General features: G+C 38.6%; 1 protein-coding gene and 1 long non-coding RNA gene across 30 annotated transcripts; one reads left to right on the top strand and one right to left on the bottom strand.

Annotated features, from left to right (window-relative positions):
- Positions 1–12,752: 12,752 nt before the first annotated feature.
- Positions 12,753–460,496, bottom strand: SYNE1 (spectrin repeat containing nuclear envelope protein 1). 26 transcript variants are annotated; one of them, XM_026505077.4, is made up of 146 exons: positions 460,299–460,496; positions 450,893–451,180; positions 376,972–377,033; positions 353,217–353,312; positions 349,507–349,590; positions 342,763–342,855; positions 341,513–341,691; positions 337,208–337,404; positions 334,209–334,318; positions 330,719–330,769; positions 327,576–327,683; positions 324,548–324,685; positions 323,208–323,372; positions 314,473–314,585; positions 313,760–313,928; positions 308,182–308,278; positions 307,230–307,432; positions 305,389–305,553; positions 304,773–304,925; positions 303,601–303,744; positions 301,179–301,352; positions 298,817–298,975; positions 298,352–298,516; positions 296,566–296,700; positions 294,427–294,585; positions 294,018–294,226; positions 293,283–293,391; positions 291,560–291,724; positions 288,844–289,011; positions 286,979–287,149; positions 286,072–286,212; positions 281,768–281,928; positions 279,667–279,817; positions 276,352–276,579; positions 275,858–275,956; positions 274,133–274,320; positions 273,614–273,737; positions 272,238–272,404; positions 269,850–270,003; positions 266,308–266,936; positions 264,139–264,318; positions 262,272–262,422; positions 261,805–261,963; positions 259,761–259,943; positions 257,176–257,277; positions 254,620–254,823; positions 253,388–253,595; positions 252,469–252,581; positions 250,825–251,030; positions 249,725–249,880; positions 246,037–246,328; positions 244,815–244,987; positions 242,222–242,531; positions 240,671–240,835; positions 236,776–237,132; positions 232,744–232,880; positions 232,359–232,536; positions 231,362–231,544; positions 227,341–227,484; positions 226,858–227,013; positions 225,184–225,348; positions 223,321–223,493; positions 221,732–221,885; positions 218,932–219,075; positions 217,980–218,144; positions 214,413–214,730; positions 213,166–213,321; positions 212,840–213,010; positions 211,926–212,252; positions 210,478–210,630; positions 210,018–210,185; positions 208,010–208,186; positions 199,413–199,559; positions 197,716–197,841; positions 196,217–196,393; positions 194,979–195,244; positions 191,035–193,195; positions 187,806–188,143; positions 187,470–187,614; positions 186,536–186,754; positions 185,049–185,308; positions 183,557–183,722; positions 183,059–183,214; positions 180,783–180,935; positions 179,981–180,163; positions 179,023–179,160; positions 174,709–174,894; positions 174,370–174,492; positions 173,919–174,101; positions 172,696–172,839; positions 168,158–168,352; positions 166,915–167,055; positions 159,889–160,056; positions 159,514–159,675; positions 151,677–151,871; positions 149,800–149,973; positions 147,022–147,213; positions 137,855–137,989; positions 136,771–136,880; positions 131,969–132,125; positions 128,782–128,913; positions 128,421–128,576; positions 127,631–127,840; positions 122,206–122,307; positions 117,598–117,717; positions 115,662–115,862; positions 113,111–113,284; positions 112,053–112,184; positions 111,363–111,559; positions 110,561–110,693; positions 110,064–110,246; positions 108,700–108,849; positions 107,746–107,922; positions 107,137–107,292; positions 103,103–103,258; positions 100,154–100,324; positions 98,158–98,291; positions 97,549–97,753; positions 95,679–95,861; positions 94,957–95,103; positions 92,875–93,029; positions 92,304–92,451; positions 90,181–90,275; positions 86,780–87,014; positions 84,814–85,008; positions 81,167–81,292; positions 77,743–77,898; positions 70,119–70,277; positions 66,885–67,051; positions 55,440–55,602; positions 44,546–44,733; positions 42,715–42,865; positions 39,722–39,904; positions 39,323–39,460; positions 37,710–37,901; positions 36,486–36,819; positions 34,239–34,307; positions 32,431–32,573; positions 30,640–30,766; positions 29,615–29,826; positions 26,999–27,199; positions 25,591–25,719; positions 23,813–24,025; positions 22,700–22,792; positions 21,286–21,344; positions 12,753–13,730 (listed from the first exon to the last, which is right to left on the bottom strand). In XM_026505077.4, the coding sequence occupies exons 2-146, from the start codon at positions 450,957–450,959 to the stop codon at positions 13,490–13,492; spliced, it is 26,469 nt and encodes an 8,822-aa protein (XP_026360862.3). In that variant the 5' UTR covers positions 450,960–451,180; positions 460,299–460,496; the 3' UTR covers positions 12,753–13,489. The 26 variants fall into 26 exon arrangements, with proteins under 26 accessions (XP_026360862.3, XP_026360870.3, XP_026360864.3 ...); XM_026505085.4 differs by having other exon boundaries at positions 36,486–36,672; XM_026505079.4 differs by having other exon boundaries at positions 137,855–137,986.
- Positions 59,957–81,172, top strand: LOC123001366 (uncharacterized). Of its 4 annotated transcripts, none has more exons than XR_006410177.3 (4): positions 59,957–60,315; positions 62,085–62,270; positions 64,147–64,246; positions 65,386–65,744. It is a non-coding gene; the product is annotated as an uncharacterized LOC123001366 (long non-coding RNA). The 4 variants fall into 4 exon arrangements; XR_007191599.1 differs by lacking the exon at positions 65,386–65,744 and adding an exon at positions 80,959–81,172 and having other exon boundaries at positions 60,209–60,315; positions 64,147–65,192; XR_007191598.2 differs by having other exon boundaries at positions 60,209–60,315; positions 64,147–65,192.
- Positions 460,497–489,561: the final 29,065 nt, after the last annotated feature.

Below are 489,561 nucleotides of genomic sequence, written 5' to 3'. Positions count from 1 at the left end.
AGAGCATGAGCCAGGGGAGGGGTAAAAGGAGAGGGAGCAGCAGACTCCCTGCTGAGCAGGGAGCCCAATGTGGTGCTCAAACCCAGGACCCTGAGATCATGACATGAGACAAAGGCAGAGGCTTAACTGACTGAACCACCCAGGTGCCCTGAAAAGATTTTATTTATTGACTGATTTGAGAGAGAGAGAGAGAGAGCACATGAGTGGGGTCAGGGGAGGCAGAGGGAGAAGCAGACTCCTCACTGAGCAGGGTGCCGCACGGGGCTCGATCCCAAGACCCTGAGATCATGACCTGAGCTGAAGGCAGACCGCTAGCCAACTGAGGCACCCAGGCACTCCTGACTTTGTATCTTTTAAAGAAGACGGGAAGCAAGAAAACAATATACTTACATTTTTTTCTATCAACCTACATGTTTACCATTTCCAGTGTTCTTCATTTCTTCCTGTGGATTTGAGTTCCTGTCTGGTGTCATTTCCCATCAGTTTGCGGTGTTCTTTTTAGGGCAAGTCTACTAGGAATGACTTCTCTTTGTTGGTTGGTTATGTGTTTATTTCACCTTCATTTCTGAAGGGTGATTTTTCTGAATCTAGAATTCTTGGTGGGCAGTTTTGTTTGGTTCTGAGCACTTTGAAGGTATCATCCCAGCCCCGGATTCTATTGCATCAATCCTTTCGATTCTCACCTGTATCCGATGAGTCATCTTGCTGCTTTCAGGATTTTCTTTTCGTTGAGCAGTGCGGCTATGATGTGTGTAGATGGAAATCCCTACTTGGGATTCACTCAGCTTCCTGGATGTGTACTCTGATGTTTTCATCAGGTTTGTGCAGTTTTCAAGCATTATTTTCTCAAATAATTCTCCCCTTCCCCTCTGTGACTCTCATTATATATGTGTCTGCATAGTCTGTTTGTCTCTTATTATCCTTCTCGGAATACCAAGGAATGGAGTTGTCTTCATGTGCCATGCATTATTTCCAGGGGTCACCAGCTTTGGGGACACTGTTTAGCAATCCGTGGAACTTTAAAGTTTGTCCAGTGGAGTGTGTCGAAGCTGGAATGCTGACTGAAGGTACATTCGACTCATGAACTGGCTCCAGGTCACGTTCTCCAACATGATATATCCTTAAGCCTTTGGGGACATTTAAATTCAGAACTGCCATATTTAGATTTGCTTCTCCCCAAATACAGAATATATGCCTCAGGGAAGCAGATTTTCACAACTGTAATTATTTAGACTATAGACTATGTGCATCGAAAAGCTAGTTTAATGTTCACATTCACGGTTGCTTAAAATTGCAATGTTTAGGGGCGCCTGGGTGGCACAGTGGTTGGGCGTCTGCCTTCAGCTCAGGGCGTGATCCCGGCGTTATGGGATCGAGCCCCACATCAGGCTTCTCCGCTAGGAGCCTGCTTCTTCCTCTCCCACTCCCCCTGCTTGCGTTCCCTCTCTCTCTGGCTGTCTCTCTCTCTGTCAAATAAATAAATAAAATCTTTAAAAAAAAAAAATTGCAATGTTTATAGCTACCACCCAAAAAGTAGTGCTAAGTCCAGGTGAGGGATGTTCATTCGAGATAGAGAAAGACTTTCTAAAGGAACTGCCTGCAGACAGACTGGGGCTGCTGGTTGGAAGTACAGGTGAGGTGAATTCTCTGCAACAGGAATTACCTCTGCGTGGATGAGATAACCTCTAAGCCAAAATGCCGAGGTTCTCTCAGCGTAAGGAATGAGCTTTGATTTCCCTTTCCACCCTGAGTTACAACACATGACATTCATACACATAAAAGAGGGGTGCCTGGGTGGCACAGCAGTTAAGCGTCTGCCTTTGGCTCAAGGCATGATCCCAGCGTTATGGGATCGCGTCCCACATCAGGTTACTCCGCTATGAGCCTGCTTCTTCCTCTCCCACTCCCCCTGCTTGTGTTCCCTCTCTTGCTGGCTGTCTCTATCTCTGTCAAATAAATAAAATCTTAAAAAAAAAAAAAAAAAAAAAAAAAAAAAAAAGTACCATTTACTGGGTGCTTCACAGTGCCAGGTGCTGGGTTTATACAAATTTTTCAGGTCATCTTGACAGCTACGATATGAGGGTAGATATACCACTGTCCTTACTTGACCGGTAAGGAAACTGAGGATCAACATAGTTAAGGAAGGTTCCCAGGATCAGAAATCTCATGAATGGCAGACATCTGATTGGTTCTCCTGACTGTAAACATGATTCCCACTTCAAAAACTGGGGTTTGAGCTTCTTGGGAGTCAAAGCCACATAGTACATATAAAACATTTTAAAAGATTTATTTATTTATTAGAGAGAGCGCACTCGTGCGCAGGTGTGCGTGTGAGCGGAGAGAGGGTCAGAAGGAGAGAGGGTCCCAAGCAGACTCCCCACTGAGCACGGAGCCCAACGCTCCATCTCACGACCCTGAGATCATGACCTGAACCAAAATCAAGAGTCGGAGGTTTAACCCGCTGAGCCACCCAGGCGCCCCAATACATATGAAATTCTAATCAAGATCAGAGAATGCACTAATTTTGTATTTAAACAAGTTTGACATTTTATGAGTAGAAAAATTCACATGAACTTTTAAGGCAAAATGTGACTCTTTAAAGAAATATGGCATTTTAGACAGGAACCTTAATGCTATGTCCCTCAAGTTCTGAAAAAAATGTGTCCCCCTCTCTTTCTGGTGGGTGGCCCTTGGACAGGAAAGCTTGCAAAGCACTTCTTTTGCTATCATCCCTGACACTTAGTGCCAGAGTTTTTTGGTTTCTGAGGTTGTACCAGGCACCCTTCCTGCCCCTGGTTTCTGCCAGGAGTGGCGGGTGAGCTGAGGAGTGATTTTCCTCTGTACCTTGGCACCAGGAGGAGCTCTATTTCTAGCTGATGACCTGAGACCCTGAGGTCTAAGGTAGCGGCACCCCATTAGTGGGGCCTTCGGAGGTGACAGTAGGCGAGGCTCACTCCCTTACTTTGCCACAAGACTAGCACCTATCTCATGGCCCAGGAATAAGACCACAGCCCTTGGCCAAGGCACCCGGTGTCTGGGTAGAACGGACAAAATAGTGGCTTTCATCCCAACTAGATGAAAGTCTAGGGAAAAAAAAAAAAGCAAAACAAAAACTGAAGCAAGGAAGCATTTGGGCAAACATTTTCAGAAGTGATTTTGAAACTGGGTGGGAAAACCTCAGCAGCCAGACCAGCTAGGAGCAGAGGAAAGGAGTCCAAAGTGGCCAGTTCTGGACCCTTTGCCAAGAGCCAGTCACTCAGAAGGCCACGAGATAGCACTCTGGGTGACTTTCCAGATTCAGGACACTGCTAGGCCTTTCTGCAGCACTCGACTTGTCATCAGATGCCTTTTTATCAAGAAATAAATAATTGTGAGAAAAGCCAATGAAAGGTTTGTGAGCTGATAAACATCTTTTATGGGCTGATGGAGTTCTTGAGTTCACCCCAGGCTTAACAGAGTTTCAGCTGTAAAGATGAGTATTTCCACATTCACAACCAGAAAGGACACGTGGGAATGCCGAGGACCCCCAAACACAGGCTGGAGGGGAGGAGGGAAGAACAAAAACAGGGTGCAGTCACAGGAGGGAATCCTGTCACTACCAGCAGGGGCTGCCTTGTGTGTCACCCCAGTGCCTCAAGGACATCAGGTGCAGCTGGCTTTCTGGGGTTCAACCACACCAGGGGAGCACGTCCTTCAAAACGAAGGGAAGGGCTGAAGGTGCCCACCGTAACTGCCACCGGCTTCACTGAGAATGGATTACAAACCAGAACAAGTGACCCATTCACTTATTTTTGAATGTATGATTAAATGTTTAAAAACTCCCCTTCACAGTCCTTACAATTGGGGCGCCTGGGTGGCTCCGTCGGTTCAGCGTCCGACTCTTGATCTCATTCAGGTCTTGATCTCAGGGTCGTGAGATCAAGCCCCATGTGGGCTCTGCGCTAGGCATGGAGCTTACCTAAATGAAACAAACACACATAGCCATTCTTACCACTGAATCCATTCTTGAATGCAAAAAATAAAATGTGCATAAGGAAAAGCATTAATGGATTTATGAAACAAACAAACAAACAAACAAACAAACAAACAAACAAACAGGTGGTTTTGATAGAGAAGCTTGTTTTCATTACTTGGCAATGTTGGCACCAAGCCCTTCTAGCCTAGGATCACGAGACCCTGGGTCCAGGAAGTAGAAAGACCTGTACCCCCAAAAAACAGAACCCAAGGTGGCTCCAGGCTTCATAATATGGAAAAAAAACCTGCTAAGCTTTGGACTATATTTAAAAAAAAAAATAATGGGAAGTCAACATCAGAGAGCTTAAAGCAATACAGAGATTTTTCATTGATTCTCTATGACTGCATAGAGGCAGAAAGATAAAATAGGTTCCCTCTCAAATTTCCTGTGTTCCATTTCCAGTAAAATATCCTGACAAGTGGGTCCTCCTATTCTCCAGCCCCCTATCCCTCTGGGATATTGGAGACTTAAGCTCTCTGAAGCTGGCATGGCTGCTAGCCCTTGGGGGTACCACAAAGGCCACCAGGAGAAGAAACTGCTTGATGAGGCCCCAGGGAAGGGGTGCCCTGCAGGACTTCATAGAATCAAAAGAATCCAAAATCCTGAACAAACAAGGTTTATCACCTGCCAAAGTACGTCACCATCTGGGTCCCCGACTTCCCACTGCTACTGAGCTCTGGGAAGCCATGGGTGCACTGTCTTTGCCAGTAGGCAGTACTCAGCCCTGAGAAAGGGGCTCCACACAGGGGCCAGAACCCTTACCCTCCTGATGTCAGCACTCCCAGTGGAGGGAACAACGAGGACCCTGGACCTGGCAGGTGCTCCAGCTAGGACACAAACAACGTGATCGCTGACAGGCCAAAGGACTTACCCAGGAAGGAAGATGCCATTTTCATTCCAAAGATGAACATTACAGCCCTGTCCCTACACCCCTCCCCTGCCCCCCAAATAAAATCCAACAAAACAACTGGGGAAAAAAGAATTGTGCATGGAAGCCATAGAAGGAGATACCCCAAAAGGCAGCCAGATCGAGGTATGGGAAGGCTGATCAAGTGCTGAGCTGCCCCAGTGGGGATGTCATTCTGAGCAGTCCTATCAGGATGAGGGAGTCTGACCGGCCCCAGGGTTATGCTGAGTGCAGCCCTGCAAACAATAATGTTACTCTTGGGCAACTCTCTCTCCTGGGTCCACAAACTTTTCTCCTCCCAGAAATGTTTAAAAATTAGTGTGTGCTCTGGAAAGCTCTTCCCCATAGCGATTTCTTTCTTTCTTTCTTTCTTTTTTTTATTTTTAAAGATTTTATTTGTTTATTTGAGAGAGAGAGACAGCCAGCGAGAAAGGGAACACAAGCAGGGGGAGTGGGAGAGGAAGAAGCAGGCTCCCAGCAGAGGAGCCTGATGTGGGGCTCGATCCCAGAACGCCGGGATCACGCCCTGAGCCGAAGGCAGACGCCTAACGACTGCGCCCCCCAGGCGCCCCCCATAGCGATTTCTGAAATCAGTTTGGTATTAGAGGGAACACTCATCAAATGGCCTGCATATCTGTCCCTTCATACTTGCCACGCACCACACAGCACACACACTGATGGCTTCAATCCTCAACGCAACCTCCTGTGGTGGGTACTAGTATTATTCCTCAGGAGGGTACCGAGGAACAGAGAGGTCAGGTAACTTGCTCAGGTTACACAGCTGGAGGTGGTCCAGCTACGGGGTTGAGCAGGCGGGTACCGAGGCTGTCTCTGGTGCAGGTGGAGCCTCCTTCGTAAGACTTGCACAGAAAGGACTTTATAAAGTCCAGGACCTTCGTTCCCCTATCAGTTTTCCATTCTGATCAGCGGACTCCGTGAGGAGATTGGAGGAGAGGAGGGGCTGAGCCCCCCAAAAGCCCGGCTTAAGTAGGCAGAATGTTAAGGGAAGCTGGTGACTAGGGGCAGTTTCAAGGAACAAGTCAGGCAGGTGAATCTGAGGCGCCTGTACCAGGGAGGAAAGGCATATTAGACACTGCCTGGGCCTTCGAGGGGCTGTTGCTGTCCCCGCCCCCACCACTTCCGGTGACCAGGCCCTCCCTGACGACCGAGCCCACCTGCAAGCAGTAACTTCCGGAGGAGAGGGTAGTTTAGAAAGCTGAGGTTTTTCTTGAAAAAATGAATCTCATTGGGAGGACATCTCTCCCAGGAAAGCTCTTCTCTGGGACTCAACGAGTACCCTGATCAGGGAGCCTCCTCGTCTGAAATTGGGGGCTTGTCTACCTTTGCCCTTCCACCCTAGAACCGGAACCAACCATAAATGCACGATGACCATCCAGAGCGGAGTCAGCCATTAAGATGGTACTTTTAATAAATGACCACCAATCATTTATTTTGAGCGAACCCAAATTGTTTTTCTTTAATTAAAAAACAAATCAAATGTCTCTCATGAAAGAACAGAAGTACCTTTTTGATTTTTAAAATTATCATTATTACAGCAATTAGGATCTCAAAAACAGATCATGCTCCTTGTCAGAACTTAAATAATGTGTTTAAAATTGTTTCTCCCCTGATGATTCTGTTCACAATGTTAAGCCTTGAATTTCATATTATCTTCCTAAAATATTCCTAGCCATATGCAATTAACCTGTGTTTTCTTCCTACAAAAGTGGGCACATGTTATAGAAACCATTCCATACCTTTAAAAAAAAATTAGCAACTTCTTCAATAAATAAATACAGATTAATCTCATTTTTAAAAAGATAGTTGCATTATAGTAAATAGTATGTATGCACTCTAATTTATTCAACGAGCCCCATGCTGACTTTTTGGCTGCTAAAAGCTAATAATAAAAGGAAGTATCCCTGTCTTGCTCCCTACTGGCACTGGGACAATTGTCTGTTTGGAAATTGACAAAGTAGTTTCTTTACTCCCTGTCAACTACAAAAATGACTCCAGATAGATAATAAACCAACTAGAAGAAAATACAAGCAACCATTTTCATAATCTTGGAGAGGAAAAGACCTTCTTAATACAGATTATCCAGGCTCTATAAAGGAAAAAGAACCTGTCAGATCTGATGACATAAAAATTAAAACTTTCTGTGTAACTACAGGAACTGTATAAAGTCAAGACAAATGATATACATGGTTAATTTTTCTAATACACCAAGTGTTCCTTGGAAATTGTATAAAAAAGTGAAAGAGAAACAATCGAAAAATAGAGACTATGGAAGATATATAAATAAAAGAGGTAACACAAATAGAATCATCATATAAATAGGTTATAGAAATGCAATTTTAAAAACAATGAGCTACTGTTGCCGCGGTTGGGCAATATTTTAGAAAAGTGAGAACATTTGATCCAGTCCTTCCAAACTTGCCTTAACGCGAGGGAATCAACAGCTTCAGACAAATACTGATCCTCAGAGATGATTTAATTGTTTAAGGTGAGTGTGGAATTCTACACTTCTGTAAGTTCCTTGAGAGATTCTAATTGCAGAACTTAGACATTAATAATTTGGGAATAATTCCCATAATTTGAAAATCGTTCCTCTAGACTGGGGGGAGTGGGGTCTGAGGAAACGGTTCTTTTCCCCACTGTGTGTGTGTAGGGGGGATTGTAAATCACTACAACTTTTCAGAAAATAATCTGGCAAATTTATTAAAATTTAGAATGTACGTACCTTTCTGATTCAGAAATTCCACCTAGAACAATGCTCTTGGGGAAATAAAAGCAGCACTTCACGAAGATATGCAGTCTGTTTACTGCAGCATTGTTTCACAGCAAACATCTGGAAGGAAACAACGTTGAAGGAAGATACTGAGCTGTCCGATGGAACGAACACGTATGTACTGAGGTCTGTGGGATATTGTTAAGTTAAAATGCAAGTCACAGAATAATAGAAATCGAACTAATCTTTAAAAGCAGTGAGTGCACGCTGTTTGATAAATCAAAAACCGTAGAAAGGTAACATCAAATTGAGAGATGAATGAGAAAGAGATCAGAAACTGTTCATTTTTCCTTAGAAACCAAGAGAACCTTCAGTAATTCAAATGGTTGATTTTAACAATTAGCCTTTAAAATAGACACATATAAAAAAGAGAAAGAAATGGGGGTCCTAAGATGTGTTAAAACTTATGACAAAGTAACTGAGACACTGTGCTAATATGTTAATGGTTATAGTTATACAATTTATTCATTATATATCTATAGTATATCGATGTATAATTGATATGTATATATATACACACATATATATACTATATATCGATATATAATACAGATATATACATTATCTTCATAATCAGTTATCCCATATACTGCTATAATTAAGACAGCAACGGAAAGACAGATCAACAGCACATGATAGCGTCCAGAACAAAAATCCAGATTTATATGGATACCTATTTTTTTGGTGAAGTGGACATTACAAGCCTGTGGGGGACGATGGGGAAATCCCTTATACCATTCACTATGTGGTCAGCTAGGGAGAGTGAACCAGTCCCAAGATGGAGAAATCTGGGGCCGGTGGTGGCTAGAGCCCGAAGCTGTACTTTGCTGACGAGTTTCCAGGTAACACTGATGCGTGGATCCGAACCACACCCAGAGCACACGGGCCTGGACAGGCTTCAGCCTTACAGTTTCCAGTCAACCTGTAAATCCCATCGAGAGGGGGGTGGCGGAGGGAGGTGAGCTGTGCTGGGTGGTTTGGGGTTGGTGTGACCGCTGGGAACTCTCCACAGTGTTGGTGGCTGCTCGGCAGCTTCACTTTCTGAGCTCAGCACCTGCCTCAAGAACGTGTCCAGCAGGATCTGGGCCTGGGCTTGGAATGCACATCTGTGAGGCACTGGTCCAACTATGGGGCAGGAATCTTCTCCACCGCCCATGCACCAGTGCAGTCCGTCAGGGGTAACACAGCCTACCTACCAAGGACTTTCTTCTGAGAACTGGGGTTTTCAAATTCAGTCATGTTCCTGCTCCTGTATTAGGTAACAGGTTAAAAAAAAAATTGCAAGGCTCATTAATTTTCCTGTGACCTTTATATTTTAGAAGGATTATACCCACGTCCCAACTGGCTTCCTTGCCTCCCCAGATTAAATGTTCCTTGTTGTTCAGCGTGTGGTATGGCGTTACAGCATGTCGCCTTGTTTTTTATTAGCAATTCTCAACTGTCCTACTTCTCTAGCCTTCCAAGATGCTCCTTCCTCAGCACAGTTCCAGTGAGTTCCTCCAGCACCTGCCTTCGCTCAACATCCTCCCAGTGGCAAGAAATGCCCCCAATTCACCCAGTTCTTTCACTTACTCATCCGAATGAGGATTCTTCCCCAAATTCAGGCTCCTCTGTGGCATTCCCAAATGGAGTCCTGGTAGAGATTTTAAACTCTGAGGGAGAGGTTAGTGAGAAGCCAGGAACTGAAAAATAAAAGCCATTCCTTGTAAATTTCATTGTCTCTGGATTAACTGAGGTCTGACCATCAGCCTCTTATCACAGTGTATTATTACATCTAAAATTGAAATGACCGCTCTTGTGTCACCAGAACTTGGTGCGGCTCATGACATAGCTGGACACGGTCTCCATGCTTGTCCGTCCCCTCACCTGTCTCTGCTTCCACAGACTAACAGTCATGCTCTGCAGAAATGCACCTCACTGTGACACAAATCAGGTGACAAAAGGAAGTGAAAAGAAGAAATTTGCCAACAGAAAACCAAGAAGACAGAGGCAATAGATTTAATCTCCCTTTTCTCCCCTAACTCACACACTGTTTCTGTTTGGTTCCCTTCTGGTCTCATTTACCCTGATGCCCAGTTTCAGGACATAACTGGTGGAGGAAAGTACAGATTCTTCCATATGTCAAAGGCCCTGTGAGGGTTGCCTTGATGGAAGTGATGGGGTCCTTCCAGACTCAGCCGAGGTCTGGGGCAGGTCACACACCACAGTGGGCATTTGATAAACCCGCTGATGGGAGGGGAATGTGCTCTGCCCCACATGTCTGAACCTCTTCAGCACGTACCCTGAGACTCTTCCTTCCCCACAGTTCCCCGGGGGGCACATCTGGTGATGCTGGACTGGTAGGCAGCAGGGAAGGAATCCCAACCATTTGGGCTGGTGTCAGGCCCATCCACACCAGCTCCTGGAGACCCTGTGTTTTGGGCCGTGATCAGCTTTCATAAATCAACTTGCTCCACCTCTGGTTGCTTTACGATCTTTTCCGTGGCTTGTCAATAAAGTTCTGTAGCTTTTGTTTCTTAATAATTGGCCCCAGATCATAGGCTGTAAATCAGTCTACCACAACCTGCCTTTTGAACAGGAAATCTCAGACCTCAGCTTGCTGAATTTCTCATCCAAGCCTTTTGAAGGCGCGTCTCCTCTCTTCGTACAAAAACAAGGGAAGCTGCTGCCCCGTTTTCTAGGAGGCAACATTCCTGCTCCCCAGGAGCGGTTTTTCCGAAAGTCTTTCACTCTTCCCTGGATTTCTTGTGAAGTCACTGCTTTTGGTTTCCAAGCCTTCATTTACCCATGTTAGCTCTATGGATTTTCTCTTTCCTCACCACTTCTAACATTTCCTAGTTGCCCGTGCAAATCTCATCACGTTCCTGGTCAGCTGATGGCCTCTGTGTCTTGCCCCTCCTTGCCCCCCACCCCCAGGATCACTGGCTACCTCCAGGCCATAGCAGGGCTCCTGGCAGTCTTCACTCTGAAGTGAGAGCCTTTCGCCCCCTGAATATTCTTTCAAACCCCTATCTTGTCCCCGAAGCCTTTGTGCAACATCCTCTCTTTCTCTCTCTGTTGCCAGGGCTGCTGGGGGGCAGGTGAGGGTGCTCCTGATGCTGTCTTGTGTCCCCTTCCTCAAGAGGCAGGTAAGAGTGTGAGGGCTCCGCGCAGAGGGACCAGACTCCTTGGTGGCTGGCTTGGTCCTCATGAGACTTGTCCTATCACCCCCTGGGGAAAGCCAGGACCTCACAGCTTCAATGTGTCCACTCACCAGGACTTTCCACTCTGTTCTGTTCCAATGTTGGATTGTTTAAGTCTTCAAAAATTGAATAGAAATGCACATCATCCATCCCTCTGGGTGTTTCACAGGGGTTTTTAGAAAGGCACTAAAAGACTATAAGATTTTTCTTAATCAAAACTGAACTTTTTTCTCAGTCACATTTAACACTTGCTTCTTCAGTGATGGGAGATGCCTAGTTTGTCCGGTAATCGTAAGGTGGAGAAGCAAGGGCTCTGCAGTCTCTTAGTGCCGGACTCTTCCATAACTAATGTCTCATCGCGTGGTGATTTTCCCAACAGTGGCAGCGTGTGTCTCTTGTAGGGCTGGACTGCTCCAAGCCCACTACTTGGGAGCAGGAGAGGAAGGAAGTGAGGTAAGCATGTGGCCTGATCTCAGGGGAGGGCACTGCAGCTCCACGCTCTGCCACAGCTCATAACCTTTCCAGAAGCAGGAAAATGGGAAACCTTAGCACAGGTTTCTCTTCATTAATAAAAGAACAACTCAACTCTGTTCTGTTCCCTGAGCGAGGTTCCAGGGAAATGAGACAGGAGTAACCTGAGAGTCGAAAGCAGAACACCCACGTGAGGAAAATTCAGTAGAGGGAAGTCTTAAATACAGTCCAACAGTGGTCAGGGAAGTCTTCAGGGAGTTGGTGGCTTCGTGAGTTGAGTCTTGTGAGAGAGGAGAGAAGGAATGGTAAGAACAAAACTGGGGAGGTAAGAAAGAATAGGGAAGTTCTTTTCCACAGTCAGTTGGGCTAAAATCACCTCAGGTGTCTGTTTCTAAAGCAAGCTCCCAGGTCGTACCCCCCAGAGATGGGATTAGAAGGTCTGCAGTGATCCCAGGAACTGGGAAACCAAATAATCCCCAGGAACCCTAGTTGAGATGACACTCAGGCTACAAACATAATGGAAACCATGGCAGGCAGTTTCAGGTTGAGTACTTTGGTTTGGTTTAAATTCTCCATGTAGAGCAGGATTGGTACACTAAATACCCACAGGAGAGAGACTGGGACAGGTAGTGAGAGTAGTTAATAGGATATAAAGGCAAATGGAAAATCTGTCTTTTCCTGTTCTTCAAGTGACAGCAACCACATCACCCCAGCAATGACTGGCATGCAGGAATATGCACCCAAGGCACCAGAGCTTTCCATTTTCAAGAGAAGCCTGAAACCTGGGCCTTATATAAATCCTCCTCCTCCAGTTATTAAAGGATGGATTAAAACGCCATGAGCACCAGGCAATTCCACGATGGCTGCTGGTTGGCAAGATCAGAGGGGCAGAATAGAATCTTATTGAATTTGGACTTGAATGATGGATGAAAACTGTATTTCTTCTAGTAGACAATGAAAAGCAATAGAAGGTTTTAGAATAGAGTAGGGATGCAAACAAGAGAGCTTTAAGAAAATCCACACGGCTATTGAGTATCCTTGGGATGGAGCAGAGATGTGGCCTCAGTGAGGAGATTAATGTGGGGTTTCTTCCAACTGGGCAAAGGGAATAGAGAAGAAAAGGGGCTGTGAAAGATGCTGGGGAGTAAGAGGTCAGGAGATACGATTAGCTGTGGGAAGGGGTGGGGGGGGAAGGAATCATCCAGAGTCCTTTACGTCTAAATGTGTGCTACCTGTAACCATCCTTTTTCTTTAATATATACTTATGTTTCGGCTTCTCTTATTCTGCAAAAACGATCATTTAGGTTGTGCCCTGATAAGTGCCTGCTCAGTATGTAAATTTAGAGTCATTTCTTTAGGGGGAAGAAAAAAAGCACAGACAAAATATTTTATATTATCTATAATAAATGCAAAGAAATCAATACAAACAAAACTTGGCTTTAGCAAACTGTACATACATAAATATCTTTTTTTTACTGTAACATTCAACTTTGTTTTCACATAAAGCCTTCCATGATCTTATTTATTACATCCAGTTTTTCTTTATATCCTTTAAAAAAGTGCCTTTTAGATTTACAGCTTGTGCTTCTAAAGCAAAGGTTAGAACATCATGCCCCAAAGGAAAACAAGGTAAAAAGAAAGGTGCCATATAAGCTCTTAAAAATTGTATGTTACAAGGTTCTAAAATCTCTTCAGCACTGGTTGGTTGGTAGATTGTTCGATGCCATCATGGCACTCAGGGAAAGTCCTTTATTGAGTGGATGGAGGAGCACTGTGGGACAGCTGCTCAGTCTACCGAAGTCCTTGGGTATGCACAGAATGAGCCCAGGGCCCAGAATTCATGCGTCCAGAGAACGTTGGAGGTCCTTAATCTCTTTAGTGCTGAGGCTCAGAGTTTCAAACAAAATTTCTTCCCAACCTGTTGTCTGTCTGCTCTCCTCCTGTCATTGTTTCCGATCCACCTCCGAAGCCATGATTTGCACACACGGGATGCGGAGGAGAGCTAAAGCTGCCACGCTGAGGGCATGCGTCGAGACTCAGGTCCTGTTTTTGCTAGTTTGGGATTGCTTTCGGCCAAATCCTTCTTATGCTACCAGCAGTGCTGCGGATGGCATGTGCTTGGTTCAGAGCGGAGGAGGGCCATTTGTGTATCTGAGCATGGGGTAGAATGACCGGGCAAAGTTGTTGGAGAGGGCACAACTATAGTCTTCCTCTGACATTGGTACAAGGCAGGCGAGCCCGATGAGGAGCAGCAGGAGAAGCTGAAGTGGAAGAGCCGCTCGGAGGACTCTGAGTAAGAAGGCTCGGCCGGACCGAACTGGCCGAGGCTCAGAAAGGGAGGAATCGGAGCCACCTCTTGTGGACCTGAGAGGAGAATCAACATAAATAACTCAAATATTTCAAATGCTGTCTGGATGCTGCTTTTTGCTTCCTCACCTTCCTGGAAGCTAAAGGACCAGGCCAAACCCAACCCAACCCGGCAACTGGCTGGCAGTCTTCTGCAGTATGCCCAGGTGATCTCCCCACCACATGAAGAGTGTTTTTGGACACTTCGCTGATGAAAAATAAACACTTAGTCAGTCAACTAAAGGCAACTTCTTGGGTTCAAATCCCATCCCTTAATTTGGTAAAACATTTTCCATCAACAAAAGTAACTGCTCTACACATCCGACCAGCGTAGATTAAGTAGATCCAGGATGATTAAAATGTGGGTGTTTGATGCAGGACATTTTTGGTTTAAGAGTATCAGTAGCACCATTAGGCAAAACTAGTTGCTGTCAGAACTATGCAAAGTAGCCCATCTTGCCATCCTGGATGTGGCGAAATCTATGCAGCAAGGTTAAGAACAGTGGCAGCCATCTTGCAGAGACTCATAAAGTTTAAATAATTTTAGAGTACACCCTGGTTTCATCTTGCACTGAATCCCCATCTGACCCTGACCCAAGTGGTTCCAAAGCTATATGTACAAGGGTGGCGGCAGAGTTAGCCTACAGAACACGGGTGTGGAATGGCATAGATCCTAGGCCGGTCCTATCTATTGCTAGCTCTGTGACTTTGGGAAATAGGCACCATTTTCCGAGAACATATGATCTTCTTGAAGATTCCTTCTAGACTCAAAGTTCCAAGTTTTCCTATCTACTTCCATTTTCCCATCTACTTTTAAATAGTGCATTAGAGTTTAAATATGAATTTCAGCACTCATGAGAAAGACTGCAAAATTTTGAATACGGAAGTCGGTCTTGGGCGAAGTACACTATTTTCTCTGTAAGCGTCCATTAATGTCTTATTTGGCTACTAGCTGAAAAGTTGTAGAAGGAAATGTTATTTACAAGAGGCATTTTGTATACATGCACACACACACACACACACACACACACACACGACATTGCGGGAACAAAAAGAATGTATGTACCAATGAGACACATTCCCCCATGCCTATTATGAATTCACTAATGGTTATAATATCACTAAGGGTAAGGACACTGAATGTGAGGCCCCTGGAGAAATAGGAAGGTATAAAAACTATATTGGTTACTCTGTACATTTTTCTCCCAAGAAAATATGTTTCCAGCTATCCCATTAGCCATTAATGTCTGAAAACAGATTACATTCACATCAGTGAGGGATAAGGGGTGGCACCAAAGAAAATAAATGTTAAGATAAAAAAGACATAAAACCCCTTAAAAAGGAACGGAGGGAGTACTCCAAGCTTTCTTATTACACTGTCAAAGACATATGTGAGACAAGCAGAGTAATCCTGCAGGAGCTCCAAACAGCCACGTACCACAATGTGCTTCTAGTACAGTTCTTGCAGTGTCACGAAAAAAACAAATCGTTGGCCCAAACTGGGACTGTATTCTTGTCCGAAGTCTATGACTAACATCTGTATAACCTTGAACAACTCACTTCACCTCTGAGTGCCAACTGCTTCAAACCCTCCAAATTAGATTAGATGGTCTTCCAACTGGAAAGTTCCGCATCTTATACACTTTAGGTCTTCTAGTTGGTCAGTATAGGCTACCAACTGAGAGCCCATAAGAGTTTAATCACCATCTAGTGGTCAAACTGATTAACTGCCCTTATGCTAAGGCCAAGGAGTTACCCTCAAGAACTGAATAGGAAAGGCTGTATGTTTTGTGAAAATATAGTACAGCATAAACGAAGTATGTCACATACCTATTAGTGGAGGAGAAGACAGAAACTTCTCCAGCTACCAAATTATAAAATATTCATGTTGAAATAAAGCCTTAGAGAATATCTAATCCATTTTCTAACTTCATACATAAGTGGCTAAGGAGAGTTAACATTTACTCTTCTAATTGCTGACAACACACTAAGCATTTATCTTAGTCTCTCACTTAATCCCCAGGATAGTCTCCGTGTGCTCATTATCTTCACTTTACAGATGATGAAAAGGAGACTCAGAGAGATAAAGTAGCTGGCTCAAGGTTATACAGGTAGCAAGTGGCAGAATTAAGATTTCAACCCTGAGATTTTTAAATCCCAGAACTTGGATTCTATGGATAGGGTCAGTCACCTGCCCCAAATCATACAATTAGATGAAAAGCTCCAGCAGGAAGTCAGGGTTCCCAAGTCCCACCCTACCACACTCTCTGCAATATTTTGTTGTTTGATGACGTGAACGAAGGTTGTCCAGGCCATACTTATGTATCTCCCATGTAGAAGTAAAGAAGACAATACTTGTATCCTAAAACATTTGCAGCTGAGTGGTTTCCTTATGTCTGAAATAAATGCCTCCGATTGTAAAGCCTCATGGTATTACACAGATCAAGTCAGGGTTATGGACATGAGAGCATTTTGTTTTGAGGCAATTGTACAATCTTGGGCAAGTAATTTAGTCTCTCTGGTCTTCAGTTTTCTCATTTGCAAAGACAAGAGGTGCATTAATATCCTCAAATCGTTTTGGCTTTGACAGTTTATGAAGTCAATGGTTTGCCTTAAAGGGTCTTGAGAAGAATGGGCTAGTTACCCATGAACTCTGGATTGAATTTTCCTTCAATATATCTTTCCTTTGACCTGAAAATATGCCCTGGCAAACAACAGTCACCAGCCGTCACTGGATGAGTTGTAACAGGAGCACCAGACAGCTCTGCATTTCCTCGTTATTCAATATCTAAGGAAAACGAAGGAGATTTCTAACAGGCTTTTTCTTTAGAAGGCATTTAAGGACATTAGTTATGGGCAAATTTATGCAATTTGACTGACAGAGGTGAATATCACCCCTGTTTGTCAATTATTATCTTCTTTGAGCAAGTAAGCCAAAGATCAAGATCAAAACAGGGGCTGCACTTTAACAAGTTCACTCCTGAGAAAGACTCGAAAGGTCACCATCTTTGGAATATGGGTTCATGTGTTAGAGAGTCTGTTGAAGGACATGGCACATTTAACAGCATCAGAGCATTTCTTATTAAAATTTAATTAGCATGTACCCTCTAATGTTGAAGAACGCTAACCTAGGGAGAAGTAATGGGCTGAGATAGGGACAAAGAGAACACACCGTGCCTAGTGGGCTTCCATGCAGTTGACTGCTCTTGGAAATGTCCACTTTATCTACTGAGAAAAATGCCACCCCCTTGGGGCAATTATCAGGGTTTCAACATACGCAAAATTGCTTCTTCTTAGGACAAACCTGTACTAGAGCTTCTAGTACCAAGAGGATAATGGTACCCAGGGAAAAGGGTACTTTTAATATTTATCCATTGACCTAAGAGCACCTGTTTCAAGAGTCTTGGGAAATTTGACAAGGGAAAGAACAAAGACTACTCATTAACTAGTCACTCATCACTCTCCAATGGCCTTATTACATAAATAGATGCGAGTTGAGATTGTGTTTATAGAGGAAAATGAAATGTGTGAACTTACCCAAGGAACTTAACCGATGGAGCTATTTCAGATAATTCTGTCCAGCAAGAATGTGCTTATTTTCTCCAAGTAAATATTTAGTTTATCATTTTTCTCACTCCCCTCACTCGTCCAAATTTCTGGGGAAGCGACTGCCTAGGAGTTGCTTCATCTCTTTCCCAAAATACATACAGTTGTGGGAGAAGGAGATGGTAGGGGAGGAAGCAGCACACAATAACACACCACACGAAAGAAAGTATGACCCAGGGATGTAAAAAGCCTGAATAGCATGCACCAAGTATGACTCATCTCAATAATTTTACATAATCAAGGAGAATAAAATGAATTACTTGTGGGCATAAATTATTTAAAGGCAAGTGAAAAGAAACTTTCAATTCATTTTGTTACTTGTTGGCTAACACAGGCAGTGTCATAACAGGGATTTATTGTGAGAAAATACCTAGGTTGTGTATCTTGTTGCCTGCTCTGGTGCAAATGGTCTTTGTTCCCTGGATGTGTGGTTCAGAAGAAAAATTTCCAGAATTAACTTAGGATTTCAGTCTTCTTTTTTCAAAAAATGAACTGGCTCGTCCTAAGCAGTGTCAGGCAGCCTGGGGCAGCCTGAGCCCTAGAACTGTTTTGTAAAGGAGCCCACTCCCCTTCTGGCAGAGGGAAGTGATTTACAAGTTAGGATCCAGAGTCAGGTAGACCTGGTTCAAATCTTTAATCTTCATGCCTCTAATCCCCAGTGCCCCTGTCTTGGGAATACAGACATGCCAGGGGGACGTGGGAAGAGTTAATGAGGTGACAGATATACGATGCTTAGCATGGTGCTTAGAAACGCATTAAGTGCTAAATAAATGTCACAATTTATCAGTATTATCTTATCATCGTTAAAGCAAAGGTGTGCTAACTCATACCATGAGGGACTGGCTGTATGCAGCCTATTCTCCCAGGAGAATAGTCCTGATTTATGAGTAGTGCTTTCAAAGCTACTATGAAGGCAAAGTGGCTGACTTGTTCCTGGGAAACACTGGGAATGCATACCTCAAAATATTAGAAAGAAACATACTGGCACCTTACCCTATAACTGCTCTCAGCCTGGGTGGCCAACCGGTCCTAGAAGTACACCTGTATAACCTGAGACTCTCTGAATGCTGTGGATAAGTAGGACAGGATAAGGAGCCTGACAGGAAAGATGTGAAAAAAAAAATTCCACGAGAAACCGAACAGTGTTTACAGTGACGTGTTCACAGTTTTCCCCCTTTCCCTTCCATTTGCTGCTTCTCATTCCACCTTAGTTCTCTGTGTAGAAGGTGCCAGAGACCAAAGGTGTCCAAGGAAAGTTTGCATGTTAGAATTTTTAGAATTTGTTTTAGAATTTTTGCTTAAGTTTTGGAATGAAGTCATCACTTCACTGTGCCCAGACTACAGAGCAATTATTCCTTTGCCTTGCTGGAAACTGGAGTAAAATCTTCCCATTTGTCAACGTCAAATAATCCACAGTAGAGTTGTGAAGACTTATTGGTGATTGAGTTAGATGATTTTAAGTCAAAAGGAGAAAAAAAGCCCAGCTGGACCATCATAAACATTGCTTCTTAAACCTCTTTAATCTAAAAACTGATGAATCATTATTATGAATGTAGTCACAGATGTTTTTCAAATGTTTGTAATTTTTAAGGAGTCTTGAGGAGCTCCTTGCAATTGATTTAGGGAATCTGTAGACTCTGGCGCATGGCAGGAGCCATATGGAAGTAACTGCAGAGGCTCAGGGCCTACACACCATAGGTGTACAGTGAATACTGGCACCGTCTACATGCAGGCTTAGCGTATTACCTACGAGGACGTAGAACTGTGGCTGTAAAATCACCCTGAAATCGTATATAGCACATAAGCAACCATATTATCAACATCAGACCTTAAACAACAAAAATAAGAGAAGAACCCTCTTCCTTCAAACGGATACTCAGTTTCTTCCAACTCAGCCTCTTTCCTCCCTTAGAATCGGTGTCTAAAATTATCCATTGTAGATCTCTGGGGTCAACGTTCTAAACTGTTTGTGCTTTCAAATTTGCTGGACCAGTGCAAGATCAAACACAAGGTGCTCTCAAGTCTCAATGTAAAGGGACACCGTGACAGCCTGGATTATAAGTGAAGTTAATTTTTTCCCAGCAGACTCCACATTCCATTGTCGGGGTTGGGTGCACCCCACACAGAAGTGCCGAGAAGTTAAGAAGTCCAAGAATGCTCAACCACCACCTGTCTGCCAAGGTGTTTGATGAAGTTTGCCATTCAGGCGTAGACCATTTGTATTGCAGACCCTCCATGCAGCAAAGTAAACACTGTGCTGAATGCTCAGAAAGATGTTAATAACAGCGCTGGACAGAGCAGAGCTGAAAGGCGCCTGTGGCTGTCACAGTGAGAATGTGGCTGTCCCAGCTGCAAAGCCCCGTTAGGAGACATGTGGAAGCACTTGCTGCCCCAAGAAACGATGCTTGGACATTTTCGGAAGACCCCGTGCAACTGAAAGAATGGGGGCTGCAGACTAATGTGATATTTGGGAACCAAAGGGCGGTTGCTATTGGTGTTGCATAATAACGTAAGAGCCTTTCCCCTTCTCATCACCATCATTTATGTCAACCAAAGAATTGATCTCTGGTGTCCTAAAAGGACTGCTCTGGGGACATTCCCCATCTCTGTTCAGGCACATCAGCAGTTTGTGGGGAGAAGATGGACCAAACAATGATCTGTCTACAGTACATGACTGGCTTTTCTTGAAGGGGACTAAGAGAACATCAGAGCACCTGGAGAAGTCCATCATTATCTTCAAAAATCCTTGTGAGTTTTTCTCCATTCATATTTCATTATTGATTTATTATGGACCAAAAACCCCCACAGAATTGTCGTCAAACCAAACCAAAGGGAAAGAAAAAAAAAAAAAAAGCACAGTAAAGGGAGGCTTAAAACCAAAGAGCACATCAAAGTACGTTCTGCGTTGCTTCAGCTGAGTAGGAATGACCAAATCAGATACCCAGTCCCTTCAGCATGCAGCTGGAAAACGAAAACTATTACTCGGGGGTCGTTTACAACTCTACACTTCCTTACCCCTCACCCTGCTTTCAGGAATTTAGATTCCAGCTCAGTGGTGATAAGTTTCCAGAGGGGCAAACTAACAGTGAACGGCTTGGGATTGGAATGAAAAAAATCAGCTCCAGGGACAGTATTTTCTTTTTAAAAAGTTGTCTGGGGGAACATGAACTGATTAGTGAAAGGGCAGGGGAGCACAGACACCACACCAACAACGAAGGAGGCAAAGCACCGCTAACTGCAGAAACGAGGGACTGTTGGAAGCCAGGCGTAAAGCACGGAGGGGCAGCTGTGAGTGGGCTCTCTGGACGGCCCCTGGCAGGGGCACTGACTACCCTTGTTTTTAGCGTGAAAGAGCTTGCCAAGTGTCAGGAAGGTGAGTGACTGAGTGTGCTGGCAGAAGAGAAGTTTTAGGATAAGCAAAAGAGAGAAGGTGCTTATAAATTGTAAATAATACCAAATTAGGACTTGCCATTTTGAGAATTCAAAACCCACAATCTGGATAAAACATGAAAATAAAATAAAAAGCTGGGGATGTTAGTCTATTTTATTCAGATTTGTGGGTTCTGTGAGTGGTAAAATAATTCATTGATCTATTACCTGTCTTATTGTAAAATCTAGAAATAAAGAGGATGATGAAAGTCTGCCATGAATCAAACGGAGGCTGTGCCCTCCACTGCACTGAATCCTCAAGTGCACACAGAACACGGCGTGATGGAAAGTACCAGGTGGCCTACGGAGAGTTAGACAAAATTCTGGTGGGATCCAAATATTTTGTGCTCTGAGCTTTACTTACACTTCACACTTAGGAAAGTCTCTTCCAATTTATTAGAAAAGGCATGTACGGATGAAACAAGTAATTTCTCAACTACCCTGAGGCAGACCAGATAGAGGCCTACCTAAATCATGGACAATTTTCATCATCCTCTTGGAGTTCTAGAACAGTGTGGAAACCAGGAGAATAAGGTACCTGCTATGTGGACTGTTGACAGAGGGTCCAGGCTGTGAGAGACTACATTTGCCTCGTGGCTGTTTGCAATGAACAGGGGTAAAGAAAGAAGAATGTTCAGTCCAGGCAAATAAAGACAAGCTACTGAAAAAAATTAAACTAAAAGTGCGGCAAAGGAAAAATAAATCAAACGAAATGATCAGTACCCACGAATTCAGGAAACTGGCTTTTCTTTTGTTGAAAAACTGAAACTAATCCACATCTCTATCACTGGTCACCGAGGAAACAGGAATTGTGGTTTGGGAGTCCCACCACCGTGGGATATTTCCCCCCATTTTTCATGGTGGACACACTGGTGACTCTATACCAGCCAAGGATTTACTTACAATAAATATAAAGGCCAATGTTCCTTGGCACGCCATATTTTTTTCGTTTCCTAGAACACTGAAATTCTTGGTAGATAAAAAATAACAATGGCAATATGAGATTTTTCTTTGTAGAATGATGAGGACCCGACAAGTTAAATCAGGGCTAGAATTTGACTCGAAAAGCCAGTATTCCTTCACATTCTTAAACTAGGATCTATAGGAAACTAGTGAATGTAGTAAAAAACAATCCTAAATAAGATAATAACATTTATCAGCATAGGACTTAAGTGTTTATAACAAAAAAAAGTACAAATGAAATCCATACTTCTAAAAACTAAGGAAAATGGGATGTAAAAAAAATGAATATAATCATAAAGCTGGACAAAAAAATAACAAAACAAAAACAAGCCTCTAATCACACAGAGAAATCAAAGTATAGAGGGTAGCAGGGGCCAGATTCGTCTTTCCGTCCTCACAGAACGCCGGTGAGGCAGCCTCCCAAAGGCTCTGTGGCTGAGGCCTCCTGAGCTGTTGCCTCTTTGGGGGCAGCACAGTCGCCAAAAACCTTCAGAACCACCGTCAGGAGCTTCTTCGCTTGAGAGTTCAACAGAACCTCCACTTGTCTCATACGTTCAATGGTCTCATGAGACGCTCACAGTTTTGCCTGCTTCTGGCTGAGGCGCCCCTTTACATAGAACCTACTTTTTTAGGTGGACTATGATGGTAGTGGTTTGAAGGGAGGAGCCACCAAAGAAACAAGGGAACACCATTCTAGTGATGGCCCTTGGAGCAAGAGAAATAACTTGTCTCCCTGTACCAGCCACACCTTGAGCCCTCCTTCTTTTGAAAAACAGAATGTTCTTTTGCATTCCTGAGTGCATGTGGGGAGGGCATGCCGCAGGGCTGAGGAAACGACACTTCACTGAGTTACTGTGTGACAACGCTCTTCTGTAGGGGGACTCCTGCTTTCCCGGGGGGAGCCTGCGGACCCTGAGGTAGCTACAGATACCGTTGCTCCCCAGTGTTCCCTCCCATGGGCCAACTGAAAAGGACCAGTGGAAAGTTACCGTTCTTTGTCTGTTTGGGGTGCTTCTTCCGGACGTAGGACTCACAGATCCCGAGGTGTCCAGTTCATCAGCAGAAGACCAGGAAGACAAATCCTACATAGGAAATAGATTTTTTTAAGGACTCCATGTCCCAAAGCCGTGATGGCTTGGTAATCCACAATGCATTTACCAGCCCACCGCCAGCCATCCTCCATAAAAATCAAACCATTCCTTGGACAAAACAGAATCAGACAACTATAAGAACAGAACCTAATTCTTCTAGTGTATCAGGCCTTTTCCGGTTGTCAATTTAGTCCTGTTGGAAAATATAGGTATAGTTTTGCTATTACTATGTCACTTGCAGCTTTTTTATTTCTTAGTGACACGGATGGAATGAGTGGAAGTGAAGGAGGTGAAGGAATTGGTTTTACACTACAGGTCTCTTGGGCCAGAGAGACACAAGTCATTTGAGTTCGAAACAAAAGATATTCATCCAGGAGCCTTCTTTTGTAGTATGTCCCCCACTACTCCGTTGGTCAGAGGAGGTCGTTCTTTTGCAGGCTTATGGGAGTGCAGGGTGTTTGTGTGTTCATAACGAGATTTTGCAACTGGTTGTCTGAAGTCTTACCAAGCATCTCTGTATCTACGAATGCATTTCTCAAAACCGATAATACTACCACGATGTAGATTTAAGAAAAAAAAAAGTAAATGAGCAGAGGACATTTTCTATGAATTAATTGCTGTCTATGTCGGGAGAACTCATGCCTTCTGGTGTTTGAATACAAAACTCACATGCAACAATTGGTTATGACCTACCATAGCTGTGTGACAGGAAACATGTGAATTCTTCAGTAAACAGGGTAAAATACAATGCCACAGTAGAGACGGTAAAGGGTTAGCAGTAACAATTGCAAGAGGTTTTTTGATGTAATAGAATCAAAAGCAGTGTCCTATTATGAAAGTTGATGAGTCCCTTTTTTTATTTTGAGACAGGACTCGTAAGAGCAGTGATTGAGAGCGGGCACTTTATCCTGACAAGTACTATATTCAAAGTCCTTCTAAAAACGGATAAAGATGATGCTTCTTTGGTTTCCTGTAAGAAATGCTACACAATGATGTCTGCTTAGAGCTTACCTGCTGACTGCTTGACATGTCTAATAGCTTCTCCAGCTCCTTTATGTGACGACTGACCTCCTTCAAGAGAAGTTTGAGCCGATTTCCAATCACATGGACTTTTTCTTTAGCTTCTAAACAGTCTGTGCCTTCCGCATTCACCAGGAGTTGGCAAGACATGTCTTGCAGTGAGGCCACTCGGAGCTGGGATTCCAATAGCTCATGCCTTATTTGCTAGGTGCGTGATAAGAAATGCTTTACTAAGAATTTTTGATAATCGGGGAAAATTCCAAAAAGGCAGGATGACATCAGTTTAACTTAGTGGGCAATTAAACCTGAGTATCCAAATGCCGTGCTCAGCCAGGGAAGAATGAAGCAGCCCATGGCATTCGGGAATGGGGGGTCTGGGTTCTAACCCTGCTGCTGCCAAAAATCGTCTGTAAGGCCCCTAAACCTTTCTGATCTCAAGCTTTCTCATTTCAGAAAATGATAATACTGCTTCCTGCCTGGTCCAAAGTAAGTATATTGGAAGGTTCAAATTGGTGAATATATGTGAAAGTGCTTAAAACATCAAGTAGTATGTAAAAGAGACGTAAGATACTCTTTTATACAGAAAGTGAAACATTAACATATAAATATAGCAAAACTCACATATGTCTAAGTATGCCCTGATCTTTGTTCAAGATTTTTTTGAAGGATGTAGTAGTGATTCATTATTTACAACTAATGTCTGAGGTCAAAAGTCAGTAAAAATGCCACTGCATAGCTATTCCGTCTTGGTTTCTGAGACCTTTATGGTACTGAATTAAAAGCTAACAATTCTGTTGGTTAGGTTAGTAAGCATTAAATGTTGAGAAATGACATTTTAAAAATACAGAAAGCTACAAAATGCAAATCATTTTCTCCTAATGGAACTCAAATATACTGCTTTATCTTTTATAAAATCCCTTAAGTACACTGTACGTTATATTATCCGAGTCCTTTGTATAAGAATCTATGCAGAGATTCTGCAAATTTCCTTTTGAATTCAGTGCTAGAAAAAGTTTCTTTCTCCTTGAGAACTGGCATGTTTTCTTTTTCTCAGATAATGAAAATAACTTTTCACATTTTCCTTTTTGTCTTCATTTTCACAAAACTTGGTGACAAGGTTACTGTTAAATCTGGTACACTTAATTTCTTCTTCTTTTTTTTAAAGATCTTATGTATTTATTTGAAAGAGAGAAAGTGAGTGAGAGAGAGAGCATGAGCAGGGGAAGGGGGAGAAGCAGACTCCCCTGTTGAGCAGGGAGCCTAGTGTGGGGCTCGATCCCAGGACCCTGGGATTATGACCTGAGCCAAAGGCGGCGTTTAACCAACTGAGCCACCTAGGAATTTCTTCTACGAAGTCTTAATGGTCTCTTTCTATTTTAATAGCTTCAATGTCCATAAAAATAAAATTTAAGCCACGCAAGATACTCCTACTTTATACATACATGTAACAAAGACAGTTTAAATTAAAAATAAGCATAACTGCCAAAAATCTGCTTTAGTAAAAACAACCTAATTAAGATGAAGAACATCTAAGATCTCTACAATTGAGCAATGACTTTAGAACCAGATTCTAAAGCTGGTAGACGTCATCTTCTATAAGCATGTTTGCCTCACAAAAATTAGAAACTATGACAAATAAAAAAGAGAAAGTTAGAGACCAGTATGCAAAAGGTAAAAAAAAAAAAAAAATTATCACCTACATTCTTTTTCTTTAAATGAAATAGGCGAGTGCTATGAACAGCCAGGCTGCCAAAGCTCACACATCTTACCATAAGCTGTTTGTGATGGTCCTGAAGTGTCTCTGCATCCAGGTTAGAATCAATAGGGACAATTTCATTTTTCCTTCTGTCGATGTTCTCCAGCATAAGAAGCAAACCATGACTCATTTCATGGAAATCCTATGAAGAAAAAAAATGGAGTATAAAATCATCTTGAGAAATTTATTTTTCTTTCCCTCACAGCTTAAATTTCCAGTCTTTACAATTGCTACCACTGGCAAAGATACGTTGGATTTAAGCTCTTATGCACAACTCCTTTCTGAGAAAGGCACTGGTGCTGTGGTAATTATCTGAGTTCACATTCTCACCAAAAACATCTAGTTTGTTATTTGGGAGAGAATTTAGACATAAGGAAAAACTGGTATCAAATACTTAATTTCTAGGGTTACATTACAGTTTGGAAGGAAGCAACTCTGCTCCCCTGTCTTCTCCCTGTATTCAGACCTTCCCATCTTGGAAGGCCTTAATCCAGTCTCTTATATCCTTCATTCATCCGTTTGTTCATTCATTTATTCAACAGGTAGTTACTGAAGATCTCCTATGCACTGGACTAGGAAGGGGTGCAAGGGTGAAAAAACAGCTTGAGTACCCGTTTTCAACATATTCTTGGGGCACATGCAAACTCAGAAAGAAGGTTTACACTGTGCTCAGAATACAATCTGCTCCTGGTCAGGCCCTGCCTGATCTAGTTGCTAAGCATCTTTCTGATCTTTCTTATCACTCCCTGCCTCTCTGACTACATTCTGATCCTACTGGCCTCTTTTCTGACCTTAAAGACACTAAACCCTTTCCTGTTTCTAGACCATCCCATTGGCTCTGTCTGGCAACATCCCTTCAGTATCAGCTCTAAGATTCATAGAAGTTCCCTGACCTCTATCCCAAAGTAGTTTTTCTCAGTTACTTTTATCATCCACACTTGTAAGCATCTTGGTTAAGCAATTACTTGCATTTTCATTGTTCGTTTTCCCCCAAAAAAGTAGAGGCTGTGTTGTACCCTGACTGCTCTGTATAATATCTTTCAGAGAGTGGGCACACATCAAATAATCGTGGTAGAATGGATGAGTAAGTATTTGTGATGCTCACTTTCATGTTCGAGAAATGTCTGCCAACGTGCTCAGTAAATATCTGTTGAATGAATGAATGAATGAATGAATGAATGAATGAATGAGTTGGGACTGAGATATACTCATGGGAATAGTCCAGTTAGCTGGATAAAAGACGGGGTCCACTTGCTTGAACTCCTGTTCAGATGTAAAGATTCTCCAGGATAATGAATAGTTTGGGCACAAAGTTATCTCATTCAAATCCTGGCTTTGGGGAGCAACTGCATCCCTCCAAGTGACCTTGCTAAATCAAGTCTCAGACTCAGCTACACTGGAAATGTCTGACTCCCACGAACCTGACACTGCATCAGTGCATCCTGGAGCAGGCCCCGCCACTCTTCCAGCAGGGAGCACACATGGTCCCAGCGCCCGTTCATCTGTGACAGGCGATCCTGCAGATTCTGGCTTTTCTCACTGCCAGTCTGGGTGAACTCGGAGCTGCACAGGTTGATGGAGAGGATGATGGCTTTGCGGTGGTCCACAGCTTTCTGGAGCTCCTATAAAGAGAAAGAAGAACCACCAAACGAAAAAAAAAATGACAATACAAACGTTTAGAGCATAGTTTAAGACCTTAGTAAAAGCTTCACCCAAGTGAAAAGATCCATTCAGTAAAATTAGCCTTAACCGCTAGATAACAGACAGTGGTGCACACCACTGAGGACCACACTGTAGTTAAAGGAAATGGATTAGATGGACACTTGACAACTTGAATGGGTTTTAAAATATGGTATCGAGTGAAAGAGTCAGAAGCAGAACAATGTGTGTAATAGCACAGTATTTCTGTGATTTAAAAGGCACGTGCACACACACAAATCCATATTTTTCGTGCATATATGAATGAATACTCATTCAATATGTAAGAATGGTTGCTACGGGTTTCAAGAATGGAGATTAAAAAACAGTGGGGACAAAGGATAAATAGACAAAATTAAGAGGAACTTTGGAGGAAGTGCTGATGACCCTGTGCAATGAACTAAGAAGTCTGATGAACTCAACCCACAGCCTGGGAGTTCAACAACAATAGAACAAAACAAACCCAGACCTGGCTCTAAGAGTTCTGGGCAGCAGGAAATGTTCTCATGTAAGAATCTCATCACTAGACCAATGGGACTCCAAGTTGTGTGCAGAAGAATGAAACGGGAAACTTGCTAAGAAGGCAGATTCCCAGGCCTCAGCCTCTAGCTGTTTGGACTCGATAGGCACAGAGAGTTAGTGGCCCACAGGGGGAGAAGAACCCTGCCCATGTCATAAGCCACATTGCTGTGATGGTCAAGAGAATGGATTGGGTATTTCAACAGCTAACCAATTCAGTTTGATTTCACAAAAAAACTAGGCAACTGATTTTTGCTTTATGCATTTCCCACAAATCTAGAACTCTTCCAAGAACTTGTGCAGCACATGATTGTGCATTAATGATTCAGTATCTGGGTACTGTTTAAACATACCCAGATTAGTTTAGGGTCAGTGATCCCACAAATCACATCAACCCACGCTATGTTTTCTTCTAAGTTCTCAACATTTCTGTTATGTCTCCAGCTTGTCTTAATTTTTCACTTTCCAATAGATTCTCAAAATGCAGTAATACAGATTTGACCACAGAGATATTGTAAGATCAAGAGATACTGTGAAAGATACTTGGTTTTTCCACATCCTTACCCTCAGGAAACAGACAGGAAGGACTGGGCAAGCGTGCAGAGGGTGGCTTTTTCTTATCACACAGGCTGACTTTCAAGGTCTCATTTTCCCACCCTAATCTCACTTAAGTCTCAGACTCTGGCCAACATTTGCTTTATCAACTTTTTAGGGGTTTGGTCATCATACACCCTGCCTTACATTTTCCCAGAGAGGAACTACAATAATTTAAGTACTCTACAGAAAAACGTGTTTTATAATCCAGATAATATAAATCACATCTCCCATCTGATGCTTCACCCAGAAATTGATGGGGCTAGTGCAGAGGCTATTCTTTGAGGAGAAATCTGAGCAACAGTGGGGAAGACTCATTTCTCTGCAAATTTAAAATAAACAACAACCAAAACAAGCCACCGAAACATCACCCCAAAATAAATAGCATACATGAAACCCGAGAGACACAAGAGCAGCACGCTTAACCCTTGAGCCTAGAGAGCCTTGGTAGCTCTATTCTGAGGAAGCGCACATCTCGATGCTCTCCAAACAAAAAGAAAGGACTGGAGGAGCTATTAAAAACAAACTGGGCTCTCAATCCAGAGTATGCTTGCAAAAGTCTCCACACAGTAATGCATTTCAAGAATTGTGCTACGGAGGAGTGTTAGGACCTGGAGACGGAGCTAAAGGACGTTACCCCGTGGGGATGGACACCCACCCAGGCCAAAATTAAGTGTACATGCCAGGTGTTTTACCATAATTACTCCACAGCGTTGTTTTGTTTTATTCATACACTGCAAATTGCTTCTGTTACTACTATGTCCTATTTCAGAGGTTCTGCTGATTGTCCAACAATTTCAATACATTTCTACAAAGTCACAGAGATACAATCTTGGAGAGGAAACCTCTCTAGCTCTAGATACAGACTTGCAGGAGCCTGGTCATTTCTGCACTTCCCTTAAAAGGGGTCAAACAGTCCCAGAGGTACCTGGATGTTTCACGAAGTTTTAATATTAGTCATTCCTTAGGAACCAAGTCATTAAATCATACGTAATGAGTTACACGGGGGCTAGTTCTACAACGTGGACCATCTTTCTGCCCTTCCAAGGCTTCTCTAGAAATACTGATTTGGGACGGCTGGGGGAAAGGAAGGCATTCGTGCTCACTGATGACTTCCCTGCGGCCGGGTGGTAGGAGCCTAGCTGGAGCTACTGGTTCTGTCGGACCGGGCAGTGCACGTGGCTGTTTTCTGCCTGGCCACTGTGGGAAAGGCTGAGGGCAGCTACCTTGAGCTTCTTTATCTGGAGCTCGATAGCCTGGATGTCGGTGCTGAGCTCCAGGCGCCGCAGCTGCTCCAGCTCTCCCTCCGTCTCCGCCAGCCACGTCCAGATGTTGTTCAGGTCCGCGCTGAACTGCTGCCACTTCTGGAGGTGCTGTTTCATTCTCAGCTCCTTGCTCAGGGCCTGTGCCTGGATGAGTTCCCACCGGTCAATCACACCTGGGACGTGACACACACAGAAGAATGAGCTGTATTTCCCTATGTGGGATATTGGGGAAATGCCTTAAAGATACACGGTCCCTAAGTATAACAACAAAGAAAAGTCATTCTAACAGGCACTTCGGTTGTTGTCAGCTATTAAACAACACAAAGCAGTATAATGGCTGTGTTTATCCCACCTGCATTTTTAATGATACTGGGGTTAAAAAAAAAACTACATAGGATTTAATACCATAAAGAGCTTTATGAAGTAATAAGCAGTAATGCGCAGGAAGATAATATTCAATTGGTTTCTTTTTGCAACAGAACTTGGAGAACTCATATATAAAATGCTCGACGAGGGGCGCCTGCATGGCTCAGTCAGTGAAGCGGCCAACTCTTGACTTCAGCTCAGGTCATGATCTCAGGGTTGTGAGATCGAGCCCCATGTTGGGCTCTGCGCTCAGTGTGGTGTCTGCTTGCGGTTCTCTCTCCCTCTTCCTCTGCCCCTTCCCCCCCACATTCACACTCTTTCTCTCTCTCTCAAATAAAGCTTTAAAAAATAAAATAAAATAAAATAAAATAAAATAAAATAAAATAAAATGCCAGACAAGAGAGGTTAGAGAGAGTGCATGAAAATAAATGGGATATGGAAGAAAATACCGCGATGCTGTTCCCCACCCCCTTCTGTCAGGAGGTCATTGTAACACAGAGAAAAGTTCTCAGGGGAGAATCATGTAGACTGAGATGGGCAGCGCAGGGCAACGCAGGGGCAACACGGTATTTCAGGATCTTCTATTTCCCTTTTTCCTGAGCTGAGCACCGCTCACTCACCAGCTGTTTGGGTTTCCGTGGTATTCAGGTTAACAAAGCCGGGGAAATTCTCTTCTTCCTCCTTCAGTTTGTGTTCTAGTCTCTTCACTAAGTCTATGCTGCCACGGCACTCACTTAGCAGCTTCATCTGTTGAGACACAGAAAACAGGACCCGGTCACACGATTCTCAGCTTCTCACAAGTGCAAGAGCTTCTGGGGGAAAATACCTTTCTAGTTCCTTGAAAAGGATGGTGGCTGTGTTTTACTGCTCTGTGGGAAAAAAACCCAGTCTGCTAAGAACAAAAAAATCAAGTTCAAAAACATGTGCCTGCAACACAGGACACATGCATACACATGCAGAGCCGTGCCTTGAAGATATACTGAGTTTTGCATGAGAGTCCCTCAAAATTTCTTTTACAACTCAAGAGAGACGAAAAACCAATCTGGGATTGAAAACTCAGAGCCCTCAGCTGGCAATACAATATACAATTTTTGGCAAGTTGCTTCTTCTTTCTTAAACTGAAATGTGGGAACAATAATATTACCACAAATCTCGAAGGAACAGTTTTTTGCATTAAATAATTAAAATACTTAAAAGCAGAAAGTACTATGAAAGCCAGCTGTTTCATAAGAAAATTTAAGCAATGTTTAATAGGTGTTAAGGAAATAAATTCTTAACATCAAAGGAAAACCTTCCAACTCCAAGTTTAATGTCATGCACAGCATTCAAAGAACTCTTGCTCTAATCATAAAGTTATGTTTCGAAGCCTTTTACAAATCACGCTGCTATGAGGTTTGAGTATTTTTGACTGAGACTGAGTACAATCTCAGTGATGTCAGCATGGTCACCATGAAGTCTTATTATATTAGAAAAAAAAAGGAAACTTCACTATAATAGAAGTTGGTATAACAGGCCAAACTGGACAAGAAATAAACTCATGATTGATCATTCTTCTGTAATTGTGAGGATATTAATATCAGCATATATAAACTACAAGAGTTTTCTTCCCTGGTTTCAAAAAGTAGTACATTGGAGTTGTCATTAGACTTAGGGAAATTAATTTTTCTTTCCTTTTACTAGGCAGTCTTTTGGGTGTGAAAAGAAAGTATGAGCCATGGAAGAGATTTACTTTTAAATTCTCTTACTTAAGTATGTGTAGGAAAATGGGTAGTTCTCCAGGAAAAATTATTTGGTCAGTAACTTGAGCAGAGCAAATAAACTCAGTATATACTATACTAGGTAGGAACTTTGAAAATAGAAGTTAGTAATACATACAATCTTTTGCCATCTTTTCTCCAAATCCCTCGTTAGTCAGATTTGTTTTCCCCATAATGAGCATACTGATAACAGAGGATAAAAACACTCCCAAAGGCAATGAGTAAATCAATAAACCCCAGAAAAGAACTATATATATATACACACATACATATTCTGTGTTAGTGATCTATTAGCTAAATCTGCAACTCCAAGGATAACCTTGGCCCCAAAATTATTAGCTGAGTTTGGAGAAATGCCTGTTCACTTTCGGGAGCCAAAGCATTTTGTCGCTGTCAGTTAAATGGATCTCACGGAGTTCTCCATGCAAAGAACAGGCTGGTCACTGTAGTAGGTCAGTGCATCTGAGCACGGGCCAGTTTTACGGAAAAGGTAACCTGCTAATGTGGCTTCGTTTTGGACACCCAAACCCGTGAGTTCAAGGGCGGCATGGTGCTCGATAGCTCAGAAAGCCCTGTGCCACAGACGGACCGTTCTTTGTCACACAACTATGATTTCCAGGTACATGCTGGGATCACAAGGGTCAGGATACTCACATAGCCTCTGTAGCTGGAGTCTAGCTCCGGTCCTGTGGGAGTCTTGCTGCGGATGATATTTTCAGTTTGTTGCATCTGAAAACGGCTCTCATCCAAGGCTTTGTCCAGTTGTCGAATCTGTGACTCTAAGGCACTGGGAGCTCCTGCAATGTCAACCACAAGGTTCTTGAACATGCGTGACATTCAAGGTGAAGTTTGAGAAATTACTTCGGCTAAGGTGGTATAGAAATGGCGTGTGTGTGCGTTATTACAAAGCAAATTTAGTACTAGCGTGCTGGTGAGTTAGAAGTTCAAAGACCAGACCAATGAATGAATGTGGTTGGCTCAGAGTCCTAGCAGGTCAGATACTGCAAAAGGCCTCTGCAGTGGGCTCTAACAGCCTGTGTGTCTGCTCTGCTGGCAGCTGATTCCCTGAAAATCTACGTTGTGTAAGCTGTGGAAGGCCTCTCTGAAAGCCCAACGTGGTGCCTTTTGCTCCCCACCAACTAAGAGGCAGTTATTTCTCATATTCCCTCTGCAGGCACTTATCAAGCGGAAAAAGATATAATCCTCTGTTTTCTTTCTGCATCTGAACAGAAGATAGCACTCAGTAGAGACAGTCACCCCCGCCCCTTGCATCATTCACTTAAAGGTGTGACTTCAAGATAACCAAGAAGTTACATATGGGTGGAGACACGAAACTACCAATGGCTTGCCTTTGTTTAAAACGCACAACAAAACCAGATTTTAGCATTTGCACTTAAGCATTTTATTGCATTTTAGCATTTTAGCCTTTAAGATTTTAGCATTTGCATCTCAGCATGCTCCTCCTCAGAGCCTGGAACTCCTGGCTCATCACCTTTCAGAGGTGTAATACCTTTTTGCAAAATGTGTGTGTGTGCAAAATGTGTGTGTGTGTGTTATAATTTTTGAACTGAACAAGAACATTGATTGTCAGAGTGAAGCTAACACAGGGTGAAAGCAGAACATGTATTAGTAAGCTTTATTAATTTTTTTTGAAAAAAGGCCTTCTAAATACACCTGGAAGAGGTCTCTCACTGGGGAATCACTCAGGAAGTCACCATTTCACTAATGCTCCTTTGCTTCAAAAATGAAGTGTAAACGAATACCTTTGCCATTCAGTATCGTATTGCTATGGTCAAACCCTATCCTCTCCACCTCCCCCCTGCTTAACTATGCTGAACTATAGTTTATCTAGTGCAACATGAAACAAACCTGGTTCCATTTTCCTTTCTTTATTTTATGGGGTACGACTTATCGAGGTCAATTATAATTTTTTTTTTAGAGCCAGACATCTGGTCTCACCCCTCGCCTTATATGTGGCCTTTGAGATCAGGAAGATGAATGGTGGGCCTGAGGTCACATATGCAGGCTGGTGGACATGGGACAGGAGCTCTGAGCCCCGGCTGCCGAGGCGCAGGTAAGTCTCCAGGCCCCGGAAGTCACGAGGTCAGTACGGCTACCCTCCAGCAGGGCACCGGGGCACAGGTGCTGAAGACTAGAGCTTCCATCTCCCCTTTTCTCCCGTGCACGGGCATCCTAGGTCTATACCTAATGAGACTCATTCCCACTTAACAGGTCGAGACGTTATTTCACTGAAACTTGATTACTAAAATCTTAGTCTTGGTGTTGATCAACAGAGTAGTTTGGGGCTGTGTTTGTCCACTTGTTTCTACTGCAGCAGTAAGAGAAGGAGGTGGTTCCTTAACATGCTGGTGCCCCGAGCTGTGAGAGGGACCGCAGATGTGCTCAGAGAGGAGGCTTGTTACAGGAGAGGGGGGAGGCTTGCTGTGGCTTTTCGTGCCTACCAGAGGTAGTTCTGATTGCACTTTCTGTGAGTTTTACATAGGCCTCAGGACTTTCAGGGATCATTACATCTGCAAAAAGAGCACAGTCTAAGTTGACAGCTAGATTCCTTGTGGCGGGAAATAACTTTTCCTAGGGGAAAAAAAAGCAGTTAGTCACTCTAGGCAGACAGCTCTTGAGCATACAGAGGAGTGTGAGCGTGCTCACCAAAGGTTTCCTGAAATAAATCGTCGGAGCTCACACTGAGAATGTTTCATGAGCCAAGCACTGTTCTAACCACTCATCTATCTTTGAAGAAAGCCTACAGGGTGCATGGAAGTCTTATTCGCATTTTACTGGTAAGAAAGCTGAGATCCAGAGGAATTAAACGACCTATCCAGGTTTCAACAGGTAGTAATTAGCAGAACTGCGATTGCAACCAGACAGATTCTAGAGCAGCGCTGTCCCGTAGAAATAAAGTGAGCCACATGTGTCATTTTAAAGGTTCTAAGAGCCACATTAAAAAAAGTAACAAGAAACAGATGAAAATAATTTTAATGCTTTACTTTGCTAAACCAATATATCCAAATTATGACGTGTAATCACCATAAATATTACCATTTTACATTCTTTCTTTGTGCTAAGTCTTTGAGACTTGTGAATTCACGTAAATACATTTGACACAGCAAATCTCAGTTTTGCATGGTCACATTTCAGGGCTCGATATGTTCAGTCCCATGTGGCTGACAGCTACATACTGGAGAGTGCTGCTGTAAATAAGAAATACCTATTAGGCTCTCCTGTAAAAACAAAATAGAAATGAGGGAAATCATTTTCTTTTTAGACAGTGTCATACCCTTGGGAATCCAAATGTGAACCATCAGGAACAAGCAGAGACGGCCTTTTGGAGAATGTGTGAGATGCATTTACAAGAGCTACAAATTGGCCTCTGATTCTTTCTTCTATTTTTACTCACCCTCCTTACAATGTTCCTCTTTCTCTGTCCACCCCTTCACTGTATGTGTTTCTTGGGGTTTCGTCTTTCTTGTTTTGCTTTATACATTTTTCCTGGGTGATTTCCTCCCTTCCCTCAGGGACAATTACCACGTATACATGGATGGCTACCTAATCCCCATTTCCAGTTCTAGAACTTCAGACCCATACATCTACTGCTGGGTATTCCATTCGTATATTCTACAGTATCTCAAATTCGGGTGTGCACAAATGAGTCATCACCACCCCCTTTCTCACTGCCCTGCCCCCGGCCCACAGACAACACCCACAACATTCTCTCCCTCTTGTGGTCCTCAGGGCCTCGGGCTACCTGCACCTTTCACCAAGATACCCAAGTCCGAGAGTCGCCTCAATCCCAGTTCAATCAACCATCACTTAAGGAGACTCGCCATGATTTGTCAGTTCTCTTCCATTCTCTCCATCCCCAGTGTTGTTCCTTAGTTCAGGCCGCCATCATCTCTCTAACCTCGATCATAAAATGTTTCCATCTGAGCTCTTCTCCAATGTGATCCCTTCCATAGAGTATTGAGACAGGTTTTGTGAAAGTATGTATCTGATCATGTCACCTCCTGCTTAGAGGTCAGTGGTGGCCCTCCAGAGCCTTCAGGAGTGAACTCCTTTCCATGGCAACTAGGCTGCTATCTGAGCAGGTCCTGGTTTGCCTTTCCACCTCCTCTCTGTCCACTCTGTCTCCCACTCTACGACCTTGTCATTGTGGATGAACTTCGGGTGACCCAAAGCTCTGTGGCTGATCATGAAGCTGGGTGGGCACCCTCTCCTCTCTTCCTCTGAACTTCACTGTGTCTATCTGACTAACTCCCATTTAACCTTTGGGTCTCAATTTAAGAGTCTTTTCCCTAAAGCCTTTCCTCAAAGCTCTGGTTGGTCACCCTTGGCTGTGTTTCTGTACCACGCTGTGTACATTACTTTTGCAGCACCAACACTTTATACAGCTGTTGCTTATCTGTGTTCCACACTAGAGTGTAAGCTCTTTGAGAGCAAAAGGAACCATGTATCCCTAATACTTATACAGTGCTTGTCACATAGTAAGAATGTAAGTGTATGTGGGATAAAGCAATGGTCATGCCAATTTTTGGATCTGATAATCACAGTAATACCCAATTATTCTATTATGTGCAATTTGCTCTAATGGAGAAAGGAAGAGGAGGATTCTGCTTAGTTTACACATTTCAAATACAATATTCAGTCCTTCTTATTTTCTTTCAAGCTTGCCTATTGGAAGAGTTCTTTCCTACCTGATAAGCCAACAGCTCCCCTGAGGTAGAAATCTTTATCCTCCTGACCCTCTTCATCCTCAGAGGGCAGAGCTCTGGACACAGCAGACTCCAGGTCACGACTGAGGTCATAGTCATGGTCCCACTCCAGGGGGATGGAGTCCACACTGGCGGGGGTGTCTCGTCCCGACCGCTCGCTCCGCAGGGGCTGGGCGAGTGAGAGGGAGGGGTTGGAGGAAGGCTGGGGGGAAAGCACGCCGTCCACAGAGGTGTCACGCCAGTGGAGGTCCGAGAGAGCTGCAGAGTCATCCAGCTCCAGCTCCCGGTCAGAGAGGTCATGCTCATCATCTGGGAGCTAGAAATGTAGTCAAGCCAACTCCATCACCGCAGCAGTCAGACGATGCCCTTACCACTTCCTGTTCTGCCTCTCACCAAATCTCAGTGTTCAAGCTTATCTGGCCCATATTCCCACCTCAGTGGGGGTAATTTCTAACTTCCTCTCATCAAATCAGTAAGAATCCTCTGATCACTTTTAAAAATGTCTTATAAATTAATCTACCAAGGCTCCAGTTTTTATCACTGGTGGAACGGAAATAATATTAAAACAGACTTCAAATAATTAAGATTAAATAAGATAATGTAAATAAAGGCAGCCTAGTAGTGTGCCTGCAACACAATAGTTACACAATGGCACATTTCAGGAACAGAAGGAAATGACTAATAAAACTTTACCTGGTCCTTTTTTACCTTATATCCCAGATGCAAAATATATTTTATCACAGAATATTCCAAATATTCTAACAGTTTGTGATGTGATTATGGTAGCAATTAGGAAAGTGCAAGAGAAAGAAAATTCAACTAAACCACTTCATCAGTTGAGCAACTGTTTACATTGCTCACTTTCATCTCCTTATTTCTTCTAGAAGCGTTTTTATCTTCCATAGAAGATATGTGCCGAGTACTCTCTAAGTTTTTTAGATAGATATTAACTTGTTTCATACCCGAAGCAATCCTGTCTACAAGGTAGGTAGTATTATTAAACCAGTGTCACATCAGAGGACACCAAGGCAACAGCTGTGAAGTAACTTGCCCAAGGTTATGTAGCCAACACATGTCAGAGCTCAGACTGGAATCCAGGTATTCTAGCTCCAGAGTCTGGGCTTTTACCCATTGTCCAATGCTACCTAACCCCATGTAACTCATTCTCTTTAGACTTAGTGACAATGAAAAAAACACATCACATACAGGCAGGCGAATCAGTTTCTTATGGTATCTTTCCACGCGCCCAAAGACCTCCTGACAGTAACGCCGGAGTTCATCCAGCTCTTCCTCGATGACTGCGGCATCCAAGGGCTCACTCTTTTCTATAAGCTGTTCTCCTTGGGCAATTATCTGCTCAATCTTATTGTGGTTCAGTGAAATTTCCTGCTGGAAGGCCTAGGGAACACAAATCTCATGTAATTTTTTTATTGTTCACAGTGACATGAAATAATTATAAGATATATATTTAGAAAAACCATGCAGGGGATATTGAATGTACCATATACAGTGACAAGCCAAGAAGCTATTACTTTCTAAAGTCACACATAAAAATTTTAAATCAGAACAGGAGTCAGAAATGGAATCGTCGGAATTCCATGACCAGAAAGGCGCCTTTGGCTAATGAAATTTACTGCCACAGACAGTGTGGGTAGAGAATCACAGGAAAAAACATTTAAACCCATCATAAAGTTGATAGCACTGGTTATCCCTAATGAAAAGCAATGGTAAGCAATATAGTGCCACTGAAATAAATTTAACATTTTAGAGAGTTAATTAAATATTTTAATTTTAGATTTTCTGATCATATGTCAAACATGACTAAGAGAAACCATCCAAATGATAATATCACAAATTCTTCTCAGATGATTTTTATTGGTTCAGGACATAATCAGGAAAGATTATAATTACTTGAAAAACAAGGAATTCTGGAGGACTATTTAGACTCATTCTATAAAGTTGAAAGGAGTTAAGATAGTGGGGACAGATTTCAGGGATAAATTTTAATTCAATACAAGAATAAACTCTGGAATAGTTGAAATTATCCACTAATAAAAAGGCTGCTGGAGAGAAGGGATCACGGTATTGAGTTCTGCGACCTTGCCAGAGTCTAAAAAGAAAAGATTCAACTATCTCTTGGTAGAAATCTCCTGTTGAAGGTTTTAAATATTGGTTTATCTGTGAAACGACTCAGAAGAGTCAGTGGGGAAGGGGTCGGGCATACTATCAGGGCTCGCTATTTTACGATTTTTCCATCCTGAGAATCTACAAGTATCTGTGATTTTTTTCATCCTGAGAATTTATCCTTGCATAATACTCAAATTGTTAAAACACTCTTTCTTTTAGGGACTCCTTATATCTAATGTGTATCACTCCTATTTAAATTTTTAATCAGCCACTGTGTTTGAACTGTACGGTGAAACATACCAAATAGGCTTAAAAATTAACTTGGCATCTAAGGACGTGGAATATGTGGACTGAAAACCCAACATGAGAAAGTTGGAACACGGAAGTCAAAGAAACTATGTGAAGGTGCTAGAAACAAAGCAGAAAAAAAAAAAACAAACAGCCAAAAAACAAGATTCCTAATACCCTGGCAATGAAGTTAACAATTAAAAGTATATAGGCTAATGGTAGTTATCGCTGGGTAATGTTCTTTCTTTCATTTTTAATACATTTTGTATTTTCTGAATTTTTTTTCAATCAAGAACTAATTTTTTTTCCCAAAAGAGTTCTTTACTATGTTCTTTGCCAAAGGATCTACAAATCCCTTCCTCTGCGTATCTTCTTTGCGATTTGAAAAATCACGACTCTCTTACCTTGAGTTGCTTTATTTTAGCTTGAACATCACACTCAGAAAAATGCTCAATGTTAGTGAGCTGGAGGTCCATCTCTGTCAGCCACACCAGAATGCTGTCCCGCGCTGTCTCAAACTCCTCACGCTGGCCGATGAAGTGCTGGGTGTGAAAGGAAAATGACAGAAAACTAAAGTCCACATTGCGCATATGGAGATGATACCGCCCATTCCAACATTCTTCTGGAAAGTCATTTGTTCAACAAACCATGAGAACTCTGTAATCCTTTAGCATATAAATTACCATACAAACCACTCTTGCCATCCCAATCTTACAAAACCACTGAGATTATGTCTTAATATGTTCTAATGGCCCAATCCTGTCCTCTGGGTCTCTAAGCGACAGAGGAGGCGTAATAAAGACCTTGAGTCTGCGCAAGATGGAGGTGACACGCTTTTGTAGGTTGTCCCATCTCTGGTTGCCTTCGTGAACCATCTGCTTTAGGCTACAGGCAGAATCGGTGCGGTTCTCTCTGGCCAGGCGACGGTACTGCTTGTTGATCAGTTCCAGCTGCGTCAGGCTCTCGTGAACCTGTCGCTGGAAAGCCTGAGACCACAGAGAAGCACGTCAGTGAAGGGATCAGTGAAGGGCTCTCAGCAAAGGCACCTGGCCTCATCCTGCAGTGACAGGGAAAGGGCAAGTTCTAACAAGGGTTTATTTCCCCTTATTAAAGCAAAGTAATGGGATCAGTGTGGCTTAAGGACAGGGTGTAGATAAAAAAAATGTGCAAGAAATTAGTAAACAGGAGTAACTATGTATGTATACCTACAAACACATATACACGTATAATATACACATGTTCCTATATTATAGTTTTTTAAATACTGAGCAGTCCGAAAAATATTTTCCCATGAAACAAATTGATGACACAAATACTTATGTGTGCTGAAATGTGAGTCTGAAGGGTTTAAAAATTTCTGATGTCATTACTGAAAAAAGATACCTCCAAAAGAACTCTCTCTTTGTCTAAGATGTAATCTCCTAATAATCCAGAAACTTCTTAAATTCTAATGTCCATTAAAATAATTAAACCCACTTTTTTGCAGGTGTCTAAATGCAAGGTATTACTAACTTCTAAGAAAAGCAGTTCAGCAAAACACAAGTAACCTTAAACAGAGGAAAGTTTGGAACACACTCTGTTTCTTTTTTGTCGTTCCCATTAATTACTCAATTTTTATAAAACATTTTAGAGCTGATGCACCAGCTGACATGGTAGTGTCTATTTATTTATTTTTTTCTTTTGCAATCATTTATTTCTACCATGTTCTATCAATCATTCTTCATTCCTGGCCCAGTTCACATATCTTGGGCAAATTTCGTAACTATACTGTCACTTTTAATGATGAAAAGTTAGCTTTTAAATGATTAAAACATAGTATAATCCACTTGTGTCTATTTATTTTTAAGGTTACCCTATGAACACTTTTGAGTTTCTGAAGTAAAATACTCTTTCTTCTTTCTCTCTGCAATATAGCGTAGTCCTACCATTAAGAATCATTTGGCCAAAATAAAATGAAGCTTTTTTTTTCAAACTCATGTATATGATCTATGACTGACGTTTATCCTGATATTGGACAGAAAACTGTACAATCAGGTGGTCTGTACTCATCTAAATCACAAAATTCCGCTTCCTTGGTTCACTGTACCGTTTACTTCCTACCACATCTGTGCCTCTGATCTGGCTTTCCTTCTGAGAGTTGCTTTAAGAGACTTTGTCTGAGTAAGTCTAATCTCCTATTTTATAAAACAATTTAAATTACTTCCCCAGAAAAGGAAGCAGTAAGAAAAGCTCAGTTTTTGCCATTACCAGGAGTCACAGAAAATGTTTTTCCATTGGAGTGATGGTAGGTAGGCACCACAGGGGGGGTACCCAGATCCATCCCAAATTTTCATGCATTGGAACAGGAAAAGGCTGTACTTGAACATCATTTTTTTAAAAAATTTATTGTCTCTTAAGAAAGAACATTAAAAAATAAATGATAAAATCATTTATTATAGAAGCTAACCATACGGCTAACTTTTGCCATAAAATCTGAGAGTCTAAAATAGCATCAGAAAGGACCGTACATAAGCTGCTTTGTAGTATAAGCCAATTACAGAAGGTTGTAACCTTTCTGAAGCAGAGCCTAGTGAGATGGGAGGACACGGATACCTCACCGGCACCGGCTCACACCGGGAGGACCTGAACTCTACCGTATAGCTCACTGTGGCTTCTCACTAGAAACTTTCTATGGGAAAACATTTTAGATATGAAATTATTTTCCTGGAACTTGGTGGTATAGTTATGCATAAACCCATATTCAGACATCAGAATAACTCTTATTTACATGTATTTGAGCATTTTTATAGATTCCTATAGCTGCTCGTCTAGGACTCTTTGATTTTAAATCCCACAAGCACAAAAACCAAACCTCATATTTACTCTAACGAGCCTCAGGAAATGCCAGGTAAACTGACATTACAAGGTAAAAATAAATTCAGCTGGATTTGGTTGGAGTTTTAGTCTTATTTGTAAGCATCTCAGGGATCTTGGGGCAGAATTAGCAACCAAGAATGACTTGTAAAATCAGGACTTCGGTGTCGATATCTACAGGTGCATACTAGCCTGTCAGTGGGAACTGATGGAAAAAGAAACTTCAAATTACAACACGGTGAACTTTAGGCTGTGTCAGGTCCTCCGTGAAAATGAGCAGCAGCTGTTGGGTTGTATCATCTCAAGGGGATAGAGTGGACTCAAGATCGCACAAGCAGGCAAGACACTGGAGTCCGTTACTGAAGAGTTCCTTCATGAATGTGGTTATGTTGCTGCTATTTTTGTCTCTGTAACTGAAAAGTCCTGGGGACTCAAGGATGGCATCGCTCTTCATTTGTAATTAGAAGTGGCTTATGATTAAATTGTTTTATTTAATTCTGGAGCCAACTCTGCTTTATGATTTAAAAAAATATATATACCTATTCTCTAATTAGATAAAATAAAAATCAAGAAAATATATTTGGAAGAGAGATTTTGATAGTATGCAACATCATATTTTCATCTTAGATGACTAATAGTAAAGGATTATGAAATGAAAAAAATGCCAAGATCTTATTCTGGGAATTGTGCTTTATGCTTTGTAATAGAATTCTTGCCAATATGACTTTATTTGTAATTCTTGAGAATCTTAACATAAAAACCTTTCTTCCCCCCTTTCTTTGCCTACCTGTGAGGTAGTACTAAAGATGACCGCAAAGTCCCCACCCAACTGTTTCAACAGACACTGTGCAGGTGAACAGTCACTTTATGTCTCAAGACACCAACTACTAACTGGCCATGCTCATAGCAAAATAAGGATCAAATATTTGGGATTATAAATCACCTCAAATTTCTTTAATTCTTCCTTGGCAACTGTATAGAGCACCCCGGAAGAGCTGGGGAAGGCAGCCGTCCTTTCCGAAATCTTGAGCCAATCTTCAAAACGAGAATAATCATCCAGAAATTTCTGCCACAATCGCCATGTCTCTTCAATTCTGAGATAGAAAATGAAAAGAAAAAAAAAAAAACCCACAGGATCTGATTGTTTGAGACTGTTTATACTCCAGAACCCTGATGCCTGCAGCGGGAGTAAGAGTGCCCAACAAGCAACTGGTACCAAACAATCTCTGTGCTGTCAGCCAAATGTGAGCAGAGTGAGAAGAGACAACTGTCTGAGCTCAAATGAAACAGCTGTGAGTTTGGGGGTTTTTTGTTTGTTTGCTTTTGTTTTTTTAAACACACATCCTGCAGTTCTGGATTTGGAATTAGTCACATCGTGTATTACAAGCGCATAAAGTGAACTGTTTGTATATGTGCGAGGGAGCTCAGAAGTGCAAAGCCAGATTTAAGGGGCACAGTCATGCCATGGTTCCACTGAAATAAAACAAAGGTCTCAAAATGCATGGAAGTCCAACATCAAATTCACCCTCATCAAAACTAACCTATCACTGCAAGGCAAATACTAACCTATCAAGAATTGTCCGAACAGTACAAAGATTATATGCCGTAAATCGTTATGATTATTTTCTAACCCATCACTATTGTTTATGCCTTGAATTTCAAAGGGTTTTTCTATACAAGGATAAGGTCTTTGTTTTATTATTTCATTTTTGTTAAAATAATATTACTTTTCACTCCACCAATTCCATAACAATATACTTATTCAGCAAGGGCATATTTTTATTTTTCTGAATTACATTTAAACTGTTAGGTCAGGCATAATTGTTTTATACATTACAGTATATTATATCTGCATACAGTATATTTTTATATAGTAGCACCCCCATCTGTGAGAGACCCATTCCAAGACTCCCAACATATGCCTGAACAACTGTGGATAGTACTGAACCCCTATATATAGTATGCTTTACCCTAGACATACGTATGTTAAAGTTTAATTTATAAATTAGGCACAGTAAGAGATTAACAACAATAACCAATAATAAAACAGAACAACTATAATAGTAGACTGTAATAAAACTTATGTGAATGTGGTCTCTCTCAAAATATCTTACTGTACTGCACTCACCCTTTTAAATTTTTTAAATTTTTAAATTTTTTTAAAGATTTTATTTATTTGGGAGAGAGTGAGCGAGAGAGAGAACACAAGGTGGAGGAGAGTGGCAGGGGGAGAGGGAGAAACAGACTCGCCACTGAGCAGGGAGCCCGACGACAGAACATGGGGCTCCATCCCAGGACCCTGCGATCATGACCTGAGCCCAGGCAGATGCTTCATCGACTGAGCCACCCAGGCGCCCCCGCATTCACCCTTCTTGTGATGATGTGAGATGATAAAATGCCTGCATGACGGATGATATCACATGAATGATGTGGGCGTTGTGACTAGTGTTGGGCTACTATGCACCTTCCGACTCTACGTCAGAAGGAGGATCTTCTGCTTCCGGATCCTGCTTGACCGTGGATAACGGACACCAAGGAAAGAGAAACCATGGATAAGGTGGGGTGGGGGAGAACTAGTATATGGCCTTTACGCCTACTTATTTTCCCAACTAATTGTAGATGACGGCAAGTTTGAGACACCAGTGTTCCTCTTAGATGCTGCAACCAAAAGGAAAGAGTAAACAGTGGATAATCTGGGTAGGTGTTTTTTTTTTTTTTTTTTTTTCTCTTTTGGATCGTTCCTCTTTCCCAGCTCTTTGAACCTCCCCGCTTACTTGAGCCTTCTTTCCATGGACATGGCGCAGATATTTCTCCACCGCCGGTCCAGGTTTCGCGTCGCCTGCTGGATGGAATCGCACTCGGCATCTGTGGCACAGGCGTCGCAGTCATGCAGCAGGACCTCACACAGGTTGAGGACGGAGGCCACACCCGTGCTGTGTTTCTCAATGTCTCTCTGAAGCTCCTGTGGGGAATGAGACATGCTTTAATCCAGTACTTGGATGCGGATGAGAGAAACTGCACCAGGATTCGCTGACTAATAAATGGTGAGGCAAACCCTTGACAAGTGTCTCCTTTCCTTGAATGCGTGAGGTTTCTTCAATGTCGTTTATGAAATGTGGCAAGCTCCAAAATGGCAGAAAATGAAGCTAGAGATATTTTGGCTATGTGAGCAATGCCAAAATATAAATGGAACAAATGAAATAGACTACATTCGTTACATTGAGAGTAAAAATAGCTTTTGTACTGGTGGAAGAATAAACTTTGCCCCAGACTCTACTTTAGAGCTGTATCCTTCCATTTCAATCCATTGATCAGTCTGTCAATGAATTCATGTGCTCATGTTAAAAGCTGGCACTTAAGAACTGGGATTTCATCTCCAAAGTTCTGCAAACTGTTTAAACAGTTAATTCCACCATCATTAAAAAGTACCAGGGTTTAAAAGACCTAGGTTCTCTATCATATATGACACCATAACATCAACAGCTTCCTCAGTGAGCAATTTTAAAGGTAGGACGGAAATAGATGATGATGATAAATAAGGCCCTGAATTTCCCCAGTATCCCACCATGTCGAGTCTTCATATTAACTGCATAAAATAGAAATGCAAAATGTACATTATTTTTTTCTATTGGGCTTTTAACTCAATTTGTTCAAGGTATCTCATTATTAAAGGTGAGGCTACTGGTGTTTATCTTGCCCTATTCATCAAGGTCCTTAATGTATTTTCCTTGTCTTTAAAACAATTCTTGGATTGTTAGCTTTTCTCTTGTTCTAAAGATAATTCCTCAACTGATTCAAATAGCTGAAACTTATATTTTTGTGTGTGTATTCTTCCTCCTATTTTTTCTCTTTAACACCATGTTTCAATGTCTTCCATGCAAACATTAGCTTATTGCCAAACGCAATAACAGTGCCTTTGATTAACATTCAGAGATTTTATGAACTAGACAGAAGAAGATAGATTCTATCAAAAATATTTCTATTTTACTAAACAGTCCTTTCAGACCTCTTGTGTAAACTCTTTCAATTATGTGGACGTTATCACAAGAACTTCTGGTCTAAAAAATATAAAACTGAACTCAATATTTCCTCAAAGCTGAAGACAGAGACATCTGTGAATGAGATCGCTAAGTAAATTCTAAGTCTTACGGTGCCTTCTGTACAAGGATATACATTTGTAAGTAGTCTTGGGTACGTGAACACAATCAAGGCATTTTAAAAAGTTACAGGATTTTGATTTAATTTTCCCCTAGTACGCAACAGGTTTGCTTCCAGTTTTATTGAGATATAACTGACGTATAACAACACCGTGTAAGTTTAAGATGCGCAATGTGATGATTCGATGTATGTATATATTGTGAAATGATTACCACAATCAGTTTAACTAACATCTGTCACCTCACATAGTTACAATATGTATGTGTATGTGTGTGTTGAGAACTTTTAAGATCTATTCTACAGCGAAATTTCAAATATGCAACACAGTATCATTAACTACAGTCACCATGCTGAATGTTACATTTCTAGAACATTACATTTCTGTAACTGGAAGTTTGTACCCTTTGACCACCTTCACCCATTTCCCTCACCATCACCCCATCTCTGGCAACCACTCATCTACTCTCTGTTTCTATGAGTTCAGTTTTTTTTAGAGTCCACATATAAGTGAGATCATACAACATTTGTAGATCTGACTTATTTCACTTAGCACAATGACTTCAAAGTTCATCCATGTTGTTGGAAATGGCAGTATTTCCTTACTTAAGGCTGAATAATATTCCATTGTGTATATATACCACATTTTCTTTATCCATTTATCTGTTGATGGGTACTTAGTTTGTTTCCATGTATTCACTGTTATGAATAATGCTTCAATGAACATGGAGGGTGGAGATATCTCTTCAAGATAGTGATTTCATTTCTTTCTGAAACCTAACCAGAAGTGGAATTCCTAGATCATATGGTAGTTCTATTTTTAATTTTTTGAGAAACATCCTTAATGTTTTCCATAGTGATGATACCAATTTACATTCTCACCAATAGTGCACGAGGGTTCTGCTTTCTCTACACTTTTGCCAGTACTTGTTATCTTTTGTCTTTTTGATAATAGCCATTCTAACAGGTGTGAGGACATATCTTATTGCAGTTTTGATTTGCATTTCCGTAATGATTAGTAATGTTGAGCATCTTTTCATGTACTTCATGGCAATTTTAATATCTCCTTTGGAAAAATGTCTACTCAGGACTCTTGCCCATTTTTTTTAATTCTTTTTTTTTTAAGATTTTATTTATTTATTTGACAGATAGAGAGACAGCCAGCGAGAGAGGGAACACAAGCAGAGGAGTGGGAGAGGAAGAAGCAGGCTCCCAGAGGAGCAGGGAGCCTGATGCAGGGCTCAATCCCAAGACCCTGGGATCACGCTTAATGACTGAGCCACCCAGGCACCCCTCTTGCCCATTTTTTAAATTGGATTATTTGGGGTTTTTTGCTATTGAGTTGCTATTGAGTTACTTATATATTTTGGATATTAACCCTATCAGATATGTGGTTTGCAGATATTTTCTCCCATTCCAGAGGTTGCCTTTTCATTTGGTTTATCATTACTTTTTCTTTGCAGAAGGTTTTTAGTTTCATTTAGTGCAACTTGTTTATTTTTGGTTTAGGTGGTTGTACTTTTGGTGTTGTATCTAAAAAATCATCGCCAAGATCAATGTCAATAAGCTTTATCCCTACGTTTTCTTCTAGGAGGTTTATGGTTTCAGGTCTTATATTTATGTCTTTAATACATTATTTTGAGTTAATTTTTGTAAGTGGTGTAAAATAGGGCTCCAATTTCACTCTTTGGCATGTGAATGTCCAGTTTTTCCAACACTGATTTTTGAAGAGACCATCCTCTCCCCAGTGGGTATTCTTGGCTACCCTGTCAAGCATTAGCTGACCATACATGCATGGATGTTATTCCTGAGCTCTCATTCTGTTCCATTGGTCTACGTGTCTGTTTTTATACCAGTATCATACAGTTTTGATTACTATAGCTTTGTATCATAGTTTGAAATCAAGAAGTGTGATACCTCCAGCTTTATTCTTTCTCAGGATTGCTTCAGCTCTTTGGGGTCTTTTGTAGTTCCATACAAATTTTAGAACTGTTTTTTCTGTATCTGTAAAAAGTGCCACTGGAATCTTGATAGGGATTGTACTGAATCTATGGATAGATTTGGTTGTATGCTCATTTTAACAATATTAATTCTTCCAATCTATTAATGTGGGCTATCATTCCATTTATTTGTGTCTTCTTCAATGTCTTTCATCTGAGTCTTATAGTTTTTCAGTGTAAAGATCTTTCAGCTCCTTGGTTAAATTCATTCCTAAGTATTTTGTTGTTCTTGATGTTATTGTAAAGGAATTGTTTTCTTTTTTCCAGATAATTCATTGTTAGTGTATAGAAATGCAACTGGTTTTTGTACGTTAAATTTTTATCCTGCAACTTTACTGAATTTATTAGTTCTAACAGTTTTTTGGTGGAATCTTTAGGATTTTCTGTATGTAAGATTATGTCATCTACAAAGAATTTTATATCATCCTTTCTGATTTAGATGCCTTTTATTTTCTTCTTGCCTGATTACTCTAGCTAGGGTTTTGAATATTATGCTGAACAGGCATAGTGAGAGTGGGCATCCCTGTCTTGTTTTAAATCTTAGAGAAGAAGTTTTCAGCCTTTCACCATTAAGTATGATATCGTATAGCTTTTATTATGTTGAGGTACATTTCTTTTATATACCCCCTGGATTGAGAGTTTTTATCATTTGAATTTTGCGAAATGTTTTTTCTGTATCTATTGAGATGATATTTTTATATTTCATTCTAGTAATGTAATGTATCATATTTATTTTTATATGGATATGTTGAACCATTCTTGCATCCCAGGGATGAATCCAACTAAATCCTGGTGTATGATCCTTTTAATGTGCTGTTGAATTTGGTTTGCTAGTACTCTATTGAGAATTTTTGCATCTATATTGATCATGAGTATTGGCCTATGGTTTTCTCCTCTTGTGGTGTCCTTATCTGGCTTTTGTACTTCTCGCCTTATAAAAGGAGTTTGAGAGTGTTTCCTTCTCCTCAATTTTTTGGAAGAGTGAGAAGAATTGGCTTTAAATGTTTGGTAGATTTTACCTGTGAAACCATCTGATCCTGTTGGGAGGGTTTCTTTGATGGGAGGATTATAATTACTGATTCAGCCTCCTTACTCATTATTGGTCTGTTCTTATTTTCTATTTCTTCATAATTCAGTCTTGGTAGGTTGCATATTTCTAGACGTTTATCCATTTCTTCATAGTATGCTATTATGATCCTTTGTATTTCTTGTAATGTCTCCACTTTCATTTATGATTTTTATTTATTTGGGTTCTCCTTCTTTGTTTTTTTAAAAGATTCATTTATTTTAGAGAGAGAGAGAGCACACAAGTGGGAGGGGCAGAGGAACAGGGACTCTGTGCTGAGCACAGAGCATGACACAGGGCTTGATCTCATAAACCTGAGATCATGACCTGAGTCAAAATCAAGAGGCAGATGCTTGACTAAGCCACCCATGTGCCCTTCTTTGTTTTTCTTGGTTAGCCTAGCTAAAGGTTTGTCAATTTTGTTTATCATTACAAAGAACCAGCTCAGTGTTGTTAACCTTTTATGTTGTTTTCCTATTCTCTATTTCATTTATTTCTGCTCTAATCTTTATTATTTCTTTCCTTCTGTCAATTTGGGGTTTAGTTTGTTCTTCTTTCTAGTTCCTTGAGGTGGAAAGTTATATTGTTTATTTGAGATTCTTTTTCTTCATGTATGCATTCATCACTCTAAGTTTCCCTCTTAGAACTTCTTTTGCTGTACTCCTTAAGTTTTGATATGCTGTTTCTTTTTTTGTTTGTCTCAAGATATTTTTTAATTTTCCTTTTGTTTTCTTCTTTGCTCAGGAGTATGTTGTTCAATTTCCATGTATTTGTGAATTTTCTAGCTTTCTTCCTGTTATTGATTTCTAGTTTCATATCATTGTGATTGGAAAAGATCCTTGATATAATTTATATTTTCTTGAATTTGTTGAGCCTTGTTTGGCTCATATAATATAATCATAACATAATGGTTTATAACATATAATCTATTCTGGAAAATGCTCCATGATCTGAGGTAGGGGGTGGGGTGCCACCGACTGGGCTCTGCAATCAGCTTTGTTGGGTGAGGTCACTGTCACTGGCTGGACTCTGTGATTGGGTGGAGCTACAGGCTGAGCTCTGCAACCACTTCTGGTTAGGTGGGATAGCAGGCTGTGATCTTAGACCAGACAGTGCTACTGGCTGCGCTCTGTGTTTAGGTAGAGCCACAGGAAGAGCTTTGCAGTTGGACTGGGTCTCATGCTGGCTCTTTGATTATGCAGGGCTGCAGGTTGTGCCCTGGAATTGGGTGAGGTGATACTCTGGACTTTGCCATCCCGTGGGCCATTGGCTGTGCTACCCTATTGGGCAAGGTCATTGGCTGGGCTCTCTGATAAGGAGGGGCCTCGAACTGTATCCCAAAGGGTGTGGAGCTAGAGACTATGCTCTGTGGTTGAGCTGGATCACTGTCCAGGCTTTCTTGTCATGTGCAGTCACAGGCTATGCTTGGTGATTGGTTGGGGTCACTGTCTGAATAAGGTTGCAGGCTGTGTTCAGCAATCAGACAAGGCCATGGGCTGAGTGGGTTTGTTTTCTGGGCTCTGTGGCTGGGCTAGGTTGTAGGTTGAGCTCTGAGGTTGTCCAGAGTCACTGTCCAGACTCCCCGATTATGCAGGGCCAGAGGCTATGCTTAGCAGTTTGGTAGGGCTGCTGGCTTGGTTCCCTCCTCAAGCAGGGCTGTTGGATGGGTTCCGTGGTTGCTTGGGTTCTCTGGCCAGGCCTTCTGGTGGGGAAGGATGAAGGCTATGCTCAGCTGTTGGGCGGGGCTGGGTGGGAATTGGCTTCACTGCCCAGGTCAGATGGTAGAAAGGGCTCCGAGGTCAGTATGGCCCATTGTCTGGGGATTGAAATCAGGCAGAACTGCCAAGTGAACTCCCAGGTCAGATAGGGCCACTGGCTGGGCTCTGCTGATGGGCAGAGATGCAGGCTGAGATCTCTGCTTGGGTGCAGCTATAAACAAGAATGCAATTTGCTAAGATGTGCGTGCTGGTTGCAGTAAGCCTCAGCCCCCTTCTCCTTCACTAACTGCTCCCCAGTAATCAAGCCATAGAAGTTCCCTTACTGGTTCCCATAGTGGGCCTCCTGGGAAGGATGGGGAAGCCAGGGGAGCTAGATATCTATCCTGGCCAAGTGGTGCCCTCTTGGTGCAGCTCCATGCCAGCCAGGAAGGATGATGTGGTCAGAGTGTGACCACACTTCTTACCCCTTTAATGTGGTCCTTCCTGGTCTCTGGGGTCCAGGCTGGTGCTTCATCCTTACCCTTGGGTTTGGGGAGTTTTACAATGGTGCCTTGTCTATAGATAGTTACTTGTTGGTCTTTTTGGGAGGGGAACTTAAATCAGAAATAACCTATGTGGCTATCTTCATGATGTGATTTTTCCACATACTTTTGGATCTACCCCAGAGCAGAGATTCAGGGCCAGGGTATGAAAACCATAACTGTAACTGATGGATGGCTGCAGGGTCAGTGTAGGCAACTGAGTTAAAATTTCTAGAGGATCCAGTCATTGGAGGGGGCTGCACAATTCTGTGAAATTTCTTCCAGGAGCTCAACCAGGTTCCCACAGTAAATACCAGAGAAAAGACCCCTTGTACATCTGCTCAAAAGTTTTTGTTAAAATCAATTATATGAAATAAGCTTGAGGGGGGTTATAATTATTGGTAAGTGCTCTATTACAGACAAAGATCTTAGTCTCAGCTTTAACCGTCATTGGTAATGGTCCTAAATTGACACACAGTGTCTCTGAATTTATACTTCATCTGAAACACAGAGAAATTTGACAAGATGTCCTCTGAAGCCATCTCAAGTCTACATATATCTCTGCTCAATTAAGTATGTAAGGATTAAGTACGTTGGCAAGAGAAACATACAGAAACTCCACAGAGGGGAATAAAAGAAAATGTGTTTCTTATGAGTTTAATCTCTTTTCAAATATTTAAGAGAATTTTCCCCTTTGGAGACAGATTACTATTTATCTGTCTTTTACAACATGGATCCCAAATGCTAAAATTTTTACAGAATCATGGTTAACCATTTGCCACAAAGGAAACTGTGGTGAATACGATAGGATTGAAATATAATTTACTAAGCACCCACTTTATGCTAGGTGCTGTGCTAAGTGTTTTGCACATTAATTTTTATAATAACACTGTCAGCCACATCCTCTGATTATCAGCATTCTATATACGTGAGGGTTTAAATAGTTTATTATTCAGGTCATGCAGAAAAGTGGTGAAGCTCAGAGCTAAACCCAGGAAGTCCTTACTTTTAACCATTGGTATACAGTTGTTTTTTTTTTCAACTTTAACTTAAAATTGAATTAAAAGGCAGTATAAACATATATTAATATATTAACAAGTCAAAAATTACAGCTAAGCTTCCAGTGAAGTAGTTCCCTTTTCACTCCTGATTCTCATTTTCCAGAAATAACAATTTCCACCTCTCGTAGCTCTGTCTACTGGTTTTAACTTCTGTATTTCTAAGTGGCATGTTTATGTTGCTAGTTTTGATTTTTAAATTTTAGACATTATCTATACTTCTATAGTAGAGACGGAATAAACTTCTACCTGACTCACGTGGCTCCAGTTACTGCTTCAGCACATTGTATAGCTGGAGTCATAATGATTGTTTGCATAATTGTGGTAATTTAATATGGCTACTTAGTATCTTTCATATCTGAGCAACAAATATGCTATGGTTAGATTTCTTCTATTATATAATTTTTTCTGTTATATGGAATCAGTAGCTCTCTCCCTCTCTAAAACATGAATATTCCTAGCTTCTATCCTCTCTCTATGGAGCTAATAAACCTCCTTCCAGTATGGTTAAGCCCATCAGGTAATCAAGTTCGACTGTCTTACTCCTTGGAGACATCCCTCCCAGAGCACCCAGCTCCCTACTCCAATCTGAACAGGGTTGCTCCAGGCTGCATCTGGGATGTTCCCTCACCATCCATTCTGGGAATTTGCTTCTCTCTCATGTTGAATATTATTTTTCTTCTCATTGTAGTATATGCAGTCTATCTTTCATTAGCTTCCTGAGATTGTATGCATAGGAGGTAAGTATTTTATATATTAAATGGCAGGTACAGTGTCCTAAATTATAAATAATCTTCTCAGCTTTTTGAAGGCATTGTGTCATTATCTTTTAGCTTCCACTATTATTTTAGAGAAATCAGACTTTTTCACCTTGGAAACCTTCAAGATCTTCTCTTTGTCTCCCATGTTCTGAAATTTTATAATGGCTTTGCTTTGTTTTTAATTTTCCTGGGCATTTGTAGGACTTGTGCTCTAGAAGTACAACTGACCCATGAACAAAGTGGGGTTTTCGGTCACCAACCCCCCACACAGTTGAAAATCTGCATATAACATTTGACTCCCCCAAAACTTAAATACTAATAGCCAACTGCTGACCAGAAGAAGCCTTATCAAAAACATAAATAATCCAGTAACAAATATTTTGTAGGTTATATGTATTATATATGTATTATTACAATAAAGTGAGCTACAGAAAAGAAAATCATAAGGAAGGGAAAATAACCTACAGTACTGCATGTTTTGTTGCATAAAAAATCCACATATAAGTGGACCCACAGAGTTCAAACCTGTATTGTTCAAGGGTCAACTCTATGTATTTTTCAGTTTGGGGAATTTTTTTTACATTACTACACTGACAATTTCTTCCTCTCTATTTTCTTTATTTTTTTGTGGGAGACTTTTATGGAATAACTGAATTGGATTTTAAAACTCTTGCATGGATCCTGGCTGTGATATAAGGCTAGCTAGAGACATGGGGGAGTGGGGTGGGAGTCATACTATCTGGTACAGAGCATTTCATTTAATCTCTCTATTTTTCATATAGTGGCTCCAGCACCAATGGTGCCCTGTGGCCCCAAACCCAAAGTCCCTCTGGGTTTGCCTCCTCCAGAGAGTAATCCTCTGGTCTTCCGCTGGAGTGAATGAGGCAGAGTTGTCTGGCTAGCTGGGAATAGGGGGAATCTGCCAGTCAAACTACTCCTTCTTCAGATTTTCAAGCCATCTTCCATTTTGAAGCCCTACAGACTTGCTCTTTCCACTCCCTGAGCCTTCTTGGAATTCTGTGGCATGAGTCAGCTTTCTATTCTCCATTCTGCCAACACCAGTTACTATTCATCTATCCCTTCCTGTCTTCTAAGACTCTGATGGATGTCTGTCATCTCTACATCTTCTTTCCCGGTCTCTTGGCCATTGTGGGTTTTGACCTTTTTTCTCCTTTCCTATCATTTTATTGGGGTTTAGAAGTAGGTAAGGCTATAGATGCATATGATCAATTTGCCATATTTAATTAGATACTGTTTCGATTTTCTTACATTTGCTAAATTACAATACCAGCTATTAGGATTTTAACTGTTTGTAACCACTTCTCACCGGTAGACATTTTACCATGTTCTCCAGGAGTATTCAGGGAGCTGGAGGCCAACCATAACCCCAACAGCTCAATTATCAGAATTTCAAACATGAGAGAATCCATCACAGGGCTTTTATCTTACAAAAATGGAAAAATGTCCTGCTAACAATTTTTTTAAAGAAGAAATGCCATTGAAATAATCCAAATATCAAAAAACTGCATTTTAATATCTATTTGCATTGGTTTAAATAGTTTGTAAAATAAAGTTAGTATATAAATTATTTCATAAGATTTCATAAATAGGTCTGTTTATAGTTTGTAGTATTTTTAAGTTAAGCAACTTGGCTATCATGGCCTAAATGCAATGGAAGTAACCAGAGTGTGGACAGTCTTCAAGGACAATCTAAGGGCATGGAGTAGCAACACTTCTTATGGGGGATTTATGGCATTTACTACTAACCACTGGAGTCTGCTACACTTAGTAAAAATAAGGAAGGGAATAGGATGTAAAAAATCCTTTTTGTATGCATTTTTCATGGTCACTCTTTTTTGGGTAGTGTATTGTATGCCAGGATGATGCGCTGTCTTTGCTACAGAAATGAAGGTAAAATTACCGTGTGCGGTCTGCAGATCATGCAGCACTTCTTGCAAAACAAAATTGTTTTAGACTGTAAAAACTCTAAGAATACACCATAATCTTTCTTCAAACACTACATGCAGAAAAAAGAAAGGCTCTTTTCTATGTACGTAGTAGTGGGCTCATGACCCACAAAGAAATAAACAAAACATCAGCACTGTTATGGACACATCACTAAGGTTCAAGCAACTGAGGATGTCTTCTTGGTGGACCAATGACATTAAACCTATGAGAGCATATCTTCTAGACTCAACTCCTGGGTGACATGGGATCTGTTTGCCCCCAAACACCGGCACTGCCCAAGCCTCCTCTTTCTCAGCAATCCTGCCTAGCTTTCTGCTGATGTTCCATCTCGATTCACCATCTCACATCTGCGTCTGTATCCTGGCCAGGAGCACAGATGTTCAAGAGCCGACTTACTTCTTTTAGTTATTTTAAGTTTTACCTGCTGCTCAGTGAGCTTCTTCTGTATTTCATCTGAGTCACAGGAATCATAGACTATCGGCTTGGCCAGCTCAGACTCGATGTGAGCCAGCCACGTCCTCAGGCTGCTCATGTTCTTATCCAGCTGCTGTACGGCGACCAGGGTCTCCTTCAGCTTCTTAACCCTGTGGGCAGAGGAGAGACTTCACTCAAGTTTCCGTTGTGGGCAAAAGTGAGCACTGGGTCTAAAGCCAAGTTGCCTAGAGCCGAAGTCCAGCCTAGCTCAGCCACTTAGTGGCTGTGTGGTTTTGGGCAAATTGTGCACCCTTCCTGTGTCTCTGTTTCCTCACCTACAAAATGAAAGTAAAGGAAGAGTATCTGTGAGATTTGAATGAGTTGAATAATGCAGGGTCCGTGGGAAACATTGAATAAATATCAGCTATGATGATGCTCAACATAGTTATAATGATATAACAGTGACAGAAGCCTCATGGTGTCATAAAACTTGTTATTTCCACACATAATGTAATTTATACTCATATGAAGAATACCTGGGAGAAAAAAATGAACATTTCTAATGGATCGTTACCAAACAGATTATGAGTTCACAGCTCTGATTCCTCCAGCCCCGATGGGATATATTTCAGCACTCCTGTGGCAGAAACTCAGTGAAAAGAAGAAAGCATGCATAAGATGAACTAACAGTGAGTGATCATAAGCATTTCGTGCTGGACGACATTAAAGGTAACTAAGGATCCATTGGGCTGCCAGTGGCTGACCACCAGCCTGTCTTCACCTGCAAAGCCTAGTTCAGTACAGTATTTGTTACATAGCATGGGTTTTTTTTTTTAATGTTTTCCCATTCTTTCCAGGAAAGAGTAAAAACCCAATTGCTTAAGATTGCCACTTATCTAACAATCATCTGTGGACGTCCTATGTGTCAGATGCTGGGAAGACAAAATAAACAAAGCTTGATTACTTTCTTAATGAAATGTACAATCTGACTGGAAATCTGGACATGTACACAATGAAATATAACACAGTGTGGTAAGAACTAAACTAAAGAAATGAACAAAGTCTCTGGCTAATAAATAAGGAGTGATCAATTCTGTCTGGCCACTTCTAGTAATCATTCACTCATTCATTCCCCAGTTGCTCATGTCTGTATTCCTTCTACAAACATCTATGCTGCTAGGCAGACATGGCACTAGGAGACAGAAATACAGTGAGGACTGATGTTTTATCCCTGTCACTGAGGAGCTTAGACTTTGCTGAAAGGGGAAATGAAGAAGTAACATTAGAGCTGTGTCTTGAAAGGTGGATATAAGCCAATCTGAACATTTCTAGCCTATGAAACACAGAAAAGAAAAGCAGAGATTGTGAAGGCACTGTGTCATAATGTCAGGGGGGCAGGGGGTGGGAGGGTGGGGAAGAGAAGGAGAAGAGAGTTGCAGTTGTGCTGAGGCAAGACGGATGGACAGACTGCAGTAAGATTATACAGGTCCTGCAGTGACATGACAATGGCTTTGTGTGCAGTTTAAAGATAAACAGGAACTTTGCCAAGATGCGTCAGCCAAGGAATGATAGGATCAGGTATGATTTCGAGTGAGTAAGTCTGAAGTGAGGTTCAAGTGGAAGTCCACTCAGGTATAAGAATACCTACGCTTGACTAACATTTTCTGTTCGTAAAGGAACTCTTGGGTGCGTTACCTTATATTGTTTTGAAAAAAAAAAGTGTGTTTAAAAAATTATGTTCATATTCCACAACATATTCTATTCATAGGAAACCAAAAACATGTGTACTCATAATTCCATTCAAGGTGAGACTTTTCTAATTAGCTTTGTAAGTACAAATCATACCCTGCCCCCAGGACACTTCAAGGTATTGGCCTTGAACAATAATTCTGAGACCAGTTACATACAACCTACTCACATTTTCCTCATATATAAGACAAAATGCACTGAATAGCAGTTTTAGAATGGCTACTGGGTGGAAAGCTCTGGGTGCACATTTTATCAAGGACCATGGCATGGGCTTGGAATTTGACACGGCCCTGGCCATCTTGCTTTAGTGGCCCAGGCTGAAAGGACAGTCTACCATCAATAAACACACGGGAACAGGACTACAGAATGGCTTATTGTACTGAAATGTCTGTCCTGGTTTTACCTCTGTAAGAAAGTCCTTTTGGGAAGCTCTCCCACATGACCAGCTTCCTGTCTTCAGATCTGAATGCTGACGACGCTTTGGGATGGGATTTTATAGCAACTTCACAATATCATCAGGGTTTGGTGTGGAGCTAGAGATTGGAAATACACTTCATGCAGTGCTTGCTTCCTGCTTTCCCTTATTTTAACTCCCTGATATTATTTATGCACAAGTTCCTCTTCCCATGTTAAATTCCCTGGGAAACTGGAACTGTGAATTTCTACTTTTGGTTTTCCCCTTCCCCTGCAATGCTACCCTCAGTGCTCGGCACAAAGTTGGGCACTACTTAAATGCCTGATAAACATAAATAATTAGTATTCTAAGTAAAATACTTTTATTTAGTTAGCATATTTTATTTTTAATTTAGTTGATATTAAATGTATAATTAAATTTTTCCCTTAAGTCCAACATTTGCAAATGGTCTGTCAAGTACTAAAATGTATTCATTTTCTTGGTTCAAAATTCACTTACAAAAATGATCAAAAGAGCTGAGGCACAAAAGAATGTGAGTAAACACTGTTCCACTGGATATTGTCTACACTAGTCAAATAATTTACAAGATTAGTAATCTTGTGTATTGAATGGGTTCCAATAGTCAGAGCAGTTAGTGTGTAATATGTCAAGGGCATCGTGACATGGAAATGCTTGTTCATATAGTCCATTAGGGACAAGTTCCTCTTTCAAATGAATGTGTAAATCTTAGTAAAGTCAATGGGGGTGAACATTTAAGTGGTTTTCCTTTCTTATTTTTTAAAACATGTATTTGAGTACAAATAGCAAAATGCACTGTGTGTGTGTGTGTGTGTGTGTGTGTGTGTGTGTGTGTGTTGAGGGGAGCAGATGTGAGCTGAGGGGAAATGGGTAGTACAGCCCCAAACATCTTCCTTGAACTTATGAAACTTGATATTTGCAGGACACAGATCATTCTTTTTTTTTTGTAAGAGAAATGTCCCATATTTTTTCCATTATTTCTTTAAAGGAAATCCTTGGGTAAAGTGTCACAATATTTTTTATCTATCTATCTATCATTGTAAGAAGTTTGAGCAACATTCTTTTTGGTAGCATCCAGGATTATAATTCAAAATGGATGTTTGCAGATGTCACAAGTCTGGGTAAGTTTAGCAAATCTCGTACATCTGTAAGTCCCTGTAGCCGATGGGTTTCCTCACAGTCCAGTGTGGCTCATGGGACTAAACCTTCCTGAGAAGGATTCTACTACTAAATCCAGTTGGATGAATAGCTATATACACATATATACTACATGTGTATATCACTACTTTCCTTCAAACTAATTTAGTAAATCCATAAACCAAAACAAAAAAATTCACATTCTAAATGGTACCAAAAGTTACCATTAGTAAATCCTATCACCAATAGGAATTTATTTGGGGGAATTTTACGGTACAAGAGTAATATTTTTAAAAGTGAAGTTAAAATTCCTAATATAATGTTGTTCTAACTGAAAAAAAATCATGAAATAAACACTTGCATGATGCACAAAATTACTATTTTAGACAGAAATTTTTACATTTTGCACATGTTTTAAAACCTTTTTACTAGTCAGTGACCAAAACTTACTGACAAACCTAAACAGAACCAACTTTTTCTCATACACACAACCCTCCAGGCCCCTGTACTATAAGCAGATTTTAACTTAATAAAGGGAAAGCTTTCTGTTATAAAGCTGTGAACTGGCTAAGGCTAAATTTCAGTTTTATCAGGAGCCCACCCTTTAAATAGCAGATGATGGACCAACTGGATCTTCTTACTGGGTCTCTTTCCTGTGTCTCAGGCTCTCTACTGTAGCATTTCCCTTGTATGACGCATACAGTCCAGAGACAACTGGAATACCAAGCCATAACCAAGTCCATTAACCTTTCCCTCCAACTCCGCATGCCCAGTAGGGGGACAAGAAAACAAACCGACAAAGAACTCTTGGGAGTCCATGGCCAACGAGCTCCTAACACCAAATCATCTCCACTTCACGCTGGCAAAAACAATCACGGGTTAAAGATTCAGCATCTATCCTATGAAGCCCACGTAACATGAAAGCTATGCACAATGGAAGAAACTCAAGGAGATGCCTGCCTTGTGACATCGCAGTTACATTCTGGGAGATCTGCATCCACACAGCCGTCCTCCGCCATCCTCGGGGCACACAGATCTTCTGCCACCACCATGAAGCTTCCAACTTGCAAAAGTTAGGTCTGCAGAGCAAAAGCTAAATCCTGCGTGGGGATGAAAGTTTCCCCTTGTCTGCGTATGGAAGTATGAAAATGCTCACTCCAAACAAATGTTGTTAGGTCTCTGCCTGATAATATGACACTGAGCAGTGACAAGTGGTCATGTTTCTAAATAAAACCTACATTCATTAACATGTGCCAAGCCTGATCTCCTGGAATGTAGGCCACGAGTGTAAGAAGGGGAAAAGGCTCAGTGTAATCTGCAAGGAGGGGGAGGCTTTCTAAAGAAAGAAGGATATCAAAAATAAGGCTGGCTGCAGACACTCTGCCATTCTGGAAGGACAGGCAACTCTTCTTGTGGACTGTTTGTTAAGTCGGAAAGGATTTTTGAAAAAGATAAATCACCCAAATGCAAACAAAGGAAACCTCTACAAGTACAGCAAGTTGTGGTAGCAAAAAAGAGCAACTTTTTTTTTTTTTCCTTCTGTTTGAAATGCCAGCTAAATGGTGTAAGTAGGAGTTTTAGGGGTTTTTTGGGAAGGTGGGATGGAAAAGATATCCTGTAGAAAAGTGGTCTTTTCTGGTCTTCACTTTTGAAGAGACTATTTAAACAAGAAAAGTAACTGAAGAAATATTATTCTTCCCTTACATATTCAAAACCTTTGTCCTTTTAAAAATAATGATGTAAAGTGACAAAAGTAACATGTTCACTTTAAGATAATAATAAATAAGGTATCTGTTCATTTGCTTGGTGGGATTGAAATAACTTTCTTTTGTGAATTTGAAGAGTTTCAAATTTTCTGTACTGTATCTATATTAATGTCACAATTTAAGCTTTTAAAGAAAATAAGCTCAAAAATTATTAATTACCGGCATAAGATGTGATGAATGCTGACTACTTTAAGTCCTTTTTGGATCGAGATATACATACACACAAATAGACTATAAATAAATAAATAAATAAATAAATAAATAAATAAATAATATTTGCTAAGTTCTTTTTAAAAGCCCTATATGATGAGCTGTAAAATAAAGTATTTGGATCTGGTTGTGTGAGACAATTTTTCTTAAAACAGAAACATATTTTCTTTTTAAAACCAACAAACCTATATTGTACATAAGTGATAGACTCTGGAAAGCTTATAAATAAAATTCTTTTTCAAATCCTACTATTTAAAGGTATCTTATTGTGAATTCTTTATAAAACAATCATTCCTCTAATATATTATTTTCAACAATCAGGAAGATAAACATATAAGCTTTGGTTAAAGGAATATACTGGTCATGATTCCATAACAGTAGGCAAATTTATTTTTTTCTTGATTATGACTAACACTTTTGAAAACTTGAGATCTTTGCAACCTTGTACTGTCATTATTTTCCTAGTTCAAATCCTTTTTACTTTATTTAGTTTTCTTCATGGGTTCAAATTTTTTCCCCATGCTCATTATCATAACGACAATATATTTACTGCAACAAACAAAGCATAAAGCAAGGCTCTAAAGACACAGTTACTTTAAGGTCAAAAAATGGTAACAATATCAACGTCCATTACTGGGGAAAATATCGGATAAATCATGGTGTATTAAAACTATGGGATACTCTGTAGCTCTCTAAAAGAACAAGATTACCACATGTGGCATTTCCCGTATACATGGTCCTTCCCCCTGCATTGTCCCTTTGGAGCTATGGCAGTTCCTTTAATGAATATTTTAAAAATGAGGAAGCGAGGGCTCAGAAAGCTTATGCAGTAAGCCCTAGGTCACACAGGCCGAACACGGTGGACTAAACTCGGGACTCTTGATTTGTTCTGTGCTGTTTGCACGCTTGCTGCATCAGTACATTCCTGATCCTGGCCAGAGTTTTCCGAATTGACCACCGGGAGGTAATGCTAGCCACAAACTCCAAGAATCAAGCTCACTTCTTCCTCTAGTGTGGGTGGAACTCCTGTTAGACCGAAACCCCTTCTAAGGGTAGCTGCTCCAATTTCACAACGCCTGCCTTGAGCTGCGAATGCGGTTTACCTACACAGCCTTGAAGCACCCTCTGGGCTGAGAACTGCCGTTTGCTGAGTGCTCTGCTAAGTGGTCTACGGGTACTATCTCACTTAGTCCTCCTACTAACTTTTTACACCTGTGGTAATTGAGGTACTGAGAAGGTAAGGAACTTGCCTAACATCACAGTGTAGGCAAAGCAGAACAATGCGATGATTCAGGCAGAATAAATGCTCCACTTTATTCTTATCTGTACGTGTGGCACTTTGCATCCTATGTCTTAGACTGGAGAAGCGCAATGAATACTGGAGTGACCATTATGTGCAAAGAGCTATGTTGGGTTCTGGCTTCACTACGGATATGCTTACAGTGTAGCAGAGAGAAGAAACTGTAAACGACTGATCACACAAGATACTTATTACAGCCCAGGGAAATTCTATGAAGGAGAGGACAGAAAGCCTACTGAGAAGGTAAGAAGAATCTCACCCAATCCAAAGAAAAGAAAGAACATGAAGAACAGTTAGGAGCTGGCCAGGCCAGAGGGGGGCAGGAGAGTGAGCAGGCAGATGTGAGTGTGAACGGAAGGAGGAAGGCCTGAGGTGAGTCCTGTGTATACCTGCTTCGTACCCTTACTTGGTTAGGCACCATTTTCTCTTTCATCTTTTACATTCTCTAGATCCGGGGTCAGCAAACTATGGCTGGCCACCTGTCTTGATAAGAAAATGTTATTGGAACCCAGCTGCATTTTTCTGTTTCCGTACTGTCCAAGGCTGCTTTTGCGATATGGTGGAGGGCTTTCCACAGGGACCACTTGGCCCACAAAGCCAAAAATATTAACTAGATAGTCTTGTGCAAAAAGTTTGCCAATCTCTGCCCTGTAGCAACATCCACAGTACTTCATGCACAGGAGACATTCAGTAATTTTTTTAAATTATATTTGTTTTTACTCTACCTCTATATAGTGTTTAAGGGAATTATAATAAAAACACAGTTGAAAAGCAAGCAGCCACAAAGGACCACATATTGTATGAATCCATGTATATGTCCAGAATAGGAGGGGAAGAAGATGACTAAGGCTTTTATTTGGGGGTGATGACAATGTTTTAAAATTGATTGTGGTCATGGATACACAGGTCTATAAATATGCTAAAAATCACTAAATTGTATACTTGTGACAGATGAGTAGCATGGTATGTGAATTATACCTCAATAAAGCTGTTATGGAAAAAAAAGTACCAAATAACTAAAGTGTACTTTCGTTTCAGTGACGGGGATCTAGGTTTGATACAGGGAAGAGGAATATCCTTATGTTAGAGAGTACAGTTAATTTTTTAAAAAAACATTACAACAGAGCACATAACTTGAGTCTGACCTTCCTAGATACCCAAATGAGAAATGTTCAATAAAACACTCTCTGTTACAAAAAGCACTGAATGGGGCGCCTGGGTGGCTCAGTCAGTTAAGTGTCTGATTTCGGCTCAGGCCATGATCCCGGGGTCCTGGCATTGAGCCCCACACTGGGCTCTCTGCTCAGCAGAGAGCCTGCTTCTCCCTCTCCCTCTGCCTGCAGCTCCCCCTGCTTGTGCTCTCTGTCAAATAAATAAAATCTTTAAAAAAAAAAAAAGAAAAAAACCAAAAAAAAAAAAAACCCAAAACACCCAACACTGAACAACTAATGTTAAATGACAGAGTTCCTGTTATCCTGAGCTCCAGAAAAACTACTATGCGGGTTTTTTCATAGGGTTCACAGACAAAATGAGAGCCAAAATCCTAGCAGACAGTTTAAATTAAAGTACACCAATGACTGTTTCTTATGTTGACTCTTAAGGAAAAGTCAAGGGCTCAGAAATGCTTTGGCCAATTGTCTTGGCCAGTATTGACCAACAGAACTTTCTGGGATGAAGAAAATGTTCTGTATCCCCAGTGCCCAATAAAGTAGCCATTATCCTCATTCGGTTATTAAGCCCTGGAAATGTGACTAGCACAACTGACTGTAATTAAAATTAAACTGTAATTTAATTGCATCCCATTTCAGTTAATTTAAATAGCCACAGGTAGCTAATGATTGCTATAATAAACTGAGCAGGTCTAGAAAGTATGGACAGGATACTAGAGTATTACCCACTGAGACTTAAAAATAACTAAGCAAATTTTGTTGCCCTGAAAAGCTGACAATTCTTAGCGACAGTTTAAAAATTCAGTGCAAAACACATTTTGTACTCAGAATGGTCTGAACTAATCCACTAGTCATAGGAAGTTGGCTCAAAGTTATGTATCCTATTTGTATGCAATAGGTTTATTATCAGTAAATCTTTTTCTTTCTTTTCTTTTTCCTGTTTCTGTTAGCTGGAAAACTGTTCACCTGAAAATATGATCTTCAAAAATAACCTCTCCATTCCCACAAGGGCACCAAAACAACACAGAAATATCAAAAGGCACGACTAAGGTGTGTTCTGCCTTAATAGTCAGTGTGAAAAAAAGTTGGAAGAGGGAAGAGTGGTGAATGGAACTGACCCATAGAAACTTGATATTTGAGCTGGCAGCTCATAATTGAAGATGGGTGTGGGGGAAGGTCATCTAGTGTGTGTATTCTTGAAGTTCTGATAAACAAGGAAATGGAAAATAAATGTGATGGCCGAGTATCATTTAGGAGGGGCTTCAAAGAGACTGGGGCAAGACCAAGTGAATGGTCAACAAGTCATCTAGTATACATTGGCATGAGGCAATCAGAAACGGACAATACACCTACAAAAGTCTACATCTGTGTACGATGAGACTCTACTAAAGTAGAAACATATGAGTGTTTTAGTGACTATAGTGCAAAGTATGCATATCCAAAAATATTTAATTGATTCAAACTTTACTAATGTGTCTTTGGAAAAATAAGTAACATCTAGAAAATCCTCACTTGAACAACAGAAAAGTTATAAATAAACATGACTTCAAGGAGAAAGCACCTAACTCATTTGATGTAATGTTGGTTAACGGCTGGGCATACACTTAAGCTAGCTTCTTATGAATAAACTATATTAACTTCAATTTGAAACATCTTTGACACACAGTGTATCCCCCATATTCCATACCATTGAGCCACTAAAGATTAGGAAAGAATACTAACTAGTTTAGCTGGATTACATGGCAATGCAAGCCAACCCGTGAGTCATAATCTAACCAAAAAAATCCAAGGGTGTTTACCAACTGGGCGGCCTCCCTAAGAAGGGTATTTATAGCCCAAAGAGCTTTGGTTCGTCCTTCTGAACTAAGATTTGGTTATCACAGACCGAGAAGTGAGGCTAAACATAGCAATGGGGTTCTAAAACCTACATATGCTGGAATACTTGGAGTAGCTGAACTGAACCATACGTTACCATCGCTGTGTAACCTTTACCAGGGTATGTAGCTTGTCACTTTACTTGATTTCTTTGCATGTCTAGATGCCCACCATGAACTCCTCAAGGAAAGGGGCCTCTGTCTTTGTAGCCTTAAAAATACCTCATAGCTGTTGTGAGCACTTTACAAAGGGCTGGGAAATTAGGTTGTTGAAATAATTACAGAACCTAATTTGCTTTTAATTGCATTCTTTAGAACAGGGACGAGGCAGTCATAGACTTGGCAGGCGGGAGAATGCAGTGCTCCAGAGCATGAGTTGTGGAGTCAGAGAGTGCAGCCTCTGCCACTCAGCACGTGTGTAGCCACGGGCAAGCCTGAGCCTCAACCTCTGCATCTGGAAAATGGGTATAATAATAATGTCCACCTCAAAGGGTGTTGTGAACAGCACAGGTGAAGATGCATGTGAAGCCTGTAACATGGTCACTGGCACAAACCAAGGGTTCAATAAATGTCAGGGATCAGTGCTATTGTTAAACATTTTGAAAATTGGTTAACATTTATTCCATTTTTGTTTCATTATTGCTAAAATAAAATATCATCTCATCTTCTTCCTAAATCAGCTCCTCTTTGAAACTCCCTTAGAGAAAAAAAAATATGCTAGATATTTTCAAGATCAACACATGGAATTGCCATGCCCATATGCAATTTTTGTGGGCACACAGTATTCAAAGGCCACTATTTCATGTCCACATTTCTGCAGCACAGTTAAGGAAAAGAACCCAGATTTTAAAAAGTGTATTGTTGGTTGGCTTCAAATGTCTCTGAATCAGAAGCATTCTTAACATCCTAACTCTCCTAACCACCATACAAACGAATATCCATTCAGATATTCAAGTATTCATTCATTCGTTCATTCATTCATTCATTCACTCAAGTATTTATTGAGCCCCAAATGGCATTCAGGCACTGTTCTTGGAGCTCATGATATATGGTGGGTAGAGCGCACAAGGATGCCTGACCTTACGGCGCCTACATTCCAAAGTGAAGCCAAGTTCACCTAAAATAAAGCATTTACTTTGTCATTCCCTTTATATCAAACAACATAGTGTCTCATTCATTATATCAGACTTTTATATTGCTAATAAAGACCCTCATGTATTTTTTCTTTCTTTATTTTTTCTCTCTTTTCTTCAACCTGCCCTTCTGCAACAGAAACTGAATATAATATTCCTCTCAAATACAAGGCAGATACTTATAGTTATTAAAGCTAAAAACAAAACTGCAATAATGAAGCAGATTATTTTTACGACTATGTTGAATGGCAATAATTAGCTTTATTCCCACACTCTGCTAACCAAAAATACAGTAGGAATGTGATTTTATATATATACTTTTTTTTTCTACTGCAGACAAAAGTGCCATCCATGGACAGTAGTCAGCAGTATTCCTTCTTTCCTCATAGAAGGCTGAATACACATGAAGCCCTGAGATAAAGAATTCTTTTTTGGGAATGGGTTTTGTTTGGATATGACTTTGTCTCTTTCAGCTAAGTGCAAACATCACCAAATTTATTAAATAAGAAGGAGAATTCCAAAGTTAATGAAAGTGACATTTATGAGAAAAGCATAAGCTAAAATGGTGGGATAAAGAACACAGAGAGAGATTCATCGGATTATCTTTAGCTGCAATGAAAGGTGGACCAAATGCTTTAAAATTCTGCACACATGTGTCCTGTTCAACAGGATCCTTTTTACCTGGCGGCCATGAGATCCAGGAGATGCTGCCACCGGTCGTTGACCTTTCCGAGCTTGTATTCAATCTCAGAGGCTTTGCTTTCGTGGCTGGCTCTGGCAAGTCGTTCTCCCATTTGCTGGAGCTGTATTTTGTTCTCTTGGGCAACAGCAATTTCCTCTTGATAATCCTGCATAATAAATAGCAATCACAGAGATCAGAAATCATATTTTTAATGCATTCAGCCTGGCTCTACTAGAAACATGATAATTACCGTTTTCTATTGCTTGGAATAGTTTGGGCATGAGGAATGCTGTGTAAATTATCAGTCCACGTACACAAGAATTAGTGGACCTATTATTTTCAGGATGTGCATAGACTTTAGATTGAATTTTCATAGATTTTCTTAAAGAGAATGGAGATATTTTTATTTACTTAAAATAGGCATTAAAAAATCAATAACAGCATATACATAGATATAAAAGACAAAACTTAAAGGATTCTAATGCTGGGGCATTATACCTTATTGTTATAATCATCAACCTGGTGTTATATTTAGAATCAGTCCTCAGACAAATAGTTGCTAAGAGGCTTAGAAGTTGTGTGTATGTGCGTGTGTGTGTGCACAATTATATATGTGCAACTGACATATATGCGTATTTGTATGTAAATGTATGTATGTGTTTCTGTCAATTATCTGTGCAGAATGCTTTAAAAATGAATACCTTCACTGTAATGAGCTATCCTCTCTACAATGCCAATATTTTACAACACATAAATCAATGGCAAATTAACTCACAAGAGTAATAACCATTAGTTATTATAGGAGATTAATGGTCTCAAACCTTTTTCATTTACCCAGTTTCTGTACTCACTCCTCTTAAAGACTGTTTCGGATAAGGAAACTCTGGCTCCATTTGCAAGGGAAAGGCCACTGAATGGCATGGTTTAAGTGATGATGAATGGATATCTCCTATCTTCCCCAACCCTTACCACATCACCAATGATCCTCTTACTCCTGCCACAGTGACGGAAGCCAAACTTTAGAATCACCTTTTCTTCATTTTTGGGCTAAACTGTCGTGCGGCAAGTATTATCTCAACAAAATTATACAAAAAGACAGGTTAGAGGGTCATGGATATTTTAACCCTCTCCTGCTCTAAAGTTAGTGTGGCAACAGGGCTGTCCTCTCAAGTCAGTTATCAAAGCAAGAAGACCCCCCCCCCAAAATGGGAGAAGCCAGTGCAGTTCTATTGCATCCCAGTGCTGAGTGCTCTCTTTAGGCCCAGCAACCCACCCCAACTACTCTCCATTTTATGTTACTTCAACACAGTGGGGTTCAATGACCAATACACTAGATGCCCTGACTCCACGGAGACAAGCTAACAAAGACTTCTTTTGAAATCTCATAACTCATTTTACATACAAAATAGTATAGCTAATATTTTAAAGATTATTTCTGACATTGTGGCAAATAGTGTAATAAAATTATATGAAAAACTAACGTTTTTCTAAGTTTTAAATTGTGATTGTATTTTGTCCAAGAGATAGTTTTTTCCACACCTCCAAAATATGCATCTTAAATTTCATGAAGAAAATCAGTAAGAACACAGGTACACTTAACCAAAATTTATTCTATAGCAAGCTTCACTATAATACTTATAGTCCATTAATCATGTCCAGTAGAGCATTCTCTGATATCCAGAAACTATCAAAGTGCAAAGCTATTGGCAGATATTAAAATGAAATCTGTATTATCTTAGTTCACATTTTAAAAGTTTACAATATCAAACACATGCTTATTGCTAGAATCTGACATTTTAAGTGGAAGCCTTAAAGCTATTAATATTGCATTTTTTACACTGGAGTTTTTTCCCTTTATGTGTATGCATGGATAAAGATAGTTTTTCCTAATAATTATTTGTATTTATTTTAGAATGAATGAGGCTATAATTCGTTTATTCAATATTCAGTAATGACTGAATACTTATGAGAAGATAGGGATTGCTCTGGGCGCAGGAGACACAGCAATGAACAAAACAGACAGAGACACTTCCAGCAAAGCTGACAGTCCAGTGGGGCTCCCACTGCAGACAGATAACAAACAACTGAATAGGGAAAGCATGCTGTGAACCAGAGAGTGGTATATGCTAACATGGAACACAGGCTAAAATAAAATCAAAATGATTAACTGTTCAAAAACAATGTGGAAGCACCACTGATACCATCAAAAACATTTTTATTTATTTTTTTGAAGATTTTATTTATTTATTAGTCAGAGAAAAAGAGAGAGAGAGCACAAGCAAGGGGAGTGGCAGGCAGGGGGAAAAGCAGGTTCCTTGCTGAGCAAGGAGCCTGATGAGGGACTTGATCCCAGGACCCTGGGATCATGACTCAAGCCAAAGGCAGACACTTAACCAACTGAGCCACCCAGGCATCCCATCAAAAATATTTTTAAATGCAAATAAATTTGATCAGCCCTACATAGACATCAGAAATGTTCTGTAACCATATGAATATATAAAATAATTTAATAGTCATACATAACTTGAAAATAATATGAAGCAAAATTCTCAGGAAATTTTCATTTTTTAAAGAGATTTATTTATTAGATTGAGAGAGAGAGAGATCATGAGAGGGTAGATGGGCAGAGGGACAGAATGAGAGGGGGAGGGACAAGCAGACTCCACGCTGAGCCAGAGCCCAATGCAGGGCTCATCCCATATCCCTGGGATCCTGACCCAAGCTGAAATTCAGAGTCTGACACTCAACCGCTCCACTGACTGAGGCACCCAGAAGCCCCAGGAAAGTTTTCATTCTTGTAACTGTCTATGCATTCTGTTTTACAGAGAGAATGTCAGTTTAATCAATCCTAAGAATTTTTTCTTTTAGTCCCTCTCTAGTGATTTTACCTCTTTGAAAACAAAAACAAAAAACACAAAAGAAAACTAATATGCATAAACAATTCCTTCTGAACAGGTAGCTAAATTCCTTCTGAACAGGTAGCTAAAACTGAAACAGACTGAACATTTACCTATCAGCAGATAATTTACTTCAGCATATCCATATATATAGTGTATGTAAAAGAGGCCTTTCCATGCAAGTTTATTTCATTTTAAAAAGATAAAACATTTAAAATAGAGTGCTCCTTTTACAGGAAAGTAATTTAATAATAAGTAAAACCATCTTTTATACCTGTTAAAAGTATGCCTAAGTGTTATGAAGAGTGAAAAGATACATAGCCATGCATCTGGTACCTTCTTGAGCTTCTCTATCATTTCTTCAATGAGGATGTCTCCATTTTGAGAAACTTTGCTTTCCATCTGGGTCAACCATTCACAAAGCTCCTTGTTCTTCTCACTAAAGACTGCCCATTCATTCAATCTCTCGCTTACTTGCTGCCGCCTTAAGGAGAGCTGGGAAGTTTAAACGGGAGAACACATAAAAGGATAATCAGAGCAGAATATGTACCCTGACGAAAAAGCCAATAAACTGAGTTGGGTGGACTGGAATAAGCAATAGTTGTGCATCTCTTTAGGTCACTGTTCCTGGAGGCACAGTCCCAGGAGGGATCTAGGAAGGTTTCACAACAAGGATCTGCTATGAAATGCCAGCCGGAGGCCTCCAACCCTCTACTTCCCTCCTGAAGAGCTGCACACACATTCATTTATTCAAGGTGCTGAACAATCCAGCCTCACACTGCAATTTGTTCTGCGTAGATTTCTACAGCATCACGGATGTACTTTTACTAAAAGAGAAAGAATAGGAAAGAGGAAGGGATAGAGAAAGAAGGAAGGACGGAAGGAAAAAGGGAAAAAGGAAAGAAAGAAAAATAAGGAAGAAAAGGGAAAAGAAGGGAGGGAAAGAGAAAAGTAGGAATGAACTGAATCGCAGGTCTGGAGAGAGTGGAGCAGAGGGACACAGGGCTAAGAGGTCAGAAGTGGAAGATGGATCCCTGTGGCTCAGCTCTATACCGATCCTTACCTGTCTTGCTTTCTTTTTAATTTATTTACCTTTGTGTCTTTGTCATTTCCTTGTTTCTTGTGCATAATGGCTTTATTGAGACATAATTCACATACCATACAATTTCACTTAGCATAAAGTTTTCAAAGCTATTTATGTTGTAGCCTGTGTCAGTACTTCATTCATTTTAACTGTTGATTATTTTCTATCATAGGGATAGAAAACATTTTATTTACCAATTCACCTGTGGATGGATGTTTTGGTTGTTTCCACAAGTGGCTATTATGAATAATGCTGCTAGTGTGTGTGGAGACACATGTTGAGCGGCCTTCGGGGTATATACCTAGGAGTAGAATTGCCGGGTTACGTGGTGACACTACAGAGTGTCTGCCAAAGTGGCTGCACCGATGTACGTTCCCACCAGCAGTAGGGCTCTCATTTCTCCACATCCTCCCCAACATTTGCTAGTATCTGTCTTTTTGATTTGGGTTATCCTGGTGGGTGTGAAGTGGTATCTCATTGTGGTTTTGGTTTGCATTTTCTGATGGCTAATAATGCCAAAAATCTTTTCCTGTTTCTTGGCCATCTGTATATCTTCTTTGGAGAACTATCTGGTCAAATCGTTTGCCCATTTTTGAATTGGGCTGCTTTTCTTAGCACGGAGTTGTAATAGTTCTTTATGCATTAGAGACACAAGGGGCCTGTTTCTTATCTCAAAGTGTAGAGTGATCCCTCCCAGTATTTTAAAATTATATGACTTCACAACACTCTTGTTTTTGCAGTGCTGGTTGAGATACTCAGGAATATTTTTAGTTGAGCTAAGCTACATGTTAGCAAAATATAATGTGATTTGCGTGGCAAGAAGATGGTCCTTTTTTATAGATGTTCTACACAGTCATGTTGATAATGCTAGACATTCACCAGTCATCGCATTAAACACCTGCCTCTCAATTTTCTTTTTTCCCCCACTAACATTTTATTATGAAAAACATTAGACATACAGAAAAGTTGAAAGAGTTATAATGGTAAGCACCCATAATATACTCACTAGACTCTAAAATTATGAACATTTTGCTCCATTTTGCTTTAATAAATATATTCCTTTATCCATCAATCCATTTTACTTTGTGATGCACTTCAAACCAATTTCCTTTTAAAAGTCAAAAGGAAAATATTTCTAAGGTACTATACACTTCCTAGTTCGCCATTCTGCCTAGGGTTGGCTCTGTTGATGATTGGGTAAATAATAGTCAAGGTTCCACACAACCCAAAATGTCTATGATTCTACATCTAAGAAAACTGAGGCTTTGAGACCAGGTTCCCTATGCGGGGGCTAGCCCTAGTCATAGTGAGATGCTTAGATAGTGGGCCCCATAACCTCACACAGTTTCTGAAATGTCACCATTACAAATGCATTCTTTTCAATTAATTACGAAATTTTAAGATAAAAATTTCTCTGGGTAGGGTGACAATGATGAATCCTTTTATTATTTCCCCATTAGTGCAAGTCAGCTTATCATTAAGTTTTCTTTGAGGCAGAAAAATACAGAATAGCCCAAAAGCAGTGAATTATTCGCGATGGATACTGGTAGGAAAGGGAAAGGCTAAGAAAACACAGGTTAAAGAGTTTTGGAGACAACGTTCACCTACAATAAGCTATATAAAGACAGAGCTGCAGCTAAGAGCATTGATCCTTCCAGCACCCCCTTTCCTCTCGAACTCTGATAGCAGAGTGTATTCTGATCTTCTGCAAGAATGCTATGATTTGGAATTTTCTGCCAGATATAACTTTTTCCCTTTCATTCACACAGCATCAGAGTCAAGAGTATGGCTGGTCATTGAAATTCTGGTTCAACTGATGTCCAAACTGAAACTATATTTTCATAATTGGAACCTCCCAAAGCAACTGTTTTTTAAGACAAGAGTAAAAGCCCCCACCCTTCAGACTTAAGATTAATAGGTCTTGCTGTGTGTAGCTCCTCCTTTCCTCTTCCCCCAAATCTTGGCCATGAGCAAGGATGAATTCTAGGGCTTTCCCCAACAACATGTGCAGGGAAGACGAGCACATAATTGCAAAATACTACCTATTTCTTTGAGAGGTAGGTTTAATTATCCCCATTCCAGAGAGAAGAGAGGTTAGACAAATTTGAGGCATTTGTTTGTAGTCAGTATGAGACAGAACCAGCAAAATTTGAGTCTTTGATACAGCTGCTATATAACATGATAATCAAATATCCAGAGGCAGCTGAGATTCAAAAACACTATCACTTACTAATGATATGACCAGGGCAGAGCTACTCATCTTCTCTATGCCTTACTTCCTTCACCTGTAAATGAATTTTTCATCTGTTCCAAATTTCATTAAGCAAATATTTACTGTTTGCAGTAAACAGGTGTCTACCATGCACCAAGCACTGACATATGTCCTGGAATAGTAGGCTCGTAACAGAATACAACAAGAAAACAATGTAAGAATGTAACCAGTAGATAGTAAAGATTTCACAGAAGCTGGCCATTAATAGACTACTATGACTACTACAGGGCATCTGTTGAGTTTTTAATATTTTTCCCCCTTGACACTCAGGTATTCAATACCTCCACTGAGCAGCTTGAATATGTGTCTCTGGTGCTTATCACACACCTTGCAAGTGTTGCTTTCATTTGCTCAGTGCAAAGCAACAGCTGAAAGAAGAAACAGGTAGACCAGAAGTGCTGGTCGCAAAGCAGCACCAAAAGCTTCTCAAGAGAGGTCAGTTCATGACACAGACGGCGTTTTCCTTTTGGTTTATAAAACCGACATTTAGGCTACATGGTAAGTGACTATTACCGTCTCTTTCTTCGGGGTGAGCTGAAATCCTCGAATTATTTATCAGCTTAGCACATATTTAGGTTTTTCTCAAGGGTATAAGTACTCCGCCTTGCCAATAGCTGGCAAGTACCGGCTGAAACCTCCGGAGTGTGAGGCAGCTGAACAGGAAATACAGCCTTTTCGACTTCACATATTTTCATCATGACAATTTGAAAAACACCAAGCAATTACAGTGATGAGATATTTATATCTCAACTAGAATTACACACAGATCTACACGCCCAAATGGGAACAAACACGGCTGTAAGCTCTGGCTGTCGGCAGGCCCCACAAGCCATTTGGGGAGTCTGTTTGTGAACGGTATACTTTCCTACGTGAACCCTCCTCTGAAATACTTACAGCAGGTCTTCCTCACTCTCCTCGGTCGTCCCAATTACTCCTGCCTTCTCATCCACTGCTTCGAACAGACCACTTGCTCTTTAACCGTGGGATAATGCCAGGTTTAACTAAAGTTTTTAGCTTTTAAAATGAGACTATAGGCTCAAGCTCATTTCCTTTTGTGGTTTCATACTTGACAGAGGTACTCCGGAAACACTAGCTCAAGGACTAGTAACTAAGTTATATTCCTACTTGCAGTTATATCTTGGCAACTTTGGTATGACTCCCCATGACTAAAATCTCACCTGATTAAATAATTTTTTTAGATTAAAGTCATGTGAGATCAGTATGCTTTAGCTTCATGCCTTAAGGCATTCAGTTTAGAAAGTTTCTAGAAACACTCTGTATTCAATGTACTTCCTCTTTTTTTACTTAGGTCTTAGACCACTCACAGGTGCAAGGAACTAATCTCTTCACGGCATATCATATGATCAACAGCAGCCTTCAAAATGTATTTCCAAACAGACTGCTGCCTAGCTATATCTAAGTCTGGTGAGCAATTTTAAACATAGATACTTTGTCCCCTTTTTTCTTTTTCCAGCTTTATTGAGATGTAATTGACATGTAACATGGTGTAAGTTTAAGGTGTACAGTGTGGTGATTTGATACACATTTATACTGTGAAATGACTACCACAAGACTAGTTAACACATCCGTCATATCACATAATTACTACTTCTATGTGTGCTGTGAATGCATTTAAGATATTACCCATAAAAAAAGAATGAAATTTCGCCATTTGTAACAACATGGATGGATCTAGAGGGTATAATGCTAAGTGAAATAAGTCAGTAAGAGAAAGACATATACTGTATGATTTCACTCATATATGGAATTAAAGAAACAAAACAAATGAGCAAAGAAAAAGAGACAAGCAAAAAAAAAAAATTCAATATAGGGAACAAACTGGTGGTTGACAGAGGGGAGGGAGGTGGGAGAAAGGGTGAATAGGTGAAGGGGATTAAGGGTACCTTTATATTGATGAGCACTGAGTAATGTATTGAATCATTCTATTGTATACCTGAAACTAATATAACACTGTATGTTCATGATATTGGAATTTAAAAAATAAATAAAACTTTAAATAAATTAATTTAAAAAATCAAATATCTACTTTCTTAGTGACTTTCAAACATATAATTCAAATTTATAATACAAACCTATATAATGTTAACTATAGTCACCATGCTATACATTAGACTCCTAGAACTAATTCATCTTATAACTAGAAGTTTGTGTCCTTTCTACCTCATGGCATTTTTACACAGTACCAGTTTTCTTAAATCAAAAAATACTGCATAATCATAATCTTCTTAACTTCCAAAATATTCAGAGACCTTATCATTATTTTAAATTTAAAGGAACATTAGTATAATGACATAAAACAAATGCTCTAAGGTCTTCTTTTAGTTATTAACAGTATATATGAATACTTAGTTGTTCTAGGCCCTGGAGATAAAAAGAAATAGTCTTAATTCTCAAGGGCCTCACAGTCTTGAAATAAAGTCATAAACATTAAAAAAAAAAAAAAAAAGAAGAGAGGAACAATGTACTGTTAAATGATGGCACAGGCCAAAAGGAAAATGGGTGTTCAGAGGAATAGGAAAATACTGAGGTCTGAGCATCTCAAACAATGGCATCACAGGGGTTGTGGCATTTGAAAAAAGATGGGTTAAAATCAGAAGGGAAGGAATAGTCTAGGCAGGAAGAGCGGTCTGAACAAGGTCTTTGGGTAGGGCAGTTCATGGCAGGTTTGGGAAGGGAATGGAAGCCATTATCTAAAGTGTTATCTCTCTGAAAGCTTTGAAGACATCTATTAGCCAGAGAAATAGATACGATATAATTAATTTCACAGAATATGCTGAAAAGTAGTGAGTTAGCAAGTAGTGCTAGATTTTTCTCAATTTTAAGAAAGACAAATGAATAAGGCTCATAAAAGTAACCAAACATTGCTGTGCTCATTTTTCATTATTTGTACAAATCAAGTTATCTTGCACTTATATGATACGCCATGAGAAAGTCCTTGCATTAGAAAATTATATAATAATTTACTGGATAGTTATATATTGATTTTGGGTTGAATAATTCCAGAAGAATAAAGTATTGAGATTAGCATTATCACGCTCCATGTGAGTTTCTCATTGTGTTCACTAAGAATATGAAGCTCCGTGAAAAATGGCTAAATTAATTTTGAACTCAAATCACTAGCATTTATAAAAATCATCTCTTACACTCCTTCCTTTTAAAAGTACAGATTCATAGAAAACTGTTCACACATTTAGGAAGTGTGCTCCAGAGTTTCCCTGTGGCTCATGGTCTGAGAAATATCTTGGTTTTAATCTAAACGTAGAGAGAAATTTACCTAACAACAAATTTCTTGTTGATGTCAAATTCAGCTCTGTGTAATGTTTCCTGAAGCATGAAGATAAGCATCTCTAAAGTCAAAGAAAGTGGGGAGGATGGAAGAGAAGAGATCTGAAGGATGGCACAGATTGAGATCCCAGATTGGATCTGAAACTGGGGAGGCACAAAGAGACCCCTTCTCAGAAGCCCCTTCCTCATCCTTGTAACACTTGCTTCTCCCCAGCCAGGTCTTCTGTCTACTCCACTCCTGTGCCTTTACTTAAGCTGCAACCTCGTCCAACCCATCCGCTTACTCCCTCCACACTGATCTGTGTCTTCTGCTCCCCATCTCAGCGCTCAGCTCAAAACTTATCCACTGCAACAAGCGTTTCCTTTTTTCGCTGCAATGCACACTGCCCTTAGTTTGCTTACGTTGCTATACATTGTTTTAACTTATGTATACCAGCTTCCTTCTTCACTGTACAGGTTCTTCTGGATTGACTTTAGTGTCAGCTCTGTTGTAAACTTGACAGTAGGAACACCTACTATGGCTTGTGAAATTCACAATTAATGTGACTGATTCATTGAACGCATATGTGCAAAGCAGAGCGGTCAGGTACAGCAAGAGACATTACTGGCACACTCCCAGCTTCCTGGAGGGGATGGTCTCAAGGCCCTCAGTCAGAACCTGTTCTGCACTTGAGGGCCTTTAATCTATGTTGTTCTTCTTTGCCTTTGGCGCCTTCTCATTGCCTTTCCACCAGTATCTTCCTCTCATTTCAAAATCAAAATCCAATCTGGGATCTCAATTTTATAGTGTAATGCACAAGGAAGATACTTAATAAATGAATCATATATGACTAAAAATGAATCATATATGGCTAATAAATGAATCATATATGACATGAATTACTAGGAAATAACTATGGTAAATCAATAGCCACAATATTTCCCAATACAAAACCATTTCCACAGTATTAGCTAAAACTGCAAATAAAACAATGGTTTCTCACATGTTCCAAGTAAGAAAAGACCACCAGTACCTAGCAAGACCACATCCATGAACCAAAAAACTGTTTTTCCTCTTACACTATTATGCCATCCAGTGAAAGAGACAGCAAGAAAATCCAGTTGAGATGCATCTCAAATATAATGTTAAGATATAATTGTCTTAATCTGAAATATTCTCACAAAAACCAGAGTTCTTCCTCTGTGTATACTCCGAGTTACAGAATAGGTCCAAACATGGGTCAAGTCATTTGACATTCCAAGTCATCTTCCAGTTTTCCACCTTTCTGAGCTAATGCTCCACGCAGAGTGTGTCTTACCTGGTGGCACAGCTCTTCCCACTGCCTTTGCAGAAGCTCCATGCGTTCGTTCAGGATGGAGATATCATCGGCACTAATGTAGGCACAGAGGGTGTCTTTCAGCAGTGTCAGCTGAGCCAAGTCATCTGTCCAGCTCCCAGCTGCATTTTCCAGCTCCTAGATTAAAAAAAACAAAAACGTGAATACCCATGAATATCTATCATCAACAATTTCTGAAGTGTGTTAGGAATCCCCTCTTGATACAATTATCTTTCCATCCCACTCTATTTGAACATCTCACTTGGTCTACTTTATTTGCTCTGGTGTTGTCTGATACTTTGCCAAGTTCTGATAAAACCCCAGGTTGTGGGGCACCTGGAAATCTCAGTTGGTTAAAGGACTGCCTTTGGGTGGTCATGATCTCAGGATGGCTCAGGTCCTGGGATTGAGCCCTGACACTGGCTCCCTGCTCAGTGGGGATATCTGCTTCTCTCTCCTTCTGCTCCCCCCCACCCACCAATTGTGCTCTCTTTCTCTCTCACATGCATGCTCTCTCTCAAATAAATAAAAAAAAATCTTAAAAATAAAACAACCCAGGTTGATTGAAGATGCTTACTATGATCTATTTACTGTTTGATCATTTTGGTTCACCTTTTCTTTCTTTCTTTTTTTTTTTTAACTGACTGAACCAGGCACCTCTTGGCTCATCTTTTCTAAGTTGAAATATCATCACTGCATGATCTTCTTTACTTTTAAACTGATTTCATAAACTGCTAATCCAGCCTTTTATTTTTGTCCCAAGTTAACCGATCATATTAATAATTTTTTTTTCAAAAAACCAAACTCCTGGGTTAACTTTCATCCTCAAACACTAAATTTACATTCTGTGATATAGACTTAATAACGTAATCGCTGAAAAGATCTACTGCTGTTATTACTCAATTGAAAATAATGGACTGAATTCATCTCCTGTAGCAACACAGATTTCTTCAGGTTACTGAAGAAAATATTACGTACTCTGTCCTTTTGGGAAATGATTTAAGAAAAAAAATCCATAAAACAGTATTTGAATGAGTTGACACTGGTTTTTGCAATGCTTTGAACTGATGACCAGTTTTGCAATTTGTATGACTCTTGCTTTTTGCCAGCTGTTGATGCTTTTAGATTCCAGCTAATTTTGTGTATAAATAGAGTATTTCACATGGCTTTTTCCCCTCTCTTTTTGTCTCTTCACCCAGGAGACAAGTTTCCAAAGGCAAAGGCAATTAACAGTACTGTCTGAGGCTAACTTCTCAGGCAATTTAGGCAAACGAGGTTTTAGTCTGAATTTTCCAGGTAATTGCTTTGTTTTGCTGCTAAGGGTGGTTTGGGGAAGAGTAGCAGAGAGCTGGACCAAAATGCATCCTTTTAATCTCCAAACTTAATAGCCGGGTATGTTTGTAACTGTTGTATTTTGGGAGATGAGGTCCCATGGTAACAGCATTTGGCTGAAAGACCAAACAATCCAGGTAGAGTAAACACGCAGTATTTCTGCTTATATTCAAAGACATGTTAAGCTGTCACACTGATGTAAAGATTTTTTATGCCAATCTCTAGCCCCTAACTCAAATGTCAGATATAATACATGGTGTAAGGATTATAAAAGAAACAACACCACCACAAAAACCAACTGTTTCAGACTCACAGACTCCATTAGACGAGTCCCCGTTATAAAAATGCAGCCTCTGGACTCAGGCAGCCTTGATATTTACTAACTTGGAAATGTTATTAAACTTCTGGAGGCCTCAGTTTTCACATCTGTAAAAGGGAAATAATAGACTGTCCTCATGAGCTTGTGTTTATGTCAACCGAGATAATGCTGGTAGAGTCACTGCCACATAAGAGGAGCCCAATAAATGCCCATTTCTGCTTATCACAGTTTTCTTTAATCACTTGTTAGGAATTTAACATCACAGATTTAAAACAAACTTTTTAATCTTTGCATACTTCTAAATTTATGTCTCAAGATAATATTTTCCTCACTTGCCATCCATGATGTAATGTATATTACATTTTATTTTTCCTAAATCTGCCTCTTTTTTTTAAAGATTTTATTTATTTATTTGGTAGAGAGAGAGAGCAAGAGCACAAGCAGTGTGAGTGGGACAGGGAGAAGCAGGCCCCCCACTGAGCAAGGAGCCCAATGCGGGGCTCGATCCCAGGACCCCGGGATCAGGACCTGAGCTGAAGGCAGACGGTTAACTGACTGAGCCACCCAGGCGCCCCATAAATCTGTCTCTTCGAGTTTCAAAGGATATCCTTACATTCTGATTCTGAAGAACAATGCTTACATCCAGGCTTTTTGTGAGTTCAAGACTTCTTTAAAAAATTATTTTTTCTTTAATGCTTATGACTTCTTAGCCAGAGTGAAGCAGAGAACTTCTGATTAAAATCCAAATCATTTAAATATGTGTGAAGTTTCTTTTTAAAAGACTTATTTATTTATTTTAGAGAGAGAAAGAGCAAGAGAGAGAGTGGGGGGAAGGGGCAGAGGGAGACAATCTTCAAGCAGACTCTCTGCCAAGCATTGAGCTTGGAACCTCACCTCAATTTACAAGATCATGCCCTGAGCAGAAACCAAGAGTCAGAGGCTTAACCGACTGAGCCATCCCGGCACCCCAGTCTCTGTGAAGTTTTATAGCACAGTCTCTGTGAAGTTTTATAGCATTACTCTAGAGCAATAATTTGCAAATGACTGGGAAACACAAGGACATGTATTACTTGCGGGAGAAAAAGCATTTGTTCAGGTAGTTTTGCTCAGCAGAGAACTGCTCTAACTACATAGGTATGAATGGAGCATATCCTACACCCACCAAATCGCACTGGTCTCAGCAAGCTCATGAGGCAGGCAGTGTCTGTATTAGTTCCTGATTTGCTTCCAACTGTGATTTGAGGTATGGATCATGATCTTTAAGCAGTCAGAGCCCTGAGTACCTGAACGACTGTGTATCTCCATGCAGCAACTGAGATCAGCTATTTACGGTTCCCGTTTTCCTTACAGAAGAGTGTGGAGGACTTAGGTGTTCCCCTAAGCGCCACTGCCCGCAGAATTTCCAGGCTGCCGAGCCTTGCTCTTCTTTCTGTGAACCACACTATTCTGCTAGAACAATTCTCCATTAGATGCTTTAAAAAGATTGTGTTTATTGCTTTTGACCCAGCTTTTAAATATCTTTTAATGCTGTGTTTATATTTTCCAAGACAATCCATGAAGTGGTCTCTAATTGCATCGACTGCAATAAATCAACAACCAAGTCTCACCAGAGTTGTCTGCCCTAATGCAACACCCAGGAACTTGCATCTACATGTTCACAGCTAGAGCAGTTTGACTGAATTGTGCTCTCAAAGGTCCTACGACAGTGGAAGCGCACAGCTAGGTGACAGCTAACAGCTCGCTCCAGCCGTTTACCTTGCAACGCGTTTGCTCGGCGTGCAGCTCTTCGTGGTGATCTGGCAGAGGCTGAGAAAGCTTCTTTTTGAAAGTTCGCAGTTTCTCCAGAGAATCAGCTATTCCGTTCTCACATTTTTCCCAGTCCTATTATGGGAGAAGAAAAAAATTTCATGGCTTTTTTTTTTTTTTTTTTTGAAACTGGAACAAAAGAAAAACACTTTTCTTAATCCCAGAGAAATAATTAAAGATTCACTGGCAAGTACACATCCACTGTCATGTAGTGTCATCCAGTGTCAGAGGAGCTGAGTTCTACACTTACTCTGTGTGACTTTAAGGAGGTAATATGCTATGCCTCAGTTTTGCCTATGAAAATGGGCATAACACAAACTCTATAATTGTAGAAGGGCTGGAGGAAGCAATGGGTGTGAACACATCAAATACAAGGCCCAGAATATTATGGGTACTCAAAAATGTTATCTGCATCTGGATCAATCTGCAGAGGTAAGAGGTAATAGCAGTATTTTGCCTCTTTTCCTAAGCCCACCCAGAAGGTGTCTGCACTACCTCAAACGCTCTATAAGAGATAAAAAGGAGGATATGGAATCTCTTTCAGGATGAAGTACAAAAATAATATAACCCTGACTCTGGTTCAGTTCATTATATGAACAAGTATGAGGTACATACATTTGATTTGTTACAGAAGTAGAAACACAAATACGAAAAGCTGGCATTGGGTGGGCTTCACCTTGATAGTGCCGAAACGTGTATCACAGAGGGCTGAGTGTATAACACATAAAAACTGAAACAATCAATAAATGGAAGCAGACAGATAAGGCAAAATTTTAAAAATATACAGCCAGTATGTGAAATACTAACGAGTGCTCTGAAGAAGAATCTAGCACGTTAAGTGGTAGAGAGTGTGGCTGTGTAGACTGGCAGATCTCTACAGAGTGACAAAGAAAACATACATTATGTGGTTGTGTTTTGGATGATTACACACCAAACTCGTAACAGTGGTGACCCTGTGGAAGATTACAGGGTTTGGTGGTGGTAGAGGGGAAATTTCGTTTTTCACTCTACATACTTTAATTATTACCTGATTTTTTTTTTATCAGACACATGTATTTCTTTTTTAATTAAAATAAAAAGATGATAGGAACCATAATGGAGACAATTCTTTATAGCATTAGATCTACAAATTAACTTCTATCTAGTGTCTCATGACAATTCAAATTAAATTCATCTAAAGAAATCTCCTTAATTTTGCCTATCACCTTCCATTCCTGTCCCCCCCACCTTCCTAGTAACCCTTGCCAGTGGCCACTCCCCACAACTTAAATTACTGAGCCCCAAAGAAAGACAACTAGAATTGCTTTTAGTGGTCAGCCTGGTGCCAAATCATGCCGCCTTTTCCTTCACATTGTCTGTTCCATTGTCACCAGTCTTTACTTGTCTGGGCTCTCTCTGTCTCCTTTCCCAATGCTTTATTTTTAGCACAGCAACCCACAGGTGCTATGACCATAACTGTCTTCTGTTAGAAGTGCTGACTGAAGTGCCTCCCTACTCAAAAGGTCTTTTGGTTTCTAACTGAACTGAGAATTTGGCCCAAGAGTCTCGTTTCTCTTTTAAATTCCTTCAGGGAACTTCCTAGAGTGCATAATCACATTCCCTCTTTTCATTTACCAGGAAAAACACAGTCTGTCTTGCTCAGATTTGTTCCCATTCCCCTTTGTTAAAGTTATCTCTGTGTTCCCAGGCTACAATTAGTTCATCAATGCTAAGCATAGTGAGATCCTCTTACTAAATCGAACAGCATTCTCAGTGAAATCATCACATACTCTGAAACCTATCAACATGCCATCAGTGAATGTTCATTGATCCAAAAGAGAGAAAGGTCAGTTTCTTATTTTCCATAACAAAATTACGAGGCCATAATGAAGCAGCTGAATACGAAGGTCACAGGATTAGAATCACCGTATTTTGGCATATTTACTCAGAGCATTAAATCAAGGGCTAAAAATAGATAAGCATTATAGCTGTGATGTAAAGATACACTAAAATAAAGAAAAATGACATTAGCATTAGAATTTAGCTTCATAAATTCTTTCTTAGGCAAATTGGTCCTAGTGTATGATTTAAAATAAAATAAACTTTAACAAGAGAAGAATAAGGATTCCCCTTTCCAAGGATGGCTTAGATTCTAAAGCTATAACCCAGTCTTTTTATTACATGAATTACAAGGAAATAACAAAATGTCATGGTCTGCAAACATCTGTCAAAGTGGATGCTTTACACACCAACAAACAGACTGGCAAGAAAAGCGAATGCAGTGACTCAGCCGTTTTGCCTAATTAAAGTCTTGGGACTGTGTCCAAAAATCACATCACAAATAAAGAAAAATATATGATTAAAATGATCTCTACGGAATGAGTTACAACATTTTTAATCCTCTCCTGAAAGCAAAAGAGAAGAAAAAAGAATCAGACATATTGTATTACTGATGAATTGTACTGTGTGCAAATAATAGCTCTTTAACAAATGTTCAGTGGCACTTTTGATTGATTGTTTCCTACATGGAAGGTAATATATTAGGAAATAAAATTCAACAGAATAAACCCAACGGGTGTGCATACTTGAAGCATTATAAAAGCAAAATGTGTTCCATTACCTTTAGTTACTACCTGCGATCCAAAAACAGGGCAGGCCAAATTTAATAGATAATTTGTTGAAGTGTTGGTGATTATCAACATACAGAAAACTTCACTACTTAGCTCTGTTCACTCTTTAATATGATAATCATATCAACAGTGATAATGACCATCATTTATTACACGCTCAGTCTGTGTAGGTGCTGTGCCACGTGCTTATACTTCATTACTTCATTAAATCCTCACAATGCCGTCTGAAGGAGGGGTAATCATGCCTACTCTAGAGAGGAGGACACTGAGGCTCAGATAGGTTGAGTTAACCAGGTTACTTGGTTTATTATGGTTTTCATTGGGATATATCTGACTTCAGAAACCATGCCTTTTTTCCAATGCCTTCCAATTATGTATTGAATATGGTTACAGAAAGTGAGGGAGAAAGCATCCTGTGGGGGGTCTGGATAAATCTACATCTCTCTAAACTTGCGGTGTGATCAGTATGCTCTCTGTACCCAACTAAAGTCTTAATATACCTCCTGAATTTTATCTCATAGCAACGTGCTTGGATAAACTAAGATGAAATCATGAGTGCCCTCTTGGATAGGTTCTTTCCTGCTGTAAAATAAGAGATATTAATCTTAAAAACCACTTTAGAGTCTTAGATCAGGGAGTGGAATCTACTCTTTGCATTCCTGTTTGGATTTATTAATCATCACATGGCTCTTGGCTCAGCACCAACCATTTATCAGAAGTCGTCGCTTGGATAGTCTTATTAGACTTAAAACTACTTAGCTGGGGGATTTTTCTGAAAGACAAACTGCTGAAAATTGGGAAACTTCTCCAGTTCATGCAAGATAGGACAAAGTCTTAAATGAGACACAGGGCAGGGGATCAAAATACTGCAGGGTATGACTTAACGATCTTTGCAGTGTCTCGAAGGCTAATAGGAGGGAGCAGTACGACTACTTTCGTGACTTTTGAAACTGCATGACATCTATAGGAGGAGAGAGCTGCACTTACTTTCAACAAGAAGGCCAGCTTTTTCTTCTGTTCATCCAGACGCACGCTGGCTGATTTCCACTTCTCCTGGATTTCAGTGAGCTCTGCCTGCAAGACGGCCTCAGCCCCACTGTCGGCCGAGAGCAGGAGCTGCTTGCCTGCCTCCACTGTTAGGATGTAGCTGCCTTGTTGTCGCAGGAACACTTTTTCTTTGAACTGAAAGGAACCGTAGCTTTTTACTTTCTCATTCTTTTCTTCACCACCCTGGTGCAATACACATGTTTTGAAGTGACCCTACAGTTTTTCACACATCGCATGCCCTCTTTAGCCAACATTTATGGAGCTAGTAGTTGGGGCGTGAATGGAGCACTGTATAAATGAATGAGAATTCAACAGGGAGAGGCTTAATTTCTGTCCCCAAGTTAAACACAATCACAGTGCAATACGGAAACTGCTCTAGGAAACTGATGCATAGGGAACATACCATTACATGTTTCATTTGTTTTAAGTTTTATTAGGATCTTTTCATTTCTTCTGCAAAAAAATGTTTGTGATGCTTGTTTCATACAAACAACCCACTTCCAAGAAAGACCAGTACTCAAATATCTAACCCACGTAGATGCAAGACAGCCTTCCTCAAAGGGGAAAGGCTTCATGAGTCTTGGAAGACATATGAATACAGCCAGATTAAGAAGGACCTTGTGTAATGAAGGCCAGGAGTCAGGGAGAAGAATCCTTCCACGCAGAGAAATGAAGATGGGCAAATTTACTATACGAGATCCATAGGATGAATTCAGGACCCTGGGGCTAGAATACAGTAGGCATGTGAAAGAGTGGCAGAAGATGACACAAGATCACACCTTGCACAGGAATTTTTTTAATAGTGAAAGTGACTGAGATTCTCAGGAGAATATTAAGCAGGGAAGAGATGTGTTTGGATTAAAAGACTCTGCAGTAGGGTAGAAAATGGAATGGAAAGGGGGCGTATACTGGATACACTGAAATAGGTTAGAAAGCTATTGTCTCTGTAGGTAAGAAATCATCTAAGGTAGTGGCAGTGGGGATGGAAACTGGGAGTGTATTAGAAATGGGGAGGGAGAGAACAAGAACATAGCTCTAGAGAGACTCTAAAGTTCCTAACTGACAGACAAGACAGCTGGTAATGAAATTTCCTCAAATCAGGGACATGGGACATGCGACTGCTGGACAAAGGCTCCGTGGGAACCCATGGAGTATATTATGTCTGTCATGCGCATACATACGTATGTGTGTGTGTGTATGTATATATAGATATATATATCTATATATACATACACACACACACAAATTGAAAAGGCAGTTGAATACATAAGTTGAAAGCTCATGAGGTAGATGTGACTGGAAGATAGCACATTGGCCCTTCTGTGCTGGTAGGAGGCAGATGAAGCCATGGGTGGATGAGGTCTCCCAGAGAAGTGAGGAGAAAGGAGCAGCAAACAATGACCTCCAAAGCAAGAGGAGACCATGAAATACACCAGGGATGACTGATCGGAGTGCTAGGAGGGGGCTGTCTAAGGGGCTGGAGGCCCCGGTTCCTGGGGCAGGTGGAAGGAAGGGGCCAAACCAGGAATGGACCAAGAGCTCAGACAGGACTGAGACTTTTATCTTTTCTGGAACACTCAAGTTATGTGTTTAAATTGCTATAATCAATGCAAAGTACTCCTTTCCTGGCCATTGCCTTTCCCTCCATGCTGGAGGTTAGTGAGCTGCTAGGCGGCACTGGTGTGGGCCATGGACAGGGTCTGCGAGAGGCTGGGCCTGACCAGACAACCATCAGTAAATACGGACTTTGTAATGCAATCAGATTGTATGTTCCTGTTGATACTTTGGAACAATATTTGTCCTCATTCCAGTGTCACTCCAGGATCCTCGTGAAGAACTGAGGCGAGGGTAAGGTGTCCAGTGGAAATGTAGAAGAGCTTTAAATAGCGTGTGTTTTGCACCTTACCTGCACTTCATCGAAGAGGGTCCTTGCCTGTTGCAGTGGTATTGGGATGCTTCCGAGAGCACTCACGGGAAGATAGGACACTTCAACCAACCATTTACGAAGCTTCTCTGCCATCTCCCTGTACCGCTGCCACTGGCGAATCTGGCTGTCGATGATGCCCCGTCTCTGCTGGGCCCTGCGAATCACTCCCTGCCACTGATTGCTGAGAAGTGTCAATTTCAGGTTGAATTCATCCCTGGTGCAGAAATAATTACACAGGGAGGAAACACTGTTACCCTGGATGCATTTATGTATCAGCCATGTAGAGGCACGATGTATACACACTTGATGACCCTAATAAGCCCTGAGAAGTGATTTAGGGGGGTTTTCAAATATCACACCATGATCTTATACTGGGTCTATTTCAAGTAATTTTTAAAATTAATAACTATTGGTTTTTGCAAACATTTTCATGTCTCAGCACAGGTTACAGGCGTATCTGTAAGGTCACTAATTATTCCCTCCCTGAATGCACCAGAGGGGAGGGAGCATAGGGTAGCAGATGCAGTGGGAAGGGGCCCAAACCCTAAGTAAGCAGTGTATGCAGCAGGTGACAGCATCTTGTGAATGTTACAGTGGGAGGGAGAAAATGAGGACCAGGGCACCTGGGTGGCTCAGTCAGTTAAGCGTCTGCCTTCAGCTCAGGTCAGGACCCCACGGTTGTGGGATCAAGCCCCACATTGGGTTCCCCGCTCAGTGGGGAGTCTGGTTCTCCATCTGCCCTCTCCCCCTGCTTGTACACACTCTCTCTGTCAAATAAATAATTAAATTTAAAAAAATAAATAAAAATATATATAGAAAAAAAGAAAATGAGGACCAAACTTTTTTATAAACCTCTGTCTTCAGCCAGAATTGTAAGCCACTTTGTATGAACAACACTGGGTTATTTCAGCTAGAATCATAACCCACTTAAATAAAATCATGTTATTTAAAAAAATTTTTTTAAGATTTTTATTTATTTATTTGAGAGCTCGATCGCGAGTGGAGGGGGTGCAGAGCAGAGGGAGAGGGAGAAGCAGACTCCTCACTGAGCAGGGAGCCTGATGCGGGGCTCGATCCCAGGACCTGAGCCAAAGGCAGACATTTAACCAACTGACCCACCCAGGCACCCCTAAAAATATTTTTAAAACTCATAAACTCCACATTCCCTCACAATAAACAGCACTTATCTTTAGCGAATTAGTTCACATATTAATCTAAATCGTTCCTTCTACATTTTAAACCCACTTCATTTTGTTCTTAGAAAAATGAAAACTATCTAGTCATCACTGTCTGTATGAAGGTTGTTCCACATACTTAGAGATAGTAAATTTTGCTTAAGTGTTCTTGATTTTAGGCTAAATAGTCTCAGGTCTTTTAGTCTGTCCTTTCTACCTCTGTGTTTTCTACCTTTAAAAAAATGTCGGTAGATCTTTAGGAAGTTTTCCTTAACATTCAGTTTGTAGCTCTAGAACTGATTTGTTCAGTATCAAACAGAAGGAGGTTCCTTGTACATTGAGTGCTATTCATATTTTAATATTTAAGTGTAACATTACTTGTCTTTTCTCTATTGTGTCGGTTTTGCTTTTCTTCCCTAGATAAACTATTCTCTCCTCTTGAGTGTGGCCTCAAATCTGAGCTGAACTTACTCATGTGGACTCCTATATTGTTGACACATCCTATCATCTAGGCCCACTCTAAACCTTGGCTTTGTAACCAAGTGTGTTACTGGCGCTTCTGTTTTTGAAAGGAAATTCTGATGTGAATTATCTAATTGCAGTAGAATTAAATGTGATGAATTAGATTCATGAATCTCCCCTAGAAGCTACAAGCATCTATCATCTCTGAAGACATTTCACTCCAGGACTTGAGACTGTCCTACAACAGGAAAAGTGCCCTGCACATTGCTTTTCCTATCAGGCCACTATCCAAAATATCTTTGGAGCCCTTGTCCTCACTTTCTGTAGAGCCAAACTGTCCTGGGCCACCTGCCAGCATGAGGAAGTACTGAACACATGACACCGTTCTCATGGCTGAACTTGAACTCTAAAACACAAGACTATAAACAAACCTTTAAAACACAATACATTTGTAATCTGGGGCCTTCATGCTCTAATCTGAATTGTTTTTTCTTTTGCAACTTTCAGAATTATCCTCGGTCCAAACCTCCCATTTTCCTCTCTTCGGTGTTTCTCCTTAACTGTTAACATTTACAATTTAATAGATGTTGGCTTGTACATGAATTTTAAATTTTGTTTTACTTACTGGCTTAAACTTTTATAATACTGTTATAGAGTTGACCAAGGGAGGATAAAGCAAAGAATAAGTTAATTGCATTTGAATTTGTTTGATTCTGAAGGCCTTAGATTCTCAGTAAAGCTCACATTTAAGTTTGGCTTACTTTGGATAGAATAAATATGGTATCACATTTGGTTGTTCCAAACTTAAATATCCACTTAAAAACTGAAATTTCTTCAAAACACTTTAAAAAAAAGTTAATGAAAACAGTGATTTATGTTCTTTTTTTTTTTTTTTGAAAAAAATGCTAAGTTAATTATAATCACGGTTACTGGTCCTTTATATGGGAAAGATGTTCTTATGTAAATATATAAGTATCAATGAGGTTTATACTCCAAATATCACTACATAAAGTAGATGTGCCAGATTAGATGTTGTTCCTAGGAAATGTAAGTATAATACAAAATCAGCACTTCACACACTGGAAGTCAAAGGAGGAGCTAGATTTTACCTCTTCCTTTTTACTAAAGAGGAAATCTGGTAAGTAAAGGAAGATGAAGCAGGATTTCAGTGTGTCAGTGTCATCTGACTAAAGTAGCAAACCATTTTCAAACCCGAAATCACCATGGTATGGGAAAGCTGGCTCGTCCTGACTAAAACCCAGATACACGATTCTACGGCCAGCTGAGTGACCTTGGTCACACCAGTTTGCATTTCTGGGCCTCAAGTTTTCATCTATAAGTAAGAGAGATGATCTAATCATCTCTATGCTCCTTTGAGGAATATAATTTCTCTAACTGTATGAGAGGATTAGAAGCATCTGTTTACAGACCATTGATACGTCGTTGATACAATTTTTTCTGATCTATTCATTAATTCCAGTCTCCTGCAGAGGTCTGGAGAAGGCTGGCTAGGTGATTTCCAATTACTCTATGTCCTTCATGTAATATAATAGCAGTTCTTTAAAAGGATTCAATACTCAGTCGTTTCAGAGATTCGGACAAGCCTTTTCTCCAATTACAGAGGCTCCATTGCAGTACAATTGCCTTAGGAAGATTAGACATATGCCCCTTAATCTGCTCATTAAAAAGAAAATGACTAATTCCCTGAAACCCTTCTCCATAATAATATATCAAAGATCCTACCTGTCATCAACTTGACCTTGTTCTAGGAGACGCTGCCCATCAATAATGATCGAGTGCAAAATCTGCTGGCGACTGAACATCTCTGCTTGAAACAACTATTATTTGAAAAAACAGAACAACATACTTTTAGAGCTCCCAGTTTTACTGACCAGTTTTCTAGTAACTTCCCCAAAATTCTGGCTTTAGCAAGGCTTTGAAAAATATTTCCAGTTGTATCAGGATACGTGTGAAATCCCGCAGTATAGAGGAATGTATTTTTAAATAATCAATTAAGATATACTTAAAGATAAAGTTTAGTTTTTGCTTACAAAAACTAAGTGACTAAAAGTAGAACTATGTTTCCCTTCTTTCAAAATCACCTAATAACATTAGTTAACACATAATTTGTATTCTGGTTTATTTATAGAGAATAGCTTAAGACCTTTTAAAAAGTTGAAAAAGATTTAAGAAACCCCACATTTTTCTTTGCTTTTTTTTCAAACTCACTGTTTTTGAATTTAATTTGGTTAATAAAATTATTTCATTACAAAAAAAATTCAACAGGAAGTTTTTCAAATTATTTCTGCTGTTTTTTCAACACTTTTATTGAGATACAATTCAGAGACCTTACAATTCACTTATATAGGGTATATAATTTAATGACTTCTATTATATTCATAGACTTGGGCAACTATCACCACAATCGAATTTAGACCAAAAAGAACTTCTCTCTCAGCAATCACTCTCCATCTCTTCCCAATCCACGAGCACTAGATAACTACTAACCTATTTACTGACTCTACAGATTTGTCTACTCTGAACATCTCATGCAAATGGAATAATGCAATGTACTGTCTTTTGTGACTGGCTTCTTTCCACTTAGCATAATGTTTCCAGGGTTGATCCATGTGCGGGAAGTATCAGCACCACATTCTTTTTTTACTGCTGAATAGTATTCCACTGTACAGACATACCACATTTTACTTATTCTTGCAACAGCGGACGGATATTTAGGGTTGTTCTCACTTTGGGGCTATTATAAATAACACTGCTGCGAACAATATTCTTGCACAAGTTTCTTCGGACACGTATTTTCATTTCTCTTAGGGATAAAGCTAAGAGAGGAACTACCAGGTCATATGGTAACTCTGCTTAATATTTTGAGGAACTGCCCAACTGTTTTCCAAAGAAGCTTCACCATTTTACATTTCCACCAGCAATGTATGAGGATTCTAATTCCTATATACTCTCATCAACACTTGCTGTCTTTTTCACTGTAGCCATCATAGTGGGTATAAGGTGATATCTCACTTAGTTTTGATTCATTGTCTTTAATTCCATCTTCAGTCAACTTGATAAAACTGGACTTAAAAATACCTTATACATATTTAAAGTCTCTGTTTTTAAAATTTAAGCAAAATACTTTAAAATTAGTTTCATTCCCTTTTAAGTTCTTTTAAGCTTTTCTCTGCTTTTAGGTAAATCCCATTTCTCCATTTGTTTATATTTCAGAAACACATGGGCCAATGTGGTTGTACCAGTAAACAGCAAAATCGAGACGAGCAGCAAATTAATTACTTTACTTTTTGTATCTAGTTCTCTTTTCAGTGTTACTTAAGAAATAATTATGGTGCAATTTGATCAAGAGGTGCTCTCGGAGATATTTGGCGGCTTGATTTCCAAGTATAAAATACGGTATGTTTTTTTACAGAACATACAATTTTCATTTATCAAAGACTTGCAATCAAAGCATAATCTCTTAAGCAACTAGCCTTGGCAATATTAATGTGGTATGTAACTCAATTTGAAAATTGTCTAACTTTCTGCATTCCTTCCACACACACCCCTGACTCCCCTCCCCACCCCCCATAAGTATAGACTTTTACCACAATTCTGGCAGTATACATTGTAGGATATTGAAGCCTGCTACATTTTTAAAACTGACGATGGAAGCAAAGAACTGGATCACATTTTTGTAATTAAGATACGAAAACCTCAAACTTAAGAAAGAAGGCAAAACAATGCCTACACCTGGGCAGACTTAGCACAAGGTACGGTGCCTGAACCCTCCACAGGGCATCGTACAGCCTTTTCTAAAGATCGAAAACAGTTTCACAACCCCCAAACCTAGCAGCATAACTTACCTCATGTGCTCTCTGCTGCTCCAAAAGATGCTGATAATTGCCTGAAATCTCTACCGCTAACTTCTGTTCCGTCTGAACCAGGAATTCCATCCATGTTTCACATTTTTCCAAGAAAGTCTGGTGTTGCAGCAAAAATGACTGCAACTTACTGACAAAACAAAGGAAAAAGAGTAATGATTATGTTGCTGTTTGTTAATTCTTAAATTGTCAACATATAAAGCTAGATTAAATAAATATCCTCTGCCTCCAGTTCTAGTTTGACCACCACAAAGCTTTCAATGTTAGGTAGTAAATTTTTAAAAAAGAAAAAAAAAAAAGTTTAAAATGGCAGGTTTTCAAAATGATAAAATTATGTATGTACCCTTAATATAGTCTCATGAAAAATAAGTTCTTTTTCTTTTTTGTTGAAACAATATTTTGTACATCAAGCATGGGAAACCACAATCTGAGCTCGCCACTTCTAGTTCAAATTTTGTATCACTGGAAAGACCTGGAATTTATAAATATGCACAAACCATGCACTTCTATCTACTGGTATCAGGGTGGCCCAAACATCTCTTGGTTACTCTACCTGAATCTCTCTGTGGTCTGAGAGGAGATCAGAGACCAGTGCCGGTTCAGATTCTGCATCCTTTTGATTTCTTTATCATTCAGCGGTAGCCTATATCCAAGCTCATTTAGACGGTCTAGGTCAGGGGCCATGCTGCTGAATTTTAACATCTGCCCCTGGAAGCAAAATTTAAAAGCCAGTTTAGCACTATGGTCAGAAAAGGCAGAGTTCTTTCAAACTGCACAGTGACCTTCTGATTTTAGGAAGATGAAGGTCTTTGGTTATCCCCTGCATTTCTAGGCCACTGACTTGTCATCTCCAGAGCTGCAAATAAAGGAGAGCTGCGACTCCTAACCCCTTCCGCTGCTGTTGCCCCCGCTGCTAGAGCTCCTCACTAGCTTCTACTGAACGTTTAGTAGTTTACTTGCTGATGGATGAAAATTATGCTGATGACAGAAAAGGCTTATTTCCTACCCTTTATCTTCCCTTTGTCTATGCTAATCTGCTCCTTTATTATCTAATATCAATAAGAATATTTATAATGGTAACCATTATAATAGTAATAGCTAACGTTTCTTGAGCACTTATTATAAACCAAGTAATAGTATAAGAGCTTTACCAGTAGTAACTCATTTTATTTGCAAGACAATCCCCTAAGGTAAGTACCATGACTATTCCAACGTTATGATGAGAAAAAAGAGGCTCAGAAACGATGAGTATATTGCTCATGGCTACCCAGCTAGTAAGTGGTAGAGCTGGGGAAACAAGAGCCATTGAGCGCTTGCTAGATGAATGGCGATCCCGTTCGAGCTTTGAAGTCACCACGTATTATCCCAGCAGCTTCAGTTTTAGGTCCTTGGACCCAGTCCCAAAGTTGGTGAGACTCAGCTGACAAAGCTTTCAGAGCTCCTCTTTCCCTTCAAACACAGGACAAACTGTCTTTTCTGGTTTTCAAGTGGGCATTGTAACTCCATCTAGGAAATTGGCTATAGGCAGAGGAAAATGGCAGGACACCTTTGGCTGTGTTTGTTTTCTCTCTGAATGCTCTGAAATAGGCTCATTACCCTAAAGACAGAATACATCTTTCCAACTGTTGAAGTCAAAAGTGTAACAATCAAATGGTAGAACTTTCATGGGCAGATATCAGCAGTGAACAAAACTGACAGGCAATAGGGGCTTATGGGGCTTACAGACAGTAAGAACTATTCCAATAATACTATTCCACAATAGTAGTCACCGAATCGCATTAACGTAATTAAATGGTCTGTAAAAAATTTTGAAGAAAAAGAATAGTGTGCTATGAAAGTGTCATGGGGGAGCCTGACCATGAACAAAAAGGGGAACTTTCTTAAGAGAATGACATTGAACAAAATGACCAAAAGTTCATTCCTTTTGGTGGAAGGGAGTTGGTGGGGCCAACAAACGACTTCCAGAAAGAGGTGATGTTATGTGCGGAGATGCTAGGAAGCACTGTGATGGACACTGAGATGTACAGTGGTGAAGACAAGACCCTAAGGAAGATGGAAGCCAGGTCCACAGGGCATGATGATCCACACTGGTCTTCAGCCTGAGAGCAGTGCAAACCAATGGAGGGTCTAAAGCAGAGGAATAATATGATAAAACTGGTATGTCTATTGTTATCATTTTATTTACTGGATGTTTAAAATAGTTCATAAGTAAGTAAAACCCATTAAAAGAAAAAGATCATTCTGGTAGCTGTGGGTTGGAGGGGTTGGGTGGCTGCACAGAGGGCCACGGAGGCTGTTGCCAGGGTCCGAGATATAGGGGACTTGCCTAAGAGTGGATGAGGGTAAAGATAGAGACAGGAGGTTCAAGAGCTCCGAAGGAGGAGGTGACCCACCAGGCAGGGGAAGGGACGAGAGGCGGGAAGGAGGAGTGAGCTGGAATCCGAGGACTGCCCCGGGCCGGCTCCCATCGCAGGGTGTGAAATCAGTGTGTGTGCATTGCGGGAAAACAGAGCTGGGAAGGGTTTCTTTGGAAGCTCAAAATAAAAAGTAGGCCTATGTCAGGAGTTGTGAGTATTCCTTAAGATTTTGAGGACAAAAGATAAAAGATCTAGGCCTAGGATTTGAATGTACTTACCTTAAGTTCTTCCATCCTTTCCTGGATGGTTGAGAGATCAGATGAATGGCTAGGGTCCTGCCCTTGTAATATTTCTTCAGCTTCTACTATCCAGGCCTCCAATGCTTCTAAGCTCTTGGTAAAGGTTTCATAGTCAAGAACTCCAGCCTTTTTTTTTTTCACAAAAGAAAATTGGTATTTAGATATCTAATGAAAGGGCAACTGAATAGTGACATTATTTTTCATATTGTGTCAAATTGCCATCCTCAAGATTCCATAACTAAAGAAACAAGGCTACATGATTTAACTTTTCTTCTCTTTATTCCTGTAATTTTTTGAAAATTTAGAATTACTCCTAGATACCATATTAATTGACCAATTAAAGTTATTTTTAAAATATATTACTAAACAGAAAAATATTCTGATTCTTGGCAAAAACTTGTTATATAAACATGAATGTCAACAACAAAGCCACTTAGTATTTATTAGTCGAACGTATTTTACTCAGTACCGTGGAAGGAAGCATTGCTTTAGGGGCAAAAATACATTGTAAAGAATAGTGCAAGACTCCCACCTTCCCTTGTCCCCATTGGAACTTCCAAGTTCATTTACTTTTTAATTCTTTGGTCTTGAAAGAAGCGTTTTTTCAATGATGAAAACATTTTCTTTTCCTGTGGTTAGGCTCAGATGTTATAGAGAAAGCCAATTTATAACACATACCAAATATGAGCTCTGTGACATACCTGTAACATAGTCTGCTGCTTGCAAAGAGCCTGCTCTAGGGTACATAGGTGTTGACTCAAAGACAGCTGATCAGATTGAATGGCTGATGCCGCTGAAGCATCCACCTGTTGCTTGAGCTGCTCTCCCAGCTCATGCAGAACAAAAAGGGAATCCTTCACTGTCCCCAGTCCTTTGAGGAGATCCTACAGACGATGAAAATATGCTCATTATGAAACAGCATGGTAAGTGTACTCCTTAAACTGATAATCAGCAAAGGACCACATATCTGGAAACACTCAATTCTTACTTGTCAAATTATTACACTAAATAACTCTCACCTGCAGAAAAATAATGAAGAATTAAATCTGATTTTTAAACATGGATGCGTGTTGACATTTTTTAGAGATACATGTACTATTCTTATAATAAGAGCCCCATAAGTTCATTGTAGGACGTTGGGGAGAAATGCAGAGAAACATACATAAGAAGAAACATTATCTACAAGAAGAGCCAATAAATGGAAACATTTTGGCATGTTTTTCCTATCTTTTCATGTAGTTGACATCAAATCAAAAATATAGTGCTACATTTTATCTTTTCCTGCTTAATATTGTACACACAATGGGTAAGTTTGTCAACAGCATCTTTCGTACGTGTGGTTGCATTATAGTGATTGCACAGATCCCCCTGTCTCAGTGGAGCCTAGAAGCCCAGCAACGGCCCTGGTGAGCAGGGACTGAAGCCAACTGTATCTCCATTCTTTTCCATGGCTTCTCCTGCCTCCACTTTTTGTGGGACACTCTTAAATGCTTAAAATTCAAGCCAATGGAAATTCCTTGTTTCTGGTTTCCATCTACCACTAAGAGATGACACATGACTGGTTCTTCTACCTGTTGCTGGTACTCCACCAGACATGGTGAAAGAGTAGAGCCTGCTCTATCTAGAAAGTGACTCCTATGAGAGGGAGAAAAACAAAAGGCAGCTTTGACCTTGACACAGATCTTAGACAAATTCAGAGAGATAATTGGAGCATTACTCCCCTAAAATAGGAGTGTATGTGTCAACTCAGGAGGGCTGAAAATTGAAAATGACAAATCTTATAAGGATAAACTATGTGGAAGAAGGAGAGAAAAACATATTATCTTTAGTATTAAACTTTAGCTCTAAAGTGATTATTTAGCATTCACGAGACAGTATTAGAATAGGTTGAAATTTGTGTGCTTTTCGTAACTTGCCTAATTCTAATAAACCAATTTGGGAAAGTTTACAAGAGGATCTTTGAAACAAGTTCATTAAAATAAAGACAAATAAGGACAAATCGTAAGAACCATGTAATGGGTGAAACAAGAGAACTGTTTCTGAAAACCTAAAGTAGGTTATTGGCAACTTCAGTGAAAAAAAGAAATATTAAAAAGCTATTAAAAAGAGGTATACCAGTAAATCAGGAGAGAAAGACTTCTACTATTACATTCTTAGAAAAAGTAATTATGTTGATGCTTACATAAGAAATAATGGACCTAACTAGGTAATACCATTCATGGTGGATTTTTTAAAAATACAACATTATTCTCCATACTCTCTCATTTCCTAATATTGACAAATACGTAAAAACCAACAACTTAAATCTTCACAAAGATGGTATGCCATTAGGAAAAATGGGGAAACAACTCATCTATAAAAATGAAACAGTGGGAGGGACCTCTTAAATCTGATACATATGCAACTGTGTTCTGAAAACCTAGCAGGCTCTTTGATCCTTAAAACAATTTTTGGGTAGCTGTCCCACATGATGAGACATACCAAAGGCTTACAGACATCAGCACTAGCTTTGCTAAACTTGAGATGGCTAAGACTGGCATGGTGGGAAAACACCAGCGTTCCTACACATACGTTGCAATCTTGAATCCATGTAGCAACTTCGTCATCAGCAATGTCCTTGTTGGTGGCTGCCTTCAGGAGCTCATTGGTTCGACCCTCCTGCTGCTGAACTGTGGAAGCACACTGTTTGGAGTAGTCCTTGTATCTTTGCCAAAGTTGAAGTAGGGCTTTGCTGGAGTGCAGCTGCTCAGCAATCTCTTCCAGCAAGTTGTTCCATCTGGAAACAATAGCCAACACTCACGGGCAGATTAACACCTCTTACCAAATGCTGTTATTTGCTCTTTTATTTTCATGATCCTGCTTCATGTGAATATGGGAATAATTCAGAGATGTCTCATTTCTATTTGACATAATTTTACTATGTAATATTGCCCACTCATATTTCAAGGGAAGATAGTAGAAATGAAGTCCATCTTTGGGTAGACAGCAGTTTTAATATCTTTCTAAGTCTCTTCATTATATTTAGTTACATTAAATTCATTTGTGAAAACTGAAACATTAGTAGAATAGAATCTATAAAGCTCAAATTCAAAATGCCAGTGGGTTTTAACTGTATCATTATTTGTAATAAGGTTGTGATACAAATAATGCATAACAGTGTAAACTAAGCATGTTCCATACCTCATATTGACATCTTTTAACGTATTGGTAAGCGTTTCTGTCACGGGTGGGTGACACTCTTTTAACAGTTGGTTGGTGACAGAGCCAAACCTCTGCAAGTTCTTTTCCTGTTTTTCCAGATCATCTTGAAGATTCTGCCCCAAAATTAAAAAAAAAAAAGTGCCACAGATGACATGACAGGATGTAAATTCTAATAATCAAGTTTAAAAGTAATTTATAGCTGTTTTCATAAACTTGTACATAAAAATACATAAACCATGACTTTGTTCCAATGCTTTATAAATTTTCCTTAGATAATCATTTCTTCTTTTATAATTTTGTTCTTATGGATGTGAAAAGAGATCCCGAACAACTAAATGTTCTTACAGTGGCATTTGGAATTCTGCTGGGAGAGCTCACGTGAGTGTCCCTGTCCATCACCTAGTAGGAAGCTATAGCAGTGATATGTGTCACTGCCTTTGCTATTCAAAGTCAAAACCCAGGTCTCCATTTTATTACATATCTAGAGTTGTTCTGCCAGAAACTCTGAATAATCAGACCTTAAGAGGTCATGGCTTTTCTGAGTACCACTTATAAGTTCTGTCTCTGGGTGTTATTCCTCTCAAAGCGTATTTATTAGACAGGCTACAGACTTGGCACGGTCTTCTACCAAGGACTAGCGAAGGATCTTGAAGAAGACATTTCCCGGTAAACACTGCTGGAGTGCTAGACTCAGTTCTTTTTTTTTTTTTAATAATAATTTTTTATTATGTTATGTTAGTCACCATACAGTATATCCTTAGTTTTTGATGTAAAGTTCCATGATTCATTATTTGCATATAACACCCAGTGCACCATGCAATATGTGCCCTCAGTTCTTAGTAAAACTCTAGGTGACACAGGTTACAAAAACCCAGCTCTATTTAACACCAGTATCTGCTTGCCACCAAATCAAAACCCATTCATATCTGAAGACAGCAGGTACTGGTGTTAAACACAGAAGAGGCTTCTAATCGCCTCAAAGTTATAAAATCTGTTTTCAAACTTACTATTCTCAAAGCAAATTTTAATGATTCTCAGTATCTGCAACAACTATTTAAGGTTTAAAGAAATCATGGATACATACATTTTACCCCTCCTCCCTCCTACCCATCCCCAAGAAAAGGCATTCCCCGATCGGAGAGTCTGTGTATGAGGTCGGCAACATATAAACTTTCATTGCCAAGCCAGGGAAGTGGACTGATGTCAGGAGGGGACATGCTGGGCTCTTGCTGGCATCCCATCTCTTGAGGGCCTATCCTGCCCATCTCGTATCCCAGTCTGTGTGCGTTAGCCAGGGAGAAAGAGCGGCCACAGGTGAGAGTGCCCAGTCAGCGCGTGGTGCGCAGGGGAGTGAGGGCAGCAGCCGATTCGAAGGCAGGGGCCTGAGGTAGGAGACAGTGCTCTGCAGAGGCAAACAGCAGCGAGGTCATCCTGTATGAGTACAGTGATGACGGGCACACAGGAAACCAAGCAGTAAGTGCTAGAAAAAGAGACTTATGTGTACGCATCAGACAGACTACTGATATTATGCTGAACGAAAGGACTTGGCACAGTCTTCTACTTAATAGTTTGCAAGTTTACCATTTTGGCTATCTTTCTCTCTGTTTTCTTTTTAGTCCCTGAGAATATGTTTGGAGAAGCAGAATAAAGAGAGAAAGGGAAGACGTCAAGGCAGCAACAATAGATCAAGGAGGTTGGTTTGGATGTAAAATCATTTTATAAAACGCCTTCATGTGGATATTTATATAATAGAATTTTAAAAATCATTTAAATACCAACTAATCCAGAAATTTGGTATCCACAGGCAAGTGTGTTTAAGTTACAAATAAAGCAGGTAGGCTTAATTTTAAATATTTAAAAATAATTAAATGTAAACAACACACAGCAACATTCCAGGATGCTGTTCACGTTTGCTTTTTTTTTAATTTTCTCAAGTCAAAAAGAATATTAAAGACGGGTTAAATTCACTCCTTACCTGAAGATTGTCCACCTGAACTTGTGCGGCTTCTAAAGAGCCAGTCAGCAGACGGAAGCGGGAAAGAGAGTATCTGGCCTCCATGAGGTAGCTGTTTATCTCATCCAAGGCCACCTTGTGATTGTTCCATTGGTCAAACACGGACCTCAACAGTATCTTTAATTGCCCAACCTTTTGAAAGAGACAGATGCTTCTTATACTTGCATAATATTTAAAATTTTAAATATTTAAAATGACTGAATACATACTGAATTGATGGAAACAACATTAATATTTAAGAACTTCATCAGGGTTTCAGGCATTATAAATAAACTAGAAAAAAAAAGATTTGAAAAGACATAGCAACATTGAAATGTACGTCTTTTTGTGAATTTTTGACCACTCAGTCCAAATTAAAATGCTTAAAAAGGGTAATTTACAACCTTTGTACCTAAATATACGTAATATACATTCTATATATCTGGAAATATAAAAGTGATAAAAGATCAATATACTTAATACCACAGTTAGGAAATACATTAATCATTATTTTAAATGCATTAACTCATCTAATCCTTATAACAACCTTATGAAGTGGGTATAATTATTATCCCCATCTTACAGATGAAAAAATTGAGGCACAAAGAGGTTATGAAGATCACCTGAGATCATACTATTGGAACATGAGAGATCTAGATTTGAATCTAAGCAGTCTGGTCCCAGGAAATGAAATAAAAATCTGTCTGTCTGTCTATCTATCTCCTCCCTCCCTCTTCTCTCTCTTTTTCTATTTCACAAATGCACATATGCACGCACACACACAGACACACAAACACTCAAATTCATATCTTAAGACAAAACATCTAAGAACATTCTTTACATAGACTTATCTGCAACAGAAAATTCAAGCTCTTAGTTTGGTCTGTATCATTTGGAAAGACATCTACTTTGGATTTCCTGAATGTCACCTTTAATCTTCTAAATATAATCTTTGAATAAAGTAGAAGTACGGCCATAAGTAAGAAAAGAGATCATATAAATTAATTTGTACCTGCATTCTCTGCTTTTGTTCTTGGTATTTGTAAAAAATGCTGAAACCAATCAAGCTACTATCTAATGGGCCAACGGACTACGAAAGTGCTGCCTCAGAAATGGTGTAAAGCCCAGAGGTGCAGACAGGAGTGAGGACCTACCGAGTCTATCCAAGAAAGTAAAGCCAGGAGATTAACCAGAATATTTAAATAGTTTATTTCTTCTTTGTATTATTTTTCCTCGGTTTTCATGAGAAGATGTTTCTGTGAATGAACCACTTATTTATATAGTAATTTATTTCCAAGATTTGTGATGATTTATAAAAATGCATAAAATTCAATAAAACAGATTTAAAACTGGGTTAAAGATAGTATAAGGACAGACTAGAAGGCTGCACCAGGAGGGGTACACGGACTGTAAGAAGCTGTTTGCTGGGCCATGGGTCCCAGTCACTTAACCTGCTTGTGCCTTAGCCCCCATCTCTGCAGAGTTGTGAACGATAACTACTCGCATGGGTGTGTGCACAGCAGTATTTGTTGTTAGACATATTTACTAATGGAGACTTCAGCACTCCATTAGGCACAGATGTATCAAATGTCTTCGTAGAGCTTACATTTTAGTGAGAGAAATCTACACAAAAAAGTAGGCTGCATCCTCTGTTAGATGTTGATAAATAATCTTGATAAAAGAAAAGCAGAGAAGAGATTCGGGGAGTGGGAGGTAGGGATGTGGAAGATGTGTCTTAAAACAAAGTGGAAGGAAAGCCCTCACTGAGATGGTGAATTTGAACAACGAGCTTGCAGAAAGGGAGTAACCCACGTGGCTACGTCAGGGATCGCGTTCCAGGTGGAGGGAAGAGCCAACGTAGAGCCCCTGAGTGTAGAACATGCTGGTGGAGTTCAAGAGTAAGGAGAAACCAGAAGCAAAATGAACCTGTGGGACAGCAGCAGAAGATAGGTCGGAGAGACTGTGGGAGGCCAGGTCCTGGGTCCTCACCAGGTTTTGGCCTCATTTTGAACAAGACAAGAAGCTACTGTGGGGCTTTGACCTGATGGCTGGTGTGATCTGGCTTCCATTTAACAGGACCTCTCTGGCATGGAGACCACTGAAATAATGAAGGCCAGCAACGATACTGACTTAGACCTACACGTAGGCTATGGAGATGGGGGGAAGGGCTGGATTCTAGGTTTGCGCAGAAAAGGCAGCCGACAAGATTGCTGATGGACCAGACGCAGGGTATGAGAGAGAGGACTCTGCGTCTTCTGCCTACTACGCAACCGGGCAGAGCAGTCGTTAACTGAGACAGCAGAAAGCGTAGGTTCATGAGGGAAGAACAGGGGTTGGTTTGGACATGGACACATGAGATGTCTACTGGTCACGCAAGAGGAGATGTCTATAAATTGGATTTCTCTCTCTGTCTCTGTCTACAGTTTAGGAGAGAAATCCAGGCTAGGGATATACATTTGAGAATTGTCTATACCTAGACAGTATCTGTGCACATGAGAATGGATGGGATTACTAAAAGCGTAATGTTCATAATAATGTTTATTATAGGAAATATCCAAAGCTAGACTTTATTAAAAAAGAGGTTAATAGGGGCTCCTGGGTGGCTCAGTTGGTTAAGCATCTGACTCGATTTTGGCTCAGGTCACGATCTTCCAGGTTGGGAGATGGAGCCCTGCATCAGGCTCCACACTCAGTGGGGAGTCTGCTTCCCCTCTGCTTCTCCCCCTGCATGCACGTGCATGCACGCACTCTCTCTCTTCCTCTCTCTCACAAATAAATAAAAATCTCAAATAAAATAAAATAAAAGAGGTTAATGAAGTAGACTTAATACAAAGAGATAACGTGGAGATTCTGTAACTATCTACTTGGTTATTTTAGGAAAACCAAGACACCATGACATGTTTGGAGTCAGGTCCCTGCATGCAACATTACCATGTGGTCTAAATTTGCCCAGGTTTGGTTGAGCTCCCGCAGCGTGCTCATGACAACACCAGAGACTTCTTCTTTCTTGTTCTGAATCAAAGCAAGTCCGTTCTGCTCAATTTTCTCTACCTCTTTTTCTTTTGCTCTAATCAAATCTTCTAGATCCTGAAAGATTAAAAATAGTCATTTTAAATTGTTCTATGATCAAACTCTGTGGTGCACTGAAACTGAGCCATTACAGCCTCATATCCCCCCAAGTTTAAGTAAAATTTGATTACCCAATAGATAAAGACATGGCAACATGTAATTTTTTTTCAAGAAGTTAGAAGAAAAGAAATATATGTGGGAAATGGTAACATGATTTATATTCTTAAATTCATGTTGGAAAAGTTACACATAGTCCTGGGCCATTGGATGAAATGCAATAGGATGGTATTCTCAGTATCTGAGTTTAGGTTACATTTCTGCTACTATTAAGTTGTGCCACTTTAAGTTAGAAACTTCCACTGGGTCTGTTTCTTCAGACAGAAAATCAGAATCTCTTTTAGCCTTTCTTTCTCCCTGATTCTATGTGATTTGAAAGGTTATAGGCTTTTTTCCCCCCATGAATCAAATCCTTATTGTCTTTGGGACGTGCATTTATAATGGTCAGTATGAAATCTTCAAAAAAGAAAATACAATGAGGCAACATTCTGGAGTTCATCCTTAACCATACAGTATAGCCCTAGTTTATATCTTAATGCCATTGGAACTTTGGAAAGCTCGGTATGGAAGGCTGAGACTGCTATCAACATTTTATGGATGAATAAGTGGGAGATCAAGTTATACAACCTGTCTTGGGTTACAGAGCTGGTGAGGTTGGGAGATGGGATTAGCACCCAAGCCTTCTGAGCTTACTGACTCCCAGCATGGTGTTGGAGGCAAGTCCCCAGATGTGACTTGTGGCGAGGATGTAAATCCCAGGTTCAGGCAATGTGAGAAGCATATATTAAGGCACGGTTGCATGTTTATATTCAGAAATATATTTACAGAACTAGAGATGTGGATATGTAGGCCTTGGAGGTTAAAGTGAAGAAAATTCCAAAATAATATATATGAAATGTTTTTTAAGCTGCTAAAAACTTGGCAAATGTAGGATAGAATTAGTCTATTCAGTTATTTGGTAATCAGCCATGAGTCAGTACTGATTTATTTATTTTTCTTCTCCTTAATTATCATGAAGCTATTTTTTTCTTGATGTATTAATTAGAGATTCATGCAATTAGTAGCCTGAGGAGATCATTTTTGTTTTTAATATTATATTTTCATTTCTACTTCATAATTCTGTCAATATTTTGACAGCTTTGATAATTAACCAGAGAATGAATATAGTGATTACTAGGGTTATAGGTCCTTTATGCAGTATGGAAAACATCATTAATTTTATTATTTAAGGATTTCTTTCTCTACTTCTTTAAAAGGGTAGCCATAAACAATCCTTTCAACATGTCTTTAATATGATTCTTAAATTCAGCCTTTGGAATTAAATTTATCCTATTTATTCATAGATGTTAACTTTTTTAGGGAACAATATTAAATGAATGATCCATTGCTTAAAGACACATCTCTAAAATGGCCCGCATGCTTATGTTGGCATAAAAGCAAAACCCAGGAAGGAAACAAAACTGAAATATATATTTTGTACAAAATGAAAGTGTGTTTTCCTTTCCTTTCAATAATAATTAAAAGATGATTCTGTTTCTGATCAATGAAGAAAAAAGCCAAACCTAACAATTTTTTGCTACAATAAATCATCCTTAACTTGAGTTAATTCATAAATGTTATTTTTTATGTTGGTTTAAATTAATAAATCACCTCTGAAAGAGTGGGAAAATATTCAAGATGTTTTAAACAAAATAAAGCTTAAATCCAGTCGCCGATTTAAGTCTGCTGGCTTGGATTCCACACTTTGGTCCAGAGGAACAATTGCTCAAAAATGACAATAAATTTTTATCAAGGTTTGTGGTATTGCCAAATAGAACCTGCCATTAAGCTGTTATGATTTTTATGTGATGCCCCAAAATAACTGTGTGGGTTACTTTCATTCTGTTCTTTGTTTCAAGAAAAATGACTACATTTAAAATCACTAATTGGCATTGTGTGTGAAGTTCTTTAAACCACATCTCAAGCTTTTCCTCCTGACACTGCCTGGTGTGACCTTCTGTGAGACTGAAATTTGGGTCTGTAAAAGTAAAACTTGGCCAAGCTTCCACTACATTTTCTGATAGTAACATCTCTGTTAAATAGAGGACATTAGTCATGAAAAGAAACAAAACGGAAAATGGCAGAAAAAAAGTACACGAAAGAGAAGAAAAAAATAGTAAGAAAAAGTAGGAGAGAAAGAAGAAAAAAGGAAAAGTTAATGTATACAATTCCAGTTTTAACAATAAAGTTTATCACAAGGACATAACAAAGAAACCCTAATCTTACTAATGCTAACACTTAAATGATCTTTTAACTTTAATGGAAACATTTTAATTTAAGAGCTTAAGAGGTCTGACTTCTCATTCCTCAAAGTAAAATTGTGAAATTCTGGATTTTTGGGTACGTTTTGATATATGAAACTGATGGCCAAAATTAGAAATATTACTGGCCCCTGGAAAACTGGAAATGCAGTGAGACTAGCTGATGCATAATTTTGGTCTTCAGTCTTTTATACATCCTTCTTCTGATGTGAAGCATTTTTTTAAATTTCAAGGTATTTCTCTATATGATGGTTTTCTTTGCTATTTTTATGCACTCTGGAAATTACAATCCATTAGCTTGTCAGTCCAGCGCAAGGGAATCTGCTCTTCCTTTTCTGAATGGAAAAGCTTTAACTCAGAGCTTAAATATGTCTCTCTTTATATATGTCCCCAGAAAAAAATGCTACTTGGAAGAAAGATCATTATGAAAGGCCTTTCTTTTTTGAGTCTATGATATGAAAACAAGATTTGGGGAAAGGAGTGTTTCTGTAGAACTCTTTCACAGCTGAGTCTTCAACTGGTCTTTGGAAACACTACAGAGAATTAAAAATTATTGAATTCTTTTAAAATTTTATTACAGTACTACCTATAATACCTCCCATTTCTTTTGTATAAACAAGAATACCTGAGCCAATGTTAAGTGTTCCGAAGTCACTGGAAGACACGAAGAGTGTGCTCACTCCACCTGAACCAGAGATTCTTATCACTAACAATAGAACAAGGGGCTGCTGCTGGATGCTTCCCGTGGGACATGGGACCCTGTCACCTACAAAGCACTCCTTAGACCCGAAAACAGAATTCATTCAAGTCTAGTGCTAACTTCCCGTAACAGGAGATAGAAGAGAAGAGCAAGGTCAATGACATTTTAAAGTGAGTCCACAGGCTAATCCTGAACCTGGGGCCAGTCTATAGGTTCTGCAACAAGTTAATTGTATTAGAAAAATATTAAAGACGCTTGAGAGATCTGATAACAAATGTAGCATGTGGACATTGTTGTACCCTTATATAAACAGATTAACTGAAAAAAAAAACCATTTTAAAGAAACCCAAGGAAATGGTATTATGCGTTGAGCACTGAATAATATTAAGGGATTATGGTTAAAATTTTTGTGCTGATAATGATGTTATGGTTATATAAGAAAAGAGCAATTTCTTAGAGATGTGTATTGTAGTATGCAGGAATAAAATGACACAATATCTGGGGTTCACTAGAAAATATTTAAGAAAAGAAACAATTCAGGTAAATATGTCAAAATCTTAATAATTATTACATCTGATAATCAGTATAGAAGGGTTAGTAGCATTCTCTCTAATTATGGGTAAGTCTCAAAATCCTCATAATTTCAAATTATTTTAAATAGGTGAAAGAACATAATGGTTAAAGAAAAAAATAACCCTATAAACTCACATAATCCCAGAAATTCATTACCGAACAAAACTTTTTTCAGTATTTCACTCTTAACCCCCAGGGCCTGAGAATTCCTTTGGTCGATGCCATGAAGCTGTGACATATGCCTGCCAGCCACCTGCTCAAGTTACCTGACAGTCTTTCATTGCGTTCTGAACTGAAGCCTGATCTCCAATGCGATGTTGTTGCTTTAGTCTGTTTTCCTGGGTTTCATACCAAGTTTTCAGACTTTGTACATTATTTTCATATTCTGACCAAGATTCCAATAAGCCTTCCAACAGCTGGATCTGAAAAAACATAATGAAATGAAATGTGTAATTTTATTTTAAACTCAAGCCACTATTTCCTCCAATTACTCAAGCCACTATTCCCTCTAAATTAAGAATTCTTCAAATACAGTTTATTGTACATACGATTAAAAAATGAATCTTACCAAGTATGGACCGGTGGCTAGTATCGATAAGGAAGTAAAGAAGTCAACTTAAAAGAAAGTCAAAAGAAGTTAAGAGGCATCTTTAAAAAGTAAAACAACATATAATAGGTGAAGAGTAGAGGATGTAGAAGAGAAAATAATGAACAAGAGTAAAGAATGTTTAGAGCGATAGGATTCAGTGGCGTCCCCTGCAGAAACATCTGCATGCTCCGTGTACCTATACTACTTGGGAAATGAGTTTTCTTTAGAGAGTGTGTCTGTTCTTGGCATTTTTGCACAAATATGGACAAGAGACCACTTGGCTTACCTTCTCAGTCACTAGACCCTGCAGGATTTGCCAACTTTTATTCATGGCTCCAAGCTGCTCAGCAAAATCAGTCTTATCACTGCGTTTACTTTCCACATCCTGACTACTGATTTGTAGCACGGACTGATTCACAAAATCAACTGTCAACTGTTTACAGTTAATATCTATCTTAAAACCCTGAAAAGTGAAGGGAGAAAATAAGAAAACAAGATCATGCGCATAAATATTTTATATTTTATCAGGAATTGGAAAGCCTCAAGTAACTTTAAGATTAATATTATCATTTCCATGATTTGGTCCAAATGGCAAAATCTGTGTATATTTACATAACTCATTATTATCAGAAGTTAAATATATATAATATATGATCATCCTGAATTTATAAATTTTGAATATATAAATATACTGAATTTGAATTTATAATTGTTTGTAAAATTTTGAATTTATTAGTATGTTGAATATAAATATATGTATATATTTTAGGTAGGGCATATAGAATTGGAAAAATTATATCATTTCATTATAACATATTTATAAATTATAGCATTTTTCTTTAAAATTATTTTTTTTTTTTAAGTTTCAGATATAGAATTTAGTTATTCAATCAGTTGCATGTAACACCCAGGGCTCATCACATCACCCAGTTACCCCATCCCCCCACCCACCTCCCCTTCAACAACCCTCAGTTTGTTTCCCAGAGTTAAGAGTCTCTCATGGTTTGTTCTATGATTTTTTAAATGACACAAAATCATATTCAAAATCATTCCTAATACTGGACAACTTTTCTATGTCTACAACTAGGGAGGCAGTTTTCTTACTCTTGTACCCCTATCTGGTCACTATATATGAAATATACATTTCAAAATCTGATGTCCATAATTTGAGTTTTCGAGTTCTTTTGAGTAAAATAGTCCTAAAATATGAATAGTTAAAAGAAAAAAAATGTTCCATTACCTTATATTTCTGAAGGTATTCATGAATTGCCTTGTAACCTATTGAATTTTTTATATTCTCTTCATCCTTTTGAATAACATTTTCCATGAGAGAAATCCAAGTCATAACTTCAGAAATGGCATGGCGGGAAGGCAGCTTATCCATCTGGAGCTGCCCAATAAGAGACAGAACAAGACACAAGTATTAAAATTCAAGCCAGAATTCTGCCAACCTAAAAACCCTACATTAATACTTATTCGTGTACCAACAGAGATAACAATTCTTAATGACATCTTTGGATCCTAACCTCATTAGAAGTTTGAAATTAAACATCAGGCAAACAGTGAACAGTAATAGTCATCTTATGTTCACTTGACATCCAATACTATAAACATTGCATAAACATTAACTAATTAATCAAAATACCAGTAAGAAGAAAATATTATTCTTATTTTATAGCTAGTTTTATGAGTTAAAAAAAACTTAACTACAAAACATTCAACAGATGTATTTTATTAATTATCTTGTAAAAATTTCTGTGTATTATGACTTAGGAATGTTAAAGGAAGAAAGAAAAATACCACACTACAAACTATCATTTTCTAGATTTTTGGCACTCTAATATTTATTCCTAAGAGCATGGCCAATTTCTTTACTCTTTAACTAAAATATACTTAGAATTCTGAATCTTACTTCATCTATTGTACATTTTTGTAGATATTTATTATAATGATTTGGAGAAACAAAAGCAATCATTTAAAATATTTGTGGACTTCTATATGGTGCAGGAAGATATAGAGATGAATGTGAGATGTTTCCTGCCCCCTAGAAATGTGTAGCTGCTGATTAGGAGGGTAAGACAGACATTAAACACAGCTATCATACCTGGTAGAGTGAGGAATATCAAAGAGAGATAAACACACACTGTCTGGGATCCAGGGAAGGGAGGTGTATTTCCAGATAAGGGAAGTACTTACATTTATTGAATGCCAGTTGTTCTATTGTAAGGGAGATTATAGGTCTTTTATACATATTGTGATTGAATCCTCAGAACTACTCACTTTATGAGGGAACTGTAGGGACCCACGTTTTACTCATGAGGAGACAAAGAGTTTAAACAAGGCCAGATGAAGCTTCTGCTACACACACACACACACACACACACACACGCACACAGAGTAAAGAAGTCCTTGGAAGATAGACATTTGTAGACATGGCTTTGTAGAACAGGTCACTTTTAGTAGGCAGAACAATGAAAGAGAGAAAGGGCAAATGTCTATGACAAAGCTGATTTAATTTTGTAAGTAAAAGCAGATTAAGCACTCTTCCCATTTAATACTGCTTAAATCCACTATTATGATTTAAACCTATGCTTATTTCTATACCTGGTGGAGCTTCTCCTGGACAGTGGGAATATTTGTCAGCAGGTCAGTCCACTGGCTATCAATGTGTGACAGCTCTGAACGTAGGGCAGCTGTGTCCACTTTCTTTAATCGAAGAAGCTGATTTCCAGTGCTCAGAACAGATGATTTCAGGGAAGATTTGGCATCCACTTCTTTGGAAAACTCCTAAAAGAAGTAGCAATATTCAAACCAGGATTAAATAGTCCGACCTTTAATTTAAGGAAAAAGAACCATTTTACTACATGAACAATTTTTCTTTACATCTTGAAGGGAAGTTATGGTAAGCACTCCAGAGGAAAACAAAAGAAAGCACACCATTGCCTTGAATGAAAGTCAAAGTGTAGCCATTCCTTGAAAATTGCTTTAATGAGGCAATGTCGAAGCCTATTATTTTGCATAATTACTGACCACACATAGTTAACATTGACAAACTCTATAGCTTGGCTTATTAAGTATAGAAAATTGATTCTCAGGCTTACCAGGAAAGCATTTAGATGATCACGGACCATTTCCAGTTCTTGTGGGACTGTCACAGATTGTTGAGTCCAAAATTCTAGCCTGTCTTTTGCGGACTGTAACCAGTGAATAAGTTCTGCAGATTCGCTTTGATATCTGTAATTATGTTAATGAACCTATTAAGTAAACATCCAATACATCTCTTCCGCTAACCCATGTTAGTCAGCAATACCCATTGTAAAAGAAGAGACAAAACAGGTTTGGGGGAATAGTGTCTTGCATTCACACTGTCAATTTCCCTTCAAATTTATACCGTAAGCAAGTTTCAGCTTTCCCATTTCTAAGCTGAATGTAAATGCTCACACACACACACCCACACCCACACACACCCCTTTCTCCTACTCCTTCACATTGAGGCTATTTAGAAAATATTAAAGTTCTTAGAAATAAAGGTGGCATAGAAATAGAGTATTCCATCATGTAAAATCAACCTCTACTTTTCCTGAATACTTCCTATTGCCCTTAAGAAACTTTACTTTCTCAAACACACTTTCCTTCTATTTCTCCTTCTAAGGTTTTACTTTGACCACCCATGTACCGTCAATAGGCCAGGGAGGGTCAAAGGTCCAAGAGAAAGTGCATTAGGCACTTGCTTCCCTGCTCACTTCTGATGACACGTTTATGCAATTATATAAGAATCCAATTGTGGGCTTTGTTTTTGCCTTTACTTTCCACACTATCCTCTTTTTCAAGTCCCATACCCACTGACCTTATAAAGACTCTTGAGCACTAATCTAAAATGATGTATATTCGTCATTGTATTACCTGGTCCAGTGTTTCAATACTGTTTCCAATCTGTGAAGCTCCTTAGACACTTTGTTGGTAGTATTTAACCAGTGTTCTCCCAGTTGATTTAGCTGGCTTTCTAGATCTGAGCAGCTAATGGATATGAGCAGTCGTTTCCCATCATCTAATACTTGATATAATTTGGGCTGGTATTCATTAAGGCTGGATTTCAAATGCTAAAATTGATTGAAAATACTGGGTTAAAAGTTTGGACAATGCAGTTTTTCTCTTTAAGAATTTAGTTTCTCTGGTCACCATAAAGTTCCTACTCCCTGTTAGTCAGACTTCGCTATTTGCACCCAAGTAAGATTAGAACCTTTGAGATGGCTCATCCATATCTAAGTATAGATGTACATTTAAAACTATCAAGCTATGAGAATATTGTGACACCACCATAACAGCACAGAAAATGCTTGGTAGAGGTTGAATTTTCAAAGAGCTCTCTCGTAAAAAAAAAAAAAAGAAAAGAAAAAAGATCTTTCTTATGTTCTATTATAAAGCAAACACTTAAATCTATCTGCTTTCAACAATGTCAATAGCTTGAAATAAAAGTAAAAATACTTAATAAAATATTTGATTGCAAGTTTGTTTAGATTCTGTTAAAACTATGGGCAAGTTTCAAAAGAAAATGTGGCAACTTTTCACACCAGGATGCCACTGGACGCTGACCTGGTAGAGTGCTATCCGGTCGATGAGCCTGTCCTCACTCTCCTCCACCAACCCCACACTCGGGATGCTACTTTCCACCGCCTCCAGCTGTCTGCTGAGCTCCTGGTGGTCTTCATCCAGATGAGACCACGTCTAGAAACACAGTATCAGTCTGTGAGCTAAAGAATCCTCATTCAGGAACAGCGATCCTCTTTTGTGTGCAAAATACACATTTGACAGATGCTCTTTAAAGTCATGTTGGAGATGTTTGTGTTGGGGGTTTGCTCTGGGAAGCAAAAGATGGCTTTGAAGCACATAATCAGATGGTGACCCCGAAAAGCATTGTGAATGGGCTTTGGCATCTGCAACCAACCCACTGTATGAACATGGGCAAGTCACTAAATTTCTCTGAACCTCATTTATAACATTAAAAAAACGTCGATAATAATAATAACTCTCTTGACCATCATGAGGATTAAATGGAATGATTGTACCCAGGGCACCTGGAACACAGTAGGCATCTGATACACGTGGTTTCATTAGTTACCACAGTGATGATGCGTGTATGATTGAAGCAAAAGGGAAGAGCGTGTTTACTTCATGTAGTAAAGTGAAGTCAATATATTACATTCACAAATAAAAAAAGTTACCGCAGCCATTTGAGAAATATGAACATACAGTGCAGACATTCTACTAAGGAGAAATCCCACACCAGTCACTCCTAAATTCTGATTTTTACTTTAGCTGAAACTGGAAAATCTTTTTAAAAATCACTTGAAGTCTTTTTCAATCATGTAAAGAAAGGGCCAGCAGTTTTTTAGTCTGACTGTAGAAACCCCAAATATCATCATGTCCTATCTAGAGTCAGTGTGTAGGGAATCTAGTTGACTGAAGCAATGGCAGAGCCTTTATCCAAATAGGAAGAGGAAATACGAGGGGGACAAGGCAGAACACGATGCTGAGTCTGAGGGGGTTCCAAAGTTCTGTGAGCTGAATGGCATGGGTAGATATGTCTTGCCTTAATGGTGTATTTTGCAGTTGAGTTTACTGTAGGGAAGGGATGAGGTCAATAGTCTCACCTCTAGAATGTACTCCAACTCCACACCCCTCTTGTGAGCCCGCTTTAGTACAGCTGAAGCCTGTGCCATCAGTTCTGTGTGGAATTGCGTTTCCTGTAGGACTGCAAAGCTGATTATCTTTCTGAAGAGTGTTTCAGTCAAGATCATATGAGATTCCAGGCCCTGAAAGTATTCCTGCAATTTTTCAGGCAGAGAGAGGTCAGCAACTCATATATATACCACCTTACAACAAAAGCTGCTTCAGATGTGAAAGCTGATGGAACTCAATATACGAGCAATTATCTTTCCATCCCTGCTGACCCCCACCCCCGTTAGGCACTCACAGCTTCCTGCAGAGACAGGGGCTCCAGTTTCCTCACAGGCCACTCGACCCTCCACTCAAGTGTACCCACACAGGCTGTGCTGCAGATACGCTGTCCCCCCCAAACAGAGCCCTTCAGATGTGACCGGCTGCTAACAGAATTCCTCCGCCCTCTCCATGCCTCATCCCTGTACAATCTGGGGGACTCTTACTAACTCCACCACACCGACTGGCCTTCCTCACCTTCGGTCTCTGTTTTTACTCTGTACTTCCCAAGATGTCCTCACTCTACACATGCACGACTTTCCTTCCTCTATGTTTGGGCTTGAGCTCTATTTTCCAAATTCCCAGAGCATTCGTTGTGCTCCGATACTCACTGCCAAGTATAGCTTGACATGAACCGATTGGTATTATACAGTTTTAAATTTCCTTTGTATTATACCTACGCACAACAGAGTGAGAGGCCTTGGGCAGTCCTGCGAATGTGTTTTGAAATGTTACTTTTTATGTGTGAAACTCCCCAGAGGAGGGAGACGGGGCTTATCCCATTTCCTGTTCCCTCCACTGTGCGTAGAGCAGATGACCTGCAAATTGATAACAGTATTTAGTGCACACTATATGCTGAAACTCCACCAGTGCTTTGCTGACCAATTTGGTTAATCTTTATAACACCTCTATGAGGTAGGTAGTTTTATTTCCCATTTGGTGGATGAAGACACTGCACCACCCAGTCTACAGAACATGCTATGCTCAAGGTCACTGAAGAGCTCTCTCTCAGAAAATAGTCTGGTCAATAGAAGCCAGAATCCTCATTTTTAACTGACAATTATTATATCATAGAATCTTAAAGTTGGAAGAGAACTTGGAGGTCATTTAGCCCAACATTCACCAAAAACTGATATTCCTTTTACAACCCAATCTCCCCCTAATGGCCTTGGATGGTCTTTGTCTGCTCAATGGCAGTATTCCTTTTAGAGTTCTTTACCTATTGGGCCCACGTCTCTGTTATTTATACGCATTGATCCTAACTTCCTCTCTGGAATAACTCAGGATGATATTTTATAGCTGCTGTCAAAGATTTGAAGAAAACCAGCTGTAAACTTTAAAGCAATGTTTTCAAAGCCAAATGATAAGACTTTAATAAATCACAAAGTTTTGGACAAAAAAAACCTCTGGGAAAAATAGCAAGAAGTACAATTCCAAAAAAAAAAAAAAAATTCACCTTTATAAGCCACTGCAGAGCTACATAATGGTAAAAATGTTAACTATCTATAACCCAGTGGGGTTTTCAAAGTTTCCATGTATGACATTCCTATAGCCTGAGAGTTTGGGTTTCTGGATGGCAAAATGACTCTTTCTGCAGTCATTCTAAAAATGCAAGAGTTACTTGTTTGTGCAAATTAAACAGGCACTCCTTTACTAAGGAGCAGTGTCTAACTTGAGTTTGGCTATGGCACATACCGATAGGGCAGTCTCAGGCTTACCAAGTTTGATCCTGTAGTAAAAGGACTCATTGTCCCCAGGAATAAACTCTGGAGGCCCACAGCAACCAGAGGAGCATGTGCTTACAGGCCAGAAGAGCTGAGGGATGCGCATAAGAGACAGATACCCAATCTCACAGCTGAGTAGGTAGCTCTGCTTTCCAAGGGCACAGTGAGGACTTTGGCCAGGACAAGGGAAGGCAGAGAGAATACTTAGGGCCAGATGAATAAATGGGCATGAAGGACACAAGGACAAATCAAAAGAGAGTTAAGAAGGAAGCTGGGCACTTTGAAGAAAGTCAAGTTTCCCATTGGTTTCAGTAAATGAAGGGAAAAAGCCTGGTTAATACTAATGAGGAAGTGATAATTAAAATTACTGGGAATGTTGGTATTCTTTTTTTTTTTTTTTTTTAATTAAGTAAGTTCCACACCCAGCATGGAGCCCAACACAGGGCTTGAACTCATGATCCTGAGATCAAGAACTAAGCCAAGATCAAGAGTCGAACACTTAATGAACTGAGCCACCCAGGTGCCTCTGTAGTCTTTTTTAACTCACAAAATTATAGGAACATATCCTCTATAATTTTTCTGTGCTATTCAATGTCCATGGGTTTGACTACACATTTGTTGACCATTTTAGAGAGTAATTTATTCAAGGAGGAACTCATAAAACATTAATAACAGGTTTTACTCAGTAGATACACACCAGTGAGTGAGAATATGCTTTTGCAACTACATTTTCCCTCTCTTTCTCTCTCTCTCTCTTTACCTTATGTTTGTCAAGTAGTTGTTGAATTTCCTCTTTGGAGGACACAATGATTTTCTGGCCGCCTGCCATCTTCTCCTGTCCAGTCTCCAGCAGGTCAGCCAGATCTTGCAGGGCCCTTTCATACTGACTCTTGAGTGCAAGATTCTGGTTCAGCCCACTCCGCCGGGAGCCAATGGTCATCATCAGTTCATCATACATGTCCTACAAAACAGAGACGGTGATATTCACTCTCAACTCATGTGGTGACTCTTCTCTGATAAGCATATTACCTACCAAGTCCATGACCCAACCAAGAACACACCTTTGGGTATCTGACCAGTGGTGATACTCTCTGTGCAGAGCACTGCCTGTCTTTCTCATGAGTCTCTTTGAAAACTTCCTTTGAAAAAGATAAGCTAAATATTTATTATTCCAAAGGATATGCAGAAATACCGGCTAGAGATGAAATGAGGTAGGTTCGACAGCTCTCTTCTCAGGGTATCAACAGTCTACGGTAGGATATGGGGTTAAAATGTTGAAAAGTTGTTCATGTGCCTGAGGGAAATGTAAGTGCAAATTCTAATTTTCTCATGTAATTCTCATTTTTGTAATGTTCTTAACATTTACATAACTTTAGAGTAATTGACTAAAGTATCTTTCGCATTTGATCTGCTAAATAATGATCAGATTTTGGACTGTTCCCTAAATAAAGAGCTAGAGAAACAGAGGAGTTTAATGTGAACGGAACGCTTTAAGATTTAAAAAGGCACTGTTTTTGCCAAATGTGGTGGAGTAAATAAATAACTATTTAAACTGGAAAGACATTTTAGGAGATGATGATACACCAAACACAAAATTTATTTGAACCATATGGACCTGATTAATGTATCATATTAAGGTTTAGCAGTCCAGAATGGCTCAATCTGGAAAAGTTCAACTTTAATGCCCATTTACAACTATGAAGTTTGACTCTTCCACCTGACATTTAAGCACTGTTGGAAAACTGTCTAAGGGCAAAGTCGGGGCATTGGGCTCATGACATTGTGAAATGTTAGATAATGGAATGAGACAGTTAAAATGAAGCATGTTCTTTTTAAAATAAGACCTATTTTATTTTCTCAAAAGGAAGAACTTGTGACCCTGTGCTGGAGTTGCTATCCATCCCTCAATGGTTCTCTGTAACACAGAGAAAGCTTAACGTGTGTGTTTCACTGTACACAATTCTTTCTTATTCTTATTTATTCTTTCTTATTTCAATTCTGTCAACTGCTAAAATTTGCTGGTCTAATATCTCAGTTCCTTCCTACCATCCCCATACTGGATTTTTGCCTTGCAGCCTGATCTAAGAAAACAAATTAACCCCAAATTATTTCCTACTCCTGAAGGATGCTGGGAAACCTATTTAGATTTCACCTACTTTCTCGTTTATTTTGTTTCTGTTGGTCTGGTACTGAAACTGTGTCTCTCTTCCATTCAGACATGTATGAAAGATTACCTATACGTTTGAACACCGGAGAAAAACTACTTGCTAAAAAATATTAGCTTGAGCATTTTTTTCTTTAAAATACTTTTTTGAGGTACACTACAATACAGGGTAGATATCCATCTTTTAACTTTTCCAGGTCGGAGTGATAATTATTATATTTTTTAGAGTAGAAAATAATATGGCACAACTAGAGGTATATATACCACAATGCTTAACAACTGGATTAATAATAAAGTAAATGTCAGACAAAAAATCTTAGAAGTTTGAGAATACAATTTATTTTATCACATTAAACCTGGTAAAAGTTCCAGAAAATTTTCTAAGTGTTGTTTGGAATAAAGACTAGGACCCAAATGACATGAATTTTATAGAAAAAACAAAACAAAACGAGAAAATACAGAGAATAATTTTTCCTTGACTTCCAGTTAGGATGTGTCATGGAAGCTGAATGTTGCTGGTAGAAAACCGTACCTGAAGTTTGGACAGTTCCTGCATGGATGGCTGCTCAATCTGCAACTTGTCCCCACGCTTTTTTAATTCGATGATTCCTGCATCCAATTCCTTTAGCCCATCTTCAGCCTCTTGTATTGCCTATGTAAGATTTATGATATTTCATCAAAACTCCCATAAACAATTTCCCACACGAAATGTGATTATTGTGTCTATTTGCTCTTTCCACATTAAACAGTTTCAATGCCTACAAAAGGAGTCATTTTAATATAGCATAAAAACCCTGACCATCTAGTATACAGAAAAGAGAAGGAGGCCCTTTATTATACCACAGTCAGCTACCTCACAGGTAAGGAAGTAGGAGGGACTTCTCGTGGAGGGTTGAGAGGACAATGGCTTCCTTAGCCAAATATGGGAATTCGTAAATAACAACACCTGAAAAAGAAGCATGACCTAGGACATGGTTAGAAAAGGCATTGGCCTAAGATTTTCCAGGGGAAGACGTTCTTGTTTCCTGAGATGCATCTCGAGCATCTTTGGAGAGAGATTCAGTGAGGCAAGAGGAAAATATGTCACAACATGGTCACGGAAAGCTCACTCTTTGTTTAGTAGAAAAGCAAGCGATCAACAACTATTAAAGTGGCTGCTGGCACTAAGCCTCATCTTCCCAGTGTGAGTTCTGTAAAAGGAGAACAAGCTCTCACCCTGGCCTTCAAAGAGCTTACAGTCTGGTTAGGAAACCAGAGTAAACAGCAAAACAAAACAAGGGTAAATCCAATCAGGTACTCAACTTGATGCAACTCACCCCTGTTAGAGGGGCCTGGAGAAGAGAGACAACAGTGGATTTTAGAGCAGTCTAAGTAGACTTTTGGAAGAAACACAACCTCAGTTGCCCTGAAGGATGAGAAGAACATGGACTCCAGATGGCAGATGAAACACATGTGTCTTATTTTCTCCTTCCTGAATCACCGCTACAACCACAGTAAACATTCTGTTTGCTTGTTTTTTGGTGCCCCCCAACCCATAAATCTACAAGGGCAGAGAAACAGGAAAGAAGGCCACACCAACAAAATTTCAAAAGCTGAAATTCAGAAGGATACAGGATAACTGACTTAAAAATCTGAGAAAGCTGAATCCTAAGCTCATGGGAGATCTACATCACTAAACTTACAGCAACAGGAGTCTCTGGCACTCTGGGTGGGTGGGATGGGGCCCCAAATAAGGATACTTGGTAAAAAGCTGCTTAAAGAGCAGTGAAATTTCCGGAGCCTCTTCCTCACTCCATGTTGCCCTTTTCCTTCTCTAGGAAAGATGTGGAGTTTATTTTCTAGAGAAGGTAAAACAGTCTCTGGACTGAGGGGCACTAGACATAGTTGCAGGTCTGAGTACTTGACTGAAAACAGGGGATACGTGACCGAATGCCCACAGAATGCTAAATGTGGGAGCCCCCACATCTTCTAAGGTATTGCAGCCTGACCTCTAGTCTCCAGACAAGAGAGGAGAGAAAATATAGAAAGACCAATAGATAAATCTAAACACTGGACACAAGAATTCTCCAACAAATAGCCCACACAGCCCAATGTTCAGTAAATCTCAAAACCATCAAGCCACATCCATACACAAAGTTCCCATTCGGCTGTTTAGTTCTCCATCCTAAATGTGAACAGACAACAAAAGAATTTCCGTAATCTCAGAAAAGCCGCCTACATAAAAGATGGAGACTAAAATAAACAAAAGCAGGCTGAAGGGAAACAGACTAAACAGGAAAAATAAAACTTTGGCCAAGAAATCATTAACATATCTAGAAAGATGACAAAAGATAATGCATCTATTAGAAAAAGAACAGAATACTACAAAAAAAGGATCACTCAGAGAACTAAAACGAGCTCGGGGAAAATGAAACAGATGAGAGCAGAAATAAAAATTCAGTAGGAAAGTTGAGAGTTGAAATCAAGAAAGTCTTCCAAAAAAATGGAGCAGACTGTCTCTTAATAAAAAAATTAGAAGACTGGACCAGTCTATCCAACATCTGCCTAAAAAGAGTTCCAGAAAAAGACAGATAAAATGGAGGAATGAAAAATACTAAATCATTAGACAATCTTCCAAAATGGAAAGATGAGAGCTGCCAAAAAAAACAAAAAAACAAAAAAACAAAAAAAAAAACAAAACAGCATACTGAACTTCCAGCCCAGTGGATAAAACCAACCCTTCACAAGGTGTGTCACTGTGAAATTTCAGACCAGTGAGACACCTCTGGGAATTAGAATGATTTTAGATTCTTCAAGCCAACACCAAGTTGAAAAAGCCAAGTTGAAAAAAATGAGGTGCCCCAAAACTCTATAGAAAACTGATTTCCAGCCAAGAATTTTATAGTGAGTCAAGTTATCAATAAAGTGTGAACACAGTATACGAAATTTTTCAGATTGGCAAAATATTAAAAAATACATCTAACATGCATCCTTTCTTGTAAGAATATGTACTAACAAAACAAGGAAGCAATGTAATAAAGACAGGCTTGAGACTCAGAAAAGAGAAGATCCAACAGAAGGAAAAGTGATGGAAATTCTCAGAACAGTGGTAAAGGGAGGTCCCTGAAGTCAGCTGTGCACCAGGCTTGTGGGGACAAGTCTGTTCTAGATGAAAATGACATGGCTCAAAAGATCAATATATTGAGAGGTATCATCCTCATGTCTCCTGCTATTATTATCTTTTTAACCCAAGCTGGGTAGGGGTGGAATTAGCACTTTTTTTTTTTTTTGGTGTTTTCCATTTATTCAAAGAAATAGTCTAGCTATTTATTTTTATCTGTGGGATTCACTTTAGTGATACTGGTCAATAATTAGTAAAAATTTTACTTGTGATCATACATATCCTATATTTCACATTAGAAATTCAAGGCAAACCATTACTATAGCTGCTGAACTCTTTTTTGGAATCAGGTATGTTAAAAGCCAAAAAAAAAAAAAAAAGTAAAAATAAAAAAGAAGTTCCTTTCAAGTAGAAGATACAACATAGAAGATTGCTTTTTAATTTGGGGGAATGAGGGATTTGTTTTAAAAAGCAGATGGAATTATGGTCAAGAAAAATAGACATTCACATATAATTATTTTTACAGATTTTATTTATTTATTTGACAGAGAGAGAGAGACAGCCAGTGAGAGAGGGAACACAAGCAGGGGGAGTGGGAGAGGGAGAAGCAGGCTCCCAGCGGAGGAGCCCGACATGGGGCTCGATCCCAGGACTCCGGGATCACGCCCTGAGCCAAAGGTAGACGCTTAACCACTGAGCAACCCAGACGCCCCCACATTCACACATAATTTTGCAAATTATTTTAGATGATCTCCGCAGATGGATGGATAGACAGACAGATCTAGATTTCTATTTGGAGAAATATTTCGGGGGGTTTCTATTACAGGTGATTCTCTATGGTCTACTCATAGAACCTGTCGAGGTCTACTGAAATTGGGTTAGAAAATTCTATTAAAACACATACTTTTCATAACTACTTAGTTTGGGAAACAGGAGACATTATGTGTAACATCCTCCCCATTTCTTCTCTCCTCCCTGTTTCAGTGACATCACACAAGTTAGAATTCTCATTGAATTCCCCTCAGTGCAGCTACGTGAAGCCTCTTGAGGCATATCCTGCTTCCTGACCTGGCACGGTCATGTCCACCACCCAGAAGCAGGGCCTGGCACTGACACCTGTTCTCGCCTTCAAACATCCCCGGTGAGTCTGCACTGCCGGGGGGCCCCAAGGTGTGTGCAAGTACCCGAGTGTATGAGATGGTTTGTGAGGACAAAACACTGTATCTTTCCTTTACATTCAACCACCTTCTTCTGAATTTTCATTTGTGCATATGCTTTGTAACACAGTACCTGTTTACAATTCATAAATAGGTAAATACACATAACTTGTGGTGTGTGCTTATTTTTTAAACTAATGGGGTATGCCAGCGATATGGTTTAGAGATCACTGGTTTGTAGCATAAAGTCCAAATTCTCTGACATTCAGAAGGCTCTACAAGTTGCCTCGAATGTACTCATCCAAACTTACTTCCTCTCAATTGTTTTCATTCATCACAAGTTCATCCAAATAGGATAACTTGTTTTTCTCTGGAAGTGCTCTGAATTGTCTACCATTTATGCCTTTGTTCATGTTGTCCTCTTGACTTGGATAGCTTTCTTCCCAGTCTCTGTGTGTCCAAACTTCTCAGTCTGGTTCCAATTTTCCTTTACAAAATTTCCCCGGATACTACCCTTGCTGGAGGCAGTCGGCCCCCTTCTGAATGTCTGAGTGCTTTATCTGTATTGCCCCAGAACAGTCAGACTGTCTGTCCTATGTCACTGAGGCTCCTGTCTAATCCCAGTATTAGGTGGCAAACCTCTTCAGGTCATCATCTGTCACTGACACCTTACCTACGTCCTAGTTCCTAGTTCCGTACAGAAGGAAGTGACAGAGTCCATGTCACCTGGCCAGTCACTCAAACCTGGCACTTAAAGACAAAATGTATGACCAACAAGAATGCTATAGAAAACCATTCATTTTTTGTAGAATATCTGAAATCTCCCAGCAAATCAGATCTACGCTATGCATTTGCTCTTCCGGAAAAAGGCAGCTGTAAATACCTCTATTTGTTCTGCCACAGGCTGTTCAAACACGTTCGCCAGTTTCTGCAGAATGATGTATTTGTTGTCAGCCAGCGATGTACACAGCACCTTCAGATCATTCTAAAGAGGAAAGCAATAGGAAGACTTAATATCTGTAACCGGGAATTCGAAAGGGTGGTAAATATAACACACATTCTTAGAAATAACATATCGGTGTAGGAATTTAATGTCCAGAAGAAACAATACTGTCCTGGGGGAAGGAGAAAGGAAGTGGGGACAATTTAAGTGTTATAACTGACTTTTGAAGAATTTGTTACACGAAGCATTTCCAACCCAATACAAATGGTGACGAAGTATACAAATAAAAGGCAATACTAGTCACCCTCATCTTCTTGGTAGGCTTGAAATAGATGTGCACATTTAAACACTGCAGTGGAAATATTACACTAATGACTTCTATTTAGTGAAACAACCTACAGCTGCTACCCTTATTTGGGAAAAAATATGATTATTTTATTTTATTTCAAAATTTTAAGATATTTTTTACTTTACAGATAAGTCCAAACTTTATTTAAAATGACATCTTAAATTTAATGAAAAAATGTGATTCTTAGGAAGAATATAATTTCTTTTCTCCTCTCTCCCCTCATTCCCTCTCTCTCACACTTCCGTTTTTCTATTTTCAGAGAATTTGTCCAAGCTTATAAAAAGCCACCCAGAAGTGTAGAAAATAAATTTTATCCATGATGACCAAAGACATATGAAGAGATAACACAAAAAGACCTTAGCAAAGCCTTTTGTTCATAAAGATTACTCACGTAAAAGTCCAAATATATTTATATTGAGTTATATTTATACAAAAAGAAGTTAACTATCAGAATTTTGGTCCTGAGTTCTACAGGGTATAATAAACTGGAGCAAAATCTGAATAATTCCTAGTTTTTCCTCCTAAAATGTCAGCAAACATATACGATAGTCTGGTTGTTCAGCAGAGGCTGAAGTTTGACTCATCACATCCTCTTCTCCGGGGGCTGATGATATATATACAAGGACACATCATCAAGATGCAAAAATCTGACTATCTACAAGGAGAAAGATAATCACACCAAGGAAGAAAAAAACATCTTTAAGGATGTGTGCCAGCCTTATAACACAAAATGCAAGGCTAGAAAACAAACCAGTGAGTGGATTATGCAGTAAAAAGAAAAAGAAAAAAAAATGCACATGAACATTAGAGAAAAGCATGCGATCCAAAGAGGCAATAACTGTCACTAACCAAAATCCAAACCAGTCTGCAAGCCTCGTGGCGGATTCACTAGGAAATTGTTGTAACAGTCCTGGCAAATGACGCCAAAAGCAAGGTTTTTGCTTATGAATTATAGCAATGTTTGTATTATTCAACCGTGCTTAGGGTGAGGCCATGTGGGCCATTAGAACGATGACATATTTATCTGTTTGTGTGCCTAGGAAAAGATGTTTCCCATTCATTTGAACAGACTCAAAAGAAAAAGTCTCTATTAGAGACATATATTTAGAACAACAGTAATTCAGTTCATCTAAATGAGTAGATCAGTCTAAATAATATATCATGGGTGAGAAATGAAGATTATGGGGGCGCCTGGCTGGCTCAGTTGGAAGAGCATGTGACTTCTGATCTCGGGGTCATGAGTTTGGTATAGAGATTACTTAAATAAATAAATAAACTAAAAAAAAAAAGAAATGAAGATTACAGATATATTTCCTGTACATCATCTTTATATTTTTAATAACATATTTTCTGTCTTAATTATATTCTACTCAAGGTAACAGAAAACAGAGTTCACATTTCTCAAGGCCTCACTAATTACTGGAAGGGACCAGCCAAGAAGGCACTAAAGCCAAGAATATGATTGATTTAAAAATTACTAAATAAGAGACTTTAAGAGGTGTTAGTAACCATATGGATGTTGGTACTTTTTTAAAACTTTAAAAAAAAGATTTTATATATTTATTTGAGAGAGACAGAGAAACAGAGAGGACGTGCATGTGCACAAGCACGAACAGGGGGAGGGGCAGAAGGAGAGGGAGAGGGACAAGCAAATTCCCCACTGAGTGGGGAGCCTGAAGTGGGGCTTGATCCCAGGACCCCGAGATCATGACCTGAACTGAAGTCAGACGCTTAATGGACCGAGCCACTCAGGTGCTCCATGGATGTTGGTATTTTCTTAAAAATGAAAATCCAAAGGTTTTAACTGCTTTTCGTTACTGCACGTGTGACACAGCAAGATAATTAGGGCGTGTCTATATTACACACATATCAGAAATCACAAGTTTTATCCTGTAGTCACTGGCATTGCTTGTAGGACATAAAGAGGCAGGACTCTTGCTTTTTGAGAAACAGGTACATAAAAGGTTTCAAGTTTTCAAATCCTCTGTGCTGCCTCACTCATTTAATAAAGAATTCTTTCATTTTTTTCAGTTTTTAAATAACTTAAAATACTCAATTATAAAAATGTCCAGTAAATTTATTTGGGATTAAGTCTATAGGTAAAAACTTTTTTAATAGAATAATTGATGATTAACTTGCTGTGATTCCATGGAGATAATATATATTTACATATCATCAACACATTCTTCCAGATTGTCTGTTGGGTCTAGGGTAAGGTTAACAGTCTGGCAAAAGCTAATACTCAAAAGTTAAATGGAAAACAAAGGCATACCGTCCCATTAACTACTGAGCACGGACAGCATACCAGGTGCTTGGTACAAAGTAAAATAATGGTTTGTGACTTGACCTTTAATTATATTAACATTGGAACTCTTTCTTTCAATTAAATTGGAACACAAACATTTTGAAATGTCAGTTGTTCGTGAGCTGGCCACCAACAAGTAGAAACTTGTTGGCAGAAGAAAAATAGAGAACATGATTTAAAGAGAATTTCATGATTATATGTTCTTCTCTTGGTCCTCTACAGAAAATCAGTTCCAGAGTATTCATGCTTAGTTCATATTTTAATCTGACTGGCTATAATTACTAATAAAAATTTTAAAGTACTGAAGACACTAGCATAGTAATGCAATTTGTAAAGGGAACTATGCTTCCAAGTGACACACACATTTGCACTTTTAACTCCCCTCATTTATGGCTGATAGACCTACCAGCATGCTGTTAAAACTCAGTGCATTACTTTACTCAAGGTGCATTTTAGAGTAATGAAACAAGTTTCCATAAACTGCACAACAGTTTAGCTGATTTTAGACAGATAGTGTATACGTGGGCATGCAATCAGATCTTGCATCCAAAACAAAATACCCAAATAAGCAAGCCCAGTTTTTCTGATTCCAAGTGAAATGTGCTTTCCTCTCTATGAACTATGCAACATAATTTATACAAATGCAAATATCTAGTCCAGGTCATTCCTTGAAGCCATAGTCTTGCATACCCAAATGTCTACTGTGACTATTCACCTGAGTATCTTTGTTCTACAGCATATCTTTGTCCAGACAGTGACTCAGCCTTGCCCATTGGTCAAGGGCACTGCTCTGCACCAGTCCTGTCAGCCCGAGTCCCTGGACTTCCCCAGCAGTGCCCTTTTATCTCATTCTCCATATCTAAACCACACACAAACATGCTCCTTTGATTCTGTTTTCAAAATACATCTTGAAGAGGTCTACTATTCTCCATGTCCCCTGTTAGCACCCTAATGATATAAAATATAAAAATATTCTTTGAGTCAAATCCTGGCTCCAGTTTCTTGAGGGTTGAGTAATCTTAGAGAAGTAATTTAATCTTTATATTGGTTTCAGATTCTGTATATGTTATAACAAATACTACTATTAATAGTAACAACAATAATAAAACTAAGTGCTTACTATGTTTCAGACACTGTTCAAAATATTTTACACATTTTTATTAATTTTATCCTCAAAAAACCCCACAAGACCATTAGGATGGGTGTGACTTAATAGTCAAGGACGCTAAGGCTTAGAGAAGCAGCTAAGGGTATATAGCAGTAGGGGACAAAACCAGAATTTGAACCCAGGAGGGTTCGTTTTAGAGACTTCTTAATTTTTGCTCTTCTGACTTTGCGAAATGAATATCAGAACAATGCTTAGCTGAGAGGTATGTTGTGAAGATTAAAGACAATAATATAGGTGAAAATTCTTCATGAATAAAAAAAGGATACAAAAATTGGTCTTATAATTTTACTTTGTAGTTTTAAGGATACAAATTACTGAAAGGCAGTGATGATTTGTCCCTCTAGGTGAATATCTAGAAAATTCCACGTTTCTTGGCTGATGCTACATTTCACATTTTAACAGTAATTTTTTTACAAATCAAAATTTTATATAAACTCTTAGCCCTAATTACGTTTTATCTATTTTACAAATCTTATACTTTTGTTAAAAATAAAATTCAATTAGGAGTTCCTGGGCGACTCAGTCCGTTAAGTGTGTAACTCTTGATCTCAGCTCAGGTCATGATCTCAGGGTCATGAGATTGAGCCCCCCCATCAGGCTCTGCACTGGGCGTGGAGCCTGCTTAAGATTCTCTCTCTCCCTTTGTCCCTCCCCCCCATCTCTCTCTCTCCCCTCTCTCTCAAACAAACGAACAAATAAATAAATCTCAGTTAAAACTTAAATATTCTCAAAAGGTGCTTTTTATTAGGAATGGAAATCAACCCAAAGTTTATCAGTGGCTTTTGCATTTGCTAAAGTTTGTAGTCAAAAGAAAAGATTCATAAGCAGATAATTTTTCAGCTGCCAGTGGAACTCTAGTTCTAGGGCTAAAAGGAAATAAATCTGAGGAGTTAGAATTGGGAAGTAGTTCCATAAATTTTTTTTTTTAAGATTGATTGATTGATTTAGAGAGTGAATGACAGGGGGATGGGGGGGGTGGCAGAGGGAAAGAGAGAATCCCAAGTAGACTCTGTACTGAGTACAGAGCCTAAAGTGGGGCTCAATCTCACGACCTGAGATCATGACCTGAGCTGAAATCAAGAATCAGATGCTCAATTGACTAAGCCATCCAGGTACCCCAACGCTATACATTTTTAATGCAGGCAGAGGTAGGCCATAGTCACTTTCAATGGCCCCTGGTTCTGTGTTGCGGCACTTCCTGCATATTTCTTTGGTCATATATTTTAAATAAACATTGGTCTTATGTTTTAAATTCCAATTATCAATTGAAAATTATAATATAGTCCTATGATTTATTGGTTGAATTTAAAATTCTATTCAGCCCTTAGTTTGCTTGATTGGTTTTCTCAAACCTCCATTTCTAGGAATGTAAACCTCTTAGTTTCCTAATCCTAGGGTTCTATTCCCTTGTTTTTCCATAATGTTCTTGCTTTTGTTGTACATTTGAAAAAAAAAAAAATAGGTCTCTATCGTACCTCAAAAAGATATCCTGCTTATTACTGAATATAGCTAGAGAATGGTCAACCATCTCTTGATGTCTTACCTGGAAATTTAGTATTTGCTGAAGTCTTTCCTTCATCTGATGACAGCGTTGATTTACTACTGAGTCTAGCAAGGACAACCTGCCCAAAAGACAACCCAAAGTGTCTTCAATGACATCTCGGTTATCACCATTCTCTGGAAATGCTTGGGAAAACAAGTTCCTGTTCTTATCCATTTCTTCAGACATTTCCTTAATATCTTTAGCAAGAGTCTAGAGTTGATAAAAGAGAAAGCACATTTCAATGCTTAGATCTATGAATCTATATACAAATTAAGTCATTTCCTCAGAGAAAGTCTACTATATCTCTCTTACTATTCAGTGGTAATTATACCTAAGGCAAGCTGACCCACTTCCACTGCTACAAATATTAGGCAAGTTGCTGTTGGAGAGATTTTTCTCAGAAATTCTACATCATTAGCTAATAATAATATGTATTTGGTGAAAAGTAAGATTTGTAAAGGGATATTTAGAAACTCATACACTATTTTTTAGCCTATGTTTCATATGTAGAAAATTTGCAATACACAACAAGTTTCTACAAAGAGTCCTCTATTTTTTTCTTCTTCCTACATACACAAGATAGAGAATAAAAATGCAAAACATGAGTATCCCTGGGAGCTTTTCATATTAGGCAGTACTCTTTTGTATTATGCAGTTTGGAAATATACGTAATTTGTACTTTATTAGAACCGTTCTATGTTTGACCTTCCTTATACATTAATTATCCAACACCAAAATTTCAAGTGCTTTGTAATATCACATTCTCACAGACACCAGCTGCCAAACTTACCTCTTGGTTGAAGAGGCAAGCTTCCGTTTCTTCTGGTAAAAGTGCTGTGGCAACAAATAAACGTTCCTCAACGTCATCCAACCATGTAGAGGTAGCTGAGACCCCATCATATAACTTCTGTTCCAAGTGAATGTTCTGCCTCTTTGTCCCCCCACCCTGAGAAAAAGGGGGGGGGGCACAGAATTAATTATAGTGCTTTGAAGGATCAAAGAAAAATGATGAGATGGGATGAGATGTCAGGGTCCAATGGCTCTGCCTTTCAGGGCTAATCACTAGTGTTGGGTCTCAACCGTTCATGCCCAGAGGTGGAACAACTTCATGGAGACCAAGATCCATGAGCAAGCCAAGAGTGCAGCCCTACCTGGGATGAAACCTCCTCAAAGGCCTGGTTCAATCCGTCCAGCAAAGATGTCACTGCAGATTTGTCTTGGGTCTGCCCATCCCCTTTGTACAGTGGCACACCAGATAGGAGACGATTCGGCCTGCTGTAGAGCTGTAGGCAAACAGGGGCACTTATTGAAGAGCATATATACTATGTTTAGGTTTCATCATTTAGAACTGCACATTGAAGCAGATGCTGGAAAACCTGTCCTTATAAAAACCTCTTCTAGAGAAATATGACCTCTTTGACATACCACATTCACCAAACATGGTGACCTCAGCAATGGCAATGTTTCCACTGATGGACTTAAAAACAAAAACAAAAACAAAGTGGTGGGGAAAATGCCTGAAATCTATCACAGCCTTTCTTTCAACTTTTCTTGGTTTTAAACTACCCATGATGAAATATCCATCCTAGATACCAGATCTAGACTAATCCCTATGCTTTCTTCATTCATTTAACCTCCCCTAAACTCTTGTAGGCACACACAATGCCTGATAAGGACCATGACATCGCTTAGCTCTCAAACTTTTGAATGATGTTTCCAATCAAATTCAGTTCCTATAATTTATAGAATGTCTCATTCTCACCTTGCTTCTCAGGCTGATCACTCACTATCCTCTAAACATGCCCGACTCATCTCCCCCTGTAGCTAGAGCATCCATCACACAGCACCTCTTTAAAATCCACTTCCTTAAATTCCACAACTACTACAATGCTTTCTATTTTTTTACTTCTGCTTCCTTTTTAACTCCTGCTTACAGAGCCTACCACGGTTATTTAATTTCTCAGAAATGTATAAACTATTTCCTTGGTTGGCTTACAGGTTCCTAGGACTGGGAGCCATCCATATTTCATCCTCAAGCTAGATGACCTAGTGAACTTTAGGCCAAAAATAAGTGCTTGTTTTTATATTTGAGACAGCTAATGTATCCAGTATATAAAACTGTCTGTAAGGTAGTATGAAAAAGGAGGGACTCTGGAGTTGGACAAACCTGCACTCAAATCCTAGCTCTGCTTCTTCTTAGTCACAAGACCCTGAGAAATCATCTAATCTCTCCAAGGCTTAGTTTATAGATCTACAAAGTAGAGATAATGTCACCCTCACCACAGTGTTGTTAGAAATTACACCCAGAACACAAAATATGTTCACTAAATGATCATCTCCTTTCTTCTGCGGAACTCTGGTGGCCACACTGTTCCTTCCTCCCCTTTTCTCTCACCTCTTCACATCAGAGAAGAAAACCACCTAGGAGCCACTTTGTACAAATGACCAGTGATTATGGAGAGAAAGGACTCAAATGCAAAAAAAAAAGGCCATACAATAAAGAACATTCAATGCTTTCCATTTCCAATTCCAAAGGGCAATGAGATATGGACCTGAACCTAAACTATAACAGTCCAGGGATCATGGGGGAATGTCAGTGGCAGCAGGCAGGGCTCCTGTGGTAGGCTTACATGGAGGATGTTGAGGTGACAGCACAGCACTGACAGAAAATATAGCTCTCCGAGACAAGAGTGGGTCACGGACGAGACAGCCAGGAAGTCTGCAATGCTGGATGAACCATGCAGATGCTTTAGGTTGGATGGACAAAAGGTGGAATCCAGGGGTTGGGCATTTAACAAATGGAGAGTAGGAAGCAACATGCAAATGCCTTGGATTTATCTGACTTGGGATAGTCAGAGAAGACCACAGTCCCTGATTTAGGACTGTAAATATCCCTTATAGTCAAAGGAATGGGGAATAGCAGAACATGAAGGTAAGCTAGCGGTCAAGTCCAGGAGGTTCACATCAGAAATCAAGAATTCAGGCTAGGAGTCTGAGAAACGTCTGATCAGGGATGTGAAGAAGGACTAACTCCAACAGGGTGGAAGTCCACGCAAAGTTTAAGGTGGAAAAGGATTCTGGGATAACGACTTCCAAGAATGGAATGCTCTAAACTTCCCAGGGCTGCTGCTGGTGGCTATTCATGTGGACAGTGATAAAGAAGGCTCCTGGCCAGAACAGTAGAGGAGTGAGAAAGGGTGGCTTGACATAAGAGTTTGTAAAATGAGACAGACACGCATGGCTCCAGAGCACACAGAGAAGGGGACACATTGTGACCTTCAGACTATCTTCTTTTCAGGTAGTCCAGGCAAGCTGTATCCACTTTACAGTGCCTGCTTTGTTGGCTCCTGCCTTTCCCTCCACAGATGCACTCCAGTTACTGATACCCTTTCACTTCTGGGTTCAGCCTTTCCCAGCGCTGAAGCTAGTCCTAGTCAGATCAGTGAGAATAGCAGCTTCCTCAGATCCACAGTAAAGGACCTAGACTTCACTTTGATAATACTACTGTCACAGAATGGCCCAGATGAGCACCGCGGGCCCAGGACCCAGGATTAGACTTCTAGCTTCAAAATCCTGCTGCGCCACAGCGTGGTAAACATCGCAGGCCTGCCTGGGTTCCCACCTCATGCACTAGCTCTTTATGGGGTTGAGTCCTCTGACTCTCAAATGTTCTCTGGCTTCTGCTTACAGTGAACTAATAGTTATTATCTACCTGGAACCTTCTGTTGCTATAGTCAATTCCACTGGATTTGGCTTGCTTTGTGGAAACAGGTCCAACCTCACATAGTACTTGCCTAACTAGGGACCAAGGCTACAGATAGGCCAGTAATCATTCTAGCTGACCACTGGCTTCCCCTTCCTTTTAGATCCACTGAGGTCCCAACCTGTTTCTCATTAAGATCTTCTGAACTATTAAGTACTGGAAATAGCAATGGAAAATAAGATAACTTGACAATTTAACTTCTAGAAAGTAACTAAATTTGTTGAATTTCTCTTGTCCTAGATGTGTATATCCTTGACTTGAAACCTTAATTTTTAAGGTTGTGAAAAAAAAGGGGGCCTCTAATTTAAGGGTTCATGCTAATGGGTCATCAGATATTAATCATCTCTGAGGAAAAGAGTACCTAGAAATCAAATAAATTTACACATATAAATATATAATTATTAAGGGAAACATGAAACATGCTTGTTAAGAAAAATATAAGATGAATAATTTCCTTTATGTCTTATTTTAGAATTGATAATGAAATTATAGATTAGTGCACAGTTAATATTCCATTAGCATAAGCTATACATCTTTTATATTAGCTAATATATAAAATCAAAATGTTTGGATACCACTTGCTCTTGTTCCTGTTCCAGAACATTCTGTAGTAGCTTCTGCTTGGTACTAAATTCTTGATGTAGGCTTTCCCATTTCATTCTCATCTGGTCTTCAGCAGCTGATTTTTCCCCTTCCATCCCCAACTCCTGGGATAACACATCAGGTTTTTCGCTATTAGAAGAATAAATAATCTAAGTTTACAATGTGTGCAAAAAGGTGTTAAATTCTAGGTACCTTACTGTATGTACTAGATCTGGCCTCTAAAATTGGAACTAGATCATTTTAGTCATTAGCTTGCACCTTAAAACTATCAATTAGAATAGAAAATTTGAGACTAACCATAAACAAATACATTCTTAACTTATACTATAATTGAACTATGAACACAATAAGAATTTAACAATTCACTGAAAATAACTCAGTATTAAAGATAAAAAAATAACTAACATTTAGAATCAGAAAGTGTACAATTAGACTAATGTCCTTTGACAAACAGCCCACAGAATAATTAAAAAACCCTAAAAATGTCAGTTAGTCTACTGGGAGTTTTTATCCTGAGTCCAAAGAAAATGCTACAGACAGGGTTTCAGGACATTGGAACAGAAGTACAGAGGGTGGAAGGAAGGCACTGAGTATCATCCTTATTAAGGCAGCAAGGTGTCATCAAAGATGACAGCTTTGTGGGTGAGACAGGTCTGGGTTGGAATCTCTGTTCTAGGATATTAGATTTGTGACTTTGCGCAATTTGCTTCAATTCGCTCATCTTCAATTATCTCATCTTCACGATGAAGATAGTATCTATCTTGCAGAAGTATAAGAATTTAGAGAAGATATGCACAATGCCTAGAACCCTACCAGGAACATAATAGCCACTTGATAAATCGGTCCTAACAATAAGAGTCTGGGGAACCTGAGTTCCAACAGATCCTAGTTTGTCAGGAGTTTTAGAGACCTAACGAGAGGCGCGCCTGGGTGGCTCAGTTGGTTTAGCGTCTGTCTTCAGCTCACGTCATGATCTCATGAGTCCTGGGGTGGAGCCCTGGCACATAGGGCTCCCTGCTCAATGAGAGTCTGCTTCTCCCTCTCCCTCTACCACCTACCCACCCTGTTTGTGCTCTCTCTCTCTCTCTCATGCTCTCTCTCTAAATAAATAAAATATTTTTAAAAAAGACCTAACTAGAACTATGTCATCTAAAAGACATACTAGGCTGTAATTAATATTTCAACAGAACTTTTGCTTAAGTGAAAAAAAAATAAGTTCATTGGCAGGATAATACTATACACTACCCTAAAGTCAACTCTTCTCAGAGTACGTATTGAATACAATAGTTTCTTTAGGTAAGTCTGTTGAAGTAAGCCTTTAAAAATTATTTATAAGGCTATAATGCAGGATATTCTACTTCTAGGAAACAACTTAGAGAATCTCCCCAACCCGCACCCTTAGAGACACACAAGAAGGTTAATGTCAACAACTCTAGTAATAGCAAAAAAAAAAAAAAAAAAGTGGGAGCAAGATAAATGCTCATCAATAAAAAAAAATGGGTGAACAAGCTATTGTCACAAGATAAAATATAATTAAGCAGTTAAAATGAAAGAACTAGATTTATGTGTATCAACATGGATTGGTTTTAAAAAGTAATATTGAGTGAAAAAGTGCTAAAATCATGTTGAGATCTCTAATTTTGTTTGTCATGTTAGTCTCCGGAGTTTTCTGTGTGGTTTTTTTTTTAATCTTTTTAAATAAAAAAGTTTTAAAGTTCTTATGAAATTAAATTTCTTTATTGTGATGTCCTTTGTAATGGTGGACATAGCACATCATTTTTAACTCATTTATGTTTGCATAACAGTTTAGTATAAAACCAGGGGATAAGCTTCATCACTGACACATAGAAAATGCCAGCAGCAAATCAATCTTAAATGAGAACAAAACCTTTTATTTCCCATGAAAAATATTCTTTCCCTTTGATGTTTATATCAGTTAATGTCCAACTGAGTTTCTTTATCTATCCTTCAACCCTTCTATACATCACAGAGTACTTATTCTTTGTGTATTAAATTTGTACTCTTGAAGCAAATCATGCCCCTCCCGCAGGGGTTTTCTTACACAAACTACTTCATATTTATTAGTCTTAGAAATCAGCTAATTAGTTAGAGTCTGAATACAAGTTTTTTTCCCCTAGCAATGCCATTCTGGTTTTTTTTAAAAGATATATATATTCTTTTGGCTTCTAGATATTGCTTATTTTATATTTGTTTGGCTTATTTACTTGATGCTTGAAAGGCATGGTTGAACTGTAATCAAACAGATTTACAGGTGACTTTTCTAAAGATTTTGTATAAAAATTTTAAAATTTGTGAAATTTATAAAGCAATCTTTAAAGTGAATATTGTGTTAAAAAAAGGCCGTATTGCACTGTGAATTTCTCTTTAAAATATTTTTGTATTTGAAACAGCAATTTATAGTTGTTTGTCTTTCATCTGGGTCCTTTCCAAAGCTAAAGGCCAAGGAAAGAAAAATATCATGGCAAGAAAGTTGCAGAAGATTCCTACTGCTGCTTTTTGTGACTATTCATATGATGAGGAGGCAACGTGTGAATGGGTTCTTTGTAAAAACAGAGTTTGGCAAAAATATTCAGAAAATTATGAAGGATGAATAAATGTTTTAGAAGAATTGGAGACAGAATAGAAAATGAAAAGCGAAGGGCAGGTCTTGACTCAGAGTCGGCATGGAAGGAACAGCATTTCTCACGTTGCGTTCATACAGACACACATATTTACGGCCTTATCTTTATTTGTAAGTATGATGGACAATCAGGATTTTGAAAATTCCTTTATATTTCAACACAATTTTTACAGTTTTAAGATTATTTTATCTTTTTAAAAGATTTTTATTTTATTTATTTATTTGACAGAGAGAGAGAGAGATAGCAAGAGAGGGAACACAAGCAGGGGGAGTGGGAGAGGGAGAAGCAGGCTCCCCGTTGAGCAGGGAGCCTGATGCAGGACTTGATCCCAGGACCCTGGGATCATGACCTGAGCCAAAGGCAGACGCTTAACAACGGAGCCACCCAGGCACCCCAGTTTTAAGGTTATTTTAATGGAATTCCTGACTACTGATATAGTCAGTAGTAGTTTTCATTTGTATTCTTTTAAATTGATATTTACTAATTTTATCAATATTTCTTTTTGTTTCATTTTTCTTTTCTTGAATGACATCCTAATTTCTATATATTTTGTCATAATATGTCTATCTCAATTGCCTTGCAGTTTGGTTTCTATCATTTTGCACTTGAAATTCTTAAATACAGGTGTGTGTGTGTGTATATATATATATATTCAACACTGATGTATGTCAGCAGCATTTCATAAGCATCGATTAAACTGCAAAAAGATAAAAGTCTCCAAATCTATCCTCTCCAAAGTTAGCTTTAAAAAAAATTGCATTTATTTATTTGAGAGAGAGCGGGCAAGAGAGAGCACTAGCAGGGGGGTAGAGGGAGAGGGAAAAGTAGGCTCCCCCACTGAGCAGGGAGCCTGAAGAGGGGCTCGATCCTAGGACCCTGAGATCATGACCTGAGCCCAAGGTAGACGCTTAACCAACTGAACCACCCAGATGCCCCAAAAGTTGGCTTTGATAATCTACACTGTATAGTCTGGTTCTTATCCACACATATACTATACCTACAATTTCATATCACACTTCTATTTAGTATCACATATACATTTCCTGCTATAGTTATATAATTTTTTTGTTAAGATTATATATGCATAAAATTTTTCTTAGGCTTTTTTATACTAACAGGCATTTCCACCTTTTCTATTATTTGGTATTATAAATAATATTTCAGAAGTCATCTCCATAGCATGTATTTCCTCCTTCGGTTATTGACAACCCTGGAGTCAGTGGAGTTAAAGCTATTTACCGTATCATGGTTGCCGAAGGATACTACTAAATCACAATCTTTACAATGCATGAGGACAGAGGTTTCACTGAAACTTTTTTTTTTCAGTGTTTTGGAGTTCAAAGTTTTCCTACATATCCTCTCAGCTGCACCCACCACTTTCATAACCCTTCTGAGATGGAGGTGGTCCATTACTGCTGTAATCCTAGAGATGAGCAAACTGCGGCTCAGGGCTGAGCTCCTTTCCATGCCGACTGATGTAGAAATGGAGTAAAACCCAGACCTGACTCAAAATACCAGGAAACTTCAACCCTGCTGTGGTTCCTTTTCTGTTCTGCCTTTTAAGTCAGAATCTCCAACTTGAAAATTCTCCAACTTCCTTCATTTTTATTTTAACACTTTACTCCACTGTGTATGAGGCTTTCCGTCTCCATTCCAAACCAGTTCTTGAAACTGAATGACGTTACATGTAGAAATTATAGACAGACATCATCAAGAAAAATCAAGACATTGAGTGGGCACATACGTTTATTTTTCCGAGTGGTGTTAGGGGTAGATAAGCTCATTTTGCGGGGAAGATGCTTTGCAGTTAGATATAATCACTCGGAAACACAGTGGAATGTGTTTAGAATGCATTTCTTATTTGATTCTAAAAAATGAACTCATAAGCATCTTCTTTGGACAGATACGCTCAGCATACCAGGGAGAGGGCAAACAAGTCAGCCATCAGCCGTCATAATTACTAGCTATACTCGTGCTGCACAAGAAATGCTCAAAAATGCAAGTAAATTTAATATCATAAAGTGAAAACAAAAATGATTAAGTTCTCGCAGATGTTTAAAATAAAATTTCGAGTGAGACGTTTACATTTCTTCAAACCAGAGCAAGTTGGAAGAAAGTGTTTTGAAACATACCCAGCTCCACCAGGGGTCTCTGCAGCTGAGTGCTGGGTGAGAATTTCCTCCCCGCGACTGGCTACTGACCGCAGGAGGCTCTTCTGCTCCGCTAATTCCTGTTCCAACTCCTGCTCAAGGAAAAGCAGAAATAAAAACATGTGTTACTTTGTGATTATTGCCTACAATCATGGTTTTATGTCTAGAAAATTCTCAGAGAACTCCTGCAGTAAGTTTCTAAGTTCAGACATTGCATAAAAGGTGTGGTTTAGGTAAACTCGCAGTCATGTCTCCAAAGTACTCTATACCTTTCTTTGGCTTTTATAAAAGAGATCTCTGAAAAATCTTGGAAAAAATTAATGGAAAAAAAAAAATTCTGCTGGGCAATGGTGCCCTCAAGTGGTATACAATGCACTTTCACTTCTCAAAACCTGTTCCAGCTGAGATAAAACCTTGACGACAGCAGCTCTCTTGAATTCCCCACTTGCTTGATAAGTTGGACAATCAACAGATTTGGTTTTACTTTTTCACTCTCTGTGAAAAACGCCTTTTCTGTTTGAGAAAATAAAATTTTTTAATATGCTCCATAGATAAAGCTAAGGTATCAGTGAGAAATCATTCTTATTCATCAAAGCTCATTTGTTTCCCTAGGGCAATAATTTTTCATTCTTTCTTGTGATGGTATCTACTTAAAAGTGAAAAATAAATTTCATTTTTAATAAGTTTTTTTTAAAAACATGTAACTCAGGCTTTTCACCAATTCTCAAAGGCCTTCCTGAGGTTGTTTATTCTCTAAAATAGGCTCGAATTGGGGCACCTTGGGAAACAGAGTAGGTAATCTTCGTAAGGCAGATTATAATTGAGTCATGCTATTTGTAAATCTGAACACCAGCCTTTCTTAAAGAACGGACTTTAAAATGACCAATCATTGCAGGGGTCATAAGAAAGTACACTGAAGCAGTTAGCCAGGTCTTGTTTCTGTCCAAAGAGAAGATAAAGGGGCACTCTGTATTTAGTACAGAAGTCACTTGTCCACCTAAAACGTCTCTCTCAAGGTGTTTGTATGGCTGGTCTGCTGGCTATGGAGAGGTCAGAAATGCTTTACTTTTTGTTGCTGCAGGCTGCTCTGTCGCTGGTGGGCCCACGTGGTCCGTGCTTGGGCCAGCCAGTCCTGGACCCCGGGGCTCTGGCTGGCAGTTAGGTCGGCATGGCTCTCCTCCTTCTCTTGCGCTGTGCCCTGCTTTTAATGAGGCAGAAATCAGAGTCATACTATCCATAGAAAAACCTTAACCGAATGGAGTGAAGGCGACTTTGGTGTGGTCTGTATAATGACACCAAAGTAGATACATTTGGACATGAAACCAGACTAAAAAAAAAAAAAATGGTAACACAAAACCCATCGAATTTATGGTATTTGCAGAAAGGAGAACAATAAATAGATGATTATACTCAAATATTTGACGGGGAAACTGTCTACTTAGAGGCTAGGCTTTTTTAGCTGACTGATGTGGTCACCAGATATTCCAGAACTTTTTCCATGAGAATATAACTCTAGATCTCACTTCCCCTACTATCACCACCCAAACCAGACCTCACTGTCATCCGTTGCCACTGCTGGTGTGGATAATGTCTGGCTACAGGAGAAAGACAAGAGAAATGACTCATTACCTAGGCAGGAGTTTTTTCATTCTGCTTGATTATTCTGAGGGAATTTGAAAGGCCCTCTGGTACTGCGTATCAGAATGGAATTAGTTCAGAATGAAAGCTCTTCTTTCATACGTGTATATATATGAATAAAAGATAAATTACACAATCTTAAGATAACTCATTCACTAAATACTTTTTAAATCAGCATCCTGTGTCAGCCACCGTTCTAGGCATATTCTGCCAAGAAGCCAGACAAGAGCCCTGCTGCGGAGACAGACAATAAACAAACAAGATAAGCTGAGATAAGAGCCCTAAAGAACCGAAGACTAGATGATGGGAGAGAAAGTGAAGGGAAAGGTTTTCTAGGCTGGTCCGGAATGCCTCTGGAGAGCAGCCAACTGTATTGCGCACGTATTACGTACTGGATGATGAGAAACCGCCTGCCTGGCATAGACATAGGTGGAGGGCCCTCCAGGCAGAGGGAACGGTTGGAGCAGAGACCATGAGGGGAGAGAAAGGGGGCATCTCAAAGAAAGCTGCAGCAGTGAGGGGGCCAGTGTGGCTGCAGCATGGGGGCAGAGAGGAGGGACAGTTTGTAGGAGCTTCCACAGAGGAGGAGGTCCTGCTCCTTAGCCCCAGGGTGGCTACTCCCCAGTCCTCTGGTTCTTCCTTGCCACATCTGACCACGGAATGGGATACAGATACCGCAGGTCATCCAGCCTGATTGCCCACAAGGACCCTTCTCTTCCTCTTATTTTCAGATTTTTATACTAACTCCTCAGGGGAATAAATAGGGTCTAGATACCCTTCTGTCTTACTCATTAGAGTCTCATGATTAAACTGCAAAATGTCGGAGATAATGTGGAGATCATGAACTTTGCCACATTGGTATCAGTGCTTGAAGTACAGTGAACTGAAGGAAACTGTGAAACCTACAGGTAATACTATACACAATCCTCTCCCAGAGTCAGAGCCACCTTAGCTCACAGGTAACTTCCTTTGCTTTAAGATGATCCAGCTTCCCAACAAGAGAAAAAGGCTTATCTAGAACAATGGGGATGCCACGTTCTAAAGTATGCCACTGGAATTTCACAGGACCTTCCAAATGGGTGACAAGTGACACCCAGTTCAGTATATTCCCCACTCCTCCAGGAATGCTGCTGACAGATAAGCAGTGGTTTTCCTGCAGGTGGGAGGTATGGGGTGAGTGGGCACTCTTCAGCCCTGAAGCCCATACATTTCTGCACAAAACAGTTTCTCTCCCATCTGAGAATGCACCATCTACCCAACATAAACTCTGAAAGATCGTGGCTCTTCTGGTAAGGATGAAACAGCAGGTCCAAAGAGACCTGCAGAGAACGACGCCAAGGAAGTCAGCGTACAAGGTTGAAAATTGTCCCCAGTAGGAGCTGCCCCAGCTGACAAAATGGTGGCCATGGCCATGACCTGCTGTTTTTTGTGGAATCCAGTCACTTCCCCTCTGCTTTGCTATTCAGTAAAGGTTTGTTTTCAGAGCCTAGCCTAGAGACTCATGTGGTAACTTCTCAGGGACACCACCTTATTCTTCTACGCAGGTTACTATTGTCCAATTGAGAGCTTTCTTCCCTCCACCCCCACCCCCCAAATTCCTCACACCAAATTTGTGCTTGGAAAAATAACAATGGAAATGTTAGATCTTAGGAACAGCTTAACTACTTTTACGCGCACAGACACATATTCAGAATCTAAGACTTAAAATCTAAGAGGAGTCATATTTCACTAATTGAATCCACAGCTTTAGAGAAACAAAAATTAAGTAGCATCAAAAGCAGATGTTTAGTTTGTATTTTCTATGTGGTTAGGTCCCATTTTTCAGCTAGTAAATTTTTCTTTGACAGATTTAGTCATTTTGAAACATAAGACTTGGACCACAGGAAACGAAAAATGATTAAGAATCCAGTTCAAATTTCATTCCATTTCCCCTGGGGATGAGAAGGCACTGATCCAAGGAATAGAATAATGGTAATTACATTCTAGTAGGTCTGATAACCGTTTTCTCTCCTACCTAGGAGACAGGAAGTAAGGCAGCTTTGGTCCCCAGAGTTCCCCAAGGGTGGGGCTACATAAGCTGTTTATTTTGGAAATACTAGAACAGTAACCACTTTTGCCAGGAACATTCTTTGGAAGATTAGTGAGGATTGGAAATGCTAAACATTAAATAAAACATTTCTTTATAAAGCATCTCATTATTTATATAGGGCTGTGTTCCTTCAAAGGATGATAATGTGTGAAAATGACCTAAACTTTTTATGAGGAAAGATGCCATGTAATTCAAGAGATTAGTATTACATGCCCGTATGTCTGTGTCCCTTCACAAAGAGAAGGAGTGTCTTGGGCGGGTGGGGGGGGGACTAAAGGGATTGGTTATTCTTTGATACATACAGAAGTCCAATTAGTTAAAAAAGATGGCCGTGATAGATAGGACCATTTTGTAGGCAAGCAGCACTGAGAAATGGTGTGCTTATGGCCATACAAGACTTAGGAAGGGGCTCCAGCTCTCCTGAGTCATGCAAACCCCAAGTGAAGGCTACAACCTCACTGACATCTACATTCAGTGGAAGCTTTTTTTCCCTAATCAACGTTAGTTAATTTCAGAGCAACTCTGAATTTTTTTTACATGAAGGTAAATGACCCTTTCTATGGTAATAATAATGTAAACAGGGCTCCTTTTATTCCGATATTTCCAATATTATTGGAAAAATAATCTCTTCAAATAGCTCTAATCACAAAAAAAAAAAAAGAAAGAAAGAAAATCAATACTTTATATGCTGGAAACTCATCAGATGAAAGATGAGGGAATTTATAGATATTTTAAAAATAAACAAGGATCAGTTTCAATTCAGTGAAACACTACCACATTTTCCAGTATTTACACTTTTTACAACAGTATCCTCAGGAAATCCTTCCACTTGTGGGCAGAGTCAGGATTTTACTCCATTTGAAGAATCCCTGTGGCCATGGGCAGGATCTGCTGGGTGTGAGCACCACAAGCTGTCGGAGAGCTCAGCCCAGCCAACCCTGACCCATCTCAGACCTAACCTTCCAGCATGTCAGGAGTTCCTTTCCCCCCAAAGAATGTGGTTTGCAAACAGCTGGTTGTTGTTGTTAAGTTATTATAGTCATTGCTATTTGAGCACTTCCTGTGAGCATTACTTGCATTAAAATCCTCAGGATTTTAAAAAGTTGAATACTATTAATATCCCTATTTTACAGATGAGAGAACTGATTACTTGGCCTCAAGTTCCAGGATCTTACCCCAGGTCACCTAGTTAACAACCTGTGGTACACCAGGATGGGGAGACTTTAGGATAGCCGTTGCAAAGTGATGGTCCAAGAACCTAGTTTGACCTCTGTTTGGCACACAAATTATTTTAAAATTTTAGAATCAAGTGGCAATGTTTTTAAAATTGGGAGATTTTTAGATATAAATCCAAATGTCCCTTCTCTGGAAGTCCCAGCAATGCTGCCTGTAAATTCTCGTATGACAATAGTTGGAGCTGAGGAACAGCTGCTTGACATGACACCAGCTTGCCAAGGTCCTGACTGGGCTTGCTTCCCTCATTTATATGCCTGTACCAGGCCCTGAGGTCTTGGAATTTGTGCCCTCACCCCTTCACCCCCACTCCTCAAATCTCCTTGTAATCCTGACCTTGCCACCTGCGTATCAGGTTGCCCCCTCCCTTCCTACTTGCCCTAAGAGATAGGGCACGAGTGCAGCTTTCTTTTTTATTATTATTATTATGTTCAATTAGCCAACATATAGTACATCATTAGTTTTTGATGTAGTGTTCAACAACTGCAGCTTTCTAAATAACTATTCCAGATGTGAAACCTTGAAGTCTTTCCCTTTGATTTGGTTTCTTTCTTTCTTTTTTAAAAAAGATTTTATTTATTTATTCGAGAGAGAGAGAGCAAGCAAGAAAGAGAGAGAAGGAGCAGGGGGATGGGCAGAGGGAGAGGGAGAAGCAGACTCCCCCCTAAGCAGAAAGCCTGTCACAGGGCTCCATCCCAGGACCCCAGGATCATGACCTGAGCCCAGGGCAGACGCTTAACCGACGGAGCCACCCAGGCGCCCCTGATTTGGTTTCTTTAGAGATAAGGTTCATTCACATATCACCACTAGAAAAAAAAATCATTATATATTAGATTGATAGTAATTTTTTATAAAACCAAGTAAATTACTATAAACTTTTACTGTTACACAATCATCTTCATTTTGTTCAATTTTAATATTTTTATTTTTTAATTAAAATTAAAAAATGGTTATATTCCCTACTCCCTAATTTTAATATTTTTAACACTTTTCTTTTTGCTTTAATTCATAAAGTCAGACTGCATGTACATTTTAAAGTATGTAAATTTAAAGTATAAAGCAATATTGGTCTTTATTTGCACTTATTTAACCAAGAATGAGTTAAAATATCTTTTCACATGTTCACTGTTCACTGGCCATTTGTATGTCTCTTCATTTGAATCTCTTCATCTTTTGTTCATATTTCTATTAGGTGATCTTCTCATACAGATTTACAAAAGATTTGTGGACATTAAGGGAATTAATTTCTTGTCATGTGAATTATGCAGTTTCTTCCCTATTTGTCCATGTCTTTTCATTTGGTTACTAAGTTTTTTGTCATACAGATCTTTTTCATTTTTGTCTAGTAGTTTTGAAGAAACTAAAAATCTGGGTTTGGGGCATACTGGCAAAGATCCTTCCCATCCTAAGATTTTTTAAAAATAGCCATAAATCCAGAACTTTTCAGGTTTAAATTTTTATATTTAAATATTTGGTCCATCTGTGATGCTGGAACATAAGGAATAGCACAGAGGACAATAGGGGAAGGGAGGGAAAAATGAATGGGCAGAATCAGAGAGGGAGACAAATCAAGAGAGACTCTAGACTCCAGGAAACAGAGGGTTACAGAAGGGAGGGAGTGGGGGAATGAAGTAACCGGGTGATGGGTATTAAGAAGGGCACGTGTTGTGATGAGCACTGGGTGTTATACACAACTAATGAATCGTTGAACACTACATCAAAATCTAATGATGTACTATATGTTGGCTAACTGAACATAATTAAATAAATAAATAATTAAATAAATAAATAAATAAATAAATATTTGATCCAACTGTGATTTTTTTTTCTATAAGGAATGGGATAGGAAATCTAGTTTATCATATTTCATGTGGTTCGCCTATTACTTTATTATTATTTTATCCACTGATTTGAAATGTTACCTTAACCATTAATCACTTGCCCTTAAGTACTGGGGTCTCTTTCTGGAATATTTATTCTGTAAATTTTTTTGTTCATCCATTTATTGTGCCAATGCCAAACTATTCTAATTATTGTAATATTGTATTTTAATATATGGTAAATTAAATTAGGTCCTCATAACTCTTCACTTTCAGAATAGTATGGTTATTTTCACATTTATTTTATTTCAGGTAAACCTGGAATCATTTTGTCACATTGTATATCATTGTGTTACAATCCAAATAACTTAAACTTATATGTTAGTAAAGAAAAAACTGTCATCTTTAAAATGTTGTATTCCTATCTAAGAATAAAGTTTATCTGTCCATTTTTTCACATTTTTTTCTACTCATGTTTTAAAATGTTATTTGTTGAGATTCCATATATTTCATATTTTGTTGATATTACAGATGGACAATTATTATTATTTCTCTGTTTGGGTTTTTTTGTACATGGAAAAGTTACGGATTCTCCTTTTTTTTTTTTAAAGATTGATTTATTTACTTGAGGGAGAGTGAGCACAGGGAGGGGGAGAAAAAGAATCCTCAAATGGACTTCCCACTGAGATTGGAGCCCAACATGGAGCTCGATCCCAGGACCCTGAGATCATGACCTGAGCTGAAATCAAGAGTCGGACTCTTAACTGACTGAGCCACCCCGGTGCCTCTGGATTTTCCACTTTATTTTTTTAATAAGCCAGTCATCTTACTAAATTCTTCCATTGCTTCTAATAGTTTTTTGTTGATCCGGTTTGACGTTCCAGACCACATAATTATACAATTAGCAAAAAGAACTGAAAATATATAGTTTAGTCTGAAAGGAATCATCATTACACTGAGAAAACGGAAGCAATCAGAGTGTACTCCATCAAGTTTCCACCACAATATTGGTGTCCTGTCCCCTGGCAGCATCTGACTCAGGTAAGAGATTTCCCTGATACTGGAGTTCTGAGACCACACCCCGCCCTTGGGCCCTATCTTCTCCCTCCTATACATTTTTCATCAGCTTCTTTTTCATCAGTCTTTCTTCTACTGAGGTATTTCCATCCACATGTAGGCATGCCATTACTCTTCTGATCTTAAAATGTTTCTTGAAGCTATCATTTCTCTGCCCCTCTTCATAGGGAAACTCCTGAGTCACTCGTGCTCTCCTCTCCAACCTGTCCCCTCTCATCCTCACTTTCATTTTGGAGTGACTTGGGCTTCTCTACTCAACTAGAACAGCCACTGCCGAGGTCACCAAAGACCCACATGTCATGAGATCCAGTGGGCGGCTCCCAATCCTCATCTTGCCCCACTTACCTGCAAGTAGCTTCCAGGAACCAAACTCTCTATCTTTCTCCCATCTCCCAGGTTTCTCTTTTTCGCTCTATTTTGTGGGCTCCTCCACATTTTCCAAACCCATAACACTGGAGCGTTCCAGCACTTGATTCCGGGACCTTGGTCTTCATCTGTCCTCAATCCTTTGGGATCTTATCAAGCCTCATGCCTTAAGGACAATCTAGAGGCTGATGACTCCAGTCTAGGTCTCTCCCCTGAATTCCAGCCACTAGGGGACACTGAATAGGCATCTCAAACTTCACCTGTCGGAAATTAAACTGTTGACCTAACTATTCTTTCTCCCCCAACATCTGTTCCTCAGGTAGTTTACACCTTCACAATTATCCAGAATCTAGGAAGTTCTCATTACCTCAATCTCTATACTATGTCTTCTAACTAGTGTCTGAGCTTCTACTCTGGTTCCCTTTAGTGGATAAAGGCTGATCTTGTCACTCCTCTATTCCCAAATACTCCAGTGGCTTTTCATTTCCTCCAGGGTAAAAACCAAAGTGCATATGATGCCTAAAAGAGCCTTTGTACCATGTCCCCTGTTACCTGTGCCTGGCTTCATTTGACACCACTCTCCCCTTGCTCACTCCACTCTAACCACAATGTTGAACAGACCAGGGAAGATCCCACCTGGGGGCCTCTGCACTTGCTTTCCCCTTTGTGTAGAACTTTTCCTTCATATCTGCATGGTTCACTCCTTCAAATGTGACCTTAGGGAGGCTTCCTTGGCCACCCTGTTTAGAACTGCAAATCCACCCAAACTGCCTTTCCCCATCTACCTGCCTTAATGGTACTTCACCTATAGCTCTTATCATCTCCTAATTTAATATATAATAATGTGTTTTAATTTTATTTATTGTCTGTTTCCCCCAACCATAATCCTTTGAAGTCAGGAATATATAGATATAAACACAGACATATAGATACAAATATAGTTATTTTACATGCTCCTTCTCTCAGTCATATAAAATAGCAACTGACACATAGTTGCTTTTCAATAAATGTTCACTCAATTTTTGTATAGGATAATAATAGCAATTTCTAATTTTTACAGATTAAAAGGAACAAAATTAAAATATTGGACAGTATCAGAATGAAAGGTGCAATGAGGAGAAGTCTGGGGGAAAATGTTCCAAGGTCCTTACATTGACCTAGAAGGAGATTAAGAAATAAACTTAGAATTTTTTAGGTATGAGTGGTAAAGAGTAGATATTGGGGAGAAAAAGCATTCAACCACTTAAAAATAAAGGTTAAAAGGGAGAAAAAAAAGAATAGAAAGAGGAGAACAAAAACAAAAAACAAAAAGTAAGATAACAGAAGTCTACAGAGATTAGTAATCCCAGTAAATTTAAATGGACTAACCCTGTCCTTTCAAAGTCGGAGATTTTCTGATTAGATAAATGTTTAAAACCAACAAAGTATAGCCAAATGATTTTTTAAGAAGCAAATATAAAACAAAAGGACACAGAAAGGGTGAAATCAAAGGAAAGTTAAAGGATACACCAGGCAAACATTAAGCCCCAAAAGCTCCATTGACCTAAAACAGAAATCACTATTTGGGAATGTTAAGGTCACTCTGTGAGAGTAAAAAGGTTCAATTCACCTAGAATATATGCCAATATAAGGTGTGAGCCCTAAGTGAAAAAGTCTGAGTATATCAGAAAAAAAGAATGTAGGAGAATAAAAGAAATATTAAAATGTTATAGAATATCTTAATCTATGGCCTATGTTTAAATACTTTTTAAAATAGTGTATTTGCTAAATGTGGGTCTTTCTTTTTTTTTTTTTTTCTACACCGCAGACTTCAGGTCTGTGGATTCACACAGTCCTTACAAAACCTATTTGAAAATCAGTGCCCAAATCTCTGTGTGTGACACATATACCTGCATAAGCTTGTATCATTCCCCAACTCCTCCTTTAGGGATCCCAGGCATGGAAAAGGCCCTGGAACAAGGCACTAGGACTGAGCGGTGCTGCTGGCCTGCGGCGGGCTGGAGCCCTCACCTGGATGTTGAGCTGTTTGTCATGCAGCGCTCTCTGCAGCTCCAGGAGGCTCCCCTTGAGGGTTCTCAGCTTCACCGCCAGCTGCTCGGCCTCCTCCTTGGTGTGCGCCTTGCCCTCCAGCAGCAGGTTTTCATTGTGCACGGAGAGTTCGGACAAGGCCACCACCTTCTGCTCTATTTCCACCAGCATGTTCTGGAGCAACAGAAATGACAATGAAATTCACACATCCAGCCGGACTCTACAAAGACCCTTTCTCATGTCAAAACCCAACACTTCCTCAGTTTTTCGCCAAAAGAATATGCCTTCATGTTTTTTTCCTACTTTTCTGACAGACCTGAAGAGTTATAAGATTTTTAGAAATTCCTTGAGCTTCCTAATTTTTCTCTAAGATTCGATATTATATAATGGAAACTATATTGGAAAGGCACACAGAAAGCATATTTCATATAGCCAACGGATAAGGAGAAAAGACCATGCCTTTGCCTTATCCCATTATTACGACTGTTTTATCAATTTAGTGTTAGATTGCAAGCTTATGACTAATAAGAGTAAAGGTGTCATATGATCAACACTTTCTTGTCAATTTAAAGATGATTCTCTCTTTCAAGACATTGCTTTTTTTTTCAGATTGCTGCTCTTATTTCTTGACTTTAATTTTCTTTTTTTTTTATATATAATATATTTTTAACCTTACATTTCTAAAAGTTTTCCTAAGACTTTTACTTTCACTTTCTGTAACAACTCTCTAGGGCTGCCTTTTCTTCTCAAGTAGAGGCTAAATTTAGAGAAGGAGCAAACTAGTCTCCCTTCTACCAAGGTAAGACTGAAAACAAAACTAAAAGAGAACAAAACAAGAACTTCAAAGCTAAACAAATAGCAACCATTTTATTTTCTGCAGAAATCATTCTGCTTTTATATTCCTTAACTCTGAACTTTTTAAAATGTACTCTCAAATTTATATTCAATCAAGTAATTTATTAATGAGAAAAGATATTTTAAATTAGAAAAACTGTCATCAATTTGTAAGAATATATGTTGGAACCAAAAAACTAGAACTAAATGGAAGCGTGAAATGTTTAGTGAAATGGGGATTAACAGATGATTTCCTGAAGATTATTTTTGAGAAACTAATATAAATCTGTGCCGGACAGACTTTTCCATTAGGCACAGTTGGCACAGTGCTGAGAGCTCATAATACTTTCAGAGTCCCAATAAAAATCTTAATTTTAATTTCTTCTAAAATCAGAAGAAAAAAACGAATACAATAATGAATATGTATTAATAAATCCACCCTGGATCTTATCAGTTTTTGTACCAAAGCAGTTATAAAATAAAAATATAATTTTTAGTATTTTTATAGAGGAGAAGCCCATAGAAGCAAAGTGCCCAGGGCCCCAAAAGTCATGATGAGACCCTAGTAATAGCCACAGTTCTAATTACATGACTGCCTTAAATACTACATTTGAATTGACTGAGGAATGGCTGTATACTTGTGTGATTCCATATGCTTCGAGTTTCTAAAAATGCTGTCAAAATACCATTTCAATACTTCATAAAAACCCTGAAATATATTATCTGAATTGAGGAATTTATGCATAGCTATAAAAATGGAGACATCCAAAAGGGAGAGGTGGGAGTAATGGTAAAACATAATTTTGGAATGCTCGTTAGTACATGTGCTAATTTTAAGCACTTAGCAGGGAATATAAAAAACAGACATTTCTTTCCAGCAAGGAAAGTTTAGAAAAGATGATAAAAAGAACAGAAAACATTCACACGTGGTTCTCCATTCTCTACCATCCAGGCAGAGAATAACAATGCTTTGAATACACATAGATAAGTTGCCTAGAGAATTTAAAAATCCAAGTTATAATGATCAATATTACAATAAATCTCAAATCATAAAAGGAATGATCAAAATAGCATACTACATATTAAGAAAAAAGACAGTGTTCATTCATTAATGGTTTTGCATATTTCCTGATTCCAAATAGGAGACATATAAAGGCAGGCATACTGATACTTAACCCTGCGGATTAGGTTAAGTCTTTCTAGACACTCGCTAGTTTGTTAAATGAAAGAGCTTCTAGATATACTTCCCCCAGGTGTGAAGTCTATTATGTTGATAATCATTGAAATTCAGTGACTGGTACATGGGAGTTCATTATCTGTTCTCTACACTTACACACGTGTTCGAAATTTTCCATAATGAAGAGGTAAAAAATATTACAATAAAAACCTTAATATCATTAGTCTTTACATTAATTCTGAGAGACATCACATCAGGTAATTTTCTGCTCCAAAAGACAACCTTCCATGTTCAGTCTGCCTATAACTGACAGTTTTTCCAAGTTGTCCAAACAATGTATCAGAATTAGAACCGAAATTGCAACAGAGCACCTAGAGACACCTCCTGTTGTGTTTATCCACAGTCTGATTCACTGATACTAATTCTTTTCATTGGGTCTGTAGCTCTTACTAGCCACTAAATATAGATACCATAAGTGTTTTTGATATTTATGGCCTTTAAAAAATGTCCTTCAGGAGGCTGAAGATTTTCTAAAGAGTCGACACCCCTGGTCAATTTTTTCAAAAGACTAAGCACAATTTCAGGTATCATTTAAGCTTTCATAAGGTATTGTTCTTCTACTCTCTCTATAAAATATATGGATTGTGAAAAATTATGTATCCATACCAAGCCTTTTCCCTATTACATTTTCTGTAGTTAAACAACGTACTTTGTGATGTTGGCATATTCCTTCAAGACCATTTTTGTACCTGGCAGTCCACCAGCTGGGCCTCCATGTCCATAGGCTCCTTGGCTGTACCCAGTGCAGTGTCCAGAGTAGCCTTGGTGCTCAACAGCCAGTGATCCAGCTCGTCGGCTTCCCAGCGGTACCTCTGCAGAGCCTGTTCCTGTCTCTGTTCCTCGAGCTGGTCATTTAACTTCTCCTAATGAAGTAAGGAGAACGTAACAGAGATCACCCCGAGGTAGAGTCATTAGCATTCAACACAGTAGAACCAGGTTTTTTATTTTTTTTTATTTTTTTTATTTTAATGTTTTTTTTATTATTTTATGTCAGTCACCATACAGTACATCCCTGGTTTCTGATGTAAAAGTAGAACCAGGTTTTTAGTCCTGGTCATGCATCAGAATCACCTGTGAAACTTAAAAAAAATAATAAAAATAATAAAAAAAATACCCATGGTTACGCCACATCCCGGAGCGATAAAGGGGAGTTTCTGGAAGTTGAGTCTCAAGATTAGTATTTTTTAAATGCTTCTCTGATGATTCTAATGTGAACCCAGAGTTTAAGCTTCTTACATAATATGCCTATGGGGCTAGGCAGAGAATGTAAATAATGGAAACTGACCAAGGATTAGAACAAAACAATGCAGAAGATGGTAAACGGCAATCGATACTTTACCTCAGTGTTTGGGAAAGTGTAAGGAGTGGTGGGGACTGAGCACCACCATGCAGTTTCAGGCAGGTGAGTCCCTACAGGAAGGGAGGGCTCAGTGGTACGAGTCTCTTGAGTGAAGGCAGAAATTCAAATTTCGTCGTTACATCTCTGGGTTTTCTCAATGATGAAAGTAATTCATATTTTAAAAAAATCCAAGCCAATCACTTCATTTTAAAACTCCACAAGGATTTCATAGTGTGATTAGGGACAGTATTAATGAATTAAAAAATTAACTAAGTACTATAAATACCTTATTTTAAAAATTATTTCATTAATAATTTATTATTGTTATTTTTAAATTTCTGGGTTCACATTAGAATCATCAGAGAAGCTTGTTGAAAATAGAGATTAAATAAAATGACACATTGATTTTAAATGTCTCCCAAACAAAAAATATATGAACATATGATTTGACTAATCTTACAACAGGTAAAACTGGAAAGAGCCTACAAACAGTATGGCTGCATTCAACTGAATTACAGCATAACCAGCAGCTAAACACATAATCCTATGTTCATAAAATAAGAAATGTATTGAGAGCAGATTATGTGCCAGAGAAGCTGCTTGACCCTGGAGATACCAGGAGAGAGATACTCTAAAAGTCCTGAAGACATCTCCAGTCAAATTAAATTAATAGGAGCAATGATAAGGACATCACATATGTTTAGGGCCAGGAATTATAAGAGAACAAAGAAAAAGCAAAATAACTTATTTTGTAACCCATGTTATTGTCCCCAAAATTTATCTATTAAATAATGTGAAAAGTAACGTGAGAACCAGAATTGCAAAACTGTTTTCATGAACTAATGAGCTCGAACTGGCTAAGGGTGACTAAGGATTGATTCTTCAGAGTATTAGTAATACTAGTCATAAAATGCTCTTATTTAAACAGAGCAAACCATTTTGCAAACCTTTTAAAATTAGTCTTCACAAGGCTCATATCTACCAAGTTTTGCTTTCCACATTCTCAATTTTTCATGCTGAAATGAGTCAGAAAGTGGCGAAAAGACGCATTCATGACTACACACTGACTCAGGGCTCTATTCACGAGACCCTCCTTGAGACACGCACAAGACCAGCTTCTTCCGAGTGGGAAACTATACATGTAGACCACGTAAACAGCCGCATGCTTGTCAGCACAAGTCGGAGAGTGAATGTGGACGTGAGGGCACCTTCAGAGTTACTTGTTACCTCCAACAGCTGTCGCTTCCCTGAGGCCTTCATCTTGATGGTGGACATTCGCTCGGCTAAGACGGTGAGTGTGGACTGCAAGGCCAGCTGTTCGGCGGGGTCGGACTCGGGAGACGCGGACACCAGCTCCTCCGCAAGAGACGACTGGAGCTCGCTGATCTCATCTTGAAGCATGAGAATCTCGTCCATCAATGCCTGTGGAGAAGACTGTGGAATCACACTCCTGCATGTATTTTTTTGGACTGAGGAATCATGTCCCTGGCTGAGTCTCACACTGAGATTAGTGAAGGTACTTCACGGGCAAGCCATTTAAGCAGCAAACAGGGGTCCCACTAACCGAAGTTCCGAAATGGAAGTACCAGAATGAATGCCAGGACACTTCCAACTTCAAAACCATTTGTGTCCCTAACGTACATGAATTTGAACAAGTTAATTAATCCTTCTGACTTTCAGTTAGGCTCTTCTGCACTCCAAGAGGAGGGGGCATGCTCAGTCTGAGTCTACGATTCTATACTGAAAACAATTCACTGCTTTCTTCCTCAACATGATTTTTCCCACTCCAAATTTCCCCATCTGACCCAATACTGCACTTTAACCCAAAGCTCACATGACACAAGACTAGGGAGATCTGTCACCTGTTTCTATGTCGTCACCCTCTCCTCATTGTCTCTTGTCCGTTCCTGAGGCTTTCTGACGCTAAACGCTCACAGGGCCATATCCCTTACCCAGACATCTCTCCTAAATTATAGGGTTTGTATTCAACATACACATTTCCCAGGTATCTCCAGTGTGATACATACAAAGCCTGCTTCCTCCTCCATCTTCCACATCTCAATAAAAGGTAACACTCTCATTGTTCAAGCTCAGAACCTAGGGGTCACCCTTCACACCACCTCTCCTTCACTCACCACATGGAATCCAACACCAATTCCTCCACGAGGTATCCTGTAGGTCTCCTCTGCCCCACCCCAAGTCAGAGCCAGCTCTCCTACTGAATTGCTCTCATGGTCTACTGGTCGGCTTTCCTGCTTACAGGCTTACGTGGCCTCTCCTGTCCACTCTGCACAAGCAACCTGAGCGAGCTTTTAAAAAGGTAATCAGATCCTCTCACTCCCCTGCTTTAAATACTTAGTGGCTTATTGCCTGTAAAATAAGAACTAGATTCCTTCCCCTACTTGTGTGTCTCACCACTTCTTGCCCTGGTACCATCCATACTTCTTTCCTGCTTGCAACATTCCCGCCTTCTGCACTCACTCTAGGACCTCCAGCTCTTTCAGGCAAATAGCACACTGATTTCTTTATTCATATCCATCACAATTATATACGTGGCTTTTATGTCTCAGGTTTTGGTGTGTTATGACTTGCTCTTTGACCGATCTTGACAGGAGAAATTCTTATTTAGACATACACTTGAATGGTGTGTTAGAAAAAAACAGGTCCTATCACATGAGGGGCCACCAGGACTTCAAATAGAGAAACACAGGCTTCATATTTACTAATATTTCATAGTTTCTAATGTACCCATACTTGCATAGTTCACAGCTCTGCCCCAGGCTTCAGGCTAAGCCCAGTGCCTCCTCAGAGTGGGCTCTCAACAAATATTAAAAAAACAGAACAACAACAGAACCTTCTCTTCTCCTAAGACCAAGTGTCATCATACTCAATTGATTTTTAAAATATTTATATTGAAGTTATTCTATACATCTAGGTAAGTGCACAGACTCTAATTGTATAAGTCCAGAAATTTTCACAAACTGCATATACCCATGTCCTGCCACTCAGATCAAGAAATGGAACATTCCGAGGGCTCTACAAGCCCTTTTGACCTCCTCCCTGTTACAAGCTCCCTCCTTCGCAAGGATCACCACAGTGTTACCTTGTAAACATCACAGATTACGTCTGCCTGTTTTTGAGCTTTAGAAAACTGCAATCATTCCTGAGGTACTGTTCTATGTCTGGCTTGTCTCCCTCCCTGTCATGATTACGAAAGTTGCTCATGTTCATGTGGAAAGAGCTGGTCATTTTCATCGCTGTATGGTACTCCACTGTCACCTGGTTTGTGGATCTTTTCCAGTTAAGCCTTTCTAGTGGGTTCATAGTAGTATCTCATTGTAGTTTTAATTTGTCCCTCATGACGAATAAGGTTGAACACTTTTTTCCAATACTTGTTGGCCATCTGGATATCCTCTTTTGTGACTGTGCCTGCTAAAAATCCTTTGTCCACCGGAGTCTTTCCTTTTCTTACTGATGTGTAAAGTTGTTCCTATATTTTAGATAGGAGTGCCTGTGTTCCTTTTGGCTTTGTGTATTGCAAATGTCTGCTCCCACTTTGTGACACGGTTGTCCCTTAATGGGAATGACTTCCCTCCTGCTGCCTTTTGATAAAATGAAGTTCTTAATTTTATTATAGTCTAATACATCAGCATTTTCCTTCACTGGGAAAGTTAGGGTTAGGTTTTGGTGTTCTATTTAAGAGATCTTTGCCTACCCAAGCTCATGAATGTATTTCCCCATGTCATTTTCTAAAAAATGGTATTCAAAGTGTGGCCCATGAAACACTATCCATCTGCAAAATACTTGTTACCAATTCATGACAAGATTGAGATATTGTAGGTGTCAAGAAACCTTTAAAGCCACTTGACCTTGACATGTCCAAGCAGTATCTTATTTTATTTTTGCTAAAACATTGGTCTGATGGGTCAGAAATTTCAAAAATTAAGTACTACAGATAGTTTGAGAAGTTCTGTTTCAAAACTTCTTTTTTTTAACCTTCACATTTAGATCTCCAATACACCCAAACTTAATTTTTGTGTTCAGGGTAGGCAGGGGTCAAAATTATTATTTTTTTCATATGATATCCAATTGACCCTGCATGACTTATTAAAAATACTATTTTTCATCCATTGTTTTGCAGTATAATATTTGACATAAACCAAGTGTCTTTGTAGGTGTCCCTGTGCTTATAGCTTCTAATTCTGTTCCACTGATCCAGTTGGGCTATCTGTGCCAATACCACACTGTCATAATTACTATTGCTTTGTAAGTCTCACTCTCTGGTAGGATACATCCTTCAAACTTATTCAAGGTTGTCTTAGCTATTTTTGATCCTTTTCGTGTTCAATATATATTTTTTATACATTTGCAAAATATTTTATTTTATTTAATTTTTAAAAAGATTTTATTTATTTGAGAGAGAGAGCAAGTGAGAGTGAGCGGGAGAGCCAGAGGAAGAAGCAGACTCCCTGCTCAGCAGGGAGTCCAACACGAGGCTGATCCCAGAACCCCAGGTCCGAGACCTGAGCCAAAGGTAGCCGCTTAACCAACTGACCCACCCAGGTGCCCCTTGCAAAATCTTTTAGAATTAGCTTGTCAATCTCCACCAAAGAACCTGCTGGAATATTTTTATGAGATTGTATTGAATTTAAAGACTCACCTTGTTCGTTATACATTCAAAATGTTTTTTCTCCAGTAAATTATTTTCCACTAATTCATAACCATTTTTTTATTATTGCCAAATACATAAAATTCATTTTATTTGGTCCCTTTTAAAGGCTTCTCCATAACTATACTGACCCCATTATGTCTTTTATTTTTGCAGTGATCCTCTGTACGAGCAAGGAGAGCCCCTCACTATCTTATACCATGTTCACTCCCATTCTCTACTCTGTGCCTTTCTTCACACGTGTTTATATTTAGAGTGCTTCCTACCCACTCTTGTTGCCACTACAAATTTTTAAATCTGTGCTTCCCAAAAGACCTGATAGTTTCCTTTTATCTACTTCCCATCACTGTAACCCACAATCCCATTGCTGTTTTTGTACAATGTGTTGGTAATTCACTCCACCCCTAAAGCACATTTTTTAGGGGCGCCTGGGTAGCACAGTTGTTAAGCGTCTGCCTTTGGCTCAGGGCGTGATCCCAGTGTTCTGGGATCGAGTCCCACATCGAGCTCCTCCGCTGGGAGCCTGCTTCTTCCTCTCCCACTCTGCTGTGTTCCCTCTCTCGCTGGCTGTCTCTCTGTCACATAAATAACTAAAGCACATTTTTTTAATCATATATTATGAGAAAGTTTGTTTTTTTTTTCAGCTGTGCACACAGTAGGTGCTTAACACCTCTAGTTGACTTAATTCTAACTCATGATAGGTACAACAGGTATCTGATCATGAAGCAACCAGGAAGAAAAAAAGCCGCCTCCTTGAATCTCAGTGGAGTTGACCAAGACAGTGTATAGTGAAGTCACCAGCTTCTCTTTCGCTCACAATGTTCTAAAACAGCTCTCTGAATGTTCTGTAGTAAGGAATAAGGGATTTAGGAATCCTGGAACTGTTGGTTTTTATCCTCTTAGGATCAAGCCTCCCTATTCATGCTTCAGTTTACTCTCACGGGAGAGTTGATGTTTTTGGAAGGTAGCTATAGTTTTAAACTTTGAGATCCAGCACCCAAGCTTACTGGAGATGGGGTTTTCTTCCGAGGTAAAGTGTTTTGAAATCATATAGAGGGGGTGGTTGAATGACAATTAATACTTGTGAAAGTATTAAATGCCACTGATTGTACACTTTAAAGTGGTTAATTTTATGTAACTTGAGTATTTAAACAAAAAGATCCAGCACTCAAATATGTCTTCACCCCCGTAACTCTGTCTCAGCTGGTGGCCAGCTGTTCGCTTACAACATCCGACTTAAAACTAAGAGAAGGAGAAGAAACGCACATCTTTGGGTTTCTTACTTGTTTTTACGAGGAGGATATGTGCATGACACTTCTGTGGTTTAGAGAAGTACCTTGGGCTTCTCTAAGACGACTCACTCTGGGGAGAACATAAAGTTCATGTTTGGTTTAACACCAAAGGTAAATGTGAACTTTATTGTGACTTTCAGAACCATCAACATCAACAGAGCTCGCTTCAAACTTTGAGTTGTCATATATATTGAAAAAACAAAAACAAAAACAAAATTACCTCAAAGCTCTGCTTACTACCCATCACTGAGCTTAATGTGGCAAAGACAACACATACCCACAAAGCATGAACTGCTCATGACCATGAAGGTCCCTATCACAGAGGGCTTATCACTTAGAACAGCCACAGGTCAGCTTATGAACACTGATGGATCAATGTCTTAGAAATAGATCTACCATACAATTTGGAGAAGATAACAGCAAAGACACAGCACTCCACCCAAATTCAGTAGATTTAGACAAATGTATAGAGGAAAAATGTAGGAATCAGGATAGCTCTTTAAAGAAACATTAATACTTCCAAGAGAGTGTTGGGAAAGAAATAACAATTTAAGTGTTTCTATTAATTTTTAGAAAATATAAAAAGCATACTGGACTTCCTCACCCACATTCAGCTGGAACTTAGAAATAATAATTCTACAACAGTTCTTGAAATTTTTAAAATACCATTCCAGAAGCTAAGAACCAGTTTAGACTCTGTGATACCATTAGCTTTTCACGTGGGCAGCTCTGTCCCAGAATTTGTAGAACATAGGTACAGATGGCAAAAGTAGGTCAGATGGAAAATTTCAGATTTGTGACCATATGAAAAATAATACATTATTTATATTTTCTTCGCCTCTCATTAGAGCAATAATATAATTATTTATTTCAAATGATGGGTAATCATCACGGAATTAGCTACATCTCCTCACTGCTAGAATTGTTTGCATTACCACTTCCAATTTAGAAAGAGACAGAAAGTCAAGTGGTGGGCCTTAATCACAAGAAAAGTCACAGATTCATTTCTAATATTTAATACTTAGCATTAGCGTGCAATTTTGAGTTTTTTCTATTAAATTCCTTGAACAAAATAATAATTATGTTCTACATTGTTCATGCATGTTTTCTTTTTTTATTTTTTTGACATTAAATGTGAATATTTTATTTCATTTTATTTTATTTTTTTATTATATTATGTTAGTTCGTGCATGTTTTCACACCAATGCCAGCGAGGCAGGGGGTGGTAGGTGTGATTGGGAGCTAATTTGCATTTTCCAGTTAGGAACTCTGGAATGTCAGGGCAGACTACCAGGCTTCTGTTCTCATGCAGTTCTTAAATCTTGGGGGGACCCAGTGAAGGGTCTTGACGAGCTGTGGTCAGTCCCCTGGGACACTAGAAAGATGAGCCTTGAACAAAGGCAGAGATGACCCTGAGAGTAGAAAGAATCAAACTATGTAAACCCTCCCCGGAACCCCTGCTCCTGATACTCTGAGCCTGTGATGTTCCAATTCACTCTAATGTGGCCTTTGGATAATTTATGTCAAATTCCTTTTGAATGTTTAGAGGAAACTGTCATCAAATGGAGGTGAGTTGTCTTCCCCCTCCAGGCACAGTGACCCAGGGGGCAGGGGGGCAGGGGAGCAGACAGAACCCCAGGGAGCACACTGCTGCGACACAGACAACACCTCGGATGACAATGGTGGCAGCCAACAGGATGAAAACTGGAGCATCCATTAAAGAGGACGGTGGTACTTGGAAGACACCTGCATTGTAATCACCACCCAAGTCCCTGATTGTCCTCATGTTTGGTTTGGTCCACCTAAACAAAGACTGACTTTAGTTTTCTACTTTTGCCAACACCCTCCCCAAACCAGACTGACTATGGATGACTTTGGGACAGCAGAAAGCCCCACAGAAGGCAGTTTTACCAAAACAGGGCCTAAAAATGGGTTCTATATACTTCGGTCTCTATCTTAAGAAGTTACAAGAGTGTCAAAAACCTGAAACCACCATTTCTCAATCTGTTGTCTCTAGATGAAATGTTCTCGTTTTTGTGTTACATTGTAAGGTCCTATACTGTAAAAGAATGAAATTTTATCTTAGACCATACATATGAACAACCAATATATTCCAAGGTTATCCTGGGTTCCGAAAACAAAGTACAGAGTTTCACTCTTAAAGCTGATAAATGTCCCAGTACTTGACAGATACACATATCATATCATGCTTTCATAGCACTTAATTTGCATCTAAAAATACCTTTCTTTTCCTCTGCCTTTTATGGGGTCGTCACGGGCTCCTTCTTTCTGCTTGGGGTCAGGTAGTATTTCCCTCTCTCAGTGTGACCGCATATTTAGGTGAACACCTCAGTACCCTTGGCTCCCAGTTATACCTGATTGTGCATTAATAGCACACTTGATCATATGGCTAAAGCATTAACTAGATTTTAATATATGCACTTTCTTAGCATGCATTTTAAATTGCTGCATTTTTAACACCTTTCTGAGTTAGGTTAGTGTAACCATCTCTGTTTCTCCATCAAGCTAAAGCTTTACCTTGTTTATATAACTTTTCAAAAATTGATTCAAGTCAGGGACAACTCTAAGAGCATAACTTTGAATCCCTATTCTTCAACTGCTTCCTTGTCCACTTAAGCCTGAGAACTATTTTCTAGTGATAATGGGAAGCTGCTAGGCGCACACTGGCTAAATTTCTTCAAAACAACAATAACCGGAGAAGGGGACGTGGGGTATACTTTATTCCTACAACAACAACAAAATAATGTGGCAACAAAATAATGTGGCAACTACTGAGGAAATGCACTCCGCATGATAAAAGTAAAGAAGCAACACCAATGCATGCAGCTTTCTTTAATTAAGTTCAAGGTCTGAATTTCTATCTTCCCCTCTTAGATCCCTCCCTGAAGCAGTGGTGGAAACAATCAGCATTTGGAATTTTGTTTACTCTGTAAGAACTGAAATAATAATAATAATAATAATAATAATAATAATAATAATGTCAGTCTGTTCTCCCCAAACACACACTTGGCCAGCTGATCAGTCAGTCACAAGAGTGTACCTACTTAATCATGCAGGAAACTGAAGTCATTGCTATTTTTACCTGATGTTCAGCCATCTGGCTTTCTGGACTCCTGCTGTGCTCCAGGCTCTCGCTGAGTTTCATCTCGATGGCCTCCATCTTCGTGGAGATGGACTGGAGGGAGTCCTGGTACTTCTGCTGACGCTCCAAAGCTTCATAGAGAGTACGCTGCTTTTCACTGATCTGGAGAAGAACAGGATATTACTAAATGTTTCCTAGCCCCTTATCTTCTAGATTATGACATTTCTTTCCTCATATGACATTCTTACCTCTGTGGCCCAACAGGGGGTATTCAACGGCATACGGAGTGTGTAAGCTCTCTGCATGTGTTGCATAAGACAACCGCGAAGGTAATCCGTGTCTAGTCGACTTAACCCAGTCGTTTCAGAGACTTACCACATTCTTTAAGGTTTCCCAAGAGCGCTGCAAATCATCCAGTTTAGCAGTAGCAGATGGCTCTAGTCCTGGTTCGTAGAACTCCTGAGGTGGCAACGTGCTGGGGTGGATCCTCGCGGCCTCGGTCTGCAACCTCTCGGGAGATAGCGCTTGGTAATAAGCAATGTCCTGTGGGTACAGAGCCCGGTGTTGGATTCAAGAGGAAGACAAAGTTAATATGCTCTGGGGACGGTCTGTCATGTAGAAGAAAGGTTCAGGACTCACCTCCGTCCCAGGGGGCTATAAACTATAGAAGTTAGTATAATTCTTGTGACGAGAAGAATTTAAAGATCTTATCAAAGTACATTATAGTTGCTTTTGAATTTTGGCTTCTATTTAAAAATGAACAAATTCACCAGTATGTCAAGTTGCCAAAACTCATTCTTAGTTTATTCTTGGTGAAACGGAAATACAAAGGATTTGAGTAGTGCACATGTTTGAAGCTTGATTAACTAGTAGGGCAAAAAAGGAGAATCTAAATTATCTATTTCCTGAAATGTTGTTTAATGTATTGATTAAAATTTGCATGATTTTAAAAAGTACTTGATTTATTATTTTTTAAAATTTATTTATTTTTATTTAAATTCAATATATAAGACTGATGAATCACTGAACTCTACCTCTGAAAATAATAATACATGTTAATTGAATTTAAAAAGTACTTGATTTAAACAAAATTAAATCTGTAAGTCATTTTTAAGATATAGGCAGATCTTCTGTATTTGTGAGTTCATTATTCATAGAAATTAATTAAACTATTTTAATATTAAATAAAGGAAAATGTAATGGCTTGGAAGTTAAAACTACTCTAAGAAACAAATAATATAAGGGATTCCTTCTAATCAGTTCTTGGAAGTACACTAGAAATAAAGTGAATGATGAAAAACAAAACTTTTGAATTTTTTATTAGTTTCTTGGGTTATAAGTAACATTACATATTTTATAGTATTCATAATGGAATCTACTATATCAAGACATGTAATTCATGTGTTTTCAATTGTTTCTCTGCTTATTTAGGCATATTAATAGGAATTGAATTGGGGAGTAATGTTTATATTCTGGGAATTTCTATTATAAAGTTCACTACTTTTAAAATTATACTGTTGAAGATAATTATGTATATGAATTTAAATACCTGAGCCTTATGGATAATAATGTCTTGGTTAAAAGTCTTGAAGGTCCCAGCCACTGGGGAAACCAAAGTAATAGCAGGAAGGGCCTGGCGTTTGGTGGTCTGTACAAGGACAGAAGCAGGATTGTGTTGTAGGAGTTCAGACAGGAGTCTGACACCTGAGAAGTCAGAACAACTGAGATTCCAGTAGAAATTCTCCTCCTACGTAGCTCTATAATTGGAGAAAGTCACTCACGTCTTATGCATTGGTTCCCACATCTGTATAGCACTGGGGACTTCTGAGGATTCAATGCAGCCATATGTTGAGTGGTCATGAGACGTTCTACCGATTTTGTTGTTGTTGTTGTTGTTGTTGTTGAGACTTCTGGGTAAGTCCCTAACCTTAACTGATGACACTGGAATGTGGAGACTGGTTCCTGTTCATTCATCATCCTGTCACCATCCTGAATAGACTACCTTGCTATTCTCCAGTCTCTGCTCAGCTCATACCCGTTCATGCTCCCCTACTTTCGCCCCACTTCAGTCCTCCACACCCTTGAACCTGACAGCCTGTCATCACTGAATTGTTAATCCCACGTGCACTTCCAGCTATGTCTAAAGTTACTTAAACCCTTCTCTTGCCAACGTCTTTGCTTCCTTCTCCCCTTAAACTCTGCTTTACCCACCTGGAAAATCCCAAGCAGGACTTGATCCAATTTCACTTTCCAGAGTGCATGTGGGTGCATGCCCACACGCACACACACTCCACACACAGGCACAGACACACAGCCGAAACCACTGAGGAGATACTCCCGAAACTTCTCAGATTTCCAAAAATCTGTCTATTCTCAGACTTGCCTTTAGCTTACGCTTGCCAGTTTCCTTGGTTAAGGATAACCCTCCCACCTACTCCCAGAATCCCATCCGCCTTCGCTTTTTCAAGGACCTTGGTCCATTAATACCCTCCTCCTCTCCCTCTCTATTGACTTCCTCCCCCAGCCTATAAATAGAGTCAAATCTTTTCAGTCTAAAAACATCCCTTTTTTTGGCATTTTTCTCATAGGATATCACATAATAGAAAAGTCCACGAATCACAACATGATGTGTCATCACACGTGAACACACAGTCACGATCACCCTTTCTTCCTTTTCTCCCTTTCACTTGTAATCCAGCTTCTGCAAATAGTAGTTTACATTTGATAATGTTCACTTCCTCACCCTCAATCCACTTCTAAATACCCAGTTAAGCTTCGACCCTAATGACTCTTGTACTATGAAACAAAATGATTGTGTTCAGCCCTTCTTCTGCCTGACCTTTCAGATGCATTCAACACCTCCGCCTGTCCCCTTTTGGAAACACCTTCCCTTGAATCTGTTCTCCTTCTGGCTCCAGTCATTCAAGCTTTCTTTGTGTAGTTTGTTTCTTCCCCTCACTCCTAAATATTGGTTATTTATAAGCTCCACACTCATATATTCATTTGTACATTTATATCCCACATGCTCTTCCAACTCAACATTTCCCCCCCCCAAAAAAAATCCAGGATGAGAACTGAATTTAGGAAAAAAAAATAATGTTCTATCCAGCTTTCAGTAAATGGAACTTCTACTCACCAAATCTCTGAACTTGGGATTTATTCTCTAGTTCTTCTTTCCCTTCCCATCCACTGCTTATTTAGGATGAATTCTATCGACACATACCCTTGCCACAGCACCGGTTCAAGTTCTCGTTAGAACAACAACTTCCTAATTCCCAGGCTGCAAACTGGCAGCCTGCAGGCTGCCTTTGGCTTGCATACATTTAGCTTGGCTTATGCAGTGTATTAAATTGTTGAAAATTTCATCGAAGTATGGAGACTTTATAAGAATCCAGATTCACAGCTCCTTTTGCAAACCAGAAGGTACATAAGACTGGACTCTGTGTCCACATGACTATAGTAATTCTGACAGAGGAGAGGCTGCCTGATATATGAACGGAGGTGCTGTTCAGGTCTTCACCCCCTGGCCTGTTTCTCTCAGGGACATCACCAGTCCTGGCCAGGCATCAGAGTTTAGTGCAACTTCTGTCCCTCACTAGCTTCTCTGGCTCTGAATTTGTCCATCTCTATTCCATTGTCCACATTGATCCAGGATGATCTGTTCTAAAACCTACTTCTGTACATAGCTTCTAGTTAAATTCCCTCTGTAGTTAACTATTAGCTTCTGGATAAAGTTCAATTTGGTGTGTGTGCGGCATTCAAGGTCCCGTCCTTCATGCTGTGTTTCCTTCACCCCTCTCAGTTTCTTTTCTCCTCTTCTCCCTCCTCCTCCAAATCTGGTTCTCTAATTATCGTGATACTATTTGCAGTTGTCTTGATGGGTCATCCTCCTTCCAGCCAGCACACCTTCTGTATGTCCTTCCTTCTGTCTGAAAAACTTCATGTCACTCTAGCGCACGCTGGCTGCCTAACTTGTATTCCTTTCCTAAAGCTCTGGGTGACATCTTTGACCCCCCCTGAACTCCTGGGTCAGGGTCAAGTGCTTGCTCCGAGACCACTCTCCCCCTGCAGTTTTCCCACTGTCATGGCACTTGTCCTCTTCTACTGTGATGATTCGCCTGCTCTCACACAGACTGAGCTCTCTTAAGACCGGGGTGAGCTTGTTGTCTTCGAGTCTGAGCATATCGTAGGGTGTTTGGCAAATAACAGGCAGGCATATGTGTCCCTAATGAATTGTACATGTAAAAACACTTTTATAAACTTTACCATTTTATATACACGGAAGGTAATTCTATTACTGTCCACAAAGAAAAGCAAAAAATTGCTTTAGATGTAAATTTTTAAATACTCTATTATAAAGAAGCCCCTCAAAAGAGCCAGAATAAAACAAATGTGTTATTTAAAAAAAATCTTTTTTTCTGGTTCTTTGTCATGAATGTGCATGTGTGTGAGATCGTGGGTGTGTATGTGTACTGCTCAGGCCAATTAAACAGGACTGACAATTACTGGTTTCTTAAAAGCACGTGGAAATGTATCACCTTTTGCAGATGAATAACTTGAGGACTATATAGATTCAATAAAATAAAGCAATCAGTCCCATAACTACTAAGTAGAGGCAATAGCTGGTGTAGTGAGGATGCATCCTTAGACACATGGCTCTGTTGCTTCGTGCCTAGGTTATGAGAGTTATTATCCAGTAGATTCCTGAGGCAATACATTTAGAAAGCCACAGCTACTATTTTATTCACACTGTCCAGGTGAAAGAGTACTTTCAGGCTTCACATCACATTGAATTTTCAAAATTTTGTGAACTGGGGAGCATTGCCTCCCTTACAGACGAGGCTGCTAAGGGACTTCCGGCCCTTTCCGCTTACAGGTACAAGAGCAGGCACCCATTCTGAGGCTAACCTGGGGCTGGCACTCCACCTGGTACAAGACTGTGCTTTTCAAACTTCACCTTCTGTTGACTCTACCGAGGAGCCCGACTCTAGCTTTGCTGTGGCAGCAAATCTGGGGGTTGCCTGGTTATGGTTGTTTCCACTCTTCAGTAAGCTACACCATTACCACATTTCAGCTAATAACTACTGTCAGAGGCAGAACACACTGACTGTGGGGTGGGCTGGGGGGGAATCAGTTATATAATGAAGATCTACTTACAGAAGCAGCAAGCACAAAACCTCTTTTTAACAGCTGCAGTTTTTTAAAGCAGTTATATTTGGCTGCCCCTGGAAACAGTTGTGCACATTCCGTACAGCATTTTGAGTCTGGAAAGTGGAACTTAGGGGGTATTCTAAATGTCCTCCTCTGCTTCAAGAGAAAGCTTGTGGGCCATGTTGGAGTATTTGTTCATTTTCCTCTGACTTATATTACTGCCCAACAAGAATAACATGTGACCGTAATGATAGGGTTGATCTGTTTGAACAACATGAAGCTTATCACATTTGCTTTTTAACAGCCTCCTCTGAGTAAAGCTGTCTGACATAAAGACAGGTTTTGCTAATCTGTACTATCACATAAAAGTATTTTAACAATGTGATTTAATTGATGCTTTCCTTTGATGGTGGGGGGGTGTCAAAATCGATTTAAAACAAAAATCTCGGGGCGCCTGGGTGGCACAGCGGTTAAGCGTCTGCCTTCGGCTCAGGGCGTGATCCCGGCGTTATGGGATCGAGCCCCACATCAGGCTCCTCCGCTATGAGCCTGCTTCTTCCTCTCCCACTCCCCCTGCTTGTGTTCCCTCTCTTGCTGGCTGTCTCTATCTCTGTCTAATAAATAAATAAAATCTTTAAAAAAAAAAAAAACTCACATGTAATTTTAGGATTTGACTGAGTTTGACAGCTAAAGTAACCATAATAAAAACATTTGCATATTTTATCATTCATAAGGCTTTTTCACATGCACACTGAAAGACACTTTATAAGAAGTATCACTGAGACTGACAATCTTAGAAAAGGGATATTCTTCCCACAGTATTAATCTCAAGGCCAGTGTTTACCGTTCAGCTTGAAAATTTTAAGAACATTAAGTATATTATATAGGGTAATTTTTTCCTATACAAAACAGCTGACTACGGCCATATTTCTCTGATTCTAATAACATCTGTGACCACAGGGAAGAACACAACATCAAAGAATGAGTAATATGTATTTTAAAATCAGAATTTGAAGAACAGTTTCCCCCAGAGTGCCCTGAACTTCTCCTTTTTTTGTTTTTAATTTCCTCTCAACACTTGTTGTTATTCATTCCATATCCACATTTCTTTCTAGATTATAAGGTCTCTGAGGGCAGGGGTACTGTGGTCTTCTCCTTTACTACCTACCTGGGACCCAGCACAAGATTTCGTGCCAAGCAGGTACTCAGAATGTGTCTGATGAATGAATAAATTGATAACTAGAGTTTTATGCACTTTTGCTAAGAGAATAGTTTTACCTAAAATTTTCATCAATTTTATTTTCCTCCTTTGGGGTAAGAGGTTTTTTTTAAATCACAGAAATACTATTTCAAATGCTTCTGCTTTAAAATAAAAATAATTGTAATTGATTTATAATACAGCTTATAGAACATTTTCTCTGTTTAATGCTTCTTTCTTAATAATAAATCTCAACTCCTTTGAACACGTACATAATTTCATAGTAATGTAATTAAACTTTTTAAAAGTTATATTGGCTAAAGGAAAAAAGGTATTACTTAACATGCATTAAAAATGTTTGACTATTGTAAGAGCTTATTTTTTATTTCTATCCAGTATTTTTCATGAAAACTCTTTGACACATTTAATTTAGTACAATCTAAACATAACACATGCTAAACAGCACCACATAACAACAAGGTATTACCTCTATATTATAGGAAATAAAATTTAAGATTATTAAGATAAGCAAAAAACACAAGTCTACTTAGGCATTACAATATATACACTGGCAGACACCGCTGAAATTGGTTGACAGTAAATAAAGAAAAAGTATAATGTGGTGAGCAGAAGCTTTTCATCTTCAAAATCTGAGCTGGTAAGTGGCAAAACCACGTTTAATGAATGTTAAAATACAAATAGATCATGTTATTTTACAATGGTGACACAAACATCTCATTTTCTGTTAGGATGCAGTACTCCATTACAGACAGCTGTTAGACACTAAAGCCATAATGCCTTAAAACAGGGCTTTCTCCATCTATAATTTCTGTGCCCTAATTTTTGCTCATCTCACTGCTAGCAGGCCAGAAGAGGAGCTGATGTGCTGAGCCAGTAGTGGGGTCACACGACAATCACAGTTTGCGCAATTTCACACCTAATGGTGTGTCCCTGAAAGTCCAAGATTCACACCCACAGTCTATTAAGAACAGAGAATGGAGTCCTGCAACCATCCAGAGATCACAGCTAGAGGAATTCCAAACGGGTGGTACCTGGTTAACAGAAGCATCTGTATTAGCCACAGGTGAAGGGGAGCGACAGGCAGGTGGAGAGGAAATTTCACTGTTGGTTCCCTCCTCCCCAGACTCCTCAGTGACAGGTGACAGCAAAGTGTGACAGCGACCTGCAGTCATCTATTACATAAAATGTAGCCCAAAGGACATGAACATCAGTTAGCTATGTTAACAAAAGACCTGGTCAGGCACAGGACAAAACAAAAGTAATAATATAACAAAGGTTAGAGATACTGAGACCCAAATCTACATACAAATTCTGTGTTAGTATTTAAAAGTTTTGTCCTCAAGTGAGTAGGACTCTAGGGACCATTTGTAAAACAAACAGGGAAAGGGGGTGCATATCACAATAAAGACTTTTGTTGTTGATTAGTTTCCTTTCCTTGATGTCTTTTTGTGTCTTTATAGACAAGTAGAAAAATCATGAATCATACAAGTGAGTGAAGGGTCTACAAAATAAAACTTGGATCTTTCGTGGACGTCTCAAATTCTAAATATTCTAGGGAGATAAATGCACCCGAAGTAATATTTTGCCAAAAGAGTCCAGGTGTGGTTATATGCTACCTAGGCACAGCACATATGTGTGGAAAACATTATAGCACTGGAAAACGTTATAGTTACCAAAATAAGTAATGCATTTTAGATACAAAGTGATAGGTCAGTGGTGTTGCAGAACAGAAATTAATGGAACCTATTTCTTTTAATCCAAAGCTAAATTTTGGGTTTTCTGTTTTCTTATTTTCCTAATAGTACCTTTCCTTCTATATTTTATTAAACATCTGTATAACAGAATACACAAACATATCTAATCAGCCAGTGTTTTAGCTTGGAAAACATACACCAAAAACAGGTGTAGCATGATTCTCCTATCCACCAGAAAACTAGAAAACTGTGCAAAGGAATTTTTTTTTTCAAGCTCAGAGCCTCTCAGTATTACTGCTAAATTATGAACAAATGCAGGGCCAACCTTCGACATATTAAATAATTCAGCCACTTCAAGCAAAAGGGTTCATTTTAACTGTCACTGTTTACAGTATCAAAAACTGGCCTTGGCCCAAATGTAGTCAGAGAGTTAAGGAGACTGTTCCTCAGTTCGAATCTGCAAGAGCTAGCACTGATCCCTAAAATAAGCCACGAAGAGGGAACCTGGAGCCACTAGCGAGGGTCCAGGCAGAAGGGAGCGCGCTGGCTCCCAACAAACCCGGCCTTCGCCCTTACTTACCATGACCACAGAGGGGTGGGCCGAGGTCGCGGGGAGGAGCTCCCTGTCCAGGTCCTCCGTCCCCTCCGCCAGCCCCTCCACCTCCGTCACCGTCAGCAGCATGGTGGCGTGCTTGGCTTTCATCGTCAGCATCTTGCACTTGGAGTTCAAAGAGGCGATCTGCTCCTGGTAGCCCTTGATTTTCTGAGCCAGCTCCTGGGGAAACATTTCCCACCCCCCACCAACCGTGTGTCAGAGCAGCATCAAAAGGAAACACAACTAGTAGCGTTCATCTTCCTCCAGCGCTGGCCAATGAAATCGCAGAGCTGCGCCAGCCGGCAGCAGCGGCAGCGGCCGCGGCCAAGAGGCAGGATGTGGACGTGCGAGCGGAGGAGCCTGCCGGGCCCCGCACCCGCAGCCCGACCACCGCGCGGCGGGGCTGGAAGAACGGCTGCGCGGCGCGGGCCGGAGACCGAGTGCCCTGCGGCCGGCGGATTCTAATCCCGGGAGAGGCTCCGTGTGCAACCGGGGACTTATGTAACCTGAAGCACTGGCAACTTTCTTTAAAATGCCTAAAGAATCTGAAACTGCCAGATGGTTCATGCCGTGGAAATTAGGTCATGTGATGACTAAAACTACAAAAAATGCAATGCTCAGCTCTTACCATACTGAATGTATCAAATAGAGCAGTCATCTGTTACGGACCGCGTCACCAAAGTAACCTGCAGGACAATTCCTGTGACCCACGGAGTTGTTTTTTGCAGATAAGCTAAATATTACATATGAAACCCTAAATTTTTATGCAGATTATTCCCACAATAAAGTTTTGTACACTCATCAAATTCTCCCTCATGTACTCCCCAACATGCCTCACATGTTTCTGATGTTTCAAGCTAGAACTTCTGCTCTTGAAGTTCAACTCAAATTTAACAGCTTTTAAATTCATTTGTTGAAAAAATTGTTTTAAGAGATAGAGGTGTTAAAGCTCTTACCAAGAGCTTACTGAAAATATATTCTGGACAGCACGTAGCTCTCAAAAACCAAAATATTAAATTAAAAAATGTAAAATGGTAATTCTAAAATATTAAATGTATATTTTCTTACTTAAAAGTGTATACATGTTTAACAAAAATTAAGATGTGCATTCCAGAACATTAATCCTAAAAGTAACCAAACCATTACCTTTTTCTGTTCCTTTTATTTGGCTCTGTTGCCTGAAAAGCTGTCATTCAGTGCTTGCATGTAACATATTTTGTGAAAAAAACATAAAATGTCAATGTCTTCAAAACGATAGTGTGTGTATACATATATATGTCTATACATAGACATATATATAATTTATATATATATATAATTTTACTGGAGATATATATATATATATATATATATATATATATATATACATACACATGCCTGTATGTATATATGTATATACATACTATCATTTTAAACACATTGACATTCAAACTAGAGCTTCGAACTTGGAAGTTCAGAAACAAATGACAACAACAAACTGGTATATATAGCGTGTGTGTATCCATATATGTATATGTGTAGGTATGTATACACAGACACACGTATATATCATTCTGTTTCTCCCCTCCCAGCCCAAACTGGCTAAATGAAAGGAAAAACAACCCAGCAAAACTCAGCCAGTAGCCTGTCTTCTTGACTTCTTCTATAGCACAATAATTTTTAAAGCAAGAATTTAAAAAGTAGAAATCAGCACTTCTCTACCTTTTAGAGCTTCAGGTACTTAATTAAACCTAATAGGGTTTTGTTTTTAATAGTGATTAGGCAGCTACTTACTATATCTGGCCTAGTGACTTATGCATGGTTGCTCTATTACAATTAGCATGCACCTGTAGAAGACATCTATCAACTCAGTGGACTCCTCCAATTCTATATTTTCACGGGACAAATCACTAAGCCTTCTTAAAACGGCTTGCCCCATTGGGGTAGATTTGAAGACTCTTTGTGAAGTAGCATTAGTTTTAGTCCCTTCCCTTTTCTGCCTACATGGATGGCTGTGCCCCCTACTGCTATACCCTGCAAAGGTGTGCCTGTGCTGACAGCAGACACCCATCTCCTAAATTGGAGTTCTCAACTTTATTGTGTATAAAACTCATTTGGGTTGTTTGTTAACAATGAAATTCTGGTCTCCACAAAGGATGTTGATTTACTAGGCATTTTACACTTACCCCATATGATTCCCTCGGAGACATAGCTCTTTAGAACTTTTTTCTCTAAGAATAAAACCTGTCTATATCATAATAACTTTGTGGGTTGGTGATTAAATCTGCTAAATTAAAATGGAGCCCCACTGGCTTAATGTATTCCCTATTCTCAGGAAGCATATCTATTTTTAATTTTTACTGGATATTTCGGGAAATGATTACAAAGGATGAGCATAAAGAGGTAGGAATTTCAGATATAGTGGCTGTTCTAAGTACAGTGGCTGCCCCTCTGTGGGCAGTCTTCTGCACTCAGGAAAGGCCTTGTATGTAAGGTAAAAAGCAAAGAGCCTGAGTATTCTCTCCTATGATTTAAAAGTGGCAGGATAATTTTTTCAAATTAAATGCCAGCATTTACAAAATTACAGAAAAATATGTGAATTCCTTAGAAATGAATAAATTATCAATTATTTTTATGAGCTAAAGTTATCCTTCTAGATACTAGATTCACCTCAAAAATTGAAATTCCATTAAAAGCAGACTGAAAATACAGGAAAAAGCAGCCTTCCACATTCTTATGTTATCGTAAATCAGGCTTTCACCACTCAGCACTTTCCTTCCTGTGTTTGTTTTATACATACAATGAGTCTCACACAGGACTATGCCATCATTATTATGAAAATGTATTCTAAATCACATGACAAAACTGACAAATGTCTACACTCATGTTTAGACCTGGAAAGAGAAAACGTGACAAAACGAACGGATCACTGAACAGGAGCCTGGTTGAGAGTCTACAGCTGACTGCTCAGAGCCAACTCTGGGATCTTGGACAAGTCATTTATTTTCCTGGACCATTATTCTTCTCGTCCGTGCAATAGCTACCCTAAATAGTTTCTGCAGTGGGGGAAAAATCATGGAACTTGGAGCCACAGATACTGGCTTAGAATCTGGTTTCTATCAGTTACTAGATTTGGGAGTTTGGGAAGTCACTGACAAAAATCAGTTTGTTTTCTTATCAGTATAATGGAGATGATTGTTAAAAAAATCCTCACCTAACAGCATTGTTATAAAAGATAATGCAACAACTTTGTAAACTGTTAAAAAAAAAACCCTCAAAAAACTATAGTAATGAAAATTATTGTTTTTTCAGACAAGATTTTAAAAATATTATACCTTCTGTACTATGATAGAAAAGTTGTTACAACAAAATTCTGGATCTTACAAAATGAGATTAAGAACAGTTTCAAAATTAATTTGTAATATATACTCTAATATATGAATTATATAAACTGATTTCAAATATTTGCATAGCATATTTTCACTTAACCAATGGCATAAGAGAAATCAATAGTTAACATAGATGATATCTATAGTGTAGCAGTAAATGTAGGTGGGATGTTTATTTACGTCATTTTGTAAATCATATATAAATGTAAGTTACTGATGCATTGGGCATGTCAAGAAATTAAAGAATTGGATTTGGAGAGTAGGTAGTGAGATATTTTATCCTTCAAAGGCAACAATTGAATCTTCTGAGAAACTCACTATGATACTTGGTTTGGAAAAATAGTTTGTTGCTCTTATGGGGATAAAGTTAAAAGAGAGCAGATGAAGAATAAACTAAATATCCACCCTTGGCACAGAGAAATAAGACACCCTCCCCTGCCCTGTTGCTTACTCCAATTCATGATGCTATAAGCCAGTCCCCAAGAGAAAGACTAAATGTGACCCATACAGGAATTGACCGGGCAGAAGAAATTCACTGCTAGGTATCAATGGGCCAAAAGACTCAAGGTCTATGATCTCTCAGACCAAGTCTGCACAAAGGAGGGTTCCTAAGTTTATAATGAAGGTATAAATATAAGAAAGAAGGCATATTTGCAAATGGGGAAGATGCTAACAGACACAATCTGGAAATTAGCAAAACAACATGGACCATACTCTGATTTTGGTGGAAGGAACTGAAATAACCTATATTTGAAAGAGCAAATGATTTTGTTTTTAATATGAAACATCTCTTCTTTTTAAAGAGGGTGATCAAACAGCAAGGCTTTGAGCATTGCTGTTTCTAGCAGGCTTTGAATACGGAATGGACTATGTTTTGGTGTAATTAACTGTGAGAATTTTGGGTGCAGGAGACAATTGGTGGATCCCAGTTGAGTTACGTCATCAGCACCATGTAAAGAGGTTTTGGCCTCAAGAGGAAGACTCAGCCTCCGGGATCTTGGAAAGGAAAGCAAAAACAGTGCTCAAAATGCAAAGACAGTCAGAGAGGCTCCCCCACAACTGAGCACACTGTGTGCGGGACAGGGAAAACTTTTCTCTGTGATTCCCTAGAAACCAATTATATGTTCTCAGCAAGCGCCTGTGTTCCCGTCTCACCTCATGCCGAGAAATCTGGGCCTGCAGCTCCTGGATGTTACTGGTGGCCACAGGTTTGTCCTCAATTTCTCTGTGAGCTCCTTCTATAAGCTCCTGGAGGTGCTGCATTTCTTGCTCATACTGTTCATATTGCACCACAGCCTCCTTTGAAAGAGAAAAAAACACACGATTATCTTTCTGTATCAATAACTATGGGAACCATTCTGTGCTGCTGCCTATAGTATTCACTGGTATTTACTTGTGTGTCTAGGGAATAAAGAAATGATGGGCAAAATCCCTGGATGATTCAAGTCCTCAAGTTTATGGAGATATTTCAAAGACTTCTCTCAAAATAGTTTGCTAAGATTATTGACCGACTCAAAACAGCTAAGTGGCTAGATCCTCTCTCTTCTATTCATATTGTCCTGAAAATGGCAATGTCATGGTCAGAACAATGTCACAGTGGGAAGAAATATGAAAAACATGATTGCTTCATTTTTCCATCTAAGAAATACTAAATATATATATGTAAGGCACTTGTCTAAATGTTGGGATGGAAGACAAAAAAATGAAGTAAGCATGACTTCTGTCCTCAGGAATTTACTATGTAACAAATTAGAAATAATCCAGGGAGCAAGGACAGTTGACCAACCTGACCATTAGCTATTTAATGAGCAGATATGAATGCAATTTGGATAAAGCAGGTAAAGTATTAGTTGAAAGGAGGTATGAGGTGGAGAGTGTCATTGCTTCCTAGTAAATGATTTTTCTTTTATTAGCTAAAGAGATTAAGAGTTACACTTGGGTGTGCTTTTTTAGGCAAGAAAATGCATCTGGTGCATCAATAAGCTGAAATATGAAAAAAATCTGTAACATATACTAGCAGTAAGGCATTTTACAAGGCTTTAGAGGATTCTCAGATGAATAATAAGAGATAAAAATATATGACTGAAGATAAAATTAACCTTTATAAGTTGTTCTTTACTAAAATATATTGCTCAAAGATAGTTTTCACCAAAGGATATTTTTTATAGAGCTTTCCCCAGGCTTTTTTGGGTGAGCCAAATGCTAGCATTTCATCTCCTTATTTTATATAACCACAACAATCTGTCAAATTTAACACTCTGGATGTGTTTTGATGGCTGAGCCCACACAATGCTAAGAAAAGAAGCCCATGACTCATTTGCCGTTGCTCTGCTGGCGCGGGGACGGCCAGAGCCTCTGGCTGGCACGGCAGCACATGCCTGCATGATGTTGCACTGCTGGATGGCCGTGTGCTGCAGCCGGCTGGCCTCCTCCTGCAGGTGCAGAGCGGCGTGGCAGAGCGGCAAGCTGGTGACCACATCCTCGGGGATCCGGAGTGCGCTCTGGCAGATCTGCACGGCGTGGACCTTTGGCTTGAGTGACTCCATCTCAGATAACAGATGCTGAAAGTGCAAGTTCACATTTTACACTTTGTAAAAGCATTTGAAAATTGTGTATTTTAATAGCTTAATTCATAAGCTGGAGACGTTTACTAAGTTACAGCTCTGTCGCGTGTCATAAACATTTTCCGAGGAATTTTTCTTTCAACAATACATAGAGCACTGAGGCTATGACTGAGTTTAAAAATCATTTTTCCTCACTATCTTCTTTTCTTTTTTTTTTTTTTTAATAAAGCTCCCTACTCATTTCCTCTAAATTATTTTTGCTTACCTGTCGATGAGAAAGTTGCTCCTTGAGACTAAGACGTCCGACTTCTGGAGAAGTCAAGGTCGTCTGGGCTTGTTCCAAAGCAACTTGTAAGTTTTTTAGCTCAGTTTCGAATTTTTTCATATCCTACAGAGTAAAAGCAATATGAATGTCAGTATACAAAAGCGTCTGAAGTTCAAAGTCATAGAAGAATAACATCACAGTCAAGAAGGCATTATTACAGGTGCATACTATATCTCCACTATAAAACCACTATTTTTTAAAATGATACACTTTCCTATTTGAATTACTACTACTATTATTATTATTTTATTATTATTATCATTATTATTATTATTTTACCTTGGCAGCATCTTGGAGATTCTGCAAACGAATTTTGATCATGTGTCGCAGCCCCTCCGACTCCCGTCCCAGTTCTGCCACTTGCTGAAACATTTTTTCTGTGGAGTACACACTAGCGAGGTACTGTAATTTCTCAATCATCGCTTCTAGATTGCCGTGAATTTCTTCAGATTCTTCTAGCATGGTCTAGAGTGAATTATGAATATTCATGACATTGACACATAGGCAGACATAGACATAGGTAATCAATCTGGCGTGGTGTAAGACAATCAGCCTAGAAGGGACTGAGATGTTATCCACAGTTCTCATGCGCACTGGGGAGGTTCTGTGTGTCTTATTGTGTTTAACCTTCACACCCCTGTGCCTACTCCCCACCTACTCTTATCCCCATTTCACAGAAAAAGAGATCAAAGTTTAGGAACTGTCAACCATTTGCCAGGGCCACACGTTATTAACTGCTGGACCCTAAGGCTCATGATCTATCTCCCACCCCCAGCTGCTCCCTGGTGAGGGTCAGGACGTGAGTATCCCGAGAGCGGCGATGTGCTGACATGTTGGGTATCTTTGTCAGGTTGCTGAGCTTGCTTTTTCTCATATTTAAACTCAAGAGATGCCTTTCAGCTCTCATATTCTAAGATCTGAAATGCTTATCGATCTAAAAAATGAAAATCACACAAGAGCATTATAAACAAACAAAAACCTTTGAACACTTGTTTTAGTGAGACAAAGGGGGTAGAAGTGACATGAGATACCAAGAGGAATAAAACACAGCCCTCATCATTCAGGATAGTATCATCTAGTGGACTAATAATACAAATGGATTGTGAATCACATAATACACTTTATATGAGTAGAGTGAAAGAGAAGAAAGGTTAAAGATGACAGAAATGAGATGTGCTCCTACTTGCAGGAAGATTGGGAGAAGGAACGGCATAAGCAGAGGCAGAGAGGTGAGTGAGCACAAAATGTGCAGTTACTGGGATGTGTGATGTGTAAGGAGGAGAAATGGGAGCTGGGACATTATTCTTAGGCAATAGATCTTTATTTTTTATAATACAGGCCTTTTTCCCTCATGAGGAATGCTATATATATTAAAGCTTAGAAAATATTGAAAATATAAAGAAGAAAATAAAATACTCCACAATACGTCAGAGATAACTTTAAGTAGGAGATAATTTGGGTATATTTTAAGTAGGAGATAACATTTGGGTATATTTTTAGGTAATTGAGATCATAATATATGTACAATTTTCCATCTTTTTTCCACCTGACATTAGAACACATGCATTCTCTCTGTGTACTGTTTTTGGCTACACTCGGGCAGCCTGACCTAAGGCAGGTACAGGAGAACCCCAAAAGAGTGTCTACAGGCTGACTTCTCTCCCGAGCATCTGAGAGAACCACCGACAGGCGGTATCTGTCCTCCTGTGTCCCTGAGGCACTCAACTCACCCACCTGCCCAAGTCAAAACACCTGGGAGCTGTCTATGGCTCCTCCCTCCTTTCACCCACAAGAGTCTCCAGAGTCCAGAATTCTAGCTCAGTAATAGCCCTTGATTCTGTCTTCTCTCAGCCTCCAAAGAGAGACCCTGTCACTCTCTGGTGTAACACTGAAGCCGCCTTCCATGCTGCCTTACCTCATCAGTCTGCTTCCCACAGGCTGCTAAATCGTCTTTCTTAAAATACAAGCCTGAAGAATATCTGTCAAAGGCTTCAGAGGGACTACATAGTAAAGCCCAAGTTCTTAACAGGCCTTTTGATCTTTTTCTTCTCTATTCTTACCTCCTATGCCTCTTTCCAGCTCTCCTCCACACCTCCTCCCCGTAGAGCTCCCTCCACTGCACCAGAGCACCCCCCACTCTTACTACCGGGGATTTCAACATGCATTTTTTGTCTACAATGCATTTCACACGGGTAGGCAACCTGTTATTCAGGACTCAGCCTGGAATGACCTTTTCCTAAGAAGGCCTCCTTAAACTTGCCCTAGACCCAGGCAGTGTGAGTGGAGCATGCTCCTGTGGGCTCCCTCAGCACCTTGATCCCTCATTTCCTGCACTTACCACACTGTTTGTAATTGTGTCTGCCTGCCTTGTGCCTCCCTTTATCAACTCCCTGGGACAAGAACAGGAAATATTCTTTGTATTTTAAATTCCTAGCTTTGGAAAGAAAGCATTCTATAAATGTTTGTTGAATAAATAAATGAGTGCAGAACCTACTTAAAATAGAAGTGTAGATGGTCATTTTAAAGACTACGTTATACTCTTATTATATCCAAAATGTCATTCAGAAAAGTGACATGACATTTTTCTTTAAAATTCCACTATAGGGTGTCTGGGTGGCTCAGTCAGTTAAGCATCTGCCTCTGGCTCAGGTCATGATCTCAGGGTCCTGGGAACGAGCCCCTTGTTGGATTCCCTGCTTATTGGGGAGCCTGTTTCTCCCTCTCCCTCTGTCTCTCCCTTCTGCTCCTATTCACTCTCGCTCTCAAATAAATAAATAAAATCTTAAAAAAAAAAATTCCACTGTAGTGGGGCTCCTGGGTGGCTCAGTCAGTTAAGTATCTGACTCTTGGTTCCAGCTTGACTCATAATCTCAGGGTCATGAGGTCAAGCCCTGTGTCAGGTTCCACACTCAGCGTGGAGTCCCCTTGAGATACTTTCCCCCTCCTCCTCCCTCTTCCTCTACTCATACCCCCTGCGTCCCCCTCCTTCCCCCATCCCTCACTCACACTCTTTCTCTCCCTTAAATAAATAAATAAAATCTTCAAAAAATAAAATTCCAGTATAGTTATTAATACCACATATTTTCCACATTTTGGATTATGGAGTAGTAACATTTTGATGATCATGATACATTTTGCCAATTGTTTTTCAAAAAGATTTTAACAAGTAACCTTCAGAGTTGACAGCTCTCATTTCTTTAAATATGAACCTCAAATAACTTTTATTATTTTATTTTTTATTTTTTTTTTAAGATTTTATTTATTTATTTGACAGAGAGAGGTAGCGAGAGAGGGGGAATGGGAGCGGGAGAAGCAGGCTTCCCGTTGAGCAGGGAGCCCGATGCGGGGCTCGATCCCGGCCTGACCTGAGCCAAAGGCAGATGCTTAATGACTGAGCCACCCAGACGCCCCTCAAATAACTTTAAAATGATGTTAATTTGATAAAGTGCTCTCAATCTCTCTTAAATTTTCATTTCTAGATTTCTAATGAGGTTGTATATTTTTTTCATTTTTACAACGAATCATAACTTAAGTCTTGTCTTGAGTGGCGTAAGAAAGATTCCAGAAGTGCATACAAGATTGATTAGAGAAGAACGATTATGTACATAGGGAAACTGATTAGCATCTGTTAAAGCATTCCAAAAAGGAGAAAATGGGGCTTTGATCTAGCAACCTGTCCACAGGAATGGAAAAGTGAATGATTTAGAAAATATGTGTATATATATAAATCAGAATAAAAGAGAGAGAATCTAAAATACTTCAGGATAGCCATGTAACTAAGTAAAAATCATTCTGTATTATATTGTAAGCTAACTGGGCTATTAGATGTTTGTATCTAATTCAAGCTAAAGATAATAAAAGGATGAAATAATTTCCTGGAATATATGACCAGAAGAAAACTTCCGGAAATGAAGTAATACAGCCACCATGTGACGTGGACTCTTTGCTCCTTTCCAGCTGACCCCTACTTCCTTTGGAAAGCCAGACAACTGAGAGCAGGCTGAACGCTGAGAAGGAAGCACCCATGTGGCAGGCAATGTGCTTAATATTTGCACATATGTTAAACCATTTGTACCTCCTAAAAATTCTGCAATATAAATATCATTTACATCTCCATCTTATTGATGAGAAAACTGGATTCAGAGAGGCAAAGTACTTTGCTCCAAATCGCACAGCCCCCAACCTCAGAGCCTAGTTTTCCCATCAGCCTGAGTCTAGAGCCTATAATCCTTCCACATGTCACATCTCTTCCTGGGGAAGAATTTCCCACCATACCCCCACCTGTAGTTGTTTCAGAGAAGCTATGAAAAAAGAGAGACTTATATAGGGCTGATTATTTGGGGTCCTGGAGAAAGAAAAGTTGAGGGGAGATAGAGGATATTTATTTATTTATTTATGCAGTCTTATGAAATCTTCTGGGTAGCCACTTTCTTTCAAACCACTGGACAAGTCATCAGGGCCACCTTAGCTTTCTTTTTATCTGGCACCTACAATAATTCTACATCATGGTCCTTTAACTTTTCTGTCAGTCTAGCCAGTTAAATCAAATTTCTCTCTTAGTTACTCTTTGAAAGCTATTTTTCCCAAAGTTACCTGATGTAAGATGTATTGTTCTCGAAGTTGATGTGCAGAATTCCATGTAATCTTTCCATGTACCAGTACTTTAGCTTTCTCAATCCACTTCAAAATGAATTCAAGCATTTCGTTGTATTCTTCTAAATGTGATGCTGCCTGAAAAATCATTACCATTCAGATAGCAATTGTAAACTCTGCTTCGTGAGCTAGAAATCAGTCTTCTATTTCTCGTTAGATACAATAATCCTAGGGGATGATTGTCATAAATTCTGTGATATCTAAAGGTATCATGAACAACCATTTCCTTATTGAAAATCTGTCAAGGACTTCCCAGTGACTTTAGGATAAAGCCCAAGTCCTTAATATGCTTGAATATCTGTCTTTTAAAAATATTTTCTCTTCTCATCTCTTAGTCATCTGTCCAGTACCTCTCTATCCCTCCTCCCAAACTCCGCCCTCACTGAATAAGGAGGTTTGGGTACTATAACTCATTAGTTGCCAAATCCTGATTTAGTTTGTCCCTGATTACAGAAAAGACACCTAATCAGTTTATAAAGGTGAGCCTACAGTCAACAATTACGAGGGATGTGTGACCTGTGCATGTTAAGTAATGGTAAATGCAAGCATATATATATATATCTTATGTCTTACATCTTTATATATATTTTTGTGTATATATATGTGTATATATATATATATATCTTATGTCTAAAAATATTCATTACAAAGGTCCATTTATATGACTACCTTTGTCAATTAACTTACAATATGGTGTGATATAAAATAAAGGCAAGTTTACATGTAAATTTTAGGAACACAGGTGTGGTATGAAATAAGCTACCCTTAAACCATCCTCATGATTGTCAATATTATCTTTTTATTTATTATTTATTTTCTTTTTATTTATTTTCAAAGGAAAAAGCAAACACTGAATTTCTGCCTTAGAGAATTTTGATTCCTGGCCTGGAAGACATACCTGACCGAGCTTGGAGAGCCGATTCTCAGCCTGCCTAATGGTCTGCTGGTGAAGTTCAGTCAGTTTTCCTATCTTCTTGGCCAGTGGTTTACCCAGTTGGCCATTCTGTTCTGAGAATTTCTGTATTGCTGCATCTAGTTCCATTAATTCTAAATTACAGCCATCTAATTCCTCTCCTAGCACCTAGATGGTAATGGAAACAAAAGCACATTAGACCGTAGAAAATAAATTTCTCCCAATTTTCCAAGATCAAGGGTGATATTTTAAATGATTTTTGTAAATGCCAAATATTATAAAGGATAATTCTACTCTCATCAGGTCATTTCTGTTTCTTCAGTTAGACAGGCAGAGCAGGCAGGATATTTTGTAATGCCGGCGTTTATTTCCTATGGGGCTGAGTGAGGAGGTTAATGTTTTCCTTCTGCCCCACCCAAAAAGGATTTGTCACTTAACTCATCAGCAAAGTGAAAACCAGATTTAACCACCAAGACCGCCCTTCATTTTGGAATTCTTATATTTCTAAATCGTTATTTGGTCCTTTGACACTCTTCCCTCTTACACACACGTGCAGGTATATTTATTAATACAGCCCCACTGTACTGATGGGGCATACTATGTAAGTGATCTATGCTGTTACGTTTATAAAATGTCTCACTGCCTGCCTTTACCATCTGGTTTTAATGAAGCTTGCTAATCAAGAAAGCTTTTTTTTTTTTTCTCTGTATCCCCAAAATAAACTAACTCCAAAAAATAGTTAATTCATTCAGTAGCATCTTTTATGTTTCCACTTCTCCTTCCTTACCTTTTGGTCGGTTTTAGCTTGTGCTAAGTTATCTGTCTTTGCTCTCAGCTTACTTAGAATATCTGTGAGATCTTTGGCTATCTTCTGAATTTGCCGGCTGAATTCCTGGCTCATGGCCTTGCTCTGTTCAACTTCTCTTACTTTGTCCTGGATCTAAATAATCAATGAGAACAGCAAAACCAGCCATGATTAAAATTGCATGATTGCTACTAAAAACCTCAATCTTAGATGTTGACAAGAGACACTTGACGTGGTTAACTCCACTTTGGCACTGATGCACTTTGTCAGACCAGCCGTGTGCCGTTACGAGCTCTGGTGGCTTTCCATGCAGCTCTGCTTCCCGCCACCTTTATGCATCCACTGGCCCTCTCTGCTGCTGTTTCAGCAAAGGGACATGCAATGCATGTACAGCGATCTACGCATCAAACGTTTATCGAATACTCATTGTAAATAGCACTATGTATATAGCTGAGTTTGAATCCTAGCTTCTCCGTTTACCAACTTTAGAACACAAATCCCTTTAAGCCTTTTTCTCCATAAAACAGAAAACACTTCCAGATCATTGGAAGCGTCTGGATTTGTTTCCAAGCACCTTTTTATAAGTTAGCTGTTGGTGATCTGTGAACTCCTTTTCCAACTTCCCAAGTACATCCCTATAATATATCAAAAAAGTGTTAAGCACAGCCAATAAAAAGAGAGGTAAAAAAAGTACAGTTAACATTTACAAGTTTCAAATGGCTTTGGTTTGATTTGATAACAGTGCTATTTTTGCTTATAATAAAATGCTTAAGAGCAAACAATAAAGAAATGTTTTCTTTATGTAAGTGAAAGGCACTTTCATATAGAGGAAACACATCATTAGAAGAATACTTTTTTGGGGCGTCTGGGTGGCTTAGTTAGTTGAGCATCCAACTCTTGGTTTCACCTCAGGTCGTGATCTCAGAGTTGTGAGATGGAGCCCCACATGGGCTCCTCGCTCAGGCGGGAGTCTGCTTGGGATTCTCTCTCTCCCTCTCCCTGTGTTCCCCCACCCCACTCACACTTCCTCACTCTCTCTCTCTCTCATATGTAAATAAATAAATGTTAAAAAAAAAAAAAAAGACGTCTTCTTTGGCTTTCATTATTTTGAGTTGAGTGCCAACGTAAATTGGATGCATGAGAATAACTCTAATACAGAGAAATTTATCCAGAGAAAAATTAAATTTGAACTTTTTTTTTTAAGATCTGAACTTGCCAAGTCATCCTTCCCAGTATATCTTCCAATGCCTAAGACGAAAAACTGAATAGGCCAATTAAATACTTCGAATAGAATAACATTTTAGGTTAGGTCAATATCATGATGTAGTAGTACTGGATTCTGATGAAAATTTTAAAACACTTTGTATTATACATTGGAGGGTCCAAAAACTGCAGTGCACTTGTATGAATTTTAGAATTACTGCGATGTGCTACTACTTTCCATTTCATGCAGCACTTTGGAATTAGTGGCGTATCTTCTCTTTGTCCCCCACAGACTGCTTTCAGCTTCACTGTGCTTTAGCGTGATGTCACCAAGGACGTCTTAAAAAGCTATTATGTTTCTGTACAGATGCTACCAAAGCTATTTTCACTATATGAAAGCATGTCCTCTTTTTGGACCTAAGATAGAAATCTCCCTCTGATCTCAGGACTATGAATGGTTATGTATCTTTGTTTAAAAAAAAAAAAAAGATTTGTTTTAAAATTTATAGACATGGATTGGATTACGTGTCACATCTCTCTTTGGTCATTTGAAAGCTAGGGTTTGTGTGAAAGGCCTTCCTCTAGGAACATTATAGGACCCACCAACATGCATTTTGGGTAATAACTTCCTCTCTGGCTTTACCTTATTTTTTTACTTTGATTTTCCCTTTTTTCAAATATCTTCATCTACTTAACTTATATTTTGCAGCACTACAATAACAGCTAGAAAAGTACCTGGCAGGTCCTGAGTCTTCAAACAAATTTTTGTTGAATACATGAAATACAGCTTTAAAAAAATTTTAAGTCATTTTTTTTTTTAGAAAAAGGTGAAGTAGGTAAGTTATTTTTAATTTAATAACATTATTGTTCGTATCCGTGATCATCTGATATGTTTCTTGCCAACAAGTAAGACCTCTAATTTAATATTGGTGTTTTATACTGATGTGTTTTTAACTGTTTCCATAAAGACATGATTGTGAAAACCAAGAACTCTCACATGAGAGCTCTGAGCCTCTGAAAGAGTGGAAAGGCATACTTCGTGCCCCTGGGTTTACCTGATCATGGATAGTTCCCAGGTCCAGTGCCACTTCAGCTAACTGAAGGGACAGTTCTGAAGGTAAGATGGAGTAAAGACCCAGGTACTTATTCTTCTGCTCTTCAGTCACTTTCTCAATGTTCTGTCGGTGATTTGTGGCTTCTGTTAGGAGAATCTAAAAGAAAGATAAAAATTTAGAAACTTCTGGGAGCCTACTATGAGGAAATTCATTTTTATGGATACAGAGACAAGACAATGTATTGTTCATCCATACATGAAGTGTGGATTTAGAGAAACATCTTTTAAAGAAACTCAAGCCTTTCTTTAGTCTCTGGGGAGAAGCACATCCCCTTTATACAGAACAAAAAGTCCCTTGAAATAATACTGAAAGCCTTTTATATTTTACATTCCTGAAAAATTTTAATTCGATACTCACTGAATATAAACAAACCTATCTCATTAAAATCAGGACAACATTTTAAAATGATGGGTATAGGGAATGAGGAGAGTTTTGTACCTGCAGTTCTTCAAGTCGAGCATCTATTTCTATTGTTGGGTTCCCCAAATATTCCTTCGTTTCCTGAACCCAGGATTTCACCGAGTTGATTTGCGTCTCCACAACTTCTCGCTCCTTTAGCTCTTGCTTTACCACCTTTCCGTTACTCTTCACTTTGTCCTGTATGCTTCGGAAACATTAAAGGGAGAAACCAGAAGAGGATTTGAAATGGAAGGAAGTCCCTAATCCATGACATCATATTATCAGAAACAGACATTAAAAAAGTAAAGCCTCATATCTCTTTTTGCAAGTAAAGACACTTCCCCAAATTGTGAGATAATGTTCAGTAACATTTAAGCCAAGTGCAACAGAAGAATATGTCATCTGAAGTCAATGACTGATCCCTGGGACACACTCCCAAGCCACTAAATTGCAACGAATTTCCCTATCTTAAGTAACTGGAGATTGTTCGCTTATTTATTTCCTCTTTGGAAATCTACTCAAATGGTACAGAATCATCAGCATTTAAAAGTAATGTGTAATTGGGATATTTGTGGTTATTAGAGGCCAGTCTCTAAACGAAGTATCAAGCTTTGGGAATTTGGCAATTAACAATGTTCAACATCCAAACTGTAAGTTTTTATTTGAACTGACAAATTCAGTTGGTAAAAAAGTTTAAATAAGTGAAATAAGATTATCCTGAACTCATTTATAGGTAGAAGAAGTGAATATATGCTACGGATGAGTAATATTAGTTAATATAGGATAAAATTTATCTATTGATATTTTTTCCTTTGGCTCAATAAGCGAATCAGGCTGGTTATACATCATTAAGATTAACTTTCTCTTTCTTCTAAGTCCACTATCAGTAAATAGCTATTATTTATCTGGACTTTGATATTACCCTCGCTCTGATCTCCCTGTCATGCAGTGCAGCCAATGAGTTACCAAGCTTTATCAAAACGAAGTTCTCAATAGCTTTCACCTGTCTACCTTTCAAGCTTCATTTCTCAGGAATTGCCCTGTCACCCAACAGCTCCTCGAAAGTGACATGCTCCCATCCAAGCTTTCTTACACTCTACTCCCGTTTGCTAAACTCTCCTCCCACTTCACTGCCTAGCTCAGTCTTCAGCATAAGCACCCCTCCTGAAGGGAAGCCTTCCTTGATCCCTCTCCTGGGGTAGCTGCCTTGCTGCATAGGCCCTGACCACTCTTCCCATGCTCTGCCGAAAAGCTTCCGTAGTTGTCTGTCTCTGCTGCTTGAGTGTAAACCTCATAAAGGGAGAGACCAAATCTGTATGGATCATCACTGTATTTCTAAATACTATTAGTATGTGTTTGTCAGATAAATACTTGGGAGAGTTAGGAAAAATGAAAAGCAGGGGTGAAGGGAACGTTCCCCCACGTTTTTAAGGTGGCACGATGGGAGCATCCCCAGACTCGAATACCACACGTACCCCTTTGGGTCATGGCCAAGTTAAGTAACAGAGAATGAAAGCAAGGGTATGCTTACTTCAGGCACCGATCTTGCATTGCCGTGATTTCCTGGATGATGGAGGGCTCTTCTCCAGGGGACGGCGTGGCCCCATCCTGGAGCATGTTCAGTGCTTGCTGCCGCAGCAGGCCCAAGGCCAACTGCTGCTGCTCCAGCTCCAGAACGAGTGTGTCATGATGGTCAAGAAGAGCGAAGAGTTCTGCTTTTGAGGCTTTCTCTGCTGAACTTCCCGGTAATTTATCTTGCAGCTGATCAATCATTTCACTGGCTTTTTTAACCTGATGACAAATGTATATACTATGAAGCTCAAAAATAAACTGAAAAGACAGAACAATTCTAATAAATGCCACACTTGGCACGAAGGCATTGAAGCCCATTAAAGATGACAGCGTCAACTCTAAATTCCATGAACAATCTCCTTAACGTGAAAGGAAAGATTTCTGGGTTTTAAGATTTAATCTCAAAATAATAGGGGAATCGGAGACTGCATAACATAGAAAAGGTTGTTTTGGGTTTTTTTTTAAACCAAACAGATAAAAGAAAAACTCTTTCCAATATTTACGTTAACATGAATGTATGCCTTTGAGGCATTAAGGAAGATATGGTTTAAAACACTGACGCCTCCTTAAAAGATAAAAGGAATTAAATACAGGATTTGGGAAATGATTTAAATTCCCGCTCATTTTCATGGAAAAGAAAGCATTTTATACTTTTTCAGGGCCAGGCAAGAAAAAAATTTTTTTTAAAGATTTATTTGTTTATTTGAGAGAGAGAGTGAGAGAGAGAGCGTGTGCGAGAATGGGGAGGAGCAGAAGGAGAGAATCTCAAGCAGACTCCCCACTGGGTGGGGAGCCCCACCTGGGGCTCAGTCTCAGGACCCATGAGATCATGACCTCAGCCAAAACCAAGAGTCAGGCGCTTAACTGACTGAGCCACCCAGGCACCCCAATTTTTTTTTTAAGATTTATTTATTTATTTTGGGGGGGTTAGAAAATTTCATTAAGATCCTAGCAAATGGGGCAAAGTGGGCTTGTATTCCTTTCAAAATTTAATTGCTTGACTTTCTCATTAAAATAATCAGACCCTGGGGAGCCTCTTGGTTTCGGCTTAGGTCATGATCTCAGGGTTGTGGGATTGAGCCCCCCAGAGTCAGGCTCTGTGCTCAGTGGGGAGTCTGCTTAGGATTCTCTTTCTCCCTCTCCCTCTGCCCCTCCCCTGTTCTCTCTCTCTCACTCTTTCTCTCTTTCTCTAAAAATAAATAAATAAATCTTTAAAAAAATAATAAAATGAAATAATCAGACCCTGATTTGGGATTATATTGCACATTAAATTCCACATTGCATTTCATAATTTGGCTTTCATGTCACTGAAAGAGAGACTTAGAAAAGAAAGGCTTGTTGCTTTTCATAAAGCCAATTTCAGAAAAGGAACAAAATAGTGCTTTTGAAAATACATTGTCATCAGCAAGGAAACAGTTCTTTTAGCCCATTGATCATGGAAATCACCTTAGTGTTAAAGCTCTTCCACTCATCTACTGCATCTTCCAGAATCTTCTCCTGGTCCTGAGCCACGGCACAGAGACGTGTCCAGCGCTGCCAGACAGTAGTCATCGACCTGCTTATGGCTGCTTTGCTTGCATCATTTCCAGTTTTTTCTAGTTGTGAAGTTTTATCCTCAAGGGCCACAACTTTCTCATGGAAAGAGTTAACTACTGATACTAAAGACTGAGGTAGGAAGAGGATAAAGAGGTTATGAGGAGAAACTGATTTTTCAAAAGTTCCACAGATTTCAATAAAGCCCAAAATTACCTGCAAAAGGAAATGTTCCTACCTATATATATTTTCCCCTGGTAACTCTTACTTTTACACTTAATTTTTAATTGACTTAGGCTTGAATGTTTTAAAGAGGTAATGTAAATTTATGTCTTTATTGAAGATTTATTTATTAAAATATTTTATTTCTTAAAAAGAAAAGTTTATTTGCAACTTGGGGTAACATTCTCCCAATTTCAAAAGTCAGCAAAAATATAAGTGCACTGAATTTGATATTTAAATATGTTACATTTCACCTTATGTTGCTGTGATATATGAGTGAGACTCAGTTACTAATACCTAAATATTATTTGAATTTATTGAAGTTATTACCAGGAAGTATTTACTGAAATTTATTGTCATATCTTATCAGAAACAAATTTCTCTGGTCTTTTTATAAAACTAGCTGTGCATTTAACAGGAATCCTAAAAAGGTGATAGCATTTAAGTAAGTTCAAACTGCTATGAAATGTGACTAAACGTATCCTTGTCATATTTACTATCCTTTTCATATTTAAACCATTAGGTGGAAATGAAGTTTTATTGACCAGTTTCTGGAAATCTCAGATGACAAAGACCCATTACAATTACAATGAAAGGACATTTAAAATAACAGCAAAAAACTAACCTTGTGTTCTGACAATTTTTCTTCTGCTTCATGACTGGAAGAAGTCTTTGATAAAGAAAACTCAGACAGTTTCTTTTCTGCATCATTCATCAATTCGATAACCTCTTCCCTTGCTTTCTGATAATCCTGCCATTGAGCGGCACATCTTGAAAAAGTCAAACAAAAGCCAATAAGCAAACATAAAATCACACATTTCTATGCAGAGTTCTGATGTCAATATGTCCAATAACACTTGAGAGAAAAATGAATTTACATGCTAATGCACATTGGTATATTCCTATTTTCCATGTGGAAATTCATTTCACTGGAATATAAAGACTAAAACAACTATAATACCTCTGCAAGAGATCTAACTGGGCATGTGAGTCCTGTATTATCCTCTGGCTCTTCTCTTCCAGGGAAGCCATTTTCTGTGCTAGGTCCTCCTTTCCAGTTGGCCTGATGAGTGGGTCCAAACTGGCTACCAGGCCTTGGAGCTCTTCCAGATTGCTATGGAACTGATCTTCTGTACTAAAAAATTCCATGTGGCTTTTGAGATTTTCCTCTGCGCTCTCCACATCGAGGCCATTGCCTGCCAGTTGCAGCATTTCATGAGCATCCTCAAGCCAGTCGTTAGCTGCTTGAAACACTTGATAGTACCTTTGACATTGACTATATATTTGAGTTAAGGCAGCCTGAAACACAGTAATTGCAAACACAATCAACGCTCAATTGCAATGTATTTACTGGAAATATTTTAATTTTTTTCCCATTTCTTTTCCAGTTCTCAGTCGTATGGATATATGTGTATAAGTGAATTGATAAGTTGGTGTAATTTTTTAAGGCACAATTCATCATTATCTTTTATTTTTCCTTCTGCTATTCTTTTTTTTTTTTAAGATTTTATTTATTTATTTGACAGAGAGAGACAGCGAGAGAGGGAACACAAGCAAGGGGAGTGTGAGAGGGAGAAGCAGGCTCAGCTTCAGTTTCAAATGCTCAGCATCACTCATCATCAGGGCAATAGAAATCAAAACCACAATGAGATATCAGCTTACACCTGTCAGAATGAAGAGCATCAAAAAGACGAGACATAACAAATGTTGGCGAGGATGTAGAGAAAAAGGAACCCTCACGCCCCATTGGTGGGAATGTAAACTGGTGGAAAACAGCCACTGTGGAAAACAGTATGGAGTTTAAAAATAGGTTAAAATTAGAAATACCATATGATCCAGTAATTTCACTACTGGATATTTACCCAGAGAAAATGAAAACACTGATTCAAAAGATAAATACACCCCTATGTTTATAGAAGCATTATTTACAATAGCCAAGATATGGAAGCAACCCAAGTGTCCACCAAAAGACGAATGGATAAGGAAGCTGTGCCATATATATATATGTGTGTGTGTGTGTGTGTGTGTGTGTGTGTGTGTGTATATATATATGATATATATATATATATATATACACACACACACACACATCTATTTATCATCTATCTATCTATCTATCTATCTATCTATCTATCTATCTATCTATCCACACAATGGAATACTACTCAGCCATAAAAAAAGAAGATCTTGCCATTTGTGATGACATGGATGGAATTAGAGGGTATCATGCTAGGTGCAATAAGTCAGATAAAGACAAATACCATATGATTTCACTTATATGTAGAATATAAAGACAAAACAAACAACCAAACAAAAAGCAGAAACAGACCCATAAATACAGAGAACGAACTGATGGTTGCCAGAGGAGAGATGGGTGGGGGGACGGGCATAATGAGTGAAGGGGAGTGGGACGTATAGACTTCGAGTTACGGAAGGAGTAAGTCATGGGGATGAAAGATACAGCATAGGGAATATAGTCAATGGTATTGTAATAGTGTCGTATGTTGACAAATGGTAGCTACACTTGTGGTGAGCATAGCATGACATATAGTTTCATCAAAACACTATGTCACATGCCTGAAACTAACGTAATGTGTATCAACCATACTTCAATTTTTTTAAAAAAGAAAAGAAACTATGATATATATGAATATTATTCAGACTTAAAAAAGGAGGAAGTCCTGTCACTTGAGAAAACATGGATGAACCTGGAGGATATAATTCTAAGCAAAATAAATCAGACACGGAGAGACAAATACCACATGGTCTCACTTATATATGGAATCTAAAGAAAAAAAAAGTTGAAATCATAGAAACTAAGCCGATTAGTGGTTCCTAGAGGGGTTCAGGGGAGATTGGTAAAATGGTACAAATTTTTAGTTTTAAGTTGAATAAAGTCTAAGAATCTAATGTGTAACATAGTGACTATAGTTGATAACACTGTATTATATAACTGAAATTTGCTAAGACATTAGAAATTAAATGTCCTCATCAAAGCAAAAGTATGAGGTGATGGATGTATTAACTCATTCAATGTGGGAAATCCTTTCACAGTGTTTACATATATCAAACCATTACATTGTATGCTTTAAATATCTTAGAATTTTGTCAGTTAACCCTCAATAAAGATGGGGGTGGGAGATAGGAAGTATAACAACACCAAACTTCTGAACTGGCATTCACCCGAGTAAATGGCAATTTCTGGAAGTGAGCTAGTAGCCCATAAGTCTTGAAAAGAGACTAAAACAGAGAAGTTTAAGAATGGAAAGCTTACCCCATGAAGTGAAATCCATTCAAATCCAGAAGGAAAGGGAAGATTGTAACTGGCCAGCAGCGACTGGACAAGACAAGCCATCACTGTGCAAGCAGACACAGAAAGTACGTGCAAGATTGGCACGTAGTAAGGAAAGCTTGTGGATGGCCAAGCAAAGAATCACTGCTGGAGATGAGTAATGCCCCTGGAACTACAGACCTCAGTAACTGGGGCCGAGACAATGAGTAAGACTATCAACCACAAGAGGGCAAAAGTAGGAACACCGTAACAGATTCAAGATTGTGGTTCAAAAATCAAAAAATCAACAGAAGCAAACCAACAGGACAGATGTTACTCAGGAATGAAAATTCCAGGTAACTTCTGTCCTGATCCTTCACTCTAGGTTAAATGCTTTATAGCTATAGAGAAATTAAAAAAAAAAAAAAATTAACAATGACCTTGAATCAACCTGAAAAGGTAAAAGCATACTAAATAGACTATAGTTTAAGTCAGAACTTAAGCTGATGAAGTTTCCCAAGATTTTACCCAAATGTTAAGATTTAAAAAGATTCATTATTTAGTGTTAAACTTAATCTATGTGGAAAATAAATTTAAATGGTAGCTAAGATTCATCAGGGGCTAGTATCAAAAAAGTAGTATCAAGAAAGAAATATAGGGGTGCCTGGGTGGCTCAGTCAGTTAACCGTTTGACTCTTGATTTCCATTCAGGTCATGATCTCAGGGTCATGAGATCGAACCCCAAGTCAGGCTCCCCACTGGGTGCGGAGTCTGAGATTCTCTCCCTCCCTCTCCCCCTCCACCCTTAAAAAAAAGAAAGAAAGCAACTCTAACCAAAAACAAAAACTAAGAAATCTCTCACAACGGTTTACAAATAAGCAGAACAGAAAAAACAAAAGAGAAGCCCTAGTATACCAACCTGTCTGGTGCGTAAAGCTTCCTGAATGTCTCCATCCAGCTCTGAGAGCTCAGCAAGAGTTTGCTGTAAATCGGCAGAAATGAGCTCTTTGGCTTTTGTGAATTTCTCCTTCTCCTTGTTACTCAGGGCATTCATTATTCTCAGGCTGGACTGTACCTCTTCCTGATGAATTTGGATCTTTCTGATCTCCTCCTGGATATCCTGCAGGCTCAGGTCCAGGCACACCGGCCCACTTAGCTCTGCCTTCACGCTCCTCAGCCAGTCCAGGGAGCGGCTCAGCTCTGTCTGGAAGTCTATACTCTGCACCATGCGGCTCTCGCACTCCGTCACCGTCGCACCAATGGCAGAAGTCAGCCGATTTAACTCCTCTTGCCAGGACTGGATCTGTTGCTTGGCTTTCTCATAAGCCAAGGGATCAAGGTGTGGAACCAGATCTTCAAGATGCACGGTCACTCGTTTTAGTACAATTCCTGAATCCTGAAGACTTCCTGCCAGTGAGTGATACATTTTGAGCTTCTCCTCTGCGGGAAGGGTCTCCTCATTCACTTTGGACTGCTCTGTTTTCACAGCTTCTAGTTGTTTTTCTAGCTGGTGGCACATCTTTTCATGCTCTTGATAAGCACTGGTGGTATCTTCCAGGAAACTAGCCCTTTGTTCTGTTTGTCGCTTCAGCCTGTGGTACAAGGTGACAAGGTGCAGCATCTTGTCTGGCTGCCAAGGCTGACCTGTGCTTCTAAAACTTTCTTTCTTCTGGTTCAGTTCATCCACTGCTTCCCCGAAGCCTGTCACCTCTCCCAAAAGGGCTCTGCAACCATCTTGAAGAGACAGTGCCTCTTCAACTCTCAGGTCAGTGGGGACTTTGCTCATCTTCAAGAACTGGTCTTCAAGTTCACTCAGAGACTGGGTTGTCAACTCAATCAAGGAAGCATACTCCTTCCGAGCAAGAATCGCTTCTTGGACTTTATAGAACTTGTCTTTAGCCAAGGCAACAATTACATTAAATTGCAGGGGCAGAGCGTTTAGCTTTTCATTGAGGTAGGAATGATCGACTTCATTCAGCGACGGCAACATGGCCTGCCCAGTTCTTTGTAGTGTAAGCAGGAGATTCTCATACTCTGGAGATTGTTCAAGAATCTGTTGGTATTTGGCCAGTTGTGTCTGGAGCTCAGGACTCTCATTCATTAGGTTGATTTCAGGAAATGTAACAATATCTGCTTGTTTTAGCCAGTGACAAGCCTTATCAAAATCTTCCTTAAAATGCTTCCTTGAAACTAAACTCTTCTCTAGTTCTTGTAGCCGATGGCTACACTTTTGTAAAACAATATCATAGATGCTCTGCAATTCCTGAAGCTTACCTAGTACTTCACTCTTTTCCTGCTCCGTGGCTCCTTTCATTAATTCACGACCCTGAGCCCAAAGTCCAGTGACTTCATTCTGGTAAGTCTTGAGGCTGGCTTGTGCACTCTTACATGTCTTCACTTGTTTACTCACATCATCGGGTAACAGGCAGATGTGCTCACGGAACATTATCTTTCGCTCATGTTGCTGAATCTGGCTGGTTGCCTGGAACACCGCCATGAGGAACTGGGTTTTCTCGGACAAGGCCTTGTTTAAGTACTTTCGTCTCTGGCCCACTAAGTCGCTGAGACAGTTCACATGTCTCTGTGCATCAGAGAGTGCCTTCTGGATTATCTGCCGTTCATTCAGGCCAAGATCAGCCATCACCCTGTCAGCGTCCTTTATAAGTGATTTCAGGAGCATCTGTTTGGCCTCCAGTTCACTGCAAATGGCGAGGTGGTCCATGAGGAGGTTCTGAGCCATATCTGGTGGGGGGCTCTGCTTCAGGGCCTCAGCAATGGTGGGCTGTTGCTCTTCTGCCCACTCCATCAGCTCTTGAAACCTGGACCTCACCACATTTAACTCCTCCAGGTTGGTGACTGACACTTGGATTTTCCTTTTGACAAGGTCCTCGAGCTGAAACCAACGTTGTTCAAGGTGACTTGTCTGTTCTTTGACCAATTCTTTGTCATCTAAATTCAGATGTTCTATCATTTTTTGCTTTTGATCTTTCAGATCCTCAATAGCCTGCTTTCTCTCCTGCAGTGCTAGGGCTAACTTTTTCAAAGCTTCTAGATGGACAGCTGTACTTTCCGCATCCGATCTATAAATATATCGAAAGATACAAAAATAAATTAGCTTTAGTTAATATCTATGTTTGTTCATACCGTGTTAAATTACACTTCAACATTTTCTTAAAGCGGATGTTCTTAGCTTACGGTAGCTTAATTCATGGTTTACTGAAGAGGTTCTGTGATTATGGACCCTATATTTCTGTATGAGAAGTTGAACCAAAACAAGTTGCCTTGATAATTCTCTGTGCTTCTTCTTCGGGCTAATGCTGCCCTCCCATCACGTCTGACAGGAACTTTAAGCTTCCTCCTCCCACCCATATCAGCTGAGCAGGATCTGCATATTAACAACAGTCTTGGATGTTGTTGATAAGCACTGATCTACTGCATTCATAAAGAAATTTATAAGTCATTCACGAGCTATGTGCTCTCCTATGAGAACAAGTTCCAATAAACAATACAGCACTAGTTTCATCTGTGAGATATAACCAATGACTTTAACAGCCACTCATCTGTACACTGAGATTTCTTTTTGCTTATCATTAGAAATCTCTAAAAATAAGTGTGAAATACAAAGAATTCTCAACGCTTTGACTATAAAACACACATGAGAAAAAGGAATCTTGTAAGTCTCCTTCAATTCTAAAATGATCAGTTCTGAAGTAGGAGGAACAGGGTTGGGAGGTAGTATGATGAGTTCTGTTTAAGCCTTATTAGGTCTGAGGTGTCTGTGGGCCAACCAGATGCAGATGCTATTATAAACCCAAATACAGGTTTTTGCTGATATTGACTGGATTTATCCCAAAGACTAGTAGAATGTTGAGCATCAAAGAAAACAAATCAGAGAATAGTGCACTCCTACAAAAACACCACTATAATATATATAATTTAACTACATCTAGAATAATGTTTTTGGTTTTAATTTTTACAAATTAATAAATCTAGGCAGAAGAAGTGTAGATTTTAACAATTATAGTGATCAGAAGTATAGATCAGTATAGAAAAGATTTCCATATAACGACCCGGTATATGTGGCAGAAAAGGAAGTCTTTTTCTTTTCTTTTTTTTTAAGGTTTATTTATTTATTTGACAGAGAGAAAGACAGCCAGCGAGAGAGGGAACACAAGCAGGGGGAGTAGGAGAGGAAGAAGCAGGCTCCCAGTGGAGCAGGGAGCCCAATGTGGGGCTCGATCCCAGGACCCTGGGATCACGCCCTGGGCAGAAGGCAGATGCCTAACAAATAAGCCACCCAGGCGCCCCAGGAAGCCCTTTTCAAACAATAAGCTAAGGGGGGTTCAACTGCTACAAAATCACAAAGGACACGCATTAACTGAATTTGGATTGTTCACTAATTTCTAGAATTCCACAAATACAAGACAATTTGACTGAATTATATAGAATGTACTACTTTACAGAATTGCCAAGAAACCTATAGAATACATAGATTCAAGAAGGATTCATTTCATGAATTGATAGATGATAGTCCCATAACTGATAATTAAATAAAACCAGAAATATTCCTGGGATGTTCTTTGAAGTAATAGTGTAACAAGTGTTTGGAATATCCCTTAAGGGTATAGGGGAAAATGGTGCTGTTTTCAAACATTTTCCTTCTACTCACTGGTTACATTAATACTGAGCAAGAAAAACCATGACTCTGTATCTGTATGACAACATTAGATTCTTAATAATGCTTTATCAGTATTTATAACGATAGACAATAGGTGTTTAAAATGTAAGACATTTTTGATTTTTATAAAAATTAGGAAATTTCTGGCTTAGCATTTTGGTGAGCCACTGGAGAAGTGCTGTTACCTGGCTAAGTTATCCCATTCTGTAGTAAATTTTTCTAAGAACACTTCAACGACATTCATACAGTCATGGTAATCTCTGGTTCTCTGAAGATCCTCTTCCCTTCGCAAGCACAGATTGTTGGACTGAAGACACAGATCTAACCACTGGTCATTTAAGTGACTAATTTCCTTGTGTTCAGGAGACTCCTGCTTCTTGGTTAACTTATTCACCCTTTCCGTAATAGCGGTCACCGATGCCTGTTTGCACTGCAGCTTCTTAACAAAATCCTAAAGGACAGCAACAACAACAACAATGACAAAATAAATGTTGTGTCATAAGCGCCCCCCGTCCACTAAATACAGAGTGAGATATACATCTACTACTAAACGCTTCAAGTATCTGAAGAATGTATAATGAATGGGTCATGAGGGAGAAAGAGAAAGTCTAAAACTCATACCTCTTTATGGATACAAATTTTTAAGTATATAAGAATCAAACGGTAACTGTGGTATTTTCCTTTACTATGTTACTTTGAAAAGTATAAAGAAAACTGATAAATGTGAAACAATACTATAGTCATTAAGAAAAAAAGGTAATATTTTTATCTTAAAGTGCAGCCCTGGTTTTCTAAAAAAAAGTTCATTGCTTTTGAGAAAAAAATCCAATTTATCTCTACTCTTTTTTTCTGTATATGCAAACAGCATTCCAGTAGAAAATATAAATGCTGTCATGACAAAAATAAATCTTAAATTTTGTTAAAAATCTGCTACAACGCCCAATCAAATTAATATACTTTAAGTCATTTTCTATTACATTTAAACTGTATATAAGTATATAATATAAATTCTATTTTTATTACATTTAAAATTAATTATATATTAATACATATTTTATAGGTTAGATAGATTTAATTGATATATTTACAATCCTACAGCTTTAGCAATATTGTGATGAAAAGCTAGTAAACAATAAGGCTTCATGTTTATTTAGCGGCAGTGTCTTAGGGCTCTATTGGCTAAACCACAACTGCTTTGTTCAGAAACAAACTACAGAGTGAATGTCCTTCGATCCAAGTAGCTAACTGGAGCTCCAAGAAAATATTTGAATGTTTACTTTCTCATCTGTCCTTTCCTGGCACCCAATGAAAGTTGTTCTGATTCTATCTCATTCTTTAAATATCTACACTAATGCCGAAGGATTGGCTGCCGCACACCGGTGGCAGTCTCCTTTCTCTCCCCCGGAGACCTACTAATTCCTACCTTCACTTGGGAAACCATGTTCTGTGCAATGTTGAGTTCCAGCTCTGAGTGCCTCCTCTCCATATTCTGTAGTTGCTGGTCAGCATCCTGGAGGTAAATCCAAAGCTCAGCCTTCATGTGCTTGATCTCTCCCCAGCCCTGAGTTAAGGTCTGCGCCTGGGCAAGCCTTTGTTCAATCTTGAGAGAACACAGAGGCAAAACTTAGCAGCAACAGACAGAGACATTTAGGTTTGATGAATCAGAAGTGTAATTCTTCAGGCTGTCCATGTACACAGGCCAACATGCATGTACATATGTGCATGTGTATGCACACACACACACACACACACACACACTGTAATGAATCTAAAACGAATTCTTTGTTTGCTTAAAGAAAAGCAGATTTTCTTTTGCTTTTTCTATTTATATTTTCTAAAGACTTTAAATGTCCAAGACTTATGCCATGTGATTTCAATTAGTTTTGAAGCTCTAGAAGTTTTAAAAATTTATTAGGTCAGAGCTGCCTTAGTGGTTTTTAATATTGGGCATTTTAGTAGACACATCTGCTTGACTGACTGATGAATTTGGTCTTGGGGTTAACTAGAAAAGACTTATATTGTTCTCTATTGTGCATTTGTTGATTCTTACAAAACACCAAGCAATGAATGCTTAGGATATTAGATCAGTTTCCCTGGTTTTCCAAACCATGTGATTTATTTCAATAAATAATTTCTTTAAAAAGATATATGAATTATATCATCTTTCAAAAGGATTTAAAGGGAGATTTGCTTTGATGATATAAAAGTAAAGAAAAAATCCTACATTGTTTTATCATCTACATTATTAACTTCTTGAATACTTTTTTCCTTTATATCCTTTTACTACCATGAATAGTCAGTCAATTAAATAACAAAACCAAGTCTTTTTTTTTTTTTTAAACCAAAACGTGTTGCCTTGACAAGTTTAAGGCAGCACTAGCAAACACGTGGCTTCTGCGCTGCCATTTGCTGTAGATGAGTACTACAAACTCCTCACAACACTTTTCCACTGAGCCCAGATACAGCCTCAGAATCCTTCTCAACACCCCACTCAGTCACTGCCCGTGGATTAGGAGGGTCTTGCTGGATGGCATGCTCTTTGCCATCCCTAATATAAAGTGAGAATCAGGAACCATTTTTATATGAAGTATTATCTAAAGTTGAAAAAAAAGAGAAAAGAATAAAAATGTGAGTGGAAGAATCAGAGAAGAGGAAGAGAGAACGGTAATTAAGGAGGAAAGAGGAGAGGAAAGAGGCACTAATGATTGGCACTTCCATGGAACTAAATGTTGCAATTCAGTGGCATTAGTATCAGTGTGCTTACTTGCTGAAATTCAGCTGAAATTCAGTATCTATTATAATGGCTGTAGGAGCATTATAGAGAGAATAATCCAAGGAGAGATTTTCTTTCGCATCTAACATCAGGCAAGAGGATATAATAAAACAGACAAATCCAATGTGATTTTTTTTTAACTTTTTTACCATTTGCTCTGTTTGTTGAATGTCTTTTGCTGTGGTTTTCACTGAAGAGTTTGACAAGTCACACATGGAGCAGAGGAGATCTAAGTAAGTCCTTGCCTGTTCCTGCAAAGCTCTGAAGTGTTTGACCTGAAAAAAAACCAAACTTGTCAGAGAAAAAGAGAAACATGCTATATTTAGATAGCAAATATTTGCACCATTTGTAGTATTTTATTGACTTTTCAAAAATAACCTTGCTATGCTTCATATTTTCACCCTTGTTATAAATGACACATATTAGTGACTTGCAGGAAGGAATTCAAAACACACTGGCAGGGATCCATTTGTCCAGCAGCTGCTTCTCAATGTAATTAGTCTGTATGGTCTAGGAAGGGGAATACCCAAGAAACTTCTATAATCTCCAGATTCTCTGCTCCCATTCTAGCTTGTTTTCTGTTTCAGAGAAAGGTTCAGTAGCCTACCCTGGCCTGCTTCTTCACATGTTTTTGCATATTCTGGAGACAGAAGGGAAAAGGTCATTGTGCTTTTGTAGAATTCACTGGAGACTGGTAAAAATGCACATGGCTGGGCTTTTTTTCTCCACAGAACGTTCATATAGTGCTCTTCCCTTTCCATAACCCTAAGAAAGGCTGATACTGGTGGATCTTTATACACAGAAACACAGAGAGATGTGTTTCTGTGAAGATACTCGGAGTGTATGCAAGCTCTGTGTTAGATACTGGGTACAAAGCAGTACCCTGAACAAAACCCTTATTTCCACGGAGCCTGCATTCTTATGAGAGAGACAGATAATACATAAACAAATAAACAAGCATGGAGTGCAATGTCTGGTAGTGATAAACACCATGTAGCAGAACAAAGGAAGGTAAGTATGATGACGAGGCACTGGTACTTTGGGAAGAATGTACCTCCAAAACTTCTCTGAGGAACAGAACTGAGTCAGGGAAGGAGAAAGTCATACCATGGGGTGATGAAGGGGACAGCAGGTGCAAAGCCCTGAGACTGGAACAGAGTGACCCAGTAGGACTAAAGGTCAAAGAGGTGGGTGGGGGCAAACCGGGGAAGACCTTACAAGGGAGTTGACCGTACATCTGAATTTGTTGGGTTTATACGTCTATGGCTTTTCAACCTCAGAACTACTGATATTTGAAGCCAAGTAAATCTTTGCTGGAGGGGCTGTCCTTTTCACTGCAGGGTGCTCAGCAGTTTCCCTGGCTGATGCCAATAGCATCCCCACCATTTCCAGGGGTGACAAACAAAACTGTCTTCAGACATTGACAAATGTCCCATGGGGAAGACAAATCACCCCTCCTTTCTGTTTACAAATCATGTACATTGTTGTATGACATTTGAATTTCTTTGTAACTTTCAGAAGTTAAGTATACTTAGAATCATCACTTTACATATGAAACCACTGAGGCTCAGAGAAATTAAGTGACGTACCCATGGTCACACTGCTGAGCAGTGATTAGAGTTGACGTCTTGGTCACAGTGCCCACGCTCTTTCTACCAGGCTGACCATCGGTATCAGGCCCACCTTTCTAGCTAAACCATGAACCTGACTAGCGTCAAGCTCAGACCTTATGCATACTGTTATGCCCTCAGAAGCCAGCACACAATTTGGCACATAGTAAGTACTTATTAAAATTTCACTGAACGAATGAATCACAGTACAACATAAACTTTGAGGAGTCTACTACCTGCTTCACGGCTTCTGCCCTGCTAAGAGGTGGATGCTGGCTTGGCTTTAGGTCTGGCTGGACTGCAGAGAGCCAGGCCTGGCACTGCTGCAGAGTGTCCTGTCGGCTAACATGCTTCTGAAGTTCATGTTCCAAACTCTGGTATACCTGAGACAAAACAATCACGCTGTGGTTATGAGAGCGTTCCAAAAGATCTCTGCTGATCTCTATAAACATCACTGGACCCCAATGAAACACAGCGGCAAATCCAATTAAATGAATTTTCCCTGCAGGATTCCCCGGTACCATATACACATTTAAGGAGTTTGCATAAGTTCAAAAATATTGCGAAGCTCAGTGGCCATCTTCAATGCATAATTTCTCAATCCACACATTATAATCCCCGACTGGGGGACGAGAATGTGGGTGGGGTTAATGTAACTGTAGACGTGTGTTAGAATACATGACATCTTTGAAGTTAATCGTCAAACATAGATCGGAGGGTTTGCAGTCCTCACCCCCCAAGGTATAATTACTTCACTTTTTGTTGAAGCTAGAAACTAAACATAAAGATAAAATACTGTATCATGGAAAGGTAACCGATATTTCTCTAACTGAAATGCTTCTGCTTTAAGAATATTGTCAAATTGGGAGGAGTTAAGATGGCGGAGGAGTAGGAGACACCGTTTTCAGCCGGTCCTCCGAGTGGAGCTGGATAGGTACCAGACCAGCCTAAACAACCACGGAACCAGCCTGAGATGCAGGAAGACGCATCTGGATCTCTACAAATGAACATCTCCAGCGCTGAGTATTGAGGTACGAAGCGGGGAGCCATGAAACTGTGCACAGATATCGGAAGATAAACGGAAGGGGGAGGGAGCCGCCGCGTTCGGGTGCCGGGAAGCGGTAGCCACTTGCACGGGAGAGCGGGCGGGCTCGCGGACGGCACCGCAAAACAGCAGACTGAGACCGTGAGCCGGGTGCGCGCGCCACCAGGCATCTCGCGGAACACCGGAATCCCGGTGCGCTCACTGGATCCAGACTGAGACCGGGAGATCCGGGAGCGCGCGCGGGGCGGCTGGCGGCTGGCGGCATTAGAAACACAAAGGACAGAGACGCTGGCCCTGGAAGTGAGGGCTGGGACGCCGGGTGTGGGGCGCACATCCGGGGACGCTGCAGGGTTGAGCAGCACCAACAGAAACAGAGTTAAAGTGGCCAGAACATTAGTAGAGAACGGGCCGCAATCCCTCTGTTCTGTGACAGAGGCTGAAATTCGGCCGCTGCTGCTCTGACTCTCAGAAGAGGCACAGCAAACCGCCAGGGAAAGCCGCCAGAGAACAAAAGCCTGGAAATACCGGCTCAGGGAGTGCCCATCCCCATCCCCCCTCGCAGGGGACGCCGAGACTCTACCCAAACAGGGCTGCCTGAGTATCGGCGCGGCAGGCCCCTCCCCCAGAACACAGAAGGCAGGCTGAAAAATCAAGAAGCCCACAACCCGGGCGCCTGGGTGGCGCAGTCATTGAGCGCCTGTCTTCAGCTTAGGGCGTGATCCCGGCGTTCCGGAAAGGAGTCCCTCATCGGGCTCCTCCGCTGGGAGCCTGCTTCTTCCTCTCCCACTCCCCTGCTTCTGTTCCCTCTCTCGCTGGTTGGCTGCCACATAAATAAATAAATAAAATCTTTAAAGAAGAAGCCCACATCCCTAAGATCCCTATAAAACAAGGGGCACGGCCTGGGACCCAGTCAATAATTTGGGCTCTGGAAACCCCGCAACCTCTCTTCATCAGAATGACAAGAAGGAGAAGCCCCCCCCAGCAAAGAAAAGACAGTGATTCTGTGGCCTCTGCCACAGAAATAATGGATATGGATGTAACCAAATTATCAGAAATGGAATTCAGAGTAACGATGGTCAAAATGATGAGTAGAATTGAAAAAACTATTAACGAAAAGGTTACTGAGAATATAGAATCCCTAAGGACAGAAATGAGAGCGAATCTGACAAATTAAAAATTCTATGAGCCAAATGCAGGCAAAACTAGAGGCTCTGACGGCCAGGGTCGCAGAAGCAGAGGAACGGGTTAGTGAATTGGAGGATGGATTAATAGAGGAAAAAATGAAAATAGAAGATGGTCTTAAAAAAATCCACGCCCACGAATGTAGGTTACGGGAGATTACTGACTCAATGAAACGATCCAATGTTAGAATCATCGGCATCCCCGAGGGGGTGGAGAAAAACAGAGGTCTAGAAGAGATATTTGAACAAATTGTAGCTGAAAACTTCCCTAGTCTAGCAAGGGAAACAAAAATTCGTGTCCAAGAGGCAGAGAGGACCCCTCCCAAGCTCAACCATGACAAACCTACGCCACGTCACGTCATAGTGCAATTCGCAAATATTAGATGCAAGGATACAGTATTGAAAGCGGCCAGGGCAAAGAAATTTCTCACGTACCAAGGCAAAAGCATCAGAATTACGTCAGACCTGTCTACACAGACCTGGAATGAGAGAAAGGGTTGGGGGAGCATATTTAAAGCTCTTTCAGAGAAAAACATGCAGCCAAGGATCCTTTATCCAGCAAGGCTGTCATTCAGAATTGATGGAGAAATAAAGACATTTCAGAATCGCCAGTCACTAACCAATTTCGTAACCACGAAACCAGCCCTACAGGAGATATTACGGGGGGTTCTATAAAAGTAAAAAGGCCCCAAGAGTGATACAGAACAGAAAGTCACAGCCAATACAAACAAAGACTTTACTGGCAACATGGCAACATTAAAATCATATCTCTCAGTAATCAGTCTTAATGTAAATGGTTTGAACCATCCCATAAGACGCCACAGGGTTGCAGATTGGATAAAAAGAAATGACCCATCCATTTGCTGTCTACAAGAGACTCATTTCAAACCCAAAGATGCATTCAGACTGAGAGTAAGGGGATGGAGTACCATCTTTCACGCAAATGGACCTCAAAAGAAAGCTGGGGTAGCAATTCTCATATCAGATAAATTGGATTTTAAACTACAGACTATAGTTAGAGATGCAGAAGGGCACTATATTATTCTTAAGGGAAGTATTCAACAAGTGGATATGACAATTATAAATATATATGCCCCCAACAGGGGAGCAGCAAGATACACAAGCCAACTCTTAACCAGAATAAAGAGACATATAAATAAAAATACATTAATAGTAGGGGACCTCAACACTCCACTATCAGAAATAGACAGAACACCCTGGCAAAAACTAAGCAAAGAATCAAAGGCTTTGAATGCCATACTCGACGAGTTGGACCTCATAGATATATATAGAACACTACACCCCAGAACCAAAGAATACTCGTTCTATTCTAATGCCCATGGAACATTCTCAAGAATAGACCATGTTCTGGGACACAAAACAGGTCTCAACCGATACCAAAAGATTGAAATTATCCCCTGCATATTCTCAGACCACAACGCTCTGAAATTGGAACTCAACCACAAGGAAAAATTTGGAAGAAACTCAAACACTTGGAGACTAAGAACCATCCTGCTCAGGAATGACTCGATAAACCAGGAAATCAAAAATCAAATTAAACAATTTATGGAGACCAATGAGAATGAAAATACAACAGTCCAAAACCTATGGGATACTGCAAAGGCAGTCCTAAGGGGGAAATACATAGCCATCCAAGCCTCACTCAAAAGAATAGAAAAATCTAAAATGCAGTTTTTATATTCTCACCTCAAGAAGCTGGAACAGCAACAGAGGGACAGGCCTAATCCACGCACGAGGAAGCAGTTGACCAAAATTAGAGCTGAAATCAATCAAGCAGAAACCAGAAGTACAGTAGAGCAGATCAACAGGACTAGAAGCTGGTTCTTTGAGAGAATCAATAAAATTGACAGACCCCTGGCAAGACTTATCCAAAAGAAAAGAGAAAGGACCCAGATTATTAAAATTATGAACGAAAAAGGAGAGGTCACGACGAGCACCATTGAAATTGGAAGGATTATTAGAAATTTTTATCAACAGCTATATGCCAATAAACTAAGCAATCTGGAAGAGATGGAATCCTTCCTGGAAACCTATAAACTACCAAGATTGAAACCAGAAGAAATTGATTCCTTAAACAGGCCAATTAATTATGAAGAAATTGAGTCAGTGATAAACAACCTTCCAAATAACAAAACTCCAGGCCCGGACGGTTTTCCTGGGGAATTCTACCAAACATTCAAAGAAGAAATAATACCTATTCTCCTAAAGCTATTTCAAAAAATAGAAACAGAAGGAAAGCTACCAAACTCATTTTATGAGGCCAATATTACCTTGATCCCCAAACCAGGCAAAGACCCCATCAAAAAGGAGAATTACAGACCGATTTCCCTAATGAATATGGACGCCAAAATCCTCAACAAGATACTTGCTAATAGAATCCAACAGTACATTAAAAGGATTATCCATCACGATCAAGTGGGATTCATACCTGGGATGCAAGCGTGGTTCAATATTCGCAAATCAATCAGCGTGATACATCATATCAACAAGAAAAGACTCAGGAACCATATGATCCTCTCAATCGATGCCGAAAAAGCATTTGACAAAATACAGCATCCTTTCCTGATTAAAACCCTTCAGAGTGTAGGAATAGAAGGTACATTTCTCAATCTCATAAAAGCCATCTATGAAAAGCCTACTGCAAATATTATTCTCAATGGGGAAAAGCTGGAAGCCTTTCCCTTAAGATCAGGAACTCGACAAGGATGCCCACTCTCGCCACTATTATTCAACATAGTACTAGAAGTCCTTGCAACAGCAATCAGACGACAAAAAGGGATCAAAGGTATTCAAATTGGCAAAGAAGAAGTCAAAATGTCTCTCTTTGCAGATGACATGATACTCTATATGGAAAACCCAAAAGAAGCCACTCCCAAACTATTAGAAGTTATAGAGCAATTCAGTAACGTGGCAGGATACAAAATAAATGCTCAGAAATCAGTTGCATTTCTATACACGAATAACGAGACCGAAGAAAGAGAAATTAGGGAATCCATCCCATTTACAATAGCACCAAAAACCATACGTTACCTTGGAATTAACTTAACCAGAGACGTAAAGGACCTATATTCTAGAAACTATAAATCACTCTTAAAAGACATTGAGGAAGACATAAAAAGATGGAAAGATATTCCATGCTCATGGATTGGAAGAATTAACATAGTTAAAATGTCCATGCTACCCAGAGCAATCTACACTTTCAATGCTATCCCGATCAAAATACCAAGGACATTTTTCAAAGAACTGGAACAAACAGTCCTTAAATTTGTATGGAAACAGAAAAGGCCCCGAATCTCCAAGGAACTGTTGAAAAGGAAAAACAAAGCTGGGGGCATCACAATGCCAGATTTCGAGCTGTACTACAAAGCTGTGATCACAAAGACAGCATGGTACTGGCACAAAAACAGACACATAGACCAATGGAACAGAATAGAGAGCCCAGAAATGGACCCTCGGCTCTTTGGGCAACTAATATTTGATAAAGCAGGAAAAAACATCCAGTGGGAAAAAGACAGTCTCTTCAATAAATGGTGCTGGGAAAATTGGACAGCTACATGCAAGAGAATGAAACTTGACCACTATCTCACACCATACACAAAAATAAACTCCACATGGATGAAAGACCTCGATGTGAGACAGGAATCCATCAAAATTCTAGAGGAGAACATAGGCAACAACCTCTACGACATCGGCCAAAGCAACCTTTTTCATGACACATCCCCAAAGGCAAGAGAAACAAAAGATAAAATGAATTTATGGGACTTCATCAAGATTAAAAGTTTCTGCACATCCAAGGAAACAGTCAGAAAAACTAAGAGGCAGCCCACGGAATGGGAGAATATATTTGCAAATGACACTACAGATAAAGGACTGGTATCCAAGATCTACAAAGAACTTCTCAAACTCAATACACGAGAAACAAATAAACAAATCAAAAAATGGGCAGAAGATATGAACAGACACTTTTCCAATGAAGACATACAAATGGCTAACAGACACATGAAAAAATGTTCAAAATCATTAGCCATCAAGGAAATTCAAATCAAAACCACACTGAGATACCACCTTACGCCAGTTAGAATGGCAAAAATAGACAAGGCAAGAAACAACAATTGTTGGAGAGGATGTGGAGAAAGGGGATCCCTCCTACATTGTTGGTGGGAATGCAAGTTGGTACAGCCACTCTGGAAAACAGTGTGGAGGTCCCTTAAAAAGTTAAAAATTGAGCTACCCTATGATCCAGCCATTGCACTACTGGGTATTTACCCCAAAGATACAGACGTAGTGAAGAGAAGGGCCATATGCACCCCAATGTTCATAGCAGCAATGTCCACAATAGCTAAATCGTGGAAGGAGCCGAGATGCCCTTCAACAGATGACTGGATTAAGAAGTTGTGGTCCATATATACAATGGAATATTACTCAGCTATCAGAAAGAACGAGTTCTCAACATTTGCTACAACATGGACAGCACTGGAGGAGATAATGCTAAGTGAAATAAGTCAAACAGAGAAAGACAACTATCATATGATTTCTCTCATCTATGGAACATAAGAACTAGGATGATCGGTAGGGGAAGAAAGGGATAAAGAAAGGGGGGGTAATCAGAAGGGGGAATGAAACATGAGAGACTATGGACTATGAGAAACAAACTGAGGACTTCAGAGGGGAGGGGGGTGGGGGAATGGGATAGACCGGTGATGGGTAGTAAGGAGGGCACGTATTGCATGGTGCACTGGGTGTTATACACAACTAATGAATCATCAAGCCTTACATCGGAAACCGGGGATGTACTGTATGGTGACTAACATAATATAATAAAAAATCATTTAAAAAAAAAAAAAAAAAAAAAGAATATTGTCAAATTGGAACTAAACCGTAACATAGGGAAAGCGATAGTTGGATGCCCTCATTTTGTTTTAGAAGCTGTATTCCAGGACAGTAATAATCCAGAATAATCCAAACATTTTCTAGTATTAATTAATTAATCAAGTCAATTAACTAATCTTCCACCAGCCAACCAATTTCCATTTTATCCATAGACATATTGAGAGGCTATTATGTGTCTCATTGAAATCAAGGTGAAATATACCTATGTTTTTCTGAGCAAACTATTCTATTTAAAAAAAAAAGAAGAAAGAAAGAAAAGAAAAAAGGAAATTAAGTTAGCCTGGCTTTTTATTAAGACAAGTGAAACAGTAATTGAATTCTGTTTTTCTCTGTCATCTATTAAACGCATCTTCATCTGATATAAATAAGACTGCCTCTTATTTATTCTTATTCTAGCAGAACTAAAAAGAAAAAAAGGTGTTTTGTCCTCCTTATCATTTTTACACACTTTAATTATGAGGTTCTGATTATGTTCTTAGAATTTCATCTGTTTTTTAAAAAATTTATTTTTAAGCTATGTGTTTGTCTTTTGAACATTTACCAATTTTTTTTCAATTTGTGAAATCCTTAATATGTAGAAATTGCCTGCTACAAAGTCAGTTTCAAAATAATTTCTGCTGGAGGAGGGCACTAAGCAGCTCACCAGAAAGCTCCATCATGCTGTTTTATTTCACTTCACTCCCTTTCCCCCTCCGCGTCATCATCTGCAATTATCTGTTAGATTTACTTTGTCCCTCTTTTTTTCTTAACTTTTTTTCCCTTTTTTAAAAATTTAAATTCAATTAATTAACATATAGTATATTATTGGTTTCAGAGGTAGAGGTCAGTGATTCATCAGTCTTACATAACACCCAGTGCTCATTACATCATATGCCCTCCTTAAGGCCCATCACCCAGTTACATCATCCCCCACCCCCCTTTTTTTCCTTAACTTTTCGAAAGTGAATTTTTCAAGTCTGGGAAGTCAACTAATGTCACCCAGCATTTTTTTTTTTTTTCAAATCATGATGAAGACAGAGCATTCTTCCCATGTCACATGTACATCTCCAGTTCTTATTGGCTAGCACAGCAACAAAAATACATGGACTTTTTGTTATGCCGCTTAAAAATTCTAAAATAACAAAAAACAATTCACTTATTTTACCTAATTTTTGTTAGAAGAGTGATTCTTATTCATCTTAGACTTATTTCTATAACATTAAGAATTCCATTTTAGTGAAAGTACACCCATTAAATTATAACTCAAATTTGGTACTAACTCCATCCAATTTCTGTATGAATTCATAAAAATATTGAATTGGAGTAGAACCTAGGCAGCATAGAGTTTAACAGAAACTAATTATTGTGAAAATTACAGAATAAATTTACTTTGGTGTTGGAAAATAAATGGCAAATTAGAAGTACTGATAGTGTGCAAATAAAAGCAAAACAAAATTTAAAAAATTTTTCATAATCTATGAGTAAAGGGATTGGATAAAGCTGAGTAACTGAAACTCACCACTTCATCATATCAATCAAATGTATGATAGTTCTGTGTCCACATGGAGACTATGAAACCTAGCCTCTTATTTCCTGTCTGGACATAAAACAAAACTAACCTAAAAACTGAAGATCAAAGCTATTTTTAAAAATCTCTAGATTGTACAGACTTTCTCCTTAAGTCATCATCATTCTAGAATGTTCCGGGGGTACTCACCCTCTGAGCTGTACTGCAGATAGCCGAGTAACTATCCTTTGTGCCCTGCAGATGAGCGTGCACATTTTGTTTTAGTTTTGCTTGAAGGTGGTCTGCACACTGGCTGATCAAATTGTCGCCTTTAATTTTAAGGTTGTTCAAACGGTCTTCAAAACCAGCAATTTCTTCCATCATTGCCTGCAAAAATGAGAGAAATATAGAGTTATCATGATTCTATTTTCAGTTTTTAAATAAGCAATTTCACTGTTTAATGATGTTTTTGAAAGAGTTTTGGAATTGTCTTGCTTACCATATTAACAAAAGATGTACTTTTTCAGGGATACTCTAATGGGAAGAGTTATTGAGCTTAACAGGTTAGGTTATATAGGGATGATGCAGTAACCATTAAGACTAGAGTAAATTCACAGCTGATCTCAGTTGTAGAGTTACAGAGATATCTGTTCCACGGTATTATTACCAGTAAAAAGGATGTTCGTATATTTTTCAGCTCTATAAGTTATAATTCTGGTGTAATTTATACCTAAAATATTCTAATTACCATTTAATCTAATTTAATAATATCTAATTTATCTAATAATACCTAATTAGTCATTTATGTTTATATAATATCTAACTTACATTGAATAGTATTTATACTAATAAAAATAATATTTGCTGTGCACCATTTATTAAGCACCTGGTATAGTCCAGAAACTATATACATCCCTGATAAATGTATACTATTATCCTCATTTTACAGATAAGGAGACTGAAGCACAGAGAGGTTATATTATGTGCTCAAAGTCATACAACTAGTAAATGGCAGAGTCCCAGCCTCTGGACCCGGGGCTGTCTGACTCCAGCTTGTACATACCACTATCCCCACATGTGTTCTCTAGTGAGCACTTTCATCGACCACTTAGAGTGCGGAATCAAATTTCTCAAATCAAGCTATAATTTCTTAATGCTATACAATACTAATACAAGTGGGACATTCCAACACAAGGTTTCTTGGGTTGATAGATCAGTACACTTAAGAGAAACTCCAGTGGTCCCTCAGTAGCCCAGAGCCGACCACTTTTTGTGGTGGTGCTGGGTTAATGGTTATTATATATCTGCCATATTGAAAAGAACCATTTGTCTTTGAGCTGTTACAGAACCACTACATCATGAGGTGACTGAGGCTATGTCCTCAGTGCCTAACGGAACACACTGTATTCCTGTCTCTATTCGTATTTGCTAAATAAAATTTCCTCCTACATATAAGGAATCCTGAAGCCTAGAGGGGTTAACTGGCTTTCCCAAGACACACTAGACAGTCATCACATTATGACTACAATTAAGTTTCCCATTAAGGTCACCAAAATTGCTCCATAAAATTGTGACCAGATGACATCTGTCACTGGGCACATATAATTACTATAAATATAGATTAATAACGATAAGAACACCGTGGCTCAGTATCATACTTTGTGGCTTACAAAATACTTTCATGTACATCATCGCCTGTGATGACCACAACAGCTGCGTGATGGGATTGGTATCATTCTTGCAGAACAGCGAAAGGAGGAGACTCAGAGAGGTTAAGTTCCCTTAGCTGGGAACGACAGAGTGGCTAGAATCCAGCCTTTCTGATTACTATTCTGGTATCCTATCTTTGGCTACAGTTTTCTAAAATAAAGATAATCCCTTCCTCTGATAAGTTGCTTTATAAAGATTAAATTCTGTGGGGGTAAAAAAATATTAGCTGGGAAAAATGCCACAATGTGTTCAGAAGTTGAACGCCAGGATGTAACTGTTGTTGCTTCACTGAAGTACGGAATTCAACTGTTCTCAGTTATCAGACGTTATTGAGACTCAGACCTGATTCCTTAAGAACAGTCGTTATGATCCAGAGATGGGCCTCCTCTCTCTCTCTCTCTCTCTCTCTCTCTCACACACACACACACACACACACACACACACACACGCACGGGCATAGCTGCTAGAGCCACCCTGCATTCTTCGGCTCTTTAGACATGAGGCGTACCTTGTGGTGGGCCAGTTGCTGGGTAATTGTCTCGAGACTGCTTGTCTCCATGAGGTCAGGTGCCACCAGTCTGCCTGACATCTGCAGCAGCCACTTTTCCACTTCTTGGAGCTCACTGTTATAATCTTCGTGGTCTTTGACTTTTGCCTCGAGGCTGCAGACGTGCTCCTGTGAAGCCAGGTGCCCATTAGAGATGAATTTCAAGCCAAAAATCTACTCAGAACTGCTTTATAGTTTTAAAAACCCCGTGCAACTCATAGGGTAGGTACAGTTACCTATTTCAAAAAATTATTAGGGACAGAAAAAACATAATTATCATACCGTTTAAAATGACCACATAAATAAAAGGAAAAAGACTGACTCATACCAGCCCTTACGTTTCTGACAGATTAAAAAAAAAAGTCAAGACCCTTTTCTGGTAAATAAGCACATTTTTATTGAATTTCTGGTCTCTCCTTACCTTTCCTGCACCACAGAGGTCCTTGTAATCACTTTGAAGCTTGTCTATTTCATCCTTTAAAGTGACGTCCTGCACGAGCTCCAGGAGAGCCTCACCTTTCTCTCTCACTGATTTTACTGAGGGCTCATGGGACAGCACCATTTGTTGAAGTGACTTGAAGTACAAAGAGAAAAAAAAAAAAAAAGAAGAGCCAGCTCATCCCTGTGATCAAGGTGAATATATACATATGTCCATGCAACGTGTGAGACGATGGACCTCAAATAAAGCTCTGATGCATATTTTATAAATCAATAAACGTAAAACATTAAAGAATAATTTTTATGGCTAATAAAGTTTTAAAATACAGAGGAAGAGTAACACATCAAATAATCCTTTGCATGTGGAGAGGGATGTATGCAAAAGAATTACCTTTGGCTAAATTTAACCTAGTTCATATTTCTGGCTTCTACCTAATTTATTCGACTGGAGGAAAAAAAAACTCAACACAAAAGGGAGTGAGGTGTTATCATTTGATTTTGAGTTCATGAAGTTTATCGCAGCTTGAGCTGGATGTGAAGTTAGAAAGACAGATTCCAGCTGCAACTTTGCTGTGATAGGCTAAAAGTGCTATTTAAATATATCAAGAACTCAGTGGGGGGAGGAAAAAAAGGGAAAAGCAGTTGTGATCTTATGTGGCACCTTCAAAGACATATATACTGTCACCCTTGGCAAAACAACAACAACAACAACAACAACAACAAAACAAGGAGAGGAATAGATAGACTGGCTGGAGGAGGAAACTTCCAACAGGAAAAGCTCTGAGGTAAGCCATCACACTGTAATTCTCAAAAAAAATATTGCTAATAATTTGGGTCAAATTTAGAACACAAATTATTCCACATATAAGCCTCAACAAATTCTTTCGAAGATTTGAGCAGGTGAAATAGCTATATACCTACATATCATATACAGCTATAGACATATCACCATTTATTCTTACAAACATGAATTTCTAAGATGTTTAGCTACAGTTGGTTACTTAGAATTTATTTTCTTACAAATACGGTATCTCATTTTCTATTCACCATAGATCAGCTTATAGGCATTGGGTACCAAAAGATGAAGGAAAGACCCTATATGAAAGAGATAAAATGTATAGGTGTGAGATCCTGATGACAGGAAGACTTATCTGGAGCATCCCTGTACCTGAATCAGACTGTCAGAATAGATCTCCATTTATTGATACAATCTTTGAATATCAGGCAAATATGATTCCTGAATGGAAAAGTAAGTCGGATGTAGCATACCTAGACAAATCAATCTACATCACTCACCGCCAGTAGAACGGACATGTTAAGGATATTTTCCAGCACCCATTAAGGGCGACACACCAGGAATCACATTCCTCCCATTTAGTCCCTGCCTGCAGGACCTTCCCACACATTTGTCAGTGAGTAACAACACACTACCTTATATTTAGATAACTGAGCTTTTTTCTCATATAATTCCATTTTGGGTTCTTCGGGAGTGTGTAGGATTTCTTGATATTCTGATATCCACTGAGTTAGTGCTTTGTATTTATCCGAGAATTCCTTTGCTAAAAGAAGGCCTTTCTCCAGAGTCATGTGCTCTTTCCGGACAGTACTGGTCAGTTCCTTCAACTGCTCCACGTGCTCCTGGATCTCTTTCCTTAATGTCTCTGCCTCGCTGTCCTCCAAGTATTTGAGAGCCCTCTCTCCTTTCTCTCGGGCTGATTTCAGCAAACTATGGCCTTTCTCCATGTCTTTTAGCAAACCCTGAGGAAAAGAGCGAGTGGGAAGCAAATATAGAGTTAGTATTTCTCTCCTTTTAAAGAAAAGGCTTTCAACTCTCGTTCTTGAGTTTCCCCTTAAGATTCCTTTTTGAAGTTTTATGAAGAGGTGATCTGCCAGGAATCAGAATCTTCTTTTCTTTTCTTCAGTAGAGGTTTTAACAAGTCTTGATCACTATATCATTTCCCGATCAGAGACTTAAAAAAGAACGTGATGTTCTTCCCATCCTTGGTAGTATTCCTAAAGATCTGAGCAAAAACTCTTTTGTACATACATGGTGCCATAAATTAGAGATAATTTTTTTCTCTTAAAATTTAAGTGTCAAACTGGAATTCAGACATAAGCAACCAAGTCTAAGTCATTCAGGTGACATCACATCACAAATAACTAAAAGCCAGCTTTTAGCCTTACGGAGATTATAACTTAATATTTGGAGTGAAGCCTGAGCCACAGACCATCACTCTTCCCGGGGCCGGGGTGAACACACATGCTCCCAGTGTCTGCCCGAGGGAATGGAGCAGCAGTGTGGAAGAGCAAAGGCTGGGAGACAAGTCCAATGCTTGTGCACCTACCTCCAACATCTTCATTTTTTTCCCCATCATCGCTTTATCTACTCTGTCAATTTTGGTGGCCACGTTCTTGAAGTTTTTATGAGTAGAACTGTACCAATCAGAATAGGAACTTAGGGATAACTCTGATTCCTCCAAACTCTGGATCTCTTCCTCCAGGAATTTTATTTGTTCCTTTACAAGGAAAAACAGAATTGGACAGTAAATTACAGACCTATACCAGCGCCTTTCTTGATAAATGTGTGTCTTCACCGGAAGTTAATGCAAGGGAGATCATTTTCGCTTGTGAAATTTGCTGGCCTGTAGCGAGCAGCTTGTGGCCCACTCACCAGCACTTGGAGAAGAAGGGCCTGGTATCTGGAAGTCAGCTGGGTGGCCTGGAAGCCCATTCGGCTGCTCACATGGTTCTCATCCAGCATCTCCTGCGCTCTGGCTCCCACTTCCTCAACTTCATCTTTGTATGCGGTGGTTTCTTCGTGCCACTTCTGAAATGACGTAAACATGGCAGGAACAGGATCAGTCTTAGGCATTATTGCGTTAGACAAATATATATATATATAGCTTCTTAATAGGAAATGATTTTAGTGTATATTCAGAATATATTTATTCGGAGATATAATTTTGAAAATATACTACATATAACCATCATGAAGAACTGTATTACAGCAATATGATCAAAGTTGTACACGTCTTATTTGGACACTTTTCTGTATATACTGCACTTCAGTACAAGAAGAAAGTATAAAAATATATAAAATCATCCTAATAGGAAATTTCAGTGTATTTTAGAATATATTTATTCTGAGATATAATTTTGAAAATGTGTTTTATATAACCTTCATGAAAAATTGTATTACAATAACATGATTAAAGCTATTCCTTAGGAGTCTGAATACTTTTCTGTATATATTACACTGGCTCAAACTTTTTTCAAAAAAGAAAGAATATATCTTCTGTTAGATAATCTTCTGTTAGATAAATCTTAAACTAGATGAATCCAGATAAGAAATTCCAAGGGCCGGGGACACCGAGGTGGCTGAGTTGGTTAAGTGTCTGCCTTCGCTCCTCTGCTTCTCCCTCTCCCTCTGCCCCTCTCCTGCTTGTGCTTTCTCTCTCTCTCTCTCAAATAAATAAGTAAAATCTTAAAAAAAAAAAAAAAGAAATTCCAAAAGCCTAAGCATTATTTTGATCATGCCCACTCAATTTGCATAAAAGTTAGAATAAAACTAATTATCAAGTATTATTTCAATGTACTACATTAGAACAATTTCATATCAGAACCATACGCTTAAATGATTTCAATACGATCATTTATGCATCTTTATAAAACAAGGTAATAGTGTATGAGGAGAAAATACAAAATATTTCATTAAATTATATCTTAGTAAAGACTATTTAAGATTCTACTCAATAATTGCTATTGAAGAATGTTCTGTATAGTAGTTCTCTGTTGCAAGCAGAAAGAGATTTTGCAAAATTTAAATCTTGGACAAAAAGTTACTAAATATTTTAACGAAACAAACTATGCAAGGTCACTGCTGCTTTGACAAAGATCTAGAATTTACAGGAGTTGTACCTTCATCTGATGTAACTGTATCTCCTTGGCTGCCCGGCTAGACTGACGTCCTGTCCTGACACTCACTTTGCTCTCCAGTGTTTTGAGCCACTCATCTACTTGCTGATACTTTTGTTCCATGAGCCTCAATTTGTTGACTACATTATTGAAGTGAGTCCGGGTCTCAGACAGTCTCTGCTGGTAAGCCTGCCAGTCCTGCCGGAGAGACTCCAAAGCCCGATCCTCCGTCTGAGGGATGCCCGATGGTATCACTTCCTCTCTGGTGTGTAGCACCGAATTCAACAGTGCCTGCCCCTCTGCGCAGCGCACCTGTAGCTCCTGCGGGGGAAGGGGAAAGGATGGCTATCACGCCTCATTCATGTTTTACATCTGCACAAGTTAACTAACCCAAGTCAACTGTGCCAGCTCGAACTTCACATGAGAAAAGAACTATTTTATTCTGTCTTATACAAAAAACAGGTTCCAAACACTGACCATTGTTTCCCAAGTCAGGGGAAAGACTCAAATATTTCCAGTAAAATAATCATAATGCACATATACACAACTGTACACACACACACACACCCAATCTTAGATACAGTTCCTGAAACTTGACTTTTCAGCTTACAGGCAAAAACAACTGTGATTAAAGGGGTTTTGCTTAAAAGAATAACCCAGGCTTGTTACGGCTCATCAACTACTCAGAGAGTCCCAGGCTTCTTGTTTCGACATTGAATGGGATCCGTGCTATACTCATGGCTGAAAAAGGAACTATGGACCCTTGTTTTTGCTAAGAGAGATCCTTTGCCAAAGCTGTTGTAGCGGATGTGATGGTCAAGAAAAGTTGGCCCTGGAGAGTACAGGGCATACAAACCTGGGAGGCTGACTATCACACCTGCCCACTAGGGGGCTACCAGGTGCAAACACCTTTTCTTCCACCAAAGCATAAGCCATAAAGGTTTACCCTGTGAATGTGGTACGAATCAAGTCTTGAAGAACATAAATTATTTTTATAGAAAGGAAAAGTGTTATATCCTTAAGGATGCTGGCAAAACAATGCTATATGCTTGTTTTTCTAATGTTTAAAGAATCCACAGTGTTACTAAATCCGATCGTCTAAAGTTGAAAGGAAACAAGTCTCACCAAGAATGTTAAAAGTACCAACATATTTAGTTAAAATATGATATCATTTTAAAAATCTTCAGTATCAAGTCATTTGAAATTGCTGATGTCTGACAATTCATTTAATCTACAAAAATAGCAATCTCTTATGGTTCAAACTAATGGATACATTTTTCCTCAGCTATAATGCCACTCCAAGAATTCTGTAATGTGAATGTTTTGTAAATGGAAAAGAACAAGACGTATGGTAAAATATGAATCAAAATGTCCAGAGACAGAAATTTTATTCCAAAATTCTTAGTTTTTTTTAAAGTTAAGTTTATACAATATTTTCTCTTAATTCAGGATTGGTAAACTTTTTTAATAAAAAACACAACAGTAAACATGTTAGGCTTTGAGGGCCAGTCTCTGCCACAACTATTTAAAACTCTGCCACTGTAGCACGGAAGTACCCAGAGATGATACATAAGTGAATGGGTGTGGCTGGGACTCAATAAAACTTTATTGAAAATACAAGCATTGTGGCCATAGGCCATAGCTTACTGGTCCTTGCCCTAATTTATTCATCTTCCCCATATACTGCAGTCTTTCCAAATTTTAGAACAGTTTTCTCTATTACATGAATCATCACTGTATTAGGTAAATTCTTATATATCCCATGCCTCAAGTATTTACTCTGAAGGAAAAAAATATGGCACAATGTTTTTAAAATCTCTATGTTCTATGACCCAGATCAGGCCTTCAGTTTACACAAAATACTTTGTGCACGTGCTCCACGTAGCTGGGCGCCCCCATGGCACTGTGCACACTGCAGGACCCCGGGAGGCTGAAGCAGCTCCGGTGGGTGGTTGGAAGCTCACGATTCTCCACCACCTTTTTCCACCACTAGCATCTTCCCTCCTTTTTAAGACTTGTGCTGACTCAAAATAAGACAATGTAAGAACTAATGCATGGCGAAACGAGAGGTGGCTATCAGTTTGGGCCACACTACTACTGACTGAAGGGAAACAGTTTCTTCTGACCAGAACAAGACAAACACCTGCTGGCAAGGAGTAACTTATTGGCCCTGTTCCCACACAGAAGGCTAGAGAGCTGGGTATCTGCTTGCCAAGAGTTTGAAGTGAAGGGCTGAGAGGGGTTATTTAGCAAAAACAAAGCCAGCTCTAGTAAAATAAATTACAACAGCTACACGTGTAAAATAAATTACAACAGCTACAGACTGGAGCACCTATTATTTTGAAACAGAATGGATTAGATCCTTGCATAAGCTAATGAAACTAGGACCCCTTTCACTTCTACTTCATATATATTTCATGAGTGGAGCATTATTTAAATTAGATTTTTCTCATTGAATCCTTCCTCATGACAACTTTGTGGATGACACTGAATGCGAGAGGTTCTCTCTTGCCCAAAGTCAACCAGTGTCAGGTCCCACCAAGGATTAGAGTCCAAACTTTCCCATCCCAAACTTGTGCTCCTGCCATTATACATTCCCCAACAGCCACATTTTTGAAATAGCCAGAAATTTTATATGCTGGTTATAACCATTCCAGTGCTTGCTATTTCTGCTTTGTGCAAGCTATAGGTATACCCTACTCAGTCTCGAAGCAATTCTAATCAGGGCTGATACTCTGTCAGTAAATTCCAATGCACAGCTGGTCACATGGAGTTGTCTCATTGGCCTTTCTCCATTCTCTACTGTGTGTGCCTGGTGGTCTCTTCTAAAGGCACTTCCTAACCCCTCCCTATCTCTCTAGGTCAGACTGAGGTGCTCTCTAAGCTGCTCCCCTAAGATCCCTTGAACTAGTCTATTCCTTAACACATTATTCATAATGATCTGCCTATAGGTCTGCATTTCTCTCTAAATAGCAAATTCCTTGAAGGCAGAAATAATATTTTAATCATCTTTATGTGCAGTAGCTAGACAACTGTCTGTACAACATTAGGTCTTCAATAAATGTGAATGAGCAAATAAGTGAATGGGTTAGGACCACTTTACCCACTAGGTCTGTCTTGCCCTACATGCCAGCACTTTTTCTAGCCCCTCTAATTCCTTCTTCAGCAGTGTGTGAGCTTTTGGTTGAAACTCAATGGTGTCATCAGTTTGACTTTGAGGAATGTCATGTTCCATTGACTCCTGCTGCTAAGTTCCACTTCCAACTGATCCTTTAGGGAGTAATAGGCAGGTGGGCCAGTCAAAACCATAAGTTAGACCGTTAGCCATTGCTGTCAGAGGCCACCTTAATACCTGAACAAATTCCTTGAGCCCCAGTCCTGCTCTGTCTAAATTGCCCACCAAAGATCTCAACTAGCAGACACTACTGAGATCCCAGGACGCTGTGAATTAGGTCTCTCTTAATTACTATCAGCTCTTTATACAATTCAAGGTTATATTAACTTCCCATTGCTTAAAACAATAATTGCATGTTCAGAATAAAACTTCCTTTAAGATGAGGTAGACTTTACCTGAAGATCCCGCAATGTTGTCTCATGAGTGTGAGCATCGCCTTCAAGAACTGAATGTCGGTCAAGCTTTTCTTGTTCTTGCCCCAGCCAAACTTCGAATGCCTTTAGGTCTCTCTGATACTCTTGGTGCAGGCGAACTAGTTTTTCAGACTTGGTTACTGCTTCCTATTATGCATTTAAGATGATTAAGATAGGGAAACATGACTACACACAGTGCTGATGTATTAGAAGAACGTACTTTTGGAATTTTAGGAAAACATGATTATTCAATCACTGGAGTATGATTTCCCAGAAGAATAAAGCGTCAAGATTTATGTAAAAAAATATAAAAACAGTATCAGGATGAGAAGGGGCCTTGAAGATTATTTTGTTGAATTAACTACGTGATCTCTGAATTCCTTATGAAACGTAACATGGATATGCCAAAAAATGAATTAACTTTACTTGTCATAAGAACACACTTTTGCTAGTGAAAAAACCCGAAATTCTTATATTGTGCTGTAAGTGAGGATTGGGACCCAATGTGGATTTAATTTTCCATGTACTTTGTCTAATAAAGTAGGATGTGCTTGGAAATCATTTTTAGTTTCTCTGTTAGGCCTACATGAAGAATGATAAATATTATTTGTGATTATTTACTGCTTTACAAAACTCTCATCACCAGACATATTAAAACATTTATGAGTCTTCACAATGAAGCTGTCCAAATTTTTTTCTTAAATTAGTTAATTTCTGGGAATTTTTATTGAGAATTATTTTCCTTCAGTAACTTTCATGTACTAACAGTATTTGAAGATTATTGCTTGGTTTTGCCACTGTTTAAAGTATTAAAATTCATTTGTTCTTCTGTGCTTTCACAAATCATCACTCCTGCAAATAGATGAGTCTTTAAATAAGCACAGGTCTAGCCCCTCCTAGTTCCGTGAGTCTGCAGAGAACATGGTAGCCATACCTTGGCCCTCTCTTTGATTGTTCTGTATCGCTCCTGAAGATCCTGGAATTCTAACTGGGTGACATAGTGCTCTGTCATGCCAGCCCCTTTGAGTTCAATGGTCTCCAGCAAGCTGCTGTAACTCAGCACTTCTTCACTTAGTAACTAGAGAATATTTCCAAGAAAATAAAGGAGTTACCATGTATACCATCATATCAGTAATGCTGCTAAAATTAAGGTATTTTAACTGTGTAGTTGACAAGTGATCTTAGGTTATCTGTCTATAGATAAGTAGATCAATAGACCCATCCATCTATATATATAAAGTGTGTGTGTACATGTGTATTTGATACCTGGCTCAGAACTTTGTCTGAGATACTGATTCCAAATAACTTTGACAGCTCAAACTTAATTTGTCCAAAAATGAGCTCCCTATCTCCACTCCACTCCCATTCCTCCCCAGCCCCCACCAAGCCCCAAATCCCCTTCTCCTTCAGTCTTTTTTCAAGCAGTAAACACCACCCAGATGGCCATCTTAGAACACTGGAAGTCACCCTTCCTTCCTGTTCTCTGTCGTTCCAGCCGCAATGAAATGTATTAGTTCTCTCTTCTCGCTGTGTGCTGACATTTGCCTCATGTGTCCTGCAAACTCCCTAGCCCATGCTGCTACTGTCTTTTACTGGACTTTTGCAATATCCTGCTAGGCAGATTCCCTGCCACCAGTTCTTGTTCTGTTCCTTTTTCCCACTCCACACAGCAGCCTGAGTGATAAAAGATTTTAAGACTGTAAATGGAATCCTGTCACTCCCCAGCTCAAAGTATCGATTGTCTTCCCAGGGCTGTCAGGACCGAGGGGAAATCCTCAGGCTAGCCCACATGGCAATGCGTGGCCAGGATCCCGCTCTTCTGCCAGCTCACCTGGCGGCGCTCACCCTGTTTATTCTCTGTTCCAGCAACACGTGGCCTTTCTTTTAGTTCCCTTCTTGAGCCAGATTCTCCCCCTCCTCAGGGCCTGAAGACGTGCTGATTATTCCATTTGGACTGCTCTTTTTCCCACCTCCTCCCCAGACTAATGTCTCTGCATGACATTCCTTTCGGCATGGTCTACAAGCCTGCTGTTTCAGAGAGGACTTTTCTGTCCCTCCCTCGACTCCAAGCAGTCTGCGATAGCTCCGTGCCCATTACTCTTTCACAGTGGGCCACTGCTTTCTTCACGGCACTTATCCCCAGTTATAATGATTTATTTATTCATGCACCCTGAAGAGTGTGTGTGTCTTGACCAGAATATAGCCCTTCTCTGTTTTATTCATCTAGAATTGAGCACGATGCCTGCATGTAGCAAGATCTCAATCAATATTTATTGAATAGATGAATAATTTAATTAATCAGGCAATAAATCATTATAAAAATATTACATGGTAGATAATTATGATTATATTAATTTCCAGATGCATAAATGAGACCCTACAATGTTAAGTGATTTGGCATAGGTCCCATAAGGCAATTTAGTTATTCAAATAACTTTTATTCAGCATTTGCTCTGTGTCAGACAGAGAGCCAAATGATAGGATATGAAAAAAGAAATTAAGCACCTTTTATCTACTAAGGGAGAGAGAGAGAGATGTAAGCATATACTCTATATAATTGATAAAGAGATATGAACAACAGAGAACAGAAGAACTAAGTAAGCTTAGGGTGGTGGTGGTATCATAGCAAAAAGACTTCTGTCAATCCAGAAAGGTGAGTGGAAGGTTGCTGACTGCAGAGGCATGGAATCTTCCGTCCCATCTAAAGTGGCATTTTCAGGAAACAATGAGAAATACAGTAAGGCTGAAGCACGGGTGGAAGGAGGGTGGGAGGGTGAAGGAAATGAGGATGACAAAGGAGATGGTTAAAATTCTTACAAACTAGAGGAGGAAGACTGGTCTGGTCGGATCCCATAGACAATGCGGTGATGGGGCCCTGAGGCAGGAAAGTGAGACATTCACCTTTACATGAAGGTAACAGTAGATGGAGACAAGACACAAAATAAGCAGGTAGGAGTCCTGTTGCAATTTAGGAAAAGAAGGATGGATTATGGCCAGGAGACATTTCTGAGATAAAACCAGCAGGACCTAATGCTTAATTCGAAGTGGGGTTGAGAAAGAAGGAGCTGGGGATAATGAAGTTTCTAATTTAGGATATTCAGCATGGGGTGACACAAATGAACTGAGATCGAGAAGATCAGAATATGAAGGCTTTGGGGGCAGAAAGAATAACTACTACTTTGCACGTGATAAGGTTGAGGTGGGACAGGTCATTGAATAAATATGCCCAGGAGTAAGGATAGAAATCAAAGGTCTCCAAAATTTTATGTTTGAATACTACTATGAATAAAAAGATTTAAGAACATGTCCCAGCTAGCTAGCTAGCTATCCAACTATCTATCTACTTACTTAAAAAATATGCATAGCACTATACTAATATAAGCATTATGAAAAGGCACAAAAGTAGATGTACAAAAGATGTGATAAAAAGAAAGCATTTTTACTTCCTAATGATGAGCAGGCTAAAGATACTAAAGATATTACAAGTTGCCAAATTTTAAATGTATCATAGAACATCAATGAAGTTTTCCTGGAAGAGAAGATTTTCGCTCACTAATAAAATCATCACAAACAAAAGTCTGGTTTAAGAAACCATTAGAAATTATAGTAAAAGCCCATAATACGGTTTACCTACGTGTACAGCCCTAGCATACGGGTAGTCATATTTTTACGTAACTCAAGCATTCTGAAGATGCCTGCCAGAGGACAAATGGAATCTGAAATCCAGCTCCCACCTTGGCTTTTCCCAGAGCAGTTGTTTTCTCCCGCAGCTCCGCGTATTGCCTTTCAGATTCATTTAGGCTGGCTTCCACACTGTCCATCCAACTGGAAAACTGTCGAACATCATCCTGGTAACTTGTCCACTTAGAAAGAGCTCCTTCGAGTTGACTGAAAGGTATGCGAAAGGGCAATAATCTACATTGAGAAGCCACGTAAGACCAATCTGTCCAATCTCTATAACGCACCTGCTCTGTCCACTCTGCCAGCAGGGAGCCCACGGATCAGGACCAGGGCCAGCTGGGAGGGGCGGAATGGCCAGGGCTTCTCAAATCTGAATCTGGGTTCCTGGGAAGCATAACCCCAGGGAGCAAGGGACAGTGAAGTCCAGGCTGACAGGTGGAATAATGGGACTAGACATCAAACTTAAAATCAATAAGCAGGTCACCCGAGACATGGGGAGAGGCTTGAGGGCAAAACTGGGAGAGATCCACTGTGTGAGGCTTCTCTGGAGCCAAGACCCTATGGAGGAAGAGAATCAACACTTAACTCCATCAAGTTGAGCAGGACATCCAGAGGAGAGCAAAAAGGAATAAATAAAAGAAGGAAGAACCAAGCAAGAACAAGCACAGTAACTATCTTGCATGAGATTTAAAAATCAGAAAATCACAATGGAAAAATAGGGTCACGTTTTCTGAGCTGGTCTAACTTGATTATTTCTGTTCCAGATAAATTAAGTACTCCTTCTGTCAACATAAATGTTATGTTTTCGACTCCATTAGTCATGTGTGCCTAATTTCGCTACCATACTTTGGGCTGTTTTGTAGCAGACTACTCTGCGCTCCACCCATGTTCACCCTCCAACCACCCTCCACCCATATCCACCCTCCAATACTGCTGCAGGACACTGCCGACTGGACTTCGATTGCCAGTCCCGGGCCCTCCTAGCCTGAGGGCATTCTCTGGTCCCTGGTGCCCGCTCAGCTTGAACTCAACGTAGGCGAGAAGTGCCAGGGATTGCTGCCCTCCCTGGGAGCAGCCCTCCGCTGCCCTCCTGAGTCATGGGAGTTTGTTTACAAACATCCTAGTTCTCCAGTCCTCGGTGGGTGACTCGGAGACACGTGTTCTTTGATGGCTCCCAGCACTGCTCTGCCAGATTAAGTTCCAGCTGTCCGCTGGGTAACCTGCTTGAGAACATTCCCTTGATCAGCTGCCCTTCCTTCCTCATCTCTCTCCGCCGGCCCCTACTGGTGTTTTCCTAGCGTTACCTCCCAAGTCAACTATTTGGTTTAAATAATGCATCTTTATGTGATGAAACCTTTCTGTAATCTTTTGACTTTTCAAGCAATCAACACTAATAAAAAGAAACACGAAGTTATATTAAAACATAGGCACGGTAAGGCAGGTCAAGCTAAATGCAAGATTGTACTTGTAAGTTTCTTTTGTTCTAATTAAAAAAAAAGAAGAGGAAGGAAGAAGGGAAGGAAGGAAGGAAAGATGAAAGGAAAAGAAAGAAGGGAAGAAAACTCCAGAACAGTCTCTTACCATGCCGTTATACTGATTGTCTGGTAATGGCCTGGCAGGAGTTGGCTTTAGTTTCACTTACCTTTTACAGCGAATTGCTGCAGACAAAAGGGAAGCCCACATAGCCTTCACACTCTGCAGCTGTTGCTGAAGAGCAGGACCGCCTTCCGGAGAGGTATTCTGCAGGATGGCCTCCCCTCTGGTCACTATCATTTTCATCTGGATCTCTTTTTCCTGCTTCACCGATAATAGAGCCTATAAGAGCAAATACAGAAGTCCTTTGTCATTTGCATGTTTAGCATTTCTGGCTTGAAATGTCTCAGGCCTCCTGAAGATAGTAGAATGATGTGCACTGAGCCATGCATCTCTCGGGCTGATGGTGGCAGGTGGCAGAATCACTTGCTGGCGACTGTCAGCAACCAATCCCCAGTCACCTGCTGGTCTCCAAGTGGCCTTGGCTTTTTAGGTCTCAATTCTTCTCTGAATAATCCCTTCTTTACATTGAAATTTTATTCTACTGGTTTTCTTTTTGCTTTGTTTTTTTTTTTTTTTTCAATTAGTTTCAGGGGTAGAATTTAATGATTCATCAGTTGCATACAACACCCAGTGCTCACCGCAGCAACTGGTTTTCGATGAGAAAAATCGAGTACAATAGAATTCATGGATTTTCAAAGTTCACATGATGAAGAGCTTTATAATGTTAAGGTCTCTAGCACAACAAGCCTAAAGAAATAGATCAATTATTATGTGTTAATCTATACATTGCAAGGTCTTCACAAGCACTCTTCTTTTTCTACATAAGAATGAAGTTTGAATTCGAAGTTATAAAACTGGTGTTACGACTTAAAAGGCAAAATTTCATCTTGCTCCCTAATCCGGACACTGCCAATGGCTACAGAATCAGCGTCAGCCCCACGAGGCCATCACTTTGTGCTGCGGCAGGAGGGAACTGCTGGCACTTTCTCCCACACTGTGCTATTTTGTTTTCTTTGGCTTTTGCTTCTGCTGGTACCGTTCTCAAATCTCGGTTTGGGGGTGAGGCTTTCTGAGAAAGCTCTCCTAAATCCCAAGTCCCTCCCACACGTCCCACTCTTCCTTCCCTGTGTCTGCAGCACCGCAAGCACACCCCTCTCCACTATCACTGTCTTCTCCGTGTCAGCCTCCAGCCTCCAACAATGAAGTCCTAGAGGACAATGACCACATTTGATTCATTTCTGAATCCTTGAAATCAAGACAGAGGGCCCATCTCCTATAAGACACCCGCATATGAATGTCAGGTGAATGCAGAATAGTTGTTTTATCACAAATGTGAAATAGAACTAATATGCTGGGATGGGAGAAAAATTGACTGAAGGAGACAGGCAGACAAGTGAGTTTGACCAAGATGGGAAATGTCTTGCTCTAAAAAAGTTTCATCAATGGGGCGCCTGGGTGGCACAGCGGTTAAGCGTCTGCCTTCGGCTCAGGGCGTGATCCCGGCGATCTGGGATCGAGCCCCACATCAGGCTCTTCTGCTATGAGCCTGCTTCTTCCTCTCCCACTCCCCCTGCTTGTGTTCCCTCTCTCGCTGGCTGTCTCTGTCTCTGTCGAATAAATAAATAAAATCTTTAAAAAAAATAAAAAATAAAAAAGTTTCATCGAAATATTTTCTAAGAATAAATGTGTCTATGATGTAATTTGAAACTCGCCCCTTAACTTGTATCAAACAAGTAACCACATTAGGTTGCAATTTTAGTTAAATTTTGTAAAGTATTTATGGGTGGACATAAATGTCTGGGGTCAAATGACTCAGGGAGGCTCTGAAAACAGGGTCACACCCAAGGAACAGTCTTGGATTTGTTGTGGAAAGAGTGTGACATAATCACACCAGACAGACAGAAACTTGAGACATTTGGAGAAAAACAAATTCTGTAAATTGGAGACAATTTCTCTACAAAATGCACACCTCAAGCTTGAGCATCCTGCTGTCCAGCACGCTTTTGTCAGATGTTGGGTGGCAGTAAGAGTCCAGCATGTGAACCGCATCAGTCAGCCAGTCTTGGAGCTCTTTAATCCCGAGGGAGAACTGATTGTGTTCTGCAACAATTCTATCCAATCTTGACACTTTCTCCTGGAAATGACAGAAATCGTTTCCCAGCTGTCCGTGCCACTTTACAGCCTACAGATGCGCAAACTGTAAAGCTAACCGTTGGTTTCAAGTAACAGCAACCAGGCATAGGTTCCTGTGTTGCACAAATACGCTGCAAGTCTGTATTGATCGCAGATGTGGGAAGCGTCTTTGGAATAACTGGGTCAAAAGCCGAACAATTACAATTTACTGCTCCCACTTTAGCCACTACTCTTTTTTATGACAACTGTATTTTTTCGGAATCAGCAAAATTTCTTCCTAATGCCTTACATGGGAGATGAATCAGAGTAGTTTCTACCTTTCCCACACCACATTTGGCTCGACTGGTACCATGTACCCATGTGACCTACCTTGTAGCCAGTTCTAAAAGACAACTATCTGAGATTTTGTAATAGCCCTAAATTTTTAAAATTGGGATCACAGATATGATTCTATTTATTAATTAAAGGTTATGGCCAACAAAGTGAAGATTTAACGACTATGTTTACAGCTCTTAAAGCATTCAAGTATCTACTGATTTTTGACATCTAAATAAATACAAAGGAAGAGAAAGATGTCCTTAATTCTTTCTAATTTCAGATATATCCCAGATTTTCTAAAGACAAAAAAGAAGTAACTTATTCAAGGAAAAAAATGGGTATAAACATAGACTATTTACTGCAAGACCTATACTAGCGTAACTGTCTCAATGATGCTTTATCAAGGACCCAAATTAGCAGACCAGAAGTAAGTCCACACTAAAATAGGTGAAGCCATATTACAGCAGATTCCCTACATTCTAAGATCTGAAATGCCAAAGAGAAGTATAGGGAACAAATGTTACAAGCCACAGAAAGCTCAAGGTAGACCTGCCCCATGAAGTTCAAGATGATCCTGCATTACACCTGCTGAATATTCTAAATCAGGTCATGGGGTATCCCATTTACTTTTTTCTAAGCTGTTAGAAAAGATATTTAATCAGTTATATGAATCATTGCTGATTTTGAGCTCTACTCTAGAACCTGAAATGAAACTCTCAATCAACACATCCTTGACAACTATGATTTTAAAAATTATCCCAAACTCATTATATTCAATCCACTAAAATTTAAATTGCTTTGCATTCACGTTTTTCTAAAATCACTTAATCTGAGAGTGTTTAGACCCCAAACTCTGAATTTTGCCTATGTTTACACTTTGAATCTTCAAGATAAAATCCCTGGGGAACATACCACTTCAGTATTGAAGACAGTATTTTGTGCAATAATAGAGACTGGAAGTCTCTTTAGTCTTTGAAACCTCCCTTGCTTCTTTTCAGGCAACCACGTTAAGGTGACGCAGCACAATGCGTGACTCAGACTGGAGGCCGGGAAGGACACTTACACGCCTCATTCCTGACCCCGAGCACATGCTCGCACAACCCTACCGAGACTCCAGACCTGGCCTCGGTACCACACACACACACACACACACACACACACACACACACACGGAGCACATGGCAGGCGTTACCTTCGTTAAATTGCTTAGAGCTAGATACTGAGAAGACAGCTGCGACACTCTGTGCATAAAGCTCTTGCTGGCAGCTTGTCCTTCCCACAGCTGCTGAGCTTTCTCTCTTAGCCTGTTGAGCTGAGGCTCGTAGCAGTTTATTTCCTCAAGGACAGACTGAAAAGCACAAGCAAGTTACTAGTGAGAGGCTGGGGAAAAGCACATCGCGGAGGAAGCTTTGGCCCAAAGAACACGGAAATAAACATGGCGAGCAACGGGTGTGCCTGGAAGGCTTTGTTATTTCCAGGCTACACACGGTTTAGACTACAGGACGGAAACAGATCGCACCTCAGAGGAAAGGCAGAAAACATAAAATCTGTCAGAAATCAGGAAGGGGTAGGGTCCATCTCCAGACAGCATAACCTAACTCCAGGGTCCGCCTGAAAGCAAGGTGGTACAGAGGATAGGGGTAAAGACATTCCAGAAGGGCGGAGAGCTCAGTACCTGGAGCTTCTGCTGCTCCCTCCTCTTGGCGGGAAGATCGTACAGGCGATTGCTGCTTTCCTGCACCAACTTCTCCGTTTTACTCAGCCAGTCCTGGACAGGCTCCGCACTTACTTCAAAGTCCTTCATTTGGATCTTTAGATTCTATGAGGTTTTAGATCGCGTTAGGGATAAAAAAAAATTAATACCAAGTCCAAAGTCCTTCACTTGGCATTGAAAGCCTACCACAGTCTGGCCCCCTAGGCCTTCTCCCCTTTTCCCTTGTCCCCAATGTATAGAACATTCTTTCACCCTAGCACCTGCATAATTTTTGAACATCCTTTTAGGCACAAGTTTTTCAAAAGGGAGTTTTTGCCTCATTATGCAGCCCACAGCAGAGTTCACACCCACTTCTCAACTTCTGTCACGTTTGTTGTTAATACCAGTCACTGTGTGCTTTATCACAGACTAGGCTGGACTGTGAGTTTTCACCTCACGCAGGCACCCCTAGCTTACAAGCTCCGTGAGGGGAGGGCCTGGGACTCACCATTGGTAACTTGTAGAAATATAAGTAAATATTAACAAACATGTTGTCAATTTTGATTAATGATGGGACAAGAAATAGCATATGGTTTGTATGCTTATTATGTTTTTAATAAACAGTTTGTTTATTCTAATTTATAAAGATACAAAAAAATACCAAATAGTGTTCTGTGTTTATCACATAAGCTGTGACTACATTCATAGATACTTTGTAGCTATTAATAGCTATAAAATGCATTTGATAAAGTTTTATACGGTGCCATTTAACTTTAGCAAAGGTGTCTATATCCACTCTTAACTTATAAAAATGCTAGACTGAAGTGAATTTGAAATTTATGTTACTATGTGAACATACTAAAGGCTTTTGAACTTAAATTTAAATTAAATCAGAGCTTGAGGTAGTACTGTCAAAGAGATAATCTATAAATTTAGCCGAAAAGCTAAGGGGTAAGAGCTGCAGTAGCCTGTGGGAGAACCGCTCAAGGTTCTGTCCATATCTGATCCGGATTGTCTACAATGTGGGAGAGTCATACCTGCCATGGTCACCTCTTAGGGACACGGGAAGCTGTAGAAATGCTTTGGAAAACTAAAAGTGCTTCACAAATGTGAGATATCAAGGTAATTCTTCGTGCATTCTACTAAAATTTAAGCTTCATGAGGCCAGGGGTTCTATTCTGTTTTATTATCTGCTATTATCTCCAGAGCTTAGAATAGTCCTTGGCAGATGGAAGATGCTCAATAAATACTTGTTGAAAAATTAAATAAATTCATAAATTCAAGGTGATTCCATCATTCTGCTACTGAAGTTTCATGGGGCTCCTAATGACAAACTGGAGAGCGTTATAAGGAATTTAGTTCTACAAAGAAATGGAGCTAAGAAGCAGAGCATTAGAGATCTAAGGCAAGATAGGTAGGTTCCTCAGGTAAGAAGTGAAGTCAAAGGGTGTGAGCAGGGGCCCTGGGGAACAGGAATAAGAGCCTGACACTAAATTAAACAGCTCCTAACATTTCTCATATACTTCCTGTGGTAGACAGGGCTGTAGAGGTGTCCCATTAAATGTTCATTCTGCACGTTTGCAATTATTTCTCCTGAGGTTTCGATGACCACCTACAAACTCCTGAAACCTCACATTTATAGAACTGCATTTATGCAACATATTAAGCCAGAGTGCCTAGGTTTGAACCCGTCTCCATCACTTACTAGCAGTGAAAACTTGGCAAATTATTCAATCACCTTTTGCCTTAATATCCTCATCCTCGACACAGAAATAAGAGTGTTTGTACCTTGGAGAATGGTTGTGAGGATTCCATGTACTGATGCATGTTCACTGCTCACGCTGGTGCTGGCTCTGCTAAATGTTCACTGTCATTGCTGTTGGAGCTCTACCCTCTCTGTTGGACTTTGTACTCATGGTCACTGCTACTTTCCTGGCATTACCTGCTGAATATCTTTCAGGCCCATCTAACTGAACGTATATTATATTGAATTAATTTTTGCTATCCCCTCCAAAACTACGTTTTCTACCATATTCATGTCTCAGATAATAGCACCATTCATGCCATCTTCCAAACTAGAAACTAGACTGAAACTCGGCTTCTCCTTCTACCCCAAGGCCCTCAGTGAATTAGCTACCAAATCCTATCGTGTTTTACCTTAGGGATAAATTTTCTATCCATTATCATTTCCCTAGTTCCTGCCCTCATCCCTCTCATCTGGACCATTATGAGAAGCTTTCTCTAGTCTCGCAGCTTCCCCATTCTTGTCTACACTGTGGTCAGAGTTGACATGTTTATCTCCAGCTTGAAGACCAGTACGATCCTCACTCAGCCTTTTTCAGCTAGGATTTTGAGAGAGAATTAAGCCCTCGTGTCCTAAAGCATCCATTCTGTGTAATGAATTAACCTCTCTCCTATGCATGTAAAATGGTATGGGTTATGTTACGTCCTTGGGAAAATTGGGAACATAAATGCTGTTCAGGGATTCAGATTAAAAAAAAAAAAAACCTGATAAGAGTCACGATCAAATTGCTTAGTATACAAGACATTTCCTTTTTTGCCCTAATCTTCATTTCCCATCTTATCTTTGTTGTTCCTCCCACAAAACCCCACATGGATGTCAAACTTCTCAAAGTCCCCCATTGTTGACACTCACAACACTCTGGTCCTGCACATCCAGTTCCTTCTGCCTGAAATGCAGGTCATCTTGGAAATTCAAAGAATGTTTAGCCTTCAAGGTTCAATTAAAATGTCACCTTTCTGGTAACTTTCCTCGATTTCTCCGAGTGGACTTACTTGGATTGTCCTCAGTGACTACCATAACCTGAATGTATCTGTATTATATTGCAATCATCTCTTTATAGACTATTTCCCTCTCTAGAAAATAAACTCCCTGAGGAAAGGCAAGAGACTAACCCTTTTGCATTCCTAACATAGTAGCTGGCACATATTGTTTTCTATTTCATTCCTAATAGAAATGAAGGTAGGACAGGGGGGAGAAAAAAGGGAAGGAAGATAATAAGGACGGCAGAAAGTCAGGTTATTCTCCACCTACCCATTTACTCCTGGACATCCCTTGGACTAGGTAATCATGCCATCAATGCTAGATGTACTACCTTCAACAATAAATGCTTCAGAGCTCAAGCCACATTACACTAATGATCTCTGTAAGGTTATGATTCAATTTCTAGGCACTGCACAATGGTTACCGCTCTCTATTAAATGGAAGATGCCTGCCATGAAAGAATAGCCACCATTACAGAGAAGAATTACAATAGTCTTGGGCTAGGGAACAATCGAGGGAACACACATTTTCTCTTTCCAGATATTAATTCTCTATTATTATTCTTTTCCATCTGCATTAATTATGATCATAATCAAATAAAGGATCTATCCTGCCATGAAGTGTTGGTTGAAAGGGAAAAAACTATTCTCCATGCCTCTAAATTTTCCCCTAAGAGTTGATACAAAAAACAAGTGATCTCACAAGAAAAAAACAAAACAAAAACAATTGCATCATGGCAGGAGTTATGATTATAATAAATTCAACTTATGTTGTCTCTGGATAAAAGAAATTTGCATAATCATTGGCTCTTTGCATACAACCTACTGCTTTATATCTGCATTAGTTATAATATATTTTATCATCCATAGCATTTTATAGTCTTAGATGGGTATTCCTGTTCATTCTCCTAGAATGACTTCCAAACTTGAGGGATTTCAAATGAATGATTAAGTGATATTGTTTAAACGCAAAAACCAACTGTTTCTGGTGGGACAGTGCAAGCCTATGACAGTCCCTACCAGGCAAGCTCTCAAATTCCTCAGTGAGGTTCCTACTTCAAAAACTGAGCTGTTTCTTATAGTTGCCCAGTTATCCATTAATATTCAGAGAGGAATGACCAAAATCATTGGCAACCGTATTTAGATATATTGAAAGTGTGGTTTTGACTGACAACAACGAACTACAGAGAACGTGTCCGTGTGCCTGGCTATGTCATACCTCTAGGGCAGATTCCTTCTGGTGGAGATTTGAATGAAAATTTTTCCAATCTTCTTTTGCAGTTGCAACTTTGGCCTGGATGCCATCAGCTTTCTCTTTGGTCAACAGAGTACTCAAAAGTTCTCCTTTAGACAACATCATGTTAAGCTTGTGCTGTCCATTTTCACTTTCTGACAAAAATTCCTACAAAGAAAAAGGCTAAGATCAGGCATAATAAAATGCTCTGTGCTTTAAAATATGTTGTCTACTTATTTCTTGATATAATCAAAGAGAAGAAAGAAATGATTTTTAGTGCACATATTAAATGACTAAGACTCTTTTACCCTCTTTTAGACATTGGGAAAAATAATCTTATGTACCTGATATGGTTATTGTGAAAATTAAATGAGAAAATCTGGTTAGGGTGCTCAGAACAATGCTTGTCATATATAAGGGCTTTTATTAGTTCCTACATCCCTATTAATACATAAAAATGGCACACATTTAGACAAATGGACTAGTTTCTCTTCACATACACAATTAATTGTTTCAAGCAGGGATTTATTTGAAATTTGAGTTTCTTTTTTTTTATAATAATATTTTATTATATTATGTTAGTCACCATACAGTACATCCCTAGTTTTTGATGTAAAGTTCCATGATTCATTACTTGCGTATAACACCCAGTGCACCATGCAATATGTGCCCTCCTTAATACCCATCACCAGCCTATCCCATCCCCCCACCCCCTCCCCTCTGAAGCCCTCAGTTTGCTTCCCAGAGTCCATAGTCTCTCATGGTTCATTCCCCCTTCTGTTTACTCCCCCCCTTTCTTCTTCCCTTTCTTCTCCTACCGATCTTCCTACTTCTTATGTTTCATAAATGAGTGAAATCATATGATAATTGTCTTTAATTTGAGTTTCTTAAGCACGAATTTAATATGCTTATAAAAAGATCAAGAGGCATCTTTTTAATTCACGTAAGCACTGTTATTAGCAGTAATTGTTGGCACTCTCACCTGTATTTTCTGAAGACTTGTTGAAACTTCATTAATATTTTGAGGTATATCGAAACATTTGGCAGTAGTGATTTTTGCGTTAACCAACCACTGCTGGAAATCCTTGAAGGCTCTTCGAAATCTTTGTTGTAAAATCTGTTCTCTATTCTGACAGCCCTTGGATGCTTGCAAACAAAGACTTACACCAGGATTTGAAATGTTTAAGGGAAGGAAAAAAATGATAAGATAGATTAAAATAAAGTTTGATAGAATCAACAGTTCTTAGAGTATGCAGTCACATTTAGCAATGCAGTTAATGATTAATTTATCATGCCTTAAAATAAACACACTTCTGGCTGCTTATGTGTATAAAAATTTTTTGCAGACCAATAAGGTTCATGCTCACCAATTATATTCTTTAATCAAGGCAGAAACTTTTCCACTGTATGTACTTAGGTCTCTGGAAAATCGACAAAGCTCATTCAGCTGAGACTTAAGATCCTCTGTTTTAGGCTCTGCTTTTTGTAGGGCATCCAGTATCTCCTAGTAGGAAATAGCAAGACAGAGGAGGAAGCGCTTAAACTGGGTAGTTTCCACAGCCTCACACTATACATGCATAAATCATATTATAAATTATTAGTGAGGGAAGAACCAACATAATAGATTCAGGAAATAAATGCATCCTATTTTCAGGATTCCTCACGGCAAATAACAGCACTTGGCTTACTTATATCTTTTTCTAAGCATGGATAGGCACTCCAGCATCGAGTGTCACCAAGTAATCAAATGATCACGTGGTCAAGTAAGTCAAAGTGGGACAAGAAAAAGGAAAGAGAAAATAACCTAAATTGCTTAATAACAGTTTGGGCCACTGGAAGATAGGTATATTGTTTCAAGGTAAAGAGAAATCATTTCCAAGCAAAGTGATACTTATTTTGGATTTAAAAAATAAATGTAGCAATTGATTTTACATAGTATATATAGTTAACTTTCATACTAAAAATGTCTTATAGCCTGCAGATCTGATTTAACTAGTAATCCATTCATTTCATAGTTTTATTCACAGTCACCAAATATTTGCTAAATGTCTGCTATGTTCTAGCCATTTTTCTGAATTCTAGGATCCTCCCAAAGTGACTGAAGATATGAATCCTGTACTTGAAGAGCTCACAGTTTAAGAGATGAGAAAGACACATGAATAATCACAATCCTGTGAATATCTAACCCAACCTAAAGTTTTGAGACTTGACAAGTACATCTCTAAAATCAAGGCCATGATCCCTTGAGTTACACACTATGGGATTGTCACAGGAACAAATAAGAGCACAAATGTCAAGAGCTTCACACAATTCCTGGCACACTGATAAACGCCTAACTAGTAAAAACAGCAGGTAAACAATGCCCAAATATTTAAGTGGGACTATATAAATAATGGTATCGCAACAGGAAAAAAAATTGAGGATAGTGATGAAGTGAAGTGATGGTGATGAAGAAGATGAGTGACTCAGGTGGCTGTTGGTGTTACTATTTGTGTTCTCAGATTTTTATCTACACATGGCCTAGATTTGTAGGAAAACCACACCTCCCAACAAGTCAGATCTGTGCTGCATACTTCATCCTAGTAAACGGCTCCACCGTCCTCCCACTGATCTAAATCAGAAAACTAAGCTACATCTTGGCCTTGCCAAGAGACAAGAGACAACAAAGTGCAGTCTGCTCTGTCTTAGCTCTCTTTCAGTGACTTTCCCTCTGCACCCGACTCAGTCTCCGTTTGCACATCGGTCATTTCTTTCTGGAATGACACGATGTCCTCTCAGTTTGAAACCGTTCTCCAGTTTTCCCTCCCGTGTTTTCTTGTTCCTTGCCAATTTTGGATCCTGGGACTATTCCTCCACCTCACCTACCTGGTCGGTTTGTAACAGACTTCGAGACTCAGCTCAGATAACAACTCCTCTAAGGACTCTGCCTTCCTTCCCACCTCTTGGTGGTGGCTTCTCACTTGAAGACACACAGCACCTCATCAGCTCATCACAATCGAGCATCCCCATTGGCTTTGAACTCACTGGCCTTTCCACCTAGACTGGGATTCTGAGAGAGGGGTGGTGTTCTCTTGGTTTTAAAATTCTTTATTTATCCTAGTGTCTGGGCTAGAGGAGTCTAAGATATTTTTATTTACAAAATTCATAATAACTAGAAAGTTTCTCTCTGAAACTCCAGACGCTAAACTAGTAGCTACTATTTTATACTATATTGTATCTTTTATTTAAGGAAGAACTTAGAACTGTAGAAACTTAACCACATACCAAAAAGTAAAAAAGCAAACAAACAAACAAACAAAAAACACCAGAGTTTCAAAGTAGTTACTTATAAAGTAAATGATATCAAAAGAAAAAAAGCTTTGGACCAAAATTTTACACTAAACAAATTTCCATAACTTCATCATGAATTAAAGCATTTTAGTAGAGTCTTTCATTATATAAACATCAGGTTACATATTTTCTGTTTCAGTTAAGTCCTAGAATGCATACTTTCTTCCCTTAGAGGTTATAAAGGTGAAGAAATTGGCTACATTTCAAACACTAATAACCCAACAGATATTAAGAGATGAATTTTACAAACACAGTAAACATTTTTTGCAACATGACTTTATATAGTTTATAGATGATGATCCATTTTTACATTTTGAAATATTTCTTGGGTATCACATCACTTAATTGCAAAAGAGAAAGTAAACCCTTGTGAAGGTTTGTGACTATTATGACTGTCAACAATAACAAGCCCTCCCCAACAGCAAAACAATGCTGTAAGAATCCTAACAAATTCATTATTTTGTAAAACTTTTCCTATGTATTCATTGTAATGAACCAGCTTTGATTGAGATATAATTGACATACGGCATTGTAACAAGTTTAAGATATACAGTGTGCTAATTTGATACATTCATATATTGCAAGATGATTACCTGCCCCCCCAGCATTAGCTAACCCCTCTATCCCATCACATAATTACCATTTCTTTCTTAGACTGTTAACAAAAATAAGAGAAAAGGTGAGCATTGAGAGGTAATGTACTATTGTCATCAAAAGCATGAGCTCTGGAGCCAAACCTAGAAGTAGATCTAAGCAGAGGGCCATCATCTTTCAATCGTCAGTAAAACTAAAAGCCCATATTTACTTTTGCATTATCATGGGGATTTTTTATAGGTCTCATTTATAACTTTTACTAATAGTATCAATGCAAAAAATAATGATCGCTCCGAATAGTAATGTAAGTTAAATACCAACAAATCTTTTTTTTTTTAATGTCACTCCTACTAATGATAGGGAAAGGAAGAGATACAAAATAGAATTTAAAAATTATAACTGATTTTTTTTTCTATCAGAGTAATACTGACCACATGGAACAATCACCAACTTCCTTGTCTTCCTTTTACAGAATCGCTTTATACACTTTATTCTGGTGTTTGAATCTAAAGGACAGGGCAGGCTTCAGGAAAAAAAAAAAAGCTAGAAACATAATAAATAAAATAGCCTAAAGAGATAATAATAAAGTTTTATTTTGTGATGTGCTATATTTATTTGAAATAACTGATTTAAAACAAGACAATGTTGGAAATACTGCATGACTTTCTCACTGGCTGAAGCTATTTTGAAATGATTATAACATAAATAGAAACAGAGAAGTTTACTTCACTGAAACTTCCTTTTAAGGACATCCATGGTTCCGAGTGTTATAAAACTGCAAATAACAACAGTGTTTTGAAGATACCATTTAACAGTAAATGAAAGGATTTTAAGCTTCTGCTCTTTCTTCACGATCCTTTCCACGCTTTGTTACATTCATGTTCTGAAAGAGCTGCCATTGGTTTAAAAAAAAAGGTCTGGAAGACAACCCGAGAGCATGACACAGGAGTTATGCTGATGGGTTAATTCAAGCACAGCTGTCAAAACCACCCCTAGGAGAGCTAATCAGGGTGAAAACTAATAGTTGTGCTTTAGGAGATTATCAAATGCTTCTTTTAAGCTATAACTTCAATCATTTAATTGTTGGAAATAATTCCCTGGCAGAAAACCAGCTATGACTCTCCGTCTATTTATGCCTCTACCCGCAGGCTAGTTTTCAGGCTGAATGGCTGAATACAATATTACAGACTCGTACACCATAAGAATGAAAGTAAAATGTCTGCACGAACAATCCATGTTTCCTACAGTAAATCATAACTCCTTCTCCCCACATCTTTAGTTTTTACAGTAGTTTGACTTAGGAGAAAAGAAAACAAATCAGATTCGAAAATTCAGTTAGGTAAATACTTATTTCTTTTTAGTCTGAATGGTGCATGTTTTTAGTTAGAAACATTTTTTTTTTTTTTTTAAGCAAGAGTGAGAACCAAACAAAATTGTTAGCATAACCACCAACAGAAAACAGGAAGCCAACTTACGTGTCCTTTCTGCCAGCATTCCACTATCTCCTGATCCGTGTGCTTGCCTTCCAGGAGGGCTAACTGCTGGGCCCACGTTGTCAGAAGGGCACTGAACTGATCCAGCGCCTGCTCGAGATGAGCCACCTGGCCCGAGAACTCCTGCTCCGAAAGGGCCATTTGGCTAACCAGGTTCTCCAAGCTGGTCTGCGTCTGGAGTACACTGTCTTCCCACTGCTTCCAGTCGGCGCGCAGGGCCTGCATCTCCGCGTCCACGAGCTCACACCCACTGGCACTTGTGTTCTGTTTCACTGCCGGAGCCAGCGACTCCACTCTGCTTAGGCGGCTTGCACCAATCTCTCTGGAATCCATCAGCTCCTGTAATGGAACATCGTCATGGCAACCAAGGAGGCTGTGAGTCACTTGGGCTGCAAGTTTACAAATGCGTGCTGAGGGGGACCCTGTCCTGAGAGGAAGTTTTGGCGAGGGTGCCACAAGGACCGGAATCAATTCATCCGCCCACCCCTGAGTTGGAACAGCAGAGGGTTATCATCATGAGCGCTGAGGTTTGGGGCGGAAGGAGCTGCGGGATCCCGCAATACCCTGGAACAGACTAGACGGGGACCCTGAATCTGGCATTGTTTGAATATGTGAAATTGTTTTGACAGTGATATAAACATTCGCCTGTGGTGTGTTTCTCCTATAAATATGCAAATCCATGTTTCTCCCTGACTTGACAGACGAGTGACCAAGGACCGCGGCAGAACTGTGCTCTGCTTGGGGTCTGCCCTCCATTTCATCTTCTCCCAGAAGATGGTGGCTTAAGTCAGTTCCATGCTACCAGGAATCCGGCTGAGCCATACAACCAAAGAATGAGCCCTACTCAATTTCAAACACTTCAGTACCTTAAATAAACATTTTTATAGTAACTAAAATGAATAAATCACAGAACTACTGAGTCAAAAGTTCAAAGTAACTTTTAGTCTGGGTTTATTTATTGCTATTATTTTTACTTTAAAGGAACTCACCATAAATTTAACAATTTAGGTTTAACTTTTGGGCTCAAAGCACACGAATACTCTTAAGGGCAAGATAAAATGAAAATATGCATTACAAATTAGGTAAAATAGTGGCATTTCCTTCTGAGGACACATTCTTCTACTGAAATTTCTCTCACTGAGTTCATCATCCGGTGTTTGTATATTTACATATCTATTGGTCGAGTTAGGATTTTGTTAGTATTAATACAAAATTATGACCTCTGTCCTGGATTAAATAGAAGGAAAAGATGATTATTAGGGGAAAATTTCAAGATGAAAATCAATTACAAATTAACAAGTGTACAAAAAAATAGGAACATTAAGTATGAAGCATATGTTAGATACAATCTGTCTTAACTAACCTACAAATATAGTTCATATTTCTTCAGATTCGCTTGAAATAAATATACCTTCTCATAATTATATGTAAAAGCCACATATTAGTATAGATCATTTAAAGATTTTTAGTTATATCATAGTCTGAGGGGAAATCACATGAATCTTACACACAGTTAGCATTTAATATACACACCCATCCTTTCCTCAGCAGCAGGATTCTAAAAACCTGTGTGGTTTACCGGTGTATATAGTAAGTAGTTCCTTGGTTAAAAAAAATAAAATAAAATAAAATATATATATATATATATATATATATGGCTTTTTAGAAAGAGCTATGTCTAATTATTGGATTTAAATACATACAATTTGCCTTTATGACTGATTTCAAATCTGGAGTTAAGAGGGTATCAATAGTCCAAAAACAGTTTCCCAAAATACTCTCTAATGCATTATCTCAGTTTTCTTTGGCATGAAAATGGGACATTTCAATATTTGCAATCACTAATTACACTGAACCAGATTTTGAATAAGAATGTCATCATTTTTTAAAAAGATTTTATTTATTTATTTTTTTGAGAGAGAGAAAGAGAGTGCGTGCATGTGCACACAGGGTGGGGACGGGAGGGGCCGAGGGAGAAGGAGAGAGAGAGAATCTCCAGCAGAGTCCACACTGAGCACAGAGCCGGACGTGGGGCTCAGTGCCATAACCCATGAGATCATGACCTGAGTCGAAAACAAGAGTAGGATGCTTAACTGACTGAGCCATCCAGGAGCCCCAAGAATGTCATCACTGTGAAGTGTTTTGAAATGACTTGTATATGTATTTCCTTGTTTTGGATTTAACCATTTAAAAATTTCATATGCACATGCACACCCTTATACACACACATATTTGGCTTCTAAGTTGCCTATTCCTGGTGGTTGCTCTTTGGGGTGGGGAGGGACGACACTGAAAGACAGAAGAGAGGCTCATTTATTTCCTCCAAGTTTCCTCCTCACCCATGCACCAGCCTCCAGTAAGGCCTGACATGGACTTCACTTTCTCTTTCCCAAATTCCAATTTCTTTCTGCCAGCTCTTTCTCCCACATTTCCCATATTTTTGGAAGTATTTTATAAAGTATTTCAAAAAAAGAGCATAAGGTCTAGACCATCACTCTTGACTTTTCCCACACTGTCTTTCCATAGCTAATTAAATCACTCATTTGCCAAATCTACCAATTTTCTTATTGAGCATATTCCATGTGTCAAGCATAATGCTAAATGTTTTACGTGCATGATCTAATTTAGTCCTCAAACCTCTCAGTGAGGCAGGTACTATTGTTACTAATTTACCAGTTAAGGGGATGAAGTTTGAGGACATGAAGTGACTTGCCCAACACAGCTAGGAAAGCAGCAGAGGCAGAATACAACATCGGGGGCTGACTCCAGAGCCTCAGCTCTAAAAGTAGAGTGAGCTGTCATTACATTTAATGTATGTTTTATAAACATACATCAGTTTGTGCATCATTGTTCCCAAATCTACTGCAGGTTCCTTGAGGGAATGTACAACCCTGGCTGAATAAATGGATAAACGGATGGACGAATAAAATATTAGTGAGAGAAAAACGTATCAAAGAAATATTTTAAAGAATCACACAGAAAATAAGAATTTCAAAAGGTGTTTTATGTGATTATCTCCTTTAAAACCTACATGGTCATTATAAGATTTAAATAATACTTTCTAGGCATTTAGAAGACAATAATAATAATAATAAAATAAATTCTCAAAATGTAGTTATTATGGTTATCATCCCTTAGTATTTTTAGGATTTTTACACTCTGATGTCCAGGGATCAGAACATGGTGTGAATCTTAAAGTCCTGACCACAATTACACTATTTATTCCCAACATTTCCTCATCCACAACTAAATCATTAAGGATTTCATCATTGCTTAATTTTTAGATTAAAATGTATTATTTTCATGGGGGGATTATTGCAATATAATATTCAAATAAGTAGAAATATACTTGTTCCAGCTCCCTCAGGTATGTGATTTCTATTTTTTAAGTTGCCCTTGTGAGGAGTAAACTAGGTGATAATTTTAATGTCTTTTAAAGCACTGTCTTCCATTACGTTCTTGTACTGTTGGCTAGGGAAGCAGAATAGAACATCTAGCATGACCTTTCCAAGTTATTGCTCAAATACATTTAACTAAGTCGTGCTATAAACTTTTCTATCACTATGCTGGAAAATAGTATCTGGTTCCATCAGCCTACCAAGCTGGCATATATTTTGTAGTCTCCTGGACTATGGCCATAAGCACATTTGCATGTGAAGTCTACACAGACAATGTTCCATTTTGCTCACAAGTGTAAAGTGTTTGAATTCCTTTTTTCCCCCTTTGCTTATGTTTATAATTTGTGAGGTGCAAGGTAATAAACATCAACAAATAGAAAATAGGAAACATTTTAAATAACAAATCTCATCCATGGTATCTTCATCACAGGTATGTCCTACTCAAGAACCAATGAAACGAAGAAGTTATAATATCTCACCTTGATTTTAGACAATTTCTTCTGGGTGGCTGACGAGTCTCCAGACATATCCGACCACCGGTGAAGCTCCTCCTTCGCTGAATGGAGCCAATCCGTGAATTCCTGGACTGCATCTAAGTACATGAGGTGATCTTTCACAATCTCTTCTACTTTCCTCATTTTCTCCTAGTAGACAAAGAAAAGCCTACTTTAACAGGCATTATTGAGAATATGAAATCAGACAAAACAACAGGTCTCTTAATGATTTCAGAAGATTTCATTCCTATTATTGAACTTTCTGTTTACATCTTAACATGAAAACATCAAATCTTAATTAGACTGAAAGGCTTTGAGGAAACAACCATTTTCCTTTAGATTTACTTTAGTGTAGGTTAGAACAAAAATCTATGCTGAATGAATATTTACTAACATCCCTCACTAATAATCCACTTAATAATAATTATTATAATAACTATTCTTATAATTCAGGCAATAATACAGTGTATTATTACTGTATTATCACAGTGCAATTACTATGTATAGTATTCTGCTCAGCACTTTAAATGCATTTTCTCATTTACTCCCCCCAAATTCCTGTGATATAGATACTATGATTAACACTGTATTGTTGGAAAGGGCATTTACAGATGTTACAGAGGTTAAGTAACATGTCCAAAGCCAGACATACAAAGAAGGGACAAAGCCAGAGTTCACATTTAGGTCTTTTTGACTCTAGAGTCATACAGCTTAACCATTATCAAAATAAAAATTAAGATAAACTAATACATAAGTTAAAAATTATAGTATTACTAACACAGAGAGTTCCTAAAAGGAAAACCAAGAAAAAGACATTGTCACAAGCACACAAAAGAAAAATCATGGGGGAAAGTAAAGATTCAGAGAGGGAACTAAAAACAATTTTGATATTACATAAAGGAGCCTATATCTGGAGAATAAGAACAGGAAAAGGCAGTTTATACTGCAGTGAGAAACGCACAAAATACATTGTACATGACAGAAATCTGAGAAGTAAATAGACTTGCATTTAATACAACAAATACAACAAATGACAACAAAAGAAAAAACTACAAATACTGACATTTGAGGCTCAATCTTACAAAGAAAAGAAATGAACTGACCAACATCCTAAGTGGAGAAAGATAAAAAACAAACAATAAAAAATAATCCCAAGACTGCAGAAAGATAAGGATTCACGGGCATTCATAGGCGAGTACGAACTTCTTGTAATAACTGTTCACTAAACGTACAAATACTTTAAGAGCAGCCAGGTCCTGTGATTCAACCCATAGTATATTCTTTTTTTTTTTTTTTTTTTTTTTTATTAGAGAGACAGAGAGAGGGAGGGGCAGAGGGAGAGGGAGAGAATCTTAAGTAGGCTCCATACCCAGTGTGGGGCCCAATATAGGGCTCTATCTCACAACCCTGAGATCATGACCTGAGCCAAAAACCAAGAGTCAGATGCTTAACCGACTGAGACACCCAGGCGCCCTGAACCTCTAGTATATTCTTTACCTGAACCTTGAAGTTTTTTCTTCAATATAAAACACTAACCTTGGAAACAGTGACTATATCATTAAACTGAGTTCTCAGTTCCTCTTGAGCTGTTTCCTTGAAAGATTCATCCTTTGTCTTCTGGGAGAGCTCCCTGGATTTTGAGGCGAGACTCTGCAGGGCTCCGGCGTGACCTTCTGCCTCCGACACAATGGACTGGAAGTGGTCCAGAAGGGAAAACTTCTCCTTCAGACCCGGCTGCGGTTGCAAGGGATGCTCTACTTTTTGATCCACTGATTCCATCCACTGCTCCAACTGGTTTTTCCACTCTAGATAGTCATTCCATTTGCTAATCACAGACTCCAAAGTGCTAGAATTAATGTCACATATTACAAAAATAAGTTATCTTGACATCTCTACTGAAACCAAGTATGAGGGCACTGCATCCATGTAAGCTGTTTTTCTGAAAGCTACTCTGTGATGAAAACACTGCTTTTAAGTGCAGGGAGAAACACTACGTCTCCAACCCACAACAGTTTCTTCAAGTGAAAATATATCTATGTTGAATATGAAGTTAAGATATTATAGTCATATAGGCATCTAGAGGTTTGCCTTCCAAGTGCTAATTGATCTAAATAAATAGACAAAGTTATGTGTTTTGTTGTTAAAACATCAGCATTGGGGCACTGATTAAATTTTATTTTATATATATATATATATTCTTATTTTTCTTGGACTCAGTTTACCTTATTCAAATCAGTTGATAACTATTTATTAACTAGAATTCAAAATTTAAGGTATTTTTTTCTAAGTAAGTAATATCCTTAGATTGATTTTCACTTAAGGATATTTATGCACAGTGTTTAGTGCTCCTGAGTTGAACACATGAAGGAAAAACGCTTACTGTAAGTCATATAAGTAATAGTCAAGTAAACAGCTCTCCAGGTTGTCAAGTAAAAGGCCCTCCAGACTGGCATCTTTAAAAAGCTTCCATTACTTAGCTTTACAAACTATTCTAAACTCATCTTCAGTGACCATTCCGAGAATCCCATGCATATAATTCCTATGATCCTGGAGTTAAATCTGTGGTAAACATACTCCCAGCATCTCCTCAAATTGTTCCTTTTGCAAAAATAGAAACCTCAACATAAGTGCTTTAAAGTGCTATTCTTTCCTCAAAGAATTTTCCAGAAAGTGCAAATCAATCTCACCTCTCCAGAAGCATCTCCAGGCCCTGCATCATCCTACAGTCCCGCACTACCTTAGTGACACAATCCAACTCAGTGTTTGAGAACGCACGCTACCCTAGCCTCTGAGCACTTAGCAAGAAGTACTTTGTTTTGATTTGTCACTTTAGCTCAATAACTGGAGAATTGCTACTACTCAATATGTGGTTGTCAAATGTAATTTCTTGCTGAAAAGGCAGAATCAAGGATTTGAATCTGCTTCTTGTATTTAACATTTTATTCCAACATCCGAAAACGATTCACCCACATTGCTACTCACTTTTACTGGAGCTGGCCCACCGCCAAGCACCGGAGGGTTAGTTCACGCTCCAGCGGTCCACACTATCACAACCATGGAGTCTGATTTTTTTTTTCTTTGCGGACCACTATGAGTTATTACTGAGATTTAAAGTCCTGCTGACTTTGGGAGTCACCACTTATGTTCCATATTTAAAGGAAACAAAACAAAACAAAGCTTCCAAAATTTTAGTCATAACCATGCTTCACTGTTTACATTGGAGTGGGAATTGCAGTGTTGTTTTGTTTAGTTTTGTGACGAACTTTAATCTTATCTTCATCTATTTATATGCTATTCATTTACTTATTACTAAGCACACATTTCTCCAGTGACCTAACACTATATATAACCTTCAGAATATGGCTTCTGGAAGGTAATTTAGTATCATTCTCACTGCAGGTCATTTATCTAACCAGCCGGCCAGATTACTTGTGGATACTTGGAAAAGAGAGGAAGGTAGAAATCACGACTCCTAAATGTAACAGCAACAACACCACCTGGTGTAACTCAGTAGCTTCTCTCCCTGCTCATCAGCGGCTGGTGCAGGGCTTCTCAGCAGGGGCACTGGGGCATCCTGGGCAGGCGGACTGTTGGCTAGGTGAGAATGCCCCCAGGCACTGCAGGACCTAGGCTCTCCTGGCTACAGTCACTATAAGCCAGGGATGCACCCACCACCATGACAATCAAAAACCCTACATACATTTCCACAGCCCCACTGTGGGTGACATGACTTCTGGCTGAGAAAGACATTCATACTTAAGCTCAATAGTTGCTAACAAATTAATTTCCTGTATGTTCCTCTAAAAAGGGAAAAGTTTTTAAAGACTTGCTTTGATGAACTGAAAGGAGGTATCTTACTGGCCCATGTTGGGTACAAGATGCCATGAGAAACATTATGGGAGATGAAAATATTACACACCCACACACATGCGTGCACAAAACAAGCAAACGAACAAAACTATCTTTGCCATTACAGAAAATACAATCTAGGCGAACACAAGCAAGCATACAACTACCAAAATAACACGCTTGGTAACTCTACCACAGGACACTCTCAGCACTGCTTCACCACTTCACTAATCCACTGGGTTTTATTTAGACAAATAAACACTGAAAATAGTCTCCGTACCTCTGAGCATGGACAGAGGAGCTCATGATGTCAGCCCACACATCTTTAAGGGTCTGTAGCTGAGTCTGAATCACCTTCTGGCCTTGCTTGTTGCTACTTCTCAAGGCCTGTTCCCCTTTGCCAATGGCCATATTCAACTTAACTTCTCCTTCACCTTTCATCAGGAGTATATCCTATGAAGGAACAGTGAATACAGGTCAGTAGGAATATTAAAAGCTTCTCATATTTTTAGGAACTCTTATGTTTCGCATGAGAATCAAGGTAGGGAATACCTTACTCACTTTATTTTTATTTATTTTTTTAAAGATTTTATTTATTTGAGAGGCAAAAGCGAGCATGAGTGAGAGGGAAAGGCAGAGGAAGAGGGGGAAGCAGGCTCCCCGCTGAGCAGGGAGCCCCATGCAGGTCTTGATCCCAGGATTCTGAGATCCTCATCTGAGCTGACGGCAGATGCTTTAACCGTTTGAGCCGCCTAGGCAGCCCTACCTTACTCACTTTAAAATGAAAACACAGCAACAACAAAATGAAAACACAACAACAAACTCTGCACCCTATTGCGATATGGTACTTTATTTGAATATTAGATATCAGGAATCTGGGAGCCAAGGATTAACTCCAATTTAAATTCTCAGGAAACTCAGGGCCACTAACCTAGAAATTGTACATTAATTGAATGTTGGTTTCAAAGTAAAAATAAATTATTTTGAAAATGAAGGCACACTTGTCAAAAACCTAACAGTCCCCTATCACCACTGCCTGGCTAACTTCTATCTTCCAAGGTCCCCTTCACTGACTGCAGTCTGGGTTGGTGACCTCCCTGTGTTTTGCTTCAGTCACGACCCCCGACTACATGGGGTACTGCAAGTTACAATTTACAGGTTAGTATCTCCCACTGGACTGTGAACACCTAGAAAGCCAGCACTAATTTCAAGGTCTATTTTCCCAACAGTGTGCATAGTGCTTGGAATAGAGTTAAGTATTCCACAACGTTTGCTGAATACTTACTAAGTGACATTAAAAATTATTTTAAAGCTATTGAAACAAAAATGTTCCCTTACAAAGGGGAAACAGGGGCCCTCCATATTCCTTTTGCCAACATCATCTTTTCTGCATTGTGCCCCCAAATCTTCATTTAGAGGCTCACAGAACTGGGACCCAACTCAAACGTTTGTGAACCTAAGCAAATTGGTGTTCAGAAGTTGTTAGTGTCTGGCGGGCCTACCTGTATTTGTAACAGCCGCTTTTCCAAGGTGTCTTTGCTTCCAATGGTGCTCTCTGCAGCAGCCAGTCTGTCTTGAATGCCTTTCACCCAGGACCACATGCTCTGCAGGGCTTCCTCCAAGGCCTCGTGCTCCTGCAGGGCCACCTGGCAGCTCCGCAGTCTCTCTTTGGTCATTCTGAGTAAGTTCTGGTAGTTCGTGAGGAGCTGGGCACACAGGCGTCCTTCTTTCCCAGCACCGTGGCCTTCTTCACTGAGAAGCTGCCCTCTGGTGGAAAGCTTATCCAGAGATTCTCTAAAGAAAACAGAAAAAAAAAAACATTGAATTCTGACATTCTGGAGCACAGCAGAGTGACGAGTGATTGTTGATCCTGGAGAAGTCGCCAGACAAGAGCTCATAGCTGACGTGCCTTTAAAATGAAGATGCCGGGGACTTTCACAGGGCTGGCTCTGCATTCTCTATGACTTCTGTGAATGCAGTCCATATACATCAGGGAATTTCATTCCATCTATGCTGTGCCTAGATCCTGGCCCCTGTATTATGAGAAATTCACCTCAGAAATGGCCCAGGGCTGCTTCTCCAGCCTCATCTCTTAACATCTCTGTTCCAGCTAAATGCTCTAACCCTGAAATGTCCTCAAATCCTCTGCTTTTTGGTGTATACATGGGGATTCCTCCTTTGTGAAAACCCATCAATTCTCCTCTGCTTCCTTCCTAGTTGGTCCTTCAAAGCCCAGTGCAGGATCACCTCCCCAGGCAGCACTGAGCTGACCCCAAGAGGGAGGAGAGTACAGGGCTCCTCCCCTGTCTGCCCTCTGCCCCTGTCTTGCCTCAAACACCCTGTCTCAGTCCACAGGCTTTCACCTTCTAGAAGTCAGGCTTATCACATTCATCTCATATCCCCAGGACCCAACACAAAAGAATAAAGTGCAAAAAAAAAAACCCAGTTTCTATCAAAAGGCCATTATATGAGTGCTGATGGGTTTCCTTGTTGTATCTTGGGTACTTGGCCCATCTCAGTTTGGAGTTATGTTAATTAGGTGCAAGGAAAGTGTAGTCATATGTGGCTGGGTTGGCTTCCTCTTGTTTTGCAGAGTTCTGAACTCCGATTAGCTTGTCTAGCAGGAACTCCCCAAGATACCAGAAAGGAGAGTGCAGATGTACGAACATGAATTCTTGTGAGTACCAGAAAAAGAATACAAACTTTATCTCTTACAAGGTCTGTCATTTTTTTCGGAGCCGCTACCAAGGACATAGCATCCTGTGGCCTTCTGGGAGATATATTATTTACATAATATTGCATCCACAATAGATTACATTTCTTATAATCTGGTAAGACAAGAATTTGACTTAAGCAACAATGTGAGTTAAATAATTCAGGACAATGTATATCACTTGTTACTGTAAGAACTGTTAATGGATGATAAAAGTTCAATAATTCTCGGGGCGCCTGGGTGGCACAGCGGTTAAGCATCTGCCTTCGGCTCAGGGCGTGATCCCGGCGTTATGGGATCGAGCCCCACATCAGGCTCTTCTGCTATGAGCCTGCGTCTTCCTCTCCCACTCCCCCTGCTTGTGTTCCCTCTCTCGCTGGCTGTCTCTCTCTCTGTTGAATAAATAAAATCTTTAAAAAAAAAAAAAGTTCAATAATTCTCAAATCTGGGGTACTTTAAAAAAAGGCATCCCCCCAAGATAGTTGAATACTTGAAATATTATGATGAAAAGTCCAGGGGGGCTGTGAGGATCAGGTGGCCAGCAAGTGAGAGGTCAGGTGACTCAGCTGGAGAAGTTGGATGAGCCGCAGAGTCCCTTAAGATTGTCTCAAGAAGTAACCAGTTACGAAGAGCCTGGGAGCAAGCACACTTAAGGACTCTTACCATCTGATCCTGGAATATCAGAAAGTAACAGCTCAAGATGAATATGTAAAGTCATTTTAGAAGTTTGGAAGAAAGAGAGAAGTAGGTCTGGCCATGTTACATTGTATCTAGACCGGAGTCAAGATTTAAAAAGCAAATAAAATGCAGTGCGATTTTCAGAAAGCTATATAGTTAAAATAACACTGTTATCCTATTAATTCAGCAAATATTTTCTTTTTCTGGCACTATATCAAACATTGCGACTATAACAATGATAAAGACCTAAAGATCCCTGGCCTTGAGAAACTCACTGTCCGGGGCTGGCATATATAGAGTCAACAAAGAGTTTACCCCTTGGGAAGGGCTCACAGAGATGGGACTGAAGCATTGCAGGGAAATTTTACAAGAGTCATCAAACTCGCACACCAATAAGAGCTATCAATACGGGTCATGTTTGTGTATTTGTTTGCATGTTTGTTTTTTAAGGCAAGGCATACTTGGCATGTTTGACCCAAAAGAAGACTCAGCAGAAACAAGGAATGAATGTGATCAGAATTAGACTTGAATTGATCAGTGTTGCTGATTTGCGTGGTCAAACAGGCTGGGTGCTAGCCTCTGCTGCTTCACACACGAGTGTGTCTGCTCCTTCAGAGGATAGATTAGAGGTTTTGGGTCAAGCTGTACTCCAAGTACCAACAAAGCAAGTGACAATGCCCACTGGATTATGAATTTAGGGAGCAAAGCCCTGAAGCTGGTGGAATGAGTCAAAAGCACAGCCCAGAGAACTTTGCCTGGGCCAGGAGCCAGAAATGTTTGCTCAGTCGGGAAACAATGAAGAGACGAATACTGCAGTGGAGAAGAGGAACCTCCAGGATAGTCAGACTTAATGACCATACCTTTTGATTTACTAAGAATCTGGTGAGGATGGGGGTGGATTGAAAATGGAACTAGATGCTGAAGTGTGTGAAGACTATGTGGAAACGTGACCTATAGCATTATTTCCCTAAGTGAAGAGTACCTTTATAAGGGCCTTCTATCCTTATAATAACCTTTAAGAAGAAAGTATGGTATTACTTAGCAGCATAATGCTTACAGGCTAATATCAAGAAATACAGGAAATGAATGGCCTGTCCAATTTGTTGAGTAAAGGGAGGTAAATGCAGACAGCTCCTCATTTCCATCCCTATGTTCTCTCTAGAATACCACTCTGCCATTGAGAACACTGCATAATCATCTGTATTCTAGACATTTAGGGACAGAAACATATGCATATATACAATGGAATATTACTCAGCCATCAAAAAGAACGATTTCACAACATTTGCGGCAACGTGGACGGGACTGGAGGAGATAATGCTAAGTGAAATAAGTCAAGCAGAGAAAGACAATTATCATATGGTTTCACTCATTTATGGAACATAAGAAATAGGAAGATTGGTAGGAGAAGAAAGGGAAGAAGGAAGGGGGGTAAGCAGAAGGGGGAATGAACCATTGGACTCTGGGAAACAAACTGAGGGCTTCAGAGGGGAAGGGGGGTGGGGGATTGGGATAGGCTGGTGATGGGTATTAAGGAGGGCATGTATTGCATGGCGCACTGGGTGCTTTATGCAAGTAATGAATCATGGAACTTTACATCAAAAACTAGGGATATACTGTATGGTGACTAACATAACATAATAAAAAATTATTATAAAAAAAAAGAAGAAACATATACAACCACCACTAACTAACCAACCTACCAACCAACGAATTAACAATCAAACCAAATAACCAACCAACCGGACAAACAAAAACCTGTTAGTAGGGAAAGGACCGACTTCATTTCAGCACCATACCTTGCAGCCAGTAGTTCTCCTAGAAACATTTCAACTTTATGGACTTCATTCTTCTTCTCAGGAATGTGCTGTTTACTCTCTCCTAAGTTTTCTGTACTTAACCTTTCATACATTTCATGGATCCATAAGTTCAGTTTTCTATGCTGATCCTCAAAGCTACAGAAAAGAAAATACTTTGTAGAAATTCTTCTGCACTCATTACAATAAATAAATTCTAATATCTGAGGTCACAATGTCTATGGCAATTAAAATCTCATGAATTTTCAAGTATGGAAGAAAACCTAACAATAAGCCCATCCAAATTATCACTTATTTCAGTAACAAAATGAAAAATCATGTAAATTTCTCTTCAGATCCTATCTTGCTGAATTGATTTCCTGGTAATCAGCTGGTAATTATCAGCAAGATTACATCCCCATGTCAATGTGTACTTAACTTTGTATCTTACTACAGGGACTCTGAATTGGGGCCAATAGATGAAATAGGGCCATGGAAGCCCTGGGAAAAGAAGGGGTCATCTTTGTGTCTTTGTATTTTATGGAGATTCAAATATGGCACAAGAGCACAAGGACTCTGAGTTTCAAAACAACATAAGTTCTATAAGAAACCTGGACAAGAGTAAAGCAAATTACTATGTGACCAGAAAGGCATTTTGATTACACTGACATCTTTTTCCCCCTATTTTTTTCCTTCTAATTTTATATTCACCCCTGTTGACATAGCTTCCTGATTGGAATCTTCATTCATAGAAATTAGGCCAGTGCTTTCTGCCATCACTCCAACCCAACGGAAGTAGGAGCAAAGAAAAGACTTGGATAATCTAAAACCCGGATATCAAAGCTCTCAGATTTTGAATTAAGCAAATAGACAAGAATACATGCATGTATGCCATTTACAGTAACAAGTGAATATAATTCCTTATGTTTTCTATATAGAAAATAAAGCCAAATAGTCCCATAAGAGTCCAAGCGATTACTTATTATCCTAGTATGAACCTGTACTTTCAAATAGTGTTTGTTTATTCACAGTGGCTCTTTTCTCAAAGTCTTTGAAAACATATTCTGTGTGTGATGAAGTCTACACTTATCAAAACAACCTACCTCCCAAGTTCTAAAGCACAGTCTTGAAGAGCCTGCTTGTCTTTAAGGCATTGTTTCAGAAATGCTTGAAATTCTTCATTAGCCTTTGTAATTTGTTCCTGAATGCTGCTGACAATTTGTTTAGACACATGTGCATACAATGTTTGTCCTTCTTGAGTCACGGCATCAAGCTTGCTCTGCCCATCACTGATTGAGTCCAGAATGTTCTGTTTCAAGAAATTGAGGTAAATAAAGTATTTGCTGTTAGTCAGGGACCCTGGAGCATGGGAGCACTGATTACAATTCTGAGTTGAGATAGTAGAGCAAGAGAAGAAAGAGCCCAGAGCCCAAAGGCAGAAAGTCTTTAATAAGGCCAGAGTGAGAATGTACAACTAGATAGACTCAAGGCTCATAATAGAGGACGGTGCCAGCCAGTCACTGGAACCACTGAGGGCTAAACTGTGAACAAGACCAGCCTGTAAAGGACGGTGTTCCCATCAAGGTCTTGCTCTCAGCCTCTCCCCATTCTCACTGTCCCAGCTCAGCCCACGCTCTACTTCTTCACATGTTAATGTGACATCCTCTAACTGGATAGCTACCTGCACCCCTCCTCCTCTTCTGAACCACCTTGCACACAAAGTCCTCCCTTCAGGTCCCACCTTTTCTTGGTATGCACCTCATCCTTGAAAGATCATATGCATGAGCATGGCTTCAGCAAAGAAAAAGAACCCCAGAACTGTTGACTGAGCCCTGCTTCCCCTCTGAGCTCCAGGCTGGTGTTTGTGATGGTCACTCAGACTTTTCTTTGTGGAGTTAGTCCCACTGCATCTCAAGCTTAAAGGGGATAGTTCCACATTTAAGTTCACCATGCCTCCTTGGAAAACCAACTTCCTTTATCATAATGATCTTCCTACTGTGACTTTTCATGAGTTATCTACATAACTGTCCTCACTGATTAGGCTACAAAAATCCTCATGTTCCTCATTCTTTTAAAAAATATTTTTAATTAATACTTAACATAGTGCTTTGTTCAGATGAGCTACTTGAAAACTTGTCCAAAATTCAGTTTGAGTCAATCATGTCTGAACTCTGCTTCTTGTCCAAAACTTAGTTTGAGTCCATCACTTCTGAACTCTGCTTCACAATGGCTTTTTCCTTCCTGAAGTCATGTATTTTTCATAGCCAGTAAAACCTGTATTATCTATTGCTTTGAGTATGTCCTAGCTCCAAATCTAGACTGTAGGTTATTAAAAAGCACAAGCCATGTCTTCTTTTTAAAACACCTCCATAATAGTGATATTATACAATAGATGGAATTATTTATGTTTTTACTGCTAGAAAAATTAATAAAATATAATAGATGGAATTATTTATGTTTTTACTGCTAGAAAAATTAAAACTTGGTTTAGTTTTGAATGAATTCCAAAGAATGGTCAAAAGGCTAAAAGAGAGAAGAACGGAATCTAGAAATTCTGTAGCTCTTATTTTCCCAACTTACTTTTCACATTGCCTATCCCCTTATGACTCAAGAAATCTAATTCTGTTAGAGAAGAAGAAAAGTTTGAATAAAATTAGAAGATCTGTGGAAAGACATGATTTAGGTCTGACTTCAAGTCATGGGAATGCAGCTTAGAGAAGACGACGAAGCATGGCCAGCTTTCATACCTGAAGATCACGGAGCTTTGCCTCTAGAACTTTGCTGTCGCCAGTTCGATCAGATGATTCTTTTGCTGCTGCCTTTATTCCAGAAAACCACTCTTGGAATTCCTGCATGGACTCTTTTGAAAGTAATGAAAATGAGAAATACATCCAAAACATTGAACGAGCTTCTAGGATTACCACAATGAATTAATTCTGGCCTTCAGCTCACTGCATCTTGCCTTACGAAATATTTCAGAAATAAAATAATAATAATATAGCATATACTACAGCATGACTGTTCATGGCAGGACTGAGAAATTATCTCAGGGAAAAGACTGAAAAGAAATTTGTATTCCTGAAATATCTGATTTCCCACTGTCTTTCTTTCTCTTGGTAAAGAAAGATAATTGTCTGAATGTGGAAGCCAGCAAAGGGAGAAAGGCTCTAGTCATTTTTATGGCAAAGGAAGGAGCCATCTCCTCTTTCCGCCAGGCTGACTTGAGAGTCATTCCGCATCGTCATCAGGGCAGAGGCACAGCTGTGTGGGAAGCCGAGTTGGGGACATATGACTGGCAATTTCCTGAACTATATGGCTGCTGCTGTTTCATGGCCTCTCCTAATTTCCACGTTTACTGTGTTAGTTCATCACAGCAGTGGAAATAGTTTTCCACACAAATGTGCTATATGTAGAAAATCCAGATGAAATTCGGAATCCTTGAAACGGTGGATTCCTACTTTCTTGGGGAGAAAGAGGAAGAACCCAGCTTATGGCGAGAGCCCAAGCACAGCAATTCCACTGCTCAAATCTCAACACACAAATGAATTTAAAACGATCTTCTTCTGGAAAGTTTTATCCAACTATTGCTGGCAGTTTCTAGGCAGCATTTGGCTTGGATTCTTTCTGGTAAACAAACGATTCATGCTAAGCCCTGTCAGAGCTCACCATTGAAGTGCTTCTCCAGAGAATCCTGAAGGCTGGCCTGCGTTTTGGAGCACAGCTGGCTCACAGCTTCGTGGTTCTTTGTGAGCCCTGTCAGAGCACTGCCCAGGCTCTCCAACTCGACAGAATGGTACTTGCGGCACAAACTGTTGAGATTTTCTTGGGTGGAGCTGATGTTGCTTTGTTGACTTTGAAGTTCCTTTTGTATTTCCTACAGAATGAAAGAATGCCATGAAGGATTCTCATCCCATTCAAGGGAAATATCCCCTCTACTCCACTATGGTACTTTTTGGAAACTGATGCTGTTGAAATCCACTCTGTAATGTACACATTATTGTGGGCTTTTTTTTTTTTTTCAGTGTTTGTAATAGATCTGTTGACTCTTGCAGAATTTTGCCCAGTTCTCCTTGGGAACAACTGCAAATAGTGTTGAAAGGTATTAGGATTTGAGTTATGGTCTAGGATTCCAAGCAAATTGAATACGTTCTCAGGGATTCCAGCCCATGATCTTGGATTTAGTCAATTCATTAGAAACTGTTAATGGAGTCATCTCCTAAGTTCACATTCTTTGATGGGCTGCTAGGGCTTTGTTCCAGGGTCACAGGCCACACCAAAAGCACCAGTAGTTATTTTTTAAATATATGAACTAATCTTAAATACAATAAGAAAATATGCTAAAGAGAACAGATCACTTATGTTGAACAGTCATCTCAACTCACAAGCTTTACAGACAAGCTTTACAGACAGTTGATCAGGAACATTCTCTCTATGGACAGATGACATGGAAGTAAAATGTTGTCTCTCCACTTTTTTGTTTGTTTCTTTGTTTAAATATATCCTTCTCTAGATAAAAGCAGTCATACCGACCAATAAAATAATTAAGAAATGAAAAACTATTTGGCCTTCAAATCTGAAAATTCATGGAAATTCAAACAGGTCTTCTATAGTCTCTACCCATTTACTAAAACATATTATTACAAGCATAGCTTATATTTTTAGATTATAAAAATGCATGCTTCCTATTTTTAGATTATTCATCTTCGATTTCCTACTACCTGTATTCATTTCTCCACCTGCCAACTCATTTTGCTGGGTCCACTATCATGAATTAGTTGGCCTGGTGGTAACACAGGTAATTGAGAGCAAAGATTATATTTTTATTCCAGTCACCACAAAACAGGAAAACCAATATTACCATTGGAAGTATACATGCTTAATGATAGGTGATTACCTACCTTTACTTTTGTCAGCCCTTCCCATGTCTCGGTCTGGGCACAGTTCATCAATGATTCTTCTATTTTTGTCAGCCAGCTCGTTATGTCATTAATAAATTTCTCCACCTGTGTACTCTGAGCAGTAAAATCTTTCAAGGTTCCTTTTGCTTCTTCAGTAATTTCTTTGGCATGCTCCAGTTTCTGCCTTAGGTCTGCTTCTATAAACTAAACATAAAGTAAGATTTCATTAAAATCTGTGAAGACCGGAACACTCATTCTATAGGAATTCTGTTCATGTGTGGCTTAATTGTAAGAAACACCTAAGCCTAACCATGGATGCTAATTCAACTTTTCTAAGAAGGGAAATCAGTGGGTACAAGTAGCCAAACATTGCAGGTGACAGCAAAGTGGAAACAGTAAGGATTACAGTTGCCATTGGATGTTAGAGTGGCAGTTCGGACTGAGGGTCCAAGGAATACGGAAGATCACATTTTAAAAGCAGAGCTCAACCTATGCAGAGTTACCAAGTTGGTGACCAAAACCCTGCTCTTACTTCTTCCTGGGAAACACTCACACATTTTATGCCCTGATGTAACCACTCCTTTGAACAAACACCATTGTAGGATTTTATCATAAAGCAATTTTATTTTTGTCTCCCACTTTAAAGTATTCAGTGAGGCTACTTGTCTCCTCCCAAATGATTTGTTTCAGGAGGACTCCTGACTTTTCTGGCCTGACAGGCAATAAAAGGACTTATAATCAAGATAAAATGCAAATGGTTTCAAGTCCACGATTAAAACATCTAGGCCCATTTAATAATCAAAACTTTGAACTGAAAGTTAACTGACAGTTAAGGCTTTTTTCTTATCCCCAGCTCATATCTGCTACAAACAGGAAGCCCATCTGAAGAAAAGACCCAAGTGCCGCTTTGTCTTTCTTCAATTTATTTCTATTCCCCACATTCTACAGCTTCTGACCCCTACAGGCTTGGACAAGCAGGAGGTGGGCGAGGGTCTCTAAAACTTTTGATGACTGTTGTGAGCTGCCATCCGCGCTCCTAGGCCAGGTGATGTTTTACATTCTCTCCTGTCACAGGCCTTAATCTGCAGGGATTTTCCGAGACTCCCCTCCCTGCTGGGACCTCCCACTGACGTTGCCTACATGAAAGCAGTACACTCCTGCTTCTCCTTCCTCAGCCTGTGGGCAGCTCTGTTTCTCGCTGCTGGAGGCCTGTTCCTCCCCAGAAAGCCTTCCTAGATAACCTGAGATATCCACACACTGATGCTTTCTCCTTGCCTTTCCTCCGATAATTCACTTCCTGGCCGGGGGTCATACTCCGGCATTCACACCAGATGATTCTAAGATGCACTACGCTCAGAACAATCACTTCTCCATTGGCAAATACATCGTTAGCCATAAAGTCTCTTGGGGGAGTTAGAGAGTAGACTCCAGGGTCCACCAACTGCAGGGGCACATGTCATTCTCTCTAGATGGTACCCCTGAAACACTTCTCCTTATTTTGAGGTAAGGACCAGGTGCCCCAATACCTCTACATTGAGTATGTGTGGTGGGGAGGGGGTGGTAAGAAAGCAGTGTACAATGGTAGCTCTCTCCCAAAACCCTGCTTCCATCTGAACTCTTCAAAAGTCCACCTGTTGCCCATTTATATCCTTGACACAGGAGACATGCATAAATACTCAGTTTTAATTTTCTATATGATTGGCACCCTTTGCCTCTTCCTGCTTCGGGTGAAATTCTAACATTCTGGTATATGTATATCATCCACCGATGATACTAAGTGACAGATACACCGTCTCAGGTCAGAGCAAACGTATCATCAAGCAAGATAGATGGGTTAGCAAGAAGCAATAAGTAAAGGACGAAGGCACAACAGGAAGAAGGAAAATGTAGAGAAGAATCCATGAGGGCAGCAATAAATAAGCTCACAGGTCAAAGTAAGGCAGCAGAACACTTAGCCTGGAGCCTGTGCTGCTGGCTGCCAAAAGAACCCCCCCCCCCGCCCCCCCGGCCACACCAGTTGTTCCTAGAGCTCCCTGACTGACGTAGTCCAGGCTTGCTGGGCAGACCCAGTCTAGCCCCTGCCTACCTCGTGCCCCCTGTGGGTCTGGGCCATCCACGCAGCCCTGAGAGGAGGTTCGCAATGATGATCTCACCAAACCCAATCACTGAGTAAATGAATTAGAAAAATATCAGTATTTATAAGTGTGGTTTCTGTTCTGGTCCAGACACAAATGGTCCATGAGGCAAGCTGGATGATACTACTTCCAAAATTTAGTAAGGAAAAGGGGAACTAATCTCATTATAACACTTGTATTAGAAATATGCTATTCATACTAGCACAAGGAATTCTAAAAATGTTAATGTTTTAACCCCCATATATGGTAAAATCCACATGTTTGCTTGAAATTATGATGATGATAACAATGAGAATATATACATGTATCATATAAATAATATATAGAATTTATTTATTGTTATGTATCAATTATATTAGAAATTATATTTGAGATAGAGTCTAGTATATAGTAGTTATTGCAAACCTGATTGAGTACTTACCTGAAGGTCTGGTGGTGTTTCTGGATTTTTAGTTAATTCTTTAAGATCATTAACTTTGCAATGAAGTTCTTCCAATCTCAATGCTTTGTTTTTAACTTCAGACTGCCAAAATAAAAGACAAAGAGGGAAAGCGTAACTTGTGTAAACACTGACGTATTACATTTGGCACTTAATAATTTCAAGAGTTAACCCAACTCCAAGTCAGAGTATAAACAAAAAAAAAAATATATCTCTGATTTTCTGAGGACTCATTATTTATGAATGTGGAAAAATGTCATCATTAACTTTCACTTCGAATGTGAGGGAGTACACAGAACTTTCTTCCCACCCTCTTTATTGGAAAAAAAAAGCTCCTGGAAAAAATTAAACACTAACTAAAAAGTCTTGAGTCAGTGGGGATTTTCAGTAACCGTCATTCATTCATTAGCATTAATATCACTGGCTACCATGGCAGCACTGAACTTTTGAGAAAGCATTTCAAAGCAAATACACATTAGGAGTGCCTAATTACTGTAGACTATATGTAATACATCAGAAATGTTTCAAATAAAAATTTAAAATATTTTTATTTTAAATAAATACCTTTTTTATTTTTTGCTATTTATTTACTTCTTCATTTATTTCACTAACACTAACACAAAACAAAGAAAAATAGGCAAAGAACCATTACTGAACAAATTAGATGCTTGCAAACTTCATTATGTATTTGGGGCCACAAAGGACCGTTTGATAAAGTATCGCTCTCGACTTAAACAGAGCATTTTGGTGCTTTGTGGACACTAACAAACCTCCTGAAACCTTCGTTCCAGAAGGTAATTTACTTACCCAGTGAGACATGATGAACTAATTGTCAGCCCCCCTGGCTTTCTCCAGGAGCAGGCTGAACAATTAAAGAATCACACATACACACTTACACACTTTATTTTTGAATTGCAGCAGCATTGCACAATTAGGCCCTGGGCCGAATCCAGTCTAATTTTATTGGTTGCCGTACCACACAGACAGACGGTAACGTACAGAAATTCACCACTGTGAGTGACCGAACCTGGACATGAATGTGGGGCTGATGCCCATCGGCTTCCTGGATCCCAAAGGTCAGTGGGAGGAGGGTACTGCGTGACGATTAAACAATCGACTCCAAAAAAAAAAGACCCTGACTTGACCACCCCTTTGAGCCACACCGTGATGTCGCTGCCCACGGGGTGGGGGCACTGCACTACAACACAGTGTTCTACGTTTCCACCACGCAGATCGAACACGTATCAACAACTCAAGAGCCTGGATAATAGTTGTATGTAGAGTAGGAATTAAAAGTGGTAAGTTTAAAGTATTTATTAACTTAGTTTTCAATATAATTTAATTGTAAATTTATTTACAATTTAATTTTCAATAATGGCTGGGTTTAACACTGGCTTGGAAACTTCTTTAAAATTTAGTAATTTGACTTTTGAGAGCTGGTACAAATCCTAGTCCGGCGTGCACCATGGTCTCGAGCTGTAATGTCAATTTAACATCAAAGAGAACTTGAGAGACTTCAGTATCCCTCTCCTGGTTGCATTTTCAGTCTGGTTAATTTCCTCTACTTCTGTTTGCCCTTAGAAATAGGTGTTTGATTTAAAAATCTCTAGAAAGTTCTTTGGGTCAAAGCTAGATAATGTAGGTATACAGTTGATTCACCTACATTTTTTTCAGACTGCGGTCATTCATCATCTATCTGTCGGGTTCCATTTGTGTGCTGGGCACAGTACTGAGCCCCCAAGCATGCAACGGCGACGAGCCTCTGCCCTCGTGGAGAGTCATGACCGTATGTTTTAGAAACAAGTCATCTCTTGTCACCGTTTCCTCTTACCGGGCTTCATTTTTCATCCCAGCCTAACTACGACTGCACATTTTACATACATACCGCAGTGTAAATGAAGTAAGTGCCACGAGGGTAGGGACTTTATCTGTCTTACTGTTTATTCTCAGTGTCTAAAACAGTGCCTGACATATTTTAGGTGCTTAGTAAGAATCTGATGAGTGAATAAATAAATAAACGAATGTAAGAAATGGAAATAAAAAGTTTAAAATAAATTGGTGGCTAGAACTTTAAAAGGTCACTTTCTGGGGAAGCCTGTCACACTCCAATCTCCAGTTTTCTCCCATTTCTGAAGAGGAGGTGGACAAACCTAGCACCTAGGTAAGTGTTCAGCACATAGTAACTACTCAGTAAACATCTTGTTTGAATAATAAAAAAAAAAACTCCTCTAAATATTATTAAATTACAAACACCGTCAATTTGGTTTTCCAGTAGGAAGGTGTGATAGTCTCAGATGAATAGAAAATGGGAAAAATATAGATTTTATGGGCTTTTAGTTTCCTACTAATATTTTAAGTACAGAGCCCCAACTGAGAAGTGATAAAAATGGGGGGGAAAGTCTTATCCATTGCCTACCCAACTGTCAGGTAAATAGCAAAAGATAGTTAAGACTGCTCTAACATTCATATGTGTCTCTGAAAGAAAGAAGTTTAAAAAAAGGACATGATTTTCTCGTATTCTGGTCAATGAACTCATAAGCTCACGAAGGTAGATGTAGTCAATTTACCTCAAATTCTTTAAGGAATTCTTCTGCTCTGAGGCTGTTATTCAGGTTGCTGATGCTTTCGGCCAACTGTGGAACAGAACTATTGGACCATCCATCGATCTCGTCTTTACTTGAAAGTACATCAGCCCAAATGGTCAGGCTTACCCTCAGCCTATCCATGTTTTCCTCAATTTTCTCTGATATCTGGGATGGAAAACAGAAGCCATATCATCATTAGTCTGAGGCTTTATGACGCTCCTTGCCCCACCAAAGTACTAATCATGTTTATGCTGCCTTAATCAAAAAATTATATTCTCATGGAAAAACAAAGTTTTACAAAAATTGTATAAGGGAATTAGTGCATTTGACTCAAACAAATGCTAACCATTACATAAATTGTTTCTCTCATTGGCAGAGTTGACTGAATTTCTGAGACATTTGATTTTCATTTGTAAATTGGGAAACTAAGAACAGGTCTATTGGAGTCAACTATAACATACTCTTAGGTTGAATTCTATAGGATAGGGGTCCATTGAGGGCAGTACTGCATTTCTTTCTAAAAGTAACACAATAAGCACTTTTATTTGTAATGCTGAAACATAAAAATGGACATTAATTAGACTTGAACATATTTATAGAATAAATAAATACATAGGACATCAACCAACTAGTAACCGTAAATGTAAAGCACTATTGTTTAATAGTCTTCCCGTAATAAGAATGTTCTTTTAAAAGTGGAGGCTGGGAAGGCTTTCTGCAGTCCCCAAATTATTTGATTACAGTACACAATTATCACTGTCTAACTTTAGTAATTCACCTTATGTAACTTAATCTACAGTAATGCACTGTAGGTTAATAGAAGGGCAACAGAATCACTGGGTTTTTGAGTTGGAAGCTACATAAAATATGTATGGGTTGAGATGTAGAGTTCCAGAGAGATCAAGTGACTTGTTCTTCTGTCACATAGCTAGCAAATGACAGAGCAAGAACTAAAACCCAAGGATGTAAACTACAAGTCTGATGTTTTTCAATACAAAATTATAGTCTTACAACTCTAAATTATTATACATTATAGTTTAATATGCTATAGAATATTTATAAATTATTCTTCAATTTTTATCCATAATCCCAGAGTTTTGAGAAAAAAAAATTAGAGTTACAAATTTGTTGTAATTGAAGCTACCAAGTGAAATTCTGGAAAATCTGACACTAAGTTTCGTTTCATTTTGTTTTGTTTTATTTTGTTTTAAGTGGTCGGGGGAGGAACAGAGGGAGAGGAAGAGAGAATCTTAAGCAGTCTCCACCACACCCAGCGAGGAGCCGAACCCTGGGCTTGATCACACAACCCTGAGATCATGACCTGAGCAGAAGTCAAGAGTCTGATGCTTAAATGACTGAGACACTCAGGTGCCTCAAAAAATCTGCCACTAAATTTTAACAAAACGAAGCAAATAACTTTTTTTTCCTACTAATTCTAAACTTTATGTGAATATGTTTTTTTTCAAAATATCATTTTGCATGTTAGCATTAAGATTTAAAAATGAGGAGGGGCGCCTGGGTGGCACAGTCGTTAAGCGTCTGCCTTCGGCTCAGGGTGTGATCCCAGCATTCTGGGATTGAGCCCCACGTCAGGCTCCTCTGCTAGGACCCTGCTTCTTCCTATCCCACTTCCCCTGCTTGTGTTCCCTCTCTCGCTGGCTGTCTCTGTCAAATAAATAAATAAAATCTTTAAAAAAAATTTTTTTAAATGAGGGGCACCTGGTGGTTTAGTCGGTTAAGCATCTACCTTCAGCTCAGGTCATGATCCCAGAGTTCTGGAACGGAGCCCTGCATTGGGCTCCCTGCTCAGTGAGGAGTCTGCTTCTCCCTCTCCCTTTGCCCCTCCCCTCCACTTATGCTCCTGCTCTTCTATCTCTCAAATAAATAAATAAAATCTTTTTTAAAAATAAAAATAAAATAAAAGTTAAAAATGGAATTCACATCCCTGAATAATCCTTTGCCCAAAAATAATGATTGACAAATGTGAATATTTAAACTGTTCATACAATCCAGGTGATTATCTTACATCCAGCCACCTGTCCACAGTGCTCTCCATGTCTGTTTTCACCAAGATGAAATCACTACTGTGAATTTTTTTCAGCTCAGATAACAACTGTTTTCCTTTACTGGTAAAGTTATCCAATTCTTTCTGTTTATTACACATTTCGTTCTTGGCAGTTTCATGCTGTGGACATAAATGTTTCCTTAATTAATAAAATAATCAGTGGTAAGTCAGGCGTTCAAAACCATCTGCCTCTAAGAAATTTAACTCATGGTTGACCTTATGCAGAAACCAGTGATATTAATGAACTATACATTTTTTGGATTGCTAGAATCCTAGAATATCAGTATTTCTAAAAAAAAAAAAAAGGCTGGGTTTGTCAGCATGAATTTTCTACGTCTATATGTACTGATGAGTTGTACAGAGAATTCATTATATGTGAAAATCAGATCTGAGTAGTCTACTAAAATAAGTATATTTTGAATTATTACCTTGGATAAAGCCCATTTAAGATCCTCCTGATCTTTTATAGTAGTTCTTGTTGCAATCACATTGCTGGCATTTTCTAGGACTTTAGATACAGCTGACTTCAAGTTCTGATATTCCCTCATTAAGTCAATAAGTCCACAGCATTGACCCTGGCTATAGTAATTAAAGAAAAGGTATCATTTATTATCATGCGTTAAAGGAAAGGATTCCCTATGATCGGACCTGATATGTAACTGCATGAATGTGTTCATAGATGGATGCTGGATTCAAGAGGAAACCATATTTCGACCTATTGAGGTCAAGAGTGCTGGTCAAACCAACCTAACTCTAATGTTCAAATTGTTTTCCATGAGTAAAGAATGTACACAGCCATTAAACAAAATCTGCGACCTCAGTGACAAGAAAAAATACATGTTCTTGACAACTAAAACTTATGTAGATGCCAACAAATTTTTGCTTTTCAATCTTTTCATTATTTAATTATATCGTAATAATATGTATTAAGGCGAAGCAAAACAAATAAACAAACCAAATCAAATAAACAAAAAACACTGCTCAATAAGTAAAATACATACGAGGATGTTTTTTCCCATTTCAATGACACAGATTTTTATTGAATATGAATCCCCTGAAAATTGTCAAAATAAGAAGATGGTTTCTGTTTATAAGCGTAAAATGCCTCTGAGCAAGCAATTCTACATGTAGGAATTTTTCCAAAGGAAAAAAGATGTGCACTAAGATTTAGGTAAAATTATATTCTTTATACTAATACTCATAATAAGAGAAAAAAATAAAAATAATCCAAATGTTAAAAATAGGCTAATAATTGAATAAACTCTGATACCTTCTTATAATTGTATACTGTACAATCTCTAACAAATCACAATTTAGGAGAATGTTCAATAAGATAGAGTAAAATTCTACAACATGGTTAAATTTTTAAAAGCTTACATTAATAATCTACTCTGTGCAATAAAAACTTAGGTACACACAAAAAATTGAATGTGAATGTTTATAGATGCTTTTTTTTTATAGTCATCTGAAATGGAAAGAACTTGGATATCCATCAACTGGTGAATGAATAAACTGTGGCATGCCTGTTAAGTGGAATATTATTTGACTATAAAAAAGAATGGACTTTATTAATACACATAACAGTGTACATTGCGCCAAGTAAAAGAAGTTATTTACCCAAGTGTGGTAAAAACTTACATACACACAAAAAATTGAACATGAATGTTTATATGTTTATATATGTTTATATATGCCTTATTTATAATCATCCAGACTGGAAATAATCCATTTATTGTGATTCTGAAAAGACAATACTACAGAGACAGAACATGGATCAAAGGTTGCCAGGGACTGGGAGTCGGGGAGGGGCTGACTATAATGAGACATCGGGGGATTTTTTTCAGGTGGTGGAATGATTATATTGAGATTTGATAGTTGTAATAGTTTCTCTACAGGGTGTGTATACTCATAAACTGTATGTGTGTTAAACTCAGACAGTTTAAGGGTGTACACTAAACAGGATGAATTTTACTATATGTAAATCATATCTTAATTACAAATAAGTACAACAAAACAAAAAAGGAAAATCAGAGGTTAAGACTCTCATGGTAGCACTTCGTAACTGCTGACAGCTCCTGCTTTCGAGCATTGAATTTTACCTGTCGTTGGCATCTCAACAACTTCCTCAATAAAATTCTGTATGACTAAATTTCTAATGGTACTAAAGGGACACAGAATACATAAGGCGGCAGAAGATACTCAAATCTTGATCACGCCGATGCAAATTAACAGACAACAGCCCAATGCCCCAAAATAGAAAGTTGAAAAAAAAAATCGAGAGGTTTTTTTACTTACTTTTCATGAATTAGTTTTTTGGTATCATTCCAGGTAACCTCTAAGCGGTTTACCTCCCTATCGACTTCAGAGGCAAAGGCTACATCTTTCTGAGCAATTTGTTTAGCTTTGTCTTTCAACCAACATAGTTCATGCTCATGAGAATTCAATTCGTCTTCTAACTGATTAAAGACTCTCAATCTGTGAATTAAAATGTTATTTTATTATTAATTTGCCAAAGGTAAAGACTAATATTTCTTCTCCATAAAGCACACCTATAGGAAAACTTTTAACACAGCAACTGAATTAATGTATATCAACTGTGAAAGACACTTTAAAAATTAACTCTGCAGAACTACAGACTGTACCTTGGGAAACATTTAAAGTCATTTTTACCATTCCTCTTCAACTTTCTATTAAGTTAGTATTCTTTTTCTATTTTGCTTTCATGATATAAGACTTTTAAGACTAGGGCTGAGCCTGTAGGCAAAGCAGGTGAGTACTTACTAAAAGGTCTTTGGTAAAAAGTCCTTCTGTGCCCTGAGGTCCAATTCATGTAAAAGTAATAATATTTTAGGGTACAGTTGCTTCATTTAAAATGAAAATAATTTTATTTTTTGTCTCTAATATATTAATATTTGAGTACTTGTAAAAAGTGGTCATACAGAGGCAGCTATGGCCTCATGCATTCTTGCCTTCTGGTATATAGTGCTATGGAGTTTATAACGTGAATGTACATGCATGATTCCACTTAATTCCAAAACAAAGTGGCTAGGAGCATGCATTATCATTATAAGAAGGTGATTTGTCCAAGGTCGCACAGTGAAGCGTAAGTATGGGGGGGCTTTAATACATCCATCAATTCAATCCATCAATTCAATGCAATATTTTCCATAACCTCTGGGTGGCTTTGGCGAGTTCAGTGTTACGGGTATTGATATGGCTCTTGAGCCCAACCTGGGCCTTCTTCAGCAATTTTAGGCTCTCCCGCCTGCTTGGCTGACGCGGGCCAGAGAGGGCCATGCCGCTCTGCAGCAGCAATCCTACCGCTGATTTCCTGGGTAAGCTGTTTGCTCCTTTGCCATGTTTAGCTCTTCTTTTTGTCTTTACTCTGGAGGCTATTTTTCCTCCTCAAATCTTATTCCTTTTTGTTAGTTTACTGTTAAACTAGTCAGCCTAGGGCTCACAAGGCATGTAACCTCAAGAGCCATTATTACCTAACTGTGAGCCTTTCCTAGATGCTTGATTCTAGCTGAAAGGAGCAAATCGCAATGGTCTTGGCATGGTCAACACGATCCTTATCAATTATGGACACTTTGGTATGAGCACATTTCAGCTGCTGCTTTGCCACCTGGGGAGGAAAACTGGAAGACAAAGGACCCTGAGAACATAAATGGGGAGAAAGTTCTATTAAGGAAGAAAAACAAGATTGGGAAGAAGACTATAGTATTAGAGGAAAAAACTCCTTCCAAATTTACTTCAGGAAAGTACCCCTGACCCATTAGGTTCTCTATTAAACTCACCTGACGAAACCCTAACTTCGCTTAAACGTACTTGTCTGCCTTTTCCACACAGCTCAGCCAACAGTTAAAGGTAGTTGTTTGAAAACTGCTCTGGCGGCTGATTGGTTTCACTTTAAGTGAAGGAATAGGAATCTCAAATGGCAGCTTTATCACCTTATCAAGCTCCAGAGATATCATTTCCATTTCCTCTCTATAAAAGAAAAATTTAATGCCATTTCCTCTCTGCCAATCCTCTCACTCTCATCTGACGCGCTTGCCCCAGTCTTTCTGAGGGCTGGCAGCCACCAGGCAGGAATTTCCTCATAGTTTCTTTGTCCACCAGGACTACAAAGCTACTTGGATCACCCCCTCTCTCCTCTGTCTTTGTTCTCACTACGGAGGATGAGGCCCTTCTCCTAACAGCTACACGTTGCTTAAAAATAGATAATACGATCTATATCATCTGTTATAAAAAAGATCTTAGCGTGGTTTATATAGACAGAGCCCTTGGGAAAATCGTTAAGGAAACCAAAGAATTTTTAGTACTTCTTAAGTGTCAAATTAGTCATTAATTTTATCCTCAAAATATTAAAAGAAGTTGCTAGATATGACACTGTTAAAGCACTGCAGTTAATTCTAGAACAAATAAAAAATCAACGTTAAACTGGCTCTAGCCATTTCTCTTTACCTCTGCTGAAGAGCTTGGCGGGTAGGCTCCTTCAGTCTCTCTTTGTCTGTCCTTTCTTCGATGTCCTCAATGCTTTTCAGCAACTCCTCTTTCTGGTCTTGGAATGCTTTCTTCAATACTGCCAGGGCATCTGCCTCACTCTGCTTCGTTCCCAGAAGGTTCTGGATTCTCTCTAATTCAGAACAGAGGTGATCAGCTGTCGTTCTGCAGGAAGTCCTTTGCTCAGAACTTCCGCTTTTAAGATGGTACTGAGCTTTGGCGAGAATGCTGTCAAGACTGATGGCCGCGGATTCCAATGTTTTAGCGTCTTGAATTGCACGATTCAGGTCCTTTTCTAATAAATCAGTCTGTTTCCTGTTCATACTGTCGGCTGCTTCCACTGTGTGCCTCAGTCGGTGGAGAACCCCTGACAGCGAGGCGTGGCTCTGTAGGAATTCAGCCAACTGGGACAGGGCAAGCTGCCGCCTTTCCACGACCTGGCTGGCCTCCTCGAACAGCTGGAAGCAGTCCTCTGCCTTGCTCTGGAGGAGGTGGAGGCTCTCAGCTCGACCGAGAGCCCCCAGCTTCACTAGGTGATCCTGTAGACTCTGCAGTTCTCCCTTTTTGCTCTCTACTTCTGCCACGTGGTCCTGGAAGGGAAGAGCGAGTTGGTGAGTCCTCGGGTACACTGTGGCTAATGACGCAGACATATTCACAATCTGTGATGTCAAGATCCATTTTCAATGCAATGGATGCTGTAGGATTTAAAAGTCATCTATTGGGGGCGCCTGGGTGGCATAGCGGTTAAGCGCCTGCGTTCGGCTCAGGGCGTGATCCCAGCGTTATGGGATCGAGCCCCACATCAGGCTCCTCTGCTATGAGCCTGCTTCTTCCTCTCCCACTCCCCCTGCTTGTGTTCCCTCTCTCGCTGGCTGTCTCTATCTCTGTCAAATAAATAAATAAAATCTTTAAAAAAAAAAAGTCATCTATGGTATATCTTTAAGAAATGTTCTTAAAATGGCCCGTTTTCTCATCTATATGTTTCAAATAAAACACAACTCTGATTTGGAACTAATTCATTGCATGGAAGAGAATGCCTTCATGAACAGGAATCGTAAAAGGAAATTTTATATAAATACATACATATATATGTGTATAATTTGGAACATTTAAAATACATATGTATACAGTTAAAATTTATAGTTCTAGTATAAATAATATGTAATAAATACTATATGATAATATATATAATAATATTATATATATCATCAAAATATAATAATATTATATGTATTTTATATATATCATCAAAAAGCAAATCACAGACCCAAAATGGAGTCAATTATGGTAGGTCATGTCACCAAACTGGCATTTCATACCTAACCTAATTTCAGTTTCAGACTCCTCCGGAAATAGTGTTAACTTGTCAGTCAGCAATTTTCTGGTCAGTACTGATGAGGTAATCTGTCACATGGGCCCTCTCCTCCCCCCTCCCCAACTCAAGGAAGATGAGGTAATCTACAAGATAAGACCCCCCCCCCCCACTTCTTACCCCTAAGGGAAACTGACCTTGCCTGAAATGATCCTTTCTTTTCTTTTGCTAATAACTTCCTTGCCCTACTCTCCTTCCTCCTCTGAAAACCTTCCATTTTGTACGAACCCTCTGAGCTCCTTTCTATTTGCTAGATAAGATACTGCCTGATTCACAAATTGCTTAATAAAGCCAATTAGATCTTCAAATTTACTCAGTTAAATTTTTGTTTTTTAACAATACTGTGTGTATATATATATATATAAATATACAATACTACATATATAATACATATATATATATATGTATATATAAAAGATATTGAGGTCTGGAAGATTTTAAATAATATCCAATTAAGTAAATTCTAACAGTGCTTGTAGGGAAGGAGCGTACAAATAGGTGAGCATTAGCCTCTCTTCAGAGGTTATGAAATGAAAACACACAGGTTTTAGCCCCCTTCTTTAAAGAAACAAAGATGAACGCACTGACCCTGTTGTATAGGAAATCTGACTTGCTCACAATAAATCATGTTTGAAATCTCTTAGAGCATTACTAACAATCTCAGCATGGTTCCCATTAATGAGACATTATCACCTATCTTAATCTTGACCACGATGGCCTTAATATTCCCCTCAGCGTGATAATTAAACTTTAGAAAGAAGCTTTGAGCATTTACTTCAGAAAATTTACAAATTCATTCTCTGCCCTTTTGAGATACAAATCTTTTTAAAAGCTGGTGTACTGTTACAACCCAAGAATATGTTTCTCAAGGACAGGGGGTCATCCTTTTGAAACCAACACATTGAGTTAACAAATGCTTGACCTTTTTACCCTAAGAAAACTGTGGTTGACTGATTTATGAGCTTGTTTTGTAGAAGTTGAGTGAGCACCGAAAAGTGAAGACTAGAGCAAGCTGGGAAGAATCCTTGCAGTTGTGCAGAAGGGACAAAAGGTGAAAGAGAGTAACCCCTGTGACAATACACCCCGTGATCTCCCCCAGCTCATCATGCTTACACCGCCATTTAATGAACATGTGTCCCATGACAAGGCACAATTCCAGAATGTACATGATCAGAAAGGACATTTTCCTTTTTCCTTATGTCCAATTGGCATATTCCATTTAACCTACGTACCCCATGACATCCTAACTCCTTATCCTCAAATGCACCCAACCCCAACCTTTTGTGCAGACAGTTTTGAACCAGCCTCTTATGTCTTTGCTTGGCAATAACGCTTACCCCTCTGCAAAATACCAGCGTTACACGGTATCTGGTTTTCCATTGCACGAGGGCAAATGAACTCTTTTTAGTTTGGTAGCAGTTTGGAAATACAATCATGAAGGGAGATAGCATCCCTATCTCCCTGTCTCTTTAGAGGGTAGGAACCTAACTTCAGTGGACGTCTTGTTCCAAGTTGTAAAACTACTTGAGGTCATAAAGATATGAGAAAGTACTATTCCTTTCGGTAAAACCAATTAGCAAACCCAGTACAGAGTGAGCACTCCATAAATATTAGATGTTTTATCATTAAATATTGTCATCAGCTTACCATGTAGCTTATCTCCAACTACCCCAATACTTGATTTAAATGTGTTTTTATGCTAGGATAGATATTACGCATAATTTATAAATAAGGAAAATAAACCATGAATTTTAAATAACTTTCAAACTAAACAGTAATTTGCTAAAATTGTATCATGAATTCGGTATTAGTTTTCAGCATTGGAACAAAACAGACCAAGGAAGCTTAAAAATGAACATTCTCATCACTTTACCCTAGAAATCATTTACTCCATTTTGAAGAAATAGTGTCTTAATGTGGTTGTCTAGTTTATCTGAAGTGGTTTTATCTGCTTAATTTTTCTGTATAATACATTGCTAGGACCCCTATATTCAATTATTAAAACATCTGGATCTGAATGCAAGGTTAAACTGGTGCAGAATGGTTGGGTTAAAAAAATGCTTTTCTTTATAATTCAAGAGCTCTCTTTTGTGAATAAATTCTTCTTTAATCTTAAAAGTATGCACTTTACCTTGTGCCGAGTAAATGCTGCTTGATGGTCTGTGATGCTTATCTCAGAAGTAGTTTGTAATTCACTGAGAAACAGCTTAATCCAGACAGAAAAGGAAAGCAGCAGTTCATCAAATTGCTGGTGTTCAGCAACCACAGTCTGAAGAAAAGTAATCCTACGTAGAGAAAGGTGTTAACGTTAAAATGTGCCACAAGTGAACAGAAAAAGTTAATGATATGTTGTTGCAATAAGCTTAACTGAGGGCAACAGTGATGTCATACATGGACTCACCAAACTTTTTGATGTTTTCTACTTCTCAAACCCTTTACTCTCACAGTCTTCCACATCTCAGTTAACATTACGGCTGTCCCTGAGGTGGCCCTAGAAGCCATTCTTCATGCCCCCACTTCTTTACCACCACATCTAATCTGTACATACCACCCCCCCCCCCAAACACACACAGTATATTCTGTGCTAGCCTCTCCATTTCCACAAACCTACCGGGGTCTAAACTGCTTCATCTCTTCCCTGGCCTCCTCAATGGCCTCCCTCCTGCCACTGTCTCTCCACAGTTCACTCTTTAGGTAACAGAGAAACCACTGTGTCTCTACAGTTCACTGTCTATGTAACAGCTAGGAATGATGTTAATGTAATCAGAACATTGTCTGCCAAGCTTAACATGGAGGCAATTTCCTATTGCACACAAGAAGGCAAACTCCAAACGTCCTTACTGTGGTTGATGAGGGACCCCACAGAATCAACTTCTCTGACCTCATCTTTTTTTTTCTTTTAATATTTTATTTATTTATTTGACAGAGAGAGAGCACAAGCAAGGGGAGCAGCAGGAGAGGGGGAAGCATGCTCCCTACTGAGTAAGGAGCCCGATGCGGGCCTCAGGCGTAGGACCCTGGAATCATGACCTGAGCCAAAGGCAGAGGCTTAACCGACTGAGCCACCCAGATGCCCCCAACTTCTCTGAGCACTGCTCCACACTGCCACTGCCTCAGTTGAGAAATAGCATGGGAGGCAAAGTTTTAGTTACCATTTTTCTCCTATACACAAACAGCTTGGGCAAAAATAATACAAACATAAGCAACCCTACCTTCTTCAATATTTTTCAATTAGCTTGATATTTTGCTCTAATTGTAAGACAAAAACTTTGGACTAAGGTTCATCAGAAATGCTGATTTTTGAGCACTTGTGGTTTTTTTTTTTTTTTATTTTAATTCCAGTATAGTTAACATACAGTGTTATGTTAGTTTTAGGTGTACAATATAGCAATTCAACAACTCTGTACATTAGCCAGTGCTCAACACAATAAGTGTACTCTTAATACTATTCATCTATTTCACCCCTTCCCCCAACCACCTCCCCTCTGGTAACCACCTGTTTGTTCTCTATAGCTAAGAGTCTGTTTTTTGGTTTGTCTCTTTTTTTTTCTTTGTTTGTTTCGTTTCTTAAATTCCACATATGAGTGGAATTTTGTCTTTCTCTGACTGACTTATTTTGCTTAGCATTATACGCTCTAGATTCATTCATGTTGTTGCACATGGCAAGACTTCATTCTTTTCTATGGCTTAGTAATATTCCATTGTAGATATGTATCACTTCTTCTGTCTCCATTCATCTATTGAAGGACATTTGGTCTGCTCCCATAATCTGGCTATTGTAAATAATGCTGCAATAAACATAGAGGGGCATATATCTTTTCAAATTAGTGTTTTTGCATTCTCTGGATAAATACCTAGTAGTGGAATGACTAGATCATATGATAATTGTATTTTTAATTTTTTGAGAAACCTGTATACTGTTATTCACATTGGCTGCAGAAGTTTACATTCCCAGCAAAAGTGTAAGAGAGTTCCGCTTTCTCCACATCCTGGCCAACACCTGTTGTTTCCTATGTTGTTGATTTTAGCCATTCTGAGAGGTGTGAGATGATGTCTCATTGTGGTTTTAGATTTGCATTTCCCTGATGATGAGTGATGTTGACCATCTTTTCATGTGTCTGTTGGCTATCCATATGTGTTCTTTGGAGAAATGTCTGTTCACGTCATCTGCCCACTTTTAAATTGGATTATTTGTTTTTTGAGTGATGGGTTGTATAAGTTCTTTATATATTTTGAATACTAACCCCCCCTTTTTTATTGAATCCTAACTCTTTATTGAATATGTCATTTGCAAATATCTTCTCCCATTCAGTAGGTTGTCTTTTAGTTTCGTTGGTTGTTTCCTTTGCTGAAGCACTTTTTATCTTTTAAATGACAAAGTGATTTCTTTCCCTTCTAAACTTATCTGAATATCTTGATTAAGTAAAAAGCAAACAAAACTCTTTCTTAATTTATATGCTCACCATTTAAAAAACTGAACGATATATTTAAAAAAAAACCCTTTTTTTAAAGACCTAACCTTTTGCTAATTATCTGTGGCAAATCTCTCCATCTCTCATCCAACCGCTCCAAATGTACTTTCATCATTTTCACATCATCTTTGGAGGCCACCGAGAATAGTGATTCCTTCAGTTGCAAAAGGTTGCTGTAGATTGAGGCCTGGGATACAACTTCATTTTGCAGGGCCTAAGAAAAACAGAGTACATTCTAGATCTCATCCCAGCATGATTGACTAGGAGGGACCATGTGACACAGGTGGTTGCTGTCCAAAGGCTTTGCATTCTTGCAACAAAGAGGTCATTGGGACCAGGCTTAAAGAGAGTTTTTATTACTTGATTTAGAATGGATCTGCTTAACCTTTAAGGAAACATTTAAAATACTACTGAAACCTGAATTAGTTTTCCAGAATCTGAGTTCTGTTAAGTGAGGCAACTTTAGAAGCTGTAGAATTTCTTTCAAGATGAAGAAACTGTGTAGGTAAAGAGAATCAAAGAAAAGCCATTGCTAAAGAGAAACAATGCATATCTAAAAATAATAGAGATGCAATTCTGGGTACCAGAAACGTGTCTCCTTCTTCATTTAGAGACTATATTAGGCCAAACTGGGGAACTTAAGGGCTCTTCATTTTGTTTTCATGCAACAGAGTGACTTATTTTTAATCAGGCAATGAACTGTAAGGTGCTGTGAGTAGTGCATAGAAGTTGTGGTTCCTATCTAATAAGAGATAAAGATAAACACATATAGACAGCTAATGACATAATATGGTATTAAATGGGATGATAGGGTAGCATGGTGCATAGGAGATGCTTGTCAGATGCTTTGTCCCCTTCCTTAATGAGGCCACACATGTGTGATACAAGCAAAGCTGCTGAAGGTTTCCGAGGAAGGGTTACACAGCCTATGGATGGCAGGCAGCCCTGGGACTTAAGCCAAGCAGGACAAAACACACAAAGCCAGAATATGGGGATGTACAAGGAATGTTCAGAACACAGTGGGAGGCAGCCAGGCGGACACTGTGCCCAGATGTGGATGTCGCAGGGGCTTCAGTCTCCTCCTGGTCCCCTCACCTGTAGAGCATTTACTCTCTGTGTAGAGATGTGCAGGAATAATTTTATATGGCCAGATATTTGTGTCATTTTTCAGAAAAGGAGCTGTGACTTCACCTCTTAGAACACCTCACAGAGTATTTATAAAATGGTAAGAACTTTTTTCCTCAATGGGGACTGAGGATTGCTCTCTATCCTCAGGGCAAGAAACAGTCACTGTTTCTGAGGAGCAACTTTTTGGGAGATAAATGAGGAATGTCAGTGTACAATAAACTAGAAAGTCATTGAGAACCAAGGGTGTGGGAAATCCTCAAAGTCAAAGAAGGAGGAAATTGGAACTTGAACTTGCCTGTATTGACTGAAGTTCACTTTCCACTTTGACTCTGTCTGCAGATATGTCCATTTCTGGGGAACTGGCTATTGCTTCACACCGCTCTAACCAGGTTAAAAAAGTTGACAATTCTTTCTCTAGTCTAAAGAAAGCAGAGATGAGAGGCAAATTTATCAAAATTATCATGCCAAAAATGAAACGCTTCCAAAGTTGGAGGTCCAACACTAACCATTACGAACAATACAATGTTGGTTATCTTATTCCTAGATGGAAGGTAAAAAAAACTATTCCCTTCACATCCATATGTGTATTTGTACCTGTGTTTATAACTGTGTAATAGGAAAGATGCACATACATCCTCTCCACTTTAGGGATCCTCATCTCTGACAAAGACCAATAAGATCTTCCCATATTAGACACATGAGTTGATGTGTTTTACATCTGGGATGATTATCTCCCAACAGCTGGTCCAGAATTTCCTACTTAAGAGTGGCGGTTGAAAGCCATGCTTCCAACTCGGGAAGGAAGGCTGCTCACCTCTGCCAGTGGGCCAGCAGGTTCTCCAGCGCCGTCTGCCTCTCCTTGGCCCGAGTCCGCGTCTCCTCGTACCTCTGCTGCAGGGCCGCTGCCTCCTGAACCGAGCAGCCTCTGTCAGCGACCTTCTGGGCGCTGGCTGAGGTGGTGGCCACCGCACTGCTCAGCGCCTCCAGGGCCTGGCAGAGATCCTAACGAGAGGCAAAAGGTGTGCAAAGAAAGCACAGCATCAAGAAATGAGGCCTGTGGTTTTCTTTGAGACCCTAAAAATTTGCCCTCAGTCCATGATCTTCAGAGAGACATAGTCAAAGTGAGGAGAGTTACTTCATGATTGCAGAAATCAAAAACGAGAAAAGAAAGGCTTCTCCCCAAATAAGAATTTATTGCTGTATATCTGAATAATTTCAACTTTCCCTTCATGAGTCAGATAATTTGTGAAAATTATTATTCCTTCTATGCTAAATATGTATTTAAAAAAAAAAACTCTACTTAATTTACAAGGGCTATACGTAACATGCCGTAATCTCTATAAAAAATACACAGGGAGCGTTACGGCTGACATAGCTGCTGTCAGGAATCAGTGATAAAAATAATAATAATGGTGCCTCAGAATGTGGCAGGTACTATGTTATGTGCATTTTTATATAGTAACTCATTTAATCTTCATAAGAATCTTAAGAGTTATGTTCTTTCAGTATGCTCATTTTAGAGATCAATCAAGCCAGAGAAACATAATTTGCTTTAAGAAATGTAAATACTAGAAAAAATAGAACAGTATCCTCTCTGGTACTCAATTATTAACTTAGTAAACTATTAAAATAATTCCATGAAATTCAGTTTTCCTACTTTTCCTCATGTTTTGGGTAGGTACTTTAAAAAAATAACCTAAATAGCACAAAAATGAATTTTTTAAAAGATTTTACTTATTTGAGACAGAGAGAGAGAGCACAAGAAGGGCGGAGAGGCAGAGGGAGGGAGAAGCTGACTCCCCTCTGAGCAAGGAGCCTGATGGAGGCTCGTGACCTGAGCCAAAGACAGACACTTAGCCAACTGAGCTACCCAGGCACCCACATTCTTGTTGTGAGTATTCGAATGATATAAATTCCACTCCCCTTCCTAGATGTGCCTTTGTCAACTCTTTGCTTTCTATCACTGCAGCTCCCTCCCTCGGCACACGTGCACATATATGGGGGTAACAGATATATTCTTTTTTAGTAACATATTTCTTTTTAGTTTTTCCCTGTGCCTGATTCTCCCTCTTTGCTTCTTTCCCTAAATCACACCAAAGGCATCTGTTGCTCTGCGAACATCCCACCGTAGTCATCCAGTTCAGGCAGCAGACCAAAAAAGCTAGTCATTGGTAAAAGGTTAGTGAGGACATATTCTTTGTACATCTGACTGTTGTGGGTTAAAATCTAAAATCTGCTATGCACATATATGTTTTTATGTACATTTAATTTTTTATAATGCCCGCAAGAAGTAAAAGAATTTATTAAATCTAAAATCAGAAAAAGTCACATGTCCTAAGTATGAGAAAGAAATACTGTAAATGAATATTCCTTTAATATGCATTTTTAATAATGACTTATTTGCAAACTTGTATTTCTTGTGTTATGTGAACATGTTTGATCTATATCATTTCTCAAGTAACATAAAAATCCTTTCAATTTTAACTGTCATAAAAACATTTACTGTGTTTTCAAGCAGGAATTATCAAATTCCTCTTACCATATGTTCTTGGAGAACTTTGTATGTTTCTGTGGCTGAAGAACATATTTTAATTGGATCAGCAAGTTTATCTTCAAATTCAGACACAGACTTCTGGATCTAAAACATTAGTGAAATATAAAGATAATGGTGGGAAAAATGTACGTCAAGGCAGAAAAAGTTACCAAGGAAGCAGCACGCCTATCTTTTCGGATAACTTTCAATAAAATGATTAAAATATATATATTTTAAAAAATCTAAAATCAATGTGCCCCATTATATGAAAGGAATAGATAATCTTTAATGCCTATCTGAACACAATGTATAATGACATTTTTATATTCCCTCAAAAAAGGTATCACATGAATAATTAAAACCTTAGTCATCATTGACAACTTGGCAAATGGTTCACAAATCGTGTCTTCCCTTAGTCCACTCTTTCTGGATTACTTATTGCATTTCATTATAAATGTAATAGGAAATGATAACTTTCGCATGCATGGACCCTTTCTTACCTTTCTAAGATTCTCTTCAAACTTTTGCTGCTGAGATAAATGTGCCAGGATTGTTCCTTCCAAACACTGTGCGTGCTCTCGGAGCTCTTCCCAGTACCTTCTTATTTGTGTCAGCTTGGCTTTGATTCGTGCAGATTCTCCAGTGGTGACAAACTGAGCAAAAGACTGAGCTTCTTCTTCTAATTCTGTAATGCTGCTGATCTTGCTTTCTATTTCCTGAATTGTGACCTAATATTTAAAACAAGAAAAATGACAATGTAGCAAGCTTGTCTTCCTGAAATAATAGATTATCTGCACAGAGATAAAATCAGGAGATGTCTTCTTAGCTAACATTTCAACACACTTGGACCATTAGAGAACAGCTATGAACAAACAGCGTATGTTTCCTGACCTTATTTGGGGAGGAGAGATAAGCAGATAATGTCTGAAAAATACAAGGTGATGGTGGTTGTGCTCGCTGCATAGAGAATAAAGAGAAAGAGCTACCCCTGTCACAGAGAAGCAAGCAGGGACATGCTCCTGTATGTCCTATTTTTCATCTTTGTATTTCATGTTTTACCAAACAAGAAGGATCTCTAAAGGTAAAGAGAATTCCCTGCTTATTCGGTGAGTCAAGCCTTTTGCAGCCGATCTGAGAAGCAGTGTGTTCCAGTAACTCATAGAGATGCTAATGTTGACATTAATTTAATTTTTCTCAAATGTAGCCGAGTATTTCATATTTACCGAACTAAAAGCTTTTCTGATTCCACTCTTACCTAAAACCAGTCTTTGCAAATTTATTGCCTTTATGCCAGTGGTTTCCAAATTTGGAATACATTGGGATCACCTGGCCCCCACCCTCAGGGACTCAGGCTCAGCAGGTCTAAGGGGAGGCCAAGACTTTGCATTTCTAACAACTACCCAGGCAATGCTGCTGCAGCTGCTTCCTCTCTGAACCACTGCTTTACTGATTAGCTGTGGACTCACAGTGAAGAACCTCCATACTATCATTTCCATTTGGAGCAGGATGACACTTTATAGATTAGCCAACGCATGGAAAGTACTGGAAGACACTAAGGATGTGTGTGGGGCGGACGAGGCATGTCTGTCATAAACACAGAGGCTTATTTATGCATAAGAGAATGAAAATGATTTCTCTGAGAAAAAGAGCCAAATCTTCCAATCAAATAGAGCCAAAAAATTCAGACAAGTCTCAGTTTTGAATAATTTAAATGGAGGATACTGTTACCCTAGAAAAAAAATGTGTGACTTTTGCCTACATGAGACAACGTAGTCAGAAATAACTTCTGTCTAGATGAGACAATTAGAAGTAAGGTTAGTGCCAGGTGCTCATCGCTTATTTATTTTTATTTTTCATATGCATGACTACAGTGGTATATCTAATAGATATTTGTTATTTGAACATGAATACAACCTTTCTTTTTTGTTTTTCAAAGTGATATTTTTTTAGGAAAATTATTCATAAATTCAACAAATATATACTTGGTGTCTCCTATGTGCCAAAATTGTTCTAGGTGCTTGCAATACCTCAGTGAAGCAATCTAAAATAAGACAAAATTTCTTAGTTTTTAGAGTAATTAATACATGTTACCAACAAATTCATTAATGTAAACTATGTAATCATATTGTTGGATTTTAATCCAAAAGGGGAAGATGGAAGATGAATCCAGTGTATGTTCTTATCATTTGTAAGTTATTAAGAATAAGAAAATCAATTTGGAATAGCATGTAATGAAGAATAAAAGTGGCCTTATAGAAAAAATGTCTTTATGACAAGGCAAGTGCTTCATTAATTTTAATCCTAAGGTTGTTTTAAAGTGAAACTCTATGACAAATGTTACCTAATTTCTAATACTTCCTATAATGTGGTCTTCTGTGTGGAAACAGAACATGAACCTATTAGCCTAAATTTCACAGTACTAGTGTATGCCACACTTTGCTTATTTCTAGCAAATACTTTTTTCCTACTATTCATATTCATTTAATACATTTTAGATGTTTTCAAAATACCATGTTGGAATATTAAAATGTACTTCTAGTCTAATGGCATGGAAATCTACAATTGAATGTTTATATATTTAAAAATAAAATGTGTAATCATTTTGTTTCCCAAAGAGTAAAGAGGCGATGGCAGTTGATCACTGATATATTTCAGAAGTCCTGGAATTAAGGTTTAAATAATAAAATGAATTATAGCAAGAATAAACACATTAAAAATTGTATGCCAAAAACTTTTGAAAAAATTTTTGATAAGGCTATTTAAATGTGCTATTCTTTGCTTACTTAGGCTGTAGTGACATGATCAAATGACAACTTTTAGAAACAGTTTCAGAGATTAAACATATTTCATGAATATTCCTTAGTGGGTTAACATCTGTTTTCCCTAGTATACCACGCAAGACGTAAGCAGACTCCACATACCAGATTCCGTGTATCCTTAATTGCAAAAGATGTGTGATAAACCAGGATAATTTGCACAGCAATGTAATCATAGCTAAGCGACATTGCACCCTTCCACTGTGCCCATGGTAATGACTTGCTCTGAGCCATAATGTGATATCTTGGTATTTATTTTACTATTTTTAATTGAATGACATGGCAGAGGGTTTTCCCATTCCAAAAAAAAAGAGATTAGACAGAAAAAGTGGTTGCATTTTCAAAGTGTGTTGCATAAAAACTGTATAAAAGAAAGAGAATTCATTTTTTTCAGTCCAGTTTTTCTTAAACTATTTGAACGAAGTGAACACTGACAGTCTATACACGTGGTCATTTTCGAGTTGGGAGAGCTAAAGTATCAGAGCATCTCAGTCTGTGCCCAAAGGGCATCATCCTAAATAAAAGCATTAGAGCAGTGGAATAGGATGGCTTCACCTAAAGAAAGTAATTGCTCCTCCCTGTGGTTTGTGAGGGTAAATGCCACCAATACTTGAACCAGACATTTGAGTAACACAAAGTACAATCATAGGTGATGAATATATTTCGTGTTGTATAGATGAATCAACAGAACACTCCAATGGGGTTAATTCAAAATCAAGGAAAAGAATAATGTAACCATAAAAACATTTTAATGATATTGCACACAATACTGACTTTGAATGCATAAGTCAGAAAATATTAATACATAATTCCAACTATAAAGTGTTGCCCGGTATCAATCAAGACCTCTCAGCTCAGCATTTTGTGTGAATTGAATTTTAATAGAGTCACATAGCAATGAAAGATTTGTCGTGGGGCCAACTAGCATTTGATGAAATGTAAGAAGGGAGTTCTTAAAAGCTAGACATGGATTATAAACGTAACGTGTGAGCAGATCACCTTAATCTGGTGGATTTGCATGTCCATGGCAGATGATGAAGTTTCCAAGGCATTGAGTTCTTTTTCTTTCTCAGTTATCCAGACGGACAGGATCTCAAAATTATTGCCAAAATGATCCCACTTGTTTTTCACCATTTCCATGGTTTTAATACTAAAATTAACCAAATTAAGTAGATAAAATGCAGTATTTTAATAGAAAACAACAATACATTTTTCTTTAAATCACCAGATGAAAAGAAAGCAAAGGCATTCGTGACCATGTCAAAATTGAAAGTACTGGAACAGGAAAAAAATGCACATTTGATCTGAGTAGTCAGGCCTCAAGTCTTCCTATCTATCTCCTCTGAGAATGAGCATTTAACGAGGTAGTATCTACACTATGTTATGAATGGAACTGTGCTTCAAACAAAATATAGCTGGGTCCAAAGGAGTTTGAATCCAGGTATAATCTAGGTAAACTCTGCACGTGACCAGTAGTTGCCAGGACTTTTAATACGCTGCCCACATAGATTACGTGCACAGAGTCTTTGAGCAGTTCTGTTTTTGTGGACAAGGTCCTTTTGCTCTTAGAGCAGAGATACTGCAGGGATGCTCTATACTCAAAGATCTTTATAGAATGCACCTCTATGAGTCAAGAGAGAGCTTGTAATATGAATCCCATGCTGCCTTACAGGAACTGTTTCTATCATTAGAGCTAAGCCTGCGATTTATAATCTATAACTATTTCAGCTGTTCTCTGATGTTGGTCCAGTCTTGATTCCAAAAGACTCAAACATTCTTGTACATGAGCACCCTAACTGCTTTTAGAAAATTTGGGCTTTATTTGTTATAAATCTAGTGAACAAAATTTCAACTATAGATGTCCAGTTTATATTAGCTATGTGTATATAATCATGTGATTATGGCTTTTAGTTAGAAAAAGACTAAGAAACAGTATATCGAACTGATACGTCCTTGGGTTAAAAAAAAAAAAATGAAAGAATTTCCCTGTTTACCAAAAGGCACTTGAAGACATTGATAAGAATGCAATGGCATCACTGAATGTTAAATTAAATAATACTGCAGTGTCAAATGTATACCCTGGGTGTGCCTAATGCTCTCATCAGTACAGGTGAAGCAAGCTAAGTCATATTGCAAGTTTTCAAATGAAATAGATTCAAATGGATATTTCTAATAAAAGTAGCTTCTTTTCTAATAAATTCTGAGTTTATTTCTGTAACTTGATGGATAATATTTAATAAAAAGTTCTCAAAATTTTAAGTCATAGTTTCCTTTAAGTTATTTAACAAAATTTAAAGTTTAGGCAAATGTACAACGTTAATTTCAAGGTGTTACTAGTATTAAAAACAAATTTTACATTTTAAAATCCACCTTAGAAATTATGTCCTGTATTTTAAGAATAATATGTGTTGGTGATTTGCCAGTAAAGAACCTTTCATAAAAATGTGCAGCCATACTATGTTGAGGAATGTTGGCCATATCTTCATATATTTATCCCCTCCAAGTTTTTTTGTGTTTATTTTGCACGTAATTGCATACCACAGGCCGAACTATTTTTTCTTTCTTTTTAGATAAACAAATATTAAATATTGAAAAGCAAAATAAATTTTTGAAGTTAATTTTTGGAAGCAGTATATCAATCAGTGACAATTCGAATACTGAGGCACTGTGAACGAGCTCTGTGAGCTTCTTGGAGATGGAGATGCTTGGTCTACGCCACACATATTTAGGCCCAGCATCTACACAACCAAAATATCTCTTCTTCCCTCTAACTGGTGACAACAGAAAAAAATTATTTTAAATATTGGTTCTTTTTTGAGATTGTACGAAGGCCACAGAATTGAATAGATATGGCTTTCTCATGAACAAAGTCAGTTTACAATGCAAAAACCACATCCCTTATATTTTTCTGCTCTGTTATATAGACGATGGTTTCTGTCTTGGTGATACTTTCTTTTGAACTGTGAGTTTCTTCCTCAAAACATGCTGAAATACACAGACACTTTGAGATTTTAAAGGAATGCTTTGAATACAATATACAGGAAAGACTGTACGAAACTTTATCTCAGAGAAGAAAGTTTAGGACTTGTCAAGCACATACTCTTCTTCAAGTGTGTCTTCTAATTTTTTGACTTGCTCTTTGATTGACTTGGCCTGCTGCTGAAGCAGCTGCTTATTCTTGGGCCCAAGTGGTATCTCGGAAGCTTCCTTCACAAGATTTTCAGCCTGGACTGCAATACCTTCTGTTCGTTTAGAAAACTCCTAGAAAAAGATTATAATTGTTAGGAAGGCATCTTCTATTAAATTCTGCTCTCAACTAAACTGTATACACTTGCAGAGTCTCTACTAGGATAGAAGGATGGCTAGATAGATTCACACATACATGAATCTTAGTATATAATAGTCTTCGTAATAAGACAGACTTGTTTTCATCATGACCAGAACAAACACTTCACTAGATTACTTTCATTTTATATACACAGTCAGATATCTACCTTCATAGTTATCCAAACATTCTCACAAAAATCTTTTTCCATTGTTTCCCGGGTTGGGTTTATTGCTTAGAATTCTGAGCTGCATTATAACGACTAACTTATTTACAAATATGTTAGTTTATTACAGGCCCCATTCAGGCAATGATTGATAGTGATTGATTATTTTCAATCATAGAGATAAGAGATTTCTAGGCCAATTAATATAAATATTTTTTATTTAACTGAAGAATATTTTAGTCAATACAGTGTATCACTGATATTTAACTATAAAGAAACATATTGTTAACAAGTTCCCTAAAAGGAGAGATAATCTCATCTTAATGCTGTTAAATCTTACTCACTACATACCTATACTACATGATGAAAAGAAGATAAGTTCTTAACCAGTCGAACCTAAACTAAAACTCTAGATTTGCTAATTACTAGTTGTTTGACTTTTGTGGATTATTTTTCAGGCTTTCATATAAAATGCAGATAGTAATTCTTTTCATGTAAGGCTGCTGTTAGCATCTCATTAGCAATTTCATTTTTAAGTGCCTGGCACTCTAGCAGGTACCTATTATTGCTTTTTTTTTATGTCCCTCACATAAAATTGAGGACAAAATTGTTTATAAAATTCTCATACTGATTTTCATTAATAGTGAACTACTTCAATTCAAAAATGAATTTAATATGGGTGAGGCAATAGTAAATTTTAGCTGTTACCTGAATTTTGTCAGGCAAATGTATTGAAAGCTGAATTTAAAAAGCTAACTCCAGAGATAATCTTGTGTGAAAAAAATTAGCTCAGTGTCTTATTTCTTCTCATACAAGAGACAGCCATGGGAGGTTTAAATTTTGATCAGAAACTCTGCTCTCCAAAATAGGTAAAGAAGAAATTGCAGTAAATATTTTCAGAGGTAAGACTTCTGACAGCCACCTCTTCCCACAGAATATCTCCCAGAATTATTACATAATGCCATGTAAGATAGTTACTACATAATACTGTTGTATCTTCATGTTTGAAAAACTTAAATTCCTCCTAGAAATATCAACATTACTTCAGAGAAGTACCCAGCTATTTGGCAGAATAAAAACGGGTAAGTATGGCTTCCTTTTCATGACAGATTCATAATATCTTAAGAATCGTTATTTGCCGATGTCACATTAATTCTGTGGTTATAAGCATCCACTGTTGCTGTACGTGAACTTACAGTCATGGTGGACTCATTTGTGAAGACTGAATCACAGCATAATCTCTCAGAACCCCACGAACAGAATCAGAAGTGTAAATAGTATTTTTCCCCCTAGTGTTTCCCAGAGCCCAGGAAAACCATGGAGAAAGTGGAGTTATATCTGAAAACGCATACATACGTTCACTCTAAGCGCCTTCTGTAAGAGCTAGGTATGGGGAAAGTGCAATGCAGAGGAATTCAAAGGATAGGACGATGTTGATAAAAACCAAGTTGAGCCAAAATAGAATAATTTTATAAGGCTTTATCTCTAAGTCCTAAAAAGATGACATGATGGTAGGATGCAACAGGAAAGGATGGACTCTGGCACCAGATAGGTCTAGAGTTGAAACCAGGCTCTGTCCTTCACTAGCTGTGTGACCTTGAGTCACATAACTCTGAATTTTCATTTCCTCATCAGTCAAGCCTTGCTGTAAAGAATAAACAGGATACTGCTATGGACTTCCCACCACACACTGGCAGACGGAAAGCACTCAAGTTCTTTAGCACAACCACGCAAGGGCTACAGATGGAGTGAAGGCTGTATGAACAATGCCAAGTGAGCAAAGAAGTAGAGAACAATTATTTTAGATTACATGTGCTTGTGCAACAACATACAGAAACAGTAAAGTAGCTCGGTTTTTCAATGAAAAATCTAGTGGCTAAAGGTGTGTGCTCTGAGCTCGGGCCCCTTAGGTTTGAATGCCAACCTCACCAGTTAGTAACTCTGAGATCTTGGATAAAATCATTAAAAAAACCTTTGTACTGTATATTGCTTCCTTTATACAATAGGATATATAATGACAGCTATTTCTTAGGATTGTTTTGGATTAAAGAAGATGATAAACATCAAGTGATTATACCAGCATATATATATATATGTATATATATATATATATATATATATATATACACACACACACATATATATACATACACACACACATACACACACATATGCATATTTATATATATATGTATATATATTAAATAAATAAATAAATAAATAAATAAATAAAATAAATGTTAGCTCACATTAGTAAATCAATCCCAAAGTATGCAAGATTATTAGCTAAAGAAAATTTTGATAGTAAGACTAAAAAGGTCACATTTGCTTTATCTACAGCTGATAAACCTATTCAAAGGGATCAGAACCACAAGGTATCAGAAACTCTGCATAGAACTTGGGTGGAACACCCACGATAATTAATCCAATAAATCTGTTTGTATTTATAAAAGACACCTGATATATTTTTAATATATAAAGTAATTAAAATTAAAGTTAAAAACGATGTTCTATTTCAATGGCTGATGAAAATCATACAGAATTGAAAAATTCTGTAGCTTTATAAGACTTCAAACTTCTCAGTGAGTTAATACTAGGAGAGAGAATTCAAAATTGTCAGTATGTGAGACAGAGAAGCCTTTTACTGGTAAGAAAAAAGCAGCACAGCAGTTTACTTGCTGAAGGCTACTAACAAAAGGATGTGAGACTTCTTTCTGATTCGTTGGCTAACACATTTCTATACTACTCAGTCATTTCTATAAACCCAAAATATGCGCAAAAGGAACCAAAAGAAATTGTACAACTCTCTAAATGCTTCAGACAATGCATTGGTCTGCTCTGACTGTCTAAGGTGTTTGGGCTTATGGGCTTGGGCTCACGAAGCACACACTACTGAGCCTCAACCTCAATCTGTCCCTACTGAGTCCGTCATCTTCCTCAACTGACAGCCACTCCTTCATGTCCCTGTCTCACTCCCATTGTGTCTGTCAGGCTCAGAACCTTGGGTATCATCTTCCTTTCCTTTACTCTCTATCTCTTGCATCTGTCCCCACTGCCTTCCCCATTACCCTAATTCATGCCTATATTAACACCCACATGCAATAACTTTCTAATGGGATCCCATGACACCAGTCTTTCACCTTTAAAAATATATCTCCCTAGGGGCACCTGGGTGGCTCAGTCGGTTGAGCAGTGACTGTTGATTTTGACTAAGATCATGATCTCATGGTCTTGGGATGGAGCCCTACAGGGCGCTATGCTCAGTAGGGAGTCTGCTAGAGGATTCTCTCTCTCCCTCTTCCTCTGCCCCTCCCCCTGCTTGCATATGCTCGCACTCTTTCTCAAATCAATCAATAAATAAATATCTTTTTAAAAAATGCATCTACCTAAAGTATAGCTCCAGTCACGTGACCCTTTTTCTTAAAAACTTTTAGGGTTCTATGTTGCTTAAACCTTCCAGTCTTTGTGATATGGCCCAACTTTCCTTCACAACTGTACCTCCACTTTTCTGCCTTAAAACAGAATCTCCATATACTCTCATACTTCATGCTATTTGCCATTATAGGAATGCTCATATTTTGTCCCACACTGCTTTTCTATGTCTCACCTGCCCTTCAAGGTTCAGTTGAAAATAATACTGCATTCAGAAAGATGTTTTTTTTAAATGCATTCATCTATGAGGGAACTAAGCATTTACCACTTTAATAAAAATTTCTCTTAGTTCTTGATGTTTAAGTCTTATTTATTTCATTCCCCAGGGCAACTTGACCAGTGTGTTGAAGAGTGGGTGATCGATAAACAAGAAGTACTGATTAAATGAATGATTATAATAATTAATGGTCATAAGAGATGGCAACACAGTTTTTCTTCTGAATCAGGAGTACCAAGAAATCATATGGTCATACTGATATACCTTTGTCTGTTCCAGTTCTGAAGATAAACTTTCCAAACTGCTGAAACTCAAGAAGCGCTCATGGCTGGAACCTGTTTGAAAAAGGTATCTGACCACTGTCTCTTTGTTTGTTTCAAATCGCTCCCACTTTCTTAATGTGACCTAAATTTGAAAAAAAAAATAAACATATCATGTTATGAATTATCAACATGTGTCACAAAATATTGTTCACATTTCCATTCATTTGTTAGGCTGTCAACCTCCAGTTAACTCTGTTCAGATTTCACACAGTTATGCTGAACAAAGATGATCCTAATTAGTCTCCTGTAAGAATTTCACTCCATGTTTAAATTCATCTACAATAAGGAGGGTGTGTAGACCAGCATACTGAGTTTTCTATCAGCTGTAAAGCCCTAAGAATCTAAGGATATTACTTGAAATGTGCATAAGGGATAAAGGAAAAAAGAGCCTCCCAGTCTCTTTCAAAAACAGAAAAAATAAAAGGGAGAAACAGAAAGAAGGGGAGTGGGTAGTGAGCAGGTGGCAAGAATTCAAAAACTTTTTAAAAGTGTCAAGATCATGATAAAGCATAAATGTGTGGCTGCTGGACAGAAAAGTGCAATGATCCAGTGTTAATTCCTGGATTCAGACAAGTGTGGATTAAAATTCTGGCTTTATCACTGATCACTGCTCTGTGACTTTGGGTAAAGTCCTCCAGCTGTTCCTGTTTAAGCTTCCACACTGGCAAAATGTGCTCATTAAAGTACCTATCTCCTGAGGTTGATGTGATGATTAAAAGAGATAACTCGTATCAATACTTCACACAATGCTGGAGCATCAGAGGCGGGAACCAATGTTGGCTCCCATTAGGAGATGTAAAGAGATGTGACCTGGAGGTTAACAGGGTCCTAGACTTCTGGTCTCCCACCTGAATGCGGCGTTCCTGCTTCTCCCTGCTGTGCTCCATGTTGTCCAGGGTGCTCTCCAGCTTCCGAAGCTCCTCCCGGCCTTGGCCGGATAGCCCACCTTCTCCCTGCTGAGCCTGAGCTATCTGCTGCTGTACGTCTCTCTTCTTTGCAGAAATCCTCTTTGTCTTTTGCTGGACAACAGATGGGTGTAAATGTTACTCTTGAAGCGGCCAGGCAGGACGTAAACACCAACAGTCTAACAGAGGTACAGAAAGGCACAACCTCACTGCACTGTGGGCCCAAACTGTCTTTTAACACTTAATGTGAATAGGGGCACTTGGGTGGCTCAGTCGGTTAAGCACTCGCCTTCAGCTCAGGTCATGATCTCAGAGTCTTGGGATCAAGTCCCCCGCCAGGCTCCCTGCTCAGTGGGCAGCGGGGATTCTGCTTGTCCCTCTCCCTTTTCCCCTACCCCTGCTCATGCTCTCTTTCTCTCTCTCAAATAAATAAACTAAATCTTTAAGAAAAAGGTAATGTGAACAGTTAAAATGGCAATGGGGACTTTATGTTGGTCAAAATGGGCCTTATTTATCAATATTTTATGTTTTTAATGATAAACAACATAATTAATTTGATATTGGTGTTTTAACTGTGTGCAAATTTAGACATTTAGCATTTTGTGCAATACTCCAGAAGGAATTTGACAAAACTATTCATTTAACATGATTCTCCTTAAAGAATTGTTTTTGCCTAAAAACATGAAGTCCTAACTCTAATTTTTTTTATCATTTATGCTGTAAAAATGCTGATATTAAGAGATTTAATTCCTGGGTATATTCAGAATTATAAACCTGCTAAGATATATGGGGAAAGTTGTTTTAAAATAGATTTTTTATTGAGGTATAATGTACAAACAATGGTAGGCAAATCTCAGGTGTATACCATATGAATTTTCACAAAGTAAACACAGGCATATAACCAAGCACCTGGTCCAAGAACTGTGAAGAGTTTTAAAATGTTAATGTAAATATCTATAATTACATATTTCTCTTGAAACCCAAACACAACTTTTACAATGATTGAGAACAATGTAATACCAAGCATTATTTTTTTTGTACTCACCGTCTTTTTATAATTATTAAATAAATCTGTAAAGCCTAGAGGCTGCTGTTTTACATATACTTTTAATGCCACTTCCATGTTCATATATTATTATATATAAAATTAGCTAGCATTTTGCTATACATTATGTTAGCTAGGATTTTGTCATTAACATATTTGATTTGAATCATACTTCTACTTATATTGAGTTTGGCAAGTAAGTTGGTTAAAATTGTTTATTATCAATACATGTACCAGAATTTCTTTACTTCCAGTTCTAATCCTTCATAAAAGCATACTATCCTGGAAGGTCTGGTACTTCATGTAAGTTATAATTTTCCAAACTGAGATGTATTCTAAGTTGTAAATTGAAGAGCAGGATTATAACAGAATGACAAAGAACAGTGATCTCAAATATGGAGCATTTTATCTCTACATTTTCCTTCTCTGTTATGAAAAGGATAACTGAGCAAGTTTTATGAAGGATTTCATAGCTAAATCAACTTTTCCTCCACAATATTCCTTGAACTTTTTGACGTCATCAAATCACTCAGGCTGAGAATTTATCTTACAGGCTCTTCTGAAATAGCTAATATTTAACAGAGAACAGAGGTGCCAAAATTTTTTTAACCATTTACCTGGACCCCCATTTTCTTAACCCTTCACCCCCACCCCTTACCTTTACCTTTGTCCTTATTCTTAGACATGCAGGTCTCTTCACCTCCCTGGTTCTGTCAGTGACTAACAAACTTTGCATAAGTGCCCTGGATAAAGGGCATCCTACCTGGTGATGAAGAAGTAACTGCTGTGCTTCAAACAGATTTTCGGTGTCCAGAATCTTCTCAGCCTGCTCCTGGACTTCTTTAGAGCCAGAAATTAACTCTTCAAGGGAACTTTTCACTATTTCTTTGTACTGGACACAGTCCCCAAAGTTGCTTAACATCTTTTCAACCTAGATTTTCATGAAAAAATTATAAGTCATATGATGCTCATGTAATCTTGAATATTCTAAGAATATGTGTAAAGTCCATCTCCGCAACTTGAAATATATACACAGATCTCTTTTATTTTTTCTTATGTTTATTTAGTTATTATTAAACTGCATAGCCATTTATGGGAATTGAAGCCTCATCGGATACGGTGCTCTGTGCCCACTCAACCTGGCAGTCAGGGCAGGACAGTGATAGTGATAGTGAAAGTGGTTACGTTGTATGTTTTATTTCCTGGATCCCTTTAATGACAGTCCCATGCCTAAAATCCAATAATAAATTATAAAAATGCGTTATAAGAAAGCTGAGTCCACCCTATTTAAAGTAAGGAAAACAATTGTAGAGGGGAACAAATGAAAAGAATAAAGAGTATTTGTTGAAAATGCACTTCCAATATTTTTACATAAAACACAATATAATTGCTAATTTTGTGGTTCTTTGGTGAATTCTTTTCCCTGAATTTTCAGCTTCCTTTTCTGTCTCATTTCTGCCTCCTCTAGTGCAGGGTCACCACCATCTTTTGTTTTCAAAGTCTATCGCTCTCCATCTTCACTAAATTCATCATTTTCACATAGCATGTCATTTGTGTTCCACAGAAGCCTTTCAGTTTCTCCATTCTTATCCCATCCTTTGACCCTCTTCTCTGAGTTTGTCCCACGGGCGTGAGTGTGCTATTCTCCAAACAAACAGTAAGAAGACCACCGAATGAAAATCACAAACTCCAGATCTCAGTAAATCACAGCTTTCATTGACTCATCATTACATACTGCCAGTCTATCCACAGCCTCATTTTCTTATAGTGGACAACTGCAAACACTTTGTGTTCAACATTAATTTAAATATTAAATGGATTATAATCAAAGGATAGACTGAATGTGTCAAATCCATCTTTTAATATAAATCCTTACATGAACAAAATGAATGTTTTCCCTTCCTCTTTCTTTGGTTTTACTAATGATTGAGTAGCGTAGAAGGGTATGAATATAAACTACGAAGTTTAAGGTAGATAGGTGTGCAAAGATTTACTGTCTGTATTTGTTAGGGGCAGATTTTTGCTACAAGTCCCATGGACAGTGTGATGAGAGTACTTGGAAGATAAAGTAAATAAATGGTCTTGGTAAAGTGTCAGGGAGACTAATAATTTCTAACTTTAAAGGCTGACAAAGTGTTTTATGTGTGTGTGGGGGGGGAGGAACAAAATATAAACTCATCTATCAATGTGACTAAACCTATTTGTTAAGTCTTGGATCAAAGATCACCTGCACGTATATTTACTTTTTAAAACTGTAATCCTTACTTTTCGTCTTACCTTCTTGATAAAAGAAAGAGTACAGAAGAATGATGTCAGAATTCTACTTAAAGTATGGTCGTGGCTATACTACCTGGACTATTGCTATGAAAGATGGATATCAAAAGATTGAAATAACTCCTGCTCCAAAATTTGATTAATCCTATTACTATTTTCAATTTGTCAAAAATTCTTAATGGACACATAATATCAAAATTCACACATAAAACTAAAACCACAAGCAGTTCAGAGTATTTTTGGCTTATGTAAATTCTGCTAGAGTCTTAAGTGGATCTACATGCATTCAAAATATAAAAGGTTAATTAACCAAACTGTTAGATTAGGGACATCTCTAGAGGATTCTAAATCTTCAGAATCATGGAAGTTTAAGTCACTTAGATGATCATGTTTCCATGCAAGGTCATAAATGACTTCAAGAAATCATGATGACTATCTATTTAACTTTCCATTCTTACGTTATCTTCCCATGCACAAATTCATTAGACGTGCACGACAACCTGGTTGGTAAAAACGTTCTCGCCGAGGGTAGAAGGGGCCCTACTAGAAATGAAGTAAATAGGTTTGTATATTTTAATCCATAGAGGAATATAAACACTGAAATATATATCAAGAAGTTTAAAATGAGTAAGTCTTGCATAAAACAGATTTTACTGGTCTGCTAACATTGAATATTTTATTATTACTAACTATTGGTTATTGAGCATTCACTCTCAGGCACTATATTCTAAGTGCTTTACATATATTATTGCATTTTAGGGGTAAGTTTTTCTAGCTTTGTTTTATAAGTAAGAAAGTCAAGGCCCAGAGATGTTAAGTGACAAGCCCAAGATTACATAGGAAGTGGGCTAGCAGAGTTAAACTTTAACTCTGGGTTTACTTGACTCCCAAGCCTACGTTCTTAACCCCATAATATACCTTCAACTGACCATGAAACAATGCTTTTAGTAAGAGTAAAAAGTGTGGATCTGGTAAGCTTTGTACTTTAAATATAGGTTGTTACTCTGAACCAACACATCCAATAATGGCACGGACCATAATTCAAATATCTTCCCCACCAATCTTCATATGAGTAAGTATCTTAACTATTGTGTTTGAAATACACTTTCTTTATATAATTGCTTCTTAAATCACACCAAAAGAAAAAGAACCCACCAGACTCCTCACCCAAAACTATCTATTTAGAGTATGAGTAAATAGTATACCTCTGACAACAAAGCCACAAGAGCCTTGAAAGAACTAGATAATTTTGCCAGCTCATCTCCTTGCTTTTGGGCTTCATTCTCAGAAGAAACTTCAATTAAAATTTTAAGTCTGGATTTCAGCCAGTTGAGAGTCTCACCCTTTGTGGTAACAGCATTTCTGATATCCTGGAATGAAGAGAATACATTGTGGATTAAGAAAGGACTCAGACTAAGAAAGTTCATACGGTGGATGTAGGAGAGCCATTCATTCACCAGTAGAGTGCCTGCTTATTTTACTTTTTGTTCACACCTTTAACAAAAGTCCACAAGTGCTAGAAAAAAGTATTTCCCCAGTGCCAATACCTGAATGTAAAATCAATACTCTCTATATCAAAAAGCTAACTAGATAGTTAGTTCATAATTAGATGGTTAGATATTTACAGGTATTCCCTTGATCACAAATAAAGATGCCTCGAAAAGTACTGTTGAAGAAAATGGGATACCAAAATTGGGAACTATAACATATATTATCTTCTTTTATCTGGAAGGAACATGGTATTTTTAGAAAAAAAGGTTGAAAGAGTCCTTCTTTTTGGTGAGTGGATTTCTTTTTGTTTGAAGAGTTTAGTTGTTGAATATTATTATAGATGCCCTAAAAACTGATCTTAACTCTATTAACTTATATTTTATGCCTCTTTTTTGTTAGCTTTGGGAAGTCAATAACCCACATAGTAGATGTGCAAGCAGGAGCACAACTCTAATGTAGGAAGGGAGGGCATAGTGACCGGGACAATGCCAGAAGGATTCTGGGGGCTCAGCCCTTGTAAGGTCTGGGAACTGCGGAAATGCTGACTGGGGCATTCCTCCTGCACACGTTCTGGGAAGCACGAGGAAACCATGCATGCTGCTACAGAGGATTCACACCCACAGAAAGTGACTGGTTCCAGAACCAAGTGATCTCTTCAATTTAAGATGTGCATGGTTTCTGGCTTTTGGTTTTTTGGTTTGTAATATAACAGCAACCAGTAGCAAATATGAATATCTTTCTATAGGTATAGCAGGATGTTACTGATATTTAAGAGAAAAACATGAAACTCAGAGGATAGGAATAGAAAGGAAATATATTCTCATTAACAGCAACCATGTGACTTGCAAGAGTTCAAAATGCTGAAAGACAAGAATTTTCGCAACGGCGTGTGTCTACAAAACAGAGCAGAGCCACGCTAAGAAGGAGAGGGTTGCTGTGTGTCATTCACAGAATGTGAACTGGGTTCAGGCTCGAGGTTCTGTCACCTGGCGAGGTTTATCAGGCTGTACCCAAGCTCACAGAGCTGATCAATCCAGACTGAATGTGACATAGAAATGAGACTTAGAGACCTTGCCCAATTCTGTGATCTGGCTTTTGAATGGCTGAAAATGTATAAAAAGCTACAGTGTTCTTGTTTTCCATGGCAATTCTTAAATCTCTGCTGTGTTGTATGCCCATGCGTGCAGTTTTCCTCTCAGGATTTTCCATTAGCTAAAGATGTATGAGAGGTACCACTAAGTATGACTAAATTTCCAAGCTAACAATGATTCAATAGGGAAAATCCCCTATTCTTCTCCCCAGTAACACAAGGAGACTTATTCTTAAGACGGTTTTTCAGTAATTTAATTTTTTTACAGAAAGAAAAAGAATACATCAGTTAGTCAGGTTGTCTACCATTAATTTTTTTATTAATGAAAAATATGGCCCAGAACTAACCTCCACAGCACGTTTAACCTCTCCGTGGTTAGCAGTATTGAAGGGTTCACTCTTAAACCCTTTCAACTGTGTCTCCTTTGCAGATATCCAAGATGAGAACTCAGAAATTCTGAAATAACAAAAGTATTCTCTTATTAAGGGGAGACAATATCCCAGTGGTTAAAATACATTTTCTATTTTGAATTTATTCATGGAAATTTAACAATCAACTGATTAGCAAGTCAATTAACAGATTTTCTGGAAACTTTTCCTTTAACATGAAGCTCAGAGAAGGGGTGGCTGCCTCTGAGCTGTCACTTGGAGGAAAGAGAAAGCAGAGCAGATGGAGCTCAGCTCAGGAAAAAGGTGTGTTTCCAGGGCCTGAGCACCTGGGAGTATGGGAGGCACCACCTGAGGTCTGGCCTCATCTATCTCCACCAGACTGAGACACAAACCCAGAGGTAGAAGTTCCTCTCTGGGGATATGAGGAAATCAGGGAGAAAGGAACAGCCCAATGTGCTTCAAAGAGGTAACATCTGGGTCCCTTGGAAATAAAGTGCTTCACCCTGTTTCTGACTGAAACCCATTCTTTTAAATTAAGCGTTTTTATATTAAGAGCATGGGCAAGATCACACAATCTGATTTTCTTTATTGCTTTAAGAGGAAACACACATCACCTCTTGTCATGCAATGATCTCTGAATTAGCAAGTATTAGGACAGACCATGTCCATCTCTGGAAGCAGTTCCACAGCTACCTGATAGTGTAGTCCTTCCACTTGTCTGGGTCTTCCACAAGCTTCATGTAGGTCGTATCAATGGCAGCTCTGAGTTCTTTGAGAGTCACGTGACAGGTTTCAGGTGTGTTCCTTACCGGGTCCCGGACTGGGAGTTTCAGACACAGTTCTTCAATAAGCTGTAACCTTTTCTCACAAAGATGATGAGGACCTTTGTCACTGAAGAAAATCTAATGAGCAACAAATGTTTATATAATCCCTGTGAGAATCCATACAATACTTTCATATTTTCATAGAAGATTCCCATTTAGTCTAGTATACAGTAATTAAGCTATTTAGTGTTCTCAGAACCAAACCCAAATATCAGCTATATATCTTTTAGGTAACAATGTGACTTTGCATGCCTGCACTTGGGGTGTGTGAGACGTACCCTGTGCTCTTTAATGATCTTTTCACTGCCTGCCTGGGGCACCAGCTTGGTCTCTCGATCCAGCTCAGTTCTGCATTCTTCTACAGAAGCTAAGAATCTGTTCTTCTCCACATCAATCTTCAGATGAAGCAAATGATATGGGGCTTCTCCTTGAAGATCCTACATTCCATAGGAAGATTCAAAAAAATATGATACCATTCCTGATTATACACATTTTCAATTGCAGTGGCAAAAACCATAAAATATTCCCTTTGGGGCCAATGTGATTTAATCACTATTGTCTGCACCTGCTTTGTACTTTTTCAAATATTGGGACTGCAATGAATTCTTTCAGCCTGCAGGGTCAGATTTTTCACAGTAATTATTCTATTTACTCTTTACTATAGCCCTACACAGTCTTAATATTCTTATTTTACAGATTAGACCATTGAGGCTCAGGCATAAGTAGAAAAGCTAGATTTGAAACTAAATTTATACCACGCACTGATTCCACACACCCTCTCCCCTGCATATGTCCCTTTTAATTTTGTCAACGACCCTGTGAGGTAGGAAGAACACATTCATACTCACTACACAAAGGGCAAAGAGAAAAGTATTAGCAAAGAAGCCAGGATCAAACAGCCCATGCCTTTGACCACCTGCCTTGTCCTTCTTCCTTAGAGCATTCCTTGAGAAAACAAGCCAGCAAGCAGCGTGCAAACATGAAATGTTTTATGTTCTTTTTTGATATAAGCATAAGCTACATCATTACCTTTAGTCCTACAATTCACTAATTTTAGCCAGCTTGCATCCTATGGCATTTGAAAGGTTACTTTTAAAATAAAATACCAAGATAACTGATGAGAAAATGATTGGGGGCTATGAAAACACTAAAACAGATTATAACCTAGAGGGTTTAATGTTTGGGTTTTTAAGTAAAATAAATACAGCTTTTCATTAGAATCTCTATTCTATAATACATTTAGGATATGTTAAGCTTTAAAGATATCTTAAAAAGCTTGGGTTTCTTTAAGAATCTTTATTTAATTTTCAAATTTAGCGAGTAAACAAAATATGTCCTTAACTGTGTTTTTCCTCTGCTTGGGGCTGATTTTTTGGCCTATGTTGTTGAGATGAAAAAAAAAAAAAAATCGAGAGAATAACAAAAGCTGATGGAGAGAGTTTTAGCTGCCTATCTTCCACACCCCATGACTTCTTCATATAATACACATGAAGTTCGCCACTCGCTATTATCTTGTGATAGCACTCATTCACCTGCTGCTAGAGCAGGCTTCCTCCAGCCTGGCTTGAGGAAGACAGCTTTGGGTGAGTCTCCATTACACTGTAGCTGCTCCCCTGGCATGCAGATTCTAGAGTCAGCTTCCTTATGACAAGCCCAGTGTGGGGCACTCAAGTTAGACAAGCCAAGTGAATCCCTACATCCCCCACTTGGGTGCTGCCCTGCTGTCTCTCTTTCAGGTGCTGTTATTCCCCCCCACCACACCTCCCCTAGATCTCTGCTTCTTCTTTAAAATCCTAGCTCAAAACTAGTCACTTGATTCACTCCTTTCTACTCTCCAAGTGCGCCCACTTCTCTCTTACAAAGCTTTCATAAGTATAACCTATACTTTTGGGGGCTTAGTATATATTATACTTTCATTATCTGCAACTAATTATCTCCCCTACTGGACTCTAAACTCTTTGGAGAAATGGACTGTGCTTTGTTCATCCCTGAGTCCTTAACCAATAAATGTTTGTATTTATATTTTTTTAGATCATAACAATCTAAACCAGACAGTAAAATCCTTGAAAACAGCAAAATGTACCTAATGTAATTTACTTAGATGAGACGAGTTTACTAAATGTTACCGAGGAAGTAAAATGCCCTTGTCATTCCTACCCCCAAAAATACTCAGGAAAAGAAAAAGAGCACTCTTAAGTAATATGATAAAATCGATGCTACTAAGAAATAAGAAAAACAAAATCGTATCATATTTTATCATTGTTTTATTGAAGTTGTTTTTAAATGGGAGACCTAGCTGTGGTGATTTTCCATGAATTTCTACATTTCTCTTACAATTGAAACTTGACACCCTTATGCTCTCTCCCATCACGCGTGACACCTACTTATGTGTGTGTTCTCATTATGTCCTGACTCACCTTCCACTGTTTATGGAGCTTTCTAACGGCTTCCTGCAGGCCCTGCTGTTCCTGCTCGGGGAGAATGTCGGTGAGCTCGTCACAAGCTTTCAGGAAAGCATTGAGCACTCTCTGATCCAGCTGACTGAAAAACTCCTGGCATGGAGAGGGGGAAGCGGTTAAGAGTGTCGGGCAGAATAAAAGGCAGCATCAGATACTATACAGTTAAGCAGTCACGCCTCTCCACAAGCCCCTCAGCCAGCTGCTGCCCTCTTCAAACCTTCCTGGCAACTACTCTCTTTTTTTCAGGAATGAACTATAATTATCTATAGTTATGAGTCAGAAGCCACCACATCTGAAATTCAACTGCTGCTTTTCATTTTTTAGAAAAAAAAAATCTTTGCTGTTTTCAAATTTGGTAGAATATTCTGGAATGCCAAGGGGCTTAAACCTTGATTCCAGAGTAATAGAGTTTTCATTCCTCTTTGGTAAAATCAGAAGAGCAGAGCAGAAGCTAGCATTTAGCCTTACAATTCCTCATAACCTAATTGCAATGTGTTTCAGGCCCTGCTGGATCATTATGAGCCATTTCCACATTCAGACAAGTACACACATGACCCCACATGCTATACACAGAATTGTGCCCCCCCCCCACTATTTGCCCAAATTTATATTTTGAATCCCTAACCCCCAATGTGATGAAATTTGCAGATGAGGCTGTTTGGGTAATTAGGTTAGATGAGGTCACAGGGGTGGGTCCCTCATGACAGAATTATTGCCCCTATAACAACAGACATCAAAGATCTTGCTCGCTATGTATCTCTGCCTTATGAGAACACAGTGAGAAGGTGACCATCCACGAGCCAGGAACAGAGTCCTCACCAAACCCCACCAAGCTAGTACTCTGATCTCAGACCTAGAGTCTCCAGAACTGTGAGAAAATAGATGCCTGCTGCTTAAGCCACACAGTCTATGTACATTGTTATGGCAGACCAAACAGACCCATACAGCACATGTGCACCTATATGCACGACCAAGTCTCACACAGACTCAGGAGTATATATGCAGAGATATTTTGAGACAACAGTGGTTCAAAATAGAAAGGGCCACACTGCAGCAGATGTATCCGCTGCAGGAGACGGTGTGTGGTCACAGCCAGCAACCCTGAGTTCAGTCAGCTGCTGCACAAACACAGCAGTCATCGTCTGACAGTGTGGTTCATACCAATATCCACTGAAACTCCAGAAAACATAACTCAAAACACATGTTCTCAGAGGGCCCATCATCTCCATCTAGCACTTCAGAGATTACGAACATTTTCAACACCAATATGATTTAAATGAGTATGATTAACAGGAAGATGACTTCACAATAGGACCAGTTGTGGATCAGCTACTGAACTTCAAGTGACATGGTGTTCACACTTCGATATGGCGGATTCATGAAATGAGCACAGAGACTTAGCCATCCGCCTAAAATCATCTCTTAAAAAGAGTATGTTGGTTATGTAAGAATTTCTCAGTGAAATAGTTCAGGAGAGCTTGAACTATATATCTAATAACTCTCTTCCATTTCAGGGACTTAAGATTGGCCAATTACAATGCAGCTCATCGATTGCTCCTGAAGTTGTTTTTGCTGCTGCCATTTTCTGGGTCTAATAACCTAAAGTGTTTCTGCCTTCCTAACTCACTTCTTCCTCCCCCCTGCCTCAAAAACTTAGTATTAGAACAGAATGTTCTTTTTATTTTTCATCCAAGGTCACTTGTCCGCGTCCTCAGGTCAAGTGCCTCATGAGGGACAAACTCACGGTATGTCTCTTCAGGAGGTCTTCTGGGTTTCCCTTCTCCTCCAGGCCCTCCTGAGCGATCCGCAGCACCTTCTCCAACTCTGCTCGAGACTCCTCAAATTTCTTCATCAAGCGACTGTTGGTTTCCACGTGTTTCTTCCAGTCTCCAATTTTCTTCACCATGTTCTTAATTTAAAAAATAATGCCAATGTGACGCTGCTTTCTCATTATTGAAAGCATCATTTTGTTAAACAGTATTGTTTCTTCAAATAAAAAAACTTGGAAGGAATACATTTCATCATGATGAGAGTAATCAACTTCTTTTGATATTAATGAATACAAGAAAAAGAAGAAGTAAAATGATTGGTTCCAAACCTCAGTAGGCGAGGCATTTAGCAAGAGGGAAAGCATGAAACGTGATGATTACACGTCCTCATTCTTTGTATTTTCCCTGGCTCACGTCTCTGTAGCAAGGGGAAAGCTTACCTGGAAAGCACCATGGGCATCCGCAATCTGTCTGTGGAGCTTTGTCTGATCAAAATGCTTTAAGACACTACTCAAGGTCATGAACTTTTGAACATTTTGACTGCCTTTCTCAATTTGTGTCATGGTTTTCTTACAGCTCTCTTGACAAGCTGACAGTTCCTACAGAGAAAGGAAGCCCACAACAACAGTATTTAAAAGGGTGAGAAAGAGAAGCAAAGAGAATAACCATTACAAAACAATAAGAACAACATTATATGGCTTTTAGGCTTTTAGTCAGCTGTAAGTAAAATCAAAAGTACAGAGAAGTGTTTCTTTTCATTGAGAAGAGCTCAATTTTAAGCAATCACTGAAGTCAGTGCTTTTTATATAAGGCATTTAAATGTCACATTGAGTTTTTTGAGATTTTTTTTATTTCATGCCCGTGTTAATAACATTAAGAAAACAAAAGGCCATCAAAATTGTTATTTGTCTGCAATGTGTCCAACTCACAGGCCTATGATTTATTGAGAGAACAATCACAAAATCAATCCACATATGAGGTTTTAATCTGACTAAATTTAATACCAATGCACATAACTGAAAGAGCTGCAGCAAATTATATATCATTTGTGTATTCCAAAATGTACAACATTTGAATTCCTAAGGTTCATAAGCTGTCAACCTCATTAACAAAATGGTGGCCCCCAGATCCTAACCACAAAAGGCAGCAGACTGCTGGGTGTGGGAGGACTTGCAGTTGTCCCACATTCGCGGGATGAGAAACCATGGTGACCCAGGCCCTTCCACCTCTGCTTAGTAACCTGGCATCATAGTGGCTTCTACAATTGGCAGCATGGAAATTAACCAGCCCAGCCCAAGGCCAACAATCATTTTTTTACTTGAAGCCACACTATTTGCATTTCGACATCCTCAACAGCTTTGGAAAAGTATTTCAAACTGCTCATTTGGATACCACTTTTGGTAATCTAGAGGCAAATATTACGACCAAGGTTTTGTTTGTTTGTTTGTTTTGGCAAAACAAAGTAAGGACATATTTTCCCTTCTGAAGATTTAGGACATAAAAGAGTAATATATGTTAGAGATATGTTATTAAATATTATTGTTATTTTAAAATATCAAATGTTATTTTAATTTTGGAAGGATTCTTTGACAGCAATTTATAGCAATTTGAGAATATGAGAAATGGCACTATGACTCAAAGCGAAAGACAATCTTTATCCAATATGATGAGAACCCACTAGAATAGGGTTTGGCGGTATAATCATTGTGGCCTTACTATCAATAATAATGATAATAGTAATAAAAATTGCTACCAGTTATAGAGTACATATTATGTGTCACTATGTGCCAGTTACATTATGGAATATATAATGTAATCTCCACAATAAGCCCTCAAGTTAGGTATTATCACCTGCATTTTAAGGTGAGGAAATAAAAGCTAATCAAGGCTTTGTACTTTGTTATATCAGATCTAAGATCTGAACACCTCTCTGAATCACGTCAGATACTCTCTGCTCTTTCTGCTAAGTGATGCCGCCTTTCTTCCAGGAATCTGTTTCAGTGGATGCAGTGGTAAACCATTTGCTCATTAAGTTTCGGGCTCCTCTGATGGATAGGGTCATTTATAATAAACCACCTAAATAAGTCAATTAACTGCAAGAGTGGGAAGTTGTTCTGCATAGAGAGATCTGCTTACTAAAAATGAGATGAAGAAAAATGATTATCACTCTAAACACATTTCCAGAATTTTATGATTGTATAATCAGACTTAATCTTAGAGGCAAAGAAAAGATCTCATAAGACACAGATTATAGACACTGGATAGAAACAGAATGCAACTATTTGCTTTTATATATATCTAAATATCTAAAATTAAACATTTATTTATAAAGATGTTCTTTCTATGTAAGTTTATGTAGATAGATAAAATTTTTATTTTATCGTTAATGGACAGGGGTTTCATCTTTGGACCGATGTTATTTTTGTTTTGAGATGGCAGTGTTATTCTACTTTTTTAAAGATTTTATTTATTTATTTATTTATTTATTTATTTATTTATTTATTTGAGAGAGAGAGAGAGAACGTGCACGAGCAGGGCGGAGGGGCAGAAGGAGAGAGAGGAGCAGACTCCCCACTGAGCAGGGAGCCTGATCCTGGGCTCAGTCACAGGACCCTGGGATCATGACCTGAGCTGAAGGAAGATGCTTACCGGACTTGAGCCACCCAGGCACGCTGAGATGCCAACACTATTCTAGAAAAACGTTTCCTGTCCCACCTGCATTTCTACCACTGTAAGCCCCACCTCAGTCTTACTACACATGCTTTAAAATTACTATGTCTTCTCAAGGGGACTTCTCCTTACCTGTTGTTTCTGTTTAAAAAGAGCACTAGATTGTGCCTCATGCTCAAGAACTGTTAAAATTTCATTGATTTTCCCAAGTGAGTCATAAAAGAATGTCATCTGCTTTTCTAATTCTTCCAATGGTATCAACAGCTGGCGAGACTCATAAAGGAGTGGAGAATGGCATTCTTTGACCTTTAAAAAGACAAAGACAAAAATTCTATTAAAGGCCACTAATTACCACAAACTCAGGGCACTATTCACAGTTCTCATGAACATTTTCGTCAGTGATATTGTCATCTGGTCCTTACAGATCTCCAAAGACATTTATTTAATGGCATTTCCTATGTATTGTTAAATTTTGATACAAAAAACAACACTACTATATCACTGAGACAAATAAATGCTACAGAGTTTTCCCATGAAGATTCATCTAAACTGTCCATCTGGATAGAACTTTCCCTCTAAACGATGTTGTTGGTGAGCCAGATGGCATCAAATTCCACCTCATAAACTATGCAGCTCATCTTCACTTCGGCCTCAAAATCTGATCTGAGATAGTCATGAATTACATTATCTAGACTGACCTTCCAACTTTATTTTCAAGATCTCTACTACTTGGACCCTTAACTCTAGACAAACCTGTAACTTTGCTGACTCATTCCTCCCAGACAGGCCTTATGCTTTCCTATCTCCCCCAGCTCCATGCTTCACTACTCTCTGCCCATCATCGTATTCATACCAAGTGCACAAGTCATGTATCAATTTATTTGCAAAGGTCCCCGTACTAGGGATATATCTCTAGTCTGAACTGACCCAGCCTTCATTTTTCACTTGTCTTTAAACAAAAAGGCTGTTATTTCATGCACTTGTATTCTTTATCCTAATGCTGAGGCCACGCACTCCTGGGGGTCAAGAGAGCCATAAAGTCTCTGCCTTATCACCTCTACGTTAGAATCCTGGACCAGGTCATTCTCTAAGAAGTTCCTGTCACCATTCATTTTACTTCAAATTGCTCCCAAAATATTATTCATACTTTTGGGAACCAAGGAAAGGAAATTGAGTACTTGTTATTTTCTTTTTTCTTAAATTATAAATATTCTCATGTTGTCGGATACCCTGCCTGAAGGATAAACTCCCCAAAAGAAAGCTACTGGTCTACTGCAAAAAGGCTCTGCTAAAATGACCATGAACAAAATAAAGAGAATCTGCTAATATGCATAAAAATCAAGTATGCTTTAGGAATCTTTCCTGGCTATGGTTGAAAACTTAACTAAGATGTTACAACTGAAGTAGTAGTTTAAAAAAGATTAACAACTTAGATGTGTTTACAGGTGGAATTTGCGTTCTCAGAGGTTGCCCTAAATCATTAAACTTGGCCTATGCTAAGATGTGCAAATCCAAGATATGGCTCTAAAAGCCAGAAGGTTATCAAATCAACAACGTTGACCTCAAATTGTACCCAATCTCTATAAATATCTTAACTTGAATGTTAAAATAAAAAGAATTAGAAATTAACATTCTAATTATACCAGTTCGGCAAATGAAGTTTTCTCTTTTTTTCAAGACCATGATTCTTCCTATTTTCACCTATCTCATTTATTCCTCTTTTCATTAATTTTCCACTACTGATTTCATGTAGGTTATTCTCTTTCTGTTTTTTTCTTTCCTAAATAACAGGTTCTCTGCTTTCTTTTCCTCTGTTTCTCAATTCTTCATTACAAAATTTTCCTCTTCATTTATATAGGTACTCCTTTCTTCTATCAGAAATTAATTACCCAATCACAAACAATACCATTTTCATAAAATTCAACTTCATATAGATAAAAAAACCCAATGGAACTTCCAAAATTCTTAAGGAAAGTCCCTCAATAGAACAGAAAAGTCCTATGGCTAGTGCTTGATGGCCACAGAGTTCCCTGTACACAAGTGGTATAGATCTTAAGTCTAAGGTGAGCTCCATGAGCTGAAGAGGGCAGAATTTTCCGCTGCTTCATGGCAATGCAAGCAGAAAATAGAATAAATAATCTTAGAGCAGAGGGATGTCAAATAAAACTCAATAAAAGGGCATTTGGGAATTCTTTCTCATTTAAGTGTCTGATCTCTTCCACCTCCTTCCCCTTCTTTTTCTCCACCCCCTTTGTTTTATCACATTTAACTGATCCTTTCTTCCTCCAGAAGAGACTTATCTTTTTAATAAAGCTCCTAGTATTTCTAAATTAACAGAGGTAATACTTGACATCAGCTCCGTAGTTTCAGTTCTAAAACTCATGACAAAGTTACTAAATGACAGAGTTACTAAACCGAGAATCACAGTAAAAAACAAAAGCATGATCTCTTAACAATAAAGAATTTGCTCATGGGTGGGACTGAGCAGGTGTAAAGCACGTTGAAGGCAGTGTTGGTCCCGTATAGCGTGTCGTGCATTAAAGTATTTTCCCACCTTGGTCAGCTGTTCTTTGAGCCTAGACATGGTTGCGAACATTTCATTAGCTTCTGCTTGGGAGCGCTCTTTGGTAATGAGGTGTGCAGTCTTCGTAATCATCTTGTATTGAGCATCCATTACAGGCAACCTCTGCTCAATGTCCTGTGTGAATCATTGAAACAGCTACATCAACACATGGTACATTGCCTTTTAGTTTCAGGATTCCACAGAAGGTTGGACAAAAATCAATAGGTACTGTATAAAATCCTATACTTCTAATAAATTTTTGGAGATCCCAGTTATTGCTCTCCTTTAATGCTAATGTATTATATATTGGTAATATCACATGAATAGATAAAAAGCTATCCTTTAGAAATAATCATAAATCCTTAATTTAACATACAGACAAGCTGAAGTAATCTTCACACTTTCAAAATAACTGTGTCAATGCAGTATGCTAACATTATATCAAGTGAATGTGTGTTAATTTGGGGCAATTCCTCTGACCTTAACAATTATATAACTTACTTTTTCTTAAAAAAAGTAACACATTGTCATCGTAGAAGATTTATAAATCAGAGATAATAAGAAAAAGAAAATTTAAATTACTTACAATCTTCTCACAGTGATAACCAGAGCCAACATCCCATCACTACATCGTTAATGTTTTCCCCTATGCATGCTTATACCATTTTTTTATATCTACAAAAAAAGGATACTATTTTTTGCTTTTCTGACTTAATAGTATATTGGAAAAGCTTTCCACATCATTAAATATTCTTCTATTACTTCATTTTTGAGAGCCACAAGGTATTCAAAACATGTAAATGGCGCAATTCATTTAGTCAATACTTTATAGGAGAGGCATTTATGTAGAAGTGTTATCTGTAGATGTTTCCTGTTTTCTACTAGTCCTTTGTAATTTGGTTGTAGAAAAAAATCTCTGAATTAAAAAACTATTTTGAAGTTACTCTATGACCAGAACATATCCTTAAAAAATCCAAATAGGTTTTTTTTATTTAGATGCATTTTTTTTTTCAATTTTGAAGTGCCAACCAGGATATGCACACATGTCAAAATGGTGCCAAAGAGACATAGGAAAACTTTGCAATGATCTGGGTTAACTTCAGTGATCTTCCTTTTCACAACAGAACAGGTTTTCACTTTGTTGTCCAGAAACACCCCCTCACCTCTAAGTCTTGAATTAGTAACTTGACATTAAGAAAAGAGACTTCTAAGGGTTCAGAAAGTTTCTTTTGGGCCTCAGTTGCAAAATCAGACAGGACAGTTACACAGTCTGTGTACTCCTTCTTCATTCTGTCCATTTCATCAGCCCGAGCATACTGTTAAGAAAAGGGAGGAGCACAACATGGAAAATAATTAAGTCAAACCTCTGGAAGCCTGTAACCTTCACATCCACGTACTCTCTAAAATTGTTATATGGTAAGGAAGATGCTAATTTCTGATTCTTATTTTAGATACACTTGAAGTAAGTCCAATTACTGTGAAAGGAAAAAAGGAACTAGCATAGAAGCAAAGAATTATGATTTCAAACATGAGTCGTCCCATATTTGTAGGCTCCATATGTCAATATAATCCTTAATCAAACTATATATTTCTGTAATGTTCCTCTATTATACATGGGAAAAAATAAAGGACCAAAAATAAACATAACACTTCTAAGCATCTGTACTCTGCCTAAATAAGCCCATGCTACAACAATGGAAGTCTGTCAGCAGACTGTTTATCACCGTGTTTATAATAACACATGCATGTTCCAGGCATATATAGATTTGAAAGACATACTTGCTTGACTTCCATGAATAACTCCCTCCATCGCCCATTGAGCAACAGTAACTGCTGTTTAAGATCTCGGGAAACCATCTCATCACATGTTTCGATTAGAAAATTGCCCGCATCATTCATGGCAGCATGCTGCTGTATCCAGTGAGGCAAATTTCGGAAAAAATCCTAAACGATAAACAACACACACTACTGTAAACCACAGACCAAAAATTAATAAATGATATGGAAGTAACCAAACTAAGAGAAGTATCTTTGTTCTAAATTTGTGCAAATTTTAAAGTAAATGTTAGCTCTCCTTCCAAATGCAGTTTTCAATAAAGAGGTTCAAAAATAAGAACTAGAAATGCTGTGTCTTTTTATAAGAACAGCTTATATCTTTTGCCATATCTTTTGCTGAAGACAAAACAAAACATGATGACCATTTTATGTTATTCCTATTTTACAGATGAAAGAACTGAATTTCTGTAAGTGTAGGGGACTTATACATAGTCTTCAGGCGGGCAAATACAGTGCCAGAGTGATACAAAAGGTGTGGGATTTTAGAGTAATATATAGTTTAGTTTAAAAATTATAAACAAACTTTTGACCTATTATCTTTTATTTTAAAATCTGAATATAGTACATGATAATTAACAATCATGGATATAAATCATTGAAGGAAAATTTTTAAAAATTAAATATCTGGGCCAAGAAGACTTAAAATAACATTGTTTCTTATTTAAGATTACTCGCTTGGCAATGAGGCAGTTTTCTGCTGATTTCAAGTTAATACATGTGTACTTGTGCATACATATACACACATGCCACAGTGAAAACCAAGGATACCAAAGATAATTCAAAATCTATTTTATAAGCCAGGTGTGGGAGGACTTCCCACATAAATAGATGAGAACACTTCTGTTTCTGGAGGTTATAATCCCTTGGATGAAATTAACACATGTGACATCTGTTAGGGCACTGCCAGTCTAATCAGAAAAGCCAAAATCTGTATGGGTATACAGTTCTTGTCATCCTCAGCTACACAAGAATATTTAATCTATGAGAAATATAGAGTGGTAAACTTTTAAAAATTATGCACCTACTTGCATAACACAATAAAAGAAGAACCAATCTTGGATAGCAAGCACTAATTTTAATGTGTTTACTATACTTTTTAATGGGAGCCTGGCATTTCAAAATCTTTTACATATAAATTGATTTTTCATGGGAAAATATCAGATTCCCATTAAGAAGTACATATACAGAAATCAATCCATTTTGTGCGATATTTTAATGTAACTGACATTAAAGTAAAACAGTACCTCTTAAACCCACACATACACACCTGTAATTGGAGGAAAAATAATCATTCCTGCCCACTCTTGCCACTCTCAACCCTTGATTGAGGGTTGACAAAATCCAAAAAAGAATACCCAAAGAGACAGAAATGTGATAACCCAGATGTCCAACTGGTGTGTGTCATTACTCAGAATCAATATTATGTTGCCCTCTCTTAAATGAGGAAATCCACAGAGGTCAGGGCCCTTCATGTACAGACCTAATGGTAAGTATAGCGATCTCTGCTGCCCCCTGGGTTTGGCTGCCTCTCCATAGGTTCTTGCTCTACTGAATGCAAAAGCCAAACACTGAACTGATCGGGGAGGGAATTGTTATAACTTCTATAAAGCAGAGTATTTCTTGGCCTAAAATAATTTACTAACCTGAAATCACAACTTTTCAGGCAAAGTCAAGAATCTTGAGTCACATTTGCAGATATATAACACTCCCTAGAGAACTACGCTGTAAGTGTTTCATTGCTAAGTTTGTGCATACTCCTTTCCTTTGGTAAAAAGCAACCTTACCTTTTTGGCATGCTCTGATTGATTTAGCATTTTCTCTGCATCCTCTAGCCAGGCCTGAAGACTGGCCACAGTATTGCCATATCGATCCCAGTTAGCGATTACTTCTTCCAGCATGCTCCGCACGCTCCTAACTTCTACTGAGAGGTTCCTCCACTGGGCAGTGGTTTCGTTCATGAATTTCATCACATTCTCGGCTTCTTCCACTAAAACAGATAAAACAAATTATAATCCTTACTTTATATTTTAAATCCACCAAGCCTTTTTTCTATGGTCTATACACTGTTGTGCAATTAATTCTTCTTTAGATTATAAAGTTAACAGATGAAATTTTAGAATTTCATTCAGCTAATGCTGGGAATATGTTATATCATATTCACAGGTATTTATAAAGATTAAAGATGATAATATATTTTAAATTTTTGAAAAACGGGATGTAATAAATGACATATGTATTTTTTCACATTTTATATGCACTCATAGATAGTCACATGCATAGTATCGATCACAAATGCTATGGTTCATTTCCGGCAGATATGACAGACATATTGACAAAACGAAACAAACATATTTTACAATTTGTGTCTTCACACTAACTTAAGTTTTCACTTACTTGATAATAATATTCACGTTACTTTTTTTTCATTTAATCCTCAGAATTGAAAATAGGTTAGAAAATTGCAATTTAGTAAATGAATGCTTTTTTTTTGTCCCTTCTCAGAAAATCATACACACGGACATGCACACACACACAGTATGATTATACAGGTCAGACAGGCATTGTACAAAGTCAAGGGGACTGAAGCCAATAATATGTGCTCTCTAGGCCCATGGCATGGTCACAAAAACGATTCTGCAGGAAAAAAAAAAAAACATGATCCAATCACACAGAAACCTGTAGGTAACGAAACTGCACCACATTCAACAGTTCAGCTAATTCAATCATGTGTTTTACCTGAACCGTCGGCTTGGATGTACATCTCTGCTGTCTGTTTCAAGATCTGGTATGTCACTTCATACTGTTCAAAGAACTTGGTATTTTCTATAAAAGACTAGAAAGGGGGAGCGGTTAGAAGACGGCAAACACTAGGCATAGGTAGAAATACCAGTCCGTTTCTTCAAGAGAGGTGTATGGGTATTTTGCCCAAATTTACCAACCTCACTCTTGTAAAAAATAGCAAATTAATTCAACTGCTATAAAATAACCTGGATATTCTGAGAATATAAACTGATTCCACGCTTTTAATTCTAACTCAGCACTATTGAGAAAGTATTCTATTTCTTCTCCACACAAGGGTTTGTTTTTAGAAGAGATTGAAGTCTCTCCAGGCAACCTAGGGCTAACATTTAGAAAGCACTAAATTTGGAAGAACATTTTCGTGTCCAACTGTGTTTGAGCTGTGGGATTTTGTTGCTCTTTGAACATTAATTCATGAATGATGGCTCTAAGGAACTTGGATTATAAATAAATGGCACAGTGCACACTTTTCTTAAAATAAAAAGTACAAAAAATGCTTAAAAGTAGAAAAATTTTAAATAATCACATATCCCATCCACAAGTGTAAAAATTACAGATAAGACATGTCCATAGCTGTATGTAATTTACATATGTACCAGAGCCACCATCAGCAAATGCTCACTATAAAATTTAGAACACGCAAGAAATCCTTAGGTAAATTTTATTGTTAACTCCAGGAAATAGGAAATAACTCCCGTTTCAAAGATTAGTCCTGTTATTGTAAAGTAAAAAAAAAGTTCAATCATAGTTACCAATGTATCACCAAAGGCTCCTTAATTTCTTGTAATAGTATAATTAGTTCCTATGATTTGAACCAAACAAAACACTTGGTAAGTGTCTCTATTATGAAATGCAAATTAGCCTTTAAAAGCTGAAGTCCAGTGTGATATGCTGATGAATACTTAATATGAGATGCAAAACATCTGAATGCAGATATAAAACTTCATAATTTCAGACATCCCTCAATTTTATCGATAAATTTTTATATTTCAAGATAACACTTAAGAACATTCCATGCATAATACATTTCATAGCATTTTATGTTTATAAAGCATTTTACCCATACATAAATTATTCTTCAGGAATGCAGTAACTAGGGAAAGCTGCGAGTTACCTGGAAAGAAGGGTTCCATGAGGAACACTTATTTCAATAATTTAATAGGCTGTATTATTTCGGTAAGTAAAATAATTGGCTAATAATTAATAAATATGATATAAATATGTAATATAAATAATATAATAAATAATAATTAACCAACTAATTATTTAGCCCTATGTTCTACTCCTTAACCTCCCTGTTCCCCAACTAGGGAAAGAGTAATTTACTATAATTTAAATTCGGAATAATTTAACCAAATGAGCATATCATAATTTGATCAAAAAAGGAAAGTTACACCTAATGTGCAAGACACTGTAGACAACTGAAGAGATAAATGTATTTGGCAATGTTTAAAAAATAGTCTCTGTTTATTTTTGGAACAAATTTCAAGAAGCTAATGGGAAAACAATTGTTCTAAGTGTGGAATGGGAATAGTGCCTAATATTTCCTAATGGGAAATAGTGCCTGTATTGGACAGAAAGACTTCATTTAATATGCTTTTGCTAGACTTGTTTACAAATTAATTACAAATGAACATGAGAGGAAAGTTTATTTCCAGTTTCATTTCCAAGAGGAAAAGCAGGATATTTTTAAGAATATTATAAATGTTGTAGAGATCATTAAAGTATTTCTGAGCCTTCCTATTAGGAAGGCTAGGCAATTAATTTTTGAAGGAAGATGCCTTATTTGTGATTTTACCTTCTAACTGTTTCATTTATTTTGGCACTTTTTTTCTTTCTAAAAACAGAGTAAATCCATTTCATAGCATGAATTATTTTCTCTATTAATATAACTTTAGCAGGACTGCTAAATCTCCTTTTTACCATGAGCTAACTTAGACAGTCTTTCAGAAGGGTGCAAAAGAAATTGCAAATGTATATTTAAAATAATTATAGGATTAATTTATTTCTTTCAAAATAAGGCTTACGGGGTGCCTGGGTGGCTCAGTCAGTTAAACGTCTGCCTTCAGCTCAGGTCATGATCTCAGGGTCCTGGGATCGAGTCCCTCATCAGGCTCCCTGCTCAGCGAGGAGCCTGCTTATCCCTCTCCCTCTGCCCCCCACACCTGGCTCCTGCTCTCTCTCTCAAAGAAAATCTTAAAAATAAAGAACTATATAATCATAAAAAAATAAAAATAAAAATAAGTCTTACATTTGGATATCAAGTTCAACAAATAAGCCATATTATAGTTGATGGCACTTCAAGAAAAATAAGATACCTCTTTATCCCACTAAATCCAAAGTATTAGTGGAAGATACTAAACTTCTCTCACAAGATAAATATAGAGATAAATAAATTTCATTCATAGATTTCACTTGAATGGAGCTAAACCAGGTAATTTAAGATTTAAAAAATCATCTTTGAGAAGAGGTTTTATCAGAATTTATCAGAATTACTTATATTAATAAAATAATTACAAACAATAAAATAATTGTCCACATTACTTATGCTGCATTCACATAGGCCACAATTCCAAGAGCTCTTCTTCTATGGAAAGGAATGAATTATCCTATTTCTTCAGTAGTAAAACTGAAGCATGTGCTAACAAACTTGGTCATGTCAAGAATAATTCTGACAGCAAAAATCAAGCCAATTATCTCCTGATTTATATTACAGTATGTAATCTCTTATAAATAGCGTGTGGCCTATGTTTAATTAACAAACATTTGTGAAGTATTTTCCAAGAATTTCTTAAGCACATGGCGGCTGTGTACCTGAGTGCCTAGTACAAGAGGTGAGTAGGAAGCATATTTTCTGATTCTCTAACCCTTTAAAAAATGGTGGGCTTTTTGCAAATGAATGATTGAATTGAGAATTCAAACTAAGGAAAAGATAATTATGGAACTTCTACATCCTGCATATTACTTTGGTTATTAGATGATGTAGCAGCATATGGCTCATTACAATAAATTTTTTTAGAAACCAAGGAAGGGATTGGATTTAAGAACCTGATTTTATTATTTTATTTAGAAGTCTTCACTCTCTGAAATAGTCTGTTCTTACTTTCTCACAAATTCCAAAGGGATGAGAGAAGCTATAAGGGGTGTGAGATAGAAGGAAAGCAATATGTATCCATCTTTCTCCCTTACAAAAGTCCCTATAATTCTATCATCATCACTATCATCATTATTACTAAAAAAATTGGGAAAGACAGTTTCCTAAGAAATTAAGTTATTTACGAAGTCACATCGGTTGTAAGTAGCTGAACCATGATTCAACACATTTCCACGTGACTGGTGGCCAGACTGTAATAATCTGCCCTACTTCACCCCACCCTGCTCCAATACCATGTCGAAAATCACTGTCACTATCAGTCTACAGTATGTAAGTGTAAAATATTATCAAATATGAACTAACATTAAATGGAACTAACATTTACGTGAGTTACATTTCTTAGTTCACTAAGCTACAGAAGATCATTTTAATTATTTGGTCTTTTAAGTTAAAAAAAACTTTCACAGCCAATTTTGTTTGATAGTCAAGTTCAGCACCTAAGCTTTTGGTTTGGAATGATGTGACTTCAAATCCTGACTCAACTTCTTACCAACTATGCCACCCAGAACATGTGGGTTGAGTGCTGAAAGGCTCTGTTTCCTCAGTGAAATCATGTCAAGATGCCCAGCCCATAGGGTTGTCATTGGGATGGAAGACGACACAGGTAAAAAACTGGGCTCGGGGGAACAGTCAATATCCCACAGTTATTAAAACTATTAAACAAAAAATACTGTAAGACCCTTTATAGAAAAGAAGGGTTAGCAATAAATAGGTGTTTTTCACTATGGAATAAAAATATTAAGGAATGTTTATTCAAATGTGCTACATTTGTAGTGTAATTAGCAAGTTTACAAATAATTTTAAGTTACAAAGCAGTTTAAAACTAGTGAACTTCTTAGCGAACTTCTTATGGAGAAAGCAGAAAAACTGCTTTTTTAATTAACATTAATTTTTTATCATTAATAAACAACTCTCTACTTACATATCCTTTAATTGAGAAGTTCAAAGAGAATTACTAATATCCTTGTATTAGAACATTAACCTGGTGAAACACTCCCATTAGGCATTTCAATCTGATTGGCTGTCCTTAAATAGGGAGAACGAAGACGGATCCTGCATAATTACCTGCTGAGCTCATTGTGTATCATTTGACATGACTAAACCCCAAAATAAAATGCATATCTGTATTTAATACTTAAAAGACTAAAGTAATTGCCTGAGCTTAAATAATAAGATTTTTCATTACTTTCCAAAATAATTCAAAATGAATAAGGGAACACATCATAACAGATTTCACATTTTTTGACACATATTTCCAAGACAATTGTAGTAACCCTAAAGAAAGATTTTACTGTAAATGTATTTTTCCCCAAATGCATCTTGTTCATTCATCACTTTAAAAATGTAATTAAAATATAGCAAAATATATTCTGGTTCTAGAATGTTTCAGTAAAGATATGGTTTCAATAAGCATTCAGTCATACCAGTTACAAAGCTACTCTGACTAGTCAGGTTAGAAACGGGCTTGAATTTTAAACTTACTAATTTCTCATTTTGAATTTGTGATTAAACACAAATGGAGCAGTACAGGACTGAGATGCTTTATGCACGTTAACTTTGAGAGCAAGTTTGTATTGCTAATTGGGGAGGGTTGTTTAACAAATAAACTACTTTTAATAAATAGGTCTCTACATGTAAATAGAAACTGCTAGTTACAGAACAACCTAATTTCTTCATTAATGCAGGGCTACTATTCAATGTAGATATAGAATTATTTATAATTCTATATTATAAATATAGATAGCCTAAATATAGCTATATATTTAGGCTATATAGCCTAATATATAAGATATATTATATCTGATAGCCTAAATATATCAGATATATTTAGCCTAATATATATTAGGCTAATATATATTAGCCTAAAATATAAGATAATCCATAAGAATTAAACTGGTACAGATTCATAGACAAAATATTACTTTTTCTGGATGCACCCAAGAAGCAATGAAACTCGGAGACATGCTGGACCTGTAGTCCCCATATGAATAACTGAGAATGATTGTTTCTTAGAGACATGAGGATAATCTTTAAGTATTTTAACTCAGTTTCAATGGTGAGCTCACAATCAAAGTCATGGGTATGCAATGCAAAAACTTTTTTTTTTTTAAGCAATAAAGCCAGTCACAAAGGTTCAGTATGATTAATGCAGCAAAATCTTTCTATTTTTTTCCAGAGAATATAGGTGAATATTTCAGATAATTGCAAAGATCTGACTAACTTATATCAAACCCATTTAACACACTGGTACCCTAATGCTTAAACTCAAGATAAAAATAACAATGTCAAATAAACTGGTAGGTTCTAAATGCTAAATCCATGTGTCCTCTGATTTTTTCTCAAAGCACCAGGGAGACTTACGATGTAGTTTTGCAGAAGCAGCTCCACTGACTCTCTCCTCCCATACTTGATGATCCAAGATTTCAGCTTTGACTCTGCAAGAACCAGCAGTGAGAGCAGACGGTACTTTAATTCTAGAAATTCCATTTTCATTAAGTGTAGCTCTGATGTGGAGGAAACAAAATGAAACCTAGAAATAAAACACCGAGAATTTACAGAATGTAACTAATAGTAACAGAACGGTGCTTACTTAACCTGTTACACGTCAGTGCTAAATATAATGCAGGCACAAGGGCTTCTAAACTCTGGCCGATCAATCACTATCAGGAGATCTGATTCCTTTTCTAGCGCTGGATTTAAAGGCAAATCATGATTGATTGAAGTATTTAATTTAGTTCTTTCCCCTGCCAAGACAACTCTCATCTGTTTCTTTTATAAGCTGTTTTTGCAATATTACATAATGTTCCTCACAGTACTGAATAAAAATACAGTCTCTGAAGAAACCATTTCTGTGATTTCCAGGCTGTGGATATTCAGGTTTACTCTTTTCAAACAATAATACATTAGAATGTTGGCATTCTTAGCATGTGTTATGGGAGCTCAATTTTTATGTAGCAAATGAAAGCATCTCTGTAAAAAAAAAAAAATCAATTCATTGAAAAGAAAAGAAATGGAAAAACACCCACCGAGCATTTAAAAAAAGACACTTCATTTATAATCAGCTATTCCCTTACCTCTCGGCCATGTCCTCTAATTGATCAGGTGGCACTGGGATCCCGTTAACAGACCTGGTCCGGTAGATTTCATGGAATGCTCTTTTGTGGGCATCTGTGTTTTGAAGCAGATCCTAAGATACAATTTAAAAAAATAAAAAAATGAGAAAACATGTTCACAGGAGGCTAAGAAGCATAATTTTCAGCCTGTACCAATGAGTCAACGTACTCAAAAATTTGATCGTGCTGCTACACCCCATATGCGGCTTGCTGCCTCTCATAGGCTTTTACCTTGTACAGGAGCCCTGGTGCTTGCCTATAAGGCCTGTGCTAGAGCTGTATCTAATAATTATGGCATCTTTTAAACACACATGACACTTGCACGGCAATGCATTCAGACATTTTAAAGGCACATGGCCCAAAGGAAAATGTAGTTACTGTTATAAACAATGATTTGTTAGGATTTTCCTCCTTCCTTGATTTTGAATATATTGGTTTTTAGAAGCTGAAAAACTAAGCACAGCTAGTTTAACCCTTTAATGGTAATATACAGACACACACATATACATTACACTCTATTGTTATTTTACTTTGAATGCATGTAGACCATCATAAAATGATATTTGCTTGCCATTTAAATCAATTATATTACAATATTATGAAAATACCCTTAGAAGGGTTAGAAGAAGGTTAGAAGATTTCAAACAAGCATAGGAAATGTCCCATAGCTATAAGAGTGGAAAGATCAAATGTGATGTTCATTCTTCGTAGGCTGTAGAGAGCTACACAAATTTCAATAACTTATCTAGATTTGTTTTCTGAGTTTTTCAGTGTCAATAGACTTACTTATATAAAGACTTACAGGTATGTCACATTCCTAGCCAATTTCTCACATAGAAGCAAAGAAAGATGAAAGGTGGTTCATGCCATATTCTCTAGGGTTTAATTGTTTCTCAAGAGCAGAATAAATACCCAATAGTTTGTCACTCACTGAAAAGTAAGACGCATGCCCACCAGAATGATACATTAAGATTAACATTGTTTAGCTCACAATGAGATTTAATGGATTAATTGGAGAAAATAGAAGCAAAAAACACCGTAAAGCCATAAGAGAAACACTTGATGAAAGGCGAAAAAATGAAGGCTCTCATATATAAATTAAAATGTTAAGGTCATACTCTATGTTGGCTAACTGCACATAATAATTTAAAAAATATTAAGGTCATATGTGCTTGTCCACATAAAGACATATGTGTTTGTGCCTTTTAACTTGAGGGGAATTAATTTTTACACTGTAGAAAAATCTAGGGCCAAACTATTTCTATCCTGGTATATTTTGCCATTATCTATTGATCTGCACAGGTAACTACACAGATATTCACAAGTCACTCATGCCCAGAGAGAGGCCACTATGTGCAGGAGCTGATCACAGGAGACAGAAGACCAAAAAGCAGCTAATGATTATGAGTATTTTATAACATCTAGACACATTTCTGTGGCTTATGACTCCCCCAAGTGAGTGCAGGGCAAATTTAGAGCCATCACCACACACAGCTCTGATTTATTATATAGGACTATATGTTAATATACGAGTAGAAGTCTGTGACTATATTGGAATACTTGTATGTCCAGTTGTTTTCTAAAAAGCTTTCCTTATTATAGTCAGTACATCTAGTTAACTGAAAGAATCTTGACAAGATATCAAAACAAACAAAAACATTTTCAAAAATATGATAAAGGAACTATAGCTGGTGTGATGTCACTGGGATCTCTGAAAAGCTATCACACTAAAAACCAGCTAGATGCTGAGCACAGCATGTGACTTTAATTCACTGGTGGGCTCACAGAAAGTAAGGGAAATCTTTTAGGTCTCCAACTCCCATTAAAATATGACCCCAAAACTGGATCATAGACCTGTAAGCAAAAACAAATGGATAAAGCTGATTGTTTGAGGCAAAAATCTATATCATTGCTGTTGGAGTTTGAGTATTGGAACTTGGAGAAGGTGGCAACAATGAAACTCAGAATCTAATGAGCCAGAAGCCTAAATACTAACAAAAGTTAACTGGTAGGAGTGTAACAATATCAGACAAAATAGATTTGAGGATAAAAATCATTGTATGTAATTAATTGCTTAAGGATGAAACTTTTAATTTACTAGTGGCTATCTTAATTCTGAACTTGAACATGTCTAGTAAGCCTCAAAATACATAGAGTAAGAACTGATAGAACTGATAGGAGAAACTGACAAAACCACGTGGCTGTGGGAGCTATCAATGCCCCTCCCTCAGTGACTAAGATGGAGCAAAGGAACAACAGAGGTAGCAGGTGGTGGAAAGAGGAGGGGAAGAAAGGGGAAAGGGCGGCAGATCTGTGGATCTCACGGGCCTTTGTCAGAATTTGGGAATGCTTATTTTGAATAGGTGGGAGCCAGTGGGAAGTTTTGAGAGGGGTGAAATGAACTGACTTGCACTTTAAAAGCACTGCTGTGGCCATGCTACTGAAAATGCCCTATCCTTGATGCACTGCTTCCCTTAGCTTCTAAAACAACACAGAAGCTGGATTCCCTCCCACCTCACTAGTTGCTCTTTCTCATCCTTTACTGCTCGTTCATCTTCTACTCTTTGATCTCTTGATATTAGATTCTCTTAGGGCTCACTTCTTGACAGGTTTTTTCCTCTGTCTATACTGCCTTAATTTCTTTAGTCTCATAGCTTCCAACATCCTTCTATATACCAATGATTCTAAATATTTATCTCTAGTCTATACTCGTGTCCTGAGCTCCTGTCTCTTATCTCTTACAGCCTAACTCCTCAAGTCTGCTTTGATGTGAAAAAGTCTCATACTTATCATGCCCCAAACTGAACTCCTGATCTTTCCCCAAACCTGCCTCACTGTCTCTCCATCTCAACTGATGGAAACCCCCCTTCCAAATGCTCAGTTGAAGAAACACGGTGTCATGTATGACTCTCCTTTTTTCCCCAATCAATATCTAATGCCAAAAATTGCTCTGCCTTAAAAATATTCAGAATCTGACCATTTCTCACTATCTCTCCAACTACCACCCTGGTTCAAGCCACCCTACGTGGATTATCTAACCCAGTCTCTATTCTCACATAACAGACAGGGTAATACCATCATTCCTCTGGTAAGAAAGTAGATGGGAAAAAAACACTATAATATGACAGGGAAAATCAACAGTGCCAAAAGCACAATTAAGGAAAGTAAGGAGGTGCAAAGAAGCAATACTGGGGAAAAAATAGGAGCTTAACAATAGGCGTGGAAAAGATTATCAAAGAATATTTTTAAATATCTTGAACAATTTTATGCCAATAATTTTGAAAATTTAGTCAAATGGACAATTTCCCAGTAAGTATGAATCTGCATTACTGACCCAATTTAAATTCTGAAAGCCTGAATATTTCTAATCATTTTTAGGGGCTGGGAATACAACAGGAAAAAAAACAAGCAATAACTCTTGCCCTTATGGAGTTGATACTACAGTACAGGAAATCAAGCAGTAAATGAGATACATAATTAAAATAGCAGTTGAGATTCAAAAAAATGCCAAAGAGAAAAATCAAACAGGGAAGAGGGAAAGGGAGTTGCAATTTCAAAGGGGTGGCTGAGAAAATGTTGACTAAGAGGTGACTTTTCAGTACAGGCCCAAAGGAAATGAGGAAGAATGTACTGAGACAAATCAATGGGAGAATGTTTCAGGCCAAGGACAGAGAACATTCCAGAGCAGTGGCAAGGGCAAAGGGGTTTGAGATGGGAATGTGCTTGCCTGTTTGATACCATCTTTTCAGTGAGGTTTCACTGACAACCTTAGTTAAAATTGCAACACCCCTAATACTCTCTGTCCTTTGACTTTCTAACCTAATATATAGTTTATTTTATTACTCAGTTACATTTATTATTTCTTATCTACCTTCTCCTATCAGAAGGCAAATTGCATGAGTGTAAGAATTTTTGTCTGTTTTTCTTACGGGTGCATCACAAATGCTTAGAACATCAGTTGCACATAGAGAGTACGCGGTGAATATTTGCAGAAAGACCAGGAAAGAAGCCAAAGGAGTAGAAAGAAAACAAGGAAACCAAATGAAGAAAGTGGTTCAAGGATGAGGAAATAACTGTGTGAAATGCTTTTGATAGGCGAGGTAGGATGAGGACTGAGAACCGACCACTGAGTGAAGAAGAAGGAGGACTTTCAGGAACTTCACATGAATAGCATGGCAAGAGAAAGCTCAACTGGAATGGATTCTCAAAAGAACTGGAGAAGAGAATTCTGAAACCAAAATGAGCACAGATAACTCTTTCAAAGAACTTCATTGAAAAAGGAAGGAGGGAAAAGGGACAATAGCTGGAGGGGAGGGGGGCGTTAAGAAAGACAGGTTTTATTATTTAAATTTTATTTATTCTTTTTTAAAGGAGACTTTAAGATGAGAGGATTAACAGCATATACTTTATGTGGGTGGAAAAAATCCAGCAGAGAGAGGGAAAAAATTAAAAAGGCAAGAACTACAGGAATTGTTTACTGGAGAAGAGCAGGGAGGATGGGATCTCATACACATGTGGAGGGGCTGGTCTCAGCTCAGAGCACAGATGGTTCATCCCTAGTAACAGAAGTGAAGACTGAGTATTCGGGCACAGATGCATGTAGGTGGGTTGATGTGGTCGTGGGAGCTTGCGGAAATTCTTTTTTGACTGCTTCTATTTTCTCAGAGAAATAGGAAGCAGTGTCATCAGCTGGGAGTAAGGATATGGGAGGAGGTGTGGAAGATTTGAAGAGGCAAGGTATGGAATAGTTGTCCCCAAAATAAAGAGGCGATGGAGTCGGGAAATGCCTTTGGAGTGCCAGGCAGCATTAGCGACCCAGCTGGGTTAGTCATCTTGCCTGGGGGTGTGTTTCTCTGCAGCCACACTCAGCTGCATATGTGTAGGAGGGGACTAGGCAGAGAGTGGGCTATAACCAAGGTTGTGTTTTAACCAGGCCCACAAGACAAAGGAGACCTGGTCAAGACAATTAGTGTGTGTACAAGTGGTGACCTTTACTGATTCAGCATTGAATTTAAGCAGAAGACCAAGGGAAAGGATGACACGAAGAGCATGAAAGGCAGTAAAATCATGGATTACAGGGCACAGAGGCCATGCAATTTGGAGTCGGGGTTAAAATTGTTTGGACAGTGAGACAGATGCTTGAAAAAGAGATCGTGGAGGGGTTTCAGTTACTGGTGATGGCAAATTCTAGACTATGGCTATGCCTTGAGGGGCTAGAAAGGTATAGGATGGGATCACTGGAAGACAGGAGATCAAGAAACTAAGAGGCCCGGTTATTGGCAGGATCATCTATGGGTTACTGAAGTTATTAAGAATTATGGCATGCATTGTCATACAGGAAATAAAAATTTCAAAACAGGAGGGGAAGTGATCTAGGTAGGGTTTGATGACTACAAGAAAGATGGTTAGTAGCTGGTAGAGTTTGATGGCTATTTTCATGATTTCCTTAGACTGAAAGCCTTACTTGGCCAAAGCAATACTACAGTAAAAATTAGTAAGTTTAATTACTCCACATGTATTACATGCAATATCTTTGTGGGCATGGTTTAAGTTTAGTATTTAAAACCATCTGGATTCGGGACACCTGGGGGGCTTAGTCGGTTAAGCATCTGCCTCTGGCTCAGGTCATTTTCCCAGGGTCCTGGGATTGAGTCCCACATTGGGCTCCCTGCTCAGCAGAGAACTTGCTTCTCCCTCTGCCTGCCGTTCCCCCTGCTTGTGCTCTCTCTCTCTCCCTGACAAATAAATAAATAAAACAATCTGGATTATCAGCTATGTGACCTTGGGCAAGCACTTAATTTCTCTCTGCCTAAAGTTTATTCATCTGCAAAATAAGGATAATAATACCTGTCTCACATCCTACATGTCAAGTGCTTAGCAAAATTAAGTACTTCAGACAGAAACATGGCTAACTACTTAATTATAGTTAGCTATGACTATATTTATTACCTTCCTAGATAACTAAGCATAAGGGTATCTGGAAAATAGAAAAGCTAGTAAAGGTGTATCTTGCTTTTCAGAATAATATGACCCTACCTAGATACAAGTTAATTAAAAAAAAAAAAAACTTTGGTAGAACAATTTATAAAATGACCTCTTTGCAAAAAAGTATATTTTAAAAATATCTGAATCCAGTTTTCAAACACTGATTATGTATTAAGTAATGAGCAACTTTCCTGTGGCATATATATATATATATATATTTATTTATTTATTTTAAAGAAGATGTGAATAATGCAGAAAACCAAAAATTCTAGATCTTGATAGCATATCTAAGTATTCATGGCAAAAGCCATCCTTACTTACAGACTGGGATAGGAAGATAATATTCTAAAACATTCTTGCATATGTATTGATGAGTCCTATATTGTGCTCTTTTCAATGTATACATTGCATTTCCAAGTGAGCCCAATATACCAGCACAAATTAGTGATACCAAATTGATGGGCTGATTTTTCTGCTATTGAAGGGATTTAGAATTTTAGTTATCTCAACAATGATTCAAATTTCTCACATCATCAAAGCTGATCTTATTATAGACATCTAATAAATATATTTTAAATGAGTGAGAATTGATGTTATAACTGACAATGACATTGTTGAATGACTCTACTACTTTAAGTGCCTGTGCCCTGACATAGTACGAGTTCCTCCCTCAGTAAAAAAGATCATTCTGGAGATCTGCCTTGAACCTAGTCTTCGCCCTTACCTGCCTCTGCTTGCTTCCTGTTATCTGCTCACTGCGTTTCCCAGGTTTCTCTTTAGTCCTTTCTGATTTTTAGTCTCAGATAAGCATCTCCTCTGACTCCTCCCACTCCCCTTTTCTCTACCCCATTTCATTTCTGGTTTTTATGGTTGTTCACTACACTTCAGCAAAGGGACGGCTCTTGCTGTACACTCGGTGGTTGGCACAGGATTACTCTCTCAAGGGAGCCAGAAGGGTCATGAGGAGCCAGGAGTCATAATCACTGAGAGATACACTGACGGCATGTGCACATTCTACTTAAAACTCATTCCTTAGCAGGGCTTGCTTCAGCCTAGAGTGTGCAGCGAATTAAGATTTCCGCTAAATCTCATCACCTAATAAATAGCACAACTAATATTGTAGGGCATTTTCTCTAAGGTGGAGCATGGCACCTTCACCCCTTGTGTGTAAAGCCAGCACACAGTAGGCCCTCGGTGTATCTTTGCTGAATTAACACATTTAACCCACAATCAATACACACTCTACATTTGATTTTAAAACCCTAAGGTGACTTCTTTTGTATGAAATATTCGTATCGGTTAGACATCACTGAGATTACTACATGATGCATGACACGGTATGAATGATGAATTGCCAATTCGTAAAGGTATCACTTGTGTTACACTGTTTCAGCATTTCCCCCTATTTTTAATATCCTGGGAATCACAACATGGACATAGCCTAGGCTTTTCTGCTTCTAGGAAGCCTTAGCCCTGGTTCAGTCCCAGAAAAACTTTTGTGATTTGATCTCCTATCTTTCATCTTCATAGATTGTATAGACCATCAGGCCTGGACTTTATGTGTGTGTATCTCCACCCATGGAATGGGCCCCAAGTCATGCTCTTACCTAATAAGCAGATTCTAAGGAGTTTTCTGTGTGTTGGTGGTGGTGGGAAGGGGAGAGGCTAAGAGATAATCGGCAAAACTTTAGTGCCCAGAGGTACTGATTATAACTGAAGAAGGGCCAAGAATAAATGCAGAAAGGACCCCAATTGTGCAAGGACACAAAATCTTGTGTCCCTCTTGCTTGGTGGTTGAGTCTGGATTGAATGAATTGAGTTGAGAGGGCCTGGAACTAAAATCACATGACACCTCCGTACCTCTATATTTCTAGTTCCAAAAATAAGGTCCCAGAGGGGCATGAGACAAAACCTGCCATGAGTTTGCTTTACAATCTGTTCGAGAATATATAACAGTCTATTTCCTTGAAGCAGTGTTAAAAATACTAATATTTTGGCAGAAAATACATATAAGCTATAAATTGCCCATATGTGGTCATCTCCACTTGTCTGTTTTCCACACATATAGTAACCCCTACCATGATACAGTAAATGTGGTACACAAATTCAACTGCATAAAATGCAGGACTGAGTTTAATGTGATGCTGATGAAAAACAGCATTTTTATAAGTCTGTACTATCACAAAACACAAAGAGGAAGGATGTTAGAATTTGTATTAAGCACAACTGATTTGCAGTAAGCTGAACAAGTCACAAATAACTAAAAAGTCATCAAGGCCTAATCCCACCACTTCCTAAAATAAGCACCCTCCCTCAACCCCTGCCCTGTCATAGCATAGGACATAAGAACTTGGCAACTTGGCTTGCCCTTCCTTTGAGAATGGAGATGAGAATGAGGTCTGAAACCAATGGCCAACCACATTATTATACAAATGTGTATGGTCTGTGGGCTTACCTTTTGAAAAATAACATAGAGAGACAGCAATACCAAAGATAACCGCAGACGGAATACCACAGAACTACTGGAAAATACCTCAGAAAATAAATCTCCTGGAACTGTCAGTCACAGGCATGGGTGAGAGAAGTGCGACATCTCTCAACAGGTAGGAGTGATGCCTGAGAGACCCACATCCGTGGAACGTCTAAACAGCCACGTCCCCAGACCACACTAGGACTGTCGTGCCAGAAGATTTCCCCACCAGAACTTTTACCTTGTGTTGCTCGCGTTTTCGTTGTATTGTGTTGGCTGTTTCCTCATGGACCTGCTGAATGGTAATTTCCTCTCTCAGCGCCACCTCTGCTCTGTATAACCAGGCGCCTATGGTGCCCAGAGGTGCAGGGAGAGATTTATCAAGCTGTATATGCCAATCAAAGAGCTGAAACACAAAAGTAGAAAAACATAATTATCTTTAATACAGAAGTTTTAATTCCTAAAACTCCCCAAAATGATTTCTAAAGCCTACAGAAGGGTTTAAGTCAATAATTTCAGGTTAACTTAATAAATATCAAGGAAGAAAATATCTGTGTTCTGAATTTGATATTTGAGAATGAGGAGGAAATTATAGTTACAAGCAAATTTTGAGGAAACCTAAAATACATCTTAGACATGGAAGGACATTATTGAGAGCTTAAACAATTTTCTTCTTATAGGAAGAGCATAAAACCCCTGCTGATTTTCAATTTGGCTTTTGCTGAAAGGGAAGGGACTGGGTTTGTAGAGATGTTCAAGGAAGCAGCTGTTATACACTGGCTGATGTGTATCCTTTAAAACCTCCCACATGAGAACAGGTCCAGAAAAATCAGGGTCATCCAGTCATCGCTGGAGGAAGTGGAATATTCAGGATTCTTTCTATGATAGTACAATTTCTAAGTATTTCTTCATTCTACCACTTTGTCCAATTCTTAAGCAGTGTCTCCTGAATTACTGGAACATCAGGTGGGATAGGTTGAGGAGCATGGAACTAACTTATTCTCTGGTAGAGTTTGTGGGGAAAAGATTAGATTATAAAAAATGAAGAAAATAGGGTAAGTTCAAGGCAAACATTCCCATTAGTGATAAAAGTTTCAGAGGTTTTGAAATCTTGGCCTTTAAGTTTGCAGAATATTAACATGAAAATTTTTGAGCAGTTTTCCTTCAGGTTCACAAAGGATCGGATAAGAAGATTTGCTTAAATTAAAGACTGTAAAAATGAATGTGCATAGAGGAGGATGACCAACTGTTGATGAAACCTGGTTATAGACTTTAGAGAAACTGCTGAGGCTCCATTCTTGGGAGAGTCATCTCTTCTAAATGACCCAGAATGGAGTGTTTCAGGATTTCAATCCATCATCTACTTAACAGGGAAACTATGTGTAGGGCAGGCAAAGCAGAAGAGTTGTTAAGCCAAGTACTTCCACTAACTTAAAGGAAAACTCCCATAGGTAAGCCTTTCCTTCCTCAGACAGAGGATGGGGGACCAGATGAAAAATCACTGTCCAGAAAAACATGATGGAAAATGTGCTTGACTAAATTATGCCAGCCTTAATGAAACTAATCACGAAGAGAACTTACCCTGGAGGACACTCTGTCCCAGGATTGTTTTACCAACGCTTGGTCAAGTGACAGTTTACCGTCTCTGTGTACTGGTTGTATTAAATGTTCAATCTGTTTCCTTTTTATTTCATATTGAACTCTGAAGTGTTTAAATGACTAAAGGGGGAAAAGAGCAACAACATGGAAATGAGTCAAAAACACCAAACGCAAAGGAAACCGCATTTCCTAAATAACAACCCTTTATATTGGGGATAAACTCAATATATGTTGTTGTTAATAATGATGACAGTCATGATAGTGATAGCTACTGTTCCCTGATGATGAGCTTGGTTCCATGCTAACTCCTCTCTACACATTATTCCTCTGGCTTTCTCCATAACCCTACAACAGCCTGTTACCATAGGAAGCCCAGAAATAACTTGACAAGAACAAGTAGTAGAGGCAGGACTAAAACCTAAGATTTCTCATTTCTAGTTAAATAATCTATATGCCAGTTCATGCATATCAAGAAAAAATAGTAAATAGGAATATAAGCCTATGCTAATAATCAAAATAGTTGCTTTACTTCAAAGTACCAAATAATTTAGGCTAGACATTATATATATCCAAACAATACTGATTTAAAGATATCTGAATTTGTGTTTAGGTACGCCAGAGTAAAGAGGTTTACTTAAGGGACCTCAATTATATAATAATATTTTGCTTTATCTTTATGGGATTAAAATATTAATTACTGTATCATTTCTTTTATCATGTGTTTAATATAAATTAATAATATGTAGTCTAATACTAACCTTAAGAAGTAGTGATTTTAATTAAAGTTCTACATTTTATATTAAATTAATATATCCTAAAATAAGACTCCAAGTCCAAATATGAATTGAAAATACCTCTAAAATGTGCAATTATGTTAAGGAACATGGGAATGTCCCTACAGAATCTAGCAGGTAACACATTTGAAAGAATTTGTCAGAGTAAACAAACTTGTAAGTTCACATGAAGAACACTGGAGGGAGACGGTGAGTAAATATTTTACAACAATTTTTATCTTCCATTGCCTCTAACTTAACGTAATTTAAAAATACCAAAACATAAAATTGATCTTCAATTTTGTTCCACAGAATTCTATGCATGAAAAAAACAGGAAAATGAACTATTGACTGATAAGTAGAAACAGAAAATGCTGATTATGTAAGGAACACACAAATGAGGAAAATGTTCCCTATGTTCAGATTTCAGATGGTCCCTAAACCTTTTTTAAGAGACAGCTGATCATCTTTGGCCTAAAAGGAGTGTTTCTGTTTCATACTTCTTTAACTCTTTGTTTTCCATTTATATAATAACATCTGTACAACAGGTAACTTCATAATTTGGACTTGATTTTTTTATAATCTATACCCGAACTAAAACTCACCAATGGTCTAATAAGTATATACACACTGTTCTTGGATTTCTATTCTCAATTAACTGGTTTAATCATTTTTTAATGAAGCTCATCCAGAAAATTACTTTTTTGAGAAAAAAAGATTATATTGAGCTTCAAAGCAAATAACATATAAGCATATACACATTGCTTTGCCATGTTCAACAAATATAATATTGATGGCATCATCCAGCTAAATTCGGGCACACTTTATAGATATTGTTACATAAAATCTGCACACTAAAGCCAACAGCTAAACCCTTTATCATCTGCCATGGTGAGTGTCATATCATTGCCCCCTCATATGTAGTAAAACCGACTGAAATGTAATGTAGACTAGAATATGTTATAGTTTGGCCACTAAAATGCAATGCTATTTTAAATACGAGGAAAACAGCAATGCTGCATACAATGAATCACAATTTAATGGGAAAACCTAAGATTTTGTGTCTGAGAAGTGAAAATTGAAGGCCCAAATCCAAGTAACGGCAGTATAAGGAAACTGGGGGAACTACAGCAGCAACAACCCTGGCCTCAATTTGAGAGCGACAGTGTCAAACCAGGCAGTTCGCAATAGGAACGGATCCCTTTAATGGGCCCACCCCAAAGAGTCATGTCGCAAGTCTTTATTAACTGCGGCTTATTCGATAGTAGTTTTCAGTTTGGCACTGAAGTCATCTTTCGGTGGAATTTTTTGTTATGTGACATCTACAAGATCATGAGCTGTAGAAAAACAATGACTAGACGTTGGTGTTTGGGGTCATGTATAAGACTCGGAGTTCCAGAAAAGTCATGAAGGCTCAGGGCTCTATACACAGGATGGACACACACAATTTAAAACTACTAATCCCACCTCTCAGTATATACCCAAAGGAAATGAAAACAAGATACTGAGGAGCTATCTGCACTCCCTTGTTTACTGCAGTATTATTCACCACAGCCAAGATACGGAAACGATCTAAGTGCCCATTAATGGGTGAATGATAGGAGATGTGATAGACAGATAGATAGATCGATAGATCGATCTACAAATATCATGAGAAAGAAGGACATCCTGCTACTTGTGACAACACAGATGGACCTTGAGGACATTATGCTAAGTGAGATAAGGCAGACAGAAAAAGACAATACTGTGACATCACTTATATGTAAAAAAGTCCAGATCCATAAAAACAAAGAAAATGGTGGTTAGCAAGGGATGGGAGGTGAGGCTGGGGAGATAGGAAAGATGTTATTAAGTGTACAAACTTGTAATGAGTAGTAAATAAGTCCTAGAGTGAATATAGATAATAATACTGTATTATATTCATGAAACTTGCTAAAAGACATGAATTTAATTATCACAACCACAAAAAAGAAATACTTCTGCAATGTGACAGAGGCGTTAATTATCCCTACAATGGCAATCATATTACAATATATAAATGTCTTAAATTCTTTAAAACTACCTATTTACACAGAAATACAATGATTAAATTACATGCAAACTTAAGATAACATATATTATTTCTTTAAAGATTTTTCTCAATATCATTCGAAAGATTGAACATAGATTAAATGACATATATTAATATTATTCATAAAAAGGATTTTAAGAAATTGAAATCTTTTTTCATACATTACCTGATATTTATCTTGCAAATTTGATTCTGTCATTTGTGCCCTTGTCAAATCTCTTTCAAATTGTTCTATCCAAACTTTTGTTTCCTTCAAAATTAGCCTGTCTTCTCTCTAGAAACCAGCAGACATTACAATTTTATCAGTAACTATGCATTGATTTAATTGCTGATTAATACCTGGATGGTTCTAGACTGCACTGGATATTTAATAAGTTCCAATGGTCTCTGAAAAACTTCTCTCTCTCCTCTCCCTCACCTCTTTTGGAGAGTAAGAGGCAAAAGTTAATTCTAGAAAAATAGCTCAATTATCTTGCTAAATACTGAAATGATCTACCTCCATTTTTTTCCTCAAGAAACAGTAATTTAATCAAGAAAATGTGCTCAAGAGGGAATGTCCTAAATACAAAAATATTCAGAAAGAACAATGGCTGGAATAGAACTGAAAACATAGGCCTGGGGGTGCTTCTTAACCCAAGGTCATTTGTATCCCAGAGGACCATTCCAGATGAGAAAAATTTTGACTGAATCCAAGGAGTTACAATCATAGTAACACTGTGGACTAGTATATTTAAAAATGCTATTCAGTATTATAACAGAAGCCCCACTATGACAGAAAATATTTATTTTGTTTGATACGGTATTACTAGACCCTGGTAACATACAGCACCTATAAAATAGTTACCAAAATATTTCCTGAAAGAATGCATCCAGGCTACTACTCACATCTCAAACATGAAAAAAAAAAAAAAAAAAACCCAGAGATTTATATCATTGTTTCCACAAATAATAACAAGTCATTCTAGCATTGATTTAGTGAAAATATCCTAATTTTTCACAAGATTTCTTATCTGTTAAGAATGTCAAAGTAATCAAAAACACATTTAACATGGTTCTTGGCACTTACAAAGAGCTTCCAACTACAGCTTCTCACTTGATCACAGCCCTGTGACACAGATGAAGTGACTGATGACAGTTAAATGGCAGAGGAGACAGAGTACTGGCCGTGGAGGCGGGCAAAACTGGTTCCAAATTCTGGTTCTGACAAGTATCAGCTCTGTGACTTTGGACACATCTTTTTTTCTACTGCTGTGCCATCACTTGAGTAGACATCACACACTGCTTCCCCGGTTTGGGGGAGAATTCACGATAACCTGTGCAGCACACCTAGCACAGAGGCTGGCCCACAGTGCTGTCATGATCCACGCCCTCTCTTTCTTTCCAATCTTGCAAAAGGAATCCTGTCCTGCCTGAATACATCTTTCCCTGGATAATGCCTTCTTCAGAGCTCAGCTCAGACACAACCTCTCTAGAAAGCTTTTTCTGACCCAGAAGTCTCAAAGGGGGTCTCTCTTCTGTGCCAGTGGTTCTCACACGGTGGTGTGCACTAGAATCACCTGGAGGGCTTCTGAAAACTGATTCCTGGGCACCACCTTCAGTCTTCCTCGGCTCAGGATGTCTAGGGTGGAGGCCAAGAATCTGTATTTCTAAGAAGCTTCCAGGTAAATCTAATGTTGCTGGTCTAGGGACCACATTTTGAGAACACTTCTCTGATCCTATAACAACCTGAGCTCAAATATTCACTGAAAAAGCACTATTTTGTATTGTTCACTTAATCGTCTCTTCCCTTCTACCCATAGTACAAACCCCTTATGTATCTTATTTTTCTCTAGCCTAACACAGTGTCTGGTACCCAGTCTCACTCAATATATAATGGTAGAATAAATGTTTGGTAATATAGGTAAGTAAAGAAGGAAATGGAACAGGAGCCCCAAACTCCAAAGCTTTAGCTTTTCTTAAGATGGCTCCTCTGAATGAACAGATAAATGTGACCAAGGCACATGATATATTGACTGGTTGACCATCATGCCCATAAAAGCACAAATGGCATATTCTTAGGAGCTCAGAGGAACTAAATGCTCTTAGTTTACCTCCAAGGTACCAGAGGCCAATGTGACCACTAAGTGCAGGGGGAAATCATCAAAGTGAGCATGGGACCTCACTGTGAACCTCCAAGGACCTGTTTCTCACCAATTGAAATTATTTCACAAAATCATCTGAGACAAAGGATTATGTTCTTAAAATAACTTCATTAGAGTTCATCTAGTAAATGACTTTTCTACTGGTGGGGCAGGTGTCAAGCAAATGGCAATAAGGGAAGAAGCATGTAGCTATTCATACTCAAGATTCTCCTTGTAAGAGGAGATATTGTAGAAACAATATTTAGATTCCCAGAGCCCATTTAGTCTAGGGGCTTTTCTTCAACGGTTAACTTTTATATGCATTCAAAGACTTGGGGGTCTATTTGCCTATAGAAGACTACCTAAACTCCAGGCAGCTAAATTGCCAGTATTCTCATGACTTTTTCTCTCTTTTTCATTCAAACATAAACACAGGCATTTTTATATGTTCTGTAGTATGTTTGTGTGTTCATCAGCTCATGATTCATGGAGCATGAAATAAAAATTAATTTAACATTTGATACAAAATTAGTTACTTTTAATTCTTATTCCAGTGTTGGCATAAAGTCTACTTTGTTGATAGTTCCTTAACCTCAGGCCTTGATGGAACATAAAGAAGGATGGAAAAAGTACAGGATAACTTGAAATTGGGAAAGAACTTAACAGTCATTAATTCCACAAGTGTATCTGAGCACTTACCACATGTCACGAACTTTACTAAATAAGCTATATGACCAAATACTGAGCAGAAGAGATGTGATAAAACTCAGGATACAAGCTAAATGAATACTTGCCTTTTTTCAAATAAGTATTTCCGACTTGATATTTTAACATACAAAAATAAATCTTTAGCTTTATTTTTTATTTTTCATATCACATGTAAAGAAACCAAACACAGTTATTGTAAATTTTTCCTTTTATTAGTGCTATTAAGCGTTATTAAAAAGAAATTAATTGATGCTATCTTATAATTAAAGATTAGTCCATGGGAGTGGCTTAGACTATAACTGACATTCAATAACACTTACATATGTTATTTACTCTATTAGAGAGGAAAAGGAAATGACAGAATTAATGCATTAAAAGAAAAGTGTATATAAAGACAAATACATGCAAAGGAATGGCTAATAAGCTATGCAATGTAGGATGTTTGAAAGAGGTCACTGATTCAAGATTATTTAAATCTTACCTTAAAATTTTGGATAGAATTTGCAAAAGATGGAAAACCTGGAAGTATTTCCTAACAATATGAAAAGATAATATATAGAAAAATAATATAAATCATGGACAAAAATTATATAGGAAACAAGAAAAAAAAACAATGGAGAGGCATCTGTCCATAAATAAATAGATGATAATTTTAAGGGTATGGTTACTTTAAGAGATTTTTCATAACTTTTGAAAGCATCAAATGTTCAAACCCAGTAAGGCAATGTAGTATTCTAGCATTTGATGTTTTGTTTTAATTTTTGGCAATATTTACATCTTACAAATATTTATAGCTTGAAATATTAACCATTTTAAATGGTGAACTACGTAGAGAAGAGGTATATTAATTCATTTCTTTTCTCTTAAATGCACTGATAAGATGGATCTCTGTACCCCTATGCCAATTAAGATGGTGCTGTGCTTCTGAAAACAGTCAGTAGTTGTTGCAATGAGAGAAGGAATGAGTGAATAAATAACTGAAAGTTTAATAGCTTACACAGATGAACTAATAGGCGCATTTTATTTATTTCTGATTGAGTGCTAATTATTCGAGAACACCTTTAGGGAAAAAGTTTATCAGTTTTATTGGTTGGAGTAAGAAAGGCATGGCAATGTCTATTTCCAATAAGAAAATTAGATTTAAAAATCATATCGATAAAGTACCTAATTTAAATAAACTCATAAACAGAACACAGCAATCAAATTCACCAAAAAATGGAAGCCTGGGAGACACGTTGTTGCCAAGCTTTTTAAAAGTGAATTAAAAGAACTATTTGCTGGGGCACCTGGGTGGCACAGCGGTTAAGCGTCTGCCTTCGGCTCAGGGCGTGATCCCGGCGTTATGGGATCGAGCCCCACATCAGGCTCCTCCGCTATGAGCCTGCTTCTTCCTCTCCCACTCCCCCTGCTTGTGTTCCCCCTCTTGCTGGCTGTCTCTATCTCTGTCGAATAAATAAATAAAATCTTTAAAAAAAAAAAAGAACTATTTGCTAAGACTTGATTAGACAAATACTAAGTGTTTCGAAGTGATGGCATCAGTAGCCCTAACGTATATAGTCTATAAAATCTTAGAGTTTCACCAGATGAAATTAGGTGGTCATTTAGCTGCATTAAGCAAATGAAAAATATATAAAATACATAAAAGTCCCTTTTTCTTATTGAAAATATACATTTTTAGATGCATATGCCCTCCGTTACAAATGCCATACTAAAAAAGAGCAAAGCTTATATTTTCCTCAAAATTAATTTTTGAAATAACCCTGAAGAAATCATATGTAGTCTCTTTTCAGGAAGGGATAGAGGGGGCTTCTTAAAAGAACAATCAGAATTTATTTTCTAGATAATGAAATTAATCTCTCAATAATAAAGCCTCTTTAGTAAAGCGTATTAACAAGCTTATGTCAGGAATGTGTGTCTTTCAAATCTCGAGGAGTTTTGGCATTCGATTCTTGCTCATGAGCATTAACAAAAGCACCTTCTTTTGTCTCTCAGACGCTGCCAGTCACAGAGTTTACTCATCTGGGGAGATGATTAATGTCAGAGAAATTAAAACAGTACAAACTCAGAAACTTGATCAGAAATAAATCCAATTGGGTAACATAAGGACTTTTGATATGAAAATCAGACGGAAAGCTGATTTTCTGGAGGCCATATGGGGTAAGCCTAATACACTTTCTAATAGAGTTTCTTATTCACACGGCAACATGCATATCCAATTATATTCTCAAAACCCAGAAAGCCCCACATGACACCAAAGTACGCCCATCTATCTATGCTAGGATCTGTACAGAAAGTCTGCTTTTGCCTCTAGTGGTGCTTCTTAGAAATATTTACTTTGCTGACTATGGATAAGTTACTCGGGTGGTCAATGTTTGCACCTGAATCCTGTCAAGGAACAAAACAGGTTTCCTGAAATGATAGTTTTTAAAAAACGAACATAGTTCTACCAAATGCCAGATTAACTTCATCCCTGCAACCTAGGAAACACCAGTTAACATTGTTTTGCTTAAGTTTTTTTGAAGTCACAGATTTCTATTAGTGCAATACCTTTGCCTATTTGAAAATCTGGGGTTATAAGCCCTTGGCCTCTTCCTTTCTTAGACCCGTTTCTAAGTCTATTTGGAAAACATATTAAGGTTTTTGTTGTTTTTCTTGTTTCTCTTCATTATAATCTCAAACTGCTTTGAAAACTCAGTTGAGACCTGAGCAATGAAGTCAGACAGTTTTTTAACACATCTTGAAAATTCCATTTATTTCTCTCCCCGATGTCATTTTGCCTTATAATTAATTTTAAATTTGGTAGTAAATCCACCTCTTTATAATAAAAAAATAATAATAATACTTAAAAAATTTGGAAGAATGGTAATATCCATTGTTAGAGTCTGGGAAAATAGGCATTCTGGTGTGCTGGCGAGTGTGTAAAATGGGACAAAATTTCTATAGGAAAATTTGAAAAAAAAAATTCAATCAGCATTAAAAATCTATATGCATTTCAGCCTAGAAATTCCACTTTTAAGAAAGAATCATAAAACAATGTTTTATTACAAAGTTGTTCATAAAATCACTTTTTATAATGGCAAAAATTCAGAAATTTTCAATAATTAAGATTGGATAAATTATTGCACATCTATATGATGTCCTGGAGAGAATGGCATGGGAAGAGTTTTTATAATGTTAACAGAAAAAAATGATGAAATTGTATGTATATTATAATTCTATTTTTGTTATAACATTATATGTGTCTACATACATATAGAAAAATGTTGGAAACTTACACCAACATATTAATTTTTTTCTAGGATGGGTCTCTCTAGGAGATCAAGTACGAATAATTTTCTTTTTCCTTTCTTTCAGTTTTTCTTTTTTATGACAATGAACATATGTCATTGGAGCAGTATGAAAAATATAAATGTTATTTAAACTATTGAGAGGCTGAAAAAATCTAATCACAGTGAATAATTAGGACTTTTACAAGTCTGCCTTACTTCTGTATGTTTGTTGTGAGTAGTGACTTATATAATAAATCTGAAAGTCAAAATTAGATTTTCTCAGATTGAACAGAGTATGGGGACTCAAGTTCTAAAGGCACAAATGACATGATGAATATAAAATTACTTCAATCCTCAGATTACTAAATGAATTTCCCAACATGTCTATCTTTCCTCACTTTTAATTCATCAGTGTTAAATATCCAGCATTTATCATTAATAATGCTTTCCCTCACATATCCAACATGCACATCAGAAAAATCTTTCCCTGTAATCTTCTCCCCAGTTGGTGATACCTCCTCTTTACTCAGTTGCTCCCTTTTTGAAATGCATTCCAAAATAAGATAAAATAAAATAAAAATAAAATAAAATAAAATAAAATAAAGCATTCAAATTTAATTTTTAGAAAGTACCATGTTTAAACACCTGAGTCACTCACTATCACTGAGTGCACTATCAGTGCTCGAAGAAAAAAATACTTACGTCATTCTCTTGCCCATCAGGGCCTGTATGGTGGATGTCAGGGTAATGCTTCAGGAACTGGGCTACATAGGTCATAATAGACTTCTCATCTGGTTTATCCACATCAACATCTGGAGCAACCAAAAGCAAATATGAATAGGTTTATTAGCCTTCTTTATATTTTAATAACACAAACTTTGAAATCTAGCTAATATGCCAAAAGATGCTGTCCTTAGTCCAGAAGAAAAACAGAATTAATATTTCAAGATGGTGAGGGAGGGCAAACCCATTTAGTGTGGATGACACATGATGGGAATGTTATGACACAGAAAGATGACACATTTTAACTACGGACCTTTAGGACAGTAATACATGTTTCATTTAAATAATCTCAACATTAATTCACCAGAAATCTGAGACACTATATGGATTTTCAGACATTCTATATCGTTAATAAAAGAAAAATACTATGTAAATTTCAGAACTGGGGTGAACGTGTAGTAAAATATGCTTACAGGTGTGGCACTGAGTGATGTGCCCATAGAGTTTGTATACTGTATCTGGACAAATAGATAAGCTCCCCCCCCAAATTTTATTTTAGAAAAGAGGGAGATGCCTTATGTTCAACTCCTTGGATACCTTCTCCCTTGTGCATGATTCTAAATTACTACACTTTGAACAGTCAAGTACTCTGAGGGAAACACAGAGCCTGAAAATATATTTTTAAATGTATAGATGTTTACTAATAAAACCAGTAAAAATCAAGCAAAGGTATTTATACACATTTAATCATTATAGAATTATAGGGGGTAAAACTGCAACATACAAAGGATTGAATGTTTTAAATCACCTTTTAACTATCCCTTTTAAAGGCAATGAAAAGGTGACTATATCTGGAATTTACAAATATCTAACCAAAAAAAAAAAAAAAAACCTACAAAAGCCATGGAAACCAAAACATAAACTGCCCTAATATTTTATAACGTGCCTTGTGATTTGAGATATGATTTCTATGGACTATAAGTGCAGGACTGAAAAAGTGCTGCAGCTCAAAGACTTCAAAGGAAACAGTGATCATGTACTCTGGAATTCCCTGGGAGAGTCAAAGGTGATTGTAGAAACGACAAGATCACTGATGTGGAAGACATGCATGAAGAAAGTGTAAAACTTTCATGAGATGTGAAAGTGGAAAAAAAAACATTTAACACATGATTTAATAGAGGAATACAGCATTTAAATATGTGTGTGACTAAATCATAAACTAATTGTTGTAATAGATATTGATCTATTTAATCCGTATTCCTAAAAGTTTATACATCCCAGTTAGCTAAATAACCTTTTTAAAATTTCTTTTTTAAAATTAATTAATTTTATATTTTTAATTTTTATAATTAAACAAATTTAAGATCAATAACTTTTTGAGGGGGAGCTTGTATTAGGAAAACAAAAAATCACCTTATAACTGGGCTAGTCTTGCATCTGGGCAACCTCAGTTCTATCATCAAAGGGAATACTAAGCTTCTCTAGTCTGGTGGATATGAAAGAACCATTTATACCCTCCTGCTGTCCTACTCTAAAAGAAATTGAGGGTTGGGATGTGTGTGTGGCTTTCTACTTGAGCTGAACACTACTGACGTGTGTGTGTGCGTGTGTGTGTACACAGAAACAAGGTGGAAAGCCCTTGGCTATCGTAGCGAATCTGTGGGGACCCCCAGCAGGATCCTAAAGTGGCAAGGGATCTCCATGCTGCTCTCATCTCAGGGCAGCCAACCAGGGACTTGTAGGTATCTGTAACTTAACTCCTGGAGGCACAGGTGTCTCCACTTAGACACTGTTTTAGAGTTAGACATGCTCATTCTGAAATTTCATCTTTAAAAGAACTTGCTTTCATTGTATTTACTTTGCTTTTTTTTTTTTTAATTGGGGGGGCAGGAGCAGAGGGAGAGGGAGAGAGAATCTTAACCAGGTTCCACACACAGCATGGAGCCTGACGTGGGGCTTGATCTCATGACCCTGAGATCATGACCTGAAAAGAAATCAAGAGTTGGACGCTTAACCAACTGAGCCACCGAGGCACCCCCTATTTACTCTTCTGCATTTGTTAATAGAAACATCCATAACTACCAACCAAATAAGAAATTGTGACATTTGGAAAATTCACTTTAAAAAAAAAATTACTTATTTATTTGAGAGAGAGAGCAGGCAGAGGGGTAGGGGGAGAGGGAAAGAAGCAGACTCCCTGCTGAGAGCAGAGCCCAAAGCAGGGCTCAATCCCAGGACCCTGAGGTCAAGACCTGAGCCAAAATCAAGTGTTAGATGCTCAACCAACTGAGCCACCCAGACGCCCCTGGAAAATTCACTTTTAATCCTTTTATTTCAATATAACAAATAATTTATTCAGTTTCCTAAAGTTTATTAAAGGCATCAAAATTGTCTTTTGCAGGCTTGAAAGAGCTAATCCATTTCCATAATGTCTTAAAATTCACAGCCTTACCAAAAAGGTGCCAGACAATTCTAATGAAAAATAGTAGTCAACCATTTGTGTGGTTTTCCCAACCAACACTGGAACACTGGATGGTTATCAACATTTCTAAGTTTCTAATGACTGACATTTTAAAAATATGATCTCAGATTATTAATAATCTCTTACTTCTTCCAGATTCTTTGTTATATAAACAGAGAAATTCTTTCATCCTGGACATTCTTCCTTCCCCTAAAATGTACACTGCTAAAGCTTTCATTCCACACTTACTATATGGAGTTGCTACACTTCACCTGGCTGACACCACCAATGTCAAAATGCTGTTTGGAGCAACAGGACTATATTTTGCTCCCATATCCAGTAGCGAATAATTTTCCAAAAGAAAAATTGGTGTAGGAAGATACTATTTCTTCCTGCTTTCCTAAAGTTTTCTGGCCTCTGATAAGGTCTCAGAAATTATCTGTAATTTCTGCCTTTAAGACATAGAAACCTACTGATTTGAAGTGTGCGTGCAAGAACCAACAACTACTCCACTTACCTTCAGGATCCAGTAGTCTTGGGATTCCTAGTTCTGTTTCAGCAATAGTGAAAGCCTCCTCCAGGTTTTCCCGGTTAGGTCTCCCTTTCACTCTCTCCAAGTCCACTAGTTCCGGTCGAATGGCATGGATGACAGAATGGAAGGCAACCCCACTTCTCCAGCTCCGCCCAAAGTCTTTTACTTCTATTCCCGTCTGCCTTAGTGTGATTAAAAATAATAATAATAAAATAACGTCACATCCCGCATAGATCATAGGCACTGTCCTCAAAAACTAATGCAAAATCCAATCCTCAGCAATGACTGATGTGCAGTTACTTACAGCAATTAGCTGCTGGAAAAAAATTAGGCAAAACAAAATTTTTAGAAACGTTTAGGTTCCATACTTAAGAGTTTTCTGTATTAGACTTTTCAGTAATTGAGATATTCAATGTAAAGCACATTTTTAAAGGAAACTAATATAGAGAAAAAAACATATCTGGCAAAATAAAGAGAAAAAATTACAAAAACACTGAAATTGATAGTAATTCATCACTGTATATTTTTGAAGAAGTACCTAGCACATTTCTAATGACAATGATTAACAACAATGTGTTGTATGTGCACAGGTATTAACATACTAAGATAATATGGTTGAATTATATCAAATGCTTCAGGATGAAGAAATGAAAATGGATATGATCATATATCTAAATCAGTCACACAGGAGCCTACACATCACATAAGTTCAAACAAATTTCCATTTACCCCACTGATCAGATTGATCAAATGGTTTTTTAAACTGTTTTTGGAATTGCCTTGAGAGCAATGCCCTTGGTGGAAAATCTTTGTTCTTCTGTGGTGGTTAGGAGTAATTCAAAGCCAGTTATGATAATTAAGAATTCATTCAAATTGGTTGCAATATTTTGTTGTTGAAAATAAAAGTGATAAGAGCTCACAATGAATTTTTTTTTAGATGTAACTTATCAACTATATACAAAGGCAGCTCCAAAAAAGGAAGTTACAAAGATGTCTTTGAATAACATCCCTTGCTTAAGTCTAGAGCCTTTGAAGGTGATCAGTTAGGTGACATTCAATGGATGAATATCTTGGTAGTCTCCTTTTAAAAAAATTAGTTTCATTATAGTTGTTTCTAAATGAAGAAGAGGTAATATCACCTAATACTCTTTTTTTTTTTTTTTACTATATTCTCAAGATTTCCATGAACTGTAAGGTATATTTGACTGATACACTGATTAATATGCAAAGTTGGTAAGTGCCCTTAAATTTTATCCCTGCAAACATAAGAGTCACTTTAAATCCTGTTCTACCAATGTACATTCTGCTTGCATAAAACGTCTTGTGCTGAAAATAGCTTCATTGGATCTCATCACTGTCTTCATAAATACATATTTTCAAAACAATTTTGTAAGATGCCAGTAATTATAAAGTAATCCTGTATCTCCTCTTAATTCTTTCAGAGTTTCTGTCTCTGGTGGTATGCATGTAATACTTTCAGCCAATGTCTGACACACGGGCAAATACCCACACAGATGGAACAGTTCATGTGCTCTTGTTAACTCTTCCCTTCGTACTTTTACCCCGGCATCATCTTACTTTTCCACCTACGTTTTCCTTTTGCTCACATTTCCTCATTTGAAAATGTTTTTATATTCACAGATAACTCAAACTATTTTTTAATGCAATAAGGTGCGTGTAAACAATTAACTAGCAAATATTCATCATGTGATAGATATTTTCTGACTTTCCTCAACTTGTTTATTGTTTCAGATAATTTCAAAAAGAAATATATAAAATATTTCTCTAAATATTACTATGTTAGAATAACTTTTCAAGTTTCAGTATTTTCTTTTTCTGTATTTGTTGAACGCATGTGCGCATGCCTGTAATGTTTCATACTACATCAAAGCAGTAGGTGATATTCCTAAAAAGTTTTAGTTTTAGTCCAAACCTTTCATTTAAGAATCTCGGATACAAAATCTAGGAAAACTTAGATATGTCACTTAAAGAAGTGATACAAACTTAAAGAAACTTAGACACATCACTGAAAGAAGTGATGTACATCCAGTTTATAGGCATTTCTGACCTCTAATACATATTTACTTCAAGTCATTTTGAATGGACCTGGATATACATATTTTCATTTATTTCATTATCTTATTAATTTTTGTCTTAAAATACAATTGTTCTTCCTAGACATCTCAAAATAAAGTATGCAAATATCAGATACAGGCTACAATTTAATGCTTTCATGTCTGAGAGTATATAGTGATAGGAAATAAAATTGGTTAAAAAAATAGAGAAGGCTTAATTATGTTGCATTACTGAAAAATTTTTATTTGCTTCTCACATATTTTGAAATTTTATATGAAAACAGTGAATACATTCTGACAATATGTCTGGTGTTTAACTGGATTTTGTCCTTTCTTGTCATGGTCAGTCTTGTGAGACTTATAAACATTCAGACCACCGAGTCTCACAGATTATAATTTTAAAAACATGTCATATACTGAAATGGGTACAGATTCTAAAGTCTTTGAACCATACCAGGTAAAAAGTTACTTGAAAAATACATAATGGGATAGTATTTCGTAGAAAGCAGCTTTTAGAAAAATTATCAACAATTTGGTATGTATAATGGAATCATGTGTTCATCACAGAAATTTTATGTTAGAGAACAGTCATCTCCCCAAATCTCTACACTTGATGCAGCTATAAAGTAAATGGATCTCACCGATATGTTGATGGGTAGAAAAGCCTTGGATCCATAAATCTGGACATTTATACAGATAAGGAAAATGCAACTTCCACTGATGTCACAAATATACAAGTTGCATGAATGACTTTTAGTTATCATTAGACCCCTGCACATCTTTGAAAGCTAACACATCATATGTAAAACAAAACCAATGTAGAAAAACTCCAACAGCATTAAATTTGAGTTTACTTTAAGCTACTATAATATTAAGTGGAAGCCAATTTATTTTTGATTAATTTAATGCTTTGTGGAGCAATAGGCAAGAGAGTAACACATTGATATTATTACAAAGTTTTATTGAATAGCATCATGACAAACGTCCTAGCATGTGGTCACCTGTCTCTTTCTACCTAGCACATTTCTTCTCCCTGTCCAATTAAGATGCAAAAGAGATTAGTAATTGCCACTATGGATGGAATGCAAACAGTAGACCAACAATGTGGTCAGGCTTTTAATATTTCATTTCTACTACAGATCCTAAAAAGCCACAAAGTTTTACTTTCAGAAATATTTTTGAGTACAAGTTGAATCATAAAAATAAACCCCAAATTAGAAAACCACCAACACACTTCAAAAGTTAAACAAAACAATATAAAATTGTAACACTAATTGCATCCTCTCTGTGTTTAATTTTTTCTCTTTATTTTTGCTCTTCAAACACTTTAAAAATAGAACTCCCTACGTTTAGTGCCTCAATATTTTATAATAAGTACTTGTTTAAAACTATTTTCCAGAAGTAGGGAATAAGATTCAGATTAGACTTAGGCATGCAAAAACAAAACAGAAAGTGAGTTAATTTGACATGGCATTTAGGAAGTCATACAAAAGCACAACTTCTTTATGAAGAGATCTTACCACTGACCACATTTGACCACAAGACACTGGTATGCTCAACTGAAAATGCTATTGAAATTGCTATGAAAAGATACTCATTGAGAGTAGTAATTTTCTATATAGCATTATCACATGAATGTACACACATATAAATTTTTTATGCCCAGAAGGAAATCCACTGTCTATAAAACTGAAGTTGACAAAGGAATCTACATTCCAGATAAAAGAGGAGACCCAAGGAAAAAGAATTTTAAAATAAAATTGCTAGAAAGTTTGGGGAAACAAAAACAAATATAATTATTTCAGAATATGGACCTTAGTTCACATTATTATTAACTAGAACTCAATAGTCTTATGAAGAGATAATCACATTTAACCTCTAATTTATTTGTGTAAAAATTATTTAATAAAAACAGGAAGTCCAAACAATGACCTAAATAGAATTACTCCTCAGATTACCAATCAAAGCGTGTGTTTAAAAAACTTAATTGGGCCCGATCCATGAATAATGAAGGAATTAGGTTGATTACAGCATTTTCCTAGAGTGATGATTTCTGTTTATATTTTAATTCAAGAAAAGAATGGAACAGCCTAAAGCAAAGCCCTTCATTCGAATGTCTCTTCACATTCTGCAATATTGGAAGATACACTCAGTAATAAATTGGTAACTCAAATTATTCAAGGGTTTCAAATTTAAACAAATTCTTGGTACTTACTTGGCTACTGTGTACTGAACCCACTTTAATAAAGCCTTCTTAGCATTTCCTTGGATCTTGGTGGCCACTTTCCGTTTACTTGGGGGGCTGGCGGTCTCAGCGCTAACCATGCTGTCCACAGAGGATGTGCTGCCCGACAAAGACTGCAGCTGTGGCAGGTTGCTGGTCAACTCCTCAATCTGTTTGTGAGTTAACAGGTGGCAAAAACATAAGAATTATCTTGTTCTTCTTTCCTTGGATGTTTTATTTTTCCAACTAAAAGTGATTTAAATTCACACCTTTAACACCATTGACAAGGTAAATTCTTAAGGGCATGATTGACATGGTACTCTTCTTCCGACTTCCCACTGCATCTAAAACTACATCGTACACAGTTATAAACGCTTGTTAAACACATGAATGAATGAATAAAATAAAACCTAATGGCTACCCAAACTCATAGAGCATACAACACCAAAAGGGAACCCTAAAGTAAACTATGGACTTTGAATGATAATGATGTGTCAATATAGGTTCACTAATTGTAACAAATGTATCACTCCAGTGGAGGATGTTGGTTAGGGGAGAAGCTACACATGGTGTGCCAACACAGGGTAAATGGGAAATCTCTGTACTTTTTGTTCAGTTTTGCTGTGAACATAAGACTGTTCTAAAAAATAAAGTCTTAAAAAAAAAAAAAAAAACTAAGTGTCCGCCTTGGGCTCAGGTCATGATCTCGGGGTCCCGGGATCAAGCCCAGTGTCAGGGTCCCTGCTCAGTGGGGAGTCTGCTTCTCCCTCTCCCTCTGCCCCTCACCCACACTTGTCTTCTCTCTCAAATAAATCAATAAAATCTCTGAAAAAAAAAACAAAAAAACAACCTAGTGGCTAGAACAATTGTTCTAGATGGAATGGCAAGTTCATTTCTCCCCGTAATGTCTAATAGGAACATAAAACTGGTCCCTTCCAGAGAACAAAAAAAAAAATTCCTGAGTCTTTCTACACCAATATTTCATCTCCATTGTGCCCTGCTCACTTTTCAGATTGAGCGCCTATGCCACAGTTCTTTGGGGGAGTTCCATATATAACATCTTTGCAGGGAAGAAGGGGAAATGCTTTTGTTAACAAAAAACAGTGTACTTGAGAAAGTCAAGTTTCTGCTCACTTGAGAGCAACTCCAAAGGTAAGACAAATGAGAGTACTATTAAAATTTCCACCACTACCTCCATTCATGACATTATATCAACTGAAAAGGGAGCTATAGTACAATACCTGGAAATATAGAATAATGGTCCACACCAATCCGAGAACTATTGATGGTCGGCCATCAGCTATATCAGTGGAGTTAATGTTGACTAATTTAATCTGTTTAAAAAGAAAAACTGTACTAGTAATGTACTAGAAGATTATAGACCACCTAATTATGCAATAATTAGCGCTTTATTAGACATCAACTGGACAATTTGGTCATGCCTATGTAGTGGTACATAAGATAAGAGTAAGTTGAGTGAGCCATTAAAACAAACAAGCACATGGTTTCAGTGGAAATTTCAGGAGCATTCATTAGATGCACACACACACAAAAAAAACTATAAAATGAATTTCAAAAAATTGTTTAAAGTTGAAAAAATATGACATCATGCAAGGAATTACCAACAAAACACCACACAGTAAAAAAAAGGTTATTTTTTTACATTCAGAAGTTGACTGGAACTTAAAAGAAACTGTGATGAGTAGTTTAAAAAAATGCACTTACTTTGAAGTTTGTTACCAAATAGCATGAAACTTATGTTCTCTTTTACCTATAAAAGTCAGGAGTTAAAAATTCTAAAATTTGTACTAACCGGTGATCCTCTGTACATGGACTGACATGAAAAACAAAGGGAGAAGATGATATACATACATAAATAATTTTTCAAAATCAGAATTATTTGTTCAAAGGGAATAAAAATGTAGGTAGTAAATTTAGAGCATGATTTGGGGAATACATTGTAAAGACAAAAGAAAGCCAAGAAATAATAAAGTAGAAGAGACTATTAGGGTTCAGTTCCTGACTTTTGGGCATTCAGGATTGATGTTAACCTGTCTATAGTTGTCTCCAATTATTTATTTTAATGCTTCCCAACTATTAAAAATGTTATTTCCTAAGTCCCAGCAAAATGAACTGTATGGTAAATCTATCTTAGCCAATCTCAAAAGAATACAATTAACAACTGCTCACCATCCTTTCAATAAGCCCTAAACAACTTAGAAAAAAAATAAAGTACTCCTTAGATTTCTAGCTCAATAATTCTCAGACAAGATTTAATAAGATGTGTTATTAATAATTAAGTTCAGAAGTTTGTAAATGGTTTACTTCAAAAAAAAATATCAGATTCAAAATCATCCCACAAATACTTTGCTCTGGAGTAATTAGTTTAAATTTACTAGTAGAGTAAAAATTAGCACAAAAATCACTGTAAATAATTTGAGATATACCTATGGGACTTTGTCTCACTGGTGAAATTCATTCATCGGGTTTAGAGACAGGAAAAAAATATTGAGAACTTCCATAGATTACAATGTGTCTACTTCTTTTAAATCTAGCACAGCATGAGACAAATAATACATGTTTTTGAAAAATAAAGAACATCACATTTTTTTAACCTTTTATGACAGAACCTACTGCAATGTCCATAATCATTTTGATTACTCTGGTTTACAGCTTTTCTAGAATTTTCTCCACATCCATTTTAGTATCCATAGAGCACAGATATATAATACATGCTAATAACCAGAAGATTAATGCATTCCATAAAGGACAGATTATTTTTCTTTCCTTATACATCATTTTCTTTAAAAATGATAAATTGAATTTTCTACCTCAATCCAGCTCCAACTGTACTATGAAGTTAACATATTAAACTTACGATAGAACCTAAAGATATTTTGCTCGACTTCTGAAGAAAAAATGCTTTTCATAATTATTTTTTCTCTTAAAAACTGTATGTTCCATAATGGGCTTATGGAACTTACTCTTATTGGGCTTTTGGAACTTATGCTATTAAATTCTTAGGAGTGTGGGATGTGCAACAGAGACATTCAAAGAGAATGAAAAATTCCCAGAAACCAGAAAGAGAATGGGATCACATTGATCGACCTCACCTTTGACCTGCTGACCTTGGGGGTGCAGCCCAAGAATCTGCTTTAACAAAATCTCTAGGCTTTTTTGATTCTGATGCATGTCAATGTTCGAGAATCCTGCACTAGACAATTTTATGTGGCCCAGGTAATCTGGGGAAGTTTGATTTTGTAAGCCAGAGGCTTGTACGGACTGATTTGTCTTTCCCTCAAATTCGCATGTTGAGGCCCTAACCCTCAATGTGACCATATTTAGAGAAAGGGCCTTTAAGGAGGTAATTAAAGTTAAGTGAGGTATTAAGAGTGGGCCCTAATCCAATAGGACTAGGGTCCTTATGAGAAGAGGAGGAGACACCAGAGCTCTTTCTCTTTCTCTTTCTCCACACCCACACAGAGGAAAGGCCATGTGAGGACACAGTCAGTAAGTGTCTGTCTGCAAGCAGGAAGAGATGAAGAAACCAACTCTGCTGGTATCTTGATCTTAAACCTCCAGCCTCCAGAACTGTGAAAAAACAAATTTCTGTTATTGAAGCCATCCAGTCTGTGGTAGTGCTGTGGTAGCCATAGCAGACTAATACAAGGCCCATAGATATTTCCAAAAAATATTCCAATGATTGGGAATAAATTCCAAAAAAAAATTTGATTAAAACTCCAGATTACTAGCTTTTCTTGATAAATTGGAAAACCTAACGAGTGGATGCATTGCCACTTTATGTTAGTTGCTTTTTACAATGAGGTGTTGAGTGAGTCATTCTAACCAGTGATACAGGAAGCCAACTACCTGTATTATTTAATAAATAACTTAAATAAATAATTAGATTTTAATAAAAATCCAGATTGCTGACTTCTCTTGTTTAATTGGCAAATCTGGGATCCCTGTGCTTGCATTTCACTGACGGAACTATAGCTGGAACTGAATGTTCACTTCTGTCTTCCAGACGGGGCGCAGGACTTGCTCGGTTCTCCTGTTTCCATAGTCAGCCTCTAACTCAGTTCATCGTTAAGGTCACTTATCTGACTTCATAGGAATCTAAATTTATGTCCCTTGTCTGCACTATGGGAAATTTTAGGAAAGGTGGTCAGTGATTGGCTCCTGTTACTGTTTAGAGTGACCCACCTGATACCTCATTGGAGAAAGAAACTGGTGGAAATGGTACTGGATCTACTCATGAGAGTCACATTTACATGGTTCCCATCAGGTACTAATGTATGCTTTTCCCAACTGTCCTGTAAACAAGTGGAAAACAAAACACAATGGTAGGGTTTTATCCAGTAAAATTTGAGGGACGCCCTCATTATTCCTTAAATCAAGCTAGAATCCAAGGACTAAACTGATTTTCTATTATCTAAAGAAAAAAATCTAAATGGAGGGCAAAGTAAGTCCAAAGGTCAAAAACAAATTCCTGAAAATACGTTTGAGACATAAGTTCTTAAATTATAAAAATAAAATAAAATAAATAGTAAGGTGGGCACCAAAGAGCCTTAAAAAACTCATCCCTCCCCGCACTCAAATTTTATTACTTAGGGTTGTTCTGCGAAAATGATCTAGTGTAAAACAATTCTTCTGTGAAAAGAAGACTCTTCGGTCCTCTTTGCAAACAATGCCTTTATAGGTTAAGTCCTTAAATTTTCTCCAAGACATTAACAAGAGGAATTTTGTTTTTATATTCTAGCCAACGAAGGATAGCTCAGAACAAAGTAGGACCCAATTGTTATATAGGTAAAATGAGAGACCCAATGACTTGGAAAGCTATAAATATCTTGTTCAACATGGCTTTTTCAGCTTTCAATGAAAAATCCATGGAGGAAGCTGAAAGAAGAGAAACACTCCATTAACAATGATATTAGGTGATCTGGAAACAATGTCCAATATTCTATAAGAAGCTAATATTGTTTTTCTACTCCATCTTAATATCCAGAATCTCTCTTTGGCATGGAGTCTGCACAACTGACTGGACTTTATATTGTTTCATCATAGTACCAACTGATCAAAATATAAATTATTCAATGAACAGAATCAAGTATTCTTTGTATTTTCTAGAGTTCCTGTCATATGGAAAGTATTCACATATGCATTAGGGTAGTAAATAAATGAGTTTAGTCTATATAGATTTTGAAGGAAAGAGTTGAATCATTCTATTTTCCAGGAGTATCTGGATATCCATTTATAAAGCTGGTTTTGGTTCTGCCAAACACAAGTTGAATTCCCACAAGTTGGGAAAAGACTAAATCTAAACCAGTTGGTGCTACTGGTTTGAAAGGAAGCATGGCAATACCTCAAAAAAGAAAAACCAAAACACATATACACTTACTTTTTGACCCTGCAATCACACTTTTAGGAATTTACCCAGAAAATGCCCTTCTCATAGTGTGAAAGTATGGTGGACAGCCATTAATTGCATCATTGTGTTTGAAAAATACTAGAAACAACCTAGATGCCCATTCATAAGACAGTGGTTGAATAAACTCTGGCATATCCAGATAACGAAAGCAGTTGTGAAAATGAATTAGGAAGATCTCCATGAACTGATTTGAAAGATTTCCAGCATATACTGTTAAATGAGAAAAGCAAAGTGCAGGAATGTATTATAGGATGTTACCCTTCCAAAAAAAAAAAAAAAAAAAAGAGGGTGTATGATAATACATCTGCTCATTTATGCAAAAGAAATACTGGAAGAGGGGCGCCTGGGTGGCACAGCGGTTGAGCTTCTGCCTTCGGCTCAGGGCATGATCCCAGCGTTATGGGATTGGGCCCCGCATCAGGCTCCTCCGCTATGAGCCTGCTTCTTCCTCTCCCACTCCCCCTGCTTGTGTTCCCTCTCTCACTGGCTGTCTCTCTCTCTGTCAAATAAATAAATAAAATCTTTAAAAAAAAAAAGAAAAGAAAAGAAAAGAAAAGAAAAGAAAAGAGATACTGGAAGAATAAATTAGAAGCTAGAGACTGGTTCCCTAAGATGAGATAGGGAATGGAAAGAAGAAAGATGAGAATGGAATAGTAAGGATCATGAGGGAGTGCCTTCTCTAAGTGTAACCTTTACTCTAGAATCATAATAATGTCTCATTACCCAAAATAAGAATAAGAATAATAATCAAAGTCAACTAGGATGTATGTGTGTGTGAGGGGGTATTACTCAAAACTGAATATACCTTGGTTATCTAACTCTATTACAAAAGACTAACATAATCACACTGAAGGGAGTGAAAAAGAACAAAAGTTACCTAAGTAAATTTGGAAAATAGTCTTTTGACTGACTGCTGTAATACTAAAGACCAAAAGACCTATGCATACACTGTTCTCTAGTGAGTAAATCTGTTTCTCACAGGGTTGTGGTCAGAAATTCTTAAACAATTTTATGTCTGTACTAGGATTAAAAAATTGGTGAATACATTATAGATGAGAGCCAGTTTTCTCATTGTCACAGAAAACAGAAACAAATAAGCATGGAAGACTATTAATGAACCTTGTGGTATTGGACTGGAATCAGAAGTATCAGTTTAAACTGATGGTACACACACACACACAGAGAGAGAGAGAGAGAAAGGAGGCAGGGGAAGAGAGAGAAAACATGTATGAATATTCCTGGGTTAGTAAACATTCATGTTTTCTAGATCTGTCTGTTAAGAGGGCCTAGGGGCAATGACATTTCAGTAGCAATGAGCACACCCAGCACCCAAACGTCACTCACTAATAAAAAGAACAAAGCCTGCTTAGGGAAATGGTTGATTCCAGAACTGGGGCAGGGAAAGCATAAGATAAACATGGAAAATCTGTTGTTCCAGAAAATGAGGAAATGCCTGAAAAAAGATGGGGCCCTATTAAGAGAGTACAGGAGCCAGCCTGAAGGAATTCTCAATGGCCAAAGCTGGAACAATTTGAGTATTATTACCATTATTATTATATTATAATTATAGAATAAGTTCATGCCAAAATAAATAATTGAATAAATAAATAAATGGTGGGTGGGGGGAAAGGACAGCCTTTACTTACAGAACAATTTCAATTAATACATGTGAAAGGACTGAGGGAAACACAAAAATCACCACTAGGCAAACATCACAGAAATAATTACTGAAGGCGATCAATGCTAAAATCAGTAACCAAAGTTTGTGGAGAAGCAGAATATTAGCATAATCTCAGTTATTTCCCCTAGGTTATTTCTCAGTTATAAAGGAAAAAAACAGTAACTGTATCATAAGAAAAAACACAGCAGAAAGCCTTGCCAAGTGATTGAAGTTAACGTTGCCAGCAATAAGACTTATTAATCCTATATCCACTAACATGATACCCTGAGAAGAATACAACATCATTCCTTGGGATTCTTGCCACAAATGTATAACCTCAATCTAATCTTGAGGAAAGAAGAAACAAACCCATATTGAGTGATATTCTGCAAAAATAACTGACCAGCAACTATTATCAAGGTCATGAAGGACAAAGAAAGACAAGGTCATAGCGTGGAAGAGACCAAGGAGCCACAACACAACACAAGGTGTGTTACTGGACGGGATCCTGGATAGAAGTAAGACATTAGTGGAAAAATGGATGAAATTAGACTGACATCTATGCTTTAATGAATGGTATCACACCAATTTTAAATTCCTTCTTTAATAATTATGAGATACACACACACACACACACACACACACACACACACACACACATATACTATGTATGTAAGTCCTTCATATTAGAGGAAGCTGCCCAAAGTATAAGCAGGAAATCTCTCTGCCATTTTTTGCCACTTTTCTGTAAATATAGAATTATTTTACAATAATACTGAATCTCTTGCTGTATAATTTACATGCAGTGCTTTTACTGCACAGCCAACACTGGAAAACATCAGTATGCCCACACCTTCTTGTTTAAAAAGGTGTTTTGTTTTGTCTCTCTCTTACCTTCCTTCCTTCAAGGAACTTGAGTGCCGTGCCAATATTAGCCACAGCATGGATTCGCTTCATACGGCGTCCTTGTTCACATGGCTATAAACAGGAAGGAATAGGAATAAACAAAAATGCACACATTAAAACGATAATTATAAAATGAATTTAAATGGATTAAAAATAGACTTAAAGAATATTCAAGAACAACATCACTCAATTTCTAAAAGTTTAGTAGATACACAAAGGAGCATTATCCCCAAAGCACTTGGAAGGTGTACTAATTTACTCAACAAAGACTCATTCCCAGCTTATCTGTTGACACATTTGCCTGTCAGGTTTCTGTACGCCAAGAGCAGAAATTTGCAAAATTCCCACGCTGCCTATTGAGACTGTCCCTCCTATATGTGAGGAAACATTTATATGAAAAGCGCTATATGGTGCATGTATGCATGTGGCTATTGTAAATCAAGCTGCAATGAGCATGGGGTTGCATATATCTTTTTGAATTCGTGTTTTGCTTTCTTTTATTGTGCACTTTTAAGTGGACTGTTAGGGCTCTCCTGAATGCAAAGTGTTAAGGAGTTTTATAAGGAGAAGGTTAACAAAATGTATAAGAAGTAAGTTCCTCTGAAGTTCTTAAACTCTATTCATATTGCTTCTCTTATTTCTAATTTTTCAATGGCAATTCATCATATTCTTTAAAAAAATCCTAAGTCCAAATTAAATTTAGTGTTCCTATGTTTTAAGTGCAATTAAAGATATAGAATCCCTGATCCATTAAAAAAAAGAGTACATGTTCCACAAAGACTGTAGAGAAATCTAAGAATTGTAATTTAAAAATTAAAAATACCCTAAGTCTTTCAATAAAATCATAGAGATTTCTCAAGAGATGCTGGCAGTGCAAGGACACTAAGCCATTTGGCCACATTTCTCAGACAATCACGGTCAGAGTCAGAGTCTCAGGCTCTGTGAACCCTGATGTTAAGCATAGTGTTCTTAACAGAGTTCTACCTATGAGATATTATAGAATTCCTGAATAGTGTTACCACTCCTGAGGGAAATGCTCTTACTCACATTCTCCCTTTGAAAGCTCTAAAAAAATGCCTGGGATACTCATTCCTTCAAATGATGCTTTTCATGTTAATGTGGTCCTGGACCGTAATGACATGTACAAAATTTAAATAACCACTTCCAAGATTTATTTATAATTTCAGAGCAATTTCATTTTATGTAATTCAGAATCTTGAAGCGCTCAATATAAATAAATAATAAAGGTTAAATTGGAAATTGTCCTTGTGTGTCTCAGTTTTCTTACCCACTAAGTAAGAATGCTGAGATTCTTTTCGAAATTTCTTCTAGCCTCAAGGTCTTATAATTCTGTCTGAATGAGTAGGGCACTTAAACAGACGTACGACTGTTATGTCAAAATATTTACTTTTTCTAGAATCATCTCATTTGGCAATTAAATGCCCATCAAGATTTCTTTCCTCTGTTGGTCAAGTACACTAGCAAAATTATGTTGATACAGAATGATATACCTCTCTAATACACAAATGAATTATAACAAAGGTTCCTTTAACCTTCTAGTAAATAGCTTAATTCAGGAGGTTATATAAGGATAGCCAATAATATCTGGAAACCGAGGCTGTATATATCTCAAGTCAATGACTCCCACATCGGAATGCTAATCCAGTTTATTTAGCTCATGCATATACGTGTATATTCCAAATTAACTTTTCATATGTGTTTTGATCTCCCCCAAAGCAGAACCTGAGACAAGGACTTGGGGGCATGTAGTTTACAGAGGAGGTGACTCCAGGTAGTAAGAGTGAGGAGACGCATGGAGAGTGAGACAAGGAAGAAGGAAAAGTGCTACTGAGGGTGTCCACCGTGAGCAACTGGGCCTCAGTCCTGCTGGGGACCCAAGTACTCTACAAGATAGGTGTAAAATATGTCACAGAATTGTCCCTCCTACAAATGGCAGGCTGGAGCATTTATTCATGGACTCCATCTCCACTGGTTGAGGGTCCTTAGGGACTACTAACCCTTCCTACACTTCAGGGCTGCCTTGAGCAACTTGTGCCTTTGATAAAAGCCATGAGGATAGAATCCTGGGGACATGTTAACAGGATTCGAACCTAGATGCTGCTACAGTCTACGGCAATGTCCCCCACTGTCTGAAATCTCACTCACTGAAGAGGGAGGTGAGCTGAGATGGCACAAGGGGCGCTGAAAACATCCACTGTAATATGAATCCTATTAGATAAATGATTTACACAAAATTATTATCAGTTTGTAATTTTCCAACAAACAAACTCTTTCACAAAAGCTATTTTAAGGACTCTGCACAAAATTAACTGGAAATTTATGTTTAGGTAAAAACACTTTTAAAAAACTCAATTATCCAAGTAACAATGATTGTGTAGCTGTTGTCAAGAAGCGGTAGATAGAGAAAAAATGGGTACTCCCAATTTTGGACTCTGTGTCTAACGTTATACAACATTTGAAGATTATTTCCTGAGTACCTTTTTGTAATTATGGAAAACAGCATTTATAAGTAGTTTATCTTTGCAAACTACTTACCTCTTTACTACTCTGAAATAACAAAACATAAGCCAGAGAAACAAAATGCAGATCTTCCTCAACTTACATTGGGGTTATATCCTGATAAACTCAAATTAAGTTGAAAATACAGCAAATCAAAGACGCATTTAATACACCTAACCTACCGAACATCACAGCTTTGCCTAGCTCGCCTTAAATGTGCTCAGACCACTGACGTTAGCCTACAGTTGGGCAAAATCATCTCATATAAAGCCTATCTTACAATGGAGTATTTAATCTTTCATGTAATTTATTCACTACCGTACTGAAAGTGTAAAATGGAGTCTCTGTGTGGCTACAGAATGGTTGTAAGTATACCGGTTCTTTACCCTCGTGGTCACGTGGGTCACTGGGAGCTGTGGCTCCCTGCGACTGCCCAGCATCACAAGAGAGGATCATCCCGTGTGTCGTTAGCCCAGGAAAAGATCCAAATTCAAAATTCCAACTATGGTTTTTACTGAATGTGTATTGCTTTCACACCACCGTGAAGTCAAAAAGTCATGAAGTTGAACCATTGTAAATTGGAGGCTGTCTATACTTTATTATTAAGTAATGTAGAAAAATATATTCTGTAGTTCACTCTCCATGTGTTTTTTTCACTCTGCTTTGGTTCTGCTGCACCTAAAAGCCCGCTGTTCCTGTGACCAATGACTGAAGATGGAGGACGTCCACAAGTGTATGAAGAAGGCCACGCTGATTCCCAACTTCATTTTCAACAAACAACTACATAAATAAAGCGCAGTTATGGACCAACAATCCTTTCCAAATGGAGAGCAAACACTATAAAGTGAGGTAGTGTTAATCTGCAAGTAAGCTTCCTGGATACTCACCGAGGCAGTAGTTACACATGACAACTACTGATGGAGATTTTTTACTCTGCCTTCCAAGATGGCTACCACTATACATCACGTCTCAGAGCCACTAAACATGTATAGGAACCAGAAAGGGAATGGATTCTCTGCTCCCACAAGTGACTGATAGGCTAGTGTTTCCAGTGTATTACCAACTACAAAAAGAGAACTTTGTCTTACAGGGACAGCACCCTTTACACTCCCAACTCCACACCCCCAAATTCCAAAGGGGAGCAATTTGACAAGTCTGGTCACAGGAAAAGTCGTTACCAGTTTCTGCCCAGACAGGACCTCCAGAAGAGCAAGCAGCTTAACACCATCTTTCATGTCTTCAAAAAGATCATCTACCACCAGTGGGGGTTTCCGCTGTAAGATTTAAAAAAAAAAGAAAAAAAGAGTAAATGCAAAAAATGCTTCTCTCTCTCTCTGTCATACCTTTGTTACTCATTGTAGTGAAATCTGTAGGAACGATTTCTAAATACCTAAATTCTTTATTTTACTATGATTGGCAATTACCAATTATTGAAGAAAAATAACCCTTTGGAGAGAAACCTCAGGAGACTTAATGCTTGGACTTTTGTATACATACCAGCTTCTTTCTAGAAAGGAATTTTTGTCAAGGGTCAAAGAGACGGTACAGCGTAAGAGAAGAGAAAGAGATCACTATCAGTGTAAAAGATAGAGACACTGATGCAGGGCCTAAACAGGGAAGAGGAGGTGCCCCTAAAAAAACTGAACCAACGTCCCAACTTCGCTGTGGGCAAGCACATTACCATGGCTTACCCAAGCCCATTCTTGCCACAGTAATTTCCTTAGCTCAGGGGCCAGCTGTGGGAGCATTGTAGCATAGCCAAGGTCACAGATGAATCTCCTATGGGTCAGCTGGCCCTGTTCTGTTTCACAGCCTGACAAATCTAGCTCAGCTTCTCCCAAAATGTGTCATTGACCCCAGAGGATCATAAGTGCAAGATTACAGATGGATCAGTGCAAATCCATCACCACTACTGGAAAAATAAGTCAAAGCCCATTTTCAATTCATGGAGGGTCTCTTTTTTTATTTTTTTATAAAGATCACTAAAATGCCTAATATACTGGGCTTTGTTAAACCTTGAATTAAGGTTTCTCCTGGCTCAGAAGAAAGGAAAGAAGTGAATGATGCTAACGTTCATGGTCAGGGGAGGACTGGTGTCCTCGGATTTCTTGCAGAATGAGTTTTCCATTTATTACCTGGGTTCAAACTCTACAGTTTTCTGGTTCTCACTGACTCATGTTAAAAGCCTAATGCTATATTTCGGGGCGCCTGGGTGGCACAGCGGTTAAGCGTCTGCCTTCAGCTCAGGGCGTGATCCTGGTGTTGTGGGATCGAGCCCCACATCAGGCTCCTCCACTATGAGCCTGCTTCTTCCTCTCCCACTCCCCCTGCTTGTGTTCCCTCTCTTGCTGGCTGTCTCTATCTCTGTCAAATAAATAAAATCTTTAAAAAAAAAAAAAAAAGCCTAATGCTATATTTCTGACTATATCCAATTGTCTTTCTTTCTAAAAAAGAAAAAGAAAGGAAAAGTTCCATGTAGAGATATTTAATCACCAAATGTTTTATTGAAATGAGACTTTTTTTCTCTACCCACTGATAGGGAGCATTTATATTTCTCTTATGACTATATGAATTACGGTCTCTGAATGGCACAATTCTAATTTTAAATGCATTTTCTCTCTTTATAAAATGAACAGCTGAATACATTTTGTTCTCATACTGTGAAATACATGTTCAAAAATAACAGAGTTTTCATTTTCAGGCATTCTCTTGTATATTCCACTATTCACACTGCTTATAATTAATATAAAAATGTAATAATGACTTCATATTCTAAGCATATAAATAAAATTATTAATGAGCTACAATGAAAACTATTCAGTGTGGTCAGAATCAAGATTATTGTATTAGTTATATGTAATCATTAAAAAGGTGGCCTGTTTATCATTCAAAATGTCCATTTGTATTCTAATAATATAAATGCAGTTTGACAATGAGTAAAAAGTTAATAAATATGTGATATATTCAGTGAACAAATGCAAATGAAGTTTTTCTTATACTGTGTTAACCTGAAAATATATAAAGAAAATGAAAGGAAGGAGGGAATTTTCTTGAAATGATAAAAATTCCAAGAAATTTGACACAAAAAACCAAATCACATCCATTCATCCATTCTGCCTTTGTTTTTTGGGGGTTTTTTTAGATTCATTAATTTATTTGAGAAATATCATGCATGCCAGAGAAAGAGAGAGAGTAGGGATGAGGGAGGGGCAGAGGGAGAGGGAGAGTCTCAAGCTGAGTCCACACTGAGCCCGGGGCTCCAACACATGACCCTGAGATCACGACCTGAGCCAAAACCAAGAGCTGGACGCTCAACTGACTGAGCCACCCGGGCTCCCCCATTCTGCCTTTAAGCACAAACTCATCTCCACCACTTTGAAGACCATTTTCTGTGACTCCACTTCTGCCTCTCATGTTTCTCCTGTCAAATCTGCTGGAGCCCCAGAGTCTTCCTTCCCCTCCAGCTGCTTCTGCACATGCTTATGGACGCAGTCATCAGGTCAGCAGTGACCACTGAGCAACTCAGCTCTTCAGCCTCTCTGTGTTGACTGCTGGTACCAACCTCTCCTTGATCTGTGCCTCCCCAAACCTCTTTGATCAGCCTGCTTGGTTCACAAGCTTGTTTTCCTTCTCTCTCTACTTTCTTTTTGACTATGGCCATCACCAAGATCGATCCTGACCCCTCTGTTCCTCACAGAATTTTGTTTGAATAGACATGACTCTTGAATCCTTCCGTCCAGGTAAATGTTCTCTTCTAAATATTGTTGAGCCCATGACAGGCACTCAATATATATTGTTGGCTGAATGAATGAATAAATGCAGTTTTCTAAGAAAAAAAATGTGTGTGTGTGTGTGTATTTGTATATATATATTTGTAGCCCCATGCCCATATTAATGGCTCTTAAAATGTGGTACATCTATAATGGGTAAAGAAAAATGTTCTCCAGCATCCAGGCAATCAGACTGTAACACAACACAAAATATCTTGTTTTTGAATGTCTTATTCACAGTAAGAACTCATTAAGTATTTGTTGAAGGAATGACTGAAGTTTCCAGTCTGCATGATAAAGAAGGGTAGATGGTTTTTATTTCAAGAACAGATACCTAGAATACCCTAACTTCTTCTTTCTCCACTTAGTAAATTCCTGCTCAATTTTCATGACTCAGCTCATACTTAATCCTTTTCAGTTTTCCAACTAGAATTAAATCACTTCTTTTGCCCTAAATACTTGTTCAGATTAGAATGATCATGTTGCATTACACTTAGTTATTTACAAATCTGTGTCCCCAGGAATTCAGAACAGGGGGCTTCTTGAAGATAAAGAAGTTGGATGTATCGTTATATACCTAATGCCAGGCACCATGCGTAACACAAGTTGGCAGTAAACATATAAATGGTGAGTGAGTCACACTCAACAGAGATATGTGATGCTTATTTGCAAATATCTTTGGGAAGCTTAGAGATACACACAAATAAGATCATGATGCAGAATTTCTCTTTTTATAGGAAATATGAGTTGCTTCTGAAAATTTTTCCACTAGTGTCTTCCTGCACAAAGTAAAGAGATGTAGACTCGTGGTTATTACCAGTCCAAATAGAAATTGGGAGAAAATATTTCTCCTTAAAATAAAAATGTTTAAAAAATGTTCACATCAATTTAATTTGTAATGCATGAGTTTTCAACACAATTATAGGACCAAGCATTATGTAACCAATTCTACTTAATAACTCAACTAGGAAAAGAGGGGGGAAATAAACTTCTGGCCAGCATTACTGCAGAGAGCTGGCAAAAATGAATACTAGAGAATGATCTTCATATTTCTATTAGCTCTATCCAATTGCATATAATGTAAATATTGTGCAAAATCAACAAAACACTTATCAAAAATTACATCAGAATAAAAACATTCTAGTAAATATTGGGCAAGTTTTGCTCTTCTATTTTGCATAAAGAATTGTTTACATATAGCAAATGATCAACTGGAGGAGACCTTAACTATTGTGACTATATCACAGTTATTTTTTGGAACAACGTTTCAATAAAAAACCTTTCAGGTAAAACGTCTTTCCTGTCACATATATAAATACTTACAGCACCAATCTGATTACTCTGGCAGGATTCAGGTCATGGTACTGGCCGCCAAAAGAAAGAGTTAGGAATGAAAGTAACTAATTGGAGCCTGACTTAATGGAAAAACAAAGATAATGTGGTTTTGTTCCTATTGCCTACCAATTTTCAATTTTAAGCACCAGGCCGAAGTCTATCAGGCACTTTTCAAAACCACTATTATCATTTTTTAATATTATTGAGGTAAAATTGTGATAAGCTCTTTTTTTTTGGTGCAGTATTTTAAAAAATTATATTCTCCTTAGCCTCGACAGTCACATTTAGATATTCTATAGTGGAACCAAAATATAATCATGCTGAATCTGAGGTTGTACAAAGAACAGAACTTCCCAATTGGCTCGGGGGAGATGGAGATAGAGATGGGAGAGAGAACAGAGAAAGAGGTACTTCACTTCTGTGGCTACTCCCTTCTCTCAACTCTCCTCAAACTAGGTCTAAATCTTAAATTCTGGCTCTAAGAGGACTGCCTGGGTCTAAAAGTCCCTGGAAATGCAGGGACGTTGCACACGCTTCTGTGCTCGCTATCCCCTTGGGAGTTAACTCATGGTTGAAACAGACTTCATAGAGCTTTTTTCTCTCTTTCTTCTTCTCCTCCTTTATTTTTGCTAATCAGTACTCCTTTAATGACACATAATGAGATTCAAAGTTCATCCTTGATCTTTATGGAATGTAAAAGTACAGGTATCTTTGACATAATTTTTCCTGACCATTTCCTCTATTTGGGGAAAATAACCTATTCTCTAACATTGTGTCTGTGTGTGTGTGTGGGGGGGGAATATCTTGTGCCACTTAGTCTATAAGCATCAGGACATATTTAAGCCTTATCTACCATCTATTTTCATATTTTTATTCATGAAAGGATGGCCATGTTTGCTCTGCCACATGTTGATTTTATGCCCTTAGAAACAATTATGCTGCTTAGAGGAAAAAGAATGAGAGAATAATTTTGATGAAAAAAGATACCAGACGTAACTATCTGGCATAAAATAAAAGTTTAAGAAATTCTCACATTTAGTAATTTGGGGGTGGAGTCTTTTGGGTTTTCCATATAGAGTATCATGCCATCTGCGAAGAGAGACAGTTCAACTTCTTCTTTGCAGATTTGGATACATTTTATCCCTTTTTGTTGTCTGATTGCTGTTGCAAGGACTTCTAGTACTATGTTGAATAATAATGGCTGGAGTGGGCATCCTTGTCGTGTTCCTGATCTTAAGGAAAAGGCTTTCAGTTTTTCCCCATTGAGAATGATATTCGTTGTAGGCTTTTCATAGATGGTTTTTATGAAATTGAGGAATGTACCCTCTATCCCTACACTCTGAAGGGTTTTTTTTTTTTAAGATTTTATTTATTTATTGGACAGAGATAGAGACAGCCAGCGAGAGAGGGAACACAAGCAGGGGGAGTGGGAGAGGAAGAAGCAGGCTCATAGCGGCAGAGCCTGATGTGGGGCTCGGTCCCAATCACGCCCTGAGCCGAAGGCAGACACTTAACTGCTGTGCCACCCAGGCGCCCCTGAAGGGTTTTAATCAGGAAAGGATACTGTATTTTGTCAAATGCTTTTTCTGCACCAATTGAGAGGATCATATGGTTCTTGACTCTTTTCTTGTTGATATGATCTATCACACTGACCGATTTGCGAATGTTGAACTACCCTGCATCCCAGGGATGAATCCCACTTGGTCTTGATGGATAATCCTATTAATGTACTATTGGATCCTACTAGCTAGGATCTTGTTGAGAATTTTGGCGTCCATATTCATCAGGGATATCGGTCTGTAATTCTCCTTTTTGATGGGGTCTTTGCCTGGTTTGGGGATCAAGGTAATACTGGCCTCAATGAATGAGCTTGGTAGTTTTCCTTCTGTTTCTATTTTTTGAAACAGCTTCAGGAGAATAGGTACTATTTCTTCTTTGAAAGTTTGGTAGAATTCCCCAGGGAATCCCCCAGGCCCTGGACTGTTGTTTTTGGGGAGGTTTTTGATCACTGCTTCAATCTTTTTTTTTTTTTAAAGATTTTATTTATTTATTCGACAGAGATAGAGACAGCAAGCGAGAGATGGAACACAAGCAGGGGGAGTGGGAGAAGAAGAAGCAGGCTCATAGCGGAGGAGCCTGATGTGGGGCTCGATCCCATAACACTGGGATCGCGCCCTGAGCAGAAGGCAGACACTTAACCGCTGTGCCACCCAGGCGCCCCTTGAACACTGCTTCAATCTTATCATAACTAATCGGTCTGTTTAAATAATCAATTTCTTCCTGTTTCAGTCTTGGTAGTTTATAGGTTTCCAGGAAGGCATCCATTTCTTCCAGGTTATTTAATTTATTGGCATAAAGCTGTTGATAAAAGTTTCTAATGATCCTTCCTATTTCATTGGTGTTGGTTGTGATCTCTTCCCTTTCATTCATAATTTTATTAGTTTTGGGTCCTTTCTCTATTCTATTGAGTAAGTCTGGCCAGTGGCATATCGATCTTATTTATTCTTTCAAAGAACCAGTTTCTAGTTCTGTTGAAGTGCCCTACTGTGCTCCTGGTTTCTAATTCATTGATCTCTGCTCTAATCTTGATCAACTGCCTTCCCGTGCTTGGGTTAGGCCTGTTCTGTTCCAGCTCCAGCTTCTTGAGGTGTGAATATAAAAACTGCATTTTAGATTTTTCTATTCTTTTGAGTGAGGTTTAGATGGCTATGTATTTTCCCCTTAGGACTGCCTTTGCAGTGTCCCATAGGTTTTGCATCAATGTGTTTTCATTCTCATTGGTCTCTGAAAATTGCTTAATCTGATTTTTAACTTCCTGGTTTACCCAATCATTCTTGAGCAGGATGGTTCTTAGTTTCCAAGTGTTTGAGTTTCTTCCAAGCTTTTCTTTGTGATTGAGTTCCAGTTTCAAAGCATTGTGGTCTGAGAATATGCAGGGAATAATCTCACTCTTTTGGTATCAGTTGAGACCTGTTTTGTGACCCAGTATATGATCTATACTGGAGAAAGTTCCATGTGCATTCAAAAAGAAGGAGTATTCTGTTGTTCTGGGGTGTAGTGTTCTGTATATATCTATGAGGTCCATCTGGTCCAGTATGTCATTCAAAGCTCTTGTTTCTTTGTTGATTTTCTCTTAGGTGATCTGTCTATTGCTGAGAGCGGAGTGTTGAGGTCCCCTACTATTAATGTATTATTATCTATATGTCTCTTTATTCTGGTTTAGAGTTGCCTTGTGTATCTAGCTGCTCCCCTGTTGGGGGCATAGATATTTATAATTGTCATATCCACTTGTTGGATGCATCCTTTAAGAATAATATAGTGTCCTTCTGTATCTCTAACTACAGTCTTTAGTTTATAATCTAATCTGTCTGATATGAGAATTGCTACCCCAGCTTTCTTTTGAGGTCCATTGGCATGAAAAATGGTTTTCCATCCCTTCACTTTCAGTCTGGATGTATCTTTACATTCAAAACGAGTCCCTTGTAGACAGCAAATGGATGGGTCATGTCTTTTTATCCAATCTGCAACCCTGTGGCATTTACGGGAGCATTTAGGCCATTCACATTGAGAGTGATTTTTGAGAGATATGATTTTAATGATGTCATGTTGCCTGTGAAGTCTTTGTTTCTATAGATTGTAAATTTCTGTTCTGTATCTCTCTTGGGACCTTTTTACTTTTATAGAACTCCTGCTTAATATCTCACGTAGGGCTGGTTTGGTGGTCACGAATTCCTTCAGTTTCTGCTGATCTTGGAAGGTCCTTATCTCTCCATCAATTCTGAATGATAGCCTTGCTGGATAAAGGATCCTTGGCTGCATGTTCTTCTCAGATAGAGCTTTGAAAATACCCTGCCAACCCTTCCTGGCCTGCCATGTCTCTGTAGACAGGTCTGACGTAATTCTGTTATTTTTCCCTTTGTACGTAAGGATTTTCTTCCCCTGGCCGCTCTCAATACTGTATCCTTGGGCCTAATATTTGCGAATTGCACTATGACGTGATGTGGTGTAGGTCTGTTTTCATTGACTTTGGGAGGGGTCCTCTCTGCCTCTTGGACACGAATGCTTGTTTCCTTTGCCAGATTAGGGAAGTTCTCAGCTACAATTTGTTCAAATGTCTCTTTGAGACCTCTCTCTTTCTCCACCCCCTTGGGGATGCCGATGAGTCTGACATTGGAACATTTCATTGAGTCAGTAATCTCCTGTAATCTACATTCTTGAGATTGGATTTTTTTGAGCTAAGTTTCTGTTTTAACTTTCTCTCCTACCATCCCACCCTCCAATGGAGCCAGTCAAAAAAAAACCTAAGAGGCAGCCCATGGAATGGGAGAAGATATTTGCAAATGACACTACAGATAAAAGACTGGTATCCAATATCTACAAGGAACTTCTCAAACTCAATACATGAGAAACAAATAATCAAATAAAAAATGGGCAGAAAATATGAACAGACACTTTTCCAATAAAGACATACAAATGGCTAACAGACACATGAAAAAATGTTCAAAATCATTAGCCATCAGGGAAATTCAAATCAAAACCACATTGAGATACCACCGTACACCAGTTAGAATGGCAAAAATTGACAAGGCAAGAAACAACAAATGTTGGAGAGGATGTGGAGAAAGGGGATCCCTCTTACACTGTTGGTGGGAATGCAAGTTGGTACAGCCACTCTGGAAAACAGTGTGGAGGTCCCTTAAAAAGTTAAAAATTGAGCTACCCTATGATCCAGCCATTGACTAGTGGGTATTTACCCCAAAGATACAGATGTAGTGAAGAGAAGGGCCATATGCACCCCAATGTTCATAACAGCATTGTCCACAATAGCTAAATTGTGGAAGGAGCCGAGATGCCCTACAACAGATGACTGGATTAAGAAGATGTGGTCCATATATACAATGGAATATTACTCAGCCATCAGAAAGAATGATTACACAATATTTGCAGCAACATGGATGGGACTGGAGGAGATTATGCTAAGTGAAATAAATTAAACAGAGAAAGACAATTATCATATGGTTTCATTCATTTATGGAACATAAGAAATAGGAAGATCAGTAGGAGAAGGAGGGGAAGAATGAAGGGGGGGTAAACAGAAGGGGGAATGAACCATGAGAGACTATGGACTCTGGGAAACAAACTGAGGGCTTCAGAGGGGAGGGGGGCGGGGGATTGGGATAGGCTGGTGATGGGTATTAAGGAGGGCACATATTGCATGGTGCACTGGGTGTTATACGCAAATAATGAATCATGGAACATTACATCAAAAACTAAGGATGTACTGTATGGTGACTAACATAACATAATAAAAAATAATTATAAAAAATAAATAAAATCTTTTAAAAAAAGAAAAAAAAAGAAATTGTAAACAAAAAATATATAAGAAAAATTGCAGTTTCAACCTCCCCAGAAATGTAGTCTTTACCAGTTGGTTAGGAATTTTTTTTGATCAGTGCCAGTCTTCCCCATGGACCCTCTCCATCCTCCAAAAGCAGATGAGATCAACTGCAGATAAGACTTCTTGCCTTTCCCCACAGGGAAAGAAGTCTTTCCCAGAATAATCTTTTTCTTTTGTTAATAGCTTTCTTGCCCCACCTTCCTTCTATAAAAACCTTCCGTTTTGTATAATTCCTCATAGCATTCTTCTGTTTGCTAGATGGGATGCTGCCTGATTTGTGAATTATTTAATAAAGCCAATTATATCTTTAAAAAAAAAGAAATTCTCACATTTAAACATTGCATATGAAATGAAAAATGTTGATGCATAAAGTAAATGTGACAAAACAGTCACATTATAGAATATATATATATATATATATATATATATATATATATATATATATTCTAATATTTACTAGATGATTCCATGGCTTAGATATTTACACATTCTAATTTAGTAGGTGTTTTAATAGGAATGAAAGGAGGAAAAAAAGAACAAGGTAGGAAGGAATGAATAATATATTGTTAAACATCTCAATGTGTCAAGCACTATGCTGAGGGCTTGTACATGTTATCTCATGTAATATTCATAACCACCACCTATGGGAGCATCACTTCCTATTTCAAAGCAAGAAATCTGAATCTCAGAGAGGTTAAACCATTGGCCTAGATCACACCCCTAGTAAGTGATTGGATTTGAGCCCAAGTTCATTATACTTTTTTTTTAAAGATTTTATTTATTTATGTGACAGAGAGACAGCCAGCGAGAGATGGAACACAAGCAGGGGGAGTGGGAGAGGAAGAAGCAGGCTCCCAGCGGAGGAGCCCGATGTGGGACTCGATCCCGGAACGCCGGGATCACGCCCTGAGCCAAAGGCAGACGCTTAACGACTGCGCTACCCAGGCGCCCCTCAATTTCATTATACTTTGAGCCACCTGTTAGATAGGAAGCTTAGTCAAAAATACAGGTATTAACATAAATGTTTTCTGAATAATACATAAACCTATAAATGTGATTTTTGTCTAATATCAATATGAAAAGTATTAACTAATCAGCTGAAGTGCCTGCCATTCTACTAGAAACAAAAAAATTGTTAACAAAAAGCCACTTTTAAATGTGAATGGATATAAAAAAAGACTAAATAGTATAATGGAAGTATTGTGTATATAAATACACATTGGCATAGACAATACTTGGCCTAATTCACACCATGTCCCCTAATGGTCATGTTTGTGCTAAAGCCCTATCTTTTGTTACATTCGTGACCTGAGCTGCACCCATCACATTCTCTGCTTGGATCCAGAAGTTGGCTGAATACAATTGTCACCAGGTCCTACTATTAAGGCCCCAAGAATCACTTGCCTTAGTCTTTCTCAAGATTGGGTCAGTCAGTACGTCAAGGCTCCTAGACCATACTGACCTCTATGACATATTAGAAGGGCCCACAGGACACAGAAGAGCTATTATACTCATGATTATAATTAATTACAGTGAACGGACAAATTAATATCAGCAAAGGGACAAAGCTCATAAAGCAGGGCCCGGGAGAAACCATGTATGAGTTTCCAGGGATGAATGACCTTCCAGTAGATGTACATAGGGACATGCCTAATTTTTCCCAGAATGGTGTGCGATGATATGTGTGAAATGTTGCCAACCAGAAAAGCATGCTCCAGCCCCAGTACCTGGGTTTTTATTTGGACTCTGTCACTTAGGCATACAGTGCTTACATAACTGACCTCAGCTACTCGGACTCTAGCTCTTCCCCTGCCCCAACTCCCCCAGAAGAAACAGGTAGCTGTTCACCTTGAAACACATGGTTAAACTGATCTCATCAAAGTAGTACAGCATGACCCAAGGTCTAGGCATACAAAACACTCCCGTCAGGCAGAATATTCCAAGTGCTCAGAGGTTATCTCCCAGGAGCCAGTTAATGACCATTCCTGAAGATAGGTCTTTATTTGCAATGTACAGAGTTTGAGCAACCCAAGCCTGCTGAGCTAACCTTTTCTTGCTCAGTCAAAACGTATCTTTTCAGTAAATTTCACTTAGTTAAATAATTTAAGATCATTTCATTTACTTGCAACAAAATAAACCACAAGTGACATGTGGGTCTATTTTGTTATTACTTTATAAACACTGTCTGAGTTTAATAATTTACAGTTCAGGGGGCGCCTGGGTGGCACAGCGGTTAAGCGTCTGCCTTCGGCTCAGGGCGTGATCCCGGCATTATGGGATCGAGCCCCACATCGGGCTCCTCCACTATGAGCCTGCTTCTTCCTTTCCCATTCCCCCTGCTTGTGTTCCCTCTCTCACTGGCTGTCTCTATCTCTGTCGAATAAATAAATAAAATCTTTAAAAATAATAATAATAATTTACAGTTCAGTGCCCTTCCACTCCCTACTCCATGATGAGATCCACATAAGTTACCAAAAAAAAATTTATGCTTTATTGATGAGAGTGTGCATTTTCAGGGGCACTTAATTGTATTTGATGTGAAAGGATGTTTTATAACCTTTTTACCAATCGATACTGGTAAATGATGAAGGTAGACACAGCTGAATGTTGTTGATAAACAAACATACATACATATATACATATATACACACACACATGCATAAATAGAGCTATTTCACAAGACCACTGTATGCCTATATCCAAAAATAACAAAAATGGCAATAGACTAAAAATATTTTTACAATTTTTAACTTTGCATTAAGAGGACAATCCTATGCACATAGATTAAGGTAAAAGAAGCATTGGGTATTAGACTGCATTCAGATATGTAGAAGGGTACAAATCTACCTCAAAACATTACTAGCATATTACTACTTCATCAACAGTTGTATCTAGACATCTGCTAGAATCTTAGAGTCCGTTAGCCTCAAGTATTACACAACTATCAAGGAGATTTACAACATGAAGGATTTAGTCTTGAGCAAATAAAAGTGAAAAATCTCCTGTTTCATGCCAGGACCAACCCAGGTTTTCATTTATTATCATGACTTTTAATCTCAGAACAGTTGGACAGTCTTTTACTGGACACTTTCTAGCTTGCGGAAAGGGCTCTCAAAATATTTTATGACACACAAAAAAGCTATAGCATTTTACTTTAAAATGCTAAATACATATCCTAGGGTTTAAAATTTGTGATTGCTGGATACCCACTGATACCAATAAAACTGAGCAAGAAAAGGCCTAAAGTAAAAGCAAGTGGCATAGATTACTATTTACTCCAATTGAGACACACACGGACTGCTGAGCAGTCAGGCTTGCAGAAAATTACACATAATCATGGCATAAAATATTCTCAAAATGGCCTTCTGCACAGGATGTAGAGGGGTCCCAAGGCAATGGCAGGTTTTCAAGGTGTAATCTGTACACCCCTGAAACATCTGTATACAGAATGACCCATCACTTCTAGGGCCAGACAAACCACTACCTCTGGTTTCTATAAGTTTCAGGTAGGAACTATTTCACAGGCTGAAGGACAGGGGAAAAATCCCATCCCAGGACTAGTCTATAGTGTTCACATTCTCTGATGGTTATCTGATGGGTGGGAGCAGCAAGCTGAACAACAGGAACAGAGAGTAAAGTGGGAAGGGAAGAGGGGTTGACCAGCAGATGTGGAGTGAGTTACCTCCCTGAAGATTGGCTCAGAGCCCACCACACTAAACTGTCTAAAAATGCCAGAGTGCCCTTGAACCCGAGCAGTAAAATCATGATTATAACCACTAGTGGTAGTCACATAAAATTAATTCAATATCCAAAAGAGTCTTGCCATATTATTCAGAACATCTAATTAGATGTTCCCAATATCTCCAGAAACAAGGTGAAGTCATTACAATTTTACGTGTAATCATTGCCTTCATAAAAACACTATTGTGATTATTTTCCACCTCTACTTGTCAAAGGTGAGAAGACAGTTCCCATTCTTTTTTATTTCCTATGACAGCATAATCATTTCCACTTCCTTAATTACTTAGTTTAATTCCAAATACATATCCCAAAGGCAATGACTACTGTTTCAGTCCAACTTTAAATCTGCTTGGAAAACTCTGCTCTTAACAATCTTCACATGCAATAAAATTATTTTCAGTACACAGCATAAAAGAATCACTCTCCCCAAGTTATTTGTTTCATTCAGCACAAAGTTGGGGTTATCTGTCTCTCTTCTCCTTTGCTCGTACACCATATCTGCTCCATCAACAAATCTTGGTGGCTTTACCTTCAAAACTCATCCAGAATCCAACCATTTTTACCACCTCTGCTGCTTCCTACCTTGGTATAAGCCATCGGTCTCTTGTCTGGATGACTTCAACAGCCTCCTAACTTAAATCCCTCCTTGTGTCCTTGCCCCTCTTCAGTCTGTTCTCAACGAAACAACTTATTTGCCTTCTTTTCTGTCCATCTCCCTCATTAGGACATAAACTCCATAATGCAGGGATCGTTTCTTCTGTTTTGTTCAGTGCTACATTCTCAGTACCTAGAACACTGCCAAGTAGATATACAGCATGTTAAAATATTTAATCAGGGGCAACTGGGTGGCTCAGCCAGTTCAGCATCTGTCCAACTCTTGGCTTCATCTTAGGTTCTGGAATCAAGCCCCACATCAGACTCTGTGCTCAGTGTTAAGACTGCTTGTCCCTCTCCCTCTCCCTCTGTTCCTCCCCCTGCACACACACACTCTCTCTCTCTAAAATAAATAAATATTGGGGTGCCTGGGTGGCTCAGTTGGTTAAAGTGTCTGCCTTCGGCTCAGGTCATAATCTTAGGGTCTTGGGATCGAGCCCCTCGTTGGCCTTCCTGCTCAGTGGGGAGTCTGCTTCTCCCTCTCCCTCTACGCTCTCACTCTTGCTCTCTCAAGTGAATAAATAAAATCTTTAAAAATAAATTAAAAATAAATAAATAAAAATATTTTTTAAAAGTGAGAAAAATATTTAATGAGTAAATGTATGAATAAATAAAGTATATTTCTAAAAGGAACTTTGACAAATACTATCAAAATGTTTATTAACCTGAATAAACTTTGCTAGATCTACATCTACGTTATCAATGAAGCAATAATTCTACTAATAAATTAATAAAGGCTATTCTTTTTGAAATGATAATTTTCTTTTGTACTCTTTTAGCTACATATTTGGAAATAATGAATTTATCAATATTTATCAATATTATCAAACTAAAGTGGTTTTAGAAAATAACTGAAGAATGATTTGGGGGTGAATTATTACATTTTCATTTTCCTCTTTGCTTCTTTTTGTCCTCACCTTAGTTCATTAATGGTCCCACTAAAGTGTGTACAAGGAAACGGACGGGAGTAAAACGCAATCACGAAAGTGCTTCTGTATTAACTTTTTAGCATTGTTGATGGAAAGACAACTGAAGAAGTAAGCGGCCACAAAAGAGACACTATATAACTCTGAAGAAGTCAGAGCCATCATTAGCATAGATTATTAAAAGAAAACATGGAAAATCAAAAGTGTCCCTGTCAAAGGAGTGTATGAATCTAACGTGGTATTAAAACAAAATGTTTAATGGGTTGAATTGTGCCCCTTCTCCCCCAATATATGTGGAAATTTTAAACCCCTGTACTTCAGAATGGGATCTTATTTGGAAACAGGATCTTTGGAGAGGTAATCAAGTTAAGATAAAGTCATCAGGGTGGGTCTTTATCTACTATGACTGGTATCTTTATACAAAGGGGAAATTTGGACATAGACACAGAGAGACATAGAGGCAGGATATGCACTAATACATCTGCAACCCAAGGACTGTCAGGTACTTCAGACCACCATGAGAAGCTAGGAAGAGGCAAGGATGGATTCTACCCAGGGTGTCAGAGGGAGCATAGCTGTCTAGCCTTGAGAACATTGAGATAATAAATTTCCCATCTTAAGCTGCCCAGTATGTGGTACTTTGTTATGGGAGCTTTGGCAAATGAGTGCAGAATTTAAATAATGTTTTATACTGCCTTTCAAAAATTCTTCTAAAAAGTGAGGAGATGCTCATAGCATGCCTGAGGTCATCCAAAGGACAGTATTTAAAATGTGTGCCTATCCTTAATAGTCCCATAGATCTAAGTCTGGCAGATGGAGAAAGGACCACTGTTTTGCATATTGGAAGAGTTCCATTTATAGGAACACTAAACAATGACTATTTGAGACCTATTTGTTTCTCCTTGAGGACTTAGTGTCAAATCATATATTTATTTCACAGCAAATACCATAAAGATTGAATCAAGGGGATTTAAATACAAATATAACACTCTATTCCATTTGATGAAATGAGAGAAAATGTGAAATTACAAAATTTTGAAACCAATGGTCATGTCCATACTTACACTATCCTTTTCTAATTAAAAATCTAACTTCTGGGGCACCTGGGTGGCTCAGTCGGTTAAGCAGATGCCTTCGGCTCAGACCATGATCCCAGGGTCCTGGGATTGAGTCCCATATCAGGCTCCCTGCCCTGTGGTGAGTCTGCTTTTCCCTCTGCCCCTCCCCTCACTTGTGTGCTCACGTGCACGCATGCACGCGCTCTCTCTCTCTCAAATAAATAAATAAAATCTTTAAAAAAATCAACTTCTTGTGAATGTTTTTTGAAAAACACATCTTTAAGTTGTTCCCTTTGGGGGCCACGGTGGCACTATACAATTACCATAGCCTATGGATCTTGCATGAAGTTCAGGACTTCGCTAAGATAAATAAATTTTAAAATGTGAAAAAACTAATATCTTTATAACTGTCAACTTTTAAAATATTTATCCCAACATAAATTCTTTACTAAAAAATGAAGACTATTCTGTTAGATCTAAAAAATAACAGCCATTAGGTAGGAATTCCCGCAAATTCAAGTCCACCTCATCTCTGCCTTCCTCTCTCCCTTCATTCCAAATTTAGGCACATCCACACTCACGTTTCCTATTTCCTCTGGTCTCAGAGAAGGGGAGGTGTCTCTCCTTTGGTACAAACCTACATGTTCCACCTGTGCTCTTGATTTTCTCTCCCACCCTGCCTCCTTGAGAGCCTGTGTCTATGAAACAACTCTCTTTCCCTTCTTTTGCAGTCTCTTCCCCTCTACTGGTTCTTGATCATTCCTTTCAATAGATACACACTTAAAATTACCCTTTATTAAAATAGCTCTTACCAGATTTTATGTTCTGTTTTAGCTAATACTCTATCTCATGAACATGTAATGTACGTTCAGTGTCCTTACATTCTTACCTCTCATTTACTCATCAGTTTGCTAGCGTGGTTTCTGTTATAATGTGGCTACTTCCTATGGTGGCCAATGATTTCCTCACTGCCAAATCAAATGGGTTTATCTCTGAGTAATTTCTCAGTCTAAAACTGGACTACCAGCTTTCCCCCAAGCCTATTGTATTCTCTATGTTTGTGAATGATCTCAATCATTTGCTCATGTCAGAATTCTAGAAGTCATTCTTGACTCCTTCTTCTCCAAGATTCTGATTAATTACTGAGTCTACTCCTAGTATCTTTCAATGTGTCTACTTTTCTCCTACTCCACCTCTAAGGTTACTTGCTCCTGTTCTAATTTATGACAGAGAGATACAGAGAGAGACTGAGATGTTTAGGGTCAGGGTGGTCATTTAATTCTCTTGCCTAAGATTCTTTAATGTCTCCCACTGCCCATAACACAGTCCAAGTCCTCTTAATGACTGGCCTTTGATCAATGTTGCCAACCCACTCCTTGAACCATATTTTCAGGTATTCTGAACTTCCTCCATTTCCTTTAACGTACCGTGTTTTTTCTCATCTCTCGACTTTTAAAACCATTGGTTCCTTCATGTACCAAATCCCATAGGCATTGCTCAGGCCCTAGCTTAAATGTTTCTTTCTCTGAAAGCCTATTCTGAAGCCTTCCTTCAGATCCCCCCTGTGGTTTGTTGTGCTTGCCATGTGCTCCCTGACACCCTGCACTTCCCCTCTCATGGCATCTACCACACACACCTTGCTATAATTGTTTGTTTCTTCTGTGAGACTATCAGTTCCAGGATGGCATGGGCAATGGGTCTATTCACCACTGTGTCCACAACCCCTAGCACATAATAGGTCCTTAAAAAGTATTTGCTGCATAAATAGCTGAAGAAACAAATGGAGCATGAGAGTGTATAACACAATGGTTAATGCCCAAACTTAAGAGGCCTGGGATTGAAATCTGGTTTTTCATCTACTTGTTATGTGACCGTGAATTTATTAACTCTAAGCTTCAGGATCATAATCTGTGAAATGGTGAAAATAATACTTATATTTGATTCTTGTAGTGAAGATTAAATAAACTAAAAGACAAAGTTGCTAAGGCAGAGTAGCTGGCACATGGTAAAAGTTCAATAAGTGTAATTTAAAAATATGTTTAGCAATGAGTAATGAGAAGCTAGAACAATTTGAATCAGGACCTAACTTTGAAAAAACATTACTTGAAACCAATATTGGGCTAATTAAAAAACAAATACCTTCTTGCATTAATAGGGCAAACAGAAAAGAAAGATTCAGGTATCTTCCTGAAAAGAATATGATAGAGTCCATGTTTGATGAAACCCCATTCCTGAAAGGAATTATCAGGTGTATAAAATAAATGTAACCCACTAACTTTTGTTAAAGTTACATTACATTATATTGACAATTTGTGATCTGTAATGTTTTACACAATTGCAGAAGGATAAAGACTTCAATTTGAAAACAAAGCAAACATAAAAAAAAAAAAAAGAAGAAGAACTGCTAATTATATCCACAAGTTCGGAAAATCTACATCTGTGTACTCAAAGTGGCATAAAACACATATACACAGAAGATTCTCGTTTTTTTTCCCTGCTTCAGTAACATTTTTGTTTTAAGAAAAGTATTTTTTTTTTAAACAGATTGCTCTCTTATTTGCACCCTATCTCTTCACACGGCTGTCATAATATTTATAAAGACTTGTTACAATAGAATGGAATGCCATCAGTAAAAGAGCATATTATTTTATTTAATTAGAAGTAAATAGTTTGCTAATTTGCAACTGAGCAAAGCAGCCAAGAACAAAATTAAAATTTTCCCATTAAGAACTCTCCCCAAATTCATCTCCATGAAAAATCTTTTGAACATCTCCCAATGCACGCAAGACTGAATGATCTTAGGAGAGAACAATCAATTTTTCTACTTCTTAATTCAACATTCCAGCTCTTAAAACCTGACACAACCTAGCATTAAAGCTATTTCTAGAAATACTGAATTTCCAAAGAAAATTTTGAGAAAATAGATATAAATTTTCTTTCCAAATAACGAGTCTTTTAAGTTATCCTTTAAAATAAAAGCTTTATTCTTTTAATTTTCTTAAAAATTTTAAAGAAGGCATTGTAGTAGCAAGATATTATCATGACACGTAGGATGAAATGGTTTACCATTCCAGTTTAAATCCATAAACATTCCCATGACTACTCTGCAAAAGCTCTCAGACAACTGAGATTCTGCCAAATATTTACAACTTACATTCTAGAAAAAAGTTGAAACTCTTATTTTTTTTTTCTTGCCAACTTAGCACTTTTCTCCTTTTTTGCTCTTAGAGATAAAATAACTTGGCACAATATGTAGCATAAGAAATAAGTGAATTAAAGACTAATATCTTGGTTACTAGCACAAAAAATATTTTCAACATGGGTCATTTTCTTCCTTTATTGGTAGATGTCAGCAGAAAATTATAGGGGAAAAAGAAGACAACCAAGGAATAAAATGCATTTTAACTCTTTTTTAAGTGGTTTGGTTCTGAGATTATGAAATGAAATGAGACAATGAAATGAAATCCTCATGCCAAGATTAAGTTTTCATCCTTTTAAGTTTGGAAGAAATTCTCATGTGCTTCAAGCCAAACCTCAGAATGAACTTGGGGCCAGTTATGGACTGAATGTTTATGTGTCCCCCAAATCCAAATTGCAGCCTTAAACCTCCAGTGTGATCGTATTTGGAAGTAGGAAGCCTTTGGGAAGTAATTAGATGTATATGAGGTCATGAGGTGATGCCCTCATGATGGGACTAGTGTCCTTTTGAGAAGAGCAAGAGAGACAGAGTTCTCTCTCCTTCTCTCTCTCTGCCATGTGAGGACCCAGCCAGAAAGAGGACTCTTGCCAGGAATCGAATCTATCAGCACCTTGATCTTAGGACTCTTCAGGCTTTCAGAACTATGAGGAATAAATGTTTGTTCTCTAAGTCCCCCAGTCTAGAGTATTTTTTTATAACAGCCTAAACTGTCTAACATGGGGTCTAAATTTGTTGAGTATTTTTTGGACAAAGTAAACAAGCAAACATACAAAAAACACATCAAACCAGACTCAATCTGATCCAACAAATTATAGAGTACTCAATCATTTCAAAGCTGACAGCAATTATGTCTCCATCTTGGGGGTAGATTATCTCTTAGTTATAGGATAAACCACTGCCTTAGTTATTTAATCATCAAGAAGAAAGACAAAAAGTTGGTTTCAAAAAGCTCAGTGGGATAAAACAAACAAACAAACAAACAAACATGCTGAGACAGGTCAAATTGCTTATTTGTGGGTTATTTCTTCTAGTGAGTACTTAGGACTTCCCTGTGACTGAAAGCGTGGGTGTTGCTGATAAGTGGTTAGGAGCCGAGGACCAAAAATTCATGAAGCTGCTTTCATAAGAGACTCAGTAAAACCCTGGGCCTAATATATACTTCTGTGAAGCTTAGCTGCCTATGGGTGTACACGCACACCCGTGTGCATGTGCGTGCACGTGCATGCCTGCTGCCCATGTCCATAAGGTGCTAGAGTGATGGCACAGAGCACACTCAAGCATCACAGAATGGCTTTGGAAACAGACCTTCCAGTGTTGGCAGCTGGAAAAGTGACACATGTCCTGATCCAGAGGCCAAAGATATGAGGTTGACCTTTTTTTTCTGCTGCAAGTGAAATATTTTCATTCTCATCTCAGAAGTAAGTGAGCACATTGCAAAGGCATGGGAAGTGTGTGTTTCCATTTCAGTTTGGGTGTGCCTGTAAAGGTGACCTCAGTGAGACTGTGAAGCCCAAGATGTGTGGGTTGCACGTGTTTTTGTAGGGATAGGATACAGACAGAAAGAGATGGATAAAGATGGGTATGGGGAAATTAAGATAGAGACAGAAAGGGGGTTGGGTGGAGGTATAACGGAGTAGGAGATAGGGTGGGAGAAATAGAGATGGTACAGGCATAGGAAAGAGGTGGGAGGAAGAATGAGAAAGGGCTAGAAATGAAAACTCAAATAGGAATGAAGGTGGGCAAAGGATGGGAAAGAGAGAGGAATGAGTGGGGAATCATGTGATTAGCTGCTAAGACAAATGCAGACAAACATTGACTCTACAGCCATCCTAAAACTCTGCCAAGGTAAGGCCATGGGGTCAGATTTGTTTTTTTTAATGTCTTCAAAATATGAGTCAGAAAAGGAAAAACAGTCTCAAATGAATGTGAGGGTTTTAGCTATGCTTGGCAAGATACTACAATGTCAGTATAAATAAGTTCAGGAGAGCAAGTATTGGTATCATGTGCTGCTTAAGTTTTTGGTTTTCAAGATGACCCAAGAAAGAAAGAAATCAAAATGCAGAGGAGAAAACAAACAAAACAAAACAAAATCTCTATCACATTAGGGTTATGATGGAGCAGTTGTGGAGGTAATAAGTTTCTGGGTTTTCTCAAAATAATACACTTGATACAAAAATTTGTGGAGTAGGGAAAACATATGGACTTTAGATTCATTTCTGGATTAAAATCTCAGTGGCACCCCTTACCAGGCATATGAAGATGTGTGTTACAAAATAACCCATGTAAAACACTTGACACAGTACCAGAAATTAATCATTCTTCCCCATGTGATATCCTTACTATTCTAACAAAATAAGATAAAGACTCTTTGCTGCTCTTGTATTAAAATGCACCTCTGTGTGGTACTCAGGGCTGTGCTTAGAGCTGTTTAGATTTATAAAGAAATTCCAAGAATCAGCATAGGCATTAAAGACTTTACATGGTTGCTGGGAAGATGAGATATACAGTACAAAACAATTTAAGCCATGCTCAACTTTTCCACCTATGCTACAGGTTCTGGAGAAGAGCTAAGATTTTGGATTCTACTTCACTAGACCAGGAAAGCCAGAGCAGACAGAGGGATGGCACTGGGGGAGGGGTGCAGGGGCAACCAGGACCATGCTTAGAGCGTCTGCTAGGGGACAGGCTGTTTCCCATGTGGCCAGAAATGACTTCGTGAGTGAGAGAGACTGGCACTATACATTAAAGGTAGGACTTAGATATTTAGATGGGAAATTACAGGGGTGACTTTATAAAGCAAGGCTAGAAAAGAGAACAGGAAAGGATACACATTTGTAGAGCCTATTCCAATAATCAGTTATTACATAAGTATGTAAAGTAACTTGGAACAATGATAAAATAATGATAAAAACATTTTTGAAGTAAGTTCTTGGCATATAACCCCTTCACAAAGGCTTTTCATATACTGTATGTCATGGCTTACACTCAAGATTTTCCCTTCAGGACACAGATGAGTGTATTTTAATAATTCTACTTTAAAAACTTTCACAAAGGTGTTCAACTCCTATTTTTAAAAATCTGAAAAAATTAATTATAAATTACTTTTGCCAATCAGATTAGAGTGTTAATAGTGTTAAGGAAATGGACATTCATACAAGCTCTTGGTATATATTAAAATTATAAACATTTATATCTGTTGACTATTGACCGACTTCTAGAATTTTATCCTAAGTAGAAAAATCACACAAGTGTACAAAGATATATGTCCAAGGACTTCAATGTAGTATTTTACATAAAATTAAATGATTGGAAACCACTTAAATGGCCATCAATAGGCGACTGGCTAATTTATGATTCATAATTTGTAAGTAATTATAATAATATTTATAATAAAATATTATTCAGCCATTAAAATTATTACATACCTCTGTATCTATTAACATGGAAATATCTACTGAGTGAAAGAGAGGCATACACAAAACCATTTTTGTGAAATTATGTGTGTCTGTGTGTAGAAAAATGGTAATCAACATGTTAGTGATGGTTATATCAATATCGTGAGATTGAAGGTGATTTCTACTTTCTTTACACTGTGTAAGAGTTTTATCATTAATATTACTTACAATTAGTGTGTAATCTTCTTAACAATATGAAAAAAAAAAACGATAACTCTATTTTCATTTCGGAAAAAAATAATGTTCCCCAATTAGTGACAATTCTGTAGCAAAGTAATGGCCGGCTGGCACCAGCCAAGACCAGAGAAAATGAGCCCCCAGAGGCATTTACAGCCTTTTCACAGGGCAGATTCTGGGGGCAACCAGTGTGCCGGAGAATTCCCTTCTCATCAAGCGGCTTTTGAAAAGAGATTATGGGAGAGACTATCCCAGTTTTTCCTGTATCTAGATGCATCGTTTAGTCTTCTGTCTTTACTGGACTGTGAGCTTCTCACGGCCTGGGAAAGTGTCTTACCAATATTTTCCTGTCTCCAAAACCTAGCTTAGGCATGCAGTAAGCAGTTAATTTGTACAATGGGACTGTAATAAATCGCCATGCTTTGTTTATTTCTGAACTGTAAAAGAGGCTTTGGGGAAGTCCCTAATGAAAAACTGCTCGTAGGTTTATGTCTCGCACACTGTAGGCACCACTCCCAGCAACAGGATCCATTAACTGAATTCAGACAACTGTCCTGTCATCTATATCTATTTTTACAAATGCAATGTTTTCTGGTTTACATATTTTTTTCATCTGCATATTTATGAGACTAATTTTATTTTAATGTTACCATACTGGGATTTGTTTTATAGTAGCATTTATGTTCAAAGTCATTACAATGTACAAATACACAGTCACCTGATACAACCTAATGTCGGTGTGGATAATTGCAGAATGTTTAGTCTTTTTAGTGTCCTGCCACCATGGTTACTTTCTATCAAACACCTAAGAGGGGACCCCAGTCGTGATCTACTCAGACTAAATTCTTTGCTCAAGACAGACCATTCCTTGTTCCTTTCTGTTCCAAATAGAAACAAACGCATAAAAAAAAATTGAGCACAAATTCTCCTTTCCATATGACATACACATTAGTACAGAAGAAATAATTGAACTATTTTGATGAGAATTCACAGAATTGACATGAAGTAACTGCTCTTGACTCTAGCTGTCCATTCATCTCTTCTCAGTGACAATGTGAGCAAATGGCACAGGTGGGCAACAGTTAAACTGACAGAACTGCCAATATCATTGATTAGTATTAGGGACAAGAGTGCCAGCAGTGTTTCTTTATTATACTTGGCATTTAATGATTTATTGGCTCCGAATAAGTAAACATATAACGGTAGGTAGTTTCCTTTACCTTGGCCAGATGAGAGTTGATCCATTTTGTGAAAGTACGTTTTTGTACTATCTCTTGCTCATCTAGAAGAAAAAAAATGAATCTAGTTAGATGACACAGTTTAACATGAAGTTGTATCCTAAAAGATATTAAGTTACAAAGTCTAGAAGTAATCATAATATTATTTTACCTTCTAACCCATTTTGCCAATTGTTATCTTGAAGGAAGTGTCAGTACAACTCCAATTTGACTCCTCCCTTAAACATTATCAGCAAATGCTTCAAAATTTTCAATGTGTTGGCCCTATGTTTACCTTCATTCACTTACTGAAAGCTCACTATACAATTATACCTCAATAAAGCTGTTTGGAAAAAGTTCACTGAGACCAACTAAGTGCCAAGTTTTATGTTAGGTGCAGAGACAGACAGAAAACAACAGGGCAATGTCTCCGCTATGAAAAATCTAGAAGTAGAGACAGACAAGCAAGGGCATATGTATAGTAGAGGATTATACAGTAATGTAAAAAGATAGAGCCGTGTATATGAGGCATTACAGGGGCTCCACCCAGACTGGATGACTTCCAAAGATCCCACCACTTCTTGAAGTCCATACCTTTGCGTAGGTGACTACAGGCAGTACCTGTGATTTGTTTCTAATCAACAGAATATGGCAAAGATGATGGGATGTCCCACCTATAAAGATGTTGCTTTAGGGACTCCTGGGTGGCTCAGTTAGTCACGTGTCTGCCTTCAGCTCAGGTCATGATTCCAGGGTCCTGGGATCAACTCCCGCATCGGACTCCTTGCTCACTGGGGAGCCTGCTTCTCCCTCTGCCTGTTGTTCTCCCTGCTTGTTCACTCCCTCTCTCTCTCTCTGACAAATAAATAAATAAAATCTTAAAAAAAAAAAGAAAGAAAAGAAAAGAAAACTTAAAAAAAAAAAAAAGATGTTGCTTTATGTTAGATTCCATCTTAGCTGACCAGAGTGAGAGATCCTCCTTCTGGCTTTGAAGAAGCAAATAGCCATGTTGTGAACTGTCCCTGGAGAGGGCCATGTGGCAGTGAAGAGTGAGCTGCTTTCAGTGAAGGGTGGTCTCCAGCCAAAAGCCAGCAAGAAGCTGGGGCCCTCAGTCACAGAGGCGCAAGGAAATGAACTCTGTTAAGAACCCAAATGAGTTCGAAAATGCATTCTTCCTTCTTTCAGCCCCTGGATAAAAATGCAAACCAGCTGATATTACGGACTTGTCTGCTTGATTGCAGACTTGTGTGACCCTGAGCAGAGAATGCATCTAAGCTAAGCTATGCATTGCCTCTCCTGACCCACAAAAGTTTGAGGATAACAAGTGAAAATTGTTTTTTGTTTGTTTGGTTGGTTGGTTGGTTGGTTTTTTTAGAGGGGGGAGAGAGAGTGGGAGGGTGGTGCAGAGGGAGAGATAGAATCTTTAAGCAGGCTCCATACCCAACTCAGAGCCCAAAGCAGGACTCAATCTCACAACCCTGAGATCATGACTGAGCTGAAGGCAGACCATGGTCAAGAGTCTGCTTAATTGACTGAGCCACCCCAGCACCCCTGAAAATTGTTTTAAATTGCTAAGTTTGTGGTAATTTCTTATGAAACAAGAGAAAACTAATATTGGGGAATAAAAAGAGGTAGGGTCCAGAAAGGCTTTAAGTAGAGACATAAAGATATAAAGGCCAGACATAAAGGAGCCAGTTTAGCATCTTTTAGACAGGGTGAATTTTATTCATTCTACCAACATCTACCAAGTGTCAACTGTCTGTAAAACACTCAATCAGATGTTGTGAGGAACACAGTTGAACAAGACATCATTTCAGTTCCTCACCCTTTCGGGGACAGTGTTCATTCAGATCTACATCCCTGAAGCTGACCTCTCCTGGGCTTCAGTTGAGAACACCTGACTGCCTATGAGAATATAAGCCCTACGAGGACAGTAACTTAGTTCCCAATACCCACAAATATGACCAAAAAAAAAAAAATACTGTTCAATGAAGGAATGAAGAAAATTAATAACAAATCATTTTAATTTGGAGAAATTTTGGATATATCCATAGAATTTACAGAATGCCATTATTTCTAATGTACTTTAATCATGTGCTTTTAAACTTTCAAGTGCATACCAAAAACAAACCAGTATAATAATAGGCAACACTTTTTACATACCAGACACAGATGTTTATTTTCTTTCTTTTGTTTGTTTTTAAAAGAATTTAAGAACTATATGGAATGTTTAAAGGGCTGAGTTGGAAAGAAGATAGATTTCTGTCCATATCTTTCCCAGATATAATCTCAAATTGAACTATAAAAGAGCTGGAAATATAGCCTCTTTGTGTTCTAAAAAAAAGAAAAAAGGTAATGGAATTGGATGAATGCCTGACAATGTCATGTCAAACTTTGCTGAAAGCTAAATTCTAATAATTTTATTTGATTTATTAATTTTTTTGGATTACATATCTTCCTTTGAGTTATGATACAATTGACTCTAACCAAAATACATATTTTTTAGACCTTTCATGATAGGAATGGCCTGTTACATTGAGGATTAGATGACAACTAAATGTAGAGGGAAAAAAAAACATAATTTATTGGAAATTATAGAAAGTAAGTTTTAAAATACTAAAATGACATGCTTTGGGACAAATTTTTAAAATATCACTCCATTTTGTATGTTTTTTGACCAGGAAAAAAATGAAGAATAATTTATTGTATCAAAAGTGTGACTGTATTGTCAAATGCTAACTGAATCAATTAGCACAAAAGCAGCTTATTGTCACCTATAATATATAAATTCTGTGCTCTAACATATGACTCATAATGTTTCAAAGTCTTCTTATTTGCGGTATGGGAAGTGATAATGCAAATTTAACTTCTGGTTCCAAATGCATTTAATTATTTCTAGTGGTGTTATTTCCCCAGCGAATCAAAGTAATTATTGATGGGTCGGTTTGAAATGACTCAGCAAGCAAATACTCTGGATGAATCTACATGTATGTAATCATCCCTTCATCAAAATTATTAATGTCTTCTTTCCCTACAGAAATATTCCTGGTTTGGGGTGCCTGGGTGGTGCAGTCATTAAGCATCTGCCTTCAGCTCAGGGCGTGATCCTGGCATTCTGGGATCAAGCCCCACGTCAGGCTCCTACTCTGGGAGCCTGCTTCTTCCTCTCCAACTCCCCCTGCTTGTGTTCCCTCTCTCTCTGGCTGTCTCTCTCTCCAACAAATAAATAAATAACCTTAAAAAAAAGAAAGAAATATTCCTGGCAAAGTCAGGGTACTGTTTATTTTTTAAAAGATTTTATTTATTTATTTCAGAAAGCTTGTGAGAGAGAGAGATCTGAGCAGCAAGGAGTGGTAGAGGGAGAAGCAGACTCCCTGCTGAAGAGGGAGCCTGATGTGGAACTTGATCCCAGGACCCTGGGATCATGACCTGAGCTGAAGGCAGATGCTTAACTGACTGAGCCATCCAGGCACCCAGGGTACCATTTATTCTTCTGAGCCATTCTTTTTTTTTTTTTTTAATTCTAGTATAATTAACATACAGTGTTATATTAGTTTCAGGTATATCCAGGCACTGATATTTCTGTCTCTATGTCTCTATATAGATCCCATTATATTTTAATTAAACCAATTATTATATATCATATGTAATATATACTTACTAACTCATTTAATTCTTCTAACAAATCTTCAAGCAGGAACTATTATAATGCCATTTCACAAATAAGAAAATCAAGGCACATAGAAGTTAAGCATTTTTACCAAAGCCACCCAGTGGCAGAGCCAAGTGTTTGCCTTCACAAGTCAGGTTCTTACACCATTATACTACTGCCCAAGGATAGCACAGAAAGTACTATATTAGTCATATCAAATATTAATCATATTAAAATGATAAATTCATAGTTAAATCACTTTGAGTTTGACCTTAAAATCTTTAGGTTCTATAAATAAAGTCATGTAGCAGCAGAATAATCTTAATAATCAAACTAGATTTGATGGAATTCAGAACTTCTATAATATATAAAATCCAATTCTAAGTTTAAAATAGACTATAAGTACAGCTAGAGTATATATAAAATCTTAAACTCAATTTGAGATGATGCACAATTTTATTAATGTTACAAGACATCAATGTTTTAAAATCTTAAATTGGCACAGTGTTAGTATATAAGTCATAAATTTAGGTAATAATCTATTGATATTACTTCCTAATTTTACATTATTATATTTTTACTACTGCCACCTTTAATGAAACAATACTGCTATTATAATGGTTTCATCTGATGGTAAATCTCTGAGTTTATATTTAGACTTTGGCTAAAGGGCCTTTTTTTAGAAAGCTCAATTATGGGTATTTTTGTAGCATTCATTGTATATATCTAAGTGCAAATTCTCTACATGTTTCCATTTATATTATGGCTGCAAAAGCAGGGTTTATTGGGTCCTAGAAATCTGCTTTTTTAGATCATCAGACACAGCCAACTGAATTCTAAGTAAATATTTTCTGATTTTACTTACTACATTCCCCAAATAAAGAAAAAATTTTAAAACATCATGTCAGCAAATATTCATTTTTTATACAAAAATCTAAATAATTTAGCCCAACATTCGGTAATTAAATCTTATACCAATAGCATAAAATGTTTGAATCATGGAATTAATATATAACTTGAAGTGAATGTCTACCACATTGCATTAAAACAACATTATGAACAATAGCACTGCCCTATAAAGCTGTTGATGAAGAACTGACCTAACTTACATGATATAGGTTTATGGTTCTTATGGATATGTAGTTATACTTAAAGAAGCTTTAAAGAAGCATTAAGTCTATTTAACTGTTACTCTTACAGTGATTTTTCTATCTTCCACTTTTCAGAGAAACAACATGATATGGTCTTACCAAGTGTCCATATGTATGCATGCTAAATATTTCCACTAAAATTATAAAAAGAGTAATTCATTAAGACATTTAGCTGAACATGCATGTTAGTTGTAAACACAGAAAAGTTTGTCTACGTCACCCATGTGAACTTAGATCTCCAGTTCAAGGAATCACAGAGAATAAGAAGTGAATCCTGTTTATAAATGTTAATCCCTAATTTCTATTAATGCAAACTAAAATCCACCTAGCTCTTAAGCCAGTCATTTGGAGGTCATCCTTGGGTCTTTACTTATCCTCATCTCCCACAACAAATTCATACGGAATTGTTGTTGGTTTCATTTCCCAATATCTCATCTAAATCAAGATCAGCCTAGTGAAGACACCATCATCTTTTGGATGCCTGTTCATTTCCACCACTAGAATCTAAGCTTTAGATGAGACGGCATGGACCATGTCTGACTTACCATCACTGTCTTATTCATTATTGCTTAGTAGATGCTTAATAAAGAAATGAATGGATGCATTTGCTAAGGAAGCACTAGAGACTAAAAATCCGGCCCTGCTCCAAGGAACTGGTAATAAATGGAAGAGAGAAGTATGCAAATAATAGCTCAAGGCAATGTGTCAGCTACTGTAATGGAGGAACATAAAAAAAGTTGAGGGAATATAAATACAGGAGCAAGTAATTCTCTTATAGGGTAAATGGCACAGGCTGGAAGATTCAGTTCAAACATCAGATAAGTAGAAATTTGAAGGAGGTAGAGAAATTTTTAGGAGAAAGAGGCAGTCTTTTAAAAGCATGGAATGAAATATTAAAGTGACAGTAAACATCTGTTATGGCTGGATTATAAAGTGGAGAGGGTTTAAGAAGGGTTAACAAGGAAGTAAGCCTGGAGAACAGGTAACAATCAGGTTATTAAAGTCTTTGAATAGGATGCCATGGATGTGGTCTCTATCTCATGGACAATGGGGAGCCATCAACAGTTTTAGACAGGACAAAGACATGATCATACGAGACCTGAGACACAGAAATATATATTCCAATGGCAGAGTAGAGGCTTAACTGAAAGGAGAAGAGGCTGGGAGCAGGGAGGATATTTGGGAATATACTAGCAGAACACATGTTAAAGGTGATGAATTCTGTTCTCAGGAGGTGCTAAGAGGGCCATGAGATGGCTGCACGATAACTATGAGAAGCAGACAGAGAGGAGCTAGGGGTGCTTTCTAGGTTTCCATCATAGGTAACTGCATAATGATGTCACTATCCAAGGAAGGAAAGAGAAGCAGCAAGCCCCAGATGCATTGCAAATGCGTCATGAAATATCTGGGTAAGATGGCAGCGTCCGCACAAAGAAGAGGTGAGAATTCAGAAGCTGGCTTAGGAGGTGGGTGCTCCACAGGGAAGAACTTGTAATAGGCTCCAACTTAAGGCCAGGTTTTGATCCAAATATTACTGGGCAAAAGAAGCTCAATCTCTCCTCCTCTCTAAACTTGAACCTTGATTGTTTTCTAAAGGCCCGACTGTGTGAGGGGAAAAGAAAAAAAAAAAAACAACTAGTTATGGATATTAAGTCCTTCACCCCTGAGGTCTCCATCACTGGTTCTGTTTCAAAGGCAGCTGGTCCAACAGACCTCAGGAGCTGGAAGCTGTTAGGCCTTAAGAGGTCTATATTGGAAGGCTATTGTACAAGCATGGCCCTGGATAATGCTGTTATAAGAAATAATCCCAGAAATTCCAAGGCACTACCCATCTCTAGAAACTAGTAAAAGATGAAGGGAGCTGGCTCTGATATTCAATTTCTCTATTTCTTTTTCCTGTTATATAATTTTAAAGTATTTTGCTATTTCAGGATAAGATCATGACACATGCAGAAATGAAGCCCAATTTAGCAACAGTGATTAAATTTGACCATTAACAAACTGTCACACCTGACTATAGTCAACAGTTTTCCTCCTGATGAGTCATAATAACAGTGACTTGCTGATTTTGCACAACTGTTGTTTGTCCCAAGTGACTTACAAATATAAGCAAAGAGGCTACTGTAAAAAGTGGCCTGGGTTATTTGAAGCCTTTGCAATCAATCATGAAAATTTTACTGCCTGCAAACATGTTAATTATATTTTCATTTTACCATATATAATATGTAAAACTGTGAAAGAGAGTCCTATGGTTGTTAGCTTTTAAATAGCATTACTAAATTTAAAAAAATTAAAATACACGCCAATGTCCTTCTAACAGATGGTGAGTTTTTTATTTGTTTTAAAGATTTTATTTATTTATTAGAGAGAGGAAGCAAACACGAGTAGGGGGCAGGGACAAAAGGAGAGGGACAAGCCAACTTCCCACTGAGCAGGGAGCCTGACTCAGGGCTTGATCCTCAGGGTTCAATCCCAGGACCCCAGGATCATGACCTGAACCCAAAGCAGACATTTAGCTGACTGAGCCACCCAGGTACCCCCTAAAAGATGGTGTTTTTAAAAATACTAACAATAATTGAAGTTAGAATATTTCAATATATTTAACAAATCTTCTATAAGAACTTATTTCTGAGAGAGCATTTCATAAATGGGTAGGCACATAAAGATGTATATTTTTATCAGAGTCATGAACAATCATAAAGATCAAAATACGGAACTCCTGGGTGTATCCATCCTTATTCAAATTATGTTAATATAAAAATACCAATAAGAAAGACTGTTAAAGTATACATAATTGTTAAGTCTGAAATTGTTATATCTTTTACAAAAATATTAGTGTATCATATATTAATACATTGGAAGCCTACAATAGGTTATGATTAACGTTTTTTGTTTTTTTGCAGACTACCATTTTATTCTTTAGGTACTTTAATGACATGGATGGCTTAAATAAAAGTATTACAGATTTTAGTTACCTGAAATACAGATGCTATAATTTAAAACAAAAATTTTAAATCATAATTTCCTAGCTATATTTAATAAAGTTTTGTTCATTATTTCTGATGCAGAAGATTTCACCTCAGTAAAAAGTTGGAAAGAAATTTTAAAGTAAACAAATTGAGGGCTTCAGAGGGGAGGGGGTGGGAGAATGGGATAGGCTGGTGATGGGTAGTAAGGAGGGCACGTATTGCATGGTGCACTGGTTGTTATACGCAACTAACGAATCATCGAACTTTACATCAAAAACCAGTGACTAACATAATATAATAAAAAATATTATTATTAAAAAAAAAGAAATTTTAAAGTAGAAAGTAGACTGAACTTTCTGACACAACCAAATGACATGGCTACATAATGACATGGTGACTAACATAATATAATAAAAAATATTATTATTAAAAAAAAAGAAATTTTAAAGTAGAAAGTAGATTGAACTTTCTGACACAACCAAATGACATGGCTACAAAGGAAAAGACAACAAAAACATAGGGTGACAATGTAATCATAATTAACTAAATAATAGTCACAGTGAGAAGGCCTCAACCAAATTATTGTTTTGGGATCAGAACTGTATTGTCCCAATTGTAGATCTACAGTTGCTAAAATCATCACTATGTCATACATGGGTAGGGTTTACGGTATGTTGACTATGTCAACATATGAAATAGAGGTTATAATTACCCAATGTTCAGATTTGTAAGTTAAACATATAAATGAAAAAAAAAATTTACAAAACCAGGCTGTGGCTGATTATGAAATATGGACACAAATTCCTCTTATCTTGATCATCATAGCCTTTGCAATCAGATTTTGCTGTACCTCCTATCAACACCTAGAGCGGATTTCCCCACCCCTTGAATCTAGATTGGCCTTGAGACTTGCTTTGACCAATAATGTGGCTGACATGATTTTATATGACTTCTGAGGCTGGGCCTTGAAAAGCCCTGAGGATCCATTTTGGCTCTTAGAACTCTGCCCTGAGACCACACACAAGGAAGCTGATCTAGCATCCTAGAGAGAAAAAGTCACGTTGAAGAGAACTGAGACAGGTGACAGCCAGCACCAGCTGTCAGACATCCAAGTCAGTGGACCTACTGGTCCTGCTGATCTTCCAACTGAATGCATCCAAGTAAATATGCTCTGGCTGCAGTCAGCAGAGGAAACACCCAGCCCACCCACAGGAACATGAAAAATCATAATGTGTTACTGCTTTAAGCCACTAAGTTTTGGTGGCAGTTTAGCAAAGACTAAGTGAAAAGGAAACTGCTACTGGGAATATAGGGCTGTTTAACAAAAATCTAAAACATGTGGTGTTGGCCTTGGGACCAGGTGGGAAGGAGGCTGGTAGGACACCAAGAAACTGTTGGTAGAGATTGAAAGGACAGCGGCGCACTGCTCTCGGAGATCGGAAGGAGAGCCACATATATTTTATGTTTTATATATTCTGTCATCGGTAGTAACCTGAACTTGTGCTTTGGCTAGAGAAGTTTCCCTGCAGAAAGCTGAAAGTATCAACTGCCTTCTACTTTTTCATTTGTGTTGGATTAGAAAATTGTCATTTCCAGTCTTTCCTGGAAAAATATTTGCAAAGTAAAAAGTAGCTTCAGGGTAATGATGAATTAAGAGTGTGACTGTAAGATCCATTGTTAAGAACTCAGAAAGATTTAAGGTAGTGCCTACTTGACCTTCTCAACTGGACAAACAAGTTTCTAAGAATCTTAAGGACACTGCCCACAGCAGCCTTACATGTGGTCCAAATTTTTTTTTTTTAATTTTGGATTTGAGGGGCACCTGGGTGGCTCAGTCCATTAAGTGTCAGACTCTTGATTTCAACTCAGGTCATGATCTCAGGGTCATGAGATTGAGCCCCACAATGGGCTCTGCACTCAGCAAGGAGTCTGCTGGAGATTCTCTCCTCTTCCTCCTGCCCCTATCCCTGCTTGCGCATGCACCCTCTCAGATAAATACATAAACAAATTTTTTTTAAAAAATGGATTTTGGATTTGAGTAGCACTACAGTCAATCTACTTTGGATTTGAATGAACTCCAAGCAGATTTTTAGGAAGTCAACAAATCTGTTCAGCTTTGAGAGAGAGAGAGAGAACGAGTACAAGCAGAGGGAAGGAGAGGGACAAGCAGATTCCAGATTCCTCTGCTAAGCGCAGAGGGCAATGCAGGGCTTCATCTCAAAACCCTGAGATCATGACCTAAGCCAAAATCAAGAGTCGAATGCTCAACCAACTGAGTGACCCAGGTACCCCAAGTCAACAAATCTATCAAGCAAAAACACCACCACCTTGGACTAAAGTTACAGGAGAGTTCAAAATGAAGACAAGACTTTGGAAACACAACTTTATATGACTAGGAAGAAGGCAGAGGAGACTATCAGCCATAACATGAGCCACTTCTTATAAAAAAGACAGGGAATATCACTGGCCCCAGATTAATGGGACTAGCCACATGTGCCTAGTTGGATTTCAGAACTATTTCAGACCATGACTGCTATCTCTTTTCCATTCTTTGAACAGAGGCGTCTAGTGCACTGGCCCTGGCCCCTGTCTCATCATTGTGTACTGGATGAATAAGGTGCAGTCACTTCTATTTTTAGTTCATAGGCCTGCGGGTTGAGAAGAATTATACTTGAGGAGCCTCGTTTGTATGTAGACCAAATGCTGATCATAGGACACTGGATTTGGAGCTTTCAACACCATTGGATGAGATTTTCAATGTCTTGAGAGGCGGTGAATGTATTTTGATGTAGAAAGAATATAAATAATAGTGACCAGAGGACAGATTTTAAATTATGGCCACAAAAAAATACATACACAGTATGTATCCTCTTTTGCAATGTGACTTTGTTCTTTCCCTCATCAAAGGGTAAAATTGATTTCTGCTCTCCTTGAATCTGATCTTGTATTACCCTTGCTTTGATCAATAACACAGTAGAATTGACTTTATGCCATCTGATTCTAAGCCTTAAGAAGTCTTGTACTTTCTGTATTAGCTGTCTTGGATTTCTGTCTTAAATCCACCATGTAAGGAAAGACGTCTGTATGGGAGGACAAGAGTCCATGAGGAGAAGAATTGAGATGCCCGATCGTATAGCTAGAGCCAACTGCCAGACACATGGGTGAGGTCATTTTGGACCTAGTTCAGCCAACCCTGCAGATGAACTCATCCCAGATGAAGCCAGAAAATTGAGACCTAAGGATTCAAGGTTGATGCATCTCTTACCTCTTCTCTCCCATACCCCATGAAAAATGATGAATTATGATTATTTTAAGTTTGGAGTGGCTTATTATACAGTGATATCTAGCTAAAACAAAGGCATCTACTTGTATGATAGACACACAAGTAATCCTTCTTTTCCTTCCCCATTACTCTGTCTTCTGCAATAGGTCTCTCGGCTTGCTTGGTTGTGTCCACTTCCTGGGCCTTTGATGCTCTGATCAGATGAGTCAAGGAGAAAAGTGTGTCAAGGAACAATAACACCCAAAGTTATTCTCCATATATTTAAGCATAGATTAACTGAGGAGGACAGAAGAGGAGAGAAGATCAACAGCTATCAGAGGAGTGGGCTTGAGGAAACAGAGGAGTAAAGAGAATTTTTAGGGAGTTTTGCCTCTGTTGAGAGCTCTGATCATTGCTTCAATTTTTTTTTAAAGCAAATGTCAGTAAAGACATATTGCTCTTAAGATTTTTAGAACTGGAATTGCCTTTCTTTAATGTGGAACCAGTGACCAGATTTAAAAAGCCCTGTTTCATTAAAGTTACTTTTGCAAAATCTAGTAACATCTCTCTATCAATCTGAGCCCTATTCTAACCTAATTACCACCAAATTCACTTGCTGATTATTTGACTCATTTATTTAATGAATACCATCGCGCCCCTCCTGTGAGCTGACACCCTAGTCTGACCCGCTGTGGACGCCATCTGAGAGGATGGTATGGCTCCTTACACTCCAGTAGGGAGAACAGGAATCATAAAGACACAGCACAGCCCAGGCTCTGTACATGCAGCACAGAGAACAATGACATGGAATATGTGAGCGGATTAAAAAAAAAAAAAGACCGCAGTTATGAAATTAAAGGCAACTTGAACAGTAGAAAAAGTGAAAGCCAACCCCTACAGTTTGCTTGCATAGGAGCTACGTGGAAAATGCTGCTTCTACAGATTTTTTTAAATAAAGTCACATGATAAATAAAAAGTGAGAACAGCTGATCTCCTTGAAGGATTACTTCCAATTAGCACAGAAACCTTTAGAAAAGTTTCAAGCCGGTGCTGGATGAACTTGCCACACGTAGCTCCCTAATTGTAAAAAGTGGCACATCTCCTGATTTTGCAAGAAAACTACCACAACGTTGAAATCTTTTCCTGTTGTGAGTGCTTAGCAATACGAGTGCAGCAGAAGGAAAGCAGGTATTGGAAAACGTCGTAAAATACCATCTTCATGCAACCATTTTATTTTAACGTTACATTGTACTTCAACACTAGTATTTCAATCAATCAAAATACAGTGTTTCATTTTGGGTAGAGAGAGTGGAGAGTAGTTGATCACAGTGTTCACATATTTTATGTTTGATATTTAGACTAGGCTTTAACAAAAAAATAGTTCTTTCAGGGATGCCTGAGTGGCTCAGTCAGCTAAGTGTCTAGCTTTGGCTCAGGTCATGATCCCAGGGTCCTGGGACCAAGTCCCACATCGGGCTCCTTGCTCAGCAGGGAGCCTGCTTCTCCCTCTCCAGCTTCCCCTGCTTGTGCTCTCCCCCCCCCCCCGACAAATAAATGAAAACAAAACCAACAAACATATTCTTCTTTCAAATAAATATGACTTTTTCTTAGCTAGGACCTCCAGAGTTCAGTTGTTTTGTTTTGTCTCACTACATTACTATCCTTTGTCTTACGCAGGTTTAGGATTACAATCCCACATTTGGGGATTTTGTATTTTAAAATACTGCTAATGTAATTTCTTATTCTCAACCTGTGATCTAGATTTTCTTTTTCTCCCTCTTCATTATTTTTATCAATAGCTGAACACAAATACAATAATTTGACACAATTTCACTTCTATTTTACATTGCATGTCCTCTTCTGAAGGAAAGAGAGCTACAGTTTTAACAGTGAAATTCCTAAATTTGAAGTGGAGGCAAAAATAATAAAAGCTGAAAACAGTAAAAGTGAAAAATAAGATCAAATCACAAAGTTTGAGGGGGAGATGCCAGAAATTCCAATCTCAAACATAGTCAATCCTGGATCATGACATTCAGTCAGCCACTTGGAAAACCTGCATTCAGGGTGCAATCCCAAACAGAGCAGTAGATGGTGCATAGTTTTTGGTTGCTTCAGGACCGGAGTGACAACAGTGACCTTTGTCATAGAGAAAATCTGCTGGATCTCAGAACCTGTGACCACTGTACTGGCTGCAGAGGCTTCCACTTGAGACACCAGCTGGTGACTATCACAAAGAATTTCCTCACATGGTCAAGCGTATTTGTAGAGTAATGTATTATTTTAAGTTTTTAAAATAATAACATTATGCTATCATCTATTTAGAAAGTATCGTGTGGCAGGCATAATGCTATATACATTCATTATACATATTATCTAATTTAAACTTGTTAACAACCCTGGGAGGAAATATCCCTCCACCTGGATTTTACCTGTAAAAATAAAAAGGGCTATCAAGGTTCATCGACTTGCTTCAGGTGACACAGACACTCAGTGGCACAGCATGGCTCTGTGTCTCTCCAAAGTCTGTGGCTTCTATCACTTCACTCTACTTGCACATCCAAATTGTCCATCAGGGTTTCCAGAATACTATTATTTATATTGTCTGTTACCAAAACCTAGACATAGTCAACAGTGATACTATCCCCAACTCACAGATGAAACAACAAAGTTTCATAGATAAATTGTATCAGCAAATGAGTGTCAAAGCCAAACTAATAAGTCTGACTCCTTGTCCCCCCTGCACCATATTAGCAACAAATTCACAGAATCTAGCCAATAGATAGAGCACCTCCACGCTAGGTCATGTTTGTTCCACCACCTTCTTGAGCTATAAGCTATAAGGGCTTCTTCTCTCCATTGATACCTTGACCTGTTGTCTTCGGTTCTCCAACCTTTCCCATCTCGTTATTCTCCATCTCTGTATGTGTATCTGCCTTGGTGTTATCAGGCCAACAGGGAAACCAACTCTAGAAGAAATTTTGTCAGCAGGAGGTTTTTTGGGGATGTGCGCTCAGAAACAATATTTTTAAGGGTGTGAGGGAAGCAGCATTGGGCAGATAGAGACATTGAACTGAGATGCAATTATGTCTCTGAAGCTGGGATCTCTTCCAGAGATGTCCTAAATTGAGGTGAGGGGCCAGGGCTTTGTACCCAGGCGCTGACCACTCACCGGATATGGGCTGCCCTGGGGAAGGGTATAACTAGGATGAGACAGATCCCTCAGGCTGAAGACATATCCTGGGGAGGGGCTCAGCTATGAGCCTCCAGCAGGCAAACTCTGGGTGGCTGGGGGAATGAGAGCCCCAGGACTGAAGGATGGGACTTGCTCTGTACAGCACAGCTTGAGCTCTATCTGCCACAAAGAGGAAAGTGCAAAGAAAGGGGCAGGGTCACACTTCTGATGAGATAGTCAATTACACAAGTTCTCCAAATCGTCCAGATGATTTAGTCCTACCAGTTTGAATGCTTTCTCACTAATTCATATACTTTCTCAATCCAGCCAACCAAGCTTGGTTCTGCCTTTCTGCCCTCTGGGCCTTCCTACCTGAGGGACCTTTCTACCTCCCCAACCAGACAACTCCAGCAACCGCTGGCTAGTCCTGCCCTCTGTCTGGCCTCCATATTGCCATCCTTTCTGTCAGATTCTTTCCCCTGTGGGTGATGCTGATCTTCCAGCTTCTAAACATCATCAGCCAGGAGCCTATGCAAATAAGAAACAGAGTGTCCAACACTGGCCTGTAGGCAGGACCTGGGCCCAAAATGTGTTCTCTTTCACCGATGTTCCAAGAAAATATTTTAACTTGCATGTTTTGGGGTGAGACTTAATATTTCCCAGTTTTACTCAATTTTCTTAGACCAGTTGCTTCACAGATCACCTGAAGGTAACTGAGTTTAAGACATTTAGAAAAAAGGAAGACTTGACTTCGATATACGCACAGGTGGAAAGTGAGGTAAGGGGGGCAATATGATGAGAAATCTTAGGAAGAGGTAACAAGCAGAATAAAGACTCTCCCAATTTAAAAAGAAACTATTATAAGTATTAATACAACTATTTTAATTACATCCTTAGAGAAAGAATATATAATATATAAACTATACAGATTATATCATACATAATAATGTATAATATATAATATGTTACATTAATATATACTATATTAATTATATTAATTACAAAGTATAATATTATATGGTTGTTATATGGCTGCTTTAATTATATCCTTGAGAAAAGTAGAAGAGCTTTTCTGTTCTACTTTCTCCACCCCATCTCCCAGTATTTTAAATCAGCATAAATGTAAGTAAGTACATTTCAACTGAATTATTTCATGGAAACTCAGAACAACCAGGACTAAACATTACTTGTAATTATATAAAGATTTAAATCAAGAGAACAGTTTGATAAATGTATATAAAATGTAAGATTTTGGTGTTTTCATACACAACCAAACACCAGATTCCAAATATCAATCAGCTATAAGAATACATGGTACCCTTTATATAAAACTTCAGAAATCACCAGAATCTAGGTCAAGAACAAACTTGTTGCTACCAGGATAGTCCATGTAGCCAAACGTTAGCATAAGACTTGCTATTGTATCTACATTTATTTCTTAGTAAGAAAAATGTCTCTGCTACCTCATTATTTTTGGAGGTCTCATCACTGAAAAAAAAGTTGCCGTGACCCCAGAGGCAAACTAGAATGCATCTGGGTACTATCTTCTACCTAAACATAGTGGTAAGGTGGTGAAATTCTGAGGCATCCTTACATTTTATAAAGGTCTGAAAACGAGATAAGATGAAATAATTTCATTACATTCAGATGAAGATATGAAATAAGTAAATGTACTTTAAAAATTAGAATTTAAAAACAATAATACTGGAAGTAAAAAGAAAATTAAATCATTAACAGACTGTGACCAATTCTTGACCAGAGATTCAGGTTTCAAGGGTATTTTTGTTCATTAGTTGGAGGAGATATTCGGTTCTGTTACAAATGGCAGATACTGACGCATTGATGTCTTAAGTTTCAGAGACCACTTCTTCAGAACATACAAATATCAATCATCTAAATTCCTACACTAAAATTTGGCCTTTATCTTATCTTAGCATTCCTAGTAAGCTTTCACTGTCCAAGCTTACACTGTAAATACTGCCTTTAGGTTTTCCAGAATCATGAACATAGACCAGAACTACTCATTTCACTTCCATTAGTGTTCAATTCAGGTAAAATCGGAAGAAAATATTTTTCAACTTCGAGCTGTTTTAAAATCTATTTTATATAATCTCAATGTTTCTGAATCAGGCATTCAGACTGGAATTATATTAAAAGAGAAAGTACCCACACTCATGTGCGCGCGCACGCACACACACACACACACACACACACACACACACACAGAGAGAGATACACACGCAGACAACAATAACAAAAGTACCTTTTATCGCACCAGGAGTCTTGAAGTTTGTTTTTATCATATCCCACCTATTATTGTTACTTTTGGAATTTGTCCTAATTCAATCAGTATCTAAATCAAACACAGCTTTCACCAAGGGAACTTTCAACTCGGCTAGCAGCATTCTCCCTAAAGTATCCCTATAGCAACGCCTCTATAAAAGCATATTATTCTCTCATTCTTTAGCCTTACCCCCTGCGTACTGACCAAATGCACCACTCTCCAATGCCAGCATTTCTACAAAGACAGTTTCTCTATTGATTTATAAAAAGTGCTGCAGATGCATTTTCAGGGGAAAAAAATAACACCTTTTTTTCTGTCTACACTTAGGAATTCAGGCATTTTTACTATGTTAAAGTCCTAAAAACTTATAAGGGTTTTTTGTTCTTGTTGTTTCTGAAATCACTCAAATTATTAAAAGTCCTAAATTATAACCTTAGATGTATATGTAAAGTTTTTAGAATTTGGGAGAAAGAAATTAAATGAATCCTTTGTAGACAAACATTACAATGACATTTAATTTCTTATATTTATTTTTATACAAGATATAATCTTACTTATTTCTTAATTTTCTTATTTTCTCACTTAATTTCTTAATTTTCTCTTAATCTCACTTATTTCTAGTTTGTTCTTGGAACTTGCTGGAATTTTATCCAAATAGCTAATATTGTGACACATCAAGTTAAAAATTATAATTACATTAGAGATATACATTATAATTATAGCAAGTTACCAAGGGAATCACGTGCACACACACACACACACACACTATATACAGGGTTAGTGTGTGTGTGCATGTGTGCAAACAATATTAGAGAGTTTTTACATTATTTAAATACATAAAATATCAATTAAAGAAAAAGCCATACAAAAGAAAAACAAATATAGGTACAAGACTCCACAAAGAGTATTTTAAAAGTTCCATGTTATGTTTCCTAAAACAATTTAAGACTAGATCCCCAAGTGAAAAATGCTTATAGATTTGTGGGTCTCTCCAAACTAGAATACAATAGTTTCTTGGCCTGGGACTTTAGGGTAAAATAGAAATTGTTTAGTATCTATGCCTGTTAAAATGACACTATAACAAAATTAGTAACGGAATTGTTTTCATTTCTCTGTCCCACTTAGACTAAGGGATGTTTATTGTGATACCAAATTTGATTATAAAGTGTGTTTATAAAGAATGTTAGCTATTACCATGACTTACAGAAAACAACAACAACAAAACTACTGTTTAGCAGAGACAGAAATGGAATGATGAATTTCCTCAGAAGTAAATGGTTGACTCTGGGAATGCAACGGACCTAACGTGGAATCCCCAGCATTAGCATTTACCATGAGACCTTTAAATGGTGACTCAGACATTTTATGCCTCAGTTGACTCATTTGTAAAAAGGAGATGCAAATAACACAATCCCCACAAAATCACTGTAAACGTTAGATATTTTACGTAAATGTTTTGTCCAAAGCTTACCACATAGTATTTATTCATCAATATATATTGGTTTTGTTACATTTGTTTTTGCTCATTAAGTTAAATATGACAGCAACAGTTTGTGTTAAGCACAAACTGACCATTGCTTTCTTTGATTTTATTACTGGAATATACATTTAACAAAGGCAGGAAAATTAAGAAATTTCTTTAAGCCAGTAGAAACTTGATATTTATTTACATGTTTTATCTTCACCTGCTTCCAAACACTAAAAATCAGAGCTTGGTGTGAAGTGTAAGACATTCCAGCATAGGTTTACTGAACAAATCTGAGCCATTAGGTTTAATTTATCTTGACATGTCTGGGGCAAGTGACTAAGTTATTTAACTACTGGGAATAAAGTAATCCTACAGCCTTGAGATCAGGCCTTTCCACTCCTCCTATAAGGGCTTGTCCTCCAGTATGGCAAGTGTTGTAATAAAAAGTCAGTGGAAGTTGTGGATTTAACAGTATTCTTTGCTTACTGGCACTGTTTTTTATCATTTACTGGGTGGGGAGTATGTCCATTCTCACCCAATCCCAATATATTCAACACTGAATTACTAATATTAATTAATATTAATAATACCCTTATTCTTGAAATTCTCACTTGTATTCACTCAAGATCAAAAGAGTCAAGGGTTACTAAACTTATCATTTAAAATTTTCCACTTATTCAGATAATTCCCTTGCTGAAAGAAAGAAATTTTAAAAGGAACCTCTAAAAAATGGCATTATCTCTAAGAAACAGGGAAGAAGACAGAAATGATTTACAATGGATTTAGATAGGATGTCTTATTTTTTTCAAATTTCTCATTGCACCCCTATTTCTATTTGCTAAGCAGCTATTAATCGCTAAGGGCAAGGAAATGTGGGGATGACAAGTTAAAGAGGGTTTGTAGTCCTCCAGGAGGACCAAATTTCTGAACTGGCTTTAAGAAAGATTTACTGCACACAAATAATGTGCAAGGTACAGATTGGGTACACTGATGATTTCGGGGGTGTGGTAAAAGTGGGCAAAGGGTGAAAAAGAAGATATAGATCCTAAACCTAGCCTCTTTTAAACTTAGTCCCTTCACATCCCTGAAGAGTATTTTTTTTTCCCTGCAACAGTACAGCACTGTGTGTGTGTCAGGGGAAGAAGCAAATATAATAGCCTTACTTTGATTTTATTGTTCCCAAAATTTGAGCCTGTGGTGCATGTGAGAACCCAGAGTGAAGCATCTTGTCGAGATAAGAGAGAAAGGCCAACAAGGAAGGACTTGGGCAAGAAGATGTTGGCTTGTTTACCAATAACATGTTCTCTCTTCTCAAGCTAGAGCACGGAACAAGCATGACCTTCCCTTTTATTTTCAGTTTTGTCAAGGGCAATATTGTTTCTTTTCAGGAAGAGACAATAATAACAACATAAAGAAAAAAATCTGGCTTAAAAAATAGCAACAACACAGAAGTGTGATAAGGAAAGAGGAGCAAAGGGAGCACAGGGAGATCCAAGAGCAGTGAAATGTCTATTTAGAGACAATTTTAGTCCAATCTACCACCTTTCAAGTTATACTAAAAGCATGGTTAAACTAGCACTTTTGTCAGTATATCTCAAATTCACGGTACTCTAGGATAAGGCTTAGCGGAATTATCAAGAGTGTGGCTGCCAAATGGACATCAGGCAGGAAGAGAAACCACAGGTTCACTTTCAGCAAGGTGTCTTTACAGGATTATTCCACATAGAGCTTGGCCTGACTCAAATATTAATTTCACAAACAACTGCAGTTATAAGAGCGACTCTCACCATTTAAGGATATAATTTCAGGGGTAGAAAAACAATCCACAAACTCAGTTTTCTTGTGGCCTGTAAAATAGCCTTTGGTTTCCTACATATTATTTTAAACATTAACCAAATCATGCTAACACTTCAACAATGAAACATTTTCCTTTCTCACAATAATATAAAATCTTATATTCTTTTTTCTTAACGTCCTTAACTCATATTTTTCTTTAATTTTTAATTTCTTTAAATTTTCTTTAGAAAGGTATTTACCAGTGGATTGATCTACAAGCCTATAGTGAAATACATATATATATTTCCCCATATATTATATTATATTATATATATTACAATATATTATTCTAATGCTTCTATTAAATTATTTGTCTCCATTCTTTGGAGACATTGGCTTCTTATACCATTCTCTGAAACAAAGGCAACAGAAAAGAATATTTTTTCTTCTGTCATGATGCCTTTAGTCTGAAACTCTCCTGCTGTCCCAATGCCAAAGAATTATTGTAAGAGTAACTTTGAATTTATAGATTTTTCTGAACAATCCAAGAAAATAGTGATCTTTATTAAGTTGTCCAAAACAGTTTCTTATGTACTTTCTTAAAAAAAGAGAGAGGTCTGACTCCTTTATGAAGATAATCTTAGTTATATAAAAGAAACCTAACAATGAGAGAAGTAGATATTCAAATACAACAAAGTATTCAAATATTCAAATACAACAAATATTTGTACCCTACCCTACCAAATATTCAAATACAACAAAAGTCTAAGTGAGTTGAAGCAGTGTGATAACGGATAAGGAACAAACCAAGAATAGAATGGAAAACACAGTTTAGAAAGAGACCCCGGTCTATCCAAACAAAAATGAGAAAGAAGGGCGCCTGGGTGGCTCAGTAGGTTAAATCTCTGACTCTTGGTTTGGGCTCAGGTCATGATCTCAGGGTCCTGGGATTGAGACTCATGTGAGGCTCCATGTTCAGCAGGGAGTCTGCTTCTCTGCCCGTCTCTCTATCTCCCACTGCCCCTCCCCCTGCTCGTGCTCACTTGCGCTCTTGCACTCTCTCTCTTTCAAATAAGTAAATAAATTTTTTTTTAAATGAGAAAATTATCTGGTGAATGGCTTACGCAAAACTAGAAGGCAAATAAGACAGAAAAATCAATTCAGAGCCTCACTTCACACCAAAATAAATTCCAAACGGTTTAAGGAATTAAAGTAATTATAACAAGTGCTTGAAAATAAGGTAAATATCTATGTTTACTGAATGAAGAAGGACAATCAAGGCCTTACAATAATAGAAGAGAGATGGATTTCATTGCATAAAAATAAAAAGTACACACCCAGAAAACTTTAAACATAGAGACAAAAAGTATATGAGTAAAATATTTGCCAAAAATATAGTAGAGTTAAAATTTTAAATAAAATCAATGAGAAAAACATTAAGGTATATTACATTGTTAAACAAAGGTATGAACAAGCAAATCACAAAATGGGCTTTTAAAATACATGAAATAAGTTTTGAAATTATTTTGATCAAAAATGGATATTAAAACAATGAGATAAGCATTAAATCCAGTATTTTTTTTTTTTTGAAAGATAGAGGGTGGGGAAGGGCAGAGAGGGGGAGAGGGAATCTTAAGCAGGCCCCATGCCGAGCACAGAAACTGACATGGGGCTCAATCCCAGGACCCTGAGATCATGACCTGAGTTGGATGCTTAACTGACTGAGCCACCCAGGAACCCCAATCCAGGGGTAATTAAAAAAAGAGAGAGAGAGATTCTGAGCCACAAAAAGCTCTTATTTTCAATTATTATAATGAAGATTAAACAACATGGATAGATTAGCTATTTATTTCCTATAACCTCAATATTATGGTAGATCAATGGTTCTCGAAGTGGATCAGCATCACCAGGGAACTTATTAGAAAGGTAAATTCCCTAGGCCCAACCCAGACCTACAGAATCAGATCAGTAATCTGTTTTAACAAGATAGGTGCGGATCAGTGCGTGGATCACAAACTGTATGAAACGCTGTAGCATAGTGGTAAACAGCATGCGTCCAAAATGCCTGGTTTAAGTTCCACCTCTTGGGCAAATTATAGAGATACTCTGTCTTTCAGTTGCCTCATCTGTAAAATGGGGATAATAATGACAGACACCATACAAGGTTGTTAGGAAGACAACTTGAGTTAATATCTGGAAAGCACACAAAATAATGTGTAGTATATAGTTTAGTCCTGTTGTTAAATAGAAATAAAAAAACAAATAATTTTCTATTTAAAAGGGGAAAAGACCACATTAAAAGTTGTTCTTAAATAATCAATAATTTTACTATTAAAATGACATGTCAATTTGCATATCTGTTATAGGAAACCAGGTAAGTAAGCAGCTTTATGGATGAAGAGATGAATAGGAGAGAGAAAGAAAAAAGAATATACACAGGCCGCATCCAGAATAATTTCAAGGACTCTGACAACTGAGAGCCACCTATAAGTAATTCAGGGATCTTTGTGGGGATAACCCTGGAAGTGTACATTCTTATGCTGCCTAAAACAATTTGGGAATTTAAAACTTCTCTCTTTGATGGTAAAGATGTGTTTGTTTGATTTTCTATGCTAGTAAAGTGGCTGTAGAAACATGGCTTGAGTCCATACTTTGATATAATGAATAAACCTTTATTAATTTACAAGTGATCCAAGTATGATCTTAGCCTGTCATGAAGATGTGATCTCAGTGGTTTTGGTCTATTAGTAGTTACTTTTCTGATTTAGAGTTTAATACTGATATAATTTAAAAACAAAAAGTGCAAGCCTAGTAATTATTTCAGTGTTGTCTAGACCCTGTCTGACAACTCCACTGAATTCTTCAATTATTTACTTGTTTTAAAATCACTAAATCATCATGAAGTCATAGCAAAATAAATGAAAAACACAATCTTATATTTTCTATTTTTAAACATTCTTGCTCAAGACTAAGTAAGATAATACAAAACTTAAAAAGTATTAACACTTACCCTATATCATGTAGGTTTTTGATTATCCAAAACATTGCAATACCTTTTGTTATGTTTTCTAAAATCTTTTGAATATCTGCCTATAAAACATTTGCTCTATCACATTCCAAATATGTGCTCTTCCATCTTTGTATAATTTTCAGCTTCTTTCATGTGAACAGAATAACAAGGGAGTTCCCTGTGCCTTTGGGATCAGTAGATGGGGAATTCAGTGAGGCCCACAAAAAACAGAGGTCGTTGAAGAACAAAGAGGTCAACTTAAACCTTTTGGTGAGGCTCAGGGTCATGACTCACTAAGGGACATCTTGAATCTTTAGTCTCTCCTCACAGTACAAGGAATGGTGCTGGGTTCTTCCTATTCTTCTATCTTTTACCCTTAACAAATATAGGATGGGTGGTTCCCCACCTGTTCCCACCATGAAGTCAGACTCACTGTCTAATAAGTGTTCCCACAATCAGAGGCAAGGGACGTGATGGGATTCGTTTCCTCCTGCAAATTCATAAAGTGCTACCTGGGAAGGTTCAGACCCTAGGACCATGGCAAGAAAGCTTTTCTTTGTTGCCTACATCACTGACAAGGGAAAAATCAAACTCTACCCACAGCAGTATGGAGATTGTCAATAGCTGAGCAAGACATTGTCCCCTAACCTGGCCCCAATCTGGAGGGATATGAGTGACACCCCTCTGCCCAGTCTCAAGAAGGGATACTAGAAGGTAAGGGACTGGAGTCAGAAATCAAACTGCCTCTTTAATCCAATTCTTAATCTGGTCTTTTTGAACCAGGTAAGTCTACAGAGATCTTTTTCAATCAACAATTTATCTCAGAGACCTACTTTCAATAAATTTAACCGGTAAACTTTACCTTACAATGTGTTCACTTCTGAGATTCCTCTTAACCCAATGTAATGGCAATGCTGTTTTGAGGTTTGTTTTGTTTTGTTTTTGTTTTTGTCTTGAGAATGCTTGAGAACAGGAAACAAAGTACCCATGACTAGACTTGCTCTTTAAACAACAGCCTTGTCAATGAGTTCTAAGTGAGAACTGGCACTTCTGTTGAATCGAGTAGTCAAAAAAAGAAAATCAAGCGAAGAAAGAAAAACAATTTAGAGAAAAAAAGATCCAGGAGAGTCCTTAAAGAATGGAGCATATATGTGTGTGTATGCACTGAAGTTAGAAGCACATAAGTACCGTCCTTTGGAGGCATTTCATAACAGCTGCAGGATGAAGGGGAGAATATATATTTAACATACACATACACACACACACACACACACACACATATATATATATATATATATACTTTTTTACCCTAACCAAAAAAAAGGGGGGGGAGAGCATGCATATTACCTTTTTATGAAAAACAGTGCAATTTAACTTATTTGCAAATCTGTGACTGCAAAGTACCCACAAGGAGGGAAGAAGGGAAATTGGTCATAGAAACAAAACTGTCTAATTATAGCTATATTTGTACTGGACCAATTACTATGACAGAACAGGTATTTTCTTTGGTAGAAAAAGTATCAGCATTTTATTTTCTCAAATAATTTAGAGTAACATGTGGCTCAACTTTTAAATTGCTTCCTGCTTATGTGTTATGTGTTATGTGCACATGAATTGTTATTTTTAATGGGTTTTTTAAAAACGTAATGCTGGTTTGTGCATCTTCACAAATTTTCATGATGCCCTTGAGAAGAGATTATCATGTTTGTAGGTGCAATGACAAAATTCTTTCCAGTCACTTCCTGAATAAGGAAGGGATGGGGAGGGCAGCTTCAAAGCCACAATCTTGGACTGGCCTTTTGCCTTAAGCATTTTAGAAGGTGAGCAGAAATCGATATTTTAAAAATAAAATGTCTACATCTTTAATGACATTCTTTAATGTCTGGGTGATATTTCTATTGTCATTACATAATACTTACCATTTTACATTCATGGCTATGACAACCAAGGTAATTTTTACTGTAATCTGCATAAACGGAAGTTTCTAAAAAGTATTTTCATATTTTGCCAATTCTGTCAATTAATGTTCAATTCTTCTCACCAGTTAAAGGTTGGGTCCATTAATTATACACATTCAAAATGCGCAACAATGTAGTTAGCTGTTAGAACAAGTCACTTGAGCTGTAGATGTCTTGCTTTTGTAAAACTGCTCAGTTCATATGCATTATGGAGAAATTATTCAGATTGGAAGGGCTTCAAAACAAACAGAATAAGGGAACTCATAGTAGCAGAATTCTAGAATTAGAGCACTTTGTACAGGTTAGGAAACCTGTAGTTAGAATCTGTGACCTGCCCAGTGTCATAAAACCAGGTAGCCACAGGAAGTCAGAAAGTATAGATTCCTGGATTCTGCATCAGATTATTTTTTTAAGATTTTATTTATTTATTTGACAGAGAGAGAGACAGCCAGCGAGAGTGGGAACACAAGCAGGGGGAGTGGGAGAAGAAGCAGGCTCCCAGCAGAGGAGCCCGATGTGGGGCTCGATCCCAGAACGCCGGGATCACGCCCTGAGCGAAGGCAGACGCTTAACGACTGAGCCACCCAGATGCCCCTGCATCAGATCTTCTGAATGAGGATCTCAGACAAGGCTTAGAGGTCTTCTTTGGACACACTCATACAATTCTTATCCAAACTAAGGGTTAAAAACCAGTGCTTCAGATCCTTAAAATATCTGTATGATAATGTAATTATGTTAATTACCAATAACATTCAAGAGAGCAGTGATACTGCACTTCAATATAGCTCAGTAATCATCTAAGATGTCGTTCTGTTTTTAGAGTGTGGTATCATGAGAATAAATGTGATCTTTGGAGTCAGAATAACCTAAGTTCGCCCCCACTTACTGGCTAGTTCCCAAACTGAGCAAGTGTCTTTACCTATCTGAGCATCAGTTTCCTGTAGTCTAAAATGGAGAAACTAACAACTATCTCACAGAGATGCTGGGAAGTTAAATGGGCAATGTATGTGTACAACATACAGCACAGTGCCTGGAACATAACAGGCACTTAATCTATGTTAAATTTTATTATTATTATTATTATTATTATTATTATTATTATTATTGTTATTATCTTCCATTTTAGCAACTTGATGTGCATCTAATCTCTTTAAAAATGTTCAGTTTAAACAAAGTTTCTCTTGTAATTCTTCAGCATTATCGGCAATGTTCTGGAAAACAACTGTTGCATAATCTGCCCAATAAGACAAAGTAGACCTTGACTAACAAGCAAACGTGCCTGTGCATGTCTTTCTGGTAGCCATTCAGTCAGCTATTAAATTGCTCCTGCTGAGGTTTCTTTTCTTTTCTTTTTTCACATGTACCAAGCCATCTTTGCTTACTAATGTTGAATCTAATCCGCATTAGCTGTTTGCCTCGGGCAGTTATTGGCATGTATTCACATTCTATAGCTACAGGATATATCCAAAATAAAGACTTATGCATAAGCAGATTCTCAAGTGGTCCAGAGCAAGCAAAATATTACTGAGCCACAGCTCACAAGTACAGACTGGGAATAACTGATTAGGAGGCATATATGGCAGAAATACCAGCACATATTTAGTCTTGATTTTTGAGTCCTGCTATGCCAACTCTGCAACACTCTCATATACAGTGTTATTTTTCTGTTTCAATAAATCTGAGAGTACATTATAGTCCAGGTTCTTGATGACTAATCATTTGCAGCTTGGTGTGTTCACTTCTCTAAACCTAGTCCTTTTTCCATCAATATAACTTCTAAAGTACACATTACTAGATATTAAGTATTAGTATTTTAAATTTGTCAGAGGTAACTAAAGAAGCATTACTACGAAATGGTGACTCATCCCAAAAGACACAGGTATTTCCAAGTGAGACAATGACACATAGGCCAAAAGGCTTTCAAAACCTTGGCAAGAGACTTTGGGTCACAGCAGGTGTAAGAATGAATAGCCAGATTCTTGACCTTCCCATTAAAATTCGCTAGAGGAAGTACAGAAGTTATTTTACATTCTTCCAAATCCGGCTGTCAAAAATCAGTGGAAAAATCCAGCTTTTTCTCTGTGCTTCCCAAGTCTAATCTCATTTAGTTCTATTAGATTAAAGAAGAATAAGTAACCCTCAAAGCAAGCAGAGGAAATGGAGATACAATTTAACTTAATGATTGAACATTAACAAAAGACCTATGGAAAACAGATTGTGAGCCAAACCAAAAATGTTTTACACTGATCATTTTATGCAAGAAGGGCTTTTAAAAGAGAAATGGAGGAATACATAAAATGCCAGTTTTCAAATGTCAGACAGTAATAATTGTTCATACATTAAAAAGGGATATTTTTGTCTTTTCTTTAAATTAAATCAAACTACTCACAATCACTGGGGCTAATGAAGTGGTTTTTATTCTTTAACAAGAATAAAACCTGTTGTAAATTGTTCAGTAATAGAAAGAATTTTATTAGGAACTACAATTAATGTAGGGTCTTAAAGATTAAACTAGAGCCCATATTTCCAGGCAGAAATATGGACACTCTGGCATGTACTTTGCAAGAGGCTGCGTATCCTGCTGCTGGTAAAGAAAATACACCAAGAGCCTTGAAAAAAATTGAATCCAAAACTGACATAGTTGCGGTATTTTAAATCAAAAACATTTTCTAGCACTGAAGTGTTTCTAATCATTATGATATTTTTCATATCAGATTTGGAGTAAAGAGCTACAGTTACTGGTTTCACATCTCCCCATTATTACAGACTTGAGTGGGGTTTTTTAGCTTTGCAAGCAATATGACAATAAAATTATTTATTTATTTATTACACTATACCTTACCTACTTACGAGAAGACTTACTGCATCTAATAGGCCTCACTCAGAAAGTAAACACCACAAACAAACAGTTCTTGGAACAAGCCCCACATCTTCTTTACTTCCTGCATGTGACACAGTGTTTGTGTGGGTGTGGGTGTATAGGTGTGTGTCTGTGTATGTCTGTATATTTGTAAAGTGTCATTCCTTCTATTAAATATACAAATTTAGATAGCAGAAGCAGTTTTTTTCCTATCATCAGGCCCAAAACAATAGCAAACTATTTTTTCTTGTGTTAAACTCATGAGATGTAAAATTTCATATTCTTTAATTCTAATATTCTGACTTTGATTCCAAGGTACCCAACTTTGGAGGCTTCCAGGCTCGTTAACCCTGTGACAGTGGTAGACTTGTTTTCCTGCTATCTTTAATAATTAAGAATTCTGACCTCTAAGTACTATTTACATCATTGTCACTTCTTTGTTTATTCATTAATATTTTTTAGCAGTAAGAGCCACATTTTATTTCCAGGTTATCCACCTAAAAATCTGTTAAGTCTTTGGTAACAGATAGTAATTTAATATTCTAATTTGTTTCAGAAGAGATTTGACTTCATACACTTATAACTAAGCAATGTACATCTACATTATAATAATATTTTACCAGCTGCTTTTCACTAAATAGACTCCATTGGTTTAAATTTTATAACATCAGGAGGTTTGCTTTTTTAAATCATATTGTGGAGGATTGCATTTTCTGAAGAAGACAATAACACCATTTCTGGTCCTACATGCTCTTTCAGAACCTCGCTACCTGCTCCGTGAGGGGATAGAGACTGTTTTATGTCCTCTTGAAACTGGGTGGGCTTTGGGCACTGCTGTGATAAGTAGGATGTGTCAGAGTGAGGCTAGGTGACTTTTGAGGCTAGGTCTTTAGGCAAAAAGGCTTCTGCCTTGCTCTCTCTCTTGAGTCACTTGCCCTGGTAACCCAGCCACTATGTTTAGAGAACAACCAGGCCACACAGAGAAGCCACATGCAGGTGTTCCAGCTAACAGCCTCAGCCAAGAGCCTGAATCAGCTGCCACATGTGGTGAGAGAGTTTTGAGATGATTCCAGCCCCCAGCAGGCCAGTCTTTGAGCTGAGGACCCAGACACGATGGAGCAGAGACAAGCAGTCTCTCCCGTGGCCTGTCCCAATTCGTGATCCATTAAATGCGTGAGCATAATATAAGTGATTGCTTTTTGCTACCAGTTTTTGTGGTTTGTTACAGAGACGTGGCTAGCCAGAACACAGACACTTAGACTTGAGCTTGCGCTCGAGGTCTATTTGGCACTTACAGTGGGGCATCCACCAACATCTTGCAACATTGCTTTTCTCTTGGCTTTTTAAACTATTTCTTAGTTTCTCCATTGACCGGTTTTTCTCCATGTGGTAAATTCTACTAAAATCTACCCTTGCAGAGCTAGTCAATGAAAGTTTTTAAAAAGTTTTCCTGGGAGGCCTCAGGAACCACTGACAGGTGCACTGATGTATGCAAAGAATTGCTCTCCACGTGACACGGCAACTAACTGAATTCCCGGCCAACTGGAGTATGCTCAACCATGGATGGCCTATGTGGGCTAATATTTTCCCGTGCATAGGTGTGAGGTGATGCCTCCAGGGACAGGGACAGGGACAGGGAAGAGCTCAAGACAGCTCTGTCAGCCGCAAAGGCAACCAGAACCTCAAACTGAGCAACTTACCTGTTCTCTGAGAAAGAGGCCAGATCTATACAGGTCCCTCTGAGCCTGCAAAGTACAGTGTCATTCCACAAATATTCACTGAGGCCCGCCATGTCCTAAGAGTGTCCAGCAGGGACTTGTGGGTAGGAAATGACCATGTAAATACAGTTCCCTTCAGCAGGGTAGGCCTCTCTCCTGCACGGATTCTCAACTTTAAGTCACCACTAATTGTTGTCATGCCTTCCACCTCCAGGCCTCTCCCATTCCAGTTTTAATTTAAACACCTCTTAACTCTTCCTTGATGGTTCTTAAAGGGTACACAGCACTCCACCAGTCTAAGAATCATTTGGGCCCTTGTTGATATTGCAGACCTCTGGGCCCCTCCTGACTCACTGAATCAGAATCACTACTGGTAGGCCCCGGGCTTGGTATTCTTGTAAATACTCCCAGCTGATTCTTCTGTTTCTGGCCTCCCCTGACTCCAGTCTCTCTGCTACCTGATTCATACTACTCACTAACACTAGATTAATTTTTCAGAGCATAACTCTGATAACATCATTCCCTTGCCACCTTAAAATGGGTTACCACTGCCTAGCAGGGTTCTTATTCCACATCCCAGGACTCAAAACTTTTTCCAGTCTGGCCTCAACCTACTTTCTAGTCCTGTCACCACTAACCCACATAGCAAGTTGTACTGCACTGCAGCTTGCTTCTACCAAACTGTACCCTCTGCATACTTCATAAACTCAGCCTCAGCTGCTCTCTCCAGCTGCCTCTGCCCCATCTTTACTCAGGTTGGCCTTGCCACCTTGGATACCTTCAGCTCTTCTATTGCTTCTGGTAAAAACTCTCCTCCTCCTTAGCACCTCTCTCAAGATATCATCATACCTGGAAGTTCTCCTTCCCTCCTCTCAACGTTAGTAGGACCTTGACTTAAACACTTCCAAAGCAATTCTCCCACTAGGTAGAGTAGTACTAAGTAATATATCTTTCCTTGTAGTAATAATGTAAATTTTCTTCCCCTTTCATTCCATAAAAGTGCGTAAGGATGTATGTGTGTATGTGTGTGACACATACACATGGAGTCAAGTTTAAAAAGAAAGAGCAAATGTATAATTTAGGGTGGCAGTCCTGGACAGCTGCAAATATAAAATAATCTCAGTAGGAAGTTCAGAAACAAATCATGTTATATCACCTTGTGATAATTTATTCTACTAATGTCTAGTTTCAAAGGCTTTTGAAATGTAAATGGCTATCTTGATTCACAAATGATATAGCACAAAACATAATTTAGGGTTGCAATCACTCTAATACGAAATTGGCTTTTATTTATTAATTTCTAGAAAATACACTTTTTTTGGCAAAACAAATGACTCATTATTTATTTATTAATAGCCTCAAACGCAAAGTCTGTACTTTCCTTTTAGCACAATTGTGTTACATCAGTTTCTTGCACTCAGTCAATATATTAAATTTTTTTATCAAATTATTATATGCAGCATGTGTTTGTTTATAAATATGGATAAAATCATGGAGTGCTATTATAACTAAACAAATGCTTTTATTAGAGAGTTTTTAAGTGTTACAAATCTTATACATTTTGTAATTATTTTATGGATAAAGAAAAATAAATAAGTCACTCTCTAGTAATATATTTACCAAACTAAAAGTTATTTTTCACTAAAAGGGGATACGTGAAAATATGTTATTAGTTATCTCTAGTAAGATTCTAAATAATGACCCAAATTAAAGACCACTGCAAGCCAGGACTTCTGGAACACATTGGCCTCAAAGGTCACATCCTAAAATGAAGGAATCTCAGAGGGAAGGCCTGCAGGGCTAGCACAATCAACATTTTCCTTCTCACACCTCGAACCCATAGCTGTACACTTTGCGTGACATCTCCATTACTAGTTTAGTGGCCTTTAGCAAGTTACCTCACTGCTCTAAGTTTCCATGTCCTCATTACTAAAATGGGGCTAATAGTGTCTACCAGCTACCTAAGGAAATTGTGAGGATTATAGAAGATAATAAGAAATCTATAAATGTTATCTATTTTCTTAACAACAACCCCAACATGTAGTCCTAAAGTTTTTACCAAAAAAAAAAAAAAAAGGAGAAACAGGGAACCTCGTACCTCCAGAAGCTGGGAAAGGGGCTGTATGTGTTTTTATAGGTTTCTGCAACTCTCCTACCTCAAATCTCTGCGGCCTGCCTCCAACCCCATGAAAGCTTCCACTGACTAAATAGAGCCTTTCAGTCCATAATTTGTGATTCATGCCCTCCTTAAAGAGGATGATGGTTACAGAAATCTGCATGCCTCTTGGAGGAGAACACTCTGCCTTATTTGCCATTTGTTCCTCTGCATGATTGAATTTACTGGGTGTTTTCCTGAGAGAGCAGATGTGGGTGGATTAGACAATGCATGAGCTCTGAGGCAGAGCAGAAAGAAACAGGTATGGATTAGAGGTAGGGAGTTGTCAAAAACACATTTCCACTACTCAAAATTGCCTCAAAAATAGACATTTCCACACAACGAAGGAGAAAAACAGAAAACATACTCCCTGGGAGGGAGGAGCAGTGAGGTAAAAATATACATAGTATCTTATCTTTTTCAATAATTACATTCTAAAGCAAGGCAAACAAAACACAAGAATTTTCCAGCCGAGAACTCGATAACTTAATAGGTTGAACCACATGAATTTTGTAGGTCAAAAACAGTCACATGAAGGCAATTTTATAGACTGACATACTTAGCTTGTGTTAGCCACCTCATGCGAAAATCTTATCTTTAAGCCTAGACTCATACTTAGGGAGGTGAGGTGTGTGCACTGAGAGATAGGTGGGTGTTGAGACCAACTGAGGGAAGAGCAGGCTCTGGACTCTCATCTCAATTCTTCTCAAATTTGCTCTAGGGCCAGAGGAAGATGCAGAACACGGTACCATCTGGATAAATGTTTTTTCTCTTTCTTGCAACCACTGCCTGTTTGATGGATACAGCTGAATTTACTTATGTCCATGTAATGCAATAGGCAACATTTACTGAACACACTGCTTATGAGTGCTGAGCACTTCACATGGATAAACATTTAATCCTCACAACAAATCAAGAAGTCTATCCTTTCCATAACACCCGGGTTATATATGGCCAAAGGCAGAGAGAGGTTAAGCAACTCCTCCAAAGTTGTGCAACTAAGCAGCAGGGGAAACAGTCATACTCCAGCAGGATGGCCACAGGGCCTGTATTCTTAACCGTGACCCTGCCCCACCCTACTGGGGAGACAGAGAAGGCAGGAGGAAAAGTAGGGAAGCATGGCTTGCAAATTCGGAGGAAACAGAACTTCTGAAACAAAATAATAATGGTATATTGGTATATTATAAAGATCCATGTTACTTATTTTATTTTCCTATTAAGCTTCTTTCATTCACTAAAAACTAATCTTCAAAGATTGATATGAAGTGTCCGATTCTAAGTATGCTGCCTATTTTCTCTCTATTTAGTTACTTTGTATTTAGTTAAAACCTTTTCTTGGGACCGGAGTAGAATATCTATAGTAGTTCCCCCCTTATCCAAGGGAGATAGGTTCCAAGACCCCCACCAGATATCTGAAACTATATCTATCTATCTATCTATAGATAGATAGATATAGATAGATATCTATCTCCACACCGTATGTTTTTTCCACAAACATATCTACAATAAAGGTTAATTTATAAATTAGGCTCAGTAAGAGATTAATAATTAATAACAAAATAGAATAATTATAACATATTATAATAAAAGTTATGTGAGTGTAGTCCCTCTGTCTCGCTCAAAATATCTTATTGTACTATATTCACTCTTCTGACAATGTGAGATGATAAAATGACCTTCATGATGAGATGAAGTGGGGTGAATGACAGGCACTGTGATAAAGCTTCAGGCTATTATTGAGCCTCCGACACTATGTCAGGAGGTAGATCATCTGCTCTGGACTGTGGCTGACTATGGGTAACTGTAGAAAGCAAAACTGAGGATAAGGGGAGACCACTGTATTTGTATGTTTTTGTCAACAGTGGGATATTATTTATGATTCCCTCTGGTTCCTCCTGGAGTATAAACAGAAAAATGTAATATAACTATATAAGAATTCATGAAAGTTTTCAAAAAATAAACACATTAGGTTGGTATGGATGTATGGCTCTGGCTAGCTAGAGCATTCTCACAACCAGCCAACCAACCAAAGAAACAAAGAAACAAACACTTTGTTTTAGCCCTATGATGCAAAATGATTTTGTCTCAAACACTCAAACTTCAATGTGTAGCCAAGGACAAGACTTTTAGACTCTAACCATGCAGTCATACCTTTAAGTAACTGCTATGACATAAGCATAGGATTTTGAAATACAAAGTTACTCGAAGTGGATAAAAAGTAGTTTTACTTATTCTATGACAAGCAAAAACTTAGCATCTATCTTTGTACCAACTTAAAGGTCAAAAATTCATCTAAAAATAACTATATAATAGTTCCACTGGAATAAAAAAAGAAATTCACGTGCTAAAGAATTCTACAATACTTCCTGTAAGCTTAGGAATTTCGAAAGGCCTCTGTATAGGAGCTGTGTGAGCGAAACCCAGGAGCATCGTGGCTGTAAGCAGTGCCCAGGAAACAGCTAGGGGTTCATCTGTAAAACAGTCCAGGAAACTTGGAAATGTTACTTCAAAATGATGAAATTTAGCTATCTCAGACAACATCCTATACATCGTCACAGAAAATCACAACACAGGTAAATGTCTGCCAATAAATGTATTTTCGACAGTGATTAACCAAAATAGGTCAGTCATCAATCCTTGAAAAGCAATATGAACGTGAAACAAAGATGAGATGCTACTATTCCATTGAGTATCAAAATTAAAATCAATATCTCTAGAAAAATCAGGAATAGTGAGCAATGAGAAAAAATAAATTATAGGCAGAAACCTAAATTAAGAAAACTGCACTTGGCATAGACTTTTTAAACTCAGTAAGGATAAAAATCAGCCTGAAACAAACAACAAAAACATTCCCAGACACTCTTAATAGAGAGATAGTTGCCTTTTGTGCAGCTTTTCCCCAAGAAAACAAGAGACTAATAAAAGGTATGTGGAAATGCCAACATAAGAAAGCATTGATCTGATTATTTTCTTAGTGGAAAGTATAAATCTAAAATACCACAACTAACTGCTACGTAATATGCTCGATTTCACCACTAGAGGACAAGGCAGGCCCAGGTGCATTAGTTTTTAACAGCACATATTAGAGTATTCTGCTTGACTTACAAAACAAAACAGTAGTAGCACAGTAAAATTGTACACTGGCCACAGAATTTACATAGAGAAGTATGATTTAAATAAAAACACTCTCCAAAAAATGTCATGCAAAAAATGCACATGTGTTGTAGAACGATATACGGAGAAAAATTATAAGGAAAAACAATTACTTATACTATCCCACCCAGAGACTATAAAGTTATATTCTTCCAGACACTTTTCCTATGTGAATCTGTGTAATGGATTTCTGTGCATTTATGTACAGGAAAGCATTATTACCTAAAGGTTATGAACATAAGCTCTGAAGCCAGCCTGCCTTGCTTCAAATCCAGGCTCTGCCATTCCCTAGCTCTGTGATCTTTGGCAAAGTACTATACTCTATTCCTCAGTATACTCATTGGCTAAACCGGGGACATAATAATAAAAGCTTTAAGGTTGTTGTGAGGTTTAAATAAGATAACCCAGGTAAAGCACTTCCAATAGTTCCTGACACAGTTTTAATAAACAGAACAAGCAAGTAAGAGAGAAAGAGAAGAAAAATGAGAGCACAGATAAGGTCATATTATATCTAACTTTTTAATACTTAATTTATCTTGATGTCAATACATTTTAATACCTTCTTGGTTATCCTTACATTTTTACTATAATGTTTAATATAATGAGTTAATATTACATATGCTCACACACTCTTACATATGCAGAGACTGCTTCTAGGATGAAGTGTATATATCCTTCTGCCTCTTCACATTACACTGCCTATAGATCTTCACTTTTTTAAAGAGATGCATAATATTTCATTTTATGGATGAATTTTACTATTTGTGAAACTTAGGATGTTTCTAGGTTTAAATATACATATATGTATTTACCAAAATGCCACAATCAACAACCTTTTAATCTAGTTTTGCATACATGTGCAAATAGATCCATGGGATAGAATCCTACAAACAAAACAATTGACTGGACATTTATATGCATCTTTACTTGGAGGATTGTTGCCTAAATGGAGATTTTTTCTTATGTCCTTTGCCCATTTTCTACTGTTTGCTTTTCTTTTACTTACTGATTTATAAAGATGTTTGTCTATTACAAAATTATATAGTTTGTGTCATATGTGTGACATATTTTTCTCTAATTTTTCATTTGCTTTTTTGTTTAGTTATACATTTTGTTGTGCAGATATTACAAATCAATTTCTTTTTAATTCTGGGTTTTTGACAAGCTAAGAAAGGATTTCCCCACTACCAGATTATAAAATAGAAAGAGTAATCTCTATAATTTCTTCTAATTCTGTGGCTTCGTGTTTTAAAATTTGTATTAAACCATGTAAAATCACTAATAATCAAGTGGTGTTAGCTTACAAAAAGTCAGCTTCAAACAAACATATTTCTTGACCAGGTTGAAATTGAGCGTGTGTGTGTGAGAGAGAGAGAGAGAAGGACAGAGAGAGAGGGAGGGAGGGAGAGAGTGAAGGGGGGAGGGAGGGAGAGGAACAGAGGGGAAGAAGGGGGGAGAGAGAGAGAAAGAGAGAGAATGGGAGACACAATGTGTAATTATGCATGTGTGAGATGTGAAGACATGTAGTAATAAGTCAGCGGGTTCCGCCCCGGTTCCCATGGTCATCTAATTGTCTCCAAATAATTTAGTGAATATCCATCTTCCACTCTATAGGCCTGTTTTGGACTGCATACTCTGCTCTAATGATGGATCTGTCTAAATTACTGTGGTTGTTAAATATATTCCAATGTCTGATAGAATCAATGTTCTCTCATAATTCTTCTGCAGATTTCTTTTTCTGTGTACTACATGATGCATGTTTTCCTAAATGAACATAATCACTTTGGTTAATCCAAATATAAAAAAATCTTGCTAATATCTTGCTTGAGAGTGCAGTATTAGTTTAATTTAAGGAGATATGACAAATGTACAGTGAGTTTTCCTAAGAAAGCATATGTCTTCCAATTTAATCAAATCCTCTTTTGTATATTCCTCAAAAGGGTGTTCAAATTTTTCTTTATAATGCTTCCACATTTGAAATTTGCTACTTTACTGAATTCTGTTTTTAACAATTTTACAAATGATTCTTTTCTGTTTTCCAGTCATGCATTCATATTAATGTAACTAATAACGTTTGTCATACCACTTCAAATCTTTATATTTTTTATTCTTATCTGATTACATTGGCTGGTGTGTGACTATTAACTTCAGTAATAATGTTTCTAAAACTTTTTAAGCCTGATGTTGGCTAAATACTCTGATGTTGGCTAAATACTAAGAAGATATTCCAATAGAAATAAGTGTAAAGTTCTATAATTTAATTTGCATTTGGATGACTACATGGTTTTTCTCCTTTATTATATTGAGAACATTCACAATATTGAATCATTCCCACATTTATAAAAGAAACCCCATTTGGTGGTATATTATTATTTTTATAAACTGCTAAATTCTATTCATTCAAGATCAGAGAGAATAAACATACCTCTCTGTTTCTTTCTTCAGCCCTGATTCTCTGATGTGCTTCAGTGAGGAAACAGGTCTGTATAAACCTGTCTACCTTGGCTTCTTATGGCCTCAGTCATGAAATCTTTGTAAAAGGTCGTTTTAGGACGGTGATGCTTACTTTTAGAGAGGCTTATGCCCTTGATGTGGTGACCTCAGGCTCTCCAGGATGACCTAAGCCACAACACACCAGGCATGGACATTCACGCCAACGGGCCTGCTCTTCTCAGTCTGCGCTAGGGCCCCTGCCTCTCCTCCAGGCCGGTTGGTGGTGTGTGGAGGATGCGGCCGCAGACCCGCCCCACCTAGTCCCAAGGGCCTCGCCTCCTGGGTGGGCCAGCGGGGGTTCTCTGAGGCAGCGGTCTCACTGCCCTGTCCAGGATCGGTCCTCCCACTAGTGGGGAGGACAGTACTGCTGTGCTGCTCTCTGCTTTGCCGCCAGCACCTTGCACCCGCCATCCGTGGTGCCTCTGGAGCCTCCAGGTTGTCCCTCGGGTGCCTGAGGCCGAGCAGTGGCTTCCTTTCCAGTTCCCAGCGACCCCTTGGGTCACCACTCCTGGTGACTGTCCAAGCAACGGGGGTGCAGTCGATAAGGGAGGTACACCCCTTCCCCTTTCAGGGCGGGCGCCTCGTGGTCCACACAACATGGCAGGATGGGGTGTCAGTGTGGCGGCTTGCACGCGGGCGTGTGAGCATGGTGGCTGCCCAGCCAGCCGTAGGGAGCCTGGCCATTTCCGAACACAAACGCGTGCGCTTTGGTTCCCTCACATATTTTTACGGAAACATGAGCTCCCAAGCAACACCAGAGCCTGTGTAGGACTTTGAAAAAACAGCGAGCGCACGGAGAAGCCTCCAGCACCCCTGCCTACGGCAGCCATGGGAAATTCCCAGGATGCCCTGCGCCTGCGCGCGCCGCGGACCCCGCCCCCACGCCCTGGTGGCTCCCAAGAGAAGTAAAAACTGAGTAGCCCCAGGTCAGCCTGAGCTTTGGAAAAGTATGCACGCATCCTTAATGTCCTTCACTTGAGCTGTTCCAAATCACTATTATTTGTCAGATATTTGAGGGGAGGTTAGATTATGACTGTTTTCACGTTTACTAGAGTCGATATTTTTCTCACCATTTTTCCATTCTTTGTTACTGTTTTTGATAAATCTCAGGGAGACATATAAAATAAAAATATCCTTTCTCTCAATCTTTTACCATAACTCCTACACCATTACTCTAAGGGCTGTCCATTGTTCCACTGTATGGCTGTTGTTAATTGTCTACGCAATCTCCTACTTGTAGATATTTAGGTTGCTCCAAATTTTCACTGTGATAAATACCACGGAAAAGAAGAAACTTTTAAAAAGACCAGGATTGGAGAAAATCCAATTCAATCACACAAAATAGTGGGTAGCAGAAAAGAAGAGGATGCCTGTTGAATAATGAAAAAGGTGCTCTACTTTTATCGGGTGCGTTGCTCAGGCAGAAAGGAGTATAAAGGGAACTTAATCTCTTTAGCAAGTTCCTCTTATCTAATAGCTTCTTCTCTTTTTCTTTCCCACATCCTCTCTCATACAGAATCTCTTGTGGCAATACTTCTGTGGGAGGTTAGAACACCTCTGTCACTCAATGTGCAAGATGCTAAGATACTCAGGGTTGTCATTAGTAATGTGTTTTAGGTCATACTTATTGTCTGGAGGAAATTCCTTTCATGACGTGGAATTCAACTAGCATAAATTACGATTATGAGAATAGTACATCAATATAAAGTCAGACAGATAAGCACTCTGAATAAAAGAGGCAAACTCCTACCTTGGGCTTGTATATGTTGTTTTGTTTAGGAATAATGATACCAAAATTTTATTGGCCACCTGTCTTAGACATAGATGTCACAATATTTTTTTAAATGTTTCATTTTTATCCTTTATTTGAAGAACCTATAGACTTAAACAGTGCAGCTGGCTCTCAAGACTTTTTTTTTTTTTCTAAGATTGTATTTATTTATTTGTTTGACAGAGAGACAGCCATTGAGAGAGGGAACACAAGCAGGGGGAGTGGGAGAGGAAGAAGCAGGCTCCCAGAAGAGCAGGGAGCCAGATGTGGGGCTCGATCCCAGGACCCTGGGATCACACCCTGGGCCTAAGGCAGACACTTAAAGACTGAGCCACCCAGTCACCCTACTGATCCACCCAGGCGCCCCCCCTCAAGACTTTTCAACACAGACCACCCATCTACTTCATCAGAGACAGATTCTTCAAATTAGATTGAGTGCTAAGGCAGACAGTAGGGACTAAAATAAGATCAATGTCGACAACAAGAACCACAGAAACTTTAAAAAAAATTGCAGTTTGAGGTTTTGTGCTAGGCAGTAAGGACAAAGAAGTTTATTATATAATCTATGCCTAGGAGTGTCTTACACTGTCCTATATTAAATAGGTCATTACATACAGTTGACAATTCAGTGTATAAAATATTCAAAGATTGAAATGATCAGTGATATAGTACCATATAGAAAGGCAAGAACTCTCCTACAGGTTCTTTTGTTGGGTTTGTTTTATGGTTTCATTTCCTGAATAGACACAAATTGGATAGCCAATGAGAGCTCTGACCAGTGTTTGACTTGGTTCTAAGATTAGCAAGCTCAAGGTTAAACTGGGAGAAGGAAAAAGAATCCTCCCAGAGGGCCAAGCTTCCCCTACATTATGGATACTAGTGACTGGGGAGGAGGGAGAAATGGGTTCTATCAGACTTATCAAAGGAGCTCTTTTGAAACACACATGACTAGGCTTCCTCCGTTGCAGTTCAGGGGGGGGACAAGAAGAAACATGCACCTACATTTTATAGAAGCGTCCTAGGTGACATTTTTCCCCTCCCTATTCTGTATCCATAGAGGCCTGGGGGAATGATTGCCTTGCAAAGACTCAACCAGCTTGGTCCTTGGGAGCTAACAGCACCTTCTGAGACGGCCAGCTTACCCCTCTACAGCTCACAGGAGGGGAGTTGCTCAGCTAGTAGATTGCAAAGCAAAACTGGGAGAAGCCCAGAGTTTCATTTTTATTTTTTTTATTATTTTATTTATTTATCTACCCAAAAGAGAGAGAGAGAGAGAGAGTGGGGAGGAGCACAGGGAGAGGTACAAGCAGACTCCGACCTAAGCACAGAGCCCAGAGCCAGGCTCCAGGCAGGGCTCAATCCCCTAACCCTGAAATCATGACCTGAGCCAAAATGAAGAGTCAGTCACTTAACCGAGTCACCCAGGTGCCTGAAAACCTCAGAGTTTTAAATGCTTGTATTTCAATCCTTCCTTTCAAAAGAAATCGTAAATATTTGTTAGACATTTGTTAGCATGGGATTATTAAAGAAATAGGTAATAGAGAAATATTCTATTAATAGTTTTGATTATCTAGGAAAGGCTACTAGTAATCTCTGAAAACCACTTTCTACTAGGAAATTTAACATAAATCTAGTTTACTTTATTTTTTTAAAATTTTTTATGGGCTTTAAATAAAAACCCATTAATGTGAAAAAAATTTCATCCTCTTACCAGAAAATCAATCACAAAAATGAGTTTGGGTAATAACTGGATCTAAACAGATAGCGATGCATGGCATAAATTACAATCTGAAAGGTACAAATAAACCAAATGGGGGCTTTTCATCTAAGCCTATAGTCAGCATTTATCCACCAGTTTATATCACTATTACTATTTGACAGCCTTGAGTCAAGCAAGAATCATGAGGGACATCAGGGGGACAGCAAAAGACCATTGTGACAACCTAGTGTGAGCTTTTTTAACTAAACATGAATTATAATTATTTACTTGGAATATTAATTCAAAATGAAATAAAGAATTTAGCAAATCTTAGTTGAATCAATAATTTTTTCTTATACACAATCTTTCATATTTCACTAGTTTATTTGTTGGCTTCAATCTACAATCTCAATATATAAAAGCATACTTCACTCAACAGGGAAATTAGAACTAATTTCCTCTAAAATTTAACTTATTTCTTATTACCAATAACTTTGTAAATTGTGTTCATCTTATGAAATAATCACCTGGAGATACAGCACTGTCTCAACCTGCAAAAAAGCTTTTAAGTTAAGTAATTGATGGGGCAAATCCATCAATTCAAAATAGGTCATATTCCAAATAGGTTGCAGCATATTACCTATTTTTATATGTTAAATGGTTTTTGCACTGTGTCAAGATGCAAAAACAATTAATTATTCTCAAAATAACTACAAGGGATGCCTGGGTGGTGCAGTTCGTTGAGGGACTGACTGGTTTTGGCTCAAGTCATGATCTCAGGGTCGTGAGATCAAGCCCCGAGTCGGGCTCCACACCGTGCATGGAATCTGCTTGGGATTCTCTTTCTCCCTCTGCCCCTCCTCCCTGTCCATGCTCATGCTCTCTCTCTAAATAGGTAGATCTTTAAAAAAAATAATTACAAGTGTAATTTCTCTTAACTACCGAAACAAAACCAAAAACCCCAACCCACCTCAAAAAATGAACCTCCTATGTGTACCAAAATTATTACTTTTCTTAAAAAATAAGTCCTGTATGGTTCCCTCTTGCTAGGTGCAAAATAATAGTCATACTTTTGTCAATATGCCCCGGCTTTCCTCATTTGTCCCCCATTGATCTCTCCCATATGCATCCTTTCCTCCAGCTAAACTAATTCACAAGCTGTCTTCTGACTTAGCTTAGGGTTTCCTATACCCACCCCATTGTTAATGCTGTTCACAAGATGTGTAATATACCCTCCTGTGGACAATCTTACTCATCCTTTAAAATTCATCTGACATTTAACTTTTTCATGGAGAATGTCAAGATCGTCCACTTGATCATGTCCTCCTAATCGCCATACACAGATCTAGAGACCAGAGAAATTATTAGCGCCTCTCTGCAAGATCACCCATCATATTTCACTTTAGGTAATTATTTGTGTATTTATATTATCTTTTTACAGAACTATCAACTTCTTGGGGGGCAGGGACTGAGTTTTCCCCATCTTAGCATCTCTTAAAGAGCCTTGAATGGTACCAGACCAGAGAAGATACTCAATAGAAGAATATAAGGAAATATTTTACAAAATAAAACATCTAAAGAGTTTAGTACGGTGAAAATCATACTATAATGAAAAGTATAATATAATGAAATGTGTTAAGAAACGACATATCTTAAAGAACCACAGAGTAAGGATAACATCCAAGGTGCTCCCAGCCTGTGGTTTGAGTACATTGACAAGTATCCAGGTCATGCCTAAAAGAAACCTCTGAGGTCAGACAGATTTGGGGTTTAATGTCAAAGGGGCCACTTGCAAACAATGTGACTTAAGAAAATTTATTTAGAGTTTTGGGGCCTGTGTTTTCTCATTTACTAAACAGGGATAAACACATCTGCTTAAAGTGTTGTGAAAATTGGTATAAGATCCCTAAGCAGAGCATCTAGTTGTGTTTTCAGCATATACATAAAGTGGGACTTCACAAAGGGATCCTTTAATCAGTCAGGTCAGGAGAAGACAGTAATGACTGCTCCTCCATACTAAACTCTCCGCTGACAAGCACCCACCCACCTTCTCATTAACTTCTTTTTACCAATATTTTAGATCAGGAAAATACTCATTTTTTCCCCATTCTGCCCAATTCCTATTCACTTGGATTCTGGTGAGGCATAAGTGGCTGAATAATGGAGTCATTTTTAGGAACTGAAGTCACAAAGGAAATCTGCCCACAATACGGTTTTATGTGGGACATGGGCCACTAGAAAGGAATGGCTGTCAGATTGGTAAAGGGATGTGACACTATATCATACAAGGAATGGATGGGGGGATGGAAGCATTGGCCTGGCAAAAAGAAATACCAAGGAGACCAGGGTCACCTCATGTGCAGTAGGAGCCAGACCAGGTTTGTGTGGCCTAATGGGATAAAACAAGGACACCCAAATGCAGTTACAATAAGACATTTCTGTTGGGTAGACATGAAGAACTTGGTTTTGACTGTGTAGTCTCGCCAAAGATGGAATGCACTGCCTCACTGACCGAGGTGTTGGTCTAAGAAGAGGTCAGACTATCCTGTCTTTAGGATTTATTTGGAACTTGATAGCCAATAAATCTATGAAATCTTTAAGAAACTTCTTTTGTGTTTGGTGATACATGGGACTTGAGTTATAGCAAACAGACTTATTATTTTAAATTATTGATTTGTGCATTAAGTTTATTATAAAAATAACTAAATTTAGTTCATTAAGTAAATACATCCCATGACATGATGTCATGTCTCCTTCTAGCTACCATCCATTTCCCTACTCTCTTGTAAAGAAAAACATTGCATGGAATTTCTAATACACCAACTCACATTTCCTTACTTCCCAGTCTCTCTAAAGCCTACTGCAGTCAGAGTTTCATCCCCCCCAGTATCCATGAAAACATTCTTGTGAGTGCCACACCTACATCTTACCAAACCCTAAGCTTAATTCACAGCTATCATATTACATGACCTCTCAGCACACTAATGTTGCCAGTTATGCCCTCATTCTTGAAACTCTATTGACATGGATTCCAAATCATCTCTCCTCCTGTTTTCTTTTGTTTTCCTTATCCTCCTTTCTAGTTTCCATTGTTGCCTCCTCTTCCTTTGCTGAACTACAGATACTGGAGAGGACCAAGTAAGCACTGATTACTTCTTTCTCTGCTGACAGTTTTCCTTCAGGAGATCTCATCCAGATAAATGTCATCTTTATGCCCCTGAATCGCATACATCTATCCCCAGTCTTGAATTTTCCCCTGAGCTCCAGCCTGTTTGATGAAACAGCTTTGTCAACATCGCCACTGGATATCTTACAACATGTCAACATGAACATTTCTAAAGCACAACTCTTAATTCTATGCCTCATCCTCCAGAGATATTGGCAAAATTTTTTTCCACAAAGCTCTGTGTTTGTTGTTTACATAGCCTGAAATGTCCTACCCTGTTTCAAGGACCCATCCTTCTTGTTCGGGTCTCTGATCAAATGTTAACTCTTACACAAACCTTTGCTGATAACCTTACCTCAAGTAGTATTGTAGAAGTTTATTAAATGGTTAGTGACTGAATAAATGAGCAATCATGGATCTCTTTTTATCATAATACTTAAAAATGCTGCTATAAGCTATTCCAAACTGCCTTGCCAGGAACTATATATTCTTTCCTGAATTTGGAATCACAAAAATCTGTTAACAGAGTTGTTATAGAAAAATGTATTTGGCTCTGCATCTGCCCCTAGTGGGAACTCTGGAAACTTTATAAAGGGGAAGTGATAGCAGCGGCTAAACCAAAGTTCAAGCTTTGACAAAGCATGAAAAGTCAAGTATAAATGCCTGACCTATAAGATGCTGCTGTCGGATTGATGATCTCTACAGTCCCATCTAGTTCTGAAATTCTGTGCTTTTATGCTTCAAATATTTTATATCCTGAGTAATTAACTGGGGACTTTGCCTTATATATACACAATGTAATGAGATGAGAGGCTGAGCTGGCTGGTCTAATCATGGCCAAAAGAAGTAAAGAGCTGAGGTTGATCCAACAAGCTTCTTCGGTATTCCCTGTGCTTCTCTTCCAAGTACACCTGGAGCAAAAGGAGATCTAAAAAAAAAAAAAAAAAAAAAGGAAAAAAAAAAAAAAGAAGCCCCTCTGATCTGTGTTCCTTGGCTGGATCTTCCATAGAGAAGAATTAATTGTTGATTATTTACAATAGCCAAGATAAGGTAAGAATAACCTAAGTACCCATCAACAGATAAATGGATAATGAAAATGTGGTATATATATATATATTATGGAATATTATTCAGCCATAAAAAAGAATGAAATCTTGCCATTTGCGACAGCACAGATGGAACTTGAGGGTATTATGCTAAATGAAATAAGTCAGACAAAGAAAGACAAATCCCACAAGATTTCACTCACATGTGAAATCTAAAAAAATCCCCCCACCCCCCAAAAAATCACAATCATAGATACAGAGAACAGATTGGTGGTTGCCAGAGGCAGGGGTTGGGAGGTGAGCAAAATAGGTAAGAGGAGTCAAAAGTTATAAAATAAATAAGTCCAGGGAATATGACATGCAGCATGGTGACTACAGTTAATAACACTGTATTGTGTATTTGAAAATTGCTAAAAGAATAGATCTTAAAAGTTCTCATCACAAGAAAAATTTCTGTAATTCTGTATGGTGACAGATATTAACTAGGCTTATTGTGGTGATCATTTCACAATATATCCAAATATCAAATCATTATGTTGTATACCTGAAACTGATATAATGTATGGCAATTAGATCTCAATAAAAAATAAAAACAAAGAATTGTTATATACCTAAAGGCCAAATTTGCACGGAGAAATTTTTCAATTATTTTCTTATTTTAAAAATGTTACAGTTTAGGGGCGCCTGGGTAGCGCAGTCATTAAGCGTCTGCCTTCGGCTCAGGGCGTGATCCCGGCGTTCTGGGATCGAGCCCCACATCAGGCTCCTCCGCTATGAGCCTGCTTCTTCCTCTCCCACTCCCCTGCTGTGTTCCCTCTCTCGCTGGCTGTCTCTCTGTCACATAAATAAATAAAAAATCTTTTAAAAAAATGTTATAGTTTATAGTTTAAACTTGATTTTCCCTTATTATTCTTATTTATTTAAGCCTTCCACTACCTATGGTGCCTGAAATTGTTAATAATTAGGTTATGCTTAAGTAAGTGTTATATATAAGAAGAGGGAAAGGAAAGGGTACAGAAGCATGATTTTTATAGGACTGTTTCACTTATATCCTCTAAAACTATGGAACTCATAAGACAAAGCTTTTAAAAATTAACTAAAAAGAGATCTTTCTTCCTCATATTTTCCCTTCCTGTTGATTTTGACAGTCTTAAGTAAATTTGGCATTATATGCTTTCTGACTCACTGGAGCACTGGTTTGCTGCATGAAGAACCAGTTCCCTATAAAGTGCAGACAAAGGCACAGGCAAAACCTGCTTGACCTCTGTCCCAGGAACATGAGCGCCTCCATATGTCTAGGGAAAGTGTAGATATCATATTGATAGATAAAATTCAATAAAACCACTCTTACCATCTTTAAATTTTATCAACATGGGTGATTTTTTTTCTTAAAGGGAATGTGAAATGTTGGATTTCATTTTCATGCACTGCTCTGGAGAGCTCCAGATATTCTAATAAAGCAACAGACATTTGAGCTTTGAGCAACATGCTGTTTTCCCATTAAGCATATGTAGGCAAATGTATCTTTAAACATCAAACAGACCTGCATGTTACAGTGACTAACACTCATTAAAATATCTTCCTCTTTGCCTCAAATTTTCTACCGTATGAAATTTACGTGGTTTAATGAGTGCAAGATAAATACCTGTTGATTTGGATTTAACTCAGTAGCTCAGATAGCTGTTATGCTCAGAATGAGTGCACATAAGCTCCAGGGACCACATCCACTATTATCCAACTGTACAGTACATGTCTAATGAGAAAGTAGCCACACGTGAGGAATTCTTTCTTTTGTTGTAATTATTATGAATATATTCGAAGGGAAAAAAGTAAAATACATGCTTGAATATGTAATATACTTTATAGTTAAATGGAAAGGTTTTCTCCTTTAGAAAAATTCCCTTTTTTCCCCATAGTTCCTATGGCAACTATGGTATTGAGAATCATTTACTCTTTATATGGAGATGATTCTTTTATATGCATATTTTTTCTTCTTTTTTTTCTGAGACTAAGACTTGATCCATGAGCTCCGTCTAACTCTAGAATCTCTGAGTTGATAAAGTGGTAACAAATACACTGTCCTTTTATTATACAAAGTATATAGCAAAGTAAGAGAGAGAAGATATTTCCTGGGGCTGAAAGAAAAGAAGCTCAGGCTTGGAGCTCAGATTCAGGAACCGAATGTACACACCAAAATATTAAGATTATTCTTCTTTAAATAATTTAATTAATGACTTTGATCAATTTTTCACAAACTCAATGGCGTCTTAGCAATATCTCCCCAAATAAACATGGTTTTAGTTTCAGGATTTTCAAAATAGCATCATGTGGACATGATATACTCTTAATTTGCAAGGTTAAAAGAAAGCTTACCCTTCGTAGAGCACAAGAGGAAGGGACAAAGGGGTAATTACTCATCACTGTTGGTAGCTAATAACAGCCTGTAAGAGTCTGGGTAAATCTGCTCTTTTTATGCATAAAGAGAATCAGGTAGACCAAGCATCAGTAATATATACATATACATTTAATAATTGATCTATATCTGACAAATAATACACTGACCAACAAGAGCTTTTACAACATAATTCATAGTGGTTTTGTTCACGTAGCTGTTCTCTATTAACCCAGATGTTTTGCTGCTGTTTCATCTGTGTCACAGAGAGAAGCAGAATAATTAGTAATTTCAAGTGATGTCATACTCTTTTGTAAGAGATCAGAGGCCTCTTCTGAGTCTTCCAAGTCTCCCACAATATTCAAAAAATAAAAAGAAAGCAAACATAAGGATTTGATTTGCAAGCTTCATATAAGATATATAAATAAGCAAAGCAGCCTAGGAAAGCTTACTGTTTGTTTAATAATTTCAATAATGAAAATTCATAGCAGACAAAAATTATCACTCTGAATTTATTTAAAGCACTAAGTCCACATCCTTGTGAGTCTCTCAAATTGTCATAAATTTTAGACTGGAGAACCGATGGGCTAATAAATGCTCTGTAAGCCTGCCAAGGAAAACATCACTGTGGTTTGCTCTTAATAAGTGCTTGGAATACAGAAGAAGAATGGATTTTGGGGTGGGCGGTGGGGGGAGGTTGGTGGTAGTGGTGGTTTTTGTTTTGTTTTGTTTTTGTAATCTGGTTTGTATCTACTTATCTGATGGCATTAGGTTATCACACACCCACAGGCTTTCCAGAACTCCTCTCACTTCCATCTCTAGAGCAGTTCGACACAGGTGACACTTTCAGATCAAAGAACTAAAAATACCTTTGGCTCCTAAAGGAATAAGACGTGGAGGATTTTTATTAAATAGAATGTGAAATGGTGGATTTCATTTAAATGCACTGTGTTGGGAGATTCTAGCTATTTTAGTAAGCCAACAGCCATTTGAGTTTTGAAACAACATGATGTTTTCCTTTTAAGCATATGGAGGTAAATTTATTTTTAAACATCAGATAGACATGCATCTTGGAATTAGTGCTCTGGACATTATCTACCACAACCAGATATATCAGTATTTTCCTCTTAAATTGTGGATAGGATGAATAAACTGCAAAATGTTATATGAGACTTGGTCCATTGCTTTGGTAAGAGTCTCCAATCTAGGGACTCCTGGCTGGCTCAGTTGGTTAAGCGTCTGCCTCCAGATTAGGTCATGATCAAAGGTCCTGGGATCAAGCCCCACATTGGGCTCCCTGCTGTGCGGGGATCCTGCTTCTCCTCTGGCTGCTGCTCCCCCTGCTTGTGCTCTTTCTCTCTCTCTCTGACAAATGGATAAATAAAATCTTAAAAAAAGAAGAATCACCAAACTATTGATCATAATACTGATAATTTACATAACTAAATTTCTCCTTCTTGTCTATGGTAAGAATTAAAATCCATTGGTCAGGTTCGTTTGAGTTGAGTGTATTTAGGGTTATTTGCTTACACCGCCCTGCCTTCTATTGTCTGCTTATCCCAAGATAGAAATGGCAAGCATTCCATTGTGTATTTGGCACTCTGTTAAGGTATTACGGGTCAATGGATAAGTATTAAAATAAGTATTAAAAGAGTACGTACAGAGATAAGAACCAATAGGATAATGGAAAGTATTCATTGGGTTGAATCCCAAAATGATGTGGACTTGAGAAGATGCAGTGACTGATTTGAAATAGCTCTCCTATTGTAGCAGCACGAGCCAGCCAGCAAAGCCCGGGAGTATTAACCAGCACTGACCAATACATTAAATGCAGTAGCAGTTGACAAGCCCCAAAACATCATATACAGTAACAAAGATGAACAGTGTAACAGTAAGAGGAGGGATGTGTTGCGGCAAAAACCTTAGAAGAGGTGACAAAACAAGACAACAGATGGCAAGAGGCGACAAGGAACAGCTGCTACCACCTATGTGAGAAGAAACTGACAGTCCCAACAAACCTCACCTTTGCAGAACTTTCTGTTAGACACAAGAGTACAAAATGTACCATCTAACAGTAACTTTTATTTCAATGGCTAGTAAATGGGGATAATTGTGTAAACAAAAGTTTCCTAATTAAAAACAACAACTAATAAACATCTCTTTTTAGTGTCTCCTTTATCTTACATGGAGAATTGAATAGAATTTCAGGATCAGACATGACCAAGTAGAAGCTACAGTAACTTTTCTCCCTTGTCGGAGATGTGTTTGTCTGCTGGCAAATAATTAAAAAAAAAAAAAAGAAGAAGAAGAAGAAGAAGCAAATGAATCTGCTGAAAGTTTGCCATTGTATTTTTCTTTTAACTAATGACAATCTTTTAGCTCTATTCCTTATAATTAGTTTCCTCTTTCTTCTTGGCTTTGCCCTCTGGCAGTCTCAATTTTCCTTGATGTTTTGAGAAATTGAGAGGGGAAGAGGTTGGAATCACTGGAGGAAAGTTTTCCTTTAGATGGCTCTTTCTTTCATTAAGAAAAAAAAATGTAATCTGTAGAGTTCTCAGAAATTCTGAATATGAATTTATGCACCATGAATCTAAAAGCTCTTACTTAAATATAGCTATGGCAAAGTAAAAATGATAATTCAGTAAGGAATGCAATGTCCAGGGAGGGTATGAACAGCTTCCCTCTTTTCTTAATAGAAACCTTACTATGAATCTTCCCATGTATTTATTTATGTTGTCTTGCAGTTGCACGCCTAAAACCAAATAATTTGGGAAGGTAAGATCACCTACCAAATCTAAAACACCAAAGAGAACTTGTGAATTAGAATGACATTGTTGGTCTGAGACTGTCCAAGGTGAGGAAGCCTTGTTCACTCAACTGTTCATTTAATATACTGGGTATATTCTAATGATTTATACCAAAAACAGGAACATTGGTAGAAGTTCAACAGAGAGTTAAATGCCTAAAAATAGAAAGAAGACAAGCATTTGCTGATTATGGAGAGACAGGATTTATGGATAATGGTGCCCCTAGTCAAGACCATGAACAACAGCAGACTTAGCTAGGTATAGGGTTAACCTAACTGAAGATACTGAGGTTCACCTAATTGAATATTCATCCTTAACCATGAGCTAATCAATACATCTTAGACAAACCCAAGAAAAGGGAGCAATAGGTTGAGATGGAATTTCGATAACCAATGCCATTGAGCTCTCTAGGAGGGGCCACCAAAGCAAAGGCAGCAGCCTAAGCTAGGTAAAGAAAACCACAGCAGGATAAGGATGCAAATGTTTTCCTTTCCCAAAGGACAAAGAACCCAGAGATACAGTCCTGCTGAATAGCTCCAGCGCAAAGGCAAAGTACAAGCCATGAGCAGAGGGGCACGGAGGACACCCGTAGAAATGACTACAAATCATGACCTGAAGTGATTTGAGAGTCACTAGACTTAGCAACAGTTCCAGTAGGAATGGAATTTAAATAGCGCTGAGAGAAATGGCTCTATATAATGAGATCTAAGCAGGAGGCAATGTAAGAACATCTCAAAAGGAGCGTGCATGTGTGGTGGGCTATCTGCTCCTTCCTGATTCCACGCTGTCCCCTTTGTAATTAGTCATGGGCTGTGTGCAATGAGCTACTCATGCCTTGGAAATTCGCCTCCAGTGTTCACTGGCCACTTTCAGTTTGTCCTGGATTGTCTTATCCCTTGATTCCTACTCATTTTGGTCAATGCCAAAGTTGGCAGTTAGCAGCTTGGAAGTAAGATACTCGGTGGATCGCCTCCACTTTCCATTCCTCCACCACCCCAACTCCCTCAGCCCTCAGCCTGAGAAAAATTTGGATACGTCTGCGTTAAGCAAAGAACGAAGGCGCTGTTAATTAGTACTTTCCACGGGCCCAAGTTGCTCTCTTCCTCATTTAAAAACAAACTGCATCTGGTCGTATGCATATTTGCTATTTTCCCTCCTTTCTGGAACAAGTAGGATATAAATAAATATCTCTCATGATCTGAAACCAGACCCAGAGCTGTTTTATTTGTGTGTGTGTGCGTGTGTGAATACCTGTCGCGTTTGAAGCAGGTGTTATTGGGAGGGGAGGGAGGACTGAATCCTACTGTAGGAGCTAACTTGGAGACAGAGGCACTCCTTTGTGGCCATTAACCATTAGCCACGGAACAAAATCCTAGTAAATATGACACAGGTCCAAATGCAGTGACGGCTGTGGCAGGGCCAGCAGGGAAGACGATCTGCGGATTTCAGACTAAGCCACTACTCTGCAGGTGAAGTAATCATTGCCAGGAATGTGAGGCAAGACGTTAACATCTTGGCTCCCATTATTTTCAGGACTTCTCACAACTTCTCACTCCCACTCACAGCATAAATCTGAGAGCTCAGACAGTTGTCTGGGTGATTCAAGGAAACGGAAAATAAAACTCCAATACCTCAATGGCCTATGGATTACATTGGATTCGGAGACTTTTTTTTTTTTTGCCAGCATCCTTGATTTCAATGTGACATCCTGCATTTAAGGACTAACTTCAGCTCTATTACAACACAGGTGGTGTTATTTTGCAAAAGTGTTTGTGTCCTTTTAAATGACACGCTGCTGAAGGCTCTGTCCTTAGCTGTGTAGGAATCAGTCTGATAAAAGGAAAGGAAGCATCAGCTCCTGCCAGAAATGTCCTTTCAGAAGTTCCCGTCCGAGTGGATGCGGCTGCCAGCTCTACTCTTTCCAGGTTAGGTAGTTTGCCTGTGTCTGAAGAAAAGATTTGGGGACTTCATTGGAAAAATACTCCATAAGTAATGGGAAATTTATCCTAACTTTGACTTTTAAGTCACTGATAATGATTATTAGACTTCCATGATCTCATTTTTTTTGGAAACTTGTTCATTAAAATTATTATAAACCTGATTCTTAAAAGTCATACTCTATCTCATATTCAGTCAGTGTTTCTTAATATAAAATTCAATGCAGAAAGAAAAGCATCCTGTTTTAGGGGATTATCAATCTTATCTAAAACAGAGAATAGCTAGATACAGTAGATTAGTTAAACCAATAGCAGGACTTACCTAAAACAGAATGGTACTTCACCATTTAATGTCAATGTAGATTCGTATTTATTGATGCATGAAGATGTGCACAATTTACTGCTCCATTAAGAAAAAACAACAACAGAGAACAGAACAGCATTCATAGTGAAAACCCTTTCTTTCATTTGTATGTGTGTACACTGAAAAACACCTGGGGCAAGGTCCACCAAAATATTTCTTTCTATCTAGCTATCTTCTATTTATCTATCTATTATCTTTTCTTTCTCTCTCTCTATTTATGTAGTGGCATTGGAAAGACTATCACTTTATTCTTTGTGCTTTTCTATGTTGGTTGAATTTTAATAAACATATCATTGTATAATTTGGGACAATCAAGCTGTTTAAACTTTGGAAAAAATTCAGAAACCTATCCAATATGTTCTTTGGTTAATCTCACTGACAGAATGCTAAACACAATCGCTATAGTTCATGAAGAATATTTTTGCTTAAATACAGAAATCTTACCAGTTTTCCATTTGGATTCATTTCTTTTAGCCTATGTGGCTGAAAAAGTCATGATAAAATCTATTTTCTAGGCATCACATTTTCTATGTTAAATTATTAAATAGCTAACTAGCAATGAAGAATTGGTCTCATGTTTCATTCCTTAAGCCAGAAACAAAGGCCACTTGGTACTTCAAAGCACTGATTGTCCTTGAAATGTAAAGGGAGTGTCTAATGTTCTGCATCAATAATCTGACCCACATTAGAAGCTATTTTGGACAACAGGAAATAGTTTTCTTTATCAAACATATAAAAGTTCACATTAATGTGTAGCTGGTTATGAAGCAAGTTTGCCAAGAAGAAATGCATCACAGCACTTCAGTCCAGTGGTCTGCACTTAAGTCTGATTCAACATTTCTCTTTCAAAACCCCATTTTTTGAGGCATCAGTAACTGAGCCAATTAAAACCAATTCTAGGTTGAAACTGCACAGAGCTCTCATAGGAAGAAAGGCTCTTTTATAGTTTGAACATAGGAACAATTTTACTTTTCTAAAAGCAGATGTTTGAAGATATTTTTATAGTTGAGATTAAAGCTTGGGGCTTTTACTAATTCAAAAAGTTTTTTTTTTTTTTTAATTATTGTTGGAGCTATGTGTGCTCATTAGAGTAGTGCTCGGTTTCAAATAAAATGGGCAGCGTGTGCTATTCAACTAGTCCATACCTTCCCCAAACCAAAGTTAAAGCATGAGTTCAGGAAAGTAATAATTAACAACCACTATGCCTCAATGTCTTGGGCATGGAACAAAAGCCTATTTTCCTTAGTATAATAAAGAATAGGTTAACATTATGGATGCACTGTGGGGAAGAAAGTGAGCATCCTTCAACCCTCCATCTTCACAGTCTGTGGCTTGGCAGTGCTTAGAGAGAAGGAGCCACAGTTTGTTGTCTAAGACCCAATGGCCCATCTGGAGTGTGACAAGGAGGGGAGCTCATTGGCAGTTCTGTCAGAATGTGGCCTAGTTCTGAAAACCTGGCATGAGAATTAACGTGAGGAAGGGCCAGTGCCCAGGCTAGAGCCCAAGCACAGCAGTGGCCAGGGAGGCTCCTGGGACTGCCTGGAACCAGCCCAGGAGGCATCTCAACCAACCTCCAAAGGGTCCTCTGCCCTCTGTCCAGAGCGACTCATTGCAAAATTCAATCATGGCTACAAACTAGTCACTAGCTTTGAAGCTCCTGCAGGGCCAGGACACCACTGTCAGTTTCAGAGTTACAGCCCTTCTGTTTAGCACAGTATCTGGAACATAGGAGGTGTTCAATTTACATTTGCTGTAGGTATGGAATATCTGCCAAATTGTCACCCATTAACGCATTTCACAATAAAAGATGACCTGAACGCAAATAAACTAATCGAACACATAGCAACATTTTTAGAAGAAAAAGTATCCTTGAGAACAGCATTATATTTTAATCTATAGCCTAATAGTTGACGTTTATCAGTTCAAGTGACCACAGCAAGTTGTATCTATACAGAAATCTTTGCAACAGGCCATTGAAGCACAGTTGAAAAATGACGTGAAGAACTAAAGATCTTTCTCTTCCCTCCCCACAAATCTCTTTCTCTCTGAATTTACTAACCTAACATCCATTCAACAAATATTTAGTGAACATTTACCTACCGAAATTTACAAAGTTGGAAAGATACTGGCTATGCCCTCAACAGCTCCAACTATTGGTAATAAGCGCTCTAATTAGAGGTAAATACAAAGTACATGACTTTATATAAACTAAGCACACACTAAATACCGACCTTGCTTTTCAACTCAAAACAGAGCCAAAAAGGCAAGGCTTAGTAATAAACCATATAATTTTATCCTGAGGGGGACAGTACGTAAAATTTCTTAATTCTGGAGAGAGTCAGGGTTCCAGTCCTATTTTGCCTCAACTAAATGCACAACTTTGTAGAAGTCATTTAATTTTTAGGAATCTCAATTACTTATCTTTAAAATTGGAATTAAACAGATTAAACAAATGATCATTTGGGATTTTTCCCTCAAAAATTATGAGATTCTGTAAGTCTTCCAGAACACTTAGATTTTGACCATTAAGTATCACTTATGAAATCTAAAAAAAAATGCAGATCTTTTTATGGGCAATAGTTAAATAGGCAAAGTTGGATTTTTACTGTAACTAGCCATCTTCCAAATATTTATAGGTATTTAATGTTGTTTTATGCAACCATTGCTTTCCATATATTAAACTCATATAAGTATCGTGGTGTTTTTTTTTTTAGATTTTACTTATTTATTTGAGAAAGAGTGACAGAAATAGTGAGAGCACGAGCAGGGAGGAAAGGGAGAAGCAGACTCCCCACTGAGCAGGGAGCTGACATGGGGCTCCATCCCTGGCCCCTGGGATCATGACCTGAGCCAAAGGCAGACACTTAACTGACTGAGCCACCCAAGGCACACATACAAGTATCTTTAAGACTCAATATTGTTATAAAACTCTTCTTTTTAAAAGTACAAAGTATCAAAAGAAGAGACTACACAAAGCTTTAAAATATATCAGAAATAGCTTTCCTTCTTCGTTTATCTGATTATTGTTGTGCTTGTGAGAGTTATTATTTTGAAAAGGAGCCATTTTATCTCAAAGGTGAGACACATGTATTTCACAGAACACAAGTATTATAACACCAAACAAAGCGTTAAAGGGTGCTAGCTGTATACACATGTTTCTAGTCAGATTTAAAGGTGCTCTGTATTAATTTATTAAAGGCATTAATTATGCATAGGCGTATCTACCAAAATTACGTAAAAAAGTATCATAATACTAGAATGCGAAATGATCTCAAAATACCTGACTCTTACTGTACAAGACCCATGAACTTCGCAATACTTTCACAACCAAGTGTTTTCATGCCTTTTGACTCGACACACAAGACCGATGATTCACTCTTCAAGGATTTTCCACAACTTCACTGAATAAGATGAAGTCAAGACAAAAAATTTCCATCAAATCTTTTTATATGCTATATATCACATTTCTTACAAATTTGACTATAGTGTTACTAATTATAAGGATAGAGAAATTAAAGGGATATAATTAGCCTGAGTATATCCAGAAATAAGAAAAATAACTGCTAGTTTCTCATCGTGATTATTTAGTATGACCCAAGTGTTTTTTGGTAGAAAACTAGCTATTAAAATAATTAATATTCAAACTGGTCTTTCCTTTGATGAAATGTGTGGACAAATTAAATTCACGAAGAAGCCACGGATTCGTTTTTGTGAGAAGTTATGTTGGACCCAGAAAGATAAAGTTGTAAGTGATAGGAAGGCTCCCCCTGCCACCCCGGGGTGTGTTAACCCAGAGAGCAGTTGACTAATAGTACCAGTAGTGCCTAAGGACTAGCTTTGTGTTGAGCCGAGGATGAGAGAGAATCTTCCTCTTCTCTCCTGCCTTTTATACACGATTGATCCCAGATACAATTTTGAAATAGCTAAGGGCTTTCTGATGTTTTGCTTCCTCTCTTCATCTTTTTCCACCTCTTAATTTCTCTTGCATGATGGCCCTAAAATCCTCAGGGCCTCAAGTTTTCCAAAGTCTCATCTATTCATGCCAGCCTCAGGGGTGTGTGATTTGACTATTGCAGGGGGCTCTGCACTAAGATGGGCCACACACATGCCTTAATGCCCCGCTGCATATTAATTATTCTTAACAACTGTTGATCTAGGAGCCGCACGGTTTTATTTCATGATGGACCAAAGTAAAAAAATCATGTAGCCAGTTTTGCCTCTTATCCATAATGACCCAGTGATCATTAGCAACTGTGCAAAAAAGTAACCTTGAAGGAATATGCACTAATGTATGAATATCGAGTTACCCCAATTCTATCAGACACTGGAGTTCCTCTAAAACCTACTTATGACCTTTGCTTGTCACTTCACTGTTCTAGAACTCTGTTACTTCATCTGCAAAATAAAAGAACATCTAATTATGTACTGTAAGTCCCTTGCCAATCTAAACAACCGTACCACCCTATATTTAAAAAAAAAAAAAAGTCCTAAGTGTTTTCAATGCAAGCAGAGTAAAAGATTGCATGAAAATAATTTGGACCATTCAACAGTCTACTACCCTGGTCAATGTACTTAATTCCAACTTCATGTTTTTGTAGAACTTTAATTTGTTCATCTAACATGTACTTACTATCATATCTACCACCTAGTTTATAAATTTTTCATTAATTATCATATCACTCCAGTAGACTACAAGCCCATGAGGATAGGAACTCTGCACATGTTCACTTCTGGAGACAGAGGACTTGAGCACAGTAGATGCCCAAAACACATTTGTTAAATGCAGGAATGTACGTTTGAATGAACAGAGTACCTACTAAATGTTAAGTTTTTGTGCTCAGTATTGGGTATCCAAAGCTGATAAAGACAAGAGCCTCTACCCTCAGGGTTCTGATATTCAAATGGGACACAGAAAGAAAGAAACCATCATAGGCTGATGTAATCAATACTTCAATCAGAGGATGTTCAGAGTACAAAGAAAGAATCCTTTCATTTGGACTGCTGGTGCTGGGGCAGGCTTCACAGAGGAGACAAAGTTTGAGATGAGTCTTACAACCTGAGTAGAAGCCCAGGTAAGTAAAAATGAAAAGAGGGGCTGCAGTGGAGGCCATGAAAATATATGGAAGTGAGATCAGAGTTAGCTTGAGCAGAACTAGAAGTGGTTCAGAGTGACTGAGACAACATGATTTAATCTGTGGACAATGATCCCAAAGATAGGAAGATTAAAGGGAGCCAGATGATGGAGATCTTTTTTCAGTGATGAATTTATCTTGAAGGTTATGATGAGTCATTGTAGGCTTTTAAACAGGGAAAAGGACACAATTGGAGTTACATTTTGAAAGATCTCTCTTGTTACAATATCAAGGGTACAGTCTAGTTTAATGCCCAGTTTCTGGGTAAAAAGTCTACATTTGCTGTTTACTATTGAGGCAATGAATGCTTCTCTCCTCCTTTACTTACCACGGTTGGATAAAATGAGATACCCTATAAGAAGTCTGTGAAAAGCGAAGGAGCTTAAAACATGGACTGTGAGTACGTAACTAGTGTGATTCTTGGCAAAATGAACACTGTGGCTCATAAAATAATAACAGTAACAACAACAAAAACACAAGATCAGTCCTGGAAATCTGAAGCTTCTTCCTGAATTGGTAAACAAGTCAGCGTATAATAAACACATAAAAGGGATTCAAAGTGCCATGTGAATAATGTTGGTGACACGTGAGGAGAAAGCAAGCAAAAGAATGGAGAGCAATTGTGTAATTCAAGGTAAATATTTTTTTAAACATGGGTGGAGAGCAGTGTTTACTAAACATGAAAGATTAATATCAGTAAAGGAAGGAATTGTTTGTTTTTGATGCAAGAGGTCATTGTGAACAATGAAAAAAAAAAGAACATAAGTTACCATAGAAACCATTTTAAAAATACTGAAGCAAACTTCACTATATCTAAGGAATTCAAAATCTTACATAAATCATTTGGCCTAGACCCTATTTGAGGCAGTCACCAATTTTTCCTTCTCCCAGATATTTCCATTCATTTATTTGAGTAGAAACAAACAGAAAGTTATGATTTGCCTATTGTCAGCATTAAGGCAAATTTGCATATATTCTTATACGATAACTTCTTACCTGTTCAAATGAGTACATGATTACCTGAACACCTATGAGTAATAATTGCTTAATTAAATGATAGAATGTCATACAATGAACAGGAACTCTGTATTTAGGGTGAATACCATGTAAAGAATGCATCAATAGTCCCATCAGCCCCAATTAGAAAGAAAATAGAAGAGAAATATAGTTACTCAGAATATGAACTGTTTTTGTAAGGCTCTTAAGCTATAGGAGGGATTTACCACATGAAATTTTTTAAAAAGATTTTAATTTATTTATTGAGATGGAGAGAGCAAACAGGGGGAGGGGCAGAGGTAGTGGGAGGGGCAGAGGTAGAGGGAGAAGCAAGCTCCCTGCTGAGCAGGGAGCCCAAAGTGGGGCTCGATCCCAGGACCCTGAGATCATGACCTGAGCAGAAGGTAGTTGCTTAACTGACTGAGCCACCCAGGTGCCCCTATCACATGAAATTTACAGTCTAGTACTTTCCCCCCTTTATAGGGTCTATTACCCTAAATATACATTAATGGGACTAAAGTTCAAGGGCACCAGTGTGGTCTTCATCCCTGTCAGAGGTTACCCCAAGGCCCCAGTCTGATCCAATACAAGTGGGGTTAAAGAGCTATCAGTACTGTGAGTTTTCCTCAGTGCAAATATAGTTTTCCCAAATTCAGGTACAGTACTTTTAGGAAGGGTGGCATCCCAGTCTTGATGGAGAGAAAATCCCAGAGTTCTCACTATGGTTCAGATAATCCAAACACTTTATAATGTCATGTTTTCTCATTTCATTTCAAGAAACTATGCTCTGGAGAAACTAATAATGAGCAAAACAATGAAAATACATGACACTGACTCCTTGAGATTTTCTCCAAAACCCAAGAGGAATGCTATTAATCTTATTATGTGGAAAGTACCTAGAAAAGTATGTCAAGGGATGCAAGTGGAGATTTATGAGGGAAGGAGGTGCACAAGGAAGGAAGGCATTGAGATGCAAGAGTCACACACAAAATGGCATCTGTGGGAGCACTCTTCTCATGAGGACCATCTGTCAGTTCACAGCAGGGCCCCTGCTCCATAAGAATGGAGGACTTATTAGGGCCAGAGTGAGAGACATTTTATTCTTAGGATGCATTTCTGATTGGGCTCTATGTGAAGCACAGACTTATATTTAATAAATTCCTAAGGAATTGCTCTTATCCAATTAACTTCCAAGAATTTTGCAACTCTTTCTGGGGAATGCACAGGACTATTCTTTTATTCTTCCAGAAATGAATTTGAAACTATATGCACATGTACTTGGCTCACTCAGCTCTGATATTTATATTTTTAAACACATAATCTTTTTATAGACCATAAACATTTGGAAGCATGAACATATAAAGAATGTTAACAGCATTAACAACCTTGATCACTCCCTCTTTGAACTCTTCTTGTGGCTTCCAGATCTTCCTTCTCTCCTCCTTTTCTTACCACATAGGCTGCAGCTTCTTAGTCTCATATGTGGGACTCTCCTCATTCCCTCACCACCAGTCATTGAGCTCTATGTTCCAAACCTTTTTTTTCTATGTCCTTGTTCTCTGGGTGATGTCAATCGACCTCACAGCTTTAAATTCTATCTGTGTGCTTAGGATCTCCAAATGTTTTCTCCAGCTGTGTCCTCTCCCTTGATCTCTACAGTCATATATACCCAGCTACTTTCTGGGCTGTCCACCAGCCTTCTAAAATGTAACACATCCAAAAAAAGCTTTTGGTTTTCCTCAACCCTATTCCCAACAGTCTTTCATCTTACCTCATTTCAAAATGAAAAATGAGGGGGCCAGCTTTTTTCCTCTCTCTCATACACACATTCAATCCATGAGCACATTATTTCAGCTTTACTTTCAAAATATATCTAGATTTTTACCACTTCTCTCTCCAACCACTGTTTAATATCTAGTCCAAGCCACTCTAATCTCTCTTGTGACTTATCCAAATTATCCCCCTTCTGGTCACCCTGCTTCCACCACTGAAAATCAATGTGATATTACACATTTATATTGTATTCTCTCAACAAATACTTATGAAGTATCCACATGATGAAATGCACTGCCTAGTCAATGTGTAGGGCACTGATATGAATTTGACCCAATTTCTGCCTTCTAGGTGTTTATATTCTGAGTGTGGGATTAGCTGCATACATGTAACATAATGCAAAGCAATACTAGATAATTTCAGTAATAGTGCTATGAAGTGCTGAAGGGATTTAGACAGCACTTCTGATTATATCAGCAATACAGCCTTCCTGGAGGAGGCTGAATTTAAGTTGAATCTTGAAGATAAGTCAAGTTTTAGGAAAAATCAACAGAGTTCATTTCTGAAAGTGCCCCAGAAGGACACAGAAGAGTCAGGGCATCTTGACAGCATTGAAAGCAGTGGCATCTGGCAGATATCTAGGGAAAGGCAGGGGAGCTAGAGGAGACAAATGTTGGGCAGTTAAGATGAAGTGTGAATAAGGAAGCCACGTCAAGAAGTTGGGACATTAATAGGGAGGTCAAGAAGTGAAGGGAGATTTTCATCATGGAAGTAACAAAATTAAACGGTATATTAAAATGAATTAATTTGAAAGCAATGTGTATTTAGGTATATATTTAGGGTCCTGCCACACACTATATCAAGAGCAATAAAGTATACCCACATTGCATATTTAAATATATTTACACATATAATAAATAATTTTTGAATTAACTTGATTTACATTTGACTAGTTGACATAATTTTAGCATTTCTAAACCTCTGTTAATTTTGATTTAGCAGTTTTCTTTTTCCATGTGAGAGCTAATATTTTTGCAGGCCTTTGAAAATCCCAAGGGCCTCTGGCACTTTCTCCAGGATGTGTGATACATAAAATGGCTCTGCAAATAGAAAGACTTGGAGAGCAGGGCATTATTCAAATGTAAACACTTTAATGCATTTAAAAGTAATATGAACATATAATATACCATTAGGAAAGAAAATTTTTTTTAAAGCATTCAAATTAAAAAGCAACACACATTAAGCACTGGTTGTTTTGCTTTTAATTAATTAATTAATTTGAGAGAGAACATGTAAGCAGGGGGAGGGGCAGAGGGAGAGGGAGAGGGAGAGAGAGAATCCTCAAGCTGACTCCCCACTTGGCATGGAGCCCCAGGCAGGGCTCAATCCCAGAACCCTGAGATCACGACAAGAGTCAGACACTTAACCGACTGAGCCACCCAGGCACCCCATAAGCACTGGTTGTAATATGTAAGTGATGAATCACTAAATTCTACACCCAAAACCAATTTTACCATGTATGTTAACTAATTAGAATTTTTAAAAAATACTTGGGGGAAAAAGGGAACACAAAAGATAAATGAGTAGAGGGTATGAGAACCTAGAACTGACATAAGCTAAAAATGGAAGAAGGTAAAAGTGCTTTTTGTTTTTTTAAAGACTTATTTTATTTATTTTTAGAGAGAATGTGTGTGTGAGTGTGTGTGTGTGTGTGTGTGTGTGTGAGCAGGGGGAGGGGAAGAAGGAGAGGGAAATAGAGAATCTGAAGCAGACTCCCCACTGAGCAGGAAGCTCGACATGGGGTTTGATCTCATAACCCTGAGATCATGACCTGAGCTGAAATCAAGAGTCAGATACTTAACTGACTGAGCCATCCAGGCACCCCAAGGTAAAAGCGTTCTTAAATGTTAATAAAATTAAATGAGAAGAAAGCTAAAAACAAAAACACCCAACACAAACATCTGAGAGGTCAACATGGGCACCAGTTCTAATTGGATATGTGTCTTTACAATGATTTTATGGTCAAAATCAAGTTTAATTAAAAATAAAACTCAGATAAAAAATTATTTTAAAGAGGGCAAATAAAGTAGGACTCAATTTAATTGTTCTTTTTTCCTTTGCTTTTACATGTGTCTTGACTAGTTCATTTTCAAATCATTAATTTGGGGACTGTGATTTATCCATTTATTCATTAAATATTTATTTCACCATGATGTTCCAAAATATAAATAAATGATCATTGTTTTGTGCTGAGTTTTGCTTAGTACTTAAATCTGAGGGACCAGCACACAACATTCAATTTAGGAAGAAAGAGTAAGGCAAAAAGAATTTCAGCCTAAATACAATAAATGGATTTTTGACAATATTTTGAGGTTTAATAAGAAGAGTCATTAAGTCAGAGTAATAATATTTAGAATTAAATCTCTCAAGGCACTATAAAAAAAATCCAGAATTACCATAAAAGGCAAACCTTTCCTTCCCTGATGCTTATTTCACGTTAAACTAAAGGGAAGGAGTTAAGATGGCAGAGTATCAGGGGGACCCTGAGGTTGCCTTGCCCCTTGAACACAACTAGATCAACGTCAAATCATTTTGAATGAGAAACTCGATCTGAGGATTAAGGAAACAATCTGAAAAAAAAAAAGAAAGAAAGAAAGAAAGAAAGAAAGAAAGAAAGAAAGAAAGAAAGAAAGAAAGAAAGAAAGAAAGAAAGAAAAAGAAAGCAATCTGCACAATTGGAGGAAGAGAACATGACGGATATGAGGTTCAGAAATGTGAACTGGAGGAGAGAAAATCCACGGTGCCCCAGAGGGGAGGGAGCCCTTTTCTTGGAAAGAAGTCAGGAAGAGAGAAAGGGAGCAGGAGAGAGAGCAATGTGTAGGGTTCAAGCAAGATTTCATAGTTTGGGGATACTCTGGGTCATACTAGGAGAGAATGTGCTGCATCCTGGAGTACATTTGGAAGAGGGTATATTGCCTCTCTAAGGATAAGAGGCCCACTAGGTGCCATTTAGTAGCCATAGAATAGAAGGGGGTAGAGGTGCATGCAGAGGGCAGATAACCTGGTCACAGTTTTTAACTGTGTTTCACCATAGACTCCAGGCATCTGCCCAGCAATGCAGCTGTTTTTCTGGGATAGAATGGTGCCAGGTGCAGTGCTGCGAGGCTTTCCTCTGGGGGACGGAAGTGGGTCCATGCCTTGCTGGGTTCTTTAGGATTTGGAGTTTTGAATCCAGCCACTGGCCAGAGATAAAACACAGGAGAACTATGGTACCAGGCCCCAGTTGGGCCGCAGATGGCCTAGGCACAGGCAAGTTGAGGGCAGGGATCTGATGAAAGCCTGAGACACAGGAGGGGGGATTGTTTGCTTTTCTGTGAAGGACTCCTGAACATTGGGGGTCATGAGTTCCCCTCCCCTGGGCAAGAGGGCAGTATGACACCATCTTCTATCCCCCCCATCCCCGCCCAGCCCACCAGCACAGTCGGACTTCAGAGAGAAACACAGTGCCTCCAGTGGATGCTGGGGTCCCTTACACCAAACCCCACCCCCCTGCACACTGCAGAGGGATCTTTACTAGGGCAGGTCTGACTGTAATACAGCGCATTGGGCCTCTCCCTTAGAAGACCAACACAGGCCCCATCACATGTACCAAGTCTACTAATGATAGAGTGTTCCAAACCATCAGCTTCAATTCTGGTGGAAATAAGACCAGGCTTTTTTAAATTTATTTATTTAATTTTATTTTATTTCTTTTTTCTTTGGAATCAGGCTTACAGTTTTTTCTTTGTCCATTTGTTTGCTTTTTTGTTCTTTTTCCTTTTCTCTTTTATTGGATCAGTTTCCCCCATCCCCAACCCCTATGCTTACCTTAACAAACAATTCAAAGCACACCTAGTTAAAATCCAAACACTCCCCATTTGTAAGTAAGGAGGAACTATGCAGACATCTGGGAAAGAGCAGCCAAAACACAATAACAGTGTGCACAGAGCATACACCAGAAACACTTCTTGAAGTGCCAGGCCCTGGACAGTGTATGACTCCTTCTTAATATAGTATTACTCTCAGGAGGAGGAAACATAACAAGCTTTCATAACACGCAAAAGACAGAAACCTAGACATAATGACAAGATGGAGGAATTCTCCCCAAATTTCAAGAAGAAATCACAGTTAAGGATTTGCTCAAAACAGATATAAGCAATATATCTGAACAAGAATTTAGAACAACAATCATAAGAATACTATCTGGGCTTGAAAGAAGCACAGGAGACACCAGAGAAACCCCAGCTACAGAGATAAAAGACTTAAAAACTAGTCAGGCCGAAATAAAAAATGCTATAACTGAGATGCAAAACTGACTGGATGTAACCCCAACAAGGATGGAAGAAACTGAGGAATGAATAGGTGATATAGAAGATAAGATTATGGAAAATAATGAAGCTGAAAAGAAGAGGGAAAGAAAACTATCAGATCACAAATACAGACTTATGGAACTCAGTGATTCCACAAAGTGCAATAATATCCATATCATAGGAGTCCCAGAAGAAAAAGAGCAGGAAAAGGGGGCAGAAAGTTTATTTGAACAAATTACGGGCTGAAAACTTCCCTAATCTAGGGAAGGAACCAGGTATTCAACTCCAAGAGACACAAACAGCTCTCCTCAAAATCAACAAAAACAGATCAATACCAAGACATGTCATAGTGAAATTTGCAAAATACAAAAGTAAAGAGAGAATTCTGAAAGCAGCTGGGACACAAGGCCCTTAACCTACAAGGCTAAACACATAAGGTTGGCAGCAGACCTCTCTGCAGAAACTTAGCAGGCCAGAAGAGTGGCATGATATATTCAACATGATGAACTGGAAAAACATGCAGCCAAGAGTACTACATCCAGGAAGGCTGTCGTTCAGAAAAGGAGAGATAAAGAGTTTCCAAGGCAAGCAAAAACTAAAGGAGTTTGTGAACACTAAACTAGTTCTGCAAGATATATTAAAGGGTACACTTTGAGCAGGAAAGAAAGACCAAAAGCAACAAAGACTAGAAAGAAACATAGACAATCTACAGGAACAGCAACTTTACAGGTAATCCAATGGCACTAAATTCATATCTATCAATAATTACTCTGAATGTAAATGGACTAAATACTCCAATCAAAAGACATAGGGTTATCAGAATGGATAAAAACAAAACAAAACAAACAAACAAAAAAAAAACACCAAGACCGATCAATATGTTGCTTATAAGAGACTCATTTTAGACCCAGTGATACCTCCAGATTGAAAGTGAGGGTTGGAGAACTATCTATCATGCTAATGGACATCAAAAGAAAGCTGGAGTAGCCATACTTATATCAGACAAGCTATATTTTAAACCAAAGACTGTAATAAGAGATGAAGATGGGCTCTATATCATAATAAAGGGGTCTTTCCAACAGAAGATCTAACAATTGTAGATTTTTATGCCCCTAACTTGGGAGCAGCCAAATATATAAATCAATTAAAACAAACTTAAGGGAACTCATTGATAATAATACAATAATAGGAGGGGACTTTAACAACCCCACTCACAGCAATGGACGATCATCTAAGCAGAAGATTGGCAAGGAAACAGTGGCTTTGAATGACACACTGGACTAGATGGACATCCTAAAGCAGCAGAATACACATTCTTTTTAAGTGCACATGGAACATTGTCCAGAATACATCACATACTGGGTCACAAAACAGGACTCATCCAATACAAAAAGACTGAGACCATACCATGCCTATTTTCAGACCACAGCACTATGAAACCTGAAGTCAGTCACAAGAAAAAATTTCAAAAGACCACAAATACATGAAGGTTAAAGAACATCATACTAAAGGGGCACCTGGGTGGCTCAGTCAGTTATGTGTCTGCCTTTGGCACAGGTCATGATCATGATCCCAGAGTTCTGGGATGGAGCCCCTCATTGAGCTCCCTGCTCAGTGGGGATCCTGCATCTCCCTCTTCCTCTGCTGCTCTCCCTGCTTGTGCTCTCTCATTCTCTCTCTCTGTCAAGTAAATAAATAAAATCTTCAAAAAAAAAAAAAAAAAAAGGAACATTCTACTAAAAAATGAATGGGTTAACCAGGAAATTGGAGATAAAATTTAAAAATATATGGAAGCTAATGAAAATGAAAACACCACAGTCCAAAATCTTTGGGACACAACAAAGGTGGTCCTAAGGGAAGTATATAGCAATACAGTCCTTTCTTGAGAAGAAAAGTCTCTAAACACACAACCTAACTTTACACCTAAAAGAGTTGGAAAAAGAACAGCAAATAAAGCCTAAAGCCATCAGAAGAAGAGAAATAATTAAGATTAGAGCAGAAATCAATGATAGAAATAAAAAAAACCCAGTAGAACAAATCAACAAAACTAGAAACTGGTTCTTTGGAAAAATTAACAAAATTGATAAACCTCTAGCGAGACTTATCAAAAAGAAAAAAGAAAGGACCCAAATAGATAAAATCACAAATGAAAGAGGAGAGATCACAATCAACACTGCAGAGAAATAAAAATAATTAAAATATTATGAGGAATTATATGCCAACAAATTGGGCAATCTGGAAGAAATGCATAAATTCCTAGGAACATATAAACTACCAAAACTGAAACAGGAAGAAATAGAAAATTTGAGCAGACCCATAGCCAGTAAAGAAACTGAATCAGTAATCAAAAATCTTCCAACAAACAAGACTCTAGGGCTGGATGGCTTCCCAGGGGAATTCTATCAAACATTTAAAGAAAAATTAATACCTATTCTTCCAAAGCTCTTCCAAAAACTGGAAGCAGAAGGAAAACTTCCAAACTTATTCTATGAGCCCATCATTATGATTTCAAAACCAGACAATGACCCCACTAAAAAGGAGAATTATGAGCTAAGATCCCTGATGAACATGGATACAAAAAATTCTCAACAAGATACTAACTAGCTAATTGAATCCAACTGTGCATTAAAAGGATTATTCACCACAATCAAGTGGGATTTATTTCTGGGCTGCAGGGGTGGTTCAATATCTGAAAATCAAGCAACATGATACAACACATTCATAAAAGAAAGGATAAGAACCATATGATCCTCTCAATAGATGGAGAAAAAGCATTTGACAACATACAGCATCCTTTCTTGGTAAAAACCCTCAATAAATTAGGGATAGTGAGAACATACCAAAAGCCATATACGAAACGCCCACAGCAAATATCATTCACAATGGGAAAAAACTGAGATCTTCTCCCCTAAGGTCAAGAACACGGCAGGGATGTCCCCTCTCACCACTGTTGCTCAACATAGTACTGGAAGTCCTAGCCTCAGCAATCAGACAACAAAAAGAAATAAAAGGCATCCAAATCAGCAAGGAAGAAGTCAAACTTTCACTATTTGAGGATGACATGATACTTTATGTAGAAAACCCAAAAGACTCTGCCAAAAAAATTGCCAGAACTCATACATGAATTCAACAAAGTTGCAAGGTATAAAATCAATGTACAGAAATCTGTTGCATTTCTATACACTGATAATGAAGCAGCAGAAAGAGACATCAAAAAATCAATCCCATTTACAGTTGCACCAAAAATCATAAGATACCTAGGAATACACCTAACAAATGAGGTAAAAGATCTGTACACTGAAAACAATAGAACACTTATGAAAGAAATAGAAGACACAAAGAAACGGGAAAATATTCCATGCTCATGGATTTGAAGAGAAAATATTGTTAAAATGTCTACACTACCTAAAGCAATCTGTACATTCAATGCAATTTCGATCAAAATAACACCAGCATTTTTCACAGAACTAGAAAAAACAATCCTAAAATTTGCATGGAACCAGAAAAGACCCTGAATAGCCAAAGTAATGTTGAAAAAGAAAGTCAAATCAGGAGGCATCACAATCCCAGACCTCGAGCTGTATTACAAACTTGTAATCGTCAAGACAGTATGGTACTGGCAGAAAAACAGACACATAGATCAATGGAACAGAATAGAGAACCCAGAAATGGACCCTCAACTTTATGGCCAACTAATCTTTGACAAAGCAGGAAAGAATAGCCAAAGAAAAAAAGATAGTCTCTTCAACAAATGGTATTGGAAAAACTGGACAGCAACATGCAGAAGAATGAAACTGGCTCACTGTCTTACATCATACACAAAAACAAATTCAAAATGGATGAAAGACCTAATGTAAGACAGGAAACCATTAAAATACTAGAGAAGAACACAGGCAGCAACCTCTTTGACCTCAGCCACAGGGACTTATTACTAGACATGTCTCTAGAGGCAAGGGAAACAAAAGCAAAAATGAACTATTGGGACCTCATCAGGATAAAAAGCTTCTGTACGGCAAAGGAAACAATCAACAAAACTAAAAGGCAACCTACAGAATGGAAGAAGATATTTGCAAATGACATATTGAGTAAGGGCTAGTATCCAGAATCTGTAAGGAACTCATCAAAATCAACACCCCAAAAATAAATAATCCAGGTAAGAAATGGGCAGAAGATGTGAACAAATACTTCTCTAAATAAGACATACAAATGGCCAACAGACATATGAAAATATGCTCTGCATCACTCAGCATTAGGGAAATACAAATCAAAACCACAATGAGATACCACCTCACACCTGTCAGAATGGCAAAAATTAACAACTCAGGAAAAAACAGATGTTGACAAGGATGCAGGGAGAGGGGAACTATCATGCCCTGTTGGTAGGAATGCAAAGTGGTGCAACCACTCTGGAAAACAGTATAGAGTTTCCTCAAAAAGTTAAAAATAGAACTATCCTACAACCCAGCAATTGCATTACTAGATATTTATCCAAAGGATACAAAAATGTTGATTCAAAGGGACACATGCATCCCAATGTTTATAGAAGCACTATCAGCCATAGCCAAATTATGGAAAGAGATCAAATGTCCATTGACTGATGAATGGATAAAGAAGATGTGGGGTGGAGATATCTATAGATATAGATATAGATATAGATATAGATATAGATATAGATATAGATAGATATTTGGTATCTTTTATATACCAATGTATAGTATATTTTAGATACATATATATACATATATATAAAGTGGAATATTACTCAGCCATAAAAAAAGAATGAAATCTTGCCATTTGCAACAATTTGGATGGAACTAGAGAGTATTATGGTAAGCAAAATAAGTCAGCAAGAGAAAGACAAATATATGATTTCCCTCATATATGGAATTTAAGAAACAAAACAGATGAACATAGTGGAAGGAAAGGAAAAATAAAATAAGATAAAAACAGAGAGGGAGGCAAACCATAGAGAACAAAGTGAGGGTTGCTGGAGGGGAGGAAAGTAGGGGGATGTACTAAATGGGTGATGGTCTTTAAGGACAGCCCTTGTTGGGATGACTACTGGCTGTTGTATATAAGTGATGAGTCATTACATTCTACTCCTGAAACCAGTACTACACTATATGTTAACTAACTTGAATTTAAATTAAAAAAATAAAAAATACCAAAAATTATTTCATTATTTATTTATTACTGTTGATTCTACTTTTCAGTTAACTTCTTTGTTACTCTAAGGTTTTCTTTTACAGTATAATGGATTCATAGGAAATATTATATTTAACCAAAAAGAGTTTAAATTTGGTCATAAAAGCAATTTTAGAGGGAAGCCATGATTATCTTTCACTGATCAGTTAGCAAACTTCATAGATATATCTCTAGGAATACATATTTATCTCTTTTCTCATTTCTTTTTCTTTTGAATTTATTCACAGGTTTAAAAATAAAAACTCAACCTTGCAGTCTAGAGTCCTCCTTTTTTTATCAAAGCAATCTCTATATGACACCGTAGTATGCCCATTTTGAATCTTCTCTGGCATTTACTCTTCACTCTATAAGACTGCATGAATGCTGCCCTGTCTTAACGATAACGAACATTTAAATATGTTAATTTAAAAATCCTTAAACTTTGATAGATTATCTTCAAATGAAAAAAATGAAAAAAAGGTATTTGATAAAAGCCATTCAACAAATCTTTTTAAAGCAAACATTACGCAGCAGCACGATGAAATTTACAAAGATATTGTCAGTATCTTAAAGAAATTCATAATCTTAAGAGTTCAGACATCTACTTTTTTTAGATGTGACTAAAAACTAAAGTCACTCCATAAGCCACCATGAAATCCACTTAGTTAGCCTTTAAAGAGCTTTGAAAATGTATATACTAATTATGTGCATTTAAAATTTTAATACTCCTTTATTATCCTATTGACTTGTATTTGCTTTTAAGGTTATATTTAAATTGATGGAAGTTACAGAAACATTCATTATTCTTAAGAGCAAATGAAACTCTGCATTGCAGTCAGCCTGCTCATCCATAATTCAGGATCCCAGCCTAAAACATTATGCTCAAACAAGCACAAATATTGGCAAAGGTGAACTATTGAACTGCTACAGTAGCAGCTAAATTACGAAGCAATCTGTGTGTGCTTCAATTTCCTAGCACTAGAAATAAAAATTAAAAGCAGAAAAACAGTCAACAATTATGGTTGTAAACTAAATAAGCAAGAGAGCAAAGCCAAGTTGCCGCTATTCAAAGCTACATGATTTTTATTAGTTATACAGATCTGATATGACAATAAAACCCAAGAATGGGGGGAAAATTAGTTGCTTAGATTATCTATCTAAGCAAAGAAAAGGGGATTCTAGAAGAATGTTCTTACGGATTTGAACTTTGGAAACAGTAACTCTGGTTCTATTTCAGGTAACAGATTTATTTTTCCTCAGATTCACTCCCTCATTTGTCACAATTATCTGGGCAATAATGCCAGCCCTCCATTTGTTAGCTCCGTGGTCACTGGTTTGGAGGTTCTAGCAGGCAAGAAGAATCACTAAATACCCTTGACAGAAAACAGGTCTCCTCTGTCCGGGGAGGTTGACTCTTGTTTGGGCTCCAAGCATCAGTAGGATGCACGAGGAGAAGTGAGATGCGGGGGACGCACAGGCCTAGCCAACAGAATCAGCACGAGTTACCCGGCAGATCAACATGTAACAGATCACCTTCGCTTCGAGCCCTTACGTTGTGTTTCCACTGCTGTAGGTAGATTCATTGTATCTTAAGGCAATGCAGACCTTACATTTTGTTGCCATTAATAACATATATATAAACACACACACACACACACACACACACACACACACACGTATAAAATGATGCTAAAAGCTAATGATAAATATCTAGTGGTCAGAAATTTTGTCTCCTATCAAATGGTAAGGTTTATTGTTCTAAATTTGTCAGATAACCTTATGACATGTTATCATTCTTTCTTTTACTAGAAAGGGGAAAGTAATACAGTGAGTATAGTCACTTGATTATATAACAAAGTTACTAGTTTTAGATAGCACGGAATCTACAAAACCATTAGCATTCGTCCACAAATCTGCATGACTAGAGAAATTTGCAACAACTTTTCAAGCCTATGCCTCTTCATCCACTTTTCTCCCATGACTATTTGAACACCTCACCAGACGACAGTATTTATAATTTTTAAAGCACCTTTTGTCATCATCTCACTGAGTTTGAAACAATCCAGCGTGAGAACAGTCCATATTTTAGAAGAGGGTCCTGAAATGCACAGGTGTTACATAGGACGTCCACTGTCACAGGCCAGGTGTGGGAAGCGAGCGGGGGCTCCAGTGTTTTCCCCCACTCCACACACCTCAAGAAAAACCACTTATCTATACACTACAGAAAATAATAAAACACTGAGGCATCAGTCATCTTCCCTCTCCTCTTATCCCAACCACTATGCTAGTAAAAAAAAAAAAAAATTAATTCAAACCAAAATAAGAATAAAGAGTAAACTATTTTTAGAATCATAATCTCATTCCAATTTTTTTTCAAATTTAGTCTATACAATTTTGTTTTAGTGTGTGTGTGTATGTTATCTGGAGAATTTTCACATTTAATAGACTCAAAGGAAAATCTGCTTTATTACCTAATTATCTCCCTACGCTTTTGAAAGGGTCCTGCTAGTTTCCTTTCCATCATTTCATAATGAGGTCACCGAGGCACAAAATGGCTCAGGAATTTGTGCCCAGGAAACAGCAAAGACAGACACAGGCGGAAAAATGGAACTACAAGTTCAGTATTCCATTTCCCCAAATAAAAATGTACAACTTAAACTGGAGATCCTTGGCACTGTGTAGACCCAATCAGAGGGGGTTTTTTTTGGGCCTATGTAGGAGGTCTATGCAAGAGTCTGTTCTTCAGCAAGGATCTGATCTTTTATCTAACCAGGCTCTTTCTGGCATGACAATGAGATCTTCCAACAATTAATGTGAAACAAGCACCACTTGCACTAAAGCATCAAAAATGAGCCCAGGACCATCAACATGAGCTGGAGCCTTGAGATTACAGGAGCTTCACTGAAATTAGTGGTCCCTGGTCAGACATGGAGAAACTCCCTGCCTTTCCATAGCTGAGAGCACGCTCTGCACCATGAATATCCGGATTCTTATCTGTATTTGCAAGTCAAGAGGACTGACTGGCCATGACTGCTATGCACATCGATACATTGTAAGCAAGAAAATGGGACGGTGAGAGATTAATATGGAGGCTGTGGTGCCAAACCACAATGATCACTTGCTGGAAAGACTAGAAAAACAAAAAGCCAAGAGTAACATTACTTTTAAGCTCTCTTGACAGAGACTAGAAAAGAACCCTGTTAAATCTGGATATTTTTATATTTAAAAATATGTATTTGAAGCTGGGGAGAGGTAGCATTAGGATTGTGACAAGGAAGTGATATTTTCATATTCTTACAGATGATTATGTCCATGGTTTAAGGAATATACATGTTTAAATGCACGTTTAACTCACAACGACTTAATTAATTGCATAATTTATTCATTATAAAATTAATCTATAAGCTGCCATACCATTTCACTGCTAATTCTCTTCTAAAACACCGTTTTCTGTTACAGAAAGAGCAGTGGTGGGCAATGTGGCCCCAGTTCACACACTGCCACTCACCATTCATCTTGTGACATCATAAACCCTCTGGGCTTCATTGCCTCATTTTGCTTAAAAACTTTCTAGATCGGGGCGCCTGGGTGGCACAGTGGTTAGGCATCTGCCTTCGGCTCAGGGCGTGATCCCGGCGTTGTGGGATCGAGCCCCACATCAGGCTCCTCTGCTAGGAGCCTGCTTCTTCCTCTCCCACTCCCCCTGCTTGTGTTCCCTCTCTCACTGGCTGTCTCTCTCTGTCAAATAAATAAATAAAATCTTTAAAAAAAAAAAAAAACTTTCTAGATCTCTAAGGGCTTTCTTGTTGGGATAAGTAAACTACTGGTTGACTTAGTGACCAGAGCCTACAGTCTTTGTCACCATCATCACGATAACCTTGTGAATGGTCACCGTGTGGTATTGTCCTTGGTGACTGAAGGGCAGTTTGAAGATAACTGAATTCCCAAGTGGATGCTGAATAACCGTCAAGGTCACACTAATGCAGACACCAACTCAGAGAGCTTGGTCTTTGTCTTTTTGCTACATGAAAAAGACAGCACCCGAAAAGAGCAGGGATTAGTCTGAAACCGCTAGGAAAAGAGACATCGCTTTGTGATTCCTTGCTGTAGTCTCCTAAAATGGAAAGAAAGTGCAAGCAAATTGAAAAGCCCCTGAGTTAAGCTGGTATTTGAACTTTAAAGTGTACTTAAAAATACAAAACCAGCCTTGACATCTCTGCCCCTTACCTTGCAGTCTTTGCATCACGTTGGCAATGTCCCGAGGAGACCGTGAGGCCGTCCTGGAGGCTGCCATGGTGCCTCCTGCAGCATGAAACCCACACCAGACACTCTCCTCCCAGGGCAGCAGAGCAGTACAGCACTCAGGAAAACATCCAGCAGCTTCTCTAGATCGATCGGGTCACACACGAATCCCAGGCACTGGCAGCAGCGAGTGAGGGGGCAGCACTTCCAAAAACTGAACCCCTTTCTCTTTTCCTTCTTTTTAAGACTGTCCTCTTAAATGAACTCAGGAAACTAAAAAACAAATATGAAAGGTACAATATTAAATATACACACACACACACAAGTCACCCTAATGCTAAAAAGAAAACTATTTTTTTTTAATTCGAATAGATGATTCATTACCAAGTCAAACATGTATAAAGTACTAGGCAAATGCTAGGAATCCTTCTATCTGACAAAATAAATGCATACATAAGATATATATAGTAAAGCTGGTGTTGAAAAAGAAATGTTTGTGCATTCTATGTTTTCTATTTTTTTAAGATTTTATTCATTTATTTGAGAGAGACAGAGAGACAGAGCAAGGAGGAGGGGCAGAGGGAGAAGGAGAAGCAGACTCCCCTCTGAGCAGGGAGGCTGATGTATGGAGCTCAAACACAGGACTCTGAGACCATGACCTGAGCCGAAGGCTGACGCTTAACCAACTGAGCCATCCAGGTGCCCCTCCTATGTTTTCTTTTTATTTTTTTCTTTTTTTTTTTTTAAGATTTTATTTATTTATTTGACAGAGAGAGAGACAGCCAGCGAGAGAGGGAACACAAGCAGGGGGAGCGGGAGAGGAAGAAGCAGGCTTCCAGTGGAGGAGCCCAATGCGGGGCTTGATCCCAGGACCCTGGGATCACACCCTGAGCTGAAGGCAGACGCTTAATGACTGAGCCACCCAGGCACCCCTATGTTTTCTTTTTAAACTATAATCTTTCTCCATTGATCTATGAAAGTGAATGTACTATGAAGTCAAAACACTGAGTCCTATTCTCAATATTCCCAAGTTCTCTCATCTATGCTATTTCAGCCTGCATTGTACATATATTTTGCTGATTCATTTGTACACTTTCCAGGAATGAGATTAAATCTTAGCTTCTAGATGAGCACTGAGTAATGCAGAGAATTGCTGAATCACTATACTGCACACCTGAAAACAATGTAACACTGTGTGTTAACAACCCTAGAATTAAAATTAAAAAAATAAAAATAACTTAAAAATCTCAACTTCTAATAACAATTTGATGAATTAAAACAATAAAAATGTAAAAATATTTCATTCTAAAAAATGTCAGTTTCAAATATCCTGATTTTACAAGTCAAAATGGATTTGATTTAGCTTCTTTCCTGCCCATACAGAAAGACTCTAAAGTAGGTTGGAAGACTAGGGTAAGAGTGGCCTGGGCAGAGGGGCCATATCCCTTCTAACCCCTTCCTGAATTCTCTGTTTTGGTCAAGGTTAAGTCCTTAAACAAGGAGAAAAAAAAGACAGGACAGTAGTTGATGAAAGCTTGATATTGGGAGACATTTTTCTCCTTGAACAAGAAGAAAAAGAGACAGGAGAGTAGTTGATGAAAGCTTGATATTGGGAGACATTTACTTGAACAAGGATTTCCTAACCCTAGGGTTGGTTGAAGAGGTTTTGCCACGGAGAGGATAAATAATGAAGAAAGAAGAGGAGGGTGAACATGCACCCAGGGAAAGAAGCTTAACCAAGGGCCACAGTGAAGTGGCCCCTGTGAGATGACACTTTACTACAATTCACACTGCATCTCTGCCTTATGAGGAGGAAGGTGAAGGAAAAGAATGGGGCAGGGGCAGGGAAGGACGGAAAAGGCAAACCTGTAAAGAAAACACATGCATGTGGGAGGGTCCACCTGCCAGGAGGAAAAAAAGAACCCAGAAGGAGTCTATGAATGTTATCAAAACCTATATTATAACCTGAATGTACGGTCATACAAACAGTAATATTTGTGAGAGATCGGTTACATAATAAAATACAGTTACAAACTATAATTGATTTTAAAATGGAATTGTTAAGACTAGTGTACATTGGTATCTGGTTGGAATGCATGAAGGCAAAGCTGATACTGCCTGTTTTAGAATACTATCTCAAAAAGGATGCAAAACATTGCATGTTGCTGCTGCCCTGTGTGGAAAAGCATCAGAAAGGTATGGCGGAGCAAGAAAGGATGTACTGGTGGTCACTTAGCAAGTTAGGGTCAAGTGGTTTGGTAAGAAGACACAGACTACTTGAAAAGATACATGGTAGAAGGAGGACCCAATACCTGTCAGTTTCTGGGCTAGAGAGGAGCCTCACAGCAGGTGGCTTTCCAGGGGATTCTCAGAGGAGAAATAATGACTTACAGCCAGCCTATCATGCAGCAAGGCTTTTGCCCTGCTGGGATTATGTGCCCATTAGCAGCCTTCATCTCCTGGGGAAAAATATTCTGCTTGCCGACATGCAAAAGCTACCATAACTTGGAGACCAATAAATAGTGAGAAGTGCCTAAAATCTTACAAATGGTCCTTTAAACTATTAGTTAAGTTCTCCAAAGGCAAGAATATAACTTTTTGAACTCTAGCTAGCTAGCTAGCTAACTACATATATGCTAAATAGAGATGAGGGAAGAAATTCATTTTAATTCAACTATCCCAAGCCAGCCCCTACCCAGTACTGGAGTTCAAAAAAGATGTGGCTTTTACCATCAATCAAGAATTATGGAATTAAAAAGGATTTCTCTAAATCACTGCATTACAGATCACCACGTTTCTACCTTCTTCTAGTTCACATTCATGTTACACTATAGATTAATTTTGAACTCTTTCTCTCTAGCTCTCTATGTATATGTATGTGTATATATATATATATATATATATATATACACATACATATACATATATCAAATATTTGAGATATATTTGATATATGCATAAAAGATATATATATCTTTTCATGGCTTCATTAAACTCAGAATTTCTCTGCTTATGTCCAAGTTCAGAGTATGTATCCAGTCTTACTTCTACAGTATAACAAATGCATTCTGAACATCAGAGCTCAATGCTGGGGGTACAAAGGTGAATATGACATAGATTCTATGCTTTAAGGAGCTAAGAACATAGTGGGAGATACGACATAGAAAAAAACCAATATAACAATACCATGGGCAAGTGCAAACACGGACATGGAAAATGCAAAGGATGGGCGCTAGGCCAATAAGAAGGTTCTGAAAAAGTGTCTTGGGAGGGTCTTGATGAACAAGTTACAGGTAGTCAGGAGAAAAATATGAAAGACACAGTCCTGGCAGAGTGAATAGCTCAAGCCAGGTCGTGGACACAAGAAACAGCATGATTCTATGTGGGGGTACCAAGAGTTAGATCGTGAAGGACTCTATCAGGTGACATTCTGGAGCTGAGGATGGAGAAGGAAGCAGCACCAGACGGTTGAGGGCCCCCGTGCTGTGCTCACAAGCCTGGTCCTGATTCTCTGGGAGGCAGCATCAAACCACTGAGGGATTTTATTTATTTATTTATTTATTTATTTATTTATTTATTTATTTGACACAGAGAGGGAGAGGGAGAGAGTAAGCACAAGCAGGGGGAGCAGCAGGCAGGGGAGAAGCAGGCTCCCCGCTGAGCAAGGAGACCAATGTGGGGCTCTATCCCAGGACCCTGGGATCATGACCTGAGCCAAAGGCAGGCACCGAACCGATTGAGCCACCCAGGTGCCCCCCACTGAGAGATTTTAAACTGAAAGTGCCCAAATATAACTTAGATTATTCTAGATGATGCACTTTTAAGGGTGTGTTTGAAGGATACAAGACTGAAAGATCCAGAAAGATCAGTTAGGAAAGTATCTCGGGAGTTGAGATAGGAGATGATGACAGACTGAAATAGGACAGTGAGTGAGTAGAGGATGAAATCTAAAAAAATCTTCAGGAGGCAGAATGTGCAGGACTTGGTGATTGGTCAGGGAGAGGAGAAAGGAAGCGGTTGGTGGGGTTCTGGGGGGGGGGGTCTTGGATGACTCCCAGGAATCTGACTTGAGGGTTTGTGGGCCTTGGTGCCATCAACTGAGCTCAGCAGCGAGAAGGGCTACGCAGGTTTTACTTCCAACACTCTTCACCTCATAAACTCCTATCCTCGCCGAACAACATCCCCCCTGTGTGGGGCACTGTCAGCTGAGCAGATCCAAAGCATCCCTAAATACCCGGCCCAGGACCCACACCCGGCTTGAAGCCATCCCTAAACCCTCCAGTTCAGACTCAGCACTAACAAGCCATACTGTTATAAATATGATTCGTGTTATACTCACCACCACTGTTAGCCTCACTCTAAGTAGACAGTGAACGTTCTGCAGGCATAGAGTCTATAACTCGCTTCGCTTTGACATCCCACCCATCAATACCAAGTACATCCCTGAGAACATGCTAAGCCTCAATCTATATATTTTTTTTGTTGAGAGTCAACTTCATAATACCTTCCCTGGATGACAGAACCCCCAGAAAACTCCTTCCTCCTCACTGCAAAGGAAGCTAATGCAATATCCTTCCTTTTTCAGACATAAGATAAAAAATTTTGCTTTCATCATTCATGTATACACACATTTCCTCCTTTGTGAAATTATGATATTCTTGTTTTTTTACTGATACTTTCACTTAAAGGGACAGATGATATAATAAGAAATTTTAAATTAATTAAACAAATATAAAGGAGACTGGGGATTAGAAGATATGAGTTGTTCCAGCTGGCTGGGAGAGTTTGAGCTGGTTCTGCCTCAACAACGGCCTATCACAGGGAGCGTGGTACTGGGACATGCGCACACTACGGACTAAGAAAGTTCTGGAGCAGAGTCTTAATTTTGTCCATGTGACCTTAAGAAAAGTTAACTTTTCTGAACACTTGTTTCTTAATCTGTAAAGTGAAACTATTTTACGCTAAATTAGGTTTAATTTTATCCTGCATAAGTTATATTTATTTTTTTTAATTTTTAAAAGATTTTATGTATTTATTTTTGAGAGAGAGAGCACACACGTGAGAGCAGGGGCGGAGTGGGGGGGCAGAGAGAGAAGCAGACTCGCCACTAAGCAGGGAGCCTAATGCAGGACTTGATTCCAAGACACTGGGATCATGACTGGAGCCCAAGGCAGACACTTAACCGAGCCACCCAGGCACCCTGCACAAGTTAAATTTTAAAAGATCAATATGTAATATCCGTAGCAGATCATTTGGCATGTAACAGAGTTCCAGCAATTTTGCTTCCCCTGCCTCAGTTTCTCCAATATGCAATATGAGAAATAGGCCCAAAATGAAGAGGTGCTCTCTGGTGTGCTCATCAGTTCCAAAACCAATGGCAGCACTGGTGACAGCTGAAACACCTAACGTCTGGTACAAGGTCCCGAGAGCTTGAAATTCACTCCAGGAACTGACCGATTACCTAGCAGTGCTCTGGTTGTGGGCATGACCAACAGAGCCAGCACATCAGAGGAAGGCCCAGCACCATCAACAAGCTCACTCTTCCCAGGGAAGTTTAAAATTTTTTCATAGGTGCAGGAGATTGTGGGCAGTGGTGTGGTGGAGAGGGGTCTGGTACTGGATAGAAAGGGAGAACCAGGTAGACATTGATGGATAATGTACCAATCAGCAGTCCCAGCACGATCTCTAAATCTGTCCAGGAGAAGGAACTAAGATCTCACCGCGGCTAAGCACATCTGCCACACCTAGCAGCGAGTTAAGAGCCCAGGGCTTATTTCATATGCCACAAATGTATCGAGAAACTATTCATCAAGGACAATGGTATTGAGGAAACAGCAATGAGCATGACAGAGAAGCTCTTCTGGAAGCTTATGTATCAGAGGGGGAGATGTTATCAAAAATACTACGACGAAGTAGGGTGAGTTCTGTGCACGGAACTGTGTGAGCAAACTGAATGCCCAGTTGAGAGCAGTCTGCTGCGTTTATTGTGCAGAAAGCAGGGGGAATGGATACCGTCTGCTGTGGGGGATTCTCCATCTGAACCACATACTCTCCTAGCAGCACCTGTGAAAAGCACAGGAGTGAATCATCAAAACGCGACATCTCCCGTCTCTAAGCAGAATGGACAACGGGCTGCCAAAGCAGTTTCTTGTGTGTGCTCCTAACAAGGATTCGTGAGGAAAACAGTAGCAAGAACACTGCTAGGCCCCGAGAACACATTGTAAAGCAACGCAACTACAATTCCAGGTATTAGGAAACCAGAGCAGAAAATTGCAAACTCTGCGACCACCAGAGATGATGTAGTTCATTTCTAACTGAGAACGATGGACTGAGGCTATAAAGCGCAAACAGATTCACAGCAGCTTGAAGTATAAATGTTACTAAAATAGATGTCTAAATATGTATAAGGATAGGACCCCTACTAAAACCATTATTAAACAAAAATAACAAAGCCAGTAAATACTCCTCCATCCCCTTACGTCTAAGTCCTTTGCTGGAGTGAGTCATATTAAATGTCTAATTTTAAATTTAATTATTGTTTTTCTGTATTCATCCTTTGGCAATGGTACTAATTAATAAACACTAAGATGGCTAAGCAGTAGGGAAGGAGAGGGACATCTGGAGCTAATATAAATACACTACTAACGTATGTGTACGGGTTATCAGTGAATAGTGCTGTGAATTATTCATTTTTGTGTATTTATGTATGTATTTGTATTTATGTATTATTATGTATGTATTTATTTGTACAGGGTAACAAATAGGAATGGGTAACCAATAAGAATCAGCCCTTTTTCTGGAAGAACAAAAATGTAAACAAGTAAGCAAAAGACAAAGTACAAAGCTGATCAGCACGACAGGTATAAAGTGTCATGATTCAACTTTTGTTGGTAAGCTTGGAGTATAAATCAGGCCCCAAGATACCTGCTATCTTCCTCCCCTACTTTGCTAGTATATATACATATATATACATGTGTATATATATATGTATATATATATATGGCACCCCTTGCCAAACACTAGTTCTGGCTGGATTAGATCACAAGGAAAGGCCTGCAAGACATCTAAGAGGAAGAGAAATGCTGATTCCCTCACGGGGAGGCTTGAGCCCCACATGCCTGTCAGGGTCAGGCCACGGGGTGTGGCTACAGTATCTAGAGCTGAGAAAACACTACCAACCTTGCCCAGCCGTGGGCTTCCTACATCCTGTTCAGTCACAGCTCCTTTCATTTCCTAGAGGCTGTGTGTGCTGCTTACTTTTCAGAGAGCCGGTCCTGCACATCTAACACAAGCCATTCTTGAAAGATTCTGAGCGGTAAACTACCTTTTCCCAACCCCTGCTCCCCTGCAGGAGGAAGGAATCAAGTGACAGGAATTTTTATATGGGGACAATGAGAACAGAAACAAGCCAGTTTGTGAAAAATTATTAGTTAAGAGAGATAAAAATGAGTCTATAATGTAATAACAGAGCAAATATTATCAAAAGCTAGCAATATTATTATCTGAGTCAGTCCAAAGACGTGCCTTTATTTTCAGCATGAAACATATTAAGTTAGCATTGATCTGGAACATTTTGTTCTAAATTTGCCACAAAGTAAGGAACAGCCTGAAAAACACAAGAATAAAATAGCTACGTGTGTTTATTACACTCTTCTGGCAATATCAAGAACTTTTTATCCATACTATTTATCTTTTTCATCATGGGAAACAGCAAGCCTCTGAAAGAACAATCTTCATGACTAATGATTAGATCAGCATTTTATACAGATGTGGGTCATATTAATAACTCTTGTTTAACTGAAAATTACTACATTGTCTCTTGCACAATCTGGCTTTTGTATACAAATGCTTCCTTTACTAAAGGCTCTCAGATGAAGACAAAAATATAGACACTCAAAAAGAGAAAAATAATTCGCTTAGAACTTTCTTAACATTCAGAGAAGAATGTCAGACACATGCAGGTTTTCCACCCCAAACTGAAAAGCTCAGAAATGAACATTCCAGGATGCTAACACTGGTTTCACAGCTGATGTTTCTCCCTAGGCTGGGCCTGAACTTGCAGCCTACAAGCTCTGTCACCCCGGGCAGCACACCCAACCCGGTTTCCCGGACGGGCTTTCTTTGCTTAGCTACTGAGAGCTGCTTTATTTCGCACTATTTTCCTGCCCTTGCCATGCACCTGCCGCCCCGTGGACCACCATTTCATAGAACTCCTCCGGCAGCAATGCAAAATCTCCTTCTGAAACCTGTCTTTCCGGAGAGGAGATGAAAGTTATCTTGCCCTCTAGCGAAGGCTCCGCCTGGAAGCAATTGCACCGTGACAGCCCCAGCAGTCTGAAGCCCCGGCCTCCGCACGGTCTTCAAGCCCTGGGCCGTGCTACTCATTTCCCCTCCCCCCAGCCCTTCCTAAAATAGTCAAGAGTGGAGGAAGGGAGGCTCCCAGAATTTGTCCAACGCCCTGCATCTCCCATCTGATAGTAGCAACAGTACCGACCATCACAACAACAAGGTGGCTGCCTTTTGCTTCTGCATCACTGGAGCCCAAGAGAAGTGCCACAAGCGGAAATGACAACCCGAGAGGGGGCTATTAATAGGGATATCTACGTACGAGATGGAGGGAGGACGCTCCCCACCTCCTTATCTCCTCATCCCTGAGTATCATACGCGTACACGCACCACCACCACCACCACCACCACCATCACCGCCCTCTCCCTCCCATTAAGCACGCACAACCCCAGCATGCAAGTACAAACTTGCTTACAATTTGTCTGCAATTTGTTCGGCTTGCCCCCACACTCATATTCTCTCTCTCTCTCTCCCCTTCCTTCCTTCCTGCCTTCCATCTCTCTCTCTCTCTCTCTCTCTCTCTGTCTCTCTTCCACCTTTCCTTTTACCTTCACTCTCCCGGGCTCGTGCAGGTTCCCGGCAGCGAAGCGAGCGCACGGCCGGCCGCGGGCTCCGGGAGCTCGGGCGCGGTTGCAGGGCTGCAGGGAGCCGGGCCGCCCTGGTTACTGAGTACAACACGCCGGCCGGCTCCCTGCCCGCGGCGGATCCGCAGCCGCGCTCCCCCGGGCCGCTCTCACACTCGCTCACTCCTGCGCCCAGCTGCTCGGCGACTCTGCCCTCCCTCTGCAATCGGGTCCTCCCCTCGGATGCACCCTGGGGTTTTAGGCCTCCCCCCCTTCCCCGCCCCCCGCACTAAAGCTCCTCTCGGAGGTCGGCCAGGCGGGTTCAGCCCCCTGGCAGGATGCGGGTACTACCCCTGCGCCGGCACACCCCTCCCCGGCCCCACGCCCCGCGCCCGGAGCCCCGCGCCCGGCTCCAGGACGAGCCGGTCCCTGGAAGACCCGGGGGCGGGGGCCTGGAGGCTCTCTCGCAGGCTTCCCCTACCTCCTGGAGATGCACGGCCTCCGGCGTTTCTCCACAGCTGCAAACCCGAGCCGTGACCCAACCTCTCGGCGAACCTTTCCACGGGGCCCACCTCCGGGGGTAGAGGAGGGGAGGGAATGGCCCAGAGCGCCCTGGAAGAGAGGCGCAGCGCTAGCCGCTAACTTTTGCTTAGCGTTCCCACTGCCCGGTTGACCTTTCTAAGCAGAACCTATCTTGAAAGGCTGGGGAGGTTCCCTGATGGTCCCAGGAAGGAAGTGATGCAGTTCAGGGAGGACATGTAGCACGCTCCTTTCAAATCAACTTTCAAAAAGATCCTAACAGCTGACCTTTTGGCTGTCAGATCAGTAGCAAACAATTTTAGGGAGACTGGACAGACTATAGGCTTTTGTTGTTGTTTACAAAGCTTAGGTTTCCTGAGAAGGCGCTTGACATCTTAATTCTATTTATTCTTGATTATTCATTAAGATTATGCTGAAGAACCACCTGCAGTCTCTTCAGATGCCTGATTGCGTGTTGCACGTTGCAAAGCCATTTGTCTTTTATCACAAGCCCTTCTCACGGTGTAGAGGAGGTCCTGGTGTTGCCTAGTAGCATTCAGGAGAATCTATTTTGTTGTGGTTTGATGGTCTCCAAGCAAAGTCAAACACAGTCTCCCTTTACCAACAATGAAGCCCAAATCCAACAGGATTATGGCAACCAAGATAATGAAAGCTGTGCTGCAAGAATCTTAATAATTACTCCTCGAATTTTTAATCTGACAAAACAGTGTTCTATTCTCTAAATTTGCTAAATGGAGGGGCCGTCTTTGCTTTCTGCCTTTCCCTCACTTGCTGCCAACGCTCCATGATTTAACTGTGCATTTTCTTCAAATTCTTTTTTCTTCCAGATCCCATCAAAATAACAATATCTGAAAGGAATCTGGTAAACCAATCTGAGGTGCTCTTTTTCCTTGTGTTTAAGTTTCTTAGAGACCAAAGAATGAATCTCTAATAGCAGAATTTGTTACACCAGGAAGTTGGGCCTGGAGGGGGCACTGTTTGGGGGAATCACTCTTAATGCATACCCCATCTCTGCCTCAGGATGACACTCAGGGATTCCCAGAGCTCCCTGTGGAGCTCCAGGAGAGCCCAATCATTCCAGATAGCACCTCTTCCTGTGTGGTCATGAGACTGGGTTCCAAACTTCTAGGCCTGCCCCTGAGGAGGAAAGGATCAGACTCCGTTCTCCCTCTCAGTCTCCATCTTTATAGAGCCAATTCACCCTGAAGGCTTTGGAAGATGGGGTAAGAAGGTACTTTACAAACTCAATGCTCTGTGTGTTAAGCAGTTGCTTCCTTGGTTGCCTTACTTGTAAAATCTGAGACTGAAGCATTGTTGCCACCAAATGAAACTCCCTTAGGAGACCTAGCCACAGTCCTCCTAGGCTCAGGCAGCTCGAGCCTGGGGCTGTCTGGCTGGCGCAGGTTGTCTGATGAGCTGACCTTCCCCTCTCAGGTCATATCCACCCTCCGCACCAGGGCTAAGCACATTACAAACTTTGGGAAAACGCTTGTCTTTTTTCATACCCCCCCCCCCGGGGAGGTTTGTTGTAGCCCCGATTATTCGACAACTATTGTTTGAACACCCACCCTATGCCAAACGTACTGTGGCTAGAGGGGTAGGCAAAACCTGCCCTGGTTCCTGCCTTCACAGAGTTTACCATATGATCAGGAACATGGCCATTCATCAGAGAACCACACAAATAAGTATAAAACCCCAACCTCCCCGAAGAGGCGCATGTTATGAGAGCCTTTGGTGAATTAGTTCATTAAATTACTTTAGCTTAATGATCAGAAAGACTGCTAGGAAGTGGTCTGCAGGAGAAGCGGCATTACTTAGGTGCAAGAGGGGTAGGGTGCAGTGTGGAAAGAATGCTCCAGACAGAGGGAAGAGCACGGGCAAAGGCTCTATGGAAGAAAAGTACATGGTGCATTGGAGGAAGTGAGGAGGTCCACCATTGCTGCAGAAAAGAGGGCAAGGGAAGGGAGGGAGCTTCAGGAACAATGGACCCCATGAGGCTCAAAAGGAATGAAGGACAGACTGGGCAGGCCTGAAAGAGCAGGCCACCTTGATGAGTCTTCACATGAAGCCATGAAAACGTTTTCAGTAGATGGTGCAACGTGATGAGTTTCATGTTTTGAAATGTTCCCTGTGGCTATAATATGAAAACAGGTAAGGAGTGGGGCCAAATAGGTACAGGTGGATCATTTAGAAAGCTGCTATAGTCATCCTTTAGGAAGATCATAGTGTTCATAATTAGAGAGGTGGTGGTGGAAACAGTGGATAGATTTGAGGGGAATTTAATGGATAACATCTATGGGACCTAAGGCCATGTGTGGCCAAAGGAAGTCAGAATAGTATAATGGTCAGTCTTGGGTTTGGGTGCAAGAACCCCTAGGTTTGGATCCAATTTCCATCCTTAGCTACCTGTGTGATTTTTAGCTAGTAATTTAACCTCTCACAAGTTCAGATTTTACAAACCTATAATTGGGATTATAACAGTATATCTTGTTCATGGGGCTATTGTGGGGACCCAATGAGCTGATACCTGGAAAGCACATCATACTTTAGTGCCTGGCATGCGGCCAGGAAATGCAATATAATTATAATGCATCACTATTATAGTTATAGTAACTACACTGAAGTTGGCAAATAAAGGGAAAATAGTCTCTCCTTCACTTTGCAACAGGCTGACTGGGTTAGGATACCAGTTTCTAAGAGCAGCAAAATATAATCATGGGACCATCACAGGTTGAGAGACAGCTGCTGGGGTAGCAATTTCCACTTTCCTCCTTCACCAAGCCCAAGGTCAGTCCTCATCTGTCTTCTCTTCCTATTCTCTCAGTTTACATAGAGACCCATTCTCATACAGCATGGCAGCTGGACCCCTGATCTCCCCTCTCTCCATTAATAGGAGGTGCCAAAGAACAGCAAAAACTCACAGACTGCTTTCAGTTCAGCTTTACCCCAATGCCTGCATCATTGTGTTCTAAGTATTTGTAAATTTAGAGTTCTAGTGCCCATACAAAATCAGCAAATTATTATTTTTATTTCTATCATTTCTCTTTTATGTAATTGTATTAATACTAAGGCAAAAACTTGCCATAATTAAAATATGTTATTTATCAAAAGGATCAGCCTTAGGGTCTTACAAACGGTGTATCTTTATGGCACGATTGACATGTGCAACTCAAAACTGGATTTTCTCTTCCACCTCCCTCCCTTAGTCCTAAGTCTCTTCAAAACATACTCTACGCACAGAGCAGGGAAACTCTAAACAAAATAGCTCTCTTATTTTTTAAAGATCAAGAGACTTGTAACAATCAAGGTCTTGATGGAGTCCGTACTGGTCTGGTTGGATTTTAAGAGATTGGCAGCCCCTTACTAGGTAATTTTTGCTGGTGGAGTCTGCTAACAAGGGATGAAGGACAGACCAGGGAGAAAGGGCTCACTTCTGCTGGCAAGGAAGCCTCAGAAGGATTTGGAGTTCAAATCCTTGGGGAACTAAGCTCACCCAAATCCTCCAAAAGGCTTCTTTCCCAATTCACAGGGCCCACTTTTTATAGTAAAAGCCCTCTCTTTCACATAAGAGACCTAGCAAGGCTTTGAATTCATCTTGCATTATAAAGTTGCAGGTTGTAGCGACAAATCTTAGGTCTGATTTTTGGTTATATCAACAAGATGGCTGCAAGCATAAGGTTCTTAGAAGCTTTCTGGGTCTTTGGCCATGCCTTGGTCCAAGATTATAAAGTTCTTGGGCTTGTCATTTTCTTTCTTATAGTCTCTATTATAGTCAGAAGGAGCTAACATGCCCCATAGTTCTCTAGTTCTCTTTTCTATTCCACAGCAATAGCCAATGTGGGTTCCTGAATTCTTGACTTCAATAGGGTCCTTAATTTTAAGCATTCATAGGTATTGCTTTAAGTAACTGTTAGCCACTGCATGCCCTGTCTCCTTAGAATTCTATTTTACATTGGAATGAGATCATCACTCCATGCAAACTCAACCAGATCAACCAATCAATACGAGATTCCCACCTTTGTAGGTCTGGAACAAACTTGGCATGAAATATTGGGCCAATCAGGACTCATTAATGAAAAATCAAAACAATGTGATTCATTAATGAAAAATCAAAGCAGTGTGAGGATTTGATACAGGGTCTTAGGGGCTCAAAAGTTGTTGGTAAAGCTAGAGAAGTGACCATTGGTGCGGCTGTCTTTAACTTTCAGGTAACACCACTGGAGGTACAATTCCAGAACTCAGCAACTTGCTGCTGCCACCTAGAGGTCAAGATACTGCAGCAAATGGCCAGCAGGACCACGATGCCCCTGTTCTGAGGCGCCTCCTGGTGGTGGAGCTTGGCATTCCAACAGCCACTGAGAACTATTGCCATCGAGGTTGGAGGGGGAATTTTTCTGTGTCCCCTTTGCTTTCAGATCTCTTGTGAGAGCATTGGCCCAATGCAAACTTTATCCAAAACCCCGAGGAAAGGGAGCCTGAGAAATGTAATTTCCAAACTTCCAGCCCCTGAACATAGAACGGATTGTGAATGAAGTTTATTTACCAAGAGAACAGTATTCAATACAAGCACAGAATTAGGGTAAACAGGATCGTGCAAATATTTATTTAAATCAAAATTCACAGAAATTGCAGTTTAAGACATTGAATTTTTAAATCTATTTCAACTCATATTTAATATTGTTCTAGAATTCTAAAAGTTAGAATTTCAAGACTATTTTTAAAAAAACATTTAGCTTACTGATACATTTTAAGATAATTCGTTAAATCTCCAGTGTGATTTTGTCACTTTCTCCCCATGGTTCCTTCAGAAGCTGTTCTTCATAGATTGTTGTTGTCACTCCCCTACTTTATCATTTACTCCCATGATCACAGTCTTGACCTTGTCATTATCAACAACGACAATTATTCCATAATGATAATCTCAGTTGTTAACACCCCATTCTCCGACCACTTCCATTTTGGGTTCCAGCCCACACCCTTCAATGCTCCAATTCCAATAATCCCTCAACTGAGTAGAACCTCACATCCATTGTTAAGGCCACCGCTATCCCCTATGATGCCTTAGAATTAGTCTTCAAGACACTTCACTTCGGTGTTTTGGAAACTGCTATAATAGACCATGTTTTGATAAAACAAGACATTTGAGTGCCATCTTCCAGAAAATTATTATGATAAATATACAAATCAGAAATTTCAGATATGAATGGAGCCCATTTGAAAGGGGTACCCTGAGATGTATGCAGTGTGTAACCTCCATTAGCCATGTATGGCAGCTCGGGGACTATGGATCCTATCATTGTTTTTCATTCCCATCATCCCTTTTATGTTTATTCCTCTTAAACTGATTTAAATTCCATGTTTAATAATTATTTTCACCTCCTTGCATTTACCCTCAACCATTTTTCCTCTTACTTTGTCCTACGCACTTGGCTAAACTGCATACCTTGTTAAATTCAACTCTGCGCACTTTGTACCTGTGCTCACACTGCTGAACTTGGCTGGAGAAAAACCCCATCACCCTAACTGGACTTTGCATTCACATCCTTCAATCAAATGCCCTGGAATACTTTGTTTCTCTAATCAATACACCCTTCCACTTCCCTAAGCAAATTTCATACTTTTTCCTGTTTCTTCAAGCTTCCAACATCTTTCCCCACATCTAAATTTTCAACTGCTAACTTTTCTTCCTATTTTCCTTGAACATTTTAAGTAATCAAAAGAGAATTTTGAGAAGCTCCCACCACCATCTGCACTATCTGCATCAGTGCTATATATAATATGCAAACGTGTCTTTTATTGCCACTAATGAACTCCTCGAGCTCCTAGCGAAGGCTAACTCCTCCACTTACATATTCAACCCATCCTTCCTGCCAATGATACTTTCTCTCCTCTCAGAACCATGAATTTCTTTTCTCTTATTAGTTCATTCCCATAAACATGTAAACATGCTGTTATTTATCTCATATTTAAAACAAACAAACCATGATCATGACCTGAACTCCAAATATTTTTCAAGCCAGCTCTGACAGAGTTGTCTATACCCACTGTTGGCATTTCTCTCATCCCCCTTGCTCTTGAACTCACAGCACCCACTTATCTAGTTACCACTGACTCTTTGCTAAATGAAAGGTCTTATCTCTGTCCCTATCTTGACCTATCAAAACCATTGGACTTATTTCCTCTCTCCTCCTTCAAGTGTTTTTCCTCACTTGCCCTGTCCTCACTTACTGCTTCTTCAAGCTACTCCTTCTTGGTCTCCTTTGCTACTTCCTTCTCCCCCACGTCTCGAGTCTGAAGGACCAAGAACTCCATCTTTGGATCTTTCCTGTCTTCCGGCTACACTAATTCCTAAGGGATCTTATGTAATTTCATAAGAAATTCATATTTCGTTTTTTAAATATCATGCATATGCTATGAATTCCTAAATTTAAGTCTCTAGTCCAGACCTCAGTCCCGAACTCCAGACTTGAATATCCAATCATCTACTCGGGATTTCCACTGGGAAGTTTAAAAGGTATCCTAAGTGAAATATGTCCAAAACTAAATCTGCAGTCTTCTCTTCCAGACCTTCTCCTGTTCCTTCCTTCCTCACATCGGTCACTGACAACTCCGTCCTTTTCATTTGCTTGAGCTAAAGCTTTGGTGCCACACTTGACAGTACTTTCTTTCATTTCTCACCTTTGCTCAATCAGCAAATCATGTTGATTCTATCTTTAAAAATATATCTATAGAACATACTTGTTCTTAGGAAACAAACTCTGAAATATTTACGAGTAGTAGGACAGGACGTGGTCTACCCATTATATTCTCAAGTGATTCAGAAAGAAGTGTGATGAAAGAGAGATTTAGAGGAGGTAAATGGGGCAAAATGTAAACAATCCATGTATCTGGTTGAAAGGTATATGGGGGTTCTATGTAATATTCTTACAACTTTTCCCTTGATTTCCAAAAAATATATCTAAAATCCATTACTCATTAGCTCTACTGCTGTCACCATGGATCATCATTCCTTGACTTCAGGCTATCTGATAAATCTTATGACAGCATAAATCAGGTGCTCTCACCCTTTGCTCAAAACCTTCCAGTAGTATTCCATCTCACTTAGAGTGAAGACTCAAGTCCTTTTATGAACTGCAAGGGCCTACAGGATTTGCCCCTCCCTCCCCATTGGTTGCCTAGTCTCAACGACAAGTCTTCCCTCAGTTCACTGTATTGCAGGCCACATTCACTCCTTGCTGTTCCTGAAGGTTACCAGGCAAGCACCTGCCGCAGGGCCTCTCCGTATGATATCCCTTCTGCCAAGAAATACAACTCAGAAAACTATTCAGAGGACTTATTCCCTAACCCCTTTCAGGTCTTTTATTAAATATCACCTTCTTCTAAGTCTTTCTTGGATGTCCTATATAAAATATTAAAATACCCTCCACTCTACCTTGAATTTTCTATCCTTCTCCACTTTTTTTCTCTCCAGAACTTGGCACCAACATTGTATATATTTTCCTTACTTGTCTAGTTTATTGTCTGTCTACCGTTAGAATGTAAGCTCCATTAGAGCAGATAGTTTTGTGTTTCTTAACTCTTATATTCTCAACATTTAAAACAGACACATAGGGGTGACTGACTGGCTCAGTTACTTAAGCATCTGCCTTCAGCTCAGGTCGTGATCCCAGGGTCCTGGGATTGAGTCCCTCATCGGGTTCCCTGCTCAGCAGGGAGTCTGCTTCTCCCTCTCTGCCCCTTCCCCCACTCATGCTCTCTCTCTCTTTCTCTCAAATAAATAAATAAATAAAATCTTTTTTTAAAAAGTTAAATAAAACAGACTCATAGGGATGCCTGTGTGGCTCAGTCAGTTAAGCATCCGACTCTTGCCTTTGGCTCAGGTCATGGTCTCAGGGTCATGATCTCAGGGTCCTGACATCAAGTCCCATGTCAGGCTCTCCACTCAGTGGGGAGTCATCTGGAGATTCTCCCTTTTCTTCTGCCCCTCCCCCTGCTCTCTCTCTCTCACTCTAAAATGATAAATAAATTTTTAAAAGCTTTAAAAAATAAATAAAACAGACACATAAAAGGTATTAAATAAGTATCTGTTGAATAGGTGAGTGAATAATGTACCAATCTTACTATACCTTATGGATTTCTACATACCATCAATTATACCCAGTATGTTATAATCAAAGCCAGGGGAAATTGGTTACCCAAGTCTCCAGGATATCTGGATCCTCAGTGGGTCACCAGAATGGGATAATCCCACATTTCAGGATGTAAAGTGGTAGAAAACAATTTTTTTTTTCTTTTCAGCTCTTAAGTCTACCTTTTCTCCCTGGTTCACAATTTTAAAGCACTTCTGTCACTGTACTTCATCTGATCTCCGAAATCTAATAAATTCATTTCTGAGATTTTGTGCTCTTTTCATAGTTCCCTTGGGTTTGTCTCGCAGTCTAGGCATATTGGAGTCTTTTCTTTGTTCTTCATCATATATTGATAGCATTTACCCGTTCTCTGCCCTTATTCCTCTCTTTTTCAAAGGACCTTAACATTTTCAGGATACTTTAAAAATTAATTTCATTGGGCACTACCATCCTGCCTCACTTGTGTCTAACGATTTTGCTAAATACTGTTTTGAACTGAGCTTTTGTTTACAAGATAACTGTGCCAGTAATGACATCAGGTTGTAGGTGAGTTTGCAATGGGGAAAGAGCATGTGGATTGAAGAACTTCTTAATTGGATTCCTACAAAGAGTGTTCCAGAGTAGCTGAATGAGCTCCCTGGTACACACAGTTTTATTGGCCACTTGGAAATCTTCAAGGAGCCCCTGAGAGAGGAAAAGAGATTCTTACTTGTACGTGTCTTCTTCCTGGTTTATTCACTACCCATACCTATTTCCAGCTGGACAATTCGTGAGAAATCATCAGAATCAAGTTTCTATGTGAACATGTGTTAGTTCAGACTCATTATGATGCAAGCTGCAGAAAAGTTAGTTGAAATTGGCAAAAACAATACAGAGATTTATTAGCTCTTGAAAGTCTGAAAGGATAGATTTCAGGATTCATCGAAACTTTCAGTCAAGGGTTTGGTTCCAATCTTCTCCTCACTGTTATGCTGACCACATGCTGGTTTCATTCTAAGGCTGATTGTCCTATGGTTGTAGTATAGCTGGCAAATAATAGGCTACATACTTCCTGCTTTACCCATTGGGAAAGAAAGTACTTTTGTCTAAAAGTTCCAGGCAGTTTATAATATTTGTTCCAACTGAATCAGCTTAGGTTATGTGCCTAATACTCTTCTTCCAACCAAGCCAAGAGGAATAAAATGTTCTCATTGGCTTTAGCTAATCAGGACCCATCTTTGGCATTACACTTGACACAATATTTTCCCAAAGCAAGTAAGTCTACATGAACAAGTTACAGATGTCTGTATTTGTCAGAGTCCCAAAGGAATCAGAAATCATCCACACTAAATTAGGATATTTTGACATGAGAAGTCTTTGTTTTGGTTTTGGTTTTATTCAAAAGGCCTAATTGCAAAACTGTGAATGGGGTATAGTAGATTTATAAGGCATAGCCCAGGAACTTGGAGAGAGAAACAGTAGAGCTGTTTCCAATCCCAGGGCCAAGGGGAAAAGGGGAAGGAGTGATTACTAGAACGTGTAAGAGGAACCCTGTGGAGGATAGCATGTTACAAGGAGCAGCGACGCATTGGGAACACACGTAACTTCAGAGGAGGTTGGGAGGGAACTAGTGGAAGCGATAACCTTATATTCTTGTTTTCTGCTGTTTTTATAGCGGATCCTCATTGTTCAAACCAAATCAGAAACCTGAGGATGCCAGAGCCCTGTTGATGTGGTCCATACTGGTCGGCATTCCAGGGCAAAGGGCAGAGAATAGAGCTGTGAAGACAAATGGCACGTACTCCATACAGTGTCTGAATGAAAATTTGGGGGCTGTGAGAAAGGTGGGGGACAGGTAATAAATCCTGAGAAGACAGTCAGTCAATATTTCCTAGGGACCCGAAGTATTTTATTCAGGAATCTTACTAAAGATTCTTAAGATACTTAGGGCAGCCCTTTGTATTGCAAAAAGCAGACGAAACTTCTTAAAAATACTTATCCTACCACATTATATGTATATGAATGTTTTCTTACCCCAAGACTAGAAGCATGGACAAACTATTTGTTTTAATTAACCATATTTATTGTTATCACCTATATTAATAGCTACAGACAGGATATTAGCTAATTGGTAGGACAAATTGCTTAACTTCTAGGAATGATTCCTAGACAAAAATATTTTTCACATAAAAGATTATCATGTCGATGACAGAGACCTCCTATTCCCTATTTTTCTTGAGCATAAATAAGAGAAAATGAATTTACTATTAGCACAAGGTATTTAGATTAATTAGAAGAATTTCTTTTTTTATGATTTTATTTATTTGAGAGATAGCTAGAAAGAGCACCAGCTGGGATGAGAGGGAGAAGCAGACTCCTCAATGAGCAGGGAGCCTGACTCAGGGCTCAGTCCCAGGGCCCTGGGATCATGACCTAAGCCGAAGGCAGACGCTTAACCGACTGAGCCACCCAGGTGCCCCTAGAAGAATTTCTTGATGAGGATATGTTTACTCCAGAGTATTTTCCCTACTGAATATTTTTGAGCACCGTTTTGGGATTTCTCTATGTTCTAAGATAAATATGGAAACCAACAGATCCTTAAGTGGATATAAAAAATGAATTTTGCCTCTTCAACCACAGAGCTGCAACGTGTCCTAGAATGACTACCAGTGTGACAGCTGTTGTGGTGGTAGAGCCCGTGAACTATGTTTCCATCTTCATGCAGAGCTAGCTTAGAGTGATTCAGATCACCGAGGCTTTGCACTGTACATCCAGGTCCTTAGATTCCTCTCCAGCCTTCATACGTCATGACAGGGACACCAGCATGGATCAGAAAAGGCAGGACTCAAAATGTAGGCAGATATGCAGAGTTAAGGCTCATAACAGTCATTCATATATTCATTGATTCAGTGTTTACTGGGTACCTACTATGTACATGCCATACAATATTCTTTGTATTGATTAGAACAGAGAACAAAACAGAAAACATTCTTGCATTCATAAAATTTATCTTCTAGAAGGGAAAGCAGTACACAAATATATACTACATCGAATAGTGATAGCTGTTAAGGAGAAAAAAAATAAAGCAGAGAAAAGACAAAAGATATGTCCAGTAAATGGCTGAAATATTAGATTGTGTGGCCAGAGAAGACAGCACTGAGACTGTAACTTCTGGAAAAAATACTGAAGGAAGTAAATGAGGAAACAATGGGGATATCTAGAGACAGTATTGTGGGGAAAGCAAAGAGCAAATGCAAAGGGCCTGAGGTTGAAAACCTCCTGTTCTATTTGAGAAATAGGAAGGAAACTGGAAACTGGAGTGGCAAGAGCTCAGTGAGTGATGGGGATAGCCGTAAGAGATGAGGTCAGAAAAACAGCAGTGAGCAGCGGAAGACAGATCCTTTAGTCTTGCTAGGTCATTGAACGAACTTTGCTTTTATTCTGGGTGATACAGGAATCCACCAGAGAGTCCTGAGCACAAGAAGGGTATGATGCACCTTGAATTTTCAGAACACTCTGGCTAATATGTTGATAGTAGCCTGAATTACCAAAGGCAGAAGCAGGAAAACTGAGGAGGCCATTGTGGTAACACTAGTGGGAAATGACTGTGAGTGGATTGGACTATGGAGGTGACGGTGCAGGTGGGGAGAAGTGATTAGACTCTGAATATATTTGGAAGTGAGAGATTATAGGATTTATTGACAGACTGGATATGACACATGAGAGAGAGAAAAATCATTAGGACGTGAAGACTGGCTGAGTGTTTCCCAAGGATTCCATAAATATGACATTTGAGTTCTAACAGGTCTAAAAGTGGAACTGGGTCATTCTCACGGGGCAAGTAACAAGTGAAAGTCTGGACCAATCAGGATGGATAGAATAACAATTTTTCTAAACTCAGGATAAGATCCAGAGTGAATTGAGGTGATGCAAGATGACCGAGGAAAAATGATTGGCCGCTCAATAAGAGACGATCAGCACAGATCTAGGTAGAGCGGCATCGGGGATACCGAGGCGCATGTATCGTGGTAATATTGACTCTGCTGGGGTTTGGTGTGGGGCAGTAATCTGATCATTGTGGAAGAAGGCGGCAACCTACTGGTTCAGAGAGGGATCTAGTTACAGAGAATCCAGGCACTAACACATCACTAAGATATCCAGACTGAAGCTGGAGAGACACAAGAACCTCTCTTAAGCCACTGCTGATTTCAGAGATGGAGGCCGGGTGAAACCCAAGTGAGGAGTAGAGCAGTTTTGCATGGCTGGAATCTGGGTAAGACGCTGACACGATGCACCTAGAGGCTTCTCTCTCTCAAAGACTCAAATGCTAACAGGACCTGAAGGTCAATAATAAAATATAGAAGGTATTTTTATCCTTCTGGGTCTTCTATGGCCTCTGTAGCTTACATGGCTGTTCCGGTGACTTTCCAATCATGCGTTCAGTCTGGTCACTCTACTGGAGGTGGCTCCCTGAGACTTCTTCAGACGAGGTTCCTGCTACTCCTGATGGTTACTGAGGTTGGAGAAAGGGTGTGCATTCCCAGATAGAGAAGCACAGACTGGGAAAGGCATGGGAACAAGACGTTATTTGAGATGTGTAGAAATGGTGAAGGAGTCCTGTTTTTTTGTTTTTGTTTCGAAACATGGGAATGGTGAAAGGCAAATCGAGGAAGAATGCCCTTAAAGACCAGGGTGAGACATCTCTATGGGGAGTCCTTAACAATTTGCTAGGAGGAGAGTGACAGGGAGTGTCGCATTTTTAGAAGTTTTTCCCACCTTCACTGAGGGCATATTAGTCTGCTGGGGCTGCCATAACAAAACACCCCAGACTGGGTGGCTTAATGACAGAAATGTATTTTCTCATAATCTGGAGACTGGTGGGGTGTCTTGTTGGCTCAGTCAAGCATCTGCCTTTGGCTCAGGTCATGATCCCAGGGTCCTGGGATGGAGCCCCACATCCAGGTCCCTGCTCAAGGGGGAGTCTGCTTCTCCCCCTCCCTCTGCCACTCCCCCTGCTTGTGCTCTCTTGCTGTCTGTAAAATAAATAAATAAAATCTTAAAAAGAAATTCTGGAGGCTGGGAGTCTAAGATCAAGATTGATTTTTGCTGAGGCCTCTCTCCTCAGCTCGTAGATAACCACCTTCTCACGCATCCTCACATGCACATTCATCTCTGGTGTGCATCTCCTCCTCCTCCTCCCCCTCCTCCTACTTCTTCTTCTTCTTTTAATATTTCATTTATTTATTTGAGAGAGAGAGAGCACGAGACAGAGGGAGAGGGGCAGAGGGAGCTAGGGAAACAGACTCTCCTCTGAGCGAGGAGCGCCACACATGGGGCTCAATCCCAGAACCCTGAGATCATGACCTGAGCCAAAGGCAGATGCTTAACCAATTGAGCCACACAGGTCTGCGCAGGTGCCCCTCCTCCTCTTCTTATAAGGGCATCAATCATATTGGAATAGGGACCCACCCCCTTATGACCTCATTTAACCTTAATTTGTTCTTCAAACGTCTTATTTCCAAAATCTAGTCACAGGAGTTAGTGCTTCACCATAGGAATTTTGAGGAGACACAAGTCGGTCCATTGCAAAGGGGTATGAAATCAAAGGCAAGAATGTCGTGGTAAGTGTCTAGGTAGGAGGAAATTGAAATCTGCACTAAGGTGATCCTAGGGGTGAGGAAAAGAATATGGATAAGAAAGACATTTTGTAGGTAAAAGCCACAATGACTAAGCAATTGATTGAATGCAGAGGCTGAGAGAGAGGAATCAATAAATCACAAGTATTGAGCCTGAGTGACAAGGAGAATAATATTGTCCTTAAACAAAAATAGGGCCTTTTTCTATGTGCATAGTTTCTTTCACTTAGTCCTTCATTCATTTTCTCCAGACACCGGCTCCACTCCTATTTCTTTCTCTGCTTCCCGTCTCCTCCAATTTGCCACTGCAGCAGAAAATCTGACATTCTCCACTAAGTTAATCTTCTGTAAGACAATTCTAGGAAACAAATGTTTCTTGTCACTTCCACTGTGCCCTTTTCTGTCCCTCTTCCTACATTTTCAGGCATCGCGATGGTTTGCTTTGATTGCTTTTATCTGTTTGCTTGTTTGTCTGTTTTTCTTGGTTAACTTGCTCCTCTCTCATTTCTGGTGTCCTTTCTCATGGGGTCTCCATTATTGCCCTTAAGAATCACTATGTCCAAGATACGACTTGATAATAACTTGCATGTAAAGAGATAATTTTAAAGACAATATATTTTGAAGGAGGGAAACACAATAGAAATAAAAATGTTCTATTTTACAAACGATGCAGCTTTTGGAACTCAATTCCCCAAAGTGATGCCAAAATATAAATAGATTGGGGCACCTGGATGGCTCAGTGAATTCAGTGTCTGACTCTTAATTTCAGCTCAGGTCATGATCTCAGGGTCATGGGATTGAGCCCCACATCGGGCTCGGCGCTTAGGGTGGTCTGCTTGAGATTCTCTCTCCTTCTCCCTCTGCCCTTCCCCCAGCTCATGGGTGCTCTCTCTCTCTCTCTCCCTCTCTCAAATAAATAAATAAATAAATAAATACAATCTTTAAAAAAAAGGGCAGATGACATATTCTGTTGACTTTGCTACTTGACGTTGATGAAATGGAATAGTCTATAGGTAGTTTTAGGGAAAAAAGTCATGCTAATAGAGTTAAAGATGAGATCCAGACCCCCAAATAAATAAAACAACAAAAAATTTAAAACTGTTGGACATTGGTAAAAATATTTACTCATTATATTCTGAAAATCCCGATCACAGTAGACATACAAAAATACCTATTTGTTTACCTACTGTTTGTCAGGAACTAAAGATAAAAATTAATAAATAAGTCCTAACTTCACGTCTAAGACAATCTAAAGACTTGTATCTTTGGGGTAAATACCCAGTAGTGCAATGGCTGGGTCATAGGGTACCTCAATTTTTAACTTTTTAAAGGACCTCCACACTGTTTTCCAGAGTGGCTGTACCAACTTGCATTCCCACCAACAATGTAGGAGGGATCCCCTTTCTCCACATCCTCTCCAACAATTGTTGTTTCTTGCCTTATCAATTTTTGCCATTCTAACTGGCGTAAGGTGGTATCTTAGTGTGGTTTTGATTTGAATTTCCCTGATGGCTAATGATTTTGAACATTTTTTCATGTGTCTGTTAGCCATTTGTATGTCTTCATTGGAAAAGTGTCTGTTCATATCTTCTGCCCATTTTTTGATTTATTTGTTTCTTGCGTATTGAGTTTGAGAAGTTCTTTGTAGATCTTGTTCGTAGCAGCATTGTCCACAATAGCTAAATCATGGAAGGAGCCGAGATGCCCTTCAACAGATGACTGGATTAAGAAGTTGTGGTCCATATATACAATGGAATATTACTCAGCTATCAAAAAGAACGAGTTCTCAACATTTGCTGCAACATGGACAGCACTGGAGGAGATAATGCTAAGTGAAATAAGTCGAGCAGAGAAAGACAATTATCATATGATTTCTCTCACCTATGGAACATAAGAACTAGGAAGATCGGTAGGGGAAGAAAGGGATAAAGAAAGGGGGGTAATCAGAAGGGGGAATGAAGCATGAGAGACTATGGAGTTTGAGAAACAAACTGAGGGCTTCAGAGGGGAGGGGGGTGGAGGAATGGGATAGGCTGGTGATGGGTAGTAAGGAGGGCACGTATTGCATGGTGCACTGGGTGTTATACACAACTAATGAATCATCGAACTTTACATCAAAAACCAGGAATGTACTGCATGGTGACTAACATAATATGATAAAAAAACATTAAAAACAAACAAACAAACAAACAAAAGAAATGCAATAAATAAATAAATAAATAAATAAAGACTTGTATCTTTATTTGGTAGGGATTTACAAGTTAGAAATTAATATTGATAATAAATCTTATAATTAATTTTAACTTCTCTATAGCGACATGTCTCACCCTAGAAGAGAGAATCTGATATGCCTCATATCACTGGACCCATAGAAACTTAACCAGTAGGACAGGCCCCAGACCTTATAGTAACATTCATCTCCCATCTCAGGGTAATAAATAGGTATTACTAAGGAATTCAAGGTGCTTGCTACTCCCTGCTTACCAGGTCCAATTAGAATAGCATCATAGATTAGTGTGGTATTCTGTATATCTAAATGGTCACGTTTCCCCTGAGCTATATATTATGATAGCAGAAGAATAGATAAAACCCATTAAAAGTATAGTTTGGTCTTTGCCATATAAATGCAAATTGCTTCTAACGGCTCTTACTGATGTGAAGGGGAAAAATTGCCAAGCCAGTATCTTCATACCAAGGGCTGTTTTTATTTGCTCTAGCAGATACCACACCTGGAAATGCAGCAGTGACTGGTTTTGCTACTTGATTAAAGTACTGATACTCTGTATAACCCATCTGGCTTTTGCTCAGCAAAATCAGATTTATTAGATGAGGATATGGTAGCAATCACTAGCCTTGCACCCCTTAAGTCTTTGATGGCGGCACTAATCTCAATAATTCTACAGGTATGTGGCATTGCCTATTGTTCACTATCTTGGAGGAGGGTTCAATTCCAGGGATTTCCAGTCTGCCTTTACTTCCAGAATGGACATTTTGGAACTGGGTTAATATTTAAATATGTTATTAGGACAGCTTTTGAACATACATAGACGTAGAGCGAGCGGCCACATATCCATCATGCCCAAGAAGACAGACATGGACAAGACTGTCACTGACTCCATAAGTCCCTGCTCTGATTATGGACCAGGTGTTTTGGGGTCCCCAGATTCAGAGTAGAATCAAATCTCTTCTAGAAGGACTGGCTATTCCCCTTTTTCCAGTAATATGGTAAATAGCCTCAGATTCATAGTTTTCACTTATATGGCCATTCTTCAAAGAAACCCACTTTTTCTTTCAGTCTAAAGACTTGGAGTTAGAAAAATGGTTTAGACTTGAGAATTAATTAAGAGGCTGTGAATCCCCACTTTGGCAACCGCATTATGCTTCTGCCAAATACAACTCAAATTTTCCTCCCATATGTAATTTTTCCATGAAATTTTGAAATCATTTGTTTTAAAAATTTTGGTGTCATAAAAGAAAAATCTGAGAAAGCTCCAGCTTAGGTTGAGTCTCTATTCTTTGTGGGTGTTATTTCCTCTTTCAAATAACATTTAAAATCTTTTCTTTTTCTTTAATCTTTTGAAATTTCAATAGGATGACATATCTAGTTATGGCTAGTTTTGTTTTTTTTAATTAACTGTGTCTTTCTTATTACTGTGACATTCTTATCTACCTTTTACTTAAAATTTTCACAACTACCTTATCTATGTTCCTTTTCTGGGATAATATTTATTGAATGTTGGACCTTCTGCTTGGCTCTCTGTGTCTCTTACCTCTCTCTCTCTCTCTTTTTAATCTCTTTAATAGACATTCTGCAAGATTACCTGACACTACTTTGGTCTTTAATTTTCATGTCAGCAATCATAATTCTAATTTTTAAGCTTGCTTTCTTATGCTTTTTGTAGTATTCTAGTAACTTCTTAAATTCCTCTCAGAATATGAACCTGGCCTTCTGAATTATCTTGGTTACCTCTGAGCACAGTTTTTGCTTGTTTATGTCCTTATGTTGGCTTTCTACTTCATGCTGCCAATTCTCATAGCTGGAAATTCTTGGGTATCTCTTTACATTGAAGAAAAAGGACTGGAGAGCTGGTGTGCAGTTTTCCTTTCTGTTGAATATAAATGCCCTTTATTCTTGCTACTCTTTCTCCTGAATAGTAATTTTTACTGAGAGCTCCGTGTGAGGAAGGGTGGGCTGTGTGTCACTCAACAGGCATTATTTTGAGTGACTGTCCAGTGGCAGGTTCCTCAATCACCAGATTGAGGAGAACTTTGCTCTTGGGCACTAACACTGACACTAGAAACCATAGCTTCCTCCTAAGTTTCATTAAAATTCTTTAGGAAGAGTCATCAAATTTGTTTCTTCTCTCTCCCCCTCTCCTCCCTTCAGTTCTAGGCAAACTGGGACAGATAGTCACTCTTGTTAGTCTACCTATGTGAGCTCGGTGGGGTGGGAAAGAGGAAAAGAGTGCCACCTGATGTCTTTGTTTTACACATAGATCTTTAATTAACCTCCTCTTTTCAGCACTACTCCTCTTTCCTACTCTGCTTACCTTTCTGACTTGGAGGCAGGAATCCCCGTGGAGTTCCTTGTTTGATCTGCAGAAACCACATAAAGTATTCTTGGTGTGGTTTTCCTTGCTGGTTTCATCCATCAACACACATCCTTCAGTCTTCCGGAAATCTGCTGGAGTCTCTCCTACCCTTAAGATACTGCCTCCTATTATCTGTCTCATTCTTTCTTTTGTGTTTATTCTTTTTACTCTTTTATTTCATTGTGGGTCAACATGGATGGGAGACAAATGAGTGTACTGTTTGCTGCCTTGAACTAGATACTTTCTTTTTGTTATATTATCAAGATATTATTTGTGACTTTCTACATTTCATATGGAAAAAACTTTAAACAAACACAGAAGTAGACGAATGCATCACCTAATTTTATATGCATCACTTAATCTTATCCATTTTTAAGATTTTGCTATATTTGCTTTATCCAATATTTTAAACATTTTTTTTCTTTTTGATAAAGTATTGTATGGCAAATCTTAGATGTCAAGTTATTTCATCCTTACAAACTTCAAGTAGACATTTTTTAATAACATTTTCTTACATAAATGCAGTACCATTATCAGTGACAAAATCACTAATAGCTCCTTGAGGCATCTAATATTCAAACTGTACTTATATATTCACGATTGTCCTCAAAATGATTCCTTTCAGTATTTTTCTTTTCTTTCTCTCTTTTTTTCTCCCTTCCTTCCTCCCTCCCTCTTTTCTTTTTCTTTCTCTTTCTTTCTTTCTTTCTTTCTTTCTTTCTTTCTTTCTTTCTTTCTTTCTTTCTTTCTTTCTTTCTTTCTCCTTTCTTTCCTCAGCATTCAAACATGGTCCACACTTGGCATCTCATTGCTAAATCTCTAAAGGATATTTATATCTAAAGCAGCTGCCCTCCCCCACCCCCCTTATTTCTCCTGTCATTGATTTCTTACTGAAATGGAGCCAGTTGTCTTACAGACACCTGACATTCTAGATTTCTCTCTCTGCTTTTTCACGGTGTAATACTTCATATAAATGGGGTTCATTCTAAAGTTTTGATTAAATTCTGGCACACCTTCTTGTTAAGAATTCATAGTGCTGTAGGGAGCTTGACATTACCTCATATTAGGAGGCACATGTTTGGTTGTTCTTTCTGTGATGCTAAAATTGTTTAGTGGGCTCTGGTGATAATAGCTTGATCCTTTATTGTAATGTTCTCTTTAACCTATGTTTGGGTGGTTTTACTCAGTGATGACCTTTGCTTAATTAATTATTTCATTGGGCATTGCAAAATGGTGACTTTTTAAAAAACTTCATCATTTCTTCTACATTTAGTAGTTGAGAATATTCTGTAAAAAGCCTTTGCTTCCTCAGCTAGGCTTACCCAGAGATAGTTTGTTTAGGAAAGACAGAATAAATACTTTTCTTTCCTCTTAATTTCCAATGTTCAGAGTAAGTGGTGCCCAGGGGTAGTCATTGTTTCTGTAACAATTATTGTTCTTTAGATTTCTTTAATTGCCATGTAGATTTTTTTTTCTCCAACACAGTTATTGTTTAAAAGTATATTAAAACTGTCAGGTGGCAGGGTATTTTGATATCTGGCATGTTGTTTATTTCTAGTTTTATTTCCTATTTATTAATTTTTAAAAACTTCATTGGGGTATAATTGAAATGTGATCAATTTCACATATTTATAGTGTTCTCTTTGATCATTTTTGACTTATGCATATGTAAAACCTCCTTCACAACAATCAAGATAAACAAATAGTTCCATTACTTCTAAAAGATTCTTCAAGTGCTGCTTTGTAATCCACTCTTCCCTCCCCAGGCAATCACTCTTCTACTTTTAGTCATTAGGAGTTAGTTTGCATTTTCTAGAATTTGATAGAAATTTAATCATATGATACATATCCTTTATTGCCTGGCTTCTATTACACAACACAGAGATTCTGAGATTCACTCACCTTGCTGTTTATACCAATAGTTTGTGCTTCTTTATTGCTGAGCAGCATGCTATTATATGAATGCATCACAACTTGTTTATCCATTCACTGGTTGATAGACATTTGGGTTGTTTCCAGTTCGAGCAATTACAAATAAAGTTGCTATGATTATTGTTGTGTAAGTCTTTGGGTAGATTTATGTTTCCTTTTCTCTTGGTAAATACCTAGGAGTGGAATTTTTGGTCATATTGTAGGCATATTTTTAACTTTTTAAAGACCAGTGAGGTCTTTTTTTTTTATCTACTTTGTAGATCTCAGTTTTAACTGGTATGTTCAGAGCTTTGCTGTCCAATACAGTAGCTGCCAACTACACGTAGTTATCGAGCTATTGAGCCTCGTCTGAGTTGGTCATGTGCTTTAGGTATAAAATACATACTGGATTTCAAAGACAATCCAAAAACAGAATGTGAACTATTTCATTTATAATTTTTATATTGATTGCATGTTGAAACAATAAGATTTTGGATATAAGGGTTTGTTTTTATTTGTTTAATGTGGCTGCTAGAAAATTTTAAATGACAAAGGTGGCTTGCAGTATATTTCTATTGATGGTGTTTGTTTAACATTTAATGTAATTATATAGGTGGATTTAAGTCTGCTATTTTGTTGTTTTTTATTTGTTCCTCTCTGTTTCTTATTTCTCTGTTCAATATTTTTCATAGTCCTTAGGTGATTGCTTTGGCTGGGGGGACAGGTATTTTACCAGAAGTTTTAGTTGTAATTAACAGAAGGGATGGGCTGTCGTGAATTTACATCCCTATAAGAGAAGTGGCACTAGCATGACTACATTTTAAGAACAGACTATTGCTATTTCTACTTCTACTTATTTTAACTTACTGAGTACTTGCCTGACCTAACATAGAACTCTACTTTCCTTATGTAATGGTAGAATGATAGTCCTCAGCCCCCTCTGAAATACGTTACTTGTACCTATGAATATGACCTTATTTGGGGAAAATAAGGGGTTTTGCAGAGGTAACAGTTTAGGGTCTGGAGATGAGAGCATTCTGGATTATCCATGCAGGCCCTCAATCCAATGACAAGGGTCCTTATAAGAAGGGGAAAAGAGGGACACCTGGGCGGCTCAGTCAGTTAAGCATCTGCCTTCTCAAGTCATGAGCTCAGGGTCCTGGGATCGAGCCCCATGTTGGGCTCCCTGCTCAGTGGGGAGCCTACTTCTCCCTCTCCTCCCTGCTCGTGCTCTCTCTCACTATCTCTGCCACTATCTGTCTCTCTCTCTCAAAGAAATAAATAAAATCTTAAAAAAAAGAAGAAGCAGAAAAGACACAGAGATAAAGAGAAGAAGGTAATTGAAGAAGGAGGCAGAGATTGCAGGACTGTGTCTGTAAGCCAAAAATGCCAGATTGCTGGCAGCTACAAGAAACTGAGAGAAAAGCATGGAATGCATTCTCCCTCAGAAATCTCAGAAGAAACTAACACTGCTGATAGTCTGGACTTCTGGCCCCCAAAACTTTGAGAAAATGAAGTAATTCTTCATATTTTCAGCCCCCCAGTTAGTGGCAATTTGTTACAATAGCCCCAAGAAACTAATATCTCTTACTATTTTGTATCCACTTAATCGATCACGGACTGAGATAGGCTTACCAGTTAATAAGCTATTACGTTTCAGATGTACTATTCCCTTCTCAGATTTGTGATCTAGGACCTCTCAGGCAACACAGGAGTGTTGTATCCCTGATAGTGTCTACGTTTTGTTGTTGTTGCTCATTGATAAGCAGGTAATTATGTGTGAGCAAAGTGCACTCTTTGACCTCAACATATAAAAAGAACGAGGGGAAAAATAAGATCTTCAAAATATTTCGCAGTGTGTAGTGACCTAGTTGACCTCTTAGCACTGTTTTGAGGAAGGCATTTTATTGTTTTTTGAAAGATTCTTAAACATTACTTGAAGTACTTAATATATGAACTCTGTAACCCACTTTTCTATAATGATTTAGTGGGTTGGTTGACTAAAATTTAGATTTAGTAGTGGCTTACATTAATGACGTTGAGCTGCCTGAACTCCCCTGATGTAATATAAGAGGATCTTCACTAAGGCATTGAGAAATACATTGATGAGGGGAGAAGGAGCAGCCTTGAAAAGCTCTGTGATACCAATTCTCTGTCACCTGAGTATGATGGCCAGAGGCTGGCTCATCCATTTTGCTGGAGAAAAGGGTAGAGGAGTAGAAGCCGTGGTAACTCCTAATTACCAAAGATAAGATGGACACACTTACCTCAATAGATAACAGGTTCAAAGTTCCAGCATATTTTGTCCTGAAAGGATCTTTGGTGGAAGCTATTTGATCACAGCGTCCTTGGGATTGAAGTAGATTGACAGCCTCCTTAAATGTTTTGGATCCAAATAACAGAAAAATATTTTCAAGTCTGTTTCTTAGAAGCCAATTACCATACTCAGGGTCTTTTTTTTTTATATATAATTTTATTATTTGACAGAGAGAGACACAGCGAGAGAGGGAACATAAGCAGGGAGAGTGGGAGAGGGAGAAGCAGGCTTCCTGCTGAGTAGGGAGCCCAATGTGGGGCTCGATCCCAGGACCCTGGGATCATGACCTGAGCTGAAGGCAGATGCTTAATGACTGAGCCACCCAGGCGCCCTCAGAGTCTTTTGAGAAGGGGAGATCAGACTCTTCTAAGGAGGGATTCTGCACAACTGACACAGGATCATATTGTAGATTCTCCCCCAAGATGTTTGCCAGAATTGGGGAAGAAGGAAATATTCTAGCTTGTCAAGGATTATCAGACACTAGCTCTAAATTGATATTAATATCTAAGAATTCAAAGTGCTATTTTGTTTCACCTTTCAGTGTGAGGGTCGTGGTCAGATGATGAATGGAGTTTTGTCCCAAGTTTGAACCACAGGGGCTCATTGATTCATCTTGTGGTTAGTTCCCCATTTCTGAGTTATCAACTCCATGGAGCTCTTCTTGGAAGCATCTGAATTAATAATTCCAACTTCTTCCTTTTCATTCTCCAGCTTTAGAGGTGGCAGCTGCTTCCTGAAGTCACTGTTCTTATAATTCCCTGATGCTCTGTTTGGCTGTTCGGTTCTTTAATACTGCAATAAAGAGCTTGACTCCATATGTTTTCATGTTTGTCATCTCTCCTCCTTCTGGTTGAATCTGGACAAGCTGATAAGAAAGCCCAGTGCTCCCTCCTTCGGTTCTGGTGGGAAGTTTAAGCCACATAAGCCCCCACCTACAGGGAACCCACACCTTGGCTCCACTCCATCCTTTAGCCACAATGAAGCCCCCAAGCCTGTCTCCTGTCTGTTCTCTCCAGCCTTTTTCAGACTTGCCTGGGAATCTGTGCTCTACTTAGAAAATGTCATTGTTTAATAAAACGTACATACCTTCTTGGTACGTAGGGGGTATCATAAGCCTTGACATTTGAAGAAAATTTTGGGTGGATGTCCTGTAGTTTACATTTTGCTAAATGAATTTTTATGAGAGTTGAGAAATATCAACAGTTATTAGAGTGTCGTTGTACATTTTATTCTCCATAATTGTTAAATGGTTTAACGCCTTTTTAAATGCTTTCTCTTTTTTGCTTTTAACATACCCCTTCGGATATTGGGAGTGTGACCTACTATTTTTGTGGTTGTTGCTATTTGCTTGGTATTTTTAGATCTTATTTTAAAATATTTCAAACTTTCAGAGCATTGGTACTGTAGGTGTAATTCTTGTACAAAGCAGAGAGTTCAGTTTGTTCTGAGGTACAATCAGAAAGTCCTGTTTTTCTTGGTGGGTGAGTTTAGCCCATTTGTGTTTCTCAATATGATAGATATGTTTAGTGTTAATTCTGTCATCATAGCTTGTTATTCTCCTTGTTTTCTGTGTGTGTGTGTGTGTGTGTGTGTGTGTTTGGGTGTGGGTGGGTGTGTGTTTTAATATATTTCATTATACAGCTTGGTTTTATTTTTTATGTATGTGTGATTACTGGGTCATTTGGCAGCTTTTTATTTTTATTTTAGTTGTTGCCTTTATACCAGGACCTATTTCTAATTCAATTCAGTATCTCCACATCTTCTATATATTTAGACAGTATTTATTAACAATTAAATATGAGCAATGAATATATACTCTACTTCCTCTTTCTTCCTTCCCCTCCTTTTCCTACCAAAGTCAACATTATTTAACTATATTATTTTTCTTAGTGTTTATGCTTATATAGTTAATAAACTTATATTACTTGAATTACTGGCTCTTATTAAAGGCTGATAGAGACTGCTTGTCAAAGTCACCAAGATTTGTGAATTCAGATTATAATTGAAAATCTTTTAAAGGGTTCCTAGAAATATTTGTGGTGGGGAAAACCATGAAAGGGTCAGGGAGGGGCTTCTGGGTGGCTCAGTCAGTTAAGCATCTGCCTTTGGCTCAGGTCATGATCTCAGGGTCCTGTGATTGAGCCCCCCCCCCCCACTGGTTCCCTGCTCAGCAGGGAATCTGCTTCCTCTCTCCCTCTGTAGCCCCCCTCAAATAAATTAACAAAATCTTAAAAAAAAAAAAAAGGGAGAGTCAGTGATTTTTGTTCATTTCAGTTGGTGTTGGCAGACCTTCGAGATATGGAATACTAGTCTTAAGGAGCCAAGGATATATACAACATTATTGAAAATCAGGATATTTGGACTACAATTGTAAAAATATACACTTTTCATCAACCTAGGTGTTTTTCAAACCTGTAAAACTTTCTTCCCATTATTATTATTACTCCCATTATCAATGCACAGCTGGGTTTCTGGATTCTCCACAAAGGAAGAGAGAGCTAGCAGAGAAGGGAGAACAAGTTTTCTTTCTATTCTTACTTGGTGCGGCAGAACAAGGCTTATCACTGATTCCATTTCTTATCCAGTTCCATCGCCTTTATAGTTGGTAAGATTTCTCCTAGATTTTGGAAGTTGCTTAAATTTCAGTCCTACAATTTTATCCTTTTTTAGTCTTTTTATGTATTTTCGTGATGAGCTTAGAAAGAATACAACAGGTTCTGCTTGACTCTTTGGTCCTTTCTCAGTTTCTAAACCTGAACGTTATTAGCATTGATCTTTGACAAACACCCTGTTTGACGTATTACTTCAAGGAGCTATAATGTATTTTTCACTTCTACAAAGGGCAAACACCCACAGTTTTTATTATGTCTGTCTTTTTATCAGAGTTTTAACTCTAAGCAACCACAGCACCAACTGGAATTAAACATAAAACATGGGGTGCCTGGGTGGCTCGGTTGGTTAAGCGTCTGCCTTTGGCTCAGGTCATCATCCCAGGGTTCTGGGATCTAGTATCGGGCTCCCTGCTCAGTGAGGAGCCTGCTTCTCCCTCTGCCCCTCTCTCCTCCTTGTGCATTCTCTCTTTCTCTCTCTCAAATAATAAATAAAATCTTTTAAAAATTCTTTAAAAAACCATAAATCTTTATTTTTCAACAGTTTTGGATTTCTCGAGTAGTAAGTAGTACTTATTCTGCTTAAAAAGATAGCAAGTTTCTCCCACAGTTTTATGAATGTGACTGACCAACTCATAACTTTAAATTATTGGTGTTATATCGATGTCAAGTAAACCCAATTGATTTGAAAGTGAGCAGTTGAATGTCTAGCTGTTCCTATTTTTAAAAAAGTGGAGCAAGCAACTTTGAAATATTTTTATCTTGAATTTCAACTAGAGAAGTATTTTGCATGACTAATGACAGTTAAAACCTGATTTTTTTTCAGGAAACAAAATACACTTGAAAATTTGTATAACACAATAAATAAACACATACATTTTAAGGCTAAAGATTCTAATTCAAAAAAACCCCAAACTAATTTAGGAGAATTCTACTTCATGTTCATAAATTTTGCTATGCACATTGTTAAAAACAGGAAAAGGATGAAGAGATTGAGTAGATGCCAAGGATGTCTTCCCAAGGGCCTTGAAGTTTGAGATTTTTATAACACTGCACTTTTAAACTACCCGAACATCAATAAAGCCTAAAATCTGGCAACGTCGATACTGCCTGGTGATCAAAATGTACATAGCATGCCTATTGCAAGGGACTCAGATGGAAAGTAGGATTTGCACTTGTAATGGACGTGTTGCAGGCTAGATACAGTGTCCTTTTTTGGCTGTCGCAATTTGGACAGCAGAGAGAGAGGAGTTCTGTATCGCCATCTTCTGGTCAGTTTCATCAATGCCCCTCAGTGCGTCATGGGGGGCAGGGTGGGAATGAGGTTTAATAATAGACCTTTAACGTGGCTGACTTTTCCAAACGAATGCTTTTATCAGTACAAATACATGTATTTATTAAACTCACAATAGAAATTGTGACAAATTGTGATGTCATTTTAGACATAGATGGTTTTTAAGTTTCGAAGGGCTGGGATTGTGGTTTTGTTCATCGCGGCACCCGCAGTACCAACCACTGCTTATGATACATGTGGGTTTTCAGTACTTAGATTTGGAGTAATAACAGGTTTTGTTATTGTCTTTATATAGTCTTGACTTTATTTTTCAGAATTAAATGGAAATTAATTACTGAGTCTGAGTCCTCTGGGCTATCTCAACAGTATTCTAAGTTCTTCACCTTGTTTCTTGTTTCATCCAGCATATTCCTGCTACTTTTTTTTTTTTTTAAGATTTTATTTATTTATTTGACAGAGAGAGAGGTAGCGAGAGAGCAAACACAAGCAGGGGGAGTGGGAGAGGGAGAAGCAGGCTTCCCATTAAGCAGGGAGCCCGATGCAGGGCTAGATGCAGGACTCAATCCCAGAACACTGGGATCTTAACCTGAGCCGAAGGCAGACGCTTAACGACTGAGCCACCTGGGCGCCCCTATTCCTGCTACTTCGGGTGTTAAAAAGCCCCGGTCTTCTGCTAAAGGAATGAGTTTCTTCCTCTTCCAAACATCCTGTCTTTACCAGTGTCCAGGTTAATTTCAGGCACCTGATGTTTCCATGGAATATACAGACAATACCTGAGATCCCTCCCTAGCTCTGAAATTTTATCTCTTTGCCTCCTTTATTCTATTATGGAAGATTTGGCCATAGCGACATATGACTTGTGTTATCCTTTATGTATCTTCCTCCAGAAATGGGGCATATGCCTCTTCTGGGATGCCTCTTTCTGAGGATGACCTCAGAGAATCCAAATTTTAATTTCAGATAAAAATGACTTATAGTAAGTTTTACTTACTGAATCTGGAGGGATTGAACATCATCTGGTTCAACTTACGTATTTTGTGCATCACAAACAGTGGCACATCAATTTAGAGTGACTTGCATAAGGTTATAAAGCACACCAGGAGCAGATGTTTTTAGCAGTTTTGCCATCCTTTTTCCCTTGGGTCTTTTAAACAGATTTGCCTCCCTAGCACAGGAAAATAGTTTTATAGAAAACTAGTTTTATAGAAAACTGGTTCCTCATAGTCTTGTACGGAGAAATGATTTTTCCTTCCCTCTTTGATTATGTGACTATGCTTCATACTCTTTTCTGATATGTTTCTAGGAGAAACTTCATCTGAGATTAGCTTTTCCCCTTTCTACCCTTGGATATATGTACCTTAAAAAAAAGATCATCTCTCACTTCTCCTTTTCCTACCAGTTTATTCTCTCATTATCCTCTCCAGATTCACTGGTTTCTTTGAGGTTGTATATTTTCCTGTCCTGGTTTGGTCATTTCCTCCCTGTCCTGTGATTACCACGATCATAAACGTTCTTGGTGTAAAGCTTCTGAAAGGAACTGAGGCCTTAATAAGACACTTTTCCTAGCAAATAGATTCACACTTTGTCTAAAGTATGATTTTTGTGTGTGATCAACAGCATTGCACATTTTCCGTTTGTTAATAAAAACAATAACTACCATAGCTGAATACCTACTATGTGTCATCCACTACAGGAAGCACTTTCCACACATAATTTCTAATACTTGTAAGCTTCTTATGCAGCAAGCATCATGTTACCTTATTTTCCAAATAAAGGGACAACGACTCAAGAACTAAAATAATAGGTCCAAGGTCACTTAATGATGGTAAGATTTGAATCCAGAATGATCTAAGGCCAAATGTTGTGTTCTTCTCATAAGACTCAATAATCTCTTAATACTGTAGAAGCATATTTCTACTATCTCATCACTACTTTATGAAATTTGAATAACCCCAAAGACATGTGAAATAATCCATATTTTCATGGATGCCTTTTCCAAATCTGGCAATTATAAGGCAGTACTGTCCAATAAAGATTTCTATAGTGACAGAGATTGTACCTGAGGCCCCAGTATGGCAGCCATGAGTCACATGTAGCTATTGAGCACATGAAATGCGTCTGGTGTGACTGATAAACTGAATTTCTCATTTAATTAAATCTTAATTAATTTAAATTTAATTTTAAGTAGCCCAAACTTGCTACCATATTGGATAGAGTGGCTATAGAATATACAAGCTTTCTTGCAATTGTTTACTATTGTACCAGCATTACAACATCCCTTCCCCACTTTTAGATCCTCTGTTCTATTTGGCCACTTGGAAATCACTAAGAGAAGGGCAAAAGAAGTAATCTGAGTCCTTGACTATAATTTTGGCAATGGGTGTTAGTGAAAATTACTCTTAAATGTTAATTTCTAAGAAAAATACTATGGCATCACATTGTATCTTTGCTCTTGCTTAGCTTCTTTTCAATGAATGTTAAAAACTTAACAGTTTTGTCCTTAATTGGGTCTTAATTGCCTTTAATGAGTAATGTAAAGGTTTCCCCCTAACACCACTAATTCACAGCTTCTTTTCTGTGTTGCATGGCTCCATTTGTTGCATTCTGTACTCATGCATTTAGTGTTTATCGTACAAAAAGACTGAGGTTATATCTTCTACACTATGGGGTATCATCTCTATGTCATATGTAATTTATGTACCAAAACATTAAAAAAAAGACCCTCAAAATGAATTCA

This window comes from Ursus arctos, unplaced genomic scaffold (assembly GCF_023065955.2).
Source record: "Ursus arctos isolate Adak ecotype North America unplaced genomic scaffold, UrsArc2.0 scaffold_13, whole genome shotgun sequence".
Taxonomy (NCBI): Eukaryota; Metazoa; Chordata; class Mammalia; order Carnivora; family Ursidae; genus Ursus; species Ursus arctos.
Note: the sequence above shows the minus strand (reverse complement) of the source record. Positions and strands in the feature narration are given on the sequence as shown.

Coding starts and splice junctions, on each gene's coding strand:
- SYNE1 (XM_057310940.1), bottom strand. CDS start 450,959: ATGGCAGCCTCCAGGACGGCCTCACGGTCTCCTCGGGACATTGCCAAC. Junction 253,596..254,619: donor AAGGGCTGACAAAAGTAAAG/GTAGGTAATCAC, acceptor TTCATTCTGTAG/GAAATACAAAAGGAACTTCA. Junction 195,245..196,216: donor ACATGGTTTCCCAAGTGAAG/GTAGGAATTAGT, acceptor GCTGTCCTTTAG/GATTTTGTTAAGAAGCTGCA.